Here is a 444,028-nt window from a genome sequence, read left to right as displayed (position 1 = left end):
CATAGATCAGGGCTCGGATCAATTGCAGATCCAGTCACGGGTTCGAACCGTGACATTATTAAGAATATATAGTATATATTATAATAGAAACTACATTACTATAAGGGTGGTTAGCTATGTACTAAAGTAGTGAAGATTATAGTCTGTTAAGATATCTAGAAGAATAAGATTATGTAGCACTATATTAACAAGCTTATTATTAGTAAGTATAGTGTGAAGAACTATATGTGGAACAAGACAAGCATGTTTTATAGATAGAGAGATCTTAAGGTGCTGAATAATAATATGATAGGGCATTAGATACTGTATGGGGATGGGATAGGTGGCAGTGAGGTTCTTGATGATGGTGAGGGCAATTGTACTACTACTTTTATATAAACACCTGAAAAGGCCACGTGTCATCATCGTACGGCTTCAAAATGCAGCGTTGACAGTGACGTCGCCGTGTAGTATGATGATTCTCTACGGATGTCATGCTACAGTAGTAAATTTGGTGGGGAGATGACAAGATTGGAGAAAAGCGACATTTATTTCTGGAAGTAGGTGGACGGCAGGACGGTTTGTAGGGCCCGCCTGAAAGGGCGCTTGGCGCGAAAAGCTTGGGAAGACCTCATGTACGATTTGTTTCTCCTTTGCTATTGCTCCTTCACGCATCTAAGCAGCGTGCAGACCATGGATACGCCGTCGAGCCAAGTTTGAATTGATCGAGGGATCGCATTTGGTTGTCTGATCCAACCAGACTCGTCCTAGAGTAATGTGACGGGGAACGGAAAGAATCGATAGCCTGGATTCAGCGGCGACTGATTACGATCAGGACGTGCGAGTGAGCTTCAACATATTCTTCTCTGACGACTCGACAATTCGAGCACGACAATGAAAAAAAAGGTAGGAGGGAATCGGACCCTCGTGCATTCCTCAAGGGAAGCAGAAGTTTCGACAGACAAGTAAGTGGAACCAGACGCATTTTTTCCTCTGACAAGTCGGTCTTCAAAGAAGAGCGCATACCCTTCGCGTTAGCGCCAACATACAGAGATGTGGCAACGCACGATGGTGACCGAAGTCAGCGTCGTCTGCCAGACCATCGTGATCCACTTCTTCATGCTTCGACTGCGACGATGTTGAATCGCGATGCAGGAGACCTGAGAAGAACTTCTTCTCAGAGGGGGACCCTGCGGGCACTACACATCTGCCTCTCTGCTAGTGCCTGACACCGCTGTAGTGAGGGGACTATCGTGAAACACCGCAGGTCGGATCAGACCAGGTCAGCAGGGGTGTTGCCAGGTGTGTCGTACGAGCGCGCCGGGTCTCACGCCGACGTGAAGACTAAATCTTCGGCTGTGCCTCATCCATCTGGGGAAAATACCTCACCCAAACAATCTCTCGAACCACCGAAGCCTGTTGGACCGGAAGCACAGCAAGCTGTCCAGCAGACCTCGTGGCTCTGGCCAAGAGGTACAGACGCCCAATCTTCATCACGCTTGACCACAGGAACGCCAACCCAACGCACGTTCCTTTGTTGTGGAAGCTGCCTCCGGAGAGGTGGGACCCTGATGTGGCTCCGTACCGATTCGTAGCGCAGCACCAGGTCGAGCGCATCAGGGATTCAGCACAACTGCTCGTCAAACACGCGCGTGGACGTTATTGTCTGTCGAAAGTCTTTGTTGGAAGACTCTTCTGCTCCTATTATGCTGTCAATCGCAGATGTGGAAGGGATACATTCACCATTAGACGAGTCGTGTGCGAACATTGATCGGATGTCGGACTGTTGAGGTCAGTGATCTGGCCTTGCGGTGTGCGGTGGGACCTACCTCAACACTGTAGCCGCCGCAGAATCGGAGCGCTTTGGTGCGTACTTTCAGCCACTACAGGACATCAGTGTGCAGAACCGGCGCAATGCATTCAAACTTACTGTCAGCACAGACTGAATGATTGCGGATAGATGCTGAAATGTTGTCTGAGGGCAAAGAGAAGGAGGTTGGAGGCAACTGGCCTCAAATGAAGCTGAGGCAGCGCAGGCAAACAGACGAGGCATTTCTTCGCATTTCACGCTGCCTTCATATTTCGACTTCACTTGTGAGCGAAAGGCTACCCACGAGACTCCACTTGACGTTTCAATGGTTTAAGGAGGGGCATCTGCGCGTCTCTCACCGTTGTCAACCACACTTCGATTACGCCTTTTCATATCGCAGACACGAAATGGCGCAAGCAAGCACCGATCGATTGGAAGCGCTCGAGGCCGAGCACCAGGCTCTGGGAGAACAATATTGTGCAATGGAGGAGCACCTTGGCGAGTTTTTGGAGAAGATCGAACAGCTAGAAGAGAAGATCAAACAACTAGAGGAGAGCAATGAGGAGCAAGAGGAAACGATTAAGGAGCAAGAAGAGGAGCTTGAGCAGGAAGACCGCTTACTTGGGCTCTCAATGCATAAGATCCAGCAGCAGAAGGAGAGAATTTTGTCTCTACAGGCGCAGCTGAAGAGGGAGGAGGCTTACAACTACAGCTTGATCAAGAAGCAGCTGGATGGAGAGGAATTGCACTCCGATGAGATGATTCAAGGTCTCGCTCGGGTCCGGTACCACGAAATGATCGAAGAACTCGAGAGCGCCACATTGCGAGAAGAAGAAGCCATCGACCAACTGTTCGAGCAAATCCCAGGAATCACCCAGGATGTGATATACAGAGAGACCGACTACTACTTGAGTGGCCTCGAACAGAGCACGAAGTACGTCGCTGACCTCAAGGCTGAGAAGGACGCGCTCGCAGTCGAAAACGCCGACCTCAAGACTGCAAAGCACGAGCTCGAAGTCGAAAACGTCGACCTCAAGACTGCAAAGGACGAGCTCGAGACCGAGTTCGCCCGGCTCCAGATCGCAAATGCAGAGCATGAGAATAGTGCTGCGAGCCCAGTCTTCTCGCCGGACGCCATGGTTCAGGTGCTCGATCGTGGTGCAGAAACCACTGGAGGCGCAAAGGTGCAACACTCTGGCCGCAAAAAGCGCAGCGCAAAGCAGGACGGCACATACAGGGGCTCGGATCACATCAATGTCGGCATCTACATCTGGAACGTGGGCTCTGGCAGCTATGGCAAGGTCATGGTCATCCCCGTTGCGACCGCAGCGATCCCGGATTTCGACTCCCTCACAAGAGCTGTACGAGCCATAATGGCTGCTGCTGGGTTCCTCGGTCTGAACAACGTATCCACAGCCTGGCTATGCAACACTTACGGCGAGTGGAGACAGACGAAACCAGCGAGTGGGGTAGACTTGCTGGCGGCTTTGGCGAAGATTGGTGGTCACGCTGAGGCAAACGAGAGTAGCAACTTTGCGGTGTCTTACCTGCTTTTCCCGGACGGCGCGGGTAAGAAGGCTCAGGTCTACCCAGCTGCCTAGAGATGAGGCAAGATGGTCACCGGCGATGAAGCTGAGCTGCCGATATTGGTCAGCCTAAATCAGAAATCTGAGGAATTCTGAAGTCATACTGGAAGTGGAGTTGAATTCGATGCTAGACCATCGTGAATTAGCCGCCAGGCGAACTTCAGAGACGGCTCAGAGAAATTCGAAGCACCTCGCCGAGAACTATGAAGGTGATGCAAGACAACATTCAGAACATGTGTCTCTAATGCTGAATCGAGACTGTCTTCTGGTCGAGCGATGGTCCAGGTTCACGAAGAGCGGACAGCGGCGAAAAGTGAAGTCGAGGTCGCGGCTCAACGTCATGATGGGACTGCGATATGATTACGGCCTGGAGGCCTTCCGAACGAAGATCCGAGAATGCTGCCTCTGGCACACCGGAATCACTAGCTAGGGTATCAGAATGCGAGAAAATTACGAAAACTTGATTCGCAAACCGTGATTGTACGTATATGGGTGATGTATTCCGACCCTTCGCTATGCAGTGTCCAATACTGGGTATCTTCGCAACAGTTCGGTTCCTTCATATGCGTCCAGCTAAATACAGCCGTCTTTCACAACAATGTGCGTCGCCTGTAGGGCTTACGCTGAAGTCGACAGAGTCTCCACCTCCCTGTCCAGCATCTGCACCAGCTCATCACCCTTACTGGCGATCTCCTGCTTCTCTTTTCCCGTCAGCTGGCCCAACACATAGCCACTGACCTGATCTTTATCTCGGCTCACGGGCCGACCGATCCCAATTCCGATCTTGAAGTATCGCTTATCAACAAGCTGCTTCATGATCCCATTGCCATGAAACTTATCCTGAATTGACCTGATGCCATTGTGGCCCGCTGGGCTCGTTGGACCTCGCCGCAGCTTCAACTTACCAGGCACTAGCTCGAGCTCGTCGTGCAGCACAACCAGACCTGTGACAGTGTCGGCCTGATCGTGTTCCGCGGCGAAGGCTTTCCAGGCTTTCAGAAGTTTCTCGCCAGAGACATTCATGGCGCTCACACTCTGCCAGAGCGTATACTGTGGGTGGCCGGCATCTACGCCGCTGCGCATCAAGCCAAAGTTGCTTTTGACCAGTGGTCCGATGCCCAGTCTTACGCGCAGTGCGTCCAGCAGAAAGTGGCCAGCGGAATGCCTAGTCGAGTGATAAGGTTTGACATTGCCGATCGAAGCGATCAGCAGCCGCACGGAGCGGGGGCTCGACAGCTGCATCGTGTTGACGGACAGATATGGCTTGCCTTTCAACGGCTTCTTCTTGATCTTTAACGGCGCGACCTGGAGATTGTCTGTACTTTGGTGGCGGAGTCGGGGGATTCGGCGTGGGCGGGAGGGCCTGTTCGCCGTCCTGTGGCTCGTCGAAGCTCAGCGACTTGAAGTCAAGACTTAATTCTCTGACATCGTCGATTCTCGAGGAATTGCGGCGGTGGCGCAAAGTGTTTGGTACAGGTGCAGGCGAGGATCGGGAGCTGTGGTCATCGGCATCAGATTCGATGTATGAGTCGTCAGAGCTAGCGGTATGCACTTGGTGCAGCGGACTTGTTGAGCGCCTGCGCTGTCGCCCACGCAAGGGCGAGGCACTGCCTGTGCTTTCGTTAGACATGGTGGAAATGTCGTGCCTGGAACGGGAGCACAACGTACTGCAAGAAACGAATGACGATAGTTGGAGTCGCAGGTACCTCTTTAGATGCTGGAGCCGCGCGCCAGAAGCGACGTGGCCGGATAATGGTCTTTGTGTTTCGAAAGCAGCATCGTTGACAAAGCCAACAAAAAAGGCTCACTTTTTGGAGTAACGCAGCTCGTCGGCCTTGCCAAGTAATTTTGCGACTGCCATTCTGGGTGACGTCATCCTATTGGCGGCCGGGTCTGGAACAATCGTTCGATACTCGCATTCATCAGGAATGCTTCAGCCATCATATCCTCTCTGAGGAGTGTGTTCATCGCGGTGCAAAAACTCCTCGTCTTCGATAGCGTCCAAGTCGTAAAGTCGATCGACTGCATCTACGGCGTTAGCGGGTCTGCCGGGCTTGCGAAGAGATCCTGCGAAACTGTTGTCGCTGCTTGATGGATCCAGTGTTTCCTTTTTCATTTCCCGGTCTGTGGTGCTAGCCGGCCCAAAGTCCGCCCCGACTGGAACGTTAGACTCGCGCTGCGCGCTGTGTCGCTTCTTGCTTGACACGAAGCCTCCTCGCGAGAACGGCCAGCTGGATCTATGGGAATTGTAGGTAGTGCGTACTGCTTCGCTGCGCGGAACACTTTGTCCGTCGAGATGCTGCATATTGCCGGACTGCGTCGTTCTGTCCATGTCCGAATCGTGGAAGAAGGACCTGAGCTTGAAGACCTTTCGAATCAAGCCCCATGCATACGGCATGTTCGTTACGATGATAATCGTGCTTGCTTCTCTGCAGTACCAATAGACCCATTCCTGGCGAAGTATTAGAAAGTCCTGCAAGCTCGCAACGATCACACATCGTGGACTGCAGCCAAGGCCAAAGTCAAGAACAAGAAGGGAGACTCTGGGAAACTCACCACGCTGTATGGATCCTTGAAGCTTGAAACCTTCGAGGCAATCGCGCAAGCCATGCTGAAGAAGCCCAGGGAGAACGGAAATACCATCAGAATCTTCTTCTTGAATTCCAGCTTCTGCCGCAGGAGCATAGGCAGTGGAATGGCGATGATCAAGAGATCTGAGGTGAGATTGAAGCACAAGTTCGTGATCAGATGGTGCAGTGCCGTTGTACACTGTGTGTTATCGGTCGGCACTTCCCAATAGTCGTGGAATGGGCGGCACCAGACGCCGAAGTAAAGGATGAACATGACGCAGTAGGTCACTATGCAGTATGTAGCGGCAAGCTTGACCCAGAGATGCTGGCGGAGATTCTGCGTCAGCCGCCAGTAAAGAATCAACAGACACCCCTTGCCACCCCACTGCACAGCGCACATGCATTGCTCAACCAAAAGGACTGTCTTGCTCCCCCAGGTCCTGGTCCGAATCTCTTGTGGGGTGAGGTCGATTGGAAATGCGGGATTGATAAGATTCGTCGATACGTCGTGGTCAACATTGAGAAATGCGATCAGCACGGTATAGAGTCCGACAATGAAGCCCATGAACCAGTCTTCCACTTTAAGCTTGCGCACCGAGCGAAAGTGCCAGATTCGAGAGGCATATCGTGCGAGCACCACGCATATCGCAACAGAATACCATATCCATGACTCGACTGTGAATTTCGACATGTCTCGAGGTCACGGGTCGCAGCGCGACGCGGATCGGGGTTGGGATCGGGTAACGCTATCGTGACATGGTCGCACAGGCAATCGGGACGGAATGAAATATCGTGTCGCGAACAGGCGGGCCAGCCATGACCGTGAGGCAGTAGCTGAGAGAGAGTGCGCCAGCTCTTTTCTACCTCTGCGAGAAGTTCATCGAGTGCCCGCAGACGTCGTCGGAAGTCGTTCACATGCGCGCAGTGGTTGGCTCGGTGGCGCGGCTGATAATAAGGTGGGCAGCGATAGCGAAGACTTGTCCATTTCTACGATCAAGAACTTACTAGGTTGCATGCAATCAGTAGAATACGAGCGCGACTGATAGTCGGGCTCGCAGGTGGGGCCCGGAATCGAGGCTTGCGACCTCGAGGATCGACTCGGAGTCCGCCCAGACCAGGAAACCTTCCGTCATCGCCAGCAAACCATGGTGCTGTCAGTGTCGCCGTACATGAGCTCTACTAGCAGACGAGTGTGATATTTTGATGCTTATGAGAATCATTGATCAATTCCTCTGATGCCACGTGGCCCCGCTCCGCTGGGTCAAAGAGTATGTGCCATGTGTGAGAGGCCCATGCTCTTTGTACCCGGGAATCCGGAAACCACGTGCGCTGAACATACCTATGGATCAATATTCAACCACATGTATATCGTATTCCTGCATCCGCCCTTTCAGGTCATCAAGAGTCCGTGTACATATGCTGACAACAATTCTCATCCGCTGCCGCCATAAATGCCCTTTTCGCCTGGGCCGGACCTGTGCCTATCCAGTCTTCACCCCAGCTTGCATCCTCCTCATCATACTCCGATGAGCATCCATCATCACCGGCGTCCGCATCCCCTGATCCATCACCAGCTGCGCCTGGTTCTTATTAAACTCCATCCTCTCCTCTAGCAATCTTCTGTGTTCTCTGTCCAGTAGCATCTGCGCCCGTCGGTGCTCCACACTCTCCTTCGTCTGAATCTGCGCTACCAGCCCACCATTTGCAACGCCTTGACTACTCCGCCACTCGGCCAGCAAGTTCTCCCGGCGCATGCGCTCGGCGGCATCATCTCGTGAGCCCTTGGGCTGGTGCGAGTCGTAGCTGTCGAGGCGTGTCTCGGAGCGCATAGCGGGGATGGTGAGACCAGACATAAAACTAGAGGAGCGGGACACGTGAGGGTTTGAGGATGAGTGGGCAGGCGCGGCATAATGCCCAAGACTGCTCGACGAGCGCGTGACTGGGGTATTCTGATAGGCTGCAGCGATGTTGGTGGAAGAAGTGTTGCTTCGATTTAGCTGGTATGGGTGTGCGAGGCCGAGAGAAGTGGCTGACCTGCTGGGTTGTAGCGCGGCTGGAGGCACGAAGGGCAGAGACGCGGTCCTGACAATGCGCTGTGGTCCTGCAGGTGGACTCATCGGGCGCTGCATGCTGGAATGGGCATTCAAAGAACTAGCAAACTCGGTCACAGCGTTTTCGTCGATGGGTTCGGTGATTAAGGTCTTCTTGTTGGACAGAAACGTACTCGATCTCTTGCCCTGCAGCTGCGGACGGGTAATTGCAGCTGGCGCATTGCTGACCGGGGCCTCCTTTGCCTGATTGTGGGCTCGAGTGGCCTCCGATACCACAGCAACGATGCCATTCTGACTTACAGCAGCCACATGAGGTGGAGGTGGTGTGGTCGATGCTTGCAGAGTTCTCGTCCGGTCAACGGTAGGTACAGGAGCAAGCTGAACAGCAGGCTCTTCAACTTCTACTGGCAGCTGTTCCGGCTCGATGTAGATGGGCTCATCTGCCTCCGCGATGTGCTTAGCCCACTCATTGGTCCGGTAAGCCATCACGACATGAGAAGTCTGCTTTGGGATGCTCTCGAGAGCGCCGGGGGTTAGACCATCTGCCACCGAGCTATGCTCTGTTGTATACCTTGCTTCCGAACTGTTCGAGCCTTGACGTGGGGTGCTGTCCGAGACCGTTGGTGTGCCCTCTGGTTTGGAACCCCCTTGCGAGCGCGACACAGGGCGGAACAAAGCTTCAGGGTCGTCTTCGACTTCAACAGAGTCTGCGGAAGGCGAAGGAGGAACTTCCGGTACCTTCGTCTCAATCGTCGAGGGCACATCAACCGAACTGACATTTCTTGCTGCAAACTCGGCTAGTATTGGCGGCACTGGTTCGGCATCCATGTAGCTGTTTCGTTTGCCATATTTTGCGAAGATAGACATTCGGTCTTCCTCATCGAGCGTGGCCGCCAGCGATGACGCTCTGCTGCTTCTCGGTGATGGGAGAACCAGCTGCTCAACTGAAGCTGAGGGCGTTGCTTGGTCTGACGCATAGCTCAGTCGAGACGACACGCTGAACATTGAAGCAATTGATTTGCGTTTCGATGACGAGCTCTGAGCCTCTTTTGGAACGCTGAGGCGTTGAGCGCTTTGCGGCTGAGCGGACTTTGAGGACTTGGCTGTTCTGGATTCCGGCTTCTCAATTGTCGGAATCTTGAATGGCAGGGGTACAATCTCAGGGACATCCGTCTTGGCTGAACTGTCCTCGACGGGCGGTTCCGGCGAGCCCGCTGCTTCAGTCGACGTGGTCTCTTGCGGCGTAAAGCTCTCCGTCGATGCAGTGCCCCCGATAGGCGCATTAGCATCGAGCGCACTGAGTGCTTTCAGCCGCTCCTTCGAAGTCGTTTTCTCCGGAAACTCTTCCTCAGTCTCTTCCGGAATCACGTCCACAGTGGCTGTACTCTGACGTTTGAGGTTTCTAGCACTAACCTTTGATCGCACACGGTACGGTCCCGGCGCAGCAGTTAGCTCCACGCTTTCTACAGAAGACATTCTCTTGTCCTCTACTGGCGTAATGTGAGTAATGCCCTTGTCAGGGTGTGCGTCTGTCCAGAGAATAGTTGATCGCTTGGCAGCTAGATTGTTTCCGAACTGCATCTCCCACTTCGGTCGATCTTTCTCGTTCTGTCTTTCCAAGTGTCTGCCGATGGCCTCCTCAACGACATCTCTTCGGCGCTCATCATCGAGCTTGATCGCGTTCCGCCTGTCCCGTCGCGCTCGAACAATCCGCCACAGCTTTATCTGCGACAGTACTCCGATTATCGTGACCAAAACAATTACTATCAATTCCACAATCATGCCTCGCGTGATAGGATAAGTATTAGTGTTTAAAGGAAACAAGTTGTCGTTCAACTCCCAAATGTAGAACCAAAACTCTTTCAGTCCAGCTCGGGAAAAGCAGTCAATGCCCAGAACGAAGGCAGTGGCACCTGCGAAAGAGGTTGATCCAATCAAGCCGTATTCGCGAGTATAGCGGCTAAAGGACAGCGACCACACAGCAACACTGAAGACGCCTATGAGGATCGCCTTGCCGGTCTGCTCTGTGATCAAGCCTCCTGGCTTCAGACACAAAAACCACATGCTCAGGCAAAATCCACCGAGCAAGCATCCGAAACCTTCAGTGACTTCCTTGAAGATCAGAGACCCGCCGCCGTAGAGACATCCGGTCATGAAAATAGCCACGAAGTAGGCGCCTTGGACCGCAAGGCTGATCGGAGGCTTCATTACATAGTCGATAAGCACCGTGACCGATAATGCCGCAAGAAAACCGTTCGAGAGAAACACTTGGAGGAAGCGGTGTTTGATACCTATCAGAGTGTATGCGACTCCGGTCAAGATGAGTATAGCTCCGGCGATTCCAAAGGCAGGCGTGATTGCAGGCTGCAGTGGCAAAGCTATAGGTTCCGATTGATCTGTCGTTGACGGTTGAAGATTGATCTGTGTCGTTGCTGCGGGAGCACCCGTTGCGCTTGACGAATCTGTTGCATTGGATGTGGGACTTGGAGACGTGATGAACGTGGTGCTTATCACGGTGCTGCTTCGTCCTGCTTCGGCGGAACTTGTTACAGAGCTGGTGCTAGAGACTCCTGCAGACGAATTGTCCTCCTGCCCGAGCGTAGGCCCTGTCGTTGGTCTACCAGCATCACTGACCGTGAGAGACGCTGACACGCTTGGCGCAATACTCGCCACATCTGTCGATTGTACATTGTCCTGTCTGATTCGCAGCGCGTCGCCTGCAGCTGATGCTGAGCTTTGGCATGATAACGCTACGGCCGTCCATATCAAACCCCGGCCGGATCGCATGTCGCAGGAAACTGCAGCTTCCTTTCAAACGTCTAGATTGTCGCCATTTCCCGGTACCGGAGTAAATGCCTGGTCTTGATGTCGCAAAGATCGTCGTAAATCTGCGAGTCAAGTCGTCCTGATTGAATATATTAAATGAGTGTATTGAGTGAAAATAGAAGGTAGCTTTAAAGGAATGTGCTCTCAAGAGAGTGTGAAGAGGTTGCAAAGAAAGTCAGCCACAGCTACATGAGCGTTAGCAGCCAGGCGAGCCAGGTTCTTGATGCGGGGGAGTCAGCAAGCTCTGCAGCAGCTAAGGTCCGGAAACGCTATGCTGAGGTAAATATCTGTATAGAGCAGGCATCGGACCTCTTGCCCGGATGACCAAAGAGCTTATGGGCTGCTTCCTACGTAGTTTTAGAAGGCTTCGCGTACGAAGTCTGCGCTTTTGCAGGTTTGACTTCAGGAAACTGATCTCGCATTGAAGTCTGACGCTGTAAAGGGCTCAGTTCAGTACCCGCATGCTCTCAATTAGAAGTCTGAGTGGACAGAAGAGTAAGGAGACAAGGTGCTGGATACATAGTCTAGCCTTGTATAGAGTGCTGGAGATTCAGTTCCGTTCAATCTGGTCAGATGTTTGGGGGCTCGGGAGATTTGATCTCGCCTAGGCTGGCGTCAGGCTTGCCGAGTACGGTCCTTGCTGATCCGAACAACTGGTGTAAGTGGCAGGGCTGAAGGAACGGCGACAATAAAGCTGTCGCTGGTTCAGCGACGAGACTCGGTGCAACTTCGCGCTCGTGCACAGGACCACTACGCGGCGCGTCCCTTGCTCCTGCCGCAGGTGCAGCTGCATGGCCTTCCATCATCTGTGAGACACAGCTCGGAAAGGATTTCATGGTCGTGATTGCCGTGTGGTTGAAATTAGATATCGACTGACTTTATTGAGGCGACTCCTTGAAAAGCTCCTATTGGTTCAAGGCGAAATATGCCCTCGAGCCAGGTCCACTACGAATGGACCCCCATCTCGAGTTGTTCGGCCCCCTTCGATCCGCGAGCCGTGACCCTGAGAACCTGAACCACAGGACTTGCACAGCATTTACGTGTGTCCGAAGGGGAAGAACTTCGACGAGATGCAGTACTATTCTAGGTGCGTATGACTTGCAAGTCGCAGCTGTACTGTGTGTTTGCCTTGGAGCACTCGGGAGTAGCATCAGAGCTCAATAATGTTCTTGAATAGAGGAATATGTACATGAAGCAGGCTTGAGCACTCCAGCACAATCAGCAGCTCAGCCTTCCACTACGGTCGCGACATCACTGTCCTCCTTCTCAAGATCTCGAGAGATCTCGTAAGTCAGTACTGTGTGATCTGCGTAAGTCAACATCAACCGGTATCGCCCGTCAGCCCTTGAAGGCATTCGCGTCAAAGGCCGCGAGGATCGCTTCCACGAACGATGCACCGGCTCACTTCCCGAGCCAGAATCCTCGGCTTCAGGGGAACTTCGACGGCGACGTTTCTGCGCGATGTCTTCTCCATTATCATCATCGGAGTGATCGTCTAGACCTTGATCGCGATCCGGCAAGGCAACGATACGCGGATCGAACGTGATCTTTGCATCGTCGCTACTGGTTGCGTCATCCCAACCGTCTCCAGAAGTTTGCCGATGCTCGTCTTCGAGTTCCTGGCCCTGTATGGGCGCTGTCGCGATTCCAAGGAGCCATACACCAGGCCTTTCCCCGGACTTTTCCTGTCGTTTTGTCGGGACAATCCAATCAACACGCAACCCATAAGTGCGTGTGTTCGGGTGCCGAGTCAGCGCACAAATTGCACACCTACCAAATTGGCTTGCAATGATGACAATGCCGAGATCCGGGATTTGTTGCACCATGTTCAACCTGCGCATAGAGCTACCTTGGCCGCGCCATATGCGGGACTGAGGCAGTCGTTGCTCTAGCATACCGGCGCAGAATATATGAGCTCCACTTTGTTGAGGAGCATTCAGCAGCCTCATGTTATTGGTCGTGCAATGAATTGTTGGGACACCAGGCCCTCTGAATTCACGGTCCCGCGATTGTCTGCTGTCGCGTGTCCGTTTCTTCGCTTTCACTGCTTCATTCGAGCCTGCTGGGGATGCTCGCGAGCGCGGCGAAGCGATAGTCAGTGGTGCTATTTCGACTTCGACGCTGCTGCGCTGTGTGACATGTGACAGTGACGTTTCACTGGCAAAGCTGACGGGTGATGTGCTGCGTTCGTCGTTCGCTTCCGAGCCGTCCTCCTCCGCTTCTGGCGAGTCCAGATCACCAGTTTCGGAGTCGTCCTCAATATCGTCTTCTGTATCTTCGACATCGTCGTCATAACGATCGAGAAATATGTCCTCGATATCCCGAGACACGTCGGCCGATGGCTGCTCGCTAGTCATCACAGGCTCGGGTGCAATCGATCGGCTATGCAAGTCTCCGTTCGCACGTTCACCATCCGGGACCGTGGTTGTATCGTTGGGCCGCTCGCCCTGCGAACTATCGTCGTCCGACCAGTGATCAGCAACCACATCGCCCTCGTCATCCGAGGAATCCATAGAAGAACTATCGGATGAATCAGCCGACCCGGTTTCGAGAAATGGATGTCTGTGGCTACGACCGGGGACTGTCAAGCGAACGATGCTCGTGATGTCGTAGCTCTCGCGTGCATCGTCAATTGGAGGCGCCGACTTGTGCCCACAGAATTGTGCCATACTCCGAGCAGGATGGAAAGAGGCCGGATCGAGAGCTGCGACGAGCCATCCAGCTTCATCGTCCAGAGGTTGATAGCCGAATATTTCTTCCACACCGAAATGCCATGTTCTCGCGCAGGTGGCAGGCCACAATTGCCACATCTTCAGGTATCCCGATATGTCAGTACTGAGAAGCCACTGGCCTTGTAGATCTTGGGAGCTGTTGACAAAGCTGATACTAGGTATGTTGGAACGGTGCCCGTTTGGGCCGGCAAGCACAATTTTGTAGTTGTGATTCCGCCGACGTGGCATTGGCGAAGAGCTTTTGGGATCCCAGTCCCTCCAGTCGGCCTCGTCTGACTCACATTGGTCGGTTGGAACAGCTTCTGCAGACCGATCTGCGTATCCATCACCAGATAGAGCGAAGGCGAAAATGGTAATCGTAGCGAAGCCTTCGGACATTGTCTGACGCTGTTGACGAGGCACATTGGCTGAGACCGCAATTAGGCGAGCTGAGCTGTGGATGGCAAGCCCCCAAGCAGATTCATGAACGCACTGGGTGAAGAAAGGGCGCAAGCCAGCGACATCAGATCTTGCCTCGTTGCTGAAGCGATATGGATCATTCCTAACGGCTTCGTATATCGCCTTTGTGTGATACCCAGTCACGTTCCCTGAGTCAGTCGCGACAAGCAGAATTTCCTCTGTGCCCAAATCTCCTACAACCAGATGATTGATTGCATGAGGGTCTCCTGGATCAATATAGCCTCGTGCATGTGGCTCGGCCAACGCCGGCGGTATGTACAGCTTGGGCTTCCTCCCAAGTGTCTGGAAGGGAAATGATGGTGTGTATACCGCGACACCACTTCTCGAGGCCACGAAGTAAAGATTGTACCGCTGGGACAACGCCGTCAGGTTGCAGCGCCAGGACGATGTAGGCGGAGGAGTGTAGATGCCATCTTTCACGAATCTTTCCCTGCCAGACTCACTGCTGGCCATATCAATACCAATAGCCTGGTAAGGCCGAGGGTCCTTCGCGTCCATTGCGGTGGCGGGTGGCGGCGGCTGGAGTCCAATACGATACCTCACGTATTGCTCAAGAGAGGAGAGGTGCTCGAAGGTGCAGGCAAACGAGAGGAAGCCATAGCAAGATGACTTCACTTGCCTGAGGATGTGTATTTCGGCCTCGCGAGATTCAATCTGCCGCGATCGTAGTCACTCTAGGTATGGAAAGAGCCTATTGAATCGTGGCGGGAGGGGTGATGCCGTACACTGCCTTGAGATCTCGGTGAACGGTCTGCAGCCTGCGACGCAAGATCATGCGGCAGGACCGAAGCGTTAGGACTGATTGCCGATACAGTCACCTCGCAAGTCCCGAGCGCATGCCCTAGTGGAAGAATGTCCAGATGGGCGACGTAAACCGCGTCTCGGGTTGGTTCAGTTGAGGTCGCAGTGCCCGGGTGGTGAAGGGTAGGTGGAGTTCAGCTGACCCCGGCCGGAGCAACAACCCGTTTTTCTCCATTTCAATTCTGACAGATCACTTCCTTGCTCACTACGCCGGCATCTATGCATCACTGCCAGGTTACAACCCATCACTGCCAACCCCTCTAGTGATAATCCGCTTGAGCGTTCTGACATCTGCAATCATCCACGGGTTGGCTTGGGGTTGAGTCAAGCTGATTCGTTGGTCTGGGAAGGACACTGGACTGCCGACAGTCATTCCAGAATTCATGGTTGGGAGCCTTGAAGCAGATCCGAAACTACATGGTTGCACAGGGCATTGTTCGCTTGGATAGCTCCCGAATCCTTAGGAACTCACGGCGATTGTTTTTTCGACTTCTGATCTGAAATCATGGACTTGGTTCAAACTATACGAAAGGAGGGCAGTCGTGGTGGGAGAGGGGATTTTAAGTGGAGCGATGTTCAAACGTCGTCGCATAGGGAGAACTATCTTGGGCACAGTGTGATGGCGCCAACTGGCCGCTGGGCAAGGGGCAGGGATCTGACATGGTATGCGAAAGGCGACAAAGACGCTGCTGATGCAGAGGCCAGTGCTCGTAAGGAGGAGATCAGACGGGTCAAAGAAGCTGAAAATGACGCTATGCTTCGAGCTTTAGGTCTACCGGTGCCTGACAGGGCTAATCCCAACAACGAGCCGCTGGGCAGCAAGAATGACCTGGACAAAGCGCTTCGTGACACTAATACTGCTGAGCAGCCAGTCGCTGGTGGCATTGGATACGGCAAACTTAATGCGGCTGAAGGGAGCTCGAATCAGAATATCGAGCGCATTGAGGGAAATGCCGAGTCACAGGATAAAGAACTTGCTTATGCTCTGAAGGAATACAACCGTCGACATCGCGACGACCGACCTACTTCTCGAAACGAAACCCGCAATCGAAGCCGCAGTCGAGAACGAGATCGAGACCGAGACCGAAAGCATCGCCACCGCAGCAAAGACCGAGAGCGCAGACGCCGCTCCAGGTCGAGAGAGAGACAACGACGACGAGATTATTCGTCAGACCGAGAAAGAACGCATCGCCACCGTAGAAGCCACTCACCCACGCGACAACGACGACACGATCAACGCAGGGATCGATGAAAATTGCCCGGTGAGCGCACGCGGGTAATTATGCGGGGGGAGGCTAGCGCATCCACTAGCTCAATGCTGCATTACTCCCGCGGGGCTCACGGACTGGCTGTCTAGGGTATACCGCCCATCCGATGTAGAAAAGACGCTTGCTCGACCGTATCACTGTCGCTGCTGCGTGCTTTGCCGGCTGGGCGTTCATTGGAGATGTCTGCGGAGATGCTGGTCTCCACGAACTCTTCCAGCTCCTCACTCACAGTCTTTAGCTTCTCTTTCACGCTGGCCACCCCTTCTATGCCGACAATATGGCGCGCAGGTGGATTTGAGTGACCACCGATCGAGGTTATTGCATGAACAGTCTCTGCAACCAGCTTCGATGTATGAGCCGGGCTGAGAGGCGGGTAGAGGCTCACGACCTCGTCTTGACTCAGCAGCGACGGCCCACTTTGCCTAGCTACTTCTGAGGATGGCGATCGCGTATCCAGGCCCGGCGACTGAGGATATTCTGCCTTGACGCCCGGCAGTTGGTTGAGTAAGCCATCGAGCAGGCCTCGGAACAGTGGAGCATTATTGCCGTCTTGTGGTGAATACGCCCTCATTGGAGGAGCAGAGGTGATCTTGTTGGTTAGAATACCAATCTCGATGGACGCTTGGACAATGGTCAACTTTATGTTGAATGGTGCAATCTCATAGGCGATGCTGTCGCAGAATCCTTCTAAGGCCCATCCTGCTGCACAGTACATGCCCAGGCCGGGCGTCCCAAGATGCCCTGTGATGCCTGCCAGTACAATGATATGGCCATTGTGCTTACTGCGCATCTCAGGTATGACCTCTCTGATCATGTTCATAGGTCCGAAGTAATTGCGCTCGAATTGGTCGCGCACAAGCGTCAACGTGTGCGAAGTGGCGGCCATCTCTTCGACAGTGCCAATGACTGCTTCGCTGGTGCAGCAGAAGAGAATGTCGACCTTCTGAAAAGCCGCAACAGCAACAGCAACCGCGGCTTGACATTGACCGACCGACCTGCTTGCTGTTAGACGGAGAGAAGAAGCCCAAGGCTAGCATACCGAATGTCGAGGGCAACGATCTTCAGGCGCTCCTTCCAGCCAGGTGAACGACCGACTTCTGCAAGAAATAGCTTGAAGCCATGACTTCTGCCGCCATCTGTCTCGAATTCAGACTGATTGATGCCCGCAACTACGTAGTCCCCATGATCGAGAGCTTGTCTTGCCAATGCCTAGCCAAGATATTGTCAGTCAATTTTGCATTGGGCGTGACCGGAGCACCTTCTCGAGCAGCAGCAGGCTTCGTGGACGACTTTGAATATGCTAGCAACTTACAATCCCTACGGCTGAGTCCCCGCTCGTTACAAACCATACACGTGGCTCGTTTCGAGTTGGGAAATTTGGTGGTGGGATGGTAGTATTACCACCATTGGCCATGCTCTCACTGCCGCCTCATTGCTCTGACAAAATCGGTTGCGTTGAGTGAGTGATGTCGACGCGGCTATTGTGATTCTTCGGACATGGAACTCGTGCAGACGTTTCGCAGACCTCTTTCATTCAGGGTGAACAGGCAGCTTCGCATTGAATCGTCGCATGAACCGCCAATCAATCCCAGCTCTGGTTGGCCTGGACCACTCCCGAGGCGTCCTAGCAGCCGAACGCCAAGGACCGTCTCCGGCCGTCATCCCAGCCACGTGGGGTCCCGTGGGACGCATCCCGCCTCCGAGATCTTCGAGGATCCTGTAGATAATTTTCTGCGACCTTCATGACAGTGGCATCGAGTTGGACGCCGTCAATATGCCAGAAGCGAGAACCAGCGGCGCCGCTGGAGGGACGCAACCGGCACAGGAGAAGGTAAATTGTTCCCCATTTACTGGCACAGCGCACGGTGCTGACGATGATCCTAGTCCATATGGCAGTCGTTAGCTCAGGGCGTGGGCATTTTCCTCCTCACACAGTTTGCTATCAATCAGGTCGGACCCTATTTCCTCGGCAACAAGACGTCAACATCCTCGACGTCCTCATCTAGAGGAGCGACCGCGCCGGGAAAGCCAAATTTCAACTTCGCTGAACGACCTGCACCGCAAGCAATAACGAATTATAGTGCAACTCCATACAACGTTGGCCCAATATGGCCCGACGACAGTGTCCTGGATCTCAAGATCTATGTCTCTGCAAGTCCAGTCTTGGGGGCTTTCAGCACGCTGCCTCAGAGCGATTTGGTGCTGGATGAGAAGAATATTAAGATGGGTGACTACAACGATGTGAGGGATATCTCGACCGAGATCACCATCCCCACCCAGGTTCAGAATAATGGCACCCTTTGGGCTCACTTCTTCCTCGGCCTTTCCGGCAGCCAACTCGATCCCAGCGAACCTGATTTCAGTCCCGCCACTGCAATTCATTTTCCCCGGGCCTTGAACCACTACATCCCAAAGAAGCGTGCGAAAAAGTTGAAGAACTTGCTCGAGAAATCCGAAGAGAAGGAAGCAGAGCCAGAACCACCACAAAAGCTACAGATCTCGTCCTTCTACCATCCCAACTTCACGGTCGCCATCATCCCTGGGACGGGAGTCCAAAATTGGCGCTCAATGCATCCTGGTATACGGCGCAATATCGTCCTTGAGAGCACCGGAGCCCGCGATCAAACTGGTCAAAATGGATGGTACTACCCAGTCGTCTTCCTCAACACCTTTTGGCAACTCAAACCCCACATGACGGAGCTCAATTCCACAGTCAAGACCGTGCCACTGAACCTTCAGCTCAAGAACTTTGCGAACTGGAAATATAGCATCATGACTTCGATGGACGAAGGTATGCGGCAGTCCCAGATGCAAGCTGCCCAGGGCCAGGCTCTTCCGGGAGGTGGTGATGGCAGCGAGCTGGAGATGTTCAAGGAAGTCCTCCTCGATACCAACATCTACCTGCTGTCTACCACAGCCATCGTGTCTGTCCTACACATGATCTTCGAAATGCTCGCCTTCAAGAACGACATCCAGCACTGGCGCAAGAAGAAAGACAACGTCGGGACTTCCGTGCGCACAATTCTCGCAAATGTCTTTATGCAGACCGTCATTTTCTTGTATCTCATGGACAACAACGAAAACACCTCCTGGATGATTCTGGCCGGGCAAGGCTTCGGAATCCTGTTGGAGGCCTGGAAAATCACCAAGACCGTCAATGTCGTCGTTCGACCTCCCCCGCCAAACTCTTCCTTCTCGTTCCTTCCATACATCATCATATTCGAAGACAAACATCAACTCTCCGATACCGAGAAGAAGACTCAAGAGTACGACGAGATCGCTTTCCGCTACCTGTATATTGTTGCTGTTCCACTCTTGGGCGCGTACGCAATCTACTCTCTGATCTACGACTCCCACAAGTCATGGTACTCCTTCATCATCACAACCCTTGTTGGCAGCGTCTATGCGTACGGTTTCCTCATGATGGTGCCCAGTCTATACATTAACTACAGGCTAAAATCGGTATGTTCCCCTCATTGACGGCCACTTGGCTTTGGGTCCCTCAAACCTAATCCCATACATTCTTCCAAAGTTCTGGTTCAGGCTAACCAATACCGGCGACGAATAGGTGGCACATATGCCGAGCAAGGCCATGACGTACAAGTTCCTGAATACTTTCATCGACGACCTGTTTGCGTTCACAATCAGGATGCCCACGCTGCATCGTCTAGCTACGTTGCGTGATGACGTTATCTTCTTCGTATGGCTGTACCAGAAGTGGAAGTATAGAGTAGATTACTCTAGGATCAACGAGTTTGGGCAAGGTGGGGATAGTGACGATGAGGGTGAGGGTGAAGGCAAGGGCGAGAAGTTACTGGATGGACAGGACGTCAAGGAGTTGAAGCCAAGTGCAGCAAGTGAGAGTGCGACTATTGACGAGGCGAAGGCGCAAGCAGTGAGTGCGAGTGGGGTCGAGAAGAAGGGTGGAAAGAAGAGAAAGTGAGCGTTGCATAGCGTAGCTGGGTGCTCTGTAAGGCTCGGCCTAGGCATCGACCGGAGTGGCAGTCAAACAAGGTCGACTCGTGCTCGTTACAATTGATCTTGCGTGGGTCACTTACCATGGGTCGTAGTGACGAGCCACAGTTGGGATAACATTATCTCATAGAATTGCATGGCGTCCAGCACCATTGCGCTGTTCATTGTTGATTGAAGATGATAAGACACTATCTAGAAGACGTCTCCCTAAAGCTGTCAAACCTCACGCGAACTCTGCTGCTACTGGCCTTATGCCAACAGCAGCAGCTGCTCTCAGAACCTCACGCCGGCTGATGCTTGCAGCAACAGGCTCTGTGGCTATGTCGCTCCCTTATGTGCGGCGTGCCGGCTTATGGCCCTTCGGGATGTGATCATCCTTGTTGGGCTTGTGCTTTACGGCCCTGCTCTGCGGATGGTTTCGAGGTAATCTACACTGAGGGCAGTGTGTGTTGTGGTCCCTATAGGATATCAGCTCTAGTCGACCTTAAGTAGCCTGATAGGCACTCACTGGAGCGATGTCAGTAAGACAGATGAATTAGTCGATAGTACCTGGCAACACTTACCCAGACGAGTGGTCCATGATTGTTGGGACAGTACCACTGATTAGCTGGCTGCCTGTCCGGCATTTTGTTCGGTGGCGTGGTAGGAGGCGATGGAGACGGAGATCGCTGGCGGTCTTCCCCCTTCGCAGCTGGTGTAGAAGAAGAGTCTTCGGGTTGTTGTTCCTTCTCCATCTTGTAAGTATATTCAAATCAATCAGTATCCCGGAGCTGTGAGTTACTGACCGTAATGAGGTAGGAGATGGTGCTCTGAGGACATCATTCTCTCACTTCAGAGATATTCAGACGCCATTTATACTTTCTCCGGCCATTGATTTGAGGTAGAAGTTCTGCTCTCGAAAGTGCGAACGTGCCTCATGCCTCGAACTCCTGAAGAATTGCAAGGAACTTATGTTTCGCCGGCGGATCGTTCTGGCACCCATGTCGTCTCGGTCCTGGGCCAGAAGAGAGGAAGCAGGGACGGCACTGGCACCGTGCCGTTTCGACGAAGCGAGGAGCCGGACCTGATCATGTGTGGCAGTCATTCGGTTTGAGGACGTGTGACCGTGTGCACCGATAGTGATCGATGTCACTTGCTCAGCAGATGTGCAATTCTGGCACTGTGTCTGATTTGGGCGGCGATTGGCTGAACTACTTCCAAAGAACACTCCAACAGAGGCAGGCAAATAGGAGAACTACTCATCCTAGCTGCCGAGGACTCAAGTGGATCGAGAGCGCGTGGGTCTGCGAGCAAGATGTTGACTTGCGGGTAGATCTTTCGTTGGCAAAATCGTCAAAAGCTCTTTCATGCACCGCCTCCGATGAGAACGCCTAGTACATGCCCCTGCGCCAGTGAGAGCCAACCGATGCATTCAGATATGCAGCCTGCCTGCTTCAGACCTTTCGGCGCGCCTTCGAGAACGCTGAGCAGCGGAAGTATGATAGCGATCACGGAACCAGCAACCGAAGTCAAGTCTGTAACGAAACGGCATACACTTTTGGTTCATCACGGGACATCGTTAAAGTTGTGATTGACATCGCTCCGCAATATCGCAGCAAACAATCCACCGTCTCGAAGAGCCTGCTGGGCGGTGGCAGTGCGTAAGTGTACCGGAAGTTCTGACTTACGGCACAGTGTTCGTGGTGATCGCAAAGCTTCTCCAGTGACTCAAATTGACTTACTCAAGATCATACTCTGTTGACTGTACATGTCAACGGCGCTGCACTTTCAGTTTGCGCGTTTTAACTGGTGATTTAGCCGGCCACAGCTCGGTCGCCGTATTGGCGTCTGCGAACCCATTCACTTATCTTGTCGGCACGACTCGCACAGACAGTTAGCTTAGGCATTGTGAACGGCACCAAAGGTGGACTAAGGTCTAATCTTAGTACCAGTGAATATTGTGTTGTTTCAAGAATTCGATGAGATGGAACTTGAAGACGTGACGTCGGATCTCTCTGTGGCGCTAGTTGCCCGAGCTGAGAAAGTGGAGACCGACGGTTGCCTTGTTTCGAAGCACTTACTAACCCCTACTGAGGCTCTCTACCAGAGACTTAGAGTCATCATTGATCAGAGGTCCGATAGTATTAATGCTGACGTGCACTGCCACGTTCTGACTTGAGCATGATCTTTGCGGAGCAGCTTGTGGGATCTATAATTCGAGTTGCAACGAGGACCAATGTGGAAGGCAATCATGAGTGACCATCGCCTTGCTGGCCGCAATGTGGCTGTGATAGAGCATTGGCATCTCACGTGCTGCAACGCTCATGCAGCATGGATAGCTAAACGACGCTCGGACTTGCCATTTGTGAAACACGAGGTCAAGCATATTGGTCTGGCAGGTGCCGCCGCGACTGAGGGCAAGTAGCGTCTGACAGATGATCTTGCGTCGGGCACTTTCCTTGCATCTCGTAATGCGGCGAGCGTTGAGAGGATGGAAACATCTGGAATTTGGAACTTTGACATCCCTAAAGTTTAGCAAGGTTCCCTGAGAGCTTCTCATGCATGGTCGCTGTGCACATGATCAGTAGTCATCAACGAGTAACGTTTCGAGTGGCGGACTGCTCAGCATGATTGGCCCAGACACTCTTTCCCGAAAGTCGGTGCAGAGCATACGTACCAGCCTGGCACGAAGACGCGGACCAAAGCTCCAAAGCATCGGCACAATCGCGCGAGTAGCCTAGACTAGGATGCGGGCTCCTGCCGAAGCACTCACTCCGTACAAACTCCTTTTGCTGTTCGACCAGGCTAATGAGACGCCGCTGAAAGGGCGGCGCATTCTTTGTGTAGGACTTGCTCGACTTGGGCGCCCAGATTCCACTTGTCGTGGGCCAGGACGTGCTGGGTATCATGTTTTCCCCATAGGGCGGTCCTGCTCACATAAAGCATGTGGTAAAGTCAAAAGGTTGATCTGTGCTTGAGAATCCCATCCTGGAGCAACCCAGATGAGGTCCCGAGAGACATCTCAGCATCGAGGTCTGACATTGACCTGTACTTCTCACAGTACAATGAAGCCTTCGCTATCTGCTGGCCAGAGCCGTTTGAAAAGAGCTGATCTCAGACTGTCAAGCAATAAAGTGACCGAAGCTGGCCACGGCAGCACCCATTCAGGGAACCGAGCAGATCAGCTGTCACTTCGTGCTTGCGTCACTCGCATGCCGGGAGTGTTTCGAGGACCATTCGTGGTTTCTACACCTGCTTCCACCGAATTGTTCTCGCACAGAAATATGCTAAGGTCATGCAGGCAGGCCATGCAATGCGAACTGCTTGGCGAGATGCCTTGCGCGGAGGTTGTCCGGACTTACAAGTGCGGCCCAACCACAGAATGAGATTCGCCAACGACGATATCGAGGACAGGCAGGATTATCAATTTCCGAGTGAATCCTTCAGAGCGAGTCGCGGGGTTGGTCCTGCGTTGTTTGCCAAAGCGTGCGCTTCCCTGAATTATCTGACGGGACAACGTAATGCAGAATCCGGGATGAAGTATGCTCGTATCAGCATAGGGAGCTCATTGAGCGCTGTCGGCCAAACGGTCAGAAGGGACTGCGAGAGGCAGAGAGAGGTACGCCGTATATGCGATTACCTGAGGTTTCAACTACTAGCTCGACATCTGACGCACGGCCCATATAAAATTAACAGGCGCAAATTATTGGTCAAGCAAGGGCAGACAGGCGTTCGTTAGAGGCTGCAGAGTACCCCTGGTACCCAGATCTGGTCACTGAGGCGCTATTTCCAGGTCATCGGAGGAACGGTGACGAGGACCGCGGGCTCCAGCAGGGGGGGCAAAAAGCATGCTTAGTCCCGCGCCCAAAGTGTGAAATCACCAATGAAGGGGTACCATGGTCCCTCGCGTGGCCGGGCCAACCACTGCGACCAGCCTTCGCTTACCACTACTACACTTTCAAGATTTTATGCCTGGCCGCCTCCTTTCGTAGACGCGTACGGAGACGAGCAGCTTCAGCAACATGCAATCTATTGTACACTCGACGATTGCATTCGCGCGAATGGTTTGACCTCGAGTGAAACTGGAGTATTCATTGTTCTTTGTACCTCGTGCTGAGACTGTCAAAGACACAACGAGTCAACGCCATCCTGGGCCCCCACCCTCTGCACCTACGATTAGTCTTGTTTCACATCGCCCGCAATACCATTCTCCCTCACTGCAATCCTGCGCTGACATCGACTGTGCCCGGTATTGCTAGGGCTCCCGCTCTTCTCTCATGATTGCAAAAGCACCACGAGCATCGATTCAGTAGCAACAAGGACAGTCGTTTTCCGGGTTTGGTTGTCTGCTAGCTTGCACATTCGTTACAGCCCACGTATACTCGACATCGAGGCGCAGCCATGTCCAACAACCGACAGTATTACGAAAATGATAGCAGCTACTATCAGGCGCAGCCTGGTCAGCACACAGCGTACCATGACTCGCCTGCCAGAGACATCATCTCACCTCCGCCGCAGTACACCTCGCCGCCACCTCAGACCCATTCAAGAGGTTGGACGCAGGAACGTGAAGTACAACGAAGGCCTGCACCTGGGCCTTACTCCGACTCTTCGCCTCCTCTTCCCCCGGCGCACAGAGAAGAGCCTGGGCTCTCGAGGATAGACACGCATAATTCGCAGGGCTACCGGCCAACATCAGTGGTGACGCCCGGCATGGACAACTTCTCCGACCACGCCCAAGGCGGAGGAATGCACGGTCTTGCACAAGGCGTGGCTGACCGTAATGAAAGGGAAAGTGGACTCGACGCTTTGCGGTCGATGCATGACTCGTCACAGCAAGATGGCTACGGCAGCTACAATCGCGACTTCCCAAGAGGCGGTACCATGCCGCCACCTGGCACTTGCCAAACAACGACCGCCCATTTTATGCCACCGGCCTTCCCATGGGTGCCGACGCCTCTACACCGGGCACCATTACTCCAGACCCATCGTCGAGCTACTCCGGTCGTAATATTCCTCTTGACCATTATCCTCCACATCCGAACGAGAACAGGATGTCCTATTACCAGGACTCTCCTTACCACCTCCAGAGCTCCCCATACCACGCTACCACCAGTCAGGCCAGCGTGAACCCACACGATATCATCGACGACGGTGACGACGGTTTTATGCCTGAACCTCAGCGCCGGAGTTTCATGCCCGGGAAATCCAAATCTGCCGAACGCATGGGAGGTGCTGCCGCAGGTGCTGGTGGTGCAGCTGGTCTGGCTGGCGTCTTTGGTAAGAACGGAGGCTCAAGCACATACACACCAGTGTCAGCACGTGATGGCGCTGAGAAAAGCGAATGGCTGTCAAAACAGAGGAAGGGGGGTAGCAGGATGAGGTGTGTAGTCGGCGGCATTATTGGTGCTGTGATCCTACTAGCAATCATTGGCGGTGTTGTTGGTGGGATTCTCGGATCGAGGAGCAAAAGTGGCGGGGGTGGTTCCGGGTCCGGAGGCGGATCTGGCTCAGCGGCCAGTTCAACATGGAACACTGCCTCTGGGGACTTGGCAGCCAACGGTGATCTCGACAAGGACTCGCCTGAGATCAAGGCCTTGCTCAACAACAAAAACCTGCACCGCGTCTTTCCCGCCATGGACTACACCCCATGGGGCACGCAGTATCCCCTCTGCGAGAAGTACCCGCCTTCTCCCAACAATGTCACTCGCGACATGGCTGTGATGTCTCAACTGACCAACACCATCCGCCTCTATGGTATCGATTGCAATCAGACCGAGATGGTACTCCATTCAGTCGAGCAACTTGGTCTGACAGATATGAAAATCTGGCTTGGTGTATGGATCGACACTAATTCCACCACCAATGATCGGCAGATGAAGCATATGTATCAGCTTCTCACTGATAGAAAAGACCACTCGATTTTCAAAGGCGTCATAATCGGCAACGAAGCACTGTTTCGTGCTGGGGAAGATAAAAGCCAGTCACAGACCGAGCTCGGCGATTTTCTCGACGATGCTCGTAAGGAGTTCGAATCGAACGGATGGGATCTGCCAATTGCGACGTCTGACTTAGGCGACAACTGGAACGCAGCTCTTGTTTCGCACGTTGATTATGTCATGGCCAACATTCATCCATTCTTCGCTGGCGTTCAAGTCGAAGAAGCAGCAGGATGGACATGGAGCTTCTGGCAAAATCACAACGTTCCGCTCACCGCTGGCACCAGCAAAGGACAGATCATCAGTGAAACTGGCTGGCCAAGTGGAGGAGGTACCGACTGCGGCGGCGAGACCGGCGACTGTGCACCAGGCCAATCTGGCTCCGTGGCGAGTGTGGACAACATGAATACATTCATGAACGACTGGGTTTGCCAAGCGATTGACAATGGTACTGACTACTTCTGGTAAGATCGCCTCCAGTTCACCTGAAATCTCAACTGACATGTTGACTCAGGTTCTCGGCATTCGACGAGCCATGGAAAGTGTCCTTCAACGAGCCGGGCAAAGAATGGGAAGACAAATGGGGTCTCATGGACCCCGCAAGAAACCTCAAGGATGGCCTCGTCATTCCTGATTGTGGTGGCAAGACTGTCGTTGGCGTCGATTGGTCAAAGTCTGGCCAGACCAAGAGATGAGATGTCAATACTTCCCTCAAGTTTGACTGAGCGGTCACGCTCACAAGCATGATATCGCACAGCGCTCTCAGCAACGCTCTCAGCAAGAACCACCAAGACATTGCGGCAGGGTCGTGTCGGCACTCCTGGACTGCATTTTGGCTCGCTGTCAGAAAAGACTGATATAACTTCGATCCTCTGCATTAGGATACCGGGCACATTCATCCTACGGACGGCCACGGGTACACAAGGCGAGGACCGTGCAATCTACCCATCGCCGCCGAGGATCACGTCAACACTAGCCCATGACGAACGACCTACTCATCATAAGTGTACATCAATACATCCCAGGACACTCCATTTGGACAGGTAAATCAGGCAGCATGACAGGTATGACTTAGGCCGGTAAGCGTACAAAAGTTGCAGCATACTCCGGCTTCTGTTTTGATCGTTTGCATGGCATAGATAGCGATGGCAACTTTGGGTCAACACGCATTGTGACGGTTGATGACTGTCTGTATGGTACCTATAACTGCGAAAGGGAAGAGCTGGACGAGCTTTAAAGGGTCTGAAGCCCTTGGCCACTGTGCAGATCGTCACATCCCCACGATCAGGCATGGAAGCAACGAAAACAGTATGTACATTCTACGTAGCGATAATGATGAGCGAGAGCAAGCGATTGAGAACTTGAAAGCTGTTTTCACTCCGATTGTGTCTACTGGAAGATACTTACCTGACGCCGGATGACTTACGTGTCTGGCTTATCTCAGACCGGATGACAAGATGTGAGCAAGCCAGTGTACACGTGCAGCTGCGACTGCGGAAGCGGTCTCTAGGGACACAATCGTAGAACCTGTCGGAAATGAAGCCAGCCATGACAGAAGTGCACTGCGGTGGCGCCAGCGCGTGGCAATAGTTGATTCACTGGGATCACGTAGCTGGTTTTCTGGATCATGATAAGAAATATATATATGTGCTGATGCGGGACTACGTGACCGCACGGCGACACGTCGCATAATCGACCCTGCACAAGGTTGATACTCGGCCCTCGTGGATAGATTGGGTGTTTCTGTAGTTATGTCGAGGATCTTGGTTAAACCTATGCTGCCAGGTACCTAGGTATGCTGAGCGTCGACACAGGCCAAGTCTGGGCAAATGTCCACTGACTTCGCATGCGAACTCGTGACGCGTGAGTCTGATACACGACATTATCAGTGGCCTGACCCACTGCATATGTCAAAGATAGGCCTGCAGAATAGCTGATGCAAGAGCCCTGCAGAATGCTTCATCTTTGCGCAAAGTACTATACAGCGTCAACCTGGCGATAGAGATCGAGTCTTGACTCCGTTCTCCGTGCTGGGGTACCGGTGAGCAGAAGCATAACTTTGATGTTAGATATCAAGAAAGCATGGGCCGCAGATGGTGGGTGCGATTGGACGCTATACTGTGGTAGCTTGCGACTCGTAGTAGTGCCCTTGCAAAGCTCCAACAGCGAGACGCCGAGTGCTTGCTTCGGCAATGAGAGCTGACATTACCTCACGGCTCATCTTCCGGCAGTCCGGATGTTCTGAATGCAGATTATATGCACATTGAGGGCGCAGGCAGCACAACTCACCTCTTGGCGAGCATGTCCATTGAGCCTGAACAACCTGCTGTTGCGACGAGCAAGGATTGCAGGCATGAAATACGAAGCACCTGACTTCCCACATCGGTCTTCGTCCATGCTTCACGTGGTCATCTGACTTGAGAAATGGAGGGGAGGACTCGACCCTGTGCTCGGCTGGAGTGGTCCGGGCCGAGAACGGGCATGACTGTGCAAAGAGAGGGAATGTCATCGACATCGAAGACACACCGTCCTCGAAGTCGAGAGGCTGGCAACGAGTTAAGATAAGCAACACTGACCGGTGAGCGTCTGAGTCTTGCTTGTCCTCTAGTTCAAAACTCAGTAAGGCTGTCATGACTGTTCTGATGCTTTCGATCTATAGCTCTCTGAAGCGGCTTGCATTCCGGCAATCCGATGAAAAGGTATATCCGCGCCCCGAATGGCGGCAGAAGGGTGTCATCGTAGGACAGAGTTCTTCGAGGCGAGAACCGGTGACAAAGGCTCTGGTGTAGCAGGTGGGATGGTGTCGAGATGATGAACGAGCAAGGTCCGAACCAGGTGGGGTCGTTGCGCCCGGTTTGAGTGAAGAAATGCTGTTGAACCGATAGAAAGGAAAGAGTAGCGATACTGCACCTCTAAGTTCTGATGATAACGTTGTTGGAATTGCAGCTCCCTCTTCTGCAGTTCCACCTGTTTGATATTGATTCTTGAATCATCACTGCTGATCGTCGTCGTCGCCGAGGGATCATCCTTGGTGTTGTGTGGATTGTCTTGGGTACCAACCGTCTCCTTGGGCACCAGAAGCTTCAACAATTCTCAGCAATCCCAGCAGTCAGCACGGTGAACGCCCTTCGAGTTGATGCTGGGAAGGTCAAGCTTGCTGATACATCCAAGTCTCTCGTCGGTGTCCATGTTGTCTTCTCCTCGACATTAAACTCAACAGCAGACAGTAGCGACTTGGAAGCTCTACTTTTGCTGGAGTCCGAGCGTTGCACTTGCCGCGTTGGCACCAAGCGGAGGCGGTGACGTCGGCCTGTCCCCACGGCAAAGGAGCAGCACAAGAATCCTTCTGATCAGCACTCTCAAATCTCCTGGAGTGGTGCAGTCATATACATGACCTTTTCGACAACAGCAACTTTATATACTCCCTCATACTAACTATTCCATCTTCTCAGTATAGCGACTGAGTAAAGTCAACAAGAGCCGTCGGACACCGGGCTCTAGCTTGCATAACCCCCACTATCATACCGCTGAAGGATTCCGCCGAGAATCAGGAATACGGCCCTCAGGCTCGTCTGACTCGTCTCATCTTCATTTCCCCTTACTGCGTCAAACTTCTGCACCATGTTTTGACCGCTCTGACGGTTGAGGCACGATCTCCGTGTTTTGAGAAATTTTTCTGCACACACAGCAAGCGAGCATCAGCATCGCACACCGGCTCATCGCTATACTGTCTCCCAGGGCTGGACCCTGACAGGCACACAACATGGACAATCGCTATCGACCTCGCTCGCCCCCTGGCCACCGCCGACTCCCTGCGCAGGACCCACGAGTTTCAACAGGCTTCATTTCCACCTCATATGAGCCAGCCTACTCTTCGTACCCACGGAGCGCGGTTGAGCCGCCGTACTCGCACGCTCGTCATAGCAGCATCTATGATCCTGCCCCTTATGTCAAGAGACATGCATACAACGATCCCTACAGCGGATCTGTCAGTCGGACGCAGTATCCTGCTACGTCTTTCAGCAGGCCTAGAAACAACTCCGCTGTGGTTGCTGATACGAGGCGACCTGTGAGCATGTATGGAGGTCAAAGCAGCTCACCGACCCGATACAAACCTGTCGTTAGCAATGCCCCACGCGACCGTCCCCGGAGCCCGCCCTCCTACAACTCGGCGAGAGACGACTCCAAATACCTCGTACCTGCTCGTTCCAACGGATCAGACCATCATCAACGACATTATAGCGCCAGAGGCGCAGATGTTGACAGGCTAGCTCCGGCCGGGCGGTCCAGCAAGCGGCCTGAGTACCATCAGGCTGGTGGCTACAACGCGGGCTCCAAAGGCTACGCGGCTCTAGGGGCATTAAGGATGACGACTTCAGCTACACTGGGCCACGAGAACAATTCGCGCGGGACTATCCAGATCGTGGGCCATCATCTCGTGATACTCTGCCCAGGGATGTCCCTCCACCACGAGATTTCCCACCTGTGCGAGAAAGAGACATGCCGCCACCCCGCGATATTCCGCCGCCGCGGCGCGAGAGGCCTGTCAGTGTTATGGACCCCTTGGACCTGAAATCAGCTTCGCTCCGCCGTGACCCTCTGCCTCCTTCTCGTCAGCCCGACAGACTAGAACCTGTCCGCAGAAGCGTATACGACGATGTTCCGGACCGGTCAAGCGACTTGCCACAGCGTCGCCACTCCATGCGCCAACCTGTTGTACATCAACCGCCTTTGACGCAGGATCTTCGAGACGATGGTCGTGGCCCCATCCGTGAGATTGTCGATCGCACGGCGCCTCGAGTCCGGCGTGAGCGCTATGACGACGACGATCCCCCTCCTAAACTCCGTCAACGGGAAATGGAACCGCCTCATGACCGTGAGCAAGACTTACGCCGTGAACGTGATCGTGACAGGCCACGCGAAAGAGAGCGCGAATACGTCAAAGAACGTGACCGAGATCGAGATACTCGCGAGCGAGAATATCGTGAACGAGATCGCGAGAGGGAGCGCGAACGAGAGAAGGACCGCGCGGCTGAGCCGGAGTATGATCGAGAGCGAGAGCGAGAACGAGAACGTGACCGAGATCGAGGTGATCGAGACAAAGAACGTCACAGACGCTCGGAGAAGAAGGATCGATACTCTGATGACGATCGTGATCAGAGGACGAGCGACGGAAGCGCAGAGCATTCTGGTACCAGCAAGGTCGCTGCTGCTGGGCTGACAGGCGTAGCCACTGCTGGTATCGCCAACGCTTTAATGAAATCGAAGAAGTCTGATGAACCATCAGATAGTGACGAACGGAAGGAGAGACGGCGGAGACGCCACCACCACCACAAGGACGAGGATGAGCTGGATCAAGGAGACCCTGGTCTTCCTGCTGATGCAAAACACAGGGCCTTGCCCGAGACTGAGGACAACCACAACCAGCAACGTGACAGTGGATATGGGACCTCCCGCCGTGAAGACCCTGGCGATTCCCCAGACGATGAGCACGTCAAGCGTCGCCACCGTCGGCGCCATCATGACCGTGATTCAGAGGATGTTCCGGCAGAGGACGGCTTGCAACCACCCCATCAACACGCCGAACGAGACGTCAGCCAGGTGATGATGGTGCAGGACACCATCGACGTCGTGAGAAATCACGCAGTCGTGAAGTACTCGACCCCCAGCGCACCATCTCGCCAGGCGACGAAGACGATGGTCGCAAACGTCGGGTCACCCTCGTGGAGCCAGAGAGGAAAGAAGAGTTCAAGCCTAAAGGCATCCTGAAGCCCCAACGAATGACTCCATTCCCGGAAGATCCGAATCCCACAAGAGAAGGAGTAGCGCCTCTTAAGGAATCTGGCAAGCAGAACCAGCCAGGCATTCCGGATGGCGCACGCTGGACGAAGATCAGTCGCATGTTGGTGAACCCTGAAGCGCTCGAGAAATACAACGAGCGGTTTGAAGAGCGCGAAGAATACGTGATCGTGCTGCGAGTGCTTACGAGGGAGGAAATCACAAAGTTTGCTGAGAAGACCCAACAGATCAGAGGTAAGTCTCATGAGTCCGACTTCATTGCCAGAACATGGCGCTGACCTATATCCCACAGCGGAGCGTGAACGTCAGTGGCAAGAGCAAGTAGAGGAGCGACGAAGTGCTGAAGCCGAACGCCGTCACCATCCTGATGACGAAGATGATGAGGACGACGATGAAGAAGCAGACCTTCCACGCGCGGCCCTGGACTCGAAGCCAGCAGAGCCAGGTCTTGATCCTCAGGACCTGATCAATCCGGAGCATCAGCCAGCCGCGATACCTGGGGCTAGCTTCGCCAATGCTCCGCTTCCCGAAATCAAGCTGGACGATGTCGAGGCCGCCAACTATTCGACCAACGTGTAGTGACGTGTTGCCTCAGTGGCCTTGTCAACTCACACCATCTGCCGACATAAGGCAGCGCTCGGAGTGCCTGGGGCGTCGGTGGTCACACAACAGCCAGATGAGATTCCAACGCTCAATAACGCCCGTCCCAACCAATATTCAAGGAATTGTAATTGAGTGGTTGACAGCACGGGGACATGCCTGCTTGCGGTAGAATCAGGCCTGATGCATGCATTGGTCTCTACCGAGCACGATGACTTGAACGATTTGACAATCATAGTAGTGTGGTAGATTGGAAATCAGTTATGTACGACACAGGCAAGAGACTTACCGGACGATAATAGGCATTGCGAAGCGCATTGCATCTACTTTTCTTGCTCTGTTTCCTCTAAGCGAGGTGGTCGCTTTACTCTCTTTGTCACTTACCTGTGCACTGCTCGTTGGCCGGCTCGCTTAGAGCATCATGGGAATACACAAAGCTGAAGCTGTGTGCTGCAGGCCTTGCACGACCTTGGGACGGCAGATGAAAGGCGCTGGGGCTGGCGGCTTGCTAGGTTTCCGGAGGTCTGTTGTCGACGCTATCAGCTGCTGTGGCAATTGGTCAGTAGCAATGAAACAGTCGAAAGATATCAAATCGTGGAAAGGGCGAGCGAGCAGCCATGGCCATCAACACTCTGTCATGCTGCGGCGGCTGCCATACGTTTCGGTCAGTTTTTGGCAGTGCATTTGCCTGCTGCACACAGAAATTTAGCGCCAAGAGCGTCGCTGGATCGTGCACATAAGCTCCTGCTCCAACAAAGTGTATACAGGCAGTCGTAAGAGTGCTCTTGAAGGAAAATTGACAACTCTAGCCGCTTCCAGGTGATTGGGTCGACCGTTCATTGCGAGAACGGCGTCGTGGTTGCACGACGACCAACTTTGCGCGCAGTGTGGCGCAGCACTCTCCAACGCACACTCAAGGCGGTGCTTTGAGCGACGGTCGAAATGCCAGTGATGATAGCGTGCACTCCTAGGGAGCAGATCGTCAAATCAGGGTTGCGACGACGAATTTGACATTTCTACCCCGCAGGCTGCCTGGCAGGTGGGCATGCCATGCACCGCGTGGTACCCTTGTGGGCAAGAGAAAACCTCGTGGCTTTGTGATGTGCGCGCGTGGAAAACGTGGTGCGTGGTCTCATGGATCCAGGGATCTGGGTGGGCTAGCAAGAAGTCGGTCGGAAAGTTTCTCTTTGCCATGGAAGGTCGTAGTGGTTGCAAGAAAAGATGTGCAAAAGATCTGCACCTGAAGTCATTGTCTATAGGTTAGGATTCAGAGGGGTTTCAAAGCCTCTCGGCGATGAGTTCCCGTTACGACAGTGCCCAAAGGTTGCTTGCGCTGTGGGATGTTTTCAAGTAGCCATGATCATGAGTAGTTACCTTGCTGTCTGAGTCTTCGCTGATCCGCGGATGCGGCCTGGCCAACACGGTCACCTCTAAAGTGTCAGTATGGCTGTCGTAGGTAGTGACAGTCCTCATAGGATGTTGTGATAGGCTTTACCAGCCACCACACCCTTGTCAGAATGCCCTGGTATGGAGGCTGGAGCAGCAGTTCGCGCCTATAGCGTTTACCGACCGGGGTGTATAACTCGCAAGGAACGGATCGACATCCAAGAAGTGCCTCGGAGAATGGTGGCATTTACTAAGTATCATTATCATCTCTGATGCTTTTACTGATATGCCAACTTCGTTCTGCGCGCGGAGTTACTTGCATTGCATCTCTGAGAAACTCACTCCTGGCGGTGAGTGACCGATCTCACCGCCTCATCTTGCAGCTGTCATCAATGCCCTCGTGTGCGCCTCCGTCTGATAGCGAGATGCCTCATTTGGCCAGGATGTACCAGATCCGAGGACAGGGACTGCAAAGATCGCTGCAAGGTTGTGCGATTGTCGCCGATTTGCGCCCCTCGTTCGTGCGCGCCGGCAAGCAGGGGAGTCTGCAGGCCTTCCAGCATCCCAGCCGAGACTCAAGCGTCTCGATTCGAGCGCTGCAGTGGTTCAGGCTGGAGGCCCTGCACTTTTACGAATCAATATGCAGGTGTTGACAATCAGTCTATAACATCATAGATATCGATCCGATGGCACTCCTGACCATAGACCCGATCGTCTTGAAGCGTTCCCGAATCCCGATCTATATCTCAGCCACTGAAGATAGGTATCAGATGACTGCCACACACTCGCATTCTTGAATTACCGTACATCAGCCGTGACTTTTGCTTTGGCACTGCTGCTTATTATCATTTCGACACACCACGCCGTGGACGGCGCGCAAAACACTATTAGCGAGGTTTGAGGACTTGGGGAGGTCCACTCAGGACGAGATTTTGGTTACGGAGAGGTCCAACTTCCGAGTTCCAGTCGAAGCCTTTGCTCGTTGAGGCAAATATGCTGATGCCATCTGTTTCCCGGCCAAGCAATCTCTGCTCTTTTATGTGCTGATTTCGTTTGCTGATATCATCCATCCTCGCGAGCGTTCTGCAAGATGCTCACCGTCAGAGGAATGGACAACTTCGCGATATGAAACATGAGATCCAAAGATCCAAGATTTGATGGCTGTTTCTTACCGCAACAAAAGCAGGAATGGCGTATTCCACCAGGTGTCCACCTAAGCTCCTGGGGGCGCTCAAGCAAGCTACAGAGCAATCCTTGTTCATTTCGCTTGTTGATCTGCGAGACTTGCGACATGGAGTCAAGACTCAAGACCCGTCAAGCCACATGATGCCCAGGTATCTCGGGCATGAACGTAGCATTTTGCCTTGCTATGTCCTGCAGCAATCACAGTATGACATACTTTCTCATTCAGATGCGATAGAAGCAACGGCCACACATCTTCTCGCCGGTCACAATGTCTGCGTTGCGAAGATTTAGATTCAGGCAGTGTGGCGGAAATCAGGTGCCGGCCGTTTACCACCTGGCAAAAAAGCCTCTGCTTTGAGCCTTTGACGTTGTGGACGGCAAGAGCCTCTCGCACTTGCTGGGGGCCCCTGCCTCTAGTCCACGGAAATAACATCCTGAGGCCAGGCATCATCTAACGTCGCTCTGCAAGTCAAAAGTATGCCAACGCCGTGAGTGCCGTTAATCTTCGCGCGAGCCACAGTCGCGTAGTCGAATTGAAGAGAGCTTGATTAATGATCAGATCAGTGGTTCTGTCAACACAGGCGCACCAGATGCTGAGCGTGTCTCTTGTTATATTGACTGATGCCCTGCGAGCCTACCAATAAGCATTCCCGTTTCCGTCGGGAAATCAGCAACGAGGTCAATGAGCGGAGGAACGATTGTCGAACCCACCCGTCAAACCTTCTGTCGAGGGGAGTCTTTTGCACTGCTTCGCGCTAGACTCGTGGCAGCCGTCAATGTCATTGTGGTCTTGTCGAATGTCATGTTATTCCTATCGTGCAACAATAATTGACCATTGTTGCTTACATTTGTGTATGTCGATTCGCAGCAGGAGCTACAGAGCCGATGCAAGGTTGCTCGCAATGCCGGTAAATGCGATTATGATGCCATCCAGTTTGCAGAAGAATCCATGGAGCAGTTTCTATCCTCGAGGTAGCCATGGCAGGTGGATCCGTTCATGAGCCACATCGCAGTCGCCATATGTTTGCACGACCAAGACATGCTTTCTGCGTTTCAGAGCGCTTACCGTTGTACAAACAGAATTAAATTTGGCAGCTGCAGGACCCGAAGCCGCGCACTCCATCTTCGCGGCCTGGGGTGGAACCAGATCTCTTGTCTACTGCAGCAATTATCATAGACTGCAAATCATTTATCAATTCATCATATGCAGAATGAGGAACGGCTCTTCTACGTTCCGTGTGACTGAGGTGTCCGCCTCATCAGCTTCCTTACGAGGTCAAAGGTCAAAGGTATTCCACTTGGCACGGCGGAGAAGCTGCAAGCAGTTAAGCCCATCGTCCTGAATCACGCTCAAATCTCATTTAACACTGGCACGGCGGCATGATCCAAATTACTTGCGCTCTTGAACGCAAGTTGTGGTGTCTGTATCATTTGTGGCTGATGCAGTTGGTGAGCATCGCAGTAACACAGATAGTGCTCACTCGTATACCACATTTACGAAAAGTTAATGACTCGAGCCACACTATTATGAGGAAGAACGTACTGCGCCCAAATTTTTCTGGGCCAGTCATCTTGCCTCCATTCTCCATTCCAATCTAGCCCGCCCCCAATAATCGCAGTGGTGTCCTTCTCGTATGTGTGCCTGAGCCACACCCGAGCGATCAGAGAACGCTGGGCATCTGCAGCCGGCCACGCTGCAGATGACAATAATGTATCAGTGAATGTACACGGTTGCGATGCAAACCATGGTTTCTATTCGTGGCGAATATCAGCCACTTCAAGCGAGCGAACTATCCGTAGCATCGCGATTCACGATTTTACAGCGCCTGCTAGTCATGAACAGCCGACAGCCGCTTGTCATTGGCATGCAGGCGGCATGACTTGCCACCGCATGGTACGAAGATCGCCGTGGCCGTTAGGCGTGTTTCGAGTGTGGGTTGGGTGCCTTGTGGATGGACCGGGGCCCTCTCGGGCCCAACCAACAGTGGCTCGCGCTGATTGAGGAAAAGTATGATCGTTGATGAGCGTGTCCAGTCCACAGTCGAGTTTCTTCCGCCTAAACTCAATCCTCGCAAGTTAAGGTCAACCGCGGTCCTTCTGTCTCTTTTGCCGGGGTCCGTCCCTCCTGCAATCCCATCTGATTCGACTGGCCAGCACCCAAAACCCGGCTTACACAGGCTGGCTAACGCATCACCTCCGCCTGCAACCTTCCTGGAACGTGCCTAACTTGGTTGTAAGGGCTCCACAGGTCTCGGTGTCCATTGGCATCGTCTATAGCAAGCCGACTTATGCAGTCCAAGGACCCTCTCTGACCACCTGCCGTTCACGCGCCATTCCTGAAGCCTGCAAGCGAGCTTTGCTCCCTCCCTCCGTCAACCTGTCCAGAAGATGGCGGCGTTGCGTGTTGCAGAAATGCCACACACACCACACGCCTATCTCTGCGATCAGATCAGCAAATCAGCCGACTTAATGAGGAATAAACAACGGACACGCATCTTCGGCGCCCCGTCTGCTTAGCGCCAGATCATCTTTGACTACTTACAGCGTCCTCCCTGCTCCATTCAAAGCCGTTGAAAGACATTCTCTTTCTCGTATGCCTTTCGCTATCCACTCGCCACCCCTGTAAATCCTAAAATTCAGTCCAGCCTGCACTCTCTTCGACTCGCTTCTCTCTCCTTGTTGGACTCACATCAACGCTGCATGAAATCCACTGGCTCCCCGGCTCGCACTTCCACCCTCGCCTTTCTATTGATCGGTTCCCTTGTGCTGTGAACCTCTTCATGGTCACTCGCCAAAACTTGTCCTGCAAGGTCCAGGAGGTAGACAGCAACACGCGCGGCCACACCTGATTCTCTTAAGAGCATTCCGACATCTGCACCGCCACTTCTGACGTCCGCTCCTTCCCTCACTTTTACCCGCCACTGGCTATCCTGGTCACAGACGACCAACGACCAACGACAAAGAGCCTCTACCTGAACAACACATCTACAGACAGCACGTCTATGCACCTCAGTACATGGTATGCCCTGTTTCTTTCTGAGTCTTCCACCCTGGCATTCTGCACTCGAATCATCACTCCATCCACCAAGCCCACTTGGGGCGTTCGGAAATAATTGTTCACATGCTGCCCTGGTCTGCCGAATTTGCCCACTGTTTCAACTTCAACAACATCCCGGACAACTCGAGCGTTCGCGATCTTTGGCTCTCGACCAAAACAGTTTCGGTCTTATACAGGACTCGTCTCAATCATCCTGGTTCCTGCCTTGTCGCAAGCTCTGACAGGCACCTTCTCTCCAGAAGGCCAACGGCCAGCCAATAGGGTAGATCCTCCTACCGTTTCTGCAACAAACGGCACTCTCGATATCAATCTCACCCACAATGTATGCAGTCCTTCCATCTACTGCTTGACCGAAGGTCGGCGACACACGACGCAATTGTCATCGGCCGGGTATTGTCTAAGCGAGAATGCTGTTCCTGTCGCCAATCTCTCCACTACGGTACACCATCATGGATATGCCTTCACCTGACTGCCTTCACTTGTTCGTCCCTGACGAGTACTTACCCTGGCGCATGTTCATCGCCTCATTCCCCGAGTGACACATGCGCCTTGCTTCGATCTTCGCATGTTTCGCGTGGTTGACACCATTGCTGACGCACTCTCTTCATGCAGCATCGCCAACAACGAAACTATCAAGGACCGGCGCCTTTACATCCCGCACAACATCAGCCGCGCAGTGTGAGCAGCAATAGTCAACCCGAGCAGCAGCCGTATCCCGTGGCTGGTCCGTACAATCCGCAAATCGGCCTACAGTCGCCTTTTCTGGGCAATCAACCACATTTTCAAGCACATCCGACGCCCGACAGTTCTTACTATCCATCAAACCCTAGTCCACGAAGTCAACACAGTACAGCTGGACCGTATTATCCAGCTGGTAAGTCTCCGCGCATCATTTGTGGCAGCAAGGTACTAATACGAGGCTCAGAGAAGCCCGATTCTATGGCAGCAGCCGCGACGATGCAGCGACCTTACCCTCCGTCCATCTACAACACGCCACAATCGAACTCGCCTGCGTCGGTAACTTCTCCTCAATCTCATGACCCTGCTCGACCAATGTACGGGCACCCAGGCCCGCAACTTGGACAAGGTATCTATGGGTATCCTCAACCATATCCGCCGATGAACCAGCCGACGAGTTATGGGCACAATCAGAACCAGCAGCAGCAACACCCGATGGGTAATCAGCCAATGATGCAATATCCTCAGACAAGTCAGCAATTACCTCAACCAGGAGTTCCAAGTCACCATCCGGCACTTGCAAATCAAAGCCCTCGAATGAAATCGGAGAGCCAGCATCAACAGTATATGCCGATGAAACCGGAACCTCCATCGCATTATCCGCCACCGCCTCAACAGCAGCAGCAGCAGCAGCAGCAACGGCAATCGATGAGTCTGCAGCACAACCATCCGCACACGCCGGCCTCTTCTCATACATCTTTGCAAGCACCTCAAGCTCAGTCTGCTCCTCCGAGCGGGTCTAGTGCGGCGCCTGGGCCTATTCCAGCAACCACGCCTCTGGTGGTCAAACAGGATAGCACTGGCGTTCAATGGATCGCTTTTGAGTACTCAAGAGATCGCGTCAAGATGGAGTACACGATTCGGTGCGATGTCGAGTCGATCAACACGCACGAGCTCTCACAGGACTTCAAGGCAGAAAACTGCGTGTACCCGCGTGCGACAGTGGCAAAGGAACAGTACAAAGGGAACAGACATGGCTACGAGACAGATTGCAATCAGGTTGGCTGGGCTTTGGCAGAATTGAATCCTTGCTTGAGGGGCAAAAGAGGCTTGATCCAGCGAGCAGTGGATAGCTGGAGGAACAGCAATCAAGATCCTCGCCTACGAAGCCGCAGAGTCCGTCGACAAGCCAAGGTTACGACACGGACATCAAAAATGGGGGGTGCCGCGGGCAATCAAACACCGGGACCGAGTGCACCTGGCTCGGCAGGGCTTCCTGGTCAACAATCGATGCCAGCTCCCAGCTCGCGACCACCCGGCCCCATGTCGTCTGCCCCTCAGTCACTTCATCACCACGGCCAGGATATGTCGCCCACAGGTCACGATAACATGCCACGTTAGTATTCCTTCTCTTTTTCATTCACGGCTACAAGCTGACATAGACCAGCATCCGCATACAATCAACCACATCAAAGTTATCGTCAGAGCCCCGTCAGTCAACACATGCCCAGTCCACAGGACCTTCGACAAGCACAGGTTTTCCCTGGCTACCAAAATTATCCTCAAGTTCCCACAAGCATGTCTTCTATGCCACCCGCCATGCAACCAGGAATGCACCATTTAGGCCGGCCAGGTGGACCTGCTGCAATGGCATCTAGCGACGCCGATATGAAAAATTCCGACGACATCGCTCTCTTTGGCGACGTTCCGGAAGACAAGAGACGCAAGTTCATTCTGGTTGAGGACACACAGAAGAACGCCCGTGTTCGCGTCAAAGTGACGCTTGATCAGATTGAAATGAGCGAGATACCCGACTCCTATCGCAAGCAGAACTCAGTCTTTCCAAGGGCATACTACCCTGTGCAGATGCAAGGGGACAGAGACTCGACTCGAGACGGCAGATATGCCGAGGAGGGCGACGAGGTAGATGCGGGCGCTCCTGTTGCCGGTCGGACGAACGTACCAGTCGATCTATCTGGTGGAGAAGGAGAGATTGCTGTACCCAAGATCTCAAAAGCGAAGCGCTCGCGCGAGGAAAAGGTCAATGAGCTAGGCTACCGCATGGCTTGGGGTCAAGGACGTGTCTTCTCTGGCCGGCCTGTGTTCCTTGCTCGAGCATGTAAGTTTCTCTTGTGGATTTTCAAGACCAGTCGACTAACAGCATGAAACAGTGGATGCCTATCGCAGCAAGCAGAGAAGCACGCTCATATCTGCTGGGCAAGACGCCGCCGTCATTCCTGACCACCTCGAGACTCGACCTGGGAAGAGACGATGGCTCGAACGTCAGAATGCAGCTTCGTCGCCTGACCATGGGCAAGCAGACGCGTCTTCCGAGTAGACGTCTCCAGCGACCGCACCAATAAGCGAACCGCTTTCCAGTATCCATGTCAAAGGCAAACTACATGTACTGGCGTCGCAACAGCCGCATTCAGAAGAGCCCGCGCCAACGCTGCCGCGGCTTCAGACCCTGCAACACTCACCTGGTCGACGAAACTCTTGCAGACCTCTATGTTTGTTGCGGAGACCCATATTTGCGGCCTTCTCTACCTTGATCCGTCAAAGTGCTCCTGCACCCCTGACAACGGTGCATTATCAGTCGATTGATACTGATAGAAGGCTCCCGGGTTGAGTAAAGAAGACGAGACATTGACCGAATCGGTCGCATTTGCGACCCTCGATGAACGACTACAACGACTTTTATTCTATTCTTCATTCAACAAAATCCCCATGATCTCGTCACATTTTTTTAACGATTGGTATCATTTACGGCGATCTGCTAGCGCTGCGGCTGAGCATACGAGGAGACACGCCTGCTGGAATCGACCGGAGCAGGAGTCCTTTGCACATAAAACCATGTGGTATTGTGAACATAACAGATTCACGGTGTTCGTAGCAAATGGAAAGCATTCTGGCTTTCTCATGTGTACAGAAATAGGGCGAACGAAACGATGGAGGGCATTTTGTGTTGAGCGACAGAACATGGAGGATGTCTGTCTGGAAGGAGGATATGCCAGTGGCATGGCTGTTCCGGAGAAGCAAAGGGCCGCTTTTGACGACTATTCATTTCATACCCACGCCTTTTCATTTCGACAACACCCTATCTTACCGATGTATTTACGAGGAGGACTAAGATCAGCTGTATATTCAGAGACTCGAATCTTAGGAGGGAGGAAGGGGGTTTCAACTTTCATGCAGAGGATGACACAGAGTCTTGTACTTGATGATGAACCTGGCTGGACAATCAGGCTGCAAAACTCTTGCGCAGTCATGGCGATCTTTGTACCGTCCCACAAGCAAAGCGAAACCCTCCAGATGGCCAGAGCTGGAACGGCCGTTTCGCGGTCACTGACGGCGCGACATCAAACAGACAGAACAATTTATACTGTGTTGAGATCTCTTCCTACCGAGCTTAGCTTGTCACTTGCCCTTCTGCTGATTTCTCTCGACTCGTGGCCGCTCCAAGAACGCACAAGAACGTGAGCATCAAGGGTTCCCCATGCTCTGCATATCACTGTAAACCAGTCAGAGACGAGAACTTGCGCGATCCCGCATAAACACTCACTCATGACTACAATGATCCTGCCTCGCTGCGTGGACGTCGTGCTGCATGACAGCTTGCTCAAGTCAGGAACATATTGGCCCCTGCTTGTGACAGTAGTCTCCTCGCCCGTTTTATCCCTGCATAAAGAGCTTGAAGTACTTCCTCGGCGTGTTCTCGAAGCCGCGCCTTTTGCAGAACGTGGTCTGCTGCTCCTCCTCACGCTCCGTCGCGCGAGATGGATTACGCGTGTTCCTTGCCTCAGACGGGCCTGTGCTTTCAGACTACAGGGAGGCCGCTGGGATGTGTGCTGCCTCGCCTGCCCAGATACGCGGAGCCAGTCGCAACTCCCTTTCCATGTTGCTTGTCATGAGCGATCGCCCCTTCCGCTGAGCAATGCTGTGGGATCGCGCCTTCCTCGAGGCAAAGCTGTTCGCGCGCAACTTCCTCTATCATTGCTCAGTCGTGCCTTCTTCTAAATCATCTTGCTCGGTCGTGCCTTCCTCTGAGCGATGTTGTTTCGGTCGCGACTTCCTCAAAGCGACATCGGTCACTCGTGCCTTCCTCTGAGCACCACTGTTCGGTCGTGACTTCCTCCATGCAACGCTGATCAGTAGTGCTTTTTTCAAAGCGACTTCTTCTGGTCGCCCCTGCCCCTAATCAACTTTCTTCAGTCGCACTTGCTGGGGCGCTGTTATTGCTTTGCACCCTCCCCCAAGCCACGTATTTTCCTGAGTCGCCGCTTCCGCATGTACAAGAGTCTCGATCGTAGTTTCTCGAAAGTAACGATTTGCATGCACAGAGTCGTTCCTTCCGCACTTGGTAGCAGAAGTAGATCTTGTCAACCCGTCGGACAAGGTTCGTCATCCGGCGCTATATGATGCTTGTCAACCGGCGTTGGACGGTGCGCGTCAGCCGGTCTGCAAGGACGCATGTCATCCGGTCTCCCGACGGGCTTGAATTATCAGCGACCCAGTTGCAACAAGGAAGCGCGATGACAGCGAGGAGGGAGCAAAGGGATCTGACGCCGCATGGTGACAAGATACCCCGAAGATTCGTGACATCGAAGAGAAATGTCTTGCATCGACGGCGCTGGTCTGGATATAGTCTGATTTGTTGCCAATGCTAGGCATGCTGCTGTATCCAAAGTTGTAGATCAATGTGTGGTCCGCTCCCATGTCCACACTCCTGAAGCTCATATTATTCCATCGTTGTGAATTCCTTGACCGTCCCCAAATCACCCACTGGCCTGGCTCGTGCTTTCCCCGGTCGATCGGCTCTCCCTTCGACCATGCCATTCTTCATGACGAGCCGTTTCCGTAGGTGACGCCGGCTTCCTTCTCCGCTTCCGCCTGCCCTTGCTACCTCCATAGCGTTGTCTGTCGCCCCCCTCGGCAATACCGGCACGCTTCTTCAACTTGTAGACCAAAGGCCCCATTTTGTACGAGCTTTGGGGCGAACGTGGACGCTGCTGCGTACATGGCGAGTGGTGGATGGGCGAGAGCCATTCTAGGACAGAATTCCCCATTACTGTTTTGAAGTTGTTGAAAAGGCCCAGGTCGTAAGGATTGGCCCCTGGCTCGGCCTCAAGGATGGCAAATGTGCGTTGAGGTTGGGTGTGAGTGGGCGCTGCAGAAGTTTGCTGTGCACCATTGAGATCCTGTGGCTGCTGAGTCGGCATTTCAGAGCCAGGTTGTGGGTAGTTCGCCCCATTGTCTTCGAGCAAATGGAGCTGTTCCGAAGGCGGACGAGGATAAGTGATCCAGCGTATTGAGTCCCGCTGCGCCTGTGTCAGGCGCTCAAAGGTCGTATAAGGTACATGAACTGCAATGTAGTAGACGTGACTTCGTCGATCATAATTATCAATAGTCGTAGTGTTCCGGAACGCGAACTCCAAACTTGAGCCGCACATGCCCATGCCAAAGAGTAAGAATAATGCCGAAAGCGCAAGGGCCAATATCCAATGCACATTCACGTCCGAGAAATGTCGCTGTCGTTGCCGCAAGAAGTAAGATATGTGCACAACATTGAAGAAACAGAAGACTCCAGTCCAAAAGGTGAACTGAATGAAGAACTTGAATGACGTCTCGGAAACCACGCCGCCGACCCACGGACAGAAATGGTCCATCTTGTACACGCAGCGGTTCAGCTCGCTGCAGTGATGGACACGGTCGACCTTGTAATTGTAGCAGTGGCTGCAGAACCTCGGTCGCCATCCCATTGGCAGACGAAGACATCCTTCAGCCAGAAGTCTTGTACGCGGTAGCTCTCCGCGTCAGGCAGCGTGCCTTTGGCCGAAACGCCCTGCCCAGAGTCTGTATCCTCTTCAACTGTCTTTTCTGATTCCCGCTTTTCCGCCTTTCGCCTTTGATTTCGCTCGACGTACCACTGCGGGCCCCGTGGGACAACTCCAGGATTCAGGAGGATAGTTGAGACCAACCGCGCGTAGCTTACGAGCAGGAGACAGAGCAGAATGTAGAAGATCGTAAGAATCGCAATGGCTGTCCCCGTTCGAGGTTGCAGGCCGGACGAAGCACTCGGTCTGAGAAGGTAGTCGATACATTCCTCCTTGGTGACAGCATATGAGGCGTATCCGATGATAGCGAGCAGAAGGATCGGTATAATCCTTGCAGTCCAGATGTTGGCAGCGCGATTCGCCGCGGTACCAGGACCCATCGCCATAGTGAGCGACGAAGCGATAGATTTACGACAACATGGGCATTTTCGAGGCAGTGCAGCACGTGCGCACCGACGTCGAATGCAATTGTATAATGCACGACAACAGATATCTGTTTGTCGTGTCACTAAGAGGCTGATAGTCCGTCGTCATCTCGACTTCGACCGACGCCTCCGGAGCCACGCCGCACGAAATCTCGCTTGCCGGGATTAAGCTAGCGTCGTGACCAACTTCCACGATCAATGTCAACCGGTCTCAAATCTCTGGTCCCTTGTCAACCGGCCTTGCCCGAAATCCTTTGTCAACCGGCCGCGGGCACCATACACCAAGACTTCGCGTCAATGCTACATGATTCTTGCTTCGTTGATCTGCACATAGCAGGTCTCGGATGGCCATATACAGTGATGATGAGGCGCTGCATACGTTGGTGCGACCACACCGTGCTTGCAGCGAAAGGAGGTGATCTATGCACGAAGACAATCAATCCACCGGCCTGAATATATTACCTGTGTCGACTCCCTCAAAAGCTATTTTCATAGTGTGAACGATCGCCTGTGGAAGATCCCACACATCATTCCATCTGCCTTGTCGGTCCTATGGCAGGCCTTGCCGCCCCCTGAGAACACTACTTGGATGAGCTAGCGCGTTCGCCGAGTCCCAAAGTCAACTAAACATCAAGCAGGGCAGCAGACCGCGCGGGACCCGGGCGTTCGTCCAAGACTGCCTCATAAGTCCCATGAACCAGCCACGCCCGCTCACTGTACGTAGCTGCCGCTGCCTGGAAGGCACATCGCCCCAAGTTACTCGCTAGAGCTCCCCATGTCCTCCTCGCCGTCCTCGTCGTCGCTGTCAGCAGCGCCTGCCACGAACTCATCATCGGTTTTGGTGTCCACGTCAGTCGCACCTTCTCCGCCTACATGTCCCTTTCCTGCAATGTCATCACGGCGAGTATCCTTCGCACTTTCCTCGATATGCAGCTTCTCTACTGCCAAAGTCATGCTTTGTGTGCCTGCTGTCTCAGCCATTAGCTCGATGCGGCTCAGTTCTCGACTTCCCCCGTCCCCTGCCGCACCTGATGATAATGATGCACTTCTGGTCCGCAACGCCAATGAGTTGCTTGGCTTGCTGAGGCCGCCTCCCAAGAACTTCAACCTCGCTCCCTGAATGATCGGCTCAGGGTTGGCGTCGTAGCCAGCATCCTTGGTGCGCTTTGAGCGGTAGACGACGAGTTGACCCCAATACTCTGTTCGTGCGTCGAGGGTGGGCAATGAGGTGAGCGAGACCGAGCGCTTGCGTTTGCCTGAGGTGGGCGGTTCCAGAGCGCTGAGGGCTGCTGGAAAGTAGGGCTTGTGAACGTTGAGCAGGCCGAGGTTGATGAGCTTTGTGCGAGGCATGTACCTGTGAAAGCATCTATTAGCAAGCGAACCAAAAGATCACGTAGCTGTGTTGTGCAGCCGGAGTAGACTTACTGGAAGACAAATTTTGCGTACGGTTTGGAATAATCCAGCATATCACCACGGACGTAGTAGCATTCTTCATTCTTGCCTTCGGCATTCGCAAGGGTCACAGAGTGAGGACCATTAGCCAGGGGCCATCGACCATCGTCCGGTGCTTCTGCCGCTTCTTGCATAGCATCTGGCGCCACCATCTGGAAGGTTGTTGACGCCTTACTAGTCTGAACGAATCGTGCCAGATGAACCTCGATAGTGCCATGCTTTCCGGGCGGACTAGTCCTGCTGGAACTCACGGCCCGTGTAGGAGGGGAGGAAGAAGATGTGATGTCGAGTCGGCTGAGCATGGCATCGACACCCTCCTCACTGAAGATCCAATTCCATCGCCGCCAAATGCCTTTCGCGTCCTTCGAACATTTGTGAGACATGATGGCGCCATCTCTGAACGCATCACAATCGAAATCGAGCTTGTGAATCTTCGAATCGTGCTGTTCGCCATCTACGAAGACCGCGGCTTCGATGTCCCATGGGGGCGATCTAAGGCGTTCAGCAACATCAGGCTGATAGTTTTCGACAATCCGGGCGGCGTAAAAGGACGTTGCTTGCTCAAGGATAATGTTCGATTCAGGCAGCGAGAATGGCCCCACGGCTTGTATGCGGATGCGGAACTTGGTACTTGCTCGAGACTCGATCTTGGTGCTGATGGTTCGCTCCGATGCCCGGTGAGTCTTGGTGCCGTACTCTGTGAAGGTCTCGTTGTCGAACGTCTCGACTGTGACGCGAAAGCCGTGTGCTGTTGGCATGGAGGTACAGTGACTCAACAATGTGCAGACTCTGCAAGCGAGGAATAGATCTCAGTCTTGGGTTGATATGCGGTCGGTCTGGAGCTGGTGTCTTCTCGGCCTCGAATGAGTTGCTGTCCGATCTTGAGTGAGTATCTGTCCAGTCTCGCGATGGTATCCGTTCAATCTCGAGATGAGATCTGCCCGGACTCGCGATGGCATCTGCTTATCTGAGTAGATACAGAGCAGGAAAGACGATAAGTGAGCAACGCAACAGGAGGGTAAGGAGTTGAGCAGAAGCTTGAGTACAATCTGAGAAATAGTTGTAAGCAGGCAGCATTGAAGTTAGGCATCTTGAAAGCAAAGTCTGATAATGGCAGATGCTGAGAGAAGAAATGTAGAAGACAACGGAAGAGAAACTGCACAAAGCTGTGGCGCGTAGCTGATTGTCCTTAATCCAGCTATCCTAGAAAGTGGTTCAGAGGCCGCCCTGGATGTTTGAAGTCAGAGAAATGCAAGATCGAAACAAGGTGCCCCTGTTCCGCCTTCAGATGTGATTGCCGTTCTTGTCGCAAGGGTCGAGCGACATCAACTCCGCCCGCGCCATGTACTGAACCGTGAAAATCGCGTAGGATCCTCGCCGTCGATGTATGGTATAGAAGCTGCGGAGCCTACTTGTGGTTCTTCGATGGTAGCATACACTGCCTAATATCCATCGAGGAGACCTGTGAGTTCATCGAGCGGGCCGACGTGAAAGAAGCCAACAGACTGCGACCGGTTCATGAACGTTTGGTCGGTTCGTGCCCCAGCCTTGAAGCTTATGTGGCGCTGGCTTGGATCGATTGACCGACGTGTAGTCCCATCCTCGCAATATGGAACACGTGCGTCGTCCTTGCTGATATCGATCTCGTTGCCACCGATGACAATTGCCAATTCGGCGCCAGAGTTGGTCGGCATATCGTGCTAAGGTTGCAACAGTGTCTGCGCCTGGAGAACTGCTAAAATTGTCAGGGATGTAGCGTGAAGGCAAAGAGCAACAGACAACCTAGCGTACCAGTAGCAGCTACAAGCTAAAGAGGAACTTCACTTCGCTGTGTCGGATTGAGCGACCATAGACATTGGGTGATTGAGCCAACGAGGTGCACTGCAAGGCTCCGGCAAGCGGAATGATGATACGGAGCGTTGGATGCACAGCCGAGTCTCTATCCTCATGCCGATGCTCCAATTTCGTAACCAAGTAGCACCTCAGTGGACGTGCCTTCCCATCCTCGATTGCCACCGGTGGACATCAAGAACCGACAAGCTGGATCGATGTACAACTGCGAGATCACACCCGTCCGATGACCAGGAACGATGGAGAACGGTACTGTAGATCTTGCTGTGTTTGATTCCTTCAAGTCATAGAGCCGCAGAATGTCGAATGATGCGCAGATCAAGTGCCTACCGTTCGGCATTGCCTTGACAGACGTTACCGCACCACTCCCTTGAGGGAACCGGAATACCCTTTCTGGACTTTTGAGACCTTTGCGCAGATCATATTCTTCAACGGTGTTATTCCGCCGGCCTGCATAGATATTGTTGCCATCCGGAGACCAGCATGCGCTGACACACCAAGGAGGAGTATTCCGTGGGACAATTCTAGCCACTGGGTTTGGCTGTCGCCTGTCCCATACTCTGATCGCTCCATCGATCGACGTCGCGAGGAATGTCGAGTCAGAAGTCACGGCAGCGACTGCATCAGTGGCATTATCGGGCACATCAGCGTCGTCTGAGTGAGGTAGACCGTTAGCAGTCGGCTCTTGGCTGCCATTCGGAACAGTATCGCCCACGTGCGATTCTCCGTTCAATACTGGTTGCTCGGAGATAGAGTGCGGAGGCTGCACGGGCTGGAGCTGGTTACTGCTCTCTGCTGCTTGCGTGTCATCGGTTTCTCCTGCTTGTGCTTCAGCCGCAAGTGCACTAGCTGGATCTTGGTCTTCACCGAATCCATCCAGACCAGCCCCATTTCCCATGACAGCACCCGCACTGTCACCGAACAGGTCGTCGTCTCCTTCGTCGCCGCCAAAGAGCGAATCTGGGCTTTCCCTAGCTACCTCAGCGGGCGCTTGGCTTCCAGCCCGACTATGGACACCATTGACGAGACCTTCGCTTTTTTTCGAAGACGCCGATCCGTTGATAGCAATTGTCTCGCCTGATTCGGCAGGGACGGGCAGGCTTGAGATCGGCCGCGCCTCAATACAAGAGATCTGTTGAGCACTGGCGGCAAAAGTGGTTCTTGGCTTCCCAGTCTCAAGATCCCAGTCAACCACAGTCTTGTCCCAGCTTCCCGAAAGCAGGCTCTTCTCGTCAGAGGACAATGATAGCACCGAAACAGCGGAGGTATGTTTCCTCAAAATGGTAATTTCGCGTCCTTCCTCATGCCGCACTGACTGTAATCGAATCCCGCCTGAAGCTGTCCCGGAGAGCAGCCACAATGCCTGGCTATGGCATGCAAGGGAGTAGACGGGTGATATGACCTGAGAAGCAGTGCTGGCGATCGACGTGCCCAATCGAACCTTGTCATCCCAGTTCTCCCAGTAAGTCATCAGGACAGCCGCCTTGACAACGCTGTCAACGAAAGGGTGGCGCTGAGCCACTGTGAGTGCAAGTTTGTTGTTGACAGTGTCCGCCCAGTTGAACTTCCGAATGTACCCATCTGTCCCACCGGTGAACACCCATCGTGTGTCGAAGGTGGAGCAAATGGCATTCACCGAGGTGCTCATTGGAGCAGCCATGGTCGGCACGATGTCATAATATGAAGCATTCAGCATCTCTGGCAGTACAATACGGCGGGCTTCTGCGTCTCGCGAAGCGTCAAGTTGTTCCGCTGTCGACATTTGAGTCGCGTCAGGGAGAGTTGAGTCTTGTTGGTCATCGTTGTCGGACGGCTGACTGCCACCGTCTTCATCATCGTCGTCGGCTCCCTCATCCCCGTCGTCGTCGCCATCCCCATCAGCATCGTCGTCTGGGTCTATATCGGCATCGCCATCCGGGTCGTCGATGTCTCCGTCGCCGTCCGGATCATCGACATCGCGCATGGTCTCGTCTCCATCGTCGTCGGAGTTCCCGTCCTGCGAGCCTCCGAAGTCACGGTCATCGTCATCATCGAAAGCCATGTAGGCGATGTCATTGGGTCATATAGGTTTCTGATTGAACGAACGAGCATTATGTGGTGTTCTTAAGGGAACGGTTCAGGTACAAAGGGCGCCATACCCTACATAGTCTAGCGTGGTTGCCTTCCAGGCTCTAATGCTTAGACGTAGGCCCTTAAAATGCTTCATAGACCTGTTGACTTGGCTTCTTCCCTTTCCCGATGTGCAGCTTCTTATCAGCCTTTGCTCCTGCCCTTCTGGTCAGTATCTATTGCTCTGATGGGCAGTGACGACAGTAAGCCTTACTCACTAATGCGGCCACTTTACTAGCATGAATGAGTGCAATAATGTATGTCGTGCATTGAAAGATCCCTGGTGATACTTGCTGGTGATATTAACACACTGACAATGCAGCTCATCAAGCTGGGGCCTACACTTGTCTTAACCTTACTTGCTTGCTGTACAGCAAAAAGCCTGCACACTTCGAATGAAACACCAAACATGTATTCACTCGACAAACTGACATAAAGGCAAACAAGTGAGCAGGCAATGAATTCAGATTCAGCAGATTGTGATCATCGAAGTCCTTCACATGGCTAGCACCTAGCTACTTGACCCTTCGATTTCTGGAGTTCTGGGTGGCAGGCAGCTCCAACCGCGTACTGTTTCAGTCTGTCTCGAAACACTGTACAAGGCCGGAACACCACACCATTGATATTTCCTCTGGCAATAGAGGCGACTGCAGGCGCTGCAACCTGTTCAAGTTCGGCTGAAGTGCGCACATTTGGCAGACTCCCGGCAAAGTTGCCCGATTCGCCAGTCATTCGTAGCATCTCCAAGACGACATTCATCGCACCATTTGCTATCGAAACACTCATCGACTCCAGCCGCTTGGCCAGACTCGGAGACCTAGTTAGTCCTGGATGAGAGCAAGTCTTTGAGTTGTTGCTGAGCATGGCGCGTGGCGGTGCACGCCCAGGCGCGAGAGGGGGATCGCGTGGTCGAGGTCGAGGTCGTGGTGGTCACAGCAATGGTAAGTCAACAACTAGTGTCTTAGCTTGCATCCTGACAGTGTCTTAGGCAATCATGAAGATTCAACATGGCAGTGTAAGTCTCATCCTGGCCAGTCTCATTTGACGTGTACTGACTGACGTCGCAGTTGGCGAGATGAATGCACACCTTTCAGAGAAGATTGGAGGCCGCCATGCTACATATTCCAATGATCGCAAGCCCAACATGTCAGGAGACCTGAACCTCGTTGTCAATGCTGACATCCGAAGCTATGTTCAAAAGCAGGATTCTATCGTCATCAATGCCCCGGAGGGACACTGGACTAGCAAACCTGAGGTTCCCACCGTCGATGAAATCATCCTCAACGGCAACATCCCACAAATTCTGCCTAACAAACGATCAGGCGCTTGGAAAACTAAAGACAAGTACTTGAAGGCCCATTACCAGCTTCTGCGTGAAGACGCCGTTGGACCACTACGCGAAGCTGTCGAAGACTTTCAAAAGAGTCCAGCTATGATGGACAACTACAAGATTGCTATCTATGAGAAGGTCCACATCATTGGCTTTTGTTTCACGCACATGGGCATTGCCGCTCGAGTGCGATTCTCGACACGCCGCGCACAGGCACGCATCCTATGGTCCGGCAGTAAGCGACTCGTCTCTGGGACCATGGTCGCGCTCTGTCCGGCAAGCCAAGGCTTCAAAGAGAAGTGTATCGTGGCTGTGGTGGCAGCCCGCCCGCTCGCCGGTGTTAATCTTCCTGAGCCAGAGATCGACTTGTTTTTCTTCAATGCCGCGAGCATGGAGATTGACTCCCAGCAAGAATGGATTATGATCGAGTCCAAGTCAGGTTACTTCGAGGCACATCGGCATACATTACGAGCTCTCCAGAAGATGGATCAGGAGCAATTCTCTCAGTCAAAACATCTCTGCCTTATGGATCGGGCAGTTCAACCTCCAGCATATCTGCAAGAAGATCCAGTGGTCGATCTCAGTCCAGTCTCTCGAATGGAATCGAAACCCGGTTACGGCAAGGTTGACATCATCAATCACTGGCCTGGTCCTCAGGACAGTACAATGGATAGCACTCAGTGGGAGAGCCTGCAGGAGATACTGACGAAAAGCCTTGCAGTCGTGCAAGGCCCGCCGGGAACTGGCAAGACTTATGTTTCTAAAGTCGCGCTAGAAGTCCTTCTCCGAAACATGAAAGAAGACGATCCTCCGATCATAATTGCGGCTCAGACAAACCACGCACTAGATCAACTTCTGCGGTTTGTGTCTGGGTTCGAATCTAATTACATACGACTTGGCGGCCGAAGCACTGATATTGATATCAAAAAGCGTGCTTTATATGAGATTCGCAAGGAGCAGCGAATCAATCTGCTACCTGGGAGTCTCCTTGGCAGCGCGACGACCAATTGTACCCAGCAATCCAAAGCTCTCATCAGAATCCTTGCGCCATTTCACCAGAATCCAACCACCCCGCCCAGTGTTGAGGTATTTCAGCATGTGGGTGCGATCACAGACAAGCAAGCCCACAGTCTTATGGCTGGGTCTTCTCGTTGGATCTCTGCAGATGACGAACCTATTGAGCCTTTGTCCCTCTGGGCTCAAGGTGCACTGACAGAGTTCGACTATGGCTATTCCGAGGAGCAATTCGGCTTCGATGAAGAGGATGAGGATCTCGAGATCGAACAACTGCGCGAGCAGGAGGCCGAGACGGGAGTCAACGATGCAGAGGATGAGCAGGACATTCTACATGGCCAGTGGTGCTCTGTCGAGAATCATTGGACCGTGGCCACTCCTACGGATACCGACATCAGAGGAGCCACGGCCTTCCTCGACACTGTCGACGATCTATGGCGCCTCCCCGAAGGCATACGCGGGGCAGTCTACTGGGTGATGATGCAGCGCCTCAAGGACTCTGTTCTGAACAGATTCCGCGAGCATGCAGAGTTCTACAACAAAAATGTCCAAAAGCTCAAGATTGGCAAATGGGAACGCGATGCAGTCTATCTGTCGCAGACCAAGGTCATTGGGTTGACTACGACGGGTCTTTCGAAGTATCGGCCGCTGATCTCGTCTCTAAAGCCCAAGATCGTTCTCATTGAAGAGGCTGCCGAAGTCCTTGAGGCCCCCATAACTGTTGCGTGCATGGAAAGCGTGCAGCAGCTCATTCTGGTCGGCGATCACGAACAGCTTCAGGGTCATTGCGCAGTGCATGAACTGCAAGGCGAGCCGTACAATCTTGGCGTGTCCCTGTTCGAGCGACTCGTGCTCAATGACATGCCGTACACGACACTTCTTACTCAGCGTCGAATGCATCCAGACTTTCGGAAGTTGTTGAGTCCCATCTATCCATCACTGCGGGACCACGAGACCGTCCTTCAGCGTCAAAAGCGAGAATGGGTCATGCCAAACAAGCCGAGCTATTTCTTCGACCATCGATGGTATGAGAGCAAAGATGTCCGTATGTCAATCTTCAACGAACAAGAGGCAGCATTTATCGCAGGATTCTACCGATGGCTTGTGCTAAACGGCATTCCGGTTACAGAGGTCACTATCTTGACCTTATACAACGGCCAGCGAAAGCGGATACTCAAGGAAGTTCGGAGCTATCCTGAGCTGGCACAAGTCTACAATAGAGTGAAAACTGTTGATTCATACCAAGGAGAAGAAAACACAATCGTCCTACTATCATTGGCTCGCCACAACGATGATAATCAGATTGGCTTTCTCCAGAATCGCAACCGAGCCTGTGTCGCACTATCTCGAGCCCGCGAAGGCTTCTACATCTTCGGCTCCACCAAGGTTCTGGCAAAGGAAGACCTGTGGATGAGCGTCGCGGCAAAGATGAGAGCAGATAAGCGACTGTCATCAGTGATGCCGCTAGTCTGCAGAATGCATGGCAATCGTGTCAACGTGTCTCAACCAGAGGACTGGCCACCGGTTGGTGGCTGCCAGGAAGAGTGTACGCAAGTGTTGCCTTGTGGCCATCCGTGTCAGCTGCACTGCCATCCTTTCGGTCATGACAAGGTGCACTGCCTAACGACCTGCGCAAAGACGCTCGTTTGTGGGCACAAGTGCGACCAGAAGTGCGCAGAAGAATGCGATTGCGCTTGTGATGCTTTCGCAGAAGCTTGTCGTCTCGGCGCGCGGCGTGGCATTGCTCTCTCAAATGCGCGCCAGGTACAACAGGGAGTAAATGCTGCGGGTGTGACCAAGTGGATGGATGGACAATATGTGTCTGGCGAAGATCATCCCGAAGGCAGTCTCTTCCACTTGCCAGAACAGATGAAGCACCATCCGGCGCAGGTAGGCCGACAGATGAATGGAGCCATGAACCGGGACATGAGGGTTGGTCCTGGAACTCAGTTGAGTCGCAGTCAAACAACTTCTGATAGGGGCGGCAGTGAACACGAGTTTGACATTCGTCGCAAGCAGCCGTCTCCTGCTAAGCAAGTCGAGCGCAAGCGAGAGTGGCAAGGTTTTGCACAAGGAGGTGCCAAACAGTCAGATGAAATGAGAGACGCCGAATTCATGCAAAAGGCCAAATCTCTGAAGGCGACACGAAAGCATGTCCAGCCAGGGCCTCGAAATCAGACCAGCGTTGAATTGGGGAACAACCGTCAGAAGTACACCGAGGACTTTGTGCCGGGTAGAGTGACAATGGGTGGCGTTGTGGATGGAGGTGCCGCCAGAAGTGGTGGGATTGGGGATGTGGACGAGCCACTCATTGAGTTCGACTGAGCTGTGCAGTTGAGTCTGAGCATTTTAGACGAGCCCAATGCTCAATTCGAGTCGGCGAAAATGGGCTGTAAGTGTGAGAATGGCAGTAGCTGGAGTTGGAGCGCGAACTTGAGCTCATGCATGCGTCGACACGTTCGCGATGTTCAGTATTGATGGCGAGACAATACGAGTACTTGCTCACCACCTGCATGAGTCGGCGAGCATCTGTACCTGCTGTGAAATACGAAATCATAAACTTCGAACCGCCAGTTCCCAATCAGGTATCCTCGCCATACTATGGTGACCTTAAGGTCCTCTCGCTGCAATCTGTAAGACTCACTAAACAGGTCGTCGAGATGTATCAGCGACAACGGAGCATACATATCTACAGTACCTGGGTAGTGACGTGCATCACCCCACAATTGAATGCTCCAGACCACCAAGCGGTACCGCTTCCGCAAAAAGCGTATGTACCCCTCGTGTTCAGAAACATGACGCCGGGGTCTACATGGTCATACTACGGTAAATCGTCATTGCCCAATTGCTTACCTGTCACTATTTGAGATCATAGCTGTAGTTGTCCCTTGCAATTCCTTCCGGTAACGCACGAGATCTGACAAGCGAGTTCTTGCTGCTTCTACATTGCATACTGCCGCTCTAGCACCGGGAGCCGATCACCACTGCTGTTTACGGACGAGCGGCTACTAGCATATTGTATACCTGAAGGCGATCGCCTCACTTGGGATATCGCTCTTCCGCAAAACCACAGCAGTCTTTCACATTCGAACACTAAGTCACCAAACGGTAGTACAGTCAAGCCACCAACGGAATGGCGTCCTCTACACAGGTCCAGTCCTTCCGTGCCATGATCGGCGTCCCGCCGTCAACAGCGACTGTGAAGGACAGCACGTTGATTATCATTGATGCGCAGAACGAGTGAGTGCTTTCCCGTCAAGCGATCGAGATTCACATCGTCGTTGTGACGATCATCTTGTGACCTACATCAGCTAACGACTCCCACGAAAAGGTACGCAGACGGCCTCTGCAAAACCGTGAACGTCAAGAACACGCGCGCTGGCATCGCAAATCTGCTCGAGAAGTACCGCTCTTCGCCGCACAAGGGCGCAAATATCGTTCATGTCCTCCAGCAGACGCCAGAGGGTGCACCAGTCTTTACTCCCAACACGCCGCTGGCGGAGGAGTTTGCAGAGTTGAAGCCCAAGGATGGGGAGCATGTCATTGTGAGTGTTCCCCCTATCATTTTCATTCATCGTGATCTCGAGCTCGTCAGGCTTCATCTGGGGCTGAAGACACATCTGCCAGAAGCATCACTGGGGCTCCGCCCATTCCTCGGGTCCAGCCCGGCCTAGCCACAAGCTTTCCCGTAGTGCATAGTTCAACGACTGACAACTGATACTCGTTCCGAAACAGTACAAAAACCACCCATCCTCCTTCGCCTCCACCGACTTAGACGAATACCTTAGCAAACTCCCCGAAAGTGTCGGCAAGAAGGTCGTTCTCACAGGCTATCAGGCGCACTTATGCGTGAGCACCACCGCACGAGCGGCCGCGGAACGCGGTCTCGATGTGATTCTTGTGGAAGATGCAATTGGCGATCGTGATGTTCCTGGTGTTGGGGGCGAGGAGCTGAAGACAGTCGCGCTCAAGGAACTGGCTGATGCCTTTGGGACTGTCGTGAAAGGGACAGAGGTCAACTGACAAATGAGACCTTGATGGAAGGGCGCTGAGGTCATGGAGATCCATACGGGGGCACCTGTCGCAGAAAAGCACGTACTTCTTCTGCTCTAGCACGTGCTTCTTGTGCTGCATATACCTCGTCCCTAGACTCAGACAGTGTCGATAGAACAAGTGCTGACGATAGAATGGATAATTCGCCAAGCTGAAATCCGGCAGTCTGAGGCGGTCGTAGGAAGCCAGAAATTTCTGTACACCTGAGATCGCAGAAACGAATCCCTCTCCCAGATTGTCTGCTCTTCCAGCATTATCCCCAGTCCAACTGTCGATATACTGCGCCGGGTCACTGCCCAGATAGCAGGCAGGGCTGGCAGCGCAGATCCTCAACACCATCGGCAGCTCCGCGCCTGGGGCGTACACGAAGACATGGCCGTCTCTGTCGCTTTGTTCAAGTACTGCCCAACCCTCAGGAACATCCATAACCTTGATTGCCAGGGCGTTCAAGAGCTCCTTGTCGAGGGTATTGTAGACCGGCTCCTGTGCATACAGCTCCAACTTCGCTTCTCCTTGAGCGGCCACGATAGCCTCTGTCAGTGAGACAAACACCGCAAGCTGCAGGAGCGAGACATCGGTTCGTCCCGCGCGGCCGGGATCTGAAGAGGAGAAGCTGCCTGAACCAAGGAGAAGGGCTCGAGTTAAGGGGCGGCCTCTGGTTTGGAGTTCTGAGCCCTCGGATTCCCCAGAGTGGTTCTCTTGCAGAGGTGAGAGTAACCTGTTGAGTGCTGCACAAAGCGTGGCATGCGGAGCGGACAGCAGCCAGCGCTGCTTCAGGTGATTGAAGCGTTTTGTCACTGATAGGATCGTGACGTCCTCAGTAGCTTCCACAACCGTCCGAAAGGCATGACCGCGGCCGAATCGCAGCATTAGTGCGTCGATGTCACGTTTCTTAGAGGGTGTAACGACCTGGGTCCAGCCATCTTCGCCGATGACCTCTTGTCGCTTGGCGTGAGCTGGCCGCTCCTTACGCGATGTGTGCGGCATGTCGAGAGGAGAGAGGCGGACGCTGCGCTGCTACGAGATAGGACAGATGCAAGAAGTGAGGATAACGGATTGATGTGTAGATGAGTTTACCGTACGCTACCTTGATGTGGGCATTGCTCAAGTCCGAGTCGAGCAAAGGAGGAGCCTGTGTGACAACATTTTCATCATCTGCGCCTTCCTGTCTGACTGACTGAACGCTTGCATCGCGCTTGCTCTGTGACTTCGAGCAGAGCAATCGTAAGATGCAGGAGCGATTGCCTGAGAGCCGTCGAAAGCAGAATTAGCTGTCATCCGGCTTGGCTGGAAGGCGGGTCCGAGGAAAAGCCGATGCAGGCTCATGTAGTAAGGTGGATCGATGAAGGCGTGGTTTTACTGAGTACTTAGGTGCATATCTGATATCTTATTAAGCGCGTTGTGGCCGTGATCACACGGGAAAGGATGTCATGAGACTCCACAGTGAGTGCTAATAAGTATATTCATTTCGAAATTACAAAATACCCAATGCTTCCATTCCTCGCAGACACCATCGCTTCCCAAGATGCTGCGGACCTTTTGAACGCCTGAGCCGTGTCGACACATGTGGTCCCTCAACTCGAGACTAAGGCAAGGGCCTCATGCCAAGTGCATCGATCTCGTTCCTGCTCGTGGCATGTGCCCTGGAGGCAAAAGCTCAACTCAGCTCAGCATATAAGCCGTCAAGGCGCTACTGATACTGCGAAGACCGTGCCCATGCTTTCCACAGCAGGCGCTGCCATTGACAGACTCTCGGTCGTAAATACCAGGTTATAGCTCAAATAGGTACTGTTGAAGCAATTGTCCTGCGTGACCAGCGGGATCTCCGGATCGCCCGGCTCTGCAAAAGTGATGTCCGCACAATTGTACAGTGCGGCTCCATGCTTCGCCAGCTCGATAACTTGTATAGTCGCATTGTCACCAACATTCACCGTCCTGTTTGCTGGTAGCGGCACATGGGGAAAACACCACGTGCCTGGATATGGCTCGTTCGTAGGGCCGACGATCTCGACACCATTCATCATTGGATTCGACATGTTGGGCGGGTTGGTGCCGAAGCCCATGTTGATGAATATCTGTGCAGATGAGTGACCTTGGAACCAGCCTGGCTGGAAAGCGACAGCGCCACCCAGCGTGGGCCACTTGGTGCGATTTGTCGACGTTGGCATGCCGCCGCATGGGTAGTTCCATTGCATGCCATATGGCCAGAGGTTATTATCGGGACCGCCAGGCATGAGACCTTGCGTTTGGTCGACTGTGCCGTTGGCGTGCAGGTTGTCGCCGCGCCATCCCGGATAGACAATAACGGTGTGCCCGTAGGCAACGTGGAGGAGGAAGAGGAGTGTGGTGTATATCGATATTGACTTGTGCATTTTGTAGTATGTGCACTTCGCCCGACGGTTAGGTCTCGTTTCCTATCGTATGGTCGCGGGATCGCGGGGCCTGCTGACCGAGCGAGCAGGCCGTTTCTGGGGGCCGCTATTCAGGTACAGTCTGTATGTTGCAAAAGTTCTGGAGGTGGTCAACGACAAGGTCGGTTCATGTATAGTTCATCGCATCGCAGTGTCCTCTCTGCGGTCTGGAGACTCGACGACCTGGAGTTGTCAGTGCAAACGGGGTCTATGCAAAGAGGAGAAACATCTAGACGAGATTCAGTTGGACAGAGCGAGCCAGACTGCGCTCAAATGTAGGACAGCGCAAAAGAGCAGAACCCTACAGCAGAAAGCCCAGGGTCCATGTGGTGATAGAGCTAGGCGAGGTGGCATTCACGGTCATCTTTGCTGGGCTTGTGCACCTGGTTGGTCGAAGACGGTAAAGCAGAGTGGATGGATAAGCTTGCAGATGTCCAACGAGGTGGTGACTTAGGCGTCCAGAAGAGTCATGGCGGTAAATCGAAGTGAATCCCGAGCGGCTGCTCCGAGGGTGTGATTGGTGAGCAGCAACAGCACGCGCCAAGGGCATGGGCGTGGAGGACCTCGAGCGATTTTGTGGGAGAAACTCTGACTTTAAATTCCGCCATGTCTCCCTCAAGAAGCGCTGTGACCTGTGTCGCGAATTCTAGATGATGAGACACTGATGTATGCACAAAAGCATCGGCGTCAATAGCAAAGCGCTCCGGATATTGCTTGCTCCACGTCTGACTGCATCGGAATGGAAGGTGTCCACTGCAGCTCGGGAAGGCAAACCTCGCGAGCCTGGGCGTGATCCAAAAGAGATATCAAATAACATGGATGACCGAATTTCACAGCCAGTCTCCTCGCTGCGGCTGTGTCATTTGAATTAATATAGACATCTGCCGACCTCGGGAAGCCAACTGCGTGAGCACGAATAAAAGTTCAGCCGTCCGCTATGTTCTGGCCTTTGCCGACTCAATAACGTCGTCGTCGCCGTCACCATCGCACGCATTAAATCAGCGGCAACGAGTCCTTGACCTTCATCTCCGGCACCATCCCAAGTCCTCCCTTACCGTTGCCTCCCATTTCCTACAGAGTACAACGTTAGCCATCTGCCTCTTCACACCAACATCAAAGCTTCACGACATAGAGACGAATAGCGAGACTCACCATATACATCTCCCACACAGCCTCAACTGTATCAACAAACCCACTCCACCCCAACCTCCTTGCCCGATTCATCCCCAAGCACCCAACCCTAATGAACGCCCCGTCTCCAAACGTGAAATTCGCCTCAACATCCTCAAACGGATCATGCGTGACCTTTCCGCCCGAAGCCTCCATGATCTCCCTCCACGCCTTCTTATTTTCGTCCTTGCGCGCCCAGGCACTCAACGTGAACTTCGCGCGAGAGACGACAGGTGGGCCATAGCCCATAGGCGTCTCCTTCCCACCTTTTCCTTCGAACGCGCCATATCCCTCATTCGAGTCTGCCGGGGGAGTGACTCCCTCTTTGACGCCGAACCAGGTCGCCAGACGCTCGAAGTACCGATCCCACGAGACCGGGCTGGTGTCCTGGGAGTTGAAGCGCTGATTGGCGCACTTCTCCTCGAGAATCGCCCATTCGGACAGATAGCCTGTGAGGCGGGCGGAGGAGTGGTGCGCATCGCCTTGCCAAGAGTCCCAGTCGCCGGGGAAGACCAGAGGTTCAGAATTGTGGGCGGAGACGGCGGCGTAGATGGCGAAGGGGTGCAGGGCATTCATCTGAGCATTGGTGGTAGCGCCGATGATCCAGGCTGGCATTATGCTTGCAGGGATTAGTATGTGTGACGTTGGGGCAAGGACAGGGTAAGAGATGCAATGGTCGTGGGCTATTGAGTAGGAGCTTACATGTTCCATTTCGTCTCTGGATTATTCTTGCAATAGTCGAAGAGCACCTCCTCCTGTGGGTAGTAGAAGTTCGGCGCCAGCGATTTCGGCTGCGGATCAGACTCCAAACACGGCACACGGGCTCGTCCCAAATGAACACCATAGTTCTTTGCGCCGGTCTGTAAGAGGATCCGCTTGGGCTTGAGATTAACCAAAGGTAGAGCGCCGAGGAAGTTCTTGAGAAGGGCAGTGTTGACCTTGCAGAGCTCTTCTGCGTTGGACCAGGGAGGCGAGTTTGGTGGAGGTTTGGGCTGGAGGTAGGAGTAGAAGAAGGCGTCTGTTGTGCATCAGTCAGTCAGGGGCTCGTGGCTTTTGGTTATGCTGAGCAGAGATCTCATCCATTCCCAACAGACCCTGTCCATGTCCATCGCAGTCCGGAGCAAGCAAAACTTACAATCAACCTTCTCAACCCCAGCGTCCTTCATAGCCTTCGCCAAAACTTCGCTATCCTCCAAGAAATCACTCTTGACATGCTGCACCTTCGCCCTCTGCTCCTCCGTCAACAGATCCATCATGACCTTGGGCGGCGGACTGCGACTCATGGCATAGATCTTGCTCCATCGCTGCGGACTGTCTAGCAAGGCCCTGACCGTGTGGAATCCTGAGATGCCATTAGCGCCGGTGACGATGGCGGTCAGGTTCTTGATGGATGGCGAGAAGGTGGGGAGGTTGTGGTAGATGCCGGAGTTGCGGAGGGGCTGGCTTTCACTTCCCATATTGGCTGCAGGACAGGGAGGATAGTGCTGGTAATGGTCCCAGGGGAAGATTTCGTGGATTTTGGTTGTGGTCGTGTCGGTCTTTTGGTGTGAGATGCTGGCGAATGCTTGTCGTCCAGACCGAACCAGTGGTCGAGTTCTTCCAGAGTCACAGACCTACCTGGAGCCACTTGTACTTATAGCCTACACGCCACAAGCTGTGGTGCTGCTTCTTGTCTATAATACCCAGTTCAAACACACAACACGTTGTTACAAATGATCAAGAGCCACACTCTCTCGACCGGATGCAGCTCCTCCATTTCTGACTTTCTGACAAACCTCTCGATGGAACTCTCTGGGCGGAGGGACTCCCACCACTTGCCCGAGGCTAACGATAGAACTGTGACCATCGTCATGAACACTGCCCAATTGTTCCGGAAAAGCTACGGTCGGGTGCCCTTGTTAAGACTTTGTTGCGGAGAAAGGAGGGGTTATGCAGTGACGGAGGAGTGTTAGACGACCGCTGTTGTGGAATTGCCGAGGGGTGGTTTCGTAAGCGGGTGCTCAAGCGAACATCGGTACCGAGTTGATGGGGGCGACTGGTGACAAACGACCTTTGCTACACCACGGGATGCATGTCCATAGTCAGCTAGAACTTTGCAAGCTTCATCATATCTCGCGCGAAAGAGTGCTCCTGGGCGCACATCTATGCGAACATCGCCTGGACCGTCCGTGTTTACGGCCCATGATGATTTGCTGGGAAAGCATCAGATCTCGAAAGCGTAATGTAGGTAATCTATTCTGTCGTCAATCTAGCTACCAAGTCTCTCGCTATCATTGCTGTCTGTCATTCGTGAAGTCGTTCATTGGGTTGCGCGATTCGTGCTTTCCAAGCCAGATGTCAATCAAATCATCATCCATATCGTCACTCCATTTTCTGCGTATCTGAGGTCGGTAAAGACGAAGCCAACAATGCATGATCGCTTGCTCAAATGCTGCAATTCGTAAGTCTGACAGAGCGCTCAACCACCATCTGTTTCCTGATCGCAGTTCTCGCCATACAAGCATCTCAAAATCTGGATGCGGGGGACAGCCTCATCTCCGCCAACCTGGCGGCGGAGGCGGCCTGCCTCCTCGGTAGACGACCTCCCTCTCGATATACCTGTCTTCCTCGTGGTCCCAGGTCCGTGGAGGAGGCTCAATTGCGGGCCGTGGTCGTGGCTCAGGCAGCAATCCCGGCGGAGGCATGACCCGATTCTCCCAACCAATCTCACGTACACGCTGGTCGCGTTGCTTGCGGATGTCGTCTGACAAGCCGACCAGACGGGCCATATCGTCCTAGTGAAGAACATATCAGTTGTGTTTCTCTCTCAGAGGGATGGTACCTCGCAAGCACTGGGCAAACTTACGTATCCGAGGTACTTGAAGATGTAGTAGAACTCTTCTGTCTCTTCGTATTCGTAACCCATCTCTTTGATGGCCTCCTTCACCACAAGATCCTTGGTGATCTCTGTCCACAGGCCATCCGTGGGATCACGTCGTCCTCTATACTGCGGACCGATCGTGCCTGGCGGTTCAGGGCGGGCGATTTCGCTGGATAGTAATCTGGCCTGCCATCCCGATCTCGATCATCGGGATAGAATCGGCTTCGTCTATTCCCGCTGTATCGCTGCCACGTGATCTCCTGCCCGCCGCCGCCTTGACCATCCATACGCACTCGTCTTGTGCCTGGAGGTACATCAACAAGACCCCAGTCCCTCGTTGCGCCATTGTAGGCTTCACCAGGATAGCCACGTCGCATAGCCATATCATTGTAGTATTCGGCTTCATCTGCGACACTCCCATCATAGCGTTCGCGTTCAGGGCGGTATGGTGCAAGAGCACCGGGCAGTGGTCGGGGAGGGACATAGTCGTCATATATCGGATCGCGAGGGCGCCGATCACGTGGGGCATCGTCATGCTTCTGGTCAATGATAATGTCCTCGCTGTAATGCTCGCCATTGGCGCGCTCGCCAGACCGACGAATCTCGATCCGCTCCTCTGACCTTTCTCGTGGTCGAGGCGGTGAGGGCGGTGTGGGTGGCCGTGAGATAGGTCGGGCTCGTTCAAAGCCGTGGTCGATGTGGCGGTGGTGAGTGATGATTTCCTGGTGGATAGGAGGAGCGTGGATCGGAGGAGGGCCTCGAGTTGAGATTGAGGATGGCGAGTTGGAGCGCGAGTGACGCCGAATGATGATCTCTTGTTGCTTGTCACCGCGGCCTCGATCTTCGTTGCGAATAATGATCTCCTCCGAATCGCTTTCTCGCCCTCGCACTCGAGACCGCTCTCGTTCGTGGGAGATGGGTCGATTGTCAAGTCTGCCGATATCGCTTCGGCCACCTCTTCGAGAGTAACGGTCGTCATCCGTCTCGGTGCGACGTATTATAATTTCTTCTTTCTCTCGATCAATCCCATGTCTTGAACGTGTGTCATCCTCCTCGGTGCGCCGAATGATGATCTCTTCCTTCTCGCGGTCCCCACCTCGACGAGAAGCTGCCACACTTCTAATGTCGTCGTCACGATCGTCGGTCTTTCGAATAATGATCTCCTCTCGCTCAATGGATCTATCCCTTCGCCTACCATGGTCATGATCATCTGTAGTCTTGATGATGATTTCCTCTTTCTTCACTTCCTTCTCCGGCTCCGGAGACGGTGTGCGTGGACGTCTATGAACAACGTCGAATTCCTCAGTCTCTCGCTTGCGAAGGACCATTGGCCCTGCTTCTGTCCGGCCATAGTCGTCTCGCAGGTATGCCGGCCCGTCCCTTACTCGATCGCGCTCACGCACCTCCTCACGGACCAACACCTCTCGCTCCCGTTCGCGTGCTGGAGGTGGCCGACGATAGTCCCGATCGTCATAGTCCCGGTAGTCTCGCTCGTCGTAGCGCGAGCGAGTGCGGGATATGTACTCGCCCCGTCGATCGTCGTAGTCGCTACCGCCTCGTCGAGACATGTTCCAGACCCTTCAAGCGTACATCGAGCAAACAGCAGTCATACGCAGATCCTGACTCGAGATGCGGGGGATCAGACCATGCGCTGTCAAGGGTGTGGAAGCATCGAGAACGAGCTCTTTGCAGCCCGACAAGAAGGTGGGGTGGATGAGATTGACAATCGTTGGTGGTATGCAGGTGCTCGTTGCGGATGACTACGCCTCAGCTGGGATGCGTTGTCAGAAGAGGCGCGACTGATGGGCAAACACGGATGAGTCTTCGTGCAGTGAGGCTGATGCGAGCATCGAAGTCGGAATCTCGAATTACCTGGCAGACATGAGTCCAGGCGGGATTTCCTGGTGGGGGACCCTGGTCATCGCTCCTCGCCTAGCTGCTTCTTCCTGCATTTTCTTGTCCTACACAATTGCGGCCCAACAGGTGAGCAATACTAGCATATGTGACGTTATCGTTGTCATAGCTGGTCACGGTGCAACCGCAGAATTCTTGCTCGGGTCTGATACACGACCAAGACACAAGCCCATCTAAATGGGACAATGGTAAGGCAAGAAGCACGCACCGGGAGCCTGCATGATTGAAGCCCACCTGGGCAGGCACATGCTCACAAAGCTCCCGTTCTCGTGCCTGCCACATACGAAGATCTACACTGCACAGAGGCTTGACCTTCGGGGCGTGCCGCCCTTTCTTTCAGGGCCTAAGATTTCAAGTTTCAATGTTCATCATTCAACTGACTCCCGACTTGGCTCTGGCTCTGGGAGACCTCTGACTCTCGTGACAAAGTCATTCTCTCTGTACAGTACACCGTCATTGACATGATGCAATGACCGCTCCTGGCGGCACCAATAAGTACCTTCCAACCAGGGCTACTCCCAATTTCAAGAACGCCTTCAACTCGTGTCGATGCGAGCTGCTGTACAAATCTCGTAATTGCTCCATTGCTATGCAAATGCTGTTACGAAAGGCTGCCTTCGTGTGTTGGGAGTCCATCTCGTCGTAATATCGTGTTCGAACATGATCCGGCTAGGCGTGCTCTGCATCCAGATCTCGCCGACTGCGAGGTCGGTGATGTGATCCTCTTCATGTGCTTGCATCAAGCATACGGTCGACCTGAGCCCCTTTCCTTAGGCTCAAAGAGCAGATTAATTGATGGATGATCCAATTGATCATACCTCCTTGCTGGTTTCACTCATCGGGATTTGCGACCTGCGGATGTCAGTGTTCTCCTCGTGGATTGTCCGGAACAATGACTCACTCTTAATTGCCGCGAGTAGTCTCTCTCGTCGTGCAATGACACGCTGCTAGCCTGGTCATCCGCCTTATAGATGGCCCAAGGATTCAGTCGCTGATCAGTGCCCACACTCCGACGGTCCACTGCAGAATTCACCCCATCTGGGCTTCGGGCATCCGAACCATACATCCCACCTAGCCCAGTAGTGTTGATGCGTGGTGCCTTCGATCCAAGCAGGCCTGCTTGCGACATTTGACTAACCTGTCGTGACGGCACGCTATTGGTGGTAGGTACAGTGCTGCTGGGCCCTGCACCACCAATCCTAGAAGCGCTGAAGCTACTTTCCCTACTCCGCTCCTGCTTGCGTCGACGCCAGCAGAAGAACGCTACGGCAGCTACAATTGCTGCTAGACCACCGATGACGCCTATGACGATGCCGGCGATGGCACCGCCGCTCACACCACCTTTACTGCCGGCAGTCGCAGATTGGCCTAAAGAATCTTCTGAAGGAACCGGAGTCTGCGTGACGAGCACGGTGCTGGGAGGTCCTGCGCCAGTGGTGATGTAGCTGGTCACAATGGATGGAGTATCCGAGGCCGAGGCTGGGGCTGATGTTCTTGATGGTGAAGGAGTATTCGTCGATGACTGCAGGACGAGTTAGCAGGAGTTCAAGAAGTATGCACTAGCTCAAAGCAGTCGCCATGCTCTCCCCGCAGTAAAGTATGGAAGTAATATATGCTAATGTACATTGTAAAGAGATGATCGTCCATACACTTTGTTCAGATGAGTCCGAAGAGACAACAGTAGGTGAATTAGAGCTAAAAGTGCTTGTCTCCCGAATACTCTGCGTAGGGACCAGTGTTACCATTGTAGTGGGTCGCGGGGCCCTGGAAGAAGCAGAGGAGGAAGGAGAGCTAGAGGAGATTTCCTGGTGTGTACTAACCGAGATGGATGATGTTGAAGGCGCTGCTGAGCTAGGTCCTCCAGATGTGCCGAGGACGGTTCCCAATGCAATCTGGAAGTAGCCGAAAAGACCTTCGTCGGTATTACCGCACCATTCGTCACTGGAGCCTGGACATCCTGAGTTGCACTCGAGAGTATCGACTTGATTGGTAGGAGCATAGTTTGAGCACCAGCAGTCGTGTCCTTGGACAATGGCCATAGCGTAGGATCCACGGCAAGTATCGGCGCATAGGCCAGTAGTCATGAACTCATCCGATTCTATCTCTGTCAGCGGAAATTCTTCGTCGCGTCATGCGCTGTGGGGACACCTACTAGCTTGATATGAAAACCCATTATTGACGGAAGAGCAGTATGATATGGCTGGCTTCTGTGCGACGGCGAGCCCCATGAGGGAGAACACCAACAGCACAAACGTGCATAGTCTCTGTTGAAGCATTGCTGCGAATGTGTATGTCTTTTTCCGCCTATGCGAGGCCTCCGAATAATTTCCGCGTATGTTCCTCCAACTCACGCCAAATTTCGTGAGTTGCTCGAGGCGCGATATTCGAAATTTCTGAGCTATTCACAAACGAGCACTGGCGACATGAAGTGCAACGTACAGTGACGAGGCAGGTTGTTGCGACTGTGGCGAGTATCTGCGTATCGTTCTGGGGGGGTTTCGAGGAATGTTGGCGCTTGCGTTCCTATACCCTAGCAAGTAAATGCAGAGTCTCGCAAACGAAATTGGACGACCGCAGGCTGGCGAAGCAGGTCGTTGAGAGTCGTTTGACCCTCGGTGTTGTGGTTTGAGAGAGGGCAGAGGAAGGGCGGTAGTGGAGGATGTCGGCGGCGAGGAGGTGTCTGAAATGAAATGCAGAGGCGGCTGCAACGTAGACAGGTGATCGTAGATGAAATATGAACAAGCTGATGGGGTGGAGATGGTGAATGATCCACAAAGTCCACTTGCAAGGATCAAGTCTTGGTTCCCCGTTGCGTCTTGTCGCGTCTTGTCATGTAATAATGGCACAGGACGTTTACACTATAAGATCGCTGTAGAGACGCTGAGAGGAGTTTGAGAACAGGCCGGGCTGTGCCTGACTGAAGTGTGCCTGCAAGTGACAAAGCCAGCTGCCTGTAAATGTAATCTGATGCTGTATACCAGTCACAGTCAAGCTCCAGATTTCAGAATGAACTTGAACAGAGAGGAAAAGACAAGGCGGCCTTCAGAGGAAAAGCTCGGCCTGAAAGTTGACGGGACTGTTGCAGTCGGAGCAGTCATGCAGATGTGTATCATGGGTAAACTTCACTAGCTGCGGCAAGCCGGAAGAGAAGGTGAACAGAAAGATCCTCGAACGATGTAAACCTCGTCATCACCACCGTGGCACCCACTCAAATTGGCCGAGAAGTCCTAAAGTATCAACCATCCACCAAATTGCACTGTACGAAGTGTGTATCAAAGAGATCGATTTTGCCTGTTGAGCAATGCACCAAGAGCGATCAGCAGAGTTCCCCTCATCCCGTTTGGCCACTGAAGACGAGTCGACGGCATCATCACTGCTCGCTTGCTCCTTTGTTCTCCCACACGCTGGACTTGTCCGGGCATGTGTGCTACAATCATGCAGCATCGTTGACCGACACAGTCAAGAGCAGCTGCACTTATCTTCCTGCTAAGTACGTACAGCGAATAGTACAGGCAAGCCTCGCCACAATCAAGCAGGGAAAGCAGACCTGCAGAGGCATCCCGAAACTTTCTATCGAGTCGAAGGATTCGTATCCAAGCATTCTTTCCGTTCACGCCGTAAGGCGGCGATAATTGACCGATCAGACCAGGTCTCACCCTCACTCGTCCTGCACAGCTCTACCCTGGTCAGGACGCACAGTAACCTGCATATACAAGACATCTAGCCTCACAGAGGGTTCCTCGAGGCCAAAAAATTGTCGACGAAAAAATCATGGTAGTTTGTACCACATGCCACATGCCATCGACAGCTGAATCTACAAATGCTTTGCAACTAGGCCACGACCTGTTGCATCGTTGTCGTCTCAGGTCACGAGTCCCACACTTTGACAGCATACCTTGGTAGGCCCGAGGCTCAGTTCTCTTCGCGCTTCTGCCAACAACGCTGAGGCGGCAGAATACCTCCGTCCCAGAAACTTTCTCGAGCCTGGGCTCTCACCCCGCGCGTCCAGAGGACTCCCCACGACTCGGCCACTGTTTACGTGGACTTGTCATCAAGTTTGAGACATGAGTTGTAAGCCGGTAAGCTGCAATCTGACTTGCGGTACATCCAGCTCGCAGACATCATCCATACCGCTGTGCCGGTCTCACGTGTCAGAGTCCTCCTCGATGGTTGGGATTAGGGTCGTCGCGAATGCGAACTACATTCACTAGGTACAGTCACAGTCATACCGTACGAAGTATTACCAGGCGTGTCAACAACGGCCCTTAATTTTCCGTCAACGGTGATGCCCAGATGACTTATCGATATGGCGTCATACAATCTCGTTCTGAAGATCCATTCTCCTCTGCCACTGGCAACGTGGCGATATTTGGTGAGGTCGTTCTACGAAAGACACAGCGCAATATATCAATAGCATCTAGCCAGCACTATTGACACCACATATAGCAGTGACCTCCTACGCGTAGCTCTCTGGATATCTGACAGAGGCCCCCCCGTTGCACGGAGAAACCGCCTATGTATAGATAGTACTTAGCCAAGCGATCTGCTCCAGGCAATCTCGATTGCTTCGGCTATTTATCAAAAGACGAGGGGTCGTTTACAATCCGATTGAGACCCTGAATGCAATGGCATTTGCCATTGACCATTCGAGTTCTGGCTTCACAAAGTGATGCCTATGCCAACAAGCTCACAGGTGGGAAAAAGATCGTCATCCATCGTCGCTTCAACATGGCAGCAGCAGAACGTATGCTCGGACGGCCTAGCTTTGATCGGGGCGTCCTGAATCAATGCGCTGCCAGACTCACTGCTTCGCGGCTCCCACTCCCTCAACAGGTGCACTTGAGCATCCAGTCTGACGAGTCGACGTGCCAATACAAGCATGCGACGGACAGGTCCAAGGTAAGGAAGAGCCTCGACTCTCTTTACCAGTCGCACACGCGGCCACAATCACTTGGCGACCTTCCGGTGGAAGACGACATGTCGGATGGAAGCGGAATAGCGCCGTCCGCAAAGCCGAGGTCTCGCTCCCAGTGGTGGGGACTGGGGTCGCAGTTCGAGAACCAGAGCTCGTGAATGTACATCGTAGCTGCCCTGCCGCGATCGACCATACGAACACCTAACAGAGGCACAGGTTGGAGGATCCGAGATCAATATTATTTCGCTGACATCCCATTGCGATTCTCAGAGCGACCAGGCTGCGCTCGATATCTCGCGCTTCTACCTCAACTCGTAGACCTAGTGCTCAAGAAACACACTGAGGACTGCTCCCTTCTTTGCCGTTCGGCCGAATTCCCTCGAAACACCGTACAACATGGTGTTCTATCCCCCAGAAAACGTGCCAAAAGACATTGAGGTGCCAGACGATATACCAATATGCGATTTCATGCTTAAGGAGGAGCACGGGCGCAAGCCGCTGGCCAAGTCATGGGATCCCTACGTTTGCGGCATCACAGGAACCTCATTTAGCATGCAGGAACAGGCCGACCGGGTCAAATATCTGGCACGTTCGCTATCCAAGGAGCTCGGCTGGAAGGTCAACGAAGGCGATGAATACTCCAAGGTTGCAGGCGTCTTCGCCTTGAATACGGTCGACATCATGACTCTGAGCTGGGCCATCCACCGCCTGAACGGAGTCTCATCGCCCGCTAACGCAGCGTACTCCGCCGAAGAGCTCAACTATCAGTTGACGAACTCGGGCTGTCAGTGCCTGTTTACAGTCCTGCCACTGCTAGACACAGCGCTGAAGGCAGCAGAGAAGGCCAAGATCCCTCGCTCGAAGGTCTATATCTGCGAGATGCCTGGCGACAAGGACTACCCGCCTGAGTTCAAGCGCCTGTCGCAACTCACGAAAGAAGGCGCATCCCTTCCCGAGGTCGAGCCTCTGAAGTGGACTAAAGGTCAAGGCGCACGCCAAACGGCTTTTTTGTGCTACTCGTCTGGCACATCTGGTCTTCCCAAGGGAGTCATGATCTCCCACCGCAATGTCATCGCCAACACACTACAGATCACAGCATTCGATGCGCCGGGGCGAGACATGCTCGGTGGACCTGGCTACCAAGACGTTGCGCTCGGCCTTTTACCACAGTCCCACATCTACGGCTTGATCGTCATCTGTCATGCGAGCACGTACCGCGGCGACAAAGTCATCATTCTGCCAAAGTTCGAAATGCAATCATATCTCACTGCGATTCAGAAGTACAAGATCAACACTCTGTACATTGTGCCGCCGATTATCATTAACATGGTTAAAAACCGACCAACGCTCTCAAAGTTCGATCTCACGTCCGTCAAGCAGATATTTACTGGGGCCGCGCCTTTGGGTAAGGAGACTGCTGAAGACCTCAGCACGCAGTATCCTGAGTGGAAGGTGAGGCAGGGCTATGGCATGACCGAGACCTGCACGGTGGTCTGCTCGACAAATCCATCGGACATCTGGTTCGGAAGCTCAGGCTGCCTTTTGCCAGGATACGAAGCAAAGGTTGTAACTCCGGAGGGCAATGAGATCACTGGGTACAATCAGCCAGGAGAGCTGCTGGTAAAGTCGCCAAGTGTGGTGTTGGGCTACTTGAAAAATGAGAAGGCTACGCAGGAGACATTCGTGGATATGGCCGAAGGACGCTTCTGTCGGACTGGTGACGAGGTCGAGATTAGGAAGAGCGAGAATGGGAACGAGCATATCTGGGTCGTGGACAGGATTAAGGAGTTGATCAAGGTCAAGGTACGTTTTCCAGTGCTTTCCAGCAAACAGTTTCCTTACTGACGATCGTCTAGGGTCTACAAGTCGCGCCAGCAGAGCTGGAATCTTGCCTACTCAACCATCCAGCAGTGGCCGACTGTGCGGTCATTCCCGTCAACGACGAGCGGGCTGGCGAGGTGCCGAAAGCATTTGTGGTCAAGTCCACCGAGGTTGGACTAGAGGAGTCAGATGCGATGGTGATCAGGAACATCAAGAAGTTCGTAGAGAAAGAGAAGGCACGGCACAAGTGGTTGGTTGGAGGAGTCGAGTTTATTGATGTCATTCCCAAGAGTCCTTCGGGTAAGATTCTGAGGAGGATGTTGAGGGATAAGGAGAGGGAGGCGAGGAAGAAGGCTGGCGCGAAGCTGTGATCGGTACCTACATCTGGAAGTTGGGGACATTGGCGTGACTGGGAAAGTCGTCTGTCAGCGTGTGCTAGGATGTGTTTGTCTGGCCTGGCGTCATGTATACCGTGAGGCATCTCCCTACATCGAAAATATCGAGCGCTTGTAACTGGTATCATCTCATTGAATGCGAAGCGCATGTTCCTCGTTTCAACCGATCGAGACTTGCAATATAATGCTATAGCTTGCTCTTTATAGCAACTTAAGCCGCTTCATCGAACACACCGGATATCACCACCCGCCGGTAAATTGATATTGTACACAATCGTACCTCCTCATAGCCAATCACATTCTGGGCCGGCCGGTACATTTTACCCTTTACCAAAACCAGAAGCAGCAATTACAGACGACATACTCTCCCTTAACGGAGGAAGGCGCCGCTCGAAATGCACATATTGCCGTGTCGTCGCTTCAACATGGCCTCACGAAACCTAGTCTGCACTTGGGGACGTGTCGTTGGCAGCCGGAAGCCGAACACACAGAGAATATGGGATCAATCACTAGCCCACGGACCATAGTCAGCAATGCTCGCATCTTCACCAGCGAACCTAATGCAGACGAGCTGATCAATGGCTGTCTGATCATACGAGATGGCAAGATCGACTATGTGGGCGATGAGGCAGCAGAAGAGGTCGAGGTCGCGAGGCTTCCGCTTCTACCGTCGAGATCAACGCCAACAACCAGATACTTACCCCCAGCTTCATCGACAGCCACGTCCATATGATGCAGTTCGGCGGCTCCCTTGAGAAGCTCGACTTGATAGCATATAAGACGCTCGATGACATTCGAGCCCAGATTCGGCAATTTGCCAAGGATAGCCCAAACGCTCCACGACTTATGTGCAAGGGATGGCTCCAGATCTCTGTACCAGGTACAGCGATGGCGAGCATGTTGGACGACATCGACCCCCGGCCCATCTATGTCGAAGCTATGGATCTGCACTCGATGTGGCTCAATACAGCGGCGCTGGTCGAGTCTGGGATCATGGCAACGGAGGTCGATCCTGACGGCGGGAAGATTCATCGCGACGCGGAGGGCAGGCCATCTGGTCTAGTTGAAGAAGGGCCGCTCGTGACAATGATCTGGCCTTTCCTTGCGGATGCGCTCTCCAAAGACGAGAAACATGTTCTGTTGCAGAAGGCCTTCGAGGCATACACAGCAGCAGGGTACACTGGCGTGATCGATATGGCCATGGATAGCAGCATCTGGTCGGCGATGGAGCTCTATCGTTCACAGAACGAGACGCCGTTCCACATCGCAGCCCATTGGCTCGTACCGTACAGCGACGATACAGCCACGATCGACAAGCACCTCCAGAAAGCAATCGAGATGAATGGCCGGTACCACCCCTCCACATCACCAGACTTCTGCATTGTCGGCATCAAGATCATAGGAGACGGCACCGTCGACGGCTGCACAGCAGGTCTGAGTGAACCCTACAACACGTCCACCGCCCAGCCTCCCACGCCCGTAGACCCAATCTGGCCATATGCACAGCTTAAGCGCCTGGTCCACGCCGCAGATGCCGCAGACCTCCAGATCGCCATCCACGCCATCGGCGATAAGACCATCAACGATGCCATTAACGCTCTCGCTTCCTTACCTCCGAACCCTCCTTACGTACGCCGCCACCGCATCGAGCACCTCGAACTTACCTCGCCCTCAGACGCCCGTCGCCTAGGCGAGCTGGGCATCATCGCATCCGTGCAACCCGTGCACTCAGACCCAGTCCTGTTCCGCGCCTGGCCGACCCTCATCGGACCACACCGCTGCAAGCGTGCTTTTGCGTACAAAGAGTTCCTCGATGGCGGGGCTACACTCGCGCTGGGAACTGATGCGCCCACCGCGCCGCACTGGCCGTTGCGGAACCTGTATAACGCGACGACGCGGAAGTCGGCGCTTGACTTGGAGTGTAAGGACACCGTGAACGAGGAGTTCAGACTAGGACTGGCGGACGCGGTCAGGGGCGTGACGAGTGGCGCGGCGTACTCGCGGCGTGCAGATGGGTGGACGGGCAGGCTAAAGGTCGGTGCGAGCGCGGATTTCGTGCTGGTTGAGTTGGGTGGGTGGGGTGGTGAGGAGATGATTCGGGGGAGGGTACTTGAGACGTGGTTCAGGGGGAAGAGGGTCTATGATTCTAAGGCATAAATCCAAGATTTCGACATGAACCGTGCAATCTCAAGAATCAGCCCTGGAGCCCGCCTCAACCAAGATATACCCTCTTAGTGCCTTCAACGGCCTTGCGACACGTCGGACATCGCCAGCCTTCGCCTCTATGCGGCTGTTCATGCAGATTCAGCCGTCCCTGCGCTCGCACTATGTCTGTACACCATCGACATAAGGCCAGATGATAGCATGGCATGACTAGCATATCTGATTTTTGTTCGTAGCAGATTCTGCAGGCGATGTTAACGGTCATTTCTTCCGGCTTTAGTGGCGGTGGACGGCCAATCTGTATGTCGATTGGATTGGGCCTTGGGGCGGCCTCTGGGAGGGAAGGGTTGACGCTGTGGCGCTCCAATAATGACAGACTATGATTCGAAGTTGGAGGTCCTGGTGGCATTATGACGGCTGGTATTTCGGCCCTTGAGGCGGGCGCTGTGCCGAGTTCTGAGCGCACTAATTGATCAATTAATTGGTCTTCCTGCTCCTGTTCTTGGCGTCTTCGGGCGGCTCCATGTCCCGATATCTAGTCCAGGCTCTCGTAAAGACACCAGCGATAGGCGACTCGTACTGATCTGACTCCCACTCCTCTCGTGTGCCGAAGGGATTCGGCCGTTCTCTTCTTCGACGTCGTCGTTCTGCAATATCTGGATCTGACTGACCGTGAGGGTGCTGTGCCTGTACGTTGCGAATTTCCGAGACTCTCCGCGAAACAAGGTCGGCGATTGGTTCATGATCAGAGTTGTTGGGCATAGTGTTGGCTGTATTGGGATCCATCAGAGGGTTTGCTATGCCGGTTGTCGAAGTGAAAGACCACGTTGGATTACTGGCAGGTGCGTCTTGGGCCGTCTGGGCTCGCGAATCTGCTCTCCAGAAGTCTCGACATCTCCAGCAGTAGCTATAGGAGTCAGCAAATCCCTTGGGTAGAGTCCTCCCTGACATACTGGTCAAAGCGGCGACCTCGAAGCCTCATTCCCTCACCGTCGATATATGCTGGGTATGCTGTCGCTACTGGTCTCTTATCCAGACACGCACAGCAGTTTGGTGAGGCTAAAACGCAGCGCGTCACGATCTTATGCTCGCATCCATGGCTCGGCGGCATGATCGTGGTTAGGAGGCCGCTGTGATGTTGTTCTTGGGGGTCTTGGCACGTAGTAAAGAGAGCGTCTCAACGATGTCGTTGTGATAGATGCAGATTTGACAGATAGTGCAGATGATGATAACTTATGTCAGAGGGTGTGTCGTGAATCGTTCGGAAAGATATTCAAGAGTGCGAGGGTAGATGATAGTGTTTGAGTGTGTGGATGGAAGGTGCACTTCACTATCAGTGTACTTCTTTAAGAGCAGTCGCGGGGCCCAAGCAGAGCGGGCAAGAGCCGGGTGTTTTACGCAACTCTACAGCGCCCTCGAAAGTCTGCAACGGATCTCTGCTACCAGCCGACGCTCAAATGAAGCTACAGTGAGGCTCACTTCAATTCTCGTACTCAGCCAGCGAACGTATATCATCCCTTCAGTGCCCTCCCTGACGAAGAATAGGATTTAGAGCCATATGCGGTAGGCAGTAATTGTAGTCGTAACCCGGGCCGCTGGGCGTGCTCGGGGCCTCAGACATATCAGACGAGGCTGCATCGAAGCCTTGTGTATGAAACTCACGTACCTCGTGCCTTGCCTCGAAAGTAAGCACAGGCATGGTCGCACACCAGATCGAGCTACCTCTGACCATTGACGGAGAGCGTTCGACGCGATGTATGCCTGGATCATAAGTATGGAAGATTCTGAATCGAATTCATCAACAGCCATTCCTTAACGCTACACGGGCTCGCATCCCCCGTCCGCTCGCTCCATTATGTATCTCCCAAAGTTCACACCGGTGCAGAGCCGATTCGCAGCCTCAGTCGGTGCCACAATCTTCTTGCTGTTCTTGCTGTACAGTCTCAACCATCCGGCCGTCGCATATGCCGAAGCCACAGGCGCCACGAGACCCGAGGCGGGCCCCAACATCCTTGGCCGTCAAGAGGAGGGCCAGACGCCTTTAGTATTGGGCAACAATGCACCCATGAGCCAGCCTATAGTTGCGGGACAGATTCAATTCTGGAGAGTTGATAAGAACACAATTGACGGTCCTGCTGGTCGACAAGGACTGCAATTACCCAGTTCGACAGGGGACAACAGCAGTGCGCCAGCAGCAGACGACGAGGAAAGAGAAGGGCTCAGAAAGCGGCAGGCAGGAAAGACCATTTATATCACGGTCACCACTTGCGGGCAACCAGTCTATAATGGCTCGGAATCCGAGTCGGACGAAGCGGTCCCTCCTCAGCTGTCCGTCTATGCGTCTCAATCTCCCGACAATACAAGACCTGGTCCAGACTCTGACGACGAGCAAGAAAGCGTGGTGCTGGATGGAGGCTATGGCTTGATTGAACTAGACGACGATGAGACGGTCATGATAGGCGTTTCCGCACCCAACACTACGCTTTTCACCGGTGAATGGAATTATCAAATTGCAGTTTCGATCGATGCACCATTCCACAGGTCGCTTTCGCAAACTCCAAATCTACATTTCGTAGATGCCGACACTCGAGCAGCATTGCTAATCACTGATGATCTGACGACTGCTCAGTCGAACGAGTCATCTTTTGCGGACTGGATGGCCTTGGACCCTCCGCCGTATGGAATGTTCGTCTACCCAGCAAGTTTGCGGTCCATTGGAGGGGTACAAAACTCATATTGTGGGTTGCGAATGTTACAAGGTGGCTTGTTCACCAATTTGGAGAACTCTGTCAATCAGAATATCGCAGTCACGACAGACCGTGGCCTCGGTGGCAAGCCAAAGGAACAATTCTATGTGACTGGGCTGAATGCCTCGAGCGAGTATGTCGGCATCCTTGCACAGCAGCCGCGATTAGCAAATGCATCGCTCTCGAGCGACATCGGAAGTGGTGGCACAGTCTGGCGGTCTGTCCAGTTCAGCACCAAGTCAATGGACAACTGTGCCTTGATGTACAACCTGACTTTCTGCTCCGAAGTTGCGTATGCTGTGCCAACAAATCCAGAACGATTCTCAACCAGGGACGGGCTGCCAGAGCTGGCACAAATATACGACAATTACGCGCAGAGCATGTATCAGTACTTCAACTACTCTCTTCAACAAATCCCTTGCAATACCAGCGAGACCTCCGCTTACAGTCTTGTACGCGACTGCGACTCTTGCGCACGAGCATACAAAACATGGCTTTGTGCAGTCACCATTCCACGCTGTGAGGACTACACGAATCCTGCCGCCTGGCTGAAGCCGCGTAATGTTGGACAGCCGTTTCCAAATGGGTCCACTACCTCTATTGTCCCCGGCTTCGCTGAATCACAGCAGATCTTGGCCCAGGCTGTTGCTACCAACTCTTCTCGGAGTCTGGTCATAGATGAGCAGATCTCGCCTGGACCTTACAAGGAAGTGCTGCCGTGCAAGGATCTTTGCTACGATCTTGTGCAGTCTTGTCCTGCTGCACTGCAATTTAGTTGCCCAACACCAGGCAAGGGCTTGGAAGATAGCTACGGTGAGAGAAGCGACAACTCCGGCAATCTTAGCTGCAGCTATCTCGGAGCAGCCTTCTTCCTAAGTGCCTCGCCGACTATTCACGTTCCTTGGGGGTTATTTGCCCTTGCAACCCTCAGCGCTTTGCTCTTGCTATTCGCCTAAACCGGAGCACATCCCGACAACTCCAACGAACCGTTTCTCATTCGGCCACAACCGTCTTCTACTTCCGCGAGGAGGCCGATGCGTGTGGCTGTGTGTCCGGACCGACTGACGCTGTGGCGTGGGTTTAGTCGGTCTCCATCCTGGAGCGACTTTTGCCTCACTCGCGAGGATCATATCCGACATCTTATCGGTCGCCAGGAGCACACCGACCAACCATATGGTGAACCCTCATACATGAAATTTCCGTGGTAAGCCCCACCGGCAGATCGAATGCTACAATCAGCTGACTCCCATTACAGGTTGCACTGGACTCTGTTAGGGAGGTATTTGTATGAATCATCTCGTGGTGGCATTGGCCTACTTTCGTCTTCCTGACACCAATAATCGCGTCTTCCACGAGCTCGTTGTCATCTTCGCGCAGCAGAAACCGGCGAGGAAGTCTGCAAGCATGACTGCGAATGCATTTGACGGGCTCGTTGAGGACGAGCTCGCCGAGCAATACGCTGTCAGGTGCCAACGACTCAAGGAGGCCGAGATTGAGGCTGGCGCGCGTTGAGGCTGGCGTGCTGCCGAAGAGTCACTGATGGATCTTTTGACAGGTGGCTGTCTCCATTTGTCCCAACATCTGAGATGATATGTTAGTGGTAGCTTATGGCGATAGCACAGCGAGGAATGGACATGTTCAAGGAAAGCACTCTCAGGCGGACGACGAGCTGCAAGTCGCAGGATGAACAGCAGGTGCTACTTGATTCAGGTCAACAGAATGGAACCAAGCGTGTCTAAGCGCCAAAACTTTCAGCACGACGAGCGTCAGATAACACGACCGCAACATGTAGAGAACACGGGGCAGCTCTGCTTAGGGCGACACCTATTGAATGCCTAAGTTGGTAGACTTGGGCAAAGAGTTATCACTCTGGTGGCAGCTTCCTTGTGAGTTGCCAAGACGACGAAATGAATAAGTCACAGCTCACTTACACTACATTGGGCTTCGCCCCAAATTTCTGTCTTGATTTCACATGACCTATGGATCTGGCATCTTCACTTTTCCGGACTTCGTGAGCGTCACTGTGAGCGGACTGATTTGACTTCCGTCGATCAGAGGCAGGCGAGCGCAACGGACAGGCGGTGGTGCATACATGATCGAGCCTTCTCTACCTGGGGATCCCTTTATCGTCCAAACCACCACCGGCTGTGGTTTCCTCCTCAGATTCGAATCCGCTCCCCGAGACTCCTAGTCATTGACAACTTCCGCGATCGCTTCGTCACTTTCGTCCGGACTGCCTCGTCCACCTGCTATCTTCCTGCGGTCTCCGACTCTCGATCACAATGTCTGACGTCTTCCGCTTCCTCGACCTGCCCTCAGAGCTTCGGCTCAAGGTCTACGAACACCTCTTCGCGGGAGCAGAATTGATCGTCGACGTACCGCGACGTCTTGTAGGATCAAAAGCTTGCAAATGCTCAAAAACTGGCAACGATACTAACAACAATACTTGCCATGATTGGGACGCATCGAGCAATAGCAGCTGCTTCTGCTGGAACTCTGGGCCTGCGAGACAATTCCGGAGCCGCGGAGCAAGCATTCCTGGCTTGTTGCTTGCGAGCAAGGCGCTTCGGACGGAGGCTTTGCCAGTATTCTCATTGCAACTGACGCTACATCTCTTCGACTGTTTCTCCGAGAGGCCCGACGAACAAGTGGCAATCCCCGACCATTACCTGGAGTTCACTCGCACTGTCGCCATCCGCAGCCTGGATCCGCATTACGATCTCAGAACGATGCCGCGGCTCACGGAGCTGATTTTCTGCGTACCAAGTATGGTTGACCTCAAAGGTGGGCCAGGCGTGCCTGACGCAGACATCGAGATTTTCTCTGAAGTGGCGGATATCGTTGTCAGGGATGCGATTGCTACTGTTGAGTCTCACAGAGTCATTGGCGGCGCCTCTTCACTACTGGATAGGATCGATAAACCTGACCATTTCACGCTGCCTGATAAGGTTAAAGTCCGCTACCCAGGGGCTGGATTCTACTGTCCTAAGACCCCTTTTTGTGATGAGGAGTATATTTGGAAGGTATGTTACAGGATCGCCCGCAAAGTACCAAAGGGCATTGGGACTGACAGCATTGCGCAGGACGTTGTTGTGGACTATCATACTAAGAAGATCATCAGTCACGGAGGACTAGGACTGAGCAGCGATTGTGGCCACTTTTCGGATTACGAACCTGTCACGATGCCAGCTCTCGAAGAGCGATCATGACACGGCGGACGACGCTTACAGTGAAGGAGCAGAGTGCGACTGCGGATACTAGGGACCATAGCTCTGCTCTGCAGTGCGTTGTGGCTACCGATTACGCCGGCGCTTGGTCAACGATTGGAACCAAATGCGGCCAACACAGGTTGGCGAAGCAAACGGAGTCCGGCAGCCGTCTATGCCTTTCGATGATGTGTGATGGATGAGACGTTGAGAAGACCTCGACCAAAGCAAGAGGCGAAAGAGCGGAATCTCAATGCTTGGACGAAGTGACTGGATGCACGAAGCATGATTCTATGTGGACGTAGTCTCATTCGATCGTTGCTTCGGGGAGTAGGCTCAGGCTCGCGACCTAGGTATCGACGAGTAGCGCAGATAATTGAAATCATCCTTTGGCCACATGTTCTCCGTTATAGTACACTCTTGAGGACTCTCTCGTCTCTGTTTGCGACTTAGACTGTGGACCAAACCATCTGAGCTCCTTATGACCTGTTCTGGCGATAGATGCTCGAGACAGAGACTATCACGGCCAAAGGATGGGCGAGGTTCCGATTGGGCGCTCTCAAGGGCATTGAACAGTATCTCTTCCGCTACCCATGATTCTCTGGACCATTCATGGCGCGGTTTATTAACTCTGGAAGCGCTGAATAGGTATGGACTCGTTCCTCTCGCGTCGCTAGCGAGTGCTCTGGGTTCAATTCGCCGAGAGCCAGCGTAGCTATCGCTCATCCGTGATTGTTGGCTGGTGTCCTACTAGCCACGGCCAGCGTGGTGCCCCTTTTACCCAAGTGACCGTCTCGCGACCGAGATCTACATCGACGAACTGCAATGATGGTCAGCCGGTACCACGTAGAAAGGGGACAAGATTGCAACTTACACGAAAAAGAGGATCCTCATGATGGTGCTCCCAGTGAACAGTAATCTCAGGTGCACCGAAGTGGTATTTCAGCATCTCATGGTTATTCTCAACGCCCCAATTGAATCCCCAAGCAATAGCTATCCTTGAGCTGGCGATAATCTCTGCGTCATCAGTAAGGAGTTGCCTGAGCGATTTATGCTCATCGGTCCCTGATTCGTAGCCGGTCAATGAGCGCATGTTACCAGCCCTGCAGTTGAGCTTCTTCAATTTAGGATAGCGGTTCGATCTCTCAGTAATCGCGAAATAGCGGCATTCCGTATCCAGATCTAGATCGATAGCAATAACCTCCTTCTGGCAGAAGTCGGGAATAGGAATAATCGTGTAGGTGACGTTCCTGTCATCAATGCTGCAGTCAGCGTACCGCAAGGGCGAGGCTTCTTCGTGAATCAGCCGACATGCGAGACTTATGGCCATATACTGTGCTTCTCTGGCATGAAAGTCTTGATCGCCGCGATCGGCAAGTGCGACGGTACGGCCAACCAACGTGAACTCGAATATGAGAAGCCTGATTTCCTTCGGCAAGTCCAGTAGGCGGAAGGGTCTGTCCTCGTCGCTATCTGGCTGTGCAGACATCGTGTACGGAGTGGTATCGGCCGAGTTGATTGAGAGAAGTAACGGAGACAAGGAGAAGACCAGGTTGCTCAATGTTTGTCGTCTTGAAAGCAGACGCCAAGAGATTCTGGAGTGTGCTTTAGAAAGAGGCACTTCGAGTCTTCACTTAACATATAGAGCACTCTTGAATCGTTTTTTGGGCAGGCAGATAGGACAGGTAGACGATGATCGGCAGCGATGGAGATAGCCGCAGCCATGCTGCGCACCGATACAAAAGGTAAGCGCGATGCACGGCGTTAGCAAGATATGATGCTTTCCAAGTTCATCAGTTTCGAATTGAGACTTCGTTGTTGCACCTCGAGGGCAATCGCCACACATGTCCTCTCGCTGTTTCCTTCATGGCTGTCCGACTTCGGAGGGTACTTCAGCAACATACCGTCCTCGAGAATGCACCTCGCTCTGCCTGGAATCTGGCTGCAAATTGTATGCACATCCAACACATTTATCGTGTACTGCCACAATCTGTCACTCAGTGTAAGGAGCCGCTGCCGCGCGCTTCAGCTGCATGGACAAGTCATCGACGAGCTTCTCCTCATGCCTGACACTATTCGACTTCGTGCAATTTGTTCACAAGAACTACAGCATCGTTACTGAAGTCGACCAGGAACTTCTGTTGGTGGCTGGAAATTTCGAACTTGGCAGCAAAGACGACGGTACCTCGGTGAACGTCGACCAAGTAGTCCTGTCGTCAGCTGTCAGCAAAAACCAACGGCCACGTTCAAAATGGGTACTTACGATTTGTTGCACACAGTCCTCGTCCTTGTCAAAAGCATAATTCGAGAATCTGACAAAGAGTTCGACTTGACCAAAGACCTCTCGGACTTTCGCATTGACAGTATCGACTAGTGGCTTCGATTCAGCACTTTCGACAACATGGCGATGTCCAGGCCACGAAAAGTCCGCAGCGAAGAGATGCGACCCTAGGACCTTCCACATCTCTCCTACCACCAGATGTTCTTGGTAGTTCTCGGTGCCGGGTCTACCGACAGCTTTACCCTGCCCAGCAGCCGAGACATCAGTGAGGTCGAGTACGACGGTCTCCAGGGAGGCAAACTCTTTGACATCGAAGCCGTTGAGGTGGTGGTTGCTACATACTCTGTACCGGAGTACTTTAGCATGACGGTGGCAGAGTTCTGGAATCAAAGTACCGGCATCGAAGGTGCAGAATTCCAGATGTAAGTCCGATTGTCGGTGTATGATGGCCTCCTCGCGCAGCTTCTTGGAGACCAGAATGATTGCAAGCTTGTTCTGGTCTCTATCTACCAAGCTGGGCTGGTACCCAAGCTGGTAAACTCTGCGACATCTGAAGACCACTTTGTATACAGCCTCGCGAAGCTCGCTTGGGAGGTCCAGGAACCGGAATGGTCTGTCGGTGTCCTGAATGCCAGGCATCCGACGCAGACCCGCAGATGTGTCGAGGGAGAGCGCGTTGCTGTCGACGTCACTGGGATCCGATATGATGGCCTCATTCAGGGACGACATAATAATAGATGCTTGTCTGAAAAGGCCGTTGAGCGCCCGTAGACTATCAATACAGGTCTAATATTATACACTTAGTGGTGTGTGCGTGGGATGCGTAAGCCCTTTAGAGGCTTATAGACTGCAAGCCTGGGTTGTGCTTGCCGTGGCTTAAGAGAATGGATGGGAAGGATCAGCCCACAGGATTCTAGCAGAGCCAGCATACCACACCCTGAGGCATCCATCATGCAAACAAGAGTGCATGGGCGCAGTATTCTGTGACGGGGTTAAAAGGGCGTGTTGGCCAACCAGACGCGTGAAGCTGCGTTTGCAGCCATTTGCTGCGGCACAAAATGGCTGGTGTTGATGGTTCAGACCTACCTGCGGCAAGTGACAAGATAGGAAGTTGGGGACATTGTTCCGAGCATACTTCAACGTGTGACCAGTACATCTGTGGTTTGTGTAAATCAGATCCCGATGGCTTTGACAGACGTGACTCGTGCTATCTGTACGAGATGCATCAACAAGAATCGCCTCGGTCTGCAGACAGGCCAGCTCAGCTGGATAACTTGCTCACACATGTCGTCACAGCAAATGCACGTCTGTGGCCAGCTGCTCTGTAGAGATTCCTCAAGTCAGAAGATGAGAGGCATGACTGCTGCCCCAGGTCCGACTGGTAGGATTGATCCTAAAGATCTGATTCCCAGAAGCAAGGTGACATTCTCTCTCTCTGTATGTGAGAGCCATGTCTCGAGGCGCGATGGCGGTGTGGGCGGTGTGGGCGGTGCGAAAGCGGTCTATAGTCAAGCGATGAGGCTTTGCAGTCTCGATGTATGTGCATGATACTGGGAACGACATCGGCAAGTGCGATCAGGCGGCATAGCACTGACAATACCTGGAACGACTTTCAGGATTGGAATCGTTTTGCTAACGAGAATCTGCTAGAATCTGATAGGCCAGCCTTGCGTGAACTCAAAATATGGCGTCAACCGGCGCAACGAATAGACGTTAGTCCGCTAGGGAGGCCTCTGCGCCAATTATGCCAACTAATCGATCATCTGGAATGTCCCTCAAAGCCCGCCCCAACTGTGCCACATGAGTCAGAGCACATACATACTTCCAACGCTGACGATCGCCCAATTGTGCATATCGATCACTAGGTCCTGTCCAACACTCCATGATTAGCCTGGCATACGGAACTAGGTGTTTGCGTAGTCACTTACACGACGAACTCTGCGATCGTTCCAGTGGCTCTTTATCGTTACCTCCAACAGGACACTCGCGTCTCTGAAGCGTTCGCGAAGCACAAGCTCAAAGTCTCCGCCTGGTAGAATGTCCTTCCAGCTGCCCGGAGCATCATTTATTTTCGTGAGATGTTGGCGTGCCTGGTCTACGATGGAGTTCCTCACTTTCGTAACGACCATTGCGCGGATACGGAGATCATCTACCACCGCTTCGACAAAATCCGCCGAGACCACGACGCATCGTGGCAGCTTCAACGTCACGTCGATCAATCCGGTGAATCGTGGGAAGTCCGCGCCGAAGACCCGATAGTCGTTTGAAGTGTAGGCTGAGTAGACGACGCGCAAAGCCTCTTTTCTGCAGAGGGCCGGGATGCGCTCGAGATCGCTCACCGTGTTGAGCAGGAGGGTGCTGGCCAGGAAGCGAAAGGGGTATGATTCGTCGTGGACTTGATGAGAGACCAGGCAGATCGCTAGACGCTTCCGCAAGTTTGTTGCACTACTCGGTCTGCGAATCGCGAAAATTGTGCGATCGGCGAGCACTTCGGTATAGATGCCTGGAGCTGTCAGCTATCGAGGCATTTCGGACTGTGCAACGAGGCAATTTTCAACATGAAGTCCTCCTTGACGCTGACTTACGACTGCGGATTTCTGCGGGAAGATCGAGGAACCTGAATGGACGGTCGACGACGACGGAGGCCTCCCTATGATCCTGGGCCGAAGATTCGCCCTCCATTGTGGCAGTGAGTATGCGCGACGCCGATTTCGGTGGCAAAAGGCGTTGTCCTTGAGAAGATGACTCGGGCGGCCTCTGGCGAGGTCAGGAGTGAAGTCATTTTGTCTGCATGGTTTGGAAGAAGACATTATGTCTGAGATTGCTGAATGAACTCCTGATCACCTCTGCGTATTTGCCGTTTCTATAATGCCTCACACCCACGTGAATGGCACGTCAAATCCTCCTTTGTAGTGCGGGGTTGAAGACAATGATAATGCAGAGATTGAGATAGTCGACGTCTTATCGATTGCTGCAGTGTGTAACCTCTAGAGTGACTGTCCATTCTAACTTATGCAGATGGCTGGGTGAGCGTCCGGGACTGTAGCTTGACAAGGCTGGCCTCCCTTCCAGCTTGCCTGTCCGAAGACTCGGCCTTCGCACCAATAGCAGGATCTTGTCATGCTTCGCTGTAACTCCAGCCACCTGGTCGTGCGGTCAACTCTCGGGACCGAGGCGGTGTCCTGAATGTTCCAGTGTCCGCCTTATCTGTGCAGCATGTCAGCAAATATGTCACTGCTCAGTAGACTGTGTTGGATCATACTGTGATGACTTCTTCCTGCATCTATTGTTGCGCTAGACATGTAGCAGACCAGTGGCAAAAGTGCTGCATTCGTGATTCCTCTATCTCCATCGTGTAGAGCACTCTCCACCCAGCAAGATCCACCAAGAAAAACTGTTCTTACAGTCAGCAGAGGCAATGATAGCTATCCTATGGCGAGACTGTACCCGATCCATGATTCCGGCTCGATCTTGGACGCCAAAATCAAGCAGGACTTGGTGAGGCCCGCAGACCTTCCTGATCACTTCTTCGACCTCTTCGATGTTGAAGCACTGCAAGCCTTCCCGCAGCTCTTCTTTAACAGCCTTCATTATACTGCCTTGTTTATAAGGCTCGGGAAGGTTCTTCATTGGGAGGAAATACTCGTTCGCCAGCACGATGCGCCGAAGGTTTCCGTAGCCGTCAATCTTTGCGTGCTCGAGATCCGACCTGAAGTAGTCTCCATAGCCCACCTCAACGATCAGTTCCGTAGCTTGCTGCTTGCAAGCTTGTGGGATGTAAGTGGTACCGTCGGATTCCAGTCGGACACGAGCGTTGTGGACAGCAGGTCTAAGGATTCGTTGCGGATCTGACGACAAACATGACTCAGCGAAAGCTGTCCAGGCTTCACCCTCGGACGCCAGGGGGCTCCGTCATTTTTGATCTCCCGGTCCATCCAAGGGTCAGCTATCAGGACCTCACAGCCAGTGAAAACCTCTGTCCAGATGATTCGTCGAATCTCGACCGGAAGATCGAGTAGCCGGAAAGGTGGCTCTGATGAGGGCTCCGACATCGCGGTGGTTTGCGGCGAGTGGATGATGAGTGGACGAGATGCGACGACAATCTGCATTCGATGGCTGAGGAATTCGAAGAGTTTCTATGCCAGGTACTGACACAGACCAAAAAGTCGTGACAGACCTGACCGATCGAAGAACGTGGCGAATGATAATGCGAATGGCGTCCAAGGAAAGCGCGAGACAAATTGTCTTGGCATATGATTGTTGGCAGGGCAAGCGTCAGTAGATGAAACCCGTGCTCGCGACTTCGGATTCACCCTGGTCGGTCGGCTGCGTATGCGTATGTGGCAATCGAATTGTCCGTTCGAAATCGTTCCTATACTGTACGACTACTTCCTATTCAAATGCTAACGAGGACCCTTCTGAGTCGCTTGCGAGTACCGCCATGTCCTTTGTCATTTTCCTCTGGTGGCGCGCCTCGTCTGAACGGATGTCCAAGTGCAAACGTGCCTTGCATCGACATAGTGGATGCTAGAATCGTGGAGGTTGACCACATATCCCAACGAGGGACGAGAGAATAGCACCGACGCGTCGAGTTCCAGCATGAGACTTTGATGAGCCAGTAGCACATGACTCCACGCAACACGGCAGGAGCTTCGCGAAGTGCAAAGGATGTTCATGCCGTAGCAGCAGCGGTAGGACTCTGAGCAAGTTCCCAAGGCCATTGTCTGGTCCTTCGGACGCCATTGAGTGCATCGCTGACAACCCGTTCCCACGAGTAGGAATGCATAAGAACTTCTGCCACGAAAGTTCCTGATCCAGATCCTTGGCTGAGTCCGGCTTCAAACCCCAGCAGCGTTGCGACGACATCGGCCTGCAGCCTTGCCACGTACATATTCTCTGATGACGCCGCACGTTGCAACAGAGCGGTTGCTTCTTCCGTGATGGCTGGCTCTTGTCGACAAGACCACAGCACGAAGCAGACAGGAGAAATGACGCCGAGTTCCATAGCAACCGGGGTGGGTCTGTCTCCACTAGGTTGGCCAAGGCGAGATCGCAAGGCCATGTCGGCGTGACGCAAGAGGTGGCTGACATTATCGGGATCCTGATTTGCGAGATCCTGCGGCGGAGTAAGAATCCAGTAAATCCACATATACACCATCTTTTGTAAGCACAACAGCGAATGATACAGTGACTTGAGCGTGTCGGCAGTCCCAGCGCTGGAAGACCATGATACCATGGCGGACTCCCAAGCTTCAAGCATCGCCAGGATCCCCAACTGCTGCTTCCTGAGTTCGTGAACAATATGTGGTTCACAGACGCCCTTGGCGGCCTCGGAAGCAGAGATGGCAATGGCGACTGGGACTGCCTGGTGGAATATGGTATAGAGCCCGTCCCGCGCTTCAGCCAGAGTGGTCAGCGTGACCTTGGGATTCGGCAGAAGTGAAAGAAGAAGTTCGCTGTACTCTGGAGAAATCTTACTTCTAAGAATACCAATATTCATGACCTGCCTGGCGAACATTCCTAAGATGTCTTGCATCCACGGAGAGTGCGGAGCTGTGGACTGCGAGAGCTTGCGATAACGAGAGATGAGGTTCAGGCCTTGAAGCATCAGCCGCAACGCGTTCGATGCGTTGCAGTACTGTGTCTCAACAATGGAATAAAGCATACAGGTGAGTATTGAATGCTCAAGCCTGCAAGCTTCGTCATCAGATTCGGTTTTTGTGGGTGTGATAGCACGCTTCACGCTTCGTCTGTACCAGCTCAGCGCAAGGGTCTGACTGGAAGAGTGTCCTGCAGTACCTTGCGTCAGAGGATCCTCGTACAAAGCACTGATGGCCAGCATGGCGTTCCTGACCGTGTCGTCGTGCTCGCTGACTTGTGGCAGAATACGCCTCCAGAAATCATGGTCCATGCCCTCAGCGATCGATCCGCCAACGCGTTCAACATAGTATTCGAAAGCTCGCAATTCGCCTACACCGGACATCTCTCTCACAGAACCGGGAGAGAGCGCCCTGGACACCACCCCGATACCCACGGCGGGCACCTCAGACTCGTAGTTGCTCGCAACAAAGCTGACGAAAGGCGGACTCTCGCATCTGCGTCCGGTGCGGTGGCAGTTTTCACAGCTCAACGACGCTGATGCGCTTCGCTTCGTTTCGGTAAACTTTTCATCGCACCGGATTCTCCTGACCTTGCACGTGGTGCAGCCACGACGCGAGCGCCCATTCTGCTTTCTCGGGCGCGACGACATACCCGCCTTCGCGAAGTCGCTCCATGCTATGTGCACTCGCTGGTATACGTAAGGGTAGAAGGAGCAATGATGGAAGAGAGAAGGTCACGACAGGAGCGTCTCAGACCTCGGGATTTTGTGGATCAAGCGGATCATGTTGCCCGGCGCGTTTAGCGCGATCACACGAGCCACACTGAAGGACTTGCTGATGCCATGAAATGATCTACTCTACCACTACAGCATTACCCCACTGTGCGCTGTCACAAAGGCACATGGCCAGCAACCGGCAACAGGTGAAATAGATACATGTACTCGTCTTGCGCGATGCCCTCAGATCAGCTCTCTTAAAGTTCACATTGTCGACCAGCATACTGTGTAGTAGCGGTTGACTCGACTTTGGCTTTTGGATACAGTCGACCGCTCATCTGTGTGAGACAATCGAGTCTTCATTGGGCATCGATGACCTGCTTGACTTTACAAACAGCCATAAGAGAAGAAGCAGCAGCAGCGGCGGCAGCCTACAAACGCGAACAGCATTCTGCTACTAGGGCACACTGATCCGGCCAGACGTGCAAGCTTGGCGCGTTTTCTTCACTCGAGCAAGTCACGCGTAGCTGTCCTCAAACATGCGTCAATCCAATATGTGGGAACTATCCGGTGTTTCATGTCGTTGTCCCAGACGCGTCTCGAGGTTGGGAAAGTCAATGATCAAAGAACATCGTAAATCTTGGTGACAAGGACTTGGAATCACAGATTCGATCTGCCAGCCTCGCCATTTGTTGGTGCAGCCTCGGACGAACTGACGAATGACGTGCCGCCAACCGGAAACTCTAGAACCCTGCAGGTACAGACCTCGAGCCAACCTCCTCCCCACCATGTCAGCGACAGGGTATCCGAGTCCCTCGATTCTGTAAATACCAAGGCAGGCAGCTGGTCTGCCAGGACCGCTATGGTCCTCTTGCCTTTCTTGCGACCCCTACATTTCCACGACGAAGACGACTAGCAATTGACCAGAAACCCAAGGACTTCTGTGGTTATCTGTGTCGGAAACCCTCAGCTCGTAGCACTCTCATTGTCCCTGGAGGATACTTGGCAACAGCGACGAAGGGCACATTGGCACTCACGACCAGTGACTCTGCATTGTGCCTGCACTGTGCTGGTACAAAGGCGAGATGCCTTTACAGAAGAAACAACCTCCATCTCAACACAACCTCTTTGATGAGCAGGGTCCAACTGTGACCTTACCACCACCAGTTCAGAGACATCATTCCTACTCGAGAAGCTCAACAGATCTGCCGCCCTTGGCCTCTCCTCGAACCGTGTCGCCGACTCGGCTCTCAACCTTCCTCCCGTCACTTCGTTCCCGCAATACATCACCCGACAGAGTCTCGCCCGCAGAGGCAGCAGAGTTTGAGGTAGAAGACACTGAGATCAACCGCAAGGGCACGAACAGCAGTGCAGTGGCCAAAGGGCTTGCTGCATGGTTCGAAGGGACTTCAGATCCGGTCAATATAGGTCTGGTCCCCACACCCAATAAGGAACGAGAGGAATTTGTCAAAAGCACAGAACGTCCTGCCGATATCGTGTTCAGCAATAGCTCGGAAAGCATGGATTCCCTCACTCAGCGCCCCTTCCGGCCTCAGTCGCAGTCTCGGCCGTCTACCTCCACTCGATTCAGCTTCTTTCGAAAACAGTCTACAACAAATCTCTCCTCGCCTGCTGACGGAGACGAGCTATCGACATTAGACATTCGAGAATCCTTGTTCCCAAACGGGCCAGTAGACGAGTACTCGCCAGCTGCGTTCAAGAATCTGCAGCTCAACGCAGAGGGCTTGCTTCGACGATATCAAGGGGCTCATGTTGAGCAGCAAAAGCAAATAAAGGCCTTGACCGTGACCAAAACAGCTCAGCGTGACGACCTCGAAGCATCGCAGATCAGAGGCGAGCACCTCAAGTTGCAGCTCGAAGAAATGGCAGAGAGGTCTGCAGAACAAGAGCGGCTGATCACTGCTTTACGAAACGAGCTGGCAACGATATCTCAGCCCGGCTTCGAGCCAGAGACAAGTGTACGTAAAGTGCCCCACAACCTCGACATGGCCGCCGCATACGAAACAGCACGATCAAGACGCAACCGCACGTCCGATATCTCAGCTGCTTCGGAGCAAAGCGAATTCAGCGTCTTCTCAGCAGATCAGCGGTCATTGAGTGGCTACATGGACTCCCCTTGCACGTCCGTGGCCCCGAGTCCAGTTATGAAGCATGCTGCACTGCGCCCGATTAGAATATCCACGCCCACTACTCAGCATGAGCACGCAGCTGTGTCAGTGATTCCTGTTCCCGAATGTCAGAAATGCCATGATGTGAACAGCAACGAGGCATGGGAGGTAATTGCGATGATGAAGGCCGAGTCTCAAGCGCTGAAGGGGAGAATCGAAGAGCTTGAAGGTGCCAATGACAATGCTCTTGACCTGCTCAACGGTCTTTCTCTAGATGCTCTAGGTTTGAAATGAGGCGATTGTTGAAGGGATGGGTTTGAAATGAGGCGATTGTTGAAGGGAGAAGAGCCACGACCGAGAGGGGATTGTACAAAAGGTCGCATGTGAATACGGTGACAACATATGGGTGAGGAAACTATGCGGTTCGTTACATTTGCCAGATACCCAGCCCAAGGGCCTTTGATAGAACGAGTGAGTATAGCTTATTGCAGCAGAGATTACCACTATTGCTACAGGTTCTCGATCACGTCTGGCCCTAAAATTTGTTCATTGCTCGCTTGCAGAAGACGAATAATTTCGAAAACACCAAAAGCACCATCTCACGCGAAAAGCAGCCTGTTTCCCTCCTCCACGACCCTTCTTTCGCCCTCGCTCATCGCCTCGGTCACTTCCCACCTTTTCGCGCCCATTCCCATCGCTCTTTTCCCCTCAGCATCGCCTTCCTTGTCCCACTCCAATGCGCCCCTGAATCCCTTCTCACCATCACCACCCGCCCCAGGAAAATCCGGCGGCGGGCTATACCTCAACGCCGCCTCCCTCTGCCGCTTCAGAAACTCTAGGTTCGACTTCGTTATTGCGCACGCCGGAATATACAGCACACTACTGTCCCCTACACCGCGGTGTTCCTTGTCGACAGCATGGATTGTATCGCAATGCCAGGCCACGAATTCTCCCGGCTCAACCTTGGGCACATTGATCATCGTGGATTCGAGCTCCAAATGAGGATGCGTGATCGGATCATACTCCTGCCCCGCGCCCAGCGCTGAGTTTGGGAAGGAATTGTCGAGATTCAGCTCATTGGTCTCCAGGTCGAAGAAGGGGCGGAGGATGAGGTACGCTGTTGCGTGGCGCAGCAATGGGCATACTTTCAGCGTGCCCTCACCGGGACCAGTGCTGGACATGCTCAGCCAGCCCTGGAACAAGCGAAACATAGAGCACGCGCCGGGACCGTTGTACATGTCCATCGTCGCGTTGATGCGATGGCGTGCGTCGAAGGGGTCGTATTCCTCCCACCTGCCTGAGAGGATGGAGGTGTATACGCGGCTATACTCCGGGTCCTCCCATCGCTCGACGCTGCCGCCGTCGGTGTGTGGGCCTAAAGCGAATTTGGCGTCGCCTGGTCGCCGGATGCGGAAGCGGTCGGCGTAGGTCAGCGGGTAGGTCGTTGAGATCTGAGAGGTGGGATCCGAGGAGTGCCAGAGGGAAGAGAGGAAGCGCTGTGTCGAGAGCATATGCGGATGGGCACGCGCGCGGACTTGGGTTGGCGTCCAGTAGAGTTCGTAGACGGCTGGGTCGTCCGCGGGAAAGGCCCGGACGTTGGGTTGGTTGGCAGCGATGTAGGATTGGGCTTGAGCCTTGAGGTCCAGGGCTTCCTGGCGGGGGACGACATTGCGGATCACGGCGAGGCCGCGATGAGCTATGGAGGAGGTGGCGGTGTGGGAGACGTTGTTGGATTGGATGTCGGAGAAGTCGATACTGGGGATGATCTGGGGTTATGTGGTAAGTACTAGTAGAAACGCTTGGCATTGACGGAGAGTAGCATACGCTGTTGCCCTTTTGTTTGATCTCATCAACCTCAGTGCGTAATGCTTTGAGTAGACGATGCCATGATGCTTTGACTGCGTCTTCCTTGTCTGCTATGAGACGTTTCTTCAGGTCGCTAAAGCGGGCGGGAAGTGGCTCTTGAGGCTTCCCGCTGAGGCTCGGGAAGACTGACGAGATATCGCCGGCGTCTTTTGTGAGCGTAGACGCTGCCCGTCTGAGGGAACTCGCAGTGATGCCGCTCATATCTAAACGATTTACCTGTCCATCTGGATCTGAGGATAGGCAGATAGGTCAGGCGTTAAGTATGCTTGATGGCCCGCTCGCACCTTCGCCAAGGCGCGGCTGGACTTCCAGGCAGAGTCTAGCTTCGCAGACATGGAGGTCTGGAATTATTCCGTGTCCAGCAAATCGACAGCCTGGACGGCAACTTAGCGTTCATCTTGCAGTCGCCATTGCCAGCGTCCTAAGGTATCACTGTTTCAACGCACAGACAATGCACGATTTCCTGTGAGTCGTGAGTATGGTAAAGGTAAGGAAGCGGCGCAGGACGGTACAGCTCGTGAGGTTCCGACAATGATGGGGGCAAACAGCCTTATCCCTTGCAAACTTTTCTGCTTGTGGCAGTCCTATCCACAATGACTGATTTTGATCTGACAAACATCCTCTTATGCTCTATTCATCGCTATACAAAGTCATTGAGACTAACTGCGGTGGACAAATGAGTATTTGGCAGGCGTATGGTGTACTCGTTTCTTGGTCTACTGACTTAGATACGCTGTGTTACGGAATCTCAGAGGAAGGTCCATGGTCCTGCAATCGCGACCTAATAAAACGCATGCGCCACACAGAGCCACTGGATCTCGATGAACGACACAAGAGCCAAACTGCTTTTTGTCGACGCATACGATTCATTCTCAGAAAACATCATCTCACTGCTGCACGAAGTACTTGATGTCTCGGTCACCGTCATTCAGATTGATACTGACATCAAGGGCCGACACGGCGTCAGCGACAGTGATTACTTTGCTCGATTTCATGCTATCGTTCTAGGACCTGGACCTGGAGATCCGTTGAACGATGCGGACATCGGACTGTTCAAATCAGTGTGGGCAGTTGCTGCACAGCAGAAGATTCCCGTGCTGGGTATATGTCTCGGATTCCAGAGCCTTTGCGCCACGTATGGTATGAGGATCACACGCTTGGAGACTCCATGTCACGGTCACGCCAAACCCATCTATAGCTACCACAACGACATCTTCACAGCCACTGGGCATGTGGTCGCTACATGTTACAACAGTCTAGGTATAAGAAGACCGGAACCTGGTTGGATAACGCCAGTGTCACGGCCGCTAAGTCGAGGGTCTGATTGCAGCTCGGAGGCTGTATCTAGGAGAAGCTCCTTGGAGATGGCCCAAAACTATGGCATTGACGAGGATGGTTCTGGTCTGAGATTCCTTGCCTGGGACGATGACGGCTGGCTTCAAGGCGTGAGGCACGCGACTCTGCCATTTTGGGGCTTGCAGTTTCATCCGGAATCGTGCAAGTCAAATAAAGTATGTCACACTATCATCAGGAACTGGTTCGGTCTGGGCCGCGTGAGCAACAAGGATAGACTGGTTGCCTCTGAGACGACAGCAAGGGATGTCACGCCACCAGCACGAAGCGGCGCTCCACCGGATCCTGAGAATAATGCCCTACTGCGTCGTCTACTATCCCTGACTTCCGACCGCAACGAGGTCATCTCAAAGCGCATGCAGCTCAGTCTCGATCGCCGCCATATGGCCGAAGCTTGCTACGACCTATCAAACTGGGAACGAGTCGCAATGCTTGAGTCTTCCAAAAAGGGACGCTACAGCATCTACGCCTTCACTGACGACAAGACATGGACTCTCGAACATTTACAAGGATTGTGCAAGGTGACCACCAACGATCACGTCGAATCACACTCATGTCCTCTAGGTGAGGCGATGAGTGTGATCGAATATCTCATGAACGCGCGATTGCTGCCCAATGGACCAGCAGAGTCACCATTTTGGGGTGGTCTAGTCGGCTACTTCTCCTACGAAATGGGCCTGGATCTCCTGAGCATCGATGATCCCCTGATGAACTCCATACCAAGAGAAGTACCTGATTATAGTCTCATGTGGGTCGATCGAAGTATCGTCATCGACAAGATCGACGGGACAGTTCATGTGCAGTCACTGCGACCTAACGATGAGGAGTGGCTAGAATCAACCTCAAAGGTCATCTTAGCTCTGGCCACCTACACTGCCCCGCCTCTTCGAACACCTACTATATCACCAGCAAAAGCCACTCTCCCTTCCCACAGTACCTACACCTCCCAAATCGCCTCCTGCCTAACGCAGCTACACGCCGGCAATTCGTACGAACTCTGCCTCACCACCTCTACTCCACTCACACTGCCAGCAGACACCTCGCCCTTCTACCTGCACCAACAACTCCTCACGCATAACCCATCAACTTACTCCGCCCTCCTCGTCCTTCCTTCAGTCACAATCCTCTCCTCCTCGCCCGAACACTTCCTCAGCTGGTCGCGGCCCGGCCTCATATTCCCAGACACGGTGCTGAGCATGATGCCTATGAAAGGCACGCTCGCCAAGCGGGAAGGGATGACTTCCGCGATGGCGGAGAAGTTGTTGCGGACGCCCAAGGAGGAGGCGGAGAATCTGATGATTGTGGATTTGATTCGGCACGATTTGGCGCGAGCATTGAAGGATACTGCGAGAGTGGAAATCACAGTGCCACAACTATTCGCGCTGGTGGAGGCAGAGACGGTATACCAGTTGATCTCGCATATACGGGCGAGGGTGCCTGCTCCGCTGCCAACTCCTGTTCCGGCCACGCCACCATCAGGTCCACCGACGTTCTGGCCAGAGCCACCAGCGACTGTGCTGAAGCATCAGCGCACAGCGACTCTCAAACACGCAATGGCCGCCCTAAGGTCGACCCTGCCGCCCGGCTCCATGACAGGTGCGCCCAAGAAGCGGAGCTGCGAGATTCTGCGAGGCCTCGAGCGCAGGAATCGTGGCGTGTACGCCGGCGTGATTGGGTACTTGGATGTTGGTGGGGGCGGGTGCTGGAGCGTGGCTATCAGATGCGCTTTTTCGAGCAACAGCGCTAGAAGAGATGATGGCACGAGGGAGTGGCATGTCGGCGCAGGCGGCGCGATCACGGTGCTGAGCGAGATCGAGGGCGAGTGGGAGGAGATGCAGGTGAAGATGGGGAGCGTGTTGAGAGGATTTGGTGTAGTTGAGGGCTGATGGGTCAAACAGAACCAGTTAGGTTCTGGTACAGTGGACGAGAGTCGGCGCATCCATGGGCTTGACGACAGCATTAGATTTGGTTTCAACATTGGCAAGCAAGGTGTACTGGCGCAGACATTCAACAAGAGCAATCGCTGTTGGGCATTAGAGGGTTCCTAAGCATAGTGTTCAACACGGCATGAAGATCTAGACTAGAACGCATTGTCTCACTACGACGGCGAGAACATCAAGTATATTCAACAACATACTTGAATGGCAAAAGAAGTTCTGACGCGGTACTAAGTAGACTGGCATATTCCCAGAAAGTGATTCTTTCCGCCGAGCTTAGACGAGACCAGATGACAGGCGCTACGTCCGACTGACTCACCGAGCAGACAGCTTCCCAAATATCCTCACGGACACACGCGACGCCGCAAGCGGAAACGACAGGACAGGCAAGCCCGTCGATCCTGGCCCTGGCTTTGTATAGTAAGCATTCCGAACACTCATGTTATCGTGGAGGTCCTCAGCTGAGCTGCCTGCAATGTAATGCGTCGTTGACTTGCGAACGTCCTTGAAGGACAAGTTGTGGTCTCGAAGTGTCCAGTCGATTGCACGCATGATCCGCCGTGTTTCTTCTACAAGCCCGTGTTGGCCGCTCGTACATGCTGCCATCACTTCGAAGAAATCACCGGAGCGCGAGAGTGAGACTGCCACGTCCTCGACGCCATGCTCACGGTGTGAAGAGCTCGTGACCGAGACAGGATCTCGTGCGAAGGTGAATTGTCCGATGACTGCGAAGCCATCGCGCTGGATGCCAACAACTTCACACGATGTCGGCAGTCGGTCGCCTCTGATAGATCGTAATTCCTTTGCAGCTGCATCAGACGCCACGAACCACTGCTCCGAGATGATCCGGTCCGCCATATCGCTCCGGGCCAGCAGTCGCTGTACAGCACTGTCAAGCTCGGCTTCAGAGGGCACGAGCAGCACTCCGTAACTCAAATCGCCTATATCCACGATCTGGAGAGATGATCTCGTAGATTCATCGGTGGTTAATCTGGACGCCTTCTCGCCCACGGCGCCCTTTACATCGACCTCAATCATCATGCCATCGTAGTAGAAATGGGGAATCGAGACCGGCACAACGAGCACATGCGTATCGAAGAATCCGGACAGTAGATGTGTTAGCCGGTGACCATCTCCATCGGCGGTCTTGATGTAGTAGACCACCAGCTGCGCGACTGCAGAGCGATTTGCACCAATCTTGCCGAGGAGTTGGTCGATGATACCAGTCAGAGCTCGCGCCTGAGCGAAGAGGTCGTTTGGGTGCAAGACATCGCCGGCTTCGTTGAGTGGACACTGCCCGCAAGACCAGAAGTGGGAGCCGTCCCGGACGAAGAGGGAGTACGGATGGTCGATTCGCATCTTCCATACTGATTCGAACGGCACGTATTGCAGGGAGGAGCTCATAGTGTAACGACGTGGTGGCCAGTGCGTCAGACTGTCGAGAGTTGGGAGATGAACAGAAAGCAGAGGTCATCAGATCGATCCAACCTAGGATAGTTGAGCCGGGAAGACATGTACACTCTCACTGATAAGCGTTTCCGGAGCCCGGCCAACTTTCGTTCAAGCAATCAAGACCTCTCAGTAACATGGCCCCGAACATCTAGACCGAAGACCATAGCGGCCGCCTGCATTGTAACGGGATCTCGGTCCGAGCAATTATGGGATTTTGGAATGTGTCGCGATTGGAAGAAAGCGTGCACCTGTGAGGTAGGCCTGGACCTAGTAGCAGCGAAGGAGCGAGCTAGGGGCTTACACAAGACCGGATGACGTCTTCCCGATCCCGCGGTTGCCAAGCCGATGGTCCGAGTATCGAGAACGACATCTCTACCACACGCTCGATTCAAAAGAACAACGACTTATCATCGCACTGTGGTATCGTCGATAACAACTCTCGATGAGTCCGCCGATCCGAGACTGTTTTTGCCGTGGTGGGTTTAAGGTCAACCGGATGACACGACGAATTCCTTGCGTAGTAGCTAATATATTTCACAAGTGACAATGACCTGTGGAAGGGTTGATCCTGTCTTTCCACCAGACTCTTTGACTGGATCTCAGAAACATTTCACGCGCCTGCAAATGTGTCTGTACAGATCCATTCTCGAAGCGAGTCGTGTACTTCAGACTATCCAAGCGTTGTTCTACTAGTGATACATGCCTTCATTCATCTTTGTCATGAAGCCTCATGGTTTCTTACCCTCACGACCCCTGCTCGACGACAACGACCTAGCCTTATCCACCAGCGAGTTCCTGTTCGAGCGGACTCTTTCCTTGAAGCGGGCACGCCTAGACTCGTTCGGCGGACTGCTCGCTGTTCCACAACTTGTATGTCCTCTGTCGCAACGAGGCTCGGGTGCAGGCACAAGATAGCCTAAATCATCCATAGCCAACACCGCCATAGCCTCGCTCTGATGCCCGCGCTCATGCTCGTGTTCATGCTCGTGGTCGTGCTCAGCGTCGCTCCCAGCCTCATGCTCATGCTGATCCTTTAAAGCAGTATTCGAATCCTAATCGAGCAGACTGCTCTGATTACCGCCTTGTGGACCTTCGATGCTGCGCTGCTTATTTGACACGTAAGCTGCAGCCGGCGCGGCGTAGTACTGCCCAAGATATGCCATCACCTTTCCGAAGTAGTTGGCGACGAAACCCTCAGTATAGTAACTATGGTCGCTGCTGTGATCCGCCACGAGATTATGCGCCAGCTCATGACACAAAATCACCCACCAGTATACGAACGCGTCGCCGTATGTCCCCGTAGTATTATCACCGGACATCAGCTGCTGCTCATGCAATTGCTCAAAGTAGAAGTAATTGCAGAAGATACTGCCATTGCGATTGAACGCGATAGTCTTGCCATTCGTCTCGTAGAAGACGTTCAGACACTTCGGGTCCAAAGTGAAGATATCTCCAACAGCTTTGATGAGGGCGGCAAAGGTCTGAAGCGCTCCGGAGCGTTCGGCGAGGAATTGTGACATGAAAGCGTCCGGATGCGTGGTGGGCGATGCGAACATTTGAATGCCGTGCCTGAGGTCGGCTACTGCGCGAAGGTCATGTGCTGGACGCTCGTCGCAGTAGGACTTCGTCTCGGTGACCTGGTTGGCCTGGCCACGAGAGAAGAGCTGGTTCGAACTGTTAGGTCGAGTCTTGCTGATGGCGCTCAGGAGATTTTCTTGCAGACGGTGAGGTGCTGTTACAGTGCCATTGTTGCCGTTGTTGCCAGATTGGGATGGTTCGGGAGGCCCATTCTCGTCACTATAGGCGTAGGGCGGAGGTTCAGCACCACCATGAGGCTTGTTTTGTCGTCCGAACATGGACTGAAGAGACTTGTTGTTCCCCAGCCCAAATTGCTTCGAGATGTTGGAAATCAAATTTTGTCTGCCGCCAGGATCGTCACTGGGCACTAGGGAGCGGTCTGGTAGATTCGTCTCTGGTGACGTTGGGAAGGCGCCCGGTGGATTGTTCTTTTGCTTCTGCTTAGGGCTCTTAGCATTGTCAGCGTATTGGTGCGCAGCATCCCAGTCCTGCTGCTGTTTCTCGATCCGTTTCCGCTCTTCTTCCAGCTCTTTTTGGCGTTTGCTCTCGGCCAATCGGGCCTCCGCCTGTTTCTGACGCAGAATACGAGAGACATTGAAGCCACGTGCGCGCAGGTCTAGCAGATCCGTCTTCAGTAGCATCTCCAGCGTCAGCGCAGAGTGCGGCTTCGGTCGGGTCAAGAGAAGATGGACCAAGGCCTGAGACACATGGAAGAGATCCGGGCGGTCACCCGAAACCCACAGAGTGTACACGCGATCGACCTGTGTGACCACCGCCGTACGCTTCTCGGTGTGCGTCACATTGCGGCCCTTCAGAGATCGGCGCACGGAAATGGACGAGACAAGCACTATCTGCAGGTTCTTCTCCAGCCACTTGCTATCATGCCTGACAGCATCCGCAGGTAGACCGTGGAGAAAGATTTGAGATCGCTCCAAGATCTGCTTGGTCAATCTCTGAGCAGGTCGCTGATCAGATGCTCGAGGTCCATGTCGTGCTGCTTCCTCGACCAACGTGCTCAGTGGTGGAGAGCCTAGTGAGTAATAGAACTCCTCTAACGTCTCTTCTTGAGGAGCAGCGAGGATGCTTGCTCTGAATAGCGAATAATTCATGTAATCGTCGATGATTATGGCGTCTTCTGCCTTACACAGCTGAAATTCGCGTATCGCTTGCGCTTCTTCGTCCTCGTATTCATCAAATTCGTCGCCTTTGCTGACTGATTGTTGGACTTTCGTTGGCTGCGCCGGAAGCTCCCTGCTTGCAAGAAGGAATGGTGCTTTCTTCATCTCTTTCCATAACTCCTTATTCTTCTTGAGCTCGGCTACACTGTCGGCCATGTTGCGAAGAAGGGTCAAATAACGCTCTGGGCTTTTAAACGTAGAAGAGATGCGTGCTGGTTCCCGAACAAGTATCTGAGCGACCTCTGTCTTTGTAGGTTCCAGCTTAGATCCGCACCTTATCAGAAAGCTGTTGGCGGTATTACCGAAGTCCACGAAATCAAAGATCTCACCGAAGGTCTCGCTCTCGCCCAGAAAAACGGACTGCGGCGTCGCATGGCGAAGAGCAGTATACTTCTCCTTGTTCTTGGACAATATTGGAACGAACGGCAAGACCTTCAAGCGCGGAATGACCGACCCGTCGATCTCGCCCAGGCGACCAGCAAAATACTCAAATAATGCTTGCGCATCTTGCCGACCCTGAGGTGGCTGCTTAGCAAGCACAGTGATGCATTCTGAGAGTGGCGGGTTCAGTGAGACGCCCAGCTTCGAAGCATGAGGCACCCAATCGCGCCGAAGAACTCCAAAGCCAAGAAGGGCCGCACCCGCATCAGCGTAGACTTTTGACGGGATCGCTAGATCATCTGGAGACCGCTCAATCGGCAGGAATGGAACTTGAACTTTTGCGTAGTTGTACTTCGCGTACCCGTGAGAGTGGTGATGAGACAGAAAATAAGCCAGCGCCTTGTCTCGGACATCATGGTCGCCTCTGGCGCCCGCTTTCGCCATGATATTGATGAGGTCTTCGGCGGTAGGAGTATTCTGCAATCCAAGTAGTGCCAGGAGGCGGCCCTCAGGGCTGCCACCGCGATATGGGCCATTCCATTGAAGGACAGGCAGGCCAAGCTCACGGAGCTCGGGGCGTGGCTCGAAAAGTTCGGAGACTTTATACCGTTTGTTGTCCTGCAGCTCCTGACCTTTGACTGTTCGAATACATAATGGCGTGTTACGCAACCTCTGGATGTCTTGACCTGGAATGTCGTCACGCACTGAGGCAAGATACTGTATCAGATCGACATGGCTCCATTTCGGCTTCTGATCTTTACTGCCTTTCCCATCTAGCGCAAGCAGACGATCGAAGACGACTCCTAGCTCAACAGTCTTCCGGACGCCAAGAGCGACGAGAAACTTGTCCTTTGTAGCGCCCAGCCCTTGGATAGTCGGCAAGTCATCGAACAGCTTTACATTCGGGAAGTAAGCATCTCCTGGTTTCCGCATGCCCAGTCTCGTGGGAATCACAGTTTGAGCTGCAAACAGTTCAACGAGGGTCGCCTTCGATGACTGACTGAGTGAATCCCATTGTTTGGACAACAAGGGCAGCACTTGCGCACTGAATGTCTGACTCGAGGTGATGTCCTGATCTGAGTTCAGAACTTTACGATCTCTTGCGGACTGTAGGAGCCATCGCACCCACGGCACAATCTGTAGCTCTGACCAACCGAGTTTATCGAGCTGGTGCTTGGCCAAGCTTTTGGTGTACTTGAATGGCATGACATCTGGTGGCACAGGCAAGTCAATGGGCGTTTTGCTAGGATTCAGGTAATGCTGAACCTGTCCCAGAAGCAGTACTCGGGTGGTATCTCCGTTCGTCTGATCGTTGGCTATGGTCACGCCAAGCAGAGTATTGATCGTTGCTTGGTCAATCTTGCTGCTCACTGCCTCCTTGGTCAACCACGACAGGAACTCGGAGACTTGGCTCTCGCTCAGGGGATTGGCTTCAAGACACTTCTGAATGTCGGAAACGGTGACTTCCGTGACAAGGCCGAAATCTAGCAATTTATCAACGAGCATTCTCGCCTCGTTGATTAACTCTTCTGGCAGAAATGGTATTCCAGTGAGGAAACTCAGGTCGGTCGATCTTGCACAGCGTACTTCATGACTCGGAAGGACTCCAGAGGTTGACAGGACTTCGATGCTTGCTTGCTTCCCACAGGTCCAGAAAGCATCCTCTAGCAGCGACCCAATCTGTGAGTTTGGCGTCGATTCTCGAAATGCGAAGTTCTTGAATATCGTGATGGCTTCAGGCAAGTATTGTTGTACGTCCTTCATGGTCACCTTCTTGCCCTGCGCATGACGCAGAATCTTGCTCCGCAGCTCTGCCATCTCCACTATCCATGCCATCCGGCAGACGATGCCAGCAGCCCGAAGCATTTCCATATTCCAGGTGCGGACCCAGCGTGCATTGAGGTCTATTGACTCACGCTCGACTGTTGGGATCACTGAAGGAGCGGAGATATGGGCGTTAAGACCCGTGGTCTGGTGAGTAGGAAAGCCGATGAAGACCTTTCCAGCTCTTGACGGAAGAACGGTGCCAAACACATCGCCAGCTGATGCTGTTTTCGCGACAGTATCGTTCTCGATGTATGGCGCGGTCAAGACAGCGAGCTTTGTGTATTTTGGTGGAGGTTTTTTGGTGGCGCGTTCAAGTTCTTGATTGAACTTCACGCCAGTGAATGTCTTGATCGTGGCAGTATTGACGTTTAGAAACACACTCGCGGACACTTTGGTGGCTAGCTGCCCCCTCGCATCTTCTGCGGCATCGGCCTGCGAGGTACTGCTGTCGTCCGATGCATTGCCGGCAAGACGCGAGAAGAACTTCCGGAGAGATGGTCCGCCGTCCGTTGTCGCAGACTTGCCAGGTTTGCGTGGCTTCCAGCCTATTATATTCATCCACGTGCCGTCGATCTGGGCGACCTGCTTGGTGACCGCTGCCACCTTCATAAAACCCTCAGTTGTCTTCGGTTCGACCTCGGATGGTAGAGTGATGTCTGTGCTAAGAGAGGATTTCTTTTGTAGAGCAAGAATGTTGTGGTCGTCGAGCCATAGATCGATATTCTCCAGGCCGACGAATGTTAGACTGCTGGCAAGGAATTGCGCAAGAGGGAGTAGGGATGGTATGGGTGAAGTCGTATCTCGATAATCAAGGACAAAGGTTGTGTCTGGAGAGGAATCTTTTTCTGGCAATTTCAGGCGTCGTGTGAACAGGCTGTTGGTCTTCCAGAAAAAGGCCATGGCTTCGCGTCCGGAAGAAATAAAGGGTTCCTCGCAATCAGCGAAGACTGAGTAGAACCCTACACCAAATGCTCCAATCTTGGTCTCATCTGGATTGCCCTCTGCTATTCTCTTCAATCTCGACCAGTCGTTCTCGTTGAAGGCCTGGCCATTGTTTGAGACGACCAGTCTCTTCAAAGTGTGATGTTGGACCGTGTGCTTGAGAAGACTCGAGGGACTCTGGTCCTGAGGTAATGCCTGGGATGGTGATGGGATGGTCTCGAATTTGATGGTAACTCGGGTCGCTGTGGCATCGGCCGCGTTCTGTATCAGCTCCCTCAACATGGTGAAGTCTGAACTGTAACGAGCCAGCACCTTGTCGATGAGTGCTCGTGTATTGACGGTAACCGCCTCTTCATCGGTGCCCGCACCCATGGTCTGGGCGCGGAGGGCGTTGTAGTCCATGTTGGCAGAGGTATGGACGGTGAAGAAGATGCCGGGGCAGGGTTGCTGTAATATATGGCGCCTCCAGGCTGTTACCAGGTGGCAAAGAAGTACATCGAACCAGTTTGGGAGTCGAGGGCATCAAGTCGCCGCTTGAAGTACTTCGGGATGGACAGCGGCGGTTTGGCCTATGTCGTTGGGTGCAGACCTAAATGCAATGCTCGGGAACGCCTAACGCTGCACCAAACCGAGATGAAGTCTATCAAATGCAAAGTTCGTAAAGTACCGTAAAGGACAGATGTGAAGGTCAAGGTGGCGTAATTGTTACAAAGTACTGTCTCGAATTGGAGAGGCAGACTTGGGTGACGCGATGCGTGCCTTCCCGGCTTTAATCCGAGGCCCTAATTCCGGGCGTGCCATCTGGCCCCACCGGCGTCCTTTTAGGCAACCTTGGAACGCGGTCAATCGCGTTGCCTTGTTTGCAAAGCCCTACACCCGTTATCGGTGCCGGCACCATCCAACTCCGCAAAAGTGCAACCAACGCCGTTGAATGCGAGCCACGCCTGATACTGTTCAGGAAGCTCTAGCAGGGTCCAAGAGACACGACAAGCAGAATAAAGATGATCGGCTCATGACTGTGGTAGCTGGTGTGGAAGAGGCGATTGTGTTATGGGCTTCGACCCCTACTGGCCAACATGCCTGGCCACAATCAACACAACAATTGTTCCCGCAACGGCCATACTTCCCGAGAGATTCGATGAGATTTATCAAGCTCTGACGCAGCAACGATGTATGCCGCTGTCACAGATGAGCAAAAGTAAATTTAGCAGAAATGATCTGGTCAACTCTTCCGACTATCGACAGGGATCTGTGTTCTTCGACTTCGGCCGATCGTTCTCTGATAATGGGACTCAGGCTCTGGCGTTCGAGCCTAACTCGCGAACACAGCTGCTGATCGGCATCCACGACTCGTCAAGCTTGGGACAAGAGGATGAGACCAACCTTGACACCGCATTGGAGGCATTGAGAACATTTGCAGCAGCTCGTCAGAGAGATGTAGTTTGCATCTTGCTGGCGTTTGGAACGAATGTAGCCGAGTCCCGTAGTGGAATCGCCGTGTTCCAGGACTCGGCCTCCGAGAGTATTGAGGCTGGCCTACAACATGCCTACAGTCTCTGGAGCAAGCAGGTCTGCAGAATTGCAGATGGACTATCTCCGGCGACACTCTTCACTCCCGCCAATTCCGAGACGTCGAATGCTGTTCCGCCCAACGAAGACGTGCCTCGGGACGCAGACATCAACACCGGAAAACGCCGATACACTATTGTTCTCGGCTTGTTGAACCTCTACACTGGGGCTTGGCCAGATGCTCTGAGACGCCTATCAGAAGGCATAACATTGGCGCGAGAGGCAGGAGATCCAATGTGGCAAGCTCGTGCCATAGAATCGCTCGTACTATGTATGGCTTTTCTTGTGTGGCAGGGAAGCAGCTTTGATCTCCCAAGCGTGTGTGAGCAAGCTTATAGCACATCTCAGCTCATGTCTAAATCTATCTTCGCAAGGGCAGCAAGTCTGAATGGTTCAACACAGCCGAAGACAAACGCAGCTCTGTCATCTGCTCAACAATGGCTCAAGTATGCCCCAGTGCTGCTCGAGGCAGTGCTCGGGGTCTACGAGCACGTTGCTAGCTTTGCTGAAGAAGATATCCCATATATTGCCTTGACACAGTCGCGAATACGGACGCTGAATCTGCTTGCGTTTGCCTCTCGATCACACCATGACACGCTCATCGAAGATCTGGACAAGTTCCTTTTGGAAAAGCAGCTTCCTTCTTCGCTTGGAGTGATGCCGTCTAGCGCAGGAATCGACATAGCAAATCAACTGTCTGCGGCTCTTCCAACATCAGAGGAAGCTCTGCTTACAAGTGACGGAGTAGCAGCGACTCTCGCTGCTGTCAGCTGCCTATCTGCGACAGGTGTCGGCCGAAGACAAGCATTCATGCTCCGTGGACTTTTGCAAGGCTTGGTACCAGCGATCAGCAAAGCTAGGACAGCTGGTGCAGCCGAGGCTAGCGTCCACCATGCATCGACGCCTGCTGCTGATTCCCCGCGGCAGTCGAATGTTCGCGTAAGCATGGGGCTTCGTTCTCTTGCATTGACCACGGCAAGATCGTATGGGTCACTCGTATCCTCATCCGATGACTCTGGTCAGTCTCCAATACTTACGAAATCCATGATCGAACAAAATCTGGTAGCATGGTGCGGAGAGCACACTGGAGGGGATCTGCCACTCAAGACAGATATCCTGCTCCTTTGCATCGCCCTTTGTGAAAGTGTTGGTGACATTGCGGGATCATCACAGCTGGTTTCTGCACTGTTGCGGCTTTCAGTGATCAATCCTTTGGTCTCATTGAACTCCGAACCGGCAAAGCTCGTAATCTCTGCGAATGAACAAGGTCGTCTTTTAGATCGCTTGAAGCGCTGGTCAGAAAATGCCGAGAGTACAGGAGTGCCAATTTCGACACTATCGTGGGACGATTTCCTTGTGCGTGATATCCAAGTTGTCCAGCAGGGCAGCAGGCCACCTCTACTGTCGCACGCACCAAATGAACTATCGCTCGTTGATGAAGCGTCTGGTCCTCAAGTCCGGGATCCTTTCATTTTCAACCCGTTCGCACGGAGCACAACGGTGCAGGCCGCGCCAGTCGTTGCAGCAGACGAGACGGTCGTGTTTTCAGTACAGCTGCAGAACCCTCTCGAGGTTCCGGTGGACGTGTCCGACATCAGGCTGGCGGCCGAGGGGTGTCAGTTCACGCCAACACGACATAGTGTTGTGCTTGGGCCGTTGTCTTCTCAGATCTTCACCCTCACGGGAGTAGCTTCAGAAGCAGGAACGCTCAAGATCACAGGATGTAAGGCGACTGTTGAAGGCTGCCAAATGCAAACATTTCCAACGATGAAGGCCAAGTGGCTGCCACCACTGAAGGTCAAGCAGCAGATGAGCCGTTCAAACCAGATGGAGAATCGTAAGAAGTTCTCGCAAGAAGAGATGAAAGTGGCGGATCCTTTCGTACTGGAACTGACAGTCATTCAGCGGCAGCCTGAGCTTGAAGTCGCCTCAATGTCTTTGACACAAACATCGCTCATGCTGCTGGAAGGCGAGAAGCGCACATTCTCACTTAGTGTCAGAAATACTAGTGAGATGATTCCAGCCAATCTCGTGCTACTGACATCCAACGACAACATCTCCCGTGGCCTGCGGGAGTCCCTCAGCAGGAAAGACCTCATGGCTGTAGACACGTACGAGGTTCAGCATCAGCTGAAACACAGACAAGCATTACAAATTAGTAATACAGCACAGCAGCAGAACCAGATTGACGCGAAGGAGACCAAGGAATACGAGGTAGACCTCTTTGGAAGAGCGGGCTTGTCAGAAGCGTCTGTGCACGTCGACTTCGCTCACCTGGGTGCACACCTGGCAGACATCAAGCAGACATTCTACACCAGACAAATTCGCTGCCCACTGGCTTTGACGGTCAACGGCAGCATTGAGGTCGTTCGATGCAACGTCTTGTCTGTGCAGGGCGAGCTGCCATCTGACATCCAGAAGCACAGCAAACCTGGCCATAGCGAGCATGTAAATGGTACAAGTTGGTCATCAGCACCCGATGGAGTGTGCATGCTCTCGCTAGACCTACGCAACGTGTGGCCGCAGCCATTGACGGTCGAATTGCAGTCACTGTTTGATCTCGAGGCCACCCCTATTTCAGAGCAAAACACCTACACAGCCATTGAGACAATTCAGCCAGGCCACGTTTCTCGTGTCATCCTGGTCATCCCACGCCTGTTCGTGGAAAATGCCTTCGCACCTATACTCAACCTCGACGCCAAAAAGCAGTTCGTTGTCGATACCTCGACCATGAGGCCAGAGGCAGAAGCAGCAATGCGCGAGAACTTTTGGTATCGTGAAGAGCTCTTGAAGCACATCACGGGGACGTGGAAAGAGGAAAAGAGTGGTCGCCAGGGTGAGATCGACCTCAGGAAAGGCATCAGGCTGAACCTCAATGCTCGCATGATCGATGTGTTGCGAGTCGAACATGTCGAGATCTCCTATTCGCTAATCGCTGATTCCGAGGACTCCACAGAAAATGCGCTCCGGAAACTCAGCGTTGCACATTATCAGCTACAGATCGAGAGCTTCGCCACGCTACATGTCAAGGTGCGGAATCGCTCGAATGAACGCCTTTCCCTGCTTCTGCGCCTCCAGCCATGTCTCCGAGACCAGCCTCACAATATTGCGTTGGACCTGTCGCGGCGTCTTGCATGGTCTGGCGTCCTCCAGCAGGTCCTGCATCCGCCTCTCGACCCTGGAGAAGAGCGAGAAGCTAAACTCGGTTTGCTCGTACTCGCTGCAGGACTATATGAGGTCAGTGCGACGGTGGAAGAGGTCAAGCCGCGCTCGAAGGCATCGACTCCGACCAGGATCAGGCTTGAGCTCGCCGCAGATCGGCGGATCTGGCATGCGCGAATGCCGTGTCTGATCGATGCGGTAAAAGCGATAGCATAATCGGACTCGACCCAACAAGTTGCATGTTGAGTTTCATATAACATTCAACACCAGATCCACGACCTGCAGGAAGTAGTCTCGATCCGTATCGACCTTCGCCAACCCCAAACCCAACATCAGCGCCCTGCTTTCCGTCGGTGTTTTGGTCGTGATGGCGTGTGCAATTTGTGAGGCGAACAGCTGGCCCATCATCTCGCGCTCGGAGCCGCCGGCGCCAAGCAGCGTGCGTGGTGCGAAGCGTGCTGATGGGAGGAGTGCGTCGTCCTCGGACCTGATTGTTTGAAAGTACGGGTCGGAGTCGGTTGGGTTGTCGCTCAGGAGGGGGACGGTGACCTTGGTTGTGGTGTCAGCTTAGTCACGAAACACTCGCTGAATGCATCAGATACATGGAGTAAGCAGAAGTAGAACGAACCCATTGAGCCAGTCTGCCGTTTTGTGTAATTGTGATCATGATCTTGTCGGCGAAGGAGATTGACATGACGTCGGTTTTGATGCCGTCAATGTTGGCGGCTGCCTGTCTGGTGGGCGCCGCAAACGGGACTGATCCTTCTTCGTCCATGACCACCGAACTTCTTCCAGCCTACGACTTCTTGGAGCTTATGTCGTCGAGGGACACTTTGTGTGCCGCGCAATAGAAGGTTATCGACCGTGCTTGCCTTTTTTGCCTGAACGCCTTCTTTCCCCGCATCAAAAGTTCAGAACGCGTCCCATTTTCTCCAAATCGCGAGAAATATATTTAGAGACCTACATACCCTGTGCCCACTGCCACGTATCGCAAATCACTTTGAGAGCCCAGCCAGATGGCTCCTGGCACCCCTGACGCGACGGCAGGCAGGAAGCGCCGCGCCGATGCTGCCTCCCTAACCTCTCGCGGCGGCGGACCCAAGCGCTTCAAGCCCGAGATCGCCGTCCAAAGACCACCACCGACAAACACCAGCAGTAACAACGCGAACGAGATTAACGTCGCTAATTTCGTCAAAGCGCGAGAATTCGAGATCAATGCAATCGAACGCAACATGAAGGCTATGCGCAAGACCCTGTCTTCACGGGCTTTTCAGCAGCTGCCAAGGCATATGCGGCGGCGGACGGCTAGTCATAATGTGAAGAAGGTGCCGAAGCGGTCGAGGCGGCGAGCGGTGCGAGAGGTGAGTTCTCTGCATCGAGGTCTTACAGTGGGACTGTGTGCTGATGAGTGAACGCTGACGCAGTGTGGGTAATGTAGATGAGGGACGACAACACGCCGACCGTGAGCAAGCGAGCGAAGACTCCAACCAGAAAGATGCGACTAAGGCTAGAGACGGCGAGAGGATTACAGAGGGCGAATCAGCGGGCGAAGGTGGCAAGGCGGAAGAAGAAAGAGAAGGAGGAGAGCGAGCAGTCTGCAAAACCGAAGCCGAAGCCGAAGAACAAGGACAAAGACCAAGACCCAGAGAAGCAAGTCTCGATCGCACGAATACCCAAGATTAAGAAGAACACCCTCGCAAAGCCGCCGACGGCAACATCGAAATACAAGCGGAGACAGGTCAACAAGACATGGCTGCCGACACATCTTTGGCATGCTAAGCGAGCGCATATGACACGGCCAACGGAGCCGTTGTGGCGGCTAGCGATACCCTTGCGGCCGACTGAGAAATCGTATAGACCGACCCATTATGCATCGAATTCAAGGGGCTGTGTGGCGTGGGATATGAGCTATATGTCGACTGTGGCTTGTGTTGGTACTGAGCATACGTTGATGAATATGCTCGTGGCGCTGAAATTCGGGGCTGATAAGAATTCCGGAAGACTGAGACGGTGGAAGGCTGGAACACGATTTGCAGAGGGCTTTGTGCACACTGTTGAGAAAGGGAGGCTGCTTGGGCCTGCGACTGTGCTATGGGCGCCCGGCTCGGAGAAGCCTTCTCAAGGTTTGGAAGAGCCAGATGCGCAAGCGAAGGATGAGACGAAATCGAAACGGCAGAAGGTCAAACTGGACCGGAAGCTTCTGGTACAGGTGCATCCCTCGATCTTCAAAGAGTTCTGGATCGAGCTCCTCCGAGCAGCCAAGATGCAGAAGCCGCAGGTACTGGTCGAGGATCTCAGATTCGAGATCGGAAGCATACAGGTTATGGGTCCCGCATCGAAAGAGGCATTGTTGGCTGTATTGCGGCAACGGCATGAGCCAACAGAGGAGGACATCGCGCTCAAGACCTGGAAATCGCTTGCTGGACTGAGTAATCCGGCCTCACTCCCACAACGAGCTGTCTTGTCATTTGACATAATTGATCCGCGACTCGATCATCCCCCGAAGCAGATCAAGATGCCCACTGATCAGGTCAGCATCGATCGTCTCAACGAAATGCTTGCAGAATGGCCCATGGACGAAGCCCGTTCGACCATGAATCTAATGTCGTACAAGGCACGATGGCTCACCTCCACGAAACTGCCCTCTCAGAAAGCCATCAACCGACGCCAAGCCGCCGCGGGACCAGGACAACCGATCGCTGTCATCGAGAAAGACCCAGCGATCCCCATAATCCTGATCGCCCATCGACCCGCCAGCACCGTCCCAAACACTCAAGGCTCATGGACCGTCCTCCTACCCTGGTGCGCCGTCGACGCCGTCTGGCGCAGCCTACAGTACTGCCCCATATCCACTGGCCGAACTCCGCGTTTTGGCGGTCTCGAGCAGACACGACAAATCGCATTCGAGCAGTCGACGCCCTGGTTCCCAGCGGATATGCCGGGGACCGAGGCGGGCAAAGCTTGGGAGCGGACAGAGAGTGAGAAGAGGTTCGACAAATGGGTTCGGCGGCCGCCCAGCCGGCGTCTGAGGTGGGACTTGGTGGATATTGGTTTGGGAAGGCTGGGTGAGTTGGGGAGGGGTTGGGCTTGTGATTGGGAGTATTTGTTCAAGGATACGAAGGCGAAGGCGGAGGCGGAGTCGTCGACTGCCGATCCGACCGCGCCGCCTGAGGCTGTGGCTGCTAAGGACAGCGACGTTGAGATGACGGAGCAGCCAGCCGAGCGGTCTCGTCGGAGAAACACTTCTTCTCCGGAGACTTCGCCTGAACCGGAAGACAAGGTGAAGACAACGCCGGAACCTGACGTTGACTATATTCAACTCACACCGGACAAGGCTGCAACGTTGCTGAAACCGCGAAAATTCAAGAGCAAGTCAAAGGCCGAATCTGATGATACTCCAGCCATAGCGACAGTGCGCATCCGCTTGCTCACAAAAGGCACTCCGGAAGCAGGCGCACGAGTATACCGTCTCCCCAAGCTTCCTCTTCCGCCAAAGCCCGACGCAGGAATGGCACCGCCAACGACGAAATCGCCTATTCGACCAGCGACAGAGGGCAGCGGCAGGGACGACAGCAGCAGCAATCCTTCTGGCTCACTACCTGCCTCAGCCGAAGTCCACACCTCGACCCTCCCCGCCGCCATATCTTCTTCTGCGGATCTACCACCAGGCGCACAGCCGCCGCCCCCATCCCCATCCTCCGCCTTCTCCAGCCTCCCCCAACAACCCAAGTCATCATCCCCATCTACCCTCCGCGAGAAATGGCTCTCCCTCGTCCCACCATCCCTCTACACCTCTTCCGCCAAAACCCCCAGCAGAAACTCAACGCTCCAACCCTCATCGAAAAAGCCTCAGCCCAACGACACCAACCCACACCACGTCCACTCGTTGAGGAAGGAAGAGCACAATCTTTCCCTCATCAACGTCTTCCCGCTGCGCGCACCACAGGAAATTATCGATAAGATGAATACCTACCCCTCGGACGCCCAGGTCGCGGAGCACGAAGCACGGATGCGGTTGGAGGAGTTGTTGAAGAACGATGCGGTAGAAATGAGCAAAGACGGAAAAACCGTAAAGTGGGATGCCGCGAAAGGGCTGGTGGAGTGTCCGGATAAGGAGGACCTGGTTGGGTTCGTGACGAGTGGGGGTTATAATCTTGTGGAGGGGAGGGGGACGGGAGTTGCGGGGGTTTGGGTGCAGCGGGTGAGGCAGGGTTGGGCTGAAGAGGACAAGGAGACGTCTGCTGCGGATAATGCTCAAAGCGACCCGAGCACAAGCGCAACAAGCGGTTCAGGTGGACCAAGTGGATTGAGTGGTTCCGCGCCGACCGGGAGTAGTGGTAAGAAAGGGCACTCGAGTCAGAGCAAAGGAGCCGAAAAGCAGAATGGGAAGCCGAAGAGCAGCAACGACGGCTCTGTCAGTGCCGCGGCTATACAAAGAGAGCGCCAGATCAAAGAGCGGACCCTCTGCATCGTCCGTAATGCTGGCAGCGGCGTTGGGCGATTGGGATGGTGGGAGGTCTGCGAGTGAAGATAAGACGGCTTGGACATGTGCTTCGTTAGCTAATCAAGACCTCCTCCTGCACTCGCCGCAGGCAAAAGGTCGCCCACCCGCAAGTCTCGGCTTACGATCCAAGCGCCTGATGGTTTCAACCTCCGATAGTATGCCCTCTCCAACTTCACCTTCCTGAAATCGCGTTTCTCGTACCATTCCAGTGCGGAAGTGTTGGATTCCCAGACGTGCGCGTAGATCGCCGTGATACTGTATTTGAGGAGGTGTGCCGGGTCGGACAGGACGGCTGCGAGAAGTCGGCTGGCGAAGCCCTGCTCTCGATAGGGTGCCAGGATGCACAGGGCGCGGATGTACAGGTGGCTGCCGGATTTGCCTTCGAGACACGCTGGGAGTTGATGCGTACCGAGATGGGCCGCTGGGCTGGCTGCCTCTGCTGTGGCGCTAGCATTTAAGGGTGGTTCTGACTCTGGCTGGGACCGGATGACCCGACAGGTGATCCACCCCACTGGCTTCCGGTCGTGGGCGAGCACGACGTGGGTGAAGTCGACGACGTCTGGGTCGGAGATGGCCTCGGTGTAGAATTTGGGGGAGTAGGCGATAGGTAGGATTGAAGCGGTGAGTTGTTTGAGGGCGGGGATGTGGGATGGGTCGATGCGGGTTATGGTGAAGGGTTGCGGCGTGGCTCGCGATTGTGGTGGCGAGAATATGCTGGGATGGTGGGTTGGTTGAGGTGTCGGCTGTGGTTCTGCTTCTGCATTGTGTGGTGGATGAGAGGATGATGACTGGTGAGGGCTGGGCTTGGCGAGAAGAGAAGAAGTTGGTTTTGAGGCTGTTTTTGTAGGTGGCCAATGTGCGTCGTGGGTGCTGGCTGGTATTACTATGCTACTTGAATTCATCGGTATTGTTGCTAATGACTGGTGTGGTATCGTAATGGTGGGAGGCTGCTTGCTGAAGTAGCTGAAGAGCGTAGGCTGGGCCATGTCTGTTGTTGTCTCTAAGGAGTTGCTGAGTGAGGATTCGTTCTCATGCGTTGTGGCTGTCGTGATGGTCCCTTGACGCGTGTTTCAGGTCGACCTATGACTACTTGACGTTCTTGGTGTCCTCAATCGCGTGTTGAAGAACTTCAGGACGTGTCTTGGAAAATGATCGTCAATCCATGTGGAGTCCTCCGGATATGGATCGCGGGCGGTTCCGCAGGGGCCTACATTAGCGCCCCTGCAGTGCCGCGGACTTTTGGTGGGTTAGTACAATTGTCCAAATTAGATACATGAGCACATGAGGTCACGCACAGAGGCCGCCCCAGATCATTTTATAGTAGAATACAAAGATAGCGCGAGCGGCGATGGCGGAAGAGTCGTCAAGCGGTCTGGAGGACTTTAAAGTCTCCCCAGAAGACCAGACCGAAGCCGTGAGGCCCGCCCAGGACGTGGTGGTCGAGAAATGCAAGCTAACATGACAGGCACTATACCTATGCGCGACCGCACTCGATACAATCATACACGACATCCTCTTGGACGTGCATCAGGATGAGAAGGTCGCTCGCATGCACACAGCCTACGTCGAACTCGAGGACAAAGCTACCAAACTTGGACGAAACGTGGCTCAAGAACAGTTTGAGGACCAGCCCGCCGAACCACGAGAGCCGATCGAGACAAAAGCTGCCATACTCGACACAGGCAAGGCACAATTGACCGGAAACCCGATGAAGACGGTCAAGCACATCCGATGCCCCAACTGCAGACTACGCCGCCTACTATACCCCAGGGTCGGCTTCAATTCACGACCGGTGCCCGACGTGACAGAGCAATACTGCAAAGAAGAGCCAATGATAATCGTAGACAAGCATGATGTCCATGGTCAGCGGAAGAAGGGTGTCAAGGTCAAGGGACAAGCTAAGGGCAAGAACAAGAAGAAGAACGATCCTCCTTCACCAGCATCCGAGGCCTCAGAACCTGTTACACCGATCTCATCCATGCCAGACTCATTCGAGTTCAGAGAAATCGAGTATCCAGCAGCCAAGTGTCCCAACCGGACTTCCCACCTCGGCGACCACTGGAAAGCTGTCAACATATTCGCGACTCACCTGAATGGAGCTTGCTACCTGCAGAAGAATCGTGCGGCCGGCAGAGAAGCCAACGCCAAGATTGCAGGCACTCCGAGAGATAGTAGAGCCAACTCACCCAAAGCTCCGGCGACGAATGGCGTGAAACGGAAAGCGGTCGATGAGGAGAATGCGCCGCCGCTGAAGAAGAAGAAAACCAACGACCTTAAGAAGGGTCCTAAGGGAGCTGTCGGTGCACCGAGCAAGCTTCGAGAGTCTTCAATCAATGTGGATGACAAGATCGATGAAAGTCCGATTAAGAGTGAGCCGAACGGAGATTCGATACAGGTCACGTCCAAGATGCGCGATGGAAGCAACGAACCACCTATAAAGCTGAAACTCACGGGGCTGAATAAGGACAAGAAGGCTGGGAAGCTGGGCAAGAAAGCGGACAAGTAGATGGACTGTAAATCACGAATCTTGCCAGTCAGGGCGGGCTCTGTCACTAAAGTTTCGATTGACGAAGATTTGGCGGTATGATTAGCATTGGGCAGGCGCATACAACGGGATCGAATCCAGGGTAGGAGCGATCCGGAAATCCTGTGCCACTGTTTCAAGGCAATGGCATCATGAAGTCGTACCAGGCGGCCTCCATGTGATGAAAACGGAGCACCACATCAGCATTGTTCATTCTGTCGTCGACCCCTCTCGTTCTCACACCTGCAGCGAAGACGTTTTCGCATCTGACCTCCAGCAGCCCCGAAGTCCGCCTGAAGGAAGAACTGACAACCAAAATACATGATGTGTGAGAGCAGGAGAGCGCCAGGATTGAGACACTGGTCAGCCTGAGCTCCCTCAGTCGTACCTTACTTACAGATCGCGCGTCACGCACAGTGAATGGCTCTCTTAGCGCAAAGGAAGGCATCCACTGTCGCGCTGGGAATTCTACGACTTTTACATATCCTCGCAACTTCCGGCAGATCTCGATCTTACCTTCCAACACCATCACCTTCCCTCGTTGATTCCCTCATCGGAGTTTTTCTACTCCGGCCAGCGATACAAGAACGGCCTGTCGTCATGGAAATGAATGTGAGTTCACTCCGCTGCCGAATGTGACCGCGACTCGTGGAGTGTACTGACTCGACGAGCAGAGCGACGAAGAGGCGGATCTGAAAGAGTCGGTTCTGGAAGACGCCATTACAAGGCAGCAACATTGGGATGCACAATGCAAGTTTGGCGACGATGCTGATCTCGACCTCGAGATTGAGAGGTCCGACGAGCATTTTTGGGCTTATAAGTTCTGCAGTCCGGGATGGCCAAGCAATGATTCGAAAGTTGAGTATGCAGGGCCTGATCTCAGGAAGATTGCGGACGTGACTGCGAGACTCATGCCACGATACCTCTACCGGGTCACACATCCAAGGTCTCAGGGTGTGAATGAGGAGGGTCTCTACCGGTCTGGTAGTGTGAAGGCAGGCCTCGGATTGACCAACTTCTTTGATGTCAACAAAGACTGTGAGCACATCAAATCCACGCTCACGATGCATTTACGGAAGCAGCATACCCCGAGCCCCTGGATCTCTTTCTCGGATTCGATCGTGGCCACTCTTGCAAGAGCTCTTCGTTTCCAGCAACGGAAGAAGACAAAGCCAGAGGACATTCGAATCCATGTCATCGACACCATGAACATCAGAAGGCTGGCTCTAGGAGTCAATGGCCGCGCAATAGCGTTCGGCTATCGAGCACTCGGTCATAACTCGTCTAAAGATACGATGGTCCGTGGGTCACTTCCTGGCGAGTACCTTTTCTGGAACGTGTTGAACGTCGATGCTAGCACTGTTTCTCTCAGCGGATTCCTTTGTCCTTGGCTGACCAAGGACAATGTACGAAGTCCGGGACTTCTCGAGCTGATTCCACAACTCACAGTGCAGCCGAGGGCGAAGGGGTCGAAGAAGCTTGCGAAGCCAGATCCAGCGACAACTAAATCTAGGCAAGCCTCGCAACTCCTTGACAAACTATATGGTTCCGAGACGGTCATCAGAAAGCGGATTGCCGTCGAGAAAGTACGGGACCATCAAAAGCTGGTTGGTGGTCTGAAGCTGGACTTTCGTCTGCCGGTCCTTCTGGCGCTTCTATCCATGCATACCAAATCATACCACAATGAGGGTATTGTGGAGGCGATGTGCCAGGTCTACGAAGGTGAGTTTAGCCAGTGATCATTATCAACAGCTAACCATCCTCAGGCGCCTCGGAAGTTGAGAACTTTGAGTTCGCGTCCACCGGTGCGGCTGGAGAATTGCGAATAGATGTGGAAAAGTTCGAGGAGCTCGGCGTCATGGTATATTTGGCTCTGAAGGGCAAGCATGCTGTGCGTGGTGGTAAGGTCGACGACCTGCGGAGAAATCTTTCCAGAATCGACGGCGTTTGGGTCAACACCACCCATGAGATGCTCAAGCACCATTGTTTTCTCTTCCAATACCTCGATGCCGCACTTGACACAATCACGCAGCATGTCATAACGACTCCCGTTTCTATACCAACGATCACATCTGCATCATCGTCGATCCTCAGTACGTCGGATGCCATGGATGCGACCTTGACGTCCGAGTTTACACAACCAGGAGACCTGCGGAAGCGCAAGCACAAGATCACACAGGAAGCGGAATTGCAACGATTCAAGTATTTCAGAGACGACAAAGGTCGCAAGTACGCCGTTAGGGATTACAAGATCTACTTAAGTACGATAGCAGCATGGGAGCAATTTTCAGGAGGGACGGAGCCGAAAGCCAACGAGACCCTCATAGAGGTAGCTGTGAGAGGCATGCAGAACATTGCAGCGGTGGCAGGGAGTGGCCAACGACCGCCAAAATGTCCTTGATGCCGACGGCAACTCCATCCCGGGGACACTCCGCACAGCATCATCGGGCAAAGGTCCGGAGAGGCGGAGCCCCATATCATGGTTTGTCGCTTTGAATACAAATGAAGAGATATGATTGGACAACGTAGACGACGGCCTTCGGCCACTTGAGCGCTTTGCTCCGACTTTCTTGAATATGTTGATCTATGTAATGATATAGAACTGATTGAGTCTCTCAACAGCCCAACGTGACGATGTTCCGACAACACAGCTCACCACCTTGCCTCGCAAAATTCTAGTAGACTGGCCTAGAGCGCCGCCACAACCAACAACATGCCCGAGATCAAGATCTCCATATCAGAGATCTCTCGCCACAACAAAGAAGACGACTGCTGGATCGTCGTCGACAACGTGGTATGGAACATCACCGCCTTTGCGCCGTCTCACCCAGGCGGTCCCGACATAATATACCACTATGCCGGTCGGGACGCTAGCGTCGCGTATGACGAGATCCACGCCCCATCTATCATATCTAACGGCCTGCCTGCCAACGCTCGAAAGGGCGTGCTCGATGAGGCGACCATAACCGAGGAATGGAAAAATCAGCAGGAGCAGCGACAGCGACAAGATCGTCACATCTCCCCCAGTACATCAAAAGCCACTACCATCAATCCATCTAAGCCGCCCTTATCTTCAATAATCAACCTCCGCGACTTCGAACTTGCCGCTAAAGCCACCGCCACGCCCAAAACATGGGCCTTTTACTCATCCGCCTCCGACGACGTCATTACGCGAGACCTCAACAACTCTTTACTCACACGCATCCTCCTCCGGCCGCGTGTGATGCGCCGTGTCAGCCAAATTACGACAACCACGCGCGCCCCATTCCCTGGAATTGATTTCGAGAGTTCTTTCCCACTGTTCATCTCGCCTGCCGCGATGGCCCGCCTGATCCACCCGGACGGGGAGCTAGCCATTGCACGGGCATGTAAGACCAAAGGAATCGTGCAGTGTATCAGCAACAATGCGTCCTACACTGCCGCCGACATCGTCAGCCAGCCTGAAGTCAGAGACCAGCCATTTATCTTCCAGCTATACGTGAATCGCAATCGGACTGAGTCAGAGAAGCTCATCGCCAAGATCTGCGCCCTCCCAAACATTAAGGGCGTAATGGTCACAACCGACGCGGCGGCAGCAGGAAAGCGCGAGGCAGATGAGCGAGTCAAAGCAGACGAGAGCGTGAAGAACCCCATGATGGGTGCCGGAGGCGCCGCAAAGAACGACAGCAAAGGTGGCGGCTACGGTCGCCTAATGGGCGACTTCATCGATCCCAACCTCAACTGGGAGGACATCTCATGGCTGCGTGCAAACCTCAAAGACCTACCACTGTTCCTCAAGGGAGTAATGAGCGCAGACGACGTCCTCCTAGCCCTCCAACACGGCTGCGAGGGCGTCGTGCTGAGTAATCACGGAGGGAGGAATCTGGATACTTCGCCGCCAGCGATACTGGTGTTGCTGGAAGTCTGGAAACGGTTTCCGCATGTCATCACGCAGCACCACCCCCACAGCCCCGCTGTGCGGTCGGGGCAGAATAAGGCGTTCAGTGTTCTGATTGACGGTGGAGTCAGGCGCGGTACGGACATCTTGAAGGCGGTATGTTTGGGTGCGACGGCCGTTGGGGTGGGCAGGCCGGCGTTGTTCGCGACGGGGTATGGTCAGGAGGGTGTCGAGCATATGATCGATATATTGAAGGATGAGTTCGAGGTGGCGATGCGCAATTCGGGGATCACGAGGGTGGGGGATGTTGGGCCGGAGTATGTCAACACTGGGGATATCGACAGGCTAGTGGCTACGGGCCCGGGCCATTCATATGCGGTTGGGTGGAGGGAGAGGGGCAGTAAGTTGTAGGTCGGTGGCGCCATGAAGCTTGTCGAGCGCGGAGAGCCGATAGAGACGACTGTACTTCGCATGACGAAGATGATTATAGATTCTTCCTTCAAGGGATCTGGCTTAGAGCTCAATCACCTTGCTGTTCTCGCAAAATGTGTCATCTGCACTCTTGAGAGCTATCTTAATTCTATCGAAGATATTCTGTTCCTGGCCCGACGGCTTCCTGTATTCTAGTCGATCTTTTTTTTGGTCATAATATCACCCAAACGCCCCGTTCATCACCAAACAGTCATCAGCATCACGTCCCATACCGAACGATCAGCAATCCGGCACACTGACCGGAATATTCAGCGGCACACTCGTCGCCAACCCACTCAGACTAGTCTCCTTGAATTCATCCTTCATTCCCTTGGCAGTCACCCGCATCGCCCTGATCGCATCATCCAAGCTCACCTTGTGCTGCCCAATATCCCCATTAAGCGCAAGATTAGCGGCAGTAAGAGCCTTGACCGCTCCAAGCGCATTCCTCTCGATACAAGGAGCCTGCACTAGCCCGCCGATCGGATCACAGGTAAGTCCCAAATTATGCTCGATACCGATCTCAGCTGCTTGTTCGATCGCTTCAGGACCAGCGCCCATACAGCAGCGTAGGCGCCCGCAGCCATGGAGCACGCGACGCCCACTTCGGCCATGCAGCCGCCCTCAGCGGCGGAGATGGTGGCGCCGCGCTTGAATAGTGATGCTATCGCAGCGGCTGTGAGGAGGAAGATCGGGACGTCGCGCTCAGGGTCGTCGGAGACGAACTCGACGATGTATTTGAGCACGGCGGGGATGATGCCGGCTGCGCCATTGGTCGGTGCTGTTACGACGCGGCCGCCTGCCGCATTGGTCTCGTTCACCGCGATGGCGTAGACTGTGAGGTAGTCCATGGCGGGAAGGGTGGCGCTACGGACGGGAGATACTGATATGGGGTGTATTGGTGAGCCGTGGACGACTGGTGGAGTTCGGCGGCCGAGACCCATGCCTCGACGTCTTACTGCTGGTGTCTTTGCCGATGCGGTCGTGGGCTCGATGGCAGTTGAAGAATTGCCGACGGGCAGAGCGTGGACTTCTGTGTTCTGTAGCAGTTGCGGCGGCTGTGTATGCTCTGGATATAGTCCTCGAGTCAGCTTCCTATACAGTCCGGGAGCACGTCTGCGCAGCTTGAGTGAGCCGGGCAGGATCGGCGCAGATGCAGACACGCCTTCGCGAATGCTGTCATCCATGACTTCCCAGATCCGGAACAGCTTGTCGAATATCTCAGTCTCTGTCATCCCGAGAGCTTTTTCGTTTTCGAACATCAATTGGGCGATGGTAAGGTTGTGCTGGTTACATAGCGCAAGCAGATGATTGGCATTGCGGAATAGGAGGGGTGCGGGATATGGACCACTTGAGCTACCGTCGAAAGAACCAACGTTGAGGTCGTCCGGTTTTCTTGTCACAAGACTGGACTGACCGGTCGAAGTGGCATCCGGGAAATCGTATCCTGCTCCACTCCTTCGTTCTTCTGAGGCTTCGGATTTCTTGATTGCTTTATAGTATAGATTCTCGCGCAAATCAGCAGGATGATGACTTGTCGAGGTCTGTGACTCGTTCTTCGCAGCATGGTTTGCTTGGGTGGTCATGCCTGAGTTCACGACAAACCCACCGCCGATGCTGAAGAGGTCGTTACTTGCGAGCGGATCGCCATTCTCATCAAAGACCGTCAGTCTGAGACCGTTCGAATGCTGAGGCAGCTTCTTCGTCCATTCCCACACAAAATCCTTGTCATAAATGAAATCGACCTCCTGCACTGCCTCTCCTGCTCCAAGTCGGAGTTTCTTGCTGGTCTTGATCTCGTTGAAGCGGACAGGAACATAGGCCGTGTCCACTGACTCGACGTTTGCGCCCTCCAAGCCCAACAGCAGAGCGCTAGGCGTCATGTGGCCCTCGCCCGTCAATGCCAGACTGCCATAAATAGCGATCCGAATCTTTCGCACTTTAGTGAGCAGGCCAAGATCTGCCAATTCTGTGACGAAGATGTTTCCAGCTCGCATTGGACCAACAGTATGAGAGGACGAAGGGCCTATACCTATGGAGAAGAGATCGAATGCTGAGATTATGGCATGCTCTGAATCGCCTGGTGGTACGTCGTCCGGCTGAGCATGTTGGACTTCGATGGGTTCCTGACACAGCCCGGAACGTGTGCTGAAAGTCCGACAATGACGCTCGGACCTGTATGACTTACGTTTTGTGGGCACGACTGCTTGACGTGCATCGTGAGATTGCAGCTGGGCATTATTGCGTATTGCAGAGACTGCTCTGGAGAGCAAGCTCGTCTGTATGATGCCATGACAAGACGCCACAGTTCGCCGCCCGAGTCGTGAGACGGCCCACATAGCGGCGGTGGGCTAGGACAGTTGAATGGCGGGAGAGGATCGTCTACGAGGAGGAGGCTCTTTTTTGTTGAACTCCCTGCCAACGCCTTAGTACATGGCAGCCGTGATTGGCTCAATTTTGACGTTGAGAGGCATCATGGCAACCAATGTAGATACTGAAGATCCAGACATTCGCAGGGCATGTCTGAGGAAGCTCTTTACGCAGCCTGAAATCACCCGTGAAGCATCAGCGGTCAAAGCTTGCAATTTAAAGCAGGACTAAATGTCCGAACAAGGCAAACAGTCGCCTGGTTCCTGAAAAGTGGGCCTTGCGTGGGGGCAACGGGAGCCTTTGGCGTCTTAGTGTCTGACTGGTAGTCATCGTCTCCTTCCCGAACATTGACGTCTGATTCAGCATGTCCTTCCCTTCGAGCTCTTCAAGTATCTTGGACACTTTGCCTCGTGAACTACTCTTTCACGTTCTAGCGCGCGCCCCAGATGCGGAGGCACTATACAATGTGGCACTTACTTGTCGAACTTTGTACAGCATCGTCGCAGAAGTCAAGACGCGCCTACTTCACAACATCACTCGTCGCATTGATGCTCGAGTCATAGACATTGCTTTCACGGCAGCAGATGCGAGATTTCCCGATGGATGGCTGCGCTCATGGTTGCCTCCCAAGCGGAACCTCACAGTCGAAGATCTGGACCGAGGATGCGACACTAAGCCAACGCCGTCACAATGGAGCATCAAAGTGCTCCTCGCTATGGAAGAAACGCACAACGCTGTCGAGGCTGTCGTCAAAGAAATGGTTTGCGAGAAGTATTTGACGCTAAATTTCCAAGATGCTCCGATGACCGACTCGGAAATCTGCCGTTTTCAACATGTTCTCTATCGTGCCCAGATCATCTGCGTGATGCATGAACTTTACCCCATTCGATACCACTGGCAAAGGCATACGTTCCGCAATTTTTACTCGCGCTATAATTTCATGGAGAATGAACAACTCGCCTGCGTTTGGGAGATGCTGAGAAGAGTAGTCCACGATGGTACGTAGACAAGTGGCTACTGGAGACAATCGACGCTGACATGTGGCTGTCCCCAGCTATTCACAGGCTTTGCGCCCTTGACCCAGTATGGGCCCGCTATGTACAGGTGGTTGACATCGAGCAGATCGCAGACAGTCGACTCGAGTTCTTCACGATGAAAGGCCTTCCCTTCATACAGGCTTTGATTTCTGCTTCCACCAGACGGGACCTCACTACACTGCTCGGGCCAGACCCACGTCTTTCACGCACCGATATGAGATTGAGCAGCCTCATCAGAGACACTATATCTCTTGGACCCTATAATGGGACCCTTGATATCACATATCATGGTCAATACGATGGTATCGTGGCATTCGAGTGGGACGATGACGCACAGCAAGTAGTACAAAAGCCGCTGTTCCAGGACATCGACCGTGGGCCGACAGCCACATGGACATGGGCCCACCCTGATGCTGATGCGCGACCGCACAGCCGCCCTTGTGAATCGCAGCACACGCACCTGAGGAGAGAGGGTTACCTACTCTGGGACTGGTCGAGGTGCAAAGATGTGTGGCTACAAGAGCCCTTCGATGGCCTTCCAGGTGGATCTGCCTCAGTGCAACATGATTCGCCACTACAGGGGTGGTTCTGGGACGAGGTAGTGAAGGACAGGGACAGGCTGGCTATGTCCCGCTATCGGCTGGGCTTACGAGGTGTTCCCAGGTCCGAGGAAGTCATGACCATGGTCGAGCAGAACGTGTTGGAACACGCCAGCTATGATATGGCGATCGAGCTTTCCCCTGCATCATAAGAGAGCCGTTGGTAGCAGGCATATAGGATGAAGCAATGCAGTCCTGGTTTCTCGCTTGTCGTTCCGCTATCTTGTACCCAGACTTTTGATAGTGCAACCTCGGATATCGTCTATGCCAAGCGTGCCAAACAAAAAGAGAGTCTGAGGCTCGAAGAGCATGTGCTCGCAAGAAAGCATGAATCAGGCAGTCCACCTCGTTAGTCGGACATGTGCAATTTTTGAGATCCGAGAAAGTGGAGCCGCACAATGAGACCAATATCAACGACATCAACGCTACTATGGCTTTCCAAGAAGTTCGCGTGCTAATATCGCTGTAGCCTAGACACTTGTAGGTACTTACGAACGGTCGAGCTAGATGCTCTGATGCGTATACTTTGCGAGATACGATGCGGCCGTTATCGATGCACTGTTTTGGGCCGTGAGATTCGACCAGATTGATATCAAATCTGCACGAGTCACACTGCGAGCTGTGATAGCTCTTAAATAGAAGCGTGAACGAAGCGTAGACGGAGGGGGATATACTAGAAACTGTACTGGGGGTTTTCGAACGACATGGCCTCGATCAAAGACCTCGTGCAAGACACTTTGCACAAAATAGCACAACGATTTCGAGAAGCTGAGAGCTCGACACAGCTGTGTACCACCGTCGTTCTCATTATCACGATCTACATTCTCACCACCAAGATGTCTCGCATCCTCAGCCACGCCAAGACCGGTCTATACCACGCAACAGAAACGCTCAGCATTCCACTACAATCGGGCTCCTCCACCACCCTCTCATCCCTAGTCCAATCCGTCCTCTCGCCCTGTAAGCTCAACCCCCTCCTCTTCAACGGCGACGCCCAAACCGCCGCCACTCAGTTCCTGTCCCACAACATCCTCGTCCACTACAAACGACACATCTTCGAGCAAGAAGACCCAGCCTACGCAGGACAATTTGCTGTTGACTTCGTGGTCCGCCCTCCACCGTCATCCGCCAAACCCAATGAGCCTCCTCCGGAGGATCTCCCACCGCGCACGACCTTCTTCACCGCCCCCGAATGGTCCACCTTCAGCACCGGCAGCACCGATACCACACCCATGCTCGTCGTCCTACATGGCCTCAGTGGGGGCTCGCACGAGCTGTACCTGCGTGCTTTTCTGGAGCCGCTTGTCTCTCCCCTCACCTCTTCCGCCAAGCCCCTCAATGCCCCTGACCCCGCCTGGGAAGCCTGCGTCCTGACCTCCCGCGGCTGCGCACACACCACCCTCTCCACGCCCATCCTCTACACGCCCGCGCCACCTGGGATATCCGGCAAGTTGTCAAGTGGTTGCGGGGCATCTACCCGAACCGCCCGCTGTTTGGAGTGGGATTTTCGTTAGGTGGCAACATCCTGGTGAACTACCTGGGCGAGGAGGGCGAGAAGTGTGAGCTAGCTGCCGCGGTAGTTGTCAGCAGCGTGTGGAACCTGGAAGTCAGCGCGCTGGCATTGGCGCGGAGCTGGTGGGGCACGAATATCTATCTGCGTGCTTTGGGATCAAGCATGAAGAGGTTGTTTGCGCGGCATGAGCATATGATTAAGCAGGTGCCAGGGATAGACGTGGAGAAGGTCCGGACTTTGCGATACTTGAATGAGTTTGACCGCTATGTTCAGTGCGCGACCTGGGGCTACCCCTCCGAAGCGGCTTACTACCGCGACGCCAGCAGCGTGGACGCTATGCTCGGTGTGCGTATTCCACTGCTGGCGATCCATGCTCTCGACGATCCCGTGGTGTGTGATGAGGTGTTGCCGTACGAGGAGATCAAGCTACGCCGTATGTCGTGCTCTGCACGACGAGCTTGGGCGGGCACTTGGGGTGGTTTGAGACTGGTGGTGGACGGTGGTTTGTGAAGCCGGTGAGTCCAGTCGTTGTTTTTCTCAGACTCGACGACGATTTTGCTGACTTGTTGGACCGGACAGTCATCTGCATTCCTCCAGAAGATGGCGAAGGAGGTGAAGCTAGATCAGCTTTCGCGGACGGAGCTGGGATGGCTGAAGGGTAAGGCGTTGCCTGGTCAGCGGGACCCACTGAAGCCAGTGTTTGATTCGACAAGGCGAAAGCTGCACTTTCCGGGTCGTGATGTCGCGCAGTGATGATCATCGCTCGGCTCGGTGGCGCCCAAGTAGAGAATAACGCCACGCTGTCCACGAGTGACAGGCCAGTGATCCTCGACCTTTGATGGTGCAGCTAGTCCGGCTACCCATCGAAAGCTCCCAGCAGTGGCAAACGCAGTCGCTCAAGAGCGGGCTATGCATAGCAGGCCATGTCGCAGCCGCGATGATTGAGGCGCAACGGTGGCTGACCAGCTAACCGCAAACGACTCAGGCCTCCGTTCCAAGCATATATACGGCCCTCGCAGATTCCCGCCGTGGTCGGACATTCTTCTTACAACGTCAAAAGCCGCGAAGCCATCCCAAAAGCCAGAAGAATTCTTGCAGTGCCCTCCCTGATCCTAAGAGCCCTCCAAAATATCTTCCAAAAATCGTATCGAAGTCTTCGACCTACGATCCCGCGGCAAAGTTCTCGTCCGCCGTCCGTCGCAATTCAAGATGAACGGCCACCTCGAACGACCGATGCCGCAGAGCCGGCGCAGATCGGACGATGGCGGCTGTCGCTGTGTCATCCTATGAGGAGAGATTCCCATGGACGTCGATTGTTAGACACAGTCACAAGACGACCAAATAGATAGACGTCCATATAGACTTTTTGGCCATAGCGATATACGCAGCTGCACAGGCTGTTTGCCCAGCGAGATTTTGTCCAACTCAAGCCGCCTCGTATGGTTCCGTGTTCCAACCACGAGAAAAAGTCACCATGGTGGCGGCTGAAAACCAAAGATCGGTCCATAGCAGAAGTTTGTATGCCTTGTGCTTGGTCGTTATCTTCGGTACGAGATACGCCAGCCTAGTCTGAGCCAGCGTTTCAAGCAAAAGCCACGCTCTTCTTCTTCTTCCCGTTTGTAGTCGGTTTCGTCTCCCACTGCGCCTGCTCTTCCCTCGGCCACTCCTTTCCTCTCGCCTTCCGCTTCCCCTTGACCTCCTCCATTTTCCCCTCCAGCACCTCCCGCTTCCGCTCCTCCCTCTTCTCCGCCTCTTTCTGCCTCGCCTCTCTAATTTCCTCGAGCCTTCGCATCTTGATCATCTTACTTTGAATCACACCATCCTTCTCCGCATTCACAATACTCATTATCGTCTGCATGGCTTCCACATCATCGACGAAGACCTTGTTCTTCTTCTTGCCCGTGCCCTTGCCTCCGACGGCTTTGGAGGCGTGAGAGGCGGGGATGATGGAGTTGAGGGATGGTAACGCGAGCTGCTTGTCTGTGTATTTGGGAGCCTTTCGCTTGCCGGGTGTGGGGTTGTGTAGGCCGGGTTTGGTCTTCTGTTGTTTTGGTGGTGGGCGGCTGATTTTGGATTTTGAGGACGAGGATGATGATGCGGATTTGCGGGCGAGAGGTTTGGCTTTCGCGGACACTTTCAGTGATGGCAGGGGCTTTTTCGGACCTTTGTTGGGTTTGGTCGGCGCCATTTTTGGTGGCAGCGCTGTGTGGTTGTCGAGAGAGTAGTCCGTCTTCAAATATTCAGAGAAGTTGATAATTTATGATGAAATCTGGAGAAGCGGGTCCAGGCAGCGGATATCAAATCCGGAGCCGGGTCTTTGAGTGGAGACCAACGCGTGAACGCCGAACCTTGGACACCTTGACATCGACCCGACCAGTATCACACCATAGTCCACCAAACCAAGTTCAGCGTCATCAACACAACACTTCGAACCAGACAAGGATTAGTCTGGCGGACGTCGCGAACGGGCAGTGTTCACCCAACATCAGGCTACTTCGATTGAATTTGGGTGGAAGGGCAGGATCAGACACTCAACTGGTGAGCCTGGAATGGCAAGCCGGCGTGGGCGGTGGAGGACTTGGACTTTACTATCGTACTGAGGCCACATCATCTAGCAAACGCGGCTCGGCACGATGAATGGGCAAGGCAATCAGCAGTGGCAGCAGTACAATGGCTACCAAAGCAGTCAGCCCCAGAACTTCTTCGATCAATTACAGCAACATGCTTCACACCCTCAACAACCGCTTTCCAACGGTCATTCATATCAAGCACCACCATATCAGCAGCAATATCAGCAGCAACACCAGCAGCAGTATCTACGACAACAAATTGAAGTCGTAGTACCATCACGGCCGCCTCAGTATCAGAACCATGTACAACAGCCTTCACAACCAATGTATCAACAAACCCAACATAACCAGTCTTATCCTCCTCATCAATTTCAGTATGAGCAACAGTATCAAGCTCCGCCGCAGTTTGATGGCTCCGCCAATGGTGCCGCGATGACTCAGCGACCTCAGCCTTCAGCAGCTCAAATGCCTCTCCAGCCTATGCAAAATGGCGTGCACAGTCAAACCGCAGCCAGAGCACGTGAGCCACCGAAAGTCGAAGAGCCGGCCGACCACAACTATGGACAGATACTACTTGTACTTGCAGATGAATACGCGGCAGCTGCTGAGAAAGTTGAGAAGGACTCGGAAGACTACTTCAAACTCATCTCGTTCGCCCTAGGATGTATCGAATCCGTCCTCAAGAACTATCAGCTCCCGCCCCTGAAGACGGCTCAAGTATCTTTTACTTACGCTCGATTGCTGTACGAACATACTGAGAACTACGATGAAGCCGAAAAGGCAACTTCCAAAGCCATCGAAATTTGCGAGCAGAACAATTACCTCGATCTCAAATACGCCCTGACCCTGCTGTCGGTCCGTCTACTTTATGAAACGAAACCCAAGGCAGCTCTGAAGTTCTTGCTGGCCCAGATCGAAGAGATGGAAACGTACAAGCATGTAGCCTGGCTGTACCTCTTCTACTTTGAAACAGCAAACCTGAACCTCCTCGAAGCAACTCGAGACTTTCATCATGCTATCCACCAGCTGGAGAAGATGGAGCAGCTCGCCGCTCGTCATCACGACCGGGCTGTGGTCTCCTTCGCTGCTCTCATGTCCGCCCTCGTCCATCTGCAGACAGCACACACCGACGCTGTTTCTGCCGCTCAGCAAGCCATCGCTAGAAGTCGATCAGAACAGCTTGACCGGTCCATGAAGTTGTTGCCACAGTTGCGGATCGCTATGGAATTCGTGGATGTGTGCTGCAGCAAGCGTACTTGCAGCCAGGCAGAAGTCAACATGAAGCGGGACCAACTTATCAAGGTTTGGGAGGAAGATGGAGGTGAGGATCATCCTGCATGGAAGACACCCGGCAGCCTCTACATACCCATTCACTCTTCGTCGTTGCGGGACGCGCCTCTCCAGAACGGCGGTTTGATCGCCAAACACAACGGCGAATACGTCTTACCCTTCTCATGGCTCACAAAAGACAATACCAACCAGATCTGCTACCTGCTCTGCGCCGCCTGCCACGCCCCAGCAAACAGCAGCGAAAAGACCTTGAAGGCGGAGCAGTACTGTAAGACAGCCCTGCAGGAGCTGCGCGAGGGACAACACCCAAAGGTCTCTGCTGTCGACGGAGAAGTCCAGGAATGTCGTATCCTCATTGAGCTCGCTTTCCTGCTCTGCATGCGTTCAAAGTGGGATCTCGCAGTCCAGCAAAACAACCTCGCCAAGCGCTTGATCATGAACCGCCGGCATGCCTACCCCGACTCCATGGCCGCCGCGACCGTGTACCTCAGTGGTTCCATCGCCCAGGGATTAGGTCAGCTAGACAAAGCCCTCAAATCTTTCGAGCATTCACTCCTCGACCCACGTCGCTTCATACGAGACCCCGATTCTTCATACACCAGTTCCTCACAGATCACCCGCAGCCCCGATCTCGAAACCTCAGTCCTCCGCAACTTCAGCTCCTCTCCCTCATCAACCGCCTCTTCATCATCGATCAGCCCAACCACCCCCAACACCACAACAAGGCCTCAATGGTCAACCTACTCAATGCGTTCACGCAATCAGCAACCGCCCCAATCCAAGATCGCAACGTCTCCACCGCCTGCCTCCTGGCCCACTCCCTCCTGACCAAATCCGCCATCTGGGTTGACAAAGAGCGCATGGTCGCGGCCCTAGCCTCCGTTAAAGAAATCCAGAACCAACAGCTCACCTCTCTGTTACTCGCAGGCATCCAAGAAGCATTCATGAAGGGCGCGACGGATAAGCACGCACTGGCGTGTTTCAAGGCAGCCTGGGGAAGCGTCTATCGATGGCGGGATCAGACATGGCTGCATGTCATGCACGGCGTCTCGGCGGAGATGTTGGGGTTTCAGGGGAAGCTGGATGAGCAGAGGGGGAAGGAGGGGTTGGCGAGGGCGAGTTGGGAAAATTTGCCGGATGGCATCAAGCGCAGCGTGGACTGGGGCAGCGAGCCTGCGGCGAAGCCGAAGGTGTGAGGCAACGCATCTTTCGTGTGCGCGATGGGGTGGGTAACGACGGCTGACTGACATACACGGAAGACCTAGAGAGTAAGGATTCAAGTATTCGGAGGTAAAGACGGAGTACTGGACAAATTATAAGAGAGTCGCAAGTTTTAATAGATTAAGATATCTGAGAGACGTCGACGTCCGGCAGTAGATGCTCTAAACATTTCGGCTGATGAATCGTTATGAAAAATGTGAATCACCATTCCCACCCAACAAATCGGCGTCAATTAACAATCACTGGTCATAAGCCTCACTTTCTCTTCCGTGCCTCCCTCTGGTGCAGCTACCGCTCGGCTCTGCGACTCCTGCGGCATACACGTTGCACGGACGCATTCGTAGCGCTTTCCGTCCACGAGTCTGGTTGAAGAGCCTTTCGCGCGGCCCTGCGAGCCCATCGATGCCGGGGATCTTCTCGAGTGCCGAGCGACGTACACAGCTGGACCTTGACACCAAGTGCACCGAGCGATCTGATTGTCTGTACTAGGCCCCTGAGATACGAAGCTCTCCCCAAAAAGTGCATGGAAGGGTCGTGCCAGGCCGCGTCTATGCGCGCGAGCGCTGTCGCGCTTTCCGCGAAGATTGTTATAGTCTCTGGCATGGTCAAACGGGTCGATCGTGGTTCGTCCGGATCGGAGGCGCGTTCGCACTGGTCCAGTGCGATCCTGAGGGCGTTCAGGATCGCTAGAATTGAGGCTTGAACGGATGAGGCGGGTCCTGGAGAGCGGTCGACAAAGGAATCTTGCCACCACGTGTTGTCGTTGTCGTTGTCGTTTCCGTTAAGGCTCTGATAGACGATGCCGAATCCGCAGCGAGAGCCAGGCGTAAGCATGGAGGTTTGGCCTGTTAGGCAGTAAGTTGCTGTCCAGAAAGGCCTCACATGCGGGCCATCGTCGGGTGCGGCGCTGTTGGTGTTGTCAATTACTATCCGTGGTCCATTCATGAGGATCGTTGGTAGGCATCCCTCTATAAACGCCCGGCGCACGCCGTTCCTTGCGATCTCGCTCAGATCGTTGCTAGCTGGCGTAGATTCAGAGACAAGGCCAGTCTGAAGACAGTTCTTGTTGCGCTTCATTGGGCTTTCGTCTTCGCTTATGACTTCTGTTTCTTCTTCGTCATCAACCATAGACTTGCGCTTCTTATTCTTCGGGTTCTCTGACACCGATAGGCTGTTGCCGAGAGAGCTAGATAAGTTGGTGGGCTGCTGTCTGGTAGCCGGGTCTGGACATGTCGTAGGTACTTGGCCACCTTTGGTAGACGGCATGTCGGGGGTGGAAGACATGGCGAATGGATGTCACGTTTCTTGGACTGCAATGGCAGAGATGATATCGGAGAGGAACGAAATGGACAGGAAGAGCTTACCAACAAACTTGCCTTATGTACCCATAAGTCGACGAGTACCTTCGAGGAGTACCTCTAACCCAGACCCGGTCGGTCGGTACGTTACCAATGGCTGCCACTTGGCACCAACTTTGTGATAGCCGTGCTCCTATGTCTCGGACAAGGCATACGGTGAGAAACATCATTTTCGATACCGATGCTCAGCGACCTGGGCCGCTCAGATATTGACAACAAATGATGCTACGGCTGGGCACAGTAAGGAAGAGCAACAGCAAGGACGGAATAGGATGATTTTGCAGCAAGGAGACTAATTCCGCTTAAGTGCTTGGGAAAGTGCTTGGCGCGTAGCTTAAATCGCAACGCGCAACTGAGGCGGGCTGAGATCTCTCAACCTGAACCCTGGCTGCCTTCAACGGTTCAAGAAGCACTCCTTTCTTCATTCACTTCATTTCTCATCTTCGCCTAATCTTCAGCACGCCGTCCTCCATATTCTTAAAGAGCAGTCTGCTGTTTCTTGAGCAGGCTTGCTGGGTACAGGCTGTGCACATCTCTGGACGAGCACTCAGCTGAAATCCCCCTGTGCGCGTATTCCACATCCCAGAGTTCAACATGGCCGAAGAAGAGAGGAAGCGGATGCTCGATGGCAACGACCTGGAGCTGGGAGAGCGACAAGGACGCTTCAGTCCGCCTAGACAAGCAACGCCGACCATACCACGTCCAGCAGCTCCCTCGAGCAATTGGCAGAACAACCCTATACTACCAGTTCTCTCGTATTGCGGCTCCTCGATAATGATGACTGTGGCCAACAAATACATCCTGTCATTCCCAGACTATAATCTGAACTTCTTTCTACTGGCTGTGCAGGTACGTGCCCGATGCAGTGGCCCAGGCGCGCGGGCAGGCTGCATATCACCCGGTCTGTGGGCTCAGCTGATTGATCTGACCAGGCTATGGTCTGCGTCGCTGCGATTTCGAGCTGCAAGGCTGCGGGCATCATACAATATCGCGATTTCAAGACAGACGAGGCTAAGAAATGTATGTCGCGCGAAACAAGCCCTTCCGCGCGATGACGCTGACCAGAGACAGGGTTTCCAATTTCGCTGCTCCTCATCATCATGATCTACACTTCGACTAAAGCGCTAAAATTCCTCTCCATCCCGGTATACACCATCTTCAAGAACTTGACAATCATCATGATCGCATACGGTGAAGTCCTCTGGTTTGGCGGCTCCGTTTCGCAGATGGCTCTCCTCTCCTTCGGACTGATGGTTCTCTCCTCGGTTGTGGCAGCGTGGGCAGATATCAAGCACGCCATGGAGTCTCATGGCGCCACAAGCACTAAGGCCTCCGCTGAGTTGGCGACTTTGAACGCAGGCTATATCTGGATGTTTGCCAACTGCTTGTCGAGCGCAGCCTATGTGTTGGGCATGCGGAAACGGATCAAGATCACCAACTTCAAGGACTTTGACAGTAAGTCAATATACCCAGTTCGCCGTGTCCTCTACTGACAACTCTCCAGCCATGTTCTACAACAACCTCCTCACAATCCCCATCCTCCTCGTCGCATCCCTCGTAGTCGAAGACTGGTCCGGCGCCAATCTCCTCAAGAACTTCCCTGAGCCTTCTCGCAACGCCATCATCTCCGCCATGATCTTCACCGGTGCCGCGTCAATCTTCATTAGCTACACATCCGCCTGGTGTGTTCGCGCCACATCGTCAACCACGTATTCCATGGTTGGAGCACTGAACAAGCTACCAATTGCTGTGTCTGGGCTGGTCTTCTTCGATGCGCCGGTCACTGTTCCTAGCGTTTCGGCTATCTTCCTCGGCTTTGTCTCCGGGCTGGTGTACACCGTGTCGAAGATGAGGGATTCCTCGAAACCAAAGGCTGGCGTTCTGCCGACCTCGAATCGGGCTGTAGTAAGCGCCAGCATGCAGAGCTCGCGGGACAGTTTGAAGGGCTGATGAGATAGTGATGGGGCAATTGAGGTCATGACGCTTTTTCTCACCGATCTGTCAGTCAATGGACGGGGGCTCGGCAAATGCTAAAATGGAAGTCAAGTCAGCCGCAAATAATAGAAAGAAGGAACAATGTTCTGGAATTGGCGCCAAAGTGCGCGTGGGCTTTCATTTGCGTACGAGAATTGCGCGAAGCATACCTGATGCAACGAAGAAGTTTGCGCTTTTCCAGAAGGCTCCGCAAAATCAGACGACAAACATGTTCGGTGTCGCGGATCGATGGAGTTGCTAAATATGAGGACCGCGTTTCGCTAGAGGCCTCCTGGCATGAGCTTTTTTGAGGAGATTTGTGACCAGAATTTCTGATGTATCAACACCAATTTTTAAAAGCTAAGGAACCGGGAAGCCACCATCACCCTCGCAACTAGCTCACGTGCTCGGCTCACTCGTCAGCACACAAATACACATGGCCAGCTCGCGGCACCAGTCAACGACCGCGAACCTGTGGTGGGCAAAAGTAGGTGATATTGAGTATAGTTGTATGCGCATTTCAGATATGACTAAACTAGGTACCTACATATGTTCGCTCTGGCGATGAGCACACGAGGGTTGACCTGCATCAGTCGTAGTAATGTCTCGCAGGCGGATGGACGCCAGACAGAGGCATTCAAGCGACCAAGGCAAACCAACTCCCCTCATGTCCCAAGCCAAGCTGACCATCAACGACGAAGAGTCGGAGCAGCGGCGGCGGCGGCAAGAGGACCACAACCACCACCATCGTCACCACTGTCACCCTTCATATCCGTCCTCCCCTCAACCTCCTCTTTCGCTTTCTACAAACGACTCCCGTGAATGACCTTATAATCCACAACCAACTCCCTCCCCCCATCATTAATCACCAGCGCCCTGATGCTTCCCCGGCCTCCCTCGAATTCTCGCTGAATCTTGCTCCACAACCCGTTGTTGTCGATCACAGGGATTCCTTGCTTCACATCGCCACTCTCCGTCATGCACACCAACAGCCCATCCTCCCTAATGTCCAATATCCTATACTGGCGGAACACAGGTCCCAGCATGCTCTGCACATAAACAGAGGGTTCAGGGTTGGTGTTGAACGACGACTCCTCCTGGAGTTTCTTGGTGAAGAGGTCGACTCCCAAGAAGCGGTACTGGCCGGTGTTGTTGGACAAGCTGATCTTGATGACCTCGCATGGCCGGCCCTGCAAGATGATCAGGTCGCCGATGCGGATGAAGTGGCAGGGGATGGTGACTGTGTCGAAGCGAGACATGCCGCTGGTGCTGGGACCACGGGACGGGCGGGAAGAATAGCGGATTTGCTCGCGATTACCGTCGCGGACACGAGATGGGCTAGAGACTTCGACGTCGACTTCTTCGCGGCGTTCGTCGACTACGACGTTGTCGTGGTGGTGATGGTGGTGGTGGTCGCGGTGGGAAAAGGGGTGCAGGATCTTGTCGGCGGCGCGTTCTACTCCGCGGCGGAAGCTGTGGTAATGGCCTTCGTCGTCGTAGTAGCCCATGTCACGGTGGTGATGGACTTCGGTGGTAGTTTGGCCGGCGGGACGGCGGCGCTCGTACTCGACGTCGTAGGTCGGGCTGGTGCGGCGGCGGTATTCGTGCTCGAATTCGTCGACTTGGTTGCGCGTTTCTTGGTCGTAGACTTCTTGACGGCGTCGACTTCGATGTCGACTTTGGTGTCTTTGTAGTAGCCTGCTGGGTGGCTGTGGGGGCGATGTCAGTAATTTGGCACACTTGAAGAGGCAGCGGAGAAATGCTTACCGATCGTCCCTCACAACTCGATCAGTCTTCTCGTACACCCGAAAATCGTCACGATCCCTGTAACGATCGTCCTTGATGTTGATGTCGACCTGCTCCTTGGTGACCCGTCCGCCTCGCCCCTCGAGATCTTGCTTGGAGATTTCCCCTTCTACTTTGGTTTTGGTAACTTCCTCAGATGTAGCGTCACTCCGGTACGTTGACGGGAAGACACTAATCGGAATGGGGACACGGGCGTCAAAGTCCAGTTTGCCGGCTTCCGACTCGCCTCAACTCTCACCTCCCTTGCGGCAGTCGAGAGTCAAGACTGAGCTTGAGTAGGAAGAGTGGTTCCTTGCCGTTGCAAAGCAGCACCGTGTAAGTATCGGCGACCTGCTTGATTGAGTAGTATGGCGCGGACTGCAGTATGGACAAGGTGTCAATGCTATTGTTCAGTGAGGAATGTGGGAGGAGAAGAGAAGCGAGCTCAGACGCTTGGGACCCTTTGTCTTTTAGCATGAGGAGGTGTTGCCAAGAAGATTGTCAATATTGATCCCAGAAACTCTAACGGATGCTGACCAGGCAACCACCCGACCGCTAATCCTTATTGGGTAAGGCAGCCACGTCTGAGATCAGCTTCGATTCAGATGCATTAGTGCACGCCCACCAGTGCTCTCCTTTACTGGAGCCGCATGTCGTGCGGGAAGTGTGCCGTGCCTTCGTCGACAGGTCATGACGACTTTTTCTGGTACCCTGATGCCGTAAAGGGCATGAAGAGAGCAGGTCTTGGCGCTGAAAGGACGATGCTTGACAGGCCTCCAGATGCCCAAACGCCCGACGTCGTGGCACTGCTTCGTTGGCTGATATAGCTGTCATGACGGTGCTGGTGCCACTATCAGGCGGTCATGCACAGTAACGACGACTCCAACGTACTGGACGTCGTTCCTCTTGTCTACACTCGTTACTGAGACCAGCTACCATGCTACGAGCCAGTATACGTATTGGATCTCAATTGGCTCATCCCTTGCAAGTTGTAGCTGCTCCGAGACGGCCAAGTATCAATCTATAAAATGCCAGATCCAATCCGCATACTGCGTTTTCCTGCACCACCAGGCGCGCAATCCAATGCAACTCAGCTGCTCGTCCAAGCGTCCACTGCTCACCACGTAATGCTCGTCCGTCAATATGAATCAATTCGCTTATAAGGACCAAACTTTTGTCTTTTTCCGCTGGTAGTACCTATCGCTATGCATATGTCGGAGAAGCCCATCTTCGCAAGTCTAGTTTCGTTGGACACAGTCCCATTCATACTGTCAGTCTGTTAGCATGCACTCAGAATCAAAAGCAACCAGACGAACTCACCACTCTTCCATCCTCCAGCCAGTGTACACAACCTGCGGCTTCGGCAGTATACAAGTCACACTTCCTGCAACATTCCCGCCGTCACCTCTCCCAGTATCAACATGATTCAACTGCCGTATCAACTCCAACTCGAACTTCCCCTCCTGCGATATAACCAGGCTCCACACCCTCACCACACCCCATTTATGCCCCGTGAAGATAATATCCCGCTCGAGCCATTCACTACCGGCGCTTCGTAGCAGGCACAAGAGACAATTGCCTCCCCGCTGCGGTCTCCAGATTCTTGTTGCAGTAACAGGTCGCCGTTGATAGTGTACACGCTGATCTGCGAGCCAGCACACAGGATCACATTGCCGGTGACATCGTTCACGCATGCGCACTGCACCTCTGCACCCAAAACGCGGTCGATCTTGCGAACGAACTCGCAGCGATTGAGATCCCAGAGCATGAGCTCGCCAGCGGCCGACGTAGTGAAGAGAGCATTGAAGGATCTGGACATGGCCATGACGTTGGGTGGCTTCTTGTGGCCGAATAGTGGTGCTTTGGGCTGGAGCTCAACGTGCTTGCCGCTGAAGTGGAGAGTCCACACGGCGATAGTGCAGTCTACGCCTGCTGTAATGAGTGTCTTGGAGTCGGCGAAGATTGCACATGAAAGCTGACCGATGTGCAGATGTTCAAAGAGACCGACTTGCTTTCGATCCTTGTTGTAGAAGCGAACGCTGTTGTCTGTAAAGCCCCATTCCATGTAGTACTCGAAGTGCGGAGGCATATTGATTCTGAAGGGTCCGGAACAGAGCAGCTGTCCATGATTATTTTTCCAGGAGTGCGTCAGCGAAGCCACTCTTTCTCCTGTGTCAAGCAGCGGCTCAGGCAGTCGCGTCAATGATTCGGCTGCAGTGTCTAGGCGCTTGTATTTATGTCGATTCTGTTCGCGTGCTGGGTGTGGTCGATGAAATACCTGGTATGGTGTCTGTCCAAAATTGTGGATGATACCAATTGTCGCAAGCCGCTCCCGCTGATCAGCAATGGCGTCCAGATCCTTCGCCCCCTGGTACGAAAGGTGATGGAAGACATTAACAGCTTCGATGGCCGCATCGCCTTTTTGCTTGGATCCGAATACCAGATCGATCCAGTGATGTAGATTCTTGCTCACGTAGGGACTTTCAAGAGCCTCTCGGTTCTTTGCAATGAAGATTTTGGGGTCACCTTTCGCCCACGGCGGGAGTTCGACTTCACCAATGGATTTTGAGGAGTTCTGCCGCTTTCCGAAGTCGAACCCGTTCAGATTTACCAGAAACTCTGGCAAATAGAAGAATTCCGGTGTAAGCTCTCGGACGTCAGTCATGTTCATACGAGCTGCCGAGCGCCATGCCCCTTCGATGGAAAAGAACAATCGATCTGGGTGATCAAAAGACCCTCCCTGCAGTAACAGATACGACTTGACGAATGGCTGGAGGCGGATCAGGTAGGATGTGACAATCATGGCAGTTGAGTAGTGAGTGCCGTAGTGGAACGGTGGATCTGAATCGTTCATCTCTGCGAAAGACTTATACCGATCACGAAATTCTGCCTCTCGCTCTGGTGTTTGGCAACCCATCGGCTTTGACAAATCTCGGAAGCTCTTCGGATCGTTGAGATCGAGCTCTTCGCTAGTGTAGTCCGAAATGACCCAAGGAAAGACAGGATACTGTGTCAAGTCATTGTATGTTCGACCAGCCAGTGTGTTGACCAGCATCAGATAGTGGAAGTTCGAGAGCTCGCCTTTCTGCCATTTCTTCGTCGCAGCCATGGCAGATGAGTTGCTGAAAACATTGGCAAAGCGGCTTCCGAAGCCTTGTGGCTCATCCTCAACGGATTTCAGTGTTTCGTAGCGCCAGGCGAACTCTGATTGTGGACTGTCTGGAGCGCCAAATTGAGGTGCTCTGGCACTGATCAAACCATGAAGGTCATTGCGGGCAGTCGGTGAGATGACAGTAAGCAGGTAACTGCGTCCGTCCCCAAAGAACATCTCTATGGCCACGTCTCGGAAGAGGAAGCGTCTTTTTGATACACTGATGACCTCAGACCACTTCCAGCTTCTGACTTCATGCTCGTTGTCTCTTGCTGTGGCTTTGTTAACTTTCACATCCCTGCCAGAGATCTCTCGAATGTAGAAATCGCGCTCTTCCTGTGGCGCTTGCGACACATTCACGATCTCGCCATCGGCGCGTTGGAAGAAATTGTCCATCAGGTAGACGTGGTCCTTGCCGAGGATGAGAAGTCCTTCGACAGCTTCCAGACCCAGGATTCGAGAGATATTGGCAACATGCTTGACCTGATCACCACGGTGCAAACTGCGCATGACTTTCCGGTTCTTGTCTTCGTTGTCTTCGATTTCCGCATTTGGATCCTCAATGAGCTCGAAGCTCTCATCGACGTCGCCAGCGTTACCATCGTCTTCGTTCTGCGGAACCTCTGGGAAGGGCTCGCTTCCATTAGATGGGTCCTTTGGTGAGTCTGTGGCCGACGGGCCAATAGGAGTGGCGGCTACTTCTGCACCTCCAATCTTGACATTCCTGGTATCTAGCTGCAGCGCTGGAGTATCTGTGCCCTTCCTCTTGGGCTGCCATTCGTTTTCCGTCTTTTCATAATCTTCATGGAGGCGCATGCGCATTCTGTTTCGTCCTTCAGTCTGGTCGAGACGCCACTTTCTTTGCTTGGGCTTCGCAAAGACTCCTGCATGCCCCGTAGTGTCTCTTTCCATCTTTGCGTAAGCAGTCTCAGCGAAGAGTAGATCGTCTTGCTGATCCTGAAGTAGACGTTGATGCTTCAGGTGTTCAGACGAGAAGATATTGCTCGTCCAGTGGTCGAATGTCACTTCATGACGACGAATAAGTGCTGCACGATCTGATTCGTCGCGAGCCCAGGTCTTCAGCTTCTCTCGCCGTCTGGCAATTCTGCCTCGGGCGTTCTCTTCCGTACGCTTGTTTTCTTCGGCCACGAAACGTTCCCAAGTTCGAGAGAGTGTCTCAAAGAACAGAGAATCCAACTCTTCACGGTGCTCATCTATCCAGTAGAGAAAGGTTTCGTTGTCCAACTCTACAAGCTTCTCGAAACTTGACGCCAAACGCTTTTGCTGGGCTGTGTCAGCCTGTCCGAGGATAGCCGCCGCTTCAGTAGGCTTCTGCACGAGTATAATGCGCCACAAATTCGCTGCAGCATTGCGAACGCCTTGTTGTTCCGACACAAGGCTGGCGTACAACAGATAGCAGATCAACTGCAAGTGGAGAGATTGAGTCTCTTCTGTGGAGAGAAGCACGTTCTGCCAGTAGCTGAGCTTTTCCAAGAAGGCAAGCGACTCTGCGTTTTGGAGCTGCGACAAAGTCAGCAGCACGGTCCGAAACACAACAGCCCGGATCACGCCGATCGCTTGCGCACACAAACGGACGCTTTTCATGCCGGCGATGTCTGGACGCTGTAGATACTCCAGGATGGATCCCGATAGATCAAGCACTGATTCGGCGCCGCCAACAAACCAGCCCTCGAAAAGTGCTTCTCCAAGATGAGAGAATAATCTCGCCAAGTTCGTGAGCACCTTCGGCTCAGGAAGCAACTTCTGATTCAGAGCAAAATGCGTTGAAAGCTGAGACACAGTGTTGCGAAGTATCCAAGATTCGAAATAGGACTGATGTTCCACGAATCCCGGCGGCGTCCTCAAGAACAACCCGAGGCCCGGGAAGTCCTTCTTCATCACAATTTGGTCGATGAATACTGACACAACAATCTCGAGCAGGCTCTGCACAATTGCATTGCCCTCGTTGAGCTGTGGCAGAGGCTGGGCCGGAGATGCCGGGGTGATGAATTGTCGCAGGTTGGACTGCGAACCGTTGGCATGACTCTTGTCCTTCGTGACGAGGACAAATGAAGAGCCTCTCCGAAGAGTCTTTCCTCTTGACGAGGTGAGCTGCGATTCGTCGACGTTTGATGCGCGTATGATCGGCGGGCTCGAGGACAGTGGCTGCACCACGACATCAGATCCATCAAACGTCAGAGTCGAGTCTCTCGCGTCAAGCTCTGTGCTTGCGTCAACAATGTCACTGCCCACCACAACGGGAAACAGAACGCTAAGAAGTCCTTGAACATATAGCGATGTTGCTGCGAATTCTCGGAACTTGGAAGATCTTGTGTGCAAATCTGATAGGAACCGTAGAACAGTGTTGAACGTTTCCACATGCTGAAGAGTGACGATGGTCAATAATGGATTCGGAGGCGCCATTGTTGACATAGAGAGGCGCTGCGGCGTCGAAGCACCAGAGCTCGAGTCCAGGGGAACGGCAAGACCTGGCTGACTGTGCTGATGCGATGACACAATCGCTTTCATACCGCTTTGCAGCATTGACATGATGACTTCAACCATCTCAGGATGAGCGACCACCAATTCCTTTTTACCGCTGAACAGCTCTACGAAGCTGAAGAGATCGAATGGGCGATCGAGGTCGAGTGTTGCCACATCAATGTCGAATAGGATTGCAAAAGAGCAAGGCCACAGAGCTGGCAGGTGCCACCAGCGTTTCAGACGATGTGCCATGATTGCGAATCCCCCGGTTCGTTCTTTGAACTTCTTGACGTAGGAGTCGCCATGAACGACCAGTAGTCGGGCGAGTATTCGCACTGACAGAACAACCACCTCAGGCGAAGTCTCTGAAAGTAGATACAGCAGCCACTTGTTCGTGACGGTCTTGGCGAAGCGCTTGATCAGGGAGTCAGTATCTTTACTGCATAGCATTTCGGAGTACAGCCTGAGCACCTCCATACCGATCTCGAAATGCGTCAGGAGTGCGTTGGCCTCATCTGCAGGTTTTGGCGAGCTGGGATTCGAGGACCCTCGAGGCCGTGTGGTTCGTCGGGTAGATTTTCGAGTTAGTAGCCAACGTGCCGCTTGTTGACAGCATACGTGATGAATAGGGCCATGGAGCGAAGGAGTTCAGCTGTGATAGCTTGAGGCAGCAGAATGCGGAATGTATCTGCATACGATTGCATTGCCGTTTTGGTGACCGGCTCGGATTTCAGGGCTTCAAGCAGTCGACGGAGCACCCTCATGCGAGCTAAGCGCCTGAGATTGAATCTGCTGTGGACGCTCGTCACCGCAAATGTCTGGAACTGCTCGAAGTAGAGCTCTCGCACAGCACTCGGCCCACAGCGCCAGAGATTGCAGTCAACTAGTAGCACCTTGTAGGCCAGAGGATTATTGATCACAGATTGGTCCTTCTGGTGACTGTCGTACCCGACGAAATCCAGAATCGAGTCCAGAAGCTTGAGGAACAGGCTAGGTCGGTCTAATGCAGCCGTTGGCAACAGGGAGATTGGTTTGCTTGGGTCGTTGCTTTGCGTTAACTTGCTTCGAAGCAGCATCGCAAGTATGTCGTATCCTCGCTCACGCTCCATCACTTCGCTGTTCCGCCAGCTGCTGCGGATCGTCTCAAAGAGAATGTCCACAGCCAGAGCCAGATCTTCCGTCGTCGTAGCATGCGCGACCAGGCCGAGCACGATAGGCGCACAGCCGCCCAGTCGCCACGCTGCATCCTCGAGAGGTTGTGGTACCGCAACGGTTGGCTCCCCCATGAGCATCGCCACACCACTTTCTTGAGTCAAGGCATCATTGATAGCTGGTATCGCTCCGTTGACGGCAACTGCGTTTGATCCCGCTCGTGTGTAGGCCATGAGATTCTTCGCCGCCAATTTCGATAGCGACTTGACTAGCTGAGATTCGTCCACGTGGTTGCGATCGTCTGAATCTAAAATGGTAGCAGGAGAAATACTAAGGAGAATTCGATCTTCTGCGATCAGATCACTAGCTTTTTGCCGAATAGCCAATATCAACTCCGAATTGTCTTCTTTCCCAGGGTGAAGCATTTCGTTCCTCAAGTTGAGAGCTGCCGATGCCTTGTAGGTTTGGAAGGAGCCCAAGCAGTCTTGGAAGTTGCCATGATAATGCGGCCCAAGATTGAAGAAGACAGCGACAATATCGTCGCTCAAAGCCTCCGCAATCAGCGCGGCCGAAGCCAGTGACCACTTTGACATACACCGCTCGCCTGATTGAGCTGGAGACAGATCTTGCGGAGTGCCGAGAAAGCCTTGTACCTTTAGTCGTTGGCCTTTTTCAGACGGCGGGATCGATGGATAGTTTGCCTTCTGCTGTTCAGCGAACTCGCCATCGACAAACAGATACGCCTTGGAGGAAGTGGCTGTTCTAGGCCGCTTATGAACGAGCGCTATATGATACCACTTATTCGGCAAAAAGGCCACACTCTTGAACCTCACACTTGGTCTTTGACCCCTGATTGCAGTCTGAAGTATGAGATGATGGGTGTCCTTCTCCAGATATATGAGCACAAAGCAACTTTGTGAGCTATCAAACGCACCAAACAGTGTTGTGTGGGCATCTTGATCGAAGTCATCAAAGCGAGCCCAGATACTGAGTGTGTAGCCTGCAGAGTCCGTCGGTGGGAACGGCCGGCCGAGTGAGCTTAGCTCGACAGATGAGTATCCCGCATGAGCCAAGTCAAATTGCACGCTGGAAGGCCGTCTCGAATCTTTGAGTGCATCGAGCAAAAATTGTCCAGCCTCTGGATTCGATCGAGCGTTTGAGAATATTTGCCTTGCCTCGCCCAGGTCCGACGCACCTTCGCTGTAGAGTAGCTTTGAGACATTCTGCCATAGGCGACGTTGCTGCAGGGGAAGGTCGTCTACAAAGACCAAAGGCAGTATCTCCCTCGATAGCCCTGCAAGGTGTGCAGCAACCAGGTTGTGACGAGAGCCTGACACCAGAGCTGTCAGGCCTAGTGGGAGTGCATGGTGTGTGACAGCGCTGAGGTTGTCACGAGCCTTGCTCCAGACATGAACCTGTAGGACCACGAACTCTGGGAGTGCCAATTCTGTACCATCTGCCAGTACCGCCTCGATCTTGTTCTGTATTGAGATGGTATCAAATCCGGAGAGTCCGCCTTCCTCAGCATCAGCACCAGAGTTCGCTCGTGCCAACGAGGTGTATAAGTCTGCGGTCGACTCTTCACATGTTGCTGCTGCTAACAAGAGACCCAGGAGTTGCTCCAAACCCTCGTCATCCGACTGACCCTCGACTACGTTTGACAGGAGCCTGTCCAAACAGACCTTGAGGCGTGCCCAGCCGTCGCCAACTGGACCCGATCGAAAGAACTTCTGGTTCCCAGCATGGCCTTCGAGCGAAGCACTCAGTACGCCCAGCACTTGTCCGAGATGCTGTAGCGTACGCTTCGTCTCAGCGACTGGACCGTGCTGTTCATACAAGCTGCAAATGTTCTCAGCCAGGTTCAGAACCACCTGGTGTCCTCCGACCCTTCTGAAGCCGCCTTTGGACGAGTGTAGATCGTTGTCATCTTTGAGTTTATGGCGCAGTTGCTGGAGAGTCGTCGAGTCGTCGAGCGCATCGGAGAGGCTGGCATATGTGCTGCAGGCTAGGAGTCGCAGGCTGTCCACCAGTGAGCTGATATCGTCATCGCGTGGTTGAGGGACAATAGCGGTAGACACAGCACGCGACCGGCCATGCCCGCCAACGGGAAGGCTCATGGGACATGCAGTAGACTGCAGGTGCAGCCAGTCCCTTGTGCACCTGCAGGCACAATCATGTAGAGAGCACAGGCCCAGAACGTTCACAGAGACTCTACGGTATCCTGTGCAGAGGCAGTGTCATCGTATTCAGCACAACTCAGGCTGCTGAGTGAGGTTGAAAGTGGCTGCAGAGGAAAGATCAGACCCCATATAGTGGTCTCGATTGGCTTATTGGTGGTGTTGCGATGGCAACTAATCTACAGACTGTCTACAGTCCCGTGCTGTCAGATGAATGTGTTTCTCGGAGAAGGTAGTTGCTATGTGTCTTCATGACAGCAATGCTGTGTTCATCCATCTGGCGAGGCCAAAGTCCTCCAGGACTGCGGCACATCTCCGGGCGCCACAGTCGTGGGGGAGTACGGAGGCCAGCACGAGCTTCCGCCAGCACCAGCCACCACACCGAGTCGATGTCCGTGTCTCAGATGACAGCGTCGTCCATGCGGCTCAGGCCAGCCGATTGCAGCGACTCGAGGCTGTCGAGACACGCTCGCTTGACAGACACAGCTTGTATGTAGAGGACGTTGAGTGGTACTGCGTCCGAGCATCCGGGCGTGAATTCCGCTCTGATAAGATAGACTCGTGGTTTCCATGGTCACGGCGACGCGGCGCCGCCTCGGCTTTAGGCAGGCGCTAGGCTGGGCTGGGGCGGAGTCTGTCGAGTTGGGGGAAGGTCCCGCGTGACAGCGACTGCCAATGGTGTCATACGAACACTGGCTGCCTGCTTCCACTTGTTATCATCCAGTATCTCTATCTCTCTGCTCTTGCTACACACTCCCACCATCCATTGCATCCATCACATCCATCATAGTTTCACTCGTATCGTCGTCCTTGATTCCAAGGCATCGTTAGGGTGAGCATCACGCCACCATGAAGGGAATCATTGCAGCTCTGGTAGCTGCGCCTCTGGCCGCCGGTTCGCCATTATTCATTGATACGATTCACAGCGAGGCTGCTCCCATCGTCTCCAGTGTCAACTCGGAGCACGTTCCTGACTCATACATCGTCGTCTTCAAGGACCACGTTTCGAAGGCTGCAGCAGAGGCTCATCACGCCTGGGTGCAAGACATCCATGAAACAGGCCATAATGAGCGGCTAGAGCTCCGAAAGCGAGGTTTACTCGACGACATAGTGGCATACTCTGGCCTCGGGCATGTCTATCATATGCCAGGCAAGCTCCTGGGCTATTCAGGCCACTTCGACCCGGCGACCATCGAGCAAGTTCGGGCCTCGCCAGACGTCGAGTAAGCGCCTCCGAAGAGCTGGGCCACGACGCATGCTGACACAAAGTAACAGGTACATAGAGCTGGACTCGGTCGTGACTGTCCAGAAAGACACCCCTGAGCTCGAAAAGAACGCGCCTTGGGGTCTTGCTCGGATAAGTCATCGTGAAGCTCTTGGATTCGGTATGTGGCAATCAATTCTACACAGCCCCTCAATTCGGGTCAGATGGTACTGACTGATGTCTACAGGCACTTTTAACAAATACCTGTACTCCGAGGATGGCGGCGAGGGCGTCGATGCCTACGTCATTGACACCGGCACCAACGTCGACCATGTCGATTTCGAAGGCCGTGCCAAGTGGGGAAAAACCATTCCTCCCGGAGATGAGGATGCCGACGGCAATGGACACGGCACTCATTGCTCTGGCACTGTCGCTGGCAAGAAATTTGGTGTCGCAAAGAAGGCCAATGTCTACGCTGTCAAGGTCCTGAAATCGAACGGTAGTGGCACCATGGCCGACGTTGTCAAGGGTGTCGAGTGGGCTGCAACTGCTCACACTGATACTGTCAGCGCCGCCAAGAAGGGCAAGAAGAAGGGCTTCAAGGGCTCCGTCGCAAACATGTCTCTCGGTGGTGGAAAGTCCCGCACTCTCGATCTCGCTGTCAACGCTGCGGTTGATGTCGGTCTTCACTTCGCTGTCGCCGCCGGCAACGACAATGCCGATGCTTGCAAGTACTCCCCAGCTGCTGCTGAGAACGCCGTCACCGTCGGTGCCTCAACTCTGGCTGATGAGCGTGCCTACTTCTCCAACTTCGGCGAGTGCACCGACATCTTCGCGCCCGGTCTCAACATTCTGTCCACATGGGTAAGCTCACTCAAATCATGTCTCAAGCACAGGTCCACTGACACCCCTTCGCAGGTTGGTTCAAAGTACGCCACGAACATCATCAGCGGTACCTCGATGGCTTCCCCTCACATCTGTGGCCTGTTGGCATACCTGCTCTCTCTGCAGCCAGCCTCTGACTCAGCTTACGCGGTTGCCGAGATCACTCCCAAACGGCTCAAGGCCGACATCATTGCTATTAGCACCCGAAATGCTCTCTCGGACATTCCCTCCGATACCCCCAACATCCTCGCTTGGAACGGTGGTGGCAAGACCAACTACTCTTCTATCATCGAGGAAGGTGGATACCGTGTTACTCGCGCGGAGGGTCTCGAACTCGAGCGCCTGCGCGTTGAGTAAACCAGTCGTCGAAAGATGGCATCGAAATCACCTACAGTTCCTAGACAGTCGCCAGTGAGAGTCTTGCAATGCATGTACAGATAGACAGGAGTGCCAATCATTGATAGGGGTTTTGGTCGAGTGCTCTTGCATCGAGTCCACCATCTGCAAAGAATCCCTCTCGATTTGCTACCTTGTAGATGTCTATGAGTGCTGGGGAGTAATGGAAGTGGTGCTCGTGCCATGCGCGGGGCGCAAACGAGACCGGACGACTACGCGTGGAAGTGGCTAGTCGCGAATATATTCATCATATTGCACTGAAAACTGAGCGAGACTGATCCAGTTGCTTACCGTACTTCACAGCGGCTGACTAGACTTCGGAGTAATGTGATATCAGTGAACGTGTCTATACGAATCTCCTCGAAGCGAGTCGTGTTCTCGGTCTATTATAGCCAAGCATTGCTCTATTGGTCATATACAAGCCCCGGTCTACCATCACGTCACTCTTTCCAATCATGGTTCTTGCCCATCCACCATTCTTGACTCTCTGTCAAGTAGGTATGCTGAGCTAGTATCTCTGTCGATTCCAACGTCGTTATCCTACGTTGCTGGCCAGTAGTCTCATAGTGCCCAGCTGCATTGGTTGCAAGGGCCACACAGTAACCGGACGTGTGCTTTGGCTCAGTAGTCGATTTTCGACAATGGCGGCCGGCTTGCATCGACGTCGCGCATAGCAGGGCCTTCCATCTGTCACGTGCCCATCGCTGGTCCGACTTGTTGCTGGTTATTGAGGCCAACTCAAGCGTACTTCAATCTCATGAAGGAAGTTGTCGTCCATCCAGCGGCGGAAGCCGCGCGGCCTTGTTTTTAGCACAGCTGATGTTTCAGAGTGACAGAGTCTCTCACAATCGGCAGACGCCTGGCATCATACGAGGTGGCTAGATTGGGTCAAAGAATGGCTAGAAAGCGTCATGGTGAGCTCTGCCAGTGAGATGGCCATTCTCGATGCGACTGTATTGAACCCTTGAAAAGCACTCAATCCCAGTCATCATCGTCGTCGTTTGGGTTTTGCTTGCGATCTCTGATCCCACGTCTGGCAAATTCCGTTCGCTCGGGTTTCTCCTCTTCCTCGTCCTCGGCTTCATCTTCGAGCAGTCGCTTTCTCAGCACCGTCCACTCCACAAGCTTCTCCTCCAGCGCAGCGGCCACCGACGGCACGTCCTCCCGACCACCCCAAGCTATGCCTTCAAATCCAGTGACTCGTCCTTTGACCACTCCCTTCACAAATCCAAGCACCGCTGGAAGAACCCTGATACCCAGCTTCTCGACCACAAAAGGTGCATTGCGGACGTCGACGCGTGCGAAGGCCATGTCAGCGCCTCCATCCTGGTTGTGTTTCCGTCCAATGTGCTCACAATGTCGGTCCATGACGCTGCATCGTGCAAAGTCCGGGTGAAAGAAATGGACCACGGCTCGCTCATACTCTGTCGTAAATTGTAGACATTCGTCGTCGCCAGAGAGCGTCTTGAAGACGGATTGGACTGCATTGGATGTTGACTCCGGCCCGCTCTGTGCTTCTGACTTCAGCTCTGCAAGCCTCTGAGCACGGTAGTCGTCGTTGTCGTCGGCTTCAAGTTCAGCCAAGATGTCGTCTGGGTCTTGCTCTTGCTCTTTGTCCATGACTTCGTCGGTTTGCAGAGCGGGCGATTGCTACATCAGATCCGATGCGTCTGCAATACTCACCACAGCATCAATAGACTGGAAGGCTTGCTTATGGTGTGCAAACAATTACTATGGCAAGTCACCGTGCAGGCTGTTCATGTGCTCTAATTGGTCAGACTGACAATTTTGTTCGAGACTAGCGCCAAGCCTTGGCAATGCGATTCACACCACCCGTGGAGAACTTTGCGGCGACAATTTTCACGGAACATTTCTCTTTCGACTACACCTCTACTTTGACAATTTCTGTAAGCCTTCGCACCTTGAGCAATCTCTCGCAATGGCTCCTCCTCAGAAGAAGACGCCCAAGGGTACGTACAAGTCACTTGCGCCGCTCGATCGAGCCCGCGCTGTCCTGCATACAGTCACAAATGCTAACATCCAGCAGGCGGCTCCAAGAAGCCCTCAGCGAAGGCGAATCAAGCCGCAAAGGCCACCCTCAAGGGTGTAAGTGCTCCTTTGTGACCGTCGAGCCGGTACATGATCATGTCTTGGACAAGATCATGCCGTAGACGTGAACCCGCCGGAATTCATGCTCACATCCCGTAGGTCAATGCCTCCAAAGCCACCAAGATCCGCAAGTCGGCCACCTTCCACCGCCCCAAGACCCTCCAATTGAGTCGCTCGCCCAAATACCCGCGCAAGTCGGTACCCCATGAGACCCGTCTCGACCACCACAAGATCATCGTTCACCCGTTGAACACCGAGTCCGCGATGAAGAAGATCGAAGAGCACAACACGTTGGTGTTTGTGGTTGATGTCAAGGCGAACAAGCGACAGATCAAGGCGGCGTTGAAGACGCTGTACGATGTCGAGTGTGTCAAGATCAACACGTTGATTCGACCGGATGGGACCAAGAAGGCGTTCGCGCGGTTGACTAGCGATGTTGATGCGCTTGATATTGCTGCTACGAAGCTGTCTATTGTCTAAGCGATCAAGTCGAAGGCCAGCAGTTGATGGCTAGCATTGCTAGAGTGGTTGCATTCGCTCTGCCAAAAGCACAGCGGCCTCCAGTAAGAGGCGAGGCGTTCATATGATACCACAAAAGCCACACGGGCGTCGGTTGGCTGCGGCCAGTGGCATGGCAGACCAGAATAAATGGGATTTGCGTCTGCAAGAATCAGCCGCCCGTGCAAAGTCCATCTCAGTGATGATTCCACTTGGTCGTGCAGCTGTAGTATCGTCACCAGACCTCCGTCATACAGTTCGTGGTCCTGCAGTCTATCGGACCTTGCCTACCTCTTCACTATGTGCGCAGCCCGTCCATACCTCATGCAGAGATTCGTGAATATTGTACAAAACTTCACTCCCGCCCTCACACTCCCATGCCGCAGTCTACCGTCAAACCCGACCGGCACCGTTCCAATTCCTCTCCCACGCAACAGCAGCCATCACTGACTCGCTCTCAACGTCTCCAAATGCTTCAACACACTCGTCTGGCTGTCCATATACCGCTCAACACAATTCCTTACGCAGCTCTCTTCCTTACTCGCGAGCTTGCCGCCTGAGACGCCGAAGATGCACTTCTTGAAGCAGACTTCTGTTAGGGAGTGGACGCCTATTGCGCCTGTTAGCATATGGCTTGACATATACGAAGTGGACTGGGGGCGAGGTCTGGTTGGGTACTGGGGGGCCGGGTGTCGTACTGTTCTGGAGTTGCGCGGTGGTGGCCTGGTTGTTCATGAACTCGGCGAGGTAGCGTTGATCGCCGGGCGTGAGTTGTTCGAGGTCTTGGGGGGTGATTTGGGGTTGGCTTTCCATATCGTCCATGTTTGGGCTTTGGGGAGGAGGAGGTCTAGGTCTGGTGTTTTGCGCGGAGCGAGGCTGGGTGACTTGTAGTGCGAGATCGAAGTTTTCTGGGATGCTGTCAGTTCGATGACAATGTGGTGAGCAATTCTCTGAGTCGCATGCACGTCGCCGACGACTTCGTCCGCAGATGTTTCTGATCGGGGTCGGAGAAATGTGGCGCCGAATTTGAGCTCCGAGCCTCGTCGCAGCGATTGTATTCCACTTGCTCGTGCTCTCGTCTTCTCTTTGGACAGCTATGGGACCCTGGAGCTATTCGCCCGCCGAATCAATGAGCTAGCGCTGCAGGAGCTGTGGTGGACAGCAACGATGGCAGTGGCTGCGCCATCATGTCCGAATCTGGGTCTCGGGAGGGCCCTTCGGCAGCACAGCAAAGCACCTTGAAGCAGAAACGCGTCACCAACGCGTGCGATGGCTGTCGTGCTCGTAAAGTCAAATGCCACTATGACGGCCAATCAACATGTACCAACTGCGCAGCCGCTGGACTTCCTTGTACAGCAGTCCGGCCTCGTAAGAAAAGGGGTCCAGTGAATAAGTATGTGGAAGCACAGAAGCAGGCGCTTCTAAACCTTGCTCTTGCCCAGGACGAGCCGCGATTTTTGGAAGGAGTCATGGAAGCTGGACAGGAAACGGCAGCTCCTCATACTTCTGCTCCGACCCAGTCCGTTCCTGATCACGGCTCGAATCAGTATCAGACATCTGACACACTAGAGACGTCTCTGAGCTACCTGGATCTTGCTCCCGCCCCTGTTGTCGAACAAATACTGAACGACTGGTTCGAATTCGTACATCCTGTAGCGCCAATTTTGCACCGGGACACATTCCTGCGTGAGTTCCACGATCCCAACAACGCTCCTTCCTCGGAGCTCTCTGCGCTGGTCATTTCGATTTGCTCAGCTACTGTTGCGACTTTGCGTCAACGGGCTGCTGCCTACGAAGAACTTGTCACTGTTGAGAAGTGCTTCGCCTTAGTGCAAAAGCATGGGTACCTGCAGAACTCCTTCTCTGTGTCCTTCAGGAGAGCGCAGATCCAGTACAACTGTGCTGTATCAATTGGCCAGATGCGCGGCATGGACTGTCCAGAAGCACAACTCCTGCTCTCGGCAGCGACGGCTGCGGCAGGGCGCATGTTGCACTATGACGCCGAGCACATGCCCTTTCGCGACCGAGAACTACTAAAACGGCTTTATCTGCTATGCTTCGCAGGTCAATGGTACGTAGCGGACTCATGAAGAAAGTCCACAAGGTTGCCCATCATTTGAAGCGTGATTCCGCAGCATACACTGACTGCCAGCAGCTCTTCCGGCTTACTGGCAAGACCGTACATGATACCATCGGGGGTCACCAACTTGGAAGTCGTCATGCCTCAAGTCCTGAATGATGCTGAGCTTGATATGGTGACGCCCGGGCAAGAAACCTGGCACGGAAACGTTACTTCTTACATTCCAGGACTTCGTGCTTTGACACATATTTTCGCTCTATGGTATCGAAGCCAGCAGGGTGACTGCTCCGATTTGCAGCACCTGCAAAAGTACGTTGATCTGGCATTGACCTCTTTGGACGATCTGCCACCGCAGCTAAGATGGCGTGGCGGGCTTTCCCGACCACAACGCAGCAATTTCGGTACGGACGTCCAAATGGTCAATCTTTACATCACGCAAATTCATATTCGATCATTCTTAATGGATCAGATGCATGCTGTTGCTAAACGACAGAATCAAACAGCAATAGTGGACCAAATCGTCGTCTCACGCCAGGCTCTGATCGATGATATGTTGGCAATTTGCTATCAATCGCCGGAGGCCATTCTGGAGGCCAACGGCCACAGTCTCATTGGCAAGCTCAGGGATATTGGTATGTCGCTGCTCGAAGATGAGACCAACCCTGTTCAGGCTTTTGCCAACCTCGACCGTCTCCTTGCAAAGCTTGACAGACTCGACGTTCGAAGAGTGGGCCCAATTGATTCGACGAGTCCACTGTCGTTCTTGACCAGTCCAAGGAGCATCCCATAGGCCTCTGAACTCAATTCGGTCACGCGAAGACGGCGACGCAAAGGACACTTAAGACGCCACTGAGCTGAAGGACCAATTATGATCTCGAACTCCAAGGATTATGCAACTAACGCCATGTCATAAAGTCTTCAGCAACCTAAAACTCCTAATAGTGCTCGGCGTTTTCCTCCAAACTGTAGGCAGTCACCTCTGCAATGTACGTTCTCGCCGGTATCGTTACTCGGATTGGGAAGCCACCGTAATCTGGCTCTTCCGTTGGCATCATGAAGAACGCTCCGCTCCGAGTCTCATCGCCGTTCATCGTCCGCAAAGTCGTCAGTTTGCCGTCCTCGTCGACCATCTTTTCCTCCGATGACAGAATGCCTGTGAAGGTTGATTCAGGCTTGGTGCTTCGGAACGTGGTCTGGAAGCCGCTACCAATGAGGAGGAATTTTCCTTCCCCTTGATGTATGACGATGCCATATCCAGGGCCAGGCCGGCCAAACACGAATGACCGATCAACAATGACTTCCATATCACCGAATGTTTTCCGCCATTGACCAGGAGGCTTGCCGTCTTTCAACTCATCAAAGAAGAATCCAAACATATCTTCAGGCCGATCTGCTTGTACAGTGAGAATCTCTCTCCTCATGCAGTGAAGCAGCCCGTTGCTTCGACGCCAGAAAGCCAATTCTGTTGGGTCCAACTCGACGGTATCGATGCCAAAGGGGCTGCAACCCATACAGCCGTAGGTTCCATACGCCAGCCATGTTCTTCGAACGCCAAAGGCATCGGCCTTCTGTTCTGGAATGAAGAGTGGGTTGTTTCTGTACGTGTACTGCTTGCACACCCAATCATAGTCATGCAAGTACAAGTCTGGGGCAATGAAGTTCAGCTTGGTGTCGTCAACGGCGTGGTAGTTCCAGATGTCTAGTGCATGCGGTACTGGGCCACCAGACGGATATACGCCAGCCTTGGCTCCCCCGCCAGCAACTGTGGGTGTGCCTTCGCCTAGAGGTATGCCTTCGAGATCGAGAACAGAAGGGTCATCGAAGTTCAACCACACGTTCGCGTACATGGGAATGTTGTATGCTTTCCTGCCGGCTGCCGCGACATGTCCAACGTATCTGGCGAATGCGTCGGCCATGAACATTTCCTCCGCGGCAACGCCTTTGCCAAAGACAGCCTCCCAGCTAGTGTTCTCGGCCTTTGTAGCCTGGAACCTTGGCCAGCGTTTCTCGAACATAGGATGCAGGCGTTCCTGGCTCTTCAAGTGTGCCAACAGATCCGAGGGCACGGGTGCATTGAAAGCCACATCTGCTGCACGTGAGCGATCACGGCTGTCTCCCAACAAGCCGGTCTCGTTCTCCACTTGCACCATCAGAACAGTCGAATGCTCCCCATCGAATTGCTTGAGGTGCTTCATCAAGGTTCCGAATGCTCTGGCATCCGCTTCCCATGCTCTACTGTTGAATGGCGAGACTAGCTCGATGGTCTTGAGTTTCCTGTCGTCGTCCAGCACGTGCACACGTGGGAAGCGGTTGACGTCTCTCTTCACCCAAGCAGGTGCGTATGTCGACAGTGCGTTCTTGAAGCTACCGAACCAGAGCAAAACCAGGTGCAGACCATGCTCTCGGGCGCCGAGAATCACTTTGTCTAATTCGGAGAAGTCGAATTGACCTTCAACGGGCTCGATCATCTCCCAAGTCACTGAGCCGAGCAACGTGTTGATGTTCATGTGCTTCATGGTCGGCCACACGGTCGACATGTACGCTGCTGATGATAGTGACGAGTTATGCAACTCGCCTGCTAACATCATGAAAGGCTTGCCATTGACGATCATTTGGTAGGAGTTCTTGGTTTGCCGTAGATGAGGCATCTTGGTCTCTGAGGGCTCCAATGAGTCTGGTGTTGGAACGATGCTAAACGAGTCCGAGGACGAAGTTCTCGTATGCATTGCAGATATTCGCTGACTCGCCAGTATTGGCGATCTCTAACACTGTACAGCAGGACACGTGTAACACTAATTTAGGCTAAGAGAGGACTACAGCAATGCTGTGCTGTCAGCATCATCTTCACTACTGTTTATATACCACTAGACATCAGATACTCGCCGTGCTTCTTGACGCAGAGACTAAGACTCTCGCAACGTTGTCGCCCTGCACCGGCAGATCCTCCACACCAGAGCTGGGTCGGATAAATGACCTCGCAGTGAGTTTCGGAGAATCACTTCATGTTCTCCTCGTTGAATTGATGGACCTGGGTTGAAGGCGGGGCGTCTGAGAAGCCGAGCACACTTGAGGAAAAACATCGCAAAAACTTCGGAGCAGCAAATTGCCTTTGTTCTCCAGGTTTGCGCTAGAGAATGGCCAGACCGAACTTCCGGAACACATTCGAGCTCTCTTCGCAGTCCTTCGGCAATCGTGGGCATACTCCTCAGCTCCCCACAATGCCATACCGGTGTGTCCGCACGAGCTTCGTAGACATCGGCGAGGTCTGGAGTCGGTCAAGGCGGGATATTGTGGACGAAACCTGGAGCCTCCACATAGCATCCGGTGGTCATTGACAACATCTGTCGCAAATTCTCCGGCACAACTACTGATGTGGCGCTCTTCGAGCACTCGATACCACGGCGTCTTTACCGCGTACCAGGAAATCAAAGAGGATATAATGCTCGCGCGGGCCCCTTCATCAAGCCTCGACAGTGGACAGCAAGTCTGAAGTGTCTAAGATGAGCATCGATTACGATAAGACGACAGCAACCGACATGGTGGAGGCAGTTGAGCCTGAACAATTCCGACCGAACGGCTTCGAAGATGATGTTCACTGGTGGAAGCAGCCTGGTCTTCGGAGACTATACCTGCTGATGCCGTTCCTGTTCTTAGGCTCAACTACGCTTGGGTTTGATGGGTCACTGTGAGTAATGCCCTTCTTGGACCACGCTCGATATCACATGGTTCAGGGAGGATGCTGATTAAGTCACAGGTTGAACGGTCTGCAAGCTATGCCCACATGGGTTGACTTCTTCAATGACCCGCAAGGTGCCACTCTAGGACTATTTGGGGTAAGTTCTCAGGTGTGCTTACAGGTTGCGGGCACGGCGTGACTAACGACATGTCATAGGCTCTCCCAGGCTTCGGTGGTCTTGTCGTCTTGCTCTTCGCCCCATATGTGGCAGACTATCTTGGCAGGCGCAACGGCACAGCCCTCGGCAACTTCTTCGTCCTTCTCGGTGCTTTACTGCAAGCATTCCCTCCGGCTTCCAGCCCGAGACCGATGTATCTAGCTGGCCGCTTCTTTATCGGGTTCGGATCCAACATCAGCAACGGCACATGTCCGCTACTCATCACAGAGGTCGCTCACCCTCGACACCGCGGCCGCATCACAACGATCTATAATACGCTATGGTACGGAGGAGCCATTTTGGCCGCATGGACAACGTTTGGGACTCTCAAAGGCTTCGACACGAACCTTCAGTGGCGGCTACCAACTGGCTTGCAGTGCTTGATGCCCGGCATTCAGACGCTTGCCTTGTATCTCGTGCCAGAGAGCCCACGATTCCATATCGCCCGCGGCCAGGGCGAGAAAGCTCGACAGATGCTGATCAAGTACCATGGTAATGGCACAGACACCAACTTTGTCCAGTGGGAATACGAAGAGATTAGCAACACCATTCGCCTCGAACAAGAATCCTCAGCCACCTCTGGGTGGAAGGAGCTTATCCGTACGGCCGGCAACCGCAAGCGTTGTGTTCTCATCATCGCTACTGCTATCTTCTCGCAGTGCTCGGGAAATTCTTTGGTTTCATACTACCTGGTGCAAATTCTACGGAGCATTGGCATCACAGACCCGACCTCCCAAGCGCTCTTCAACGGCGGACTCACGATTTGGTGTTTCTTAGTAGCGCTCGCCTTCGCCTTCACAGTCGACAAATTCGGCCGCCGAACCCTCTTCCTGACCGCCGGTATCGGCATGTTGATCTCATTCACAATCTGGACCGCCTGCGCCGCCATGTACGAAAAGACCGGCAAGCAGGGCTACGGCAACGCCGTGCTTGCCATGATCTTCTTGTTCTATACCGTGGCGGGCTGCGCATGGCCTGGTCTGACGGTCAGTTATACGGTCGAGATCCTGCCGTATAAGATCCGCGCGAAAGGCTTGACCCTGTGCTTTTGTTTCACGGCACTGAGTGGTGTGTTCAATCAGTATGTCAATCCAATTGGACTGCAGAAGTTGGGGTGGAAGTTTTATCTGGTTTATGTGGCGGTGTTGGTGGTGCAGGTTGTGATGATCTACTTCTATTTTGTGGAGACGAGGGGTTTGCCACTCGAAGAGATCTCGCGGGTGCTGGACGGGGATGAGAGTGCCGCAGCGGTAGTGGCGGACAATTTGGCGGCCCATGGGAAAGCGGATATGAGAGCGAAGGGGACTGTAGAGGAGAAGGAGGGCGTGCAGCAGGTGGTGTAGAGTCACACGTGTGAAGCTTGATGAAGGAGATCTTCGAGGGTTGTGCCATAAATCTCATGCCTCATGTGTGCATTTATGTTCGTGCTCCTCCAGGTTATCCGCTGATCGTGGCGACCAGTCTTCGGTGCAAACACCCAGTCACTCAATAGCCTTCTCCTTCTTTCCCCACACCTCAATCACAAATGGCTCGCCTTTCACCTTGTCCCACGCCAACACCGCCTCCTTGTCATCTTCCACTATAGGCAAGTCATCCAACCCCTGGACACTCAAGCACGCAATGTCATCGCTATCGGTCCAGCGCACTTTATACGCCTCTGGCCCACGGCTGGCGACTCTCCTCCACTCTAATCCACGAGTATTCGGCGTGAGGGAGCCTTCCAGCATAGCGAAGAGACTTGTGATGCCGACGCCGTGGGTCGCTATCACCACTACATCCCTTCTGCCTGGATCGTTGGCGTCTCGATCTGACGACTTCCGCCGTGAGATCTCCCGTCCCATAATCCGACCAAAACACGTCCGCAGCCGTTCCACGAAGACGTCGAAGTCCTCCACTCCCTCCTGGCCGTCCGCGGAGCGCGGGTTGGACATGTCGATGCTGTCATAGCTCCCGCCTTCCAACACGCCCAGCCCTTGGCCGCGGAGGTCGGCGTCCGAGATGATGCTGATTGCTTGCTGATCGGCGGTGGAGCCAGAGATGTGGTTGAGTAGAGGGGCGATGGTCTGGCGGATGCGTAGGAGGGGGGAGTGGTAGATCGTGGAGATGCGGGAGAGAGGGTATTTGTTGAGGAGGAGAGCGGTCAGTGTAGCGGCTTGATCGTGGCCCCTGGGCGTGAGGGAGGTGTCGCGCCAGCCTGGAGGGTTCGGGTGATCTGTAGACCGTTCATCGTTGGTGGTTTAGGGGGATGAGGTTGGAAGGGTGAAGAAGGTACGGAGTTGGGGAAGATGGCCTAGTGGAATGAATTTGCTTGATTGAGGTCACTCACATTGTCGTCTGTCTCGCCGTGGCGAATGAAGAGGATCTTGAAAGCGGACGGCATCTTGTGCTAAGCAAGTCACCGCGCACAAGGGCCAGACGCCAGGGGGCCTAGTGCCTGTCGTCGACCTTGGGAACGACTTCGGGTCCAGATTTATGTTAGGGCGTGTTCGTTTTCAAGTAGATAGCAAAGCCAACGACCTTAGTATCTGCTGATTGATCCGGACGAGAGATGAATGCCAAGCGGAGCCAGTGTCGCAGCAAGGGAAGACTCAAATTTGTTCCGTCCGGCAAGGAGACTGCTGTGCGACTTACTGTTTGCAGAGCGGACTCTCCGTCATGACAGTGATGTGGTGATAAGTGAGATGTGAGACAGTCATCGGTAGGGCGACCACAGATACCTCGGGTACCAGGACTTGCAGCAATACCACCAGGTTGTGGACGAACGGCGGGGTCGTTGCCCCGCAAACCTACTAAGTACCTGAACCTGGTATCAATCATGCGGGAAGGGGGCGTAGAATTCCACTCCGGGAGTCGCGACTCGCTCAGTCATAGTAGCTTCGCGCAGACCCCAAGCAGATGAAGCCTCTACGTCTACATATTGGATTGGGAGCATGAAGATTGGAAGGAAGGCAAACAGATGCCGCGTGAAATGTGGGCTGATTGGTTGCCTGATTGGTTCTTGGCGAGACAACACCTACTGAACACATGGCGGGTTGTTGGCCTGAGTCGGGCCATCGACAAGGAGGCATCAGTGTGTTATGTTGCAAGATGTAGTGGTAGTGCAGGTAGGCGGAGATTCCAAGAAAGTAAAGCGTCCGTTCATAGGTACATATGTGGTAGAGATGGAGGTTCGATTAAGAAATGACTGGACCACCGATCGATGGGAAGCCTTAGCTAAACCCTGAAAGTCCTTCGGGCGTAGTCGATCATTTTGAAGGGAAGCGCTTCTGGATCCAAGCATCCAACGCCTCATACCCGACGGTAATGTTCGTATGCAACGGCAGGGCATGCCCCGCACCGGGCACCATAAAGACCTCAATATCATCAGTACCGTTGAACCTCGCGTATGCTGGTCCATCTGCATCAAAATCACTACTACAATCAAATCGACAGACAGCATCATGCTCTGATGCAAGGTAAAGCACAGGCTTCTTGAATGCCGGAGCCTGCTGCGGCAGCAGTCCACCGCCAAAGATCTCGCCCAGCGTAAAAGGATGCTTCACAGCTTCGGCGGTGGCGAGGACCTCAGGCTTGAAGTTGGGGAACCAGAAAAAGCTAAACTGATTTTCTGCTTCTGTGGCCCAGGTGAGCCAACCGTTGGAGTAGGTCTGCTTGGGGAAGCGTTCAGGCTCGAACTTGTTGGCGAGGCGAAACCAGCTGGTGCCGAGAACTGAAGCGATGGCGCTGGTGTCGCCATTTATGCCCGTGAGGACAATGGCATCGCTGACATCGGGTGCTAGAGCGGCCATACCCACTGTGAGTTGGGAGCCGAAAGAGTGCCCGACGTTGATGATTTGTTTGGGCGGCGACTTCATTCCGGGGATTTTGCCCTCACGAGCCATTTGGGTCAGGGAAATGAGGATCTGGGCTTGAGGCAGGCCTGAACTTCGCTGTGGGGGTCGGCGATTGTGGATGGAGTTATTCCCAGCCGATTCCATGAGAGTGTACTGTAGCCAGCAGCGGTGGCGGCGTGGACATGACTGAAAGATGTATCAGATGAGCCAGGCAAGTAGAAGTCCCAGTACGTTCTGTTGTAACCGAGTCCATGTGTCAAGATCTGAGTAAGACTATTAGCGAGACCATGATAGCGGTATGTGAGATTGCAGATAGACATCTCACGTAGATCGATAAGCGAACTTGAGAAGCAAGGTACGGCCCAATTACATATCATTGCACAACGTTCTCGCGGCGACGGTTCACATAGAAGAGTGTGTCCAGACGTACCTGAAGAGTTCCTGCCTTCGGGCCTGGCTTCTTAGGCACACACAAATCGCCTGAGATCTGGAAAGTCTTGACCAGCGGCGCAGTCTGGGGTGGCGGCGGAAGCGCCTTCAGTGGGGTTAGAAGGCTCTGTCCATAATTGACTGCTTGATACTCGTTGGCGATGGGCGGCACTGGGAGAACTATGGAGGTCGAATTGATTGAGATGTCTACCAGAAACTCGTGGCATTCATAGCTCTTTCCTTTGATGGGTTCAGCCGAGGCTGAGGCCACGGCAAGCGATGCTATCAGAGTTCTTGAGATGTGCATGACGGAAGCTTCTGTGGTTTTTGGCGAGGAAGGTGAAGTAGAGTCTCCTGAATTTCCATGGTCTCGACACTAAACTTATACGTTGTTGTCAATGTGGCACACGTTGCTGCACTAGCTCGTCGCCGTCGCCGTCAATGCAACCGGTGGCAGACCAACGACCGCCAAGAAGGAGCAACTAATTGCAGATTATGGAATCTGGGGCTGAGCAACCGAGGAATCCGACTTCACGTCCCTTCATCATCGTCCCAGTCCGGGGGATTGCGGTAGCATTGCGTTCGCATTCTTTGAGCAATTTGACTGTGCGAGCTTGTGATGACATATATGACGCCCCGGCTGCATTGCTTCCAAATGGTAGATCATCGGACGAACGCAGGATGGGACGCGTTGCGCTATGTCGTGGGCAACATCAGATAGATGCCGTTGCCGAGCACCAGGCCTTTCATCCGCGCAAGCCGCTGCGCTGTACTCACCTGCGGCTGCGCGTGGAAGCGAAGAACGGCAGTGCGAGCTGGATGAAACACGGGGAAAGCAATCAATACGGCACCACTCCGGGATTCGAATTTGCGGCACTCGAACGGCAAGCAACGACAAAGTGACATCGGAATGCCATAAGCAAGTGCCTACCAGAGCAAGTTGTCAGGTAGAGAGCGGGCGTCTCGCCGTCGAAGCCCGCCGTCGAGGTCGTGAAGTGTGAGGACTCTCAGAGGCGTGACAAAAGTTGAGAACCGATCTACAGTCAGACCGGATGACCAGCTCTAATAGTAAGCTGGATGAAGTGATGTTCAGACATGTATAGGGTTAGGGCAGCCGGTGACAAACCTTAAAGTGACGATGGCCAAATTGTCACTGCCCTTCTCCAAATTTCAAAGCGGCGCCGTCGCTGCCTTCATCTTTTCTACTTGCCACGATCGCACCCTTGACATATCTACATCCTCGGCCAGCCGTGAGCACACTTGGAGTCAGCAGCATTCACGCAGAGTTCAGACCGACGCCGCAGAGTACGCGACATCCGTAGACCTTCTCAATCTCAGGACAACTCGAGATTTCCAGATACCCCACAAGTGACTGGCGACAGTCGCGTCTGACCCAGAACACCACAACACTGATAACTTTCGCCTGCAGCGCAACGCTCACGGACATCTACCCTCCAATCGTCGCTGGAAGCGCGAAGCTCGCCACGCCCACCTGCCTGCGGGCAGCCGCCGCTGGACCATTTACTACGCTCAATCTCTGCCTAGCACTCCCTTCACCCGCCCACAATGCCACCAGTCCGCTCCTCGCGCAACAAAAAACCACCCCCAACCGGCTTCACGACATCGAAGACACCCTCCTCGACTACACCAACAAGATGCGCGACGCCCAAAACGCCTCCACCGCCGGCAAGAAAAAGCACGAAACGCTCTGGCCGATCTTTCAAATTACACACGCCCGCTCAAAATACATCTACGATTTGTACTACGAGCGCGAAGCGATTTCAAAGGAGTTGTATGACTGGCTGTTAAAGGAAGGTTACGCGGACAAGAACTTGATCGCGAAGTGGAAGAAGCAGGGGTACGAGAAGTTGTGCTGTTTACGGTGTGTGCAGAGCAAGGAGACGAATTTTGGGGGGACTTGTGTTTGTCGAGTGCCGAGGGCGCAGTTGAAGAGACAAGAAGAAGGGGATGAGGAGGGGAAGGAGGGTGGTGGTGGTGGGGCGGCGAGCATGCAGTGTGTTAACTGTGGGTGTAGGGGGTGTGCGAGTAGTGACTGAGCGAGGAAAAGAAACTATATGGAAGGAATTCGAACTGGCTGCCGATTAGAGGCACGCTTCTCTTGGAGCCACAAGACGATCTGCATTACTGGCCCCAACACAGTCCGTGTCATCACGTTCGCCCATGGATGGGCGGTATGCGTGCTGGCAGGTCAGAGCGCGAAATCCAGATAACACATTCACCTACCCCAGCGACTGCGACGACCAATCTAGCCAATGCACTGCCCGAAGCGGCACGGCGATGTTGAATCCACGATACCAGTCCTGCGCCGCGCTCACAGACACTCATCGGAGCAGCATTCAGGACCGCACTGGACGCCAACGGCTTGGACTGTGATCCGACATGATGCGATCCAAAAAGGGCGACCAGTACCAAAACCAGAAACTCGATGAGACATCCACACAGGCAGCCACTAACCCACAGCTACGTGGTACACGCATACATTGAGGCTAGGGGCCGACATAAAAAACCGCGAGCTCAAGAGTCAAGACGGAAGAGAGGTAGAAGCACGAGAGACAGAGAGAGGCCAGGGCATCGCGCCACGGGAGCGTCCAAGCCCAAGCCACGGATCACGAGTATGTCAGAGTGGTCAGAGAGTAGGTATGTTCGAGATACTGTTCTTTATACCCGTGTAGGCCAATCGTCATATGGGGATCCTCTGCTCTAACTGCTCGAATTTCTCCTCCGGGTCAAGAGCTAAATCTTGATACGATGAACGAAAAGGGGAGAAGATGAGTGATTTGGTCGACAAGAGTCGGCATTCTACCTAAGTCTGTGTACTTGTGATCATTACCCAACATACCTTGACTACACTAGGAGATCTGTTTGTTTTAAATGCTCGCGCATACTATTTCAATTGAGACCACCCGTCACTGCTCCAACTTTGACGAAAGGATATGCGCTCGTGCATGGACGAAGGGCGATGATGCTCCGATTTTCGCTGTCGTCACTGATAAAGACCCCTGCCAGGCAAGCAGACCAAGACAGACCGAGATACTCCCTGGGCCTGTCTTTCTTAAGCCGCGGTGCCTTTCAGACCATCCTCAACCGCCTCGCAACAACCAACGCAGTAGTCACAAACAGCAAAATGGCGCCCAAGATCCCGAAGAACCAAGCCAGACTATCGCCGCCGGCCCCGGGAACGTGGACGTTCATGCCGAACAAGCCTGTTATTAAGTTCAAGGGGACGAGTATCGTAGCCACGACTGTGATCTTGGTGAGGTTCTTGTTGGAGACGTTGCCGCGAATGATCGTGTCGACATTGAGCTGCGCGAGGTAGTTGCCATGACTGCGGCTCAGCATTTTCTCAACGTGACCCAAATTGCTCATCATGGTGACGACGTGGTCTTGGATATCGCCGAGGTAGAGACCGATATCGCCGCGGGGCGTCATGTCGTAGCTCTCATTACAGCGTTTGGCGAAGCCGCGGATGACGTCTGCTTTCCCTCCCAACAGGCGCATCATGTTCAGGACGCGCTTGCGACACATGCCGATTTTCTTGAGAAGGGCGGACAGGTCGTCTTCGCGCGCGATGAAGACTTGGTCTTCGATGGCCTCGGACTCGTGCTCTTGGTCGCGAATCACGGGCGCGAAGCAATCAACAATGTCGTCGATCATGGCGTAGCAGATGTAGTCGGGCCCCAAGGAGACGAAGTCACCGAGTTTGTTGATGCGCTTGCGGACGTTGCGCGCGTGCGGGTTGGGGGTGTAGCTGAAAGAGAGGACTCCGTCGGCGCAGACAACGATGTAGACGTGGATCGGGTCGAGGAAGTCTTCGTGAGCGGCGTCCATATTGAAAGAGCGGAAGCAGACGAAGTAGTACTGCGGGAAGAGCTCGACCTTCTCGCGAGGCTCTTGTGTCTCAATGTCTTCTTTGGTCAAGCGATGGATCTTGAACGCTTTGCAGATGCATTCGAGTTCAGCGGCTGTGGGATTGAGCATGTCCAGCCACCAGACACCGCCTTCGTCGGCAACTTCGAAGAGGTCGCGGAATGTGGCGTCTCCTTGGAGCAGGTCGCCGATACTGGGGGCGCGGAGGGGCTTGCGGACATCGGAGGAGAAGAAGGTGAAGCGGTCAACGGGCATGTTTGTTCATCTCGACTTGGGTTGCAGCGCTGGAGAGGGTGGTGAGTGGTTTCTCGTGGAAGTGTTCGCCGTTCAGTGCGACGTTGGGAGCACTGGCGCTGGCGCCGTTGTTGCGCATGTCGCCGAAGACCTTTTGGGGAGTACCGCTCTCGCTATCGCCATCGTGAGAGAGATACTGATGGACTTTGCCTTGCTTGCAAAGGGCCACGAACTCCTCGAGCTCCTCATAATCGATTTTGAGTGTCTTGCCGGGCTCGTCGTCAACGAACGACAGGCGCTCATCGGCATCTCGATCAGTGCGTTGAGTCGCCACGCCAGGAATACTAATCTGGCTCAATGTTGGGCGACGCGAGTGGCGGTCGGAATAGCCTCGAGGACGGAGACTGGGAGTCGACGCTCTGCTGTCGATCGTGTTGGCGCGTGCACGGCGACGTGGCTCGGCAAAAGCCTCGATGGAGTTGGCGGGTGAAGACGACGAGGAAGAGGAGCTGTCGCGGGACCTCTCATGTCGGCGAAGATCGAGGTTGATTGGCCTTCCCACCCTGTTGGTATACTGGCGCGGCTTAGAGCTGCGCTGCTGGATCGGAGACACCACGTCATTCTCAGCTTCCCCGTCGTCTTCGATTGCATTTTCGAAGTCTCTCGCATTGACTGGAGTGTGAGCGCCAGGCGCATTCTGGATAGCTTCGTTCAGGCGGGCGGTAACTTCTGCGGCATGAGAGATGCTTGGGCGTGGAGTGGGTTGCTGGACTTCGAGGGTCGGCACGTCGTTGGACTGCTGAGCAGCTGGTGCTGCTGTTTCCAACTGTGCTCGACGTGGTCGGTGGTCATCGAGCTCCGGGGCTGGAGTGCTGAAGCGTGTGTCGAGCCTCTCGTTGGAGTGGTTCGAGCCAGAGGACATCGTGGCGATGCCTTACTAGGACTTGTCTTGACTAATCTTGAATGATGCTGGTCGTACTTGGCGACTGGATATTTCTTTATTGCAGTTGCAGGTCTCGTGTGAGAACTCCTGGGACACGGGAGTCAAGTTATGGTGGTCGAGTAGCAGCTCCAGAGTAGAAGACCATTGCAGTTCCTAGCAGAGGGCGGATGATGGCAGCGTTCTTGAGTTGAAAGGCCGCCACGGTGAAGGGCGAGGGTAATGACGATTCGTCTGGATTCGCCAGAATGGATGTGCTGGTGCGAGTAGAAAGACTGAGCGCAGCCTTTCTATGCGAAGTTGTGTGTTGGTGTCGATACGAAATCGAAGGACGTAGTTGGCGTGGGTGGAAAATAACAAGTCGTGTACACGAGCTTGTCAAGCGGTGAAGTGATGAGGTCCGAGGTCGAAAATGCGGGCAACGATGAACCTTTAGAGGATTCGTAAGTCGGGGAAGGAAAACTTTGATGGAAATGAGCCCTTTTATGATGTTGAGCCACTTTTTCGATGCCGACTAGCAACAAGCCTGGACGTCAAAGCGAACTTCACTAGCCCGATGCGCCTGCGGCGCCATCTTCCAATCATTGTCTCGGCCAAGCCCGTAACGATCGACCGCGACCAAAGTCCTTCCAACGACAAGGCAGATTCACGTGTATTGTTCGCCACTTGAAGACCGCGATATTGATCCTGTCACCGCGGCCAAGCGTGTCCAGCTGCTAGGCTTCGTCAGAAAGTACCCGATCCACTGCCCAATTTGCCAGGCTAACGCCCAAAGCCTGAGCCATCAGATCTCCCTTGAATACCCGCTCCCGAGCAACGGGATCCCTGAGGCAGCCATATTGAGTCACAGTTGCTGAAGACAGTGCGCCATGGACGACCTGCTCAACCCGATTCGAGATGCGGTGGAAGGTCTCATTGTAAGTCGTGAAGGTCGATCACTTTCTGGGAATACAATGGTGCTGACTTGTCCTCAAAGGACTTCAAAGGACAAGCCTTGGCCGAAGATATGTCAACATTCTCCCTCTACACATGCACTGTACGTTCATCATTCGCCCGGACGTTTCGCTGCTCACTGTTGCCAGATGGTTGCACTAGTGTGTGGCTTCGTCATGGATGACATTTACATTACGCTATGGACTGGCCTAGGACTGACTTTGGCGGTCATGCTCCTGATCGTGCCACCGTGGCCATTCTACAATAAGCATCCGGTGCGATGGCTTGGCTCGAGAACGAGACTGCCAAGCGGAGGAATCGTGGTTGGAGGGAAGAAAGTCCAGTAGTGAGATGCATGACCTTGTTTGACTCTGGCTGAGGCTGTTCCGAAAAAGTGACTGAGGATGACTGACTGTCTCGTTACGAGAAGCCAACTGAGCCGTGCTTTGTATCAATATATCTGTTTCAGCGTTGATCATCTCCGGCGCTTGGGCTGGAGAGAGAGCGCCTCCTTCGTTCGACTTTGGCGACTATCGAAGCATGCCGAGTTTGTAGGATCATTATTCTCCACTGTTCAGGGCGTTGTACCATTCTAGCCCCTGGTGCCAGTGGTATGGAAGACTCGTGTGGACATGAAGCGCTGTGCCGTTCCCGTGACCCGCCATGAAGTGTGACCCCCAGTTTGCGTACCAGTCCGCCCACGAGGGCTGGTCCTTTGAGTCCACGCGGCTATTCTAACGACCGTATTTCTGGAACTCCCAGTCGCGATTGTCGAGCGGACAGACTTGTCGGGTCTTGAGCCATCTGGAAATGCAGTGAAAGTGAAATGCATGGTTGCAAATACCCCAAGCGACTGTGCATTCTTCCGTAGTTGCGGCGCCCTGGTTGGCTTGACATTCGATACCTGAAGAAGCCAAGTCAGAACGCTGCGAGCATCTTCTTAGCAAAGCCATCGACTTACAGAGGTCCATGATGTGGTTCCGGCAGATGGCGCAGTTGTCAACGACAATGTCCCAAGCCCATAGAGCCACTGCGTTCCACTAGAATCCGTCAGCGTATGCTTCCACTTGTGAGGACAACGACGGATGGACGTACCTTCTTCACCTCAAACTTCTTCTTGTTGTCTACCGCGCCATCTGCAGCCGCAGCCTTCGCGGTCTTGGGCACCACCTTCTTCTTGTCGTCTCCTGCCGGTGCGGCGTCGGCCATCTCTACATCCGCCATCTTGGAGAGTTGTGAAATAGACTACAGTTGATTGAGTGTGTTCGGTGATTGATGCGGGGTGCGTCGGCGGTGTCCTCAGTTGGGGTGTCTGTGGTGGGGAGAGGAGACTGAGAGGAAGTGTTGTTGATGAGAAGAGACAATGTGTCAGAATACTCTTGTTTGTGAGATAGCGATATGCCTGCGGCAGACGTCCGACTTCACTAGAAGCAGTGACTTATTCATGTGCTGTAAGGCAAACGTAGCGCAGGCATGAGGCAAGATGCGGAGGACGCCTACTTGCGCGCCCGGAACAAAGCCGATTAGGTAAGACTGCCGCCTAGCGATTGATCGACGTGTGCCGAGACCGCAAACGCCGGCCATCATCCTCTTTGACGTGTCAACCTCGAGCACTTCAACCTCACCACTACACACCACACACCAAACCACATACCACATCTACCACGACACCTACCATTTGACCTTTAAATTCTTCTTGTCATCCATTCATAGAATCGTGTAGCATCTGGCTTTCGTTCGACGCCAACGACTACCACATTGCCAACGCTCTCTCGATCTCTTCTTTATCTATTGCAGAGGCCACCTCGCGCAAGCATTAGATAACTGATCTATTGATCAACTCTAAATCCCTCACTCGACAATGAACACATACGTCTTCTCACGATCAGAACCCTCCACATCAAGCAGAAGACGATATCACGATCAGAGCCACTCTCCGCAACGAAGGCGCGCCGGATAGAACTGAGCCTCACTCCAGCGTCAGCGCGAAAGATTGGTAAGTTGTGAGTTTCCTGGCCAGGGCGGGCGCTGTAACTCTCGGCCTACGATCTTAGTTTCGCGTTCGATTCATCTCCAATCCGCGTCGTTCTGTCTCGCGTTCGTCTTTATCGATTATATCAAGGTCCTGAGGCTGCCGATTTTATCAAGCCCGAGCGAGTTACACCATGTCAACTCCGCAACAACACGTTCCGAAAGGCCCGCGCCGGTCTGGCAAGAAGCACAACAAGCCTCAGCCTGCTCAAAATGGCCCGGCAAATGCTCCACGAAACGCTGTCTCCGAGAACGAGTCTGCAGTAAAGCATGTACAACCCACTGCAAGTACAGATGCCTCAAAACCACGCAGCAAGTCTCATGCACATAACAAGCCTCCAGTCAGTGGCAATGCTTCCGACACACCTGTTCCAGCCAAATCACAAGGGACGCCATACAAGAATCTTTATGCTGGTCCTGCCTGGCATAATTCTCCCGCCGCATCTTCGCTTCCAATTCCCGAATTCTACTCCAAATCCGTCCCTGCAAAGCAGCCTCCACCCATCATCGAAAATTCCATTGATCAGGAACTCATCACCGCCCCTGATGCTGCGACTCCAACGAAGCGAGAGTCTACACCGCTAGACTGGATGTTTGATGCTGAGCGGAAGCGGAGAGATGGTGTGAGAAGCGATAGCCTCGCTGCTCAAGGAGCACAATCTGTTCCATCTCGAAGCCCAGCTGCACGATCGCCTGCACCAGACTCCATTTTCCCTCTTGAACTAGACGGAGCTACGGGCCCTGGCGAACAAGCCGTTACTTCGACCTCTTCGTTCAACGATCGAATCAATTCTGTCAAACGTTCTACCTCCAATAGCGCTTGCACAATGGACGATACCGAACGAAAAGCCAAGACAGACGCTCTGAAGCAGATGCTGTTCGCGAGCCCCCAGAAGTCGCCACAGCCTCTCGATCCCAACAACCCATTCAATGCTAGAGCCCCACAGCCGCGCCCGTACACGGCTCAACCACTATCAAATCCAAACAGACCATCTCACCTCCGCTACCAAGCAGCGAGCGAAACAGAAGCAGCTGAGCTGTCATCCGATTCTGGTATCACGCCTCCACGCACATCTACCGCTCGACGGCAGGCAAATGCCACAGTTCCAACCCAGGTACCGCCCGGCGGACCGGTCTTCTCACCACCACCACAAACCCAGTTTCCACAATACCAAATCCCAAACCAACCCTTTCCCAGCCCTGGAGCCTTCCCAATGGGTCAGCCCAACTCCGGCCGACCACCGGCTATGCATCCAGCAAATAGTCACGGACCCAACCAGCAGCAGCCCTATCAGCCTCCTGGCTATTTCAGCCCGCCACCACCCAACAGCATGCATGGTCAAGGTCCTCCCCAGCAGCACCGCCACTCGGTTGCTGCGTACCCCACTGGCAATCCTGGCGGTCCACCTGCCAAGACCAAACCGACAGCGGCGCAAATGGAGAATGAGCTAAGGTCAGTGCTCAACCTAGGGAACCTGAACATCGCCAGTCGTGGTTGAACCGACGACACAGAGCGGTAACCGCGATGGGCAGATCTTTGGAGTGGTTACCTACATCAAAGTGTGTGGGCGAGCAGGAAGCTGGTGTGGGTGAGCTATGTAGAACTGCAGAAATTGGGAACGTAAGGACAAGGAAGTCGGAATGGACATTCATTTGAGGAGGATCTCTTTTGTCGCAATAACACAACACTCAACTCTCATTCAATTTCCGTCCATGACTTGCTACATATATACCAGTGCGCTCTCTGTCGTGGTCGAGGACGAGAAAAACGCTACCCATCTGTATCCATACCTGCTACCAGTACGACTGCAGCTCTGCTCTAGACGGGCTCGACGGGAAAGCACGGTCCAGATTGTCACTGGTTTGAGTGGACGGATGATGAAATGTTGATCTATACAAATACTGCCAGCGTTGCACATGAGCCTGATCCTTCGCCTGCGCGGTCACAAGCTCTTGACCAGTCCAACTCGCTTTTGACGCTATAACGCGAACCGAAGAATGACAGAGCGCTCCGCGGGAGCCCTCGACATTACAAAACTAGCCGCCCCGGCTCGACCTGCAGCACAGTCTTGACCCGCTCCAAAAATGTCCGTGCCCGCTTCTCTTCGCCCGCTGGGACGGTCACGCTGAAGATGTTCATCGCGCCGCCTGTCGTGCTGATACTGCCGCCTATCGGGCTCGTCAACGTTGGTGTCGGTGCTGCTGCTGTGCTAGCCTGCCTACGCTGCGGTCTCGCCCGCGAAGATCTTGAACTCGTGGATTTCGAGGTGAGGATGTCGATGATATCCGGCTTCCTGAACGCTGTTCTCGATGGAGAAGGCGCAGACCTCACGAAACTCGTAGCACTCTCCGGCAACGCGTTGATTTGCGGCAAGTAGGTCCCCTTTGAGGTAGTAGGCAGCGCGTCGACGCCCAAGACTGCGTTGAAGAGGTCGTCGGAAGACGGTTTGTGGGTTTTGGGAGCGGCAGGTCGTCGTTCGCGAGGTCAACGGCGCGGGCGAGGAAGGTTGTTAGTGGGATGTTGGTTCCCAGGGTTTCGGAGAGGCGGCGTTGGGTTGCGAGGAGGGTGGAGAGGGAGATCGGGAGGGAGATTTGTGTTGTGGGCGGTAATTCTTGGGCGGATGCTGCTAATGAGGAGTCTGTGGGTTTGGCGGACTTGGGCTTCTGCGGGAGAGGTTTGATGTTGCTGAGGTCGAGGTGGGCGAGGTTGGTGAGGCGTTTGGATTGTTCAGACGGGTAGTCCGAGGAGATGGTGCCCAGGTAGGCGAGGACGTCGCCTTTGAGGAGGCGGTTCTGGGGCCCAGTTGCGCGGATCTTGGGGATGTCGGCCTCGGGGATGTGGTTGGCGTGGAGAAGGGCTTGGACGGAGGGGTATAGTGGGTATTTGGGATTTTGACCTGGGCCTGAAGGCGGTGGTGATGAGGATTTCTGCGGTTGTTTCTTGAGTTGTGATTCTTGTTTGGGTGGTGAGGGCTCTGAGGGAGCGGATTCTTTGCTTTCTTCTGCTTTGGGGGCAGGCTTGCTCTCCTCGGCGGGCATTTCTAGGGAAGAGATGTCGTCGCCTTCCTCAGCGAGTACCGCTATCCGCGTGCCAACCTTGACACCCTTCTCTCCGTCCTGTGCAAAGATCTTGGCCATGACGCCGTCGTCTTGCGCCTCGACGTCTATAGTCGCTTTGTCGGTCTCAATCTCTAATAGAACGTCGCCGGTGGAGAACGAGTCACCCTCTTTGACTTTCCAGCTGGCAATGTTGCCCTCTGTCATGGTTGGTGACATCGCGGGCATTGTGAAGCTGTGCGCTGCCAGCCTTGTGGGTATTGAGGAAAATGAGCGGCCAGCATATGGTTGGGAGGTAGCGGAGCGGAGCTGCTGAGCCAGCACCCGGGCTGACTGGCGGCCGGCCATGTTTGCGGCTTCGAGGGTGTAGTGTAGAACCATTCAGCACCGGCAGTGGGCCTTGCGTTAGGTCGGAGTAGCGTGGAGGTCGTTGTTTGTCAGTATGTGAATGTTGGGACACTGGTCGAGCTCACCAAAGCTCCGAGCAACATCTGCGGAGGAAACATCAGGGTTAGGGTTTGTTCGACTTGAGCTGCGACTGCCATCGACATAGCAAAGAGTGATGCTGCTCTCTTGTGACGCTCTGACCATGAGAAGCGAACTGCAACTTGCGGCGCCGACAATCTTTTGTGCTGGATCAGGCTGATCGCAGTGTAGTCTGTGCAGCTTGAGGGGGTTGCGCTCGGTTGTGAGGGTGGAGCGGGAGGACCATGTTCAGCCGAAGTCTACGACTCGGGAGACAATGCCCAGCTTGCCGGCTGCACTTCTCACACTTGACGCGGTTTGCGTCAAAGGTCGCCACCGCATCGAAGCCGAGGGCGAAAATACAGAAGTCAAACCCTGGCACGCCGGTCGCCCGGAAAGCGAGGCTCCCAGCAGGATCAGGTACCGTGTCAAGACCGATCAATTACACACAAGTCGCCTCGGCTGTCGCTGTCGCAAACAGACTCTATGACCAAGGAGTGCGTGATATATACATATCACCTTCAAAAGCGGCGTGGATATGGCTGTCGCGGATTATTGGACTAGCTTGTATAGGTGGTTCAGTCAATATGTGGCTCACTAAGAACTGGGACACCGACAACATGGTCACTAAGGACTACGAGATAGGAATATGGAAGAAACGATTCATCGCGGCCGGCAACCGCGTTGGCATATTCGCGATGACATGCTTTGGAGGCTGGGCGATTATCAGATACGCTGGCTTCATAAAATCGATACGGCTAAAACCACTGACCACGGGAGAAGTGGCTATGAGTATCGATATACGCCGGCGCCACCCATTCAGCGAAACTCATTATATGGTCATGCCGGGCCAGCTGTCGATGCCCGGAGGCTGGCGAACGAGAATTACATTGGGCAAAGGCCGGCAATCGAAAGTCCCGAGCAGGTCGTTGAGCTTTCTCCAGGACTTCATATTTATGCAGGGCGTCGTTAGCCCTATCAGGATGACAGACGTTGAAAGCAACGGCAAGGCGAGAGGGATGCTCGACCCTAGGGGCATAAAGCTGTCGGAGAAGGACTGGGCTGGCCTCACACGTGAGTCCTTCATCTAATCTCCGTCATGACCATCATCTGGATTGTGGCGGTGGCTTGCGCGGCCTGAAGAGCAATTCAGTCCCAGGTCCGACTATATACGAAGTACATCTCGTCACACAACCGCCGATGGTTCACTAAGGGCCGACCAGTCGAGTCTACGCTCCTAAGCACGCGGTTTATCTGCCGATGTTGCAGTCTCCAGCAGCAATTACACGAGGGCACAGTGTTTAGTAGCACCAGAGCTAAATGAACTGCTGATTAGTTTGCTTTTGGAACGCGAGCTTCACGTCGCCGCCGTCAGAAGCCCACGGTACCATCCAAAATGGAGAGCCATGACAGGTCGCTGCGGGCGCGAAGTGAGGTGCTGACACTGACACTGGTGATGTAAATTATGTAATTCTAGTATAGCGTGGACAGACTTGCAGCCAACACTAGCGGTGGAGGTATCAATAACGATATTCATTCCGAGCATAGAATGAATTTCACGTTACTACGACCTGAGTGTAGTGCTTCTCGAACAACAGTACGGGCTAGTTGAACGTCAAGGTCTAACTTGAATGTTGCAGTCCTTCACTAGTGGCTGCCTTGCCGAGACTGTTGCCTGACGATCATGCCCCGCCTTTTCCCCAGGCAACAAGAGCCTCAAGGTGTTCTTTCGACTTGAAACCATCCTCAAATTGTTTTTGTTAAATCCTTTTTAAAATGCACACAATCTTAGAGACACTCACTCCATCACAGTACTGAGCACTTTGCGCAATCATGGCACAGAGTAATCCTTTCGGGCTCCCACGGCCGCCTCTTCGATACGGCGAGCCTGACTGGAACAACGATGCCAACCTCGAAATCCGACCTCGCTCGAAGAAGAGCTACGAAGAGTACCGCTACGAACAACTCATGAACGAAGACACATCCAAGCCGGTCGCTTCGTCCAACAACATGTCGTTCTCCACATCGACGTTCACTACTCTTCGCGACCAAACCGCCATCCTGGAGGTCCTGGTCGGGGCAGGTCTCGCCGCCAAATCCGCGAAATACATCATCCACGAACATCTCCTGACAGCAAACTCGGGACTTGTCAAAGCCATGATGACCCACGGCTTCCAAGAGAAGTCGGAGCGCATCATTCGCATGCCGGAAGAGGAACCGGATATCTTCGATCACTATGTTAACTTCCTCTATTCTGGACGCATAACCACGAGTATTCTTGAGGAACAAATCGAGATGTACTGCTTGGGGACTCGTCTACAGGACCCAAAGTTCGAATATGCATGCTACACCGCGATCAAAGCTGCCTGGACTTCATATTCCGCCGTTGACATACGATTCATCATGGACGAGACAGTGGAGAAAGATCCCCTGCGAGAGCTGTGTGTCGAGCAAGTCAGCCGTGGCATTTTGAGTGGTCGATACACCTTCTCAGAGCAGTCAGAGAAAGAGCTTCTAAGCGACTACATGACAGAGTTGATGGAAGGGGTTGTTCGCCAGGTCGCGCTGCAGAAGAACTCCAGCTCCAGTCGACCAACTACACGACCGGAGCCGTCGCAAGCCAGTCCACCTCCTACATCAGCCATACCATTCATGCACCCACTCCCCCCAATCGGCGGCACCACACTTCCCTACACACCAAATATCGGATGGCACTTCGGCACTGGTAGCGGTCAACCTCAAGCGTCCACTACACAGTCCACACCTGGCAATCAGCCTGACACAACTTCCACGCAGCCTGGTTCGTTCCAATCCAGTTTCAACCCTCGGTCAGGAATACCAAGAAGCAGCCCCTACTATCCTCCAACAATGGCCGCAAGAAGCAGCCCCTACTATCCTCCAACAATGGCCTCTGCACTAGGCAATGGTCCGGATGGAAGTGCCGCTCAGAGTGTGGCCCCAATCTCCTCACTGTTCGGTGGTGCGCCGCCGAGACCACTGTTTGGCAATCCGCCATTGACGACCACCACAGGTCCACTATTCGGGCATGCCTCATCGACAGCCACCGCAGGCTCACTATTCGGCAATGTTCCATCGACAAGCATGAAAGGCGCCCAACCTGGCGATGCGCCATCGACAGCCATCACAGGCCCTGCTGCGGTCGACAGTAGAACTCCAAGTGTGGCAGGACAGACTCTGCACCCGAACCTCACCTTCGGGCCTCCGGCTTCGGCATCTGGAGCGTCTGACTCGGCTTCCTCTGCGCAGCAAAAGCAGCAGTCTACCGGTGTTAGTGGATCGAAGCCGCGCTTTGAAGGCGAAAGTCTGGTAACCAAGGGAAAGGAGAAACATATCGCGACCCTCGACTTGAGCCACGAAAGCGGCAGTAGTGAACACTCCCCTCAGTACACTCCGACCTCGTCACGGGATGACGAGCAAGGAGGACCCTCTACGGCCTCGGAAGCATTATCATTGCCGGTCGCGATCCCTCGAGAGAAACAATCGCCACTGAACGAACGCGACGTCTCGAACGCACATCTCGCAGGGGGAAGGCTCACACCATCAAATGCGACTGCGGATCTACTGACCAGTCTCATGACAGTATCATCTGCTGCGACAAGTGCAACACTTGGCAACACATCGAATGCTACTACCCTCCGCAAGAGATACCTAACGACCACCGGTGCTTTGAATGCATCGATGAAGAGCTTGACCCAACAATACCACCGATGCCAGGGTCCATTTGTCCTACCACATCCGACCCTTGCGCGAAGGAAACCTCTCCTATATGCTCCTCGGGTCAGAAGGGTGATGGCTTTGTGCAGTACGCCAACTCGTCGGGTTCCTCCTCGTCCTCAAGCCCATTCGCTACCATATACAAAGAACAAGGCTCTCGGACTGATCAAGAATTTGGCAAGGGTTCCAAAGGCAAAGAGAGAGCGTCGTTCGGTACAGGCGACACATTTATCGACAGCAAAGCTCCAATATCAGCCACGAGCAGGTCTCATAATATGAGTGCTGCACCATCATTTTGGTCTTCGCCCAAGGCTGCCAACACAGACAAAACATCGGCAAGCTCAGATGGTTTCAGCGGCAGTGTGTTAGCCAGTGATCCTGCACCACCAGTCACTCCGAAGTTCGGTCTGCCAACGCAGCTGTCGCCCCCGGCAGGAATTCGCAAGGCGCAAGCTGCTGTTTCTGCGAACTCAGTGAATCAAGGCAACAGCAGATCCGATGCTCGCCCTGAGGTCAACTTCGCTGCGTCAGTGGCGGATACCCGAGATGGTGAAGCTTCTAACAGCACTGGAAACGTACCATCTAGGATCAGTGTAGCAAGCACAGACTTGCCACACAACACTGTTCTACATTCACAGCAGCCGGGTCGCATCACAGAGTTGCCGGAGAGCCCGAGGAATTATCGATCGAGCGCTTCCACGTCATCCTTCAAATGGGAAGACATCAAGAGCGCTGCAAAGCCGGCTGCTCCACGAAGTGATGCATATATCCTTCCCAAGAAAGGTCAGGCATCGTGCGCAGGATATTCCGGATCCGGCTTCTGGCGGCCGAGCGCTTCCGGGCAGCCTGCGGCAACACCTTCTGGAAGCAGTGCTCCACCCTTTGGGCCATTCAACTCTCCTCCGCCGAAGGCAAATGAGCAGCCGCAGACATCGGCCTCTGGAAGCAGCGCAGCGCCTTTTGGGTCATTCAACATTCCCCCGTCCAGGGTATCTGGGCAGCCTAGACCAACAGCATTCGGGAGCTATTCACCCGGCCTCAGACCGACGAGCTCTTCCACTCAGTCGCCCTCTGGACAGCCACAGACATCGCCCGTTGGAAGCAGCCCTTCTGGCACTGACACGACGAGCTCACTTCCCACCTATCAATCCATTGGGAGAGATTTAGCAGGCAGATAAGGGACTGAAGAAGACTTAGACGGAGGAGGGTGTGGATGACGCATCGATGGGAAGGGTCTTGAGAGACTAGCGGAAACCCCCCCCAATTCTCGTATGGCACGAGATGCAACCACAGCACGAAACAGGATGATGGCAACGATGCACGGACAGATTGACATAAGGTAACTTGAGGTATTGGGACGGACCGATGGGGGCCAAGCTCTAGGAAATCAGACGCAAACCCAGATTACGCGATATGTGGCAGCGTCAGAGTCTACGAACGAATGGACTTCTGAGCAATGTATATAGATCACATTCTGACTGGCCAGGATTTTCATAGGCAAAGAAATAGTAGCCAAGCTGTCGAGAACCACTATTGTGCCAAAGAGTATGATTCAGTTTTGGCGTACCATGTGAACGAGAGTCATCCGGCGTCATTTAATATGCGTGTCATCCGGCGGCAGATGTGTCCTTGCCAAAATCTGGTCACCCGGTCTAGTGTAAAGCTCCTCGTCAACCGGCCTCCGGAGGAGACGAATTCATTCCAAGTCCACGTAGTGTTCACCTCGTGCAGGAGAACCGTCACCATTGTATTTCGTTCCAATGATATGTGCTGATCTGAGTGGGTTGCGAGTGTTGCTCTTGCATGCCTCTATCGTCAATTGTTCAGAAAACGCTCATGAACAGCAGGCCGTTGGTGCCCCTCCCCGGACCTGGTCGAGAGCGAGGGCGTCAGCAAATTCCTACGTATTCTCATATTCCAAGCGAGATTGCTGTCTTGTAGCTAGATCTCTTCATAACGGCTGCTGGTGGAGTGCGATGGTAGGGTATACGCAGCAACGTGATCGTAACTTAGGATGCTACCCGTCGGGATGTGCGCGGGTCCTTCGGGAAAGGGATCGGGTGAATGGTTTGCGCGGGAGAGTCGGCCTACTGATCTTATGTTTTCGGGAAGGGTGGGAGCAAGTAGATGGTGCTCGGCGTCTGGCGAGATTGGAAGGGGCCTTCGAAGGAGTGGATTGTGAGCACTGTCGTCGTCATCAAGGAGGTCGTCATTATCGCTGGCAAATGCTCAGATTCTCCTTGCTATGGTCCCAGGAGAGCACTTTATGGGAGTCGGTCTATTCATCTTCGTTCTCGGAAAGGAGGCCGTCAGAAGATCGTGCCCGATATTTGTTGAGACTACCGGGAAAGTGGAAGGACTGATGCAAAGCGGATCATCCGGACAACATAAGCACTGGAGTGGTTTCGGTGTCGCTTTGGATATTGTGAAGGCGATTGTTCTGTAGACCTTTGCGGATTTTCACTTACTTCATGGGGGGTGATCATACCAGGTACTCCCCAGCAATCGCTGCAATGGATGGAGCTGCGGGAGGGTTGTACGTGACCCCGTCGTCCATGGAGCGTGTCATACAAGAGACTGTGCGATGTCGCTCGAGAGAGCGCCTGGAAAGCTGCGAAAAGCGATCTAGGCACCTGCCTTGATTCTCGCAGACGACATTATTGCTGGCGCATGCCACCAACACTTGCTGCAATAGAGCGGGCTCAAGAGTATCGGACGCACCATCACCGTTCAGTAGATCGTCATGGTTAGACGCTGTTACTCTGATCTCACTCACGAACGCGATGAAGTGTATGGCGCAGGGGGTGGCACGTATTGTCATGCTCAGAAGAGATGCTCACCGGATCTCGATATGACTCTGCATCATGCCGCGTGCTTCGCTACCAGATGGACCGGCGCAGGCTCTGGCAGGTATTGTGTACGCAATTCCGATTCTGCATCATTTTTACCAGTAGCATTGCAATCTTGGTCTTTTTGGAAGAAGAAGACTGCTGGAGTTAAGCGGCGTCATGGGGGCAACGTACTACCTATGTCCTATCGTGGGCTTTCATGGCATTCCGTGTTGTTATTTTCAGGGTGTCGCTAGGCAGATAATAAGTCCGCTCGCTCGTATCGGTGGCTATGATGTACCTGGCATGGAAGTATTTCCCGATCTGGTAATTATGATGGGGGCCGTTTTCAGCATGGTCCCCTCGTGTTGTTTCACGATCCTGCTGGATATGGAAGGGTCCGTGTTGTGGGAGAACGTCGTAGTGAGAAGATCATGCTCGTGTAAACGGACGAAGACGTGGTCTGGGGTCGTCTGAATGTTGACGGCGGGTGAATGCGAGTTGTATAACTTGCTGACGCAGCGCACGTTATCTCCTGGAGATGCGGAGAGTCGTGTTGTGAGAAGGAGTCGGAGATAGAAATATGCTCAGCTATGTGAACGGGTGAATGTGTGACTTATGCCGTTCTTGCATATGGATGGTAGCTGACGGTTGGCTCGCATACTTGCTGTCGGGCCACGTGTGGTCTGCCCATGAAGTGAGAATCGTGTCGCGGCTTGGGTCCGGTCAATATGCATGCTAAGCTACGTTGACGAAGTCGTGGTCCGTGGTCGTTGATGGTTGTGGACGGGTAAAGGTTGAGTTTCGTCATCTCGTCGGAGAGCCGGGATCGATCAAGTGCCAGGAACATTGGACATATGTCTCCTCAGGCAGCTGTCAGGGTTTCTGCGCATAATTGATGTTCTTTCAATTGCGCAATGCTAAGGACTTGTATCACACATAGCATGCCGCAGCCGAGATGCGCTGTGCTCGACTGATTGGGCCGTGGTCAATAAGACTTACGATTTCTATTATCTCGCGGTGAAGACGCTGGGAGCCAGCAGCGTGCCCTTCGGGACGAGCCAAGTAAGTGCTTGTCAAGAAGGTGACCATGCTCGTTCGTGAGAGCAATCACATTCACTGGCCATCGTATCTCGACGGCACCTGAAGGTTGGTTTTGCATCGTTTGCTTACAGAGTGGATGATGTGTCTGATTTCCTGTTTTAACGAAGCGAGATCTGTCTCATACACCAGGCAGCGGCGGAAAGTCACAAAGGTACTTGGAGCTGGCATGTAGGCCTCTGAGATCGTCACTGAGTGAGATCCGCTGGCGCAAATTGCGTTCGTGTGTGGTTCGACGTCGACAAGGCGAAGCCAGGGGGCGTGGGGGTAATATGATCGTCTTATGAGGGCTCGGTGTCTCCTGAGCGTCGCGGTGTAGCGTAGAACAAGGCAATATTCATGTCGGCGATCTTGCAGCTATGTCTCAGTCCCCTGGAATATTGGCTCCGTTGCACTCGGGCTATCTGAGACTTAGAGGGCGCGCAGATGTCAGTCCCCGACGGAAGGCAACGAGTAAGACGGATTCTCGGGAGAACATGTTTCCAAGAAGCGTATAGCGCGGGCTTTGCCAGGTATACAATCGCGCATCGATTGCAGTCCTGTAGATAAGGTTCGGATCGACCGCTATTGCAAGACTCATTCAGCCTAATGGATGACTACCGCGATGTCGAGGCCCCTCCATGGGTGCAGTGTGTGAGCAGTCAGTACCGGCTCCAGACTGGAGGAAGAGGTGTATGTCTGGTTCCATCACACAGGATTGGGGCAAGGCCTGGGCCCCATCGTGTCGTTTGAGTCGTTCGTATTGAGCCTGATTGCGGATTCCGCAAAGATAAGAGATTCCTGTCGGAAACGTGCGACGGTGTTGAAGGCCAGCGGTCTGCAGCAGCTGAAGTAGCAGCAGCTGGGCAGCACGACTGATCTCCTGAACACGAGCAGAAGTTGGTGCTGATTAGCGGCTTCCTCGTGCCGTGCTGCGCATGATTGTTCCAAGGTACAGTCGGTCGCCGAGAAAATCGAATGGTTGCATACAGTGTACCTTGCCATTGTCCGGCAAGCCGTGAACTGTGTATGTGCCTCAGTCCATGCGGTCTGTCTGACTCAGGAGGGCCGTCTCCATGGGCTGGCGGCGCGGATGACGCACGTAGCTTGAGCAGCGATCGTCACTTTTTCATCGCTCGAATATCCCTGATCCTTTCGCTGCGGCTTCGTTCCACAGGCTACACAACAGTGGCATGTGGCAAACTTTGCACATGTCACCTTGGCATGACGATGCCTAAAAATGGATATCGGTGCATACAATGTCTCAGCCTGACAGGCGCTGTTCAATGTTGAGACTCGTATTATCATTGCTTCTTCGTTTCGACGGGGGCAGCACGAATCTGTCCAGGAGGCGACCCGACATTGCTACGAATACTCCATAGATAAGAGCCTCGTTCATCTTGCAGGCATCGTGTGATGGTGTAAGGATGATGTCCAGGATGTTTGCGATAGGGCTAGGCCGATCAGGTGCCAAGCGTACCCATTGCACGAGCGAGTACGAGGAAGGCAAGCATGATTAATCGCTGAATAGTGATCCTTCCATCCCTAAACCGAAATTGGTCTAATTGCCCCTTTGAGCAGGCGTGGAAGGCTACGTTGGCATAGGTCCTGTGCTGGTGCGTACGCCTTCCCGGGTAGTGGTTCCTAAGGGCAGGGATCGCTGACAATGACGCCAAGCGGATGTGCGGTTCCCACATAGCGGAAGCTTGTGCGAAGCAATGCCGTTAACGATGGACTCGGATGGAGCGAACTGCACTGGTGGCTTCGGTTCAGGCGTCAGCCTGCCGAGCAAGCCACTCGCTAAATGCGGAAAAATCTCGATTGCACGACGGGAACGACTATTCCGGCGGGCAAAAGTTCGAGTTGAGCATATTCTGTGGCTCACAGGCCAGGATATGAGTGCCGGCCTTTCCTCGATGTGTTTCAGAACCTATTGAAAATTTGGGCAATCGGCTGTGGAACTCTGCTGACACAGCAAACACCAAATGGAGGCATAGGCAGATGTAGTCGCGCCACTATGAATTGCAAATTTGTTGCTGGCAAAAGTCGATGATAGTGTGTACCTCGAGACTGAATGATTATTCTGTTAGATGGTGACATGTCTCACGATCCAGATTGGCAATGCCAAATCGGCGACAGATACACGCATAATCTGACAATCAACAAGGCAAAACGCAGCGGTGGCCGCTCGGCTACGCTCGCTTACTGCTGCTTATTCCGATAACTCGATGCCTTGTGAACACGAACGAGCTCGGAACCAGCGCCGTATGTGATCTCGAAGTATATTCCCAGCAGTTTCGTGGCAGATTCAGGGGCAGTAGTAGACCGAGACAAGAGCGTTCATGTAAACGAGGGCAGGCATTGTCTTATCATGATTGCTGGCGGGGGACCGCCAGGCATCCTTTTATGGCCGTTGGGAAGAAAATCTTGATGTGCATATGGTTTAAGCTTTCCAGCAGTTTCCTTTTGGTCTCCTGTAACTAGACTCGATTTGGCCTAGCACGCGACTGTTTTGACGTCGTCACGCTGTCCCGTGAACTTGGACTGCATGAGCAGACGCCGTAGGACACCGAGGACTGGGATGCTTACTGGCCTTTGGAAGCTGCGGCCTCTCAAGATTCGGCCCGCCTACCACCACCTTCTGCAGGAACAGCGCTTCGAAACGTTTACTAACCACGATGGTATTGTCAACGCCTTGGCCACACCGTCGGACGAAAATCGCGCCCAGAGCGTGGAACCATTGTACTACACGTGGCTGAAGAGTCATTGTTCTCGTGCAACGCTGTTTTCGGTGCTGTGTGCGTACAACGTTCTACAACGTAGGACTCTGGCCGTTTGCAGCGTAGAGTTTGCCGCCTCCTCCGGACAGATTTGCTCCCGTCCTCTAGCTCCCGTCCTCTACCAATCGGTCGGTCCTTCCGCGAGGAAGTCTTAGTCTCGGGAGTCTCAGCATGAGGCGCAGTCACCAGTCTCATCGAAGCAGTTCAGATGAACGTGAAAGACATTGTCGTGGATCCACAAACCCAGTATGTTGTTTGACTTTCGGGACCGGCGACATCATCCTTGTCCTTTGGTGAAGATCCTACGAAGCCACGCACCACTCATCATGGATCAGTACGGAGCACTTCTTCCGAATTTTTCTGCTACGGTGCCAGGAGACTGCTGGATGGTAAGGCTGCAACTGAAACTCGACCATGAGCCTCTGCGTAAAGTCCCTCAAATTTTGTTAGTGGCTACGACCCCCCCTGCCTGAGGCGCGATGTACTGTGATCGACCTCTAGGACTACTGTTCCACATGGAGACTTGCTGGCAGCTTCTAGTCGACGACGCATTTGGAGTCTTCTGCACTATCAGGCCGAACACGATGTTGAGAACTCCATTGGGACAGCACAATCTTCCTTGTCATCCTGGAAACAGCTTGGTACTTCGCCCTTTTGGTATCGCCGTTCCAACCCGTGCTACTGCACGCCTAGGATCCCAGCAAGATGCCGGCATGCTGACAACTCAGGTGAGCGACTTATCTGGGCCACAACATCCCCAACATGGGTATCTCGAGTGCTATCAATAGTCACACACCTCCACTGCTGTGCCTCAGCGAGTATCAGTCACATCCGCCTTCTTCCTCTCACCCTCTCTTATCTCCATTCCACGTCAAGACAACCCTTGCTGTCCTTGATTGCACATTCATGCCTTGAGAGACTGTGTATCACAAGCACCTGTGGTGTCTGAAAACTTTCGTTCCCCTTTGTCGTTCGCTGCAGCGCGGGTCACCGTCATGGCCCCGCTTACATTCGTTTTGTGCTGTCTCTTATCATTTACCTACGCAGCGAGATATGACCCTTCGCTGGTACAATACAATCTTAATCAGAATCAAGAAGCAACCCAGCCTATAGACTACTGGGGACAACGGACAATCGACGAGCCAGATCACAAGTATTTCCCCAGTCCAGACAACTGGCGCTTCCCGTTCTATACTCTATTCTTGGACCGCTTCGTCAATGGCGACCCTACAAACGACAATGTCAATGGTACATCATTCGAACATGACCTCAACTCCAACCAGATGCGCCATGGTGGCGATCTGCAAGGTGTTATCGACTCCCTTGACTACTTCCACGGTCTGGGAATCAAAGGTCTATACATCGCCGGCTCTCCATTCATCAACCAACCATGGGGGTGAGTGACCCGTCAGTCTGTCAAACACGCAAATGCTAATCGTCTGACAGCTACGATCAGTACAGTCCCCTCGACCTCTCCATCCTCGACATGCACTTCGGCGACCTTGCGATGTGGCGCAAGATGATCGACGAAATGCATGCTCGCGGTATGTATGTAGTGCTCGACAACACCTTCGCCACACTTGGTGACCTGATCGGGTTCGACGGCTTCCTCAACGAGACCGCTCCGTTCACTGTCAAGGAACACCAGGTGATGTACAAGAGTCGGCGCACATACACAGACTTCTCCATTGGCAACTCATACAACTCATCATGCTCATATCCCAAGTTTTGGAACGAGACAGGCTTTCTAGTCGATCAAGACGTCACCGACTCACTTACTGGATGCTACGACAGCGAGTTCGACCAGTATGGCGACACAGAAGCCTTTGGTGTCTTCCCAGATTGGCGTCGTCAACTGTCGAAGTTCGCCTCGGTACAAGACCGCCTTAGAGAGTGGCACGAACCCACCCGCCAGAAGATTGAGAACTTCTACTGCATGGCCATCGCCCAGCTTGACTTCGACGGCTACCGCTACGACAAGGCTCAACAGAGCACTGTCGAGGCTGTTGGGTTCATGAATGAAGCGATGCGAACCTGCGCCCGTAGGTTTGGCAAGCAGAACTTCTTCATCGCCGGCGAGATCACTGGTGGCAATGACTTTGGCTCGCTCTATCTCGGACGAGGAAGACAACCTGACCAGCGACCCGACAATCTGACCCAAGCCGTGACCATGACCAATAATTCGGACTCGAAGTACTTTCTTCGCGATCCCGAGTTCGCTGGACTGGACGCCGGTGCATTCCACTACTCACTATATCGCACTCTGACTAGATTCTTGGGCATGTCTGGTAACCTGGAAGCTGGTTATGACGTCTCGCGCAATTGGGTCGACATGCACAACACATTCCTGCTGACGAATGACCTTGTCAATCCTATGACGAACAAGTTCGATCCTCGACACATGTACGGTGTCACGAATCAGGACGTTTTCAGGTGGCCTGCCATCGCCAATGGTACACAGAGGCAGCTACTTGGCCATTTCATCACGACAATTCACATGCCAGGCATTCCGCTGCTTCTGTGGGGTGAGGAGCAAGCTTTCTACGTCCTCGACAACACTGCCAGCAACTACATCTTTGGTCGACAGGCAATGAGCTCTGCTTCTGCATGGCAAACTCACGGCTGCTACAAGCTGGATTCGACACAATACTTCGAGTTTCCTCTTGAAGCTGCGCGACAGGGTTGCGGCGATGACACAGTCAGCTATGACCATAGAGACCCGTCTCACCCCGTTCACAACATCATCCGTCACATGTATCAGCTTCGGGAGCAATTCCCTGTTCTAAACGATGGCTATTATCTTCAGCAGCTGAGTAACCAGACTGAGCAAATCGTCTATCTTGGTTCCTCCGGAGTCGAGACAGAGACAGGCATGTGGTCTGTGCTGCGGACGCAGTTTGAGGGCGTTCAAGACCTCGATGGCACTGGCCGAGCGACCACACCCTTGTGGATGCTGTACTCAAACTTGAATGATACAAAAGATTACCAGTTTGATTGCAAGAACAACGATACAAACCTCAACATCACAGCACTAATCGCACCCTACCCAAGCGGTACGACGGTCAAGAACTTGTTCTACCCATTTGATGAGCACACTCTCGAAGAGAGCGCGCGCACGCTTGGCCTGAACGGCAGTACGACGCCGAATGGCTGTCTTAGTTCACTGAAAATGCCTGCCTACGACTTCAAGCTGTATGTTCCCATTGATGAATGGGTCGGTGTCAAGCCCATGGTCACCAAGTTCTCTCCTGGCCATGATGCCCGAATTGCCTCTACAGTCGAGGTGGATGGCAGCGAATCTGTGGACATCTCGTTCGAATTCTCGGTCGAGATGGACTGCGATGCTGTCACCAGGAGTATTTCATTCAACTCGACTACGGCGCAAGGTCGCACCCCGACAGTCGACGAGAACAGTGTCAAGTGTGGTGCTGTTGACAACACCACAGATGCGAAATATGTTGGTCAGATCCTGTCGGCATGGTCGTGGTCAGCCACCTTGAATGGTGTCAACAACGGCATCCACCGTGTCAGTGTGCTGAACGCCACCACCTCAGATGGCGCCTCCACGAATTCTAATGACCACTTCTTGTTTCGTGTTGGCCAGACTGACAACGTGATGGTCTTCCCCCGGCTCGCCAATTACTCGTCAACACTCCTCACTCAGGAGGGCGACAAGTTGATGGTCAACCATTCTGCACCAGGTGCGGATATGTGGAGGTACTCGACCAATTTTGGCACCACGTTCTCGGACTGGCAGAACTATACTGGCGGTGTCCAAGAAATACAGAAACAGCCGTGGTCAGGGACAAGTCTGCAGAAATGGTTAGGCGAGCATGTTCGCGTTGAGTACTTTTCTCGTCTGGGTGGTTCCAGTGACCACGTCATTCAGGGCGATGTCGGCAAAGGAGTCAAAGCTCGTCGATTTCCTCACATGTTCCTGAACGGGCCATACAATCAGTACGGATACGACGCAGGTCTCAACAACAAGATGTCGTTGTCTGCTGACAATACTTGGACACATCACTGGATGACTGAGTGGTCTCTATCTGGAGCATTGGCACAGATCAACATTTGGGGCATCAACCCAGATGGCAAACCTGATGCGTCTTGGGTTCTTGGTGACATCGACAGTGACAGCGTTCTGGACAGGCTGCCGCCTTCGTCATTGTCTGCCGTTGTTCTCAACGTCACTAGGCCTCCTCCACGCCCTGCACTCGGCTGGAAGTTTGTGGTCAACGACGGTAGTTTACACTTCGATGTGCTGCCTTCCGGAAACATGTGGGTACAGCTTATCATCTTCATTCTTCTCTGGACCATCCCACTCGCTACAGCTGCTGCAGCTGCATGGGTATTTGCCTTGAGCTTCTATGGCGTGAAGTTCAACGAGATCGGCGTTTCAGAGAAGGCCGGACTCATTCCTGGCTTCATCAAGCGACCGTTCCAACGCCTTGCCAGTCAAGAACCTGATGAAAAGCCACGTCTGTTGGCCAAGTTGAAGAAACGATCCCAGACTTTCATCCAAGAGAAAGACAACATCATCCAGGAGGGCGGACGTCGAAGAACCGTTCTCATCGCCACCATGGAATACGACATCGAAGACTGGGAGATCAAGGTGAAGATTGGCGGTCTGGGCGTCATGGCCCAACTCATGGGCAAGAATCTTGCGCATCAAGATCTCATTTGGGTGGTACCGTGCTGCGGCGGTATTGACTATCCGACCGACACGACTGCGGAGCCAATGACCGTCACTATCATGGGCAATCCGTACGAGGTACAGGTCCAGTATCACAAGCTCCGAAACATCACATACGTGCTCCTAGACGCTCCAGTCTTCCGAGCACAAACCAAGTCCGAGCCATATCCTGCTCGAATGGACGACATGACCAGCGCGATCTACTACAGCGCCTGGAATCAATGCATCGCACACGCTATCAATCGCTTCCCGATCGACCTCTACCACATCAACGACTACCATGGATCAATTGCGCCACTCTATATGCTGCCCAGGACAATTCCTGCTGCGCTCTCGCTTCACAACGCTGAGTTTCAGGGTCTTTGGCCAATGCGTACCAGAAAGGAGCGTGAAGAGGTCTGCTCGGTGTTCAACCTGCCCCAAGAAGTGGTGGCTCGCTACGTCCAGTTCGGCGAAGTGTTCAACTTGCTGCACGCTGGTGCTTCGTACCTACGTGAACACCAGGAGGGTTTTGGAGCGGTCGGCGTCTCCAAGAAGTACGGCAAACGATCCTTCGCCCGCTACCCAATCTTCTGGGGGTTGAAGAGTGTAGGCGCACTTCCAAATCCTGATCCATCCGACACTGGTGAATGGGACGGCAAGCTACCAAATCAGGACGACATCAAGGTCGATCCCGCGTTCGAGGCTGCTCGACCAGAGCTGAAGCGTCAAGCACAAGAATGGGCGGGACTGGAGCAGAACCCCAAAGCTGATCTGTTCGTCTTCGTTGGGCGATGGAGTATGCAGAAGGGTGTCGATCTGATTGCAGACGTGTTCCCGAGCGTTCTGGAGAACAACAAGGACGCTCAACTGGTCTGTGTGGGTCCTGTCATCGATCTGTATGGCAAGTTTGCTGCCTGAAGCTGGAACGACTGATGAAGCTCTATCCCGGGCGTGTGTTCAGCAAGCTGAGTTCACCGCTTTACCACCATACATCTTCTCTGGAGCCGAGTTTGCGCTTATTCCGTCTCGAGATGAGCCATTCGGTCTCGTCGCTGTCGAATTCGGTCGCAAAGGTGCTCTTGGTGTTGGTGCAAGGGTTGGAGGTCTTGGACAAATGCCCGGCTGGTGGTACACAATCGAGTCCACCACGAGTCAGCATTTGACCAAGCAATTCCAGCAGGCAATCGAAGAAGCCTGAACTCAAAGACAGAGGTTCGTGCCATGATGAGAGCAAGGAGTGCGCTGCAACGCTTCCCTGTCAAAGAGTGGCAGAACCTCCTCGAAATCCTGCAGAGCACTGCCATCCGCATACACGACCAAGTGGAACGCAAAGAGCGACATGCTGATGCAGAAATGCGTTTCCCTCGATCTGGTCTCAATAGCGGCTCTCACAGCGGTGCCACAACTCCAGCCTTCGCTCCCAGCGGAGCCAACACACCCAGTGGGGCGCGAACGCCATTCCGTCATTCACGCGTGAGCAGCACCCTCAGCATGGCGTCGCTTGGAGCAAGACTCCGGGGTCTGGCAACATCAAATCATATCAAGGAGCCTGAAGTTGAGCCTGAGCGTCGTGGTTCAGGACTCAAACGATCTACTTCCCTCGGATCGCGTCGCGGTCCTGGGCACGTCACAGTCGACGATCATGCAGAGACTGTTTCTCGTCCGGTCCTTGCACCCATTCAGGACACCCTCGGTGATGACACCGGCCGCGCCCAGCCTCAGAGCAGCTATTTCGATGACGACGATGAGGAAGATGACTACATGGAGCAGGACGAGCCCATGACAATGCCTTCGATGGCTCGCCTGAACGGTCCTCACTTTGGTCTCGAACCTCCGCCGCTCATGCGTCGCACTTCGGATGCTACACCCTCCGGATCCCCTGGTATACCTGACCCACACGCTGGTCTCCTGGTGCCGCCACCCATGGCATACGAAGGCAACCCGAACCGTCTCTCCGCATCACCCTCGCTCCTGTCCATCGATACCGTCGTCGGCGACAAGACAGACTACAAGCTCCAAAAGGTCGATCCTTTCTTCACTGACAGCAACGGCGAATTCTACCGTGAATTTGAGACCAAGCTCGCAGGCCTCACCGCCGCAAACAGCACCACACATGGCTTTGCCATCGAAGAGTTCCTGATCAAGAGCGAGAAGGAGTGGTTCGACAAGTACCGTAACGCCAAACTCGGTCGATTACACGTCTACTCCAACCGAAACAGTATGGCATTCAGCAGCCGTCCAGTCTCGATCGCTGGCACCGAAGACCATCACCACGGCGGGCATAGCAGTGACGAGGAGAACCAGCACGAGGATACAGAGTACAAAGGCTACAACTCCTTGAATGACGAGTTCCTCCTCGGAGCCGACTACCAGCCTCCCAATGGCCTACGGAAATGGATGACGATGAAGCTCAAATCGGCTCAATCAAATTCGACTGGCCCGTGTACACGTTCTTCATGGCGCTCGGCAGATCATCGCAGCCAACAGCTACCAAATCACTCTCCTCACAGGCGAGATCGGCCAGTCGGCAAGCAAGCTCTACGTCATTGCGTCCATCTACCTCGCCACATCAATCATGTGGTGGTACCTCTTCCGCCGTCTCCCGCTCGTATACAGTCTTTCCCTCCCCTGGATCCTCTACGGCATCGCCTTCATCCTCATCGGCACCGCACATTACGCCACCTCAGCCTCCCAACGCGGCTGGATCCAAAACGTCGGCGCGGGCTTCTACTCGGCCGCCTCCTCCTCCGGCGCACTCTTCTTCTCCTCCAACTTCGGCGACGAGGGCGGCGCGCACGTCAAAGCATGGGTCTTCCGCGCCTGCACGATCCAAGGAACCCAGCAGATCTACGTCGTCGCGCTGTGGTACTGGGGCAGCATCATCTCCCGACGCGCACAAGATGGGATCATCGTCGCCGACGATCCCGTCAGCAGCACGTGGCGGATCACTGCTATCACTTTACCTATCGCGGTCTTGCTGTTCGCGATCTCCGGGCTGATGTTCTTCGGCCTCCCCGTCTACTACCGCCAAACCCCCGGGAAGATGCCCTCGTTCTACACCGCCATCATCCGCCGCAAGATCGTGCTGTGGTTCTTCGTCACAGTGCTGATCCAGAACTTCTTCCTCTCGGCGCCGTATGGCCGCAACTGGGCGTTCCTGTTCAGCTCGCAGCATGCGGAGACTTGGCAGGTGATTGTGCTCGTCGCGGTGTTCTTCATTGGCGTCTGGGCGGGCTTCCTGTGGGGTTTTGCGTGGCTGTCGAAGACGCACTCCTGGCTGTTGCCTCTGTTTGCGATTGGGCTTGGCGCGCCGAGATGGGCGCAGATCTGGTGGGGCACGTCTGGTCTGGGTGCGTACTTGCCCTGGGCAGGCGGGTTCACTGCCTCCGCACTGCTCTCGCGGTCTGTCTGGCTCTGGCTGGGCACGCTGGATGCGATCCAGGGTGTCGGGCTAGGCATGATCCTGCTGGGAAGCTGACGCGCGTGCACGTTGCGTTCACGCTCATCGCGGCTCAAGTGTTGGGTTCGGTGGCGACGATTGTGGCGAGGGCGTGTGCGCCGAATAAGATCGGTCCTGGCCCGATCAGTCCGGATATTACGGGCGGTGTGGGTGCGATCTGGCAGGCTTGGTTTTGGATTGGGTTGGTGTTGAACGCGATTTTGATCCCGTGGGGGTTCTTTAGGTTTTATCGGAAAGAGCAGTTGCAGAAGCTTGATTGTGGAATGGAAGAGGAGGGTCGTGTTGAAAGTGGTTCGAGGTATGGCGTTATGGATTCCTATGGGAACTTTTGTGGACATAGAAGGGACTAATGCTGCGAATATTGGCGCAGACATAGGGGTGACTCCCCATAGCCGCCCACGATGTGATGAAAAGCAATTTGAATTAGAAGGATATAATTCAGTATATATTCTGAGATTATGGGAGAATGCAAATAGCATGCACCTACACCAGATCTACTTGCACGCGGTCACTGCTATGAATAACGCACAACACGTATGAACGTCGAAGGCCAAGCAAAGGACTTCCCTACTGCTGAGCAATACGAGGTCGACCGTTAGATGAGAGCCCGTAGTCGAGAAATCCGAGCGTCAATGGACGGGCAGCAGTTGCGATGTATTTCGTGCCGATGATTAGAGTCATCCGGTCTGACATCGCACCCGACGTCATCCGGCGATAGATAAGTCCAACTGAGGTAAAGTCGTCCGGTCTCGTGTGAGGCTGGGGGTCAACAGGCATCTCATCAAGCCCAGTCCACCTGAGCTACAGCACTTAAGGAGGTCTAATATGTTCTTGGGATGAAGGCCCTTTCCGCTGAGCGGTAGATACAGAGCTACTTGATGTCTGCCCACAGTACTGACAAATGGAACTCGATTGTCCGTCAGGTTGAAGCAGAACTGTCTGAAGCGTCTGAAGAATCATCCAGCCAGTGTCGCACAGTCGTTGGCGTAGAACGTGGCTCGCCAGTAGCCGACTCCAAAACAATACAGAAGTTATTCCTCTCCTTTCCCCCTCGCACCTCCTCCTTCTTGAACTGCTGCCGCGCTCTTCCCAGATCAAGTGCATGCGGCCGATATCGCCACAAGGAGAAGTAAAGCTTCGAGCTCCGCTTGACTTTGGTCTGCACATAGTCTAAGCTCTCCATCATTTCGATCAGGCGGTCTTCGGTAAGATAGCGGGAGTTGTCGACGCAGGGTAGGGGAAGAACGAGAAAGAGGGTCGCTAAGAAGCGGTGGGTTTTGTGGTGTCGAAATGTTTGGAGATTGTTTTTTGGCGCGTCTGCATCGTTGTGGTTGTCCACGTCGTCGCCGTCTTCGTCGTTGTCGTCGTCATTAGCTCTTTCTCCGACTGCATAGGAAACTGGTGACCGAAGGAAGCGTGTCGTATGCCTCAACATATCTCCCCTCGCGGATGGATCCCCGACGAAATTGACTACCAGACTCAAGCTGAGGACATCGTAGCCCGCCGTGCCTTGCCATTTTTCGCTAGGATTCATGGTCATGAAATCGCGCTCTTCAATCCCGGGATTCGTACTCCGCAAATCAACCCTCCGCACCACCGTCTGACCCGGTACGTTCAGCGCATTAGCCGTACTCAACGCACCCACCTCCAGTATCCTTAGCGGCGGGCCGAGCTTTTTAACCAGAATCCCATTGCGATTACTATCTCGATTCCCCTGACCGGCAGCTGTTCCCATACCTTGCTGTCTCAGAAACGGACCGAGCCATTTCACTAACGTCCGAGACGTGTCTCCGCCGCGTTGCGGTGTTTGGCCTGTGGTGGACGCAGCTTGGTAGCTTCGAGGCCGCCCAGGTTGCTGAGTTGGGTCTCAAGAGACGCGATGAGCGCAGCATCTCCGCCGTGCGCTGCTTTCCGTGCTTGGTGCAGTCGTTTCTGAAGCGTGTGGTATGATCTGATTGTGGTGCGGGTGTGCTTGCTGCTCTGGGTGGGTTGAGTGCCGCTATTGGGTCCATTAGAGGACGATATTGTGGCAGTGGTGTTTGGCCGAGTGTGCGACAGGAGCTTTTGGCGCGAGGTCTTCTTGCGCGTTGACTTCGCGTTCGTCGTATTCGGCTTCAAGATACCTTGCATTTCAGATCCTAAGATGGGTTTAGGCCTAGCGCGGATCGATAGATGGACGCCTTCTCATCTTCGTGCTTCACGGATCTCGCTGCATAAGCCTTCTCATGCAGCAGTCCACGCTTTGGGTGCCTAACGCTAGGGCGCTCCCGAAGCGGATACGCAGATGATGGCGAATCACGAAATGTAGACAGCGGTAGTCATTGGACGCGGTCGAGGCTTCGAAGAGTGCAGGCGACCAGAACTGTCGGAAGTTCCGACTTGCACGAGGTTGCCTTCTGCGCGGAATGAACCCCGTCGAATTTTGGGCAGGCACTAAGCGACCCCGTAATTCGGAAAATGCCCACCGCATTCACAACTCCCCCACAAGCCACCGCGAACGAGTCCGGTCGTCCATACGTGGGGCTGAAGTGCAGGAAGTATAATAATTCTAGATGCCTCGGCGTATCATGATGTAGTTTCTCGCCATTGCGAGCACTGGAGAAATTGGTCATTCTGCAACTACTCTGGCTCAGGATACATCAGTCTTGTAGCAGCAAAGCGCAAAGCATAGAGCCAAGATGACGCATATTGTCCTTAATCAAGATCTGGCGAAGACGCTGAAGGACAGAGTGATTGTCTTGACTGGCGGATCAACGGGAATTGGGCGAGCTGCGGTCGAGCTATTCCATAGTAGGTCTTTCGATCTGAAGCAAGGCGAGAAAACAGCCAACTGACATGCGATACCAGGCTATGGAGCAAAGGTAATGTTCGGCGATGTCAATGACGAGCTTGGAAAGGGCCTTGCCACCCAACTAGGCTCATCAGTCGAGTACCGACACTGCAACGCCACCAGCTACGCCGACCAACTAGCACTCTTCGCTGAAGCCGAGAAGGCTTTTGGAAAGGTAGATGTGGTGTGCGCCAACGCTGGCGTCGGCGTTCACGCGGATATTTTCGCACCCGATGCAGACTGGCAGACTGAGCCGTCGATGATAGAGATCGATGTTAACTTGAAAGGCGTCCTGTTCTCGGCGAGGATAGGAATGGGTTACCTGCGCAAGAACGGCGGTGGAGATCTCATACTGACCAGCAGCATCGCTGGATGGAAGGAGTGCTCACATCTTGTGACCTACACGGCGTCGAAGCATGGTGTGATCGGGTTTATGAGAGGGCTGTATCAGCAGGCATGGGAGGAGAAGATTACCGTCAACGTGTTGTGCCCGTGGATGACGAGTAAGTTATGTCTGACGAAGAATCGCACAGTACTGACTGACTCTCCACAGAAACACGAATGGTCCTTGGTATCGAAGTCGGATGGCGCAAACTTGGTTTGCCTGAGAATGAAGCCATCGATGTGGCTCGAGCTATGGTCATCTGTGCTAGCGCAAACAGAGGGCCGGCGGGCCAAAGCCACGGCGGAGCAGTATCGCCTTTCACTGGCAAGATACTTCATATAGCTGGCGGCGAGGCTTACGAGATCGAGGACAACATCCAGCGTCTAGAGCCTCAGTGGCTCGGTGAGTCGAACAGTGCTGTGTTGGCCAAAGGACAGGCTTTCCTGGCAGATCCTCACACAAGTTGGGACGCCGATGCACAAAAGACTGGAGCTCAGGTTGGCACGCAAGAGGTGTTCGTGAGTCCAGTGCACGCAACGGCAACAGCGTGATTGGCGGATCCGATGAAGATGGCGATGATGATCATGATGGTCAGAGCTCAACATTTGCCCGACCAAACATGCTTCCAGAAGCCTGGTCGCCTGGTCGCGTATGAAATGATAGCGATTAGTGCGCAATCCCTGTTCGTAGTATCGATAGTCGCAAAGCAAAGAGCCCCTCTTGCACCGGGGCGTTTCATCAGCAGGCCTGATTCGTTCGCTCATTGGCGCCCAACAGGAGCCACATCGCAAACTGCATGCAACCGATTATGCAGAATCGCGACTAATGTTTCGCCTGAGGTTTAGAGCGGTTCCTTTGCGCTTCAATATCGGAACAACATGGTCTGAAGAATCAGTGCACTTGATGGCCTTTGCTGGGACAGCTTGCACCTGTGGACAAGAGGCCGTCGCACAGCAAACGATGGTACGGCGAACTGCGGATTTATTGCCAGCCCCTTAGACAGTTTCTGCATTTGTTGCGGGACCTAGCATCAACTAGACCCTGTCAAAACTCCCAGAAAGAGACAGAAGCCTCGGCCGATGACTCGATGGTACAGGGGGCAGGAACGAAACTCTCAGCCGTTACTCCAGTTTCATGCAAGTCAAACGGCAGAGGATCGCTTCGAGCTTATATTTCTCGAGCAGTCTGTACGCGGATACGGAGCGACTTTGCTCGTGGTATTCGTTGAGAACTTGAGGTGGAAGATTGGTGTCTCGTCAAGCAGACCAGCATCCTTGCTTTCTGACAACAACAGCAGCAAACAGAGTCAGGTGATGTCCCTATTGCTGACGGCGAGGAGGCCTCTATCGTTCGGGTTCAACTGTGTTGCTGTTGAAGACGACCGCTGGTGCGACGGCCAAACAGCTGAGCGAAGGGAATTCTTCAGGTGGGACAATCGTAGAATCGATATCGTCAACTAGTAACGCTTGGACCTGCCCGCGCTTCCAGACGGGCGGGAAGAACTCGTCGATAATGCAATTGTTTGTGTCCATATGGCATATCCGCACCGAAGTGGTTCGAACTTCCACTGGTCTCACCGCCTTGTGCTGCGTTACTGCGTGTGTATGCTACCGTTGTACCCAGCTAGCCTGGCCAGTTGCCTCTTGAGTAGTTCAGCAGTCGACCGCAACGAGTGTCTCAGATATATTGTCTAGGAGGCAGCAAGCAGGGAATGGCAAGGTTTGATTGGACGGGCGAGGGAGAACAAGTTTCAGCGTTGTCCAGCCCAAGAAAAGGAATTTTAGGGGCTCCAGGGCCTGCTTGAAATGGGGAGGGGTCTCCCTCGTCTACGACAGTCTCTCCTTCTCGAATTCTGCCGCAGCCGCCGCCGCCAATCGTCAGGCGCAATCCACTCACTTTCCGTCTCTCATTCATCAGCTTTCCCCCATCGTTCCTGTTCTGTCTCCCTTCCTGCAACCACACCCAGGATACCACACATACGTGTTCGATAACCGCCCTCCCTCGCATCGTGGTGCATCTCTTCCCAAGGTCGTTCTGACCTAGTCGCTCGTTGTTCTGTTGCGTTTGGGCCTGCCGTCGTCTTTGCTGGAAATTTCTCCCTGCGACATCCGAAGGTGACTAAGGGAGATTCTGCAGAACCTTGACCTGGGCCGGAGCTGCACCTCCCCGTTCGTTTTGAAAGGGCACGACTGACCATCACGCCGGCCTGGAAGTACGACGTAGTCACTCAGATAGTCATCAAGCTGGTCGTCTACCTGAACTATGTCGACAGTGGTCGCTCCTCCCACGGCCGCACCACTGCCCTCCCTCGAACGGAACCCGAGTCCTCGTAGTTATCCAACTCTGGCACCGCTGGCTCCGTCTGCCCCATCAAGTGCCACTCCGATCGAGAGACGACCAGATGTCGCATACTTGCAGGATTCTACGCCGAGATCAGCAGATCGAACTCCTCCCGATGGTGGACGTGGCTCTCCCAGGTCGTAAGATAGCATGCTCCCGCAGAACCTATGCAAAGTGACTAAACATATCCCAGGCTAAGAAGCGCCGGCAATCCGCACATTGTGGTCAAGAAGGAACCACCCTCATCTCCACTACAGGCAGCTACACGGCACCGGCCACGAAAGCTAGATTTGAATACCAACACCAGTGCACCTGCAGGTGGCCGGCCATCTGCTGGCCCGAATACTGGCCGAGAAGCACTGGGCCTGATGCAAGATGTCGGGCTTGCCTGCCTATCACCGGGCTTTGCGACTCAGGATCCGACCATGCGAGAACAGCTTCAACGAAGCATGTCCGTCAGGGAACAGCAACGCTCAATCATCGAGTCTCGTCTTCTGCGCTCAGCCAAAGGCGATCCTTCAGAGACACCCAGGATCGGCGAGACGCCAACGACTGCGAACGGCAGTAAGCAGCCAGTAACTGCCTCGAAGAAACGTCCACCTCCGGGTTTGTCCATTGTGCCCCCAGCAGCGGACCGATTTGCCAATGAGCGAGTAATCCAATCCGCACCTCTAGGACATACTTTCACTGGCCGCGACGGGCCTCATCCACCTGTGCGCCAGAATTCAAACCAGGCCCTAGCGCCCGCTACAGCTATCAATCATGCTCCAGCGATACAAACTGCAAATCGACTTCCTCCAATTTCGGACGTATTTGGAGCGAATGAGTTCAACCCTTCATCCGCCCGACCCCCCTTCCTACATGCAAACTCAACGCCAGCGCACATCCACGGCCCTCCGATGCCATCACCAAGCTACCCGCCCCAAACAGCACATCCCATGTCTCAGCATGCCCAGGCGTACGAGCGACCAAGAGAGTACAGATCGGCCGAGGAAGCCGTGCATGAAATGACTGGCGGTAGGGAAGATCTGCAGCCAAAACTCGTCCACTACGGTGGGCATCAGCCTCCTACACCCCCTTCTCCACACCATCAAAGTCACAACATGACACCACACAAATTCCATCAACCTACAAATCCAGAAGCGGGCCGGCGAAGGAGCCGAAACGAGTATGAAGCAGGTAGCAGCCCGCCTCTTGGCAACGGTCGCGGACCACGATATGCTCCGTTCGGTGAGGGCAGAGACAGTCCCGCAACAACACAAGCCAAGAAAGACGAGTTTCTGCAACTTTGCTCGAGGGCATGGGATTTGTTTCATTCGTGAGTGCGGAAAGCATGCATCTGCTGCTACAGCTACACAAGCGTTTGTGCCATCCACTGGAGACGCCCTCTGAAGTGACGATACGCATCCGATAAGCTGCATCTCAGGCATCGGAGGCAGCTCTGGGCGGATTACCTGGCTCTCTCGTATCTTGTGACAATTGGGTCAGCCGGGAGACATCTCAGGTCTCCCATGGCAAGGGTCGGGATCTGTCAGCCTGCTAGTGTGGGCATACATCGCTTCCGAGCCATTCGGCACACATGGTGCTTCATCGGACTCGATCTTTTGGAAAGGCGGAGAACAGGACGAAGTATTCCAGAGCCATCTTCGCGTTCCCTTGAGGTTCAGGGGTTAGCGCGGTATCTGAGTACGAGATGGACAGGTAGTCCGATTACTGGAGGCCTGCTCGAGTTTGCGGCGACGAAGGGTGTCGCGTCACAGGGCGTGGTGAACTAATGAGGACGAAGTGACGAAGGACTGAAAGAAAAAGGACGGCTGGACTGGACCTGGGTCGGTATCTGCGTGAGATTTTGGTTTAGCTGCTGCTGAGTCGACGAAAAGTGGCATTACTCTCTGCAGTGATCTCTTGAAGGAATTAATAACTATCCTCCATCATCTTCCAAGTTTCAACACTCACCTCGCCCTCTTATCTCACTTTGCTCGTCTCATGTCTCATGTGCTAGGAGACTATGTCCAAATAAAACCGGATAGATCGATCTATGCCAAGCCCAGGATCCTCGACTCCATCTTTCCGCTGCCCCTCGCATCAACTTGAAGAATACCCGAGTCTCGACCTTGAGCTGTTGATAACCCCTCTTGACCGTTATCTGAGGACTTTTCACACTACTCAGCAGCCCGTAACCTATCTTGTCACCTCAGGTTCAACAAGAAGTAGCAACGAAAGACAAGGGACAGCTCGAGAGCTCTTCACAGGCCAAGCGGGCCAACTCACGGGGCAGTCGCGCCGGTCACACGAGCTACCCAGCACCAACCTCTCACAGCTCCCGCTGCAGCAAACACAGCCCGCACAATCCTCCTAGGCCTTCTTCTCCGCCTCACAACATGACGTCTTCTCCCGCCCTCCGCGCCTCCCTCTCCAACGCCTCCGGCCAACCCTTCGCCGCGCCCGCATCCCCGAGTACCCTCGCCCAGACCACCGACCGCGTGGCATCACCAGCTCTCACCTTGGGCCCGAGCTACCGTCCTTCATCCGAGAAGCCCACGGCTACAGTCTCCCGCCCCGTCAACAGCCCCAATGTACACGTCCTCCCACAAACGCCGCAGCTTATTGCTCTGTTGACTATGATTCGCGACAAGAACACCCCTCGAGCGGACTTTATCTTCTACAGCAATCGCATTATACGACTCCTGGTGGAGGAAGGTTTGAATCATCTCCCCGTCGTGAATCACACCGTCACCAGCCCCGTCGGCAAGGATTATGCAGGAGTCAGCTTTGAGGGCAAGATCTGCGGCGTCAGCATCATGCGCGCCGGCGAATCCATGGAGTCCGGCCTGCGGGAATGCTGTCGCTCCGTCCGCATCGGTAAGATCCTCATTCAGCGCAACGAGGAGACGGGGCAGCCGAAATTGTTTTATGATAAGTTGCCGCCGGATATCAAGGACCGCTGGGTGCTGTTGCTGGATCCGATGTTGGCGACCGGGGGGAGTGCGGTGATGGCGGTGGAGGTGTTGAAGAACAGGGGGGTGCCGGAGGAGAGGATCTTGTTTTTGAATCTGATTGCGAGTCCGGAGGGGATACAGAAGTTCTCGGAAAAAGTGCCGAAGGTCAGGGTGGTGACGGCGTTTGTGGATCAGGGGCTGGATGAGCGGTTGTAAGTTTGTCCTTTGTGTCTTCCGTTTCTTGAGGGTCTGGTTTCTTTGAGTGTACGGACGATGGGACTCGTGCTAACATGTGTGTGCGCAGCTATATTGTGCCTGGTCTGGGAGACTTCGGAGACCGATACTTCACGGTCTAGCGTAGTTGTTCGGTCCTTCTCACGGACCGCTCTTCTGCACAGCACTGCGCACCGAGTCCAAGTCCGGGGATGATCCTATACCACTAGTCTTCAACCGTTTCTCGAACGAGAAAGCACGCCGACGTCGGCAATTCGCCTATGCAGCGTCACACAAAACCTAACTCTGGTCCACTGGAAGCTGCCATCTATCATACAACGAGTCTGGCCTGAAGAGCTAGGCTCGCTCGCGGCATCATCTGGCAAGCCATGCTGTCTTCGTCTCCACCTGTGAATCGATTCCTCGCTGGGCAGCCACATCGATTGCGGTGCAGATGACCACCGATGAGTCAAACGACAGAGCCTTGTGGACGACTCGAGCTACGACGCAGCTTTGGGAAGCGCCTGGCTTCATCGACTCGATAACGAAATCGCTCGTATATGGAATTACTGGTCTAGATCATGGTCTATAATACGCGGTGAGCGGCGCTCTCGGTGGCACGTGTCTCCCTGCCCACCTAAATGCCCTGCGCGCTTTTCGCCATCTACTCAGCCGCAAAAGATCATGACCAAACTATCCGATACTGCTTCCCTTCGCGCGGAGCAAAAATTCTAACCCCTTTCCACGCTCCGCCGACGTTGATCTCCACATCCCACGTCTCACACCATGAATCCATCGATTGATCACAACCCTTTCCGCCCCTTCTCCGACTCCGAATCCGTCCCCACACCCGTGCTCGACCCCTCAGCCTTCTCCTTCTCCTTCTCCGCCATCCCCTTCTCACCCACCGTACCAGTCCCAGCCTCAAAGTTTGGCCCAACTTCTGGGCCCAGCTCCTTCTTCAGCGGAACACCGAACAATCCATCCGGCTCTCGCCATACATACATGCCATAGTAGAACATGCCACAGAAGATGCCGCCGCCGACGATGTTGCCGAGGCCGGCGGGGATGATGCCTTTGTAGATGTACATGCCGACGGTGATTTGTGGGTGGCCGATGAAGATTGCCATTGGGATGAAGAACATGTTTGCTACCTACACATATGTTAGATTAGATGAGTTGTTGTTGTGCTCTGCTCGGCCAGCTGTAGAACGGGGATGCGGTAGGGTAGCATCACCCTAGCCCGGGAGCAAGTATACGGAAACAAGGGCAAATACGTACGACATGGTCAAACCCCAAACTCACAAACGCAAAGATCGGCCAATACAATCCCACGACTTTCGCAGTGAGGTCTCTACCCTGGATGGCGAAGAAGCAGCCAGGCAGACGAGCCAGTTGCAGCCGATGCCGCGCAGGAAGATCTGGATCCAAGTTGGGGTGACTTGGCGCGCGGTGGTGGAGGTGATGAGGCGGCGCGCCAGGGGTCGCGGAGCCAGAGGCCGCCGTCTGATTTTGGTCAGTCATGGGCATGGCGATGTGAGAGAGGGGTGGTGGATCTGAGCTTGGGGTGCTTGAGAGGATGGGAATGCAGTGAATTTGGGGAGAGTGCTTACAGCCCATGATCACGAGAGTGCAGAATAGCGAGCCGGCGAGGTTGCCCCAGAATGTCAAGAACCAGTGCAGGAGGCTTTCTGCCAGGACAGGCGGCCGCGGAGGACGGCGACGGTGGTGTACATGAACGACGCGGTGCAGAGGTCGACTCCGGTGAGGGTGACCATCGTGATGCCGTAGGGGAAGACTAGGGCGCCGAGAATTCGTTGTGGGCCTGGGGCGTTTTGGGAGAGCTGTTCGCGTGGCAAAGTTGTTGTCAGTAAGTGGTTCGGGCTCGTCGGTGTCAATCCAAGAGGCGAGGAGACTACTGACCCAAGTAGAAGTGGTCATGGTCGCTGCTGAGGCTGGAGCGAACATGAGGAGGCACCCAGCGGAAACGCCCGAGAGAAAGATCTTCAAGGGGTGCATGTGGCCACGCTTCGCGCCTTGCTCGCCCACCATGCGAGTGACCTCGGCCGGTGAATAGGCATCGAATGAGAGGCTCATGGTTGCTGTGGTCCGCAAGAATACGAACCCCGGATTCTTGGGCTCTTCTATGCTCAGGCAGAAGAGAAGCCACGAAAATGACGCCAAACGCTTACCTTTTCTGCTTTATCTACCACCTACTCGGGTCACCGACATTGCGCTGTCGAGGGCGTCAAGCAGCGGCGATGCACGTCTGCCAATGCTCGCTTCGAGCTGGCGAGGTCAGCACGTCGAATCATTGTGTAGGTCCTGCGTGGTCTTATCAACCGTATGCGGAGGTCATAGGTGGATTTTGCGTCTGGATCGAGGATGACTGCCGACATATACGTGCATGCAAGACCGTTAAGAGCTTATCAGCGAAGAAACGGGGACAGGAAGTCTTGGTAAAGATAACCACGAGGCTTGGCAGATTGTTTGGCGAGATGACATGAGGGCGGAGAGTGGCCTGAAAGCCGGTATCCGGAGTTAGTGCTGCATGGTATGACTTCGTATAGTTAGGACTTCGATGTAGTGGTTGATGGGTGAACTTGACTTCCTGGTGTTCAGACGGCCAACTCGACGTTCGGAGGGCGGTGATCGTTGATGCTGCCATGCGAAGAGATCCCCGGACTCCCTGATGCTTCAAAGCTGTGAGTAGCAACGTATTTGACGAAGGCGAGGGCAGGTCTCTTAAGCAGCCCATAGGTTTTTTTCGACTGATCTTGCGCTTCCGATGCTCGGCGGCAGTGGGAGTCAACCTGCACAAACAGTTGGACTGGTGAGAGGAAATCCGATTGTAGCAACTAGAGCAATAAAAAGTACACAACTTGTAGTCGCTCCGTAGTGACTTCGCCTGCCAAGCCTGCAAACAAAGTCGTCGCTCCCTGGTAGCCTAGTCAGGTCCGAGTCCAGATGAGCAGACCTCAAAAAAGCAAAAACTAGTCAACACACCAGGTCTCAAACACCAGGTCTCGAGTCGATTTTCTCGAGAGGGTACATTCAAGAGGGTACATGCCAAGATTAGAAACTCCTAACAGCACACACACTTCGAGCGAAAGTGAGGACGAATTTTCCACGTGCTGTATCGTAAGAGTTTATTTGGGCTCAGGCAACACATATCGCATACCTAGAGTAATTCGGTGCGATTGTTGGAGCAGAATTGGTTTACTAGAATATATAACCAATGTTAGTTACCGGCCACTGACGCACAAGAGGAGAGCCAAGCGCGGTTGTCAGGGGAGACTGAGGGCTGGGTGAGGAAGTGATGAGGACGAAGGCCACGTCGCTCGTCAAAGCAGAAGGACCTGACCAGCCGGAGTAGGCCTTATCTTGCAACTTACTGTATATGCAGTCCCCAGTAGAAATAACTCATGCTAGTGTCGTGGTTCAAGGCATGTATAACCTCAGGTTCTGCCAGTGCAGTGCTGGACTACCTCCGACTTTGGTGCTTGCTTCGTGACAATTTCATGATCGCCTGTAGCCCAGGCACCTGCCGCCGCCAGAAGTTTCGGACCTGTCGGGTACTGAGACTCAGCGACAGCATTTTGCATTTGCCGCACAAGGCCCGCTGGAAGTCCTGAACGTCCGAGGATTGCTTAGTATTGGCGTCAATGTCATTTTTGATTGTCAGTAAGGATGCTATCGATTCGCGCTGAAGCTCCTCCTCCCGACTGTCACACCCCGTCCGTCGTCGTCCTCTTCGTCTTCATCACTGTCATCTCGGAAGCCAGCCTCCAACTCCCGATTTAACCTCGTTTCTGGGTGAACTTCTCTATCCGGATTTGGCCTCATCGCGCCTCCAACAAGACCACCAGTGGGCGTCGCGTTTCGATTATCCTCGCCTTCCTCCATGGCCCGCGCATATGCCATGTTTCTGTTCGCGTATCGTTCCATATTCTCCCGCCGCCTTCTGTTCAAATCACGCGGATCAGAGCCAGCATGCGGGACGTTCGTCATGGCCTCGCCGGACTCGGCCGTGAAGAGGGCTGCTTCGTCGTCGTCAGAGTCGCCGTCCACCGAGGAGGCTCTGTAGACAGTGGTCCCGTTGCTTGCGGCGTTCTGCTGGGCGGCAGATGCCTGTCTGAGGGCGTAGGATGTGGGGAAGAAGATACGGAGGAGCACGGAAGATATGCCCCGGCCGATGGTGGATGGCTGTAAGACGTGAGGTAGGCGGGATGTCAAGGATGATGCGCCGTGTAGTGGCAGGTACTGCACTTCGATTAGCCTTCTGATCTATAAATCTGTGCCTGAGCAGCTGAGGTATTCGTACCTGACGATACCGCTCACGATGCGCCCGCCATGTGGGTACAAGCACGTGAAAGAGCACGAGGTATAGGCCTAGTGCGATGGCTACAGGTATCAGGATGGGTAGTATCGTCGATTGTGATGACTTTGCTTCGCCATCGATGAATTGGCCTCTGCTGAGGTGTCGACAGGTGGTGTTCCAGAGGACGTAATCCCACTGGGGATTGATCGGTGGTGGAAGTGGAGGAACATCCTGGACCGCGGTGGAGAAAGAGGTGTAGCGTGGACTGCTTCAGGGAACGAACACGCGCGTGGTCATCGTGTTTGGGTCGTACTGGGCTGTTCTTGTCGCCAATTGAGGTCGAATCGAAGGATATGCTGTGCTGCTGAAAGATGCGCGTGCGACTACAGTGGATTATATTCAAAATGTTCAATAGCGGTGGCTTGCGGGCAAAGTGCGAATGTGTCTTATTGGGTTACCACGCGAATAGCCAGGAGATTACTTGCGGGGTGGGCGAGACCATTGGATTGCGCAAAAGAGACGGTAAGGGCTTCATGATGGTCTTGGCAGCTGTTCGACGCAAGGATTGACAATGCTGATATACACTCCCAAGGCAACAGTGTGCTGTGAGATTCGTTGTAAAGGACTGCTTCCACCACTGCAGCGATGAAGACCAAAGGTGCACCGCAGCAATGAAGTAGATTTGATGTGAGTCCCGAAGCTTTAGGTGTTGATTGGCAGAAATACTCCAGTTGCACTTCTGTTAGCAGGGCCGGCTAAGGGCTGCTCTAGGCGCTAGGTCTGCCGTTCTGGACGAATGACCGCCCACCCATCTGTGTTAGCACCTAAGTCCGGCGCCACTGCCGCTCAGGAGGTCGAGCGAGACTCTTGGAGCAACCCGCTTTGAGCATCGACAAACCCAAAGGGACAAACAACGATATCACCATCGCATCAGCCCGCAGTACCAGCCGCTTGCCCTGCCCCTGTTCACAAAGTCATCTTCCATCTTGCCCGTAGCAGCCAACACTTCGTATCATCCAGCATACTACACACCTCAGCGGCCGTCTGGAGTCTTTCCACCAGAACCAGGACCCCTGCCCCCGGCTTATAGCTCACGCCATTGCGCTCACCTGTTTGCGACAACCCGATTCCGATTCCGCAGCCTTGTTTTCCCCTGCACCACATCCCGCACGTGCTGTTCACTCACCTCCACAAGGCCTTCAGCAAGTAATCTGAAACACATTGCACACACTTGACAGAAGGCGACCATGCAAGGTTGACCAAGACGATCTGCATTCAAGAGGCAAGCGCAAGGGCCTCATTTCGGCGCAGGCCACCTGCACTGCTGCGTTAATCGCCGTCCACAACCCTCCACGGCGCCCTTTTCAATGACTCTGCACTGGGCAATCCGACTGCCGCTGTGTGCTCAATAATGCCCACATACTCACAGCCTGACCGATCAGCCAGAAAATCAGCTGGCAAAGGCTTCTTCAGTCGCACCAAGGATCGAGATGACATCCCACCAACACCGAGCCTCAATGGCTCGAAGCGTGGCTCGTCGGCGGGCTATCAGGACATAGCGAACGTCGGCCTACGACCATCTGGCAGCACAATTAGCACCATCAGCTCAGTGCCCTACTCTGCCACCTCGGATTCCAATACCCCAGTATCGGTTGACTATCTTCCACGAGAAGATCAGGTCAGTGCAATTCCTCCGCCGGGCCAAGCAAGCTTCGCAAGAGGTTCCGACTTCCACCAATATCCCATGATCAATCCCTCTCAGTCAAATGGCTCGTCGCACCCTGGAGGCCCTCGACCGCTCCTCACAATCAAAATATCACAATGGCGTCAAGTACGGGCGGAGACAGGGGAACCAGGTACCAGCAATGGGGCAAGAGCGGGAGCAGGGATGGCCACTCTTTCTACGACTCCGTATCCACCACTGAATCCTCCAATGGTCACAGGAGGTCATTTGACGCGGCCAGCATAAAGTCGACTGCCTCGTCCGCCACAAGAGTCTCAACCATATTCTCTTCCGAGAACTCCTCACGGACGGCAGTCCCGTTAGCAAGAAATGATACCGACAACTTCTCGATTCTGTCGCCAGACCGAAATAGGCTGTCCAAGATGTCTACCCACTCAAACTGGCCGGGCACAGCGCAGTCGAATTTCAGTTCTACGGCATCCTTCTCACCCGCGGGATTCTACCTGCCAAAGCCCGATAACGATGCGGATATCGAGAAGCTGTTCATCGATCTTATGCACAAGCGAGGATGGCAGAATCTACCAGAGCAGGCTCGCAGGCAGATGCTTGCATACGCTCCAGCTAAGAAGTGGACGCTTGTGCACCAGGACAAGCTGACAGAGTGGCAAGGTGAGCAGAAACGCAGGCAGCAAGCACGACAAACCGGTGTAGTCGACGGTGCCATGGCAAGACCCGACTTGGAAGGCAGTCCGGAATGGTATGTCAAGAGGATCATGGACAACAGCATAACCACAAAACAACTACAGAGCTTGAGCGTCAGTCTGAGAACACAGCCAATCCATTGGGTGAAGACGTTCATCGAGTTGCAAGGCCAGATTGCCTTGACGAATGTGCTGATTAAGATCAACCGGCGGCAGGATGGTGGTCCAGTACAACAAAATTCGACGGCTTCGAGCGAGAAGGATCTGGACCGAGAGTATGATATTGTCAAATGTCTCAAGGCCCTGATGAACAACAAATATGGCGCCGATGACGCTCTCAACCATCCTCAGATCCTTATTGCGCTGGCAATGTGCCTCATCTCGCCTCGATTGACAACGAGAAGGCTGGTCTCGGAAGTCATGACATTCTTATGCCATTGCGGCGAAGGCCAAGGGCATCTGAAAATACTGCAGGCCTTGGACCACGTCAAGAGTATGATCAACGAGAATGGCAGATTCGATGCCTGGATGCGCATTGTCGAGGTCACCATCGATGGTCGAGGCAAGATGGGCAGTCTGGTCGGTGCCAGTGAGGAAGTCAGGAGTGGTGGCGTCGGTATGGAAAACCTGTTGATGGAATATGCTGTGGCCACCCTGGTGCTCATCAACAGCATGGTCGATGCGCCCGAGAAGGATCTTCAGCTAAGATGCCACATCCGTGCTCAATTCATTGCGTGTGGTATCAAGCGTATCTTGACCAAGATGGAGGGCTTCCAATACGATGTCATCGATAAGCAGATCGAAAAGTTCCGGGAGAACGAGGCCATCGACTATGAAGATCTTCTACAGCGTGAGGGCAGCAGCATGGTCGATAGCATCGAAGGTGATGTTAAGGACATGACCGACCCCATGCAAATCACCGACGCCATCATGAATAGGATTCAGGGCACCAGAACGCAGGACTACTTCATATCGGCCATGCAGCATCTGCTCATTCTTAGGGAGAACAATGCGGATGATCGACTTCGAATGTTCCAGCTAGTAGACTCGATGCTGAGCTATGTGGCTATGGACAGACGGCTGCCCGACATGGACCTCAAGCAGAGTCTCAATTTCACAGTTCAGAGTCTGCTTGATAAACTATATACCGACTCAGAAGCTCGCATTGCTTTCGATGAAGCTACCGAGTCGAGACAGATTGCCGAAGCGGCTCTTGCGGAGCGCGATGAAATGGCTTCGAAAGTTGCCATGGGCGCTGATGGCCTTGTGGACCGATTGCAGAAGCATATCGATGAGCAGACGGAGATTATTGAGATGCAGAAACGCCAAGCCGAGGCCATGAAGTCTGAGATTTCCGAGCTGCAGAGACTGCGGGCTGCTGAACTCCAGCGGAACGAGCTCGAGACTAGGGAATTGTATCTGATGCTGAAGGATGCCCAAGATGTCGCTGCTTCTTCTGCCAAAAACGCAAACGTGCCTGGTCAGGATCCAGCTCAGATGCAAGGTATTCTCGACCGTGAAAGGCTCATGGAGCGCCTCGAGCGCAATCTTGAACGGACTAAGACTCAGTTCAAGCTTGAAGGCAAGGTGTGGGGTCAGAATGGTCCTTCGGAGCGTCTCCGCGAGCTACGGGAGCAAATGGACGACAATCCAAATGAGGCAGACTTCCAAGAGAGGACTCGCGGTCAGCTCACACAGAGCGTGATGGGAAGCGTCAATCGCAGCAATGCTCATAGATCACGGAAGCCTCTACCTGGAAGACCTCCTGTCCAGGAGGAAGAGGACGAGGACGTGGAGGCTGAGATGGTCTTCGAAAAGCCCCGGATAGTGGAGATGAGCCGCCCGAAGATGGACAAGAAGCAACAAGCGAACTTGTTTGGCGAATTGGCGTCCAAGGTGAAGCGGACAGACGCTAGCGACGATGAGGCAGATGGAGATGGGGTCACCACCGGTCCGACACATCCAAGCCTTGAGTCTCAGTCACCGAAGACACCTCTCGATGATGTATCAGAGGATGGCAAAGCACCACTCATGCCTGGCTTTGCTAATGGCCCACCTCCGCCGCCTCCTCCACTACCTCCAGGAAGCATGCCAGGGACACCATTGATAGCGGGCTTCAGCAATGCTGCACCTCCACCACCTCCTCCTCCACCTCCGCCACCTGGCTCAATGGCACCGCCTCCACCGCCACCGCCACCGGTTCCTGGAGCACCGCCTATGCCCGGGCAGCAACATGGCCATTTCCTGCCGCAAGTTCAGATGCCGGCTGTGCCCATGATGAAGCTGCCAATGATGCGCTCCAAGAAGAAGCTCAAGGCTTTCCACTGGGACAAGGTCGACAGCCCAGAAGTCACGGTCTGGGCAGACGCTGCATCTCTGGAAGCCAAAGAAGAGAAGTATCGGGAGCTGCAACGCAAAGGTGTGCTCGACGAAGTGGAGAAGCTCTTCTCTGCGAAGGACGTCAAAATTATTGGTGCTGCAGCTGGCAAAGGCAAGAACGACAAAAAGCAGCTCATCTCAAGCGATATGCGCAAGAACTACCATGTGGCTCTTGCCAAATTCAAAAGCGATTCTGCACAAGATATTATACGGAAGATCATTCATTGTGACCGAGATATTCTCGACAACCCAGTCGTCATGGATTTTCTACAGAGAGATGACCAGTGCACTATTCCAGAGAATATCGCCAAGCTCATGGCGCCATACAGCAAGGACTGGACGGGACCTGACGCCGTTTCTTCCACTCGAGAGCAGGATCCCGAAGAGTTGACGCGAGAAGATCAGATCTATCTTCAGACTGCTTACGAGCTACATCATTACTGGAAAGCCAGAATGCGCGCTTTAGCTTTGACGAGAAGCTTCGAGCCTGAATATGACGAAATATCGAAGAAGCTCAAAGACGTCGTAAACGTGTCAGAATCGCTCAGAGACTCGACATCGCTCATGAGCGTCCTGGCGTTGATTCTAGATATCGGAAATTACATGAACGACTCCAACAAGCAAGCATCTGGATTCAAGCTCAGCTCTCTCGCACGCCTAGGCATGGTCAAGGACGAGAAGAACGAATCCACCTTTGCAGACCTGATCGAACGTATCGTCCGGAATCAATATTCCGAATGGGAGGGCTTCGTCGAAGATATCTCCGGTGTCGTCGGCATTGCCAAACTCAACGTCGACCAACTGCGGCAAGATGCGAAGAAGTACATCGACAACATCAATAACATCCAGTCCTCGCTCGATGCCGGCAACCTCAGTGACCCCAAGAAATTTCATCCACAAGATCGTGTCGCACAAGTCGTCCAGCGCTCGATGAAGGAGGCCAGGCGGAAAGCAGAACAGCTTTCGCTCTACCTCGACGAGACCAGCCGGGTCTACGACGACATCATGACCTACTTCGGCGAAGACGCTTCTGACGAGAACGCACGCCGCGACTTCTTCGCTAAGCTGGCCGGCTTCGTCACGGAATGGAAGAAGTCAAGAGAGAAGAACGTGACAATGGAAGACAACAAGCGCCGCATCGAAGCCTCGCTTGCACGGAAGAAGGCCGCAACGGCAAATGTCCCCTCAATTAACGGCAGCGGCACCGACTCACCCACCAGTCCAACCGGCTCAGGTGCAATGGACTCTCTGCTTGAGAAGCTGCGCGCCGCCGGACCACAAGCCAAAGATCAGCGCGATCGCAGACGACGAGCACGGTTGAAGGAGCGCCACCAGGTACGACTAGCTAGCGGCCAACAGCTGCCCGATCTGGAAATTAAGGATGATCTTGAGGCCAGTCGGGGGCTCTCGACTGCGCGATCGGAGGGCGACGATGGAGACAGCACCTCTGCCATTGCCGAAGGCGACGAGGCCGCTGACGGCAACGACACCAACCCCCGAAAGCTAATCGCAGGCACAGCAGACGGCAATGTCAGCGAAAGCGAAGACGTCGCCGACCGCGCGCTCAAAGCTCTGAAAGCCATGCGGAGCGCATCCGCCACGCCGGACAATGACGCTGATCTCCAACTGGACGTGAGGCGGAGGCGAGAGGGCGCAGAAGAGGAGCGGAAAGCGAGACGTATGAGGAGGCGGACACAGCAGAACAATCAGAGTATCTCATCTGCGAGTGGGATTTTGACACCGCTGCAGGGCGAGTTCCCGGAGAGTGTAAAGAGCCCACCTGCCACAGCATCGGGAAGTGCGTTGGAGAACGTTGATGAGGGTGTGGCAAGCGAAGCTGTTGGTCATGTGCCGACGCCGACGATCGTGATCAGTCCGGAGATTGGCTCGGATGATCATGATGGGAAGGCGGATTCGGGCAATGAAAAGGAGGGGACGAAGGGGAAACCGCTCGAGATTGGCGACTAATCGATAACCGGATTGAGAGCATATTGTAGTCGGAAGCCGTTCTGTTTGGCCAACGATACTAATTCTTGGGCGTACGGTGTGGACAAGCGGAGCGAGCTGGACACTTGGGCAAGGCTCAGCATTGGCAGGTTCAGGCATGGCAGATGTAATGCTGGCCGTCCTGTGTAAGGTATACAGTATCAGGCATGCAGACTATGGCTGCCGTGTGAGAAGAGAATCGAAATTGGATTACCACTACCTATGCAGAGGATGGGGCTGGAGCAGGATCATCTTGATCCTAGTCATGGAAATGGAAGAGTCGTGGCACATTCTCGTTGGCGTGCCCACATCCGCGGTGATTCAGACGCCCCTCTATCAGGGAAGATATCTGGCAAGACCGGCTGACAAGATCTCCGTGCCTCCATCATAGCGACGCAACTTACTCTCTCTTTCCCCAGCAGGTAGTGACACCTAGTCCGCACAGAGACCGACCTCCACGTCAACCGAAGTATCACTTTCCAATTCCACAAAGAGCGAAGACGTCTTCAGCCAACATCTCCCAATACGTCTCGTCAGCTGGTCTGATCAGTGCTCTACGCAAGACCGGATGACTAGACTTTTTGCTCCAGCCCGCGACTTCCCTCTCTCGTCCTGCAGATAAACATCGACGGCAGGAACCACTCAATGGTCGCTCCTTCTGCCCAGCAGCAGTATAAGTGGCAGGTGCAGTCCACGGCACCTTCCCTGATCGACTTACATGTCAACCGGTCTGACTACAACACTGTCATCCGGCGATAGATATGGCCGTCCAGACGACTGGTCATCCGGTCTCGCATGGCGCTGCTTGTCAACCGGCGTTCACATAATCCCAGATGCACACATTGATCCTTCCGATCGCAACGAATCGGCACGAATGACACCTTGGTTCCGTCAGAATTGGTCTGGTCCATTAATGCGCTGAGTTCTGCGGTATGCAAGTGCATAGGTAGAGCCCATTTGAAGAACAAGCAGAAACCGACGCATTCAATTCTCTGGATCATTAGTATTGCTTAGGGACTGTTATCCACGCTATCAGCCCCGCCAGACGCCTTTCACTACGGCGAACAGAGTATCTTCTTCTCTGCCGCCATGCCCATGCATTTTATCTGGAACCCCGACGAAGCCACGCTACGCTACGCAAACGCCCCAAAGGCGCCGGTCAACATCAAGTGGCTGTGCGGCAACCTCCCATGCATCCGTCTGCGCTTTCCACCTCCTCGCTGTCTGCACATGGACCCAAGTTAGCAATCTATATTTCCTCGATTCCAGAATCGATCGCCCAAAGGGGTTGGGACGTGGAATGTGAACGTACCCAAGAGCGTGGCCTTTTCTAGGCACAACATGCACTTCTTCCTCCGAGCTCTCCTCAGATGCTGCAGCCTTCCTCTTTCTGCTGCTCCCATTTGATTGCTTCGTCAATTTGCCCTTCGCTCCCTTTTCCTTCTCCTCGAGTTCCCAAGGGAATCTGATCGCGATCTTTGTCTCCAGATGCTGATCGAAGCGCTCGTAGCCTTCTTGGACGTCCTCAATGCCTATGAAGGTCACATGTTAGCAAGATCAAGCAGGCTCTGCAAATGAGACGCCGCGACGCAGCCAGGAGAGTGAACATACCAATCTCGGCCGAAAATACGAAACTCGGCTTCGCCCTTCCACTCAAGATCAATGGCAGAATCTCCGGAATCCATTCGCTAGGAACGATCCCTCCACCACTCAACGTCAAGTTTTTGCCCCAAAACGTAAACATGTCAAGCTTCAGTGTATCCCCAATCTTGTTCGCGCTCGGCTGTGCCTTATCTGCGGGTGTCGACAAATAGACGCCAGTCAGGTAGATCCCGCCAAAGAATCCCGCAACGGAGAGCGCTTCGCGCAGGACGAAATTCGAGTCCGGTCTGAGGTTCGTGTCGACGCACTCAAAGCCAATGGCGTCAATTACGCGGTTGACGCCCAAGGGTTCGTGCTGTTTGATTTGGTCGGCGGGGCCGCGGATGCCCTTCTTCGGATTTGTGAAGGTGAGGTCGATGGGGAACACGTTGCTGCCGATAGTCTGGGCCTTGTCGAGACGGGCTTGGACGTGGTCAACGATGTAAATCTTGGCGGCGCCGCGAAGGAAGGCCGAGTAGGCGACGAGGAGCCCGACAGGCCCGGCGCCAAAGATTGCAACAATGTCGCCGGGTTTGAAGCCGGAGAGTGATAGGCTTCCCCATGCGGTGGAAAAGATATCGGACAGAAGCACAAAGTCGAGATCGGTGAGAGCATTGGAGCCCGGGGGCAGTATGATCAGAGTGTCGTCTGCGAACGGAACCCGCGCAAATTCAGCTTAACGATAGATGTTAGTTCTTAGACGAAAGACGTCTCGACACGAGTATCTGGGCGTACCTTGAAGTCCTGGCAAATCGCCCAATTGTTCTCCGAGCCCGAAGTAGGCCTGCTGGAAGTCCAGCGCATTCGGGCTGGCGTGTCCGTCGTCCGCGAAGTCCTGTATGATGACACGATCGCCGACTTTGACCGTCTCTACACCGTCACCGATCTCGGTGACGATGCCCACGCCCTCATGCCCAACGGCCTGCGGTAGCTTAGCGCTTCCAAAGACGCCATGGAGGATGTGTAGATCGGTGCCACAGATTGCCGCTGTAGTCAAGCGAACGATGCAATCGGTCTCTTGTTGCAACTTAGGAACTGAGACAGTCCGAAGTTCCATGCGACCAGGCCTGCCATTCCAGAAGGTAGCTTTCATTGTCTTAGGCTTCGAGATGCCATTCTGGCCACCACTGGTTGGCGGCAAAGGACTTTTTGATCGTGTAGCCATATCTGGGACCGTTGGAATGTCTCTGTCGTGTCAACAGCGCAGGTGTTAGAATGCGGGCTGAATAGTCAATGTATCAGTCAGGGACCTGCTCTGAGTGCTTAAGTAGCTGTTCCAAACTCGCACAGCCGCATCGCTCTCTGACATGAGCCTAGCTGAGCTGTGCTCCTAGGCGCCCTCTCTGACCACCGCTGACACAGAGCACTGGCTCCAAATCCATCTGGGTTGGGGACCACGCCGGAGCACTGTTACTGAACGATGAAAATAGCTGACAGACCCCAACCCTCCCTGCCCGTCTGGTCTGTAGGCGTTCATGGTTCTCGGGTAGGCTCACTCTGAGATCAGAACAGTGCCTCACACCTTTCGAGGGCAGAGACCGCGAAGATCATGGTCCAGGATGGATCTGACACAGTGTTCGTGATTACTGAAAGGGCAAATAATATGTTAGTACAGTAGCGAAGCGACACAGCTGAGCAGCCACAGTACTGTTCTCGACCCCTGTGTCCTCCTTTTGGCAGCGGTTGTCTCTGGGAGAACGCAACACGAATTGCGCCATTATTCCGAGACCACTCCACGGTTCATGTCAGCTAGGTAGCTATACTCAAGTCGGATGGTCACTGCATGGAAGCGAAGAGCGAGCAGGGAACAGTAGTGGCTGTGGCGTGCATCAGTAAACAATTCAGCATACCTCCACAATACCCAGATAGAAACATGTGGGGATAAGGGATCTTTTGAGGTCCGGTCCGTAAGCTTACAATGTTCCTTTTGGGTGTCCTGAATTCCGCACCACATCAGCGGCCGTTAGCCCAGGAATTCCCATGTCGGCAGTTTGAGGCCTGGGAGGGCAAGCGGCAGACTTCGAACCTCCGCATCTAGATGTGCTGACACAGCGACGTATGATGTCCGAATACTTGTCCTTCTATGTTCGCCCATTCGCTTCAGGCGTCCATAATGCCAAGGTACGAGAACAAGGCAACGAAAATGGTGGTCGGGGCCCATAACTTACCGGCAGATGATCAGTGCTGAGACGGAACGAAAGTCCTCAGATGCAGGATGATGAGGCGCTGCGGCGGATAAGGCGACATGATGCGGTGGGAATAAATTCCAACTTCTCAAGCCCTGGTCCGCTAGGCCTCCGTAGGCGATCAATTGAACAGGCATGCAACGGGCTTGTCAGACTGACGCGGACGATTGAGAGTTGACCATGGATCGGAGGCAAGTATGAGACGTGGGTCTTGTGCATAAGATCGGATCTAGTTGATATGTATATGCGACGTGTGGCGTTGAGACATGGAAGAGGTTTGCAAGTACCTATGTAAGTAAGTGAGCGAAGTCGGGGAGCATGCGAGCTTGGCGTTCCTGCCGGCTATATATATGCAGTCTTATGAGGCAGCTGTGACACACTCGCGCCTTGTGGTAGACGTTTGCATTTTACTCTGTCCGTGGTAGACCGAAGCTCGTCAAGGCAGAGGTTTTGTCAATGTCAGTCGACACAGTATGTCACGTAGATGTCGAACGTCACCATATGGAAGACCAGAGCACGATTCAGATGGTTTCAAGATCTGATTTCTGACCTCTTCTGATCTGGTTGCAGATGGCCTTGTCCGATGCTGCTCCGTACATTATCGCCCCTGTAAACATACGAAGCCAGCCTTTCAACACAAAGAGAATATATATACAAGTACAGCAGAGCACGATCGCCTCTGAAGGTCGCCGCAGCTCATTAATGACTTCGCTCATCTTCATCTGTATCGTCATTCCGTTCTTTTCTGTTGGCGTCCAACATTGCTCGCTGAGTTCGATGACTCGATTGCCTATTTCTGCTAGTCTCCGGATTCTTTCCAACGCTTTTGTCTTGCCAAAAGTCGACAACGATGCCGGAAAATCGGAAATGCGGGAAAGTGCTGCATGATGTCTCGTGGCATCACATTGATGCTGGTGAAAGGACGTGCCGTCTCAGTAAATGTGTCCAAAGGAATGTAAGGTCGTCAACGCTAATGGTTTGCTTGCTTGCTAAGTCGATGGTGCCAAATGGCATCCTCATTCGATAACGCCGGTATGCTCGCAACATGCTGTGCTCAAAAATAAATGGCCGATAAATTGGCCTAGATGGTATGCTGCAACATCTGTGGTTGCACCAGCTGACTGGGAGCGACCATCGAATGGCTCATCGGCTGCATGATCAGGCTTGATGGCGGTGGCATGGAGGAAGTCATTGGTGGGATCAATCCCTCTGGTGCGCGCATCTCCTCGGGTGATGACAGGTCATCTTCGAGCGAGCCAAACTCATTCTCTTCATTGTCCATGTCATCCTCTTCGGATGTAGGATTGATGGGCTGACCATCTTGATTTGTCTCATGTGTCCTGCGATGCCTGCACTTATTAGTCATTGCAACCGAAGAAGTAAGATGATAGACCTACTGTGCGAGGTTGTCGGACCGCGAAAAGGCCTTGTTGCAGTACCGACAAACATAAGGGCGTTCCTGAGTGTGGGTACGAACGTGTCTAAAAGTTTAATGGTCAGCAAAACTGAACGCCACACAATTTGATCCACAGTTGCCCTTGCTTCGGTGCCCACGTATACTGCATGAACAAAGGGATTGTGTCAAGGGCGGGAAAAGAACGACGTACCTCTTGAGATGCTCCAAACGCTTGAACAGGCGCCCACAGCTTGGAATCGGGCAAGAGTGCGATTTGTAAGGCATGCCAAGCTCCATCATCGTTGCACTGCGGGCTCTTCGCACCGGACCAGGTCGCTCCATGCGCACTGCGGCGCTACCAGGAGTGTACGACAACGTTTCCTCATTGAAGCTGGGAAAGCTCTCGGTGCCCGCACTCATGCTGCTCTGCTGGGGATCTTCCTCGAGGCTGGCAAGTGGGGTGGTGTGGCGCGAGAAATCGTGGTGATTGTGTTCGCGATGAATGATCGAAGATGGGTAGCTGTGTGTCAATCCCGGTGGCGATTGAGCTTGCGACTCGTCACCTTCAGCGATTGGCAGAACAGAGCTCGACATTGACCGACGAAGATCACTTGGTCTAGCAGGCATGTGCTGCTTCATTTGTGTTACCTGAGCGACTGCATTTGCAGCAACTGCGTTCATGATTGACGAAGGAATTGAAGACCGCCTTCTTCGCGCCTTGTAGGTGGGCGAGCCTTCAATGACCGAGTAGACGTTCGATGGTGCGAATGGACGAGGGCTGTTCGCATATGCCGGTGCAGGCCCCGCCATGGATGTGGGAGGCAGGGAAGCCATCGGGTTGTAGTTTGCCATCGGCTGCATCTCAGGAATGGCAGAATACAAGCCAGTGTCCTCATTGGCAATGTAGGCTGGCTCGCCCATAGGACCGGCATGCTGAGGAGGGGTAATGGGTTCGTAGGACATGCCCCTGTGGCTGTAGTCCTCGAAATGGGAAGATACAAATGACGGCGCAGGCGAATATTCCATGTATGCCGGCATTGAGGCATGTCGCATGTGTGTACGGTCGTATGAGCCCATATCAGAATAATCTGGTTGACGGGCCATCATCGGTGGTACATTAGTCTGGATCGGAGCCGGCATTGGAGCATGCGTGTACATTGGCTGAGGTGGCTGATCCATGGATCGAGGCATCTGCTGAGGCAGCATATTCGGGGGTGGCATGGAGTCCGCAGCACGCATGACTGGTGATGTTGACTGAGAGTAGGCTGCAGCGCCTGCGCCTGCGTTCGCAGTAGCAAAAGAGGAAGAGCTAGCTTGCTGAGCCTTTGTGAGCTGCTCGAACAGAGACTGCGACGAATCAAATTCGAACGAGAGAGCTGGCTCGGCGACAGCTTTCGTGGTGGCTTCCTGATTCATCTTCTCGCGCTTGAGATCACGCTCCAATGCATCCAGGAACAGCCGGTCATGAGGTACGGAATACCAATAGAATACTTTCTGCTTCTTCTGTGTGCGAATGCAGTTGTTCTTGTACAGGAAATCGAGAAAAGGACTTTTGGGTTCTTCGAGGGAGGCATCGGTCCCCGACTTGAGGTTCCTGAGGTCCGAGAAAATGCCTTCTTCGAACTTCTTTGGGTTCTTGACGGGGCGGCCGAAAGCCTGGAATCGGAAGGACAGACATCTCACGATGTCGGTGCCGGATATGTGAAAGAGATTGCTCCATAGCACGCACGAGACGTATTCTCCTGTTGGTAGGAGAAACCGTCTGATGAGCGACTCGGGCGACCAGTCGACTGGGGCGGATATGAGGAAATACTTGAGGTTGTCAACCTGCTGCAGGGCGACTTGAGCATCTTGAGGCAGGCTCTGTTGAGCTTCGTTCGAGAGCATGAATGTCTCTGGCTTCTGTGGTTGCGCCATGGGAGCTCCGCTGGAGGGGAACATGTTGTGTAGGAGTAGGCGAGGGCCCGGGGTCCTCGATGCGACGTTCGAGATACTCTCTTCGTCGGGGGTGCTGTGACTGCTCTCTTCACTTGCCAAATCTCATGAGACTGGGTTCTTGACGCTCTATCAATCGCAGATCGATGGGTGGGAGATTGAGGTTCGTGCAGACCAGCAGCTCGTAGTGTATTGTAGCGGGTATAGGTGACTTTGGCACGGCCTTGGTCTGGTTCGAGCGAATGTTATCAATGATGTAAACCGAGTATTTTGGTGCGAGAAGCCGGCTCTCACAACGTTGCCAGACGCGGTGAAGCTCCTGTCTCAAATACCTGAAGCGAGTGCAGGTGAAACGAGGGTGGAGAGGAAGAGCAGCTGGGCTCTTCTATGTCCTCTATTGTTCTCTTTCTCGGCACAGCGAGAGAAGCAAGGGACGAAGGGAAGGTGGACAGGCTTCAAGCTCTACGCAAGGGCAGAGGACAAAGCTGCACAAATGCAAAAGTTGGCGGCAGAAGGTAATATGGAGACGGCGAGGAGGAGGGGACTAGAGGGCTGATGTTGGGGAGAGAAGATCGATGTGAAGAGAGAGAAGCTGAAACATGGCTGCTGGGGAAGGGAGCGAGTATGTAGTAGTGGTGGGCAGCAGTACGGGATGCTACTGCGGACGAGCATACCTAACAAAATCGCCTATCCGACTACTGCGGTGGCTACTGCGTACTTGCTGGCACTGGCACTGTTAGCATGCTCTTTCCAAGCGAACAAGCCCGGCCAGGGGACCGCTGACTCTTCTGTTTGGTGCATAATGCACCCACGCATCCACAGCGCTGCCGGCGGCTCTCTTTGGACCAACTCTAGCGCCTGGGATCCAGCTCACTATGCCCCCTACAGGTCTTAGTCGCAGTGTTACAGATCCACAAACATGGTCAAGCGTTGGTCCAGGGCTTCTCGCTGAAACTGCCGCCCATGTGCTTATTCTGTCCCTTTCCTGCCTACGTCGACGGCAACCTCGAGATCACGGAGCACTGTCACGGAAATCCGATCACCGTCGCTCACCGCACAAGCCAGCGGACCTTGTTCGACCGCTTGGTACCTCATTGTCATCCCCGTACTGCGTGTAGTGGTAGGGTTGCGTCTCGAACCGACGCTTACTATTGCTCGGGTTCGGATCCATTGCTTTACTGGAGAGGTTGGCTAGCTCATCTGTACGATGATAAAGGTGACGAGCTCAATCAAATCAATCACAGCGAAACCATGGAAGCTGCCTGGTTGACTCGGACCGAAAGACATACATCTGGCGGATGTCGACATACTCTCGCTCCTGATGTCTCTTGACCATACATCCGCCGTTCAGGTGCTATTGCTACATTCTATCAGCGCTTGAGGGCCAATGCATGGGCTGTGGCCCCTATAGAACGCTCGATCGCCCGTTCAATAGGCGAACAGATCGAAGGAAGACTGCCAATGTTTGGCCTGTAGAGTACCTTTCCATGGATCGAGGTAATGGGAATGCGCATACTTCGCAACCCTGACGTGTTCTATTTTCACATCCACACAAATCCATGAAAAGCGACTCGCTCATCACCTTCCCTGTCAATCGCACCTCTCAAACAACAAGCTAGAACCGACATCGAAGAAATCTGAAACAGAACCCTCGGGAGTGCTGATGGCCCGCTTCTCCATCACAGCCAATGACGGCCATCCAAGATCTCAAACTCTTTCAAAACAACCGCCAAAGCTCGCCCAGAGAAAATTTCTTGGTGTGTCAGATGGTGGTCATTCTCACAGGTGGAAATTAACCGCCTGCCGTTCGGGTACTGTATACATACCGCGCGCACAGAGACGGCCGAGGAAGCATTCACAGCCAACCGAATATGATCTTGACATTCTCTAGACTGCCCACTGCTTTCCGGCGGCTCTGTTGTGTTCATCACAGCGAGACGCGGGGGCCGTCTCTCGACAGACTGCTGGAACCAGGCTCGGAGAAGTTTATCGTTGGAGCTGCTGATCCTGAGTAGTGACCGATGGATCTTCATTTTGCGCAAGAGAAATACCCGTCACTAAAACCCCTATATCTCGCAGGGATCTTCTGTGAGAAGAGTGCACACTTTTCGAGTACAGCCCAATCAGGTGCGATACTATTTCCTCGGCCACCTTACGCGAGAAATACCTTAGGTTTACCGAAGCGCGTTGGCTTTTCGAGAGCTGCACGATTACTGCCTCTTCAGAGGCGGCGTGGCTGCAGTGGTCATCGTTGCTTGCATATCTCATGCAGAGACTTCGCTGCCCTGAGAACCAGTCGCTCTGCAGAACAACGCTGCTCGGCTCACAAGCAAGTCATCACCTTTGCAGACAATTGCCGTAGTGCAGCCGCGTCCACAAATTTCGCGTCTGTCAAGAACCATATTTGATGGTATGCAGAACGGTAAGGCGTCGATATCTTAGTTCTTCGGTAATGGGGGCTCAGGAGAAATAAGCTTGAATTGACTGAACAACATCCTGGTCGCCTTCTAGACCAACGGAGATGATGCCTTTTCGAGGCATGTATGCGGCTGGGGTTGCCCTGTGGACTCAATTGTGATAGCAAAAGTGATGACAGTGGTTGTCACGGACTGAATGTTTCTGAACCTTGACTGCTCCTCGAGCTCAGGATCGCACTTGCCTCGTGTACAACGCTTATCAGGACTTCAGGAGACACTTCCTACTGTCTTGCAATGCCATGTTTACAGGCAAGAACGATGTGAGGGTAAGCAACAGCAGAATCTGCGTCATCTGCGCCGATGCGCATCGCACGTTACGGCGACCATCTACTGATACCAAGTTGCCGACGCTCGACCTCACTCACCACTTGGCAAAGGCCGCATAAATGTCTTTGCGCCTCTGACTTAGCTCCACGCTGACTACTTTGCTGCGTTTCAGAATGGCTCGTCCGAGTCGCCTCGTCCAGCAGCGCAGCCACGAGCCCCGCTGTAGCATCATTAGCCAACCTCGTTCACTTCTTTTCCGCAGGCTCGCTTGCAAGTTCTCGCTTTGCTCGCAGTTGACTATGCACATTATTCCGAATACTGCCAAATTGTACCTTATGCAGGTACGCGGGCGGTACCTGCAGTAGTTGGTCTGGAATATGACCACGGACCATTTCGGCCATCACCAATTCATGCACGAGCTTCGCAAGCACGACACGAAAGCCACATGACCATATCGCTGAGGCCGCTTCGCCCGCAATGCCGGCCTCTGAGCGATGGCATGTCATTGCACCCAGATGAGCATGCAACAGCGAAGGCTTTCCACTGCTAAATTTCGCATCAGCTGCCGCGCCTAGGTCATCCCCGGATTTGCAGTCGATGATCGCTTGGCGTCAGGATACCTCAACAGCATTTCTCAAACGCTCGACAAGGTCGAACGCAATCGTTCCTTGCTATCGGTGCTGCTACCGCTGCGCCTGGACCTTTCTGCCAGACCCCATCGTTGCTATCACAATTCCACCCATATTCTCGCCCGTAGCACAGTACGCCAGCCGCTCGCAGGTTTTCCTCCTCCAATTTCCCTATGCACCATTTTGGAGCTATGCCGAGCTCTGTTCAGAGGAACCGACATGGTCCTGTCTCAGATATCCAGGCGAATGCGGGAGTGCTAACAACCATACTAGCTAACCTAGCAGAGCCGCTTGCTTCCCACGAGAAGCGAGTATACATCTTTGGACTCGCTTATATCGGACACGATGTCATAGTCATCGCTCTTCTCGATTAGAGCGGATGAAACGATGCACTTCTTGTGCTTCGTACGACGCATCGTTGTCATAGCCGTGGGTCCGAGCTTCGTCTACCACAACCAGAAGGGGAATTCAACCTTGGCTAGCTTATCACGACCACAGCTCCGCCGTCCGTACCGCGCTGTCCGATAAGACGGTGCAACGAGGTCCCCTCCGAAGCGATTTGCATGTCCAGATTGTTCGGCGAGCATTCAGACTAAACCTGGCCACCTCATCCTGACTGTGGATGGTACGGCAACGTCGAGTGTTGCGTGAAGCCTCACCAGTCAAAGTCTCTGTGCGGTGCAGACACATGAACAGTGGGCTAGAGAGGCTCAGGGCAGATCTGATACACTTGCTGTCGACGTTGTCGTTCACCCGTTGGAATTCCCCGATGGGTGGATCACCTGCGCACCATTGCCCAGCTCTGTACTCAGTCCATCCAACATGGTGGGATGATGGGTCCGTATCATGCTGACGTCCAACATGCACGCTGCGTTACCGTTCATTCTCGATATGTTGAATCCATGTTGTCATGCAGGGACACACGGCTGTTGGACCTGCCGAAGATACGTCCGAAACACGAACGGTGTCGAGATGACAATTTCTTCTCGAAGACTTCTAGCTCCACTCTCGAAGCTGATGAGTGCATTTCGTACGCCTTCCGGACACAGATGACATCTCGAGCAGGATTACCATGCCTGCCGACAAGGCTTATGATGTCCAGAACTGTCCAGTATGTTGCGACATCTGTCATCATACTCCCCTCACAACGGCGGCTAGCCTCAGCGCCGACGCACAGGCCGCTGCCGCCCCCTCGTAGTCGGACCCTGCAGACCGGCGATGTCCTTCTTGCTCAGCTGCAGCGTTCCACCTCGAAATTTGCCTAACGATGGGGCATCAACGCCACGTGCCCGTTTCTTCCCCGATGACGACGACATCTGCCCTGCCCCTCCCAAACGTCCGCTCTGCTTCTTCTCCAAAATGATTCCGTTTTCCTTTGCTTCCCTGCGCCTCACGCCCTCCCTCATACCCGCCTTCTCCCTAATGCCCTTCCTATGCGACATCGGCATCTGCCCCTGCTCGAACAACGAAGAGCCCTTGCTCCCGCTCGAGCCGCCCAAAAGGCTCTGGATCCGCAGATCAGTCGCCTTGTGACGCTGCGTGCCGCTTAGTAGTTCCTTTGTCGATGCCGAAGACTGCCTGGCTTTGCCGTTTTCGAGCAGATGAGACTCGCTCAGGAGGCGCTGTAGATCGAGGTCGTGTTTCAGGTTAAGCGTTTCAGATTTCTCGTCTTCGGAGGAGTCATCACCATGATTTGCCTTTGTAGCCCGTGCAGCTTCTCTGGGCGGCTTTGAACTCTGTCAGGGATTGGATCAGCTCATGTGACCGTGCTCGCGGGCACGCCGAAGAAACGTTGCTCACATACCATGAAGGACTTGAATTCGCCACCTGCATCAGGTTTTTCTGCTGGGCTGTAATCGGACTGGGTCGTGTGTTCGACGACTTGCACGACCGGCTTGTGCTGATCCTCATCATCGTCGTCTGACAATCCACTCCAATCCGAGAGCGCATCTGACGAGTCCTCGGCACTGTCCTCTTCGTCTGGGGCAGGAATTGGGCCAAACTCAATTTGCGATATTGGCTCGAACATCGACTCGAAATGCTTCCGAAGAACATCTTGGCCGCCATTCGTCTGCTCAAGCTCATCTGACCGACTTGTCCGCCTAATGACTACTGCTTCGCGTTTTCGCTTGCCAATCATGTTTGCTGTTTCGCGAAGAATATCGCAATAAATGATGATCTCCAGAATTCATTGGAGGGTGATCGACAAGAAACCTCATCGGCGCCAAGCCATACCCAGGAATAGTTTAGCGTGCATCCGACAGAACCTTTCACTCACCTCATCTCTTCTCGAACTAGGATCATTGTCCCTGCCATCAGACAGCATCGCATGGCCAGACCTCAATAATGACGCGCTTCCGCCCATGCATCGACCTGCACTCCGGTCAAGTCAAGCAGATCGTTGGCGGCACGCTGTCCACGGTAGAGGCAGATCTGAAGACAAATTTCGTCTCCGAGCATGCCGCCGCTCACTACGCCAACCTGTACCGCAAGGCCAATCTTGAAGGCGCACATGTGATTCTGCTTGGACCGCGCAATGAGAAAGCTGCCCGGGAAGCGTTGGCCGCGTGGCCGGGGAAGCTGCAGGTGGGTGGTGGGATCAATGAGAAGAATGCAAAGGAATGGATCGAGGCGGGAGCGGAACGGGTGAGTCTTTGGATAGCTAGTGCTGCTGCTGATGCAGTCTCTGGCGGGCGTGAGAGTCTGGAAGAACGGAAGCTGATCAGCGCCGCAGTAGGTCATCATAACATCATATCTCTTTCCCGAAGGCAAATTCTCTATGGAGCGACTAGAAGCCGTGCTCACTGCCCTCGGTGGCGATAAGGCCAAGCTGGTCATCGACCTCAGCTGTCGAAGGAGCGGCAGTACTTGGTTCGTAGCTATGAACAAATGGCAGACCATCACGGAGATGGAGATCACTCAAGGTCTGTCCACTGCAAAGCCGTCATCAATCCGCCATGTATCCTGACTAGCCGTGCCCAGAAACAATCAAACTCCTCGAGCCATTCTGCTCCGAATTCTTGATCCACGCAGCCGACAATGAGGGGCTGCAACAAGGGATCGACGTCGACCTGGTCCAACGACTTTCGGAATGGTGCTCGATTCCTGTGACTTACGCTGGCGGCGCTCGGACCGTAGAGGATCTCGACCTGGTGAAGGATCTCAGCAAAGGCCGCGTCGACTTGACGATCGGTAGTGCTCTGGACGTCTTTGGCGGATCTGGAGCCAAGTTCGAGGATTGCGTTGCGTGGAACCGGAAGAACTCTTAGGACTCAGTGGATATGCACAATGAAACCGCATGTTCACACCAAATTCCTGTCACCCCCAACCTCACCTCCCCTCACCTCCCCCTGACAACGACCTGACCACCGCCTAAGCCTACCCTCACTCGTCACTTGCCTTCCGCAATCCCCCGGCACGATAACACTCTTTATATCTGAAAGCTCCCAAATTTGCGTCGTAACCTGCCCCGAAAAGAAGGGTATGGTGCTTTAAGAACTAAAGTGCTTGCAAGTACATCGGGGTCGCTCCCCTAAAATTTAAAACGAAAAATTTCTGAGAGTACTCAGTGAGGTCCCGGGGGGTTCACGCGGTAAGTCGTGGACCCCCCAACATTATTGCTTTTTGCACTGGCAAGTTGCTAATAGTGTTAGGAGATGGGTTTGCGATGTGGCGATGAGTGCGGTACTAGTTTGAATCCGGGGATTGGTGTTGCAACGACTTTTTGCTTTCTGTCGAAAGCGACCCTCGACCGGACAGACCAATTGGCTCAGGATTCGCTCTGCTTCACTTTACATCGCCTTCACCTACTCCACTCACTCGCTCATACGTTTCCATCGCAGCATACGATCACATGCATGACTGAAGTCTGAGTACCCTTTGAGACCGACCATCTTTGCGCCCTCTTCGGTCGCCTGTGACGGGCAGCTTTGCGGTTGCATGAGCATTGATGTGGTATCAACAGGTCGAAGACGGGAGAACTGAACGGCGGACTGCCAACATTCATCGACTCGCAGGACGTGGGCTTCAGGTCGACCACAACTACCAGGGCCTGAGGGACATGCATTCTGCAGACACAGTTTGGAAAAATCATTAATTCGTCAAGGCTCGCGCCCGTGCTGTGCAGCAGCAAACATCTAATGTCCCACCCAAGTAGGTAAGCCAATGCCATCAGAAGGCATCCCGAAAAGGTTCCTCTCCAACTCTTATAACGTCGTCACGACCTCTCTCAAACAGCGGCACCAACCTCACACCGCCTCGTATCCTCCAGATCCACCAAATCCGTAAACCCCGAACTCTCATCACCCCTCATCATACTCGTAATACTCACCGTCCCAAACGGCGCCGACGACGAGCTCGAAGACTTGATCCGCGAAAGCCGCTCCGCCGGCGTGCTGCCACCATCCGCCGTCGTCGACGACCACACGGTCGCCTTCCCATTTACACTCCCACTCCCTCCCCTCGGACTCGCAACACCGCCGATATTCCCACTCGGCCTGCGATTCTGACCATCCGCCCCACTGCGATCCTTCGTCGACGAGATGATCGACACCATCCATCCGGGCACGATCTTCGCCAACGCAACCTTCGCAGCCGGCAGACACGCACAGATGATGGAAGCGTTCATCTCCGCGGGTGACCAGATCGCGGCGGCCCAGTAGTCCCATGTTGGATTGTGGGATTTGCCGAACTGTAGCAGGGACTGCAAGCGCAGGATGCTGACGACGGTAGCGATGAGGCCGAAGGAGAACATGATGAAGGCGTGCGATTTCTGGCGGGTTGAGTAGCCGAACTGTAGTTTGTAGAGAAGTGGCATCGGCATGATTAGGATTATGACGTCCAACGCCATGTTGAGGGCTGCGTGCATGTACCCGCCGATGTAGACGTCGACGCACGAGCCGTTCTTGCCCTGCGGATCATCCCAGCGCAGCCAGGCGTAGTTGACGGGGCTGCATTGGAAGGTGAGTGCGAAGAAGAACGCGATGCCGAAGGCGGAGACGACGCCGATCATGACTTTGCAAAGTATCTTGAAGTGGTAATTTGGAAAGATCCTGAGGAAGAATAGCAGCAAGGAGATCTTGACCAGCACTGTTGAAGCGAGGTAGCTGATTTCGCCCGCCCAGAAGTACTTGAGGAGTAAGGTGATGTGGTTGAAGGGCACCATCCAGATGTCCTGTCCAATGCCGTATTCGTAGTAGAACCCATCGAAAACAGTGACTGGCATACCGGCGATCCAGGCGGCGACAATGAAGGCATCGTCGTAGCCGAACAGCTTGTTGGACCAGGGCCATGGTCGCCGAACGGAAAGGCGGGCGATCACGAAGATCAGCGAGATGGTCATTAGAGTCGGACCGACGATGGCGATCGTAAGGCCACGGTCACGGACAGGCCGGTCGCATGCTGATGCAGCTACCTTTTGGGCGGCTGAAGAATGTCAGCATCCTGAACTCATTTGATAGACACGCTGGAGACATCGAAAATGTAGCATACTGAGGCCTTCGCGGACGGGACATGATGTTTCGACACACTTCTCTGAGGCGTCCCAGAGCGGTCGCGACGCGCATATACAAGTGAGGTCTGTGATGGAGCAATTGGATATCGGCAAGGCTGTGGTAATGCATGTCAACTAGCAGATGTGGTCAGCCAAGTCATGTCCCTCAGTTGAGCGGTGTATGTATCAACTCACAGCACAAGACGGCAACTGGCCGATGAACTGTTCAATTTGCGCATTCGCTAAGGCTGAGTATACCAACCCCAGAATCCAGTGCAACCTCATGGCGATCGCCAGGCGACGCTTCTTGGGAAGCGAGAGCAGCGAGGACGCATCGCTCACGGCGCCTGCGATGCATATAAGATCTGCGCAAGGGATCCTCCCAGATGCAAGATCTGGGCTGGGATGTTTTCACGACGCTCGTCGAATTGTCGAGGCGGGTCTCAAACCTTTTTCCAGAGGATTGGTAGACTTTTTGGGCGTTGATGACATGTGGACACGGGCTGTCAGAGGGGCTTGCATTTGCAATTTTGACACTTCCGAGTTCTCATGCTGCTTCGTTGGGCGTGGAAGTCAGTCCAGCGTACGAAGTGGAAGACGCATCGTGTAGAAAGTGGTCCAGCGCATATTCTGACGTCCATCTCGTCCTGTCGAAATGCCCAGTTCTGGGGAAACCATCCTCTCCGCACTACCAAGGCGCGTAGGATCTGCACGTCAGTTGAATGCACTAGCGACGACCATCTCATACGATACCGATGTGGCGCCTTCATGGTAGTCCTGGAGCCAGCCTTACCGAAAGTCAACCACGTTTACCAACGCTCAATCAGAGCCTACAGGTAGTCATTGGCGGCGAAGATTCGGTCTTGTGTGTGGTGAAGAACAGAGGTGGTCTCGGGCATTAGAATTCTAGACCAGGGGTCCGAGGCCTGTGCCTTTGCTGACTTGCAGGCGGCTAAACCCCTACAGGGTAGAGCGTGTTCGCCTGCGACAAACGAGCGAGGAGAGTTTGTAAAGTTCCGGCAATAACGCACTGCAGTAGATGCAGCAGATGCAGGACGCAGGCGTGGTCCGATCAACATCGACGATGTCCGTGAGTCTTTCTTCGGGGAGGTGTCAATGCCTCCTACTCGCTGCATAAAACACGAGTCTCTGCAATATTATTGATGTCGGACTGAAGTGCCCATATGCCCACCTACGAGCAGAGAAGCTAAGGAGGAGATGATGGAAGCATTTCCTAAATGGTTGCTTGCCTCGGAAAATTGTGCTCCTGAGGACTCTCGCCCGGAGCATCTCGCGATTGGGCTCTTCGCAGACCAACGTCTTGGACAGCTATGACGATCATCAATACAGCTGGCAATGTGCTCAAGACCCAGCTGAACTCATCGTTATGTGATCTTGTGTGCGCCTTTCACTTTATGAGCTGCCAGAGCAGGCATTCGATCGCGTGGGGAGGCGTGTGTCCTGGCGGTCTTCGAGATAAAGAACAGGATTTTGGCTGGCCATCGTTGGATCGTTGGCATGAACCTAGGCCCGTTCGGCCTGATGAAGTTCAATTGACTGCTGGTGACTGCGTCCGTGTAGCCTCGGGTGTCGATGTGCAGTTGCCGACACCTCTGTAGCTCGACTGTCCATGATGTGAGCAAACTGTGGCTCGGTCTGCTGAGGTAAAGGTTCGCGACGAAAACGTGAGCGGCAGCCTAGGGTACCTAATAACCCGTAAGCCAGGAGTCATCAGACACCAGCCATCACATGTTGGGCAATGGGCATGCACCAAGCTGTCTGCAACAGTTGTGTAGTAGGCGCTGGAAGCTTAGAGAACTCTTACAGTATCATGCTGTTTACGCATGCAATCATGATGATCGTGACAAGAATCATCGTTCCCGAGGTCTGAAGCAAAAAAACCATCTATGAGCAGGAATTTATTACGCGAAAGCAAGTGGGATTTCAAGAGTTTCTTATTGATATCTGATGTACCGAACGACAATTGCGAAGCAAAAGTGTCGAAGCCGGTCCTCTAGGATAAGTTATGTTGTGGTATCATGAATATCGTAATTCCCGTCTGTGTGAACGCCTGACACTGGACCATTGACGACTTGGTATGGGTGAACATTCTTAGGAACGTAGGTTGCTGGATGTCGTGTAGTCGGAATTGTGTCGAAAAGCTATCTAGTGCTTCGCAGCCTGCTTGTTGCCCTCAGCAGATGCCTGTCGATTGGGTTAGTTGCCGCTAGACTCTTTGATACATTGGGTTAACATACGGAGTTCTTGCTCTCGGTGAACTTGTCACCAACAGCATCCTTGGCCGCTGTGGCACGGGTAGAGATATCAGCGTTGGAGTCCTTGGCGACCTCCTTGTTGGTCTCCTTGGAGGCAGTGGCAGTGGCCTGAAGTAACATTAGTGTCTGAGGATGATGTGATCAACGACGATGAGACATACCTCGTTGACCTTGTCACCGACGTAGTTGGCGGCGTTCTTGACGGTCTCCATTGTGATTGAAGTTTGTGATTTGGTTTGGTTTGGTTTGGAAAGTGTTCAAGTTCTTTGGATTGGTTCGTGGATAGTGGTATGAGAGACGAAAAAGTTCAACGAGGAAGAGAGTACTTATAATTATTCTACAGCCGCTCCTGCCCCTCTGCGAAACTTCACGCGTTCAATGGAAGCTGCCCCGCGGTTGCCTGGTGGACTGCTGTGTCGTCATTTGTCGTCAGGTGCCCCAGGTGGTCAGGTGGTCACTGCCACTTTTCGACCGTGCCTCAGCAACCAGAAAAGGCGTTCATGACGACGGGTCGACTTCCGGTTCAGCGAAGTACGTCATTACGCTAAACTACAAGAGCGCTCGCGCTCTCCGCATTCTACTTCCGGCCAATCAGACCAATTAGGATGACTGCTGCCACAGCTGGTTCAGCCCCAGTGGCGCCAGGTGTTCTCTGCTTCTTCGCTTCTTTGTCGACTGTCAATTGTTCCAGATGATGCTTGCAAAGGACGCAAATCCTGTTTGCAGCCACTCTCACCTCAGCCCGGGAGTTCTTCTTACGCCACAGTCGACGTCATTTGCACGCGTTAAGCAAAACCATGTTTGACATGTGCCTCAGAATTGGTTCAATGAACCGCGTGAACCCGCCAGTCTCGGCATGCTCGTCGTGCTACCTCAAGGAACCGGAACGTGCATCAGCACTGCATCAGGAGTCGATGGAACAGGAGCAGCATGCGTCACAGCCTGCAATCATGGCCTCAGCATTACTGGTGAGTCCGCAAATCCCGACTTTCACCGGATCGTATTTGTGCTGTGCACAAAATCCAAGGGACAACGATAGTTGGCAGTGAGGCAGCACACCATCATGACACGTTCCGGCTCTCGGCTGCGTCCTCGACCCATCTGCAAGATTACCCAGTCGAATCTCTTCCCGGACTGTGAGTTGTAAACCTTAGGTCTGGTCCTGCGTCAGTTCCTGCAGATCACGAGGTCGACGGAAGCCCAGGCCAAGGGTGCTGCCGTGGAAACAGGCACTTACAGTAGCCATCAGGATCGACCACTCTGAAGTCAGTCAAGCCCCATTCCTGTTTGGCAATGTCCGCATCCAATTTGTATCCATGTGCCACGATTCGATCCCGTTCGGCTTCAAGATCATCCACCTCAAACACGATCTCAAGGCCCTTGGTAGGTCTTCTATATGCTGCCTTTTCCTCCAACGTCTCCTCGGCAGGCACACCAATTGCAGCGAGAAAGATATTGCCTCGGGCAAAGAAGGCATAGTTGTCCTTACGTTTCCTCATGGTGAACTGCAAGGTGTCAATGTAGAATGCCAAGCAGCGTTCCAGGTTGGAAGGAAAGATCTCAAGACGAAGTGACGCTGGCATTATCGTTGCAGTTAAGGAGGATATTGATTCCGTCCGGACTCACTTACGATGAGACCTCTGCTTGGATTTGTATTGACACTGAGTCGATCAGTGAAGCTGAGACCATTGGTAAGTCAGAGGTCTAGATGTTCTTGGTTACATAAGCCATGTGAGCGCAAGCCCACAGATGCCGCGGCCAAGGTCATGCACTTCGCTGTGGCTGTTCAGTCAACAAGCCACGTCGTGGCAGTCATTCAGCCATTCATTTGTGGCGCACCGCTTTTTGAGTGGCTAGGCTAATGTCTGAGTTCTTGGAAGTTGACACGACTTCAGAACACCGGAACCCGTCCAACCAGACAGATGAGTACAATTGCTTGCCCCCTCCGAGGGCAAGTCTGCGGCAACGGCATGGCCTACGGGGTATGACCGTGACGCTCAGGGCCTCGGACGCCGCCCATCATCTTGGAATAAGATCAATTTGAGGTGCTCACTGCAATACAGCAGGCTATTGTCGAAACGCCCAAGTTTCCGGGAATTGATCATCGCCTCAGATTGAGGCCAGATTGAGGTGCTTACTGCATGACGGCAAGGTTATCGTCGAAAAGCTTGCACACTCGAACGTCTACTATAATTTCAGTATACGCCCTACCCTTGCCATAGGGCTTCGTGTTATTCTCAGTTCTCGAAATGTCCAGAGCGGACACTCCATTCCCTTACCAAGCAGCACTTCTACCCTCGTCCACAGCACTGCGCTATCCATTTGACCTCAAATCCCATTCTTCTTCAGAAACTCCAGAATCAAAACCCCGACCCTTTCCGTCTGCGCTTCCACCAAGAAATGCCCACCATCCAACAAATGCACCTCTGCATCCGGCAAATCCCTCTTAAACGCCGTCGCACCCGGATTAATGAAAATCTCATCATCCTTCCCCCACACCGCCAACACCGGCAACTTCTTCTCCCTGAAATACCTCTGGAACTCCGGGTACAGCTCCACATTACTGCCATAATCCCTGAACAGGTCCAACTGCACCTCGATATTCTCCGGAGTGTTCATCAACGCCCAGTCCAGCGTCCAGGAGGCCGGGTCGACGAGTTCCGGGTGGGGTTCGTGCTCGGTGTACTGCCATTTCGTGGCGGCGTGGGTTAACAGGGCACCCTGCAACACATTTCTGGCATCCTTCTCGGCTTGGGTGCCAGGCTGAGCGGCCCACAATGTCTTTACCGGGTCCCAGAAAGGTCCAATACCGTCGTCGTAGGCGTTGCCATTCTGGGAGATGATTGCCTTGGTAGCGCCCGGACGCTCCAGCATTAGTCTCAGGCCCGTCGGGGCGCCGTAGTCGAAGATGTAGACTACGTATTTCTTGATCGAGAGGACGTCGAGGAAGGAGCCAATGGTGGTGGCGAGGTTGGCGAAGGTGTGGGTGTAGTTGAGGGAGGCGGGGATGGTGGTAAATCCGAAGCCGGGGAGGTCGGGGGCGATGATGCGGTAGTTGTGGGCGGCGAGGAGGGGGATTAGGTTACGAAATTGGAAGGATGAGGCGGGGAAGCCGTGCAGGAGGAGGATGACGGGGCCGTCGGAGGGGCCGGCGGTGCGGGAGAAGACTTCGATGCCGTTGGGGAGTTTGGTGAAGGAGGTGGTAGTCTTGGGTGTGTGTGTCATGGTGGTGGTGGTTTGTTGGGTAGGTGCTGAAGGTAAGTCTGGTGGATGAGGAGATTGTTGCGGATGTTCGAGATGCTGCTGTTGCTTTTTGTCGCGGCTGTCTAGGAGCTGGTATCTCGAGAGGGCGTGTGATGAGTTGATGGCCTTCTCCCAACACCAGTCGAGTGCATCGACCTCCTTATATGTCTACCCTTGCAACACGAATCCCCCCGTATTACCTAACGTCTACATCCCGTTGCTCCATACCTGCCGTCCATGTCGCGCTCATAGACACTCCCAAGCACCACAAATCCATCAAATCCACAAGGTTACTCATCAACTGTTGACTGTCGAAACCTCTCAGTAGCCGTTAGATTTGGGTGTGAAGTCCACTCTACACGGCAAGCCGTGCTCGCCGCTTTGCCGGCTGGTGCAAAGCAGCAATATTCGGGGTCATTCGGCTTATGTCAACGTGCAGGTGCGCGATTTTATTGGCTGGAAGTGCCTTAATAACGGGCGAGTATCTGCATATTTCGCGAGAGAGCAAGTCTGGTTGTGTGTACCTGACGTATTTAGACGTTGAGAGAGATGTGTACGCGGGATGCTGTTTTTGCAGGGTGCTGGTTCGAGCGGCGTGAGTGCCGCTCTTACGGTTCGTAGCACGTCCCTGTGTTGTAGTTGCTCGCCGCATTGTGAAGATTGGATGGTAAGTCTACATCTGAAGGAATTTCGAGCTGAAGAGTGATGTGCGCTTGATTGAGATTTGGACGCGGGCACCGCTAGCTTGGCCATGTAGTCAGGTATCCAAATGCAGAACAACCTGGCATATCCTGCGACCAGGGTACACCAGACTCTCGGTCGGGTCGGTCCCATTCCTGCTCGTTGTCAACTTTGGGAGAAACATAACCGTATCCTCATTGGTAGGTGCTTCGAATGTGCAGCACAGAGCCTCGCTATCAGTCTTGGAAGCCCTTGGCATGACACCACGTCCGAGGCGTCCTCTGCGTGTGTCATTGCCGAAGCGATGCCAATAGCTACGTCTGCCCCAGCTCGACGAGATCATCTTCATCACGCAAGCAGGGCCTCTTTCAATGGCGGCTCGGTCTCATACTCGATCTCCAGATTAGGCCGTCTCTTCGACTTGGGCTGTGTACCGGTCCGTTTCCGCTTGGCTCCTGCCTTAGGTGTCGAGTCGTCCTCGCTGCTGTCTTCGCTATCATCTTCCTCGCTGTCGTCGTCACTGTCATCGTCGGGAGATTCTCCACCAAGCCAGTCGTCGAAGTCTTCCATCTCCTGCTCATCTTCGCTCTCCTCAAGATCACTCACGTATTCGACCTCGCCCTCGATCTCTTCGACAGCCTCGTCTTCCTCGTCTTCGAGCTCCTCACCCTTCTCCGCGCGCTCGAGACCTCTCAGAACCTTCCGCCAAACTGTTTCCTCGACATTAATAGGCCGATCACCGTACGCACCACTCCTCAAACGCTCAATAAGCTCACGCTCAACGGCTCTCTCCACTTTGGCTGCACTCTCGGCCTTCCTCTCCCTCGTCTCCTCCCGTCTCTTGATCTTGCTCGCAATTTTCGGCACCAATTTCTCGCCCAGTCTTTCTTCCTCCTTCGCGATCCGTCTTGATCTAATAGCGACTTGTGTGAGCCTCGTAAGTCGCTGCTTGCACTTATGCGTGTAGAATTTCGGCCAGTAGAGCAACTTCTTATCCACCATAGCCAGTGCCTTCTCATAGTTCTGCGGTAGTCTGATCTTCTCCCACCATTGTGAAGGCAGGTGGTTGCGCTCGGGAGTCTTGATGTAGAGGTACAGAGCACCGGTCGCTGGATCTGGTCGTACGGTGGCGTAGCGGGAGTTGGCAAGTGGACATGACTGGCGGTTGCAGAAGCCTGTTACGTTATGTTCGTTGCGGCAGAAGTTTTGGTCTTTGGCGGAGAGTCTGTTCGTGGTGAGTTGATGGACAAACGGGGCAGCCGGGAGCAGATTTACTTGAGCTTGAATGAGCAGAACTGCTGATTGATGACTTGCCAGACTATCTCGTCGGACGCCATGGCGACAGAGGAGGAATGTCAAGTGTTGACAATTCACGTGGTGGGATATGAATGCTCGGATCGCCGTCAACTTTTTTTGACCTCCAAAATGCAACAGTTAACGATTACAGTGATGCTAGTTAGCGTCATGTTCAAACGTAGCCTTGTACGGTGCTTCCAGTGGCCGCAGGCGCAACCTTTTCGTCTTTTCGATTCCTGCACACGTGTCATTCTGTGTCAACCACATAGTATCTACACCGCAGTTGTTGTGGCCCTCAACTTGTGCTCGCCATTCCGAGTGTGTTCCTACATCTGACTCGCTCCAAATGTCTCTCAGAATGTTCTTCGCGGAGCGCTGTAGAATAAGCCTTTCCAGCACCTAGGCCATTCACTCCTTTCCTGTTCCGGACCAGCAAGGTATTTGACCATGAGGCTCCATTAATGAACATGCGCCTAGGTCCAGTGACGCCGTAACTTTCGCTCGAAGCTCGTGACAGCTTAAACTAGGCCAATGTGTGAAGTCCAGGTACAGTCCGCTTATAATAGCGATTATTGAGCCTCCCGAGGTCCTTCAACTCCTCTATCGGATCAATTTCGAATACTTTCAGCGCGTTGCTTTGATCTGACCTAGGTGTGTTCCACGTGTACGACAGCAGTTGTGACTTGACCGCCAACAAATCGCAATACCTTGGCTTATGGTGCCATCAGACAGCGTCTTGGCACGCAGCTGTTGAGCCCTTGATATGGATAAGCCGATCGCACGAAATGCTGCAAGGCAACACAACTTAGTGTCTGCATCGACAGATCTGGCAGGATATCATGCATGCTGTATCGCTTAGCACAGCTCGGCTTCGTCAACATCAGGATGACGAGCCATGGCGCAATAGTCATCCAAGTTTGCTGCACACGTTGCAGAGGTTGCCGAAGATGAACATAAGGGCCCAGGTACCGGCTGATCTGTGCGACCACGCCTTTCATATACACTTGCCAAGATGAAACTCACCATTGGCCTTACGGCGCTGACGGCCATTTCTTCAAGCGCCTCTGCTCAGTACTCTGGTGACATTGTGCAATACTGGATCGATCAATCTGCCATCCTCGTCAATGGAACCGTGATAGGAGGGCTACCATCGCCACCTTCTGGCTGGTTCGAGGCTATTGTCCAGGGCGCTGTCTACCTCGCTGCCACGAAGAGCGTGAACGAATCTCTCGCCTTCCAGCAACTCGCCGTCTCTCATGCCGCCCATGATTCGCTGCACTGGACTTTCCACGGCACGCGGCTCTACCCGACTATCGACTTGCGGTTCAGCACCATCGCGAAGCAGATTGGCATCGACCTCAAGTCCGATGAGGCCCTCCGCGCACGAGATATCGGCGAGTCCGCGGCCGTGACCGCCACTGTGGCTCGGGCCAACGATGGCATCCATCATTATGTGGCCTACGAGCAGCAGCCTAAGGAGCCTGGCTTGTACCAGGGACGTCCAGGAGGTCTCGCCGTCCCAGACACTCCGCAAGCTCAGTTTCTACGTCCCTTTGGCGGTCTAGGGGACATCTCCAAGTATCGTGCCCCACCTCCGCCTGCTGCAGTTTCTCCCGAATTTGAGGAGTTCTTAGTGCAAGTCTATGAGCAGGGTGGCAACGAATCTAGCCAGCGCACTGAGTACGACACCGAGACTGCGTGGTACTGGCTGGAGTCCAGCCCAATGTAAGCACGGTTACTCCTGTCGGATCCCCTGTACAGCGGAGGGCCATCAGCTAATGTTACCACAGCGGCTGGAATCGGCTTGCCAACCTAGTCGTGGGCAATAGCCTTGCCACCGATGTGCTTGCGTCCGCCAAGTTCTACGCCCAGCTTAATTAGGCGCTCGCCAATGGTGCCATTGCGAGTTGGGACACAAAGTACAAGCAACCCACCGTTCCCACAATGTTGAGCGCGCTGACAGAGCAATAGATACTACTACAACGCCTGGCGTCCTATCACCGCAATCCGATATCCAGACATCTACGCCGCCTCCGGTACAAATTGCACAGATCTCACCTGGACCCCGCTCCTGGATCCCACGCCCAATCACCAAGACTACCTCTCTACGCACGCCACTTTTGGTGCAGCTGCAGGCGCTATCATTCGTGCATGGAACGGCGGCGATGAGATCGACGTCCAGCTGAGTAGCAACGTCACCCGCATCGAAACGGTGATTACGAGGCGGATCACGAGTATCGCGCACGCCGTCAAGGAGAATGGCGACAGCAGAGTGTTTGGTGGGGTGAGTATGCATCGGTCTAGTTGAAGAGAAGTGACGATTGACAATTCTGCGCAGATCCATTTCCAGTATGCGAGTGATGTTGGGAATGAGATTGGTGATTGGGTCGGGCGGGATACTTGGGACAAGTTTGATGAGCATTGGGATGAATTCTAGAGTTCTTCGCTGGCGCTTACAGTGGGCAACCCATCTGGAGCCGTCTGCACTGCACAAAGCCCTGAATACGAAGATAGCACAGAGTCTTTGGGCAGTGTATCCTATCGTGCAGGAAGAGTAACCGCGTTTCACGCACAACATGGACGGTATGCACTTCTGTTGAAGCGGCGAGACGTTGTGGACGGGCCGGGAGGAGAAATATGATGCTGGACTGATCTCTGCAACATGATGCCTAGCAACGGATGGCTACTGTTTGGGGGGCGCTGCACGGAGATCATTGATTGGACGGTGACTCCTGGGATTTCGGGTCTGCCTCCGTTGAGCATTAGATGGTACTTTGTAGCCAGAGTTGTGGTTTCGCGTTTGGAAGGGCGCTGGACATGATCTGTGGTGAATTAGGTGTTCGATGTTTTACATACTTGCAGGAGAGCACTGCTCGCGGAGTGGGTCGGTGACCTGCGGTTGATGCTAAATCGGAAAAGATGGATATCTCTCGAACGCCTTCGCTGAAAAGAAGCTCATACGTAGCAGTCGTTTCACGTCATCAGATACATCCTGAGCCAGTCCAGTCTGCCTCGTATGTCTCGCTGTGCACTAGGCATGCTTCTTGTTTCCCATGAGCTCAGTTCGCGCCTCCGAATTGCCCGCCACCGCCGCCAGCAGTGACGCCAGCATTCCCAGCGCCCGCTCCATCGATGCCCAAGCCTCCGAGATCCCGCTGTGCAGCAAAGGAGTCCGCCTCGCCAAACATCCACGCGTCCGCCTCCGCACTCTCGACTACTCTGCGGAGCTTTGCCATTAGATGCGCCATTAGCTCGGCTTTCTCTTCTGCGGCCACTGGGTCGTCCTCTTCGTCTTCTCCCGCTAGCCGGTGCTGGCTGGGGCTCAATTCTCGGTGGGCAGTGGTGTGAGATTTTGTTCGCTGGTGCTGCCCATGTGGCGCATGTTGCTGCGATGTTGTTTGCGGCTGGTGCTGTGACTGTGCACGTTGGTGGAGAATGCGAGTCTGAGACTGAGGCTGAGGCTGCTGCCGAGCGCGATACCGAGACATGAGGTCATTGATGTGGGCTGCTTCTGCGGCGTATGGTCTGACGGAGTCTTCTTCCGGGTACGGGTGTGTCTGGTGATGGAGAGTGTGAGGGTCGTGGTGGTGCCGGCGATGCTGGGAGTAGGCGGCATCGTAGTCCAGATGAGGGTCGCGTGCTGAATAGTCTGTCGTGAATGGGTCTACAGATCGAGGTGGTGGTGGTTCGAGCGTCGTGTATTGCATCTGTCGTGATTCATCGACACCTTGCTCCTCGGCAGGCGAGATGTCGTCTCCCTCCTCTGGCTCGTCGTCCTCTTCTTCATCGTCCTCGAGTGTGAGATGTGCAGGCAGCGTGGGCAGTTGCGGTATCAGAGGCCGCCCGGTGGCTGGATTTATGGCGACAATCGAATTGGAAGGGAAGATGGTGGCTGATGTCCGCGGCGACAGCGGCCGGTGTGGCGACTGGCTCGGGTCGTAGGTGCCACTGAGAGATGGTGGCAGCTCTGTCGTTGGGGTCAGGCGGGGCGGAGAGGCGAAGGGTGAGATGTTGCGGTACTGCGGTGGCGGAGGAGGTTGCTGTTGTTCCGGCTGCGAGGATATTAGCCGGCGGGAGAGGTGTGCAGAGAAAAGATTGCGTCGGACAGGCTCAGCGGTTGACCGAGAGGGTGAGGCCGGGCTGTATGTTGGAGAGAGGTCTGGTTGGGATGGGATGCGGGTTGGGCGCGCCATCTTGGCTGTGTCTTATGGGTAGCTACTGTAGACGTGTCGAGGGGGGTCCTGAGGCATTGCGCATCATTAGCTAGCCTGCAGATGTCGTTGAAAGTCCACGCATGTTGTACTGTCCCTGGTGACCTGATTCCGGCGCGTAAACAGATCGTCGTCGCGCCAAGATTTCGACCTCCATTCACTGCCTGACAATTTTCATAGCAAATATATTCGACGCTACACTATGGTTGTGCTCAGCATTCCCCCCACCACGTTGAGAGCAGCCCATTGCGTCGATGTCGGCCGCCGCTAACACAGAACATATCTCGGTAGGTGGTAACCGCCAGACGTCAGCCTCAGATTGGTCGAAGCACTCCGGTGTCCTAGCCTACGGGGCTGACCAGAATATCGCTCTCTGGAAGCCACTTGGAGATAATGTCCAAGGAGTGTATGGGACGCTTCGGGGCCACACAGCAAAGGTCACTGCTTTGACGTTCGGGCAGGTCGACGACAGTGAGTCAAGCGAGGGCCTGGTCTCGGGCAGCGCGGACGGTGAGATTAAAACGTGGCAGTGTGATCCGTCAGGGTCCTGGCAAATTCGAGGCTCAGTCAAGGGCCATGAAGGTGCTGTGAATTGTATTGCAGTACTTCATGCACCCGCGTTTTTGTTACTGGAGGTGCCGATGCGAAGATCAAGTTATGGAATATTGACGAAGGATCGCTGGTTTGCACCTGTACAGTTCAGACCAAGCCTCGATTTATTCCCTTGTCTCTGGCGTTCGCACACTTCGAGCAAGCCGAGGGTAACGAAGCGGCTTTCATGGTCGCTGGAGGGACGCGCAACGATGTTCAATTGTATGGTATTAAGAAGCCATTGACAGAACCTGAAGTAACACACTGCGCGAGCTTAGTCGGCCACGAAGGCTGGATTCGGTCTCTCAAATTGAAGCGTCTACACAGTGGAGAGTATCTCCTTGCTTCGACAAGCGCGGACAAGTACGTTCGGATATGGAAGTTCAAACCACAAGGACAACTAGACGGTGCCGTCCAGTCTACATCGAATGGGCCTATACAGCAGAGCTCACTGAACGCTAAGGTTCAGACAGTATCTGTCGACTCAGCTAGCTACAGCGTCACGTTTGAAGCACTTCTGCTCGGACATGAAGACTGGGTGTATTCAGCGGCGTGGAACCCACGTGATGACTCACAACAGCTACTGTCGGCATCCGCCGATGGCACCTTGACAATCTGGGAGCCCGATGAAACGTCTGGAATCTGGGTCAGTGTCACTCGTCTCGGCGAGATCAGCGGCCAAAAGGGAGCTACAACAGCGACTGGCTCATCTGGCGGATTTTGGAGTGCTCTTTGGTCGCCGGAGGGAGACGCGGTGACCTGCCTGGGCCGTACAGGCAGCTGGCGGCTGTGGAAGTTTGACCATGGACAACAATACTGGACGCAACGGACGGCAGTGACGGGTCACGTTGGCTCCGTCAACAGTTTGATATGGTCGCCAGATGGAAGCTATCTGCTATCGACAAGTTCTGATCAAACCACAAGACTACACGCGGAATGGCGGCAGGGGACGAAGAGAACGTGGCATGAATTCGCACGACCACAGATCCACGGCTATGACCTGAATTGCATATCGGCGATCAACTCGACGCAATTTGCGTCAGGTGCCGACGAGAAGCTGCTTCGTGTGTTTGATGAGCCAAAGTCTGCATCTGTGCTCCTTTCCAGGTTGAGTGGCATCGAAAGTTCGAACGCCGACGACTTACCTGAGACTGCAGCCATTCCTGTTCTTGGACTCTCAAACAAGGCCATGGACGAGACAATCGGCGAGAATGGTGTCACAAATGGTGACCACGCTGCTCAGACACCAGCTTTCGCGTCTGACGCATCTGTAGACCATCTCAACGAGCCGCCGACAGAAGATCTCCTCGCCAGGTACACATTATGGCCCGAAAGAGAGAAGCTCTATGGTCACGGCTACGAGATCTCCACATCAGCATCTGACGGCGACATCCTGGCCACAGCCTGCAAAGCCAGCTCACTCGACCACGCTGTCATCCGCATGTACGACACAAAATCATGGACTGAGATCCGTCCAGCGCTCTCGGCACATACTTTGACAGTGACGAGGCTGGCATGGTCACACCCTACCCACACCCAACTGCTCAGCGTGGGCAGAGACCGCCAGTGGGCAGTGTTCAAGAAGATCGAGAATACTTGGCAGCTGTTGCAGTGTAAAGAGAAGGCACATTCGAGGATGATTCTGGACGCAGCTTGGTCACCGAGTGAGGAGCATTTGTTCTTCGCGACTGCTGGAAGGGACAAAACAGTCAAATTGTGGTCAGCGAGCGGCGAAACCTCCGAGTACACTCTTGCTCAAACGCTGACACGGAAAAAGCCGGTCACTGCGGTGGCGCTGGCGCAATCAAGTCAAGAGGGAAAGGTGGTCATGGCGGTCGGAGAGGAAGATGGATCGGTATCGGTGCATGTCATTGATGCTCCTGCCGGGTTGCAGATCATCACAAGCAGAGAAATGCAGCCAGAGCAGTGCCCTTCGAAGACTATCACGCAACTGATATGGCGACCTCAGCTGCCCAAGTGTATGGAGGAAGGCCCAGGCATGCAGTTGGCGATTGCCTCAGCGGACTGCTCAGTGAGGATATCAAGGGTCGACGTCGATGCGCTACTGCCGGGCTGACAGACTACCTGGACACATGCTGGGTTGCGGCTACCTACCTGGGTAGCGTCGAAGTATCAGGCATGAGAATGGCAGTCGCTGTAATGTGAAAGCGCCTGGGAATTGTAATGCACATACATGCGCGTTCCTCGGCTCTTGCAGTGTAAAACATCCTGTCTGCTAGACTTTTTGTTAGTACGCTGTTCATGACTATGTATACCACTACCTAACCATTGCCATGATCGACCGCTTTCCGGGTCGACCAGTCGCGCCTCCCACCGCAATGCATATTTTGCAACTGGAGGCGTTGAAGGCCTTCTTCGCAGATGATAAATCTGCAGTCGCTATCGTGTCCGTTGTCCAAATGGCCATGCCGTTGATGCATAATGCTCAGACCTTGTTGAAGGCCGATGGGGTATCACAATGTTAAAATCAAACTCGCACTCCCAGATGCAATCCGATCACCGTTTCGGCCACCCTCCCGACCTCAATCTGCTATTCCGGCCTCTTCTCCATCCCGTACCCACCTAGTCCGTCCAAGTCTTGATACGCTGCACCTTCACCTTTTCCACCTCTCGGACCCCTCTCCTCCAAATCCTCCTTCAGCCACTTCAGCACCAATTCGCCCAACCTACTGTTCCCACTCTTGCTATACTCATCACTCACCGCCTCATACTTCTCCATTTTACCCCACTCCTTCACCCTTCCTTGCGCCATATGCACCAGATGACTTGGCCATCCAACCAGGTTATCTAGGATATGCGTTGCGTACACGATCGTCGCCCCCCTTCGCTCTGTCTCCTCCCTCAGCCACTCCAGAAACCTCGACCTCGACAAAAGATCCAGATCGACCGTGATCTCGTCCAACAAAAGCACATCCCACGGGCGTACCAGGCCCATCGCGAGTTGCACCCGCCGCCTCTCCCCGTCGCTGACCGTATGCATCCGCCAGCGCAAGTCGATGTCCAGCACCCTCACCAGCTCATCCCTACGCTCCGGAAAGGCCTTTCCACCCACGGAGTCCAGAAGGATGGGCACGGCAATGTCAGTGCGCACGATCGGTTGAGGACCCATTCCAATCCCAAGTAAGTGACGCCTTCGAGGCCTGCGGCGAAGGGGTCAACGCCGGCGATGGAGACTGTAGAGGCTGGGGACATGCGTTTTCCGGAGAGCAGGCGCAGGAGAGTGGTTTTGCCGGCGCCGTTGCTGCCGATCAACAGAGTGCGGGAGCCAGCGGGGAGGGAGAGGTTGATATTGCTGAGTCCTGTACTGCCATCGGGAAATTTGTAGGAGAGACCGTTGACCTCTATGGTGGGCGGGTTAGGTTGGGAGCCCATGTTGACTGTGCCAGTCGAGTGGGTGGAGGGGGAAGATGGGATGGAGGGGATGGAAGAGTAAAAGGGACTAGAACGTAGCAAAACCAAAGAAATAGTACTGGTAGCAGAGGTCCAAAGTAATGACGACGAGGCGGTCGAATACTTTTTATACGTCAAATACCCCCAAACCCCCAAAACTGGTGTCTTTCCTCAAGCCGGATGATCACCCACTTCGTACGAACATCTCAGCAGCGGACACGAGCAAAGTTGTCCACAGCTACTTCAGTCTTGCTCTCTTTGACAAGCCAGCAGCCTCTTCTACCCTGTTCTGCTGCATCCGTCCTGATGTCTTCCGCTCAATGCGCCACCCTTTCTCGCATCTCCTCCGCGCCCACCATCGAACAGCGCATGCCATTCGCTCCACCCATAACATGAGAGACCCTCGACCCTTCATAAGCGCGAAAGGCGCGACGACCACTACTGGCACAAATCATGAAAACCCGCGGGTGCTCTTCATCCTCGGCCCAACAGGCACAGGCAAATCTTCACTCGCAGTTTCCCTCGCAAAGCGCTTCAACGGCGAGATCATCAACGCCGACGCCATACAATTATACCAAGGCCTGCCTATAATCACGAACAAGATCTCGGTCGAAGAGCAACAGGGCATCCCGCATCATCTGCTTGGCGTAATCGGTCTCGAGGAGGAAGCCTGGACCGTGCATCGATATGTGAGGGAAGCACGGAGGGTCATCGGGGAGGTGCATGAGAGGGGGAGATTACCGGTGGTGTGTGGCGGGACGGGGTACTACAGCCATGCAATCTTGTGCGGCGGAGCGTTGCTTGCGCAGGAGGAGAAGATCGACGGAGGTGAAGAAGAGGAAAGTTCAGAGGCAGAGGTGGATGGCCACGCGGGCGGCGGGATCGAGGAAGCGAAAAAGCGTTGGCCGATCCTAGCCGCGTCAAGCGAGGAGATGCACGCAGCGCTGAAGAGACTGGACCCGGACATGGCTGATACATGGCATCCTAAGGATTACCGGCGCGTACAGAGGAGTCTGGAGATTTGTCTGCGGACGGGGAGGAAGGTCAGCGAGATCTATCAGGAGCAGAAAGAGGCGGACGACACGACTCTGAACTACGACCCTCTCCTTCTCTGGCTACAGGCAGAAGACGGTGTACTGAAAGCCCGACTTGACGCGCGCGTTCACGACATGGTCAAGAATGGCCTCTTCGAAGAGGCCCTTACCCTGGCCCAGTTTGAAGCTTCACAGACCGCCAGAGGCCGAGCCGTCGACAAGACTCGCGGCATCTGGGTCTCCATCGGCTACAAAGAAACCCAAAATTGGACGACCGCTCAATTAGCCAGGTCTGATGAGCCCATCGAAACCGCCAAACAATCCCCCCTCGCCCAGTCCTGCATCGAAGCCGTCCAAGCCGGCACCCGCCAGTACGCGAAACGCCAGGAGCGGTACATACGCGTTAGCTTCGCCAAATCCCTCCAAAGAGCCTGCTCTTCGGAAAGGCTCTTCCTGCTGGACGGAACCGACCTCTCCAAATTCCATTCGGATCTCGTACCCGAAGCAGCGCAGCTCACGCAAGCATGGTTGTCCGACGACGCCCTTCCGGACCCGTCCTCGCTGTCGAGTCTAGCAGCGGAGACGTTCGCGAAAGTGCGCGGCGGGAGTCCGCAGCGGTCGATGCGGGTGAAGCATTTTTGTGAGGTGTGCAAGAGGACGCTCATGACGGAGCATGAGTGGGAGGTGCACATGAACGGGAGGGGTCATAAGAGGGCGGTGGCTGGGAGGAAGAAGCATGAGGCTGCGCTACAGTATATAGAGAAGCGGGGCAGAAGGGAAGCAAGTGAAGTGCGAGTTGAGAGTGAGGGTGAATCGATTATGTTGTGAGATTGGTACGAGCCTATTCTGCGTCTTGACGTCTGTCGATAGCAAGCACTTGCTTGCCCGTGTGTTTTCATATGTCAAATTGACACGGATCATCAGAAAGGCCCAACCCAATACTTTGACCCCACGAGGAGGGCCCCACTGATCACAGCACTCTGTTCATGCGCCAGGTGGTGGAGGCGGTGGCGGTTGATCGTAGCCTGAGGCAGGCGGGCCAGGAACCTGCGGTTGCGATTGCTGGTAGTAGGAATAGTACTGCTGCAGATAGCTGCCGTAGCCGCCGTACGCCGCATATGGATCGCCTCCGGGTTGGCTGGCATAGTACTGAGTGTAGTAGTCGATAGTGGCCTGGTCAGGCATCTGAGGTAAGGCATTGGTTGGGGATGCTGACGGTGCTGGCGCCACGGGTGTGGTGCTCGTCCCGGGGGCCAGTCCTGGATTGTTTGGGTTATAAGGAGAATTGTAGGAGCCGGAGTTGTAGGAGCCAGAGTGGTGAGAGCTGGATCGACCATAGCCACCATAAGAGCCTCGCTGCGCATCAGCGCCGTACCCATCGGTGTAAGTCTCCGGGCGTTGCGGTGGTGGATTATCCTTGAAGCGCTGATAGTTCGCGCGAACGCTCTTGAGAAGATCTTCGCACAGTTCTTTGGCCTTCTTGACCATTTCAGGCTGAGGACCGGCAACGTGCAGATACATGGGCTCATCGGACTCCTGGCCTGTTGAGTGTTCCATGAATCCTGAGCCTCTGCCTTTGATCTGGACACGGCAGCCCGTCTCTGTCTGGATATGCTTGACATATGCACCACTCTGGCCTACAACTTGTGCACGCAGGTTGAAGCCTGGGATGTTCTCCATGTCGAGTATGATGCGCTCTTCGGGCCATTTACGCTGATGGTGTTAGCACTGTGCAGGACCCACAGACTTGAAGCTTACCCGACCAAACTCATCTCGCTCCACGGTGTCCTGATCACGACGTCGGAAGCGTCGTTCGTCGACCAGATTGGGAAGCTCTTGCTTCATGAGTTCTTCGATCTTGGCAATGGCTTTTTCTAATCCAGCCTTCGATGTGCTTGTGATATGAAGATAGAGTGGTGGTTTCTGGAGCTCTTAGCATGGGCAACTCGGTGGCGGCCTGCATAGGTGACTTACAGCAGCAGTAGCCAAGCTCTTGTCCGGATAATATTCTCCCCTGGTAGTGACATCTTGATATGGTAAGTAAGCAGTTTTGGACATAATCGAGGGTGGGAGGCGTACCAGCGCCAGTCTCATCTTTGATCTAAATGAAAGGAGCTAAGGTCAGCAGATGCCACATGGGAGGGAGTAAACAGCCATGATTGGCGCTAGGTAAGCTTGAACACAATCAGAGAGCCAGCACAGATGAGCGCAGTCGACCATGGTAGACAGCACGACCAGCCTGGGAGTATCAGTAGATAGAACAAGTGTGTATTTACCTCCTTTTGCGTTGAGCCTTTGGTCAGTGTGTAGCGATTGCGGAGATCATTGACTTCAATATCTTTGATGTAGTCACCGTCTGCGATGTAGATCTCTCCATCGACTTTGGCTATGCTCTGTCCAGAGGACACCTTTGGTGTTGCGGCGGACAATGGACTCGAGGTCGCGCGAATAGGTGGTACATCGACATGTTGGATGCCCTTGCGCGCTTGAAGATCCGCATTGATTCTCGCAGCCGCAGCAGCGGCTCGAGCAGCAGCATCTAGAGCGCCGCCCTTGCTGTCCTGGTCAGGTGGACTGCGCGATGCGACAGGGCTTCGACTTCGTCGAGTCTCGCTGCGCCGACCAGACGGCGACCGCGAACGACGATCGAATCGCGACTCTTTACGCGGCTCCGTTTGATCGAAGCGTGAGCGCTTCCTTGGCGGATCCTCGGACATCTTGAAGGCGATATCGTCGAATGCTACTCAGGGACTACTTCGTGGTTATTTTATTTTTCGGAGTATGAATACTCGAAGGGAGCCAGGTGTGCTGCAAGGCATTTACAGCCTTAACTCCTGGCGCCAAGACTTTCTAAAGACCTCCACCTTGAATTTCGAGTCTTCGGACGAAACGCAGGTCAACCTTCAACTGAAAATCCCTTGGACAATCTATGGTGAACCGTTCCTATGATCTGACGCTCGAGTGAGGCTCGTCTGGAACCCGCGAGCTGGCACAGTGAAACAACCTCGACTTGAGCGCCTGCCCTGACTCGAAAGATGCAGTCCAGCCGATTGACGGACGAATCTTGAGGCGGGGCTACAGTACACGTGCAGTGCAACTCTTTGCTTACTACTTCTTTTACTATTTTTTTCGTAGACTTGATCCTTCACCTGCTGTGTAACGACATTTCTTCGAGCTAGCTCAAGCCCATCACTGCTTCGGGTGCCGGCAAAGATAGCCGCTTCCTGAAATGAATGCCGCCCATGGAATTCAGTTTGTGATAACACCTTCCCGGGTTGTACGATGGACCCACTGTCTGCGGTAGTCGCAGATCTAAAACCGCCTGGGCAACTAAACGCCGAACGATCTGTCCTCGATGGAGAAAGAGCAATCGGAGACGATTAGGAGGTCCAGACGCGCCACAAGATCCTGCAGCAGAAGCTTCGCAACAAAGACGTGTCAGAGTCAGTGAAATCCTGTCCCTCGTCGAACCTCGGGAGCGGCAAGAGTGACCCCGCAATCCTGTCACTTCCATCATAGGTAGGCATCTCTTCACGGCTGTTGTGCCACAGTGGTATAAGAACGGACGATTGCGACATCCTTTTCCTCGGCCTACGTTTAGTCACTGTAAAACTGTATCACCGTTTCCCACGAGGAGTAATCCATTCACCACTGAGCATACGAACCACAACCTTACTTTCGCAAAACATCATCCAAATTTGTAACCATGGGTTCCGCAGGACCTCAGTTCGACATCTTCTCGGACTACCAGAACACTATTGACGGCAGATTGTCGAGCACCAAGAGTACACGCCATGGTGTCAACCCTGCAACCGGAAAGCCCAACCCTGAGGTGCCAGTTTCGACCCAGGAAGACGTTGACAATGCTGTCGCTGCTGGTCTGAAAGCCTTCGAGAGCTGGAAGAAGACCACATGGGCGGAACGTGCGAAGGCTGTGTCTGCATTCGCAGATGCTCTCGAGAAGCACAAGGACGACTTTGCCAAACTATTGACACAGGAACAGGGCAAGCCGGTATGTTGCAACTGCCTCTCTTTCCTCTCCTCTCCGACCTTGCCGCCTCCTCGTTCCATCCACGCCGCCTTTGTTCTCCGTCCCTCCTGCCTCTTCTCCATCCTTGCCCGATTGTTGTCCCTGACATCAACAGATACAATTTGCCCAAGGCGAAATCGCTGCCGGCTTCACATGGTTGCGCGCATTCCTTGATCTGGAGCTCAAGGAGGAGGTCATCAAAGAGGACGACGAGAAGAAGACCATTCAGCGCTACACACCGCTCGGTCTTGTCGTTGGCATCGTTCCCTGGAACTTCCCAGTTCACCTGGCTTGTGGCAAGATCGGTCCTTCGGTCCTCACGGGCAATCCCATCATCATCAAGCCTAGCCCTTTCACACCTTACTGCGACCTCAAACTAGGTGAATTGGCTCAACAGTTCTTCCCACCAGGTGTGGTTCAAGTACTTTCTGGTGGTGACGACCTTGGTCCCATGCTGACCGCCCATCCCGGCCCGGCAAAGATTTCCTTTACCGGCTCTTCAGCTACCGGCAAGAAAGTTATGGAATCTGCCTCCAAGACCCTCAAGCGCATTACCCTTGAGCTCGGTGGCAACGATCCTGCCATCGTCTGCAAGGACATCGACGTCGAGGCCACCGCCCAGAAGGTCACATCGCTGGCTTTCCTCAACTCGGGCCAGATCTGTCTCGCAATCAAGCGCATCTACGTCCACGAAGACGTCTATGAGCAATTCCGCGATGCTGCTGTCAAGTTCGCTCAGACAATCAAGTCCGGCGAGGGCAACGAGGAAGGCGTCTTCCTGGGACCTGTGCAGAACAGCATGCAGTTCGAGAAGGTCAAGACTTTCTTCAGTGATATTGAGAAGGAGAAGTGGAACGTCGCTGTGGGCGGGAAGAATGACGACTCCAAGCCTGGCTACTTCATTGCCCCCACCATCATCGATCGCCCAGCTGAGGACTCGCGTATCGTTACGGAAGAGCCATTTGGCCCCATCGTGCCATTGCTCACCTGGAAGGATGAGGATGATGTTGTGAAGCGCGCCAACAACACCAAGATGGGTCTTGGCGCTTCCGTCTGGTCGAAAGATCTGGATGAGGCAGCGAGAATCGCGAAGCAGTTGGATGCTGGCTCTGTTTGGTAAGCTCCGTCCTCCTGGTCCAGGCTTCATATCGATTATATGCTAACATGATGCTAGGGTGAACACCCATCTCGAAGTCGACCCTCACGCGCCTTTCGGTGGCCACAAGGAGTCCGGCATTGGCTACGAATGGTCCAAGGGCGGCTTGACGGCATTCTGCAACGTGCAGAGTCTGTTCTTGAAGAAGAAGGTGTAAGCTTTTTGGGAGATGAAGATCTATATTCGCGGGATCGTAGCACTCGATGCTGTCATCCGATCCGGATGTAGTTCAGTACAACGAAATATGCGGTAGTCGAGACTCAGATTGAAATCATTCGTACCCACATCGGATCCAGTGTCCATGCAGTGGCCTTCCTGGCCCTATGTCCACGGTGCATCACCGCTACTGACCGAGTCTCAAAGGAGGCCAATCTCAAGCCCGCCGATTCCAACAGCGCAACTTTTCAGCCCCTTCGCGGCCTGCCTGGGTAGAAGGCCACAAAATCAGTGAACGGTTTTCGCATTTTGAGCACACTCGCACGAGAAGGTCCACGATGGATGTTGAACTACCTTGACGACGGAGGCCGTGACGTTTGACTGCGGGAGGTGTTCACGTCCGTACAAACGGCCGGGTCACGCAGCAGCAGACTCCGCGTTTGCAAAGGACACGCTTGACCAAGGACGACGCTGCGGCTGAAATGACGACGACCGCTGTTTTGGTGCTTCTAATCAGGCAAGCAGCGCTCGCTGGTATCATTTCGTCTTCGATATTACGATGTCCAAATGTTCATTCACTGATTTTGGCCTTTTGCCGAATTGAGGTGCAGGTGGACTAGGCGAATACCACGACCAGCATATATAACTGTTTTCTCATTGATTCCTGTCACGGGAACAGTGAGATCGGAAAAACTTACGACGCTCGTTCACGAGATAACAGCTAGAAGTGACGTGTTCAAGGGTATCATTTGCCGTGTACGGTATTATCATAACTCTTCTAGAGCACCAAAAACGCCTGCACGCGTTGTGGCGTGCGTATGCAATCTATGCTCGTAGCTCATTGTGCTGCTGCTGCTGCCGCCGTTGGGCGGTAGCTCATTGTATCACGTTTTCCGTCCGCTCAAAAGAACCTTACGGCCACGGCATCTCGCGACCTGCTTCTGCGGCTTCCGGTGTGCAGGTGCGGACCTCGCCGCCTGCGCCCGGATCTTCGGGCTTCCTGCGGTCTCGTTGAGACGCTGCCAAGAGCAAGCCCGGATGTTCCTGCGATCGTTGTGCTATCCGCAGGACCACAACGTGATCATGCGCACGGAGTATTGTCCACACGGGTAGGGCATCTCCTCACGGGTATCTTGTGCGTGCGTACGTGTGTGTGGGGACTGCATTTGCCCTCAAAGACCATCGCGTTCCTAGAATGCGTTGCGAGTTCGCAGGTCGCATGCGGATAGCGCAATGCTGCCGACGGGCACCGAAATTTCATGTTGGTGGCGAGATCGTGCTCGCAGCTGACAGGCAGAACAGACTTTCGTCTCCTTCCGGATGTCTGGCAAACCAAAACGATTGTGGTGCGAACGCAGCATCTGCCGTAGAGTGCCGTCAGCGGCGCGTGTGCGAGCAGTTTCGGGACTGTCATTCACTATCCGGTTTTCCGCTCAGCCCCTGACATCCATGCTCAGTTTGTGCACAGCAAGCGTCACGTTCTGACCAGACCAGTATGCTTCGGAGCCCAAGCCAATATACCCAAGATAAGCACTGGAGCTTGGTGGAGGATTGCTCGCAGGTAAGCTGGCAATCTGGCTGTAGTCATACTTGACAAGAGGACTCAGATCGCCATAGAATTGATTTGCAATGGTACCAGCGGGTACCATCCATGTCATGACAGTCTGACCGAGTCCGTTCTTGCCGTAGTAGAGATTGAAAGTGACGGTATTGATAACTTCTGTCGCGACAACGGTCGGGTAGCCGATAGGCTGAGTGGCTGTTCCGAAGGCAGCTAGCCAGACCATCATTTCGTACTGGGCCTTTTCGGGGTCCTTTGAGTTGCCCTCGTTGGTGTCCAAGAACATATCGATGGCGACGTTGGTGTTTGCTTCGGCAGTGGTGAGAGCTGCAATGTCGATTGTTGTAGGATCTGTGTCGCCGGCGCCATAGTACCACTCGATGTCGACTTCAACGTTTTGGACAGCACTGATCTGGAGTGGAATATCGGTATTGCTGTCCGCATTGAGCTTGATGTTGGGAAAGGCGTGCACAGGCTGTGTCTCGGGTCCCTGTGGGTACTGCCATGTTACGGACCATTGTGGTGCCGACGTCTTGGATGGGTAACTGCCGTTCAGATAGCTGGTGACGTTCATACACAACGCGCCAGGTGTGCCATCCACGTAGCCCCACTGATTGGGATTGACTGTATCAGAACATCAGCAAGCAATCACGGCGCAGTACATAAGCCAAGAAAAAGTGACACGGCCATACCCGAACAGGTCTAGTCAGGAACGCGGAACACGCTTCAAGTGTGGCGAAGCACCAAACCTGCAAGCTGCAAGCCCTGTCCGAGATCCCGCTGCCAATTGCAAGGGGCGTGGGGCAAGGTTAGGGAAATGATGCTGATCAACTCACGTGTGTACTGTTCGTAGCCTTTTGCAACGTATGGACTTATGCCGACGGTTTTGTCGCAATATGTGTCGGTTTCGATGCCGTTGCCTCTGCCTCCGCCGTCCATCCCAGGACCGCCGCCATAGCCTCCACCGGGAGGGACTGTGAATATTGGCTTCTGGTTGCTGCTCGATCTAACAGCATCCCAACCGACCAAGACACCAGTCGTTACCGCAGCGGGAAGGATGAACAGGCATCCTGATAATATCGTCCCAAAGACCATTTCGTATAGATTCGCACGCTGGGCGGATGCAAAAAGTGGACAGATCAGTCGAAGTCGTCAATGCTGCGACGTCGTGGCGCTTGCCAGGCGTGGGACGATGAAAACCCAGGTCAAGGTGGAATTGGAATCAATCGTCGTGAATGAACTGCGCGTGAAATGAATGAATCACCCAACAGCGTGTCTGTTAGACAATAGATGACCTTCGGAGCGATTCGCCGGTTTGCTGATCGGAATTTTCGAGGTGATGATCCGGATCAAAGGTTTGTAGTGATGAACAAGATAGAAGGTGGGAACTGGAGGATGAGTTGAGGATGAAGGCCACTGATTGAGCCGAGTGACAGCTCTACAACAAAACAACGCTAATGACCGTGTGCACCGACACTGATCTGTTGAACACCGATATTATTATACTGTAGAAACACTGCTTTGGCAACCGAGAGTCAATGTTTTGCCACTTTCTTTGGATAAGGAGGGATGCTTTTTGCTGGGTAGCGGGAAGAAGAGACAGAATCTACGATGCCTGGAGAAATTTTGAATCAGGTCTTTCCAACTTGCAAGCTTTATTCGCCCCCTAGTCCCGGCTGATGGCGCTTAGCGTCCTGGGAACCACCGGCCGAATCGACCACTGCACTGCCGATGAAAATCTCGCTGAGAGAAGCGACGATTGTCCGCAATGTTTCACTACGAGCATTACGGAAGATGGAAATGCGAGATGGCCATTGTCCTTGGAATCTTGGATACAGCATTGTCGGTGTTCCGTGACGCCGCCTCAGTGGCCTCATTGGCAATCTCATGGACACAAGGAATGCCGCATCCACACCGTCACAATACGACCAAAATAATAACAAGCAAAGCTACTGCGTGTCTCGTCGGGACAAACCCTAGCCTGCCGATGATGGCTTAGTTGACTTCAGTGCCTGGCAGTAGTATGATGAGCTGTTCGCGTGTCCAGATTTGATCAATCATAGGCACCGGGCGAGAAAAGTCTTGACTGATAGGCGATCGAATCGCAAAAATCAGACCGTTGCCGCTTGCTTAGTCTGGTCAAGTCTTGAGCCGACCCCTGCAAAGCCCGGAAAGTCGCTCATCCACCCAAGTACTCCGTATGCTCCCTATTCCTGAATTCTGCTATTGCAAGAACTTGTGAATCCTGCTGTCGCCTCACGAGATACCTGGCACGTTCTTGTCTTTCTTTGCCGGATCATCCATCCACACCTTTACACCTTCGCCATCAGCCTCAACTCAACGTAACGGGAGAGTTGTTGTGAGGGCAGTCAATCGTTATCTTAAGCAAGTCAAAGACCGTGCTTTACTCGGGTCAGCATTGTTTTCGTCGTCATCCTGTTTCACTTTGCTCGTACTTTATCGACAGCACGCATCCAACCTCCCAGCGACATCGAAACAATCAGCCGTACCGTCACATTCGTTGTCCGACTAGAACTCTACGATATATGCATCACTATTTGCATCCGTCCATCCAATAATCGAATCAGTACGGCGCCTCCCCGTTACACAACCGCATTCTGAGCCATCCCTTGCGTCCCGTGGTTCCTCCCGACAACGTGCCAGTGGCTGGGTCAAGTCCACGTACATCAGTCACCATGCCGCCTCTCCGCAAACGGGAGGCCGCAAGCAAGAGCGCCAGTGGTGGTGAAATGATTGAAGTTCGAGACCTCTCGCCTGCACCTATACAGCCACCACAGCATGCATACGCACCTGTAGGCTCGCCGGACGATTCCTACCGTCCGCAGACAATGGAATCGGCCTACTCGGACTACAGACCACCCGTCAGAGCCAGGGAACACAACAATTTATCCAGATCCGATCTTGCGGACGGAAAGCAAGACATTTACTACGAAGATCGATATTCTTCATCGACACTCGCTCTCGATAGCCCATATAATCACAACGGCAATATGCCTTCGGGCTACGCGCCCAAGTTTGCCCCCCGAGCCAGCTCGCGAGCTGCATCTTACACAGACTCGCCCGCAGGCACCAGAAGCTCGTCACCATACCCAGGAGCATCCCCATATGTGAGTCCTCTGTTCCTGACGCTCAAAGATATTGACTGACAACCTCAGCAGCGAAGTACAGATACTCTCAGCCGCCCTCTCGTCCCCGATCACAATGCATCGACCTTCCTGGCGAAGGACTGGGTCAAGGAAGGCTCAATAGCAAAATTGCACCATCGAGACGACCGAGAGTTCTTGTCTGGATGGAGGAGAAAACTGTACTACATGATACCATTTTTCGCTGTTATATCACTACTGTTGTTCTGGACCTACTTCGGTCTTCGAGTCGCCTTCATCATCGATGCACAGAAGACCTTCGGTCAAGCGTTCCCGCTCGCTTGGACCTTTGTCACGATCGAGGTCATTTGCTCCATCCCAACGTTTACTCAGACCTTCTGGGCACTCTTCACGGTCAAGAAGCGCAACAGGCCCAAGCTCCGTCTCATCGGGAACGACACACCATACGTCGATGTCTTCATAACTTGCTGCGGAGAAGACGACGATCTCGTCATGGACACCGTTCGTGCCTCTGCTGACCTCGATTGGCCACGCGACAGGTTTCGGGTGATTGTCCTCGACGACGGCAAAAGTGCCTCGCTCGAGCGTGCTGTCGAGGACCTCAAGGACACCTACTACAATGTTTTCTACCGATCTCGACCCAAATTTCCAGGCGTTCCGCATCATTTCAAAGCCGGCAACCTGAACTACGGTCTGGATGAGGTGCACAATATGCCAGGTGGCGCTTTCGAGTTCATGGCTGCCCTCGATGCTGACATGATTCCCGAACAGCACTGGCTGCGTGCGATCGTGCCTCACATGGTACTCGATTCCAAGCTGGCACTCGCCTGTCCACCTCAGTTGTTCTACAATGTCCCCAAAGACGACCCTCTTTGCCAGACGCTCGACTTCTTCGTCCACGGTCTCGAGCCCATCAAGGACGCCCTCGGGGTCGCCTGGTGCACTGGGTCCGGCTATGTTGTCCGCCGCGAAGCTCTGGACGATATCGGGAACATCCCTCTCGGATCTCTGGCCGAAGATGTGGCTACATCGACGCTTATGCTCGGCAAGGGCTGGCGAACAGCTTTCATTCACGAGTCGCTGCAATTCGGCACTGTTCCGGAGGACTATGCTTCTCACCTGAAGCAGCGGACTCGGTGGTGTATCGGTACAATCGACACTGCTATCAAGCTCAAGTTTTGCTTGTGGGGTGATGCTGTCCGTCAGATGACCTTCTTCCAGAAGCTGTCGTCTTTCATCTTCGCATTCTTGAGCTTGTTCAACATCTTTCAGTGCATTTCCTACTTGGCTATGCCAATTGTTCTTATTATGAACAAGCCACTGGTCGCATTTTCGAACGAGGAGCAATTACGTTGGTTGATCAGAGCTTGCTTTGCATCCATAATTACCGCACGCATAACGGAAATGGTCCTTTATCTGCCATCAGGCTATTCCACCGGTCAAAGAGGTGCACGTATGGCAATCTGGATGGCTCCTTACTTGGCACTGACGACACTGCGTACGTTCGTACTCCCAAAGTGGCTTGGAGGTGCTGCGCAAGCATTCAAGCCGACCGGGTCTCTACAGTCTGCTCTTAACGAACGAGACAAGAAAACCAGAGCTCCACTCTACCGACGCCTTTGGACGACCCTGTTCAACTACATGGCTTGGTATCACGTCGTGATGGTATATCTAATCCTTACCGCGGTGGCTCTCTCATCGTACAGGTGTTTTCTCGAGAATGAGTCGGCCAAGAACAAGATCATGTGTCTTCTCACACACGCTTTCTGGCCACCTCTTGCGTGGATCCTGGTCTGCAGTTCATTCTGGATTCCGATCACCTACGCATGTGATCCTCCAGACATGCCCGATCGTGAGGACCTTCTCACGAGGGATCCTAAGACGGGAATCGCCCACCCAACTACGTACAACAAAAAGATGGCTGTGGCACCCCAGACGGCGTGGTTTGAGTTTGAGAACACATTCATGACGTTGTACACGACCGGCATATTCGTTTTGTCATTCTTCTTTTAAGCAACAATCGGAATTGGCGGCATTTTTGATCCATTCAATCTGAAGGATCTGGAGTTATGGGGAGGGGTGAAATCGATACATTCGTGAAGGCTGCTGTTATTCCTTACAGCACGGGCAGGCTCTGGTGCATTTGCAGGTACAGCTAATGATATGATCAAATCTGTGTATATGGGATCCGAGGGGGATTATACAATCGCAACCATACAACTAGACGTGCAGGACGTGGTCCATCCAACAGCAGAAAGAGGAAGTGAAATGAAGGCATGGCCGAATGTGGATTGACGACAACATAAGTTCAGGCGCCTCCGAGCTTCCGAGCGCTGCCGAGAAGCAGGCTATTCGTACCATGAGATAGAAATGTCCCAATCCAATATTGAGCATTATCAATGAAGCCCGCCTCGGGTGTGCAACTGATGTTGCAAATAGGATCGATTGCATGAATTGCAGCATTAATTGAGTCCTCGCAACCACCTTCTGCTGATTGGTCAAAATGGACATCACCTCACTAGTGCAAGCCGAGGCAACTCGGTTTGAGAGCGTCAGAATGATTATCCACATCTTTCCTACTCGAAGACACCAGAGACCGTGTTTATATGCTCTAGAGCATTTACGGCCCGAACAGTCCCGATGATCTGAATAGTCTCATAAGCGGCAGACACTTCTTCCAAGGAGACAAACTACAGATCGATCTCGGGCAGCGTGCAACGAGACACTTGAAATAGTCAGTATGGCTGTTGCATTAGTAGCCTTCCTCCACCCGTGGAGCGAGAGCAAGAGCGACAGGATCAAGTCCTTGATCAAGGAAACTCTCCCAGAAGACGGATCACCAGCTGGCCTAGCCACCACGCGTATATACGCCACGCCATCAACACGGCCAAAGGCACCAGCTCAACAGCTTACCAGCACAAAGCCCGCCGGAACACCACCTCTTCTCATAGCCGAAGTGAATGTCTACAGCTCTCGTCGCGCCCTCGACGAGTACCTCGCCCAAGGCTCTCTGAAAGCATTCCAGAAGAGCGTCGCCGATGAGAGTTTGTATGCGCATCCCGGGGAGATGAAGCTTTGGTCGGTAGTCGGTGGCTTCGTGAATCGCGAGCAGCGAGAAAGGGATGTTGCTGGTGGCAAGACGGTTATGTTGGCTAGGTTCGAGTGCAAAGACTCGGGAGCAGGCAAGGGAAAGGTCATTGAGGCATTGTCGTAAGTGGAACTTATTTCTGTCAATCAGAGAGCTGCCCCAACATCTGCAGATCGCGGCTAACGTTCCTGCGACCACAGAAAATTTGCAGCGTGGGTCGAGCAAAACGAGCCGGACACTCTTACCTACGCGGTTATCGCGCGTCCCAGTGGAAAGGCAGACAGCAACCATGTTATGATGTTCGAGCGGTATAGCGGTCCAGAGGCTATCGCCGTTCATGCTCGTGGGAAGGAATTCAAGGCCATGTTGTAAGTCATGTCTTCCCCTTGTGCAATGAGTGCGATCTCGAAGAATTCCGTCCGCGAGGCTGACGCGACACTGGAACAGCAAGCAGATTGTCGCGTACATCGACCCAAAGCAGACCAAGATTGCTGAGTTTATCGAGGGGCCGGGGTCGTTTGCTGGCAAGACCGACACAGATGCTAGCGGCTCAGCACTCAGTTCGAAGCTGTAGTCCGGAACCTGGGACCCAGTTACTACCACTGCACAGACGTGGAGTCTGTTCTTGGTATTGTAGATATACTGCTTTTGAGACTGCTTTAATCGACATCAGAGGCTACCACCATGTGCATCAGAGTCTTGTGTTAGCATCGCGCCTGCACAAAAGACGAAAATCAAGTATCGGCAGGTGCAGCTGAGATTTCTACAGGGCCTCCTTAGGATTACCACAGATGATGGCGTGTCTGTTAGTACAATAATTACCGACTCTACTTGCCACCTCGTATGGTAGAGTCACTGCCCTTCTCCCTTAGCCCGATACCCAGACCGCCACGCATTCCTCTGTTCAGACCAGTATGATTAACCACTCTGTGCCCGCTTTGTTGCTGAGCAGGCTCGCCGGTGTCTGAGACAGTCTCTTGTTGCACGATGCTGTTCTTACTCTGTCTGTCGATCGCCACCGCATCACCTTCCAGCTTTACAGCATCACGTGAGAAGTCGCCGCTACTTCTAGGAGTGCTCCTTGTGACGTCTTTGTTCTTGACTCGATTCTGACGATGGGCCTGCGTGCGATTGTTGTTGCTGTCAACCCTGCTGCCAGTCCTTGGTCTCATCCCAGTCAGGTCCTTCAGAGTCTCGAGAGCGCCCCCAGCGGCTTGCGCGGCAAAGGGCGCACTGATCGCCGGTTGTTTAGTCCTTTGAGAATCCACTGATATTGTGCTAGCTTGAGAGTCTGTCCTACTCATGTGTGTTGGAGCATGCCGGAATCGTTCTGGCTCGGTATCCTCGGATACGACCATGGAAGGGATAGCTGGAGTTGGCAATTGTACATGAATGTCGGAAGGATTAAGTGTCGGACAGGCACACCCGCAACCTGTCGGGCAAGACCGGCTTTCCGAATGCCCTGTTGACGGCAACCGACCATCCTGCGCAACATCGTTCACGCTGATCAAGGTATCAGCTTCAGAGGAAACAGATGGTCTCGAACCTCGCCCCTGTCTACGGGGACGCCTACCAAACCAATACCTTCCACAATGTGTGCAGATGACATGTCCACACTCAAGACATGGAATTGCTAGTCGTGAAGGCTTTTTGCAGAGATTGCAGAGCGTACGTTTGGATGGCTTCGGGACGAGCCCCATACATTGTGGACTTGTACACTCCCACCCTATGGCGATGAAGTTCTTCTGAATCGGTGTGAGACTGTTGCCGCACGCCGTGCAGCATCGTCGAACATGAAGACCCTGGTCGTTCATATCAGCGTGTTCAACAGTTGACCTCGTTCTCGTCATTTTGGTCGGACTTGACGTGGCCGGCGAGAAAGCAGTCGCAGAAGTAGTACTATCGATCCAGAGGACCTCTGCTCGACGTACGGGGAGATTCCAGGCCTCGAGTATGGAGGCGTAGGCCAAACGAAAAGCATGGTACTTCCACGCTAGATCCGGGTTCAAGGCAGACATCGATGCATGAGAGTCGATATCGAATTCATCTTGGTTGCGAAGTATACTTTTGACACTTTTACGCTTCATCGTGGGCGCACTGTCAGAGGCTTCAGAAGCGGCTATCGACCGGACATCGCGGCGACCAACTTCAGGAGTGGTATGTCCACTCGTCGTAGACTGCGAATGTTGGCCATGGAGGCAGACGAACGCAAGCTGACCTCTTTGTCTTGACTCGAAGACTCGGAATAGTGCATTGATGCGCGTGACGCACGCGTACCATGACCAGATGTCCATGAAATCCAGCCAGGAGTCAGTGACCCAGACGGGCTATACTTCTTTAGACTGGAGGCGGCGTTGCTGCCAGAGCTGGGCTGTGTAGGAGGTGAGTGGGAGAATGATTGTGTCAGCGCTGATAAACTGGCTTGAGCTGCTGAGCTCATGATGCCGCGATGCATTGATCGCGCACCTTCAGGCGAAGTCGATAGCGAAGCATCAATGGAATGTCGTTCCAGCTCGCCAGCTGTAGAGCTGTAGGTCCTCCGCAACTCTGACCCTGGTCTGAAGCTCGCTGCGTTGGGATCTAAGGACATGGCTGTGCCTCGTCTGGATCGTAGGTCACCTTGGTTCTCGAAAGAAGACGCCAGTCTTTCGATGGATGGATGTGGCTCAGCCGATGCTGTCGGCCATTGAGCCAATGGCCGTGCTGCTATGAAGAAGGCTTCTGCTACCGATTTGCTTGGAAAGTACTCTGGTTGCGCTTTGGGCGGTAAACTGACGGACTCTGGAGTAGATTTAGGCTGTGCAAAGGCGCACGAAAGCATTGCCAACATCTGGACGTCTGCAACTCGCTCAAAGTAATCGAACATGGCGGGTATCAGATACGTTGAAGCAAGTGGGCTGCCGCCCCACCGCACTGGCTTCCGATCGTACTTCTTGTTGCGTTTCGATCTCAATGCCAAATCACTGTCTTTCCTGTGCGGCTTGGATACAGCTTGGCAGGCAACCAGGACAATGCTGCTGTTCCCAGCTACGGCCAATTCGAGAGCTTCCACTGGCACTTCATCCTCTAAGATCATGGACGCAAGGTCCCAGACTACCGACAAATCCGTTCTACCAGCATTTTTGGCAATGGTCGCGTTGTGCTTACACAACACTGGAGCGTGACCCATAACCATATATTTCTCGGCAAGAGATCTGCTGGCTTGGTTCAGGTCATCTAAGGTCATTATCGATACAATTGTCTGTTTTGGTTCGTCTGTAGTCATTGGACGTGCTCCTGCTAAAGTCGTGGATCTGTTCGAAAAGTCGATGGATCGGGTTCGCTGAGGAAACTTGTTGAGGCGTTTGTGATACGGAGCGTAAGACATTGGTAGATCAGCCTCGGACGCGGATGACGACGACGAGCTCTCAGACGAGCTTGACAGACTTGCAGAAGACTCCGAGCCCGAGAAATCCTCGTCTGCCGTTTTCGCTCTGTCTGCAGACCTTCGCATGGGCGAATCAACGTGCAGCTTGCCAAAGCCTTCGAAGAGACGGCGGGTATCTGCACGCGCCAAGCCATGAGAAGAAAGCCCAGTAAGGACAGAGGCGGGCTCTTTTGGCTTCGGTGGGAAGAAGCAGACGAGTTTTCCGGTTTCAGACCAGACTGCACCGCACCCTTTTGCCAATGGCACCCGAATGTCTGCAGCAGAAGCGACAGCCGCCCCGAGTCCTGCAATCTGATCATCCTCGCTGTCGCTCGAGTCCTCGTCTCCGACGGCTGGGCCCAAGACTTTAGACTCGTTGAGAGAATCACCCCTTGCATAGGCAATGACTTGCTCCAGAGACTGTTCACGGAGCAGATACCGCAGCGTAGCCTCGAGACAACCTCTCTGTTGAGCCATGTGCACGGCTGCGATTTCCCGTAGTTCTGCAGACAGGTTGTCATGCATCTCATCGGCTAATGCGCTCGTCTTCTGCAATGTAATTATAGCTTGAGCATGGCGTGGATACGATTGAGGAAAGCGTATGTCGACTCGAAGATATACTGCGCCTTGGTGATCACTCCAAGGTGCTTGCAAAGACATGACCAATTTCCGATGCTTTATGTCAACTGCTTCAAAGCGCACCCTTCGAAACTTCTCGCCCACATGTCGTATCTCCTCTGCCAGTGCGTCTGGATCCCAGGAGGCGATTTTGACATTCTTCAGCCAGGCAATGGGATCGATCTCGCCTGTCGCTTTCGTTTTACCATGCATAGCAATGCGGGATGACCTTTGTTGTGATGACATCCAGCCCTTGATTTGAGAAACGGCCACCTTGTTCATTCCGACTGTGGTACTGTTGCGTTTGCGGAAGGCAGACACCGCATTGTGAGAAGTTGAGCTCTCTCCCCGCGGCGTGACAGCCGGCGATATGGCCTCGTCAGGTAGATCTCTGAAAGTAACATATCGTGCCCCTCTACGTGTGAAGTTCAAGTTTTGAGATTTGGATACACCTTTCTCATAGCCGACACGTTCGAGATCCTCTGGTGTGACACGATGCAGGCGAAGCTCCTTATCTGTTCCCCACGAAACCAATTGAAACTCTCGCTGATCGATGTCATCCTGAAATCCGCCTCGAGCGCGCCACAAGAACTCCTTAATCTGACCGTTGTGACCCGAAAACGTGGCAACAGACCGTGCTCGACCATCCTCGAGGGGTACGTCGATCGGTCTCCGATCGTAGAGGTGCAGACTACTGCTACCTCGCTGAGCCATCGCCATCAGCCCCCACCCAAAAGGAGTGTGTCTAGCTCTCCAAACAGGATATGGTGTTTCTATGACTCTGTCGGGCACGTCCTCAGCGTTGTCACAGTTCCAGAACTTGATAGTTCGGTCGAGTGAGCATGTGACAATCTTATTCCGCTCGAAGCGATTCCAATCCAAGCCATAGATTCGAGTACTGTGTGCTTCGACTGTGCGTACGGGTATGGCACCCTTTCTAGTGTCCCATATACGCAGAAACTTGTCGTGAGAACTGGCGAGTACGTACTCGTCCTGCCGGCTCCACTTGACCTGTGTTGCTGCAGCGAACCAGTCCGAAAAAGATATAGCTGGACGGCCTGGTGCCCGTAGGTCCCAGGAGTGAACGAAACTATCGACAGCACATGTTGCAAGTACGTCTGGATTGTGGGCGGAGAAGTTGATGTCAGTAATGGCTCTCCGGTGTCCATGAAGAATGTGTTGAACGCTATCCTGCCAGTACTTGGCGTCCAAATTCCAGACAAGTGCTTTCTGATTGGAAGTACTGACCACCCAGTAGTCACGCGAAGCAAAGGGCGACCACTGGACGTCTGCAACCTCCCACGGCGTCCGATGTGGGAGGTGCCGTGGAGGCGAGTATGGCGAGTCCAGATCAATAATGTGAAGACCTTCCTTTGAGGCAAGCGCGACATCTCGACCGGAAGGCGAGATAGTCATCGATCCGATGGGCTGGTCCAGATGGAAGGAGGCATCCTGACCGAATGTCTCGCTATCAAACGCAGACGATGGCCCGGAGATGGACATGGTCGAGGTAGATGTAATGCTACTATCAGCAGTGGTAGTACTGTTGTAGGGGCTGTCGCCAGCCAAACTGGCTCTTCCGACACCTCATGTTCGACACGTCGCTCCTTCGCGTCGAGCGACCGCCTTTCCTCCGCAGTGTGCGACGTGAATCTATACGCTCAGCACGATGATGAGTTGCTGGTGCAGAGCGACCAACGAAGGAGCATTGTCACGAGTCTGTCGTCCTTCGTCGTCGGGTTCCTGCCAAGACATCTCTGGTCGCTGCCCAATCAGGAGCTTCGACTCAACATCTGCCGCTTCAAGTTCTAGCAATGCGCACCCGGGCAAGCTTAGCCCTGCTGTACCGTGTATTGTGCTTTTCACACTGAACCTGCAGCGTACTTGTCAGGACTGAAGCACCGAGTCTCGCTCGCCACCGACCGCTCCGCCAGCTCAGGCTTTAAGGAGTTCAATTGCACCCTCTACGATTTTCGATCCGCGCTCCCCAGCTAAATCCACCAAAGCGCGCACGTCCTACGGGACCATTGACCCAGTATGGGCCAGTCACAATCCTCTGCTGCTTCTGGCAGCCCAGCCGACAGCACAAAACACGTCTTCACAGCCGCGACACCCATAAACTTCTCCGCCGAACTCATCGACAGCTTAGCAAACAGCTCCGAGACCAACTCAACGCGCGCAAAGAGCCTGGACCTACACATCGCGCAACGTGTTCATGAAGAGCTCGCCAGATTACAAAGCTCGCAAGACTCGGCCGTGGAAGCTGCACGGAAGAAGATATTGAGTGTCGAAGAGGACGAACCAAAGCCTGAGCAGAAGTCTACGTTAAAAGACAGCGTAAAAGCGAAGCTGCCAGAGTCAATCGGCGGCGACAAGGGTGACGGCGATGCGAAGAAAGATGGTCAAACAAGCAAGAAGGTACAGGAGGAGATACAGCGGTTGAAGAAGGAGTTGGGTCAGAGGAAGGTCATGAAGGAGCTGCCGAAGTCCTTAGAGACGGCCAGAGAGGACGTGATTGGGTGCTTGCGGGTAAACGATCGGCGACCTTTGGACTGCTGGAAGGAAGTTGAGATCTTCAAGCGGGAAGTAAGACGTTTAGAGGACGAATTCGTTGGAAGAGTTCTCTGAGGAGCGCTGTATTCCATCGGAGGATGATGGGCATCGCAACACACCGGGCGTTGGCAGCATTCTGCACTCTCGGGGGCTTCTCAGTGTAGAAGTGGAAGAGTGACGCCCACATACGGTAGTCAGACAATCCCGCTGTAAAGGCGTGAGGTTTTATGTACAAAAGCAGATAGGAGGCTGCTTCATGCATGTTTGTATTATCTATTCCAGTGACCCCATGCAACCACCAGAGGTTATGGTCCTACCCAGATGTTTGGTACTGTAGCTTCCCAGAGTGTATCGACGCCATGGTCTCTCCTTGCTTTTCATCTCTGATTTGGGCCAACGACAGACTATGACCTTCCACGATCAGTCTTTGTGGCATTACTCTCGCTTCCGCTGGTCAATGTGGCTCAATATTCCAACACATGCTCAAGCACTGGAGCTTACCCTGCTCCGAAACTCCATTTCATGCTCAACAATTGCATCCGAGTCCGGAGATCCATCATTTGTGCGACCAAAGCCGTGAGCTCTCAAGATCAGCATCTCGTTGTCGAAAGGCCTTTTCATGATATTCGTTCTTTGGGCCTGATTTTGCAATTTCTGACGCAATGGTTGTATCTGTCTCGATGCTTGCGTTGCTGTAAATGCTGGAATGCGTGCTAGTAAACACATGAGGCCCATACACTCCTCCGATATATCCGCGATCATACGCAAGAGGTTTCAGCCCTGCTGAGTCGAATCTCGATATGAAGGCTTTGTCGAGATCGCGCGATTTCGGTTCCGAGTATTTGACGTACTCAGCAATCGTTTCCTCTAGGGGCCAGCCCGTGGTTCGACGGAAGCAGGCCGTCATGCAGCCTGTCCGATGTTTGCCCTTGTTACAATGTATAAGCATTGGAAAGTTGGCTGGCTCGAGCATGAGAGCTAGGACTTGTTCGACGGTCTCGTTCGGAGTAAAGATTTTCTCGTCCTTGTTGGCGAGGATCGGGATGTGGTGATGAGTTATGCCATTGGACGAGATGAAGTTGGCATATTCTAAGGGAAGATCCTCGGGCACCAGCGTTACGATTGTCTTGAGCTCGAGATCCCCTAGGACCGCGAAGTGTTCATGCTGAGGGTAAGACGACCTGTATAAGCGTGGAGCAATGACTCTGAAGTTGACGGGATATCCAGAATTGTCCGGCGTAGGTGGTTGCGACTTGTCGTCCTCCATGGTCCTCGAGTGGTTATCACAATCGATCCCGGCCAGCCTGGAAGCTAGAGCAGCGCTCCAAGCAGGAGATTGTGTTTTGTACAGGTTCGAAGCCATTGCTGGTGCCTTCTTGTTCCCGTGACAGATGGATGTATGGGTGACTGCGTGAAGGGCTGTACAGGCTATGTAGGCTTGGCACAGGCTGTAAACAGACAGGTGCCTTGAAGATAGAAGGCAAAGGCCACCCCAGGGCAGCAAGCGCCGGTTGGATGGACGTGATATTGGTTGATAGCTCCGAATAGCCGAGCGGGAATGATTAATGATGATAGATATCGTACAATTCAAGTTGAGAGTACCTTGACCACGTGACCTTCGATACACGAAATCAGGCTCGAAAAAAATGCAGATGAAGAGGAGGCGTTGCGCAGCAGTAGTCGATCTAGTCGGCTTCCAATGAAGCTGCTAAAGAGCCATCTTGATAATCGACCGTAGAAGCAGTCTGATTAGGTGAGTCTAGGAAATAGACTATGTGTAAGCGGTCCTCTGCTGCGGGACAGCGAGGATCAAAAATGCAGATGGTGATGCCGGCCGTCGTCGGTCGGCAGACGTGTACAGGATGACGGCGAGGATTATCCCAGAAGATGAGACACACTCATCTACCGTTGATGAGACGGCATTGTCTGATGTCTGGTAAAGCAGGCATTTTCGAGGTTCGGATTTGGCTCAAGGGCGCTGAGAGCGTCTTTTGAGGGCCCGGACGACTTGTGGTTTCTGGAGAAGTAAAAATCGCGTAGGTGTCGAGGAATGGTGCAAGAGGTTGAAGTGATGTTCCCTTTGTGAAAAGAGAGCAGATGAAAGGCTTGAGGTTTTGTGTTCGAACAAATTTGGGGCGCGTGTCAAACGTGTCCCAAGCTAGAAATTGGGGAGATGACTATTCACGAAACTCGGGCTTAGCGATGAGCGCCACAGCGGCTTTCGTGAAATCGTGAGCGCATTATTATCGTCATTCAGGCATCAAAAAAATGCCTTGGAGCCCTCCGCAGACCCGCAACTCAGTGAGAGACTACCTAAATTGCCTTCGGCCAAGGTAACTACTCGAATGATGTGCAGGCTGAACCACCTCCGCGTACTTCGTTGCTATCGCAGAACTATGTTCCGCAAAGTTGCTTGATCCTGAGCAAGTTGATCATAGTACCTCGCACTGGCAAGTCTGGACTTTGGGCTTTGTGAGCACGAGCTTGGTCATCTGGCACATGTCACCGAAGTGAGGGCCCGCACCTCCCGGATTTAAGACTGTTAACTCATGCATGAGATGAGTTTCGAGGCCATTCAAGTACAGGTGTCGTTTGTGTGAGGACCACTGGTACGAACTGGCCAGGTAGGTACGCACAATGATCGGGACGATGACCTAGGCTGCTGTCACCCCCGATGCGCAACTGCGGCTTTCACAGGTAAAGATCGCGTACAGCGCTCAAGTCTTCTCGCCGACCGTGGCCAGCAATGAGGCGCGCAACAAATGGCAATGCTACAGACTCGGAGCTCGGTTCAGCCAAAGGCAATCAAGCCAGCTGGTGCGCAGTGAACTCTCGAGATACACGCTTTCTGCGCATAAGACACCCGTCCTAGCAGTGTTAGAAGTCGGACTGATGTCAGTCGAGGCTTCGCCGATGAGAGGGACTTCAGCCGAAAGGGTAGGTTTGGCTCTTTGCGGCGACGAGTTTCGCGTCATGAAGAACTGGACTACTGTGATCTGGCTTCGCTCACACCTAGCATACATTTGAACGCCAGTTGTACGCGTTCTCGAGCCATCTGAAGAGGATTCTGTCAAGTGTGGTATCGTGCCTTGCGGATTGTTCCTCTACAGGTAAAACTCGTCAACACACTGCAGGCCTTTCCGGTTTGGAACGTTCCTAGTCTACATTCAACCCACGCTACATCTGCAGCATCAATCAGTCAACATGGGCGACTTGTTATATTCATCTCGCGTGATGTTGTTGGCCCTCCTGGCGCTGGTGTCGAAAACAGCTTATGGCATACCAGTCCAATCGCCAGCCACATCCGAGGCTGAAATCCTGTCTCCGACCCCTGCTGTTGAAACCGGCGCACCCAACAAGGTAGCCGCTTCACTGCCACCCAATCTGGCACCCACGACAATTCAGTCGATGCCAACCCAAGTGTCCTTCAGAAATGCACAATCAACAATCACATCCATGCTCGAAGTCAGGGAAAAATGGCCCGAAATGAAAACAGTCTGCTATCCCAAAACAAAAGGTCTCGTTACACTTGACCCCTCAGATTTGACGAGAGGTCCAGACTGGTACTGGAATGATCCAAGGTTCAGCTGTACTCTGGAAGATGCGAAAAAGTGGAAGCATACTACAGGGTGGCGACATATTGAGGTTCCATCCTCGTGGGATAGGGAGACTACACTCTATGGATCATGGCCAACCCACGCAGAAGCTGTGGCTCATACTAGGGTGGCTAAGACGACTATGTATACAGTGATGCCGTGAACTAAAGAGGCAGCAGGAGTGGCGACAATGATATTCACGGCTGGTGCTCATACGGAGGTCCTCGTCAATGCCAGAACGCCGGCTTGGAGACTTGGCGGCAACAACGAAGATAGTCCCAGTCTGTCATCACCCGCCTGGAGGTTATACACTCTACCTGCATGATCATGAAGACTTTCCTTCCGACTCCCCTTACTAGGTCTGGGTGGTGTTGCGCACTGGCACCGAAGCCAACTATCCATAAACCCCATTATTATTCGCCGCCCACAGCAATCCGCGCGCGATGGGTGCCTTTTTCGCAGCATCAGCCAAGATACTAGAACTGGGCATGCTTGATATGGGCCTCACTTGAGTGTCAGTCGGCAGTAACGAATTGTTCCAAACTCTGGGCCAGGGACGCCGCTGTACAGGTTCTTGACACACAACATAGGTACTTCGCAGCCAGGGAATGGAAGGCTCTGAATGCATGTCAGGATGTCGCCAACCGACTCGCGACTTCGCCGAGCTCGAACATTCGCACCGAATTACGCCAGCCCGCCTCACAAACCTCCTCTACATCGACCCCTTTGACCTTGGCCACAACATGTGCCACCTGTGCGATTGTGACAGGTTCATTCCTCCCTTTCACCATCATGCCTTTCGCCCATTTCTCCTTCTTCACTCCCTTCGGCATCGTCGGCCCGCCATCCTTTAGGAAAGCCGAACTAGCATGCGAAGCCCTGATTTCACACCACGGCCCATCAGTCTCAATCTGCAGTCTCTCCAGTGGGACTTCCTTCACGACTGCAAGATTTTCCTCAGTCTTCATACTGCAGCCGTTGATGCCGATGTCGAAGCCCATGCTGACGAGACTCCGCATTTCTTCCGGCGTGCCGGTGAAGCTATGCACGAGGCCTCGTTTCGGGAGGCTATTCAGGTTCTGGCGCATGATGCGCTCGAAGTCTTCGTGACAGGCTCTTGAATGCAGGAAGAGTGGTAGCTGGAGCTCGAGTGCCAGCGCCATTTGCTTCTCGAAGTACTTGAGCTGGGTGTCCTTGGGCGAAAGGAACAGGCGGTCGTAGTCGAGGCCGATCTCGCCGAATGCGACGACCACGTCTTTGGCATCTGTGGCTAGCTTTCTTAGATCATCGATGAGGCCATCGGGGCCTCTGGGGTGGTTGTCGAAGTCTTGTGTCGAGCAAGGGTGTACTCCTACTGTAGCGTAGCATATTCCAGCTAGAAGAAATCAGAATGACTGACTTCGCTGAGGGCTCTTGTGGCAAAGAATGCTTACGATACTGCCGTGCCAAATCGACAGCGTGATGTGATTCTTTCAGGCTTGAGCCCGTGATCATCATTTTCCTGCATCCTATGTCCAAGGCCCGCTGTACAACATCTTTGAGATCATCCTCATGAGCCTGTTTGCCGTGGTAGATGCCTCGAAAAACGGGGTCTCCCAGGTTGATGCCGATCTACGAAATGCTTCAGTATTAGATGCCAAGCCACGGCTGTCAGAAGTACCAGCTCACATCAATGTATCGTAAAGGTGGCTTCTGTGAAGCCATAGTGTAACTTTGAGCCGCGAAATGCCTTCGAGAGGTCGGCGCTTGATTGCTACCGCGCCATGCTGCAGCCAGCGAACGGCGCGCGTGACGAGATGGTGTGTGTCGAAGCTGTCTGCTCGGGGAGTGAAGTGACCTACACGGGTCTAACGCGCGCTGCGGTGCTGAAACGATGGACGCTCTGAGCAATGATCGCTGCGCAGCCAAAGACTTCAACTGTAGATGGGTAAGCATGTACGAATAGACTATCCGTGTTACAGGGTGGTTGTGATGCTGCAGACAAGGAGTACTCGGTGTGGAGGACTGGCGATCTGGCTTGGCAATTGAAAGTCTTCAAAAGTAGTACTACACGATACCCGACGTAGTCAATATATGGAACCAATTGCCTACTCCATGCTTCATCACTGAATTCAGTAGTACTGACTATCTACTTGCTAGCCGAAGGTATACCCAACAGCGAGCCTGGCGTTCTTCGCTCTGTTGCCCCTGTGTTGACAGCAGCATCAGTACCTGAAGCAAGCATGCTGCTTCCTTGAGCAGCAGCTTTCACATCACCCGATTTCGCCTCTCCTTGCTGATCCAACATCGACAGGCCGTCCAGACTCGCGCGCTTCTTATGCCCAGCTTCGTCAGAATGATCCATGGCATGCGATGGTGGACTGAGCATCCCATTAGCATCCTGCCACTTAGCAACGTCCCGCTTCATCTGCTCGAGTTCTTTCTGGAAGCGTTTGCCGAAGACATCCATATAAAAGGTTGCGCCATTCCAGATGCTCCATGTGAAGACAGTGAGAAGGAAGATCGCTGACGGCCATCGATACCAGAACCAAACGGGACAGGGTAGAATTGTGAGGACCGCATAAAGGTACTGGATCAGCATGAAGGTAGGCTCCTGAAGTGATTCGCTTCGGTTCAGCACGAATTTGCCAAGCCATGTCTTAGCGTATGACTTCCTCAGCCAAGTGAAGGATGTTGGTCGGCCCGCAGCAATCTTCTCAGCTCGTCGAACGCTGATGAAGAAGTGATAGAAGCATTGCCAAGCGGCGTAGAAGACTGAGGCAAAGAAGACCATTGATAGCAGAGAGTAATGGACTGGTGAGTCCGGAGAGGAGTACTTGATGCTGTATGCTCCAGGGAACCGCTCTGCCAAGGCCTCCTTCGACGTCAAATGGACGATGCAGTGCAATGTAACGGGTGGCATGATATGAATGAAGAGAGACACCACCTTGTCCATGGAGTGAAAAACGAGCGAGTTCCGCCACATGACTATAGCCACAGCGTTGTTTCCGTACGCCAGGCAATAGGTTGCGATGAACAGGCGCTTAGACCGTGGAAATACCCAGATCGTCAGAAGCATTAGCAGATTGACGAAGTAGCATAGATCGGCAAGGAAGTAGTGATAGCCCTTTCGGTGATAGGTAATGAGACGGACCGGCATGAAGTAGCATAATTGCGCTGTAAACCAGTAGTAAAAGTAATCCGGGACAGCACCAATCAAGTAGCCACTTATGAAGACGTTCAGAACTGCCGAAATGAAGGAAGTCTTCTCCTTGACAGAGATCGTGACAGTTTCGCTCCACCTCTTATTCAGTCCATGCATCGATTTATTCAGGCGGGAGCGGTATTTTGCCAGCTGCTCTTCGGAAGTTGGAACTCGTTTGCGCCACTCTGTAGCAGCGCCTGCTGCCATCTTTTCTCGTCTCTGTTTCAACTTCTCCCGCTGATCCGTCAGCGTGGCCTGTAGCTTCTCTAGTCTCGAGGGTAGTGCCAGATTATCGAAGATGTCAAAGAACGTCAACTTGTCCAACGGCGTCTCCCAGTCCTCGTGATATGACTGACTGCCAAAGTAAGAGTTCGATCTCGACAGGAGAGCCGGGCTGCCGGGCGTGGACGAGGTCCAGCCCGGCGTCAGCGCGGGTGTTGGCGGGTTCATGGTCTCGCTATCGACGGATGTGCCCAAGTAAGAAGTGTTGTGCTCGTCCAGGGAGGACTCTGTCTTTGATCTCGGTATATCTACCGGAGCAGACATGGTTGTGACTGGCAATGGAATTGCAGGCTCCGCGGGGTTTATATGGGTATCCGACTCTGCCTAGGTAGGCCTTTACCTTTACCCAAAGGCAACAGGTCCCTGTATCAGCAGACAAGGACGGGAGTGCGCGTGACTGAGTGACTAAGGCTGTCCTGTTATCGCAGTCGTAGGTCCTATCAATAGTCGATAGATGCTCGGAGGGGTTGAACGACTGAAGGTAACGTAATTGAGGGCAAGAGTGTTTGTTTATGACAGTGCATTATTCTTGAAAGGTGTCTCCCACCACACGAGCATCTTGCAGCAATGACATGCGCTGAATCGCTGACATCATTGGCCCACACACCAACACTCTAGCCTGAAAGAGCCTAAGTAGATCTTCCGCCAAGCCTGGATCGCGTCTTCGCGTTGACGCGCCTACCAAAAGCCCGAGCCTCGGATTAGCCTGCGTCGCAACAGAGGGAAAGAGCAACACTTATTTGCGGCGACGACGAGTCGACTCAGCATAGCGTTGCTGGTCACCTGGGATTCACCGAGATGGGCAAACTCATCAGGCTCGAGTTGTACAGTAAGTCACCACTGCGGTCTGCTCATTCAAGTCAACTCATGCAGTGCAGACTTCAAGTCATACAAAGGACATCACAGTCTTCTCTTCGGCGATGCTACTTCACATCGATTATCGGGCCCAATGGCTCTGGCAAGTCGAACGCTATGGATGCGATATCCTTCGTGCTAGGCATCAAGTCCGCCCATCTGAGATCCACACACTTGTCAGAGCTGGTATATCGAGGCAGAGTGTTGCGCAAGTCAGTCGCAAATGGCGACGTTGCGACGAACGGCGTGAACGGCCACCATGAGGAAGAAGAAGGTAGCCAGGTCAACGGCACACAGGAGCGCAACGATCCGAAGTCAGCCTGGGTCATGGCCGTGTACGAGGACGACGCTGGAGAAGAGCAACGCTGGAAGCGTACTATCACGAACCAGGGCGTGTCAGAATATCGTCTGAATGAGCGTGTCGTTACCGCTCAGGCGTACAACGAATCTCTCGAGACAGAGAATATTCTCATCAAGGCCCGCAACTTCTTGGTTTTCCAAGGCGACGTCGAAGCGATTGCGATTCAGAAGCCACAGGACTTGACAAAGCTCATTGAGCAGGTATCCGGCAGTCTCGAGTTCAAGGCTGAATACGACAAGCTCAAGGACGAGTCGGACGAAGCCGCCGAGCAGCAGACCTATCAGCTGAATCGCCGCCGGGGCATCAACTCCGAGAAAAAGCAGTATGAAGAGCAGAAGAGAGAAGCAGATAAGTTTGTTCAAAAGGCTGCTGAGCGCGATGAGGCGATTGTCACTCACAGTTTGTGGAAATTGTTCCATCTGCAGCGTCAAATTGAAGAATCGAGCGCAGAGATTCAAAAATTCCAAGCCGAGCTCAAGGACTTTCAGCGAGGCATTGAGAAGTACACGAAGGACCTCGACACGGCGAAAACCGAGCATGCGAAGTCCGCCCGCGCTGTCACCAAGGCGGAAAAAGAAATCAAGGCGAAAGAAGCAGAGATCGAGGACAAGCACTCCTCCCTCGTTCCGATCGATGAGCAGATTTCTGTATCAAATAAGGCTCTGTCCAAGTACCAGTCACGCATAAACACTGTCAACAAGGAACGATCGACACAGGCCGCCAGTGTAGACGACCTAGAGAAGCAGATCAAAAAGGTCGACAGCGCACAAGCTCGATGGCAGGAGAAGTGGGATCAAGATACTGGCAAACATAGTGGTCAATTGTCCGCTGCCGCGTTGCAGCAATATTCAAGACTGCGTGAGGATGTCAACAAGCGTGCTTCTGCAGATCAGGCAGAATCAACCGCCTGAAAGCCGACCGAGCTCCCGTCGAAGCGAACTATAAGCATCTGAAGAACGACCTGGAGACCGAAGATTTCAAGCTGAAGGCCATCGAGAACGACCTGTCAGCGTTGCGAACGAGTAAGGCAAACGTTGCCGACTTCGTCAAGCAGACGCAACTTGAGATCACCGAGAAGAAAAAGGAGCTCAATGCCGTTAGGGGCAAGCGTATGCAGATCTCTCGGCAGAAGACAGAGCTAGAGGAGAAGTTGCAGGACGTCCTCAGAAAGCTGGTTGAGGCCGACGACGGACGAAGAGCTACCCAGAAAGAACTTGCCATGCGCGAGACTATCTCGATGCTGAAGAGAACCTACCCGGGCGTGAGAGGCCGCGTGCATGAGCTCTGCAAGCCTAAGCAGAAGAAGTATGAGGAGCCGTCGGGGTAGTCCTCGGGAGACATTTCGATTCCGTTGTTGTCGACACTGAGGCCACCGCGAAGGCGTGCATCGAGTACTTGCGAGACCATCGCTCTGGCCAGGCAACGTTCCTTCCCCTGGACACCATTCAGGCGAGGAGCGCCAATCCTAACCTCAAGGGCATGCACAAGGGAATGCGTCCCGCTCTTGACACTATCGACTATGGTAACGACGTGGCTCGAGCCATTTCCTCGGCTTGTGGCAATGCCATAGTCTGTGACACCATGGATATTGCTAAAGAGCTAGTGTTCCGTCGCAAAGTCGATGCCAAAGCAGTCACCTTAGATGGCAATGTCATCCACAAAGGAGGCCTTATGACTGGTGGCCGAGGCCGCGAATCAAATACTCGCAAATGGGATGACGCCGAGCTCGATAAGTTGAACATGCTGAAAGACAAGCTGATGAATGATATGTCGGCGCTCCCTCAGGAGAGAAGCCATCAAGTAGAAGAACAGACTTTGACCTCGGATCTGACCGGACTCGAGGGTCGACTTGCAGCAGCCGAGGAGGAGGAATCAGCTTTTGAGCGGAACATCGAAGGAAAGGCAGCTGAGGCAAAGGCCATCAAAGAGAAGGTCAAGAACAAGAAGCCCCAGATGCGTGATCTAGAAGGCAAGCTCGAACAGATTGACGATGACATCCAAAACTACGAGGCCTCGGTTATCCAGGTCGAGAACGAGGTCTTCGGTGGATTCTGTGCCGAGCACGGATTTGACGACATACGCGACTACGAAGCCCGGCAAGGCTCTCTGCAACAGGAAGCCTCCACGAAGAAGCTGGAATTTGTTCAGCAAAAGACTAAGCTGGAAGCAACGCTTTCCTACGAGAAGATGCGCTTGGAAACAATCGACGAACGCATACGCGCGATACTGGACAAGCAGCAACGCGACCGGGATCGCATCGACGAGCTGAACAGCGAAAAGCAAGGCATCGAGGACGACCTGAACACATTGGAGGCCGAATTGCAGGACTTGAATGGTGCTCTCGCTGAATTACAAGAAGACTATGAGACGAAGGGTCAAACCCTCGCCAAGAACAAGCAAGAAGTTGCGAAGAAGACCAAAGAAATGGATGGGACCCTGAAATCCATCGCCAACCACGAAGGTGATATGCAACGAGTCTCACAGCAACGCTACGCCCTCTTACGCAGATGTAAGATCGAAAACATCGAGATTCCTCTCTTGGAAAGCTCAGCAACACTTGATTCCCTTCCTATCAACGAAATGCAACACCAGGATCCCGATGCAATGGACGTAGATGACGACGACGATCCGACTGAATCCGCACTCCAAGCAGGCAACGCCGGTTCCGATCACGGCATCTTCCCCGATTTCGAAGTCCTTGACTCCGACCTACAAGAACAATTCAGCCCCGAAGTTGACGCAGAGCTTCAGGAAAACATCACAAAACTCAACGCGGCTCTAGAGAAGATGCAGCCCAACGCGCATGCCGCTCAGCGCCTGACCGCCGTGCAGCAGCGGCTCCGCGACACTGACCAAGAGTTTGAGAACTCGCGCTCGAGGTATACGGAAAAGAAGAATGCGTTCGAAGAAGTCCGCACCAAACGCAATGATCTCTTCCAGAAGGCCTTCAGCCACATCTCGGAACAGATCGTGCCAATCTACGCCGACTTGACGAAATCCGAAGAATACACCGCCGGCGGCCGCGCCTATCTCACTGCAGATGACGAAGAGCCCTACCTGGCGGGAGTGAACTACCAGACCATGCCGCCCGCAAAGACATTCCGCGACATGGAGCATCTGTCCGGCGGAGAAAAGACGATGGCCGCCCTAGCATTGCTCTTCGCGATTCACAGCTATCAGCCTTCGCCATTCTTCGTGCTTGACGAGGTAGACGCGGCTTTGGACAACGCCAATGTGGCGAAGCTGGTGAACTATGTGCGTGGGCATAAAGGACCCGGGATGCAGTTCATTGTGATCAGTCTGAAGACAGGCTTTTTCCAGGGCAGTGAGGCGCTGGTTGGAGTCTATCGTGATCAGGGTGGGAATAGCAGCAGAGCATTGACGCTTGATGTAAGTGATCCTGTCTCTCAAGATTTGTTATTATTCGAGCACCTGTTGGAGCTGGAGGGACAAATGCTGACATGAGTCTAGTTGCGCAAATACGACTGAACCATGAGATCAATTTCCCCAAACAAAAAGCTGCAACGACCTGTATGTGTGGATGACGACCTTGATCTGAGCTGAGTTGCTGTACAATAATGATGGGGCGGCCCCTGTGTGTTCTAAGATCTAGACAAAGCCTTTACAGGCATCATGTGACGAGGAGGAGCCAGGATCACAGTTTGTACGAATCAGTGCATGGAGCCAGAACTCGAGATATCATCGTGAAAGTGAAATCATTGTGACCTCAACATAACCTCAACGTGACCCAAGACTAGCCAGTATTCGCCTCACGTCCTCTCTGCCTTGCAGGAGATCTTCATCGAGTCCATGTTCCTCGTAGTTGAGCTTGACTGATTGGTGCAGGTCGATAAGTGTCGCCGCCCGAACAAGGTCAGGGTCTCTTCCGTCAACAGCTTCAACGCTGCTGTCAGGAGACGACTGCTGCGAGGTCGGTCTGTTGGTCTGGTCCCTCGAAGCGGTTGTGGTCTGGTGTACCGTGACAAGTGCACGGGCCGCTTCTGGAGACTGACGTAGAATAAGTAGCAATTCCGGAGGTCTAATCCGCGCAAGAAGGACCGGCTGTACTTACACAGGCAGCGAGCGACTTCAGGTCAGAGAGGACGGCAGCGACTTGCATATTTCCTGAACGTTGACTTATGTGGGAAATATGGCAGCAAAGTCGTACCGAAAGCCTCAGCACCGTAGCACGATCTTCAAGTTCGTCGTCAAGGTTTCCAATGAAGGTTGTGTAGTTGCCTGGACGCCTTCTTTATCGTCAAGACCGGTAAATCCGAGTGGGTTTCGGGGCTGAAGGCCGCCCGAAAACCACGCGGACTGTAAAACCTCCCTGCGGTCCCGAACGCCAAACCCTGAATTTCAACGTGTACCTCTCTCGCCGCTACGGACATCCAGCAGATATCTTAACTTCAGTTCACTTCTTTTTAATCCTATCTTCGTTAACGCGTATTATCCTGACCTCAATTCCAACGCTCATTCGAACCCGTCGCCTCCGCCACAACACTCCTTGCCCAACCGGCGGCAAACAAGCCACCCAACATGGCGGCGAGAGTTCAGATCACCCGCAGCAGTGCCGCCTCTAGACGAATATTACAGCAATTCTCCTCTCGCGGCGTAGGCTCGTCCACACTATACTCGTTGACGCCTCGGCAGCGACTGTCCGGCTTGAATCGTGAGGTTACTGCCTTTGCGATCGCCATCCCTATGCGGCATTACGCTACAGAGACATCATCTTCACAAACCTCGGGGGCCAGCGGTCCGCCTCCAGGCTTCAATTTAGACGAGGCTAAGAAACCTCTACCGAAAGAATCGAGCAAACAAGAAGCGTCCGAGTTGTCCGCCACTCCCACAATTGAGGAACTCAAGAAGAGCGAAGAAGTTCTTGCGGCACCAGGGGCCTCGAAGCCCTCAGACGTGCCGCCGACGAAAGCTGTTGAAGCCAGTACCTTGACTGAATTGGCAGCCAAGAAGGCGAAAGAGGAGGAGAAGGAGAATGCTTTGGCCAAAGCGGGCGGACCTAAGAAGACCTTGTGGCAGAAGATCAAGCACGAGGCGCAGCATTACTACGATGGGTTCGTCTTTCGCTTCAAGTGACAGCGTCGATGCTAATCTCAGCAGAACCAAGTTGCTTGCCACCGAAGTCAGGATCTCTTCTAAGTTGGCATTGAGGATGGCGGCAGGATACGAGCTAAGCAGAAGGGAGAACAGACAGGTAACCCGCCATCACCCCTAATAGCTGACGACACACTGACACACGCAGCTTCAACGCACAGTCCAGGACCTCGGCCGTCTAGTCCCCTTCTCCGCCTTCGTCATCGTCCCCTTTGCCGAACTTCTTCTACCAGTTGCGCTGAAAATCTTTCCCAACCTCCTGCCCTCCACCTACGAGGGGCAACAGTCGCGCGAAGACAAAGCATCGCGCCTACGAGCGACCCGAAAGAACGTATCCTCCTTCCTGCGCAACAGTCTGAAAGAGTCTGGCCTTCCTATATCCTCGGCATCGGCTCAGAAAGAAGAATTCCAGCAATTCTTCCGCAAAGTGCGCGCTACCGGCGAATCGCCCACAAAGGAAGACGTCATTAAGGTCTGCAAAATCTTCAAAGACGACCTCACACTCGACAACCTGTCCCGGCCACAGCTTGTCGGCATGTGTAAATATATGAATCTGAACACTTTCGGGACAGACGCCATGCTCCGTTACCAGATCCGTCACCGGATGCGACAGATCAAACGCGACGACAAGGCCATCAGCTACGAAGGTGTCGACTCACTGTCAGTGCCCGAACTACAGATGGCTTGTGCCAGCCGAGGGCTCCGCACACACGGCATGTCGCCATCGAAACTTCGCGACGACCTACAGATGTGGCTGGATCTTCGTCTAAAATACAACATTCCCTCCACCTTGCTGGTACTGTCAAACGCCTATATGTACACTTCCGGCAAGGACTCCGAAATCGACTCACAGATCGAGGCTCTGCAGGCCGTCCTCTCCTCGATTCCTGAAGAGCTGTTCCACGAAATCGAGCTGGAAGTGCACAATGCTGAGGGCGCCGCGACGAACAAGCAGCGCTTAGAGGTGCTCAAGGAGCAGCAGGAGCTGATCGAAGAAGAAAACAAGCAGGCTGAGAGCAGCAAGAACGAAGACGGCGCAAGTAAAGAGAGCCCGAAAGATGATAAGGATATTGATGAGACGCCCAAGAAAGCGGCAGCAGAAGCAGAAGGAGGAGAGAAGAAGGCCGATGCATCAGCCGAGGCCAAGGAGGCAGAGGAGGACATCTCGTCACAAGGCATGGACGAGACGCGGAAAGCTGAAAAGCAGGAGCAGCAGACGAAGAAGGAGTGATGGGCAGGAAAGCTGCGGGCATTTGGCGATTTCACGAACTCATCTCATAGCGCAAGAGCGCTTTCCGACCAGAAGACAGAATCATTTGTTCAGTACGACGGTGCATGGATGTGTGTATCTATCAGCGCAGACCAAGAAAAGCGCAGGTCCGGGCGGGCACCAGAACCATCTGCATTACTACTCAGAATTATGTACTGGATAGCCGGGTCCAGGTATTCAGATCCAACGACGACGCCGTGGCTGTGGCAACAATACGTCATGTAGACGTACTCCTGGAGCCCTTTGCTTGAACACCAGATTCTTGCGTTCTTGTAGGTATCTCGCCGAGCCCACTCGCGACATTAGCAAGCTGCACTGGATGTGGTTGCTCCTTCACGAACCCGACCTTGTGCGGCAAGTTCTGCGGAAAACTTTTCCGCCCGAAAGTTAGTTTGCCCGCAATTTCAACGGGCGAAGGCCTGCCTCGACTTGATCCTTTCTTGTCCACGATCGTTTATACTACAGTCGTCTGGGGGCACTTCACGGGAGTGTTTGGCGGTTTGGTCAAAATGGCGGCCTCTGTGGATCAGAAGCTGCGGGCGCAGACCAAGTTTCCGGCGGAGTTCAACCAAAAGGTGGACATGCAGAAGGTCAATGTCGAAGTTATGAAGAAGTACGCCGATACACTACCACGGTAGACTTACTCGCTGACACAATGCTCAGGTGGATCGCCGGCAAGATCACTGAAATACTCGGCAATGAGGACGACATTGTGATTGAGCTGTGCTTCAACCTCCTCGAAGGCACGAGATTCGTGAGTTGGTGCACCGCCCTCAAAGTCCAGTACTGAACAACAGCAGCCCGACATCAAAGACCTCCAAATTTCCCTTACGGGCTTTCTTGACAAGGATGCAGCCAAGTTCTGCAAAGAGCTGTGGAACCTCTGCCTGAGCGCTCAGTCCAACCCTCAAGGCGTGCCCAAGGAGCTTCTCGAAGCGAAGAAACTCGAGCTTTTGCAGGAGAAGGTCTGTCACAATTCTTCCCAACACGTTGCCACGACTGACGACACCAGGTTCAAGCAGAGAAGGCGGTACACGACTCTGCGGCACGAAGAGATCTCGAGCAATCCCGGGAGGCGCACATGAACGATCTACGACAACAGGAGCGAGCTGCAAGAGGTGGTGACCGTGGCTCGGGTCGCGGGCGAGGCCGAGGGCGTGGCGGCCTAGGTGGTCGAGGTGACTACGAGCCGTCATACTCCAGAAACACAGATCGATCACCTCGTAGAAGGTCACCTTACCGCAATGACCAGACGTTTCGTCGAGACACGGACACGTACATTCCGCGAGGGCGTGGTCGTGGCAGAGATGGAGACAGAGACCACAGACGAGATGGCCATCGGAGACGCAGATCTGACTCTAGTACGAGACCAGACTTTCGGTCTGACAACAAGCGTGTAGATCCTCCAGTCGGTCGCCAAATCGGAACGGCTCAAGAACGCCAGAAAACGACGAGGCCGGACGATACCGAAGGGCGAATGGCGACGGAGACGTGACGATGAAAAAGGACACAGAGGCCGCCCAGGCCAGAACAGTCTCAAGGTCACCCAGAAGAAGACGAAGTCCCTCATCTTCGGCATCAGCATCCAGAAGTCGAAGCCGCAGTCCATCTAGACGAAGACGCAGACGTCGGTCGCCCTCTACATCCCTATCACGGTCACGATCACGATCTCGTTCCGAATCCCGATCGCGAGCTTACGGCCGTCGTACAGGACAGCGAGGTTTCCGGCGACGACACGACAGGTCACGTTCTCGAACGCCAGAGGCCGCCCGGGCACGCCATGGTAGGGATATTGTTCGATCAAGCCGGGATGCGCGTCGTCTGAGTCGCAGCTCATCTGCTTCGAGTGGGCGTAGAAGTCGATCCAGGAGTCGAAGCCACAGTCGTGATCGCCGCTGGGGTAATAAGCGTCGGCGTTCAAAGAGAAGATGGGATCCACCGAATCGAAGAAGACGCAACACGAGCTCAGTGTCCTCCACGCGATCTCCAGAGCAGAAGAAGGCTCGAAGGAGCAACTCGGCGGAAGCTGATAACGGCCGTAATGGAGCGTCGAATGGTGACGGCGGCGAATGATGCACTTTTTGGCGATCGTCGCGTCCACTGCAGAGCCCGCCCTGGCATGGAAAATCCATGATGAGCAGGCTCCTCATTGACCCACAGCATTTGGAGACCCCGAGACCGCGGGATGCAGCCGGCTTCAAAATACTCATGTACGTGCGGAGGCCACCCTAAGACCGATCAGACCACAACAATCCGCAATATTATGGGCATCCTAAAAATAATGCAACCGCACGACGGGAACACTTTGAGTGCGCTGCACAAGGTCGACTGGCAATTATGCTACGCAATTTCGCAACGAAGCAGCTTGTGCACGACCACCCGTGAAAAGGAGCATCAAACCATCCGGCTGACTAACCCCGATTCGTATTCAGCTGCCTTATAAGAAAGGCATACGATACGAAACCCTCCCCAGGTAAATCATAAAGCACAGATCGAAATCAAACCAAGTTTAATTCTTCCGAAGCTCCTTCGGACCTACCAGACTTCGCGGAACACAACACAACGCAGCACACGATGAGCTACCTGCCCATCGTCCTCAAAGGGGCCGGCGTCTTCGCCATGGTCATGGGCACATTAAACACAATCATTCCCACCCGGATGATTTCGAATACCAGCAAGGACGTCTACAGTCCACAGACGCCGGCACAGATACTCGCGGACAGTCATCTGCGGTATTGGGCGGGAGTTTGGGCCAGTACAGGCGCGATCTTCTGGTGGGCATCCAACGACTTGGCTGCTCGTCGAGTGCCCGTGGAGCTGGTCGGATGGGGATATGTGTTTGGTGGTATCGGTAGGGTGATCTCAGGCATGAAGTATGGTTACAAGCCTGAAGGATTGGTGAAGACGATTACTGCTATCGAGATTGTTGCGCCGATTGCTATTTGGTGCTTGTTGCCCTGAAGGACGCATGAGGAGGAGTCCTTGACCTCCGAAGAGGTGTAGACATCAGCTGATCGCCGGGGAAAGTGAAGAGGTCGAATTGAGTGCCAGATCCTACCGTTGTTCAAGGATAGCCCCATGCGCGAGGAAACGCACAGACCACCAAGAAGTCGAAACTTCAGAAACCTTTAGGTTGACCAGCCTCCCCAAGAGCTCGCAGGGCGATATCGTGGCAGCGCCATACTATTGCCTCGCCACTGACAACATTCGTAACCGACATCAAAGCGAAAATGCCAGCCTTGCGACAACACGCTATTGTTCCTTTGTCCTGTGATCGACGAGGCTTCATATTGTTCTTCGCAGGATTCTGTATTTCTGCGCCAGACAAAGCCATTCTCTTAGTTGGCCAGTCCCACACCTTTGTCCAGAGCTTAGTATTGTAGTTGCGACAGTGCCGTAGTCGATAAGTGAAACCACGTCCTAGTGCATCGCACGGCGTGTCTGCACCATCAACGTTCCGATAGAATACGTATCACTTACCCTCGACTCGACTTTGACTCAAAAACATGAAAATATTCTCGATCTTCTTGATAATCGCAGGGCTAGCGTTCTCGCTGCCCACCTCCGAGGAGACTGCCGCCGGCTTCGCCGAATCATTGGACGACGTGGGCTTTGACCGCACCACGGGGGACATCACCCCAGACGCAGTATCCCTGGAACCCCGAGGGACAGCCACCTCCAAATCCAAGACAACGCCCAAATACACCATCTGCCAAAATCCCGGCTTCGTAGGGCCATGCACACGGCAAGAAGTCAAAGGTCTCGATGTGTGCGAGAAGATGCCCTGGGTGTCCAAGTACAGCTTTCCATTTGAGGATTTCTCCTTCAGTCCGGACTACGGCGCGTTTTGTAAAGTGTACAACAGCGATAGCTGCGGAGAGAACTTCCCGTGGATGATCGTGACCAAAGGCGTGGAACTGCTTAAGACGGCGAACCAGGCGAATTTGTTCCGTGGAGGGGTGTTGCCTGGGTTCTTTAGTTTTCGGTGTTGGAAGCTGGATTGAGGTCTGCCGGTAGGGGTTTCTGTGTTGTTTCTGGTTTCGTTTGGGTTTGTGTTCCTCTCACCATGGTTGGACCTGGTGATGTTTTAAGTTGATATCTTTTCAAGGCGCGTCCTGTACGCGAGCCTTGACAATTTTCACTTCTTCCAACGGTCTGTCCTCGTTGTTGGTCTTGATCAGACCCATTCGCTGCACGGTCTTCATGCCTGACTTGACCCGTCCGAAAATCGTGTGCTTCCCATCCAGCCATGGTGTTGGCGCGAGCGTGATGAAGAATTGCGAGCCGTTGGTGTTGGGTCCGGAGTTGGCCATGCTGAGGACTCCTGCGCCAGTGTGCTTCAGCGATGGGTGGATTTCGTCTGCGAACTTTTCGCCGTAGATTGACGAGCCGCCGCGACCGGTGCCTGTGGGATCACCGGTCTGGAGCATGAATGATTTGATGATCCGGTGGAAAATGACGCCATCGTAGTACCCGCGGCTTGCTAGTGTTGAGAAGTTCTTGCAGGTTTTCGGGGCGTGGTCGTTGTAGAGTTCGACTGTGATCGGACCCTGTGAACTGTTAGCGATTGCGCATACCTGGTAGTTCGCTGTACTTGCTATAGAGGTCTCGAGCACTACGTCTGTGGCCATGGCTAAGGTCAGTGTCGATCTCTAGCACAGACAGGTTGCTAATGGTATTCAAGGTTGATACTTCAGACTTGCTTTCTTCCTCTGATGTCCGCAGCCTCGCGAGGCTCCGATCTGCTCGACCTCTGATGGTTTGCTCTTGCGCTTCAAGTTCGCAAGCACAACATCGATCACTTCAACGCGATGCGGGGATGAAGATGAAGAGGCTGGTATACTGGCTCGCAGATCAGCGGAAGTGATCCACGTCGATCGCAATGCAAGCACTCCGGTCAGTGCTGCGGCGGCGGCTCCTGAGTGCGACCAGCACTCGCATTGCGCCCACACGAATTGCTCCTTCGTTCAGACGGTTTCAGCATGGTCGAAATGACTTTGGACCACATAAGGAGTACTTTCAGACGCCTGGACAAGCACCGATGCCCGACACCACTCCGTATGACCACGAGTGCCTGTACAGACAATACCAGTCAGTGAGGGACGGTCACGAGCCATGGGTGCCGTCAGGGGGCTACTTTGGGGAGGATTGTTCTTGTTCCTCGGCTTGACTGCCGGTACAGCCTTCATCACGTGGGAGTATTTGCAGCCTCCATACGAACCAGGATCACCCGAGGAGCAAGACCTGATGGAAGAGATCGAGGAGCTATTGAGCGAGAGCCCGCTTATACAGCAATTGCGCGAGGAAGGCTGGACCGAGTCGGACTTCTCGAGTCGCGGACCGCTACCAGATCGTAGTAAGGGCCAGCATTTGGTGCACGACAAGTTGCAAGGTTCAACGCAGACTCTGTGTGTCAAGACGTTCCAGAATGACGCATTTTTCTTCACGTTCGCTGTCTTCTTCGTAGGATTCGGCGTCGACGGTTTCCCAGATGTCATGCATGGAGGAGTCACGGCGACGATGATGCTCGAAGCCGTCAACAAGCACATCGCATCATACTGTGCTGACTACAGCTTGGCCTATGACAAAACTGGTATTGAAATCAACTACAAACTACCCGTTCGTCCTGGCGAGATCTACACAGTCATGGTGTCCAACGGTCTTCCGGTCCCAGATCCGAATGACTTCTCCAAGGAGAAGCTGCACTTCAACGTTTCTCTGCTGCGGTTGGAAGCTATTCCGATCATGACCAGCCATTGGGAGCCGCCAAACACCTTCTCTCAGGTCATTGAGATCCAGTCGCACAGTGGCGAGTCGCCGCTGCTAGCTTCTGGCGATGTGATGATCCCGGTGGTGAAGAAGCCTGGGCCAAATATGAGCAAATTGAAGCCGTTGACGTTCACCAATGCTGCACGAGACTCTGAAAACAAGCCCTGAAGCAAGGCCAGTTATGCGACCCTGTTCGTCGGGTCAGCAGCAATCCCAAGTCGAATATGCGTCCCAACCTTCTTCGGGTGGACTCTACAGTGCGCCGAGGTCCTTGTTGGCAGAATCACTTAGCGTGTTTTTAAATACGCGAAATCAAGCCATCGCCATCACTCTCCAAGGCGACTATTAGTGACATCTGCGATGTGATGGCGGTCGTCCCTTTCGCGGCTTGGTATGTCCACGGCGTCCGGTATTCCTAGGCGCTCTAGGAGCCGCATGTTGCGATGGCTTCTTTGGGCGCCCCCCGGCTCGTCTAGCATCATCACAGCCCTTTGGGGTATGGTCCTCGAGGGACACACAAGAGCCCATTGCAACCTTGCAGGAGGTCGTGGCGGAGGGCCGTATGGAAGATCCCGAAGGGTTTGTAGAAAATATGATACAGGTCCTGGCGGCAGTAGAACGTATCGAGGACGATGACGAGGTCTGAGTCTGGCTCCGATCAGCTCTACATAATGCGGCAGCAATGCACATGTATATCCAAGAGATGTATAAAACAGCGCCGTGTTCGAGGCTGTACCTGTTCAGGGGATATCTCGATCGTCAAGCATCGCCACCAAGCGCCTTGCTGCGTGATGCCGCAGCCATTTCGTTGTCTGCACGTGCCGCCTGAAGGCGTGCGACATTCTCCGAATTGCCGAAGTGCTTCAACAGTCGGCTCAGTGTACTTGACAAGACAGGGGCGGTCCCGGTTACCCTTGTGGTCTCTAAAGCTCCAGATAAGTCAAGAGCAACTCAGAAGTCCTTCCAAGTAACCGTGCTTTCCTCATCATTGATCAAAGGTCCACCACGTAGAAGATATCAGTTGCAAGGACGCTCTAAAGGCTTCAATCCTGGCGTCAATTCGTGCTAAAGCAATCATGCAATCAACGTCTTAGGTCAGCATGCATGCAATGGGACGCTGGACGGTATACTCGGTCAGTCGCGGCGCTAGTTGAGGCATCTGCGAAAGAGTAATGGAACAGTCAAAATGGATGCAAGAAATGGCATTTGCTCTTATCCGTGTTTTGTCAAAGCAGTCAAATCCTCCCTCGACAACGCCGCTTGATGTTCCTGGTCCTTTCCCATCTTCAAGCCAGTGGCTACTATGCCATGCTCTAGGGATAGAATCTTTTCTCATACACTTCCATAAAAATTTGTTTCGCAGGAAGTTCGATAAATTGTCCTTGTAGTGGTACCAGCGGATTTCAGGCGAGATGGTCTTGTCTTGAATGGTTTCATCGCAATTGCATTTCTTACGTCGTTGGGTTGGGGTTCATCTAAACTTGTCAGCCTCTCGTCGAGAGATTCTTGGAATGAACGTTGTACCTTTCTCTTGCCACCAGTCATGGTGACGTTGACGAATCGTCGAGTGTATGTTATTCTCTTCTTCGCACGTCCCTTGGGGGTCTTCTTCTTCTCTTGGGGCTCGACCTAAACAGCGTCCTCGTCAGTCCGGCTCCTTTCTTCAAAACAATGGAGAGGCAGTCGCTTTGCCGTCAAGCAGTGGCGAATGCTGTCTACGGGAGCCGTACCTTGGGAGTCTGCGACTTGACCTTGCCAGCACGGGCGAGGGATCCGTGAACTTTACCCATGATTGCGGGTTGTGTGTATCTCGTGGGAAAGCTGCGAGAACGCGATTGTGGTGGGTGCGAGAAGTGATGACTCAAACTGCGGTCTGATGGATGGAGGTCGAGCAGAACGCACTGTGAGGCTTGGCGCAGGCGATAGCGGAGATTCAGTTCCTCCGATCCGTGGTGTCACCGGTCACGTGACCCGGCGGTCGCGACTTCCGCGTACAATGTCAAGTTTCTGTCATGTTCGCAACGCCAGACGTGATCCACGCATGAACACCACGCATGGAGTCGCTACTGCTCGTTGCTGACTCCGATACTGCTACTGAGGACTATATCAATGCTGTCGCTCCAGGCCTGAGACTGCGGTCTCCGCCCTTACACTCAAACGAGTTGGATGACTAACCCAACCTTTGAGCAAGCACAAGCGAGCTGCTCTCCAGCACTACAGCACTCAGGGTCATTGACTACAGGACCGCATATGCCTGACCCACGAGCTACTGCTAGACCAAAGGCTGTCCTGCCCAATAACATCTGCAGCTCAGCTCTGCGATGAGGGGTGAAGCCCGTGTCGAGATACGCTCTAGGTCTTTTCTGGAATTACCGATTCCGTATTCGGCAATCTTTGCATATTGTTCGTCATATGAGTAGGTCTTGCATGTTGCACGTATTCGACACACGTATACACAGCTACCCTGCAGGCGCGTGGAACGCGGTCCTCGATGTACAAATAAGCTGCGTCGCGCCCCCAGCATGGGCGTTCTCGTCCGTCAGAATAGTCGCAGACGCGCACTGCTTGCTTCGTTGACCATATCTGTCCATACTGAACACCGCCAACATGAAAGCTGTTCTCACCAAGGGAATCGGCGGCACGCCGACCGTCACTGAAATCGAGATGCCAACACCAGGGCCTACAGAATTGCTTGTGAAGTCGCTATATATGGCATTCAACCCAGTGTGAGTCTTGCGAAGGAGATGGTAAAGGCCTAACATGACAAGAGCTTGAGGACTGACACGATCGCTACAGTGATGCATTCATGATTTACACAGGAATGCTGGTCGAGCAATGGCCCATAACGCTCGGTGTCGACGGTGCTGGTGTGGTCACTGAGCTAGGCGACAAGGCCGCCGAGTTGGGCTTCAAGAAAGGCGATATCGTCTGTGGATGTGCCCGCCTGGGCGTCCCGAACCACGGCACCGCACAAGAGTACCACCTGCGAGACGCACTCGTGTCCATCAAGAAGCCCTCTAACGTCTCCGTCGCCGAAGCAGCAACCCTCGGAGGCGGCTTCCAAACCGCCGCCATCGCGCTCGTGGAAGGCGTGCACATCCCTCTTCCTGAAAAGAAGGAGTCCAAAGTCGGCGAATGGGTCCTGGTCTTCGGCGGGGCGGGAGCCGTTGGGCGCGCAACAGTCCAGTTCCTGCTTCTTGCAGGCTATGATGTGGTCACTACTTGCTCAGCCCGCTCGAAGGAAGACCTAGAAGCACTCGGCACCACCACAGTTGACTACAAGCAGCCCGAAGACGCACAAGTCGAGCAGATCCTGAAGATCACATCCGGCAAGCTCTCCAAAATCATCGATGCCTCGGGCAACGACAACCCCGTCGTCGCCAAGAAGCTCTTCAGTGGCCTCAGCGGAGAGAAACTATTCGCTACCACGAACGACTGGTCAAACATCACGGACTTCGAGGGCGGCAAGACCTACGAGATCCGGCTGGGCCCAATTGGAGCCCCTCGTGGCGAAAAGCTGAATAAGGATATGGCGAAGTACAACAAAGTCATAGAGAAGCTCTTTGAGGATGGGTTGTTGTCCACGTCGCAGTACGACGTAGCTGGAGAGGGCTGGGACGAGGTCGTGAAGGCGTACAACTATCATAAGGAGGGCAAGGGCGGAAATAAGCGAGTGCTTGTCCATCTTCAAGATGAATGAATGATTACCGCACGAGCAGGCTGTTCAGGTATACAAACTGAGCGTTTTCAGCGTGTCCATCTGGTCCTCTGCCCGTCGTGGTCGCCTTCGAGGTTCGCCTGTGGCCGTATCCGCGGAAGTTCATACCCGACATCACGGTAGAGCCCGTCCTGTCGGAGATATATCCTTCAGGTACCATGCTGTTAGGCGATTGCTCGCCGTGCCTCCCTTTTGTGACTCCTTTCGCTGCTGCTGCTTCTTCTACAGCAGGAGCAATCGGCTGACAATCATCACACCTGCCTCGCTGAAGGCCTCCCTACTACAGGAGCGACCAGTTGACGAGAAGCGCACCTGTCTGTCCTACACAAGGCACTTTTAGCGGCAAGAACAACCCCACGACAATATGCGCGCCTGCTTCGCTCGTTTCTTTATGCGTCAGGAGTGACGACCGGACAGCACTCGCACCCGCCTCACCAGTCGCTTCCAGCAGCAAGAGCTATGGGGTGATAGCAGTTGCACCTGCCTCTCTCAACGCCATTCCTTCACAAAACCGGTTGACACCCCACTAAAGGACATTCACGAGACCGAATGTCTATCCCGTATCGATCCTTCGGACCTGTCACGCGCCCAATCCAATTCACCCACCGCAGCAACGCTTCCCAACTTAAACCTCTCAGCAGCGACGTCTACTACGCCGGCATGTGCGCGGTCTCTTCGCAAACTCGGTTGACTGGCGGGCCAGAAGACGCAGGAGACCTTGCGAATCAGTACATCCGCTCCCACAACGACCACTTCGAGCCCGAGGCTCGGCTACGAGCCATTTTCGTGAGCACGCCATTCATGCTCGCTGGACTTGTCGGCTTGGGTTTTGCCCTCGAGGAAGGCTTCCACTACATGATCACCAGCCTTTTCTGGGGGGCTGTATGTCTTCAAGTCCACGGCATCGCAAGATATGGCATTCACCCCCACTCAAACATGGATTTGCATTCACGGTTGTGTCGCGTCTTCCAAGTCTTTTAGGCTGATTATGGTCCTCTAATACCTTTCTACTTGCGCTATGTACTGACACACCATCCTGCCGACTCCTACAGACACAGTACCTGTATGTCAAATCACTGCCCCTTTCGTCATGCATATTGATTGCTCATCGGAAAAGGCACCACGACTCGACCGCATTGGGGCGCTGTTGTGAGGTGAACTGCCTGGTTTGGTTCTCGTAGTCATGGGACCGCTCAGTCTCGAGGGCACTTGAGCATTGATGAGCCTTGTACGTGAGGGATGGGACCCATCAAGAGGCCTTCCTCCAGGCAACGGGTAATGTGCTACCAGGGCCTGTACACATTGCTGAAGTCCGCCCTGAGTCGTGCAACGCAATACGCTCGTGACACTTCTAGCAATGCTGGTGGTCGTCGTCAAGAGCACGATTCTGTAGTCATTCCAGTCCCATCGAACGAGTAGGTTAGGAAGAAGGCGTGCTTTGTGGATGTATTCCGCACGATGCACAGCCATGATGAGATGTCGTGTAGCATGACCCTATCAGGCTATCCAGACTTAAGCAGTTTCAATACTTGTCCGTTTAATCCCCAGATTTCGAGTCAGGGCGGGCTCTGCGGACTGCAACTGTTTTGCAGATTGAGCTGGGAAATTTGGGGTGAGCCTCACTTGAGCCTTAAGTCGCGGAATTCATCTATCATCAACTTTCCTGCCAGGGAGGACGCTGTAAGGATCTGGCGTGTATGTTAGGGATTGGGTAAACGCTGATTTCGTCGCCGACCAGCTTGCACGAGGTGAGAAACCTTTGGAATCATTCTTTATCATTATCTGTGCTTCTAGCCACATTGTTGAATGCAGCTACTTGCAAACCGATGTTAAATTCGGTCTGCAATATGGGACGAAAGCCCTGGGTATCATGTTGAAACTTTTCCACAGCCCGTCAGAGCCCGCCCTGTCGTGTTAAATCATAAATGCTGATTGCACTGCAAAAATACTCCTTGGCACCTTCAGGGCGCCCTCCATGTGTGAAATCGACAGCATCCCCTGAAATCATCCCGACCGACCATTTGACCCACAGGGCGGCCTCTGCAGGTCAAATTGACAACATCATGCTTTACTTTTGGTACTGCGATCGGAAGGCCTTGGCGGCCTGAACCATATTGGTCAGGGCGGCCTTTGTTTCCTTCCATTGACGCGTCTTGAGGCCACAATCGGGGTCGATCCACAACTGTTCCGGCTTCAGGTACTGGAGCATCTCCTTGATGCGGTCCTCGATCTCCTGTTGGCTGGGCACACGCGGCGAGTGGATATCGTAGACACCAGGGCCAATGTGACGGGGATATGCCTCATCCACGAAGACCTTCAGGAGCTTAGCGTCACTCTTGCTGTTCTCGATCGAGAGAACGTCGGCATCGAGAGCCGCAATAGCGTAGAAGAAGTCCTGAAACTCCGAGTAGCAAAAATGCGAATGGATCTGGGTGCCATCTTCGACACCAGCGGTGGAAAGGCGGAAGGAATCGACAGCCCACTTCAGGTAGTCAGTGCGCTCCTTGCCAACGCGAAGAGGAAGACCTTCACGAAGAGCAGGCTCATCGACCTGGATGACGAAGACGCCAGCCTTCTCGAGATCGACGACCTCGTCACGCAGAGCCAGGGCAAGCTGCTGGGCTTGCACGGACTGGTGAACGTCGTCACGAGGGAAGGACCATCTCAGGCAGGTAATGGGTCCAGTGAGCATGCCCTTCATCGGCTTCTTGGAGATGGAGGCAGCATACTTTGACTCCTTCACGGTCATGGGCTGAGGACGAGAGATGTCACCGACGACGATGGGCGGGCGGACACAGCGAGAACCGTATGACTGGACCCAGCCGTTGGTGGTAAATGCATAGCCGTCCAAACGCTCGCCAAAGTACTGCACCATGTCGTTACGCTCTGGCTCGCCGTGAACGTAGAGTCGAGCTCGAGTTCGTCTTGAATGGCAATGACATCCTGGATCTCCTTTTCGATAAACTTCTCATACTGCTCAGCTGTGATCTCGCCTTTGGTGAACTTGTTGCGCTGGATGCGGATCTCCTTGGTCTGAGGAAAGGATCCAATAGTAGTTGTGGGGAAGAGTGGGAGATTTAGTCTCTTCGATTGCTGGGCAATGCGGGTTGGGAAGGGGCTCTTGCGGTTGTGCATCTCTTCTGTGACCTGGCGTTGACGCTCCTGAACGGCCTTGTCATTGGTGCGGCTTGATGAGGCACGAGCTTGCATAGACTTGGCGTTGGCCTCGAGAGCATCTCGGACAGTAGCGGGACCCTCTGTGACAGCCTTGGCGATTGTGGCGACCTCCGTGGCTTTCTCAACAGCGAAAGCGAACCAGTCAGCAACTTCCTTGTCCAACTTCTTCTCGCTGGCGAGAGTGTGAGGAGTGTGGAGCAAGGAGCTGGATGTAGCAACGATCACACGGTCCTTGCCAACTTTCTGGACAGCAGACTCGACGGTCTCGATAGCACGCTTGAAGTTAGTCTTCCAGATGTTACGACCATCAACGACACCAGCAGAGAGAACCTGCTTGTCTCCTAGAGCACCGATGACAGTCTCGAGTTGTTCTGGATTTCGAACAAGGTCGATGTGTACACCGTAGACGCTCTTGAGATGAGCAACGGCATCCAGGTTGTGGACAATGTCTCCAAAGTATGTAGCAACGACCAGCTTGGGCAAGCCAGACGCAGTCAGAGCCTCATACGCGGGCTTGAAAGCAGCCTTGACTTCCTCCGGGAGGTCATAGACAAGGATTGGCTCATCGATTTGCACGACCTCGGCGCCAGCTTCCTTGAGCTGCTTCAGGACATCAACGTAGAGAGGCAGGAGCTTGTCAAGAGCAGAAAGAGGTGTGATGGATTGACCACGGTCCGCCTTTCCGAGATGGAGGAAAGAGACTGGTCCGACAAGGACAGGTCGTGTGGTGATGCCGGCTTCCTTCGCCTCGAGGAATTCCCGGACAGGCTTTGGGTCAGATGCCAGCTTGAAGGTCTGGTTGTCTTGAAGCGTTGGCTTGACATAGTGGTAGTTCGAGTCGAACCATTTGACCATCTCCAGAGCCGGGACGTCTACCGCATCTGCACCATCCTGAGCTGGCTTCTGCAGGCCACGGCCCATAGCGAAGTATTCATCGATTGGGGCGAGGTTGTACTTCGAGTAGCGCTCTGGGATGACGCCGAACAGCTGGATGTGGTCGAGGACTTGGTCGTAGAACGCAAAGTCATTGCTTGGGATGATATCGATGCCGGCATCTTTTTGGATCTTCCAGTGCTCGAGCCTCAGTCTCTTTCCCTCCTTGAGGAGTTCTTCTTGTGATAGTTTGTTGCCCCAGTAGGCCTCGGTCGCTTTCTTGAGCTCGCGGTTCGCGCCCATACGAGGGAAGCCGAGAATGGATCTGCGAGAATCGTAAGTAAGTCGGGAGATTAGACGAATTATTCAAAGCAGAATGGTGATGCTTTTTTCGAGCAGAGTCCGCCCTGTAGTGGACTTCGACATATTCGACATTTTCGACGTAGAAATGGAAGTAACTTACGACTGAACCATATTTGCGGATTGTGTGAGAGTAATGTGAGAGCGAAACGAAAGGGAAGGGAGAGGAAGTCGAGGATAGAAAGAGTGCCAGGGAGGACTTCAGGAAAGGCCTGTGCAAACGGTCCGTTCGTCAAGTCGATTGGAAAATTGTCACAAGAAGGTGAGGGGCTGCGCGGGGGATAGTTTCTCCAGTTCCGGTAACCAGATTGTTCAACAGTCGTGCGCCTTTCACCTCACCTGTTTGACAACGATGTTAAAGATACCGTTGACTCTGGCTTATTCGGACTGATTAGTAGTCCGGCAATGGTCAGTCTTGGAAAATTCTGCAGCAAGCTGTCAGCAAGCGGTGAGGGATCCTTGCCCCTCCAGGGTTCTCCCGGATGGCATCATTTTTGCGAAGACAGCTCCGATTTCCGGAGAGTCTTCAACGCACAACTGAATCTTGGGCGACAACAACGTCAATGGCGACAGAAAATGTCGGTGCTTGGGAAGGTGCATCTTAAGATGTCGTGGCTACTGCGCTCCATATATATCTTTCGGCAGCAGCAAGCCTGAGCGCTGGCAGGAGGGGCTGCCCCAGATGCCCCACGGTTGAGCCCTTGCTAGCGGCAGTTTGGATGTGGTGCAGATTGTCGCTTGTTCTCACATATAGTTCTACTGCTCGTTGATTTGTATAATCACTTGTGTACCTAGGTAGTGTGCGACGACACCGTGACCGGCCTACAAACCAAGCGCCGGTATTGCAGCAGCCCTACCGCCTACAGCTCTCTTGCCGAACTTTGTCTCATACCACTTCTTGCCGTCGACGGCCCTGGGCAGCATCGTCGTTACTTCGGAAATGATGAACCACACCGAAGCTGTGCTCAAACCCCATCCCAGGCCCCAGGCACCGCCCATCATCCAGTAACCGATCCACTCGACCCATTCCAATACATAATGCGGGTAGAGAATGTGCTTGAAAGTCCCCTCTGCCGGCGGAATCACGTAGACCTTCTCGTAGGTAACTACTGCCTTGCCCTCAGACTTTGCCTTCCGCTTCGCCGCTGCCCGACGCAGGTCGTACAGCTTATACTCTGAGACAACGTTGCCGCGAAAGCCGTAGATCCAGAGAGCCAGGCCCAACAATGCGAGTGGAGTGAAGAATGGAGTAGACCGATCCCGGACGGTGGCATCCGTAGTCGAGTACACGATCCAGGAGGCCAAATTGGCCGAATGTGGGAGCTGGAAGTAGACCATCATTGCCCACACCCAGATCGCGATCGGACTGACGCTGGGCGCTGAAAGCGGTGCAACTACAGCTCGGTTGATGTAGTGAGCCACGTAGAGAAAGGCCAGCAACTCATGCTGGATCGGCAGGCCTGTCCCGAAAATGCTTGAGGCTGCGCTTGGTGTGGGCTTCAGTTTGGCGGGTAGTGTGTAAATAATGTATAAGAAGTTGATCGGAGCAATGATCTCGGCTGTGATCCATGCTAAGCGTCCTGGGAGATGGTAGGAGGCTGAACCCGACGTCTTGCCCATTTGCTGGAGCTTCATCAATGGCGTCCATTGTATCAGTGAGATCTGTTGGAGGTGTACGTCAGTACTGGATGCAACACGAAGCATCTGCATTAGGCTATCATCATGCGAGTGCTCGCTACTGTCAGGTACAGCCTAGCCCACGGCGTGGCGTATGCCCAATTATTGACATACGAGGCGTGGTAGCATTATGGCGTGTTGATGCAGACATACTGCCCACTCGACCGCATGACGTCTTCCGTCCTTTTGATCTGACTGGAGTTGCAGGACTTACCGGGATCCAGCTCCAGACGACCTTTGCAATCAATGCGTGTGCACGAGGCGTGGGCGGAAAGAACTCGCTAGGGGCTGGAAGCCCACGGAGGTAGGACATCTCGTAAAGAAGTCGTAATAGAGGCCTTGAGTACACCAGTTCCTAATGCCTATCGAGGACTCCAAAGATGGAAGCGGCCTTGCGCAGTGTATACCTAGATACCTTCATAGGTGGGTATGTACAATTGCTCGTGACGATACTACGAGGTTGAATGGTGACGACGGTCTTGGCAAGCGTTGGTGGGTTCATCAGGCTCACTTTTTTCCGGTCAAGCAGCACCAGCTCAGCAAATGATGATAAATGAAGTATCAGGTCAGATTTTCTCTGCTCTGTTCAGCTTGTACAACATGAAGCCCTCGCCTCGGAAATACCAGTCCCTTGTTCATCTTTAAGGCGCCACATCTACACGACCAGCCCATGGAACTAAACGCCCGCCTGACCGAGCGTCCACCCCAGAGCTTTTGCCGCCGCTGTACATACCACAAAGATTCTCACTAGCCAGGTGGGAGAGTGCTGGCATCCACAAGCTCGTCTGCCTCGCGCTGCATCTCCTCAGCCGGGGAGTACAGTGGCGATCGAGGCAGAGCCATCAAGCCAGTTCGAGTTGACTCTAGGATACCGAATGGAGCAATCAGCTTCATGAATGAGTCGATCCTTGACGGTTTCGCTGACCTGTATGATGGTTAGCAACTATCACCTAAGGCCTAACGAGGGCAAGGGCAACTCACACTTCGACAATGCAGTTGTTTGTGCTGATGTCAAGGACCTTGCCACCAAATTGATGTGTCAGGTGCGTAATGGCTTCCAAATGCTCGTGCTTGTGCCGCAGTGCCTGAGATGCCGCAAGTCCGCTAGGATGATATGTGTCCGCCTGTCCGAGAAGCTCCTTCGCACGTTCTATCATGCCAGGGTCTTTTTGATTGCTTCCTTCCAGCTCCTGTAACCGCCTCTCTGCGTTCTCCTCGGCTCGTTCCGCATCATACTCGGCTTGTTCGGAGGTAGCCGTCATCTCTCGGTGATGTTCCATCAGCTCCTCGTAGACTTCAGGTCCCAAGATCGAAACCTTGGCTAAAAGGAGCTCTCGCTGTACGAGCGCAGCAGAGGTATAGTCCAGAACAGCCCATACCGGTACGAGATCTTCGAGTTGTCGACGTGCTTGCTCAACGACACCGTCCAGACCTTGAAGGACAATAGTCATTCGTGACAGATCTTCGACCTCGGTATTGCAAACGACGAGGGAGTCGATGTTGAAGCCTCTCGCGGCGAGAATTCCTGATACCCTAGATAATACTCCGGGCTCGTTTTGGACCAGGCAGTTCAGGACGTGCTTCTTGGGCGGCGCAGTCGACACTTGAGGCGTCTCGTAGAGAATGGAGCTGACGGCTGCTGCAGCGCCATAGGACGACGGCCCAGGCTCATTCACAGGTAGTGGCAGCGGTGATCGGCGATGGAGTGCCTTGTATGCTAGTGCTGAGGTCGAGTTTGTGCTCCTGCATCGAGTTTGCTGGTTCAGCAAGGATGGTATAGGACTGGTCTGCTGAATGCGACTGGCGCGAGCAGCCAGGGAGAAAAGTGTGCGCCGTCCAGCCATGCTGGCGGGCTGTCAAGGACTTGCTGCGTTCGAATTCAACGTGGTCGGTGTCACGATAGCATCCCGTTGTACACAATGCTACAGGTCAGTGTTGCACAGCGACGTGCGTCCTTGCGCAAAAATTGTGAGTAACAAACCTGGGCTGATCGGGGAGGGCCGTGTCAAAACTCCGGGGCATCAGAGCAGCATCTCACCGGCGGTGGAGCTTCGACTTGGCTTCGGGGATGCTGCCAAGAGTGACCATCGAGCTTTCGTTGGCCGCCGGATATTGACGTCGTCCATTTGCACTTCATTACCTCGGATAGCAGCACGTCGGTGGACGTAGACGGCCTTTCCAGAAGCCCAGGTGACAACGATCAAGACCTCCGCACCAGCGCAAGCGAAATAGGCTTGCTTGCGCAGAGACGGACAGGCCTCTTCTCCAGTGACGGCTTCTACTCTCAAACCAGCATCTCACGGGTCAATCACACGACCCTAACCATGTCGCGCGCCTCTCGTGGTGGCATGTACTTTAAGCTCGCTGCCGTCTTCACCGTTGTGTCTGTCGGCGGGCCTCTGGGCATGTACTACCTCACACCTGATCCCGACGCACTTTTCCAGCGCTTCAGTCCCGAACTTCAGAAACGGAACCTTGAGAACCGCGATCGACGGATGGCGGAGTACGAGGATTTCAGGACCAAGATGATCGAGTACAGTAAGAGCGACAAGCCGATCTGGGTGGCTGCAGAGGAAGCACGAGAGAAAGCACGAGCAGACATTGTGGCAAGAACGAGGCAGGAGCAGAGGGATAGGGCGGAGCAGCAGGAGGCTATGAAGAAGGAGATGGCTGCTGGGCGGTGATGAAGCAAGGCCGGAAGTCGGTGCTGAAGCAGGATTCGAGGCCAATGCTGCGACACATTTGGAGGCAATTTCTGAGGCGGCACACTTGGGAGACGTGGTCGTGGCGTTTCAGTTCAGCTGTTCTTGTCTGCATATTACGAGCTTGACGATGCATGTCTTCATTCCAACAAGTTTCATCTTATTCCATTCAAACATGTTGTTGAGACACCTTGGGGTGTTGGACTGCGCATTCGCCAGCCCATACTTACAATGGGGCACTCCGTGGACGACCGGTGGGGAGACCGGATGCGATCAAACGAGAAGAGCAGGAGGCCATGCTACTGAAGAGGAGATCTGAGGATGCCTCGCAAAAGACGCCCGAGGGGTAGACTAGACCAATCGACCGTGTCTGGCAAGCTCAGCAGGTGCACGCCCGAGGTTGCTGAGCAAATTCGGGATACTCCCAGATTATGTCTACGACCCTAAATCGCCAACCACACGACGCCTCCGAGAAACAACCCACAGACTCCCAATGTCAATGCACCTGCGCCGACCTTGTCTGCCGTTGTCACTTTACTCCGATGAAGGTCCCCCGGACCGACCTTGCTTCCTTGTCCAGCATTGGGATCGCCCTTGCTCGTTCCGCTCTCCGCATTGACTGGGCCTGGGACATAATCAATCAAATTCGCTTGAAAGATCTCCAGCGCAGACATCTGCTCTCCTACCCCGAGCTGCCCATCCCAAACTCCTTCCGTCCATTTTAGCCCGCACTGATTGCCATCTTCGCCTCCAGTGCAGGTTTTTGCGGCTGCGAGAGCGTTTGCGCGCAGTATTGCTTTGATCTGCGGCGCAAAGGCTGGAGCTTTGACCGCAGCCATGGCCATCCAGCGCGCAAGATAGGCTTTGAAGGAGCGCTGGTCCACGTTACATGAGTTGATGGGCTCGCAGGCGGTCTCGACCAGAATTTGAGAGGACTGATCGGGCATAAAGTGCGCGAGATTGGCAATTATGCCGCGAAGATGGGCTTCCCATGTGGGTGATCCGCCGGTCTGGCAGTAGCGAATTAGTATCACTGCGCTCTCACGGTGAAGGAACGGAGTGGTGGACTTACGAAGTTGTACATATTTGCCGCCCCTGCCAGATAGACTCCAGCGTTGTATGTCCACTGGATATGATCGAACTCTTTGCACTGCAGCAATACATCGCTTCCATCAAAAAAATTGTAGTCCTTGTCGATCAGTCCGATCTTGTTATGCATCCAATCGAACACCGTCTCAGCCCAAAGCGCATATGTCGCGTTGCTCGTGTAAACTGCGAGTCTAGAAGCAAGGTTGAAGAAGCATCCATTACTGATCGTGTTCTTGTAGTTGTATCCTCCATTGAATGTAAATATTTGCCACCTTAATCCACCGCCACAAGTAGCATTATCCCACCTTTTGGCTTGTGTTTCGAATGCTGCTTGAGCTAAGGCGAGCCATTGCGCTTCGCCTTCTGGTGGGTTTGGGTGGTTGTTCTCGGCAGCAGACATGGCTGCCATTGCCCAGAAGCCTTGATCGTCGTTTCCCTCCGTACGTGTCTGATTCGGTGGCATGAAGTCGCGATCGGGACCTGTCTGATGGAGCATTGCTTGTTGTGTCATTGCATTATATGTATCATCGCCAGTAAAATAGTAGTAGTCGATAAGAGCTCCGAACATGGCCCCTGCTTCCCACCAGTAATATGGTTGAGGAAGGTTGCCGGGTGTGTCGCCTGGCTTGTCGCCTGTGTAGTACTTCATCATCCCGTTCGCGGCTATCTTCGCGGCCGCTTTTATCGAGTTCGGATCGTCAACGTTGAGTGTAATGGCGGCCTGGACGGTATCGACGGTGACCGCAAATAGAAGCACCGAAGCGAGGGAGGCCAGACATGGCGTCGGACGCCGCCGCCATGGCAATGGCCGCATGTTGGATGGTCGAGAGTCCCAGCAGTAATCGAGGTAATGGCGATCGATTCATGCTGACGACAGCTCGGCTTTGCACAAGTCGCCTGCGCTGACCTGCAAACCATTTTTGGATTCTTTGTCTCTTCCGCCAACAATGAAGCACTAGAGTGCAAGGACGCAGTGGAAGAACCCGTACCTTGTTCCATCAGCCTTTGTCGAACGTACGTCGCTATGATCTTGGGCCTTGAGGCTACGAAGCAGTGATCTTGAACTTGTGTAGGGGTAATGCTATCGTCGCAGTAAGAGTCTATAAAACATAGCAGTGCGATCAGAGCAGGTCAGTGCAGCATTGTTCCCAAAATGGATGTCCGTGCAGATTTCGATCATTTTGAGCGAAACCAGTTAGAACCGAAGAAGAGCTCGGCTTACCTGCATTGACGCGGCGCCGGCACGGTTTCGAGGGATGGGCTGGCTGCGCATGAAGTCGTCGCCGAGCAGAGCCTCCTCGCAAAGCCGTATCACACAGTGAAAGAAGGACAAAGCGATGCAAATTCTGCGGTCAGTGCCTTCGGACGTCCTGTCTGCTCTGACTCCTACATGCCAAACTGACAGGTGTCTGGGTCACCGCAGCCAGTTGCATGCATATTCGTCAGTTATAAGACTGAATTTGCAGACCAAGGAGACCTTTGAGAAGAAAATGGAGATTTCTGCAATTGTTGAATCTGGTCAGAGTGGCCGATTGATTGATGCCGGACGCCTCAAAGATCAAAGGAACCACACATCTTGACGAAGATCACAGCTGTCGATACATGTAGCATCTCGCTACTTGTTCAGTTCCCTGACCAACTTCAAGATTTCCGACTCATTGTCACCAACGACAGCTTTGCCCTGGTTCCAGTCGACCACAACAGGTCGGTTGAAATTGTCTCCGCTTTCCTTGAGCTTCTTCAGCGCTTCTGATTCTGTGCTTGCGCCCTTGACGAGCTGTGCGGCTCCGCCACTGCCGAGGTATTCCCAGATGTTCTTCAGCTGGTCAGGTGTCGGGTCGGCTTCGGTGATGTCGAGGTCGAAGGGTTCTCTCGCAGCAAATTTGTTCTGTGCGGAGTGATCTGAGGCCTGGTCTTCTGTTGCTGTTTCTTGGGAGTGCGCCGAAGCCTGCTTGAGGAGAGTGACTACTCGACCTGAGGCAGGGACCGATGACTTATGGAAGATGGATATCACATCCTTCGTTTTCGACTGCTCAATGGTCAGTCATGCAGCCAGACGAATGCGAGCAAGCCGTCGCAGAATGGATAGCTCGCTCATCGGCTGGAGAACCAACGTACTCGAAACATGTTGGATTGGAATGGCTTCACCCAGAAATCTGCCAGGCCCATATGGCTGTGTAACTGAACAGACTCAGAATTAGCTTGTCCGCACAGTGCACGCTTGAGCAGATCCGTGTCAGATTCTGGAAATCAACAGTCTTGAAGTCGAATGAGCTCCTACTATGCGGGACGTTGCTTGCAGTGCATAAGGACCCGAGCATCTCTGGTAGTCGCTGGCCAATCGACGTCATTGCCAAGGATGCTACCCCATACCCTCAAATAGTACCAAGGCAGGTACGACTAGAAGGCTCGTGCCACGCTCATCTTGACACTACCTGTACTTTGTAGAATCTCCGTCGGTCGCCCAAGAGATTCAGCTTGATCATCTCCTGCTGATCGGGATGGTGTAGTACAGGCGGCATTCGCTTCCCCGTGGCATGACGCCACCATCCGAAGGTCCGCAGCGTGCACATATATATTCTGAAACCTCGAGGATGTATGCTGTTCCCAGACCTCCCTAAGATTGGAATGCCGGTCTCATCGGAAGTCATCAGGCGGCACTCACATACGCACCGGATTACGAATGGCTTCTTCAACAAGTGAAGCGAAAGCGGTACAGCCGCGGAAGACTCCCGTGTCTATGATGACCCTGCCAACAGAGGTCAGGCATCGGATCTACCGCGAATTGCTGTACCAACCAGCACAGATATTGCTTCGCCACCACGTTCCCATTCTTGTCTTGTTTGGCAGGAGTGCACCTCCCAGCACTGTCGATCCCGTCTTTCAGACTCAGGTATTCCGCGTCAACAAAGAGATACACGATGATGCTATGCTGTACGCCTATGGTCTCAACGACTTTCAACTCAGGGACGACTTCGCTGCATTCTGCGGCCTTGGCCGGGCAGCTCTTGAAGCCATGGCTAACGTGAGTATACTGCCTACCATGTGGCGTGAGGAGGGCCCCAAGGAGACAGAGATGTGGTCAAAACTAAATCTATGCACTAATCTGCATCGACTGGAGTTGCAACTTCACCCAGAAGTCCTTCTTCCAGCCGTTCGATGGTTCGCAGGCCTCAGTCGAGAACTGAGTATTTTGCAGCGGAGACCTAGAATTATCCTTGACTTCTGCGTTTGGGAGCGGCACCTCATCTACGATCCTCATCCACTCGATTACCAGAGAACACGTACGCTGATTGAGAATGGGATTGCGTCAGGAGACCTCAGAGATGCCAGCGTCAACATTCGGCACAAGATAAGACAGCTACCATTGCAAGCGCGCAACATATTGCTTACCGCAGATCTCAGTAGTGCGGCTGTCCGGGCGCTCGATGACTATCTGAGTGGCGCAGACCAGCCGCTGTTCACCAAGACCGTTGCTGATCTGCCAAGCCAAGGCAGTCGTGCCATCGGCGGGCGTGAGCGACGCCTGTGGTACGAGCTACAAGTCCACTAATGCCAGGACAAAAACATCGCAGCATGTCACGGCAACGTTCGAGCAAGTTTATCCAAGTCGAGTACTATTGATTCTCGCATTTATCGAGGGACGAGAGCTCTGCAAGTCTCTAGTTCTGAGCCCAAATCATGATAGCACTGGTAATGAGTTTACTGCTCGAATGGCGAAGCTTCGGAGTTGCCGATGGCGTCCTACTAGATGAGGAGCTTGATTTATCACTTACGCTGTGAGTCTGTGGCACACAGGCACAATTGGTATTCGAAAGCTGGCCAGGGAGGGCTCTCAGTAGACAGCTGCAATTCAGAGACGAAGCTGTGACACCGTACATGCCGTGAACAACAGCATCAAATTCCAGTGGGTGCAATACCCCGGACGAGATAGCCGACTCTTTTGAGCCGCACGTGGCACCCGAGATCAACGCCAGCCGCAGCCACGCGACGAAGCCACCAAGCCACCAACGACGAAAGGGTCGAAGCTTTTTGGCTGTGCCACGTTCACACAACATTGATACTTGGGGTGTCCCGATGCTCGCAGTTGTCGTCAAAGGGACTTGACCTGCTGTCAGAGCCGCCCAGGAAACCCGGGTCACAGAGCTAATAATGGGCAGGAGGGTGGCGTCAACGGCTACAGCTGATCAACGAGGCCGCCGATTATTGAGGCTAGGCAGCTACAGTGGTCTCTTCGGAAGTGGATGGCCAGCACGCGGCCGCCATCACTCTCAGGTCGGAGGCACCAGATTGACGCAAGTCTCATTGCCTAACAACAGTACTACAAATCCCAAAAGTGCACGACACGATCCTTCCTATAATCACAGTTGACGAGCAAGGCCGTGCTCGTGTTCTTGCAAGAGTCGGAGCGAGCAAGAGCCCGCCCAGAAGCGTAGTCTGGCAATCTCGTCAAGCTATGAGCTGCTAGGTGCGCTTGACCCAGGCCGTCACGCGTGTGGTGGATTTGCCGGTTACATTTAGGGCATGGCCTGGGCTGCTTTACCCCTGCTGATCCCTCTCGCGTTCTCAACGGAAGCACAAGCCTTCCGTCAAGCCCCAGGCGCCTCCTTCGAGTGCAAGCATCGATCAACAGCCAAATTTGCCAAATTGAGTCAAGACAGATGAGGAAGCGCAACGTTTGTGCCTATCGAAGTCTCGAACACTGAAGTTCTGGCATGCCAGGAATCCGATGGTCTTGCTTGCAATTTCACCAGTTGCTTTGTACACAGTCAGCGGGGAAAGTGTGACTCGCTCCGCGGTTTAGGAGTAACCGACGTACTTGCGTGCACCGTACCGAGCTCTGTAAGAGACTAACTTCAGCGAATCGCGGCATGCAGTACTGTCCAATAGCCCTAATTCAAGTAGAGCGCTTCCAGCTCTGAGCGGCTGTTCTGGACTGTGCGACAAGCAACTGAAGCCTGTCACCCTACCTCACTGAGTCGACAACAGTACACCGTCTCACAGCGCCGTTCTACTCTTCTCGTTGACGTGCTGCAGCTTGCTTTTCTTGATTTCTCTGATGGGGTTCTCGATTGCAAAGCAGGGATGTTATAAGCGAGGACGCCTCCACCAGATCATGGCTTGTAATGCTGCATAAGAGGCCCACCCTGGTGTCGGACAAATCGAACTCTGTTGGCGTTTTTGGCACGATGATAATACCACCATGGGTTATGAACCGTGATGGTCACTTTACTTTCATCGGAAAATGCATAAGAAATTACTTCATATCAACCAGCAGTCAGGCTGGTCCATGTCTGCTAGGCTTGCAGCCTGAAGCCTGGAGATCGGTGAGTTGGGCAATGGCAATTCCTTGGAGAAGGAATCGGCGGGGCCGCTGCACCACCGAACTTACGTCGCCAGCGGGCGGGCAGGAGACCGCATCTTGTGCTGAAATAGTAGCTGCTGGACGCGAGCAACTTTCGGAACGTGCGCTGCTCAGTGCTCATCGTATAGTACTTTTAAGACGCCGCCGCTGGCAGGAATTTGACGGCTGGTGGTTGTCAAGTAGACACGAAGGATTGCCCACGAGGCGCTCCAAGATCTCCCTTTGTCGCGTGGGCGAACCGACGGACAGGTAACTGTGTACTTTGTCTGCATTCACGTGGAAAAGAAAGCGTGGTGGCGTACATGTTATCTTCACGTTGTTACTGACATCGGATGGGGGAGCTTGAGATCCGAACATGGCCTAAGCTTGAAAGTTGCCGAACCATGTGAGAGTGACAGCAGGCCGCACTTCAAGTTCTGTCGTCCGGTGTGGTAAGCAGACACCGGCAAAATGCGGGCCAGTTGTGCTGCTATCTGGACTAGACAGCAATCTACTTTCATACAAACCTTCCCGGGGCATTTTAATTTTATCAATTTAGCAGTGTATTCGTACTGTTCACAACAGCAGAGAGGAGAGTACCCAGGCCAGCTGACTTAGTTTGATCGAGAATTAGCGAAATCTGCAGCGCATCGGCACGTATGAGCATACCGGTCTGGAATCTGTTTGATTCGCGGTATGATCCACACGAGGTATAACTGATGCATTTGACTTATCTCACTGCGAAGTACCAGCTGTGTCCTGATCGCTACACTTCCCAGGGCGACTGCAACTAAGCAGCGCACAGGTGTGTCCGGTCGCGCCTCCAGCGTGACACGATGTTAAGTATCGAAGAAAGAGTGCTTTCTTTGCAGTTCATGGCTCCTTGAATGTGTCCACTCCAGCTAGGCCCATTGCAGTGTAGATCCAATTTGACGCGTTCCCAATCGAGACTTGGTTCATGGGTCTGGACTCACAAGAGGCCTTTAAGCTACTGGGAAGACTTCCGAGCTACCAAAGCGACCCCCCTTCACCTTCCCACGCTTCAACTCTTCTGTCTGATGCAAAGAGAGACTACCCCTGTCATCTTTTCCGAGTGCATGTTGACTTGAATCAAACCTTTTTCCTTTTCCCCTAAGCATCCACTCTCACTCATGCCCCCTCCTCTCCATGCCAAACTATGCTGCTCTCGCCCTATCCGACCTGTCTGTTTTCCAGTCCTACCCCGTTCAAGAGACTCCAGACGAGAGACTCGTCCAGCCAGATCTTGACATCCAGCTGCCTTTGAAAACGCCATGCAGCAATATGCTTGACTTGTAGACTCGCAAAAAGGGCAGCCTGTCCGCATTCTTCAACTCGGACCCTCCCTCCACCACCCACCACCACCAGTTTTTTAAGCACGTTCTTTGCGACGCCCTCACCATCCACATTTTGTTCCAACCACCCGGTCTGTGGCATTCTCGCGTGGCCGTCATAGTTCTGCTGTATCGCATCCGATTGTCAGGTACCAGCTTCCTTGACCGCTGATCGCTACACGCCTTGCATCAACCATAGATCCGGGCCTGCTGATCGTTACCACACCGAGTCGCTTGCTGTTGAATACCCACATCGAAAACCTCATAACAGTTCGATCGGCGCTCCAGATCAATTCGTGGTGGAGAGTTCGACACAGGTTCGCGCCTAACTGTTCATCATTGCTGCGCGTTCAGATAAGCGACTGAGGCACCTCACCGTCGACCACGTCGTCGCTCAACGATTTTGGAGGGCTTCGCAGACCCGATTGGAAACGAAACGATCGCAACACGAGAATATCGCTTTTCCGCCGGCTTACTGCACGCGATCAGAGAGCGTTCCCACGCGGATCTCCTCATCGAAACAACGGACAAGATTGTAAAGAAGTGAAAACAGCAGATCGTTCATTGTGGCTGCTGCCGTAGTCAACCCAATGGGCTCGTCCCTCGATGCCCTCAATGCGCCGTCGAGTCTAACTCAGCGGCGCCAGGCAGCTGCAACATTGCCTGCCTTTGAACTCCCGGCGCCACCAGCATTTCCGACATTGAGCGGTCACAAATATCCTCCTTTTAGTCATGCCATTCACAACAGCTCGTCAGCTGTCAGCGTCGGCAACTTGCTCACGCCACCTTCGAACTCAGCCTCAGATAGCAGCACCACCTCGTCTGCTATGCCTACTGGCTCAACACCGAGTAGTGGCCCCCCAGTCCTGCCATATACCCCAACATTTTTCAACGGCGCTTCGACGCCAGGATTTCATACTGGCCTGACTCCTCAGGCATGGCAGCCAAACCCGCTTGTGCAAAGATCCATGTTCTCACCTCCCGGTCCCGGTCAGCCTCTTTACAGGCCAAGCACAAACTCGCCATCAGCGGGTGGAACCACTCTGCCTCCGCCGCCTTATGATCTCTCTCATGTCTCAGCATATGGGATGTCAAACGGTTACCAGTCACCACCAGGTGCCAGCCTTGCTTCACATCAGCAGGTGCTGTCGAATCCCATGGTACCCATTCGTCCCCCAAGTCAACAGTCCGGGCACACGTCCATGGCCGATATTATCCCATCGAAGCCCGCGTCTGCACCGCCTTTGTACACCAATGTTGGTCCGCCGAGTCAATCATACCCATATGCCAACGGCACGCCAGTGTCACAGAGCCCACATTCCGCCCACGCTCCAACGCGTTCGCCGCCGATGGGCCAAGCACATCATCAAATGCCTTCTAACGACTTCATACGGCCTCCATATCCATCTTATACACTTCCGGCGATGACCGGACCAGTGATGAGTAATCTGCATAGTCCAGGCGCGCAGATGTCTATGGTTGGCCATCCCGGCAGCATGCTGCCCATGGGATTCAACAGCGGATACTCGGCCAATCCTCATGGCATGTATGGGCCACCGAAAGCCCAGAGCCCAGCACAAGCCGCTGCGAATGATCGTCCATTCCGATGCGATAGTTGTCCGCAAAGCTTCCATCGGAACCATGACTTGAAGAGGCACAAGAGAATACACCTGGCCGTCAAGCCTTTTCCTTGCAACAATTGTGACAAGAGCTTTTCGAGGAAAGATGCATTGAAGGTTTGTGATCCCCTGATGCAAAAGCGCATTGAGCTGAGGCGCTAACAATTGCGCAGAGACATAGACTCGTGAAAGGCTGCGGCAAGTCTGACGCTAACAGAGACGACGGCGTAAAGTCAGAGTCAGGAAGCGACGAAGCCAACGAAGGACCAGTCATGAGCATGAACCCTTGAGTTCGTCTCTGGGTGACGCGACTGATAGGATCCGAGAAAAGCCGAAAACTTCAGCGATGCAATACGCGCCGGGGCCCATACGTCCACCGGATGCATCGACTTACGGGCTTCGCCCAGACTTCGCGCATTCACTATACCTTGCTCAACATTGCGTGGAGCGAGAGGACAGACTTCACTCAAGCTTGTCTCTTGCATATGCATACCTCAACGCCTCGCCTATTCATGCGAACAGGGACGAAGGCTTGTGATGTATGAAGCCTCGCGCAGTCCTCACGCCTCCCAGATCCACGACGTTGGAAGCCTCGGAGCGCAGAGTCGCCCGTGGCGCTTGGAGAGATGGAAACACGCTGTACATTTTTGTTGAGAGATATGGGGTTTGAATTGAAAGGAAAGCACTGGCGCTGGAAGGGTTTTTTCTCACGTTTTATCATGAAAAGGTCGATGGTCCGTTTCGTGGATTTACCTGGAGCGATCCAATGGGTGGCGGTCGTCGGGATGAAGACAGATGACCAGTATGGCACAGAACCAGGCTGTGTTGCACGTTTAGTTGATGGAGGATCCGAAGACCAGTGACTTGGAAGTCACTGAGGGTCCAGACCTGACGAAGAAAGTTGAGTTCTAAGCTTCCAGGGAATGCACACACGTTAGCTGTGCATGGCGGACCGCTGAGGCGTTCTGATGCCAGCCAGACAATCACATACTATTTTCTGCATCAGATTCAAGGGTGAAGCACGTGTGTACTTGACGCGTGACGGCTACTTGGCCTACACCAGCGCCACTCAGGCTCGCAAATCACCGACTGCAAGTCAGGGAAGCCACGAGGTTGACAGGTCAAGCCTCGAAGCAACTCGTGCTTACCTATGCTAGATCCAGGCCTTGGAAAGTGCGCACAACAGATGTCAACAGCTTTCTCATATCTGTCCACGGACCATAATCAGATTCTGGCGTAGCGCACGTGGCGACTCGATCAGATCTAGGTACCTTGTACCAATACAAGCACATTGACACAAGTCGAGACGAGGTTCTTCAAACTCTGACGGCGTTGCTTCTCAAAAGGGACACTGTCTGGCAGGGCAGCAACGCGACTCGTATGCAGAGGTGCTGCAGGAAGACACTTCTGGCAAAGCCTACCATAAAGGTACCAAAAGTCGTGGTCGTGAACCAGAGTTAACAAGGGCCAAGCCAGAGGAACCAACCCCGCGATCGCCGTGCTTCTGGAGAGATCGACACTAGATCTTGCATGATCTCAGCTACCATGATTGGACTAAGTCATGCTGTCACAGATCTCGGGACCAGCAATTGATGTCTCGGCGCCCCGAACTCGTACGAACCAGCAGCACAACAGTGCGATGACAGGTGGTGACGCCACGTTTTTGGAGGCGACCGGTGGCGCTATTGGAATGTATTCTCAGGTACACATCTTTCAGTATCGATCCTTGAAGACCTCAAGCCAGCGATGCAGGTAATCTCGGAAGCCGACACTGTTCAGTGACACTGCCAGACTCAAGACAATGGAGGACCGGATCAGATATTAGATCCTAGCTTCGATGAAATTTCACAATCAGATTGGTTCTTTCGCTGCCACGATCTTGAAATGCAGGTGTGCATCGAAGCCATCACCGCAAAACAAATCCGATCAGCGCCACCACCAACCGAGGATCTGAAAAGTCACACGCCTAGCGCCTATCCACTTTCAGGCGGCTTTGAGATCCATGCGGTCATAGCGGGTTTTCTGTGTCCCTTCCGATGATGACCGCGAGATCTATCAATGCTCGTCGTAATGAACCCGTACGAGAGGCTTGATTTTGGTGTGGTTGGCTTCTCTCTAACCATGTCTCGTGCTCATCAAACGTTCGTGTCTCGATATGTGTCACCGGTGGCACCAGCAGACTTATTAGCATTCGAAGCCTTCCCCATATGTACCATCAGCACACTGATTTGAACAGCCATCTGTCGAACTTACTGGAAGCACGTGAGGTTTGGCACGCCCACGACCGTTGATTTAGGCGTCACAGGGTCAGCAACAAAACAAGTCTGGACAGTCCTCAGCCATACTGTCTGCACGGTGAAACGAATTTGGGGAACAGGCGCGATGTCGCCGCAGCGAGTACTGGTGTACTTGCTACGACGAGATCTGCGGGTCGCTGACAATCCCATCTTTCATGAGATTTCTAAGCTGGCAGAGCAGTCGGAAAGGCCGTTCACCCATGTCTTGCCTATGTACATCTTCCCAGCACATCAAATAGAAATCTCTGGCTTCCTATCAGATCCCAGCTCAAAGTCGCCATATCCCGAAGCAAGGTCAGAGGTGTCAGGATTCTGGAGGTGCGGTCCTCATCGCGCCAAGTTCATATGCGAATCGATATGGGACTTGAAAAGGGACCTCGAAAGCAAAGGCAGCGGACTTGCCATCCGGGCTGGAAACCTGGCGAAGACATTGAAGGATGTGCTGAAGCAGTTCGAGGAGCAGAAAGACAGCGAGGTTGCTGGGGTTTGGATCACAGATGAGGAAGGCGTCGAAGAGAAGAGAGAGTTGCGTGAAGTCAGGAATGTCAGCGAGAAGGCTGGGGTGGATTTCAGGTCGTGGGTGGACGAGAAGTACTTGGTCGATGAGTGAGTTCTTTCGTCGCTCGAGTTGCTTGTCCAAGGCCCGTGGCCTCATGCTGACATTTGGTGCGCTACTAGTCGAGATTTGCCCTTTGACAAGCCCTCGGACCTGCCGGACGTTTTCACAAGCTACCGCAAGTCGGTCGAGCCATTGCGAGACGCACCTCGGAAGGAGCTCAAGCCGCCCAAATCCCTCCCTCCTCTGCCTGAATTTATACCTTCACAGCCTGCACCATTCTCAATACCCGAGAACGACTACAATGCCCTCGAAGCCGCCGTCCTGAAACCAATCAAGGACAACCCACCAATCACCAACCCAGCAAGCTATCCGACTAATGTCGAATCCGCCCATCCGTTCTCTGGCGGGTCTAGCGAAGCACACAAACGTATACAACATCTCCTAGCGACAGCCTCAATGACCCACTACAAGGACACTCGGAACGGTCTGCTCGGTCTCGATTTCAGCACAAAGCTTTCCGCGTGGCTTGCTCTAGGCTGCATCACTGCCCGACAGATCCATTGGCGGCTGATTGACTTCGAAGATGGCCGCTCTGACCAATACAAAGGAGTGGAAGGCTATGGCAAAGGTGAGAACAAGGGTACCGCCGCCGTGCGCTTCGAACTGTTGTGGAGGGACTACATGCGGCTCTGCACCAGGAAATTCTCCCACCGGCTGTTCAGGCTCGAGGGATTCCGGAACGATACCAGCCACCATTGGCGAACGCCTGATGGGCATGGTCCGACCAAAGCTTGGAACAATGGTAACGGCAACGGCAATCTCGACCATGAAGACCTCTCTGCTACGATCGGCCGCTTTCAGCGTGGTGAGACCGGCATATCCTTGATCGATGCTTCTCAACGTGAATTATACTTGACTGGTTACACCTCCAATCGTGCCCGACAAAACGTGGCCTCCTTCTTAGCAAAACATCTCAACATCAACTGGATCATCGGTGCCGAGTGGTACGAATACTGCCTTGTGGACTATGATGTTTCCAGCAATTGGGGCAACTGGCAGTACGTGGCTGGAGTTGGCAACGATCCGAGAGGGGAGGCGAGAGTGTTCAATCCCGTCAAGCAGAGCTCGGATTACGATCCAAAGGGAGAGTACTGCGTTGCGTGGGTTGAAGAGCTGCGAGGCATGGTTGATAGCAAAAGTAATGGTCACGGTAACAAACCCAAGGAAAATGGGGAGGGCGAGGGCATCCTGGAGGTCTATCAGCCATGGCTGGTGAAAGAAGACCGAAGAGAGGGTTTGGGTCTGAATGGTAGAGTCGGCGTGGAGCATCCGTTGAAGAAGATTGATTTTAGGCTCGGAAGAGGCAAAGGCGGTGGAGGGGGCGGCGGAGGTCGTTATGGAGGGAGTTCGAGGGGCTGGTCCGGTAATGGATGGAGAGGACGAGGAGGTGGTAGAGGAGGCAGGGGTGGCAATCGTGAGCGCGGCGGGAGGAGCGACAGACGAGGTGATATGAACGGACCTGGGCTTCCTGAGTGAATGTCCTGACGCGCGCCAATGGGATGATTGTAAATAGTAGAATATCAATGATCTGCTGGCATGCATGCAGACTACCACCACTTTCCCAAGAAGGCATCTAACGTGGCTCGTGCGCAAGGCCCAAAACGGTAAACATTTCGCGATTTGCTTTGTCCGATCCTTTGGTGTTGCCCCCATTGTCAGACGTCTCTTTAGTGTTTCCATCCTCGATCAGTCAGGAAAGAGGACCCAGAATAACCGCCCAGCGATTATCACGAAACCCCGGACTCTGCTAAGTTCTTAGCTGTCGAATGATGGTGCGCTTCACCATTTCCAGCGTACTTCGCTCGTCCAGTGAGCCTCGGTGCCGCAATTCGCGCCCGTATTTGCGCCACGATCCGAAGCAATCGCTATACCTTGGTCCGAATGTCTTCACTTCACTCTTGAGGTACCAGAGCGCGCCTCAACGGCTCAATGGTTGGTCCGAATATGACGATACACGAATCCATACTTGGTCCTGGTAGAACCGAGAGTCCACAGCAGCTTGTTGCCTCTTATGTGTTTCTGCTCTTGCAGGATGCGAGGCAGATCCGCTGACAGGGCACGCTTACAGGAGGTAAGAAACGTCGCGTAACAGTACACAAGACCGATGGGAGCTGGAGCTCAACGGTCAGATCCAACCATTCCTCAGTATTTCCAATCAGCAATGATCACATAAGCGCGTCTGAAGACAGAGACCAAGGGCATGCAAAACTCATAGCGAACGCCTTCACAATGTTGCGTATTCGTCAATTGCTGGGACTGCTCAATGATTGTGTAGGTACTCTTCGGCTTCCAAGCTTGACGCTTAGTTCGTCGAGATTCAGAAACCCGAGAACTGTAAACTCTTTTTGGTAGCAAAGATCCGGGGTGCGTCGTAATGGGAACAATTCGGCTGCCTGCAGGTAGGTCCACAGCTCGGGCAGGTACGACCGTTGCAGTTCAGACCGACCATGCACTCCTGGCTGTCATGACTTTCGATTATTGTGCTGACCTGTCAGACACCTCATCGGCAGGAGACCACGATCAATAAATAATGACGGCCTGGCTGCTGCCATCGCGCTGTCTCAAATGAAGTTAGAAAGTGCGAGGCAGATCTGCAGCTGAGGCGGGCATTGTCGCTGCATTCGTATAGCCTTCTCAACTATGCTTGAAACCTTCCGGACTACTGCTGACCCAAGCCCCTCTACGTGCCTGGAGGGCCGAGGTTGGATCCAGGACTCAAACTTACAAAAGAACCTCGAAGCCTTTAACATAAGCAGCTGGACGTCGCCCAACTTCGCGGCTTTCCATCGCTCTCCAGTCTCACGGGATTACATCAAGCCTCTTGTCGCCAGTGGAAAGTCACCCAGGTCCCGTAACAAGGCGATCAGCTCAATCGATCGATACTGCTTGGTCAGGTGTCAGCCCCCTCTTATAGAGTCACGCACCTCGCCGCGCGTTCTCTTTGGCATCGCCCTTCCCCGTCAGCAGTGACTGTGCAACTGATTTTCAGCATTGGACGCTGGTCACAGTGCTACAGCAACAACACTTGGGACGACTATCATCAACAATTTAATCATAGCAGTCGGGGGCCAACCCAGAAGTCCGAGTCTGGCAGATCAAACATGGCGACCCAAATTCACTCAGTGCTCTCTCCTCTGAACCTTGGATATTTGAGCATCGTACTATTTCTGGTCTACCGCATTTACTTTGAACTCACAACTGGTGCTCGCCGCCGGCGCATGATTGACGAGAATGGCTGCAAAGCACCGTACAAGTATCCGCACAAGGGAATTATGGGAAAGATAATGGGCTGGGATGTACTGAAGCAGATCATGAAATCCGGGGCGGAAGGCAATATGCATGAGACCAACCGCAAGAGGAACTTCAAGAACGGCATATTCACCCTTCAGACTCGGCGGCTCTTTGAGAATAGCATTATTACCATCGAGCCAGAGAACGTCAAGACAGTAGGTGATCTGCATCCCAGCAGTCGACCAAACTAACGTGTCTAGGTCCTCGCAACCAAGTTCTCTGATTATTCCCTTGGTAAGGCTCGTCTCGACGTATTTCAGCCGCTCTTTGGACATGGCATCTTCGACACAGATGGTGCGGCATGGGAACGATCCCGGTCATTAATTCGACCGAACTTCGTTCGTGCCCAAGTCGCCGATCTTGACATGTTTGAGTCACACGTACAAGCACTCATTGCCAACGTTCCCCGAGATGGCAGCGCAGTCGACCTCCAAGACCTCTTCTTTGGCCTTACAATGGATTCCGCCACCGAGTTCCTCTTTGGGAAGTCTGCGAATACCCTCTCACCGAAACTGGTCACACCAGCTGCAGCCGACTTCGTGAAATCTTTCATCTACTGTACAGAGCGAATCTCGTACGAGCTACGTACCTTCGGTCTCGCCAGTTGGCTACCCAACCCCGAATACAAGCGGAACGTCAAGATCATCCACGATTATGCCAACGGCGTTGTCCAAGAAGCACTTCACAAGATGGAGAACACTAAGTTCACCGAAGACCTCGCGAGCGGCAAAGCCAAGTACACCTTCTTGTACGAACTCTGTTCACGGACTCGCGACCCCTATACACTTCGATCAGAGCTGCTGAACGTTCTGTTAGCGGGCCGAGACACCACTGCTGGTCTTCTCAGCAACACCTGGCAAGTCATGAGCAAGCGCCCAGATATCTACAATAAGCTCAAGGCCGAGGTGGACGCCCTCAACGGCGAGCGCCCTGATTATCAGACCATCAAGGACATGAAGTACCTTAAGTTTGTCCTGAACGAATCGCTCCGACTCATGCCCGTTGTCCCTGGCAACTCGCGCACGGCCATTCGCGACACAGTTCTGCCCCTGGGTGGTGGCCCTGACCAGAAGTCACCTATGCTCGTCAAGAAGGGTCAGGTTGTTGTCTATCACCCCTGGAGCATGCACCGTCGTGAAGACTTCTACGGTAAAGATGCGCTCGAATTCAAGCCTGAGCGATGGGAGACACTACGGCCGGGCTGGGAATACTTGCCTTTCAATGGTGGACCCAGAATCTGCGTTGGTCAGCAGTATGCGCTGTTGGAAGCAGGCTATACTACGGTGCGTTTGATGCAGCAGTTTCCACGAATGGAGAGTAGGGACTCGAGAGAATGGCGAGAGGTAAGTCTTCTCCCTTCCAAGTCTGATCGATGGGTACGAGTACTGATTCATCCTGCAGTGGTTGACGATTACGCTGAGCTCGGGTGTCGGTTGCAAGGTTGCGCTGTTCGAGAAGTGATTGACCAGCGAGAAGTGGGCACAGCAACGATGTTTCTTCCGCGTGTATACATGAGCATTGTAATGTCTATGGATCAAATGTGAAGTTTGGGCACGGTGAAGATGATACTCGTTTCTGTATCGATCGTCTCTAGCAACGACTCTTGGTTTACAGGCCCTGGAGAACTGCCTGGAGGAATTGTAACCGTATTGATGCTGTCAAGTTAGCATCTCGATCATCGCCATACGAGCAGCCCTGTGGCACTTCATGAGCCAGCAAGCTGAGGATGGGAGCCAGCCAAGATCATAAGCAAGGCGCGGCTAACAGTCCTTTGTGTATATATTAGGTGCGTAAAATGCAACATCATACAGTCTGGACACGAACCCGCTCGAGCGGCAATAGCGCTGTGCCGAGAAGCCAATAAAAGCAAACTTCAACGCACACAGCCGGAGATGCCTGGGAGACTGCATGTCTGAGACATAAGAATGGCATTGTATTGTATTCTTTGTGTCTCTGCAGTGTCCCTCGAAGTACTTAGTATCTGGCGACATGCAGCATCCTCGAGGATCATACGAGTACGACCTCCTCTGCTACCGACCTCATACATGACTGTAAGCGAGGGTGGTACATACGAGTAAGTGAAAACCTCCGTTGCAGCTTGGGGTCCATCGCCAACCCCGAGAAGAATGACGATCCTCGGCAGGGATGTGGCCTTTCCCACTGGACGCTTGGGATGCCCAGGACACGCCGCTGCAACGCCTGAAAACTCACGGGTCACGTTGCCAAATCCATACATAGTAGCGATGGACTTTGGGCGGCATCTCCCAAACCGCCCCGCAGTACCGCATCATTGGCACCGTGACTCTTTCAGCGAAGCGATCATGCCGCCTTCCTCCACAGCCAAGGACAAGGACGGCAGGGCGGCAAATTTATTAGCAAGCGCAAAGACCGTGTCTTCCGTCCGCTGTCGCTTCTCTTCATGTCGCCGACTTGACTTTTGCGCATCCAACATCTAGGGGCAAGACGACGTCAGATATAACGCCCGAGACTGCCTTGCAGAGCATCAAAAACTGCAAAATCCTCCGGATCGCCTCGCATCCCGACGTCCGCTTTTCGACAGGCTGACTTCGCCTTACATACGCCTTACTGAGCTGCATCACGCGAATTGAGCGCATCTACATCATAAGTTGTTACTTCGCGCATGTTGTGATTGTACAGAGCATTCAGTAATAATCGAGTCCAGCAATTGCGCGGTGGCTCAGAAAATGAGCCCACCGAATCCCGCACCTGGCTGACAAGCACGCCTAAATTATAGCCGACGACGTTATGCCGCCAACTACGATTAACCACCATGCGCGAGACGACACTGGAGGTGTTGGGACCGGCAAGGGCGACTGGCGCGCTCATGCCAGTCCCGAAGACTTCGTCCTGGAAGGCTGGAGCGAGGGATTCATGGTAGGAGCGCTGATCATTATGGCCTGCATCACCATCGCAACATGCGACGGAAGGTGCTACTGCATAAATTGATCCTGCTCGAGCAGCTTCTCGCCATGTCCCACGGCACTTTCTGCTTCATGTCCTTCACCGGATATGGCTGGTACCTGTCTTCGACCGCTGCATTACTTTACTGCTCTTGGTTTATACACAACCTCGTTGCGTGGATGAAGATCCGTCCTTTCTTCCTCGATCGTGGCAGCCTGTTCTCACGAAAGACTGGTATCTGGACGCGCAACATCTATCTCACGACGCTGGTCGCCAGTATCGGGCCCATCCTGCTCCAGATCTACGATAACTTCCGCTTCTTCAACGGGTTTTCGGACTTCTATACTGACGTGCGACCATATGAGCCTTTGTTCCGGGATCCTTGGTGGGTCTTCACCTGCTTGGTGCTGTTCCACGTGGTCAGCAAATGTTACGGCACAGGTGTCGTAGAGTTGATCAAGAAATCCCCACGATTTGGTATCTTGATGAGCGCCATCCTTCTCGCGCTCATTTTCACTGCGCTGGACATTGTTTCGAGCATACACAACTTCCTCGGCGGGACGGATGGTATCAACCCGTGGTGGAAGCTCTCGCTGGTCTTCAAATGTCTGACCGACACAATCATGCTTGACGACTTCAAGACCGAACTAAAACGACTTGGCATCAAACGCATCAAGAAGGACGAGGACCGGCGCCAGTCTTATGCAGTGGTGCTCGAGGACAAGGACACGGGCGACAACGGCGAGCTTGAATTTGCTGATGCGCTCAACGTATCCCCTGAGCGGTTTGCGAATGAAAGGCATGGCCGGAAGAGCAATGCTGGACCCATCAATTCACCGAACGATCGGTTCAGGCAGGAGTCGGTACTCGATGGGAATTACGCTCGGCACCAGCAGAACTATGGTCGAGACCAGACTGGTCAGGGCGGAAGGAGGATCAGTCATCTGCCTGATTTGGGGATCAAGAAGGGCTGGAGTGCGCTAGCGGCGAGAAAGACGAAAAAGCAGATCGCAAGCGGCAAGTACGTGGTCGATATCGAGAAGGATGCGGATGACGTAGTCAGAGCGGACTCACGGCAGGATCCGAGGCGGGAAGAGAGGCACATGTCGTATCCGATGTTCGACGAGGATGACGAAGATACCGAGTACAGCGACGAAAACGAACTCAGAGGAATAGGGCGGCCTTCCAGGAATGCGAAGGGGAAGCTCGATCGTCTCACAGGCGAGCACTTCTCCAACAGTGATGAAGCAAGCGCGACAGTGAGGCACAAGGAGCACAGGTCAAGCTCTTTCAGTAGCGACTCGCCGCCAGAGAGTAGTGGGGCTCTCAACGAGCACCAAGGACAGCATCAGAGTGATGGGAGCGGGCTGGGACTCGATGGCAATGATGGAATGGGAGTACTCGATTTTCAGACGAAGCCAGCCGGCTTCTGATATCTTGATCGTCCATGCAGGCGATTGAAGCCTGCTTGATTAACGAATTCGTATCAATACGAGCTCAGCAAGGTCACGGAGGAAGTCATTGGAAAGAATGCCAGGATATCTCCAGACTTCGAGCGATAGCGATCACATCTGAGGAGGAGTGAGCAATGAACGGTGGAAGCGTATGCTTGCTCCTCCGGTCATGATCCTACATCCAGTCTGGCTGCGTAGACCATGTCTTTTGGGTACCGGGACATGAGCCGCTCACACCTTCCGCATCAGTCAAAACGATTTGGAAGGACCTGCTCGCACCCGCGTCTATGCGCCAAGTGAGCAGGCACGACGGGCTAGATTAGGGACACTCTTGACCGCCAACTATCAAGAAGCAAGAAGAGTCCAAGATGTGGATTTGCGGCGAATCAGTCAGCTAAGGGCGAAGAAGCAGAGCGCACAATAGAAGAAGGGGAAGTCGAAGTGGGATTCGAAACCATTTTCATTCTTTTTTTTGGTTGAGTAATCTACCTCTCTGCCCAATTTCCATCACCAATTTTCGTCTATCATAAGTCAAAACTCGCAGTCGCAAAAAACCAGCAGATCATACAGGAGCGCAAATGAGTTCGCATCGAAAGGAGGCGCTCACCGACGGCATCAATGCCGCAATGAGACGTCCCAAGACCTTGTCCTCGTGCCGTCCTCCTCTCCTGAAGCACCAAAATCATCGCAACCGAAAATCCAAACGTAACGCCAAAGACATTCCCAAGAAAATGCCACCTGCCGGCCATTAATCTTCACGGAACGGAAGACCTAGCTCACGGCTGAAACGATAGAAGGTCCAATGCTGAGGAGGCCTCCGTCAGACGACCAGGTGTGCTCGATGCGCTCATCTCTGTGTAGAACACAGAGGGGCAGAGCAAGAGTAATTGATGGGAGAGAAGAGGCGCTGTCGGACAGAGGCCTCCAGAGGATTTGGATGAGTGAGTGCCAGAGCAAAACTGCAGACTAGCATAGTTGGAAGCGAAGAGGACGGCCTCAATTGGTGCCGTTGGGTGCGCCATCATGGAAGATGTCGTCCGTTGCCATATCCTTGTTGGTGCCCTTCCCTGTAGAAGGACTAGGGGGCCCAGCAGATTCGAATTTCTTGATCATGTGGTTGGTTTCCCCGATGGCTTTCGTACTAGCCTTGAGGTCTTTGAGGGCGAAGATGGTGAAATCCTTGTGCCGGAACAGCTTGTGGTACTTGATCAGGGCGGCTGTGAGTCTGTGGGGGTCGGAAATGTACCGCTCGAAGACCTCGCGATGGGCCTGGTACGTTGCTTTGGCTACAGCCTCTCGCAGTTCGATCTTGACACGAGATACCTTGGGACAGTGCGCAGTGGTCGGGCCATACTTCTGAAGATTCTCAGGATCGGGAACGCAACGGAAGGATTCGGCTATGAGGGCCTTGAAGTCTGCTTCTTCGCGTTTCGACTGGAAAGGTCAGCTATACGCTATGCTGAAGTCAGCGACCGATTTGACTTACAATCTTCTTCTGCACCTCAGTGAGCTTGTCCTGCACCCCTTTGACCTCCGCTTTCGCAGCATTGATCACAGCTTTGCGCTCCTCTTCGGTGACAGCATCAACGTCCGGGAGATTAGGTTTCGGGCCAGGCTCAAAGATAATCTTGTTCTCTCCATCATAGCTGGGCTTGAGAGCTTCCACGGCGGCCTTCTCCTCTTCCTTCTTGCTTTCCTCGAGAGCCTTCATGGCGAGTATGGCGGGCTCCGTGGTAGCGAGTCTCAGATCCTTGTGCAGCTGCTTCTCGGAGGTGTTCTGCTTCAACTTCTTGCGCTTGTCTTCACCAAAGACATCAAGGATCGCTGGCGATCTGGCAATTTCTTGATGAGCGGCCTCGATTTTGGTCTTGTTGTTGTAATGACCTTTGATGTCGGGACGGTCCATGGGATTGTTGATGTAGTCCTTCTCGAATGGGTCATCGGATGCGCAACGGACGTCGGCTTGAAGGACGGGTCTGGATATCATTTTCTTGGGGGTGTTTGGCTTCTGGATCGCAGACATCTTTTGTGATTTGGTTTGGTTGATGGCTTGCAGTCGTGTAAGAGATCGGGATGGGAAGGAGGATGAAGAATATCAGCTCAGATGCTGCGAAGCATGCAACTGATATACCCATGATCATGACTTCTAGATTCTTCTTAGCAGAGCTCTGCTTTCCTGGCCATTGTCTGGCCTTCTTTGAGCAGTGTCAATCTCATGTGCTGTTTGGGTGCCCCGGACGGAATATCTCATTATGTCCGCGGCTGGATGCAGTTGGAAGTTTGCATTCATGAAAGGTCGACAATGTCCTCGCTTTCCCTGAAAAGAACGACTAATGTCCAGTGTGATTGCTTATCCTTTGTGTGAAGTGTTGGCAGCCTGCATCCATGTTAGCATTGTCTGTCCGGTGACCTTCATCAACAGTGCTAGGGCTTCGGAGTCGAGTCGCGAACGTTGGAAAGTGACCTGCCTCCTTGAGACGGAACTCTCGCCGCGCTGAGATGAATGATGCAATTCGTGAATGCAACAAGTCTGCAATCCTCATTCGAACTCGCTCGTAGCTCGTAGCCTCGACTGAGGTCAATGACCATGGCGATACAGTCAACTCCAGACGGCTATCGAGCGATCAGAGAGCATAGGGCCTTGTTGTCACCTACCTCGAGTGCAAAATTGGTGCCTCGCAAGACTCTTAGATGCAACGAGCATCTGAATTACGTACACCTGTAAGCGAGTGCACCAGAACGAAGTCAGAGACAGGCAAAATTGGTACAATAAGGGGGGCGCTCGTCATTCGGAACTATCAACGAAAGAAAAAGCTTCTGCACTCTCACCATGAAGCGAAAGTCCTCCAGCTGTGGCAAAATGAATGTTTTCCATCAAATCCGCCTTTGCCTTGCCACGTCCTTCCATCTAGCACGATATTCCTTTGCGAAGAATGTCTCCTCCGAAATGATGACGCGACGATGCCTTCCCCGTGAACAATTGTTGTAACAGATGTGTGCGATGCATTGCTCTAGCAATGATTGACCACCCAGCCATACCCACTCTCCACTTCCGAATCGTCAATGAAGTCGATCAGCTGGTGCAGAATGAATCCCGTTGGTGGTTGACGAGCGGCAGACAATCCTCAGGAGCCATCCTTCTCGGTGCGAAGGCATGGACGAGGATCAAGTCACGTTCCGAACGTGCTCTTTTTTGTGATTTGTTTTTTCTGGAACGCAAGCATGATAACAATAGCAAGCCCGTTGAGCAGGGCCTCGTCTTTTGTTGCGACGCAGAGACTTCAACTGCGCATGTGATTGATGGAGCGCCTTGCGGTACTAGATGTACCACATAGCGTACCGAATGCCGGTCGTGTTGACCATCTCGATCAATGGGGCGGCTTCCGTGTGAGGAGTGGTGTCGGACGAAGGGATGTTCTGCTTGAAGCCTGGGCCGCCTTGAGGACCTTCGGTCGCAGCAATATCGACGTGAGCGACGGCACGGTTGCTAGCCAGATGAGCGTAGTACACAGCCGGATGCATGGAGACCGAGGTGGTAGACCGCATGTATTGGTAGCAGTGCTCGTAGATCATATTTTGGATGACGTTGGGTGAGTGATTGGCATCGTCGCGGAGAATAGTGTAGTGAACTGGTCGCGAGGTGCCTTGGAGGGCAATGTGCGAGTATAAGAAGAAGTCGAACTCGTGAGGCATCGTGACGTCCTGCTCGATCAAGCAACCAGGGAGAGGGTTGCCCTTCTGATCCGCATCTTCTCGAGAAGGGAAGGCACGAACGTGGTGACGCTTGGAGGCAACAACGACGGTAAGCTTGCCCTGCCAACCCTTGCCGCCAGCGACCTCTTTGAGGACCTCAATGATGTTCGGGACCTCTTTGTCGAGAACCTGCGCGAACTGCCCCTCGCTGACGCCATCTCGCATGTAGTAGACTTGGCCGGGCATATTGTTACCGCCAACTGTTGCAACCCACTGTTTGACGAGGGGACCCAGAACGCTACGCCAATTAGCCTTGCTGATCATCTCAACGCGGTGACCGTTTGTCTGGCAACCGGCAGCATAGCGAGCCGCGATCTTGTCGTATGAGACTGTGATTGCAGCCATTGAAGCTTGTTCACTGCCAGGAGAAGCGTGAGACACGTCGGCACCGATGAACATTGTGGGACCGGTGAATTTCTTGAAGCCAGAGTTGGGATTTGGCTTGACTTGAGAAGTTGAGCCGCCAAGTTTCGCATTGACCTTCATGAGGACGTTGCCGATGTATTGAGGCGAGCCTTTCAGCACCTGCTGCAACTGGAGGCATTGCGAGACAATACCATAGCGGCAATCTGCTGACTTCTTGACACGGTTGTAAACATGTGAGTTCTTGTCTTGCAAGAGGATGACTAAAAGCTGCGGTCGTGTGTTGAATTTGGTGCCGGTTCCCTGGAACAGGGCTTCAATAGCGTTGGCTGGATCAGGTGCAGAGGCATCATATGCGGTGGCTTGTTTGAAATCTTGCCACCATAGGTACGGTAAGCTTTAGCAAAATCCTGAGCGAATCGGGCGATGGAGGCCTGATCCGGTCTGGTGCGACCAGGCATGAAGCCAATGCCCCACGCAACGAGTTCGCCGGGGTTGGGAGTAAGGAATTTCTTGCCGCGTAGATCCCAGCGTCCCTTGGTGCCTGGCTTCTCGACGGTGCCGCCGAACTGAATCTCTGGAGGCGGGAGGATACGAGCATTGGTCTTGATGGCGTTGGGGGAGATCTGAAGGCCGTAGTTCTTGAGGTAGTTGTCTGATCCCCAGTTGAGAAGATCTTTGCCGTTCTGGATAGCTTTGAGGCGTGCTTGAGGCGGCGACACTGCAAACTTGATCATGCTAGCGGTTTGGGTCTCATCGAGCTTGGCGCCATAGCGTTGGTTTGGCTGGATGTGAAGGAGCTCGATAGGGAAGAGGACTCCCTTCTTGGTGGTCTCAACTAAAGGCAGGCGAGGGTGTTGAAGACGAATGTTGTACTTCTTCATAAAGTACTGAGCGACGCTCACCTTGCGGCCAGACTTCTTGCCATCTGGACCTCTCTCCTCGAGCATGTGTTGATCGGCGGTCTCGGCAGAGAATTTATGAAACTTCCACTCTTTGGCTGGTGCTGGGTTGCCGTTGTACTTGGCGAGCATCATGTTGCCCTTGAATCGATTTTGAAGAGAGCGGGTGAAGGCGTTCGTCTTCAGTTGACCACTGCGCATTTCAGCAGCCATTTTGCTTGCAAGCTGATTAGCATCTCGCACGCCTGAGTTGGTCTGGAGAGCAGCGAGCAGTGACATGGGCTTCCAGAAGGTGGTGTTGGCAACGTCAACATTGATGACCAGCTTGCCGCCCTGTGCAAGGCGCATGGACTGGTAGACGCCGCGGAAGACCTCAACACCGCCACCCAAGTCTGAGCGTTCTCCAGAGCGAGCGAAGAAAGATCGCTTGATGGCGACGAGGTTTCGGTTGTGAGAGGGTCCCATTCTCAGCAAGTGGTCAAGAAAATTGATTCCTTCGCCGACCTCGACTGAGGGTCCAGTCTGACCTTTGACGTAGGCATCCAGCATATTCAGATTCAGCACCTTGGTCGGCTGAATGCGAAGACGAAATGTGTTCTTTGAGGCGCGCTCACTGTTTGGATCGACTCGGCGACCTTGCTCTTGATCGAGGTTGACGTGGAGGCGGATTTCGTTCATCTTCTTGAGCGACCAAGCCAGTTTATTACCGTCCCAGATGATCTCTGGTCCTGTGGCGTTGGCTCGGGTCGAAGAATTCCACACCAAGTTCATGACAGCCTTCTTCTCCGCGCCGTCGCCGATAGTGACATCGTATTGTTGGATCTTGATGCTTGGATACTGGGTGACAGCATATGCATTGACGTCAAGCTTGATGGCCTTGCCGGTGGTATTCAGGCCAGGTCGACGGGTGAATTGCATATCTCGAGATCCCTGTCGAACATTGTCAGATCCTGGTGCATGAATGTTACGAAACACTGGTTTCTCAGGCAGAAGACGAGACGCAGCAATTGGCGAAGAAGCCAAAGTGCTGCCCACGAGAGGCTGTGCACCCTTGCCAACAGGAGAAAGAGAGCTCTTGCGAGGTCTTGAAGTATTGGCTTGAGGGACATATGAGCTTTTCCCAACAGGAGAGGCTGATCCTTTCGAGGCCGGCATGGTTGAAGCGATGGATGTACAAGCCTGACCAGCCAAAGGAGGGTGGCCACATAAGTAGCTCTTTCCATGGCTGGCCAGACCATGTCTCATTCATCGCGAGCCGTGTGGGAACAAAGAAATCAGGAAGCATGCGCTGGGAAGGTGAGGTTGTGGTGTAGGGTATGAATAACTGAAGGAACAGAATCGCACTCACTGGACGATCGAGACCCTGGAACAGTGAAGCTGGTAGGTCGACATTCTTCAAGGCATCAGAGGCTTTTGGAATCCGTGACGGATCGAGCGCCGGATCGACCAGGCGTTGTGGAGGGGTTGCAGTGGCAGCAGCACCACCAGAGGCGGTTGGTGAAGGAGCTCTCGCGGTGCCGGAGCTTTGACTTGGAATTCGATTACCAGATGTGCCAGAACCACTGCCGCGAGAAGCAGGACCATCGAAGCCACCAGCAGGGATGCTCAGAGGTTCAGAGCCATCTGCAGTGTCGCCTTGACCGCGAGCGCGGCCACGACCACGTCTGCGAGCGGCGCCAGACATGATGACTGTGACTGCGAAGTGACGATTAGCCCGAGATCACCGCATCGAGGTGTGCAGTGGAAGAATGGAAGGGTGATGATAGTGACAGGATCACGAGTGAGAATTCTCTTTGCAAGTTCGACGTACCTTGAAGACTTGGTGGGACTTCGAGAAGTGGCGAGACTGGCGTCCAGCGAGAACTTCAAAGTCGAACTTTGCGAGGACTGATAACACTTATGAGGATCGATAGGGTATGAATGGGAAAGACTTTGATCGAAGATAGAAGGTTGAGGATGGAAGAGAGTGCAAAGAATGTCGAGAGCGAAGGAGAAATAAATAGTCGAAAAATCGAAGTGGTTGCCGTCGACAACCACCAGCAAAAGTATTCACTGTCGTCAAGCGGTTGCGGTGACTACCAACTCGTTGGACGCCTGACGTCTGTGACTCAACGCCGGGAGTCAATGAGAGACCTTCTGAGAGCTCGGTGAGCTTTCAGAGGACTTGAGGTCGACTCAAATGAGCTCCACGGCGTGTTGAGTTGAGAGCAGGAAGGTGTGTAGGAGGAAGGAGGGAGAGTTTCAATGTGGTTGCCTCACCGCCATTTTTGAGTTTGCGGGGAAATCTCATCTACGGCAGGATCCGAGATATGGTTCCGCAAATGGGCTTACGAAATACTCTGCTAAAGTATCTCATTCTGATGTAGCATGCTGGCATCAGCGCTGCCTGTGTGAGGATTGAAGGCACTGATGTCACGATCTCAATGAGTCGAACTCCAAGCAGTGCCTTCTACACGATGGATGAAGGAGGCTTGAAGAGGACGATCTCATAAGAAGCTTAGCGACACTCCTGCCTGATCGCTCCGGCAAATGCAGCATTCGATATACCAATGAGAATGGGTCGAAGCGGCGGAAAGAGGGGTTCAATTTGGATGCCGACTGCTTTAGTATTATGTGATGTATCATATACATGAGGATGTTTCGATGCAGCGTCAACATCTACCTTGCAGCCAGCGTTCAGAATGTGGCTGTCCGCAATCTTCCTGCAAATGTAAGGTATGCTTCAGCATGCCTTTCAGCCCAAAGCTCACCAGCCGAGCGGTAGCAGGCTGAGTTGGTCTGCCCAGATTCCTCACTATTTTCGCCATATGCAACGATGCTCAATTCGCTGTCATGCCACCGGTCAGAACGCCGCGCTATGCAATAATATCTTCCAACCCTCTGAAAAGCGCTCAAAAACGACTTCGTGGTCTAAGCGAATCTGAATGGTGCTATCGAGATATTAGTTCAGTCTCAAATTATTGGTCCGGAAGCACTCACCTCCTCCATAATGCGCTTGACCAGGGGGCGGCGCTTGCATGTATTGCTGACCAGGAACAGGAGTGGGTGCAGGCTGGAAGTGGTGTTGTGGTTGTTGGTGAATTTGCTGCGGTGGCCAAGCAGGAGCCTGCTGCGGAGTGTGATGCGACTGAATCTGGCCCGGGGGAGGCAAATGGACATCACGTAATAATTCGACCATCTTGGCCGCGTTGAAGCGAGCCTCGTCGTAGAGATGTGGTTTTGGCAGCACACTCATCAGGTAATGAATCTGAGGTGGCAAAGGCGGAGGTAACGGCGGAGGCATGGCATTCGAGACTGGCCCGTTGTTGACTTGCCGTTGTTGATTCATCTTCCGGCCAGCGGCACCTTTGAGTGGAGACTCGCCTCGTGCCATTTTCCGGGTCTGAAGATCATCGAAGTCGTCTGGAAGAGACCGCTTCGGAGAGTTTGCGACCATCATGTCGGCATTCCTCTGGTATGGCGATTGGACATTGTCGGCGGCTTCAATGGTCGGTAACACGCTCTCGGTCTTGCGCTTGATCTGAGAGGTCGAAATTACCGGGAATCGCACGATGGGATCGAACGGCTCTGTCGCGAACCGATCAGAGAAGAGGCCAATCGGAGTCTCGCCTGGGAATAGATCCCGCATTCGTTGTTCAAGCTTCTGGATTTGTGAGAGCTCCCCGAAACGTGACTCGTAATTGTGCATGTAGTCAAAGAGCGGCCTGGTCTTTGCGGAGTGGCCAGCGCCCGTCAATCTCGTGACTGTGGTCTCGAAGACTCCTCTTGCATTGGTGACGTCTTTCTTCTGCTCAATCAGATACTTGATATAATGGAGAGGAAGATAGTCGTCCTCGGGAAAGAGCTTCATTCCTCGTTCGAGAATTTTCGACCCAATGCCATCATCATAGCATTGCACTTCAATCGCAGAGCATTCAACGTAGAAGTGGCTGGTCAATCTGCCACGTTTTCGAGCTTCATTGAAGACAGCCCGGAAACCAGTCCCACCTTCGCCCTTGCCTTGGATGCGACGAGTCGACCTCGCAATTGCTATCCAGATGTGGGAAATGAGCCTGAAGAGTAGATCGCTCTCCTCCAGTGCCGCTGCTTTGACGATAGCGATTTGTGCATCGAGAGCAGCCTTTCTAGACAGAACGTTTGCCGCATTGACCTCGTCATCGACACCATCTCCGTTCATCTGTTCGGACTCTTCTTCCAGACGTCGAATATCATTGGTTTCGCGCTGAGAGTTGGCCTTGACGAGCTCATATAGAGCATCCAAAAGGCGATCGTAGGGTTGCCGAACTTTCTTCATACGCTCTCGCGCGCCAGGGTCTGAGGTCTCGTCGGTTGAAGTTGTGCTCTCAAGTCGATCCGCCAGCTTGAATGCCAGAAGAGGAGACTCGGGATTAGCGGCTATGCCGTCATTCAGAAACACCATTGCTTCGGTATCCATGCCATGTTCAAAGCAGAAGTCAACAGCTGAGTACCACATGCCAGGCCAGAATTGAAGAGCCATGAGAGCTTGTTTGTATACGTAGACAACACGACCGAGATAGGCTTTGCGATCGTCGTCCTTGAGTACTAGCGGGTCGTTCTTCTCGAACTCGAGCCAGCCATACCACAGGTCTAGCTGATACGACCATTGGTCATCACCTTGATAAGACGGTCTCGGTGGCAGTCGAGGCTGTGATGTGCGGTCCAAGCCTGTGACGAGTTTGCTGAGCTGATGGTATGTCTGCCTTGCCGTCATGTACGAAGCAGACATTTCTTGGAGATGTTTGCGACCGTTGATCTTGCTCAAGCCATTCTCGAAGGTGTCGTAATCACGCCACAGCTGTGTGACAGACTCCGTGGGAATGGCGATAGCTTTCTGATAGGCACCACGGATCGAATCTGCTTTGGCGCCATCCTGCCAATCATTGCCTCCCAGCGTCCCCTTTCCAGTCTTAAGGAAGGCGATGTATTCTTGCCAGATGAAGCCAGCGTCTTTGTCGATTCCGATGTGGCCGAGGGCGAAGTCGAAGACACTCTGGATGGTCTTGTAGCGCTTGTCTTCGTCACGAATGGCGCTGAACTGTCTCCTGACATAGTTGATGTAGATCATCCACAGATGCACGTTAAGCACTTTGGGGAGAGCTTTGCTGAAGATAGCTTCCATGCGAGGTCGTTGATCGTTGGCATCTTCCCACTTGAGGAGAGCGGACCATTGTGCGGCCTAGCGAACATTAGTGTCTCATCTGGAAGTAGATGGAAAGGCAACTCACGTCATTGGGGAATACAGCCAGATATCTATCGTATGTGGCCCGTACGTCTTCTTGCCGATTCCGGTTCTTGTATTCCTGGATCAACTCGAGATATGCATCAGGGTCACCACGAGAGTCTTCTTTGATGCGATCCTCCAAGATGCCGATGGTGTCATGAGGAAGTCTGGAAGATCTAAGGGTACCGTTCACATTCGAAGACAATGGAGTTGGAGAGGCTGGTGGCTTGATCTGAGCAGCAGCAGCAGCTTGAGCAGAGACTTCTGCGTCAGCAGAGGGGAAGTCAGACCCGGACTGGAGATGAGAGGAAGAAACACCCGCAGGACTGTCCACAGGTTGAACACGAACAGGAGTGATGCCATTTCTTTCAATGGGTGACTGGGGTTGTCTATTGACTGGAGTCTGCTCCCGCGGCGGTGTCGAGACATCGGTCACTACCGCAGGGGCGGGATCATAGACATCAACTTCATCCTTGCCATCTTCCTGATGATCATCCTCTGCATCGCTATCATCGTCATCATCAACCTCGAAGCCGCCTCTCGTACGTGGCTGTGGCGGTTTGGTGGATGATTCTGTTATTGACTCTTCGGTCGCAACTGCATTTGATGATGAAACGTTGCTGGACGGTCTGGGTGGGAGCGGATGTGAGCCTGTGGTTGGCGAGAGAAGATCATCACGAGCCAGAGTAGGAGACTGAGGACCTGAAGAATCAAGAGGCGCAGACATGGCTGCTGAGGTAGTCTTTTGATGCTAAACAAGTAGTCTGGACCTGCGCTTTGACCATGCAACACGCTGTTAGTCTGCTCGAGATGGCACCGACCGCAGTCTGCAGAATTAGATGACCAGATGATACCCAACCAAGAACGACCTCGGTCCGACAGATGAGTAGAAGGATGTGTCCAAGAGAAGGGCGATGAGGTTGCGAAAGAGTCGCCGCAACGAAGAGAAGGCGATCGTCGCAGCGAGGGAGGTACGTAGGGGCTGGCGATGATGAGTGTGAAAGAAGATGAAAGAGATGGTGCTACTTCACAGTCGTGTGCACTCTTGTTCCGCAAAAGCTGGCCGCAATATACGCTAGGCCGCATACAGAATAGTGTGAAAGTGACCAACGGACGCGAGAACCGCGACCCGCGTTAGTTCAATTTATGGGATTGTCGCATTGCATCTACAACCTGACTTCCTACCTCCAACTTACCACTGGGAAACCTCCTGAGCATTTTCGCATATTCGTCAACGTCTCGAGACCCCCATCATGTCTGTTGTGTCGCTCCTCGGAGTGCGGATTATGAACAATCCTGCCTCATTCACCTCGCCATATGAATTCGAGATTACGTTTGAATGCGGTGAACAACTCAAAGACGGTCAGCAGAAGCGCATGTCATGGAGGGCGATGTACTGACAGAACTCAGACCTGGAGTGGAAGCTGACATACGTTGGTTCTGCCACATCCGCTGAGCACGACCAGGAACTGGATACACTACTCGTCGGCCCCATTCCGATTGGCGTCAACAAGTTCATATTCGAGGCCGATCCCCCTAACTTGGCACGTCTTCCCTCGTCCGAGATCCTTGGTGTCACAGTCATCCTCCTCACCTGCTCCTACGACGGCAGAGAATTCGTGCGAGTCGGCTACTACGTCAACAATGAATATGATACGGAGGAGCTAAACAAGGAGCCACCCGCAAAGCCGATCATCGAGCGTGTGCGTCGCAACATTCTTGCTGAGAAGCCTAGAGTAACGAGGTTCGCTATCAAGTGGTACGTTGCTCCTGTCTCCCGGTGCGGCGCAGAGTGTGCCGAGCTGTTTCGCAAATTGTCCGCTGTAACATTTGTTCCCAGCACGGTCCGCTCGGCAGGCAGCGATCAAGGCTGCACGCCAACCCATGCAATGCCTACGCAATCCCAGTATACCATTTAGGCAGCAGCGCTGACACATTGCAGGGATTCCGAAGATTCGCTCCCGCCCAATACCCTCCAGAGCAACCCGATGCCGACCAGCTTGATGACGACGAGACTAAGTATGGTGCCGAGGAAGCCGAGATGCAAGCCGCATTGGAGCAAGAGCTTGAAACCATCGAGAACGGGACTGCTAAAGAGGACGGCGATGCTGAAATGGCAGGTACCGAAGAAGCCGCTACCAAAAACGTCGAAGACGACGAAGTCTCTGAGGCTGGCTCCGAGGATCTAGAGCAAGAGAGTTCGGACGACGACGAGGGCGACGAGGAGGAGGAAGACGAGGCCGAAGACGTGGAAATGGGCGACGGAGAAGAGAAGGTCACCAACGGCCACAGCAAGCCCGAGGTGACGGCCTAAGGGCATCCTTGATCCCAGAGATCATTTCCCTTGCACATGAGAAGCATGGCGTTTTGGTGTTTGGAGACTCCATTGCCCACCTATCAGCACGAACTACATATCTCGACGAAATCAAACAGCAGCGAATGCTACGGCCTATTCGTCCAATAGCTCGCCCTCAGCGTCCCCAGCTGAGTCAACGTGGGAGTCTGGTCATTCGAAGGCTTCGAAGAGATGATTACGAGCGAATAGATATCATCGTTCTATAGACGATAACGAGCATCAATGAAGACCAGATTTCGAATGCCCGGAATCCAATGCATCTGGCAGCGAACTGAGATCTCACAGGAGCGGTTTCGCACTCCCCAGAAGGCACGTCCTTCCTTTCCAACTGCCATCCATGATGAGGCAGGTACGTACTCGTCCTTGACATACTCAGCAATTCAATCGCCATACAAATCTCCAACCTCCATGCACCACCGTCCCCGACCTGCCCCCAAGCCTCCCCTGTGTCAAAAGCGGGGCATCGGAGCACAAATCGATTCGCAAAACGTCACATGCTCAGGGAGGCGATGGCGCAAGCAGGACATGGAATTTCGTTTCAAGAGTCGCCAACGGAACGGATAGAACCTGTAGTAGGAAAGGCGCATTCCCGATTGGGAAAATACATGTATTTTCCTCACAGCAGTGCTGCTACGCCAGCGAAGCCAAACGAAGCCTTGATAATCGCTCATCATATTCGGTCCTCAGCAATCCTGTCCAGTCCACAACACCACGTCGCAATCCAAGGCCTCACACACGACTATAAACAGCGCTCAGGCCCCCCCCACACTCCACCCTTTGCTCCAAATTCACCTTCCTCCCCTTCACCACAACCTTACTCCTCGGCGTGACATGAAAGCGATGCTCCTCTTTCCTTCCCGCCTGCACCTCCGCATCCATATCTAGTGGCCGGATATACACCGGATTCGCCACATTATTCCGCTTGCCAGTCCCTAACTGGTAGTGCTCGTTTCCACCCCACCACAGACAGTCCGCACCCCAATTCGTATCGTTCTTGCCTGAATGTTCCGAAGCATCGAGGTATGTGACGTTGTCTAGTGTCGCACTGGCGTGCGACGACCCAACGGATATGGAAGCGATGCGGATGGGGATGGTCTTCTTGTTGATCTCGTCGTACTCGAAGAGGCCTGACAGGGTGGGGATGCGAGAGGGCGAGTCCTGAATATGCGTCCAGCGGCCGTTGCCAAGTGTTCCGCGAAGACCTTGACCGCACGCGAAGGTGTCTGCCGTGACACGGCCCAGCAGGTTGCCGAGAGCACGGGGATCCTCATCTTGGCCGGCGATGCGGGTTGCATCTACGGTGAAGAAGGAGTTCAGGCCGCCGGCGGCGATGGAGGTGACGCGAGCGGTCTGGTTGGCGTCGCGGGGATACATCTTCGTGGTGGGCACGAGGGAAGGGACGTCAATAAAGGGTGATTCGCTACCGGAGTACATGCCTAATTGGCCGGAGGAATTGTCGCCGAATGCGAAGACGCGGCCTTCGCGGTCTAGAGCAAGCGAGTGGGTGTCGCCCGTGGCTATGCCGGTGATTTCGAAGCCCTTGAGGGTGGTGATCTCATGTGGCATATCGAACGGACCGCTGGGTCGTGTGAGCCAAGTCACACCTGGCACGCCGAGTTGGCCGCGAGAGGGGAAGCCTTCCATGCTTGAGGCGGCGGAGAAGACGCGACCGGAAGAGGTAAGAAGCAGGACATGCTCAAGACCAGAGGAGATGGAGGTGATCTTTTCGGAGTAGCCCAGTTGGGGAGATATTTTGCGGTAGGAGATGTGTGATGTGCCGCCCCAGAAGGGGATCCAGGAGGATTCTGAGACTTTTGGTTGTTCTTCTTGGTCGGTCTTGGAGGCTGGGATGGAATAGACTTGACCTGACTTGGAGAGAGCAATAATGCGGTCACGGGAGATCTGGATCTGTTTGAGATCCTTGCCTTTGAGTGTCACGGAAGGGGAGGTCGACTCTGGGGAGTAACCTTTGCCCCATTGAACCAGGTCACCATTCTCAAGAATGGCGGCGCCAAATTGTCGGTCGAGCTTCAGGTCTCGGAGGAGTACATCGTCAAACCAAGGTAGGCGGCGGGGTGTGCGGATGTATGCTTCGGCAGAGTCTGGGGCCGCAACGCGGCCAGAGTTGGTGCCCCAAACATAGACGCCAGGGTTCTCCCAGCTCCTTTTGACTTGTGTGTGCTGCGAACTGATGAGGTTGCGATTGTCTTCTTTCGAGGCTCCCTTCTTGGACTTCTTGATCTTCTCGAACACTAACTCGGGTGGCTGCTCCGCAGCTTCCGCTTGGACATCCGGGAATGATGTTGAGTAAATGAAGGCAACAGTGGCAGCAGCAGCTAGAAGAGCCGCAGACGGTCTCTGCCAGGCTCGGTGCTCATGGTGTATTTGTGGTTTGGTGCTGAGGAAGCGTGTCCCATGATGCCGTTGCTTCACTGCTATGCTTCGGGAGCTGGAGACAACTCGAGTGGTGCTTCGTGCAAGACTCGTCGCAGGCATGGTCGGTGTTGTTCGGCTGACCGAAGCTGATCCACCAGTGCTACCTCCTAGACATTTGCTGCGACCCTGTGCAATCAATATATCCACGAGGTGACGTCCATGCTTCGTTTTCGTATCTGGGAATTGAGTTCAAGTACGTTATATGTACTCAATGCCGTCACCGTAGAGATCAGGCAGTTGTACGGCGGCCTGGAAAACCCAACTCAGCGCTTTCGGACTCGGACTGGCACGTCAATTGAACACCCGCACGCAAGGGCACAAAGTGGCAGAGGAATGATATCCTCTAATTCTGGGAACTACATGGCGAACTTCGACACAACACGAGGGCTGCAGCATTGCTGTTTACGGGCAGGCTCAGTATGTCAGAAGCCGGCCGCGACAATGCTCCACCAATGTCCACGTCGCTGCCGCCGTCAACGCGGCGGAAACCGAGTTGGATCTGCTGAGGTTGTCGGGCGACATCGATGATGAGCTACTCGAAGCCAGCTTGGGCAAATATCAGGCATATCTTGAGCAGCTCGATGCCGCATGCTCTCATCTAGATCAGTTGCTGGCTAGCACATCCGAGACCTTGAACGAGTTGTCCGAGATTTCTGCCACTTTCCAATCGATCGATTCGCAGACGAAGGCTTTCCAGAAGCAGACCGCCAGCGTAGTCGAAGAGCAAGCACAGAACGAGAAGAATGCAGAAGCGATTGCCGAGAACCTGCAGTACTATGAGCCCCTCGAGCGCATCACCCGCAGGCTCAACGCCCCGGGAGCCGGCAACATGGCTCGCTCCCAGGACTTCTCCGACATGCTGAGGACACTGGATGAGTGTATAGACTACATGCAGACCCATCCAGAACATAAAGAGGCAGAGTCATACAGATCTCGGTACAGGCTACTGCTCACTCGAGCATTGACATTGGTCCGAAATGCATTCATGTCAAATGTGCGTGAGATCACGACTGAAGTCGCCTCTCGCATTGCAGCTAAGCAGCTGAATCACACGACTCATTCGGCTTTGTTGTATGCCAAATTCAGGGTCGGTGCCGCCGATATGAAGGAGCTAGGACTCGAGATCCAGAAGCGAGCGAACCCACCAGCCGATGCACAGCCAGGAGAGGAGGGCGAGTATCAGTCGCTGATGAACGAGTTACATCAATCCTTCGCTGCTTGTCGAGCACGACTGTTGCTCCCACTCATACAGAAGCAGTTGGCTGAGACTGCCCAGGCACCAGCCTCCAAGGACCTCGTCCAGTTTGCACGGGCTGCCATCAGCTACATCCGCGGAATTTGTTTAGATGAGTTCGAGCTGTGGCAAGAATGGTTCCATGGCCAGAGAGGCCTCTACGATTTACTGGAATCCTTGTGTGAGCCCCTGTATGACCATCTACGACCACGAATCGTACACGAGTCACGATTGTCGAAGCTGTGTGCGTTGGTCTCGCTTTTGCAGACTCGTTACATACAGGACGAGGAGGACGACAATCCACTCGATCTGAACAAGCTCGATTTCAGCATTTTGGTCCAGCAGGTCATGGAAGATACGCAGACCCGGCTCCTCTTCCGTGCGCAAGCCATTCTCCGTAATGAAATCGAGAATTACAAACCCACACCACAGGACCTGGACTATCCTTCTCAGACATCGCGGCCGCCAACATCAGCCTCGACTCGTGCTCCGCTTTCCGGCAAGCGTGGGAAGACTCCTCGATCTGACAGCGTCGAGTTCGATTCTGACGACGAGAATAGCGCTGTTCCGTTCTCCTTCAGTACTGCCGACATCTCCGCGGTGCAGCACTCCTATCCGACACTGTCACGTGCACTGTCCCTCCTGTCACGCATCTACCGCCTTGTCAACAGTAGCATCTTCGATGACTTAGCCCATCAAATAGTCCATTCTACGACCCTCTCACTAATGCACGCCTCGACACTCATCACGACCAAGACATCTCCAGCAGACGGCCAACTCTTTCTACTGAGGCACTTACTTCTCCTGAAGTCCCAGATCGTTGCTTTCGACATCGAGTTCGTCACACCAGATATCACCTTTGACTTCAGCAACATCAGCTCCACCTTCTACGAACTCCAACGCGAGCGTGGCGGGCTGTTCAACCCAGCCAATTGGATCCGGCTGGTCACCTCAGGCGGCCTGCTCCCACGAGTTGTAGAGAACATGCTCGACGCAAAGCAAGAACTTGACGGACAGCTGCGCAACGTGATCAACGACTTCACCGCCGGTTTCGCAACCATTATGACAGAATCGCTGCCTTCACTCGATGCCAACGGCGCTCTCAGCAAAGCCAAGACGAAAGACGCCGATCCTCCGGAGAAGACTGCGGCACAAACGCGGCAGAAGATCGAGCAGGAAACGCCGATCCTCCGGGCGAAGCTAGAGCAGTACCTCAGTGACCCTCGCACGCGAGAAACACTGGTCGCAGCCGTCGAAGACCAGGTCGTGCAGATCTACGAATCATTCTTCGAGGCGTATACCGCCGAGCGGAAGAAGAATGTTGCCAATGGCGGCATTTCCCGCAAGGGCAAGAGTCCGGAGGAAATGGTCTGGGACTCAGATACGTTCACCGAGTGGTGCGAAGGCGTGTTCAATGTCGCACTGCCACACAGGTCAGACGATGACGAGGAGGATAGGGGCAGCGTGAAAAGTGTTAGTATGCGGGGAAGTGGAAGTTCTTGAAAGTCCTTGCTGGCATCCGACCTTTGGGAGGGCGGCCCAATTTGTAGTATCTAGATGTGTTGATGAATATCACGAACATCATCCCCTATTGCTCAAAGCCACTGCTCAGTCGACCTTTACCTGTTGAGGCCCTCCCAAATTGACCTTCCCTCTCGGTCCCTTCCCACCTCCACCTGCATGTAATCGCCGCGCTCGCTCGATCCACACCTCTGCGCTCCGCTGCATACCGCCGCTACGTTGGCACTCGCGCTCCACGACCTCTATGACCTGGGCTTTGCGCCACTCAGCCGACGATCCTTCGTCATTGTTCTTGTTCTCCCCGTTCGTGACATTCTCCACTTCTTCCTTCCTCTGCTCCGGCACTTGTCCCGCAGCAGCCGTGGTGCGCTGTTTTCCCAAATGGACCACGCCAATGTTCCTGGTGCTGGGGATCCGCATTAGCGTGCACTGCACGTCAATGCCCAATCGACGCGAGATCTGCACTGTCTTCCGTGTGAGACAAGCATACATGCTTTTGTCGACGGCGGTGTCGCTGATAGAGGGAAGTTTCTCGGCACGTAGTGCTTTCAGGGAGCCGGAGTGGGGCTGTGGGTCTGCTGCGTGGTTGACTTGCGAGTCGTCGATGGTGTCTGAGGCGGCAGTCTCGGGGCTCCGAAGGTTCGGGCTGGTGGGTGTGCTCAAATGACCGAGCAGCACTTCTTTGGGGTTGTAGCGATGCTTCTCGCCGCTCAGAGCGTGGCTGCAGCATGGGATATTCAGAAACGGTAGTGGATCTGCTGGGTCGGATAGCGCAGCAAGGATCGGAGTCCAGATCGTGAGCTCATCTGCATGGTTGGAGATGAGGAATGTGCCTGCGCCGAAGATGGCGTTGTGCGTCTTGGTGTTAGGCCCCTCCATCGAAGACTCTGCTTTCGAACCGTCGTCGTTGGTAGAGCGCAATTTGTCGAGAAACAGCGACGGTACAATGATCTTCTCCTGCACATTCTCTCCCAGACTCAGGCTGTCCCACGTCTTTCTGCGGCGTGCATCAAGCCCCATACCGTGCCAGCCTTCCCGAAGCAGAATGTGGACCAGTAACCCATTGCCGCATGCAAGGTCAACAAAGCCGGGAAATTTCGACGGCGAGCCGTACGACTTCTCCCAGAGGCAAACCAGGAAGGCAGCAATCGCCAAGTCTTCAAAGACGTGCTTCTCTGGCGGTGTCAATTCCACCCAGGCCGCAATGAGCTCGGCCGCATATGCGGTCTTCAAACGAGCGTAGGTGTCCTGTACTATGTGCTGCGGGACTATGGTGTCTTTGATTGCCGATGGTCGAAGATCGATCTCTGAACCCACGGGGGCCTCCGATATGAGACCGTGATCCTGCTGGTTGGAGCCATTGATGCGGCAGAGTCGGATGAAGGTGTTCGAGAGCGATAACAGTGTTCGATGCAGTCGGTCAGGAATGATGTAGGTTTGCAGATCGCCGTATGGGGCAATGTGGATGCTCAGGACTGACTGTTGCGGATCTGCAGACTCGTAAACATAGGCAAGTGCACGCACCTTCGGGTGGTACCAAGGGATCTGATGTTCGCTTTCGACGTCTGGAACATATACCACGGCTTCTGAGCCATCGGCTAATGAGTAGAAGTAGCAGGTCTGTTGGAGCGAGCGATCAAGGTTTTGGTTTCGAGGAATTAGCTGCCTTACGACTGTGCGGCAGGGTGGCACTGAATTGAGCACGAGGTTGCGAACACAGGCTGACGGCTCTGAGGCACTACCGTTGGGTTGCTCGATAGTAAGAGATTGATACTCCTGCTCCTTCTGTGCCCTGCTTTTGAGCCTTCTCGAAGAGTCAAGCAGGATATCTGCACGAAATAGATGTGATGAGTTCAAGTTTGGATTATCGAGTAACAGGTCGGTCACTTCATGGAACTTGGACAGCGGTAGCTCGCTTTTTGGGACGTGCTTGCGATATTCATCAGCTGAATGCCATGTCCAGCCTTCGCTGTGCAGGGCAAGTGCTGTCATCGTGGCCGGGTACGTCGCGACTCAGTCTTGAGCGCGTCGAATTACTCCCGAAGTGACGTCTGGCTTTCTGCGGTGTGAGTTGCCCAGAGTCATCGATCTCGCCATGCGACGGTTCGCCTGCTGTTGGCGGACGGCTGCTCTTCCGCTTTCATGGGGCATATGCGGAAATTGCAGGTTCCAGTGCCACACCTTGAAAACTCGTAGCGCCGTCACGACAAGTACAGCAGGACAAGGCTGACCAAGGGCATGTACCTAGGCCTCATACGGTGTAAAATTTGTTTGTGCTCTGAAGTGATGGACGTGGGCGTAGTCTGCTAGACTCGCATGTTCAAGTTGTGGTTGGAAGAAGGGGACTTTTCGTGGGGACCTTTGGTAAATCTTCGTCCAAAGTCCGCCCTGCTTCAAGTTTCACTGCCTGACTTGGGATCTAGGATCCATTATCAAGTCAGAGAGTCCGATGTGCATCACAACACTTCTCTCTGACGCTTTGGACCTCGTGTGAGTGCAATGCGCTTTAATGTCTTGCTGTTGCGCTCCTCTGTGCTCCAGAGTTCTGACACCAGCACGCTCCTAGCCCTCATATGGCCGGTGAGCAGTACGTAACCAGAGCGACTGGACGCTGTGTAAGTGCCTATATATCCAGCTCGTAGGTCCCGGACAGCAGGCAGTCTATGGCCTGAGATTCAAGTGCTAATCATGTTAGACCATCAATACAGTGCTGGAGTCCACCCTGACAAGAATGTAATGCTCTGCAATGAGTGCCGGAAAGTGCTTGCACAGGTGAATCAACCGTTGGGTGCGTGGATAGGACCAAAACCAGAATTATTCGATTATCCAGAGATTGATGACGCGTGGCGAGGGGCTCACCATGTTGAAGATGGCACGCTTGTTGCGGCCAGCGCTGCAGGATGCTATGTCTGCTACAGCATTTGGCGCTATTGTGCAGGTTCGAGCCGACAAGTGCTAGACACTTGCCGTACGTTCTTCGAGCTTCACCAGGAAGGCGCCGGTAACGATCGCTACGCAATCGAATTCACCATCGAATTGAAGGAATCTAATCTGGTCGATGCAGCCACAACGAGAATCATCGAATGCATGGGATCGTTCAAGTTGTTTCCGCGAAGCGACTTGCCTGACGTTGGAACACGCTTTCAAATCACAGAGAATACGTTTGCACCCGAGTGCGAGGCTCAGATACGCCAGTGGCTTGGTGTATGTGACCACAAGCACGGCTTATGTCGAGAGAATTGGCAGATGCTTGGTGACTATCCCATCAGGCTCCTCAACATTGGACTTCCAGACCAGCAAGTCGTACGCTTGGAAACTTTCGGAGTAAGTCTTTCTTGTCTTGCATTGCCTTCATAGTCCTCTGCGAGGTACTTTATGTTTCTCTGGGCCATCTCTGAAGTTCCCCTGGCGGCTAAATGACGACTGTCTCGCATCGAGCTCAATTCTGCCTCCTGTATCCCCTGAATATCTCTCAAATTCCCGTTTCAGGCTGACAAATACTGGCAGGTACGAGCAGACTGTCCGCAGCCACGATACGTCACTCTCAGTCATTGCTGGAGCTACGCGCAGGGTAGGAGCCGTTACCAACTCACGACGTCGAATTCCGAGCATCTTGAGAAGGGACTCCATGTTTCACATTTGCCACGCAAGTTTCGCGATGTGATCGATATTGCTCGCTGGATGAGAGTCGAATATCTATGGATCGATGCGTTGTGCATCATGCAGGACTCCAAGGTCGACTGGCTCATGCAAGCCAGTGTCATGGGCGACATATATTCGGGATCCTACTGTAACATCGCAGCTACCCACGGCGATGAGGACGAGGCTCTGTTGGGCTCTAGACCTATAGAGATTGTCGAGCCATCATTCGTACCGGATCCCCAGTCCCCATCTTCCGAAAAGAGCTATATTCTGGGCTACGACGATTTCTGGTGCAACTCACTACTAGATACGCATCTACACAAGCGAGGCTGGGTCCTGCAAGAACGATTGCTTGCGCCTAGAACCATTCATTTTGGACAAGAGCAGTTCTTCTTCGAGTGTAGAGAGCTCAAGGCTTGTGAAGCTTATCCAGATGGCATCCCGGAACAGCTAAGCAATTGGCGGACGAAAGCATGGAGGAAAGGCGAACGAGTATTCAGTCCGAAATTTCGAAACCTAAAGTCATCGAACCCGACATCTTGGTTGAATTGGATATCTCGCCGGCCACGGATGACTGATGACATTCATTTCGAGGCCTACGACTGCTGGACTACAATGGTGCAGCGTTACATGGACTGTGGTCTGAGCTTTGCCGAAGACAAACTCATCGCAATATCAGGCCTGGCAAGTAAGATCGGTGCTGCGACCGGCGAGCGTTACCTCGCAGGGCTCTGGGACAATTCGAGCTTACCGCAAGCGCTGCTGTGGTATGTGCCCACGAAGTTCCAAGCCGATGGCCTGCCTTCGCGACGAACAGCGTCCCTCAACAAAGCTGGTTATCGAGCACCGTCTTGGTCCTGGGCATCAATTGACGCACGCATCACCTGGAATTGGCCGCGGGGATCTAATGAACACCTAGCAATCATCACCGAGACAGATATCAGATCGTCTGGCGCTTTCGGTGCGGGAGCGATCCATTCGGCGAGGATGCACGTCCAAGCACCTCTGCTTTCCGTCAATCTGCGAGTAAAGCCGTCCGATCCAGGGGGGACGCTGAGGGAAGACATGGGCTATACAATACAACTCAAACACCCTGCGGTCTCCACAACCGATCAGTCAACAATCACTCGGCCATCGGTCGTAGTATCTCAATCTTCGACACAGAGGCCGCCCTGGGAAGATGAGCAGCGAAAAGCACCGCCAGAGATGGAAGCTATCGTATACCTTGACACGGCCATGGGCGTCTATGAAATGGATGCATGGCTGTTACCTCTCTGTCTTAACTGGGCTGGGCGATCGGGGGGTATGACTGTGCCCGTTGCTGGGCTTCTCTTGAAAGAGGGTCTCACTGGAGAGACGCAAGTGTTCGAGCGAATAGGAATATTTGGACTTGATGAGGATCAGGCCGGTTCATTGTGTGCGTTCGAAGGCGTTACGAGTCCCCAACGGCTGCGGAAAGAGTCCATTGTTATAGTCTGAAAGGCAAGACTTCCAATACAGGGAAAGAGCGCCAACGACATGATGTTCAGCAAGATCGTTCACAGATGCATTCCGTTGACACAAAACACCCACTGTCTCGCCTTCCATCCGCACAGATGATGAACTTTCATTGGCCTCTGCCGGGGCACAGAAGAAGTAAGGCAAACGAGGCAACTCCAGAGTCCCAACAGACGAGTGGACGACGACCTTGGTACGGAAAACCAAAGATCTTAGCTGGGACTTTCGCATTGCACAGGGAAAAACGCCAAAAGTCCTCAGATGCGGACTCCATGTCTGGAGCCGATTTGGCTTTCGACCAATCAGAGGCGTTATTTAGGGGCCGCCGCGGGCTGAACCAAAAATCCCAGGGATGACGCCAAAGTCCCATACAGTCCCATGAATGGCTCACGGTGATATATAGCCGGACTCTCGAAGGTTAATAAGTTCTCTCTGCGCTTCCTGCTTGCCCATGTTGTTGATGGTCTTCGTAATTTGGCGATCTCACACATCAGTCGCAGCTATTCTGTGCACCCACAAAGGACAGATACTGGGGCTTATCATGCTCTTTTTTCTCCACGGACAACATCACATTGCGGCAAAGTTTCAGACCGACTCCAAACAAACACATACTACCGAAGCAATGGTTACAACGACTTTTGTTGATGCCGAAAAGCATGGCTGATTCTGGTGTGGATTTTGCCGATGATGAATGTGCTCCCGGGGCTACCCCACGTTCCCAACCAAGTTGGGAACGCCCAAGTCACGGGATGCAGGCCACCGTACGGATCGATGAAACTATTCTCCAGCAAGAACGCCATCTAGGCACGATGACAAGCTGTGGTTTGAGTCACTGGACGGGCTGAGGCCCTATCCCCGCTCTGGCCGAGTGCCTCTTTTCGAAAAAGAATTTGTCGAATCGCATGGCTGGATTTTTAGAAGGTGGGTTTTACGGATCCTGCAGTCACTGAGAGTCGACATCTCGAGGTCAATGCAAGGAAACATCCCAGCGTCTGCAGCACGGTAAGCTCTGAGGGAAGTTGAGGTTGAGAGTGCTGTCCGTGGATTTCCCTATCTTCAGATCCCCGCGCGTCGATAATATTGTCCTGTGAGGTCCCCGCCGCCGTTTCGCATCTCTTCTTGATCTCTCAGCTTTTGACAGCATTCGAATGTGAATCTCTCGAAATTCGGTTCGAAGCTCATCTGAACAAGAAGTCATATTTTTCACTTTTCAAAACACCAAATTTTCTCGTCCAGCATGCAGTCGTCTCAGATGCCTGAAATTCGCATCGATCCTTGTCCCTTCGCCGAATTCAATCCGTTCCTGAACACCGGCGAGGCATCTTTTCCCTACACCAGGCGACCTACAGATGCATTTCTACACACGAGCCAGGCAAACATCACCAATGATCCCTTCACCAGGACCTTCACATTACCGGGCTCATCGAAAGTCCCGAGTTCTTCGGCTTAGCTACTGCAGACTATTATACCAACCCCACCGATATCGCCCTCGTCGGCGCCTGGTCAAATGAATCCCTTGCCTTTCCACGAGCAGAGCCATTCAGTCAGGCATCGACGGTTCCTCGGACAGTGTCGGAGCACGGCGAGCTGAGCACCTCCGCGCAAGGTCCAGGCAGCGTTGAAATTCCTGCTGCTCACAGTATGCATTCCATGCTTCGTATGCCCCCAAATTCATTATTAACCACATCGCAGAAGCCAAATCTGACCCCGACGGCAATATCCACTGTGCATGCGGCGCCCGACCCTTCACTGGTGCTGCTGCGGCGAAGAATTGGAGGCGCCATGTCAAGGACAATCAGAATCCTCAGCAATTCCGCTGCCCGGAATGCGGGTTTGCTTGTGCACGACGGGACGGCCTGACTCAGCACACTGTGCGCCGACATCCTGAGAAGGTCTACACCTGTTCCACGTGCGGTAGAAAGTTCATGACCCAAGAGCTTCTCGACAATCACAGGGAGAAGCATCGATGAAGCGAGTGCATTGCTTCACATACGCTGTTAACGACTTTCATGATAGTGGATGCATCGAGATTGATGTTAGGCGCTGATTCGCCTGCATCAGCTGTTGCCTTGAGGCTGGAGTTTAGACATGAGCGACTATATTTATCCAAAATGATACCCTACGATCTATGTCAATGGAGCTGCTTGATGTCTTGAATGCTTGAGCTTTGTGTCCAGGCTATGTATCCGGTACTCGGCGGCGTCTTCAACACTGTTCAACTTCGAACGCATACCCATCAAGCACGTTTTCAGGCACCGCAGTGCCACCAAAAGAATCCCACTAGCGGCCTGTGACCTGACTCCGGGCACGAGATAAGGCCCAGAAAGACTTGCACAACAGTGCCCGAGACGCCTAGAGCCAGATCTCCCGGGAAGGAGCTCAGAGCCCATGGCACGTGGTCTGGCCTCACCCAACGCACAGCCTGAGCATTTCTGACTTTCCGCCCCTCATCTGGAAAGCATAATGACAAGGCGCTTCTGCTTGAGGCAGAAACTCCACGTGCGTGATTCAATTGGCCTCGAGCTCCGTCTTGGTGGCTGCCTTGCGCCTGATCTCGGAGCTCGCTAAAGTTGTGATTGGCTGAAGCTCGACTGCCCAGACTGCGAACCACAGCTAAATAACTCGTCACTGCGAACCAAACCTGCAGCGCTCCTGCACAGCAACTTCTGCCCGAAAGCTCAAGACGAGGATCCTGCTGTCCATTGCGACTACGGACTACGAGAGATCATGACGGATCACATAGCATTGGCGTACCGTTTAGGTAGGGCACGCAGACCAAAGTTCTCAACGCCAGGGCAAGGCAGAATGCGCATGCTGCAGCCGAGACACATCGCAATTGCACCAGGAGCTGTTGCCGTCTGTGAGAGACGCATCGCACCTGCATCAGAGGCTCTTGCCGTCTGTGAGAATCCAATGCGAGCCGTGTCATGACCAGGCGCACACACTGCTTAGACCCAATGGCGTAACTCAGCAAGATTGTATCGACCATGTGAGCGCTAATACCCAGCCTAGGAGCCCACGCCGCCGGCAGACGAGGTTTCTTATGAGTCCAGGAGCTCCAAATCGAGCTCCAAAGACCGCTGGCATGTGCAAAGCTACTAAACTGCTGAAGCGTACGTCGCAGCCACTTGCACCCTAATGCCCGATGGCCCCAATTCTAGCTAGGCTGACGTTGGCTAATAACTTCGGTGTCGAGTCTGAGATTTGGCAATAGCGTGATGGCATGTGTTCACTTCACGCAAGCGAGGATATGAAAAGTACAATCAACTATTGCGGCGACTAGATCAGTGCTAGATACTATACAATATGCTAAATTTGTCCACGCTCGACTGCTCCAGAAAGAATGCCTTATGAGATTCGTAACATCGTCGTGGTATGTCGCTCAACCTGTAAAAGCTTCACTTTTGTGTCTTTCGTGCGTGCGGCCGTCAAATGTGCTTTCCAATGAGCAGGTCCCAACGCCTCCTGGTCCTCAAATGCATGGCTCCAATCAAAACACACCGCCTGCACCAGTCGCAGCCGTATGTGTCGCAGGTGCGGCCTCAACGCCACTCATCAAACTCCCAGTACTCTTTGCATCCATGCTCATCACTCTCTGCGAGGCGCTCCTCGCCGTGCCGGCGCTCTGCCGACTTTTGCTCCTCCTCGCATCCTCCCTTGCCACCAAAACCTGTGCAGGACAGACCACGACTTCCTCCTCCCGCTCTTCCCCATCATCTTCGTCCTTGATCAGCGCCTTGCTGACGACCAATGGGAATAGCACCATCCTGACCACTGCTCCATCCCGTTCCAATTCTCCGTTGTCTCTCGTCTCACCTGAGCGCTCATTCATAAGGGCCGCCTTGAAGTAGACCTTTTGCGCCAAATCGCCGTTCGTGTCATACTCCGGTTGTAGCGGTGGAAGCATCAAGTACTCCTGCTTCTGGCAGCGCATTTCCACCGACAAGTCGACGGCTTTGCGCATCACACTCAGCAGGCTGTCCACAATTGTATTTTGAACCTCATTTGGCGGCGGCAAGAACTTGCTGAGCGTATTGTAGACCTCAATCGCAACTGCCTCGGTGTCGTTGTCGCATTGGCTCTTGAACTGTCCGCGCTTGCTGAGCATGCTGAGGGTGATGGATCTCCAACGATTGACGCTGCTGACGGGTCCCACCTCTGAAAGGTTCTTCTCCAGCTGCTTGAGTTTCTGCCGCTGGTCGCGATCCATGCCGAAAAGGTAGCGTGTGAAGACATACTCCCAGATCATGGTCATGACAACGCTCATGAACACATCGCGCCGCCGCACGCGGTCGGCAAGGTAGATGTCGACATCTGAGCCGTCGAGTATGGCGTTATCGAAACGATCCACGATCTTCTCATCGCGGACTTCATCTGTTCTCCGGCAGACGCGATTGTCGCTGTGCTTACTGAAGCGGAGCACCCACTGTTGTACGTGTTGACAGAGTTGTTGGCAAGCGGCATCGAAGTAGTCCTCGTCTTTAAAGTCCACGATGCCATCATCCGCGTTGCTGCCCACACCTCTCGCGAGAATTTGGCTCTGCAGCTCACGGATCTCTTCCTTTGCGGCAGCCAGTTCACGCTGCAGTCGTTCCACTTCAGCATTCTTCTGCATCATTGCTGCGTCGATCTCGTGTCGAATAATGCTGTCCATGCCCTGCGAGAGCTCGGTGTGCTGCGCTCTCAGCGCTTCAAGCTCACGACTGTCCTCTTCTCCTTCGAAGCCGCCACGACTTGATTGATGCAATTGCGCCATTCCAGCAATCTCACTCTGCAGTTTGATAATGTTCTCATCACGTTCGCGCAACTGCGCCTCTGCAGTGCGAAGTGCTTCTTGCGTCGCATATTCACTCTTGTGCTGGTCCAAGTGGAACTCTTCAAGATGTCGCTCTGCCGTAATCTTAGCTTCGGCAAGGCTGCGGTTCTCGTCGGCCAATTGTTCGAGGCGTGTCTGGAGATCTTGGATCTGTTGCATGCTTCGACGCTTCGTGATCGAAGGAGGCCGCGTCGGCGACATAGGGCTCGCGGGACGGTGCCCATAGCCATCCTGTGACAATTGATGGTCAGCATCAATACCCCGGGTCTGATATATGTTTTGGAGAAATGGTAAACAAATGACGCGAGGTCGGATGGCAACAGTGCTCGCAATACTTACGAAATCAGCCATGTTACGGCTCACGGCGGCAGCTCTGCCGCCGTCGTCAGTGCGATCATGCGCAATATTGCGCGGTGTCGATGAGCCAGTGTTCGGCTCGTAAATTGGTGAAGTCAAGCTTCCGCGCAGGTTGCGCAGACTCGAGGTCCGCGACTTCGATCTGCCAAGAGTTTTGGAGCTACTCGAGTCACGTGCCGAGGCCAGCGCGGCTGCTCCAAGGACACCACCAATGCCCGTCACAACAGCTGCTTTCGTCAGGTTGTCAGTGTGAGATTGAGAGCCGTCTTCTGGGATCGAATGCAACGGCGACTTTGGTGGGGAGCGAGGATAACTTGTCGATGTTGGCGAAGGAGAGAAGACCGTGCGATCGACTCCAGACATCGAGGCTCGGTCGATTAGGTTGGAAGCCAGAGGCGAGCCTGGCAAGCGGCTGTCGAGTGAGCGGTGGACCGAACCATCGCGAGACGAATGTGGGCCGTGAACACTCGGAGAACGGTGCAGGCCGTCGGGTGAGTGCAATCGTCTTATCGATGTGTCGATCTGAGATACTCGTGGTGTAGAGCCTGGAGCGGTAGGCGAAGACTTGAAAACCACTGACGAGCGATCCTTTGACGTTGACTGAATGGGATCCGGCGAATATGGCTGGTCATAGTCTCTGCCCAGTGTAGCATGTTCTCTGGCAGAGACATGTCGCCGAACATCTTCACTCGAGCTCGTGGGTGACTGCGGTCGGACAGGTCTCAGATGTTCTCGATGACTTGGGTCACGCTCCCAATCATGGCCGTAGCCGCTGTCTCGAACTGACTCCTCTGCTGTGCCAACAATAGGTGACTCAAATTGAACTCCGCTATCACGATTCACGTCTGCCATGAGATCTCTTCTCGCCGGCTTCACGTCTGCGAAGGAACAGCTAGGTTCGTCTTGAGGCATATCGCGATGGCGTGACTTGGCGTCACGTTGCTCGGTGGCTTGACTTCCTGCACCGAAACCGATTGCTGTAGCCACACCGAGAGCAGTGTCGAACACATCATCCCTCTCCGGTGGCGGAGTCAAGGCACGGTCTCGCGGCAAGTCTGGCGGTTCCTCACCAGCCCAGTCCTGTTGGATTGGGGACTGTCGACGTCTGCGCCGCCGTTCACGTGTGCTGGCACTGACTTCTGAACCATCGCTTTCGCGCAATGATCCGCCAGATGTGGCTCGCTTGACTGTTTTTGACCAAGCTTCGACAGGACTGGAATCGTCCGGAAGAGAATGATCAGACCGAGATGAACGCTTGCCTTTCCCACTCTTCTTGCTTGTTGGACTTGCCGAGTACCAGTCATCGGCCACTTCCTCGGCAGCGGCTCGCTTTGATGGAGAATCCAGTGATGGTGTCTCTTCCTCCCACACGATCGGCGCCTTACTCTTCTTCTTGTCCTTGTTTGACCTATGACGCCCGCCGCCCCAGGCTGAATCCTCCGATTGGCTGGGCTTGGAGCGAGGGCTAGCTTGATCGCCGTACATGGACGTGATATTGTCGACAGTGTCAGCGCGACGGAAGCTGAGGCTGTCAGTCTTGTTCTTACTTTTCCTCGACTTTGATGTGGACGTGTACCAATCATCGACCTCCTGTTTGGTGTCTGTATGGGCGATGCCCGGTTCTGGTGACGCTTCGTAGTCTTGGAAGATCTCGTGCTCAATGCCTTGTGGAGAGCTCACAAGCTCGGGACCAGAGTCTTCTGCAATCGCTGGGGGTGGTGTTGGAACGTAGGGCAGGTCTTTATCTTGAGATATGTCGTAGCTCACTGGCTTTGGCGCAGCGATATCCTCGCCGATTTCGTCATCGTAATTCGAGTCGCGCTTCTTTCTCTTGCCCTTTTTGGATTTCTTGGGCGGTCTGAAGCCATATGCGTCATACTGATCGGCATCTGCCAGCGGCTCATTTGGAGCCGTATCGGCATATAAGTCCTGCGAACGTGCTCTGGCATCGAAGTTGTCAACATCCATCGTGTCAGCTTGCTCGTAGAACTCGGTTGATCGATTTCTTCGTTGGTCATTTTCGGAAGATCCTGCCTGACCGTACTCTTGGACCTCTTCTTGCTCTAGGTCGCCAGGCATGCGGTCTTGACGCTCATCGGCTGGCAAGTCTGCATGATTGTCTGCAGCACGCGATTCATCGTCGTCACTCGCTTCTGCTGCATGGCCGGACAAATTTCCGGGTTCATAGAATTCAGCTTGACGATTCTTTTTCTTCTCCTTTTTCGACTTCTTGCTTAATGATGCGCGTGAGACATCTTCTTTACCTTCACGCAATCGATCTCTGTCGTCTGACGCGAGCGCTGCTGCACCTGCAGTAGCCGCTAAAGTTCCAAAGATTGGCATAATACTTTCATGTGCTACCTCTGTCTGGGTGTGGGAGGACGGCCCTCGTTGTTGCGTCTCGAAGAGATCCTCGCTCGATCGTCGCTTCGACTTCTTCACTTTCGATTGGCTTGAGGCATCGTCCCAAGAGCCATCTTCAGCAAGGCCGTATTCAAGCGGCTCGCCGCGAGTCGTCTCCGTCTCGGGCGCGCTTGCGGAGGTAGAGGTAGGTTCGACAGGAGAAGCCATGATTTCTATCGGAGCCGTCGGTGTTGCTTCGTCGAAAAGTTCGCCCACCGAAGTCGACTGGCCCTTCTCCTTTCTGTCCTTCTTCGATTCTGTCGTGGTCGTTGATAGGACCCGCTCAACCTCGGACATTGGGTCGTGAGCAGATGGTGTGTCTGTTGTTGCTTGCCCATCGACTTCCTGGGTCGCTCCTGCAAAGTTCTCAGAGATTTGTGGTGCAAGCGCAATGGTCCTTTTTTGATGGTCAGCGGTTTCTGACGAGTCGGCGACCATCTCGCCATCATCGACCAGATCATGACGAGGTGTTTCGCCGCTCATGAACTCATCCTCGAGTGCCCATCGTTCGTGGCTTTGGGCACTTCGATCTCGCTGCAGATTGTCCATGAGCAGGACATCATCAAATGCCTCCGCAACGGATCGCTCGCGTGGTCGTGGACCTTTGTCGGCATCTGCGTCGACGGCAGCAGTTGTGGCCTGCTCTTCGAGCTCCATCGGGGTGGAGGGAGTTGCCGTGCCTGAGTCTTCGAAAGCACCGGGAACTTGTTTGCGCTTTTTCTTGTCTTTCTTGCTGGCCTTTCGAGCCGGGAGGGCCCAATCGTCGGTGTCCGCCATCGAAGGTTGTGGTTCATCAGCCTCGATTTCACGAGCGATGTGCTCATTGTCTATGTCATATGTTGGCAGCCCAGCTACCATTGCTGCTGCTCCCGCTGCGAAAGTTCCATCAACAGCATCAATCATTGACTTCTCGTGAGACTCGGCGACTGCTGGCGTTATCATGCCTGACTCCACTCCCGATGTAGGTGTGTCATCATTCCAATCAAAGGCAGAACCACGCTTCTTTTTCTTTTTCGACTTCTTGTCTTGCTTCTCGGAAATGGTCCAATCCATGCTGCCGGGCTTGCCGAAACTATCGAGCTCTGAGGCAATCGGAAGACTTGAAGATTGCTCCTCTTCTGAGATGATCTGCTGTGCTGGCAAAGCAGCGGACTGAACCTGCTCTGATCGCTCGACAGCTCTCATTGGCGGCCAATTGCCGTCCGCCTTCAGCTGCTCTCTCTTGCGCTTGCGCTCTTTATTGTTGAGGCCAAAGTCCCATTCCGTGTCTTCGACCATGTCGACTTCTGGCTGTTGGGTATGATCTGCCATGACGGAGTCAGGCGCTGGTTTTTGGGCCGGTTCAATGGGCATTTCCAGAGCTCGCATGGGCGGCCATTGGCCGCTGCTACGAAGCTGCTTTTCTTTCTTTTTGCGCTCCTTTGAACTGAGACCAAGGTCCCATTCTGTGTCTTCGACCATTTCGACTTCTGGCTGCTGGGACTCATCCATCGGGACGGAGTCAATCGCTGATTGCTGGCCAATGCTCTCGGCTTCGTCAGGCATTGCCAGAGCCCGCATGGGTGGCCACTGACCGCTACTACGTAGTTGCTTTTCTTTCTTTTTGCGCTCCTTTGAACTGAGACCAAGATCCCAGTCAGTGTCTTCGACAAATTGCGGCACTGGTCCAGGTGCTGAGGCATTATCGCCAGCGTCGACAGGCTTGGCTTCAGCAGCGATGGAGTCTCGGCGACGAGCAGAGACTCCTCCTTCATCAATCTGAGTACTGTCGGGTTCTTGCAACTGCGTTGTGGATGCGTCATCTTCGACGTTGTGCTGGGTGTCCTCCGCAGGGAGCTGCATCGACTTCGGAAGCTCATCAGTACGGGCTCCGGCAGTGGGCTCGTCAAGGTCATCAAACATGAAGGTCGAGCCGCGCTTCTTTTTCTTATTCTTCTTGTCCTTTTTGCTGAGGCTTTCGAAATCGTCGTCGACGGCTTCCACACCCTGGCCCGACACGCGGTCGAGGTCATCTGTCTCTATCACAGACTGAGGCTCGACTGTCAGCGCAGCGTCGTCAATTGCTCGCCCGTCAGGTTGAACTTGTGCATCACCGAGTGAAGCTGGCGTGGCATCCGGGTCCGCGAGCGAATTGGTGCTGGCGCTTTTCTGCTTCTTGTCCTTTTTGCTCTTCTTTTTAGAAAGAGGAAAGCCCCAATCATCTTCCACTTCCGGTTCCGTGACCACGCTAGGCACCGTCTTATCAGCAGCTGATTCGTCAGCAGTCTGGACTGCCGGGGTCGCAGACGGTAGAGAATGCGGTCCCTCGAGTGAATGGCCATCGTCGCCCTCGAGCATTGGTCCCGCCAAGGGCGAATCAAGACCGACATCGCGGTTCACTGACGACTCAGTCAGCGCCTCGTTCTTTGCGCTAGCTTCGACGTGAGGAACGGACGCTTCGACAGGTTCGTCAAAGTCGAAAGTAGGAGTCCGCTTCTTCTTCTTCTTGTCCCGTTTTGACTTCTTACTGGTGGTGAAGCCCCACGTGTCGTCTTCTTGCTCTGGCTCTTCGGTGTCGGCATCAACGTTCAGCGCAGGGCGCTCTGCATGGCCGATATCATCCACGTCCAGCTCTTGGAGTCGCGGGCCTGGCTCGAGTTCCGTGGCTTTTGATGATACAATGGCTTCATCTTCACCAATTGCGGACGGAGTTGCTTCGGCAAGTTGGTCTGGCCCCGATTTCTTGTCCGGCAAGAGACTCCGGTCATCATCAGCCATAGCATCTTTGGAGCCCTCGCGGCCGAGCGCTTCGGATACGATGGCGGCAGGAATGCTCCGGTCGGCGGCGTCGTGTGCCGAGACGTCTGGTACGTTGTCTTCCCGATTTGCTACCGCCGTACGTTCATCGAGATGAGTTGGAGGCCGCTCGGGAGCATCAATTGAATCGGCGGCGTTGAGAATAGTTTCGGTGGTTGCAGCATCGGCGAAATTGTCGGCTCCTGACTCGGGGACCTCCCGATCCATGCCCGTAGAGCTGAGAGGCCCGTCAGGGCCGGTCGTGAGGTTCGCCGTACTCTCAAGGACCCCTTTCGATGTCTCGGGGGCGATCGTATTGGCAGCCAATTCCCCATCCTCCCGCGGAAGTTCAGGCACAACAGATCCCTCCAGTGGCAATTCAATTTCGGTCGCGGCTGTTGGCGCATGTTCATCAGATGCTGCCTCAGGCAGTGGCGTGGCAGCGGAAGCGTCCCAATCAAAGGTCGTGGCACGTTTCTTCTTCTTGTCTTTCTTCGATTTCTTCGATGAACCTGGCAGATTCCACTCGTCTTCAGCGACTTGCTGCTCGGGATCAGCGTCACGGGTGAGCTCTTCTCCAGGCCGATCATGGTCGAGCGTATCCTCGACAGTTGTAGGGACTTCAGCGGCTTGTTCGGGCGCAAGGTCCGTGGCATGACTTGTGGACTCTGTCGTCGAAGCAGCTGGCGCCGAATCGTTGAAGTCATCGATGGCAGATCCACGCTTAGCTTTCTTCTTGTCTTTCTTGCTCTTCTTCAAAGGCAGAGCCCAGTCATCTGCATCAGGAGGATTTTGTTCATCGAGAGTCTCGACCATGAGAGGGTCAGTGGAGGCTTCTGGCAATGGCACAATCTCCCCTGTGGCTTCTGCGGGAATGGGCATCTCATTGTCCTCAGTAACTTGGGCAGGAGGTGTAGCTGCCGAGTCTGCACTAGCTGAGCTGACGTCTTTTGGCTTCATTGGCGGCCAATTTCCTGCAGATTGAAGGTCCTTCTTCTTCCGCTTCTTTTCCTTCGAGGACAGATTAAGATCCCAGTCAGTATCTTCGACCATCTCGACTGATTCCAACGCTGAGTCTTGCAAGGGTTTCGGTACATCGTTTTCAGTGGTGACTTCAGGCTCAGGGGCGGGCTCTTCAATTGGATCCTCGCCAGACTTCTCCGTGGCTGCATCAGGCAATGTCTCTCGCCGCTTCATGGGCGGCCACTTTCCGGCTAGCTCGAGAGCTTTTCTCTGCTTCTTGCGTTCTTTGCTCGAAAGAGCGATATCCCAGTCAACATCCTCAACCATCTCAGGTTCGTTGCGTTCAGTGGCAGCAGCAGGATCAATCGTGGGCTCAGAAGGTGCTGTCTTTATAGGCTCTTCAGTAAAATCGAACGTCGAGGCACGTTTCTTCTTTTTCTTCTCTTTCTTCCCTGTTGCAGGAAGAGCCCATTCCTCGTCTTCAGCTGGAGCCGCAGCACTTTCGATGTCGCGATCTGCTGCACCGACGACCTTAGGAAGTTGTGCCGAAGACTGGTCCAGTTGCTGAGGATCCTCGTCCATAGCTGGTGCTGCTGAGGAGATGGCAGAACTCCGATGTCAGGCTGATTAGGATCCTCCTGTACAGTCCTGATCATGTCTGCCTCTACATTTTCGAGTTCTTCGCGAGAAGGTGCGTGAGGCGCTACGTCGACGATGTTATCTTGTTTCTCGATCTCCGCTTGACCTTCCATGAGTGCGTTTGTGTTGATTTCGTCCTGCTCTGTACGTTCTTGCTGGACCGGGTCGTGCTGCGCAGTCTCCATCATCCTCGCCTCGGTATTTTCAGCCTCTTCAACTGAAGGCGGCTGCAATTGCGTTACAACTTCGTCACCACGCTTGTTCATCTCCGCTTGACCCTCGGTGAGGGCACGAGCATTGATTTCGTCCTGTATCTCCGGCAACAGTGAAGCTGCTTCGGCAGCACCAGATTCGTGTAGGACTTCGGTCAGGGGCTCCTGTGGAATATCGACGGGAGGGTCAGCCGCCGACGGAGTCGACGCATCCTCGGTCCAGTCTTCGAAGGCAACACTCTTGCGCTTTTTCTTGTCTTTCTTACTTCTCTTCGCTGATGTCTGTGACCAAGCAAAGTCTTCGGCGATAGGCGCTGCTTCGACTACCGGTTCTTCCATTTGGGATGTCTCGTCCGGTGGTGCTTCAACTGGGTCTGCCTCGGGCCCTGCGTTGCTGGGCTGCACGATGGTATCATCTGCAGCGACAGTGCCGGGTTCTTCGCTAGTGGGAGCAGTTTCTGCTGATTCGAGCGGCTCTGCGTCCCAGTCGACCGTTGATTGACGCTTAATTTTCTTCTTGTCTTTCTTCGACTTTTTGGTTGGGGCCCATGCATCGTCGCCAGCTGCTTCGACCTCAACTGCTTCTGCTGGCGTGACATTACTGTCTACTACCAAGACTCCGAGAGTCGAGTTCGGCGTGTCCTCAACAACAGGAGCGGTGCCACCATCGGCTGGAGAAGACTTCTCAGTTTCGGGCTGTGCGACTTCTTCGCTCAGGTCAACATTTGATTGACGCTTAGCTTTCTTCTTGTCCTTCTTTGACTTCTTGGTTGGCGCCCACGCGAAGTCTTCTGCTGCTTCCTCGATCGGCGTCTCCGATGGCACTAGGGCGTGATCAATTGAGGGGTTTGACACATTGTCCATCGTCGAGCTCTCAGGATCCGCCTGCAGCGTGGATCCCTCGTTGACTGCCGACAAATGTGCAGATTCTGACTTCATGGTCTCGTCGAGGGGCGAAGCAGAGCGCTCCACGACTGGGTCATCACCAAGTGGCGCCTCAGTAGGTTGTTCGATCGTCGTGAGAGTGTCGGAAACAGCAGAAGGCTCAGCAATTTCATCAAAGGTCGGAACGCGCTTCTTGTCGCGGCGTTTGTCTTTCTTGGATTTCTTGACAGGGAAAGCCCACTCGTCCTCTGCAGGTTCAATGGCAGGTTCGTTTGAAGGCCTGGCGTTCTCGTCGACAGTCTCTGACTCTTCATTCAAGACATCGCTGTCAATGGCTGCTGAAGGTACCGTTGATGTCAAAGATGCCTTTTCCGGTGCATCGATGTCTGCTGTCAGGAATTCATCTTGTCGCTGGTCTCTGGAAGGATCCACATGCTGCTTGGCATCGTCTGCGATATCACCTGAGAGAGCATCGTTTTCGGTTATCTCGGGCTGTGTCACCTCATCGTCGTCTTTTGTTTTCGCCATCGCAGCAGTCCCACCTGCTACAGCCGCGGTTGCCACGGCCGCTCCGTACATACTATCTGACCACGTCGACGATGTATCGTTGCGCTTCTTGTCCTTCTTGCTCTTCTTGCCTTTTGACATCGACGGCACACCATATTCGTTGTCTGGATCGGCGACAACGTCAGCGCCGGAGTCGATGAGCGCGGTGTGTGCTGGAGCTTCCTCGACGATGTCGCTCGGCTCGTCAAAGTCGAATGCTTGCCTCCTCTGCTTTTTCATCCTTTTCTTCTCCTTCTTGGACGGCTGAGGCGCCCATGCCGACTCCTCGTCGCCCACAGATGCTTGTGTAGATGTTTCCATAGGTTCAATCTCTGCTATGTGGTCTGCAGGATCATTTGTGGTCTGCTGCACGTCGTGGATCGTATCTGCAGCGCTGGCGTCGAGCCTGGCGCCATTCGATTCAAGTTGAGCAGCGCCATCCTGATCCAGCTTTGACTCGTCTCCATCGGAAGCAGCAGGAGCGCGTTCTGCATCGTTGTCGTCGACACGACGCGCCATTTCTTCGGTGGTCGCCGCATGATCGTCGACCAGATCAGCGGATTTTTGGTCAACAGCATCCGGTGTGGCTGTAAAGGGACTTGCAATCGGTTCTTCGAAAGGCTGAGCTGATTCGGAGAAATCCAGAGCTCGGCTCTGCTTCTTCTTTTTCTTCTTGTCTTTCTTCGAGAGAGGTGCCCATTCCTCTTCGTTTGCCTCGACAGGCGCCTCTATAAGCTCTGCAGCTGACTTGAGGCCGGACTGGGTATCGTCGAGCTCTATCGACTCAGCAGTGGCGTCGACTGGGATCAATACACCAGAATCGTGAGCTGGAGACGCTTCAACGAAATCATCGAAGTGAACGCTCTCGCGCAGTTTGCTTTTACGCTTCTCTTTCTTGGACTTTTTCGTAGTGGAGAAACCATCATCCCAGGCGGGCTGCGCTTGTTCAATGTGGTCGGCGCTTCCGGCACCAGGGCTGCCGCTGACGCGCTCACTCTGTTCGTCGAGAGCAGGCGATGTCTCTGTCAACGAGGATTGGGTTGCGTTGTCGTGTTTCGGCAGAAACGCATTGTGCGCTTCTTCACGACTGGAAGCATTGCTGAGACCGCGAGCGCGGACAGCGCGCTCGAATGCTTCCTCGAAAGCGCCATGCGTGTCGTGTGGCTTGTTGGTCTCTTCCAGAGAAGGAGTGAGGTCCAAATGGGACTCTTCTGTGCGATCGGCAGCGTTCTCGGGATTGGCAGAAATGGTCTCATTCGCAGGCAATGTATCGAAGGGGAAGGCATCCCGGTCACGAAATTCGTCTAGTGTTGTAGGTTCATCCGATGGCGCAGGAGTCTGTTGATCTATCGGTGATGTGGGTCCAACAGATCGATCAATGTCAAGCTCGTGTGGCGCGAGTTGGCTGTCCGGCGTCAACGAAGGTACAGCTGTCAATGGCACATCATCGTCGTCAATGGCGCGGTGGCCTTCTTCGTCTTTGGCCTCTGCCGTGGCTATGTCGAGTGGAGCAGGCGTTGCCTTCTTGGATTTCTTGGACTTCTTACCCTTCTTGCTTGTCGTAGGAAAGTTCCATTCATCAGCCTCTGCGAAGTCTTCGGCTGGCGTTGCTTCTGTGACTGTGATCGGAATTTCAGCGGCAATGTCCTGCTTCATTTCAGCTCCAGCAGAATTGGCGTTATCTGTCGTCTTCTCCTTGCTTTTCTTCGACTTCTTGCCAGGGACTGGCGCAATCCGGTCTTCTTGCGCATCTGCCGTTACAGACTCGCTGGGGACACCATCAAAGCCAGGACCTTCTGGCATCCTCTTCTGGGCCATCTGCTCATGCTCCGGTGCAATTGTACGTGGCTGTATCTCTCCGGGTCGCGCCTCATGCGTGTCTTCGCCATACATGTCATTGTCCTCTGTGATTACGTGCTCGTCATTTCGGCCGGGCTCACGCTGGGCCAGCCACTCACTGGCACCATAAGCACCCAAAGCGCCGAGACCGACACCCAGGCCAGCTGCTGTGATTGTGTCACGACGACCCCTCGACCCAGATCTAGACCGGGAGCGGCTGCGCTCGCTATGAGGGCCTTCAGTTGCACTCATGAAGTCTTCCGTGCTTGCAACGCTGGGCAGTGGACTACCGACTCTCGGCACTTCTTCGGGCACTTCGGCTCCAGTCGTCTCAGCGAGTGTGGCTGGATCCTGCAGGAGCTCACTGGGTGAATGAAACTCATACTTGAGCTCTGGTCTATCCGCGAGGCGGTCCCGTCCTCTTCGTTCTCGTTGCTCACGCTGCTGCTGTTCTTCACGCTTGCGCTGAACATTGATTGGCACGGGCGTTGCAGCTCGAGAGTCGAGATAATCAGGAGATTGCCTGCGCTTGGTGGTCTCATCGTCCCACCATGAAGCACTGTGACGGCGGGGTCGATCTTCGTTCTTAGGCCTTCGGGACTCGAGACCGACATGGTCTTGTTGTTCGGCTGCGCCTCGCAGATCCTCGAAAGATGCACGTGCAGAGGTTGTGCGACTCGATGGAAGTGAAGGTAGGTCTTCCTCAACCTCTGGGATGGGCGTCTTCTCTGATCTCGATTTCTCTACAAGGAACAGCGGCCGGAACTCGGTAGACCGGAATTCGGTGCTCTTAGGTCGTCCTTGTCGTGTACGTGGCGTATTGAGAGGAGATTGAGGACTCGGGATTGGGGAGCTGAAGAAGGCGCGTGGTGTGGCTGGACTTGTAGGCGGCGGACGTCTGAAGGAGATTGGCACAGCTGTGGGAGAAGCCACACCTGGCACATTGCCAAGCTCACTGGTTCTCAGCGCGGCCACAGGGCGGGCTCGATTGGACACCGGTGTCTGCGTGGCAGTTTCTGCATCACCTGGAGGTGTCTCGAGCTGTAGGTCGCGTTCGGTAGTGACTGTGGGCCCCGAGACACCATCCTTATCTGTGGCCATTGGAGTATCCGTTGGTCGTTGAGGTGGCATTTCGGGGCGCTCCGCTAAAAAAGACGGCTCCTCGTGATCTTGTGATGATGCTACAGCTCTGTGCTCGTCGGCCGAGACAAAGCCATCGTCTACACTCTGATCTCTTGATGGTCGGTATGAAGAATCATCTTTCTCGTCCTCTTCGTGCACGCTGCGGCTGTAAGGAGCTGGCTCAACATCAAAGGAATCTTCTCCTTTTGAGCGGCGCTTCCGCTGTTTACCTTCGTCATCATCCTTTGCGGATTTGCTGTCAGATTTGGCCGACTTCGAACTTTTCTTGCTCGTTGTACTCGTGTCACTCTTTGATCCTCCGAAGATGCTGCCGAAGATGCCGCTGGAGCGTTTCTCTTCTTTCTTGTCCTTACTTTTCTTGCGAGAGCTGGAGTCCGCCGTTGAACTTGTCACAGATCGATCATCGTCGTCGAAGATTTCTGAGTCGCGCTTGGAACGTCTGCGAGACTTCTTGTCATCGTCTCTGCTTGCCGGACTGCTGATTACGGAATCAGCATCATCATCACCAATGATGTCGTCTTCACGCTTTGATCGACGCTTAGTCTTCTTGTCTGACGCATTACTGGCTTGGGCGGCAATGGCAGCCAGGCTGGCTGCTGCAGTCCCGGCGGCCACGGCAGCAGTAGTACCGAAGCCAACGTCGCTCTTCGAAGCACGCTTGTCGCCGTCCCGGGATCGCTCTCGAGAACGTTCTCGATCTTCTGGATCAGACGAATAAGCAGACCTCCCTTTCGAGTTCTGCTTCTCATCCGAAGCGTATTCACCAAACGTACTTGCTCGTTTTGGCTTTGAGAATGCACCATCCTCTTCGCGAGTCTTGTCACGTTCCGACTCGGCATGCGCGCGAGGCCTGACCCGCTCGTGCTCGATGGGCGTCCGATTTGAAACTCCAGAGCCCTCGTACTGAAGAGCAGAGGCTGGACGCAGAGGTTGACCGTCCTCGTCCACGAGATAATCAAATACACCTGCGGACGGCACATGGCTGTCGGACGTTGCTGGGGGTGGATCCCCTTGGACTGTGTCCTGAATTGTCCCAGCACGCTCACTGCGACGACGCTCGCTCCTGCTTCCCCTTCCTGTGAGCTCGGCGACGTCGGCAGGCTGGCCATCAATTGGCTTCCGTCGCGAGTCCATGGCATTCTTGGCGATGCCACGAATCCTGGCAAGTGTGGCTTCGCGAGCCGCCGCTTGTTGACGTTCTTTCTCCTCATCATCAGCAGTTGATGACCTATCAAATGTTCCTGGCATATCACCAAAGTCTCCGCCCTTCGAGAGATGTTCGCGCTGTTGAGGACTCATCTCTTCGACGGCTGGGATGTTACGAGAAGTCTTTTCGCCAGTCTCCCCATCGCCGTCTGCGAGGTTCTGCACACGACTGAGCTTACTTGGCTTCCTCTCCTTGCTCACAGACTTCGACATTGCGGCTGCTGCCGCCGCCGACGCCGCGGCCGCGGCGGCATTGCGTACAGCATCAGAAGGGCGGGCTTCCTCAGGAGACTCAGGCATGTAGCTCGACCTCTCATACTCTGGTGTGATGACCTCATAGACGTAGGTATCGTGGTCGCCCCACTTCACCTTGGAGCCTCTGCGCTCAAGCGGTTCTCCGATATCTGCGTTCACGTCCGCATCTACTGCGGCAGGGACGTCTTTGTCCTTAACAGGCGACGTAGCAGGAGACCTGACGGCAGGACTTGCGGCCCTGCTGGTATTGCGACTCACTGGAGGTGTTGGCTCAACAAGTGCTAGCGTGGGAATAGCCCATGGATGATCGAGCGGATCGTGGTGCGGTTCGGTACCAAAGATGGCGTAGTTGAACTTCTCAAAAGGTCCAAGATGCTCGCCACCCGGTGCAATTTCCACAACGTCATGATCGTGGTGTTCGTTCCGTGCTGCTGACTCCAGATTGTGTTCCTGAATCTGCTCGGCAAGCTCTTTGGGTACAAAGTAGTCGCTGTAGCTTTCGTGCTCAACAGAGTGGGCTGGAGAGGTGGATCTCACCCGCTGTGCAGCCATGCGAGCGATGCGCTCTTGTTGACTTTCGGCAGGTTGTGGTTCACCGGCATCTCGGGTGGTCTTTTTCATGCTTGATTTACGAGCAGTCGGGCGTTCGCGCTCGCTTGAGCTTTCACGAGGCTTCTTGCTAATGGCCGAAGCCGCGGCGACTGAGGCTCCAACGGCTACCGCGGCGGCAGTCGTGATTGCTTTTTCGCGCTTCTTTTCTGCTGCTCGGCGACGGTCTTCGTCATAAAGTCTCTGCAGTTCGGCTTCAATCTCGGCTTCACGAGCGGCTCTCTTCTCGTCGTCATTAGCAAGCTCCGAGAAGTCGACAGTGCGTCGCCGCTCTTTCTTCTCTTGCCGTGTGCGTTCTCGAGAGTCCTCACGTGGCTTCCGCGATGCTTTGTCTGGAACATCAAAGCCCACTCGGCTACTTTGGGAAGGCATTTTGGCCGGACTCGAGTCCCGCCTTCGTCGTCGTCGACTCTCGTAGTCCTGGACAGCCGTTCGTCTCTCATCGCGGGCTCCGTCGGCCAACGCGCCAGCTACCAGAGGTAGAGGTACGACAGGTTGCGGTTGCTGTAGAGGAACTTGGTCTCTAGTTGAGATGTACTGGCCACTGGCGCTGCGTGACGGCTGAGAACTACTTGGCGGTACGAAATCGCTGGCGGGTATCGGTTCGATCTCTTGCATGGGTTGAGATGCGTCCCTATGGTTCCGAGATTGGTCACGGTGGGCCATCGTGTTGGCTGCAATGTCGGCAACGCCAGCACCGATAGCTGCTGCCGTCATTGGATTGATCCGGGATGGTGTGTCCTGCTCGGCTCGCCGTGGACGACTTCCTCTTGAAGACTTGGTAGGTGTGCTCCATGGCCACCAGCCACCTTCTTCAATGACAGAGTCTTTACTCTGTGCCGGCGAAGCACGTCGGCCATAAGCCAGGCCACCTTCTTCGCCACTGGAAACGCCGTGTTCGCCATCAGTGTCGTACCAGCCGTCATCATTATCAGCATCAGTCGTTGTTTCATGATCTTTGAGTTTGATCTTGTTCCTGCCATCGGCCTGTGCCTTCTCCCTATAAACATCAGCGTACCGAGAAGATTTACCTTTGCCTCGACTGTCGGATTCGGATGCCAAAGCCATGCCCGCTGCTGTCAGAGCGGCTGCCGTGCCTATGTTGAACTCAGAGCTATTCTTGCGCTTAAACCTTCTGCTGTCTTTGCGCCGGACTGTGCCCTGTCCGAATGCAAGATCAGCATCGGAGGACGAGCCTGACGAATTGGAGAAGTTGAAGAATCCTTTAGCTCGCTTTCCTTTCTTGTCATTCTGTGATGGACTCCTGAACTGGTTGAAGCCGAAGGTGCCAGCACTTGTGTCGTTGAGATCAACATACGAGTGCTTTGGAGAGATCCGCTTTGAGTAGTAGCCTTTCCTCTTCGAGGGAGAACGGCTTCGAGGTCGAGAAGAGGCTGCAAGTCCAGCTGCAATGCCAGCAGTACCTAAGCCGAGCGCCGCTGTCTTTGAAATGCCGTTTGAGGATGAGCTAGAGGAGGAGTTCCGTCGTCGAGACCGACGCTTCTCATCCTTTCTCCTTGAGCTGCGACCTTTGGATCGATCCTCCTCTTTTGAGAGACTCAAGCCGCGCGAACTAGTGGCAACATCTTCTTGAAAGCTGACACGACTGCGGTTGGCTGGGTGGGATGAATAAGGCTGGCCTGTCTTGACTGAATACGTGTCATCGAAGTCATGCTTGCGGTCGTATAGAGCCTGCCCTATTTTAGCAGCGCCCACGCCCGCAAGACCACCAGCAATGACCTGGCCCATACCCGACTTGCGTTTTCGCTCGTCGTCAGATGAAGATGAGTAGCGATAGCCCTTCTCAACACGGCCAGCAGCGTCATAGCGTCGCTTCGACGAATTTCGACGTCCGTGATAATGGTGCTTTCTGGGCGCATCCATCGGCGAGCTGTTCGGATCAAAGCAGTACTTGCAGACTCCAACAGCTTCGCTGTACTGCTCAAATCGCGCAACACCCTCAGGGTCCTTAAAGAAATTCGCCAGCTTACTGAGAGGGCCCTTTCGTTTCTGTCGATACTGATCCTGCATCTGGGGGAATGCGGATTGGTTCTGGCCAAGCCGAAAACCGGGATCGGGCTGAGAATCATGGTTCTGAGGACGATCGTGTGCCTTACCGGCCGCGTAGACAGCAGCCGCACTGCCAGCGAAGCCAGCGGCATTGGCAAACCCTTGCGACTGGTAATCAGTCTGTCCAGTACCATATTGCTGGCCCTGCGGCCGTGATGTCCCAACAAAGGATTCAGGAGATTCAGTGCGGTACGGCTGGCCAGCAGATATTGGAGCGCCAGAGAAGTATTCTGCTGCGTGACCTGTGCGGGCACGCGCGTCTCCACGCGACTCAGAATCCCGACCATTGCGCTTGTCTGATCTTGACTTGGTCTTGTTGTCTGACCTTGATGGCGTGGAGGTAGTCTCGTATGCGCCGGTTCCAAAATAGGTTGCTGCAGCGCCAGTCTGTCCCATACTGCTCGGCTCTGGGGGTGGATTCGGCTTGGTCGTCGGCTCCATCAGATGTGCCTGTTCGGCGGAGTAAACGACGCTCGGAGCATCTGGGCGCACGCCTGGCTGGTATGCAACAGACTGGCCATCGTCACCGTAGTATGAGGAGGCCTGTCCTCGTGGCGGTCGATCTGTCCCGGTGTACCGCGCAGGCTCTTGTCCTCGAGCTCGGTCGTCCGGGAGGGTGGCCTCGTCATTATTGTAGCCTCGGGACGTTTCCTTGCTGTAGTTGCGGCGTTCTTGATCACGGTCGTTCTCCACATTCCTGGGAAGGTCATCGGTGCCGTCAACAACACCATTTCTATTGCTTCTCTTCTCGGCTTTTCTTTCTCTTCTCAATTCTCTTTCTCTGCGCATTTCGGCAGTGTCCGCCATGCTTTCGTTGCGTATCAGTTCGGCTGGACGGACCGTCCCGTTGTTATTGTTTGTTGTCTGCGCCGAGACGTAGCTTGAAGCTAAGGAGGGCGCTGCTACACCAGGATGCGGGCTGCGAGAAGTAGACGAGTAACTCGTTGAAGAAGGTAAGAATTCGCCGTCGTGAATGTCATCGTCGCGTGGATTCGATTTGCGGCGAGACGACGTACCGGCGTCGGAATCTGCGCGGGAGCGCTTTGAGGAGCCGTCGTCGGTGTCACGTCGACGATCGGCCCTGCCCTCGGAGTCGCGCTTTGAACGACTGGAGCTGGATTTGGGCATCGTCGCGGGCTGCTTGTCCTACGTTGCCGACTCTTGGGAACTTGTACAACCTAAGGCCAGCGCACTCATCGTTTCGCTTCAAGGCGGTGTCTGTTTTGTGGCTATCGGCGGCGCATACGATGCTGTGAGATGGTCCAAACGCTACAGATATGCACAGACGAATAAATGATACGCAGAAACGGTGTATGCAGACTTGCGCAGATGAGCTGCCTCTGCGTTGTTCATTGATCATGACGGGGCGAATCAAATTCATGTGGCTGGGTCACAACAGCCTCTCGCCGACCCCTGCTCCTTCCCAAGCCCATTTCAACGGCTCATTCTACATGTCAGTACATAGATCCAACAGTGCGCCTGTTGACAGCGTCACGGTCGAGCAAGTTGCGAGCGACATGGGAGTAGCCCTGCTGGTATTAAAGCATTTCACTAGATGCCGATTTCGTAGTATGTTCGTACATAGGTTTTAGTCCTGTCTGTGGCGCATTGGCGACTCCGCGACTCTGGCGAGGCAGCGCCTCGGTTCTCTCCGGCGCCCAAAAGCTTGAACGGCTGGTCATCTTCAAGCCAAGCATCCCGCTAATCTTTATGTTCATCAGTCGTCTTACCTTACCCCTACCTTGAGCCGGGCTGATGATACACAAATCGATCTTACACCAGGACGATCACATCGAGCGCATAGTAGTGTGCCTTGTCGTAGACCATTGAACGAGGATGGCCGTCGGCCCGCGGTTGGCACGATTGTGCCTACCTCAGAGAGGACCCCGACCTCCTTAGGCTTCTCCGATACATCCAATGCAAGATTTCGGACTTAAAGTGGTCGAACAAACCAGGCTAAGTCCGTCAGGAATTATACCTACAGCAACGCTCGACGTCAACAGTAACAGCGACGATCGTGCCCAGGTTAATATATAGGTCTACGCCATCCACACCAGTCGTCCTGTGCAGGCCCGACATCTTCGCTGAATCCGAAATGGCATCACACGCAGAATTCGACCAAGCGACCGAAGCACTAGACGCCGCTAAAGCCTTTCCTGACCAGATCAAGGGCAAGACAATCATAGTGACGGGCGTAAGCAAACTAGGCATAGGCTTCACCACAGCACAAGCCTTCGCCTCGCAGGCACCAGCCCATCTCATCATCGCAAGTCGCACTCCCGCCAATATCCAGGAGTGCATCGATGCAATCAAGGCAGACTACCCCCAAGTCGACTACAGACCGTTGAAGTTGGACTTGGGTAGCCAAGATGCTGTCCGCGACGCTGCTAAGGAAGTAATGAGCTGGGACGACGTTCCTGAAATAAATCTCGTTGTTAATAGCGCGGGAATCATGAACCTGCCGAAGCGCAAATTCTCCCCTGAAGGCATCGAGCTGACCTTTGCGACGAATCACATTGGCCACTTCCTATTCACTAATCTGCTCATGCCCAAACTCCTCAAGTCTGCCAAGTCAAGTCCAAAGGGCGCCACTCGGATTGTCAATGTCACTTCGCTCTCCCCGACAGTAGCTGGCATTCGATGGAGTGACATCAACTTCGACAAGATCAGCACCGACCTGCCAGAAGACGAACAGCCCAACTATCAGATGATGAACATGTGGGGCCAAGGGCCGGCTGAGGGAAAGTCGTACCTGCCAATCGAAGCATACAACCAAAGTAAGGTTGGCAACGTGCTCTTCAGTGTCGGGCTCAACAAACGCCTGGCCGACAAAGGCATCCTCAGCTTCGCATGTCACCCAGGAATCATCAACACTGATTTGGTGCGCTATGCATCACCAGAAGTGAGAGTCGCGATCAAGGAGCGGGTCAAGGGCGTGTATATGAAATCGCTGGGTGCTGGAAGCTCCACGAGTATCGTTTGTGCTACGGATCCGGGACTCGGTGTGCCAGCCGAGGAGGCTGATGCTAATGGCAAGGAGAACCATGGCGTGTACTTCATTGATTGTCAGGTCAGTGACCGAGCAGATCCCAGGGCCGTCTCGAGCAAGAACGCAGAGAGGCTGTGGGCATTGAGTGAGGACTTGGTAAAGGAAAAATTCACCTACTAAGAGTACGGTGATGAGCTGGAAGTCATTGATGAGGCTTTCTGTCACTAGCGTCATCGCAAAATATGTGTGTACATAGCGATCAGAGAGATGCGTCTGTCAGTGCGCTGACAGGTGGCTGGCTTGAATCTCTCTGAGCTACCAGAACTCCCTGCCAGCGATCTCCATTGTCGTCACGTGTTGACGAAGTCGGTCCCAGACTGTGGCCACAACCGTCTAGCTTCAACCTCCATACAGATCGATGACACTCTTCGGCACGCGAAACGTTCCCACAGGCACGTATTCGATCTCAGGGAACCCCATTGAGGCCGGTCCGCCGAGTTCCAGTCCTCTTGCAGTGTCTGTCCATCTTGGTGATGCTGTGATCGCAATGACAACAACCTTGAGCCCATACTTGTAATTTGGCGTCCCCAACCCTTGGGCTGTCTCTGCGTCAAGTACAGCAATAAGATCCGGCACGGATGCAAGCACGCGAGGGCATGATTGACCTGCTTCGACAGCCTCGACATATGCGTTTTCGTTCTTGAACGGCACAGACACCGTCGCCTTGCTGCCGTCTGAAAGTGTTCCGTCAATCTCAGCTACACCATATGAATGGCCTGTTCGCAGCACACGCTCGACACTGACGATCTTCCCTTGAGCGAGAACGCGAGCTGTTTCACTGCCTCCCACAGCGTCAATGATTCGTTGAGGTCTGTCAGCAACATTCTTCTCCAGCTCAATGGCTCTACCAATGGACCATGCCAATGAAACGGTGTTCAGAACACCTTGTTCCTGGACCGCTTGTGCCGACTTTGGAGGCGCTGCATGGCCTGCCAATAGACCCATCTCCACACACGCAGCGCGTAGGATCTTGTCCACGAGCCGATCGGTTCGTGTAGAGGTGAGTGTCATGAACGAGCCGTCTCCGCTGGCAATAGTAGCCGGCAACAACGCCTCGCCTCTGGCTGAGCCGTACACATTCGGTGTCGTTTGCCATCCAGTTGGATACGCTCGACCCATAAAGTCAGCATCGACGACCGGAACGTTATGTGCAGCTGCGAGTTCGAAGTTGACAAGTCCGTTTCCTCCGCCGATCTCGAGCGCCATGAAAGCGTCAACCGGCGGTAGCTGCATCACCTTCACCAGTTCCCGGTGGGCTTTGTCGCATTCGTCCGCTGCCAAACGCTCTGAGCTAACTTCGGGGCTCCCAATGCAGCCCGTCCATCCAACAGTATTGTGTGACGCGAGAGAGAAAGCCGAGACGATCTTGACCGAGCCAGGCTTTTGCTCAATGAGGGATTTGACCTTGAGAAAATTGCTGTAGGGGTCGCCTCCACCACCACAACCAAGTATTTTGCATCCACTGGAAATCCACGTGAGGTCTGTCACAGAGAGTGTCCATTCTCCGTTCTTGATGGTCGGCTTGTACTCAGTAAGATCGTCGGCCTCGGTGCTTTCCACGGATTTCGCGATCTTCGTCGGTCTATTCACAGTCGGTCTATTCACAGGCCGTCTCACAGGTGGTGCTGGAAGTGCGTTCTCTTGCACTGTGGGTGCAGCAATGACGTCGAGCTTCCCTACGGCGCGGGCAACGATCCGGGCTTTAGCATCGACGTATTGTACAGGCAGCACCGTGACTTCGGCGATCTCCACTGAGTCTGGCTCCGCGCCATTGCTCACTGCAGCCTCTACTGCAGCCCTCGAGATCTGTGCTTGAGCTTGCTTGATGGACTGCTGCGACAAATCTGCAACGATGTCGACAATCCCTGACACGCGGGAGATCGCAGCACCCACCGCGTTTGCGACCTCTCCCCCTCTCACGCGTCGTGCACTTCGTACGCCCTTCAATGGCTCATCAGTGTCGATCAAGATAGCACCTCCACCAACGATGAGGACGTCAACGTCGCCTTTCGAGATCTTCGTGCGGTCCACTAGATCCTCCACTTGTTGTCGCATCCTGCGCTTTGCCTTGGACACGATTTCGGTACTGATATCCGATAGAAGCGCAGGATCGCCGACCCCTTGCAGATCAGTTCGTTGGGACAGGCCGTGTGCTTCAGAAGCGGCCACAATATCGGTTGCCGTCAAAACGTCACCTCCGAATAGCTTGGCTCGTGATCGCAGCTCCAGCGCAACACTGTCAGGGCCAACACTCTCACCTCCATCTCTGATGACGCTGCCGCCGCCAAGTCCGATTGATTCCACTGCGGGCAGGGCGAAGTTCGTCCTGACTCCGCCTACCGTACTCAACAAGGAGCTCATTCGAGGTAGTCCATTAGGTAAAAGGAGTCCAGAGTCGGCTGTCGTGCCGCCAATGTCAATTACCGCCAGAGACTCGGTGGGGCCTTGAGCGGGTTGATCCATCTCGGTGTTGGCGGTCTCCCAGAGGAACTTGCCGCCCCGTATTGAGTTGGTCGGTCCTGAATTGAACGTGCGAATAGGCAATTCAACCGCTTCTCGAGCGCTGAGAACGCTGCCGTCATTCTGGGTGAGGTACAGTGCGCAAGGCGAGTCGCCGAATGTATCAAGCATTGCTTTCTGGAAACCTGAGATCGTCTTCTCCGCAAGTGGCCTCAGCGCTGCGTTCAGTATCGCCGCATTCTCTCGTGCTAGGAAGCCTGTTGACGAAATCTGGTGCGAGAGCGTGATTCTTGGCTCCAGTGATACTCCATGCTCTTGCGCGAAGTGTGCCATCTGTGTCTTGAGCACTTCACCAGCTCGTTTCTCATGATCTGATTTCAATGGAGAGAAGATTCCAGCGATGACGACGTCACTGATTCTCATCCCGGACAATTCCGTTGGCGACTGTTGCCAATTCAGACTCGTCTAGTGGTGACAACTCTTCACTGGTGATTTGATGGCCACCATTGCAGAAGTACGAGCCGCCGTAGATCATCTCCTTCAGCTCCGCTGGATAGTCGACAAATGGAGGCACGCCCAGTCCGAATCCTTCTGTGCTGCCGCCGCATAATCTCACGACTGCTACACGCTCGAGGTCCGGAGATCGTTGGACCACGGCATTGACGAAGTGTGTCGTGCCGATTATAACGCAGCCGATGTCATCTAGTGAGACTCCACTGGAGTTTACGACTGCTTGATTGCCTCGTTGATGCCAGTGGTCACGTCTGGAGTTGTAGGTGCCTTGTGCGAGGCCAGAATCTTGACCGGATCGAGTGTTATCAAGGCACTGTCACTATTTGTGCCACCTGGTATAAGTATCTATCAGATTTGACTCACACACAGAGCAACACAAGGACGCGACAACATCGTAGCATAAATGTTTGCTTACCAACATCAACGCCGATTCTGTATCTTGCGCGCTGCGGCGCGCCCATGCTGCCCATGTCGCCGTTAGACTGTACAGGCTTGTAGGCCTCGAACCCTGTTCATGCCGAGTAGGTCGCGTTGGTATCATCCGCCGATGTCTGCTTGTGTTGCCTCCGCGGCTGCCTTATAGCATGCCGCCAGGAAGCGAAGACTACATCTTAGCATCTGCCTTTCCCACGCACGTCGTGTCGCCGATTGAGGTTTACCGACCGACATTTGGGCATTGGCCGAGCCTACGAAAGGGCTCCCATGAATTGCCATGAAATGCGAGTGAACTCCGAAGATCGCGGTGGGCATGGTCTAGCTCAATCTGGTTAGCTTGGGATTGTCGGTCAACTTCACGCCATCGGTCAACCGCGTCAATGGATGCTGGCTGCCAGAGTGGAACATCTCCCGCCGAAGGCGAGGATAGCATGAAGATCTAATGCCTATCCGCCCTTCCTATCTGCTTCGCGCGGATCGGCCAACTCCAAGCGATAGGCAGCGGCTGTCATGCGACTGGGACCGATCCACACCCAGCGAGCACATCGATGAATGTGCTCTTCCCAGATGCCAACATCCCATGCAGCACCAGTCTTTGGTCGGACAACTGCCACAACAATGTACACTGATTCTTTGCTGATGCATGCTGTTGACGTTGCCTTATCATTCGGCCTCCAGCTCTGACTAGCGTGGCTATTTCTCGTCACCTCTGTTACCTCCAAAACTTCAACAACCACAGCAGCATGGGAAGTCTTGGTTCAGTCGATGTCGAGGCAGATATCGCCATCCCCATCATCGACCTCGGGCCCATCCGTTTTGGCACACCGGACGAAGCTCTGGCAACAGGCAAGCAAGTATACGAAGCCTTTCGAGATGTTGGCTTCGCGTATATACGCAACCACGGCGTGCCTCAGGAGAAGATAGATGAAGCCTTCAAGTGGGTAAGTCTTCGTTAAACGCGTTTCATGCCTCAAGCTAGTCATGGCAGTCGCAGCTGCTGATCAGGGCTCTCCTATAGAGTGCTAAGTTCTTTGAGCTACCTCTGGAAACCAAGAAGCTTGCGCCACATCCTCCAAACGGATGGCACCATCGAGGGTATTCCAGTCCAGGCCAGGAGAAAGTCTCACAGATGGAATTTGACCCTGATAAACTCGCCCAGCTACGCACGTCTGCACCAGATTTCAAAGAGTCCTTCGAGCTGGGTCGAGCGACAGATACCCACACCCCAAATATATGGCCTCCGGACAGTGCCCTCCCCGGCTTTCAATCCTATATGCTCGATTTCTTCGCCACTTGTGACATCGCCAAGCAGTCACTTCTGCGTGCCATCGAGTTAGGTATGGACCTACCGCAAGGCTTCTTCAGGGACTTCCACTCCAAGCAGGACAATCAGCTGCGCTTGCTGCACTATCCTAGCGTGGAAACCCGGTTGCTGAAAGACGAGAAGGTCGAACGTATCGCGGCCCATACCGACTTTGGCACTATGACGATGCTATTCCAGGACGATGTTGGTGGACTGGAGGTGGAGGATGTGAAGATCAGGGGCAAGTTCAATCCAGCACCATATATCAAGGGCACAATAGTAGTGAACATTGGAGACTTCCTGATGAGGTGGAGCAATGATCAGCTGAAGAGCACGCTGCACAGGGTCAGAGCGCCTCCGCCGATGCTTGGCAGTGAGGGTATTGGTGAGTACACAAAGGAAAGGTATTCTATTCCATACTTTGTGACGGCGGACAGAGAGAAGACCGTGGATTGTCTTCCCGGCTGCTGGGGCGAAGACAGGCCGAAGAAGTACGAGCCGGTTTGCTCACGGGACTACATCGAGATGCGGCTGAACGCAACATACTAGGTGAGGAGCTTACGAGGAAGGCGCTACTAAGCTTCCCGGGCGTGTTGGTTGGACCTGAATCTTTCTGGCCGTACTAGTCGCAAATTTCGATCAATCATTATATTCGTAACTCTCCCGGCTGTCGATGCATAGTCAAGCTGATAGCATCACGAGTCGTAGGAGTGCTGAAACGATGTTGACGATAGCACGAGACGATGAACATGATTCTGAGGAAAAGGCTGTAGCTCTTATCTGGTGCCAAGATCACGATTCGGCGGGTAGGTCTAGCCCAGAGCAGTTAGTTTGTATTCAACCGTCGACCTATGTGACATCTCCTTGTTATCGCTTCAGCACTCGATTGTGTGTTGCCACGAGGATGGGTCGTCTAGCATCGCACAATGAGCCGAGTAGCGACAGTGCAGACATGCGCTTAAGACATGCCTATGGATCTCATGCGGCTGACGAATGACGACAACGGATGAGGTATGCCAAAGAGCCTTGATGCGTCGCGTAGTCGGCGCTTCCAGATCCAGAGCAAATTCGGAGGATCTCGTCACTGGCGCTCTCGCAAGTCTAGGCCTTGCGATGCGTGTCGAAAACGCAAGAGTGCCTGCATTATAGAAGATCAGCCACCGTGCCTCTTTTGCAAGGACAGAGGCTTGGACTGCCAGGCCACGGTTGGTCCATTCCGTCCGCGTCGTAAGAGAGACTCGACTGGATCTGTACCATCGGATCATGGCTTGAACGAACCGCAGGACGAAGTCCGGGGATTTGACGAGTCACCCCCAGTGCCTGCCGACGATCTCGTTCACGATGCCGCAGAAGTCGACCTTTCCTCTCCCGTGAACAGCACACTGAGTCAGCCAGCAAATTCAAAGATCCATTTCAGGGCCAGGAAGAACACCGCGACGCCATGTCTCGACCCGACCATCCCATTGCGGACCGACATGTGTGCTAAGACAGCACATAGTATGGGATTAAGCTCCGAGCAGGACACTCATCTCCTGGCTTCATTTCGTTCCTTCATCATGGATGAGTTGGACCAAATCAGTGGGGAGATTGTCTCTGTCTATGGGGGAAGTACGGCTACAGGGAAGCCTCCCGTTCACTTCTGTGTACTTCACGATGCATTCATGCCATGGGACACGGCCATACGGGAAGAGTCATCAGACAAGATCGAATCATGCGTCGCGCCTTATGCAGGCGACCTAGTTCGACTGTACTTCAAACACGTTCACCCGGTATACAGCGTTCTCTCGAAGACTCGCTTCTTGCGTGCTTTCAAATACGAGAAGCTCAGTCTACCTGCGTCATTGCGTGGCGTCGTGTACGGTCTGGCGGCGGTGTTCTGGGATCAGGACGATACTCTCAAATCTGTGCCCCGGCCGTTCGAGCAGTATCAACTGTTTCATGCAGCTCAGGCATCCTTGGAAAGGGAGCTTGATGCACCGAATATGTGGAAGCTCCAGGCCTGCTTATTGATGCTACACGAGCAACCCGCGTCTAACCACACTTTCCAAACACCTCGAACGTGGACTCTGAGTGCACAAGCGGTGGCCTGTGCGCAGATGATTGGTCTTCATCGTGATCCGACAGACTGGAACTTGGAGCCCTGGGAGAAAGCACTCCGGAAGAAATTATGGTGGGCAACGTACATGACCGACGCATGGGCGTCCGTCTCTCATGGGAACCCTCCACACATCTATCCACAGTCTTACACCACGACCAACGCCAGTATTGATGACTTGCGCATGGATGAAGACGTTCCCGATGACCTTCTGGACCTGGTCGAGCCGCAAGACTCGTATTTCAATGTCTCTACTGCGGCTCGCTTCGTCGAAAATGTTCAGCTCACACAGATCCTACACAACCTTCTGGACACATCTTTTTCTGATCGAAGCTACCAGATAGGCAGGACCGATCCACTGGAGCTCGAAGGGCGACTTGGACGCCTACTTCGAGAACTGGAAGACTGGCGTTCTCTCATCCGAGCTGTGTGACTATGGAATATAAAGCACTGGATGGTGGCCAGCACAATGCCGCGCTGCACCTCGCTTATTTTGCCACGTGCGTGCTGCTCTTTCGAGCTCTGATGACTCCAGCGTCTATGGCCTCCAAGCGTAACCCACAGTCGTCGCTTCGGCGCTTCTTCGGGCAGGCCATCGATCACTTCGACGCTTTACCAAGATTCATGGACCAAATCACAGTCAGCATGCTTCGAGGCTTCTGGGGACGACATGCTAGAGCACAACTACTGTTGATTGGGAACTTTTTGGAGCTTCTGTTCCTGCTATCATCAGATCCTGATGAAGTAAAGGGCTCATACGCGATACTGGAGCGATTTCATGCGTCGCTACACAGGCTGACCGAGATGGGCAATGAGGATACCATGACGCTCATCAGGCCTGTCGCAATCCGCATCGATTCGTTCTTCACTCAGGCAGCAAACATGATGAGAGAGAGCACCCGAGCGGGATCACACCTGGGCTCAATCATTCTAGACACTACACCATGAGATCGGCTCGAATTTGAACAGCAATGAATCACATTTCGCCTCTGCCGGACTTTTAGACGTCATTCGAGATTCACTGCTACCCTGGTCAGTTGAAGCGTACTCCAGCTACTCATCGTCGCCAAAGAACACCTTGATGGGCATCCACGAATCATTAACCACCTTGAACCTGGTCTTTATACCGTTCAGCGCCTCCATGTGACTGTCAGAAAGTGCCCAGCCATCCAAGTCGAAGTTACTGTCGATTCTAGATGGCGTAACGCTTTTAGGGATCACGCTCGTTCCCCGCTGTATGCTCCACATCAACCTGGACAGATCATGAGCAAAACGACCTGGAGATGCAGCAGTCTGGGTACTTACAGGACCTGAGCAGGCGTCTTTCCTAACTCTTCTGCCGTGCCGATTACCGCAGGCTCTTTGTATAGTGGGTTGTCGATGGCGCCTCCGAGACATGAGTATGCTGTGCAATGAATGCCTTTCGACTTGCAGTACTCTAATAGTTTGTTGCTGTCAAACGTCAGCCTCGCGTATTTGCCTTATGACAATGACGCCACATACGATGGGTTCCCTGGATGCAGCTCTATCTGATTTACGGCTGGGACTGTTTTACATAACGGGTCGTTCAACAATCGCTCAAGGTGTCGAATTTGGAAGTTCGAGACGCCGATGTTCTTGACTTTGCCAGTCTTCAGCAGCTCTTGCATCTCCTGCCTTGTACAATATTAAGTCAGCGCAGAATTTGATGGCTGGCTCGCAACATACCAGGTCTTAACAAAATCCCAGTCGTCCAGATGCTTTGACTGGTCATCTGGATTTGTCGAACAGGGAAAGTGTATGAGATACAAGTCAACATAACCGCATCCCAGATCCCTCAACGACTCTTCGAATCCTTCACGCGCCTTATGATGCCAGGGATTATCGAGCTTGGTGGTAATCCATATTTGCTCTCGAAGTACGCCGGAGTCCTTTATGCCTTGTCCGACCTCAACCTCATTGCGGTAGTTCCAGGCGGTGTCGATATGTCTATACCCAGATCTGAGTGCATGGGAGACTGCTGCTCGAACTTCGGTCCCGGGCGATTTCCATGTACCCAGGCCAATGCCAGGGATCCGTGCGCCAGTATTCAGAAGGAAAGTCTGGGATGTTCGAGACATGCTCATCTTGTGTTGGAAAGGTTCGATGCGATTCGAATGCTGGCTAGACCGTCTTCTATACTGGTGATTTGGCCGCTGTGTCTACGAGCACTACAGAAAGAGCTCAGAAGTTGCCGATCTCTCACATATCCTCTAAGTCGCTTACGCGAGTCTGAGTTACGCACAACATGAGTGCTCGCAGCACAGGGTGGCCTCCAGATACTCCTGTCCATGCTATCGCTCAAAGGCGTCGGTCAACCTTGCGTCGGTCAACTCCGCCCAGCGCGATCGGTCAACTCTGGCTTCGGGCCACGCTCCACCGTTATCATACCCCATGATTTGCTCGGATCCACTCTGCAGGGTCCCATAGTCACACACTTTGTCCATAAGTACAACCACGAGTTCGGCTTCAACCCCTCGAAGCCTCCACCAGTGCAGACCAGTCCTTTGCCTTTCAATCATCCTTCGCGCCAGCTTCGGATCTCCGGCGACTGCGGCGGCCGATCACCATGTCGTCCAAATGGAAGCAGCTAAAGCACAAGCTTGAAGTGTTCGTGGGAATGCCTACCATTGCAGACTGTCGTCACTGACGATCGTTGCATAGGCCTATTGACGAGGATGCATATTACAAGAATGATGTTTGTACGTGTTACTATTCCTGAACAGGGCCAGCCGCTTTTCTTGAGGCTGCGTGCCCTCCACTGCATAATTGTCACTGACAGCAGACAGGGTGCAACCGAGATCTGATCCCTATGCCGCCTGAGCGTCGGACCTTTGGCGTGTTGGGATACATCGGTATGCTTAGTCCTCCTGGACCTCCTCCCCTTTGCTCACGTATTCAGGCTATTGGAGCTGCAGTGGCTCTAACATCAGCGCATGGACTGTTGGAAGCACTCTACTCGCTTTCGGGCTCAGTCCTCCCGCTGCTATCGGCTCCGTCGTACGTATTGCTCCTTGGTGCTGAAGACGTATACTCAAGTCGCATGCAGATCGTGGGTGGTATTTTGACTGGTCTACTAGCTGTGTTCTGTGGCTGGATGGGTGAACGCCATTATATCGGCTTCACGGTCTCGTCACGCTTCAGCTGGGGCATGCGAGGAAGCTACTTCCCCGTTGTCCTCCGCGTTTTTGTAAGTCCACGCGCAACTACTGTTCCCTTATAAAGCGCAGAGTTGCTAACTATCGCACCTGGTCCAGGTCGCATGCATGTGGTTGTAAGTCTCAATCTCTGTCACCTGTCATTTCAAATGGTCCGAAGACCACGTTGGAAGGGACTCGCTGCTGCTTTGGAAGGGGTTCGCTGCTGCTACTTGGTAGATCGTCCTGAACTGAGCTGACACTCGCCTAGTGGTCTTCAGGCACTGTTCGGAGGTCAAGCGATGCGCGTTCTCTGGGGAGCAATTATTCCGGGTAAGCAGCTGTCGAAGTCAGATCCCAATGCCATCTGACAAACTACAGGGTTCGCCCACATGAAGAACTACTTTTCCGCCGGCTCTCACTTGTTGACAAAGGACTTCATTGGACTCGTGATCTGGATGGCCTTGTTCATTCCTATGCTGCTCATCAAGCCGGAGCATATGCAAATTCCGTTGGGCGTCTCCTTTGTCTTCTTCGTTGGGACGTGTGTTGGCCTGCTAGCATGGTGAGTGCAGTACCTCACTGGGAGGACTTTATGCTGACATCGCCAATTAGGTCAGTGAGCAATGCCGGAGGTGCTGGAGCTATGTTCAATGAGCCTGGCACTGCTCCCAACCAAGGATGGGCATTCATGTTCGGCATCATGGCGATCCTCGGCTCATGGGGTGCTGGGACACTTGGACAATCAGATTGGACGCGCTATGCCAATCGCCGTTTCGCTCCGACCTTGTCTCAGCTCCTTGCAGCACCGTTCACCATTGCGGTTACTGCAACGATTGGTATCATCGTCACGAGTGCTTCGCGAGACCTCATGGGCGGTGAAATCATCTGGAACCCCATCATGCTCCTGGCAGGCATTCAGGAGAAGTACGATTCTGACTCCAAAGTACGGGCTGGTGTTTTCTTCGCCAGCATCGGACTCGTCACCTCACAGCTCGCTATTTCGATTGTGCTCAACTCGGTCTCAACCGGGATGGACATGGCTGGTCTGTGCCCCAAGTACATCAACATCGTCCGTGGTAGTTACATCATGGCAGCAATCGGCATTGCAACTCAGCCATGGCAGCTCCTCAGCACTGCGACCAGGTTCCTTGAGGTACTGTCCGGCTTCGGAGTGTTCATGGCGCCTGCGACTGGTATCATGCTTGCAGACTACCACATCGTTCGCCGTTACAAGCTCAAGCTCAACGATCTCTACACCAGCGATCCTCAGGGGATCTACTGGTACTTTCACGGAATAAACTGGCGTGCTCCGGTGTCATTCTTGATGGGCGTTTGGCCACTTCTGCGTAAGTCTTACCGACATCCTGTTTACTCTTGTCACGTTCGGGAAATCCTAACGCTGACACCTGCTCTAGCCGGCCTTGTCAAGACAGTCACCTCAGACAGTGGCGGAGACACAGCCCTTGACGGATGGACGAAGCTTTATCACCTTACCTTCATCGCTGGCCTTCTCATCAGTGGCAGCATCTTCTGGGTGTTAAACTATTTCTTCCCTCCGCTCGGCCTGGGTGAAGAAGCGCCTTTCGTGGACGACGTCGTTCACGGCGTGCCCTCGCCAAAGCTCGAGTCTGAGCGCAACGGCAGCGATCAAGCGAATGTAGGGACGGAGGATGATGGTGAAAAGGTCTTGGCGAAGGAGACGGTCAACGTGTAGTCAGACACTCAAGATAGACTTTCCGCACATGTGGATATGTGGACGCTGGTAGCTAGACGGGTTGAGCAACAAAGCAGCACAAGCGTGAAGCGGCCCGAGGATCGCTCTCGACTCCCTTCGCCCAATGCGGTCCATCTCCGAGGCGGCATTGCCATGACTTGTATGTACGTCAGCTGTGTCGACTCATTCGATTGCGTCCATCGAATCTTCGCTCTCAGCAGGTATGATCTTATCTCCCTGCGAGTACTTCGTATGTGAACTCAAAACGCAGGGTCTGGATCCCACCCCGCCGCTAAATGCGGAATGATTGCGCTTACATTCATTTAAAGCAGCATCGAAAACTGGAGAGTTCCCGTTATCTGTAGACAATGGCTCCATCTACTGTGCGAGTCGCTGTCACCCAGCACGAGCCTGTGTGGCTAGACCTTGATGCCACGGTTCAAAAGACTTGCGATATCATCGGCGAGGCAGCGAAGGGCGGTGCTAAGCTCGTCGCGTTTCCGGAGGTATGGATACCAGGATATCCCGCGTGGATATGGTACGGCCACCCGACCTTGGATGACTACAAGTGTCGCTCATGCCAGCAGGAACCGCGTTGTGGATTTTGAGCTCGGTGTGAAGTATGTGGAAAATTCTACGGCAATCGACAGCCCACAGATGCGAAAGATATGCGATGCCGCTGCGGAGCATGGGATCAGCGTCGCACTTGGCTTCTCCGAGAGGGCAGGCAAATCTGTTTACATCGCGCAGGCTCTCATCGGCGATGACGGCAAGATCAAGGTCCGGCGGAGGAAGATGAAGGTAAGCAGTGATCGTGCTACTATTTCAACTTGGCTGAAGCAAGACTCAAGCCTACGCATATGGAGCGAACGATCTTTGGCGATGCCTCGGGTGAATGCCTAAGTGAAGTCGTTGATCTACCAGGAGTAGGGAGGACCGGTCAGCTCAGCTGCTGGGAATCCATTCAACCTCTCTTGAAGTACTACACGTTCAACCAACAGGAAGATATACATGTTGCAGCGTGGCCTCCCCTGGACAACTTCGTGGATGGCTCGCCCGGATTCTGGTCCATGTCACTCGAAGGTAAGTGGGGCGCACCGGTCTGAGCTATCTAACAGCTGCAGGCTGTCGCGGACTTTCACAAACGTACGCAGTCGAAGCTTAGGCATTTGTGCTGCATTGTACTGCGGTGATCAGTGACAAGGCGATCGATGAGGTGTTCAAGAACCGCGGGACGCCAGTGATGGGAAGCTCAAACATCGGAAGCTCAGCCGTGATCGCACCAGACGGCAGAATCCTCACCTCGCCTGGACAGAACGAGCAGCTTGTGTTCGCTGATCTTGATATGAGCCTGGTCACCAAAGCCAAGACTTTCGCCGATGCTTCCGGACATTGTGAGTAGAATGGAGGAACTTCAAGACCACAACTGACATGTCCAGACTCTCGACCAGACTTGTTGTGGCTCGGAGCTGACCCGAAAGGGAAGTCAACCGTCAATGTCTGAGACGCGATGCCGCTGGCCTGCGATGCCGCTCGAGGCTTTCATACAAGCCTTGTTGCGTTCTATCATGGTGCGAGGGAGCCAAGAAGACAGAGGAGGATTTCCGGCCATGCCCATCGTTGCTCGTTACATAGTGCTCGACCAAGCAGCGTAGTGATCCTGACCAACCCAGAACGGAATGTCAAAGCCTTGGAAAGGATCATATTCGTTCGTGTTAAACGACATCTGATCCCGAGGCATGTCCATGATGACCGGCTGAGTTTGTCCGCCAGTGAGATCAGGTTGGGCATCCGCTGGAATTTGCTCTTGGCCCGGGTTCGCATTGATGTCCGCCAAGCGTCCCGTGTCTAGCGCTTGGGAGCCATTGGCAGGCTGTGCGGCTTCTTCCTGCCCAGGTGGACTCTGAGGAATCGCGAAGCCAAGTGTGGTTGCGAACGCCCGAGAAGGTGTAGATTGGTTGATCAGAGACTGCCGGAGCTTTTCAACCGCAGTTGCGCACGCATCCGGCCATACTGTGCCTCTCAGGCCGAGTGTACCAAGCACTTTGCCTGCTCTCTCTGTTAATCTCACAGCAACTTCAGTGGCGATCTGTCCTTCGGAAGCAGCAAATATGATGATGAAGCAGCTCATCCAAACTGCCCACGTAAAGGAGGGCCACACGAGAGGGCCCCCAAAGCTGTGTAGAGCCGATATGATAGCCTTCGAAGCCGCAATACACGACTGAAGTCCTGCCATGTAGCTCGCACTTGACTTTGATAATGCCAGCAGTGGTCTGTTGAGAGTAATGATACACTCGTTGCGAAGCACGCCCAGAATGGTCCGTTGCAGGGCCGAAAAGTTATCTTGATCCAGACAGTCGTCGACTTCGTTCCACCAACGCGTCAGTTCGATTTTGATCAGTGTGGGAGCGTCGGCGCTTCTGTCACGGTGCGGTACGTTCTTATTGCGCAATTCCATGATTTTCCCTCGAATCCTCGCTTGCCTAGACAGCAACATCAGCATTTTGAGTCTGTGGTCCATCGCAGGAGACGTTCCATGCTCTTCATGCTCGAAATCGCAGACGTCAACATCGTCATCTCTGATGGTCAGTGGTAGACCTAGGGAGTGCGATATGATGCGATCCAAGCAGTACATTGAGTGGAAAATTCGACGTCTCATAGAAGCCTCCTCTGCTGTGAACGAGGAGTACCGAGCTGGACAGCGATGAATACCCATCTGGTACGCCATTCTGATGACCAAGCCGCCGACTCTGGAAGCAGCATTCAGTCGAAGCATTGATATCAGGAACGTCTGTACCGTCAATAATGCCTGGATGCTTTTCAGCGTCGGAGGTCTCGAGATGGCCGGTTGGATGCTTTCTAGAGCTTCATCGAATGTGTCGAAGAGAAGTTGTCGCGGAGCCGGCTGACGAGCGCCTGGCCTGAGGTCTGCTAGGCTGATGGACATTATCGATCTCAATATGATGGCGTCATACGTGTCAATCTGAGGATAAGACTCCATTGCAGCAAGGATCGATGGTGCATGGAGATGCGGGAAACAAGGGTGCCAGTGCTCGAAATATGGTGCCGTCCACCGAGCAAGGTCGACGAAAGAGAAAGGCGCGTCAGAAACCTCGTCGGGCAGCCAGATCGACCGAGTTGGCAGGAGTGCATCGTCTTCGCCAGGGACTAGATGGTGAGCTGCCCCATCTGCTGTACCATAAACTGTTTGAATGAAATGGACCCCAGACGCGCTCCCAATGAAGCCGCTATCCCTCATCAGCCCGACCTCGTGGGCCGTCTTTTGCCGTTTCGTGGATGGCTCCATGGTTCATAGTGGGTTCGCTCAGTGTGCCGACCGGAATGACAACCTACCACCAATGTCGTCTGAATGATTTCGAATTGCTGACCGTGCCTTCCATGCCTGAGACAAGTCGGAGCTGCTGCCATGCATTGAAATTAGGAATCGCAGGCCTCCGTAGCCCATCATTCTGTAGCACAAGATGGACTGTCGTCGTTACAGCAAAAGGAGAAGGTCGGTACTCCCTCGGCATCTGCTGTGGAGCCTAGTCTCGTGACCACCTTGTGGGCTTGCCAGGTGAGCTTGGAGTTCTAAATCTTGACCATCGTCATTCCTCTCCTTTGCCGATCTAGTACTTCGTTCCACGAAAGCGCGCTTGAAGCAGGGATGAACGCAGTTGCCTGCGAGTCCTGTCGCGCTCGAAAGTGCAAGTGCGATCGGCTGCTTCCAGCGTGCTCGCAATGCAATACCCTCAAAGCTGATTGCTCTTACCCAGAGCAAAATAAACGTGGTTTTCCAGAGGGCTACATGAGTGGCCTCGAGCAGCGACTCATCGAAACAGAGATCGCGCTCCTGTCCTCTCTCAGCGGCTCACCTCTACCATCTCAGACTGTTTACCGCTACTCGAAAGCCAGCTTATTGGCGTCCAAAGCACAGCGAATGGAGGAGTGGAAGAAGCTCCCCTTGGCAACAACGAGCGACAGTCATAAGTGGCACAGTATAAAGATGAACGAGCTACAGCTCAGACCCGCGAATGTTACCGCCCAGTCTCTCATTGATGCTCAGGATAGTAAGTACTTCTGAAAAGCACTCGATCACTCGGAGCCTAAGCCGCTGCTACTCGAAATGCAGCGATTCATGGCGAAGTCAACGCCATAGCTGTAGACGTATTTCTGGGCCTCTTCTGGACCTTCTGGAGGTTGCTAGCGGAAGGAAGACTTGTATCTCGTACTCAGGTCGGAATTCTGGACGCGGCGAGGCATTGGAGGTGATGGGATCCGTGTATCTAGGTTTGCTAGGGTTGCAGAGATTGGTCGCGGGAGTAGTACCATAGTTACGACTGGATACGGCTTCATGCTGGAACAGGACATTGGACTGTCTCAGGCCAGCCAACTTGACTGGACGGGGACGAGAGATCAGGCAGTCTCAGCGGTGATCGAATCTCATATCCAAAGCCTAGGACCTGTCTAGGGGAGCACTTCCTTGCCATGAGCAGTCGCGGTCGTCGATAGCTTCAGGACCGTACTTGAGATAGACCACTGGCGTTCTGGTCGGGCTTTTGGGGCGAGCTACGTTGGATTCTAGGATCTACCACCACGGAGCACTCCACAGGCATTGACAGCCTTGTCTCAGCTATACTGGTAGGTAACGCGACCGCGGCCTTGCCCTCGGCGAATCTCCGGCAGGCGGCGATTCCAGCGAAACCTTGGCATCCATCTGCAGGTGATCACTCTCCCGCGCAGAAGGTCATTCATCACCTCAAGTACTGGCGATCCATCCTACATCATCTCATCGATAGTTTCATGAGCTCGGTGACGGTCAGAAATCTGCTGCAAATCTGCACTGGCAATAAGCTCCAACATTCCTGACCTTCGTTCCTTCCTGTTCATCTTCAACCGCTGCTGCCGTGTCATTCTTTCATCCTCACAATGATGTCCATCGCTGTCAACTCATCACATTCTGCCGTCGACCCATCGCATCATCGTCGTCGACGCCTGTTATCATCACACGTTGCCGTCGACCCATCGCGTCATCATCGTCGACGCCTGTCATCATGATATACTGTCATCGACACTTCCTAGTATCTTCGCCGACGACGATCATCGTTATCGCCATATGCTGCCGTCCACTGATAAACACATCGCCTGTCAACGGCTTTCGTACCTTGCTGTGGTGGCATCATGTCGGGATCCGACTGAGGTAAGCCGTTTTCCTTCGTCTTTGCTGCTACCATTTGCTTCGTCACCCCATTGTGTCCGTGCGGTCCTCGCATAGCCTCGCCTTTGCAGCTGTGCCTTACCCAGTCGACGCGGTGAGGCTGGCTGCGTCGTGGTCGTCGCATCCCACTGCCGGACGAGGTTATCTCGACATACCTTGTCGTCGGTGCCTCAGTCCCGATGCTTTCCTCTCCTCTTCCGCTCTGTCCGTTGTGACTCCAAGCTCCGGCGCCTTCCTCTGACGAGGCTTTCACGGTCTTCTCGTTGTTGAGTGCGCAGATCTGGGCCATCCACTCCTTTCTTTGAGCCCTTTGATGTCCACAACCGCGTTTCTACCCTTTTTTCTCCGAGGCTGTCGGAACTGCCGCCCAACGCCTCAGACGCCTTGAGGACGCCAGCGGTGCACGTGTTTCGGCAGCAATCCTTCTGGACTAGAATCTAACCGCTCGTCTCAGATGTTCTGCAAATGTTCCGCAAGCGAGGCTTGATGCCAACGGTTCCCGTCCCTCGCTGCGTCATCCCGTCTTGGGAGTTGTCCTATTTCGAGTCAACCGGTTTTCCGACAGATCCAAGCTGCGTCGCCGCATTTATATTTTGTCTTGAAATACTTCCTATCACCGCACAACTCGCATGCGCTGTTCAGACCTCGATCTCCTCGACATTGCTTGGACTTCGGCCTGCTCCATAAGGCTTGGTCACGGTCATCCAAAAAGCTCACAGGCATCAGCCTCGTCCATGCTCATCCATCGATCTTCGACCGACGACACATCAAGCTGAGCCGAGCTCAGTATCGTCCGCCGCTTATCGCCGCCTTTACTTCATTGACCCCGGACCCGAGCCGCGTTGCTTCTTCTTAATACCCAGGGGACTCTCTTCCGTTCATACCTTGCACATGGTGGCTAAGCCTCAAATGAGAATCCAACACAAGTATTTGATCCGAAGATGATCGACCCAGTCTGGTGAAGAGCAATGATGCGAAGGTCTTGGGAAGATGTCCTATCGGTGTGCGTTGAGCTGGAGCGCCGGCACCCGCCAAGCAAGCAAACACCACTGATGCTCATGCTGATGTCGACGACTTCACACGCTCCAGGTGGCACTGCGCTAGTATTCATACCCCGAGGGATATCTCCTCGTCAGATGTCTGCACATGGTGGCTTTTGCCATTAATAAATCCAACACTTGCATCTGTCTAGGATGAACTATGATTGGCTATTCGTTAGCTTTGATCTGGGTTCGCTCTGACTGAATTCCCAGAAACCGGATGAATCAAGCAAAGTAAGACCTGTGAGTGTGTTGAAGTTTGAGACCAAGGCATCGAGCTCGGCATCAACGCGGCAACCTTCGAACGAACTCCTCGAGGTCAATCACGCTAATGGATAGAACACGAAGTTGCAGCGGCGGCAGCAACAAGACGCAAGGAGTGAGTCGGATCGCTGCTGCTCGGTTCTCTGACATGCTGACAGGTTTCGACAGAGCCCGGAAGCAAATTCCTTGCGGACAACGACCTGCCACTACCACCGCTCACGAAATCTCGCACCAAGTCAGCAAGTCCGCCCTCAATCATGCGAAAAAGTCCATCGGGAGACAGATCGTCGGCACGTCACCTATCCTTCCAATCAATACAAACAGCAACGTCGACACCGCACGATCTCCGGCCAAAATAGTGACGGACAAGCTCTTACCGCCCAGGACGTATCACCAGAGTCGTCAAGCGCCGCAGAAGGCAGGGTACAGTGATCGTCCAGCATTGGTGCCCGGTCTTGAGTATAGTGGCTACAAGAGTAGCTTGCCTATTCGGACGACATAGGTACTTCCGCGCCCTGTCAGTCACACCTATCGGTCGACGATAGTAAATGTGTGCATGTGCCCGCGGTCGACTATCTTCTCTTGCCCTCTTTGCTGCCCGCTCTCAAGTACCTCTTTCTGCTCGTTACGTCTCAGCTCCAACCAACAAACTCGTGACGCAGCTTCTTCTACAAAGCCACGTCACTTACGAGCTTTCATCGCTGTCCTCGGAGCGACGAAGGAAGCCCCGTGTCGCTCTATTCAGGCTCGAAAGTATTCGTATACCCTCAGCTTCATGTTCTCTTCATGAGCTGTGTGGCATTATAGGTCACAGCCAGAAGCTCAGCGGAGGCCCACACTTTTGTTCCGACAAGCAATGCGCAGACGTCATCGCTCCGATCACAGCCGCGCCTACGCTTGCCACTGCCACGATCACCGTCTGGCTGCTCGTAGGCTGCACTGAGATTGCTCCAAACAACTTCATCACCAATCAGGCGAGCTTCTCGACGTCAAGCACGTCCTGGCCGATGTCAACAGAACACGGGCCAAAGCAGTAGCAGCAGCGGCAACGGCAACGACCACAAGACGTAGTCAGTGGGTCAGACCGCTGCCGTTCTACTCTCTCGACTGCTGACAAGGACTCGACAGAGCCTGGAAACAAGCAAGCCGTACGGCTACCAACCTGCCGCAGCTGACGCTGTCGTCCACAAACAGGCGTGCCAGATCGTATGATACCATCACGATTTCGGCACGACCCCAAGTGGAATTAACGCTGCGAGAACAGTTTCAAGTGTTTCAAAAGTGAGCTTACTAGCTACGAGCACAAGTCTATTCAAAGCTCGGTCGTCGGCATGTTGAAGCACGACGGCACTTCAAAAAGTCCTTCGGCTGCTGTTGCGCAACAAGGAACCCAACGACAAGTCGTCCCAGAAGGTCAATAACACCTCGGACGACTCTTCTGGTCCGCCGATAGAGAAAGATACGCCAGTATGGGAGCCCACGAAATCGCGAAAATCATGGAGACGGCCAAGTCCCGACCAACTACATGACGCCGAAGATGTTGATTTGAACACAACAATTGCCTCAAGAACAAATTGAGGGGCTCCGTCACATTCTTGTACATGGTTTCTACATGAGAATTCTACACTCCCAGTCTGTCTCGTGATGATCTACATGCAAGTTTTCATGGACGTACATTCCTCGAGCGAAAATTCGTCGCACCTGATGGAAAGGAGCCGGGAACATGGCATTTGATGTCATAGCCAGAAACTCAGCGAAGGCTCACGGTTGTTCTGTCAGAAGAGTCCATCAGCCGAGACCAGCAACACCGAGATCCTGCGAACCTCCTTGCCCAGATCTACAGAATCGCACATACGACTTGCGACACCGCTTAGAAAGCGCTATCAAGAACGGCACAATGCGTCCACAGCTGTGTGCGGCTTGTTTCGGATCCCAGACAGCGACCGCATCGGTGCATCAATCGCTTTTTTCTCTTCGGTACGTCGAAAATAGCAGAGTTTTCCCAGCAACGAAGCAGATGGTTGATCTCGGCACTGCTGAAAGAACCCTTCAAATCGTGTTTATGCGTTTCGTGATGGAATTGAAGAGCCATTCGCCAGCTCGACTCGTTGCGAAAGCAGATCCAGACACGAGACTTGTCAAAGACGACAAAGATGCAACATTGCATCCGCATCACTTCGTCACCCCTCCTGAGGTCCGTATGGGGAAGGACGACTGCATGTACTTCCTCTGTGGTCGTGGCAAGATGGTAGAATACAACGATCGGGACCGGCTGGCCTTGGCGTAGCTGGCATGAAGCTACGTTCGGAGCAGTCATCAGGTAAGCCTCCGGTGGCTAGCGTACGTAAGCAACTCAGGCTGCATATACTGCCAGACGACCTCTTCTATCAATCCGGGGAATGAACGTCGTTATTGCAAAGCCAATAACCTATGGTTCCGGGCACTCGATCAAGGCAAGGCAGCACACTGCTACACGTATATTGCGCTCCCATCTGAAGTACAGCATTCAGACCTACCAACCTGTTGGTAACATTGCGCCAAAACGTGTGCACAAGAAACTGCATGCGCCTTCGAACACCGTCTCGTACGACGCATCGCAGGGAAATTCGATCACCACATGGCTTCGCAGCACGTATGCATCTGCACAAGATAGCCTTCATCTATCACTGGCAACTTTGAGCGCGATTCAGGCCGCGACAAGCTAGACTGAAAACTAATTTATGGGGTGTTCAACTTCTCTGGACCTAAAAACTGCTACGGCTGCGGGGTAGCAACGAAACAATGTTTCATACGCGCTAGAGTGCGTCGAAAGTTACGTCCAAAACTAAGCTAGCGGTGTAATTGATACCGGCATGTCTGCCTGCCTTGGCTCGTGCATAGGTCTGCAATTCAATTCATTCACAGCCGGACAGGATGTCTGGCCTGTGACGAGAGTGCTTGCGGTGCTCGCGACACGGCTCTAGCACCAATCAACAATTTCGGAAAGGCTGCTCGTTATTGTTAGTCATGATTCATAGTAGTCGATACAGTCCGACACGCTGCGACGCCAGCAAGCGCTAGGAAGCGGTCCAAGTTTCAATTTCGGCCACTTGCTCAACAACACTGCCATTCGTGACGGCATTGCCCAGCAGCACTTTTCTTCCGCCAGCACGGATGCCGAACACCTTTGATATCGCCATCGCACACGTCGACTCGACATCGCGTCCGTGCAAACTCGGTGAATAGCAGCAGAGGACCATCTGAACAACGAACTGTGACTCGAATGGCTTCACATTCTGGCAGAGCAAGAGCACGTGAGAGCGTCGTCCACCAGGCGAATTCATCAGCAAATGCATGACTCTCGTCATTAGAGTTTCAAGACTCTTCAGGCGATCCTTCCTGGTGACAAGCGTCGGTCAAATGGTCAACTACATGGCCCATCTGATTTTTTGGACAGTCTCCAGCAATCGTAGGATCTCAGCGCGAGAACAAACGCCCGTCCGTCAGTACGATCTGTATGAACCGACCTTACGCCCGTGAATGATCTCAGCAGTGCCAATGGCGGCAACAAACTCGATCTACCGCTGGCAAAACATGGTTCTGCACTCAGCCCTCGTCACTGACAGTCTCTCACTTTGCATCTTTGGTCAAGCGCTTAGTCAGATACGTCGGTGGCCTACGAGCGACATCGTGAACTTCGATCTTGGTCGCGTCAACGCCAGAGTACGGCTCGACCGCTACAAATGCACATCTTCTGGTGCAGTTGGTCGTGTCACCACCACGTCGACTCATCACACGACGATTGTCGCACTTGTCTTCAGGTTCTTTTGCTGCAGCGTCTTTGTCACCCTCGGCGAACGAGATCAGGCTGCAACAAGCCTTATGTCCTCGCAGGGTTTCACTCGCGCAGCCAACACATAAGCACAGTACCTAGCTCATCGGTAAAGGCAAAAAATCCCCAGCCGAGCCCCTGTTGTAAGTAGCAAAAGCCATCGTTCTCCCAGCACACCAGCTCGACTGGTCCGCCGCCGTCAGTGATCCCCGCAAGCGCTATGGGCGGCCACTTGGCCGAGCATCGAGCAAGTCTTTGAGTCTCTGTCTGAGATGCACGAGTTGAAAGAAGGGAAAAAACCATGCTTGCGCTGGCGGCTTCTTGTGCTCGAAGAGTCTATCTGATCAGTGGTACCTGTCTGTTCGGAAACGCAACTCAATCAGCATCCTTACACATTGAAATACACGAGTCGGACGCGTAACGACCCGTTCCCTCGGCAGTCGAACAGTCATGAGACTTATGACCGTCCGAAGGCATGGATCGGCTACCTTGGAATGGTCTCCAGTTTCGAGGGTCAGGTAGAGCTGCTCAAAAAGTCCTGTGGAAGTCGAGATGTACTCATTCCGCAGCCAAATCCGAAGGACACACTCGAAGCATGAGCTGGACACTGGCGCCTGCGCGTTGATTGTTCTTTTGGCGATAACATCTCCGACAGATCGCGCGGCCTGGAAGGACTTGGGTATGAGAAATATCACCTTAGCGTGCCTCACTGCCACTCTCTACAACTTTTCTCCCGCCCTACCGACGCTCACCATGGCGCGCAAGGAGTCTTTTTGTTGTTGCAGAGAATCAGATCGTGAGGCGTTTTCTGTATGGTTCGGTGTCTTGTGTACATTCACTCCATTCTCCAACATCGAAAGCTTATCGCAGACCGGCGAGCGACACAATACGCAGATCCCGTTGTTCTTGTCATCGCGACGTTGTCGTGCCTATAGTCTTCTGCACAATCGATATATCGAAGAAGTCACAGCAACTACCGCGCGAAGCAATTCGAGCGTACTGTGATATCTGCACAAGTTGCCTCAGCACCATTGGCGCGAAAGAGGCAAGCAAACGATCCTGCTTCCATATCTCGCAACAGTGGCGGGAGCTTGCAGACGAAGGCAGGCAGCTAGTCATCAGAGGCATCATCATTTTCTCTGATCAATAGCTCGATTGCATCTGGACTCAGCACATACTGAGCTACACCGTGGTCGCTGTCAAACTTCAAAATCTGCAGGCACTTGACTTCAAGCTCAAAGCGCTAAGCTTCGACACTAGTCAGCCAGCATACCTTCCTCTCGTGAGACTTTGAGCTTCAGTTCCGGAGCACGTCAATATTCATTTGGCCTGTTCGTACTGGCGCCAAGAGAAACAGTCTTTCTTCGGCCGCCTCGCTGCCCAAGTGCTTCCTACGTTCGTCATCCCGTTTTGAGGCACTCGACTACGTTGCGCCATTTCGACGAAACAGCTTCACCTGCGCCGAGCTGCAGCACGCTCTCGCGACGGCTTGTTGATGCAAGGAAAATCTCAGCACCGTGTTTGATCAGCGGCCACTCTCCGCTGCGTCATGGACATCAAGACGAAGACTTCATCCAAAGCGCAGGCCGTGAATTATCGGCCCTACAGCACTACAAATCGATAACGCCGTTTGCCGTCTGCTACCTATCTGCTGAGAGAAGATAATGATCTTAAATCAAGGGTCACGGCCTCTCTGCGATGCCTGGGCTGGGTTGCTTATTCTTTGAAGGAAAAACACTCAAACGTTGTTCGAAACCACAGACCCTCGGAAGTCGACATGTATTCATTCGTCCCGTCTTGATCCAAGACTGCCTCGTCTGGTCTGGTCTGGCTACTCTGAATCAGTGAACGCTGTCTGATAAATACATTTTGGCTCACTGCGAGGCTCAGTAATGCCCACCCAGTGAGCGACGCCGACGAGGGAGATAATCTCAGTCTTTCAATCGAGCGACGTCTAGCTGACTACCATGTCAATAGTCTCAATGAAATCAGCTACGGCGAAGCACTATGGACCATTCAACGGTAGAGCAACCCTCGGCTATGGCAGGCGGAACCCTTCGAGAGTGGCTGCCACTTGTCAGCACAGATCGCACGCCTATGGACGTTCTTGAGCATGAAGTGACCGCAGCCAGACCTTCACCCAAGTACCCTTGTGTGGACTTGAGACAGCTGGTGCAATTCGCGCGCGTGTGACAGAATGTCTTATATTTGCGCCCGAGTCGCCTCGAAGCGCATGTGACACAAGAGCATGCTACGCAGCACGGCTGCTCACATTAGTCAGCAATGTGAACAGTGGGATAGCTACGACCAACATTGTTTCGTTGCCCATACTGTGTACACAAACAGAGATCTCTCGTGCGCCAACCAAAATGACCCAACGCAAGGAGTCTCAAAGCAACTTTCGTGAAAAAGCAGTTGCTTAGGGACCCAGCGTTGTCGCACTCTCATCGACTATTGTATGAATTTCCTGCTGCGATCGTGGCTGCCAGCACTCGATCGTTGCGCGGCTTTCCAGCTTTACACGGCAATTGCGAAGGGTGTTGTGGCGGATCAATCGTCGTAGGAGCTGAACTAAAGCACACACGTTATCTCACACCAAATCTCTCGACACCAAATCTCTCGTCCTATATCGATCTTATGTATAATTCTATGGTTGCCACCAATCTTCAGTCCTGGAACGCAGAGTGGTGTCGCCAGCGAAGCTCAAAAAAATCATTTCGACAAGTGCCGTAATATGTCGCCATCCAACACTGCTTTGAGCCAGACCTTGAGCCATCGCTACAGCATCCAAGCTTCATTCTCCCATTCTGAATTGAAAGGTCGACATACACACAGCCTGCAACGAGTCGTCCCGGAACGCTAAATGCCCGCAGACACGAATGAGGCGCAACGCTAATGCGCTGATGAGACCAAAATTACTGTTCCCGCACGGAAAAGCTTGTAACAGAGGGGGGAGCTGCTAAGCTTTCATGTTGCGGCTCGACCTGTACAAGCTCGAGCACTAGGTTTCAGCAGCGATCATCCGTGAACTCAGTTCATGCCGCACCTTTCTCTACAGAGCCTGATGCCCAATACTGCAACTCTATTTCGCTTCTGCCATAGCACTGTCGTGCGCGGCAGGGCATGGTTCATGTCGCTGCCGTAATTTGAGACTCATCGCGACACGTCGTCCGCATCTGCGCATAGCTGTGCGTATCACGATACTTGCGCCAACCCTCAAAATGCCAGCGCGGCCTGGCGTTCGGGGTTCGCGCCATCACAAATCAAGAAAAAATGACGATCAACAAAAGCCTCGGCCGTGCTGTCCACGAAACGACTCCTCAACGACGACCCACAGGCGTACGGCCGCAAACTTACCATTGAACAACGGTCCGTAGACGCAAGGTCTGGGGGTATTCATTCGAGTCTTCAAACGTTATCCGCCGACTTGCTGGACCCAACAGCTTGACGATAGCCGTGAGTTCTGAGACTCCAGAACCATCGTCGCCCACCACAGAGTCACGGAAGCCAACAGTAACGACAGTTTGGAAGATCTGCTCATTGCCACAAGACCTTGCTAACCGCAAGAACTTTCCGCGCACCTCAACGATCCCGCTCAACGGGAGGTCAACTTCACTAGTGCGCCAGCTGGACTGCGGAAGCAGCGGCATGCATTGAAGCGCGTGGCTGCTCGCAGTTTTTGCACGCCACAGACGTCCAAAGATGGAGTCTCGTCCAGCTGTGGCAGCAGATAGAGCCTGCCTCCCAAGACGCTTGACGCAGAGACTCAGACAACAGACTCTTCCAATATGCTCATTCATGCCGGCGGTCGGCGCAGCTTCGTAGCCGTCTGCGATGGGTCGCGATCGGCTAGACCACTTCGTTATCAGAGCTTGAGCTTCAAGCGTGCCGCATCTCTTTGAGTCCACAACCCATCTTCAAATTCCATCACAGTGATTCGACTTTCGACAATCACAGAAATTGCTCACGGAGAGTGAAGGTTGTTGCTACGCTTTCAGTGAATGCGTCCACGGGCTCGTATGCGATGTACGATTCGCTCTCGAGCCTCCGGCGTGTAGTGCTGGTGCCGGCAGCACCGCATAGCGAGGCCGATGCTCGAACCAGGCAAAAACGTGGCTACTCGGCTAAGCTTAACCATCCTTCGCAGGCGACATCATATGCAAAGATCTCGTCCATGGCTGGCCTGAACAGTGGGTATAGGATTCCACGCGCGAGACCTGACTGTCGGACAGACCATCTATGCTGGGCCTTGGAAAGCAAGGCAACGGGAAGCCCCGCAAGCCCATTTCCAGAAGACATCGTGGGAACTTGCTCGCGCAGTCTCGTGTTCGAGTTGGGTGAAATCGTAATGAACAGGCGTTGATTCAGGCCAAGACCATGAAGTCGGAGTACTCGCCCTCGGTCCAGGTCACCACCATGGAGCTGGTCTTGTCAATAGGTAGGTCGAATTCACTGAGTGCTTGTTGTCGCTCGATCATGAAGTGATTGTGGAATTACTCCGGACAGCTCCTTGTCAGACTGTGTTGCCCCTCTTCTCGCTGAAGTCGGAAGCTCCTTGAGCACGCCGAAAGACCTGCGGGTAGAGAAAAGCCTTTTACTGCTCGTACGCTGCGGAGAGACGACAGCGTCGTGGCCGACCGGAGGAGCGAAAGACACCCGCGAGGGAAGCGTTTCCGCGTACATTGTTCTTCTCAAGGGACATCTCCCAGTACCATCGATCGTGCACATCCTGGATTGGGATGAATCATCTCTTCCGAGCTTTCTCTGCCTTCCTTGCCACGCGTGTCCGTGCACAACTACGGCCATTCTGCAGACGTGTCGACTGACTGCGTAGTGAGTTGGCGTAGGAGACTTCGAGTGCGCTCCAATGGTCGTCCTTCTCGTTCCCCGGCGTACCTCACCGTAGCGTTGCTGTCACCATTGCATCCGGTGTATCTCGCCACACGGCGGTTGCACGTTTTCCATGCTTGCTTCTGCTTGTCTCTGACACATCGTTTCTGCGAGGTAGTAACGGCTCTGTCAATCACGCAAGATGACTCCAGAGAGTCTGTCAACCGAATTGACAGCCCTTGGTCTTGACTGAACCAGGGAAGCTGGGCAGGGCTTGTCGTTAAGGCGTGTCAAAATCCACCTGTAGACATAGATACACCGACTGACCATTTGTCGCATGTATCCCATCCCGCGTAGAGACATCGGATCAATGATGGGAGTGTCGTCCTCGTAGCACATCCAGTCAGTCTCGGCCATCTTGCCTTTGATCTCAGCTTGCGACTACGAGAGCGATTGCTGCATTCATTGCGTGGTTGATGATGGTGATGAGAGTGATCCGCATCTTCGGCTCTCCATGTTGGACGTCCCTTGTGCAGCCTTGACAAGTAGCCTGACGAGATTCTTGGAAGTTTGCGCAAGTAGCAAAGTCTTCAATGGCACGGCACATATATATTCTCGCGACGAGTGGCCCGCGCTTCAGCCCAGCAGCATTGGCTCAGGTAGACGAGCGAGGGGCATGCCACAAGAATGGCAGAGGTCAAGCAAACGGAAGGCGATAGCTGGACACGAGGACCGGCGTATGTGCACAAAGTGCTCCGGAAATCTGGACCAAGAAAAGAGCAGTGAGCTGACGTACAGGAAAGGGTAAGAATATGACAGTCATGGAATGGTCTGAAAGAAATGACGCGGGAGGCAATGTAAAGAAAAGAGGACACCGAAGGAAAAGCGACGATAAGAGGAAGAAGAACAACAAGAAGCAGAGGCACCAGACAGAAGTAATGACTCGAACAGAGGAGCGCAGGCGGGGCGGCAGACAGAACCGGAAGCAGGGGTGTGGAGAGGAGAGGCGACGAGGAGGCAGGGTGAAGGGGCAAAGCGAGGAGAGAAGGTGAGGAGAGAAGGTGAGGAGAGAAGGTGAGGAGAGAAGGTGAGGAGAGCCGGTGGGGAGAGAAGTTGATTATGCAAGGTCACGAGGTAACGGCGAGAAGGTAAGGCGAAGAGGTAAGGTTAGGATCCTTAGGAATAGGGGAGGAGTGAGTTAGGAAGAGGCAAGAAGAGGTGATGACTGCTGAGGGGAGACGTGATAGACAGGAAGCCAAGGATGACAGCAAGAGAGGAGGGATGACGGAACGGGATGGAATGGGAAGGAGCAACGATGAACGGATGAGAAGGACGATGAATGGAAAGAACGATAGGTGAAAAAGACGATGGATCGGCAAAAGACAGCGGATGGAAGGGACAATGAAGGGAAGGGACGATAATATAGAGATTCGACGACATGACGGGTTGATGATATGGAGAGTTGACGATGTGGAGCGTTGATGATGTGGAGCGTTGACGACATAACAGGTTGACAATATAGAGAGTTGACGTTATGGAGGGTCGATGAGATAGAGGCCCGACGAGATGCAGGGCTGACGAGCTGCAGGGCCGACGAGCTGCAGGGCCGACGAGCTGCAGGGCCGACGAGCTGCAGGGTCGACGAGATGCAGGGCCGACGAGGTGCAGAGTCGACGAGGTGGAGAGTCGACGAGGTGGAGAGTCGACGAGGTGAAGAGTCGACGAAGTGGAGAGCCATGGAGATGGAAGGTCGACAGATAGGTGGTCGATGAGTTGGAGGGTTGACGAGTAAGAGGGTCGACGAGTTGGAGGGTTGATGGGTGAGAGGGTCGACGGGTGGCAGCATTGGCGAGATAAGAGAGTCGACGGCGAATGAGCAGATGACACAAAGGGTCGACGACATATGTTATGATGATGGGAATGAGGGACGATAGAGAGTAAAGACAAACCTCGGGGAACGAGAAGACGAAGAGGAAGAGCATCAGCAAGAAGAACGAAGCGAGAAGGAATGATGGAGGAAGGGAGTATGAAGATAAGAAGATGGATAATGGAGAGGAGTAGAGGAAGGAGCGAGGCGGTTGAGGCAGGTGCGAAGAGGTTGAGGCAGTAGCGAGGAAGTTGAGGAAGGAGCGAGGGAACACGAAGCAACATTTGAGCAGGTACAACGACTTGGCATTCAAATCTCGATTGGATCATCTTTGGAGCTACCCTTCTTCTCCTTCTCGGGCTCCTGCGCCTTACTCGCCGCCTGTTGGAGCTGGGCGAACCACTCAGGCGGTCCGTCGGCGTATCCCTCATCCTCGGCCTCCACCTCCATCACATCCCAGTGCTCCCCATCGTCCCTGCGCGGTATCCTCGCCTTTCGCAACGTGAGGGCATCCTGTGCCTGATACCGACGCCACAACAAGACTTCACATCGGCGTACTCACGCGCCCCCACCCTAGCTCTCTTCCCATAGTATGCCTGCAGTAACGGCGCAGTAGCTTCCCTCCAGCACCTTCATGTTCCCACGGTGCGACTTCGCCCACGAGTTTCCTGTTATTCTCATGCCTCTTGCCACCGAGCTGCTCAACACAATAGTCGATGATGTCTTGCGGCTCGTCGCCGATGGCAACAGGGACTGAGACGTCAGACAGGTATTTGAAGCGTACTCTAGGGCCAGAGGCTTCGAGGAATTGAAAGACTTCGGCAGAAAATCCGTTGCCGGCCTTTTCAACGGCTTTGTCTGACTTCTCCGAGTAGTCCTTGCTAGGATCTGCCTCTTCATCGTCTCCCACCTGGGTCGCAACATCATCATCGCCGATCTCTCCTTCTTCCAGCTCTTCAGCGGCGTTCTCGGTGGCTTGTACTGGAGCTGGGTCGTATACGATATCATAAATCGCTGCTATATGGTAGAAACATCGTATCTTGCAGGGCTTTTGCTGACGCTCGTCGTCCCGGCCACAGTACCTAGCTGGGCACCAAGTCAGGCGTGCCAACAGGTCTGGTGAGCCGAGTGGGAACTCATCGATGACATAGTCATCGTCCGAGACATCATCTTCGGGGACCTGCTGCCCTTCATCGTCCGAGATATGCTGCCCGCCATCCTCCGAGACGCGCTGGCCTTCATCGTCCGAGACACGCGGCTCTTCCTCACCCGAGATACGCTGCCCATCACCGTCCAAGATCAGCTGCTCGTCATTGTCTGGGACACGCTGTCCTTCGTCGTCTGAGATATGGTGCTCGTGATCGTCCGAGACACGCTGTTCGTCGTCGTCCGCCATACGCTGCCTCTTCTCCGGTCTGAAGACATCGCCAAGGAAGTGAGCATGCGGTGCTCCAGCTCTCTTCTTGCTTGACATACTGCTTCTGATCTTGTGACGCTGGTTGCAGAGGCCCGAGAGAACTATGGCGTGAAGAACGCGTATGACTGAGAGGCACTACGTTGCTGGTGATAGGCAGAAGTATAATCGCAGGGTTTGGAGAGGAACAGCTATGCTGCCTTCGGAATATGAGTCGACTTTGTGAAAGGGCGGAAGAGAACAGCTATGCTGTCTCTGAGGATCGGAATGGTTCGTGGAAGGCAAAAGAGCACAGCTATGCTGCCTCTGAGGCTCCGAACCGACTCCGGAAGGCAAAGGAGGAAGAGATGCTGCCGCGATATCGATAGAAGTGAGAGAAGACAGCTATGCTGCCTCCCGAGCGACGAGAGAGAAGTGATGGCACTTGAATCCATGTGCAGCAGGCGGAAGCTGGGGAAGCCGCGACGCAGGCTGCAGCCGAGAGAAATCGCAGGAGTCTTGGCAAGTGTGAATCGCGCACACAAAATCGAGCAGACGGTCTCCAGGTCCGACATCTGAATTATCCGCGCCTTATGAGACATACTGCACCTAACAGTGACCTGCAATTGACCCTATCTTCATCTGAATGTGCCATGGTGGTGTTCAGAAAGTCTCCAGCGTCATGACCACTCCTTGCTCGATCGTCTGGGCTCGGTGGGACTTTCCTGAGCTATGTGCCGACGCCGTCTGATCCAGTTGGGTCTCCACGATATGTCCGGCTTCTCCTTCATCACTTATGAGGAACTGACCAGGACAGAGGCTGGCCTACAGCGAATGCTCGACCATCACTCGCGAAATTGCCGACCTCGATGCGATTCCTACCTTGTACTATCCGTCAGCTGCTGCTTGCGGGACGATGCCCATCAAGAGCCTTTGGCCTGGTCGCACGGACGTTAAAGGTCCCGAGTCGTTGCCTGAAGCTGTCGTGATAGTGACGCCTTATTGCCTTTTGGTCTTGGCGTTCGTGGCTCCACTACAAACTCTCGATTGCTCTACCGTTCCAAGGTTCGCTACGAGAATTCGTAACTCTTTCCAGGCTTTGACGCCAACGTGAACTTCATCGCAAGGCCTACTGTGGAGTAACCCCTGTTACAGCTAACCTGGGATCATCTGTCTCTTGAGAAACGTCGACTGCCGCATTCCAACAATGTCTGCCCGAATATCAACCCGCATCAGCATCCGCTGGCCGCCAGAGCCTGCTTCTGAGCCCACGGATACCCTTGTCCTCAGTCTGGGCGGCTACTATGTTGACCTACGCATCGATAAAGCCACAAAAGGCATTGACTGGGCACTGGCCGGGCAGAGGATTGTACTCTCGGAAGATCCTCGTAAGTCTTTCCAATCACTGGATGTCGGACGCTGAAGCAACTAGTCAAGGTTGAGTTCACGCACCCGATAGATTCACACTGCAGCAGACCCGGCGATGAAGGTGAGGGACAGGTCGACGTCGGCGACTTCACGAAGCTGCCAAACGGCGATGATCTGGAGACCGGAGAGATGGCTGCACCGCACATGGGTGGCCGAGTGATGCCTTATGAGGAGATCTGGCGAGAGCTTGATGACGACCTGTCGAATGAAGCATGGATTCTGGAAGGTACGGATGAGACTCGAAAGACGTTTTATGGGCGCGTCGGCGGTTATTTCCTGGCGATGCAGCGCCATACTCAACCTAACACAGAAGTCTACCAGTACTCTGCAGTCAGGGAAGACCTGCAAAATAACGAATGGCACAGAAAATATGCTGTTGGGGATGTCAGCGCGATATTGGCTGCTGAGGCAATATCCGGCGCTGCAGGCTGGCATGTTGGAAAGGAGATTCATCTTGGCAATGGCGAGCGATATATCGTACGAGCTTTGTCACAATAGGCAGTCTCTGGGACGCGAGACTTGTTGAGAAGGTCTTCAGACCACGGTCGGGAGCCACCGATGTCTGTGTCGAGAGCGAATGGTACATTCCGGGAGTTGTGAATACACGTGTGTACAACTCCACCAAGTATCCTCCAGACATGTGCCAGCTGAGGATATTCATGCCCGTGGCATGACCATATCATTTTCGACCACAAGCGATCACCCATGAGGTGGGTCCGGGGTCCACTCCAAAGCTCATGTGAGTCGCGGTTTGCTGCCCACGAGGCTCACCCGAGAGTGTCAACCGGTCTCGCATGAAGCCCTTACGTACCCAGTCATCCGGCGTCACCGGAGCCAGTCACCCGGCGCGTGCCAACGATTCCCCGTGCAGGCGTATGCATCCCTGAAGGAGACCCATATTGGTGAATTCTCTGACGATGCCGTGCTCTCGAGGGCCTCGATGCGCAAGGCCACTGCCTCCTTGCCATCTCCTTGATTGCCACGCTGTGAGTTCTGGAGGCCTTCCATGCTGTCCTTTAACATTGCTGGCTCCGTCGACTGAGTATCAACCGCGCGTGTCCGGGAAGAAGGCCTTAGCCAACATCCCCATCGTTGGGGCGCAAGTTGCACCTTCCGGACGACGCGCTTGCCATACAGTCCTTGCCAGCGCACAGGCTTTGTCATTCGTCGATCACTTCTCTTCCGTTCATTCGCGACCCGCCTCTGCGACTCGAGGGCACTGATGACCTTTCACTAGAATCCCCAAGCACGCCACATTTGAGGGAAGTAGTGATAGATAGACTTGATACTCCTGAGATGACAACACTGCTCCGGAAGACATAGGTTGCTCGGCGCGATAGAGCGCGCACGTGATTGTCGGTCTTGTTGTTCGGTCGCCGCTGAGTGGGACACAGGTATCGGTCAATCTGCATAGGAACGGTATAGAAGCACACCACTGATCAAGATCAAGACCAGAACCGTCTTCATCCAGCTCACAAGCCATCCATACCGTTCTGAGGCAACCCAAGATCGGTCAAGAAATGTATAGTCTGGTATTCGACTGAGCCAGGCTGCGGGTATCCCGTCATATCCGCAGTCGACATCGACCTGGCGTTGTAGAATTCATCATTATCGAAAGCCGGAAGAAAATCGCCCACAAACTGACCAAGATCCATATCCGGCTGAAACGGAATGGCGAAGTAGTTCGACGGATTAGGCATTGAGTAATCGCTCGTGTCGAAGGATGGCGCCTGGACGGCTGGAGGAGGTGCTTGACGAGGCGGTTCACTACGGAGAAGAGTGTTCGAAGAGCTGTGAGGCGATATCGCCGGCCTGCTGTTGAGAGAGCTCCGTCTTCGGGCATGTTTGTCCCGACGGCCTGTCATATCCATAAAGAGATTACGCACCCACCTTGCGAGGACGTAGACTTGCTCAAACTGCTTCAAAGCTAGGAGATATGGCCGCATCTTGGCCGATAGCTGCTCTTCTGGGATCGTTGTGCTCTTATGTCGCTCGGCATGTACTATCAGGGCGCTGAAGATGGCGGAAACGTAGATCAGGGGAAATGATTCTGGCGTCCAGTAGAGCAGCGAATCCTCAACGAAGTGCGCGATGTTATTCGAGGCGTCGAAGAGAATGGCGGCACCTTCCAGATCCGGACTGGTAACAGGAGACAGACGTTGTAGCCGTCTCTGCAGATTGAGGATGTAGTAGAAGTAGATGACTTTCAGCAGCAGGCTCAATTGGTGTCCTTCGTTCCACAATGGCCACCCCTGTGCTTTCTTCAGCCAGGTCTCGAGTGTACTCTGTATTTCTCGGCGCGCATGTGACCGGATGTTCGCATCTTTGCTCAGAGGAAGCTTTCGTGGTGAGCAGTGGCGGAAGTACATCTTGGAAACTGCTTGATTGAGCTCAACTGAGAGAATGATGTATCGTGCGGTCGCAGGCTCATCGTCAGGGAAGTCGTCCATCGTCAGCTCCTCTACGTCGTAGTCCGCATCGTTGATGACCACCGGCACGCCCATCGAGAAGCATAGCTGGCGATCACGAATCTAGATAGTCAGCATTGACCCATTTCCACAGAATTCACTCACATAGAAGCACCACCAGATCCTCCGCCACCTTGACTTCTCTTCAGCAGACATCTTACTATCTTTCGTACTTCGATGATATCCCATACACTGTGCAGACCGTATCGCCGTCGAGAGCCACCACAAGGAGTCCTTGTAAGTAGTAGGCTTGCCGAACCAGTAATGTAGGAGGTACGAAGACAAGACCATCGTCGTCCGATCCGAGTCTACGTCCGCGTCGAAAGACGCACAAGCGCGTGAGAATAAGTCATCTTGCGCATCCATCCGGGTGCTGTAGCCCATCAAGTGGAAGGTCTCGGGCTTGCAATGAATCGACGCAACGAAGAGAATGCTTCGCAGCAAAGTAATCGACACAGTCCGATCCCTGACCGAGGCCAGAAATGGGGCCTTGTCGACGATCGGACAGAAGACGTGAAAGCGCGTAAAGTACGCTTCCAACAGCCGCTCTGTGAGGTTCTGTGGAGGCAGATCAGCGGGTACAGGTCGGGCAACTTTCGGCATATCGTGCATTGAGTGCTCGCGAGCACGATGTAGTTCGGTGAATCCAGTGGTCGAGTTGCTGTGCGCCAGTACATACGATGCATACCAGCTCTCGCCCACGAAGCTCGCTCGTGCGTCATTCTCCTTGAAGCTGCCACCTCTGACATGATTCATTGGCCGAGGCGTTGTCGCACCGGATTGGGAATCATCTGGACCACATATCCTGGCCAGTTCATGGTTGATCTCAGGCTCCGAGATACTACGCATAGGTGGACGACCATCTATATGATCCTGAGGACTCTCGAATCGATCATTGGGTGACAGGCGCTCAGCACCTTCTTCTGGCGCCACATACCGTCCATCGGAGCCTCTTGTATGGGGTCAGTACTGCTCCAGCATCATAGCCTCAACTCACCTTGTCCGTTTCGACTTCACCAGCTTGCAGTTCTCCTCATTCTTCGCCTTGCGACACTCCGAGCATGGCAAGCCGTTGATCCAGCCATCGCACTTGACTCGGCGTTTATTACATCTCTCGCACGCCGTACCCCGCTTCGGTCTGTCAGGCTTGAACGTCGCTGTAGCCGAGACCCTTCCGCTTGACCCGTCAGTCCCAGGCGACGGTAGCATAGAAGCCATCAAGGTCGACGTCTGTCCATCGACAGGACATCCGGTAATGGAAACCTTCGAGCAAGTTGGGAAGCCTGAAGATGATGGAGAAGCTTTCGATCGGGCTAGAAGTGTCAACCCCACGCCCCACGCGACTTAGGGCTGACTCAAGCTTCTCCCCAGACGGCGACCATTACTGACTAAGCAGGCGTGGCTAACCCACTGGTTTGCCGGCGGCGGAAGACTCTACCCGAGCGACTCATCAGCAAAGGAAACTTTTCCATGATAGGTTTGAGGGGATGTCATTGCAGGAGCTAGGCTCTATATTGCCTGAGACTGCTAGGGGGACTGTTGTTCACGCCTTTCGGCTCGAGGCGGACCCATACAGGTCATTGAAGATCATGGCCTACTCCAAAACCATCTGCCACCTACACATGGGCAGCCTTCTCGTTGGCGGTCGCGATCTCAACCGTACTGCCACGACGTTCCGCCTCCTGCGCCTGCGCTCGGGTGCCCATGTGCCCGCTTGGCAACTGGTTGAGAGCATCTTCTTCGGCATCAAGCTTGCGGTGCGAGAGCCAGAACAGGATACCTCCAATGAAGGCAATAACACCGAAGGCACCGTAGTTCCAGATGAGTAGAGGATCCAGAGACAACGCGACGAGAGCTTCTCCAATAGCGTTCGCAATGGCGGTCTGGAACAGAGCAAAAGCCTGGACCAACGAACGCATGTTCTTTGGCGCCTTGGTAAAGGCATACTCCAGTGATGTGATGGAAGCAAGAATCTCTGAGATGGCAAGGAGGACGTACGAGCCAGACTGCACCCAGATGCTGATTGTCGCGGGCGGGCAATCATCTCCGTTGGGAAGACCTTCGGATGGATAGTAGCCACATTCGTTGTGCTTGTAGATGTAGGCCTGCACTGCAGCAGCCCAAGCCATGGAGGCAGCGCCGAAGAAGAAACCCAAAGTGATTCGCTTGATGGGCGTGAAGTTGATCTTCATACGTCGCAAGCCAGGTAGATGACCAAATCGAAGATGGGGATGAATATGATCAAGGCGAGTGGATCCAACTGAGCCACGATCTCGGAGGAACGCCTTGGTGGCGCATGGTATCAGCCTGGGACGTGAGGTTGTTGTTGATCTGATTGTACGTGACCCTAGAGATCTGTTAGGCACTGAAACCTTCATGAGCTGAGGAGAGCTTACCAATACAACGGATACCACAGGAAGACCGTGCACGCCTTGAAGCCTCTGCGGACCTCGTCGACCCAGTGATCATCGAAGGTCATCCACTTCGGGCGCTGTTCAACGGGGATTCGACTGGGCTTGACGTTCTCCCAGAATGACATGTCCCTCATGTTCTTCACTGTCTTGAACGGATTGATAGACCAGCGGCCCTTCGCGGCGAAGAACCAGAGCTTCATTGCCGGCCCGAGAACGCTACCCTGTGGTGGGCGGAGCTTGTAGTACTTCTTTCCCAACACCATCACCAATGGACAGAAGATGAACATGATAGTCGGCAGCAAGAAAGCCAACCAGTAGCCGACGTAGAGCGCGGTATATGCCATGGTCAATTGACCAATCAACGCACCGATATTGATGAACAGGTAGAACCAGTTGTAGATGCGGGCAGACGTCTGGGCGGGATCTACGATAACCTTCTTCCCATTTTTGCGAGTCTCGACCCTGAGCTTCTCGCCGACAATCTGTTCCGCGATCAAGGGCGAAATGTTTGGCTTGAAACCACCGGTACCGAGGCCGAAGATAATGATGGCGATGATGAATGCGGCCATAGCACTGTCGGGGTTCTTCAGCACTGATGGCGCTGCACCTCCGACCAGGATCACATGGCCAACAAGTGCAGTACCGATTGAGATGAGGATGGTGTTGTATCTGCCAAGATAGGTATCGGCCACCCAGGCTCCGAACAGAGGTGTGAAGTAGCACCAGAAGGAAAAGAATGTGCTGAGACCAGTTGCTGTACGCTGACCTTGGCCAAGCGCACCAGGATTGTTGCCCGTTTCACCGCCGGGGTTTGGAGCGGCGCCCGTGGGTGTCAGGAGATTCCGCTGGATGAAATTCTGAAAGAGAACCTGAGTGCCGTAGTATGAGAAGCGCTCGCACAATTCTGCAGCATGTTAATTCAGGCCGTGGTGAGATGATGTGATCAACTTACCAACGAAGGCGATAGCATAGATGCGCCAATTGATGTGGTCGGCAACACGAGGAAGCTGATGCAGTTCCTCGTCGGTCGGAAAGTCATCACCGTAGCCAACGATGTCTGATCGAAGGGTCGGCTTGCCATCGACAACGGCAGGAAGCTCAGTGATACTGTTCCTCTTGTGCTCGGGATGGTTTGGATCTCCTGGTATCAGTAGTGAAGGGTCATGGTTGGCCCCAGCCCATGCTTCGCTCGCCATGTTTGAAAGTGTCTAACGTGGATCACGATTGAAAATGAAGCAGAGTGGAAGAATGCTGTCCGTGCGGAGGTCTTTCCTTTGTAGCCGGCCACAGCGGTGGTAGTGCAACATACGGAGATCACTGACGACAATTGGTCGATTCATGCTAGTGTATTGAAAGGATTGGCTTCAGCTGCTGTGATTGACGCAGGTGGCAATCGCTCCTGCAGTGTTGTGTGGCTGGCATGATAAGAAAGAGCACTTCGCCTCTCCGCCTGCAGGCCCCTGGACTGCGACCCTGTTCGCCGGATTACATTTGATGCTAGCGATTGCTTCCATAGGGGAAAGTCTGCTAAAGTTTAGATCGCTAAACCCTCTCGAGAGCCTCCAGTAAAGTGAAGAGTGGTCGATGCGACGATGGTCGAGGTCGGCTCTCGGATAGTGCGGGGGCAAATCTTGAAAACCATAAGCTATTGCTTGGGGATGCTTGTCCGAAGCTTATCCCTGCTGTTGCATTCTGTAGATCCCCGATAGCAACCCTTAATCAGAGTTCTTCTGCTCTGAATTTTCCATTCCTGTTCGTTGCTGGATCTCGCTCCTCCGACTTTCTGGTTCTAGCCAATGTCCTTTCGACGTTTCTTGTAGGTTACTAGAAACCCTCCTCGCTGAAACGGGAAGCTCGCCCGTTGCAGGTTTTCCAGAACGAATTGCGGTAGACACAAAGTTTTGAAGTAGGGTAGATCATGGCGCTACCCTTGCTGGCAGTGCTACGCTGTGGCTGCTCTTATCACCAGCAGCGTTGCATTTAATGCCTGCTCACTGGTGAACTGATCTGACCTGACATGTGCCGCCATTCTGATCGTGGAATCATGGCAACCGCGCAATGCACGTCGTCGCACTTCCTTGGCTGAGGACACAACGTCATTCTGCTAGTATACCAAACAACAGTCGCGTGCGCTGCCAGTAGCTCTCAGCAGATTTGGCCTCGGTCGACTCCGGTGGCAATGCTTGTCCATCACGCAATGCACAAGCTAAAAATTCCGAGTCAAACTTCTTCCAAATAGCTTCGCTATCTGTGGGGAAGAGTTCGTGTCTCAAAGCCTTTTTCACGCTTTTGATAGCCGGACGCGACCAGATGTCGCTACCTCCAATCTCCTGCATGGTATCACACAATCCTTGTAGTAGGTTGAATGCGGCTGGAGACGGCAATTCATCCACAACGGCCTGATGCTCTCCTTCATCGCCAGGCTTGTGCTGCTGAGCGACTTGAGTGGCAATCTTGGTCGCAAGTTTAAGGTGAAGCCTCGGTATGAGGTCTCCTAGGTCCTTGAGCGCCACCTCCTCGGGAAATGCGCGCCGAAGCGGTTGCATAACCAGTCTAATGGCACGCAACCAATAGACTGTCAAATCGAGATCCGGCTCTTCTCTGATTGTCTCGTTCACAGCGCTTGCCACCGTCGTTGTCAATTGTTCTAGAGACTGCCTTAGAGATCTTCTTGTCTGACTTATCACTTCTTCGGGCTCGTCTCGAGAAAGCGATGTTATCAACCGAGCTGCTTCGTCTTCCTGCTCGTCGCTTGGCTCCTCAAGCATATCCCGCCATCTGATCGACTTTGTTTTGTCGCTAGCAGATATCGCATCTGCCACAGATGCGATCCACGTGTCCAGTGAGCCAGAAACAACGAGGAGGGACTTTCTGTGACCATGGTAGCGCTTGTGAACCTGTTTGAGAAAATACCCACTTCCGCTTCCTAATGGCATAGCAGCCAGCTTAGCATTCCATAGAGACAGACCATCTGGCGGCGGAGCACTCGGACTGGCAAGCATCTCAGCTATCCTGCCGAGCTCTCTTACTTGTAGCTCCCCCAATTGGGCAATACGAGAGTTAACCTGTGCTGCGACTGTCTGACGCAGAACTTTTCCTGCCTTGGAGTCGAAATAACATGGCAGCACGAGAGACAGGAAATTTTGCCTAACAGCAAGGACTTCTGAGACGTCTGAAGCTCTGGACGCCTGATCCTGTAACACATGTGTGAATATCTGGCAAGCGTCGCTCGTCCATTGTTCAAGACTGGTGCTGCTCTCTGACACGGATACTGGCTCTCGTTTGAAATAAGGTGTGAACGTATTTGCGTCCTCGGAAACCAACGATAGGACCTCATATGATGGGATTACCTCAGTGCCAATCAAATCAAGATCTTGTATGATCGGTCGTCGTTGCAAGTCATTCAACACGTCGCCCAGTGGTCTTCCAAACGCTCGCCTGAGCACTTGCAGAGTAGTGAGTATGTACTGCAGAACTTCCTCGGCCAGTCGTGGAGAAGACGTCTGCGTTGAGGAAATAGCCTTCAACTTCTCGAGTCTCAGATGTTGTGTATATTGAAAGACTTCGGATGCGGAGGCCGATGTGATCAGACAGTATGCACATGCGGCGCTGACCAGGGATCGGGATTTTGATCGCGGGTTGGTGAGTATTGCATCTATCTAGCGATACATTTCCGGCGAAGGGATGAGATCTTGTCCTTCAATACCGTCAACGAGCTTGGCTGATTCTCTCCGGATTGCAAGGATTTCAGAAGAAGGCGTGAGAGGATGAGCAGTCTTGACGCTCGTAGAATTTCTCGGGTAAGCAGTGACCTCTGTGTCGCAGCAAGACACGCTTGTAGAAGCCACAACTCTGAGATCAACCGGGTCTTGGGAGAGACATACGCCCGTGAGCCTTGTCCAGGTGGCTCGCATCGTCGACCGATGTCCGAGATTCGCGATTCTGTAGTTTTCGTTTTGCCATCCAGATAGATGATCTGGTCAACTGTTGAAAGCAATTCGCGGTATTTGCCTCCAACCAAACCTCGTAGTCTCTCACGATTGTTCGCGACGCTGGAGCGAAGTTGCTTCTCTATCGCCCGTGTCGTGGATATCGGATGATCCTCGAATGCTTGCTGCCACCTTTGGAGGCTGATCGACGTTTCCATAGCGAGGGCGGCAGCCAACTAATTTCCCCACATCGCCATCGTTGATCAGTTGTAGAGCTCGCCGAGTACAGCGCTGGTCCTGACGCGCAACAGCACTGTCTAGTTCAAGGGCAGGTGTGGCCGAATTGTGGCGTGAAAACGTCCAGCAAATTGACCCGAACATGATGAAGTGCCTACCGTTACCACACTGGTAAAGTCTGGTGGCAGCGGTACGGGCGGAAGGCTTGGCACTCATGACCCGCATTCGTTCTCTACCTAGGTACCCAGCAGAAGCGCTACCATGCCAGCATCACACACTCCGGAGGAGTCAGCTCCAACATCGCCTCAGCAAGATCTCGTGGACGCTCTTTTCTTACTCTTCTTCCTTACTGCACCACATTTTTCAATAACCGCTCTCCTGTGCCTCATTCTGGCATCACTTTCATATGGGGGCGTTACGACCTCAACAGTGCGAATCTTCCACGACAGTAACGAGGGGCGGGTTTATGGGGCCTACGAGTGTGACCAGGTCGACGACAAGTGGATAGTAACGTCATGCGGCATTGACGTACACATTCTGTACGGACTGGGTATCCTGAAGCAAGTCTAAGATGTTCTGGAGCCCATCCTCTTGATCTGGAGAAAGACTGACAGCAGTATCTTCCTTTGCTTCAAACACAATTTCTGCTCGCTCAATCTGCAGCTGCAGCCGGTCCCGTATCTTTCAGACACCGATACCATATCGGTCGGTTCGGTGTCCACGACTAGCTTTCCTTCTTCAATGGAGAAATCTGCAGCGCCAGCTTCGATTACTTCCTCCATGATCTTGTCGGCATCGAGATCTGCTTGCTCCTGAAACTCGATCTTGCCTTTCTTCTCGAAGAAGAACGATGTCGTTGTCGTCGATCCTCCGTATCTGGTAAGGATGGAACGAACATCCTGGAGCGTGCGCAGCTTATTCTCAGTGTGACATTCAATGATTGCGGCGACATTGGCGGGTAACATGGCCTCAATGACCACTTGCTCGAGCGGCGCACCCGTCATTGACTTGCCCTGACCCCTTGCGATGGCCTGCTCTATCGAGCCTTTCGCAAGCTGGCCGAGTTTCGCACTGGTGATGGCAAGCGCGAGGCGCGAATTCAGCGCAGGATCTGGTCCACCGACTATACCGCATCAGCATCTGTCTGTCGCAAGGTTCGACATAAGCCACGCACGTTTCGATGCAATGAATAGCTCATAGGCCAGTTTCGTCCGTATCTTCGTCTTCTTCGAGTCTTCTTTCGCTTTGTCGTGTTTGATCTTCGACCATCGATTGTGGCCGGACGCCATCCGAGTGCTACATGACAGCAGTCGCGACTGCTGACGTAGCGATCGCGCACCTTCGAAGGCACGTGGCACGCTCATGAAACGCATCAAACGGAGAGGAGAGAACTACTGCTGCCGCACCTCGAACTTTTGTTCCCCGGTGCCAAGCCTTGCGGAGAACCGTCTGCGGAGCGGAAGCACGAGATGAGCAGTTGTCCACTTGCGTGAGCGCCCGATCATGCACATTTTGAGTAGTTGATCATTGTCAGCGCCGCCTAAAATGATACCAAGGCGCTTCGGTCATCAGCTACGACCCTAAATGTCCACGAACGGAGCGCCCTCGGAAGACGCGACTCCCCCGACGACAAGCCTCCCTGAACTGGATGTTTCGAAACTCCATGCGCTTCCGACCGAGCAGCAGGATCTGTATCTCCTCAGTTTCGTAGCAGACCTTCGCGATGCCGTCGCTAGTCTGTCAGCCGAGGCACTGCCTGCGCGACAGGCTGCCGTCAAGAAGGAAGTCATCAAGATCGTAGGATTGGCAACTCCGGTCCCATCAAGGGTAATCAGAAATGGTCTCGCAACGATACTGGCGGACACGTTTGCGCGTGGCAGCCGCAGTCTCCTCTTCGAAACAATCAACGACCTGGTGACCGTTCTTGGTGCGAGCAAGATTGATAAAGACTGGGGTCCGAAGCATGTCGCTGTGGTCTGCATGGGCAGTGTCTATGAGGCTGCTGGAGATAGTGCAGTGAATCTGTCGGGGCTAGTGGTTCAGACGCTCGTCAAAGCAACAAAAGCAAGCCACGTCGCTTGAGAGCCTCGGTTTTTCGTGCCCTAGGTCAGGTCGTCAAGGGCACGAACCGTGGTCTTGACGAAACCACGGCACGCGATATTTGGAAGGCCGCACGTAGTGCTGCTGGAGGTGATAAAGCCATCCTGGTGCAGCGAGATGCTTTTGATTGCCTATGGGCCCTCCTGACGTCCACAAGTTTCTTTGGCAACTCTACAGATTTTGACCGGGTCGAAAATCTGGTCTGGAAGGCTTTCGACTCGCCTGTGCCAGCTTTAAGGTATGCTGCGGCCCGCGTGTTGAGCAGTGTGCTCACAGCTGCTCATTCCGAGACCAACAACGTGGACGTGCCAGTGGTACGCAAGCCCAAGAAGTCCTCCAAGAAGCAAGGACCATTGTCCGACGACAACGAGGACCCCGTCAGACCTGGCTCGCCAGCTCCAATCGGCAAAGGGGCCGTGGCACTGTCATTTACGCTCAGAGACATGGTAAAGCTGCTCTCGACTCATTTCGTTAGGCTGTCCAACCACGGCAAAGCTGGTATCTGCCTCTGTATGAAGATGATTCTCGCAGGCTTGCCAGTAACTGTGGTGGAGGATAATTTCGGTCGCATCGCAGAAAGCCTGATAGCTGAGACCGTTGATCACCCCAGCATGGGCTTCAATCGACATCGTGCATTACTCACTCGGAAGTTGATCCACGAGGTATTGCAAAGTCGAATTGCATCACTGACGGAGAACACACAAATCAATACCGTGCGGTATCTCATCAACAGCACACTCAAGGACTATCCCAAGGTGGTCGCAGAACGACGAGAGCCATCCAAACGAGTGCTCACCGCTACTTTGGAGCTGTTGTATACGCTTCTAAAGTCACTTGGTTCAGCAGTCGCCATACTGCAAGACTCCTGCCGCGATGCGTTGTGCCAGGTGATGCAACATCCGAGCCACACTGTTCAAAGCTACGGCGCTCAATGCTTCAAGGCTTTTGTGCTTTGCTGTCCCGTGCAGCTCATCCCGACGATCGAGATCTTGGTTGACAGGCTCCGGAAAGCTCTTGAGACTCCCGCAGAGAACAGACAGAGCCTGAGAGCATGTACTGGTTACGCTCTTAGTGTAGCTGCGATGTTGCACTCTGCAAACAGCAAGCCAGTTTTCGGTTCGGTTCGGCTATACTCAGATGTCCTCACTTTCGCCCAAGAGCTGCTGAAGAAGAGTGCAACAGCTGAGCTGCGGCTCTCGGCGACGCAGCTACAGGTGGCTTGGACCCTGTTAGGCGGTCTGATGAATCTCGGACCCAGCTTCATCAAGGTGCATTTAGGTCAACTGCTTCTGCTATGGCGGAATGCTTTACCACCTCCATTGACCCCAGACAACGCAGCTCAAAGAAGCCAGCTCGAGTTGAGCTTCTTATGCCATGTACGAGAATGTGCTCTGAGTGGCCTGCTTTCGTTCATCGAACCATGTGGAGTATTGATCACCACCGATGGCACGAGGCGTATAGCAGCCATGCTCCAGAACACCGTGAACTTCTTGGCCATCATACCAGCTAGTCGATCCTCTTCAGAGCTTTCTCATCGCCTCGTACCAGCTCTCCAACTGCAGGATATGACGATCATGCTTCGTCGTCGGGTCTTACAATGCTATGCGGCTCTGATCGGCCTCAAAAACGTCGAGATCAGCGACGTCTTGGCTCAGTCTGATGTCGTCGGCCTGAGCTTACAAGCATTCACATCACCCCAAAGATCAAGTTCCGGCTCCTCCCTGGAAGTGTCTTTGACCACGTCGGCTAGCAATTTTGACGGCTTGTGGGAATCTGGTGATAACTGGGCACACGGAGTCAGCAGTCTCATGGCCGGTCTTGAGATATCGTACCCTAGTGCGAAGGGGTTCAGCCCTCGTCCGACCACGATGATGAGCTCCGAAGAACAGGACACTTTGCTTGAGAGACTGCCCGCACAGCCGTCTCTGCCTGCATTAGAACATGATTCGGCCATCTTGTTTCGATTAGAGCAGCAGTCTGATGCAGTGGAAACGGTAGGTCCTTCCACTGCTTGCGTGGATGCTGGGATCAAGCTGTTCTCAATGGTCTACTCTTCTCAATCATCCCGAGTGCAGGAGAGCTCCATGGAGCAGCTCGCAGCAGTGGTCAATCAGACTTCTCGTGAGCCGGGGCGTAAAGCTGCCCTGACTGTCAATTCGACGTTAGCAATTCTCATGGCACTGTCCATCAGCAACGGGGACACGTCATTCTCCACGGGCCAGATACACTTGCACAGTATTGGCAAAACATTAGGAGATGTACTGCGATCTCGATTGGGCGATCCGGACTACAGAGTCCGCGCAGCTGCGGCTCGTGCCTTGGGTATTGCCTGCAATCTTGGTGGGACACAATTCACGAACAACGAGGTCAAGGCGTTGATTGATCGTATCGTTGCCGACCGCGACCCACACCTTCGAGCTGGGTGTGCTCTTGCTCTTGGCAGCATACACAGTGAGGTCGGGGCGATGGCATCGAGCCTACATATTAAGTCCATCATCAGCGTCCTTCTCTCGCTATGCAATGATTCCCACCCAGTCGTCCATTTCTGGGCACTGCGAGGCCTCACACAAGTCGCCGAGTCAGCTGGGTTGAGTTTCTCTGCCTATGCTGCCAGCACCCTCGGTATGCTTGCCCAACTATACTCGAATGACAATCATAACCTCGAGTCTGGCTCGCAGTCAACGTCTGCACTCGAATTGGAGTTTTCCACCCCTCTGGCAATTGGCCAAAACATCGAATCAATCGTCAACGTGCTTGGCCCGGATCTGCAAGATGTATCGAAACCGCGCCAGATGATCCTGACACTGTTACGATATTTCGAAAAGGAGACATCGCCAAAATTACGCCAACAAAGTCTGGTGTGCTTTGGTCACTTGTACATGTACGCGCCCGCACATGTACAATTTGCTCAATACGTCCATGATCTGGAACGGGACCTTGTGGCTCAGGATCCTTGGCTTGCTAGCACAGCGCTGTCAGGCATCAGTAATCTGATCAAACGGAATGCCAATGAGGTGACTCGCGTTGCAAGCAGCAAGTTGAATGACGACCTGTGGGCCCTTGTTGACCAGGACTGCTCAAATCTGGTTCCACAGTCCACCCTCCGAAGTTGGATGCAGCAAACAATGATGTCCGGCCCTGGCGACTGGGTAGAGAGGTGCCAAAACATTCTTTCTAGGACGCGCGTCACGGAGAAGAATCTGAAGCGCGCCAATACCGTCAAGACAGCTACGTCTATGCCCGATCTTGCGGATGAAGAGGTTGCAGGCTTCGCTGCTGCTGTTCAAGGGGATGCACCCGACGCAGCTGCAGAGAATCAAGATTTTCTCCACTGGCAGACCCGAAATTTTGCGATGGAACTGCTCAGTGAGTCACTCCAGCTTGTACAGGCTGCTATGTCCCCCGATCACAGTATACCGGCCGAGGAGGAGCTGTATGGCAAGATTTCTGACATTATCCGCATTGCTTTCTCCGCTTCCACCGCCAACGTCGTGGAACTTCGTGTCTGGGGCCTGCGAATCATCGATCAGGTGCTCAAGATGTTTGGCAAAACTCCCGACCCAGACTTTCTTGAAGCATCCCTCCTTGAGCAATATCAGGCACAAATTGGATCGGCCTTGACTCCCGCCTTCGCTGCAGATTCGTCGCCCGAACTGGCCGCCGAAGCTATCGCCGTTTGCGCGACTTTCGCGGCTACAGGCATCGTTACAACAGCGGACAGAATGGGCCGCATCTTCAAAGTGCTTGCAAACGGCGTAGACAACCTTGCATCTCCGGATCCCGAACCCTCCATCGGGGACCTCAAGAACTTGACTCCGAACGCTCAATCGTTGCTAAAAATGGCGCTTCTGACGAGCTGGGCACAACTCCAGCTGGCGAGCATAGAGCAAAGTTATCTGGAGGAGATCGTACGACCATACATTACCAAATTGGCTCCGCTTTGGGTCAATGCTCTGCAAGAGTTCGCTCGTCTGAGGTTTGAGCCTGAGATATCAGATACCCTTGGCATTGACACTTCAGCTCCCGATCTCGACGAAAGATATGCCGCCTTCAACCGTGTCGTCCGTCTGAGCTTCTACCAAGGTAGCTGGCTGAGCATTGTGAACGCTATCTCCGTTTCAGTGGAAAAGGATAGCGATGCTGTCTTTGGCGCTCTTGACAACAAAAGAACGTCACAGCATGGCGCCAACGGAGATGTGGGCGCAGGCAAAGACATGAGTTTCAGGGAAGAGCCGGTCGCATTCTTCTTCATCTTGTTCGGGCTAGCCTTCGAGTCTCTCGTCACACGCGGACGAGAAGACCCGTCCCAAGCTCTTCTGATTCTGCAAGCGTTGCGCAAAATTCTGACACCTTCTGTCTCCGGCAGTGCAATCTATCAGGAGGCAGTGTTCAATGAAACGACCGATACCCTCGATAGGCTTGCTCTGACCAGTACAACATCGACCCAATCAACCCTGATTGACATTGCAAGGAATCTATCTCTAGATCACCCATCTGCCAAAGCAGCCCACGATCGGGACGAGAAGCTTTCGGACGACATCGAGCAGCTCTTCGAGCTAACCAGGATAATGGTACTGGTCCTGCCAGGTCTCATCCCGACACTAGAAGATCCTCCCGGTCAGGCTATCCGCAAGCTACAAGCCGAAAACATTTCGCTGGTCCAGTCGTCATTCTCGGCGCTAGTGGAAGTCGCAGAGGTGTTCCCGGCAATCATCAGGGCGGATTTGCACGCATGCATCTTCTACTGCTATTGCACCATGCTCGCGACTGGCATCTGCCAAGAAGAAGTTATGCCCGCACTGCTATCAAGTTTCCGAGACTTCCTGCAGATCGTGACGAAGCCGGGTCAGAAAGCATCGGCGCTCGTTAGGGGTTGTCTGTCCCAGATCCTGGTCACGCTCTCTATCGCACAGCGCAGAGAGAACGACTTCTCCCTAACAGCTGCGAAAAATTGTTTGCTCTCGGTAACGGTCATTCTTACGACAGCTGGAGGTACCATAACAGGCAACGACAGACTGATCGGCCAGGCGGTTGCTGAGATCATGGACTGCCTACAGGACGTCGGATTGGCAAAGATCGCCGTCAATTGCATCCGTACTCTATTACAAGCCAGCAAAACCGCCTGCGATGAAGCAGCGAGTCGGATGCTCTGGCCGCAACTAATCACTTTTGTATGCGATCAAGACAGAGAGGACCCTGAGACTGTCCGGCCGATTATCTTGCATGGACTCGTTACATCAGTGCCCACTCTGCCTGTAGGCCAGCGTCAGCCTGCGCTGGCAATCCTGGTCACAGTCCTTCTTCATCGTGCTGAGAACATACCTGTGGGTGAGAAGAAGAGTGCGGTGACGAAGGAGGTGGCGTCCAGATTACTCGAGCTTGTAAGCGCCGATCCAATTGGGTTTCGAGCAACCGTGGCGCTGCTCGATGACGCTCGGAGAGCATTGCTGGAGAATCTGCTCCGAAGCACGGATTCGGGACGGAGGCATTCTGCTCAGGGATTAGAGGACACTGCTGAGAGCAAAGCACCTGCCATTGAGCTGAGACTAGACTTTTGATAGACTAATAGCAGGACATGGATCAGTCTCCAATTGAGTGTGCCTTAATCGTACTTGATTGGTTGTTGGCGATTTCTAGACGCCTTTTCTTGCATCAAAAGAAGGCGTTTTCTTTCTTTTGTCCCACCATTTTCGCCGACCCCACCGCCTCTCGGGCTAGCTGTGGTCGTCGCATCTATCCATCACTGTTGTCGTGGACTGGTAAACATTATCGAGATTCTACAGCGGATTGACCATCGCTTGGGTCGTAACCTCCGGGCACCCTCTGCAACAATGGACCTCGACCCGCCAGTCCCAAAGTGCATGACCGGCGACCCTAAGTCTTTCGCCTACCCATCAGTGCGCACACGATGGCCAGCAATCATCACCTCAGCCATCGACGATCTTCACCGCACGATCTCTTCTCTCCACGACAGTACCGCCGGCAACAATGATACTTTGCCCGCCAAGATCGCCGAAGGCAAAGAAATCCTCTCGTCCCTTGCAAGTCTGAAGTACGAACTCCAGCACAACCGCATCCTGACTCCACTCCCTGACGAGCCCGCCACAGCACCTAGCTACGCAGATGTCAAGCTCTACAACGACGAACTGCAACTACGCGCGTCGCAACAGCCGAACAAGGAACTCCGTTGGCACGATGTTGAGTGGCTCTTCAGCGAATGCTACCTTTACCGGCGGATGTACAGCTATTTTGCCATCTCGACGCACTGGAAGGACTACGACGTCTTCCGACGGAGTAAGGTGAGCACGTTCCGGAGCTCGCGGCCTGCTGTGCTGGAGTTGGCGAGCCGGTACAGGGAGATTGTGGGCAAGATACGCGGAAGCAGTAAGAATGCTCCGGTCGAGGACCAGGAGGCGCAGACGGACGACACAGCAATCAAGGAGGCGGAGAAGGTGCTCTTCATTGAGATGGCAGAGATCTGTCTATGGGGCAATGCCACGGATCTGAGTCTGCTGACGAGTCTGAGCTACGAGGATATCCAGAAGCTACAAGGGAGTAAGGCACGGCAAGGACGGGAAGAGAAGGTCCTGGTGAACGACTTGGAGAAGGCGTTCGACGTGCTGTGGACTGCAAAGAAGTCAGGAGAAATGCAGCGAAGGGTCGACTTCGTGCTTGACAATGCCGGGTTCGAGCTGTTTGTGGATCTGGTGCTGGCGGGTTACTTGCTGGAAACAGGACTGGCAACGGAAGTGGTGATGCATCCGAAGAGTTTACCGTGGTTTGTGAGTGATGTTGTGCCGAAAGATTTCCAAGAACTGTTGAGCGTCATGGCGGATCCAAAGGCATTCTACGAGACGCCGACGGAAGAGGACGAGGGTAAAGACATTGTGCCTTTGGCAGCTCAGGAGGAAGAGGATGTGAAGTTCTTGTTCGAGCATTGGGCGAGCTTGCATGCGGACGGGCAGTTGATTCTGAGGCCGAATCGTTTCTGGACGCATCCAGGCAGCTTTTGGCGTTTGCCGACAGTTGTGCCGGAGTTGAAGGAAGACCTGAGCGAGGCACAGCTGGTGGTGTTCAAGGGAGACCTTAACTACCGGAAGTTGATTGGTGATGTGAGTTGTTCCTTCTTCGCCTCGCGCTCTTTCCGCTGTGGCCCGCTCCTCCCCTTCTAGCTTGCTGTTTCTTCCCTGGCCTGCCTTTACCTCCGGCCGTTCCAAAATGGACTCTGACTCTCGCTTTTCTCAGGCAAACTGGGATCCAACAACGCCATTCCAAGAAGCCCTTGGCCCTCTCGCGTCGAACCTACGGATTCTAGCCCTTCGGACCTGCAAAGGCGACGTCGTCGTTGGCTTGCCGCCCGGTAAAGACGAGGAGCTACGGGCTATGCCCGGTGGAGGAGGCGACTCCGGCGCACGGGAATGGGCCTTCAACGGAAAATGGGCTGTTGTGCAGTTCAGTGATGGGAAGGCGAAATAGACCATAAGAGTAGAGCTTCGATGTACAGATGATGCAGATCCTTGATCTGTTAGATCTTAATCCGTGGTACAGCAGCCCCCAAGGCCCAAGTTTCCACACGTTTGGCAGATACTGCTACTTTCGAGAAATGAGGTAGCCTTTGAATACTGCCCGAGCCATTCAGCTTGCAATACACTCGGTAGATCTGCTGGGTGAAACTTTGTCTACGCTGTGGGGTCTAACCTGTATGTACCGTGGTCTCTAACATCTACCATGAGTTGGTTGGCGACCTCCGCGACGGACTCGACACTGCCGTCGAGCTACTGGGACTACCCCCGTAGTCGTCATCATCGTCACTGACGACGCCTTCTAGGCCATCAACATCGTCCATCAGCCCCACGGCATCTTCTTGTTCTGTCTGCGATGGCTTTGCTGGCCTGGATGTTTCCACGCTGCCAAACCCAACCGCATTCGCCGCAACTGTGTTGAGCTCCAAACTATCTGCTGCAGTGGTCGCAGGAGGCTGATCCCTCGCAGCGGCAACCCACATCGCACCAGCTGGAATGAATGCGCTACCCACCCAGCTCAGCGCGGTCGGCGTGACACCGAATACTACCTTATCGCCGGCCAAGGCGAAAAGCATCTGCGTGTATACCATAGACGTCGCACGTGTCCCAGCGCCCTTGATGACTATATTGTTCTTCGTGGGCCTCGTGGGATGGCGACCAACCCCCTTCCTGCCATCACCATCGGCTTCGATGTCCTCTCTGCCGCTGATGGCCGGTTGCTTGGCGTTAGAAGCACTCCCATAAGCCAGGCCCTCGGTAAGTAACCATTGCATCACGAAGCCGCACGCACCTAGACTGGCCAGCAGACCCCATTCCGTGAGATTGCCGGGAAGCCGAAACTTGACGTCTGGGAAGATTATCAAGCTGACCAGACTCACGATAGTGCACCACACGCTGAAGTAGTTAATCGAAACGAACGGGTGTGCTCGCGTCCCGATCGCACGAATTGTCGTCATTGCAATCGTGGCACCGAAGACGCCGATCAGACTGATACCGATCGCAGCGAGATGCTGTTTGGCAGTCACGGTAGGTGGGCCTGTTTGGGAGTGGCTGCTCGCACCGCCCGTGGTGACCGGATCGGATGGCAGAAGGGTCGAAGTAGCACTTGTCGGGGTGGCTGAGCTTGTGCTGTTCATGGCTACGTCCAGAGAAGCATCTGAGGAACCCTCGAAGAAGAGCCTGAGAATTGTGTGCGGTCTGGCGATCAGCACCACACCAACCAGGCTGACCAGGGCAGCAAGTTGCTGCTGCCTTGTGAAAGACTCGCCAGCCATTAGTCGACTGCAAACATAACACACGATGATCGGAGCCAGAAACGTCAGCACTGTTGCCTCGCTCAATGGGAGATAGAGGAGCGAGAAGTAGAGACCGAATACACCAAAGAATCCACCGATGCCTCGCAGTACCAGCAACCATCGGATGCCCTTCGGTCCAAGCGGAAAATGCTCAACAGACTTGGAGTACATCCCGTACGTGATGCAAACAGCAGCCGTGATGCCTTGTCGCGCAAACAGGATTTGAAAAGGGTGCATGGCTGCACCGTGCTCTCCATCCATCTCCAGTAGACGAGTAGACAAATTCATGAGGCAGCCGAAAAATTGTGCGCAGAGCACGAGCAGAGCGCCATAGTTCTGAACCCATAACGCCCGCAATCTCCTCGCGAACGCTGATTGTGGTTTTCCAGTATCTGAAGTATACGACCCAGTACGCATGAGAGGTGCATTTTGACGGCTGGGGTGGTACGACAGCTCGGACAGGTCGCTGAATGTGCTCTGAATTGATGGGCGGCGTGGACGATCTCGTGGGACAACAAGGAAACCGGGCCTGTCCAGGTTCCGCTCCTTTTCGCTTTCTACATCTTTCTGCTTTCCATTGAGGTTTTCATTCGAGCCATGTAGTGAAGGTACGGCGGTAGTCAAGCCAGATATCGATAACGGTTGGGGTCTCGGCGGGGTCTCGTGCTCTTGATCTGACGTGGATTCATTCTGGTAGGACATAGTTCGTACTTGGTGCCATCGATACTGTGATCGACCTATTGCAGTGTACAACACCTGTCGATGCACGCGCAGTCGCAAAAGTGACGATGCGAAGTCACGCTCTTTCAGTCAAGACAGGCAGTGAATGAACCTGACTCGGTCTTCTGCGGGGGCCCAAATGGTAATGACGGTATGATTGATCAGCACTTTTGCGAGGCAACTCAACGTGTGGTGACTGAGTGTTCTTCAAACAGTCGCGACCTTGTCCAGTAAACGACAGTGGGCGGCTCTGGAATCTATGCGCAGGCAGAAGCAGTCAGGAAGGCGAAGCTCAAAAGGCGTGAGGCTCAGTAGAATATGCAGGTCACGTAGTGGCGGGCGCTTGTGCCGCCAGTGCCGACTGGGCAAAGGCTGCGTCCCATGCTTGAGGCGCATGAACACAGTCAGCTTCGCAACCATTCTCGGATCCGCATACTGGAGTATACATGCCTGCTAACATGCAGGATGGCATACTGAAGTCAACAGTCGGCACATATTGACCAAGAACGAAAGATTGATTGCAGTACACTAGTCTTTCAGGCGGCCGCTGCCTCAGCTTCACCTCTCCGGAGCGCAAGAAGTGCTCGCACATCCGTCACATACTGCAGCGCTTCCAGCATTGGGATGAGGTGTAGCAGGTCATTATCGGTGGGATCATTGATCCAGCCTTCGATAGGGATGGCATTGTCTGCGTCGCTTGTTAGAGAACCTGCAAATATGCAAGACACCCACTTACCTTCGTGGAAAATGTAGCTGACGGGACTGTTGTCGAGGATCATGACTTTGGACAGATCAGGCTCGATGCTACTCAAGTCCTTGATGTAGGCACCGTTGCGGAATGTACAATGCTGTCGGTAGTACCGGCCCACGAAGTATTTGCGCTCCTGCTCCAGCCAATCAATGACAGGGTCGGCATACTCCTGTACCGAAGCTGTAAAAATGACGAGCTTGTACCATTTACAAATCTTCTTGAGGAATTCGTCGCAATGGGGCCTTTTGTGAACATAGTACAAGATCGGATGCTGGGGTCCAATGTATTGGGTCGGCTGGGTCGCTTGTGGTGTTGAAACAGCCACAGGAGCATTCAGTTTGACTTCAACCATGTGTCCAGACGACATGCGACCTCCCTTAGCCAATGAATGAATCAAGGTCTCATCCAGATCCAGCACAAGCGTCTTCTGCTCTTGCGAAGCGGGTGCCCGACTTGGTGATCGCGGAACTAAATTTGAGTACGATGGCTGCCTCCTTGGGACCAGCGGTCGTGGTGGCTGTGGAGCGTGTGGATACCGAGTCACTTTCAAGGAGGGTACTGGCGATGTAGGCGATTTGATGTTGTCGACTGTCAAAGGTGTATCGCCCAAGGGACTGCTCCTTTTCTGCTTTCGCTTCTTCAGGACAGGGTCGTTCTGCTCCTTTATGCGTATAGAGGACCTTCGGGGCTCGGAACCCTTGGCCTGGGGCGTTCGCTTCGATCCGGCGTCCGAATCCGATTCTGTGGCTGTTGAGGTCAAAGACTCGTTCGAGTAGGAATGTCGTAGCTTTGCGTCCTTGACTGCCTTGCTCGTGGGGTTCTCCAAATAGCGCTGTTCACGTCGCCTCTTTCTTTTTGGCAGTATCGTGTACCTGCCGTTCTCGTCCTTGAAGCAGTTCGCAAGCCACACCACAGGAGCCCCCAGTGCTGAAAGTAGGGCAGTGAGGGCATCATTAAGCCTCCTGACAAAGCCACGCCATGACGATGCCGATGCGACCGGGTCAAGCTTATGCGCGATGTCTGCTAATGGCTGCTTCTCGTCGTTGTCGTCTTTGATTGGGGTCTCGTGGCCAAAGCTGGAAGAACCGAATGCGGGAAGAGATAAGTCGTCCTTGCTCAGCAGCGGAACTTTCTCGTCGCTGTAGGATCGGCCTCTTGCGAACTCATCGCGGTCCTCCCTCTTCAGGATTTCCCCTTGCGATCGTGATCGAGGGCGCGGTGGTGTATGCTGGCCAATGACTCGAGCCGACAGCAGATTGAGCGAGTTCATGGTGGTTCGGGATGTCCGATAGACGACTCGAAGCTCGATGGCGCTGTGCGCAATGCCTAGCGTGATTAAGAGTAGCTATGAGAGCATGTTTGAAGTAGTGCGCGGGACGGAAACGAGTGGCCTGAAGTGGATGAGTGCGCGGCGAAGGTCGTTGGATGAGCCAATCCCTTACATAGTCGGGGTACTCGGACCAACGCCAGAGAGCAGAAAGCTTCCACGGAGCAAGCGCGACTCTATTGAGAACGATGGCGCGGAAGGCGACAGCTCAAGTTGAGAGCAGGAAGGAGAACTGTCAAAGAAGCCGAATAACAGAGGAAATGGCGGGTTGTTGCACCCACCTCGTTCCGATGGGCTTCTGACTCGTTCCTTCCCCACACTCATCCACGTACGAATCCATCCTCACCTGAATTTGCGAGTCACAATCGTAAATATAAACGACGCGATTCATTCTTCGAACGACACCTGTCTCTAGCAACTTATTCCACTAGAAGGCATTCCCTGCCAAGTACGAAACAACGACAATCGATCAGAAGCCACCCGGATTCTCTGTTTTTGCGAACCACTGCTAGGACAGTGCCAGTGCACGGGAAGTTTTCCAAAGCCCATTCACATCACAACAGACATTGTGCACAAGGGAACCAGCCCACCATGGCGCCTGTCGCGTCAAACGACGCGCCAGGCATAAGATCGTTCTATCGTTCTCTTGCCGAGAACGACACAGACACATCAGTCGAGTACTTCATCTCACTTGTCAAACGTCGACAGATCTACGGCTCCAAGGAATGCGCGAATGCGACCGCACGACTACTACGCCACATCGTGTCCAGGACCAGGTCCGCCGATTCAGCGCATCTGCAGGACAAAGTGCGTCAGGTCGGCAGGCAACTCGCACAGGCGAACCCGAAAGCTCTGACAGTTGGGAACATAGTCCGCCGGGTCTTGGGCCTCATTCGAGATGAGGAGGACAAGCAACGAGGAGACGACAGCGCTGCCAACAGTGCGCCTGCATCCGAATTACCAACTCCTGGAGGCGAGCTGCCCGGAGCCATTCCAACGGCATCGTCCAGAGGCATTGCTTCACCACCAAGAACCGCGAAAGCACCAGAACGACCACCACTAATTACATCACATACCGGTGCCCCAGTTCCGACTCGGCCAGTGACGTCCATGTTCAGTATAATGGCGCATCCAACCATGAGAGCTTCCGGAACCTCATCACCTACTGGGACGGCAACGCCACCTCACGGATTCCCTGGAGCCGTTGCATTGACCGATTTACGAGCTGAGGTACTAGAGGGAATAGGGGAATTGATCGACGAGTTGGACAGAGGGGATGAGGATATCGCCAACCATGCTCTCGATCATATCTCCTCGTCGGATACAATCTTCACATATTCATCATCCATGACCGTCCAACGCTTCCTGCTCAAGGCTGCGTCGAAGCGCAAGGGCTTCACGGTTGTGCACGCCGAGGCCTATCCGAATGATCACCGGAGAGTACATGCGATAGCAACAGGGAATAGTGCCGCAAAAGACAGCGAGGAGGCAGATCTGGCTGTTGCCTCCTTCCAACAACCTCTTATCAAGGCCGGCGTACGAGTAATTGTGATCCCGGACTCGGCTATCTTCGCCTTGATGTCTCGCTGCACCAAGTGCATTCTCTCAGCAGCCGCTGTCTTGGCAAATGGAACCTTCACCGCTTCAGCAGGAACCAAAGCCGTCGTCAAAGCCGCCCGCTTCCATCGAGTACCAATCGTTGTGCTGGCCGCGACATACAAACTCTCGCCGCAATACCCGCATGACAGCCACGAGTTGGTCGAGTACGCTGATCCAGGCAAGATCATTACCACACACGATGGCGAACTAAGTCAAGGCTTGAGTGACGTACGAAACCCATTGACAGATGTGGTGGACGGCGCAAACGGCGAGATAGACCTGTTTATCACGAACGACGAAGGAGTTGCTGGCGCCAGCATTTACAGGGTTGTCAAAGACTTGTACCGGGAAGAGGATCTCGTCATTTGAGGACGGTTCCATGCATACACAACAGATACACTTCGAATCGACGGGCGCCCGAATTCGCTAGACAATGGCAGGGCTTGAGACGGAAGATCGGCTAGAAAGCATGATGTCCGTGCCTTGCATGGCGTTCTCCCGCCACAAATCCACCGAACCATCTCACAGCTTGTGCTTCTTCTCCCCACTCGCAATCTTCCTAAACTCCTCCTGCGGCGCACCGCTCTTGAACCTTTCCATCCCCGCCATCACCTCCCTCACACCCTGACTCTCCAGTCCCTCCAAGAACGGCCTGCGAATCAACTCCTTGATCTTCAACAAACTCTCCTGATTCAAGTGACTGCCAAACCTATCCTCCACCTCCTCCAGCACCTTCTCCAAGAAGCCCGCCGAGTCCTTCTCGTCCTTCCCACTGAACACCTTGTTGACGAACCCACACGCCACGAGCTCCTCGCAGCTGATCTTGCGGGAAGTCAGCAACGCCTCGTTGGCTTTCGCGATGCCCATGCGCTGCACCAGCCCGGCGGAGGCGCCGCCTTCGGCTACCAGACCCAGCGAGGAGAATGGCGTCAGGAACCATGCGTGTGGGGTGGCATAGATGAAGTCGCAGAACCCAAGCAGCGCAGCGCTCAGGCCAACGGTGGGTCCATTGAGGGCACAGACGAGGATCTTCGGGTGAGTGTAGAAACTCCGCGTGCAGTCGAGGTTGTTGATGACGAAGCCACGGAGGAGCTGGTCGCGTTGCTGGTGGGGAGAGGTGGCATCGACGCCGGGGCGAGTGGTGGTCACATCGGCACCGGCGGAGAAGAAGCGGCCTGTGCCGGTGAGGACGGTGACAGTGATGTCGGGCATGACGGCTACGTCCTGAAGCAGGCAGGAGAGGCGGTAGTAGTTGGGCTGGTTCATGGCGTTGAGTTTCTTGGGGTTGTTGAGGGTGATGATGGCGACGCGGCCGGCGGGTGGTGAGCGTGACGGCTTCTTCGGGGGTGGCCATCTTGGGTGAGGTCTTTGGGGTGGTATTTGGTGTAGTAATTCTATACGGAAGTTGTAGATTGGTTGGAGATCAGTAGGAGCACAGTCTTGTTCGACGATAGATTCTTCTAGGTCGTCCTCTTACGGTCTGATATAATCTGGAGGAGTTGTTCAGGAGGAGATAGCCAGAAGAAAAGCACTGACAGTCTCGGTTGTGGTGAAGAGATCTCGTCGGTAGCGACGTTGACTAAATGCGTAAGAGTACGAAACACCGAGGTTGTTGACCTCGGTCCAAGCATGACTCGTACTAGCTGAGCCTCTGCTCTGGAGTGAGAGAAGCACGATTCATGTATTTTATGCATGGAGTCGTTGGAGTGATGTCGTCGCCGAACAACTTTTTGAGACAACGATTCTCTTAACCACCACCTCACCCATGCGCTACCCGCATTGACATCGCCCACCCACTTATCCGCCGCCAGGTCGCCCATCCGTCTTCGCGCCATGCTCACGAAGCTCCTCCGCCCTTTGCGCGGTTCCAACCTCGAGATCTTCAAATTCGGCCTCTACCTCTCGTTCCCCATAGGCTGGATGTACTATTTTGGCACGAACCTCGACGAGCGTTTCTCCATCCCAGACTTCTGGCCCACACAGGAACAGAGCCACAAGCTGCCATACGACCGGCATGATTTGAAGAAGGAGGTGGAGAGGTTGCAGGGTCAGATGCGGGAACGGAAGAGGGCTGAGGCGCTGCAGGCGGCACAGTCGAGAAACCTGTTGGAACAGCAGGGAGGTGAGGGGAGCTAGGACGATGCCCTGGACAGCATAGTGTCAAAGCCATACGGTGAAATGTACAGTACAAGGCGTGCAGAGAACGTCGATTTGGGATGGAGAATGGGTCACGCTCCTGGTTTGGCGCAAAGTCCCCTTCTTGCCCAGCAGGGTCGTCCCAATTCACACTCGCTGTTGCTGCAGAGGCAATCGGCACTCCAGGAGGGTCTGGCATGTGCCGCCACAAGCTGAAGTCGGCAAGAGCTGCTCAAGGCTGGGAGGGCCTAACGCTGCGCTGTGGCAATCGAAGACGTCCTCAAGCGCATGGCAGTGCCATTGCAGGACGCAAGGCCGCGCGGGTCCCGTGGGCGACTCGCGCCACGTCTGTGACAAAGAGGCCCATGTCGGTCAAGCGCTGCGCTTCTGTACAGCCTTTGTAATATATGGCCCATCGATCTGAAGGGGTCCATCATCCACTCATGCACGAACAAGAGTAATAGACATTATCTGTAATGTATCGCTGCCATCCTGCCATCCAGACCAATTATAACTCCCCTATGCTCCTTGCGACACTCTCTGCCGTAGACTGTGCTCCCTTCCCACTCGTGACCGCGTCCGTAACCAGTCTCCGTATCTCCTCCTTCACATCTCCCGCCACCGCTGCGGCAGACGCGTTTCCTCCATTGTTGGCATACAAGAACTCTCCATGCACATAATACCACAGCCGGTTCGACACGATGACAATGTGGTTCGGCAGGTAGAAGATCGCTGCGGCGATGAGGAGCGAGAGGATTGCAAGTATGATCACGTCTAGGGAAACCACAGTCAGTCGCTTGTGGACCACGTACACGGACCGGAAGGATATGTGGTGCAGGACTGGGGAATTAGAACATACTGAATATAATTTTCTCGGTCGACGTCAACATGTACAACGAGAAGGTGACTTCATATTGGTACTTCTTGATCTGTAGCCAGCGGATTATGGAGGCCAAAAGTGACTTGGAGTTGTTGGTGTTGGTGTTACCGTTGCCTTCTGTGGCTCGGTCTGCGTATGCGCCTCGGTCGGGCATGATCACTCGGTGTCAAGTCTATTCGTGCGGGAAGTACTGTATGGAAGATGTGCAAGTACTCAGGTACAGTATGTCAAAAGAGGCTGCCCTGAAGTTTAGGGGCAGCAGATGTACTTTTAGGCGTGCGGATCAGCTAAAGTGAATGGGGAATTCTTGCCGAGGGTCAGAGCACTGACCGACAACTTCTGCGCTGGAATTCAAAATAGGAAGCTATTACTGAGCCACACTTCAGATTTTATTTGCGCGTAAGACAGGAGGAATCTGGCGCGGTCGTGCCTTCGTCTATGCCATACAAGAGCGCTTGCTCTCAAAAGCTCCCCTTATGTCTTCCATCTTTGCCCAATTCCATGCACACACAGTACGCCTTCATTATGCCGCTCCCTAGTAGTACTTTTGTCCGACTCCATCCATTCCCGACCATGCCACCAGTTTGGCCACTTGCGCCGTGAAATGCAATACATGTTGACCCTCACGATCCCTGTGCCGAATCTCTGAAGATTAAACTTAGCTACCGACCATCGACTGCCGCCCGCCCCATCACAGCCTCATGACAGCATTGTCGAACCTCTAATAATCTGCAACTGGAGCTCTTCTGGGTGGTGGCGGCTTCTTAGGCAGGTTTGCTGGCGCTCCGTACTTCTTCTGCAGCGTGTCCTCAGTATTGGCGGCTTGTGGTGTGAAGTTGCTTCTTGAGGGAAAAGGCAATGGGGATGCTGGGGATGTCTTCTTTCGTTGATTGCCGCGGCTACCAGATCGGGAGGAAGAATTGCTCGGCACAAATGAGCGCGTCTGTGGGTTGAATAGTGATTGACCAGAATTGTTCGAGCCGCCAAGACCACCCGAAGGACTGCTGATTCCGGTGTTCTGATGCGTCATATGCTGGCCATGCCCAAACGCAGCAGAAGAAACTCCCCACGGTGTCCCATTGGTAGGACTTGCAGGAGGGGGTAGCATGTTGCCGAATTGGTTCGGTGTCCACGGACTCTGCTGCTGATGCATACCAGTCATGCCATAGTTGTACTGAGTGCTGTTCTGAGGGGCACCTGGCGCACCGTGATGCACTGCAGGTACGTAGGCTGCGCCGGAGAGGTTGGATAGCGTAGTACGAGCTAGGATGAACGCCAGCCCAAGGTCCGCATTCGGATACTGCTGTCGAGCATCCATCGTGTGGAAGTTAGACATCTGCGTGTCGAAGCCGGGATGCGCTGGCGTCGGTGTCGAGCCGTAGACCATTGAGGACCCGTAGTAAGGTCCTTGACTGCTGTAGGAGTCGGCGGGAGCCGGAGCCACGTACTGTGCTGCCTGATACTGCTGAGAGCTCATCATGTGTCCGTGGTTCTGACCGTAGCTAGGCACATATGCGGACCTAGCTTCAAAGCTGTCGTCTTTGGGAGTTTTCTGTCGTCGATTCTTCTTCTTGCCGCTGGAAGAGCTCGAACGAGACATACTCGCTGAATTGTCGCCTGTGGAGTTACTCTCGCTGATCGACAGCTCCTGAAAGTCACCGAATATACGTTCACGGACCGCTTTGTACTGAGCCTCGCGTTCCTCTCGAGTCATCTTGGATTTGTCGCGATTGGGAGTGCTGTCAGTTGGTGATGTGAGACCTTCCTCACTGTGGTCTGCCTCCGAAGTAGCCTTGGACGCTGCGGAACTGGGAGCTGTGCTGTCGTTCAGCCCTGCTCGTCGCATTATCTTCACCGCCGTTGGGCCCAGAGCGGGCGCGGGACCAACGGGTATTGATTTCGCCAACGTTGCCAACGTCATGGGCAGCTCTAGCTCTGCGCTGCGGAAGATTCGGACCGACAACCCATCCTCGGTCACATTATGCATCAGACCATAGTAGTCAGCCAGCTTGTACGCAAGAAGTCTTGCATAAGAGTTTTGTGGTGGCAGTTCGAGGAAATGCTGATCACCTTTCTGGACGAAGGTCAAGACCCGCTCTTCCAATTGCAGAATCTGCAAACGCTCCTTGGGTGACGCCAGTGCGTCCAAGAGTCGTTCATCGGGCGAAATTGGAACGATCGACGGCCTGGCCGGCTCTTCCTGTGTCACGCTTGGATTCACTCGTGGAGGCGCATTCGTTGCGCGGCTCTCATCCACTGGCTCGATCTCAAGGTCCCCAAAGCGCGGCGGATTGATGAGCGTCTGGAAGCGTCTCGCCCCAAGATTGACGGGCCCGCCCTCGGGACGAGGTAGGATTGTCTGAAGAGGCGGAAGTATCACATCGGCTTCTTGAGCGAACGGACCCGGCCGGCTGACTGTGCTGTGGACATCTTCATCGTCGACAGCTCTGACGCTGGCGCTGTCATCGGGTCTGATACTCTCTTTCTCGTCCATAGCGAAAGTCGTCGCCGATGCAACACTCTTGGTGTCGAAACTGTGCTGTTTTGTCGACGAACTTGACAGATGAGATCGGACCTCTTCGAACGAGTCTGAGACGCCTTCCGCAGCGTGGTCCTTGACAGGAGGAATGAACGGCATTTTCAATGCAGCAACCTGCACACAGAACATTAGTCAAGCCCTAGAATGTCACACGTGAACACATCCGTACCTTTGCGAAAGACAACTTCGTGGGGGCAGTTCCCACCCCAGCGGTCGCCATGGAAGCAGAAAGGAGATTCGTAACGTCGTGTCCTTCTAAGTATGAGCCAGCGTGAGCCTCAGACCAAGTAGATTGTTTCGATGAAATTAGCGATGCGTTGTCCTCATGCAGCACAATTGGGTTGCGTCGAGCCTTGCGACAGGGTAATGGACGGCTCCATGGGCGCAGCTGGATATCGTCAACGCGTCCGATACGCCTCGAGACTCCTGATTGCCTTCACGTCAATATGCGATCGATGTTATGGCAAACAAGATGAGGTGTAAAGACGACGCAGGTAGAATGTCAGGACGTGCAAAAGGCAGAATCGTATGCCAAGGCTGAGCTGGCGCTTCTCCAGTTCTCCACGCCCGTTGCCAAAAGTCCTCCGAGTCTCTAGGCAAACTTGAAAGTTGACCACACTTGAACTCGCACTGTTACACATTTATCCCTTGAACCATTCTTGGAGGACTGCAAGTGCTATCTTCATTGCTCTTCGGATTCTGTTGGGCATTCTACTGGTTTGATCATCTCTGCCACGAACTTGACGATCTGATCTTCAATTCAAGACCGACCAGTCTGAGCAGGCCTCGCAAACCGGCCGAAGCACTGCCATGGTCTTGGGCAAACCAGATTTGCAATGAATCGCTATCGCACAATACCGGGCACCGGCCCTCCAAAGGCCTCTGCAACGACAACATGCCAGAAGTGTCTGCAAAAAGATAAGTTGTTACTTGGACTTTCGTATCAAGGAGGCTCTAACATTGCTCCTACGGCACTACAGCTATGAATGCAAGACCAACTTGCAGGATCGGCCGTACGCCTCGAGGCCTTCGCGGACACAACAATTTCGCAATCCCAAGCTGGCTCCACGACTCAACAGCGAGAACCCGAACGAGCTGCTCCAGAGGTATGTCCCCGTGACCCCTTCACGCTATGGGTTGCTGACAAAGCTACAGCAAAGGTATTGCAGATGAAATGCTTGCGAAGGCTGAGGCGACCAGAAATCCGCCAGGAGAACGACAAAGAAGCGCAGAACGTGCCGACGAGCCTGCCCGCCAAATACGCTCGAGGTCGGTGTCATCAGTGGACTCAGTATCGACATTCTCCACCAACCGGTCCCGGTCGCGATCACAATCACCTTTCCGGCGACGGATGAGCAGAGAGGAAACAGCTGAACGTCGACCGCGCCGCTTCTCCAGCCGATCCATGTCCAAAGCTCGAGGGCGAAAGCGACAACGCCGATCGGTTTCTTCCTCGTCAGAATCGAGATCTCGTCCGCGTCAGCCTGGATCGCATCGCAAAAATCGTCGATATCGCACGCTGACTCCAGAAGATCGCGGCCGACCTGACTCTGAGAGAAAGGGTAGTCATCGTGATAGCGGAAGTCCCAGCGTCGACAAGAGTAGGGTTACCAAAGACCGACGCTCATTCGACCAAGGAGTTCCTCAGCACACCAGTAACGGCCATGATCGACTTCGCAACGACGAGAAGCGACGCGAACGGAGTCCGAGCCCGTACAGCAAGCGCATAGCCCTCACACAGGCCATGAATAGTTAGACACAGGATTCTGGCATGTCTCTGGTTGCTGATTTCGGGTACGGTATGGTGCTTTGAGCGCAGGAGTTGGGGCTGGATATTCAACTGGATTCTTCGGTGGGGCGGCCTTCAGGGTGTCATTGCGTAGATCCACGGGCAGTCATTTCCGCTGCGAGAGAACCAGCAAATCTGTCAGGACGGTTTTCAGCTAAGATCCGGCATTCAATCGTCGTCGTCCTCTGATTCTCTTTCCTGTTCCTCCTGTTCCTCTCTTTCTCTCTGATGGACAGCTTCGGCGAGCGTTGTGCCTGCGATTCCAACCTCCTCACCATCTCCGTCTCCGTCTACCGCCGAAGTGGCTGGTTTGGTAGCCCTGCTCTGTGCCTCTTGTTTCGATTGCTGGATGCGTTCCCTGACCATCCTGGCAATAGCATTTTGTGTGCGCACGTCCACTACCTTCATCTTCTCCGCCAATTCGCGCTTGAGGTCCCAATTTGGCTTCTTTGGCTGCAACTTGAATAAGTCAATGCCCTTCTCGTTCTCCGCCTCGTCCTTGGCTGCTTGTTCACGCGCTTCGGCTGCGATCCGCTCAGATGCCTTTTCGACCGTGTCGACATCAGCGCCAGGAGCATTCTCAAAGCCGAGTCTAGGACCTCTCGTTTCGGTATCGTAATTGCGACCAGATAAGTAGACGTCTGTGTCGCCGCGGGCCTTTTGTGAAGAGTCCGTTTGATTGCCAACGGTCGTGTCCGCGCCGGGCTGCTTGCGCTTTAGAGACGCAAGTTTGGCGAGTCTGGCCTTGCGCTCGGAAGCAGCAGCATCCAGGCTGCCCTGACCTGTAGACATGGTCACGAGCTCCAGGTGGTCGGGGTTGATCAGCGACGAATGGTCAAGCCACGTCGTGTTGAAGCCAAAAATTTATAGAGCTGTTTTGCGCTTTCTAAGACGGCGGAAATCACGTCCGGGCGCCGCAAGAGAAATAAATCTTGCCTGCGAACTTTGCCTTTTCGCTGAACTTGTCGCGTCTACCTCAGGAACAAGCAGCTCAGGAGTCATTGTTCAGCTCGTTGCCTTGGCGCAGTTGCCATCGACTGCATACTCGATGGTGCAGGCTCATGTTCTGTCGCCTTATTGCAGCTCAACGCCGATGTTCGAGACTTAGCTGCGCGGGCGTCGCCCGCTACCCATTGCCATTACTTCATGCCTCGCAAGACACTCCCCACAAGAACTGTGGTGTCCTGTCGATACCGCGACTCCAGCAACATGGCATGCGACCTCTCCACCAGTCGCACGGGCGTCCGGGTCACGAACAGCCAGAGGTCAGAGACATGGAATCCGAAGAGTTTCGACCCGATCTGCATTCATTGGGATCGAAGCGGACTTCTCTGGGACGTTGGCAGAAAGGACTTGTTCACCGGATAGTCGTTCGGGAAGGTACACGACTTCCAATTGCGTCAAAGAAAATCGTACTGCGTCCAACGCTGGCGCGGAAGACTGAACGTAGAGCTCGTTCAGTAGCCATTCAGCGCCATGTGCTACGGAGGAGGATTCGACGGAAGAGTGGGCCATTGTTTCTCTCACGCCGTGGACTACTGCGGAGGTATGGACGCAGGCTTCAATCAACACTAGCCGTGCGATGTGGGCTATTACGGAGGATTGATCGCAAAGTACGACCACCACGTGCTTCACACCCCTTGTCAAACGAGGATTTCGGAGGCAGAAATCCAACGGCATTCATGTTGCGCCAGAGGCGGACTACTGCCTACCTGCTCCGCCTCTACGACGTCCCAAGTAAAGGGAATGGGTCGGACGAGCGCCGCAACAGCTCCTCTCAACGCACCGCAGAATTGCTTTTGATCAATAGGGCTAGATATGAGTATTGGGGCGCGGTATCTCGGTTCCTTGATTTCTGGCTTCGAACACCCTCGAGGCTCAGACGCTATGTTCGTAACGGAGCAGTGGGCAAGGCCGTGAAGTCATATCAGGAGCGTGCGTCGCAACACATGGCAGCACAGGGTAGTTCCCAGAGCGCCGTATCTTACGCGGACGTCATGGCCATCCTGGCGGGTAGCCTGGCAACTTCAGCTCGACAAACTTTGACGGTCCTCGACACATTTCGCACGCGACTGGAATATCACGTACTTGGCGACTGTTGCTTCCATATTCGTAGGACGCCGCTTTTGTGGAGTGAGGTCTCACAATCACCTGAGTTGTTTCGCGACTTCGTGCGACACGTTGGTCACATGAGATCAACAGATTCATGGCCAAAAGGTCCTTTTAGATTCAGATATGTGAATCTCATGGTGGAGTTTTCAACATCGCCCGAGGCGCTCGAGTTTCTGTCCAATTTCGAGGCAAAGTACCATGATGTGGGCGATGCGGGCCTGCTACGTCTGGTAAGCCACTATACTGCCCTGGGCGAGGTTGATAGCGCCCTCGGTGCACTATCACGAGTTTCTCCAACCACCTTGGGATCTCCCAGGGGCCCTTGGGTAGGGCGAGTTGTCAATTTGCTCGCACTTGACACAGTGCAGAGTGCATCCTCTACAAGCAACTTCCGAATCTTGCCAAAGCTCCTCGAGCTAGGTGTGCCGCCGATCGAGATCATTCAGAACATGATGGTGCAGAATGCAGTCAAATCTGGCAAAACTCAAGTAGCATTTGACTTGCTCCACTATCTTCGAAACGAGAAGATAAATGTCTCCAGTTGGACGTATGGTAAGCTACTCAAGCACAGCTTTCTTGTACGAGATACCGAGAGAATCGACGAGCTCTTCACGATCTTCCACAACGATGAAGCTTTGAGGCAAGACCCTTGGCTTATAGCATCCATCATGAACATCGTCCGGTCAATCTGTTACTTCGAACAACGACTGGGTGTCGTGGCATGTGTCAGCCGAGTTATGCAGATCTATGATCGATCATACTCCGCATGCCTCTGGCGAGGTTTGGTCTGCAGCTAGGCGATGCTCAGCCACTCACGGCGAATCAGAAGGACGACCTGCATCCAGTCGTTCTTGGAGCCGTGATCTGGTCATACGTCTTGGTCCAACGCGACCCCATGCATGTCATGCACGTCTGGACCTGCTTCACTCGACTGCTGGAGGCTTCCGATAACCTGGCCGCTCGGTTTGTAGAGGAACAGCCCGGCGCTTTTCGGTCCTTTCTGGTCTTCTTCTCTCGTCAGCAACACTGCAGTCCAGACAAGCTTCTGCTGATGCTGAAGTACATGTTGTCGAACTATCCCAATTCTTTGGGCGAGATGGAATGGGCCCTCGTCTTCGCCGGCTTCATTCGTGCCGGTCATCTAGAGATGGCAGAAAAGCTGCGAAAGTTGATGTTGAGCACGGGCCGTACGTTTACCTCGCTTGGCCTAGAGCATATGCAAGAGAGATGGGGGGATCGCGAGATCGTCAAAAAGCTGTTGGACGATGTTGATGTACGAGGCATGCTCCCATCGAGCAACAAAGACATCGAAGTCACCATGACCGAAGTCTTTGGCTCAGACGTGCAAGTCGACGCGCAGGCATTTGACTTCGGGCCTGGATTCAACGACTACGGAGCCTTCCTTACAGGCGCAGTGCGCTCGGAAGGCCTTTTGGCTTGAGGATTGATTGAAACTAGATGTGGCCATGAGTGAGTTTCGGAATAATCTGCGGAAGGAAAGAAACAATCCAGAGGAATATTGGCTGGGTCTTGTACAAAAGTAAGTGTACAGTTAACGACAGACTTCGTAATCTGATCTACATATTCAACTCGTGCTCTCGGCCGTCGCCAGCGCACCATTCGACTCATCGTGATCAGTGACTTGTAGACTAGTAGTAGGACCGTGCAGTGAGAATGGGTGGGGCTCGATGCACCAATCATAGTCCGTGTCTCGGAATTAGCAAACACCTCCTCCCAAGCAACAGTGCGGTGTTATGGCCTTCATGAATGAATCGCGACTGCCATTTCGATCCTTCTGAACTTGAAACTCCCCAACATAATTTAGGCTCGTCTCTTTGGTGCAGGCGCGCGAGTTCCATTTACGACTTCCTCAGCACACGTACTTGCTCTAGCTTTCATCACGTTGTTTTGTATACGCGCCCCCGAGGATACCACCTGCAGTCAAATCATTGCGCCATATCGTCATAATCAGTCTTGCTGCTAGAAGACGACGCGCCGTACTGTGAGGATGCTATCATCGATATTTTCGGTCGTGGATTTCAATCTGAGCTGCTAGTCACCTCGCAAGTGAGTAAGTCAACATCTCTCCACTTAAGTGCTCCACTCTTCGAAGGATGAGATATTGGTAAAAGGTCTGATCCGTGGCGCTGTTAATGGCTATTGGGTATTTGAGGAGATGTCTCGGTCTCAGAGTGAGGACGTATTCATCACTGGGTGCTGCCACAACCGCATGACGTGAGGTACGGTCTCACATGAGCAGGCTTTGAACGTCGCACCAAAGCTATGGTTGCCGATGCCTTGGAGTTCACGTGGACATCAGTCGACTCTCATGTCATAAGTGCTGCTATACTGGAATTGTTCGCCGAAAGCATTGCGATGGCGCTCAATCAATGGCTACAGCATACATCTTCCTACACTACAGACCAGGCTCGAGGCGTGCTGGTAGTGGCAGCAACTCTATGTGCCAATACGGAGCTTTGTCGAAGAGAACCTTGTGTACTTCAACAGCCTTGCAGCCCCGGAGTGAAGTCTGACAACTGAAAAGATCTGACGTGCTGCTCCAGTCTTATTACAATTCTTCCTCGTTGTGCTGGTTCTTAGACTGACTTGGTGTTGACAGACTAGTATGGCCTCCCTTCCTCGACATAGGACTGTTCGGCCTTCCTGGCAGCTCTCCCCTACGTTCACCTCGACAGCCTTATTCCAAATAGCAGCATCAAGATTCTCGCCACCAGGAGGACCTTGGCAATAGCATCGACTTTCTGGCGTTCCTTAAACCTGCTCAGGTTGTGAGCGTGTCGTGGCCAGATGGCTCTGACTTCCATGCTGGCCTCGCCAGTGATGCCAGCAGTCGCAGGGAGGGGACCAGAAGCGGCACGTCCTTCACTGCAGACCAGTAATTCGCCGTTCTACAAAATAATCAAACCTGGCCCCATTCAGAATGCCCACTCCGAGAAAGCCCTTTCCGTACTTACACGCCCAGTGCGAGCGATCTCTCCACCTCCACTGAGCAGAGACAGGTACCCCGCTCTCCCTCTCTTCTCATAGACATCCGGAGCTGACACTTGGATAGATCTGGAGCCTCGACGCCCCACATCGAAAGCGCAGATCAGACTCCTCACATACAAACAATACAAGATTTTGCAGTGCGAACAGACGCTATTGCCCTCTCGTGCGTCGTCGAAGGCGATGCCCGTGCCACAACAGCAAAGCCGTTGTCCTTGGCAAGTGCTGGCAGGATGTCACTCAAAAGTCAGCATACAGATGATCAGTGCTCGGTTACCAGCACATCAACGCGGACTTCGCGATCGCGCTTGATGTGTAGCGAATGCAGGGCCGGAGGATCCGATATGCGGCCTCTGATGGGCTGCACAACTTGCTGGCGACACTTTCATAAGTACTGTGGGAGTCAGTCCCCGTCAATGGCCATCAAGGAATCGAAGAAGTTCGTCTGCTCAAGGTGCCTGAAAGCTGGAAAATCAGCAGTCGGTGAATCAGACCTCGGCTCAGCCAGCTTAGACGAAGCTTCGTCGACAAAGGATCTGAACAACCCCCTGGCAGATCACACACACGAATTGGCTTCAGTAACGGGAGAAACTTCTTCAGTTGCTAATGTATCCGGTCCTGATACCCACTTCGAACCTGCCCACGTCGGGAGCCTCAGTCAGAAGGTGACACCTGCTGGAAAAGCAGAGACTCACTACCAGGCCAACGGTGCGAAACGGAGAAGGCTTGCCGATGTCAGCGACTCGAGGAACTCTTCACCAGTTCCGCCCCCCTATTCGCCAATTAGTCTGGGCGAGAGAGTTCTAAGTCCCACATACAGCGTTGGCGCTACTCCGTCGCCATCTGACCCAGCCGGTCCTGCAACTGCACCATCCACTAACAACCCGGGTGACTCTGAGCAATGCTCCGTCGTGCCAGACAAGACTAGGCGACCTTCGTTCCAGTCCCAATCAACACCACTTAATCCATTCTCGTTTGAGATCCCCGACACAATCTTGGCCGCGGCGACATAGGTACCAAGCCCACGACGACTGGACCAGCACGCCAAATCAGACCCAAAGCTGATTTGGGCAGTATGTTCAAGCTGTGCGAGGGTCCCACTTGCAGAGCCCTCATTCGAAGCAAGGAGCCGCTGTGCGAGGCTTGCAAGAAGGTTGCGACCCTAGAGAAGAAGATTCTCGCTACCGGAGCCATGTGCCCGAACACGGATAGTGCTGCTTCAAAGAAGGATCTGAACTCTCCAAGCAGTAAGCTGCCAGAACCGGGTGACCAGACCGAAGTCGACAAGCCTATGGGAAAGAGGTCTGACGCTGAGGTCATAGCCCTACTCCGCCAAAAGAAATCAAGCAAGCCTCCGCCGCCTATGATGAGAATGAAACGACCATCAAGCGTATCAGAACCTGTGACCAGCCGAGGTTCTCTTGCAGACACATCTCCCCTGGAGGGCTCATCTGCCCACGACAATCTCAGTGCTCAAGAACGATCACTGGTAACCCGAAAGCCCACCGCAGACATTGCACAACGTTCCGACGTGAACGATAGAGCTGGAGGTACGGCTTTCAGAGCTTGCCAGTGTGGGGAGAAGCATAATCGATGCCTACACGACTCGTCGGGGAATCTCGACCGTGATCTGTGCCAGCAATATCTTAGCGAGTTGAAAATCAAGACAGCACATTCTGGAGGGCGATATGGTACTGGCCGAACGTTAGCGGAAATGGAAGAGATTCGAAGTGCCGCTGGACATCACGAACGGGTTGCTAGCGACGAAAACGACTGCTCAACGGATTCAGAGGATGATATCCCACTGGCACGAAGTAGCCGAATACTAAACAAGGAGAAAGCCAGCAGCGCCGCTGTCGGCGCAACCCATGATCTCGGACCGCCCGTGAACGCCAATTGCCTGAACCGGGATGTCCACGGTCTACGACGTGAGCGTGACAGCATCCAGGCCAGGCCAGCGGAGCAAAACGGCGACATGCATCTCATAAGCGGGCTTGCCTCGCCGCCCGAAAGTGCGGCAGACATGCATGATTTGAACGAACCACTTAAGCGTCCTTCGATTGATCTGGGTCCAGAGAAGGCGGCCAGCAGTCCTGGTGACACCGCCAGACATGTACCGAAGTATGCTTTCGTGACACAGGAGAAACTTGCGCCGTTCTCAAAGTCTCCAAGGCAGCGGCATGTATCTCGTGCGATAGCACCCATAAAGATGGACGTCAGCCTCGACCACGACCTTGATCGGATCGTCAGCAGGCTCGCAAAAAAGGGGGTCATATTTGAAGATGAATCTTCGGATGATGAGATGCAGGATCTCCCACTAACAGACCAGAACGCTGTCAGCTTGCCGTGGCAGAGCATAGCAAAGTCGAGCAATCTCTATGATGTGGCTCCTATGCTTCGTCCGAATAATGTCAAGGCGCAAGCCCCTGGTGTAAGTCCGGATAATCTGGCGAATCCAAGGAGAGCAAAGAAGCAAGTTTGGGAGGACGCACAGCCCCAGGATCATGTCTTGCTCTACCAGCTGCGGAGGAACAGGCTCAAGTTCGGTCAGCATCATCCGCATCGCATCGTCGAACGAAATGCGTCCGTGCGCACAGCCATAACAACGCAACTAAGGACACTGCCAGACCGTGACAAATTCGACCCGCCACTTCCGGTGAAGGTGCCGATGAGCATGGACGAGTACATGGGACTGCCAATTAAGCCTGTGATTGAAGAGCACGGAGATGGGCTTGCTTTCAGAGACATGGACCGCGAGTCAGATTTCACGAGGAATGGTGCTCGGTCTCGAAGAGCTCGGGGCCTTGATAAGCGGTGGCATTTCCTGCACGAGTAGGACTGCATGACGCGGCGACTGAAAGCGGTGTTGAGAACGTTTGTTAGGAGACATCAGCATGCAGATAAAAAGGGGCCCACAGGACTTGGAAGATAGAACCAGCGTTTGACAGGCTTGTCTTGCTGCGTGCTGTGCGGATCGATCAAGCAGATGCCATCAATGCAGCAGTTCGTTTCGCACTCAGGGGAGTTTGGAGCGAATGTTCTCATGCTGGATTGGGATTCCAGAAGCAGCATAATGCAAATATACTACCCCCCCCCCCCCCCCCCAACTAGCGATTATGCTGTCACGTAAGGAACAGGGAGACCTGTTCCACAGATTAGGTTAGCACAGACTAAATAAGCCATACCAGCACCGCGTATTGTCGCGCTACGAACGGTCCCCTCGTCCCATTCGTGCGGCTTGAGATTCTGGTCGGAAGGTGACGGTGAAATGGGAGAGCACATACCGCCATAGCGAAACACGCCACCGAAACATACGGACTCAGCCGTTCGCCTATCCGCGCCGACTTCCAGAAGATGCCCATTACGCCGTCCTTATTCCGATCCATGATTGACGGGAATATTGAGTGAATATATGTCGAGGTGCAGATGAAGAGGAGTATAACGAGGAGGAGTGATTGGAAGTTGAATATCGCTGTCATTTTGTCGAGCTGACAAGCTGGTAAATGCGGTTGGTGTGGTCTGCTGAGCAGTAGGTCAGTGGTTGCCAGGCAGTCGAAGTAGGAGACGATTTGTAGTTCGTAGGTCCGCGTCGAGAGGAGCTGAGATTGAGAGTTGCAGAGAAGGAACGGTGTTGTGTCCAAAAAGAACAGGTTGCCCTTTTCAGGCGGACCCCTGTTGCCTGCCCAGCTCAGGTGATGTTGACCCCAAGGAAAGTTAGCCGAGCAAAAGCGCTCCGCCGACTTACGTCGACATCGTTTTGATCAATTCTCATACTGTACCTGCTCTCATGCTTCGCGCAGGTCGCGACTGCGTTTTATTCACGTGAACCTCAGTCACTCCTTAGCATCGCATCGTACTTGCCTCTTTCACACCACTTCTAATAATATTTAATCCCCGCCTCCTTCCCAAAGTACCGCAACCATGGCACCACCTCCCTCCAACACAGACGGTGCAGCCGACATCCGCGGCGACCACCACCTGCAAACGAACAAGTTTCCTTACCTCAAACCTCACCAACTCCCCACTGCATATCTACGCCCTCTCCGAAAACACAAGAACATGGAGCCACGCGCGCGCGCCGGCCGCTACCACGGCACGCTCAACTTTGCCAAAGACATCAATGAGGCTCTCTACGCCTTCGGCGCCCCCACACATCCAGACGTGCAGAGCCCCATTGCAGACTCACAAGCATACCTCGACGCATCGACACGAACCAAGTGGCAGGGTGGCCCGCGACCCAGTACTTTCGTAGGACAACCAACAGCAAACAACACCACGGTGAAGATCCCGTCGGCGCCGCTGCCGGAGACGATGCGCGTGCTGGATGAGATCTTGACGGATTTCATTATCGAAGTGTCTCATGAAGCGGTTGATCATGCGACGTATGAGGGGAGGCATAAGGTCAATCCGGGGGATATCAAGTTTGTGTTTCGCAAGGATAAGAACATGTTGGGGAGGATCAATGAGCGGGAGAGGAGGAATAAGCAGATCAAGGAGGCGAAGAAGACGGTGCCTGGGGGCGCGGGGGCGGATGATGGGGGTATGGGGCTGTTGGGTGGTGGGCTGGAGGGGTTGGGTGTGCCTGGATTGGGTGGCGGTGGAGGGAGGGGAGGTGCTGGTGCAATGGCGGGGCTGAAGATGTCGGTCGAGGATATGGAAGCAGTTGGGTGGGCTTGTTGGAGAGGAGGGAACTGGTAAGGGGAAGGGACGGGGAAAGGGCAGGAAGAAGAGGAAGTTTGTGGATATCGATGGTGACGAGCCTGGCGGCGTGGCGACGAACGGAGCGAATGGGGACGCGATGGATGCGAGTAGTCCGGCCGCCGAGGGGCCAGAAGCAGGTGTCGGAAGGCCGAGTGCGAAGAGGGCGAGGAGTGAAGCCACTTGAGAAACGGAATTTCGAATTCATTGCCCACAGCGGACATTCTACATATCCTTTCAGCAGGGACCACATCATATGTCCTTGGAAAGGCAACAACTACGGACGAAAACCTCGAGAGGACTTTGCGACTGCACTCCCGTCTGCCTCTGGGAGAAATGCTGCCATGTTCAATAGCGTCCGTCTTTCTGCCACTGGCACCATCACGGAGGTTGAGCGGCAGACTTGCCTGTAAAAGCTGGCAATCTCCATCGAGCACGTCCACAACGCAAGGGAGAAGTGGTTCTTCGCCAAGCGGACCTGCCAAGTACAGTGGCGATGTCCTGGAGCTGCTCCTCACACAAACTGCCTATGTGCCGCAACCGAGGGGCTCGAACGATAGCAAGACCATTGTACCTCGGGGCTTGCTGAGGGTTGACTCAGACGCTTGGTCGACCAAGCCACAGAGTACGGCAATACTCTGCGCAAGTATCGTCGATGTTGTGGCCAAGGCTGGAAGGTGATTCGTATCCACTAGATGACGGTCGTGGTATACGATCCTCATAACGACACACTCTCCCCACGATTTGGTCTGTTCTGACCGCCGCCTCGGTCCCCACGCTCGCCTTGCGGTCTCCGGCCACCCTTGTCACCATCTTTGTTGCCTGCATCGCCGCCGCCAAGTGTCAACGGTGCAGTGGCCAGTCTGTTAGACAGGTCCATCTGCGTGCGGATTGTGTTGGCCAAGTATGAGACTGTGAGGACATCCTGGATATGGTTGTTGAAGTCCTTTTCGATGTCAATCGGATCGACCTTGGGTGCAAGTGCGAGAGTGTTGAGGAGATATTGGCCTAAAGCAGTTGAAGGCTCGACTTCTTCTTCTATCACGTTCTCAACATATCGGCCCACCCGGTCCAGCATGCTGAGTGTGTCTTCGATTGACTTTTCGAGATTTTCGATGTCTGTGAGCATAGTGACTGACCGTGACTCGAGATCTTTGGCACCGGAAATGGCACCTAGACCTGCCCGATCAGATTCGCTGTAGTTGATGGTGTGAGGAACTGGGATGAATGCAGCGGAATCAGCAGCACGCTCGTCTGTTGTGCCGACTGGTGAGGAAATGTAGGTGTTGATCTCGATATCTTTGCCGGGCTCGGAGGCGACTGTGAGGTGCACGGCTGGGTATGGGAAGGTGCCTTCGTTCGGTGAGGAGTAGTGGTTCTGGATGAGCGCGGAAAACGTGTTCAATTCTGATGAAGTCGCGTACCAGCCTACGAGGATTTCTTTGGGATTCGCTCGAAGGTGTAGACTGAGCATCGACTTCTGACATTCCATGTCCACCTCGACCTGATCTGTTGTTTCTGTGTGGCCAACGGCGAAGGCCGAGTGTACAGTAATGAGGGTCTCGTCTGTATCGCTTCTTGTGCCTAGTAGTGTTCCGATGACTCGGTGTTGATCCACCGGTCTCCTGGTGGAGTGATCGAGGATACTGAAGAGGGCCTGTGGCTGGATGACCACGCTCAAGGGAGTCGTAGCAGGCTGCGTGCCTGCGGCCGCGGGGCCAAGAGGACGAGCCAGATGGAGGAAACCATTTTGTGATGGCATCTTGGCTGATGCGCGATGTCTTCGGCGAGAGTGGTAGGACGTACAAGACCTTCCTCGCCTCTAATCAGCAAAGGGGCGCGTGATAGAGACTCGGGCTTGCACTTTGCGCTGCTTCGTTCTGGCCACGGTTTGAGTGTTTGAGAAAAGTTCACGCGATTTTCGACGATGTGCGGGCCAGTCGCGCTTACTTCCTTGGGCCTAGTCGATGTGTCATTTGAAGCAATCCATCTACGTCATTCTTCAACATATCAATTCGCCATCTGCTTCTTCTCGCTGGAAAGTCTTGACTTCGTTCCTGTGGCAGGGCGTGCATCTTCTTTTTGTTCTGTTTGCTGCCTTCATCGTATACAGGATAATGACTTCCGAAACAGAGCGGGCCTCTCTTTTGCGAAAGGATCAACTGGAACGAAGCCTTTTCGAAGAGAAGAAACTCATCGACGAGGGAATCCTCAAGGAAGACAATCCCTTGGACACGACTGAGTCTTTCAGAATACTTTGTGAAGCCTGTAGGCGAGGAGATCTGAAAGTCTGCCAGGAGAAGATCTCGGAAGGCGTGAACATCAACGCCAAAGATCGGTTCGATTATACTCCATTGATCTTGGCAAGCCTTTGTGGCAACTATGAAACTGTCCAGCTCCTGCTCGAATCCGGAGCGTTATGTGAACGAGACACATTTCAGGGCGAACGATGCTTATACAATGCCCTCAACGACAGAATACGAAACCTACTACTTTCCTACGACTACTCCAAGTCCACCGATCCACTGCAGCCGCTGGCGGCTCATTTGACATCACTATTGAGTCGGGAGCAGCCGCAAACTGCCGACATCAAAGTGGCTGGATATGAAGAGACCTTCAACTTGCACAAGTTTGTTCTGGCCGGTAGGTCGCCATACTTCCAGAAGAAGCTTGCCGTGAATCCTGAGACCACATCATGGAAAATGCCTTTGAACCTGCCACCACAGTCTTTTGGCATCGTCCTCAAGCATATTTATCTGGGTGAGATGCCGCGGGATCTGGGTGGCGGTCCCGGAACTGGATTTACAGATTCGGAAGTCCTTGCTGGCATCGATCGAATCGTCAAACAATTAGAGATACCGACCAATCTTTCGAAAATGATACTAGACAGTAGCGATAGGCGACTAGCGCGACAGAGGCGGCAAGATGAAGTCGAAAGGGGCCGAGCACAGCTTGAGAATTGGTTCCGCGCAAACGTTCTGGAACGAGCAATCGAGATAGATTCCAGCAAAGCTAGTGACATTAAATGGGACCGCAACAACGGTATATTCGCCGACGTTCTGCTACGCGCCGACGAGGAAGAGGACGAAGGCGATGTCAACGGCCTAGATGACCAGAACACAGCAACTAAAACCAGAAGCAACACGAATGTACTCGGCATTCCCCTCGACTCAACTCAAAAATCACGATCACCCTCACGTACACGCCACCCCCGAAAATCAAAAGTCTACCCCTGCCACAAAGCCATGCTCATCCGTTCCGAGTTCTTCATGACCATGTTCGACTCAGACTTCAAAGAAGCACAAGAGACACCACACCTCCACATCGTGTCCATCGACTGCTCGCCCGCCGTGCTCGAGGTCATTCTGACCTTCCTGTATACCGAGCGGACAGACTTTAGTCTTGATCTCGCCGTTGACGTTCTCTTCGCCGCAGACATGCTCTTCCTCGAGAAACTCAAAGCGAAAGCCGCGGTCGTGATATCGACGCTCGGCAACGGCACTGCAACGGCTATGCCCACGGAGACGGAGCGAGAGGACGAGTTCATGGACATCTACGAGATACTCCGCGCAGCGTGGCTGACGCGGGTGCAGAGGTTGGAGGAATTCGCGGCACGGTATATTGCATACAGGTTAGAAGCGTACATCGACGATCCAGACTTCGCGGAGCTGGTGAAGGAGAGTGCGGAGAGGATCAGCGCTAGACAGGAGACGGACAGTATTGAGCTGTTGGATGATATCAGATACTACTTGAGCGAAAGGTTCAGGCTGAGAATGGAGGATGTCAACTTTGATGAGGCGATTGCCGACGCAGAGGAGACTAACGTGGCGGTGGAGCATACCTCTGCGGACAGCCCAAGGGATTGCAAGCATGATACGGTCCAGCTCACTGGAGAGGAGAAGCTTGAGCAGCTTGATGCCCGGACACTGTACGACAATGGTACCGAATACCGCACAGAAGCAGAGCAGTTCGACTCAGCAATCATGCAGACGGGTGCGGTCCGCACGCTGGATGGGGAGATGGCAGGCGACGAAATGGCTGCGGATGCAATCAACTATCAAATCTTGCTCGGAAAGATCGACAGGCTGCTTGATCAGCTCAAACTTGATGCCTGAGAGTTTGAGTATGTGAAGAAGCTGGACATACGACGGAGATTTCTTAGAGCCATCTGTGGATGGAACGGATACACCACGTCTACGCTAGAGCTACGACACATATGTACACGCACCAACGCCAGACAATTTAGATCATATTAATAGCTCAAGCACATCTTTTCATTCTAGTCTGATATTGCTAACGATATCTGTGAGACGATCATGTCTCGTCCGAAGCTCGCGCCCAACGCGAGCAAACGTGCTGGATCGTGTTGCTCTTCGGCGGAGTATCCCAGTGACCAATTGGTGTCGAAGTGACAGGATTGCTGTCCTTCCAAACCAAGGTCATCCTCCCGATATCTGCCTTCCCTGTCGTAACATCTGCCGACTTCTGCTCGCACTGATCTAGGTAGCCATATAGCTGGAGCTCTCGACGCCTTCGGTCGGGTAAGGGGGAATCTTGGCCTCGAATCGCTTCTCGATCTCCTTGAGGACGTCTTCGTCTTGGGTGCTGCTCACGAACGAGATCGACAGGCCCTTGGTACCGAAACGACCGGCACGACCGACACGGTGGAGGTATGAGTCAGCATCAGTGGGAAGGTCGTAGTTGATGGCCAAATTGATTCGCTCAATGTCGATACCACGGCCGAAGACGTCGGTGGCGACACAGATGCGCTTGTTGAACTCCTTGAATTCCTTGTAGCGCTTGATACTGCTCAGAATGTCAGCCACCGGCCGTATAGATCTTCCACGGAAGATTACTTACCGTTCTTCTTGGCTGACGCCAGAGTGCACAGCAACACTGGGGAAGTTGCATTCACGCAGAAGCTTGTCGAGTTCGGTAGCACGCTGTGTGCTCTTGACGAAGATGATAACCTGGTTGAACTCCAGCGAATCGAGCAGGTCGTTGAGCTTGCGGTTCTTTTCGCCTTCGTCAAGCTTGATGGCGTACTGCTGAAGGCCGTGAAGAGTGAGTTTGGTCTCGTCGTCGACGAAGATCTCGAGGGGCGATCGCATGAACTTTCGGCAGATGGGTCGGACTTCCTGAGAGAGTGTGGCGCTGAACATCATGACCTGCTTCTCGGTAGGAGTGGCGCGGAAGATCTCTTGAACGTCACGTCGCATATCTTTCAGGCGTTAGCTTTTGCGTTCATGCTGTGAATGTATGTAGCTTACCGATCTGATCCAGCATCTTGTCGCACTCGTCGAGGACGAAGTGCTTGACACTGCGGAGGGAGAGGATCTTGTCGCGGACTAGAGCGTTGAGCCGACCAGGCGTAGCCACAATCACATTCGGGCAGGTCTCCTTGTTCTTGATGATGTCGTGGTCCTTCTGGATGGGTGTACCGCCGTAGAAGACGCCAATCTTGACATCTGGGAGATACTTGCTGAATCGAGCGTACTCATTCTTGATTTGGTACGCCAATTCGCGGGTGTGACACATGACGAGAACTGTGCACTCTCCTGCTTCAACAGTCATTTGGTTGAGAGTGGTGAGGACGAAGACAGCTGTCTTGCCAAGACCTGATTTGGCCTGGCAGAGGACGTCGGTGCCGAGAAGAGCCTGCGGAATGCATGTCTGTTGAACTGTAGGGATTGACGTTAGATTTTGATCGCAGCGAAATTAGAAGCGCATCGCAGTCCAGTCCGCCCATCTCCAAGTAAGTCTTCATAGCAGATAGAGGCGTGCAACTCCACCGATCCCATACGAGGGATCGTCTGCTCTTTTGGCTCACGACTTAATGAGTCGCGGCTCCTGCACGACAGTCTCGATACTGACAGCCTTTTTGTGCTGTAGGCAATGCTCAGACTAACAGCCAAGCAAAGGCAGGCGTCATATCCTGAGAGCGGCTGTATTGATGACAGCATCCGCTGAGTCTGCTATCGGTACCAATGGCCCTTCCTTCATCTCGATAACATTCGAGGTTTCGGCTCGTCCGACCGGCTTGACTTGCTTGCTTGCGGAGATGGACGGACGCAGAGAATGAATGAATTTGCAGGAACGTGATTAGACTAACCCTCCGAAGGATGTTCGAAACCGCAGTCGGTGATGGCTCGAATCAATTCTGCTTTGAGTAGGAAGTCGCGGAAGCTGGATGAGTGGGCGCCTGCGTAACTGCCTTTGGCCTTGTCGGTCGCAGTAGTAGCTGCACCATTCTTCTTCGCGGCTCCATTGGTGGCAGGCGCTTCTGTGGTCTGAAGCTCCTCGTCAGAGTAGTCGATGAGATCCTCCTCGGCAGACATTGTGGTTAGATTGTTGGTTGTAGATTCGGTAAGTGGAAAGAGGGATGTCTCGAAGTGAGCAGGGTCAAATCAGGCGCTTTCGTCGCGAGTTGCGCTGCAAGTCGCAACTGAGCGTGAGAGTGTGGTGTGAGTGCACGAAGGAACCCGAGTGTGTAGAGAGATGGCGATAGTGGGAGGATGGCGACAATACAATGAATGTTTGCGGACGAAGGAGGCAGAATCTCAGAGAGCAGCAGTGGCCTTTCCTTTCAACTGCGGCGGACTCAGGCTCCACCACTAACCCGCTTCAAGTTAGCAGGCCCCAATGCTTGGCGGGATTTTGGCAGTCACGTGAAATCTGGTCTGCCTTCGAGTTCTTACTTGCTTTCCATCTTCCACCACACCGCGTCATTCACACTGCTGAAAGCCTTGAAATGGACCTGTGTGCAGATGGGAAAGTCGAAGTCCGAGAAGAAGGGTGAAGGAGTACCACATCGCCATATTCACTCCAGGATCTCATACCTACACCAGGCGGCAACCTATCTGTCTACTATATCGAAAGCGAGCAGTGAGTCAGAAAAGGTACACGGCGGGGCATCGAGCAAGCAAAGTCCAGTCGCAAGCACAACCCAGCGGCGCGACGGTAACGACCGTCTGTCACAGCAACTACTATCCCATGCCAAAGGCATCTCGAGGAAGACGAACATTCGCATGTCGAAGGACTTGAAACGGACAATCTGCAAAAGATGCCAAGCGCTACTCGTGCGGATGTGTCGAGCACTCAGACGGTTCGTAATGCCAGCAAAGATCAAGCCAAGCCATGGGCAGACATCTTGGAAATGCGCTGCAATGCATGTGGTACCGTGAAGCGATACCCGGTCACTAGTGGTCAGCGCAAGCACAGCGTCAATATCACCGGAAAGGAGTCTTCAAGGTCAATTCGGGCGACGAGGACTTGTGACGCCGGAGAGTCGTATTGAAGTGGCTGCCATCTGAGTTATGTCTGCAAGGCGTCCTTTCCACTTCCAGAGAATTCAATAAGCCGCGTTAAAAGCGTCTTGTGGTGATCATACAGTCGTGGTCGAAATTCATGGTTTGATGCAACAAAAGTGCCGTGAGGCTTCCGTCTCTCTTTCGCCAATGTCGAAGCAAAATCATAAGTTTGAAAACATGATGGTGGTGAAATGGTGTGTCGTGGGTGATAGTGGACCTCATCGATGGCGGTCGTATCGATCTCGGTCTTTCGCGGCTTGACTCTGGTGCGAAGTTTGGTGTTGATGAGTTGAGGAATGTTGGGTAGAGCTGTGGCGTTCATATCTAGCTTCGGTGGTTTCCACTCGTAACCTCAGTCGTTTCACCACTTCCTTGAGCCTCTTCACTTTCGCGAATTCTTCTTCGAGTTTGTCAATGCGAGCCATGATCTGATTCATGCGTTCGATCTCGCGGTCTGCTCGCGCATTGGTACTCTCATGGCGATTCGAACTCGATCGGACAGACTGCTCAGTGGCATCTTCTAGCTGGAAAAGAGTCAGTATTAAGAAGCCTAGCAACCTGGGTGAAAGTACGTACATCCTCTATACGAGACTCAATCGTGCGCATAAGATTGTCGAGGTGAGTCTGTAAAGCCTGGAGATGGCGAGGATCCATGATAAGGCGATTGCCTGGACCAGTGCTGCTTGCAGCGCTTGCATCGCGTGACGAGGGCACAGAATGACGGCTGTTGCCTCTACCGCGACCTGCAGAATTGCTGCGCGCCTGGGCCACCAACATAGCCTGCTGTTGGGTTCGAAGTAACTGGAGCTCGCCCTGAGTCAATCCTAGCTCGGTGTCTGGGATTGAGCCTCGGACGGAGTGAGTATTGGACATGGACAAAGCTACTGAGCTGTCGTAATTTGTGTGCGGCAAAGATCGTGGTGCTCGTGCAACATATCATGTGTGTCTTGTCTCCGATAGGTGGTGATATGGTAGTCAGAACCAAGGCAGCATAGGCAAGACAGCGATACAGCTGCGAGATATGGCCAGCGTCTTTTGTGGGTACATGGTCGTCTGAGGTGGAAATGCAGGCAAGTATCGGGACAGGGCAACAGGTAAGCGCAAACTTGTTTGACGAGCCGCTGGGTTACTCTTCTCCTACACAGCAATTTCTCACACGGCGGCTAGTTCGCAGAGGGTGTATCGGGCGTCGCGGAGAAGGTTGTCAGGCTTTGCCGCGGGAAGCCAGCGGTAACAACGGGTTCGCGGAGGTCAAAACAGATTACCCTCGCTTTTGTTTGGGAGGTGGTGGTCTGGCGTCAATAGCGCAGAACCGTGGCTGAGGAGGGCAGTGGGGAGGATGTGGGAGATATGCTCGTCAGGAGGTCGGGATATACATGGAGCCTGCGACGAGAGGACAAGTCTGGGAGAGATGAAAAGAAAAGAAGAAGCTTGCAGATAGAACAAGATCGGATCAGGGTGGGGATGAGGCGGCAGCAGGGTGGATGATAGGCAGGCCCATCAGCGATGTCAGTCAATGCGATGGTGGTGTTTCGTGGAGGAGAGTGTGGCTTGAGGATCTGCTTCTGCGTCCCCCACCACGGAGCAACCACGAGCTATGATCATCCGCACGCACGTCTCTGCTTCTAGATCTACACATGTTTCGTGAACAGATCGATGATCGAGAAGCCCAGCGCGACCAGTATACCAACGTCTTGTTTGCTCCTAACGGATCAGTTCCTGTCACGTACCGCTTTCCGCAGCCCGTCGTCGCAAACTTGTAGGCGCGAAGGCGCGCCCGTAGCTTTGCTACTTCCTCGGGCGCCCATCAGAGTTCGAGCCTCAAGAACCTCAAGTTTCCACCTTCTCCGCCTCTGATTGATTCACCACGAAAATATTGTATAGCTCCGACGCTTCTCCTGCATAAAGCTGAACGTTGGACATTCCAGACAGGCGCATCATCCAACCCGGAGTCCGCCCATTCGGTCATCTCCAGGCCTTCA

General features: G+C 53.7%; 164 protein-coding genes across 164 annotated transcripts; 80 read left to right on the top strand and 84 right to left on the bottom strand.

Annotated features, from left to right (window-relative positions):
• Positions 1 to 2,196: 2,196 nt before the first annotated feature.
• On the top strand, positions 2,197 to 3,390 carry AB675_9413 (uncharacterized protein; the record flags this gene model as incomplete). Its single annotated transcript, XM_018149943.1, has 1 exon — positions 2,197 to 3,390. The coding sequence occupies one exon, from the start codon at positions 2,197 to 2,199 to the stop codon at positions 3,388 to 3,390; it is 1,194 nt and encodes a 397-aa protein (XP_018001531.1).
• A 603-nt stretch (positions 3,391 to 3,993) lies between these two features.
• On the bottom strand, positions 3,994 to 5,005 carry AB675_9412 (Peptidyl-tRNA hydrolase; the record flags this gene model as incomplete). Its single annotated transcript, XM_018149942.1, has 2 exons — positions 3,994 to 4,680; positions 4,802 to 5,005. 2 exons carry the CDS (start codon positions 5,003 to 5,005, stop codon positions 3,994 to 3,996), a joined length of 891 nt encoding a protein of 296 aa, XP_018001483.1.
• A 303-nt stretch (positions 5,006 to 5,308) lies between these two features.
• On the bottom strand, positions 5,309 to 6,636 carry AB675_9411 (uncharacterized protein; the record flags this gene model as incomplete). Its single annotated transcript, XM_018149941.1, has 2 exons — positions 5,309 to 5,827; positions 5,932 to 6,636. The coding sequence occupies 2 exons, from the start codon at positions 6,634 to 6,636 to the stop codon at positions 5,309 to 5,311; spliced, it is 1,224 nt and encodes a 407-aa protein (XP_018001487.1).
• Positions 6,637 to 7,426: 790 nt separating this feature from the next.
• On the bottom strand, positions 7,427 to 14,511 carry AB675_9410 (uncharacterized protein; the record flags this gene model as incomplete). Its single annotated transcript, XM_018149940.1, has 2 exons — positions 7,427 to 10,713; positions 12,228 to 14,511. 2 exons carry the CDS (start codon positions 14,509 to 14,511, stop codon positions 7,427 to 7,429), a joined length of 5,571 nt encoding a protein of 1,856 aa, XP_018001570.1.
• Positions 14,512 to 15,319: 808 nt separating this feature from the next.
• Positions 15,320 to 16,094, top strand: AB675_9409 (uncharacterized protein; the record flags this gene model as incomplete). The annotated part of the gene is made up of 2 exons (XM_018149938.1): positions 15,320 to 15,771; positions 15,806 to 16,094. The coding sequence occupies 2 exons, from the start codon at positions 15,320 to 15,322 to the stop codon at positions 16,092 to 16,094; spliced, it is 741 nt and encodes a 246-aa protein (XP_018001367.1).
• A 73-nt stretch (positions 16,095 to 16,167) lies between these two features.
• Positions 16,168 to 17,496, bottom strand: AB675_9408 (Estradiol 17-beta-dehydrogenase 1; the record flags this gene model as incomplete). Its single annotated transcript, XM_018149937.1, has 3 exons — positions 16,168 to 17,077; positions 17,122 to 17,291; positions 17,395 to 17,496. The coding sequence occupies 3 exons, from the start codon at positions 17,494 to 17,496 to the stop codon at positions 16,168 to 16,170; spliced, it is 1,182 nt and encodes a 393-aa protein (XP_018001701.1).
• Positions 17,497 to 17,856: 360 nt separating this feature from the next.
• AB675_9407 (uncharacterized protein) lies at positions 17,857 to 20,025 on the top strand (the record flags this gene model as incomplete). The annotated part of the gene is made up of 3 exons (XM_018149936.1): positions 17,857 to 17,913; positions 17,967 to 19,544; positions 19,651 to 20,025. 3 exons carry the CDS (start codon positions 17,857 to 17,859, stop codon positions 20,023 to 20,025), a joined length of 2,010 nt encoding a protein of 669 aa, XP_018001712.1.
• Positions 20,026 to 24,437: 4,412 nt separating this feature from the next.
• AB675_9405 (putative glucan endo-1,3-beta-glucosidase btgC) lies at positions 24,438 to 26,670 on the top strand (the record flags this gene model as incomplete). Its single annotated transcript, XM_018149935.1, has 3 exons — positions 24,438 to 24,816; positions 24,873 to 26,439; positions 26,490 to 26,670. The coding sequence occupies 3 exons, from the start codon at positions 24,438 to 24,440 to the stop codon at positions 26,668 to 26,670; spliced, it is 2,127 nt and encodes a 708-aa protein (XP_018001528.1).
• A 3,068-nt stretch (positions 26,671 to 29,738) lies between these two features.
• On the top strand, positions 29,739 to 32,353 carry AB675_9404 (uncharacterized protein; the record flags this gene model as incomplete). The annotated part of the gene is made up of 5 exons (XM_018149934.1): positions 29,739 to 30,277; positions 30,331 to 30,851; positions 31,206 to 31,606; positions 31,645 to 32,008; positions 32,067 to 32,353. 5 exons carry the CDS (start codon positions 29,739 to 29,741, stop codon positions 32,351 to 32,353), a joined length of 2,112 nt encoding a protein of 703 aa, XP_018001591.1.
• A 6,256-nt stretch (positions 32,354 to 38,609) lies between these two features.
• AB675_9403 (uncharacterized protein) lies at positions 38,610 to 41,019 on the top strand (the record flags this gene model as incomplete). Its single annotated transcript, XM_018149933.1, has 5 exons — positions 38,610 to 38,877; positions 38,929 to 39,213; positions 39,448 to 40,077; positions 40,129 to 40,800; positions 40,853 to 41,019. The coding sequence occupies 5 exons, from the start codon at positions 38,610 to 38,612 to the stop codon at positions 41,017 to 41,019; spliced, it is 2,022 nt and encodes a 673-aa protein (XP_018001577.1).
• Positions 41,020 to 43,456: 2,437 nt separating this feature from the next.
• Positions 43,457 to 44,901, bottom strand: AB675_9402 (Palmitoyltransferase pfa5; the record flags this gene model as incomplete). Its single annotated transcript, XM_018149932.1, has 2 exons — positions 43,457 to 44,395; positions 44,449 to 44,901. The coding sequence occupies 2 exons, from the start codon at positions 44,899 to 44,901 to the stop codon at positions 43,457 to 43,459; spliced, it is 1,392 nt and encodes a 463-aa protein (XP_018001366.1).
• A 795-nt stretch (positions 44,902 to 45,696) lies between these two features.
• On the bottom strand, positions 45,697 to 47,150 carry AB675_9401 (uncharacterized protein; the record flags this gene model as incomplete). The annotated part of the gene is made up of 2 exons (XM_018149931.1): positions 45,697 to 46,294; positions 46,366 to 47,150. 2 exons carry the CDS (start codon positions 47,148 to 47,150, stop codon positions 45,697 to 45,699), a joined length of 1,383 nt encoding a protein of 460 aa, XP_018001589.1.
• A 1,187-nt stretch (positions 47,151 to 48,337) lies between these two features.
• AB675_9400 (Transcription factor SPT8) lies at positions 48,338 to 49,903 on the bottom strand (the record flags this gene model as incomplete). The annotated part of the gene is made up of 1 exon (XM_018149930.1): positions 48,338 to 49,903. One exon carries the CDS (start codon positions 49,901 to 49,903, stop codon positions 48,338 to 48,340), a length of 1,566 nt encoding a protein of 521 aa, XP_018001460.1.
• Positions 49,904 to 51,214: 1,311 nt separating this feature from the next.
• AB675_9399 (Helicase required for RNAi-mediated heterochromatin assembly 1) lies at positions 51,215 to 55,021 on the top strand (the record flags this gene model as incomplete). The annotated part of the gene is made up of 3 exons (XM_018149927.1): positions 51,215 to 51,293; positions 51,341 to 51,367; positions 51,420 to 55,021. 3 exons carry the CDS (start codon positions 51,215 to 51,217, stop codon positions 55,019 to 55,021), a joined length of 3,708 nt encoding a protein of 1,235 aa, XP_018001529.1.
• An 808-nt stretch (positions 55,022 to 55,829) lies between these two features.
• AB675_9398 (putative isochorismatase family protein) lies at positions 55,830 to 56,719 on the top strand (the record flags this gene model as incomplete). Its single annotated transcript, XM_018149926.1, has 3 exons — positions 55,830 to 55,936; positions 56,028 to 56,241; positions 56,432 to 56,719. 3 exons carry the CDS (start codon positions 55,830 to 55,832, stop codon positions 56,717 to 56,719), a joined length of 609 nt encoding a protein of 202 aa, XP_018001633.1.
• Positions 56,720 to 58,431: 1,712 nt separating this feature from the next.
• AB675_9396 (uncharacterized protein) lies at positions 58,432 to 59,121 on the bottom strand (the record flags this gene model as incomplete). The annotated part of the gene is made up of 1 exon (XM_018149925.1): positions 58,432 to 59,121. One exon carries the CDS (start codon positions 59,119 to 59,121, stop codon positions 58,432 to 58,434), a length of 690 nt encoding a protein of 229 aa, XP_018001580.1.
• A 1,032-nt stretch (positions 59,122 to 60,153) lies between these two features.
• AB675_9395 (uncharacterized protein) lies at positions 60,154 to 61,787 on the bottom strand (the record flags this gene model as incomplete). The annotated part of the gene is made up of 4 exons (XM_018149924.1): positions 60,154 to 60,231; positions 60,313 to 60,949; positions 61,033 to 61,348; positions 61,466 to 61,787. The coding sequence occupies 4 exons, from the start codon at positions 61,785 to 61,787 to the stop codon at positions 60,154 to 60,156; spliced, it is 1,353 nt and encodes a 450-aa protein (XP_018001650.1).
• Positions 61,788 to 62,861: 1,074 nt separating this feature from the next.
• Positions 62,862 to 64,758, bottom strand: AB675_9394 (uncharacterized protein; the record flags this gene model as incomplete). Its single annotated transcript, XM_018149923.1, has 3 exons — positions 62,862 to 63,104; positions 63,176 to 63,276; positions 63,318 to 64,758. The coding sequence occupies 3 exons, from the start codon at positions 64,756 to 64,758 to the stop codon at positions 62,862 to 62,864; spliced, it is 1,785 nt and encodes a 594-aa protein (XP_018001676.1).
• Positions 64,759 to 65,935: 1,177 nt separating this feature from the next.
• AB675_9393 (Cell wall integrity and stress response component 4) lies at positions 65,936 to 67,380 on the bottom strand (the record flags this gene model as incomplete). The annotated part of the gene is made up of 4 exons (XM_018149922.1): positions 65,936 to 65,956; positions 66,006 to 66,626; positions 66,925 to 67,202; positions 67,257 to 67,380. The coding sequence occupies 4 exons, from the start codon at positions 67,378 to 67,380 to the stop codon at positions 65,936 to 65,938; spliced, it is 1,044 nt and encodes a 347-aa protein (XP_018001365.1).
• Positions 67,381 to 70,415: 3,035 nt separating this feature from the next.
• Positions 70,416 to 72,211, top strand: AB675_9392 (4-coumarate--CoA ligase-like 7; the record flags this gene model as incomplete). Its single annotated transcript, XM_018149921.1, has 2 exons — positions 70,416 to 71,822; positions 71,876 to 72,211. The coding sequence occupies 2 exons, from the start codon at positions 70,416 to 70,418 to the stop codon at positions 72,209 to 72,211; spliced, it is 1,743 nt and encodes a 580-aa protein (XP_018001360.1).
• A 520-nt stretch (positions 72,212 to 72,731) lies between these two features.
• On the top strand, positions 72,732 to 74,392 carry AB675_9391 (putative amidohydrolase YtcJ; the record flags this gene model as incomplete). The annotated part of the gene is made up of 2 exons (XM_018149920.1): positions 72,732 to 72,881; positions 72,974 to 74,392. 2 exons carry the CDS (start codon positions 72,732 to 72,734, stop codon positions 74,390 to 74,392), a joined length of 1,569 nt encoding a protein of 522 aa, XP_018001406.1.
• A 483-nt stretch (positions 74,393 to 74,875) lies between these two features.
• On the bottom strand, positions 74,876 to 75,349 carry AB675_9390 (uncharacterized protein; the record flags this gene model as incomplete). The annotated part of the gene is made up of 1 exon (XM_018149919.1): positions 74,876 to 75,349. One exon carries the CDS (start codon positions 75,347 to 75,349, stop codon positions 74,876 to 74,878), a length of 474 nt encoding a protein of 157 aa, XP_018001474.1.
• Positions 75,350 to 76,253: 904 nt separating this feature from the next.
• Positions 76,254 to 78,101, top strand: AB675_9389 (Calcium influx-promoting protein ehs1; the record flags this gene model as incomplete). Its single annotated transcript, XM_018149917.1, has 1 exon — positions 76,254 to 78,101. The coding sequence occupies one exon, from the start codon at positions 76,254 to 76,256 to the stop codon at positions 78,099 to 78,101; it is 1,848 nt and encodes a 615-aa protein (XP_018001605.1).
• Positions 78,102 to 79,427: 1,326 nt separating this feature from the next.
• AB675_9388 (uncharacterized protein) lies at positions 79,428 to 80,354 on the top strand (the record flags this gene model as incomplete). Its single annotated transcript, XM_018149916.1, has 2 exons — positions 79,428 to 80,168; positions 80,229 to 80,354. The coding sequence occupies 2 exons, from the start codon at positions 79,428 to 79,430 to the stop codon at positions 80,352 to 80,354; spliced, it is 867 nt and encodes a 288-aa protein (XP_018001565.1).
• A 712-nt stretch (positions 80,355 to 81,066) lies between these two features.
• AB675_9387 (uncharacterized protein) lies at positions 81,067 to 81,840 on the bottom strand (the record flags this gene model as incomplete). The annotated part of the gene is made up of 2 exons (XM_018149915.1): positions 81,067 to 81,171; positions 81,226 to 81,840. The coding sequence occupies 2 exons, from the start codon at positions 81,838 to 81,840 to the stop codon at positions 81,067 to 81,069; spliced, it is 720 nt and encodes a 239-aa protein (XP_018001621.1).
• Positions 81,841 to 82,423: 583 nt separating this feature from the next.
• AB675_9386 (uncharacterized protein) lies at positions 82,424 to 83,361 on the bottom strand (the record flags this gene model as incomplete). Its single annotated transcript, XM_018149914.1, has 2 exons — positions 82,424 to 82,561; positions 82,615 to 83,361. The coding sequence occupies 2 exons, from the start codon at positions 83,359 to 83,361 to the stop codon at positions 82,424 to 82,426; spliced, it is 885 nt and encodes a 294-aa protein (XP_018001450.1).
• A 984-nt stretch (positions 83,362 to 84,345) lies between these two features.
• On the bottom strand, positions 84,346 to 85,314 carry AB675_9385 (uncharacterized protein; the record flags this gene model as incomplete). The annotated part of the gene is made up of 4 exons (XM_018149913.1): positions 84,346 to 84,423; positions 84,468 to 84,500; positions 84,561 to 85,135; positions 85,218 to 85,314. The coding sequence occupies 4 exons, from the start codon at positions 85,312 to 85,314 to the stop codon at positions 84,346 to 84,348; spliced, it is 783 nt and encodes a 260-aa protein (XP_018001514.1).
• A 601-nt stretch (positions 85,315 to 85,915) lies between these two features.
• Positions 85,916 to 88,615, bottom strand: AB675_9384 (uncharacterized protein; the record flags this gene model as incomplete). The annotated part of the gene is made up of 3 exons (XM_018149912.1): positions 85,916 to 86,026; positions 86,080 to 86,461; positions 87,522 to 88,615. The coding sequence occupies 3 exons, from the start codon at positions 88,613 to 88,615 to the stop codon at positions 85,916 to 85,918; spliced, it is 1,587 nt and encodes a 528-aa protein (XP_018001346.1).
• A 1,418-nt stretch (positions 88,616 to 90,033) lies between these two features.
• AB675_9383 (uncharacterized protein) lies at positions 90,034 to 91,371 on the top strand (the record flags this gene model as incomplete). The annotated part of the gene is made up of 1 exon (XM_018149911.1): positions 90,034 to 91,371. One exon carries the CDS (start codon positions 90,034 to 90,036, stop codon positions 91,369 to 91,371), a length of 1,338 nt encoding a protein of 445 aa, XP_018001400.1.
• A 305-nt stretch (positions 91,372 to 91,676) lies between these two features.
• AB675_9382 (uncharacterized protein) lies at positions 91,677 to 93,144 on the bottom strand (the record flags this gene model as incomplete). Its single annotated transcript, XM_018149910.1, has 2 exons — positions 91,677 to 92,843; positions 92,902 to 93,144. The coding sequence occupies 2 exons, from the start codon at positions 93,142 to 93,144 to the stop codon at positions 91,677 to 91,679; spliced, it is 1,410 nt and encodes a 469-aa protein (XP_018001661.1).
• Positions 93,145 to 93,764: 620 nt separating this feature from the next.
• Positions 93,765 to 96,182, top strand: AB675_9381 (Aminodeoxychorismate synthase; the record flags this gene model as incomplete). The annotated part of the gene is made up of 1 exon (XM_018149909.1): positions 93,765 to 96,182. One exon carries the CDS (start codon positions 93,765 to 93,767, stop codon positions 96,180 to 96,182), a length of 2,418 nt encoding a protein of 805 aa, XP_018001717.1.
• Positions 96,183 to 96,548: 366 nt separating this feature from the next.
• Positions 96,549 to 97,637, bottom strand: AB675_9380 (uncharacterized protein; the record flags this gene model as incomplete). Its single annotated transcript, XM_018149908.1, has 1 exon — positions 96,549 to 97,637. The coding sequence occupies one exon, from the start codon at positions 97,635 to 97,637 to the stop codon at positions 96,549 to 96,551; it is 1,089 nt and encodes a 362-aa protein (XP_018001563.1).
• Positions 97,638 to 98,737: 1,100 nt separating this feature from the next.
• Positions 98,738 to 103,993, bottom strand: AB675_9379 (uncharacterized protein; the record flags this gene model as incomplete). Its single annotated transcript, XM_018149906.1, has 1 exon — positions 98,738 to 103,993. One exon carries the CDS (start codon positions 103,991 to 103,993, stop codon positions 98,738 to 98,740), a length of 5,256 nt encoding a protein of 1,751 aa, XP_018001658.1.
• A 648-nt stretch (positions 103,994 to 104,641) lies between these two features.
• AB675_9378 (Transport protein particle subunit) lies at positions 104,642 to 108,538 on the top strand (the record flags this gene model as incomplete). Its single annotated transcript, XM_018149905.1, has 1 exon — positions 104,642 to 108,538. The coding sequence occupies one exon, from the start codon at positions 104,642 to 104,644 to the stop codon at positions 108,536 to 108,538; it is 3,897 nt and encodes a 1,298-aa protein (XP_018001396.1).
• A 33-nt stretch (positions 108,539 to 108,571) lies between these two features.
• Positions 108,572 to 109,097, bottom strand: AB675_9377 (uncharacterized protein; the record flags this gene model as incomplete). The annotated part of the gene is made up of 2 exons (XM_018149904.1): positions 108,572 to 108,871; positions 108,951 to 109,097. The coding sequence occupies 2 exons, from the start codon at positions 109,095 to 109,097 to the stop codon at positions 108,572 to 108,574; spliced, it is 447 nt and encodes a 148-aa protein (XP_018001560.1).
• A 241-nt stretch (positions 109,098 to 109,338) lies between these two features.
• On the top strand, positions 109,339 to 112,850 carry AB675_9376 (Ribonucleases P/MRP protein subunit pop1; the record flags this gene model as incomplete). Its single annotated transcript, XM_018149903.1, has 2 exons — positions 109,339 to 109,683; positions 109,761 to 112,850. The coding sequence occupies 2 exons, from the start codon at positions 109,339 to 109,341 to the stop codon at positions 112,848 to 112,850; spliced, it is 3,435 nt and encodes a 1,144-aa protein (XP_018001349.1).
• A 32-nt stretch (positions 112,851 to 112,882) lies between these two features.
• Positions 112,883 to 113,812, bottom strand: AB675_9375 (uncharacterized protein; the record flags this gene model as incomplete). The annotated part of the gene is made up of 1 exon (XM_018149902.1): positions 112,883 to 113,812. One exon carries the CDS (start codon positions 113,810 to 113,812, stop codon positions 112,883 to 112,885), a length of 930 nt encoding a protein of 309 aa, XP_018001445.1.
• A 362-nt stretch (positions 113,813 to 114,174) lies between these two features.
• Positions 114,175 to 115,332, top strand: AB675_9374 (uncharacterized protein; the record flags this gene model as incomplete). Its single annotated transcript, XM_018149901.1, has 2 exons — positions 114,175 to 114,240; positions 114,292 to 115,332. The coding sequence occupies 2 exons, from the start codon at positions 114,175 to 114,177 to the stop codon at positions 115,330 to 115,332; spliced, it is 1,107 nt and encodes a 368-aa protein (XP_018001617.1).
• A 618-nt stretch (positions 115,333 to 115,950) lies between these two features.
• AB675_9373 (uncharacterized protein) lies at positions 115,951 to 117,751 on the top strand (the record flags this gene model as incomplete). The annotated part of the gene is made up of 3 exons (XM_018149900.1): positions 115,951 to 115,962; positions 116,025 to 117,072; positions 117,117 to 117,751. 3 exons carry the CDS (start codon positions 115,951 to 115,953, stop codon positions 117,749 to 117,751), a joined length of 1,695 nt encoding a protein of 564 aa, XP_018001392.1.
• Positions 117,752 to 118,063: 312 nt separating this feature from the next.
• Positions 118,064 to 119,638, top strand: AB675_9372 (Cytochrome b2, mitochondrial; the record flags this gene model as incomplete). Its single annotated transcript, XM_018149899.1, has 1 exon — positions 118,064 to 119,638. The coding sequence occupies one exon, from the start codon at positions 118,064 to 118,066 to the stop codon at positions 119,636 to 119,638; it is 1,575 nt and encodes a 524-aa protein (XP_018001568.1).
• A 300-nt stretch (positions 119,639 to 119,938) lies between these two features.
• AB675_9371 (L-serine dehydratase) lies at positions 119,939 to 121,916 on the bottom strand (the record flags this gene model as incomplete). The annotated part of the gene is made up of 3 exons (XM_018149898.1): positions 119,939 to 120,163; positions 120,217 to 121,824; positions 121,887 to 121,916. 3 exons carry the CDS (start codon positions 121,914 to 121,916, stop codon positions 119,939 to 119,941), a joined length of 1,863 nt encoding a protein of 620 aa, XP_018001711.1.
• Positions 121,917 to 122,432: 516 nt separating this feature from the next.
• On the top strand, positions 122,433 to 123,856 carry AB675_9370 (uncharacterized protein; the record flags this gene model as incomplete). The annotated part of the gene is made up of 2 exons (XM_018149897.1): positions 122,433 to 123,066; positions 123,123 to 123,856. 2 exons carry the CDS (start codon positions 122,433 to 122,435, stop codon positions 123,854 to 123,856), a joined length of 1,368 nt encoding a protein of 455 aa, XP_018001454.1.
• Positions 123,857 to 124,408: 552 nt separating this feature from the next.
• AB675_9369 (putative esterase) lies at positions 124,409 to 125,879 on the top strand (the record flags this gene model as incomplete). The annotated part of the gene is made up of 3 exons (XM_018149895.1): positions 124,409 to 125,165; positions 125,219 to 125,650; positions 125,797 to 125,879. 3 exons carry the CDS (start codon positions 124,409 to 124,411, stop codon positions 125,877 to 125,879), a joined length of 1,272 nt encoding a protein of 423 aa, XP_018001425.1.
• A 920-nt stretch (positions 125,880 to 126,799) lies between these two features.
• Positions 126,800 to 127,405, bottom strand: AB675_9368 (60S ribosomal subunit assembly/export protein LOC1; the record flags this gene model as incomplete). The annotated part of the gene is made up of 1 exon (XM_018149894.1): positions 126,800 to 127,405. One exon carries the CDS (start codon positions 127,403 to 127,405, stop codon positions 126,800 to 126,802), a length of 606 nt encoding a protein of 201 aa, XP_018001495.1.
• A 445-nt stretch (positions 127,406 to 127,850) lies between these two features.
• AB675_9367 (uncharacterized protein) lies at positions 127,851 to 130,273 on the top strand (the record flags this gene model as incomplete). Its single annotated transcript, XM_018149893.1, has 2 exons — positions 127,851 to 129,642; positions 129,690 to 130,273. 2 exons carry the CDS (start codon positions 127,851 to 127,853, stop codon positions 130,271 to 130,273), a joined length of 2,376 nt encoding a protein of 791 aa, XP_018001603.1.
• Positions 130,274 to 130,586: 313 nt separating this feature from the next.
• On the bottom strand, positions 130,587 to 131,582 carry AB675_9366 (uncharacterized protein; the record flags this gene model as incomplete). Its single annotated transcript, XM_018149892.1, has 1 exon — positions 130,587 to 131,582. One exon carries the CDS (start codon positions 131,580 to 131,582, stop codon positions 130,587 to 130,589), a length of 996 nt encoding a protein of 331 aa, XP_018001649.1.
• Positions 131,583 to 134,433: 2,851 nt separating this feature from the next.
• On the bottom strand, positions 134,434 to 141,527 carry AB675_9364 (Beige-like protein; the record flags this gene model as incomplete). Its single annotated transcript, XM_018149891.1, has 7 exons — positions 134,434 to 135,214; positions 135,253 to 135,339; positions 135,398 to 135,607; positions 135,675 to 135,876; positions 136,613 to 136,683; positions 136,736 to 136,957; positions 137,032 to 141,527. The coding sequence occupies 7 exons, from the start codon at positions 141,525 to 141,527 to the stop codon at positions 134,434 to 134,436; spliced, it is 6,069 nt and encodes a 2,022-aa protein (XP_018001332.1).
• Positions 141,528 to 141,634: 107 nt separating this feature from the next.
• On the bottom strand, positions 141,635 to 144,319 carry AB675_9363 (Beige-like protein; the record flags this gene model as incomplete). Its single annotated transcript, XM_018149890.1, has 1 exon — positions 141,635 to 144,319. One exon carries the CDS (start codon positions 144,317 to 144,319, stop codon positions 141,635 to 141,637), a length of 2,685 nt encoding a protein of 894 aa, XP_018001481.1.
• Positions 144,320 to 145,228: 909 nt separating this feature from the next.
• On the top strand, positions 145,229 to 146,825 carry AB675_9362 (Alkaline protease 2; the record flags this gene model as incomplete). The annotated part of the gene is made up of 4 exons (XM_018149889.1): positions 145,229 to 145,602; positions 145,655 to 145,764; positions 145,831 to 146,447; positions 146,502 to 146,825. The coding sequence occupies 4 exons, from the start codon at positions 145,229 to 145,231 to the stop codon at positions 146,823 to 146,825; spliced, it is 1,425 nt and encodes a 474-aa protein (XP_018001385.1).
• Positions 146,826 to 147,839: 1,014 nt separating this feature from the next.
• Positions 147,840 to 148,484, bottom strand: AB675_9361 (Thioredoxin domain-containing protein plp1; the record flags this gene model as incomplete). The annotated part of the gene is made up of 1 exon (XM_018149888.1): positions 147,840 to 148,484. One exon carries the CDS (start codon positions 148,482 to 148,484, stop codon positions 147,840 to 147,842), a length of 645 nt encoding a protein of 214 aa, XP_018001490.1.
• A 319-nt stretch (positions 148,485 to 148,803) lies between these two features.
• On the top strand, positions 148,804 to 149,453 carry AB675_9360 (60S ribosomal protein L25; the record flags this gene model as incomplete). Its single annotated transcript, XM_018149887.1, has 3 exons — positions 148,804 to 148,834; positions 148,912 to 148,970; positions 149,073 to 149,453. The coding sequence occupies 3 exons, from the start codon at positions 148,804 to 148,806 to the stop codon at positions 149,451 to 149,453; spliced, it is 471 nt and encodes a 156-aa protein (XP_018001496.1).
• A 461-nt stretch (positions 149,454 to 149,914) lies between these two features.
• On the bottom strand, positions 149,915 to 150,293 carry AB675_9359 (Mitochondrial import inner membrane translocase subunit TIM8; the record flags this gene model as incomplete). The annotated part of the gene is made up of 2 exons (XM_018149885.1): positions 149,915 to 150,081; positions 150,170 to 150,293. The coding sequence occupies 2 exons, from the start codon at positions 150,291 to 150,293 to the stop codon at positions 149,915 to 149,917; spliced, it is 291 nt and encodes a 96-aa protein (XP_018001475.1).
• A 647-nt stretch (positions 150,294 to 150,940) lies between these two features.
• On the top strand, positions 150,941 to 152,341 carry AB675_9358 (uncharacterized protein; the record flags this gene model as incomplete). Its single annotated transcript, XM_018149884.1, has 2 exons — positions 150,941 to 151,542; positions 151,627 to 152,341. The coding sequence occupies 2 exons, from the start codon at positions 150,941 to 150,943 to the stop codon at positions 152,339 to 152,341; spliced, it is 1,317 nt and encodes a 438-aa protein (XP_018001636.1).
• Positions 152,342 to 152,486: 145 nt separating this feature from the next.
• Positions 152,487 to 154,199, bottom strand: AB675_9357 (uncharacterized protein; the record flags this gene model as incomplete). Its single annotated transcript, XM_018149883.1, has 1 exon — positions 152,487 to 154,199. The coding sequence occupies one exon, from the start codon at positions 154,197 to 154,199 to the stop codon at positions 152,487 to 152,489; it is 1,713 nt and encodes a 570-aa protein (XP_018001662.1).
• Positions 154,200 to 155,051: 852 nt separating this feature from the next.
• Positions 155,052 to 156,787, top strand: AB675_9356 (Lactose permease; the record flags this gene model as incomplete). Its single annotated transcript, XM_018149882.1, has 3 exons — positions 155,052 to 155,236; positions 155,306 to 155,384; positions 155,444 to 156,787. The coding sequence occupies 3 exons, from the start codon at positions 155,052 to 155,054 to the stop codon at positions 156,785 to 156,787; spliced, it is 1,608 nt and encodes a 535-aa protein (XP_018001372.1).
• A 138-nt stretch (positions 156,788 to 156,925) lies between these two features.
• On the bottom strand, positions 156,926 to 157,824 carry AB675_9355 (uncharacterized protein; the record flags this gene model as incomplete). The annotated part of the gene is made up of 2 exons (XM_018149881.1): positions 156,926 to 157,656; positions 157,767 to 157,824. 2 exons carry the CDS (start codon positions 157,822 to 157,824, stop codon positions 156,926 to 156,928), a joined length of 789 nt encoding a protein of 262 aa, XP_018001550.1.
• An 865-nt stretch (positions 157,825 to 158,689) lies between these two features.
• On the bottom strand, positions 158,690 to 160,013 carry AB675_9354 (uncharacterized protein; the record flags this gene model as incomplete). Its single annotated transcript, XM_018149880.1, has 3 exons — positions 158,690 to 159,363; positions 159,432 to 159,540; positions 159,708 to 160,013. 3 exons carry the CDS (start codon positions 160,011 to 160,013, stop codon positions 158,690 to 158,692), a joined length of 1,089 nt encoding a protein of 362 aa, XP_018001459.1.
• Positions 160,014 to 160,844: 831 nt separating this feature from the next.
• Positions 160,845 to 161,763, top strand: AB675_9353 (Pre-mRNA-splicing factor BUD31; the record flags this gene model as incomplete). Its single annotated transcript, XM_018149879.1, has 2 exons — positions 160,845 to 161,011; positions 161,136 to 161,763. The coding sequence occupies 2 exons, from the start codon at positions 160,845 to 160,847 to the stop codon at positions 161,761 to 161,763; spliced, it is 795 nt and encodes a 264-aa protein (XP_018001644.1).
• A 1,033-nt stretch (positions 161,764 to 162,796) lies between these two features.
• On the bottom strand, positions 162,797 to 164,750 carry AB675_9352 (putative metal ion transporter C27B12.12c; the record flags this gene model as incomplete). Its single annotated transcript, XM_018149878.1, has 2 exons — positions 162,797 to 163,804; positions 163,866 to 164,750. 2 exons carry the CDS (start codon positions 164,748 to 164,750, stop codon positions 162,797 to 162,799), a joined length of 1,893 nt encoding a protein of 630 aa, XP_018001426.1.
• An 887-nt stretch (positions 164,751 to 165,637) lies between these two features.
• On the top strand, positions 165,638 to 166,048 carry AB675_9351 (uncharacterized protein; the record flags this gene model as incomplete). The annotated part of the gene is made up of 3 exons (XM_018149877.1): positions 165,638 to 165,685; positions 165,745 to 165,804; positions 165,851 to 166,048. The coding sequence occupies 3 exons, from the start codon at positions 165,638 to 165,640 to the stop codon at positions 166,046 to 166,048; spliced, it is 306 nt and encodes a 101-aa protein (XP_018001494.1).
• Positions 166,049 to 166,435: 387 nt separating this feature from the next.
• On the bottom strand, positions 166,436 to 166,925 carry AB675_9350 (RING-box protein 1; the record flags this gene model as incomplete). Its single annotated transcript, XM_018149876.1, has 3 exons — positions 166,436 to 166,605; positions 166,663 to 166,741; positions 166,797 to 166,925. 3 exons carry the CDS (start codon positions 166,923 to 166,925, stop codon positions 166,436 to 166,438), a joined length of 378 nt encoding a protein of 125 aa, XP_018001512.1.
• Positions 166,926 to 167,866: 941 nt separating this feature from the next.
• On the top strand, positions 167,867 to 169,231 carry AB675_9349 (uncharacterized protein; the record flags this gene model as incomplete). Its single annotated transcript, XM_018149874.1, has 1 exon — positions 167,867 to 169,231. One exon carries the CDS (start codon positions 167,867 to 167,869, stop codon positions 169,229 to 169,231), a length of 1,365 nt encoding a protein of 454 aa, XP_018001703.1.
• Positions 169,232 to 169,761: 530 nt separating this feature from the next.
• On the bottom strand, positions 169,762 to 171,137 carry AB675_9348 (Pyruvate dehydrogenase complex protein X component, mitochondrial; the record flags this gene model as incomplete). The annotated part of the gene is made up of 3 exons (XM_018149873.1): positions 169,762 to 169,909; positions 169,956 to 170,115; positions 170,177 to 171,137. 3 exons carry the CDS (start codon positions 171,135 to 171,137, stop codon positions 169,762 to 169,764), a joined length of 1,269 nt encoding a protein of 422 aa, XP_018001728.1.
• Positions 171,138 to 171,841: 704 nt separating this feature from the next.
• On the top strand, positions 171,842 to 172,345 carry AB675_9347 (uncharacterized protein; the record flags this gene model as incomplete). Its single annotated transcript, XM_018149872.1, has 1 exon — positions 171,842 to 172,345. The coding sequence occupies one exon, from the start codon at positions 171,842 to 171,844 to the stop codon at positions 172,343 to 172,345; it is 504 nt and encodes a 167-aa protein (XP_018001451.1).
• A 742-nt stretch (positions 172,346 to 173,087) lies between these two features.
• On the top strand, positions 173,088 to 176,167 carry AB675_9346 (uncharacterized protein; the record flags this gene model as incomplete). Its single annotated transcript, XM_018149871.1, has 2 exons — positions 173,088 to 174,936; positions 174,990 to 176,167. 2 exons carry the CDS (start codon positions 173,088 to 173,090, stop codon positions 176,165 to 176,167), a joined length of 3,027 nt encoding a protein of 1,008 aa, XP_018001534.1.
• A 6,505-nt stretch (positions 176,168 to 182,672) lies between these two features.
• Positions 182,673 to 187,550, top strand: AB675_9345 (Cell wall alpha-1,3-glucan synthase ags1; the record flags this gene model as incomplete). Its single annotated transcript, XM_018149870.1, has 3 exons — positions 182,673 to 183,073; positions 183,124 to 187,222; positions 187,314 to 187,550. 3 exons carry the CDS (start codon positions 182,673 to 182,675, stop codon positions 187,548 to 187,550), a joined length of 4,737 nt encoding a protein of 1,578 aa, XP_018001356.1.
• A 26-nt stretch (positions 187,551 to 187,576) lies between these two features.
• Positions 187,577 to 189,830, top strand: AB675_9344 (Cell wall alpha-1,3-glucan synthase ags1; the record flags this gene model as incomplete). Its single annotated transcript, XM_018149869.1, has 2 exons — positions 187,577 to 188,795; positions 188,863 to 189,830. 2 exons carry the CDS (start codon positions 187,577 to 187,579, stop codon positions 189,828 to 189,830), a joined length of 2,187 nt encoding a protein of 728 aa, XP_018001343.1.
• Positions 189,831 to 190,731: 901 nt separating this feature from the next.
• Positions 190,732 to 191,942, bottom strand: AB675_9343 (uncharacterized protein; the record flags this gene model as incomplete). Its single annotated transcript, XM_018149868.1, has 2 exons — positions 190,732 to 191,549; positions 191,588 to 191,942. 2 exons carry the CDS (start codon positions 191,940 to 191,942, stop codon positions 190,732 to 190,734), a joined length of 1,173 nt encoding a protein of 390 aa, XP_018001585.1.
• A 548-nt stretch (positions 191,943 to 192,490) lies between these two features.
• On the top strand, positions 192,491 to 193,578 carry AB675_9342 (Tropinone -like 1; the record flags this gene model as incomplete). The annotated part of the gene is made up of 3 exons (XM_018149867.1): positions 192,491 to 192,602; positions 192,660 to 193,145; positions 193,196 to 193,578. The coding sequence occupies 3 exons, from the start codon at positions 192,491 to 192,493 to the stop codon at positions 193,576 to 193,578; spliced, it is 981 nt and encodes a 326-aa protein (XP_018001500.1).
• A 1,711-nt stretch (positions 193,579 to 195,289) lies between these two features.
• Positions 195,290 to 196,689, top strand: AB675_9341 (uncharacterized protein; the record flags this gene model as incomplete). The annotated part of the gene is made up of 2 exons (XM_018149866.1): positions 195,290 to 195,507; positions 195,561 to 196,689. The coding sequence occupies 2 exons, from the start codon at positions 195,290 to 195,292 to the stop codon at positions 196,687 to 196,689; spliced, it is 1,347 nt and encodes a 448-aa protein (XP_018001358.1).
• Positions 196,690 to 197,748: 1,059 nt separating this feature from the next.
• On the top strand, positions 197,749 to 198,662 carry AB675_9340 (Uracil phosphoribosyltransferase; the record flags this gene model as incomplete). The annotated part of the gene is made up of 2 exons (XM_018149865.1): positions 197,749 to 198,518; positions 198,611 to 198,662. 2 exons carry the CDS (start codon positions 197,749 to 197,751, stop codon positions 198,660 to 198,662), a joined length of 822 nt encoding a protein of 273 aa, XP_018001705.1.
• A 660-nt stretch (positions 198,663 to 199,322) lies between these two features.
• On the bottom strand, positions 199,323 to 200,616 carry AB675_9339 (putative formate transporter; the record flags this gene model as incomplete). Its single annotated transcript, XM_018149863.1, has 4 exons — positions 199,323 to 199,673; positions 199,825 to 200,206; positions 200,254 to 200,363; positions 200,443 to 200,616. The coding sequence occupies 4 exons, from the start codon at positions 200,614 to 200,616 to the stop codon at positions 199,323 to 199,325; spliced, it is 1,017 nt and encodes a 338-aa protein (XP_018001611.1).
• Positions 200,617 to 202,212: 1,596 nt separating this feature from the next.
• AB675_9338 (uncharacterized protein) lies at positions 202,213 to 203,137 on the bottom strand (the record flags this gene model as incomplete). The annotated part of the gene is given in 3 exon segments (XM_018149862.1): positions 202,213 to 202,782; positions 202,844 to 203,105; positions 203,124 to 203,137. The coding sequence occupies 3 exon segments, from the start codon at positions 203,135 to 203,137 to the stop codon at positions 202,213 to 202,215; spliced, it is 846 nt and encodes a 281-aa protein (XP_018001681.1).
• A 1,114-nt stretch (positions 203,138 to 204,251) lies between these two features.
• AB675_9337 (uncharacterized protein) lies at positions 204,252 to 204,809 on the top strand (the record flags this gene model as incomplete). Its single annotated transcript, XM_018149861.1, has 1 exon — positions 204,252 to 204,809. The coding sequence occupies one exon, from the start codon at positions 204,252 to 204,254 to the stop codon at positions 204,807 to 204,809; it is 558 nt and encodes a 185-aa protein (XP_018001502.1).
• Positions 204,810 to 204,946: 137 nt separating this feature from the next.
• AB675_9336 (Cytokinesis protein sepA) lies at positions 204,947 to 209,572 on the top strand (the record flags this gene model as incomplete). Its single annotated transcript, XM_018149860.1, has 1 exon — positions 204,947 to 209,572. One exon carries the CDS (start codon positions 204,947 to 204,949, stop codon positions 209,570 to 209,572), a length of 4,626 nt encoding a protein of 1,541 aa, XP_018001660.1.
• A 1,151-nt stretch (positions 209,573 to 210,723) lies between these two features.
• Positions 210,724 to 212,396, bottom strand: AB675_9335 (putative zinc-type alcohol dehydrogenase-like protein YbdR; the record flags this gene model as incomplete). Its single annotated transcript, XM_018149859.1, has 4 exons — positions 210,724 to 210,814; positions 210,903 to 211,122; positions 211,202 to 211,879; positions 211,967 to 212,396. The coding sequence occupies 4 exons, from the start codon at positions 212,394 to 212,396 to the stop codon at positions 210,724 to 210,726; spliced, it is 1,419 nt and encodes a 472-aa protein (XP_018001388.1).
• A 2,102-nt stretch (positions 212,397 to 214,498) lies between these two features.
• Positions 214,499 to 216,754, bottom strand: AB675_9334 (Transcription factor steA; the record flags this gene model as incomplete). Its single annotated transcript, XM_018149858.1, has 3 exons — positions 214,499 to 214,766; positions 214,815 to 214,898; positions 215,025 to 216,754. The coding sequence occupies 3 exons, from the start codon at positions 216,752 to 216,754 to the stop codon at positions 214,499 to 214,501; spliced, it is 2,082 nt and encodes a 693-aa protein (XP_018001562.1).
• Positions 216,755 to 221,281: 4,527 nt separating this feature from the next.
• AB675_9333 (uncharacterized protein) lies at positions 221,282 to 222,261 on the bottom strand (the record flags this gene model as incomplete). The annotated part of the gene is made up of 2 exons (XM_018149857.1): positions 221,282 to 221,857; positions 221,926 to 222,261. The coding sequence occupies 2 exons, from the start codon at positions 222,259 to 222,261 to the stop codon at positions 221,282 to 221,284; spliced, it is 912 nt and encodes a 303-aa protein (XP_018001709.1).
• A 206-nt stretch (positions 222,262 to 222,467) lies between these two features.
• On the top strand, positions 222,468 to 223,390 carry AB675_9332 (1-(5-phosphoribosyl)-5-[(5-phosphoribosylamino)methylideneamino] imidazole-4-carboxamide isomerase; the record flags this gene model as incomplete). The annotated part of the gene is made up of 3 exons (XM_018149856.1): positions 222,468 to 222,767; positions 222,859 to 223,045; positions 223,104 to 223,390. 3 exons carry the CDS (start codon positions 222,468 to 222,470, stop codon positions 223,388 to 223,390), a joined length of 774 nt encoding a protein of 257 aa, XP_018001447.1.
• Positions 223,391 to 227,778: 4,388 nt separating this feature from the next.
• AB675_9330 (Glucose-repressible protein) lies at positions 227,779 to 228,100 on the bottom strand (the record flags this gene model as incomplete). The annotated part of the gene is made up of 3 exons (XM_018149855.1): positions 227,779 to 227,817; positions 227,871 to 227,996; positions 228,050 to 228,100. The coding sequence occupies 3 exons, from the start codon at positions 228,098 to 228,100 to the stop codon at positions 227,779 to 227,781; spliced, it is 216 nt and encodes a 71-aa protein (XP_018001344.1).
• Positions 228,101 to 228,465: 365 nt separating this feature from the next.
• Positions 228,466 to 229,387, bottom strand: AB675_9329 (uncharacterized protein; the record flags this gene model as incomplete). Its single annotated transcript, XM_018149853.1, has 2 exons — positions 228,466 to 228,563; positions 229,126 to 229,387. The coding sequence occupies 2 exons, from the start codon at positions 229,385 to 229,387 to the stop codon at positions 228,466 to 228,468; spliced, it is 360 nt and encodes a 119-aa protein (XP_018001606.1).
• An 829-nt stretch (positions 229,388 to 230,216) lies between these two features.
• Positions 230,217 to 231,113, bottom strand: AB675_9328 (putative hydrolase; the record flags this gene model as incomplete). The annotated part of the gene is made up of 1 exon (XM_018149852.1): positions 230,217 to 231,113. The coding sequence occupies one exon, from the start codon at positions 231,111 to 231,113 to the stop codon at positions 230,217 to 230,219; it is 897 nt and encodes a 298-aa protein (XP_018001427.1).
• Positions 231,114 to 232,160: 1,047 nt separating this feature from the next.
• On the bottom strand, positions 232,161 to 233,149 carry AB675_9327 (Protein MAK16; the record flags this gene model as incomplete). The annotated part of the gene is made up of 2 exons (XM_018149851.1): positions 232,161 to 233,037; positions 233,088 to 233,149. The coding sequence occupies 2 exons, from the start codon at positions 233,147 to 233,149 to the stop codon at positions 232,161 to 232,163; spliced, it is 939 nt and encodes a 312-aa protein (XP_018001431.1).
• Positions 233,150 to 234,120: 971 nt separating this feature from the next.
• AB675_9326 (uncharacterized protein) lies at positions 234,121 to 235,545 on the top strand (the record flags this gene model as incomplete). The annotated part of the gene is made up of 4 exons (XM_018149850.1): positions 234,121 to 234,833; positions 234,899 to 234,967; positions 235,080 to 235,392; positions 235,447 to 235,545. 4 exons carry the CDS (start codon positions 234,121 to 234,123, stop codon positions 235,543 to 235,545), a joined length of 1,194 nt encoding a protein of 397 aa, XP_018001736.1.
• Positions 235,546 to 236,167: 622 nt separating this feature from the next.
• On the bottom strand, positions 236,168 to 237,301 carry AB675_9325 (uncharacterized protein; the record flags this gene model as incomplete). The annotated part of the gene is made up of 1 exon (XM_018149849.1): positions 236,168 to 237,301. One exon carries the CDS (start codon positions 237,299 to 237,301, stop codon positions 236,168 to 236,170), a length of 1,134 nt encoding a protein of 377 aa, XP_018001557.1.
• A 272-nt stretch (positions 237,302 to 237,573) lies between these two features.
• Positions 237,574 to 239,987, top strand: AB675_9324 (Elongator complex protein 2; the record flags this gene model as incomplete). Its single annotated transcript, XM_018149848.1, has 2 exons — positions 237,574 to 237,829; positions 238,018 to 239,987. 2 exons carry the CDS (start codon positions 237,574 to 237,576, stop codon positions 239,985 to 239,987), a joined length of 2,226 nt encoding a protein of 741 aa, XP_018001519.1.
• Positions 239,988 to 240,461: 474 nt separating this feature from the next.
• Positions 240,462 to 241,303, bottom strand: AB675_9323 (putative ABC transporter ATP-binding protein; the record flags this gene model as incomplete). Its single annotated transcript, XM_018149847.1, has 2 exons — positions 240,462 to 240,971; positions 241,037 to 241,303. The coding sequence occupies 2 exons, from the start codon at positions 241,301 to 241,303 to the stop codon at positions 240,462 to 240,464; spliced, it is 777 nt and encodes a 258-aa protein (XP_018001437.1).
• Positions 241,304 to 241,713: 410 nt separating this feature from the next.
• On the top strand, positions 241,714 to 243,183 carry AB675_9322 (tRNA dimethylallyltransferase, mitochondrial; the record flags this gene model as incomplete). The annotated part of the gene is made up of 1 exon (XM_018149846.1): positions 241,714 to 243,183. The coding sequence occupies one exon, from the start codon at positions 241,714 to 241,716 to the stop codon at positions 243,181 to 243,183; it is 1,470 nt and encodes a 489-aa protein (XP_018001721.1).
• A 156-nt stretch (positions 243,184 to 243,339) lies between these two features.
• AB675_9321 (uncharacterized protein) lies at positions 243,340 to 245,072 on the bottom strand (the record flags this gene model as incomplete). Its single annotated transcript, XM_018149845.1, has 5 exons — positions 243,340 to 244,068; positions 244,114 to 244,278; positions 244,330 to 244,382; positions 244,435 to 244,456; positions 244,632 to 245,072. The coding sequence occupies 5 exons, from the start codon at positions 245,070 to 245,072 to the stop codon at positions 243,340 to 243,342; spliced, it is 1,410 nt and encodes a 469-aa protein (XP_018001669.1).
• A 989-nt stretch (positions 245,073 to 246,061) lies between these two features.
• Positions 246,062 to 247,698, top strand: AB675_9320 (putative aldehyde dehydrogenase; the record flags this gene model as incomplete). Its single annotated transcript, XM_018149844.1, has 3 exons — positions 246,062 to 246,367; positions 246,501 to 247,501; positions 247,560 to 247,698. 3 exons carry the CDS (start codon positions 246,062 to 246,064, stop codon positions 247,696 to 247,698), a joined length of 1,446 nt encoding a protein of 481 aa, XP_018001485.1.
• Positions 247,699 to 249,130: 1,432 nt separating this feature from the next.
• On the bottom strand, positions 249,131 to 250,353 carry AB675_9319 (Xyloglucan-specific endo-beta-1,4-glucanase A; the record flags this gene model as incomplete). The annotated part of the gene is made up of 2 exons (XM_018149842.1): positions 249,131 to 249,882; positions 250,095 to 250,353. The coding sequence occupies 2 exons, from the start codon at positions 250,351 to 250,353 to the stop codon at positions 249,131 to 249,133; spliced, it is 1,011 nt and encodes a 336-aa protein (XP_018001409.1).
• Positions 250,354 to 251,954: 1,601 nt separating this feature from the next.
• AB675_9318 (putative cellulose synthase 3) lies at positions 251,955 to 254,396 on the top strand (the record flags this gene model as incomplete). Its single annotated transcript, XM_018149841.1, has 2 exons — positions 251,955 to 252,386; positions 252,438 to 254,396. 2 exons carry the CDS (start codon positions 251,955 to 251,957, stop codon positions 254,394 to 254,396), a joined length of 2,391 nt encoding a protein of 796 aa, XP_018001592.1.
• A 727-nt stretch (positions 254,397 to 255,123) lies between these two features.
• On the top strand, positions 255,124 to 256,045 carry AB675_9317 (uncharacterized protein; the record flags this gene model as incomplete). Its single annotated transcript, XM_018149840.1, has 3 exons — positions 255,124 to 255,593; positions 255,672 to 255,839; positions 255,919 to 256,045. 3 exons carry the CDS (start codon positions 255,124 to 255,126, stop codon positions 256,043 to 256,045), a joined length of 765 nt encoding a protein of 254 aa, XP_018001631.1.
• Positions 256,046 to 256,298: 253 nt separating this feature from the next.
• AB675_9316 (uncharacterized protein) lies at positions 256,299 to 256,829 on the bottom strand (the record flags this gene model as incomplete). The annotated part of the gene is made up of 1 exon (XM_018149839.1): positions 256,299 to 256,829. The coding sequence occupies one exon, from the start codon at positions 256,827 to 256,829 to the stop codon at positions 256,299 to 256,301; it is 531 nt and encodes a 176-aa protein (XP_018001440.1).
• A 761-nt stretch (positions 256,830 to 257,590) lies between these two features.
• AB675_9315 (putative RWD, RING finger and WD repeat-containing protein) lies at positions 257,591 to 260,998 on the bottom strand (the record flags this gene model as incomplete). Its single annotated transcript, XM_018149838.1, has 1 exon — positions 257,591 to 260,998. The coding sequence occupies one exon, from the start codon at positions 260,996 to 260,998 to the stop codon at positions 257,591 to 257,593; it is 3,408 nt and encodes a 1,135-aa protein (XP_018001387.1).
• Positions 260,999 to 261,532: 534 nt separating this feature from the next.
• Positions 261,533 to 262,123, top strand: AB675_9314 (MICOS complex subunit mic19; the record flags this gene model as incomplete). The annotated part of the gene is made up of 1 exon (XM_018149837.1): positions 261,533 to 262,123. The coding sequence occupies one exon, from the start codon at positions 261,533 to 261,535 to the stop codon at positions 262,121 to 262,123; it is 591 nt and encodes a 196-aa protein (XP_018001337.1).
• A 481-nt stretch (positions 262,124 to 262,604) lies between these two features.
• On the bottom strand, positions 262,605 to 263,315 carry AB675_9313 (Tyrosine-protein phosphatase SIW14; the record flags this gene model as incomplete). Its single annotated transcript, XM_018149836.1, has 1 exon — positions 262,605 to 263,315. One exon carries the CDS (start codon positions 263,313 to 263,315, stop codon positions 262,605 to 262,607), a length of 711 nt encoding a protein of 236 aa, XP_018001511.1.
• Positions 263,316 to 266,273: 2,958 nt separating this feature from the next.
• AB675_9312 (Deoxyribonuclease Tat-D) lies at positions 266,274 to 267,348 on the bottom strand (the record flags this gene model as incomplete). The annotated part of the gene is made up of 3 exons (XM_018149835.1): positions 266,274 to 267,019; positions 267,078 to 267,255; positions 267,313 to 267,348. The coding sequence occupies 3 exons, from the start codon at positions 267,346 to 267,348 to the stop codon at positions 266,274 to 266,276; spliced, it is 960 nt and encodes a 319-aa protein (XP_018001435.1).
• A 424-nt stretch (positions 267,349 to 267,772) lies between these two features.
• Positions 267,773 to 269,374, bottom strand: AB675_9311 (uncharacterized protein; the record flags this gene model as incomplete). Its single annotated transcript, XM_018149834.1, has 1 exon — positions 267,773 to 269,374. One exon carries the CDS (start codon positions 269,372 to 269,374, stop codon positions 267,773 to 267,775), a length of 1,602 nt encoding a protein of 533 aa, XP_018001584.1.
• Positions 269,375 to 270,082: 708 nt separating this feature from the next.
• Positions 270,083 to 273,815, top strand: AB675_9310 (Structural maintenance of chromosomes protein 1; the record flags this gene model as incomplete). The annotated part of the gene is made up of 4 exons (XM_018149833.1): positions 270,083 to 271,184; positions 271,220 to 271,587; positions 271,707 to 273,716; positions 273,798 to 273,815. 4 exons carry the CDS (start codon positions 270,083 to 270,085, stop codon positions 273,813 to 273,815), a joined length of 3,498 nt encoding a protein of 1,165 aa, XP_018001647.1.
• A 1,050-nt stretch (positions 273,816 to 274,865) lies between these two features.
• Positions 274,866 to 276,669, top strand: AB675_9309 (LETM1 domain-containing protein mdm28, mitochondrial; the record flags this gene model as incomplete). Its single annotated transcript, XM_018149831.1, has 3 exons — positions 274,866 to 275,398; positions 275,445 to 275,538; positions 275,587 to 276,669. 3 exons carry the CDS (start codon positions 274,866 to 274,868, stop codon positions 276,667 to 276,669), a joined length of 1,710 nt encoding a protein of 569 aa, XP_018001442.1.
• Positions 276,670 to 277,217: 548 nt separating this feature from the next.
• AB675_9308 (PWI domain-containing protein) lies at positions 277,218 to 278,321 on the top strand (the record flags this gene model as incomplete). Its single annotated transcript, XM_018149830.1, has 6 exons — positions 277,218 to 277,321; positions 277,372 to 277,462; positions 277,509 to 277,673; positions 277,721 to 277,886; positions 277,936 to 278,069; positions 278,109 to 278,321. The coding sequence occupies 6 exons, from the start codon at positions 277,218 to 277,220 to the stop codon at positions 278,319 to 278,321; spliced, it is 873 nt and encodes a 290-aa protein (XP_018001695.1).
• Positions 278,322 to 279,282: 961 nt separating this feature from the next.
• AB675_9307 (uncharacterized protein) lies at positions 279,283 to 279,669 on the top strand (the record flags this gene model as incomplete). Its single annotated transcript, XM_018149829.1, has 1 exon — positions 279,283 to 279,669. The coding sequence occupies one exon, from the start codon at positions 279,283 to 279,285 to the stop codon at positions 279,667 to 279,669; it is 387 nt and encodes a 128-aa protein (XP_018001685.1).
• Positions 279,670 to 280,214: 545 nt separating this feature from the next.
• AB675_9306 (uncharacterized protein) lies at positions 280,215 to 280,712 on the top strand (the record flags this gene model as incomplete). The annotated part of the gene is made up of 1 exon (XM_018149828.1): positions 280,215 to 280,712. The coding sequence occupies one exon, from the start codon at positions 280,215 to 280,217 to the stop codon at positions 280,710 to 280,712; it is 498 nt and encodes a 165-aa protein (XP_018001566.1).
• A 99-nt stretch (positions 280,713 to 280,811) lies between these two features.
• Positions 280,812 to 281,339, bottom strand: AB675_9305 (Peptidyl-prolyl cis-trans isomerase-like 1; the record flags this gene model as incomplete). The annotated part of the gene is made up of 2 exons (XM_018149827.1): positions 280,812 to 281,258; positions 281,286 to 281,339. The coding sequence occupies 2 exons, from the start codon at positions 281,337 to 281,339 to the stop codon at positions 280,812 to 280,814; spliced, it is 501 nt and encodes a 166-aa protein (XP_018001574.1).
• A 484-nt stretch (positions 281,340 to 281,823) lies between these two features.
• On the top strand, positions 281,824 to 282,645 carry AB675_9304 (uncharacterized protein; the record flags this gene model as incomplete). The annotated part of the gene is made up of 1 exon (XM_018149826.1): positions 281,824 to 282,645. The coding sequence occupies one exon, from the start codon at positions 281,824 to 281,826 to the stop codon at positions 282,643 to 282,645; it is 822 nt and encodes a 273-aa protein (XP_018001342.1).
• A 1,283-nt stretch (positions 282,646 to 283,928) lies between these two features.
• On the bottom strand, positions 283,929 to 284,267 carry AB675_9303 (40S ribosomal protein S30; the record flags this gene model as incomplete). The annotated part of the gene is made up of 3 exons (XM_018149825.1): positions 283,929 to 283,952; positions 284,002 to 284,106; positions 284,208 to 284,267. The coding sequence occupies 3 exons, from the start codon at positions 284,265 to 284,267 to the stop codon at positions 283,929 to 283,931; spliced, it is 189 nt and encodes a 62-aa protein (XP_018001464.1).
• Positions 284,268 to 285,084: 817 nt separating this feature from the next.
• On the top strand, positions 285,085 to 286,177 carry AB675_9302 (Zinc-type alcohol dehydrogenase-like protein C2E1P3.01; the record flags this gene model as incomplete). Its single annotated transcript, XM_018149824.1, has 2 exons — positions 285,085 to 285,203; positions 285,274 to 286,177. 2 exons carry the CDS (start codon positions 285,085 to 285,087, stop codon positions 286,175 to 286,177), a joined length of 1,023 nt encoding a protein of 340 aa, XP_018001716.1.
• A 567-nt stretch (positions 286,178 to 286,744) lies between these two features.
• Positions 286,745 to 287,176, top strand: AB675_9301 (uncharacterized protein; the record flags this gene model as incomplete). Its single annotated transcript, XM_018149823.1, has 1 exon — positions 286,745 to 287,176. One exon carries the CDS (start codon positions 286,745 to 286,747, stop codon positions 287,174 to 287,176), a length of 432 nt encoding a protein of 143 aa, XP_018001484.1.
• Positions 287,177 to 288,263: 1,087 nt separating this feature from the next.
• AB675_9300 (putative 5-methyltetrahydropteroyltriglutamate--homocysteine methyltransferase) lies at positions 288,264 to 290,719 on the bottom strand (the record flags this gene model as incomplete). The annotated part of the gene is made up of 3 exons (XM_018149822.1): positions 288,264 to 289,007; positions 289,079 to 290,570; positions 290,709 to 290,719. 3 exons carry the CDS (start codon positions 290,717 to 290,719, stop codon positions 288,264 to 288,266), a joined length of 2,247 nt encoding a protein of 748 aa, XP_018001624.1.
• A 708-nt stretch (positions 290,720 to 291,427) lies between these two features.
• On the bottom strand, positions 291,428 to 292,595 carry AB675_9299 (uncharacterized protein; the record flags this gene model as incomplete). Its single annotated transcript, XM_018149819.1, has 2 exons — positions 291,428 to 292,267; positions 292,497 to 292,595. The coding sequence occupies 2 exons, from the start codon at positions 292,593 to 292,595 to the stop codon at positions 291,428 to 291,430; spliced, it is 939 nt and encodes a 312-aa protein (XP_018001734.1).
• Positions 292,596 to 293,029: 434 nt separating this feature from the next.
• On the bottom strand, positions 293,030 to 294,126 carry AB675_9298 (Acetolactate synthase small subunit, mitochondrial; the record flags this gene model as incomplete). Its single annotated transcript, XM_018149818.1, has 2 exons — positions 293,030 to 293,207; positions 293,264 to 294,126. The coding sequence occupies 2 exons, from the start codon at positions 294,124 to 294,126 to the stop codon at positions 293,030 to 293,032; spliced, it is 1,041 nt and encodes a 346-aa protein (XP_018001586.1).
• A 480-nt stretch (positions 294,127 to 294,606) lies between these two features.
• Positions 294,607 to 294,966, top strand: AB675_9297 (Assembly factor CBP4; the record flags this gene model as incomplete). Its single annotated transcript, XM_018149817.1, has 1 exon — positions 294,607 to 294,966. One exon carries the CDS (start codon positions 294,607 to 294,609, stop codon positions 294,964 to 294,966), a length of 360 nt encoding a protein of 119 aa, XP_018001743.1.
• Positions 294,967 to 295,427: 461 nt separating this feature from the next.
• AB675_9296 (Mannan endo-1,6-alpha-mannosidase DCW1) lies at positions 295,428 to 296,887 on the bottom strand (the record flags this gene model as incomplete). The annotated part of the gene is made up of 2 exons (XM_018149816.1): positions 295,428 to 295,994; positions 296,057 to 296,887. 2 exons carry the CDS (start codon positions 296,885 to 296,887, stop codon positions 295,428 to 295,430), a joined length of 1,398 nt encoding a protein of 465 aa, XP_018001671.1.
• Positions 296,888 to 297,688: 801 nt separating this feature from the next.
• AB675_9295 (uncharacterized protein) lies at positions 297,689 to 298,242 on the bottom strand (the record flags this gene model as incomplete). The annotated part of the gene is made up of 2 exons (XM_018149815.1): positions 297,689 to 298,102; positions 298,192 to 298,242. The coding sequence occupies 2 exons, from the start codon at positions 298,240 to 298,242 to the stop codon at positions 297,689 to 297,691; spliced, it is 465 nt and encodes a 154-aa protein (XP_018001548.1).
• Positions 298,243 to 298,756: 514 nt separating this feature from the next.
• On the top strand, positions 298,757 to 299,626 carry AB675_9294 (uncharacterized protein; the record flags this gene model as incomplete). The annotated part of the gene is made up of 1 exon (XM_018149814.1): positions 298,757 to 299,626. One exon carries the CDS (start codon positions 298,757 to 298,759, stop codon positions 299,624 to 299,626), a length of 870 nt encoding a protein of 289 aa, XP_018001410.1.
• Positions 299,627 to 303,359: 3,733 nt separating this feature from the next.
• AB675_9293 (uncharacterized protein) lies at positions 303,360 to 304,678 on the top strand (the record flags this gene model as incomplete). The annotated part of the gene is made up of 2 exons (XM_018149813.1): positions 303,360 to 304,505; positions 304,562 to 304,678. 2 exons carry the CDS (start codon positions 303,360 to 303,362, stop codon positions 304,676 to 304,678), a joined length of 1,263 nt encoding a protein of 420 aa, XP_018001559.1.
• A 2,092-nt stretch (positions 304,679 to 306,770) lies between these two features.
• AB675_9292 (putative cryptochrome DASH, mitochondrial) lies at positions 306,771 to 308,780 on the top strand (the record flags this gene model as incomplete). The annotated part of the gene is made up of 2 exons (XM_018149812.1): positions 306,771 to 307,291; positions 307,364 to 308,780. The coding sequence occupies 2 exons, from the start codon at positions 306,771 to 306,773 to the stop codon at positions 308,778 to 308,780; spliced, it is 1,938 nt and encodes a 645-aa protein (XP_018001673.1).
• Positions 308,781 to 310,405: 1,625 nt separating this feature from the next.
• Positions 310,406 to 312,056, top strand: AB675_9291 (Cytochrome 52A1; the record flags this gene model as incomplete). Its single annotated transcript, XM_018149811.1, has 3 exons — positions 310,406 to 310,750; positions 310,796 to 311,938; positions 311,997 to 312,056. 3 exons carry the CDS (start codon positions 310,406 to 310,408, stop codon positions 312,054 to 312,056), a joined length of 1,548 nt encoding a protein of 515 aa, XP_018001527.1.
• Positions 312,057 to 313,361: 1,305 nt separating this feature from the next.
• On the top strand, positions 313,362 to 314,950 carry AB675_9290 (uncharacterized protein; the record flags this gene model as incomplete). Its single annotated transcript, XM_018149810.1, has 2 exons — positions 313,362 to 313,490; positions 313,544 to 314,950. The coding sequence occupies 2 exons, from the start codon at positions 313,362 to 313,364 to the stop codon at positions 314,948 to 314,950; spliced, it is 1,536 nt and encodes a 511-aa protein (XP_018001463.1).
• Positions 314,951 to 315,967: 1,017 nt separating this feature from the next.
• AB675_9289 (uncharacterized protein) lies at positions 315,968 to 316,994 on the bottom strand (the record flags this gene model as incomplete). The annotated part of the gene is made up of 2 exons (XM_018149808.1): positions 315,968 to 316,405; positions 316,458 to 316,994. The coding sequence occupies 2 exons, from the start codon at positions 316,992 to 316,994 to the stop codon at positions 315,968 to 315,970; spliced, it is 975 nt and encodes a 324-aa protein (XP_018001341.1).
• A 1,295-nt stretch (positions 316,995 to 318,289) lies between these two features.
• On the bottom strand, positions 318,290 to 321,673 carry AB675_9288 (Protein argonaute; the record flags this gene model as incomplete). Its single annotated transcript, XM_018149807.1, has 3 exons — positions 318,290 to 319,416; positions 319,470 to 320,919; positions 321,338 to 321,673. The coding sequence occupies 3 exons, from the start codon at positions 321,671 to 321,673 to the stop codon at positions 318,290 to 318,292; spliced, it is 2,913 nt and encodes a 970-aa protein (XP_018001740.1).
• A 1,226-nt stretch (positions 321,674 to 322,899) lies between these two features.
• Positions 322,900 to 325,958, bottom strand: AB675_9287 (mRNA 3'-end-processing protein rna14; the record flags this gene model as incomplete). Its single annotated transcript, XM_018149806.1, has 4 exons — positions 322,900 to 322,919; positions 322,969 to 325,186; positions 325,236 to 325,492; positions 325,778 to 325,958. 4 exons carry the CDS (start codon positions 325,956 to 325,958, stop codon positions 322,900 to 322,902), a joined length of 2,676 nt encoding a protein of 891 aa, XP_018001663.1.
• A 526-nt stretch (positions 325,959 to 326,484) lies between these two features.
• On the top strand, positions 326,485 to 327,545 carry AB675_9286 (Histone chaperone ASF1; the record flags this gene model as incomplete). Its single annotated transcript, XM_018149805.1, has 3 exons — positions 326,485 to 326,593; positions 326,642 to 327,075; positions 327,174 to 327,545. 3 exons carry the CDS (start codon positions 326,485 to 326,487, stop codon positions 327,543 to 327,545), a joined length of 915 nt encoding a protein of 304 aa, XP_018001741.1.
• Positions 327,546 to 328,316: 771 nt separating this feature from the next.
• On the bottom strand, positions 328,317 to 330,083 carry AB675_9285 (Protein FMP25, mitochondrial; the record flags this gene model as incomplete). The annotated part of the gene is made up of 1 exon (XM_018149804.1): positions 328,317 to 330,083. The coding sequence occupies one exon, from the start codon at positions 330,081 to 330,083 to the stop codon at positions 328,317 to 328,319; it is 1,767 nt and encodes a 588-aa protein (XP_018001331.1).
• Positions 330,084 to 330,442: 359 nt separating this feature from the next.
• On the top strand, positions 330,443 to 332,760 carry AB675_9284 (Conserved oligomeric Golgi complex subunit 3; the record flags this gene model as incomplete). Its single annotated transcript, XM_018149803.1, has 2 exons — positions 330,443 to 330,477; positions 330,531 to 332,760. 2 exons carry the CDS (start codon positions 330,443 to 330,445, stop codon positions 332,758 to 332,760), a joined length of 2,265 nt encoding a protein of 754 aa, XP_018001672.1.
• Positions 332,761 to 332,865: 105 nt separating this feature from the next.
• Positions 332,866 to 334,770, bottom strand: AB675_9283 (tRNA (uracil-O(2)-)-methyltransferase; the record flags this gene model as incomplete). Its single annotated transcript, XM_018149802.1, has 1 exon — positions 332,866 to 334,770. The coding sequence occupies one exon, from the start codon at positions 334,768 to 334,770 to the stop codon at positions 332,866 to 332,868; it is 1,905 nt and encodes a 634-aa protein (XP_018001486.1).
• A 1,728-nt stretch (positions 334,771 to 336,498) lies between these two features.
• Positions 336,499 to 337,899, top strand: AB675_9282 (uncharacterized protein; the record flags this gene model as incomplete). The annotated part of the gene is made up of 1 exon (XM_018149801.1): positions 336,499 to 337,899. One exon carries the CDS (start codon positions 336,499 to 336,501, stop codon positions 337,897 to 337,899), a length of 1,401 nt encoding a protein of 466 aa, XP_018001597.1.
• A 3,508-nt stretch (positions 337,900 to 341,407) lies between these two features.
• Positions 341,408 to 359,763, bottom strand: AB675_9281 (uncharacterized protein; the record flags this gene model as incomplete). The annotated part of the gene is made up of 3 exons (XM_018149800.1): positions 341,408 to 342,964; positions 343,073 to 349,795; positions 349,843 to 359,763. 3 exons carry the CDS (start codon positions 359,761 to 359,763, stop codon positions 341,408 to 341,410), a joined length of 18,201 nt encoding a protein of 6,066 aa, XP_018001375.1.
• Positions 359,764 to 360,730: 967 nt separating this feature from the next.
• AB675_9280 (Short-chain dehydrogenase TIC 32, chloroplastic) lies at positions 360,731 to 361,804 on the top strand (the record flags this gene model as incomplete). Its single annotated transcript, XM_018149799.1, has 1 exon — positions 360,731 to 361,804. One exon carries the CDS (start codon positions 360,731 to 360,733, stop codon positions 361,802 to 361,804), a length of 1,074 nt encoding a protein of 357 aa, XP_018001551.1.
• Positions 361,805 to 362,023: 219 nt separating this feature from the next.
• AB675_9279 (uncharacterized protein) lies at positions 362,024 to 364,477 on the bottom strand (the record flags this gene model as incomplete). Its single annotated transcript, XM_018149797.1, has 1 exon — positions 362,024 to 364,477. The coding sequence occupies one exon, from the start codon at positions 364,475 to 364,477 to the stop codon at positions 362,024 to 362,026; it is 2,454 nt and encodes an 817-aa protein (XP_018001637.1).
• Positions 364,478 to 364,553: 76 nt separating this feature from the next.
• Positions 364,554 to 365,127, bottom strand: AB675_9278 (uncharacterized protein; the record flags this gene model as incomplete). Its single annotated transcript, XM_018149796.1, has 2 exons — positions 364,554 to 364,924; positions 365,073 to 365,127. 2 exons carry the CDS (start codon positions 365,125 to 365,127, stop codon positions 364,554 to 364,556), a joined length of 426 nt encoding a protein of 141 aa, XP_018001339.1.
• Positions 365,128 to 365,835: 708 nt separating this feature from the next.
• On the top strand, positions 365,836 to 366,944 carry AB675_9277 (uncharacterized protein; the record flags this gene model as incomplete). Its single annotated transcript, XM_018149795.1, has 2 exons — positions 365,836 to 366,033; positions 366,111 to 366,944. The coding sequence occupies 2 exons, from the start codon at positions 365,836 to 365,838 to the stop codon at positions 366,942 to 366,944; spliced, it is 1,032 nt and encodes a 343-aa protein (XP_018001429.1).
• A 1,007-nt stretch (positions 366,945 to 367,951) lies between these two features.
• Positions 367,952 to 368,923, top strand: AB675_9276 (putative transcriptional regulatory protein; the record flags this gene model as incomplete). Its single annotated transcript, XM_018149794.1, has 1 exon — positions 367,952 to 368,923. The coding sequence occupies one exon, from the start codon at positions 367,952 to 367,954 to the stop codon at positions 368,921 to 368,923; it is 972 nt and encodes a 323-aa protein (XP_018001491.1).
• A 107-nt stretch (positions 368,924 to 369,030) lies between these two features.
• AB675_9275 (uncharacterized protein) lies at positions 369,031 to 369,438 on the top strand (the record flags this gene model as incomplete). Its single annotated transcript, XM_018149793.1, has 1 exon — positions 369,031 to 369,438. One exon carries the CDS (start codon positions 369,031 to 369,033, stop codon positions 369,436 to 369,438), a length of 408 nt encoding a protein of 135 aa, XP_018001424.1.
• A 105-nt stretch (positions 369,439 to 369,543) lies between these two features.
• Positions 369,544 to 370,595, bottom strand: AB675_9274 (Glycerol 2-dehydrogenase (NADP(+)); the record flags this gene model as incomplete). The annotated part of the gene is made up of 4 exons (XM_018149792.1): positions 369,544 to 369,742; positions 369,796 to 369,942; positions 369,994 to 370,146; positions 370,198 to 370,595. The coding sequence occupies 4 exons, from the start codon at positions 370,593 to 370,595 to the stop codon at positions 369,544 to 369,546; spliced, it is 897 nt and encodes a 298-aa protein (XP_018001434.1).
• A 482-nt stretch (positions 370,596 to 371,077) lies between these two features.
• On the top strand, positions 371,078 to 373,362 carry AB675_9273 (putative permease; the record flags this gene model as incomplete). Its single annotated transcript, XM_018149791.1, has 10 exons — positions 371,078 to 371,118; positions 371,173 to 371,210; positions 371,298 to 371,363; positions 371,411 to 371,508; positions 371,558 to 371,698; positions 371,766 to 371,782; positions 371,917 to 371,978; positions 372,027 to 372,210; positions 372,261 to 372,994; positions 373,064 to 373,362. 10 exons carry the CDS (start codon positions 371,078 to 371,080, stop codon positions 373,360 to 373,362), a joined length of 1,680 nt encoding a protein of 559 aa, XP_018001542.1.
• A 368-nt stretch (positions 373,363 to 373,730) lies between these two features.
• On the top strand, positions 373,731 to 374,866 carry AB675_9272 (Arylacetonitrilase; the record flags this gene model as incomplete). Its single annotated transcript, XM_018149790.1, has 6 exons — positions 373,731 to 373,900; positions 373,950 to 374,163; positions 374,214 to 374,445; positions 374,487 to 374,508; positions 374,560 to 374,756; positions 374,802 to 374,866. 6 exons carry the CDS (start codon positions 373,731 to 373,733, stop codon positions 374,864 to 374,866), a joined length of 900 nt encoding a protein of 299 aa, XP_018001706.1.
• A 123-nt stretch (positions 374,867 to 374,989) lies between these two features.
• Positions 374,990 to 376,669, bottom strand: AB675_9271 (Transcriptional activator protein acu-15; the record flags this gene model as incomplete). The annotated part of the gene is made up of 1 exon (XM_018149789.1): positions 374,990 to 376,669. The coding sequence occupies one exon, from the start codon at positions 376,667 to 376,669 to the stop codon at positions 374,990 to 374,992; it is 1,680 nt and encodes a 559-aa protein (XP_018001455.1).
• Positions 376,670 to 383,421: 6,752 nt separating this feature from the next.
• Positions 383,422 to 383,784, top strand: AB675_9270 (uncharacterized protein; the record flags this gene model as incomplete). Its single annotated transcript, XM_018149788.1, has 1 exon — positions 383,422 to 383,784. One exon carries the CDS (start codon positions 383,422 to 383,424, stop codon positions 383,782 to 383,784), a length of 363 nt encoding a protein of 120 aa, XP_018001503.1.
• A 6,917-nt stretch (positions 383,785 to 390,701) lies between these two features.
• AB675_9269 (uncharacterized protein) lies at positions 390,702 to 391,866 on the bottom strand (the record flags this gene model as incomplete). Its single annotated transcript, XM_018149786.1, has 2 exons — positions 390,702 to 390,905; positions 390,955 to 391,866. The coding sequence occupies 2 exons, from the start codon at positions 391,864 to 391,866 to the stop codon at positions 390,702 to 390,704; spliced, it is 1,116 nt and encodes a 371-aa protein (XP_018001729.1).
• A 1,126-nt stretch (positions 391,867 to 392,992) lies between these two features.
• AB675_9268 (uncharacterized protein) lies at positions 392,993 to 393,711 on the top strand (the record flags this gene model as incomplete). Its single annotated transcript, XM_018149785.1, has 2 exons — positions 392,993 to 393,173; positions 393,218 to 393,711. The coding sequence occupies 2 exons, from the start codon at positions 392,993 to 392,995 to the stop codon at positions 393,709 to 393,711; spliced, it is 675 nt and encodes a 224-aa protein (XP_018001675.1).
• A 974-nt stretch (positions 393,712 to 394,685) lies between these two features.
• Positions 394,686 to 397,873, bottom strand: AB675_9267 (Cutinase transcription factor 1 alpha; the record flags this gene model as incomplete). The annotated part of the gene is made up of 4 exons (XM_018149784.1): positions 394,686 to 395,744; positions 395,787 to 396,633; positions 396,679 to 396,858; positions 397,302 to 397,873. The coding sequence occupies 4 exons, from the start codon at positions 397,871 to 397,873 to the stop codon at positions 394,686 to 394,688; spliced, it is 2,658 nt and encodes an 885-aa protein (XP_018001359.1).
• A 49-nt stretch (positions 397,874 to 397,922) lies between these two features.
• AB675_9266 (putative peptide transporter ptr2) lies at positions 397,923 to 399,291 on the bottom strand (the record flags this gene model as incomplete). Its single annotated transcript, XM_018149783.1, has 3 exons — positions 397,923 to 398,028; positions 398,078 to 398,999; positions 399,048 to 399,291. 3 exons carry the CDS (start codon positions 399,289 to 399,291, stop codon positions 397,923 to 397,925), a joined length of 1,272 nt encoding a protein of 423 aa, XP_018001723.1.
• Positions 399,292 to 400,191: 900 nt separating this feature from the next.
• AB675_9265 (uncharacterized protein) lies at positions 400,192 to 401,097 on the bottom strand (the record flags this gene model as incomplete). The annotated part of the gene is made up of 1 exon (XM_018149782.1): positions 400,192 to 401,097. One exon carries the CDS (start codon positions 401,095 to 401,097, stop codon positions 400,192 to 400,194), a length of 906 nt encoding a protein of 301 aa, XP_018001469.1.
• Positions 401,098 to 402,774: 1,677 nt separating this feature from the next.
• On the bottom strand, positions 402,775 to 403,550 carry AB675_9264 (putative transcriptional regulatory protein; the record flags this gene model as incomplete). The annotated part of the gene is made up of 3 exons (XM_018149781.1): positions 402,775 to 402,918; positions 402,960 to 403,384; positions 403,436 to 403,550. 3 exons carry the CDS (start codon positions 403,548 to 403,550, stop codon positions 402,775 to 402,777), a joined length of 684 nt encoding a protein of 227 aa, XP_018001402.1.
• A 295-nt stretch (positions 403,551 to 403,845) lies between these two features.
• AB675_9263 (Pof6 interactor protein 1) lies at positions 403,846 to 409,919 on the top strand (the record flags this gene model as incomplete). The annotated part of the gene is made up of 2 exons (XM_018149780.1): positions 403,846 to 404,277; positions 404,331 to 409,919. The coding sequence occupies 2 exons, from the start codon at positions 403,846 to 403,848 to the stop codon at positions 409,917 to 409,919; spliced, it is 6,021 nt and encodes a 2,006-aa protein (XP_018001579.1).
• Positions 409,920 to 410,192: 273 nt separating this feature from the next.
• On the top strand, positions 410,193 to 411,837 carry AB675_9262 (uncharacterized protein; the record flags this gene model as incomplete). Its single annotated transcript, XM_018149779.1, has 2 exons — positions 410,193 to 411,473; positions 411,607 to 411,837. The coding sequence occupies 2 exons, from the start codon at positions 410,193 to 410,195 to the stop codon at positions 411,835 to 411,837; spliced, it is 1,512 nt and encodes a 503-aa protein (XP_018001521.1).
• A 247-nt stretch (positions 411,838 to 412,084) lies between these two features.
• AB675_9261 (putative transport protein) lies at positions 412,085 to 413,881 on the bottom strand (the record flags this gene model as incomplete). Its single annotated transcript, XM_018149778.1, has 1 exon — positions 412,085 to 413,881. The coding sequence occupies one exon, from the start codon at positions 413,879 to 413,881 to the stop codon at positions 412,085 to 412,087; it is 1,797 nt and encodes a 598-aa protein (XP_018001677.1).
• A 554-nt stretch (positions 413,882 to 414,435) lies between these two features.
• On the bottom strand, positions 414,436 to 415,920 carry AB675_9260 (Nuclear envelope morphology protein 1; the record flags this gene model as incomplete). Its single annotated transcript, XM_018149777.1, has 2 exons — positions 414,436 to 414,587; positions 414,636 to 415,920. The coding sequence occupies 2 exons, from the start codon at positions 415,918 to 415,920 to the stop codon at positions 414,436 to 414,438; spliced, it is 1,437 nt and encodes a 478-aa protein (XP_018001627.1).
• A 648-nt stretch (positions 415,921 to 416,568) lies between these two features.
• Positions 416,569 to 417,945, top strand: AB675_9259 (putative translation initiation factor eIF-2B subunit beta; the record flags this gene model as incomplete). Its single annotated transcript, XM_018149775.1, has 1 exon — positions 416,569 to 417,945. One exon carries the CDS (start codon positions 416,569 to 416,571, stop codon positions 417,943 to 417,945), a length of 1,377 nt encoding a protein of 458 aa, XP_018001690.1.
• A 153-nt stretch (positions 417,946 to 418,098) lies between these two features.
• On the bottom strand, positions 418,099 to 419,207 carry AB675_9258 (3,2-trans-enoyl-CoA isomerase; the record flags this gene model as incomplete). Its single annotated transcript, XM_018149774.1, has 2 exons — positions 418,099 to 418,970; positions 419,054 to 419,207. The coding sequence occupies 2 exons, from the start codon at positions 419,205 to 419,207 to the stop codon at positions 418,099 to 418,101; spliced, it is 1,026 nt and encodes a 341-aa protein (XP_018001541.1).
• Positions 419,208 to 419,409: 202 nt separating this feature from the next.
• AB675_9257 (uncharacterized protein) lies at positions 419,410 to 419,712 on the top strand (the record flags this gene model as incomplete). The annotated part of the gene is made up of 1 exon (XM_018149773.1): positions 419,410 to 419,712. The coding sequence occupies one exon, from the start codon at positions 419,410 to 419,412 to the stop codon at positions 419,710 to 419,712; it is 303 nt and encodes a 100-aa protein (XP_018001497.1).
• Positions 419,713 to 420,220: 508 nt separating this feature from the next.
• On the bottom strand, positions 420,221 to 420,746 carry AB675_9256 (uncharacterized protein; the record flags this gene model as incomplete). Its single annotated transcript, XM_018149772.1, has 2 exons — positions 420,221 to 420,486; positions 420,572 to 420,746. The coding sequence occupies 2 exons, from the start codon at positions 420,744 to 420,746 to the stop codon at positions 420,221 to 420,223; spliced, it is 441 nt and encodes a 146-aa protein (XP_018001629.1).
• A 567-nt stretch (positions 420,747 to 421,313) lies between these two features.
• Positions 421,314 to 423,351, bottom strand: AB675_9255 (uncharacterized protein; the record flags this gene model as incomplete). The annotated part of the gene is made up of 2 exons (XM_018149771.1): positions 421,314 to 423,245; positions 423,301 to 423,351. 2 exons carry the CDS (start codon positions 423,349 to 423,351, stop codon positions 421,314 to 421,316), a joined length of 1,983 nt encoding a protein of 660 aa, XP_018001707.1.
• A 1,737-nt stretch (positions 423,352 to 425,088) lies between these two features.
• AB675_9254 (Pre-mRNA-splicing factor cwf18) lies at positions 425,089 to 425,712 on the bottom strand (the record flags this gene model as incomplete). Its single annotated transcript, XM_018149770.1, has 1 exon — positions 425,089 to 425,712. One exon carries the CDS (start codon positions 425,710 to 425,712, stop codon positions 425,089 to 425,091), a length of 624 nt encoding a protein of 207 aa, XP_018001696.1.
• A 2,086-nt stretch (positions 425,713 to 427,798) lies between these two features.
• On the top strand, positions 427,799 to 428,473 carry AB675_9253 (uncharacterized protein; the record flags this gene model as incomplete). Its single annotated transcript, XM_018149769.1, has 1 exon — positions 427,799 to 428,473. The coding sequence occupies one exon, from the start codon at positions 427,799 to 427,801 to the stop codon at positions 428,471 to 428,473; it is 675 nt and encodes a 224-aa protein (XP_018001599.1).
• A 1,981-nt stretch (positions 428,474 to 430,454) lies between these two features.
• On the top strand, positions 430,455 to 431,051 carry AB675_9252 (uncharacterized protein; the record flags this gene model as incomplete). The annotated part of the gene is made up of 1 exon (XM_018149768.1): positions 430,455 to 431,051. One exon carries the CDS (start codon positions 430,455 to 430,457, stop codon positions 431,049 to 431,051), a length of 597 nt encoding a protein of 198 aa, XP_018001457.1.
• Positions 431,052 to 431,113: 62 nt separating this feature from the next.
• Positions 431,114 to 432,874, top strand: AB675_9251 (uncharacterized protein; the record flags this gene model as incomplete). Its single annotated transcript, XM_018149767.1, has 1 exon — positions 431,114 to 432,874. The coding sequence occupies one exon, from the start codon at positions 431,114 to 431,116 to the stop codon at positions 432,872 to 432,874; it is 1,761 nt and encodes a 586-aa protein (XP_018001576.1).
• A 1,085-nt stretch (positions 432,875 to 433,959) lies between these two features.
• Positions 433,960 to 434,736, top strand: AB675_9250 (uncharacterized protein; the record flags this gene model as incomplete). The annotated part of the gene is made up of 1 exon (XM_018149766.1): positions 433,960 to 434,736. One exon carries the CDS (start codon positions 433,960 to 433,962, stop codon positions 434,734 to 434,736), a length of 777 nt encoding a protein of 258 aa, XP_018001665.1.
• Positions 434,737 to 435,454: 718 nt separating this feature from the next.
• AB675_9249 (Eukaryotic translation initiation factor 3 subunit F) lies at positions 435,455 to 436,498 on the bottom strand (the record flags this gene model as incomplete). The annotated part of the gene is made up of 1 exon (XM_018149764.1): positions 435,455 to 436,498. One exon carries the CDS (start codon positions 436,496 to 436,498, stop codon positions 435,455 to 435,457), a length of 1,044 nt encoding a protein of 347 aa, XP_018001501.1.
• A 355-nt stretch (positions 436,499 to 436,853) lies between these two features.
• AB675_9248 (Ankyrin repeat-containing protein) lies at positions 436,854 to 438,851 on the top strand (the record flags this gene model as incomplete). Its single annotated transcript, XM_018149763.1, has 1 exon — positions 436,854 to 438,851. One exon carries the CDS (start codon positions 436,854 to 436,856, stop codon positions 438,849 to 438,851), a length of 1,998 nt encoding a protein of 665 aa, XP_018001428.1.
• Positions 438,852 to 439,235: 384 nt separating this feature from the next.
• Positions 439,236 to 441,074, bottom strand: AB675_9247 (ATP-dependent RNA helicase sub2; the record flags this gene model as incomplete). Its single annotated transcript, XM_018149762.1, has 4 exons — positions 439,236 to 439,542; positions 439,597 to 439,957; positions 440,007 to 440,417; positions 440,849 to 441,074. The coding sequence occupies 4 exons, from the start codon at positions 441,072 to 441,074 to the stop codon at positions 439,236 to 439,238; spliced, it is 1,305 nt and encodes a 434-aa protein (XP_018001682.1).
• A 976-nt stretch (positions 441,075 to 442,050) lies between these two features.
• On the bottom strand, positions 442,051 to 442,919 carry AB675_9246 (uncharacterized protein; the record flags this gene model as incomplete). Its single annotated transcript, XM_018149761.1, has 3 exons — positions 442,051 to 442,389; positions 442,433 to 442,570; positions 442,623 to 442,919. The coding sequence occupies 3 exons, from the start codon at positions 442,917 to 442,919 to the stop codon at positions 442,051 to 442,053; spliced, it is 774 nt and encodes a 257-aa protein (XP_018001408.1).
• Between the last annotated feature and the right edge of the window lie 1,109 nt (positions 442,920 to 444,028).

The sequence above is a fragment of the Cyphellophora attinorum genome (assembly GCF_001299255.1).
Source record: "Cyphellophora attinorum strain CBS 131958 chromosome Unknown Contig9, whole genome shotgun sequence".
NCBI lineage: Eukaryota > Fungi > Ascomycota > Eurotiomycetes > Chaetothyriales > Cyphellophoraceae > Cyphellophora > Cyphellophora attinorum.
This window is presented reverse-complemented; position numbering and strand designations above follow the sequence as displayed.